This window comes from Crotalus tigris, unplaced genomic scaffold (assembly GCF_016545835.1).
Source record: "Crotalus tigris isolate CLP2741 ecotype Arizona unplaced genomic scaffold, ASM1654583v1 scf7180000018350.1424685, whole genome shotgun sequence".
NCBI lineage: Eukaryota > Metazoa > Chordata > Lepidosauria > Squamata > Viperidae > Crotalus > Crotalus tigris.
Genome location: NW_024096959.1, coordinates 551,384 through 1,035,373, shown reverse-complemented (window position 1 = coordinate 1,035,373; position 483,990 = coordinate 551,384). Strand labels below are relative to the sequence as shown.

Below are 483,990 nucleotides of genomic sequence, written 5' to 3'. Positions count from 1 at the left end.
ATATCATAATATAATATCAATAAAACTCACAAAAGCATACCATGAAAGCATACTAATAAACCACCATCACTTAAACTTCTTGCCATTCTATTAAAAGCCAGAGTCATAGCCAAATCCTGAAACATAACAATAAAACTTATTCAGATATTCACAAAACCTGAATAAGTATACAGTTAAGGTGTCCGTAAGTGATAAAGACTTCTGAAATGTTATTAAGAGAATATCTGCAGCTCAGCGTTGAATTGAGGAGTTCTTGGTGTTCTTTGAGCATAGTTTGCTTGCAGAAGTTTCATTACCCAACTAGGCAACATCATCATTGCATTGAAAACGATGGATTTCATAGAGGATTGATATTTACACCGTGTTAAGGATGTAGTAATAGGCTGAAGCAAATAACACTGTATCTTATAGCAGCAGTAATAAAATTAAATTTGTTTAGACATAAGGCCATATCAAAATACAAAATACTAAGACCATGTGCCATATATACCATAACCTATTAGATACTTAGCTCCATTACTTTTTTTTTAATTTAGTGTTGGTAGCCTATTCTTTAACAATATTAGAGCAATCTAGATAGCATTAAATGGATTTTTCAAATGTGCTGAGCCAAACAGTGATTTGTAGCAATAAAATGTAATTTATTTTAATTAAAATTGCCCATACAAGTCTTCCTAGATCCAATTTCTTTTTGCCGTCATCAAAAACTTTCAGGATAGAGTTGAATCTGTTTGTAAAAAATATTATTTAATCATTATGAGAACTAATTCTGATTCTAAGGCTGCATATTCTTCAGAATTTCAAAGTTTCAAGTATCTTTGTGCGGAAAGAAATAAATTAATTCATAAACTGATTAACAGCATTCACTAAATGTCATTTAAAAGTGAGCATAAGCAATTTAATCACTAATAGCTTTACCTGCAGTAGAAGGTGTCAGATGTATGATTAATCAGAGTGACTTTGGTGCATGACTTTTGGTCACATGTTAATATCAAACATACAGGACAAGGTTTTCATCTCTTAGATGCTTAGGTAAGTAATTAAAATTATATTGGGGTGAATTCATATAGCACTCATAGTGATTTATTATTTGTCGTGAATACAATTGAAACCTCTAGTTGGCTTCTATTTGCTACCCTCAATATCTTTTAAGGGCCACCATGCTTTCCACTTTGACTATCTCCACCATTGTTAAGAAGACAAAGTCTAAAGGAAACCAGAATTATTTGTTTCTTTGTTTGTTTCAGTTTAGCAAGAGGGATTTTTCTCCCACCAGCCCTGCTTTGTGGAACATATTGTCCCCAGATGTGAGGAAACCTTGCCCCAAACCTTCTAGTCTTCTGCAAATCTGATTATGCAACCTTATGTGGGGGACACTAAGGTGACCAACTTTTTTACAATGAAAAGGAGGACACAAATAAATTGAAGAAAAAAATATCGTAAATAAAAGAAACATTTTATTCATTGCAACAATAATACAGAATAAACTATAATATGATAAACGCATAATAAAAAACGTGTAACAATAACATTTTATATTGTAATTATGCTTACATGCCTATTAATTATTATTTAAATGAGTACTTTTCCATTGAATGAATATTTTTGTCAATATATCATCTTCTAACAATATATTGGAAATATCTGAACAAGAAATATCCTTCATATTGAATTTTACTGCAAGTGCTGCAGCTAGAGTATCAACATTCAATCTCAATTTCTCACTTTTCCAAAAATCATTAGCAATTGAAAAAACCCTTTCAACTGCTGCATTAGTTCCAGAGCAGTACAACGTAAATTGAACAAGAATAAATAAATTTTCACATGGAATATGTTCATTTTTGAAATGGCTGAATATTTTCACCCATCTTTTATCAATTTCATCGTGTTTATTTTCCCATTGTATTAATTTTTCAGAATTTAAAAATACATTCAGTCTTCTAATTTCTTCAAAGAGACAATTGTCATCTATTTTAATGTCTGGCATTTCTTTAGATAAAAACGCAACACAAGATTCAATATCTGTTCAATATACTTGCGATGAAGTCAAAAAACACCATTTTTGTTATTTCCTGTGATGTTTGTTTCAGACCATTCTTCAATATACTGAAAACATGTTTGGTAAAAATTCTGCACTTCTTTGATAAACTTTTCCGTTATGCCCAGATTTGATTCCTCTAAGTCTGACAATTTTCTTTTTATAACCAAAGGAAGAAATTTTTCTTCAAATCGAGTTTTATATTGAAGGATAAAGTCATTCAAAATAAGACTAACTTCTGTAGCTGAAATGTGTTCACCTTCAATCTTTTGAATCGTTTTGTGAAAAATAGATGCTTGATTATGTACAAAATACATTAATATCTCAGTTATTTCATTATTGAAAAACGATTCCAGGATTTTAGGAAATTTGTCTAAACTTAAAAAATATGAACGGAGAGACTCAAATAATTGTAGAACACGCTCTATAGCAGATGTTAGAGCAAGCCATCTAACTTTTGAATATCCTAAATGTTCTTTGTATTGAACATTCGCTTCTTCACAAAATTGTTTTAAAGTAGCCACATGAACACTAAAACGACTAAAATACAAATAAATTGTAGTTATTATTACTTCTACATCAATTGGCATGGCACATGACGCCGTGTTGATTGCATCTGACAAAATATGTGCATTACAACCTATTCCTGCTATTTTCTTTTGGAGTAAATCTTGTAATTTTACATACACATTATTCACCCCTTTGCATCTTCGCCCACCAAAATTTGTGTTTGTATTAACAGCTGTTAGGGCAACAACTTTGGATTTCAAATTATTTTCATTTATTACTCTGTATAGATGGTTTGACAAAATTTCAGCAATTTCGCCCTCAATGGATTGTAAATTTAAAATGTTTACTTGAATGCCCTTGGTAACATTAAAATATCTTACTAGTATTGGATACAATTTAGTTTCATTATGATTGGATGCATCAGATAAAATCGTTACAAATGCTGCAGTTTCCAAGTCTTCTGTAAGTATTTTGTCACAGTAATTTTTAAATACTGATTTAATAATAGCCTCGCATTTTGTCCTGGTGCATGAAAATTTAGCATCGTGAAACTTTTTCAATAATTTAGTTGTACAATCCATATTATGAAAACTTTGATTGTGAATTATGGTATGGTATGGAATGCAAATGTTCCCTCCATTGCAGCTAACTGTTTTTCATCTTCAGAATACTTTGAAGTTTTTTAAAAAACCTGTTACTTTACAACTGGAAGCAGATGCATCTGATGATTGCTTATGTTTCTTGGTGGTCAAGTGTTTCATAATAGCTGCTCTGCCCCTAACTGCAATGCAAAATTCTCCGCTGCAAATATTGCAGAAAACAATGTAATCCTTCTTTGATGTGATGAATGGAAATTCCTTATTCAATTTATCGTTAAAATGGCATTTGCTCTTTTTTTATTTTTCTATCCCTAAATGGAAGTTAGTCTCCTCCAGGTATCTTTGGGACTAACTAGGAGATGGTGTAGTTGGGTAGCAGGGAGGGGTGCAAAGTTCCTGCCAATTCACCTTCGCTGCAGACAACTTATATGTGCAAAGTTTGCCAGCCGGGTGTTTTGGCGCGTTCAGCAGCAATTCCTATTGGCTTTCGAAAGCCAATAGGGGGAATAGCACAGCTCATGCAAAAGTTGAAAAAAAAAATATCAAAAAAAGGTGCCGGAACGCCGTTCTGAGCATTCTATGAGGGGAAAAAAGCCCTACAGATTAGTCTTCAAATATCGAAAAGGAGGACATGTAGGAGGACACTTTTTGAGGGAGGACAGAACTTACAAAAGGAGGACTGTCCTCCCTAAAGGAGGACGGTTGGTCACCTTAGGGACACACACACCCTTATTAACAACACTTAGTCTCCCCATCTTGGATCTTGCAATTATATAATGTGGTTTTACATTTAAAAATTTTTAATCTTAAATTATTCAGTTTTAATGTTTTGTTGTATTGATTAAATTAAACAGTGCCCAAAGGCCCTCTGGGACAGAGATTTGTTTGCAACTGAGGCCCATTGCAAATGGCTCCCAAAAGTCTTGGAAGCCCTGCAGGCTTGTAAAAATTGTCACTGAAATGTAACCATAGAAGAACGTAAGACTAAGAGTAATCACATTAGTCATTGTTCAATTTAATTTAGTATAATTAAAATCAAATCAAACCTGGCCATTTTTTAAATGAGGCATACAGTATATCACTCAAAAGTCAAATGCAACCATTCACACATACACCATAAATTGTTTGCCATCCCTAATATAAACCATGCTGAGTATGCTTTGTAAATATGATTTACTGATAAATCTCTATTTACTGATTTGGTTAAAATACATTTTTTGAAACATCTCTTTCATTATTCCCTGTAGGGTCACTTTTGGCATCTAAATCTTTCCTGCTTATCCAGCCATATAGTATATCCATGATGGAAGGCTCTCAGATTCTGCCAACTCAGCTGGATCTCATTGAGCCAAACATCCCAGTTAAACAAAACTTTCTTTTCATCAGTTCTTCCCCTCCACCCTTTTTTCAGATCTTACATACAGGAGCAAGAGGAATAATGTCCCTTTCATTCATGTTTTACTTGGAAAATTGCTCAGAAACTTTACAATTGCAAATGGACCATTTTTTTCCCACCCAGCCCCAAATTGTCCCTTACAGTTGCAGAGGTCCAGTCTTTGTAATGGTTCCAAGGTACATTTAAACTTCATGTGGTTGCCATTGTTCTAGAGATCTCAGAGTGAAATCACCATGGGAATTACACAAGGATTAGTTCATCAGCCTTAGGATATAAGCAGGAAGCTTTTCAGTGCATTGGTATAAAAGCTGTTACAACCTCTTTCTCAAAGAGAAAGAAAATGAAGGGTATCATAGTATGCCATCAGTCATTTGTTTACTAAACGAAGAAACCCTTGCTGCAAAACAGAGCTATTTGCAAAACAGAACTGCAAAGCACCCGTTTCAATTCTGCTTCATTGACCAGAACACCAATATTTGATTTTACTACTGGACTGATATGTCATTTGTTTTCAGAATAACATCTAGGATGATATAATTATGGAAACTCATTCCAGAGCTGCTGAAATCCTGCTTTTTTAATCCTCTCCTTGCTGAGCAGAGAGATCTTTCTTTCCATTAGGCTTTTACTTGTTTGCTTTCCCTTCTCTTCTGTCACTTTGCCCATGCTTAGCCTCCTCCTCCTCCTCCTCCTCCTCCTCCTCCTCCTCCTCCTCCTCCTCCTCCTCCTCCTCCCCTTTACAGAGCAGGAAAATCTTTGAGTCATATAAAAGTAGACTGGCATAAATGTTGCTAGTTCAACTGCCAGATTCCAATTTTCAATAATCAAGCAGGCAGTTGGTGCTGCCTTTAATAATTTTGGACAGGTTAAGGGAAATGGTTGCTGGATTCCCCACCTGAATGTTACTTGCTAGAAGAAAAAGAACCATGGGCTTGATAGAGTGTAGATGGGCTTCTAGGGTGGAGCATTTAAGCATATTTCAAGTTGCCCAAGTGAATGGTCACCAGTATGGAAATGCTCCATACTGGTAATCTGTCATGCTATTTCTGAACACAAGTCTAACGCTTTTCTGAAAAACACTAAGCCTATATTTAAAAACTGTAGCAGAACATTGTGGAGTGGAGGTGTTGTGTTTGTTCATTCATCTGCTTAATTTGTATGCCATTCCCAAAGGTTCTGAATATCTAACCATCAGGAATATTATTTTAAAAACTCCTACAGCATTGTAAAAGACAAAGAGAAGCATACTAAGTCATGAGTCTGCCACTTTATCCCCGTATTCATAACATATCATCTTCCTGGGATACATGGACATCTGCTATCTAATAACCAAAAAGGAAAGGAAAAACTAGATTTTTGAAGAGAAGCATCTCAAAATCTAGGAGCAGCATTCCAACATGCTCAGTTCTCCCAGTGCATTTTCTCCCTCTTCATCTCATTTTCCTCTGGTATGCAAGAGACCTGCCAGCTGGGTAATAGGCTATGTCAGTGGTGGTGAACCTATGGCACGCGTGCCAGAGGCGGCACTCGGAGCCCTCTCTGTGGGCATGCATGCCGTTGCCCCAACCCCGCCTCCCCCCCAAGGTTCCCTCCTCACCAGAAGCCCCCCTGGAGGAGAGTTGCCCCTGGGCACAGCCTGCACGGAGCACCACAGCCAAGGACATAGCCAGGCAGTAGGGACATAGCATGCAGATGATGCTGGTGGGTGTTGGCAGAGAGTGTGGCTACCATGGCGCTGCAGGGCTGCCTGGGCGATCTGCAGCGGACCAAGGAGGCGGTGCATGGCCCTGTGGATGGGTGGGGCAGGGGTTGGGCAGGGGCGGAACAGGCAGGACGGGAGGCGGAGCTGGGGCAGGGGGTGGTTTTGGGGCATTCAGTCTCTAAAAGGTTCGCCATCACTGGACTATGTGGAAGGGTGAGGAAGGAAATAGAAAATAATTATTGATAAGCACTGCAAAGAAGTCACTATCCTAAAAGTTATGGCAATAGCAACTGAGACAATCCATGGCTAGCCAAAATAATGTAGGAGCAGCAAAATGGAGCAGCAGCAGCCCTCTACACCCCAGTAATATAAATAATAAAAAGTATGCTCCCAGATTACACCCTAGGTCTGTCTGGTGTAGTGAACCTGATCCATGACCAAAGATGATAATTCTCCAGGAACTAAGAGAACCCAAAACTATTCCAGATTCCATAAGACATTCTCTCCTTGCTTTTCCAACCATTTTCCCAACTGATGGGACTACTCCATTAGTGTTTACAGCAGAGTTTTCATCTTTCTTCTGTACAAATGAAATAAGGAACTGGACTGATTATTAACAACAATATCCCAAAGACTTCAAAGGCCACATGGAATTTTGGAATTTTCTCATTTTTGTGATACAGTTTAATTGTCTCTAAAAGCTGATTTCTCATGTATTTATTTTTCTATCAAAGGCTTCCAACTTCATCATTTTCCATCCCATCATTTTCCTTTCTAAGGGATGAAATCATCTGGAGAAGAGCTATATAGAAATATCAATAATTAAATATTTGTGAACTGATTTAGCTCTATAATATTAAGTAAAAACAAGCATGGTATAGGTAAAAGATCCCTATATCAACAGCATACAGGAAATTAATGTTAATAGAAATCTTACTGAATTGTAATTTTAATCGCACAATTGTGAGGTTTCTCTCTCATTTGGCAAGAATCTTTGCCTAAGAAAAGGGAGTTTTAAAAGTCTTCTTCCCATTCCTCTACACTGTAAATTATTTTACATTGAAGTCTTTCTCTTGTTCATTCAAAATTATAATTTACAGCGTGTTATAGAAATGTCTCTCTTTCACCAAGAAGAATGATTATATCCTAATTTTAGCAACATTACCTCCTTTCCCAAAGATTCAACTGTATTTTCATGTGGCACATTTGCATGCAAATCTGAACTAATTATCAGCACCTATTAGCATGATTACAAAATACAATGTTTATACACAGTATTCAGATCTCGGTATTTGTTTAACATGAATCCAGGATAAACAATTAACAGAGTGATAAATTATATGAGCACATTTCCCATTTTGATACATTTTTAATCCAAATTCAGTCTCTCACACACAGAATTGCAGCCTTGGTCACAAACCAGCTCTTTGGAAGAGTTAGCATAAACCAGATAAGATGTACCATAGCTCAATTAACATTTAAATCTTATATATGTTACCCAGAAGTCTTGAAAATCCAATCAATCTGTATTAAAGAGAATCAATCCATAGCCTAAAGTTCAATAAGACCTATCAATTTCTGTTTCCAACATGAACACACTGAGCTAAAAACATTTTTTGCAACATCTGCAATTTTTCCCAAATGTAGCAAATGGCTAAAAGGCCATTTTAAGTTGTTTGTTTGTTTTAGGGTTTGTATTTTAATTTAATTTTCCAAATAAGATAAAAATTTATTCAAAACCAAAATAAATTCCACTAAATTCAATGGGATTTAAACATCCAAAACTGATATATGGCATCACAAAAAACAACAAATCTTGTGATTATGTGATTATGAAGGATTTTTTAAATAAATCTTTGCAGCAGTTCGGTTTAGCTGTCAACCTAGACATAATTACAAGTGGATAAATGCTACTGAATATAATAGAGGTTTGCAGTTAACTTTCAGGTGATTGTGTCTTGTCTTCTTTTCACTCTGCCATAGCCAGTGACAGTCCCTGGCCAGCAACAAGATGAATGGAGGATTCCTAAATTAATCTGCATTTTTGAAGGGACTGATATAATGCCTATTGTTAATTCAAGTTATTAAGTTTATACTCAGCAATTACTGTACTACACCATTCCTGCTAGTACTGATTCTCATCTTTAGCCGTTTCCATACAAGACTTCTATATCAGTGAAAACCATGTACTGTATGGAGAGTTTTCAATATTTGTTCAATATAAAATCAGATGAATATGAACTTGTAAAAATGGAATTGGAAAACCAGTAAAAAGGGACACTCATCCATATAGCCAAATCTTGGGTCTGTTTATATGTACTTATCAAAAGCTATCATTTTTTGCAAGAGAGAAGAAGGAATAATCTTGATCCCCATGTCATCATGCATGTCTAGTTAATCTCTTTATTATTTATAAGCATCTGACCATATATATTCAAACAACCTATCACAAACTTGTACTGCTCAATAATGTAGTAATGTTAATCTACTTAAATGTGTTCTGTGATTCATAAAAGCCTGACATATTTATTGGAAATTATCTGAGTGTCCAAAGGGTCCTCATACACAATTTTCTCAACTCTTACAAGCATTTATTTGAGGTAGATCAACATGATTATCAGATGGAAAACTAGATTGACACTTGGTACTGAATCATGCTTGCCTGATATCTCAGCATTATATAAGTCTGACTTTGCAAAAATAGCCAGATGTATATAATGCCAATTGCGAGAGCCTCTTAGCCCTTCATTGTTGCAGAAGGTATAAAGAATGGTCTTAATGGGCAGGAGGAACAACCAACTACCAATAAAACTGTCAGATAAAAGAGGCCTGAGTCAAGGGCAGAAATGTATCCTGAGAAAAAGTTCTGACAAGACCCTTCCTGAAGTAAAGGAAAGGAGAAAGGAAACATATTCAGACTTTCATTATTGGGTTACTATATCTTTATAATAAAAGTAGCATTGACCTACATGACTTTAGCTTCCTAGTCTGATCTGCCTTAAAGGGCTAACAATATTGCCATTCAGTAAAGATCTGGCCTTCCCTTAATATGGTCACTAATGATTATTTCCCCCTCCTTGACTATCCTTATTGCCTGCTGAGCTAAATGGGAGAAAATTGACAGTGAAGATGCTTTTCGCTCGAGATGATTTTGTTCAGCTCTTGAATGCTTTCAGTGGTTTAACTTTGTACAGTTTTCATTTTACTTGAAAATTAAATTAAAAAATAAAACTGAGTAATGGGGTGTCTGTGCATAGTCAAGGCCCATTAACGTAGGTTTTTCTTTTTATGTGCAGTATGAAGTTTGAATAGTGGATGCTGAATGTTTAGTGTATGTTTAATTGTGAAGAAACCATCAGCCATTTATCCTGAAAATTATTTTTCAGCAAAGTAGTTTTATTATTGCAATGAGGGGGTTGCTAACTTTGTAAATCTACATTTCATATATGTTACAGACTATACTTAACAACAGAAGCTCACCTCATGGTTTCTGATTGTTTGTTTAATACTGACAATGAGGCCACTGAGATATGTGAAAAAATCATTGTATTTCCTATCTTTGGTAGAATAAGTTCCTAAATCGTTAGTTTCTCAACTGTTTACCGGTTTTGATCACACAGAAGAGTCCAAACTCTATTATTGGTTGATATGCTTGGAAATTGGGTCTCGTATCTTTGCTGGTCTTCCAAGTTCTGAAATTGTTAATAATTTATGGTTGGAGAAAAGCTATTACTGATCAAAAACCATAAAGACTGAAATTTACATTGTACTTTCTTAGCCAAAATGATTTCCTCTAGACTTGATCTGCTGTCCAGATAAAAAGAGAAAATGTAAATGAAGAATAAACCTCAAACAAGGAGTAATAGTTTTAAAAGGATAAGGCAAGAAGGGAACATAAGAATCAAAGCTCTATTGATTTAGTCTAATTATAATTGATTTTCTAATTGTAATCTAATTCTAACACCAATCTCCACTCAGCTACAGCAATAACCTATTTCTAACACTTCTATAGAAAGTTTGGATGATTTTTCAACTATTGCCAGTCATGATCTTGAACTTCACATGGAACTTATGAACTGAAATGGGACTTCAGAAGATCCAAGCACTTCTCCACTTTGAAGATGTTACCACTCTGCAATGTAGTGCCTTAATTGAAAGAGTAGCTCTTGTGCATAATTTTTTTCCAAATTGTTTTGTTGTTGAGGAAGTTTACAGTTCAACCAACTGCTTTTTAAAAGATTTTTTAACCCACATTTATTTTTTAATAAGTAATTCAAGGCAGCAAACATATCTAATATTCCTTCCTCCTCCTATTTCCCCCACAACAACCACTTTCTGAGATGAGATGGGCTTTACCTGTTGGTGGCCAGTTGCCAAAGCCAAGGAAACCCAATAAAAAAAATCAACAATATTTATGCAATCAGTTAATGTGCACTTAGTTCCTTCAGCATTCTCACTTTACTAACATTTTACAATACATATATATTTGTTTATTTCCTTTTTAATCTATCACACTTTTTTTTTTAGAATAGAATAGAATTCTTTATTGGCCAAGTGTGATTGGACACACAAGGAATTTGTCTCCAGAGCATAAGCTCACATTGTACGTGCAAGCAACAAGAGATAAATCATGATCATAATCATCATAAAATACATTCATCGTAAATCATAAGATACAACATTTTGTGATAGTCATAGGATACTAAATAAGCAAGCGACATAAATCACACTAGGATACTAAATAAAACAATATAAATCGTAAGATACAAGCAACAAAGTTATAGTCATAAGAAGATAAAGCAATAGGTAATAGGAAAGATGAGAAGGATAATAGTAATACAGCCCTTCTAGGTAGTTTGACAGTGTTGTGGAAATTAGTTGTTTTATCAGAGTGACGGCATGGGAGGGGGGAACTGTCCTTGCGTCTAGTTGTTTTGGTGTGCAATGCCCTGTAGTGACGTTCTGAGGGGAGAAGTTGAAACAGTTTATGTCTAGGATGCGAGGAGTCTGTAAATATTTTCACAGCCCTCTTTCTGGCTTGTGCAGTATACAGGTCTCAGCAGCTAACAAAGTATGCAAACCATTAAAATATCAATGTTAAAAAAAGTAATGAAAACTGTAACAATAATATGATTAAAGCAAAAATAAAAAGTGGTCATCAAGATAATATCCAAAAATCAAACCCCAAGTTGTGTATTTCAATAGGATAGTGATGTGAATACCAGGCTTATGGGCAGCATGTTATCACTTAAGAGAAGTACTTGGTCCTAATGAACGAGTATGATATTTTTATGTAGTGTATAGTGTATAGAAGCTCAAACTAAGTTTACTGTTTCTTGCACTGGACCTGTAGGAAATGACTTTATGAGTGAATTGCTAATTTGCAATTAATCTTCTTCTGAATTCACCATGTACTGCTCAGTGCATCACTTGGAATATTAAGAGCTCAGTCCTCGTTTACTCTTGAGAATGTGTGGTAAGCCATTGAAAGTACAGGTTTTGCAGGATGAATGTTTAAATGAGTCATAGCAGTAAAGCCTTTGCTAATTATCCCATTTCCTTAATGATCTGCATGCATCAAATTGCTTGAGGTTTTAATGAAACACTGGTTTAAACAAATGTCAGAGCCAGTCAAAATGATAAAGTAAATTCAGTCATAGATGTTTTTGAATGTCAACTATTTTATATTCAAGACAAAATTAATTGTGTAATTAGAGGAAAGTATCACTACACTTGTTGGCTTTTTTGCTGAGAATACTAAATGTATTTCTTTTCTTGTTTTCTTGTAAAAGTTACCTGTATCTTTTCTCCCATTTCTTGTGCTAATAACAGTTCTAGATTTAGAAGATGTAAAACGGACTAGCAAATGATCCAAAATCTCAAGTCCATGGCCCATACTCAACTTGGATTGAATGTTTTGAGATCCAATCATAAATAGTTTGGCATGGCAACCTGAAACTGTGCAAGAATTAGTTGGTGAAATCCTTCAAGTACTTTAAATCTTAATAGTGCATATACAAAATTACTTATTGAAATTGTCCCTGTGTAAACTCTTTGAACATGTCTATTGAGGAATCAGTTAGGACTTTCTCTTACATATAAGGTTTCCAGAAACAGAGATTTCATGGCAAAGGGAAAGCCAAGTGTTGGTTCTAAGATAATACAACCTATCCTGCTATGGATGTGTTTGGGCATGGAAATACTGCATTTGGAAGCTTCTCAATTGAAGCCTAGGATTGGATGAGTGGTCCATGGACAATGGGAATGAGAACAATTTACATCAGATAATTTTTATATTGGACAGTTTCTTCCAGTTTTTCCTCACAGCAACAATTCTATAAGATAAGCTAGGTTTAGAGATGATAACTGACCCAGTTTTAGCCACGATGTACCTATTCATTGGCTAAAACTCTTGTTTCATGACCAGACAACATCCAGAATACCATGCAATGCTTTGTATTCTGGATGATTCATTTCTGACAAACTATGCCTAGAATAGTTGAATTGCTCTTCTAGGAAAAATATGGACAATTCCAGAGAATGTTTTTTAAAAATGTCATGAATGAAATACAAGATTGCGTACATTCCTCTTCCACCAATAAGGTTCTCCACAATCACTCTCAACAGTGTTATCCTGGCAAAATAATATTAAGTTTGGTGAAAGCTACATCCAGGCAACATGTGGCAAATATAGTAACTATACCTCTGGTAGCACAGTTCAGCAAACAGAAAATGCCATGAAGGGAAAATATGTGTGTGCATGTAAGCTAAAGGGATAAAGTGAAGACACTCCTAGGTTAGTGTTCTAAGATGTTGGCTTAAAATTTTGAAAAGCCTGGTTCTAGAACTATTCCTTCTTTCGTTTAAAGAATTTCTGATATTGTTTTGCAGAGTGTTTAGCCTCAAACTAGCTGTTTCATCAACCTTTCAAAATGGAGAGTTGTCGAAGTGTGAACCCTCAATGAATCACGTCTCTTTTCATTCATCACAAACCACAAGGTGGTCCTCAGATTAATTACAATGTTTATCTTAGCATTTGAATGTATGCAAATAAAAGTAATTACAATAATTACCATGACATTAGGGGAATGATGGTACTTTGTAATTACGGTCTTTTTCAGAAGCAGCTGTCCCAGTAAATGTGTTTGAGCCTAGAACATTTAACTTTGCCCTCTGTGTCTGGAGCCAGCATAGGTTAGGGGTTATCTAATTTATCACAGACACCCTTCTAAAAGAGTTAGGTTGTGTGGAAATAACAAAAGAAATTTCAACTATCTCTCAACAGTTTGTGAGCAATTTATGAAAAGTGGAGTATTTTCTGGCCTGTCTTCTGATTTAGGATAAATGTACTTTAGATTGCTGAGCATATTAATCACCCCAATGGTTATGATTGCTGTAAATTAAAAAAAAAACTAAAAAAACACAGGATAAACATTGGGATGTATATATTTTATTATGTTTTTTTCCAGAAGCAGCATGTAAGGGATGAAAAATTTGTTGTGAAGTACTAGCAAAAAGAGAAGAAAGACTGCTTATGCATACTCAGATGTATCCACTTTGTTAAAAAGAGGAAAAAGCTAAGAGGGAATGCAGATTTCCCTAACATTTTTATATGCTGACTTATGTTTGGTTTATAAACAACTAGTGATCCAAGATTATGAGATGATGATGCCACCTAATTTGCTATCCTTTATCTGATTATGTATTATAGTATGTCATGTATTATATATATTTTTAGTTCTTATATTAAAGAGTTTTAAATACTAAAAGATAATACAAACTGAAATCAGGAAAAAAAAGAAAAGAATGGAAAGAAAAGAAATGCAAAGTGCAAAAGGAGGAGAGGAGAGGAGAGGGGAGAGGAGAGATCCAATCGTCATTTGTGCCTTAATATCAGCAAAAAACAAAAAACAAAAGAATATCCATAATTTCATTGTAATATTTCTTATTTTAACCCTCACTGAACAAGTTAACTTTATATTCCTTTCTTTTGCTTCTGAGAATCTTAATATTTAATTCATGAAATTCAAACATTCTTTCTCACATCTCAATGATTTCTTCAAAGTTTAGAAAGCCTCTTGTAGGAGAAGAGTAGGCAGAACTGGGGAGCAGAGTTGAATATGTTATTAGTTTAGAGTTGTGTTCCCACAAGCTCTCCAAGTCCAACCCCTCCTGAATTTCATTGATCCTTATATGGCTCCAATTTAGTGTTGGACTTTAGTTGATCAATGTCAAGGCTAGGTTGCAGCATAGAATCTGGTACACCTCTTTTGTAAATCAAAAAGTAAGTCTTGCTCAAGTCGTTTTTCTTCACTTGTTTTGTCATTTATATTTTCACTCAACTATCATCTTTTGATTATAACCCTCACTTTACTTCTTCATCAGCTACAATGAGTATCCCCTATTCATCCTGTCCATAAATTCTTCCATATTGTTACCTGTCACATCTTTCATTTTTTCTTTATAACCTTGTTCCCAAAAAATGTACAAGTTCAGATATTATTGCTGGCAAATTAGTTATAAATTTCTTTCCCGATGCTTCAAAAATCCTTTGAAATATCTTACGTCTCATAGCTTTATTAGTCATTTTCTGTAATTTTTCTTTTTCCTGTCTGGAACTTTAATCCCCTCTAGTGGCCTATTTTTATATTCAGAAAGTTACTTTTTTGTTTTATTCTCAACTTTCTGCCAATGTTTCTTTTCCTGATAAACTAAACAAATTGTGGGTGAGAGCGGGATGAATTATACATCTAAGGTTCTAAAACAGCGGTTCTCAACCTATGGGTCGCAACCCCATTTGGGGTCAATCGACCATTTCACGGGGGTCACCAAGCAAGGCTGTCCGCCATTTTTCCCCTTTTCCAGTGGGTGCCTTACCTCCCTTGGGCTGGGCCCGCTGGTGGCCCAGCCGGTGGTCAGCCTGCTCCGTCTCTGCCACTTGCCAGCTATGCCTCGGCTGGTGCAGGGGGCGGCGCCACGCATGTGCAGTGCTCCCGGGCAGGGAGAACTTACGATTGGTTGGGTAGTCCTCGACTTATGACCAGTTTAGTCCTCGACTTATGACCGGTTCGGGGTCGCAGCATTAAAAAGGTTGAGAACCACTGTTCTAGAAGAAGCTCCAAGAACATATTTTGAAGTTATCATTAAACTGCAATTTTTAATTTTAAAGAGAAAGTTACATATAAGTGGGGGGTAATCATAGTTACTGCATGTGATTAATTTAATTGGAATTGACTTTAAAGCTTGGGCGACTTATTTTTGCAAGCCTAGACTTAATTATTCATGGGAATACAGTTTCTACGTTAATATATTACTTAAAGGCCAAGCATGGTTTTCAAAAAGGACTGCTTGGACCCCTTGCTACCAGCCTTGCTGGAAGAGGCAGTCAGAGAGAAGCACCTCATCAAGGCAAATCAGGGCTGCCTCACAGATACATAATAATAATTCAATCAAAGTAAAAATAGCAGATAGAAAGCCAGTAGCTTGGATTGTTACTCTAGTTCAGGGGTGTCAAACTGCCGGCCTGTGGGCCGGTTGCATCATACAGAGGCCGTGCCCACCCCAGCTCTGGCAATACAAAAAAAGTTGTGATACATCACAACATGTCACGTGACACAGCGAGTTTGACACCCGTACTCTAGTGCATATCAGAAATCCAGTTGCAAAGAGAAATGTAATTCAGGACTTACAGGTTTAAAGCTTTGAATTAAGGGGACAACATTTATTTTCTGAACTCTATATAGCTGTAATCAGCTAGATCTGATAATACTGGTAAAGATGGATTCCCTAGTCTTTGCAAAATGAGTTTTCAACATCTGAGAAAGATGTCAAAAACATTCTTGGGGTAAAGGATCATCAGGAATAATTGCCCCTGTTGCAATTAGGGAAGAATGAGATTTATTTTTCCCTGAACATCTGTGATATAACCTGAAAAACTACGGAGTTATAATGCTTGATCAATAGACAGTAGAACCTCATATGGATCAAAGCTATCTGTGTACCATACTCTTCCAACATTTCGGATCTGCTTGGAATTTGTTTTGTGGGATTTAAATTATGCCAAATGTTGCTCTGCAGAATTTCCAATTTATTTTCCTTAAGGTCAGAGATATTATTAATTGATGGTGGGTGTAGTGAATCTATAGTCAGGTCCTCTGCATGACATCAGTTTAAGTATTTTGGTCCTTGTTTCAAATGATTTAATCAATAGAGGCATCTTATTTTATTATCCACATCCATTGAAAAATGTGTGAACATTGGCTCTGGATAATTTTTTTTTTCTGAAATATATAATTCTTTAAAGAATACATGGGATTAAGGTGATTCTTTCTTACATATTGTTTAATCTAATGGAAATCATAAGGGCTTAATTAGGTCTAAGTAATTTTTACTCCATTCCAATCAATGGCATGATAATGAAGGAATGAGTGTCTAATTAACTCACAAATTACATTTCTATTTTCTAAGGAACAAATAGAGACTGGTGGAGATACCAGTAAGTTTCTACATTTTCGCCATTTAAATATTGTCTTTCTATTAAATATATTGGGAATAGGGTTGTTCTGTTGAGAGACCAGAAGGACAGATCACGAAAGAAAAAGAACTTGACTGTAGGTAGTGTGTGCCTTGACTTAGATCCCTCAGGCAGCCAAAGATTTTGGCTGATCTTACAGAATCTGAAGTTGCCTGACAGAACATTTGCTGCCTCATGAATGCCCATCTTGAAAGACTGAAGTTTCTAAATTAAAATTGAGAAACTTGTGTCCTTTCACTTGCTGTTGAATTACAACTTCCAGCGACCCTCATTATTTGCCCTTGTCAGTCCCACCCACCCACCCACCCACCCCCACTCCACATACACACCTTGGGAGAGGTTGAAAATTGCCATAATGACCAAACTTTACAGTAAGTCATGCAAGAAACAGATGGTGAGGAAAGAGGAAGGAAATGAATTGTCTGAGGGATATTTGAAGTTGATATTGAAACAGTTTAGTTTGGGTGTGGCAGAAGATAAACCAGGCAAGTTAGGGATCACCAGGCCAGTTCTATTATCTATTTATCTGTCTGTCTCCTATCTATCTATCTATCTATCTATCTATCTATCTATCTATCTATCTATCTATCTATCTATCTATCTAATATACATAATACTATTATTTAATAAATAAATAAATATTTGAAAGATTTCAAGTACATGTCAGCTGTGGTAGGAAATGTGTTGTTTTTTTCACGTAGAGCCATGTATGGAAACAAATTTAATTTAATAATTATCTCAGGAAAGTGAATCCCTGCTCCATGTTTCAAAGTATTTCTATATTTTACTATCCATTGTATTGTTGTGCTTAAATGCAAAAAATCCCACCTTGAAATATAATCCTCATTAATGTTCTGGACCATTTACTTTTAATTACAGTTCTGCCTGTTATACATGCAAAGTGTGTTTTAGATATTTGTAGGTTTCTTCTCCAATAAGGATTTGAGAATTTATATTATATTTAAGTTTATTTTCCAAGAGGTTATTATTCCAAAATTTATTTGCATAGAATGGTCAAATTTTATCTCATATTGTAGTACTGAAGGAAATCATTCAGCTATCATTTTGGTACATGTAAAACTATTTTATCATTTTGATTGAACTGTAATTCTATGTATGTGTGAGAAGGAGAAACAGATAGAGTGTGTGGAAAAAGAACAACTTTGCTTTCACAAAGAAAAATACAAGCAAAATGCAAAATGCCACAAGCCTGAACACTTATTTCTACATTATCTTCTCTCTTCTTGCTACTTCCTCTTTTTTTGCCACTCCAGTCTTCAAGGTCTCTTGCCCAAATTTCTGCCCAGTTAGGAAAGACATATGAGCTTTTGGTGTTAGGGTTTCAAGTGTGATGTGATGACATTTTACATTCTTATATAAAAAAAATCAAATTGCCAAAATTAAAAAAGTTCATGGCTCCTCTGTACCGCTGATCCATCACTTCTCATTATATTTTTTACATTTTATTCCTCTAAGCCAGAGGTCTCCAATCTTTTGGGCACCAGTGGAGAGATGTTTTTCTGCGGACCGGAGGGGGCATGGTTTTGTGTGCTGCCTGCATCCTGTAGATGGGGCTTTGCAGATGGGGCTTTGCTTGTTTGTGCGGCCCGGTTGTTGGCATGCTACAGCCCAGTACCGGTCCACGGACCGGAGGTTGGGGACCCCTGCTCTAAGCCTGCTGTTGAATGTTCGGCATTGTATAGTTTTATATGGATACAAAGCATTGGACTCCCTTTGTATTCAGAAAAGAACCAGTATTTATATGTTGTAGTGTCAACCTTCTCTAAGTCATTTTATCAGGGAAGGGGTGCAACTTTACTTAAGCCAATTTAGGACTATTTGCTGCAACCACAGTCATACTTCACTATGCAACAGAAATGGGAAATCAATATAAAACAATTGCACACCACCTATGTTAATGTACCATAGGGAAAAAGATTTAACTCTACATCATATACTATGCGTGGACTTCTTTCTCATTTTCATGACTCCAGAAACGAAGCCATAAATCTTTCCCTACATTTAGGTTTATTATATCCAAGAACATGCTCAAGAATTGAATTAGTTCTGAACATATAATTAAGCAGTAGCAATTAGAGCTTTAATAGTCATTAAGGTTTACAGAATTATTGATGCTCATTAAGAGTGACTGCAAGACAATCTCTACCAGACTGATACCTTCCAGATGTTTGAGACAAACAGCAGGGAATTCTGGAAATCTGTCCCCTCTTAACAGGAGGGCAGTGGCATGCATTTTCCTCTGTTTTCAAGAATAAGAAAAGAATGCATATGCAAGTTAAAAAAAATACCATGAGGAACCCCCCCCAAAAAAAATGCTATGTAAGAACATTTGATTTGATGGAATCATATCTCTTGGTTACTATTAATGATTACAAAAAAAGAGAGGGGCTGGAAGAGGTGGTCAATGTTGGAATGAATAGTTTAGATCAGAGGTAAACAACCTGTAGAACATCACATATTGCTGGGCCAGAATTTCTATCATCTGGTACAAATCATACTTCCCAGGAAAACTGAATCTTCCTTGGGATTTGTTGCCATAAATTCAGAATTAGCCAAATACTAAATTGAACTCTGAAATGGCATAAAAAACATAATCATGAAAATAAAACTCCAAATGAATACAGGAAGCTTACTGGACACCAACAGCAAAAGTGAGCTTCCAATGCAATTGGTTGAGCAGATTGTTGGACTAGAACATGACATGAGCCACGATGACGCAGTGGCTAGGATGCAGTATTGCATGGTAATTCTGCCAACTACCTCCAGTTCGATCTTGACCAGCTCAAGGTTGACTCAGCCTTCCATTTGTCTGTGGTCGATAAAATGAGGACCCAGATTGTTGGGGGCAATATGCTGACTCTATAAAACGCTTAGCAAGCGCTGTAAAACACTGTGAAGTGGTCATAGGTCTAAATGCTATTGCTAAGTGCTATTGCTATTATCCAGCAGAGTAATTCCCAGGGTCTATAATAATAATAATGTATTAGGATGGAATAAAACTTTAAGAAACATTAGAAATTTCTTTCAAAATTGCAACTTACCCAAGTTTTGTTAAAGTATATAAACGAGAGTATGGTTGAAAGACTTTATGCCCTAAAACATGGCCTGTATCCTTACACCCTGAGTTTTGGGTGCTAACATTAACTGCACTTTTGTAAGAACAGTAGGCATATTTATGTCACTGAAAGAAGAAAGTGTTCTACTCTGTTCTGAACCAAGCCTTCCACAAAATCTAAGTTATTCAGGAAAAACAAACATTTGGGGGGGTTGTCTTCTAGTATTTTATGTATGAATACAATGTCAGTATATGAACATATGTCATTAAGAATTTTTATAGTTGGAACGGTGTCAATAAATGCTATGGATTATCATACGATGCAATGAACATGCAGATCTCTCCATATAGTTGTAGCTTCTGTCAGTCATCTTTTGGAAAGAGATTATCTGCATCTTCAAAGGATTGGTCTTTTCCACTGAAGAGAATGTCCACCTTTGATAACAAAAAAAGCAGCAGCCATGCTTTGGAGTTTAGGAGAAGACAGGATCATTTCTAGATACAATTTAGAAAGTTAGGATCGTCCTGTAGATCTGCATAGTCCAGCATCATTTCCATGAAAATTGCCTGACCTGTCTAAATTTATCACTAATTTATTCAATAAGTCACAATAGGGTTTCACAACATGTCAGGATTAGCTCAATGTGTCAACAGACCTTAGGAGCACATTATACAATTTGTCTTCAGTGTTGTATCATTGTATCTCTGTCATCTGCAAACAACCCATACGTTTGCGTGAAACATGAAAATACTTGACAAAGTATTTTACCAAGCTGGATTTTTAAAAAATTAACCAAAGAAAAATGCATTAATAGATTCCATAAATCTAATTTATTGTTTCACAGGAAATATATTAACAAAGTCAGACCTCACCTCAAAAATCAAGTAGGTAAGTATACCATGCATTCTACAAAATAGTAATCTACTTGAAATGTCCCAATAGTGCAGAAAATATTCATAATTTGTAATAAATATTGCACACATCCTCCAAACTGCCGTAAGATGGAAGAGAAATATGCTATTATTTTCTTCTTTCTCTTTTATCCCCAGTATCAAGTTTCTTATGTTATTATTATTTGCAATAAATAATCAATCTATATATATATTAGTGTTCACATAAATTCAGATAAGAACTAAATTACAGCAAGAAAAATACATATCCATCAATTCAAAATATGTAAAACTAAATGCAGGAATACAATATGTTTTCTTTATTAAAATGCATGAAAACCTTTAAAAATTGTGAATATATCTAGGCAGGACACCAAATGATGAGTATATGCCATACATGCAAAGGTTCATCGATCCTAAATTAAATCAAGAATAGGAATACCATAACCTTCCTGTAATTCCTCAATTCCTCCAAAATTTCTCATTAAACGTGGTGGGAAAATAATGATTTGGGGCAACATGAATAATTTTGGGTAAATTAAAGCTAAAATAGAGATGTAAAGCTTTTGAAAACCTAAATGTAGTAGTAGTAGTAGTAGTAGTAGTAGTAGTAGTGTTGGAAGGGACCTTTGAGGTCTTCTAGTCCCGTGGTGGCGAACCTATGGCATGCGTGCCACAGGTGGCACACAGAGCCCTCTCTGTGGGCACACACGCCCTTGCTCCAGTCCTAGGCCTTCATCTGGGTTTTATAAAACCTTTAGGCCTCTGCCGCCGTGTGCAAAAAAAAAGGTTCGTTCAATCAATTTCAACTTCTCGTGGGAAAAAAAAGATCTCGCAAGATTGGAATTGATTGATTGAACTTTTTAGTCCCACCCAATCTGCCATTACCATCACAGCCATGCCCACCCAATGGACCACACCCACCCAATGGACTACACCCGCCCAATGAGCCATACCCACCCGGCACCCAATAATACATAAGTGGCAGTTTGGGCACTCGGTTTCTAAAAGGTTCGCCATCACTGTTTTAGTCCAATCCCCAGACAGGAAACCCTATACCATTGCAGACAAATGGTTGTCCAGTCTCTTCTTAAAAACTTCCAGTGTTGGAGCATTCACCACTTCTGGAGGCAGGTTGTTCCACTGATTAATTGTTCTAACTGTCAGGAAGTTTCTCCTCAGTTCTAGATTGCTTCTCTCTTTGATTAGTTTCCATCCGTTGCTTCTTGTCCTGCCTTCAGGTGTTTTGGAGAATAGCTTGACTCCCTCTTCTTTGTGGCAATCCCTGAGATACTGGAACACTGCTATCATGTTTGGCCCTCAAAACTGTCAATATTTTCTACACTGACTCATTCTGTAATATCTGTATATTATAGCAATGCCTGTTGGGATTGATTTAAAAAAATCAAAATATATAAAAAAACGTTGTTCACCCCTGGATTAAAGAATTTAATGTAGGAATTCCAGGAATTCCTCCTTAAAAAATCCCCCCCCCCCGAGTAAATTATACTGGTTATGAACCAGTTCAGTTAGCCTGCTGAACACAATGATGCATTCCAAAATATTGGGTTAGCAATCACATGGAACATTTACCTGACCAGGCTTCTTATGTAATGTTTGGATATGAAGCTGGACTTTCCATTGAAATTGGAACACAATTCCTATGAGAGCTTTGTGCATATATCAAAGTTTACACAGGCAGTCAATATTTATAGCATATCTAGGCATGCAGTTCAGCCAACAATCATTGCTTTCCTATTCCTTCCATTTCTAAGGAATTTATAACAAGAAAGTTTAATAGTTTGGAATATTGCCTGTAGCTCATTATGTTAAAAGTAAGTAATAAAAGTCAAATATTTCATGGTGGTCCATTGTTTAATTTAATTCTTCCTTTAAAAATAACCAGGAAAATATAAATGTTATTAATCATTAAAAAGTTGATGAATTTTCCCCAGCTTTTGAATTTATTTTTAATGCCATTCCTATAAACATGAAAGAAATAAAAAATAAAAGTAAGTCCAATGAAACCAATGTTAATTAGAAATTGGGATTTCAGCATGATTTTTAAGATTTTAAGCTAAAAATGTTTTTTTAAAAAAAAATAATAATCTCTGTGGTGGCAACTTTTAAACCTATTTTGAATTATACTGTAGTAACAAAAAGGCAGTGGTTTCTCTAAAAACAGGGAAAGGTGGGGGGGAGGAGGAGAAGGAGGAGTTGGTATTCTTTCAGTCCTAATAGGGAGAAGAAACCATTTTCCATAAGCTAGAGATCTGTAAAATCAAAATCTTCCAGTTGCCAGACCATTTTCAGAAAAATTAATGAAGAAAGTATGTAATGCTCATTCAGGAAGGCGACAACAAGCAGGATACTGAAATGGTAGCATGATTTCTCCTACTTAGAAGAGCCCCCTATGTAGTTATAATGCTATTAAACACATACCTTAGAATGGGACTGAAATTTCTGTCTATTTTTATATAGGAATGATCTATAAAGTAAACTATTTCAGTTTGGATTATGCTACACAGGTACCTTAAAACAGATCTCAGAAGTACAGTTCCAAATCCAAGGGGCTTTTCTGATATAAAGGTTTGGTAGTACATTTTCATTGACATAAATAATACATGTCCGTTTTTCAGACAAAGAATCTCTTTCATAAATTAGTCCTCTCACACCACTAAATTGTTGCTCACTGATATAAAAGTGATTAACATAGGACAAACACATGGAAGAAAATGCTATCCTAGAACACATATTAGAAAAATTTTATATATTATTTTTATATTTATATATTACTTTTATGAAAAAAAAAGTTTTGTTCCGTGACGGAAGCAAACCAAGTGTCTTTATTACTTTCAAGTTCCTTTGTGAAGTTCTTCTATTTTCATCTGCTAAATTGTCTTCCTTGTCACATTATGCCAGCTCAATATCTCCTGCGTAGAGAGTGATGAGCAGGATTGCAGTGAACCCTGTGAGCAAGCCAGCATTTTGAATCAGGAAAAAAATGAGATCTGTTTTTCTTCCAGTTACTTTTTCTCTCAACATGTCGTTCATCTCTGGGAACTGGAGTTGCCATGGAAATAAAACCGCGCACACACATAAAAAGAGAGAGAAATAATTTTACAGTAGGTAAGTTTTGCCATCTAGTGGCAAATAGAATAGCATGGTAGTATATTCATTTTTTAAAATGCATTCATTTTTAGTTTTATAGGGTTTTTTTGTACATTACTGGTAAGATTGGTTATGATTTTTAAGTTGCAAGGAAAAAGGGTTTAATGATTTGGGGGATACACCCATCTTGGATAGTAGGACCAATTACTTCATCAAGACACGGACAAGAAAAAAGAAGCTATAGTTATTTTTAGTTCTCGATTCTTAGATTCTTAGGGACTTCCTCACCTGTCCATCTTAGACAGAAAACATTTTATTGGTACCAAATGTAATTAATACTCATTTTGCTTGGGGCAACCTATCATGAATGAAGAGTTAAGCTGAGATTCAAATCTAGCTGCAAAACCTGACAAGTTAAAATGTCACATAGGAAGAAAAAAAATAAAGCTGTTTCCTTGTAGACCTTTCATTACTCAGCTAGGCTAACATAAAAAGTGCAGGATATGTTCCCTGTTTATTTACAGTAGCTTCGCCTTCCAGTTTGGGTCAGTGGGTGGTTTTCTCCTTGGTATGTCTTTGAATAGGGTATTGTTTTCTGTTTGATTGTAGTCTAATGTTAATCCCTACTTATCTAGCTGTTGGCTGCTGGAGATTGTGTATAAGATTGTCCATACAACATATTCCAACAAAACGGATATCCATACAACTTTATCAACTCCATTCACTACAACACAACCAATACAATGTATGAAAAGAATAATATTACCTTGTCACAAGCATTTCAGAAACAAACAACAGACTATTGTCGCCAAGACTTCATGGTAGCACACAAATCAACTAAAGTCCTCCAAAACATCTTAAGTAAACCAAAAGACTTAGTAGCCCAAAAAGAAAGAAGTCGTCTGCAACATACACTCTAAGGCTATGCTGGCTGAGGAATTCTGGGAGCTGAAGTCCACAAGTCTTAAAGGTGTCAAGGTTGCAGACCCTTGCTCTAAGGACTATAACAGCCACTATGTAAGACAGATAGACAGAAGACTATCAAATCATATCCATGAACAACTAGCAGTCAGAAAATACGATGAAAACTCCTTAATCTCACAACACGTGGACAAACTAAATCACAACTGGGGAACTGTGAATATCCCAGACCAAAAATCTAAAAATAACATTCCTTCCTAAGGCTAAGAGAAAGTGACTAACCCAAGGTAACCCAGTTGGCTTTGTGATTAAGGCAGGACTAGGACTCATGCCCTCCCAGTTTCTAGCCTAATGCCTTAACCACTACCCCATTCAGAATTCAGAAATATGTTTCTCTCTGCTTATTTACCCACAATTAATCTGGGCTATGTCTTGATTCTTTTTTGTACGAGTATTTCTAGATCTTAACTTGCTGGAGATTGATATACGTTTTAAGTAAAAGTATTCATCTGTTGAACTGTGGTTCCACTACCAATAGAAATACAACAGATGTTTTATGTGCTTGGCAGCAAACAAACGTAGACATTTCTCATTCCTTGCTGCATTTAATAACGATAGAATTTTTTTCAGTCCAGGTTTGGTCAATCTAATGCTTCATTTAATTCCCAGAAGAGTATTTCTCCAAAGATGTTACTTAACCAAGGATGGGAAACAAAGCACTTTGGACCATAGACAAGAAGAAAAGAATTCAGAAATAAGTCAGCCACAAACAGAAGCTATTGTATAGGGCAGACATTTAGAATCAATTCTAGAATGCATTTTTTTAAAGGCCAAGTATAACAAAGACATCAGACCAACAACTTTACTAATGCTTTACCCATCATATGTAAGCATTTTAATGTGCAGAAAAAAATCTTGTGGAGGAACATTCAAAAGTATGAGACCATACAATCTCCGTTTTGACCCAGAGCTGAGAGATTACCTTGAATAATAAGATTAATGAGATTAATTCACCATGATCACCTAAGAGAAATGGTAGGGAAAGAGAGAGAAACAAGAACTCTTACAAATCCTACCTGTTTCTAGACAGAGAAGAACAAAGTGGGGTTCAGCAATAAATCAGGGTTCTGTATTGATTATTCACACATATTATTACATTTGGCTCAGACACAGTTCCGGTCTAGACACCTAAAGATAGAGAAATTGGAAAGATAGATAGAAAAACCTATCACCTACTGTGCCATAAGTAGGCTTTCAAACAGGGGTCTATACATTATCTAAGATAGAAAGATGTCACAGAAAACAGCTTTAATTTCCAAGCTTGCTCTTTGCTCTCGGTAAAGATGAGAAACAGGTCATAAAATATACCAAACTGCCATATTTCCACTTTTTTTCTGAACTACACTTACTCATTGTAACCCAAGAAACAAGGCACAAACATATCCTAGAATGTCAGCTATGATTATAGATGTGATCTATTCATGTCTCCTCTCTAAGTGGGTGGAATTCTATATCTCTACGAATAATTGTACATAGTTTTATTAAATTCTCTATGTTTTTAATACATTGATCTTTGGTTTCAGAATTTGCACAAATAGAAGCATTAGCATGGGACATAATCCCTGGACACTTATAGAGTACTCCAAATACTCCAAAAATTGTAAATGAATTGTAATGCATAATTTGATGGAATAAGAAAAATATTATATATATAGGTAATAGTTGCCTTAATGGCATTTAATTAATTTTTACTTAGCTATCTTTGTTTGCTTTTGTCCTAGATGTTTTGAAATGAAAATTGCTAGGATGTCACCACAGGTAAGATGGTAGTAAATTCTAGAACTATAGCTCTTGAAACCCATACAGACTGAATACTAAATCTATATACTTCCCCTTATTTCTTTCATGTTTTTCAAGCCATTGGCCTCATGTACACATGTAAAACTAGTCAATCTTCCATACAGAGTTTTCAGGGGAGAACAGCTGTTTTAAGAATTAAGTAAAAAAGCAAGATAGAAGTTCCTTACTTTGTCTCGTAGCAATAAATATTTCACCCTAGGCTTAGACAGACTTAACAAGGCGTTTATGCAATTTAACACCATGCTAGGTCACATCCAATATGTCCAGCTAGGAAAAATTGACATGAACTTGCCATTTCAATGTTTTTAATTTCCAGAGTGAACTAGTTTCATGCTAATAGCATCAGTACCGTGATTCTCTTAACACTGTCTCACAGATATAGTCTCTCATAATCACACATTGTAATAATGCTAATGGTTAAGCCCATTTGTACTACAGTAAGACTATAAATATTGTTAAGTAGGTAGATAGGTAGATAAGCTGTAGCAAAAACTCACCATATCTGCAAGGGAGATGTATAGAAACATGCCTCCAGCTAGTGCAAAAATGATGTTTGGAGCAAAGTTGTTACCTAAAATTATGCCAAAAATTAGGCCAATATAACAGGAGCATGCTGATAAAAAATTGAAAAACAAGGCTTGCCTTGTGCTCATTCCTGCATTAAGAAGGATGACAAAATCCCCTAAAAAAAGAAATGGATGCCATCATGAGTACGTAACACAGTTATGATTTATACTTTCTCCAAGATGAATCAAAATACAGAGAGGCAGTCTGGTGTAATCCTTTAAAGACATCCTTGGTACTGGATGACTTTGGGCCAGTCGTTCTATCAGTCCTAGAATGGGACTATCAATCTCCAGGACCAGCATGATAAATTACAGTCTTTAACCTTCAATGAAGAGGTTTTAATCTTGCAGTAGATTGATTCAGGATGATAATAATTCAAAATGGACCAGAAATTAAAACTATCATTTTCCTATTTAAATATAAAACATTTATTGATTAGGTCTTGCTTGACGAGAAATTTCCTAAAACAGCTTATCCCAGTCCTGATGCCCTTAGAGTTGGAATGCAGCTCCAGATTTCTGAATCATTATAGTTAAACGTTGAAAGCTATAATTTTTGGAAAAACTATAGTGGCTGCATTGGTTCTAGAACTCTGCCTCAGTTACGTACCTTAACCATTGAAATGGTGTAAAACATATTACCTAATTCATGAGGAAACTCTTCACATAAGATTGCTATAGATGTGCTAATTCCCTGAAGTAGGGAAAGTGTGAAAGAAGCCCCAATGGCCAATCCATCAATGAAGTTGTGCAAAGCGTCGCTTAATGTGATCATCCAGGCAACTGTACCAATCTCAGACAGGGGAGGCCCTTTGAAACATTTGAATGAAGTACTTTGCATTTCTTCTTTCTACAACAACAAAAAACATGAAAGTTACATCAAATACTTAAGTCACTGTAAGAAATCAAAGGATATATAATTTAAAGTGTGCTTGTTTACTGAGAAATAAGTCATGGAATCCAAAGTACAGGTAGTTCTCACTTAAAAACTGGTTACTTAACTACCATTCAAAGTTATGACACATTGTCTCCCCCTTATAATCCAATTCCGGAGTTCCCACAATGGCACGCGCACACACACACCATGATTACATGACCATATTTCAGATGCTCATCTTTACAGCTGGTTGCAGCATTGTGACCATGATTTATATTTTTTCAGCTGATTTATAGCAAAAAACGCCCATAAAAACAAAAAACTATCACCACAAAAACCTTATAAAATCAGGTCAATCATGTGGGTATTATGACTTATGATTGTCATAACTTATAATGGAAATTCTGGGCTCCATTACAATCATAAGTTAAGGATTACCTATAATCATTCTCCACAGATAGCAAATATTTCTTTTACAAGCACAGCACCATGAGGTCAAATTCACTTTTGATCTCGATCACAGTTCTTCTGTTTTCTCTGCAGTAAACTGCCCAAAGGAACTGGATTATCTAAAGAACTGCAAAACAGGATGGATCCTAATGCCACCAGGTTACCAGTGCTTTTATACATTTGATTCAGAAGACCATAATGTGTTGGATTCATCTTCTAACAGGCTTATCATGGACAGCATGACACCATTTTGCAAATTTTTTAAATAGGTATCAGATAATACATCAAATAATACATTTTCCTCAAAAAAGCAACTGAGCTACAGGGTCAATCAATGAAAAGTAATCAGAAATGAGCTGATAGAGTAGGGTTAATTTTCAGCAATAAGATAGGACTCTTTTATTCCTTTAAGCATATTATGCTATAGCAACTTTTCTGAAAGGGTTATATTTCATATTGTTAAGAACTGGACACTCTTTCTAAGCATCAGGGACTTTTGGAGGTGAAGCCCCTGTATTTTTTTTGTCAGCCAATTAAATCTTGTCTATCTCCCTCCAAAACCTGACAGGACTATTTAAACCTTCATATACCTTAATAAACCACAAAGGATAGCTTTCCCTCTAGGACTCTGATTTCAGAGTCAGCACAATTGTTGGATAGAAATTACTGTTCACCTATTAATCATGCCACCTAACTTCAATAGGAAAAGTCTGAAATCCCTGGTATTTTAGGTAAACAAACTAACAAAGGAAAGAACACTCTTCACTAATTCATGTGATTTTGGGATGGCTAAATTGAAAAAACCCTGTCAATTTAAAGAAATAATCTGGTGCATTTTTAAAATATGGTTATTAAGATTATTAATTATTATGGTAGTTTATTTATAACAATCAATAAAAAATAAGTAAGATCATGGAGAATACACCAAATTTCACATACAAATTTGACTGTTATGATCAGTCATCCAGTCAACAGGATGTGGATCTCATGGCCAGACTGGATTTGATATTTTTATCCTCCTGTGGGGTCCAAGCCTCAAAAAAAAAGAAAAAAGAAAGAAAAAGCTTTTCATGGCTAGCAGCTGCCTTGCAAAGGGCCAGACAGGATGTGTCTCATCAACAGTGGGAGGAAGAAGGCAGCACAGGTCATCTGGGAATGGCAAGGGCAGTGAAGCACAGGGTGGCAAGGCTGTCAGAGTGCAGGTGGCCAAAAGGGCAGAGATGGGGGCAGGAGAGATAGGCAGAAGGGGGTAATTGAAGTGCCCTTCAGTCATAAGTGCAAGTGCGATATCAAACACCCAATTTTTGACCATGTGACCATGGGAGCACTACAATGGCCATAACTTCAGGGACTGATATAAGAACTATTTGTTCAGTGCCACTGTAGCTTTGAACTGTGACATAGTTAACCAAGGACTACTTGTATGAATATTTAGCAGACATTTTATTACTATACTTTTATTATTGATGAACTGCATTGAAGAAATTAGATAATTTTGCAAATACTATCTAAGTTTCAGTTGGTGCATTGGAAATGCAAAATTAGGTAAATTACAAACTGTTTTTTTACCACTGATTAATATAGTTCTACTCGGACAATAAAATTCCCGGAGACGCCATTTAAAGAACAATTTCAACATTTCAAAAATTACAGCCAATTTACTCATCAAAGTAAAAATAGAAAAATTAATTGATGTCTGACTTAATTTCCTACTGCATTCTTTTTTTCTTTAATGTTCTTAACTTTCAGTAATTAACAAGAAGGATTCTGAAAGAATCCATTAGAACACAAATCTTCTTCAAGCCACCTGAAAATTATTGAAAGTGGCCAACCAATAATAAATAATAATAAAAGCTTTATTAATAATATTAAACATCTGCCTATCCCAGGTCCTTAGGAAGGATTTGATATGTAGATAAAAATGCCAGCTGTAGTCTAAATATTTGTGTGACTATAATAATAGTAATAATATTTGCCACAATACTTATAACACTCTCAAACAGCATCTGCCTATCCCTAATCCTAGGGAAGGACTTTATGGGTGGATAAAAATGTCAAATCCAGTCTAAATATCTGCTGACTGTGTGGCCAATCATAAAATTTCTTAACACTATCTTTGTTTTAAGACAGAAGGGAAAGTTTACAATATTGTTCTTTTTCAACCAAATCAAACATTAAAGCTTTCCAGCCTTAGCAACCATGAATCTTATATAAACATTACATGAGATGTTAAAGGTTACGGTTTCAACTATGAATGGAATTTAAGTTTACGTGACTGCTGGAAATATTGACAGAGAGCTAAACTAACAGTTCAGAAACCTAAAAGAAAGAGAAAGGATTAATTCTATTGTTATATTAACAGGACTTGCCTAAAGTCAAACAGGGTACCTTAAAATCAATGTTTAAAATCAATGAGAAAATCTTATGAACCTGCAGATTCTCCCAACATAATCTAGTATCAGCTTCCTGGTTATGCCTAATATTATTATATAGCTGTATATGCCTTGGTCAAAGGCAAAATCAGTTTCAGGGGAACGCTTTGATGGGCAAACCCAGAAAAGAGAACCCACCCCAACAGACTCTTACCTCCAATTTACATGGCATACCCAAAGAGATTATGAATAGCTACACATTTCTCAATTTATTTGTTTTACATGGTCCACTGAGTGGAACATGGGATATCATTTCCAATTACGTCAGGTTCTTGGAATCAGCACTGGCCAAGCCCAGCTTTTACCTGAGCAGCTGCCAGATACTGTCTAGTCTACATAACTCCATAGTGTGGTATATTCAGTAGGCAGGAATGACGGAGTAAAGTATGAACATATGAACCACTTTATAACGAAGTTGAAAAAGACATGAGTTGGAAAACTGCCAAAGGTTAATAAGAAAGCAATATATATATATATATATATATATATATATATATATATATATATATATATATATATATATATATATATATATATATATGAGGTTTTCGCGGGTATTTGTATATAGGTCTTTGGTTGTTCGGGTTTTCTCCCGCGTAAAGTTGGAAGTGTCTTGGCAACGTTTCGACGAAGTCACATTCGTCATCTTCAGGCTGGTGTTTTTAGCTTCTTGCTTTGAGCAGCAATGTGTGGTTTTAGCTGTTTCTTCCTTTTAACTGCCAGTGAGGGTATGAACTGATTGGATGGGAGCTTATATATATATATATATATATATATATATATATATATTATATATATATATATATATATATATATATATAGGTCTTTGGTTGTTCGGGTTTTCTCCCGCGTAAAAACAAATATATATTATATATATTATATATATATATATATATATATGTGTGTGTGTGGTGTGTGTGTGTGTGTGTGTGGTGTGTGTGTGTGTGTGTGTGTGTGTTTTCTGAGGTTTTCGCGGGTGTTTGTATGTAGGTCTTTGGTTGTTCGGGTTTTCTCCCGCGTAAAATTGGAAGTGTCTTGGCGACGTTTCGACGAAGTCCCATTCGTCATCTTCAGGCTGGTGTTTTCAGCTTTGTGCTTCGAGCAGCAATGTGTGGTCTTAGCTAAGACCACACATTGCTGCTCGAAGCACGAAGCTGAAAACACCAGCCTGAAGATGACGAATGGGACTTCGTCGAAACGTCGTCAAGACACTTCCAATTTTACGCGGGAGAAAACCCAAACAACCAAAGACATATATATATATATATATATATATATATATATATATATATATATACACATACATACATATAATATATTCATACATACATACATACATACATACATACATATAATATATTCATACATACATACATACATACATACATATAATATATTCATACACACACATATATATATATATTGTGTATATATATAAATGTGGAGTGAACGATGAACGTAAATTCAATTTTAAAACTATTATCAACAAAGAAAAGATCAGCAATCCGCTCTTTGCTGGAAATGCTGTGATAAACTGGCAAGACATGTTCATTCATACCTGTCCAGAAATCACACTGACATTATCGAAACCCAAGTTTCCATTAGCTTCTGCTACTGCTGGATTTGCATAGCACATGGTTCCATTAACTGGTTTGATTGATTCTGCAGGAGCAGGAGGCGCAGAACAACCTTCAGGAAGTTTCAGTTCTTCAGATTCAAAATGGCTGTGACCCATCTAAAGGGAACCAGATGAAACAATTCAGAAAAGAATCAATGGACTTCAATGAAAAGATAACTTTAGAAATAGGAGAGAGAGAGAGATCTTGTCCAAATGCACTTTTTTTTCCAATACATATGAAAATATCTGTTTACTGTACTACAAATATAAATGTACAGTAAATATATCTCAATGTGAGAAATTTGGCATTCTTAGCCAAAAGTGCACATCGTGGGTCTAAGGAACACATGTGACTCTTGAAAGCCTTATGTGCAATCCTCAGGACCCTCCAAAAGTTACCACAAAATTGTTGTTTATAATGGGACAGAAATGAAAACCATTCAATACCTTGCGGAAAATCACATCCTGTACTTAATGTATGTAATTAAATGAAAATGAAATATAATGTAAATTAAATCCAAATTAGCTTTTGACCTGGCCCCTTTTTTTTAACAGATCAATGCGTGGTTAGTGTATAACATTAATATAGTCGATCAAAATGTTTTTTGTCTTTTCAACCTACATGTCACACGTCAATGGCATTTCCCTTCCAATCTCATTCTGGCTGGAGAGAAAGAACTAGCTTTCATTCAGTCTCTGCTTCTCTATAATGAACTGGATTGAGTGAGATCTATTGTCTGATGTGGTCTTTGGTTAAAACACAGCATCAGGTGGGGTTTTTTTTTCTACTTTTGACACACTTAAATAAACTTAATCATCTCTAGCAGTGAAAAACAGCTCTTTAATTCAACTCACCTGACTATGGGTTTTCAATAACATTTTAAGAACTCTTTCCACAAAGAATAAGATGTAGAATCCACCAAAAACTGCAACTGCTTTGTCAATGTAGTTATCTACTTTGGGATCAAACCCAAAGGCCTAGAACAAAAATATGAATAATAATTCCATATCATTTGATATTTCTGTATTCTTTTAAGAAAGCTTTTTTTCATTACAGTATTCACTTTTTCATTACATTCATTCAGTAAATTTAACCCAAATTTGCTTTATATTGTAACTCACCTAAACTAAATCATATATGGTATGTCACCATTTTAGGCCTGTCCCATAAAAATGGTTGCCTCTTCTATATTTAAATATCTACTCCAAACTGATTTTTTTAATCAATCTTGCCAAGTAATTAATCCACAAAATGTACATGTGAGTCAGAATAAATACTGAACAGGATAATTTGGAAATAAATTGCAGTAGCCAACTTTTACTACATTTCAACTCTCCTGTGGACTGGGGAGTGCTGTGGAAATCAGGAGATTCAGGCAGTTCAAATAAAGATTTATTCAAGGTTGAGCTGTGTACAAGAATCTGAACTATTAACAGTCAAGAGAAATTAGTGGGAGTAATTTTTATTCTTATTCAAGGTGGACTAGACTTAGATCTCTCGTGGGCATGAAGGGACTCATGATGTGTTTGACCCCTCCCTGCAGCTCAGCCTGGTCACCTCCTATATGGACTCTATTCGTCCAACATGCTTAACCAGTTCAGCCACTAATCCAATTAATTTTCCTTACAAGTGGTTCTGGCAGCACACATTATCATTTGAAAAATAAAAAACTTCCCTTCCTCTTTCCAGGAAATACCTGAACAATCCTACCAAAGCTTCATGACATCACCAACCCCTTTTCCCTTGGCAGGCAACCATAGACATGCCTTGGTGACTGTAGTTAATCAATGTTTTCAAATTATGATCTATTTGGCAGGCCATTGCCAATAGACATACAATATGATATTAGTATGTTCTCCTTCCACTTCCTGTCAGAATGGTAATTCATCTTTTTTAGATGGGGAATAGTGGTTCAATTCTAATCTATCCCCTTGAAGGAGTTTATGGTTGGAGGAAATGGAGAAGAAAGGGAATCACTACAAAGCTATAATATTGAAGAGCATCTTTCTGAATGCTCAGTCTTAAGGGAAAACATAGAATACAGTTATATTCCCACCATTTTTGTCTAAATTTTTCTTACCTCTGGAATAAGTTGAAAAATTGCATTAGAGAAGAGTGTTCCAATGGCCAAACCTACGAAGTATGTTAAAATCTTAGGGAAATAGTCCTTCTTTAAAAGAGGCGTTAAAACGAAGCCAAGAAGTGACGCAAGGCTGATTATAGTCACAGCAAGGAACCCAAAGCCCCAAACTGTAAAAAGAAAAAAAAACATGACTTAGCTCATTTACTGACCATTCAAAGTTACAACACCACTGAAAAAGTGACTTATGACCATTTTTCACACTTACAACCATTGCAGCATCCTCATGGTCACATGATCAAAATTCAGATGGCAACTGACTCGTATTTATGATGGTTGCTGTGTCCCAGCATCATGTGATCACTTTTTAATCTTTTGACAAGCAAAGTCAATGGGGAAACCAGATTCACTTAACAATTGTGTTACTAGCTTAACAACTGCAGTGATTCGTAACAACTGTGGCAAGTCATAAAATGGGACAAAACTGATTTAACAAATGTCTCACTTAGCAACAGAAATGTTGGGCTCAATTGTGTCTATAAGTCAAGGACCACCTGTAATATTAGTAAGTTTGGCAGAAAAATTACAGAAATTGTACATTTAGTGCTCAATATATCATTGTTGAAGAATTAACCATAAAAACAAAATACGTTGTTTTTAACAATAAAGGAAAGGATTTTGGAGATTTTTTTTAATTTCTGAGTGTCAAACCCTCCATTGTTTTGTTATTTAAAGACACTATTTAAAAAAAAAGAAAAAGAAGTACCAGTACCACTAAAAGCATTAAAGATGAATATGTAGTTTCTAACAACCCCTTTGTTGCATTCTGGCTTATTTACAATATTTATAAATATGGTAAATTTCAAGTATTTCTGATTTCAACTCTTTTTCCCTCATAAACCATACTCTACACCCTTATATTTTCCTTGTCTTTTGCCTTAACCAGAAGCTACTTTGATTAAAATCCTAGATGTTGAAGGTCAAACTAGACAAGACTTTGTTACATAGTTTGTACTGAGATGAATTTGTGTTTATCTAACAGCTACTTCCGGATATTCTGATTTCTTTGGCAAAGGGCAAAATGGCAACCTTCTTTATCCTGCATTACTATATTCCAGTTCCAAAAATATGTCAGAGCTGATGTTGACCAGGGATATTGCACCCACTGTCTCAATAACAATTGTACCACAACTGATATCTTCCAAACTTCTGCAATCTCTATTTACAAATCTTTGAAATCTTTTCCACTTCCTTGTCTTCAACATTATTATCTCCTAGAATGGCTATGTTAATAAATCATTGTTCTTTTCAATAACAATGGTGTCTGGTGTGTTATATTTTAGGCATAATTTGGTATGAATTTAAAATGCCATAACATTTTTACTTTGTCACGTTCGGTGATTTTTATCTGTGATTTGATGATTCCAGTGATGCATATTGATTGTGAATCCATAGCATCCTAGCATAAACATACATGCTAGTGTAATATCTTCTCAATTCAATCATAACCATTTTTGTAATCAGTCTTGGTTATTTTGCTACATCCAGTTACTATATACTCAACTGTCTTATCCTTATCTTGGCTCAAATGGAATTTACTACTTGTCTTTTCTCATTTTGCCTTAATAACTTTGGTGCATAGCTTTCTTCTTAAGACTAAAAAAACAACAACATTGCTTCTGTTTCCTTTTTTAATGTAACAGTCTGAATAGTGCTGTCCAATTTTCCTTCAATACCTTTCAAAAAATACCCATGGAGTGCTTTGGTATTTTCAAATGTCATATTCAAGCTATTGTTTCTTACAGTCAAGTTTAAAGTCCATTTTTGTAAATTGCCTTTCCTTCTGAGATTCTTTTGATAAAATTTCTCTATTTGTCTTAACGTAAAGCCCTCATTTTTTTGTCCTCTATGATTTGGTTTATCTGAAAAAGTCCTTGCTCACCAGTCTTCCTTGAAAGAGATATAATCTATTGATATCACTACATGTGGTAGGCACTATTTCCAGTTATCAATATTCTAGTTTCCTAATAAGACCATTAAGGTCCTTCTAAATTCAAGCAAAATTCCTGCACTATACCAGGTTTTATGCAATTAGTGTTTAAGTTTAAAATCTTTTGCAACAATGCCTTTCTAATAATATCTGCTAAGAAGATACAAGGCTTACTCTTAAGTGTATTAGAATCACAAGCCAATGATATTTGACAATGAGATGCAGCAATATTTTGTTATAAACACAATATTATATTTAATTATGATAGTTATCTGAGTATATATTTAAAATTATCATGCAATACCAGTTAGTAGTGAAGGCTGGTAGCCAACATTATGCCAATATAGGTGTAGAAACATTGACAGAAGTACATAACTAGAAAGAAAAATAATCTGTTAACTAAACTAGATTCTAAATGGAGAATTACCTTCTGTGGGAGATGGCTTGAAACTACCTTTGGTAGATATTTCACAGGGATGAAAAATCACTTGTTGTAAGACAGCAGGGCATATTGTAGAGAAGGTGGATTCCATTATCCTGGTATTGTTTGATATTCCATACAGAGAAAAAATATCTTCAGAAGATATGCACTAAAAAAGAATGAAAAACCTGTTAGTTTGACAAAGAAAATGAACACATAGCAGAGAGATGCAAAACATTTTAGATTTGATTGTCATCAATTGCATAAAAGATTATCTTTAGAATGGCATCTGAGGAGAAAATTCTCATTATACTTCTCAGTATCCTTCTGAAAGGATATAGGAACTTTGGTAAGCTCAATTTTATTTTAATTATAGCTTTTAAAGTGAATCTTAAATATTTGCAAGAAAGCTTTATTTGAACTCGATCCACTCTATCATTCTCTTTTTTTTTTCATGCTGCAAATAAGGAAAATCAAGACACCAGATTATAAGACATGATAGGCACAGTCTTTAGATTCTCAATGCAGATATCTCAGCCATATATTATTCCATTTATTATTATTCTGCTCATTAATTTATTCCACTCAATCTAGAATGACTCATTTTACCCACTTGCTACTTACTCCTATGCAGAAAACTATGGCACAGTTTGAAAGCTGCACTTCATCATGATCACATGACAACCCCATGAAGTTATGGGAGTTCATGTTGCATTCTAAGGCTGCTACAGTTTGGATTCCAAATAAGGAATGGATAATAAAAACTAGATTGAACACAATTAGCAAAGCTGTATTGGTCAATTCCATATATTTACACAGGGAAGTCCCTTTCCTGATCTGCCAGGGTGGAACAAAGTAGCAGAAATGAGCCATCACAAGTCCATTTGCAGTGGATTGCTTTTGCTGGCCAAGTTGTATAGCCTTCAATCCCTCCCTCTTCCCCTAGTGAGATTTCTTAAGCAGTTTTTTTTTGGGGGGGGGGAATAAGTCTGGAAATGGCTGCATAGTTTCAGCAAAACAAGATTATATATTAGTAAGAAATACTATTACTGCTAAGTGTAAGTCAGAAGGAACAAATCATTATCCAATTGGGATCAGATCAAAAAGCTCCCTATCATTAGGTTTGCACAAAGCAAAGAGATGGTCCATGGTTTTAGGGAAAATATGAGGAAGAGAACTACTTTGAGTAAACAAGGTTTTGTGGGCTGAATGAAAGTGCAGTTCATTCACAGTTTGGGCCATGTCTCTCTTTTCTTTTATTTCTGTATTTAGGAGATACTTTTGCACAATTGACAAGCAGATCAGCACAGAAACCTATTCTGAAATGAACAACTTTCACTGGATCAGCCTTTCCAAAAGGTCATAAATAAGAAAGAGATATAATCAAGTAACACATAGAGGTACATTCCAGTGTTTGTTTGAACTGGAAGCAAAACTCTGTAATTGAAATCCTGTGCATTTATGCTCCTAATATTTTATAAACATGTTATAATGTTGTATTTCTGGAGACAAGATTTCATTAAAATGTGCATGAATTATGTTATGCTTCATGCTAGTTTATACAGTTTCACCCAAATCGTGTTAACACTATGAATGCTTTTGTTCTGAAGCTTTATGAAACAATACTCTTCCCTGCAAAACTTGAATTGTTACATATTTATATTATGAAATCCTGTAATCATTCAATTATAATTTTAAAGTGTTCCAGTAATACTTATTTAATCTTGGAAACAGAATGTGTGGCAATATTGACTTGTTTGGTTAGAGAAAAGACAGTATCTACATTTATTGGTGACTAGAAACCTCTTACGAAATTTTTGGAGACAAAAACATCAACTTATATTTTATGGTTTTGATTATTAGGAAGGGTAGATTATAGAAAGAGAATCATAAAATTACTTTAGCGAGAGTAATACCAGTTAGTAGTTAGTAATTTTCCAAGGAAATGAAATTGACTCAAAGCAAGCTGAGGCAAAACTCTGCAATACCCTTCATGATCTATAATTATTAATAAATACATATAAATTCTGTGTTGACTCTTATGTCTTCTAAGCCTGCACATTCCCCTCTCTTCCTGTACTCCCAGAATCCCCTCTACAGTAATATGTTTGATTCTGGTGAAATAATTGATGAATTATTCTGTCAATAGGCAGATGGATACCATTACATTTTACTCAATATAATAATCCTCAACTTACAACCGGACCGTTCAAATTTTTGATAGACTCCTTCCAAGACGTACTCATAACCCAGATTCAATATTCCGATGGCTGCACCCTTCCCTGCAATTGTGTGATTTCATTTTAGGCACTCAGCAAACGGCCCACATTTAACACTGTTTGCAGTCTCATATAATTATGTGACTGTGATGTAGAATGTTTTTGCTAGAGACTGGCATTTACTTCTAGTTTCTGGAAAAAAAATGTCTATTGCAGAGAATAGTTTCCCTTAATAGCCAAGGTGTTTGCTTTATAAGCACCAGGTTCACTTTACAACCACCACAAAAAAGGTTGTAAGATCAGGCATGGCTACGTGATGATAGAATAGAGGAATAGAATGATAACTTTACTGTCACTTTAAATGTATACTAATCAGCATATATTAAAATGAAATTTCATTGCATTCAGCTCTCAAAGGGTAACCATCTCCAATGTACACTACATAAACATGTCAAAAGATTATGCATATACCCACATACACACATATATATGACACACAGAAACAACATAGTCTAGTTCAGATGTAAATCCTGCGAATTTACAAGATGTGTGGCCTAAGGATGAAAGCTATTGCAGAATCTAGTACTCCTGCTAGAAATATCCACTTAACTGGCACAATTTACAACCTTAATTCCAGGCTCAATTATGGTCATTAGTTGAGAACTGCTTGTAGGCTTTCATTGGCCGCTATTCTCATGACCTACGTTATGACCGGCCCTCTCAATTCCTGGCAAATAGATGGGGAAGAAATGGAGGTAGTGACAGATTTTATTTTTCTGGGCTCCAAGATCACCTCAGATGGGACTGCAGCCAAGAAATTAAAAGACGCTTGCTCCTGGGGAGGAAAGCTATGGCAAATCTAGACAACATACTAAAAAGCAGAGACATCACTCTGCCAACAAAAGTGCGTATAGTCCAGGCCATGGTTTTCCCAGTTGCAATGTATGGCTGTGAAAGTTGGACCATAAAAAAGGCTGAGCGCCAAAGAACTGAGGCCTTTGAACTATGGTGCTGGAGAAGACTCCTGCGAGTCCCTTGGACTACAAGGCGTTCAAACCGGTCAGTCCTAGGAGAGATAAACCCCGACTGCTCTTTAGAAGGCCAGATCCTGAAGTTGAAACTCAAATACTTTGGCCACCTAATGAGAAGGAAGGACTCACTGGAGAAGGGCCTAATGCTGGGAAAGATTGAGGGCAATAGAAGAAGGGGACGACAGAGAATGAGATGGCTGGATGGAGTCACTGAAGCAGTAGGTGTGAACTTAAATGGACTCTAGAAGATGGTAGAGGACAGGAAGACCTAGAGGAATGTTGTCCATGGGGTCGCAATGGGTCAGACACAACTTTGCAATTAACAACAACAAAATGTTATTTAACTATATAATAGTTTTATTGTCATTAAATATACTTATGATATGTGTATAAATTGCATGTTTGTAAGTTATCATGATGTTCTACAAAAAACAAAAAATTAAAACAAATAAAACTGGTTCATGTTCCATATTCTATTAAACAGTGGTATATAAATAATATAAAAATAACTAGAATAATGTCATCTAGTTCTTCATATAAAGAGAGGTATAAATAATTTTCATGAATCCTCTGGCTTATACAGTAATTCTCTTGACGTATGTTCCAGTTTACATATTCACCAACTACGTTTGTAATTTGCTATAAAGAATTTAAAAACCATACTGACAAAGCAGCTATTATCATGTCCTTGACCACAATAAATATTTTCCTTAAGTCACTATTCAATGTGGGGACAGATCAGATAACACAAATTTATGAATACATGGTACTTGCTAGAGTTTATATTATGTGTATGAAACAATAAGCCATTGCCCTTTTACTCTTTAATTGTTTGCATTATTTCTGTTGTGATAAGTATTCTGTTTTCTTTGTACTGTTGTGAGCTGCACTGCTATTTATACTGAAGGGAAACACTAAAGAGAACAACATGGATAAATAGCATTTATAACATAATTACAGAACTCCAGGTTACAAGTTGTACATATTACTTTTCGATGGTCTAATTCTAGTAAAAAAAACAGCCAATAGAAAACATGAAAAAGTCTAACATTTTATTCTTTGCAATACAATGCATTTTACCAATACAGCTCACCTATCCTTTATACTACCAGGTCAAGCTTAGATTGAGTTTTATCACAAAGAGACAGACTAAAAAGCTGAAATAGCTTTCTGACCCATATGGTGAAAACCAGCTTGAATTAAGTCATTGCTGCTGCTGTTTATTTTTTGGATTGTCCTCCTGCATTAATAGCACTTTGGGGTGGATTATTGCATGCCTGATGTTTACTTCCAAAATGAATGTGTGCCTTAATTATTTCTACACAGAAACATTTCATAACAGGTGTTCTCTGATCTTCTTCTCCACTCTGCTTTTCTTACATGTCAACACCCCTTTTGGGGGGTTATGCTGTACAAAATTTTCTGATAACTCAATGCACAAGAACAGTACTACTAGCCTGAGAACTACAGCACGGCCTAATATATAAATAATGGCCAGATATAGACATTTAATTTCTTCCAGAATTTGGGGGCTACAACTCCCAACATCCACATTACACACTAAAGAAGGAGAGCAAAATTTAGTAAGGGAGATTTATGTCTCTGTGTTGTGTCTAGAGGGTACCAAGATGAGAAGATTGATTTATATTCAGATAAACACACAATTCAGTGTGAAGCATAAAACAGAGAATAGCAAAGAGATGGCAGAGTCAGTCCTTTAGTATTATTTAAAGGAAAAAACAGTAAGACTCAAGCCTATTCTGATGAAATTATGATTTATAATATATTTATTACATGTAATTATTATATAATTATAGTTATATAACAACATTCAAACAAGCCTACACTGGTGTAAATATGATGAGCACATAATTGGATTTATTTCTTCTGGTAGGTACACTCAGACCTTCTAAGTGTATGAAATTTTTCCACAACATACTTCCCCAACCAATAAAAGAGAATATTTGTAGCTTAGTGTTGAAATGAGGACTTGATTGTTTTCTTGCAGATGTCTCATTACCCAAACTAGGTAACACTATCAGTTTTAGACTCACTTCCCCAAACATTTGAGTGAGAATCTGAAATATTAGATCTTCTGTGTATGTATAAACCATAGTTCTATCTTCATATGTATTCCATACTATAACAATGCTAACTGCATGATGAGCTACAATTTGTGTGTGATTTCTTTTCATATTTTATTTATTGAAGAAAAGGAATATCACCACTGTCCATAACTGGATGTCTCTCCAAGGATACATGTGGCAGTTTGCTTTACTTTTATTTTGAAAATAACTTATTTTATTTAAAAAAGCTATAGAGAGATAATCAAGAGGATAACATCTACAAGTATACTTTTTTTCTCCCATATTTACTCAATATTTGCACAAAATCCAGGAAAAGAAGGATTAGCTGCATAGTATATTCTAATAGGTAGCATTAAAAGCTGTCAGGACTGAAGCATATTCAATTATGGTCTATACAATATTTAGTACCAAAGATATAAATCTGTCTTCCTAAATCTAACACCCTCCAGAGATGTTAGACCTCCGTTTCCGTGACTGCCATCAGTGGCTGAGAAAATCCTCAAAGTTGTAGTCCAACAGAGGGCATAAATATATATTCAGCATAATTCCTGCCCAAAACCAGTTGGCTTCTTTAACCCAGAAAATATCAATAGTCAGCCAATTTAAAATGGACCAAAAATAAAGGAACTTGGCCTGAAAGTAAACATATTACCTGTAATTGAACATGCAATTTATTTGACTTGCGTATATAGATAGTCCTCAACTTACAACAGTTCATTTAGTGACTGTTCAAAGTTACAACGGCACTGAAAAAAGTGACATGACTGTTTTTCTGTTACGAACTTTGCAGCATCCCCCATTATCATGTGATCAAAATTCAGACACTTGGCAACTAGTTCATATTTATGATCATTGCTGTGTCCCAAGATCATGAGATCACCTTTTGCAAGCTTCTCACAAGCAAAAGTCAGTGGGGAAAGCCAGATTCACTTAACAATCGGGTTACTAACTTTATCAATTGTAGTGATTCACTTAACAACTGTGGTAAGGAAGGTTGTTAAATGGGCAAAACTCACTTAACAAATATATCACTTAACAACAGAAATTTTGGGCTCAGTTGTGGTCGTAAGTTGAGGACTACCTGTACTAAATATTGTATGAGATAACCTCTTCATGAGCCTGAGACATCTTGCAATACATATATTGAATACATATACTCAGTGTATCTTTGGATGGTGTATCTATTATGATTGGGGTTCTGTGGGGGAAGACAACCTGGGCAAAAAATACCCAGAAAGTATAAGGAGACTTAGCTATATGGGTTGTTATTGTTATTAATAATATGAACAGAACAGAACAGAACAGAAGAGACCTTGTAGGTCAGTGGTGGCAAACCTATGGCACAGGTGCCAGAGGCGGCACTCAGAGCCCTCTCTGTGGGCATGCATGCCATCACCCCAGTCCTAGGCCTTCAGCTGGGTTTTATAAAACCTTTTCGTTTTAGGCCTCCGACACCGTGTGCAAAAAAAAAAAGGTTCAATCAATCAGTCAATTTCAACTTCTCGTGGGGAAAAAAAAAGATCTTGCAAAGTTGGAATTGATTGATTGAACTTTTTAGTCCCACCCAGTCTGCTGTTACCATCCCAGCCACACCCACCCAATGGGCCACACCCACCTGGCACACAACAATGCATAAGTGGGTTTTGGGTTGCAGTTTGGGCACTTGGTCTCTAAAAGGTTTGCCATCACTGTCATCTAGTCCACCCCCCCCCTTAGCCCAAGCAAGAGACCCTACACCATTTCTGACCATGTATTAGCATCATGTATTAGACCAGCGTTCCCCAACAACACATTACTTGCTATGGTTGCTTATTAAGATTACCACCATCAAAAGTCCTTCTGGTTCTATGATAGAACATTCTGCCTCTGACATGACACTGAAGGTGGAGCTGGAATAAAATGGTGTGGTCAGTGGATCCCAGCTCTTACACTTTGCCAGTTCTCCCACCTAACCATAGAGGGGAGGAGGGGAGGGAAAAGAGAATAAAATACTGTAAATGGAGAGAGCTATGAAAAGTCTACCTTCCCCTTTATCTGTAGCCTTTGACCTTTTCAGCACTGACTAAAATTCTTAAAAAGAAACTCGAGACTTTGAGTCCTCCTTCCCTCTCCACAAACGTGGAAGTAGAAACTCCTGGGTGGAGTTTTCAGCGCTAGGGATGCGGGGCAAAGGGCAGGGTGTCTCCATACCTGGTTGTAGCGCAGATGCGCCAGCGATCCTGGGGGCAAGAACTCGCTCATTTTCTGCCGGGCGCCCATCTTCTGCAGCATCTGGCCGATCTGCTCGCTCGAGAGACTCCGGTTCCCTCCGAAGACAGCGAAGAGATCCTGAGCGAAGGGCCCTCCGATCGACGCCGACGCTGCTGGACGATCTTCTTGGGCGCCGGTAGAAAAGAAGACGCCAAGTGCCAGAGCGGCGGCCAGGAGCGTCCGAGCCACGAGGGGAGACATCGCCGGCAAGCGCGAAGAGGCGAGCGAGAAGGGAAGGAGTTAAATCAACCAGCCGAAGACGCGCTGACGCCAAGCGGGAGTGAGCCTTCCTCGGGCACTCAAACTTCGGCACTGCTGCAGGTGGAGGCCGTTTCTTCCCTCCCTCATGGGCAGGGACAAGCGCCCTTCCCCGGACGTTCCCCAAATCCTATCCCGGAAGGGTGTAGGTAGGAGAAAATGCCCTCAGTCAGAGAACCGAAAGATCTTCTCTTCAGTCCTGAATGCCAGGCGCTCTTCCTGCAACAGGAGGGGGAAAGAGCAAAGACAGAAACGGTGTCAGAAGCCCTCTTGACCCCAATCTGTTGCCCAGAAAGGGCACACTAGACTACAGCTCCCATTATCTCCAGACTGTTTACCAAGCAAGAGGGCAATAATGTCAGGAGTTTATGAGGGACTGTATTGCTTTAATATTTCTTTTTATTTTGTCCCTATTAATGCAACCTAGGATTGCATTGGCCTTTTTTAGCTGCTGCTGCTGCTGCTGCTGCTACACACTGTTGGCTCATATTTAAGTGATTGTCCACTAGGACTCCAAGATCCTTCTCACAGTTAACTGCTATTGAGTACTTGTACATTTGGTTTTTCTTGTCTAAGTGCAAAACCTTACTTTTCTCTACACTGAATTTCGTTGTTAGATAGGGCCCAGCATTCAAATCTGTTGAGATCCATCTAGATCAGTGGTGGTGAACTTATGGCACGCGTGCCAGAGGGGGCACCTAGAGCCCTGTCTGTGGGCATGTGCACCTCGCTCTTTGGCTAAGTTTTCACAGGAAAAAGCTATTTCTCAAGCCACTTCCTAGCCAAAACAAGCCTCCAGAGGCTTGTTTTTACAGGATTGCTCTTAAGAAGAGTCTGCTCGCTCTGGTGGCTTGTTTTGGCTAAGAAGGGGCTTGAGAAATAGCTTTTTCCTGCGAAAACTTAGCCAAAGAGCTTGCAGTCTCTGCCAGATCTCCAATGGGATAATCTTTTAGCTCCTATATAGCACTTCCAAGCGCAGCCAGGTCCTGCATTTGAACGCACTCCATAGGTGCCGAAAATTTTATCCCTACAGAGATCTGGCAGAAGGCTCCGTTGCTCAAGTGCCAGGCATACGGAGATTTCAGTCTCTGCCAGATCTCCGTTGGGATAAAAAAATGTTTCCACACCTATGGAGTGCTTCCAAACGCAGGGACTGGCTGTTTGGAAGCGCTCTATAGGAGTAAAAGACTTTATCCCAACAGAGAGCTGGCAGAGACTGCAAGCTCTGTATGCCTGGAATAGGGTGCTTGAGAAATGGAGCGCTCCTTCCCGTGCAGTCACACAGGGTGCTTCAAAATGCAGGGAATCCCTGCATTTTAATTAGCCCCACCAGAGCACAAACACTGCGCAATGCCAAACCCTAACCCCCCACCATACCCCAGGCCATCCACAATGCCAAATCTTAACCCCCACCCCAGGACAACCACATTCTTTCACTAACCTTTCCAGCTCCGTTCTCCGTGTGCAGGGCAACAAAAGAAGTTTGTGGGACTAAAAAAAAAAAGACCTTCCAACTTCTTGCGGGGAAAAAAAAAAGATCTTGCAAAGTTGGAAGGTCTGGTTGAACTTTTTTTAAAACCAGTAGTCCCACAAGCTTCTTTTGTTGCCCTGCACACAGTGGAGGAGAACAGAGCTGGAAAGGAGGTTAATGAAGGGAGGCTTTGGGGAAGCAAGGGGAGAAGGGAAGAGTCTATTCTGGCCTCCGCTGCCTCACTCTGCCAGCATCAGGGCTTGGAGGCTTATTTTTGCCAGGAAAAAGCCATTTCCCACGACCCTTCCTGACGAAAACGGAGCCAAAGCGCACCTCGCTCTTATTGAGAGCAATCCTATGAAAACAAGGATGACAGGACAGCACAGTTCTGAAAATGAAATCCTTAAAATGTGAAATTCTCTGCCAAATAATTTTAAGTCAATGAAAGCACTTGGGATTGCTTTTCTCACTTTGTTTGGATCATTTTATGCTTGTGAGCAGCTGTTTTCAGCTTTGAATTATATCAAATCTCAAGACAGAAACAGACTAACAGATGACTGGAGTGCTACATGTGTTGCTCTCAAACTTACAAAGTGTGAGCCAAGGTTAGACAAATTATCAGCATGCATACAACAGCAAAAATCACATTAATTGTTCAAAAGCATGCCAAATGTAAACTTTTACCTTTCAATAAAAAGTTGTTTGTATCATTGAAAGCTTTGTTATTGTGTTTTTCTTTTAAGACAAAAGATGTTAATGTATGAGTTGTTTTTTTCTAAACTAAAACCTCAGCATTTAGGTTAAATTGCCGTGTTGGCACTTTGCGATAAATACGTGGGTTTTGGATTGCAGTTTGGGCACTCGGTCTCTAAAAAATTCCCCATCACTGATCTAGATCTTGAGTCTGTCTTCTGAGGTATTGGCTATTCCTGCCAGTTTAATATCATCAAATTTGATGAGTTCTCCTTCTATTCCCTCATCTAAATTGTTTATGAAGAAGTTGAAAAGTACTGAATATAAAGCAGAAGCTTGGGGTACCCCACTGCTTACTTCCCTGTAGATGTAGTTTTATTACATCTGTAGACATAGTTTCATTAACTCGTTGTTGCTGTTACAAATTTGAAATTCAGTACTGCCAATAATAAAGGAAAATCTCATTTCCCAAATCAACCCATAATTCCATTTGCTCTATATTGACTGATAGACCTATTTGAACTTCAGACATATCTCTTTCTTAAACTGTCCCAGAAACTGAAACTGAAATCTGGCATATAAAGAATGAAATCTGGCATATAAAGAATAAGACTATTATTGAGCAATTCTATTTCCTGTTGAGCTCGATTAAGATCACCTTCTATTTGATAACAACGCTCTTCTGTTTTTCACTAGAGAGGGAATGTTTTTCTAGTTACATGCAGCTCAGATTTTCTCGCTCTTTAAATCAAAGATGATCCAGCTAAATAAACTTTGCTTGGTTCATATATCACTATAATCCACAGTTTCGTTTATCTGTTTCTGTGAATGTCAATATAATCTGGTTCGCATCTAATGCTACATCAAGGGTGAGCAACATTTGACCACAGTTCTAAAGAGATCATTAGAATCTGATAGATGCCACAATAACATCATCTACATCAAAAGAATATTGGGCAAATAGTGGTAATAATTGCATAATTTGTGCAAAGACAAAATATTACCGGTTCCCCTTGCCCCCTTCTCTCCTGCAGATATCCATGCCCAAGTCCCTTGTTGTGGCTACAGTCTTCTCTGACCACAATGCCTGAAAATCAGCAATATGATTTTCTTCATTATGTGGCAAGAAATACTTGAAACTGCAATTCAAGTACTACAGTAAGTTTAACATGGTTCAAAATCAAATATCAAAATTCTTCCCCACAGTCCAGTAAAACCATGAAAATATTGGTTCCATCTATACAAATTGCTGCAAATTTTGAATCAGTTAAGATATTGTGGGGACCTAAAACTTAATGAATTATGTCATAGCACAATTTATTTTGTGAATTTATACTGACTGGATCATTAACACATTAAAACACTGAAGTTATTGTACAAAATTTTACTCTCCCAAACTTCATTTGGATTAAGAGAAGCCATAGTTGAGCATGGTTGGGTCAATCTTACTTTCTATATCAAGTATATCCAAGTATATCCACACGACAAAAAGTATGCATATATCCACATACACACACATATACAACACAGAGAAATAACACAATCTAGTTCGGATGTATACATATACATGGCGAGAAAAAAGAATCCTGTGAATTTACAAGATAGAGTAGCACCCCAGTGCAAAAATCCCATCAGGTTGACTTTTTTTAAAGGAAAAGGAACTAGAAACATTTTAATTATTGCATTATGTAGCTAAGCATTAACTTTATTTGAAAAAATGCAAAATGCAATCATGGGCTGCAGAGGGAATGGGGCACAGCTTGGGCTTTGCAGTTTTAGATGGTAAACAATAGTTTGCTGAAGCTTAGCTCTTGCTTTGAAATGTCAACATCTGAACACAAAATATGAAAGAATCTGCCAAGAAAACAGTGGGATCATCGGGCAGTTCCCTTTATCAACTTCCTGAGTAAATGATATATATTATTAGACCATGAGTTTATGGAGTAATTTTTAATTTCCAAGTATGTCTTTAAAATTGTGCAACACATCTATAATATTTTATTTATCCACATGAGAGGTATTGGCAATAACTACACACATAGACAATCCACACATTGAATGTCAGCATTCTAAAACTCCTACAATCTTTTGATCTTTTACCCAAACGACTCTGTTTTAACTCAATAAACATTATGTGTTCTTTAGCAAGAGACAATAAAAATGCTGTTTCTCAAGACAATCTCATTAAGGCTGTCTTTTTTTCCTTGCCTCCAAGTATTGTAGAAATATCCTCATAGAAATACCCCCATAGAAGTTTTACTTATACTTACATGTTTACTTCTGTCATGTTCTCAAAATATGCTAAATAAATAATAAATTGTAGGAGGTATTAACCAATGGTAGTCAAAAATCAGAAGAATCTTATAAAAATGCATAAGCTTTCAAAAGCATGGCTCACTTCATTTCATCTTCAATTGAGGATCCTACATCAGTTTATCCATTCTGTGCACCTCTTCTGATTTTGGCCAACAAACAGATGTTTAGTGACCTCTGTCTAAGGGTTGGGGAAGATAATGGTACAACATCTTACATTTATTTTCATGAACAGCTACAGTAAGTTTGGAAATCCATGCACAGTCCTCTATCTCTAGTCATTCAACCATCTCCTAGGAAAAGAAAGCAAACAGGAACTTACCATGGCCAAACATTTTTTATAATGGGAAGACGGTAAGAATGCTTTCTCTGTTCTGCCACACAGTAATTACATTCAGCTCTCTTCATTCATTCACAAACATCTGTGTTGTCTATTCTTTTCACCACTTTCATAATACTTTCTCTACTATTTCCCATTGTAATGGGCAGGAGAGAAAGGCACTTGTTCCTTACTCACCTTGTCCTGTCTCTGGTTACTCCAGCAGTCCTTCAGAATTAACACTGTTTCTTCCTTAGATAAAGCCTTGAGAGGAACACAGGTTGTCGTTCAGCAACTATATGCTGGTAGATAACTTGAAGCACATGCAATTTCTAGGATCAAAGATCAGCCCCTATTTGCTCCTCCCAGCTGTGGTTTTAGACCTCTTTTTGTTCCATAAAACACAGCCAAATTGAATGAGGCACTAAAATAATTCCCGCTGCTAACTCAGCTGCTACAGACCCTTGTTCTGCATAGTAAGCAGTATACAATTATGCCTCGAAGCTTGCCTTGAGAAGTCAATGATTTGTTTTCTGTGTAAGCAAGGTTATAGAAGCAGTTCAGCACAACAGTTAGAATATAATTTTCTTACATTCCACTGAAGCTTGTTTCCATTAAATTTTTCCTTAATCTACAGACAGATTGTAGTTCCTCTTCCCCCCAATAATTTTGTTTCTTTTTGGCTGGTATAGGCATGGAACTTAACAGATAAAAGGCACAGCAACAGGACTCCACTGGAGAAACCCTCTTGTGCGTGCCACCATTTAAACCAGGGGCCTTCAAACTTGGCCCTTTTATTACTTGTGGACTTCAACTACCAGAAATCCTCAGCCAGGCACGCTGGCTGAGGAATTCTGGGAGTTGAAGTCCACAAGTCATAAAAGGGCCAAGTTTGAAGACCCCTGATTTAAACTGTCTGTAGCTTTGAAAGTTTCCCTTGTAGGTCCTGCTTGTTTCTAGAAAGTTATTCAAAGGAAGTTCCATGGAACTTTAGAGAACTAAACCCTCTCAATATTTTATAGATTCAAATGAAAGGAACTTATGTTTGATAAGGCCAGTAAAAGTTATATCAAGGTGAAACTATAAACTCGCTTTTTGAAAAATTTCAAAAGGTAGGAAACTCTGATTTTTCAATCCACCAGAAAGTTTAGATATTGAACTGAGTATATAAGTGTTTTGCAAAACTGTTCAGTATCTTTAAAAAGGAATTAACTTTTTATAGGTTAAAAGCGGCATCTATCAATGAGTGGTATGTGGGTAGAGCTAAGATGAACATTTCATTTAATGTACTGTAAACCTTGCTGTAAACTAAATTAATAAAATAAAGTTCACATCATTCTTTTCTATTCAGAAGAATTCACTAAATTACATTTTTTGTGAATAGTTTTGCAGGTCATCCAAGGACTGCACACAAGGCTTGGGGAATTGCATATACTGTTACTGTATTTCAGGCTATTCATCCAGGTTTCAATGAGATGCTAATCATAAGCAGCCAACTTAAGCAGCTGACAATGGGAATTGAATTTCCTTTCTGCAACATTTTCATTTTACTTTTTCCTAGTTTACTTTTCCATTCCAGGTTTTATGCACAGATACTTTTGTATGTTGTAATTTGATTCATCATAGCTATGGAGAACTTCCTCATATTTACAAAATTTCCTGGAAAATAAAACCAAGCAAATCGTAAGGAGAACACTGATATTTGCATAACAAGCTTTTTTTTCTCCTCAACTTCTAGGACTTCAGACTAATGAAATCTGCAAGAAACTGGCAAATGGCTCTTTTCAGCCCCTTCTCTGACAAAGAAAGAGCATTTTGGGAAGAGAGACAGGTGCCTGAAGGTGTTTAAGGTGATGACTCTCTCTGAATTTAGCTCTTGTACTTTCAGTCTAATAAATTAAATTTAGAAATGTCCTGAGGTGGACAGAAAGTTAAGAAAGAATAATAGCAGTCTAACTACAGGCATTTCTTGACTTGTGACCACAATTGGGCCCAGAATTTATGTTGCTAAATAAGAAATTTTTTTCCAGATGAATAAACTACAGATGAATAAACTAAAAACACTTGATGGACAAATCTTTCCATTATTTTTAAATGGAGATAAATATTCTTGGTCTATTCACTATACAGGTAGGTCTCGATTTACAGCATTTCATTTAGTGACACTGAAAAATGTGACTTGTGACTGTTTTTTACACTTAGCCCATTGTGGCATCGTCATGGTCATGTGATCGAAATCCAGATGATTGGCAATTGGCTCATATTTATGACAGTTGCAGTGCCCTGGGGTCACATGATTCCCCCTTTTCGACCTTATGACAAGTAAAGTCAATAGGGAAGTCAGACTCACTTAACAACCATGTTACTAATTTAACAACTGCAGTGATTCACTTAACAAATGTGGCAAGAAAAGTTGTAAAATAGGGCAATCATGTTATTGATCCACTTCTGATGTCCCCCACCCTTGTGGGAGCTCCTTTTCTACTCAGTTTCTGACATAGTAGTACTAAATGACAAGGTCTGAATGGATCTCTCCTTTTATTTGTCTCAAAGTGAATAACTTACGACTCACATTTGTTAGTTCAGGCAAAGTTAGGTCTGCAATCACAGAAGTCTGCTTCTTGCATTCAAACAGACCCAAGAACAGCTGTCTTCACGCTATCAAGTATAAACACAATAAATCCTGTAATGTGAGGTAACAGCATGCAAGAAGTCTACCTGGCACGCCATCTACTGTATATATTTAGGCAGAAATGTGTAAAAGTCTTTTCTTGCCTCCTTATAAGTTCCTTGACTTTGGCTTCTGAGTTTCAACCAAGTTGGCACATTCCAGGTTCCTTAATGCTTTCTCTGTAGCAGCACCTGCCCTCTGGAACAAGGATCATTCCAAGATTCAAATGCCCCAACCTTCTGGTGTTTTGAAAGGCCCTGAAGACTTAACTCTTTATCCAAGCCTTTGGTGAGGATGATTGATGCCTCTTTTCTTCCTTCTTGTTCCCATCCAGGTATGTTTTCTCTGCCATTGTTATTCTTTTTTTGTTGTCTCCTTGTTTTAAATATTTTGATTAATTTGTAAACTCACCAGGAATCAGGTGGCATATACATTTATATTATTATAGTTGACTGTACAATTAGCCAGATGTTTAGACTTTGCTCTGAGGTAAACAGATATGAGATTCTAGCATTAATCTATGTATTTAATTGCATGTTAGGCCAAGTTAAAAATAGTTGTTAATGTAGCACTAACATCATTCTTTTTCAGTCTTAAGAAATAATTTGCTTTGAATACATTACCGCAATAAGCTTTCCAAAAATCATTTCTGCTAGGCTGCTATTATGATCTCAATAGTGTAGTTAACTTTTGGGACTGAAGCAACAATACAGCACCTGGTCTAAAGCTGGGGCTAAGACAAGATTGAGCTAAGAGTCTCCCATTTCTGAGTTCGGAGTAATCCAATGCCTACTTAAGTAGAAGTATGTCCAGTGTAGCTTATTTGTACATAAATTGACTGAGAATTGCCATTTTAAGCATTATATACTATTTGTATTTTGAAGATTAATAGGAGTAGTTGTAGTACTAGTAGTATTCTTAGTCACCTACAGGTTAATTACAGTGTAGTTCTAGTTTTTCAGAAATTAAGCTTAGCTTGGAAACAGCATGCAGATATATTCTTGGACATGAAAGGGCAAGAGCAAATTGCAAAGAAATTTCCTAATATTTTGTTCTGTGCTGAAATAATCTTCTGCACTCTTTTTTTCCATTGAGAAAGAACAGCACATCTAATAAAATTCTCATTGGGTGAAGTACAAAAGAGTTCCAGTATGTACTCCGGTTATGACAAAGCTGAGAGGTGCTTGTTGAGTGTCCTTCCAAAAGTCTGAATTTCCCAGATTTCTCTCCCTTTCACTAAGTCTGATGGGATAGCAATACTGTATATGGGATATCATTTTATCACAGAAACTACACGGCTGTTTATGACCCAGGACTGCCATAAACCATGAATTGCAAGTTTTCCTTGGCTTTCCTCACGTCGCATCTGGCCTTTGAGCCTCTGGCCTCTAAAATTTGCACAGAGCTGGACAAAAACTAAATTTTATTTAAAGCTAAACTTCAGTACAACTAAATAAAATTAATGATTACCCACTAATCATATATTATTTTCAATTCAGTCATATTTGAAAATCTCCAAAAGATACCTTTAAAGCTTACAATTGGCTGTCCTGGAGTCTCTGGCTCTCTGCTAAAAACTTCTTAGCATATAGTAGGACTGACTCCAGGCACCAGTGAGTTAAGATTGGAACAGGTATCATGTGTTTCCTGATGTTATCACCACAAAAGAATAACATGACACATGTTATTTCATGATAACATGATGCAATGGTCATCAATGACATAATCTGAATCCATTGCAAGTGAGGTGGATGGCATCACTCTGGTTTCTACCAGATACCTACACCTATGTTCCTGTAAGTACCGTGACTGGGCTTATTGGCCTATAACAGTGGTTCTCAACCTTTTTAATGCCGCGACCCCCAACCGGTCGTAAGTCGAAGACTACTCAACCAGTCGTAAGTCGAGGACTACTCAACTGGTGCAGCACCGTTTGCAGAATGGGACTTTTGGCGGGCTCAGCAGGGCAGAGACAGCCTGGACAATTCCTATTGGCTTTTGAAAGCCAATAGAATTAGACTCTATTCAAGAGAGTCTATTCTATTGGCTTTCAAAAGCCAATAGAATAAAAGGGAGTAGCACAGCTAAGGGAAAGGGGAAAAAAATGGCGGACTGCGTTGTTTGGCAACCCCCGTGAAATGGTCGTTCGACCCCAAATGGGGTCCCGACCCACAGGTTGAGAACCACTGGCCTATAATATGCTATAATGTCTGGAAATTTGTAGCATTATGAGTTCCATATTTCTCTGCTACTTATTAAAGCAGCTGTTGTTTATTTTTAGATTTTCCACATAAGGCTGGAATAAAATGACTTCAAGGAATCACCTGATGCAATTTCTTAAAGCAGCCACAGCTTTTTTCAGGCTTGTGTGAAAGTCTGAAGAAAGATGTTGCTAATTTAATAAGTAGCAGAGAGATGCTAAAGTCACAACGCCGCAAGTACTGAGGCACTTTGTTTACAAATTGTGCACAATTTTAATATCTAATTACTGTAATTGTTTGGAAAATTCTGACTAACATAGTATGCTGTGAGTTTTTCCCATTTCTGGGTAGATGTCCTCAGAGATATTTATATTTCTTTTCTTTCTTCCCATGCTATCATACCATTTTTAAAACTGCAAGAAATCTTTCTTAATGAAATGAAAGAAACATTTATTGCAGAGTAATAACTCTAGTAACTTTTTTAAATTGTAGAATGATACCTTTGTTACAATTCAAAGAATGAGAATTAGAGCAATTATGTCTAATTAGTGATTTAATGATATAGGACTATCCTATGATTAATGAATATATTTTGCAAAAGAAAAAAATCAAAAGTACCAATTTTGTTTTAGTAAATAAAGTTTAATCAATTTGTAAAACATTCAAACAATAAGCAACACTCCAATGAGATATGCTATTTGATCACTTAATAGCTCTACCAAATAGGAAATTCCTCCTAATTTCAAGCTTGGAAGTCTCATTGTGGAGCTTCCATCACTGGTTAGGGTCCAATGCTCAGTCTGTCAGGGTCCTTTTGAATCTTGAGCCTGCATTCTGGGTTGTTAATAATTCCCCCTTATTTGTATCATCTATAGATGTATGAACATCCTTGTACTGCCTTATCTAAATCATTTGTATGAAGATATTGAAGAATATTAGTACTAAGTCTAGGATGGAATCCTGGGGTATCTCATGTAAAAATCTACCCTTTATTTTAAGATCTGCATTCTCATTTTGTAAAAATATAAATAAAATATAATAAGGTTATATACATAAATTACACTGTCACTTTTGGATTATACATATTTTAACCTGAATTCCATAGAATTTATACTGCTCTAGCACATTTTCAAGCATTATACCCCTGATTTGATTTCCTGTGCCATCAAGACTAACCATTATTATTGAAATCATCATCATCTACCAGAGAGTAAAAGTAATCCACAGTGTAGTCACCATACCAAAATCAGATTATTAAAATATTATAACTTTATCAGGATCAACATTGGCCTCCAATTCTAAAGTGAAACCTGAAGAAGTAGTTCTTGTGGTTCATTATGACAATCCAAGTGATGAAAAGAACTCTGTATCAGCCAGATTTGAAATACTGCTTAGATAAGCATAAAACACAAAGATCCATGAAGATTTATGATGCCAAACATTATCTAAGAAAGTAAATAATATTAAATTTAGAAAACTTGTATGGAAACCTATATCCATAAGTTAATATATATTCTTCTATGAAACATTTTTAGGGTGGTTATTTATCCAATGTGAGAGGAAAACCTGAGCTAACAAAGAAAGAAAAATGATAAGGATCAAAATGTCCTGGGGGAGAGAGTGGAAAACAAGGAACACTCAAAATAGTTAAATGAATTATAAAAAGTGAAACATCCAGTAATTCCTAGTAAATTCCTAGTAAAGCAATTTCTCTCCATGAGAAACACAACATAAAATAATTAACATGATACTTTCTGCTCATTTTATAATCTTAAACATAATCTGCCTCCAATGCACATACACCAACATTTGCAAGGTATTATATTTGCTGTACATTTAGATGGCATTTACTGAGAGCTTGTTTAATTGTTTCACTTACGCACTTTTGTAACATAAAATAATATAAGTGAGTTAAACAACCTTTATATGGAAAGGTTTCAAAATATTAACTGGGAAGGATCTCCAAATATCTTTTTATACAAATTCATATATCAGATATGATACTTCAAAGTCGTTTTGGCAGAAGCAAGAAATATCTTTGTAGGGTCTGGATGCAATCATCATACTTTGTTTGGAGTAAAGTAAAATATTAGTAGAATTTAATTCAGACCCATTGTCTACTTATGAATTTTGGAATTCAATTAGCATATTTGTATTTCAGGAGTAGTTCCCAGAGATTTTTATTGTTTTTTTTTCTGCAATCAAACATGATTCTTCTACAATGAAACATGACTCAATGGCAGCTAAATAATCAGGCAGTGTGTGAAATTCCAAGCATGAACTGGAGCCCATCAGTAATGATGAAATCAGACTGGCTAAACCAGACCTTCTAGATATAATCTGAAGGATGTATTTCTCTAATAGTAAGAGCTAGTTAAAAATTAGTCTGCATATGTCTCTCAGTGTACGTACAATTTAAGCAAGAGAAGTACTGCAACTAATGTAGAAATAATTAATGTAATAATTAAATTAAACAAATTATTACTTACAAAGAATCAATGTAAAAACAAATAGGAATGTTATATATTTATCTAGTATACAAACCTCTCTAGTATAGTTTGGGGCCTGTTGGGGTAGTAGTTAATGTACCAGGCTAGACAATGGATGACTATGAGTTGTATTTGCCATCTAAATTATGAATATGAATTATTGTGCCATTAACTAATTTTAAATGTATAATAATGCCTGATGTGTTTAAAGCTCTAACATGGAAAATAGGCAACCTGGTCTTCTGTTCCAAAGTCTGCATTACTTTAATCCAGGGGTTTTCAAATGTGGCCCATTTATGACTTGTGGACTTCAACTCCCAGAATTCCTCAGCCAGGCATGCCTGGTTGAGGAATTCTGGGAGTTGAAGTCTACAAGTCATAAAAGGGCCATGTTTGAAGACCCTTGCTTTAATACATAAATTGCTTTGAATGTTTTTCTCCTCCAACTGCCCTGTGAGGTAAGTTGGTTGAGAAAGAAAGATGCTCTTTTTTTCTTGTAAGGATTACTGCCTGACCCAAATTGAATGCTCTGGATAAACAGCTGAATGCTATGTAAATCTTTATCAGCAGCTGGGTAGATTAAATGGATGATGAAATCTATAGAAGATGACTACTAAAAGCATGACTGAAAATATAGAACAGAATTCTAGGTTACATTCTGGAATACAGTTTTAGTAAACTCATCCTCCAGACCCTTGATCACAACAGTAATTATATGAGTTTTATGTTTTGTTCTCAGCCGTAGAGGACTGAGGGAATGGCCTTGAAAACAGAAGGAAGAGCTTTACCAACGCAATGGTCAGATAAAATTACCTGAGCCCAGGCCAAGTATGTAAACATCTCAAGCAAGCCCCTCCTTAGTTTGCACAAAGTTAAAGGAAAGAAAGGGGAAAACACATTCAGACTTGCTTGATTCTGTTACTAAATTTATGACAAAAGTAGTACTGACCTACATGGTACTGGTTTCCTAATCTGGCTGTCATCAACCTGGTGTGTTTATTATTTCATTGTGATTTTTTTCCCCTTATTGGGAGGTTTACCATACTTATTATACACCCAGAATCACTGCATAAATAAATACATAACAGAGCATCTGTAGCTGTTGTGAAAATAGCCTACTATAAGAACTTGTGTCTTGCCTTTAATGCATAAAAAAACACTTATGTTAATAGATGCTGGTTAATCTTATTAGATATAGATAGTCCTCAACTTATAACTTACAATGGCACGGAAAAGTGAGTTACAATGAGTCCTTGCCCTTATGGCTGGTCACATGTGATCAAAATTTGGGTGCTTAGCAACCAGAAATTCTGGTTCCAATTGTGGTTTATAAGTTGAGCACTAACTTAACCAGAGTAATTAAATGTAGAGTATGAGATAGAACTATCACATCTAGGCTGCAAAAATCCATTTAAAAGCAGGAAAGAGTTGCCATTTGATGTCTTTTGAGCCTAGTCCTGGGAGAAGCCAGACAGAATACTACACAGGATAATCAAGATAATCTTTATCATTCAATTAATAATATTTTTATTGAGAAAGAAATGTGCATCTTCATGTGATTCCTTCACTGATTTCTTAAAACTCCATACTGATATTTAGCAAAATTAACTTATTGACATAAATAAATGGATATATAAGTAGACACTTCAACAGCAGAGCACATTTAACATTCTGACTGAAAGGAAAAATGCATTGTGAGGAGCAAAGTTATAACAATTTGCTGGCAATCTATCAATTTTATTCTTTTCTTCTGCATAATTATTTAATAATCTAAGGCTGACAACTTTTGTTAAAATTTTGTAAAATTTATTGGAAAGCATATAAAATGACTTTTTATTTAGTGAGAGACCATCCCAAATCTATGCCCATTCCTGGAACTGTACATTCTATACCTAGAAAAAATAAAAGTTAACAAGACACTGAAAATAAAAAGTGAATAAACAGCTAATACAAAATGCAGAAGAGCATTTTTCTAAGATTATGTAGTTCAAGGACATAAATACTAGTATACACGTGGTCTCAAGGAGAAATAGAAAATTTAAAACATCCATTGGTGGCATTTCTCTTTGAAAAGGTATTAATGGAGTCAATCTGTTAAGAATTACTTTATAATGAAATAACAAAACAAATATCAACTATAAATAAAGCAATCCATAACTAAGGGATTCTTTAAGAATCTTTTGCTGTTGTGTTAATTTTTCAGCCAATGTTATTTCCCATACCTTTTCATACCACTGAATCCAACCGAACATAAAAATGAAGTGTGTGCAGAGAGCAGATAACCTAGTTCAGGAATTGCTTTGGTCTCACAGGTCATTGTATCACATAGTACACTCTTTCTTAAAGAAAAGTTGTGTGGAAACATACCTGTCTTGATCATGCACAGAAACCCCTGATGCTAGCAAAGAAGCCACTACACTCCCATTTAGAGGCATGGCACCTCTTAATTTTGAGGACATACTTCAAAGGAGCCTTTTGTTGAAGTCAAAGAACAAAGTCATCTCTGAAACTGTGTATACAGTAGTTCTAATAAGGGTACCTCTATTGGTGTAGACCAGGGTTCTTCAAACCTGGTCCTTTTATGACTTGTGGACTTCAACTCCCAGAATTCCTCAGCCAAGCATGCCTGGCTGAGGAATTCTGAGAGTTGAAGTCCACAAATCATAAAAGGACCAGGTTTGAAGAACCCTGGTGTAGACCAAAGATCTTTCTAAACTAACAGTCAGTTTTCCACAACAGGCCACCAGCTATCTCTGTAAGCAGAACACAAATGCATCAACATGGGTTTGCTTGATAGGTAATAAATGGTAGTCGCCATATTTGGTACATGCATCAACATTGCAGTTGTTATTTTGCTTATAACATGACACCTATGCAAAAGCATACCAATCCACCTTAACGAGCTGGCCTTTGCAACCATAAAATGGTGGCTGTTTTGTTGGAGCATGCAAAAATATGCCAGCCTACGCTGTCTCTATTTCTATGTGCCTGTCCCACAGAAATATTCAGTGCAATATTCGCAGGCATTCATAGTGTCTATAAAACTGGGGTACAACAGAACCAACTTCACTAATAGCCATCCACCGTAACATCATGCATTAATTTAAATCACTACATATTTTCATGAAAACAATTTTCATTTAATTCTATATAGAAGAATTATTTGGTTTTCATAGTACTGAATCTTGCATACAGTCACGTCATTGAATCTTAGGTTTTAATATTAAGAAAGATGGAAGGAAGCTCATTTCCACTTTTTCTACACCATGTAATTTCTACACTTTTGAAATGCATTGTATTAATAGTATTTAAAAACAGTTCCATTCCCTCCCACTCAAAAGAAAATGTTAATCAGAATACTGCAATAATGTACACAATGAGGAAACAGTATGTCCAAAATAGTCTGGATCTATGATATGCAGAAGGAGATTTCAATTGACTTTTAATAGTCTGAGAAGTATTCTCCTTGTTACACACTCCATCAGCTACACGTAGAGCAGGAAAAACCTACTAACCCAATTTTTCTTCTGAATGGCAGAAAATCATTATTTGTCTTCCTTCCTGAAAGAATGTAACAACTTTTTCAAAGTTCTCTTACTCATAGTAAAACAGGGGTGTCAAACTGCTGGCCCACGGGCTGGATGCATCACACAGAAGCTGTGCCCACCCCAGCTCCAATAAGGGGGAAAAGTAGTGATACGTCATGACACGCCATGTGAAGTGGCAAGTTTGGCACCCTATAGTAAAAGAATGTAAGCACTTAAAAAAAAGTTCTAGCTGAAGAAAGTTTCAACTCAAAGAGACTTATTTAAGAAGTTTATTTATTTTAGATTAATTAATTAAGAACTCCCAGTTTATACAACTGGGCTACAAAAGTCCATACTTTCTGCATCTCTTTGCCACCATCTAGAGACCATATGGATTTTTGCTGTTCAGATTTGGTAAATTTAGATAATTCTCTAGAAGAGCTTCTTCTAGAAAGTCTCAAGTGCTACTTCCAACAGCTTGAGCCTTTGCTGCTCTTAGGACCATCTTCTCTAAGTAATGTCCACCTGGCTTACACATTCTAACAGGGACCTCAGGTGTCCACCTTATGGAAGAAGCATTTAATCAGGCAGCAATGTGTTTATTGTTTTAACTTATTTATTATAAAGAGTACACATGAATGCTTTTACCATACGCCACCTTCTTTCCCATAGGAAATATAATAAGCAAAGTGGATAATAAACACAGAAATAATTTCCAGGAAGGCTTAGGAAATTCTGTCTGAAAACAACTACCACCTAAGTAGGGCAATACTCAAATCAGTTGGACTAAGGCAAGTTTCTATGTTCCACTCATCACCATCATCAAGTAGAACATAGTCATATCCATTTGCAACACATCTCTCAAAATAGCAATCTTATAAGGGGGTAAGGGAGAAAAAGGGACATGAAAATATGAAAATTAAGTATCAATATCTGGAGATATTTCAAAAAGATATATAAAAGTAATGAAGGGGAGTTGACGTCTCTGCTTGTTGATAACTTTTTTTTAGAGAATGGAAGAAGATACAACAGAAACAACTTCACAATGTGAGATTAGCTAACAGTGAATATTTAGTTAAGGAAATAGAAGCAGGAAAAACATTGGGGAGGAAATTAATGCCATGTAACAATAAAGTTCTTAATTTTAAGGGAAAATGAATTTAATGTAGTCAGCTACTTATCTTCGACTTCAAAAGAACACACTATAATAAGTTAAGAAGTGTGATAAATGGAATTAATAGGACTGGAATACTAATGAAAAAGGAATTCAAGATGGGAGAGAAATACCAAAAGCTCAGCTAAAAACAATTCAAATAGGAGGACAATAAAATTAGCCAATGGGGCTATACGGGTTTAGTGAAAATCTGAAAATAAAAGAATATATAAAGGAAAAAAGAAAAAGAAAGAATGACATATCATCAAAAAAATGCATATAGGTGGTCTCAAAACAAAAAGAATATCAGGAAAGACAAACTCAGAATAAATTAAGGATAGCAAAAGATTTTAGCTATCTTGCCTGATGAAGCCTTTTTGGAAACCGAAATGGTTATACCTGTTTTGTAAAGAATCAGGTGCCAAAGTATTGACTCAACAGATTATGTGCAATCTACTTGTTGCACAATAGGTTAAAGAAAGGATCATCTGCTATAAAGTTGATGCAGCAAAGGCCTCAGAATTGCCCATAAAAAAATATTTCACTTAATATATTCTATATTCTAAGTTGCTTCAGTAAATGAAGAAATGGGTGTTATTATGTAGCTGTGTGTTACTCAAAAGAGTCAGCTTTGGCAATGTACTGTATTTACCTTTATGATTAAAGGAGAATATAACAGAATTTCCCAGCAATCTCACCTGATTCCAAAAATTTAAGCTTGTGGCATTGTTCTGACAAAGGAAATAAGAAACAGAGATAAAGAAAATATTTTGCTTATGAAATTGCAAATGTGTTTACATTTACATTTTCCTCTTTGCATTTAAACTGAAACATAAATATATATGTTTATGTTTTTGATTGATTTGAATCCTTTTACAATACTGTAACCAAATATTTAGTCATTTTTGCATTTATACACACTTTAGGAGGAAAGGAACATTAGATAGAATCAGACTAAAAATGCATTCTCCATTTAACAAAGACCATTGTGCTACCTTGTACAACTTGTTATTCCTCAAGGCAGATATAATTTGAGTTGAAATTCTGGCAACTTCCACCATTTTGCTTTGTGACATATCTTTAATTGTTAACACAGGGAGATTCACAAACATCTCTCTGATCAAAAGAACTAATGTAGGTTGAGGCTTGTCTTTAAATGGATTTTTGATATCTCAGTTTTACAGAGAAAGAAGAGGATGGGAAGATTTGCATATCTCAAACTCTGCATAGAAATTTTTGGATATATCAAAGTTATACTATTTTTGAGAGTCAGTATGGTGTGGTGGTCAAGATATTGGATGATAACTCAAGAGATACAGAGTCAAGTTCACCACTAGCCATGGAATCTCAGTAACTAACTTTAATTGCTTTCACTCAACGGAATCTCGCTGACATCTTTGTTGCAAATAGTAATGAACTGATAGAACTTGGTTAACCTTGCCTGGGTTCTTTCCCCCCCCCCTCCAAAAAAAAATCATTCCATAAGAGGACAGTAGCAAACTACTCCTTTGCTGCCAAGAAAACAATAAGTACATGACCATGAACTCACAGGAATTGAGCTTGATTTGAAAGTACTTTTTATAATATATCCCACCAGAGTGAGGAAACCACTCACTAGATGCCTCCTCAATTTTCTGTTCTAATGATCACTGCTGGAGAGTAATTTCAAGGTCCTAACAGTTCCCTTCTCCCTCTAAGTCAAGAGATAAGAGAACCATGGTCATATAACACTTGATGCCCCAGAGTAATTTTGTGGTCCTCAGAATTCTCCAATATAGTCTAGCTAAATTTTCAGCAGTGATTTTTGCAAGGACATTTTTTTAAAAAAAGAAGAGATGGGTTACATTTCTAGTAATTTTGTGCTGACCTTTAAAAAGACATCCCAGGAAGCCAATCACAAGCCAAATACAATTTACAAATTTAAGAATCCAAATCCTTAGGCTTGTCCACCACAGCAGCAACATGAACAAACGAGGAAGTGAGGGTGCTCCCTGTAGCTTCCAACCTCTGTGGGGAAAAACCTTGTTTTTTTTTACATTCTGAAGACTTCCTGATTTAGGTAACCCCAGGACACAATGGAAGTATATGCACTGCTACAGGGCTGGGGGGGGGGGGAATAGATATAATTGAATGGCAGCAAAAAAAAAAGTTAGGGTTGCACCTCTTTGCTGTGACTAATGGGTACCCACCATTTTTTACTACAACTCTGATAGCCCTCTACTAGTGCTGCTTGATAAGTTTAAGCAAAATTTAAGCTACCTTAAACTTACCTCAGAAACTAGGTACCTGATAATTGCTTTCTTGGTAACATTTTTAGCCAAACCTTAAGATTCACTGCCAAGCTTGGGTGCTATGGAGAAGGTATTTTGCTGGCAATTATCCAATTCTGGAACGATTGTATCTTTTTTTAATGGACATTTTAGTACTGGATAAAGATATTTTATATTATTGATGATCTGAATTCATATCATCTAGTCTGTGTTTTGACTGATGGTATAAAGTTGGTCTACTGACAGTTTTTTGTCACTATTGCTTTTATGGTTATTGTTTTAAAACTGCATTGTATTATTTCATGTTGGTAAGCTGCCAGGAGAAAATGCATAGATTACTTTGTTTCAGCTTGGAGAAATGTACAACATGCGCTGCACCCACTTATGCACACATTTTCTCTACTGAATTGGAGAATATATAGGTAACTTATTTTGTCACCAGATTCTTTGCTAATAGAAGCATCTTGCTTGCTTTTTTGATTTCATTGAGTTTAAGACAATGCAAGTGATTTTCTCCACTTTTATCTACCGTATATAAGTTTCAGTAAGGGTGAAAGACAATGAGCAACCTAACTCTTTCAATAACCTTTATAGTTGAGTGTATATTTGCAGAAGTTCACATCTGAATAATAGCCAACATGTATAGGCCAAACTTGTGTTTAGGTTTGTATAACAAACTAGGAAAAGATCTGCACCAATGGCCATCTGTGGGCTAACACTATTACAGTGCAGAGTTTGATTGTTACTGTTAAGCCAGTGTGAATGCAGAATACAATAAGTTCTACATAACCTATGCATGTATGCATTTACCGAAGTAAACAAAGTCTTAGGAGCTTTATAAGGGAGTGGGGGGAAATGTAAAACTGTGATTACAGGTAATCTTTGGTCACATTCATCATACTCTAAATCCCTAGCAAAGATGAGACCTCTCTTTCTTGCTCAGCCAAACCACGTAATGGAAAAAATATTCAGGGGTGACGAGAATAGTGTTAAAATATCCTGGCTTATTTACCACATCACACAAACTGAGGGGGTAGGAAAATAGCAGCTTCAAAATGAGTGGCGCAGCAAAACACACATTTTAATGTAACTTGAAAAGTGGTTGTTGCTACCTTACTGACACTGCAGAAATGCTGAGGGCAAAAGGCTCAGCACACAGGTAGCTGTTAAACCCTGTAATTTACTTGTTCTTTGTCATCCTGTGGTAAATAGATTTCTGTAACACTTTCTTCCTTATTTATGTTTTATACTCTGTGCTTTCTTTTTCAATATCTTATTTCAATATTTGGTTAATATCTTTGCTCACTAAGCATTTTCTACTTGGAAGTACTCAACAATTTTATAATGGCATAAAATTTGCTTTTTTTAATGGAAGATTTCCATGCAGACATGGCAAACCCATGCTGTTAAAGGTGAATCTATTCCTTTTATTAGTTTTCCATTCCAAGTCTTCCTGGACCACATCTGTAAGATGATCCATGGGACTTGCACCAAGTAAATTGGATTTATAGTAATACAAGTTTGATAAAGACTTTCAATTTGCTGATGCTTTTGTGTGCTTGACTATACAGCTGCCTACAGGGCTTATGTGCCAAGTTTGGGCCATATGATAGATATTGCCTAAGTCTCAGTCTTACTGTATATGCAATGAGCTCTAAATAACTAGGTCCAATGTTACTTGGTTGTTAGTATATTTCCATTATTCTGAAGCATACCCACCTGCACTCAAGATGAAAAAAAAGAATCATTCCTTGGATTTAGTGGAAGCAGCAGGGCACCCACCAAAGATGCCTTGATCCCCTGGTTAATTATCAAGGCCAAAGGATGCCAAACCAACTTTTTCAAGCTTCTTAGAAGAAAATTGGATTGTAGGTTTGAGAGATAAATGTATCAAATGTATTCAGGGGTGATACAGTATCTCTGTACTCAATTGCATTGAAATTGATCTAATTGGGTACTCAATACATTTTGACAAGAAAATTTTATCCCGATCATTTGTCATTTGTTTGGTACTCAACACACCAACTAGAATTTGTCGGTGTCTGATTCATTACACTTTCCAGCCAAAACAAAGGTTGATGTGTCAATCACGCAATATTTCTTGCCCTGTGCATATCTCCTTACAGACTTAGCTTCTGAGGTCATTTTGTGTATTTTTGTGCTTTTTTCTCATCAATGCAGGTAAAATGAAGTTTTTATTTTATTTTATTTAACCTAAGTATTCATTAATTTGTCGATATGTTTCTTATGTAAAATAATGATATACAACCTTATTTTTTTACATATTGCCTTAAAAATGTGCATTGTCTTTGGTTTGAGAATGCATTAAATTTATTTATATTATTCTTTATGGGAAAAATGTGTTTGGTACTCATCATTTTTGGTACTCATTGTACCTCCCGGAACCAATTAATGATGAGTAGTTATTTGCCTATCTTCCCATGCTTTCAATGGTTAGATATAGTTGTTATACAATTAAAAATAATTATCTGCCAATGATACTGGATAGATTCTGTAAGATGAAATGCATTCAGGTTTGGTTAATGTGGGCTAGAATGAGATCATTCTCATCATAACCATCCAGTGCCCTCAATGTACAGGGCATCTTACTGAATATAGGCCAAATAAGACCTTTTCCCACTGCTGAGTTGAAATGCATTCCACCCTCCATAAGTTAATAGAAAACTCTATCACAATAGCATATGTTATAAACATTCTCTCTCCCACTTTTTCAGCTCACTGCAATCACCTGCCTTTTCTTCAAGCTAATGGTTGACAAAGCTCAATTGACCTTTTTTTAAACATTAATTCTGCTGCCGAATACTGTCAGCTAAGATAAACACTGGTACAGCTACAGATAATTTAAATCTTTTCATTCATTGGCAAGTGATGAGATAAAGGCAGTATGCAGAAAAGATAACATTGTGCCATGGTTAGGAGTAAGTTGAGAAAAACTTATTTTCTCAAACCACAGGCTGTTGCCACAATAATTTTTTTCCATGTCATCTATCCAAGTCTCAGTACATTTATGCTAATTACAAATAACATACAATTATTACATATTATTGTATATTTTAATAATAACTAATGCATTGTTACATTTACATTATGAAATCATCATCACCTTTGATTAGGGCAAGCAAAACCTCAGCTACTCTGTAGGTGGCAGCAAAGAGTTAAGAGTTTTAGAGCCCAAATTCCTACTCCGCTTTAAGCAATTACATGAGACTGTACAAAATATAAGCTAGTTTTAACTGTTCTGGTGCCAGCATGCCCTGTGTAATTTGCCAGCCACCAAGCATTCTACCCTGAACCTTGCCAAAAGTAGCTGGGTATCTGATGGAAAACTGGTACATTTCTCAGAGATAATGAACGTGAACCAAAATTCTGGAGGTTGTTTTGCTACTTTCCAATTTAGGAATCTTTGGATTAGAAATTCAACACTAGATGGCAGACGTTGCTTAGGAAAAAGGTAAAGCCAGTCTTCACCTTGAAGGCATTTATGGGCTAATTTGACCTAAATAGCAACCTTCTTAATATGCAACAAAAAAGGAGGAGACCGGAGTGTGCTAAAATGAGGGAGATGCTGACAGAGCAACAAGGTGGCAAAAAAAAGTATACCAGCATAACATTTGCCTATTTTGACAGCCAAGATCTATTTTTACACAGTGAGATAGATTTAGAGGGGAAATGGCCCTCTATACAAATAATAATAGTTCTCTCTTATGTGTTGGTGTTGGCAGGAACAGCATGTTTTGCTGTTTTCAAGATACCTATCAGATTGCAATGGAAAAAACATGAACACTCTTGCTTAGAATTATCATTGCAGTGGCATATAAGCCTTAATAAGTAAATAAATAAATAAATTCTCTTAAATAAATTCCTTGCTTCAACCCTGATTTGAAGCTATGTTCATTTGATTACCTATTATTAAAAAAAACACAAAAGTGTAATTTTTCAAGATCCTTTCTTTGGAATGACCAAAATCACTTTATTCCAAATAATCAGAATCATTCAAAAGGGAATAGAAAAGATTTTTTAGTGACTTTGTGAAAGTTCAAGAATTTATAACACAAAACTCAGAATATCTGTTGGGGCTTGTATACAAGTTCTTAATGAATTTATGACTCAGAAACTAAGCAAGTTAATGACTGTATCATGAAACAGATGTAGAATTTAAACAAGACAATTCATATCAACAATGGCAACTGAAGATAAATATTAAATTTACTGGGAATATCCCACTTTGACAAAACTGGTACAATATCTTATCATTGATATAGTACTGATTATCAAAATCAACAATTCATTCTGTAAAAATTGTTGAAAATGCAGTAATCAATTTGGATCATTCTTTCAGATTTGGAGCTATGTTGTAAATGCAACAATTCTGAAAGATCATTTATTGTAGAATCAAATAAATGTTAAAAGTTGAATTCTCTTTCTGGCTACTTGTTTTTCTGAGAAACATTATCAAATGATACATTACCACAAATAAATCCTTCTATTAGAAGAATAGCAAAATAAGCTGAGGAGTATGCATCAAAATTGAAAATAAATTTTTATTTGAAGAACAAGTCTGATAATGAACTTAATTCTACCTGGAAAGTATTTGTGGATTACAATTCTTTGTACAGATTTGTACAGCATCTGAAATTTGGCCTTCTTTTAACCTAAGGCTTCAATATATTCTTGCTTGATTCATTAAATAAGAATAGACAGATTAAACAGAAAACTTCTTTAATTCTATTCTGATTTATGATTCTCATTAGACTATCATATTTAAGATATTCTAATATGCAGCACTAATCCAATGTTACTTTAATTTTTTTATTTAACCTTAAATTTTCTTTTTATTTTTTTATTTTCTTTTTACATTCTTATTTTTTCTGCTTTTCTTCTTAATTCTGTCCTTTTTAAGTATATGCTAAAATAATTTTTTTTAAAAAAAAAAAGTAAAGAAAAATCCTTATTAAAACAAGCGTGCCTCACTGTATGTTTTTTTCCTCTCAGAGTTGCAAAGTTATAACAATTTTGCTACATTCTGAAACCTCATGGCACTTTCTGAAATTTTCTTATTTTATTTTCTAATTGCTGTCCTATTGTGAGGCTGCATTTCTATAAAATATTAATACTGTGTTTGGGAAATAATAGAAAAAAATTGTTCAACTACGCTTTTAATCGCTTTTATTAGGAAATCTTAACCAAGACTTGTGCCCAGATATTAAAAAGAGGAGCGAGGTGTGTGTGTGAAGGGCCGGGATAGCATTTGTGCGATGATGGAGCTGTCATGACTTCAGGCAAATTGAAGAATATATTATCATACTAGCTGGAACTTATTAGCATCTGGTCATGGGGGGGCTGAGAAAATGCAGATCTTGCAGGTATAGAGATGCTTGGCTAATCTTTGCACAACACATGAAAGCTTGAATCAGTCAGGTTTGGCATTAGCAAAGAACCTGGATTGTGATGGTGATGCTCTTTATTTCCACTGTTAAGATTTTGAAACTAAATTCACATAGTTCAAGCTAAAGGGGGCTGACAATTTAGTCATTGCTGGTGATATCACCGATTATTGCACCACACTGGCTGGAGTTATGTGGTCTGTAAATCAGGGAAGCCCATCCTTGCAAAATTACACCTATTTTCAGATTACTGCCTTGGTTACCAACAGGTTTCAAGATGTAGTTTGATATTCTGATTGTCATTTATAAAGTCTTTTATGGCATGGCATCAGCATACATTCAGGAATTGCCGTGCCAGGTATGATTCTGCTGATCTGGTCCAAACATCAAGGTAGAAGAATATACTAATGAAAAGGGAAAAGAGGAATTAGACAATGAGGTCTCATTGTCTCAGTGGTAGTCCCCATATTGTGAAATATGCCACACCTAAAGAAGAAATTGATTCTAATCCTTGCATTTAAGGAGCTCCTTCAGTTGGCCTTTGGAGTCAAGTTAATTATGGGATGTCATTATTATTATTTATGATATGTGAATTTTATATGTATAAGTTATTAATCTACTACATGACTCTGAGCATTGGTGAGTTTGGGGAGGTTGATTAATGATGAATGAATGCCTGGCCTGAAATAAACCCAGATGACAAATATACGGTATCAAAGAATTAACTGTTTGCTGCCATACAGTGGTCATCCAGGTGTCTGCAGTCCAGATCTGGTACTTCTACATATATGGTCAGTGGCTGTGATATATTAGTTTTCCTGGTCTTTATTCCCTTAGTCAGGCATTAACTATGTTAATTATGTTTCATGTCTCAGGACACCATGCAGTTGATCATTAGCAATAGTAATTAGAAGGGCTTTCAAAATTGCAAAAAAAGTTGTTGTGAACCAAACCATAAGAGGAGGTGGGTGGTTTTGGCTTAGCATATTATGTGAATTCAAACTGTGATTTATGTAGCATTGCTCATTGTGGTTTATTCAATTAATTATACACAATGATTTGTGTACCCATAGTGGTTCAATAGTTAGAATACAGTATTACAGACTTACCCTGCCCTGACTGGCTCAAGGTTGACTTATCCTTCATTGTTGGGGCAATATTTTCTTGTTGGCTTTTTGTATTTTAACTTCTCCTAGCCCCACTCAGTGATCTGATGGGCCACTTTGGGGAGCAGTATTTTACACATTTATATATCCATTGCCTAACAACCACCCTTTCCACCAAAAATGTTCACTAAAAGTTGTTGAGAAGTCATTTTAATGCTAGAATAGATAGTTATAGATCTTTTCCATGTATACATATTCAGCAGGAACTCCAACAATGTTGAAAGAAGTTTACTGTTTAGCACAGGATTTCAAAATATTTTTGAAAGCCCTTAAGTTTTTAAATGGAAGATGGTCTTAGGATTTCAAGCAAATTGTAGTTTTTAAATAATAAATCCATCTCTACTGGAGGTGATGGATAAATATTTCCCTGAGGTTTAAAAGGATATGTGTGTCAGTTTTTGTTTTACAGCAAATGTCAGATAAAGCAAATGTATGATGCATTTATTTATTTATTTTTTAAAAAAGAGTAAATGAATTGTATTTGTTGAACAAGGGTCAAGAATGGATAACTTTGCAAAACACAAAGAACAGCCAGCCAAATTAATAATAGCTTTTCATTGAATCAAAACTCAAGATAGAAGCATATTATTAACAAAAGCAAAGGAAGCTGTGCAAAATATATAGGCTTAATTTATTGCATACTGAAGATTTAAGCTTTATTATCTGGGCAGTTATAATTTGAATACCCTTTTGATGGCCTCCAAGAGATATAGAAAATGTGGGATTCTCTGCTGCCACTTCATGGTTTTCCAGCATTTTGCAGACCGTGTATGATAGCCTTAAGCTATGCCTCAACACTGAATGACAATCTTAAGTTTGAGAATATTAAATGTACTTCTGGTCAGAATGATTTCAATATAGTTCCACATGTTTTGTTTTAAAATAGCAGCCTATCTCACCACTTTAAAACAAAAGCTAAAAAGGCTGTCCAATGGATTTTGATAACCTCCTTTTTTTCTGGGTTGTTGCTTAATATTATGCACTGCCATTTTTCTGCATCCATTCAGTATACATCAGTGTATAGTAAATTCAGTGTGCTACAACTTTGGAAGATCAGTAGGAATGGAATTTTAGCAGGCGGACCTGTCTCCCAGTTACAACCTGGATGATGGTGCCCCAAATACTGTACGTAATTCACTAAAGTGCTATTTACTGCAACATTCATATATAGAGAAAGGCAGAAAATTACTAGATAAGTTTTTTTTTCCTAACAAGATAGTTGTGATGAGATTTCAAAAGCTTCAATCTTTATATTGCAGAACAAACAGGAAAGTTTCCAAAATAGTATGAACCTGACATTGTTAGACCAAGCTGGCATGCAGAGTGGGTGGTGGCAGAGATACTTATCAGACTTGCAGATGTAAATAGCATCTATGTTTCTTGTTTCATCCCTCTGCTCGTCACCACAGCTTCCGGGGTTATCCTCCCCTGCTTGGTTTTTCTGTTTCAACTAGCATGATTTAAAAGCCACATGTTTCCTTTAAAACACTGAACTGCCATTTCTCTGTTCATGTTTGAGAACTTTCTTCTTCAGCTGGCAGGGTTCTTCCTTTGTCAGAACCAGAGACTGAACAAATATTAGAGTGAATCATCAAACTGAATTGTGTGACTTGCCTGCACAGCTCAGAAAGAATCTTTTGCACCTTTGGACACCCAGATTTCACAAGGTGGCTGTGAACCAGTGGTGATATGGCAACCCAGGTTTAAATCTACACTTTTCTAGGTGGAAATGGGAAAACTTCTGCCTTTAACCCTGGAAAGACGCTAACCAGCTGATTTGGGATAATATAGTCCAGTGTTTCTGGAAGCTGGTGAAGATAATATTGAGCAAGAGAGATCCATATTTCACTGAATGTAAGGCACTTTCTTACATTTTTAATATTACACTGATAGAGGGGAGGATAAAAAATGTGATCTCACCTGACCATATATGCTCGAGCTAGAACAGAAGTCCCCAACCTTTTGCGTGTTGTGATTCCTCGCCAGCCAGTGGATCTGGCAGCTGAGTCTGAGGAATCAAATGAGGAGGAAGGACCTGGAGTGACATTAGAGTCAGAGGAAGGCTCTGAGGAGCTCCAAGTCTTACAGTCAGACGAGGAGTCTGGCCCCTCTACTCACGCTCAGGCTGAGACACAGCTGTGCTGGGAGCCTGAGTGGGACAAATCCAGGATGCACGAAAGTGCAGACAAAAGAAGCAAGTAGGACAGAGGAATGCAATGGAGCAGCTCCAAAGGCAAAGGAGAAGGCATTAGGAAGCCATGCCTTGGCTGAATTATAAAAGGGAAGGTGTGGGAGGTGCTGGTTGTCGAAGGCACCCATTCGTGTTGAGGATTGAGTTTCTGTGGACTGTGTTTGTTTGCCTTGGACATTGACTCAGGTCTGTGAGAATAAAAGGGGTTGGCTTTTTCTTGAGGTTCCTGCCTGTTTCTTGGTAGAGGAGTTTCTCCTTGTGAGCATAATAAGGATTCACGTAGGCTGGGACAGAACTTTGGGCATCAGGGACTGGTTCTGTGGAGAGAGGTTTTTCTGCGGACCAGAGAGGATGTGGTTTTGTGTGCTGCCTGCATTTTGTGGATGGTTTGTGCAGACCAGTTGCTGGCATGCTTGTTTGTGCAGACTGGTTGCTGGCATGCTATGGCCCAGTACTGGTCCACAGACTGGGGATTTGGGACCCCTGAGCTAGAAGGCTTTTTCAAGTTGTACACATTTTGGCAACAAGTATGAGTTTATTAAGCAAAAGTATACCCAGGTTTCTGACAAATAAAAGATGGAAAGTAAGGAAAGAGAGGGATACTGCAAACTTAATTTACTATGAATATAGTGCACAAGCCTCTTTTAAACACATCTAAGTTTTTTCATTGTTTTAACAAAACTACAGAACAGAATAAATGCAAAACATCTTACTGACTGTCTTTTTATTTGTTACTTTGTGCTGATGGAAAGCCGTTCCTGCCAAAGAGAGTTCATACATTTCATCAAAATAACCTTTATGACATACGTTTGTTTCAAAGAATACAGATTTTGTTTTGCCACAAATTTAGCCATTACCAAATATTTACATTTTGGATGCATTATTACATTTTAAAATCATAAAAAACACATGTAACATTTTTTAAAACTGGAAATTATTGACAAAATAATAGGGTTCAATCCCCTATTCCAATTTTTGTAAATTATCAGTCTTCTTTTTAGTAAAACACTTTAAATATTGGTAGAACTGAACTGTTGGCTTATTCTTTAAAAAGTGTTTGTCTCATTGATAAGATTTTATAATAAGCCATGTGGCTTACAATGAATATATAGCAAATGTTTTGTCTGCACATATTCCTACTCAACAATTGTAGGCAGGGCTTTTTTTGTCATAGAATGCCCAGAATGGAGTTCCGGCACCTTTTTTGCATGGAACTTTGTAGGATAGGCAAGGCAAGTTGTATGACATGTGTGAGTTCCGGCACCTTTTTTATTTTATTTTTTCAAAAAAAGCACTGATTGTAGGCAAGTTATATTCTTAAATCCCACTCCAAACATTTAACTAACACTGAGATAATTTAAGATAGCTAAATCAATTCCATTTCCAACCCCAGCCCAGAAAAAAAGTGTTAATTTTAAATAAAATTATCCCAGAGTCAATTTATTCAAAGAACATAAACCAAATTATAATTTATTTCCCAGTAACATTTACATATGCTGATCAATCTTCAGTGCTAGACTGCAATAGAATTCCTATTATAACTAGAATAAAATGCTAGCAAGAATACCACAGATACAAATTATAATTCTTTAACTGTACCCATAATAGTACATCATCATATCTTATTGTATGTATTACATTATACTATTTCATCTGAGAAGCCAACAATTTCTTTGGCTTCCCCCCCCCTCTTCCTAATATATATACATAACAGACTTTATTAAAGTCCCACATCATAACATATATTTAAATGTGAACTTAACAGACCTACAGGCACTATACAGTTTCCAAGTATGATTTTTCACATTCATATTCAAAACTTATTTTACGTTCTTTTTAAAATTATATGTAAACATATATGTATATGTATATACAAATGTATATGTATGTATGCATATGTATATGTATGCATGTATATATTTTCATTGCAAAACAGCAAACTGGATTTTCTAACTGTAACTTATAAAATATCACCAAACACCAATTTGGGATATTTCTCATCCCAACCAATATAGCAGTATTATAACCAGTAATATTATAGAGCAGTAGAATAGTTCTCAATTTAATTAATTATGATTTGAAATAATTAAAAAATAAATCCATATGTGAACATAGACTATAAGCAGTTGAAACAAGTATATTCTTGTTAAGACAGATTTTATTGTCTTGCTATATCAATCAAATTAAATTGCTGGATATAAACATTGGCGATATTCCACCTCTGTAGTTCTTTTTTAAAGAAATTTTATTTCAATGAATTGAGTTGATAAATGCTAAATCAAAATTAGTGTATGGCAGTAGGCAGCAGCTGTATTCACACAACATGCTTAATTAATTTTATAATCAGCAATAATTATAAATTTGGTTAGATATAATTTGGAAAAGGTGCTTTGCTTGCTTTTTGGTGCCTTAGCATATGGTGTCAATCCACCCTATTTTGTTAGCTTACTTGGTTCAATCCACTCTAAGGCTTATTTTGCTTTAACCATAGTTTATTGAATGAGCCACAGAGTCATGCTTCACATATTGCTAAATGAACTAACCACAATGGTAGATTAAATCAACGTGAGCGATTAAACAAAACTGATCACATTAATCTGTTGTATGAATCTCGTCTATGCAAAAATAGAAAGGGTTTTTATGTGTGTTAAATAACTGGATTCCAAAAGCTTTTTAATCCTAAAAAAGAATGCCTAAGTATAGACGTGATATATAGAAATTACAATTCAAAGATATAATCAAATGAGTTTCTCTATTGATCTTGATTCTATCATACTGTGCTTCCTTTCATTCAGGTGTCTATAATAATCGGTTCTGTTTGTTGGTCTGGAGGAAATGAGGATAGCATCCTTCGGTTGCCTAGAAATTCAAACCAGTCTTTGTCATTTCTCTTCCCCACAACTGGACAGGACTTTACAGAGATGGTTCTCAAAAGTAACTTATCTTCCCCAACTGAGAAAATAAAGTCAGAGCTGAGGTAAAATAACAGCAAACTAGGAGAAAATGTGTATTATATTTATTTTGGGGAAAGAAGTATGGGAGAATTTCTCAGGATGTGGGAAGGTACAAGAACTGAAAGTTATGGTTACTTGGTTTTCAGCTATTAAAGGCATCAGTAGAAATATTCTTGAAAACACAATGTGAACATATTTTAATGTGTACAACAGAACACACTGTCTTTTCATGGTTAAAATCCTTGAGAGCAGAACTATGATTACGTTTGAAGAAAAAAAACTAAAATGGGTTAAGGGTTAAGTACCCTTGCATTGTTTATTGAAGTGCTGTTTTTTTATATAACTGTTTAAGAAACATAAACTTTGCTTACCTATTGCTTAAATGTTCTTAAGTCTACAGGAGAATTAGCAGATAAACCTGGTTAGTACAATAAAACTTCAATTTGATGGACCATTTGGAAAAAAGTTGTATCTGTTAGACTTGAATGAGATCATTTCAATTTGCATCATTTGCATAACTGTGTATAAATGTCTGCATTTAGGCTGATTTCCAATATAGAGGACTTGCCCACTAAATGGAAACTTTTGCCATACAGATTGAGTTCTGTATTTCCAACCATTAAACTTGCAATCTACTAATTAAGACTTCGTTAATGATTTTACTAATTTGGATGGGAGATCACCAGAAAATCTCAGAATAACAGACTAGATGGGAAGCAAAAAAATAAATCATGGCAATGGTTAACCATTTTTTAATTGTTGCAAGAAAACTACCTTAATGAAAAACTAGATCAAGTTTTTGACATTTTTCAAAACCCTTTAGGAAGTAGTGCATGAATCCTGGAAAACGAAAAGTGAGAAAAATCTGCGGAATAATACGTATTAGGAAACATGATAAATTCTATAAAGATGAAGGGGTCAAACTATTTTCCAAACACCAACATGCAAGACAAGAAACAATGGTTGGAAACTAACCATTGAGAAGCAAACTAGAACTAAGAGAAATTAACCAATGGAGTAACTTACCTTCAGAAGTTGTGAATGCTTCATCACTGAAGGCTTTCAAAAAGTGTCTGAACAACCATTTTTTAAAAATTATATAGACTAGAGCAGAGGGTTGTACTACAAGACCTCCAAGTCCCTTTCAACTTTATTATTCTATGTTCCATGAGGGATTAAGAAAACATGGTTCAAAAAAGTGATCAATGTAGGATTTAGGATCTGATTTTTAGGGAAATAGAACATGTGCTAGAAAGATTGAATAGAATTGTCTTCCACTACATCAGAATAAATTCTACCCCAGAATTGCAACTTTGTATAAGAGTTTTTCAAGTCCTACTTGGAATGCTAGAGAGCTTCAGTATTGTACGCAAAGTATGTACTTCACCCTTAAGTTACACAACCCACTCCCTTTCTTCAAAGGAAGGAAAACTGGCACTGGAATCACATTTGAGAAAGAGATACACAATTGCCTCAGATGAAACAGGAGGGAGGAGAGATTTGGATTGTTGAACACCAGAAAATGATGAGCACTTTACAAGAAATGCTGCAGGCAAATGAAATTTAATGATAATAATAAAAATGATCATGTCAATGCAGAAGACTTTTTTCCCTTAATCTTAAAGTTACATTATATGGATTTCCTCTGTAAAAAAAACACCCTATTTTGCTTCGGAAAAATAAGATCTGATGTTGAAAGAAGGTTAGAATACAGCCAAATGTGTTGGACTTCAATTCCCATAGTTCTCATCAACATACAGACAAGCTTTTGATGTGGAAGAAAGTTTTTAGCTGGTGGAGTTAGAGGTGCCTGAGATGCTTTCATTGTTTTAATATGCTTTGATTGTATTTTTAAAGCCATATTTTATATCTTATTGTTTTAATTTGTTTGCAGGACATTGTTTATTGGTGGTATAGAAGTGCCATAAATAAATGAATAAGCAATTAAGAAAGATAAAAATTAAGAAGGATAAAAGCGACTGCACAAACTCTGAGCTAAAATAAGCCGCACAAATTGCAGACAAAAAAGAAGACCTCACGGCCAAATTCAAGGGGTATTTATAGATTTAAGAATATAGAGCGCAGCTGTGTGTTCATGACACACTCACCAATGGTCAATGTAAACCTGATTTATAAAACATAACTGTGTTAAAAACTACTTATCAGCATATCTCTGTTAAGGTCATATTCTCTATAATATACAACCAGAAATACTACCCATTATGTGACATTCTACAGGACCAACTCTTAAGAGCCTGACACCCTAGACCAGGAGTGTCAAACTGCCGGCCCGCGGACTGGTTTCATCATACCGAAGCCACGCCCACCCCATTGCCAGCAATGCAAAAAGAGTCGCGACAAGTCGCGTGACGTGTCAAGTTTGACACCCATGCCCTAGATAGTAGTTATTAGAGAACAGGTAATGATATCAAAAGTATTAGAGAACAAAAATGATTTATTTTTTAAAAAAAGATTTTTATTAATTTTTTTATACATTCAATAGTATTTGTTCAACAAATGTGCTGAGTTTACATTCACTAATACATATTTAGTTCCTAATCTAGAATAAAAATTATTTCTTCTGCAGCTTCTTAAATAGGATGCTATCTTCAGGTGTTAAAAGAAACATTGTTCTATAATTAATATGGAATTACTATACAACACCCAATCTGATCATGTTCTGTAAACTGAGCAAGGAGCTGACTTGTCCATTTGCAATAAAATATCTTTCATCTACTGGTCAGGGCTTCAGTGCAGATTCACAGAATTTAATCCATGTTAAACATGGTAAAATTATGTATCCTGTTTATTTCACTTATACGATTTATGTACTTTTCCATAGTCCCCTATGCATAAACATGTATTCTGGGTCTTGTGTTGTTTTATTCTAGTTAGAGTAATCATCCACAGCTTTTGGAAATTACACAGCATGACCTTTCTCTTACTTACTCAAAAGTAAATACCGGTACCCCATATTTCCAAGAAAATAACTTTATGACTCCAGGTTTATTCAGCCACCTCTTTGTTTTTGTCAGCATTCATTGGTTATATGTTTTTAATCATATTGAACTAGGAATCTGTTAAATATAAAAAGGATTATAGATCTCAAGAGGTAAAGTTCTGCATGCGTGATCCTATTCTGGATTTCCACAGTATTCTGACTATTTGTTAAATTTGAGAGATGTTTCTATAGCAAACTTATTTTCAGAATATTATTAACAGGTATGCCAGCATTCTTCATAACAAGGTGTCCAACCTTGGCAACTTTAAGACTTGTAGACTTCAACTCCCAAAATTCCTTCAGCCAGCATGGGCATTGAAAGCCACAAGTTTTAAAGTTGCCAAGATTGGGCTCTCCACTTCATAATATCAAGGCCAATATTTGGGCTAGTACATTTTCTGCCCAATGCAAAGGTCATCATTATGCTCCTTTCATTCCATGACTAAAAGCCAGCTGGATAGCCAATTAAAACAGGCATCTGGAAGGGTGCATGGTTCTTTCCTCCAAAATCTATTTTCTATTGATTGCCTTATTCTGCCTCTTGCTTAGGACCATTTCTTTAAAAAGCCAAATACTGATCCTTAAGTTGTTGTTGTTAGTTGCAAAGTCGTGTCCGATCCTTTGTGATCCCATGGACAACATTCCTCTAGGCTTTCCTGTCCTCTACCATCTTCTGGAGTCCATTTAAGCTCACGCCTACTGCTTCAGTGACTCCATTCTCTGTCATCCCCTTCTTCTATTGCCCTCAATCTTTCCCAGCATTAGGCTCTTCTCCAGTGAGTCCTTCCTTCTCATTAGGTGGCCAAAGTATTTGAGTTTCAACTTCAGGATCTGGCCTTCTAAAGAGCATTTGGGGTTAATCTCTTCTAAGACTGACCGGTTTGAACGCCTTGCAGTCCAAGGGACTCGCAGGAGTCTTCTCCAGCACCATAGTTCAAGGGCCTCAATTCTTTTGCGCTCAGCCTTTCTTATGGTCCAACTTTCACAGCCATAATTGCAACTGGGAAAACCATGGCCTTGACTATACGTACTTTTGTTGGCAGGGTGATGTCTCTGTTTTTTAGTATGCTGTTTAGATTTGCCATAGCTTTCCTCCCCAGGAGCAAGCGTCTTTTAATTTCTTGGCTGCAGTCCCCATCTGAGGTGATCTTAGAGCCCAGGAAGATAAAATCTGTCACTACCTCCATTTTTTCCCCATCTATTTGCCAGGAATTGAGAGGGCCAGATGCCATGATTTTGGTTTTCTTAATGTTGAGTTTCAAGCCTACTTTTGCACTCTCCTTCTTCACCCGCATCAAGAGGCTCTTTAGTTCCTCTTCATTTTCTGTCATTAGAGTGGTATCATCTGCATATCTTAGGTCAGTGATGGTGAACCTTTTAGAGACCAAGTGCCCAAACTGCACTTATGCATCATCGGGTGCCGGGTGGGCATGGCCCATTGGGTGGGTGTGGCCCATTGGGTGGGTTTGGCTGCAGTGGTAACGATAGACTGGGTGGGACTAAAAAGTTCAATCAATCAATTCCAACTTTGCAAGATCTTTTTTTTTCCGTGAGAAGTTGAAATTGACTGATTGATTGAACCTTTTTTTTGTACACGGCAGAGGAGGCCTAAAGTGAAAAGGTTTTATAAAACCCAGCTGAAGGCCTAGGACTGGGGCGATAGCGCACGTGCCCACAGAGAAGGCTCTGAGTGCTGCCTCTGGCACCCGTGCCACAGGTTCGCCACCACTGTCTTAGGTTGTTGATATTTCTCCCAGCAATCTTAATTCCAACTTTTGATTCATCTAGCCCTGCCTTTCTCATGATGTGCTCTGAATATAAGTTAAATAGGCAGGGCGACAGAATACAGCCTTGCTGGACTCCTTTCCCAATTTTGAACCTTAAGTTAACCCATTGCTAATGCTGTTTCTTTTCTGTCCCTTCGAAACAGCAGTCAATGCTGCCAAACCTGGTCTCTTTGCTTCCTTTTGGCTGGATACCCCTCATTATTCAAGAATACTTAGATAGAGGCATATTCTTGCTTTTGCTGACTACTTGCTCTTTGTTTTGCCAATCTTCCAAAGACAGAGGAGTGAAAACTTTCCGCTCTCATTGTACAAGTAATTCTCGACTTACAAACCACAGCTGGAACCAGATTTTCCTTCGCTAAGCAAGGTAATAGTTAAGTGAGTTGTGCACAATTTTACAACCTTTTTTGCCATGGTCATGGTCATTTAGTGAATCCAGTTTCCCCCACTGAGTTTACTTGATGGAAGTCAGCAGGCAAACTCACAAATGGCGATGAGTCTGGGAAACTGCAACCATTGTAATGTACCTGCCATTTACCAAGCACCCGAATGATTACATGAGCATGGGAAGGGTGAGGACCAGTCATAAGTCACTTTTTTCAATTGTGTTGTAACTTTGAATGGTCACTAAATGAATGGTTGTGAGTCAATGACTACCTCTATGCTCAATTACCTAGGAGATGGGGTAGATAAGTAGCAGCACGGACTGGATAGCACAACCGGCCAGCAAATGGATGGACAAAATGACATGAGTTCATTTGGAAATTAAGGCCAACAGTCAGTACCTTGCTGAGGGTCTTGCAGGAATAGGATGTAGAATTAAAACCTGCCTGGATATATAAATATTAGTAATTATAGTCTTCTTGTTATTATCAAAGCCCTCATCATCATCATTTTAGCCATGGTCTATCCAATGCAGGATGAAAGCATCTTCTGCATGTTTCCAACCTATACAATCCTGAGCTTTCTTTTGCCAATTGGGCTGCAATACTTGCTGATGTCATTGATTCATCTTACTTTAGGTCTTTTTCATGAACACTTTTTATCAAGTGGGATCCATTCTATGACTGCCTTGGTCCACCTGCCATCAGTTTTTCTTGCAAGTAGCCACCCTTTCAAATGTATTTTCCTTGTCTCTCCCACACTTTGATTCAACTTTTTTTTTTTCTGTGTAGATGAAGAATAAAACTCTCTTAGAAGAGAATTTATTAAACACAAGGCTGGAATCACTCACACATAAGGAACTGGGAATCAACAAGCTCTGCTATAAAATCAAATGAAATGTTTGGTATTCCAGTTTTGAAATTATCAATATTTGGAAGGACAGAAGAGGTAGCAATTGACTGTAATTTTCTAAATGTGGTCTATAATAAATTCTAAGAGTTGCCATTTTTACGTCCAACAACTTCTCCTTGCATTGCCATGGGGCATGGAAGGAAATTAGCAGGTACATGTTTTTTAAAGTTTTCTCCCTCAGTCTGTTTCTTTTGTTAATGATATTAAGTGTTGCAATTTTGTAACTGAAAGTAATGCAATTTTATTTTCTAGCCCTGTAAACCTGAGGGTTGAGACAGTAGATAAATTGTAAAAAGGAAGAAGAAAGACTACACTTGGTCTATAAATAAACCATAGAAAGCTCTGCAGGTCTTCTTGGCAGAGTATGCAGCCAGCTTTCCTAAATGTCTGTGAAGATTCTCAGACATCCAGGTCATAGTTGCCTCAAAGGTGGTTTTTTCTTCTTCTTCAAAACACAACGGGACTGTTTTTTTCTTGAGGAAGAAGAACTCCCCCGCCCTCACACACACATACACACACTCCCCTCAGAACTGACGAAGTTTATTGGATGAGAAGCGAAACGTTTTCTTCTTCCTCCTCAAGGAAAAAACAGTCCAGTTGCCTTTTGAAGAAGAAAAAAAGCACCCTTGAGACAATTTTCCTAAAACATCGGACTTCACGGCTGGGATTTAGAACAGATAAAGCCCATCACGTCTGAAAGGCCCCAGTTGGAGGTGCCCGATATCAGAAAATATTAAAAGGCATCTCTTTTAGCATTTAACTTCGTCATTATCGCCACGAAGGCGTATCTCTGGCCGCAGGCATTACCTCCCTTGTGAGGAGATAGACGCTTGTAGCAACTGTGTCATAGCTTGGCTTCTGTGTAATAAACTCGCGAGGGCTGGCGTGTTGCACAGCCCTGCCGCCGCCCTTTCTTTTTGCTTCCAACCAACCCTGCCCGGGGGCGGCTGTTTCTTTCGGATAATTTTCATTTTTCCTTCTCCGCTCATCTTTCAACGTCAGTGGGAATTTCCAGCTAGGAAGTGAGAGGGAGGCGAAAGTGCGGCCGAGGAACGAGCGAGAAATAGGCGGGCAGCAGGGAGGGAGGGAGGGAAGTGCGAGGCGCTCGGGGTCGCGCGCCCAGAGACCGCGCCCGCGCCCGCGCCCGGCTGTCTGTATCTGCGTGGGCGGCTAGGCGGGCAAAGAAGTCCTCGCGGGACCCGGACAGGCGACGGCGCGCGGGGCTTCCTTTTTTTTTTACTCAACGAAGAGCCCAGCCTCGATCAGCTGCTCCCTCCTGCTGCGACACCGCCGATCCTGAAGAGCCTTTGCGCGGACATGGCGCTCTTTTGACCGGGATTTCTCCGCCACGGTCGCCTTCCTTCTCCTTCGCCTTCCTTCTCACACTGCGCCGGTCTCCGATCCGAGTTCTTCCTTCCTTTCCTGGTCGAAGGTCCCCGAGTGTAAGGTGAGCCCGCGGAAGGTCCATCCCCACGACAGGCATATATGCTCCGGGCTAGCGGGAAAACCCGCGAGGGTGCGCTTTCGGTGCCATGCGGAAATGTTGCGAAGTCGGGAAAGGAACTCTGTTCTCCGACTTTAGAGCGCGACGGTGGCTTGTCCCGTGGGTTTATTGCGAGCGAAGCGGTTCTTTCCTTTTTACGATCCCCGGATTTCAGGTGGCCCAAGCTTCCCTGACAGCTGCGGTCCTTGGTCTTCACACAGGGGCTGGGTCCCTGGATTGAGAGACCGGGTGCCACGGTAAATCGACGCATCCTTCAGCCCAGTGGACAAGGCTGCTTTGGGTCTTTTCTTTCATGTTTGACCCTGCGGATTATATAGGCATCGCTTTAGCCTCGGATGTTGGGGTGGGAGGGGTTTCAGTAGGATTAAGTCTAAGGTGTGAATGGGTTTACATCTGGCACCTTATTTTAGTTGTAGGGTAGATGATCTGAGGTTGACTTCTAGAGAGGCGATAGCATATGCAGTATGGAAAGCTGTATGTTGTCACATTGCTATGCATTTGTGTGTGTGTGCGCGCACGAGTGAGATCAACAGAACTTTCTACTTCCTCATTCCTTTGTAAAAGACAAGACGCTATTCCTTGTTCACAGAAACTTTCTGGAGCACATGGTTAGGCCTTCCCTAAATGATATATCCAGTTAATACAGTTGCAACTTTTTCTTTTGCCACAGATTCTTCTAGGGCTGCCAAAGACCAATATGCAACTGGTAAACCTTCCCTCATAGCTTCCTCTTTATTTCAGGAACAGTCCCAGTCTGCACATGGCTTTGTTGGGACAAGGTGGCAGCCGTCTTTGATAAGGAGTGCAGGATCTTGTGGGAATGCAATCAGGTTTCTCATCCTTGGCATTGTTCAGAAAAAGGCCCCATCTCAAACTGAACAGGCAAAATCAGTGAAAGTATTTGTATTTCAGATGGCATCTTCACTGATACTGAAAGTAGTCTTTTAGCTGCTGGAATGAATAAAGAAAGGCAACTTTCTCTTACAGTAATGTAAATATTAGCCAAGATTTTATTTAACTGATTTATTGGACTGATGCTGTGTCTTCCCGCCAGCAACTTAACATTGTGTGTAAGACGATTTCTTCCAAATTTTCTCTGAAAGAGAGAGAGAGAGAGATAGGCTAGCCTGGGAGAATGACCAGTTCATAGTCATGCAATTTCATGGCTGAAGAGCACTTGATCCTGAATCTTTTTATCTTTAATCTAATGCTTTTAATGAATTTAATCCAACATTTAATCATGATTCTACATGCTGATTGTCTGCAAACATGGGGTTAGGAGCTGAATATTCTTTTCATTGCTCCTATGTCACTGTCGATTTTTTTCTCAGATGAATGTAATATTTATCATTGTTGATATGACTTCCTCTAAGTGTGAGGCCTAGAACTGTTGTTGCATTGTTCTGCCAAAAGAGATCTGATTCTTAAAAAGGCGTTCGAAGAAAGGAAAGAAAAGAAAATCAATATACGGAAGAGAGTAAAAATGATTAGAAATAGAGGTGACAAAAATAGGTCCAGTATGTTTTTCAGTGCCGAGTTCTGCTTTGGAGACGTCTAATATTTTGAGCATGAGCAGAATATGTCTACTTAAATGAAGTGGGGAAAATCACTCTAAACGTCACACATCTGAGTTCAGGTTTATATTAATCTCTAATACTGGTAAGAAATAATTATTATCACAACATAAATAGGAAGTTTCCTATAAAAATACATTATGTAAGCAAGCTGTTATTTCTTGATACCTAAACTCTTTTGGCTGGTTTTTTTGGATGATGTCAGTGTAATTCCAGGATGCAATTTGATGATAATTATGTGACATCAAGTCATCGCTAATTCTTAGTGACCACGTAGATAGATTTACTCCATGATGATCTGTTCCCAACCTAACCTTCAGCTCTTCCAACAGTGTACCCATCACTTTTGTAACTGAGTCCATCCATCTTACTGCTGGTCATCTTCTCTTTCCTTTCACCTTTCCTATTAGAGCCTTCTCTGGAGAAAAATGCAGTCTAGGCGTTGTTTAAATGAAGCACATTTAAGGAACTACCAGTACACAGATAAAGCTGAGATGGGAGAGGTGAAGCAGGGCATATGCCTTTGCATTTTGGCCATTATTGTAGATTGTCGAATGTCTTGTTGAGATCATTATGATAACATGAAAAGTCTGTATTGAATACAAATAGGAGATGTATGTCAGTGTAATTCAAGAAGTTACATCTCCTTTTAAATACAGTATTAGACAAGGGATACATTAGACTTGAGAATGGAGAGAAAGGACATTGTGAAGTCTGCCCTCTATTAATTTATGTATACTGTATATTCTGAAATAAATTGTATTTTTCACAACATAAGGTATTTTGGCATGAAAATATGATTTCAGGAAAAGCTGAAATTTCATATCTGATTGTAAAACATTTCTTTTTTTGCAGCTGACCTTGGCAGGATTTACAAGATTAAGATGTTAAGCTTTCCTTAATAAACAGCATTTCTAAAGATACTCAGTAGCAGTTTTGTATTATTAATAACAGATACTGACTACTTACATGTTCGGTTTTATGCATTTTTTGTATATCCCACTTTTTGTCACTTTTGTATTAGTGTTCAGTATATTGTATCAACCTTGAATTTCATCTATTTCAAAACTCTGTTGCTACATTTTTTAGGCTAATGCCACTAGGATTATGAGGCTGACAGTTCTGTGTTCCCCAACTGGTACTGATGGGTCTGCTATCCTCTGATTGGAAATATGGTGTATCCATAATTATCATTGGTAACCTCAGCTGCCTTGCATATGTTAAAAATAATTAATAAAGACAATAGCTAATACATAAATAATAAAGCTAGGTAGCTAGATAGAACTGATAGGTGAAAATTTCCAAGATTACAACAGCTAAACAGACAAAACTAACCTTTTTTTTTCCTTTGTGGTCTTTTTAGCAGTCAATGGTTTGCAGTGCGTGAAAGAGATATTTTGCATAATGGTACAGTGTCCATGTATTTTATTCTATCAGATGAATCTTCCTAATTTAGTTATATACAAAAGTAAAACACACAAGGGTTTATTAACTCTGTGAAGATATAATTTAAATATAAGAACTATACTTTAGGTTATAGAAATTTCAGTATCCTCTTCTTAAAACAGTAGCCAATCAGATGCCTCCAAACATTAACATCCAAAATATGAAATTATAGCTATTCTGAATGCCAAAATATAATATTCAAAAGATTCTGGGTTCATATAGGAGCTGTCCAGCTTTCTTGTTAGCAAGACCTTCTTATGATAAATGGAAAATAACCAGTGTTTACTTCTGGGAATGTTCTTTTTGAACAGGAAGTTGTCATAAAGATAAAATAATATTCTGAGCTACTAAAAACATAAAATGAACATGCATGGCTTAATAAGAATTACACTGGGCATTTATAATTCCCAGTTTTGCCAATCCTGGTTTCTGGGGCAATGTCATTGTACATTAAGAGAATGAAAAACATGTAAAAAATAATTACATACTCTTTAATTCATTAAAAAAAAACACAACACCATGCAGTATCTGTATTCTTATCTCTTTAGTCTTTCCTTAAAAGGACCTTCTTTATTGGGTTATCAGGCAACATTATTGAATTACAGGTAGTCCTTGATTTATAACCATAATTGAGCCTGGCAATTATGATCATGATGGTCGTAAAGCATGTCATCACATGATTGACCCTATTTTACAAACTTTTTTGGGTCAGTCATTATGCAAACATAGTGGTCATTAAGCAAGCATGGCAGTTGTTAAGCACATGCAGCAGTTGTGAAATAAACCCATTGTTCACTATGGGCCAGGTTTTGCTAGAAGTTTTCCACAGGTAAACTCTGGTTTCTGTCAAAACCCTTGTAAATCATAGTCACATGACTGCGAGGTGCTCAAATGGCCAGAAATGCAGGCTAGTTGCTGAGCACCCAAAATGTGGTCACATGACCATCAGGGGGCAGCATTGGAATTTTGAAACCAGGTCGTAAGTGGCTTTTGGGGGATCTATTGTAATTTCAAGCAGTCACGGCTGTAAGTCAAGGACTACCTGTATAGAAGCTGCATTAGTTCAGTGTCTTATATTGACAAATAAAATAGTATGCACAACATTAACTAATATTGGAAGAGACATTAGCCAAAATATGTTGCATTGATAGCCAAATAATATTGTTACCAAAGAAACATATATTGTTGCCACTTCCAGTGTTTTAATCAACCTTCAAAGGTTATCTTATTGCATTATTACTATTTCCTTCCTCTTCCTAAGAAAAATACAGAACTAGATGGTGGAAAACCCATTTTGCTTTACACAATCTCTTCATTTGATGCTAACCAAGATTTGTTTGTGAAATTTGGGGTGGTTTATTTTGATTTCTGCATGAGTTTTAAATAGTTGACTGAAATTCTACAACTATTTTGGAAAGTTTTTCAAAACAGTGGGATAGAAGGAGACTAAATAGTTCTAAAGAATAATAGATTAAGAAATCTGTTCCTAGATATATGCTTTTTAGATATTTGATACTATTGAATATTTAAAATTCATATCTTCCTATAGGGGTTAGATAAATGTTTTATAAAAAAAATCAAGTTCCTGTTTGTATTTACATTTACATTTCTTCATTTCTGATACCAATGTATTGAAATTTCATTTGCAATGGAAGTAATTAAGTACTGACCATGGTTACATGTACTGTGCATTTTATTCTTATTTTGGTTGAAAGGCATGAAACTTTCTTATGTGTACTCTACTTTGTTTGACATTGAGCCAAAAATGGTTTGCATGTACTAAAAAGCAATTTGTAGTATAACTGAAGTGTTTGTGTACAGTACGTTAAACTCAAATAAAGCGCATTTATTTGAGAGTCAAATGAATAGATAGAAGTTGTGATTAGTACTCTACGTTTTAAACAGTAATCAGTTTTGGTTGATTATAGTAATAATAATAATAATAATAATAATAATAATAATAATATTATTATTATTATTATTATCAAGCACACTGAAGTCAAGAAAAAGATTAGAGGTGAATACATCAAGAGAGTGAAGAAGATCTTAAAATCCAAACTCAATGGAGGAAATACCATAAAGGCAATCAACACCTGGGCAATCCCAGTCATTAGGTACACAGCTGGAATAGTTGACTGGACTCAAGCAGAACTAAAAGCAATGGATAGGCAGACCAGAAAAATAATGACAATGAATCATGCCCTTCATCCACGCAGTGACATTGATAGACTTTATCTACCCAGGCAAATAGGTGGGCGTGGAATGCTACAATTACATCAGATGGTTGAAGAAGAAAAAATGGCTTTGGAAGAATATCTGAAGAACAATGATGAAGATGCACTGACATTAGTATATCAGGAAGGCTTACTAACTACTGGAGAGACCAAACTGGCCTACAAGAAAGACCAAATGAAGAACAGAATAGAGGCATGGGAAGACAAAACACTACATGGCCAATACATGAAAAAAATAGCTGGGAAAGCAGATAATAATAAAACCTGGCAATGACTAAGAGCAGGAAAATTGAAGAAAGAGACCGAGGGACTAATTCTGGCTGCACAAGACCAAGCCTTAAGGACAAATGCATATAAAGTCAAAATTGAGAAGACAACACCAGACAGTAAGTGCCGCCTATGCAAAGAAGCTGAAGAAACAGTGGACCACCTGGTAAGCTGTTGCAAGAAGATTGCACAGACTGACTACAAGCAGCGGCATGACAAAGTAGCAACAATGGTGCATTGGAAGATCTGCAAAAATATCATTTGCCTGTAAGCAAAAACTGGTGGGATCATAAAATAGAGAAAGTCATAGAAAATGATAAAATTAAACTGCTCTGGGACTTCAGAATTCAACAGACAAGCACCTGCAACATAACACCCCAGACTTAACAATTGTCGATAAGAAAGACAAAAAAGTCTGGATAGTGGACGTGGCAGTGCCTGGAGATAGCAGAATAGAAGAGAAAGAACTGGAGAATATAACAAAATACAAAGACCTACAAAGAGAAATAGAAAGACTGTGGCAAAAGCAAGCAAGGGTAGTACCAATAGTCATAGGCTCCTTGGGTGCAATCCCAAAACAACTGGAGCACCACTTGAACACCATTGGCATTGACAAATTCGCTATTAGTCAATTGCAAAAGGCGGCCTTATTAGGAACTGCTTCCATACTGCAATGATATCTGTAATACCATCAAACGTCCACATCTGCCTATCCCAGGTCCTGGGTAAGGACTCGATAGGTAGACAAAATGCCAAATCCAGTCTGAACATCTGGCTGACTGTGCGATGATCGATAATAATAATAATAATAATAATAATAACTGAAGAAATAGTGGACACCTGGTAAGCTGTTGCAAGAAGATTGCATAGACTGACTACAAGCAGCGGCATGACAAAGTAGCAACAATGGTGCATTGGAAGATCTGCAAGAAATATCATTTGCCTGTAAGCAAAAACTGGTGGGATCATAAAATAGAGGAAGTCATAGAAAATGATAAAATTAAACTGCTCTGGGACTTCAAAATTCAAACAGACAAGCACCTGCAACATAACACCCCAGACTTAACAAGTGTCGATAAGAAAGACAAAAAAGTCTGGATAGTGGACGTGGCAGTGCCTGGAGACAGCAGAATAGAGAGAAAGAACTGGAAAAGATAACAAAATACAAAGACCTACAAATAGAAATAGAAAGACTGTGGCAAAAGCAAGCAAGGGTAGTACCAATAGTAATAGGCGCCTTGGGTGCAATCCCAAAACATCTGGAGCACCACTTGAACACCATTGGAATTGACAAATTCGCTATTAGTCAATTGCAAAAGGCAGCCTTACTAGGAACTGCTTCCATCTTGCAACGATATCTGTAATATCATCAAACATCCACATCTGCCTATCCCAGGTCCTGGGTAAGGACTCGATAGGTAGACAAAATGCCAAATGCAGAGTGAACATCTGGCTGACTGTGTGATGATCCATAATAATAATAATAATAATAATAATAATAATAATAATAATAATAATAATAATACAGAAGTTGAAATGAAAGAACTAGTAATAACAACAAAAATGGTAGAAAAAAAGAGCAAGGAAAATCAAAAATTGGTCAGCACCAGGTGAAGATGAACTGCATGGGTTTTGGTTGAAACATCTAACTGTTATACACCCACTCATTGCCAAGCAGTTCAACAATATACTACAAGGAGGAGAAATTGAAAAGTGGCTAACAACTGGGAAAACCTACCTAATAATGAAAAATCCAGCAAAAGGGGCAACACCAGGCAACTACAGGCCAATTACCTGCTTACCAACAACTTTCAAATTACTAACTGGTGTGGTAACTGATGCAGTACAACAGCATCTAGTTGAAAACAATCTCTTTCCACCTGAGCAGAAAGGAAACCGCCCCAATAGCACAGGAACAAAAGATCAACTCCTAATAGACAAAATGATCTTGGAAACCTGCAAGAAAAGGAAGACCAACCTGAATGTGGCATGGCTTGACTACAAAAAGGCATTTGACTCTCTGCCACATGACTGGATAATCAAGTGCCTAGAAATAACAGGAGTCAGTAGAAACATCAGAAAATTTGTGCAAAGATCGATGGCACAATGGAAGACACAGTTGCAGATCAATGGTGAGAGACTGGGAGAGGTTAATATCAAGAGAGGAATATTTCAAGGAGATTCATTGTCACCATTACTATTTGTTATTGCACTGTTTCCTCTGTCAACAATACTGAATAACTCAGGACATGGCTATCAAACATCAAAAACATCTACCAGACTATCCCATCTCCTTTACATGGATGATCTGAAGCTGTATGGAAAAACTTTATCTGAAATAGAATCACTGCTCAACACTGTCCATATATATAGCCAAGATATTGTTATGGAGTTTGGCTCGGACAACTGTGCCACACTTACTATCAAACAAGGAAAAGTGGTGAAAACTGAAGGAATCAAGATGCCCCACGAAAATAACATTAAGAGTCTGGATGAGGAAGATTACTACAAATACTTGGGTATCTTTCAAGCTGACAACATCAAGCACACTGAAGTCAAGAAAAAGATTAGAGGTGAATACATCAAGAGCGTGAAGAAGATCTTAAAGTCCAAACTCAATGGAGGAAATACCATAAAGGCAATCAGCACCTGGGCAATTCGTCATTAGGTACACAGCTGGAATAATGGACTGGACTCAAGGAGAACTAAAAGCAATGGATAGGAAGACCAGAAAAATAATGACAATGAATCATGCCCATCATCCACACAGTGATATTGACAGACTTTATCTACCAAGGCAAATGGGTGGGCGTGGAATGCTACAAGTACATCAGATGGTTGAAGGAGAAAAAGTGGCTTTGGAAGAATATCTGAAGAACAATGATGAAGATGCACTGAAATTAGTATATCAGGAAGGCTTACTGACTACTGGAGACACCAAACTGGCCTACAAGAAAGACCAAATGAAGAACAGAATAGAGGCATGGGAAGACAAAGCACTACATGGCCAATACATTAAAAAAAATAGCTGGGAAAGCAGATAATAACAAGACCTGGCAATGGCTAAGAGCAGAAAAATTGAAGAAAGAGACCGAGGGACTAATTCTGGCTGCACAACAGACAGTAAGTGCCACCTATGCAAAGAAGCTGAAGAAACAGTGGACCACCTGGTAAGCTGTTGCAAGAAGATTGCACAGACTGACTACAAGCAGCGTCATGACAAAGTAGCAACAATGGTGCATTGGAAGATCTGCAAAAAATATCATTTGCCTGTAAGCAAAAACTGGTGGGATCATAAAATAGAGGAAGTCATAGAAAATGATAAAATTAAACTGCTCTGGGACTTCAGAATTCAAACAGACAAGCACCTGCAACATAACATCCCAGACTTAACAATTGTCGATAAGAAAGACAAAAAAGCCTGGATAGTGGACGTGGCAGTGCCTGGAGATAGCAGAATAGAAGAGAAAGAACTGGAGAAGATAGAAAATACAAAGACCTACAAATAGAAATAGAAAGACTGTGGCAAAAGCAAGCAAGGGTAGTACCAATAGTCATAGGCTCCTTGGGTGCAATCCCAAAACAACTGGAGCACCACTTGAACACCATTGGCATTGACAAATTCGCTATTAGTCAATTGTAAAAGGCGGCCTTATTAGGAACTGCTTCCATCCTGCGACGATATCTGTAATACCATCAAACATCCACATCTGCCTATCCCAGGTCCTGGGTGAGGACTCGATAGGTAGACAAAATGCCAAATCCAGTCTGAACATCTGGCTGACTATGCGATGATCGATAATAAAAATAATAAAAATAATAATAATAATAATAATAATAAGAAGAAGAAGAAGAAGAAGGAAGAAGAAGAAGAAGAAGAAGAAGAAGAAGGAAGAAGAAGAAGAAGAAGAAGAAGAAGAAGAAGAAGAAGAAGAAGAAGAAGAAGAAGAAGAAGAAGAAGAAGAAGAAGAAGAAGAAGAAGAAGAAGAAGAAGAAGCTCCTTGGGTACAATCCCAAAACAACTGGAGCACCACTTGAACACCATTGGCAATGACAAATTCGCTATTAGTCAATTGCAAAAGGTGGCCTTACTAGGAACTGCTTCCATCCTGTGACATACCTGTAATACCATCAAACATCCACATCTGCCTATCCCAGGTCCTGGGTAAGGACTCGATAGGTAGACAAAATGCCAAATCCAGTCTGAACATCTGGCTGACTGTGCGATGATCCATCAATAATAATAATAATAATAATAATAATAATAATAATAATAATAATAATAATAATAATAATAATAATAATAAAGTTGGAAGGGACCTTGGAGGTCATCGAGTCCAACCCCCTGCTCAGGTAGGGAACCCAAATGGCTGTCCAGTCTCTTCTTATAAACTTCCAGTGTTGGAACATTCACACTTCTGGAGGTAGGTTATTCAAATTAAGGGAGATGAATCAAAGAATATATGCATTCATTATTACTATATTAATTTTGATTGCAAGATTGCAAGAAAGAATGTGAAATAATATATTCACAAGATACATTCTTCTTTTCAAAACAATTATAATTTATAATAAATTTAGATTATTCTTCCAGAGTGATAATCTATATAGGTACTGTTGCCATTTTACCTCTTTATTGTTGGACTGATCAATTATATATTTTAGAAAACTATTTTTTTTAAAAGTTGTAAACTCATACATATTTGGAAATATTGTATTGAAATTAATGATAATTATTTCAAAGTAGATATGCACAGAGGTCATATGGGATTTATTTATGCTAAATGACTACATATGGCATATTTGTTTTTCACATTATTTAATCCATTCTTGAACATTATGCTGTCTTAATAATTAAACTAAAATTATTTATTTAAATTAGGTGTTTTGGATCGCATCTGAACTTTTCAACAAAAATTCTGTTATAAAAATTGCAACTGGAAAATGCAATCATAGTATACCAATTCAAAATATGTATACCATAAGACTTATGAAATAAATACAGCTTCTCCAGAAAAGTAAATTCTCCCTATTTGTCAATCTTATGGTAAAAGGAACTATAAAGCTGGCTTGTATGGTTTCTCTAGAAGTAACTATTAAAGAAAAGAGGAAAAATCTTTTGAATCATAAGGTTTTCTGAAGAACTGGGACTCTTTGCGGTACATTTAAAGACCCTTACAAATTTACACTATGGATTTCTAACTAGCTAGAACTATGCTGAAAAGAAATTTAATTAACATTTAACACCAAAAGGGTTTTACCATCAAATATGAGACCGCTTCCATTCTGATTTTCTATAAATGAAAAACCAGGCAACCAAAGTTTCAAAATATGATTGTAAATCATCATTGTTCAGTTAACACATGGGTAGTCAACCTTGGCTCTTTTATGACACATGGACTTCAACTCCCAGAATTCCTGAGCCAGCTTAGCTGGCTTAGGAATTCTGGGAGTTGAAGTCCACGAGTCATAAAAAAGCCAAGGTTGACTACCCCTGAGTTAACAGATGTTTTTCTTACTTTGTTTTTTTTATTATGGAGTTCTGATTTTTAATGTTATGAAGTGTTCTAGCAATCTTGTATTTCTTCAATGATTTTTTAAAACAATTGTCTTGTTATGTAGCCTATTGTAGTATTTGTTCAGTATGTGGCAGAACATTCCGTGCTAACATCAGTCTTATTAGCCACCTACGGACACATAGTTGATGGCCCATAACCCACAAGATGTCAAGGTCTTCATCGAAATTGATGGACGAACAGCATTGCAGTACAAATGTTAATTTGATAGGAGATACTGACTAGCCTTGTTTAACTTTTTTTATATTTCTGGAATTACATGCCATGCTTATTAAGTAATCTTAAGTTCATTTCCTTTCCAACAGCAAATGTAATGCTGCCCCAAAAATCACATTTTTCATTATAGTTGCTGCATTTTATATGTGCCAACTGAAATGATTTACTACGATCCATTTTCAGTGTAGCTTGATAATATATTTCTTTAATTTTGCCCTTTGGAAACATAGAGTGATTTTTTTTTAAAAAAAAAAAGATATCAATACGTATTAAATACAGAGTTTAGCCACTTTCCGTCATAAGGAATGTAGAAACATATAATATTTGACACTGATATATTTAATATTTGAAATGTTAAAATGGTTGAGGTTTATTATTATAGTATTTATAAATCAAATCTAATATTTCATAAATTGGCATTCTGTCCTAGTTCAGAAATTCCTGAACTACAAGTTCCAACATCCTTAGGAAGTATGGTCCATGAGGATTGTTCAGAGTTGCCGTTGAAATGCCAAAGATTGTCAATAGTCTTTTAATTTTTTATTTTTTAACTATCCCCTAGCACTTAATAACGTACCTTTATTTAAGCTATATACATTTATTTAGACATAATGCTGTTGCACACTTACTAAACTACAATATAATGCAAACATAAATTTTATTATCATCGGGGAACCAAAAAAGTCATATGGCTCATTTTATTGCTGTGGTCTGGAACCACGCCCAAAATATTTCCAATGTATGTCTGTATGAAGCCGTTTCTTTTGTTTTGGTTTTAATTTGGACAGAAGTTACTGCATTTCAATAATCTGTTAGTTTTCCATAGATAAAAAAGAGGGCAGAGAAATGTGAGAAATATATGAGGGCTACAGGCCTAAATTATTCAATCTGAATCTCTGCAAAATTTAATACGTGTAGCAAGGTAATTGTTTTATAAGGCAGCAACTGAAGAGCTTAACTGTACCATCATAAGTAGGCACACTGAATGAGGGGATGGTTAAGTCAAGTGATGGGGTGGATGGAAATATATACACAACAAATAAAAAAAAGAATATGTTATGATTACATTGTGTATAACAAATCTGAGCAACTAAGCAACATATTCAAGAACATACTAAATATATAAATGCAGGTCTTGTTTTTCAAGAGGAATAAAATCCTATGCATAGCAAGGCATATCCCTACTTATAATGGCATACAATGGGAACGACTTGTGAGATGGGGCAAAGAGCTGCTTCCTAGGAAAGTTCCACAGCATACCTTGCAACGGCATAGTGGGCAGACCAAAGGAGTTTATAGGAGAAAGGAATCTTATTAATAACAGTTATTGTTGTGTCCTGGGCCTGATGAGGCAACTCAGCAGGCCCAGAAATGTTGCAAATGGTCCCGGGCAACCTAAAAGCTGCCCAGGACCAGACTGGCTGGCGCCGGACTTATGCGCATGCATAAGGTGCGAAGAAAGAGGGTTCCCTATTGGCTGGAGTGCCTGGGAGTTGGAAAATTATAAAAGGCCTGTGTGCCTGTTTGCAGAGTTGAGTGAAGTAAGGAGCAGTAAAAGAAGTTTGGTTACAACATGTGTCGTGCTTCAATGCCTCAAACCCCAAAACACAAAAGTGGCGACGAAGGTGGGATCGCTGCAAGGAAAAAGGCAATAAGAAGAGGATAAGCCTCATCTGAAGAGCCTGAAGCCTGGGAATCAGCGTCCAGCTCTGCACTCACCTGCCAGTACAGCATCACTGGGGTGAGCTTGGCAAACAGGCCCTTCCCCTCAACGAAGGCTTACAGCGAGGCATTCGAAGCAGAAGATGTCAAAGATTGGACATCTGTCAGAGTTTGACATCTCTCACCCTGAGCGCTGGAACTCCTACATGGCCCGGGTAGAGAATTACCTAAGGGTTAACCAGGTTCGGGAAGACGGCCTGAAAGCGGCAACCCTGTTGTGCGTCTGCGGTCAGGACACTTTTGATGTGGCCGAAAACCTGGTAGCCCGTGCATTGCTGGAGTCTGTCACCTACACAGACTTAAAAAACATGCTGAAGGATCACTTCCATCCCAAACTTTCTGTGATTGTGTGGAGGCATGCTTTTGAGCAGAGGGACCGGAAGCCAGGCAAGTCTGTTGCTGAGTTCATCACTGGCTTGAGACAAGCTGCCAGGCCTTGTGAATTCAAGGACCTGGAAGAACGCTTACGAGACCGCTTCATCTGCTGCAACAAAAAATCTTTGCTAAAGCTGAAGTCACCTTCCAAGATATCTTACATGAAGTTGCAGGAGGCACGAACTGTCTACCTTTAATTGGTGCCTCCTATGGGGGAGTAGAGTAGTTATCCCAGCCTCCCTGAGGTCTAGAGTTTTGTTCTCTCTGCATGAGGGACATCCGGGCATTGTGCGCATGAAAGAGCTTGCATGCAGCCATCTTTGGTGGCCTGGGCTTGATAAAGCTATCGAGGCCCAGGTGCACAGGTGCCAGGTGTGCCAACAATCATGGCCTGAAATGCCTCAGGCCCCTGTACACAGGTGGGAGGAGACACAAACCCCTTGGTCAAGGGTACATTTAGATTATGCTGGGCCCTTTCAGGGGCGATTCTTCCTTATCCTGGTGGATAGCCATTTCAAGTGGCTAGAGGTTGTATCTGTCTCCTCCACTACTACTGCTAGGACCATCCAGGTGTTAAGAGGAATCTTTGCGACCCATGGACTTCCTGATGTTCTCGTTTCTGACAATGGTCCTCAATTTACTTCTTGTGAGTTCCAGGCTTTCCTTCAGGCCAACTTGATACGGCATGCCATGTCAACTCCCTTCCACCCTTCCACCAACAGGCAAGCTGAAAGAATGGTGCACACCACCAAAGATACGCTCAAAAGACTCATGCATGGCAGCTGGCATCACAGGTTAGCAGATTTTCTTCTTGCACACTGCACCACACCATGCACTGTCACCGGGAAGAGCCCAGCTGAACTATGTTGGGGTCACCGCCTCATCACGAAGTTGGACAGACTGCACCCAGACCGGGTGGCTTCACAGGTGTCACAGCTGCGGGCCCCTAGGAGACTTCAGGTGGGCGATCCGTCTGGGCAAGGAACTATGGTCCTGGACATCTCTGGGTCCCTGCTGTCATCTGTAAGATTTCAGGACTGCTATCATACGAAGTGACCTTGGGAGACGGCCGCATTCTTCGGCGTCACATCGACCAACTGCGCTGGCGGTTGTCCCCCATCGATTCCGCCCCTGCCTCTGCTCTCAGGGGGGAGGAGGCCCAGGAATTTGGTCACACTTCAGGTCAACATCCTGGGAACAAGCCTCATTGTTTCTGGGAATGGCCGCAGGTTGCTAGGGATTCCCCAGGGGAGGAGCAAAGGCATCCTCACAATTCAGCTATTGCACCAAACAGGGAGTCCTGCGCATCAGCAAGTGCTCCGAAAAGGAAGTCATCCCGGGAGGTGACCAGCGCATCCGCAAGAGCGCCAAACAGGAATTCTCCTGAGGGGGCTTGCCATAGAGGCGGCTCCTGACTCTGGTACCTCAGCCACTTACACGGGGGACTGGAATGATTGGGCACACCTGCAACGCAGGTCACGTACGAGACTGGTTGCGGGCTTGAGGGACTAAGTTCCCAGGAGAAATCCATGATAGTTAGGAAGTCCTCATCTCCACCAGCGGGTTGGGGGATTTCCTCTTCTCCAAGGGGACCTGGAGAGAGCCCAGACAACTCAGCCAGCATGCCTCAACAGGGGTCACCTGCAATTTATGAGCATCAAAGTCCTGGTCTAGCGAGCCGGGCAGGTGAGCTGACAGGCCAGGCACCCTCCCTGACCTTGCATAGGTCGCAACAGGCTAAGGCCCCTCTTAAGCACCTGGGAGATTATGTGAGGTTTCTGTCATCACAAAGGAACCTTGCTGGTCTAGGACAAGGTAATGAGACCTACGCTTGGTAAAAGATAGACACACTAAGTCTAAAAATTAAAGAGTAGGTTGTTCAGATAACTTTATTATTTTATAAAAAATGTTTTGCCTGTGTGTGAGCAGGAAAATTCTTTTCTTCTTTTAATTAGGAGCAATTGTAATTGTGTGTTCCATCTAGGGGGGAGGGGTGTTGTGTCCTGGGCCTGATGAGGCAACTCAGCAGGCCCAGAAATGATGCAAACGGTCCCGGGCAACCTAAAAGCTGCCCGGGACCAGACTGGCTGGCACCGGACTTATGCGCATGCGTAAGGCGCGAGGAAAGAGGATTCCCTATTGGCTGGACTGCCTGGGGGTTGGAAGACTATAAAAGGCCTGCATGCCTGTTTGCAGAGTGAGTGAAGTAAGGAGCAATAAAAGAAGTTTGATTACAACATGTGTTGTGCTTTAATGCCTCGAACCCCAAAACACAAAAATAACTAAAGCAAAAGTTGGTTTAATTAACTGTAAAACTCCACTAGAACTCTGTCTATTTAAAAGCAGACTTTGTAGCTTTAACGTTATGTCACTTTTTCCTTCTTCCCTTCCTTTCTTCCAGTTTAAATTTATTCCCAATCTCATGAATAAATTCTTGGATAGTTCTAGAGAATTCAAAAATTTGTTCATAATGTTGCAAAATTATGTAAATCGGAAGCCATCATCACATTTTGGGATTATACATTGTAAAGAAGCATCTCTCAAGTTTAGCTTCATTAGATAAACCCAAATTATAATATGGAATCCTTGGTGCTTTCTGAGCTTGGTTGTTTTCTTGCAGGTGTTTCATTACCAGACTAGGTAATGTCTTCAGTACTACAGAGGAATGGGGTCTGCTCTCTGTTTATATATAGTAGTTTGCCTAACAGTGGGGATATTGTTTTCTCCTATGTATTTCCTTGATTAGGCTGTTGTTTTCTTCTTGATTGTTTGTCTGAGTTGGTACTTCCTTGATTAAGGTATTGCTTGCTACTTGATAGTTTGGTGTTAATCAGTGTCACCCCCTCCTTATTTGGATGTTGATTGCTAATGAGAAGATGTTCTGATTTTTACGTGACATTTTTGGTGACAGTTTTCTATGAATTTGCAATTAGATAGCAGTTATGGATAATTATTGATTGATGGATGGTTATGTACTATCAAGTCATTTTTGACTCCTAGATAGATTTTTTTTTCCTTTATGATTTGTCCCTAATCTGGCCTTTCAAGTCTTCCAATGGTGCACTGCTGGGTATCCTCATCTTCTCTTTCCTTCCACTTTTTTCAACCTTAGAGCCTTTTCCAGATAGCTAGGACATACAGTAGTATAGGATAATTTGAGCCTCATCATTTGTGCCTTGAGGTGAGAACTGTAGATTGATTTGTTTGATGATCCATCAATTTGTGTTCTTAGCTGTCAGTGTTACTCTCGAGAGTATTCTCCAGCACCCAGATTCAAAAGTGTCAATACTCTTCCTATCCTGCTTCTTTAAAGTCTTTCCTTTGAATCTCAAGGTTTTTTTAATGAACGTCATAACGTAGTAATAGTTGGATGTGGGCTAATGAATGGAAATTGTATTTAGTAAAGATAAGGTGCTGTAGGTGATTAGGAAAACTAAATCAGGAGTAGTGTAATGCTAAGTAGGAATGATCTTGGGAGACAAGGAGAAGAGGCCTGTGGAAGAGTCAAGTAAGAGACAGCATAGCCTGTAGTTGCATAGTCAGTGGAGCAAAAGTCTCCAAAGGATTCACGTTCTCAGACTGTGAAGGTGATGGTGGGAGAATTTTACTTTCAGACTTTCAAACTTCTATTAATGTAGTTTACAGTAAAGTAGAATTAGATTTTCTGGTTGTGTGTTCTGTCTGTTCTATCTGGTCAGCTGACATTCATCTGGGTCTCTTTTGAGCCTCTTGTACCATTATGTAACTGCAGGGGCACCAGGGACCGGTGGTTTTTCCACAGACTGGAGAGTGTGTAGTCTTGTGTGCTGCCTGCATCCCGCGGATGTGCAGACCAGTTGCTGGCATGCTATGGTCCGGTACTTTCACGGACTGGGGGTTGGGGACCCCTGTCTTATCTGACCCTTCCCTTTGCAGCAGGTCTCTGCTCCGTCTTGCAAGGTCTTTTTCATATGCCATTATAAGTAGGGATATTTCTTGCTATACATAGGATGTTATACCTCTTGAAAAACAAGACCTGCATTTATATATTTAGGATGTTCCTGAATATGGTTTGGAATGTAATTTTTTTTTGTCCAATTTAAGCCAGGTGCGCCAACAAATATACAGTCATTCTCCTCTGCTGGCAGGAAGTCTTCAAGGATCAATGTTCTGTAACAAGTGGGGAATACCATTTAGCTTTATATTATATCACCTTTGTTTCATGGTAATTGCTTCCCTTATTTTTCTGAGAATAATTTAAAATCATGGTTCTGGAGTATAAGACTCCAAACAGTTTTATTTAAGATGACAAAAAATTAGACAGAGTCTTCTAGCACCTTTTCTGATGAACAGGTTTTTAAAAATGCATTAGCTTTCAACTACAGCTCACATAACCAAATGGTTTTTCTAACCAATGTAAACAATGTGACATCATTCCTAAAGGATCGAGTAAAAAACTTCTACAGATTTCAGCCAAGATCATGCCATACTGACTCTAAAAAATTCAGCATTCTTTGAAGTGAGCAAAAATTAAATCCCAGTGCCATCTCTACTCTGGAATTTCCACTGCATCAGGACTTTTCCAAGACAAGACAACAAACCTTATAGAACAGAACGGATTTCTTTGAAGAAAAAGAAACAAACCATCCATGCTTCTGCAAACATATACTCACCAAAATGGAAGGACTCTGGATTGGATAGCATTTCCCAAGTTGGAACCTATGCTCATTTGGGGGTCTTCTTAGATTTGTGGCCCCTGCTTGAGAAACAGGCAGCAGCTTTGACTATGAAGACCTTACCAAAGGCCTTTATCTTGAGTATCAACTGCACCCTTTTGTGCACCAGGAAGTTTTTCTCATAGTCATTCATGTATTAGTCACCTCTGATATCTCATTTGGATTGCAGCAATGTGCTCTGTTGACTCGTTGGAAGCTACAGCTGACTTGAGTAGTTATGGTTGTATGGTTGCACCTTGGTAAGCTCATATTACACAATATATACTAGTCACCATTTGGCTTTCAGGTACAATGCAAGGTGTTGATGGTTATCTTTTAAAACCCTATAAGTCTTACAGCTGTTTATTTCCAACCTCTCTCCAATTGTCTCTGCCTATCCCATACAATCCATCAGGGTTGGCATGCTTCAGATCCCCTCACACTCATGGAATGTAATCTTATGAGAGGCCCAAAGCATGCCTCTTTTATTGCCATTCTTGCCCACAAGGTCCACATGGCTTCAGCCCTGCAGTTCTTCAGGAAAGCTATAAAGACCTGGCTTTTCCAGCAGGTCCCACCCAGTGGTGGGATTCAGCCAGTTCGTACCACTTTGGCAAAACCAATAGCTAATTTTTTGTTGCCCAGACCCAGAATGGACTTTCGGAAGAGGCATCTACACAGAGAACCGGTTGTTCACATATTTGAATCCCACCACTGGTCCCACCCATTGGATTTTGTCAGAGTCCTATATGTTATGATTATTTTAATTTTCTATTCCCCAAACATTGTTTCTATTTGTTTTTCGTTTATTGCTATATTGTGTTTTGAAGTTGGGTCCATCTTCAACATCAGGTTTTCTCAGGGTTGCTTGAAACAGACATGACAAATTAGGATTTTGGGGTCCTTTGTGTTGTCTGATCTTGGTTGTTTTTTGCAGATGTTTCATTACTCAGACAGATAACTTCATTGGTACTAGAAAGGAATAGGGTTTGCTGTCTGTTTATATACAAGTGTCTTCCCTTCATTGTTGGTAGGAGTGTTCTTGATGATTCTTTGATTAGGCTGTTATTTACTGTTTGTCTGAGTTGGTAGTTCCTTGATTAGGGTATTGTTTATTGTTTGATTGTTGGTCTGATATTAAACTTGGACCGTAATCTTCGCTTATCTGGATGTTGATTGCTGACAAGTAGGTGTTGTGGTCTTCTGGCTTTTTGATTGTCTCTTTTGAATAGTATGTAGATGTTGTTTATCTCTAGGTTCCGGTTGATGGCTGATTTGTCTGAGTGCCAGACTTCCATAAATTCTGTAGCAATTTTGGATTTGCCTTGGTCTAGGATGCTCAAAGTTTCCCAATTGAAACTATGGTGAAGTCTGTCCATGTGTTGTGCAATTAAGAAGTTTTTATCATGTGTTTGACTGCTTTTTCTTCTGCTAGTCTTCTGACAGTTTGTTCTTCATAGTGGCTGATGCAGTTCTTAACATTGCATGGTGTATATTACTCCTGTTTTTTCTTCTGCGGTTACTGTGTCTTTTGGTTAACTTAAGATATTTTGGAGGGCTTTAGTTGGTTTGTGTGCTACAGTGATGTCATGTGATGGTAATAATCTGTTGGTGGTTTCTGAAATAGTTGTTATCCCTTTCACAGCTTATGTTGGTTGTGCTGTAGTGGGTTGAGTGGTCAGGCACTTTTTGATAAAGTTGTGTGAGTATCCATTTGTTGGAAAATATATAGATGATCTGTTTCCCTTTTCAAGGTTGCTGCAGTGTGTTTCTGCTCATCTAAACTGCATTCTTACATAGCTTGTCTTATGGGAAATTGGGTTATTACTTTGGTAATGGAATTCTTGCTTGGTGTGGGTGATTTTAAGATAGACTTGTATTTCTAATTTGCTGTTGCTGCTTCTGCTGATGAGGCTATCCAGGAAAGGTATTGTTAGGAGTGTTGGGAATTAGGATAGTTGGAAATTAGACAGCATATATATTTAAATGATGATGATGATGAAGATGAAGATGATGATGATGATGACGATCTGGCCACATGAAAAAAGGAAAGAGAAATTATTTTCACTTCCGCTATTTCCAGATTTTATGGATTGTGCTAAACATATAAGCAAGTTTATTGTTAGCATATAACAATAAAAATAAAGTCCATGTGACACATATTGTTTGTTAATACGGTAGCATAATGGCATTCTCTACACTGTCTGTATATAAAATAAGCCAAAGATTAAACCATATGATGGTTTAGTGTGATACATGAATCTAGCCACTAAAGTCTAAAAGGCTTTATTTTCTCATTCCATTCTGTCCCTTCTAATTCTAAAATTAAATTTAGGATCAAAAGATAGAACAAATATAGAAAAATATCTTGTTTTTGTTTATTAATATCTGTTTGTATCAGGTATAAATATAATTAATAATATTAATATGTTAATATTAAATTCTCAGTAATTCTTCTAGAAAGGCAAAATTTGTAATATACTTAATTTCTTTTGTTATTCTTCAAAGAGCTGGTTAGCTAAATTAAACCAAGTATTTTTCTAGTAAAAAGACAAGTTATTAATATTACATTTAAAATTGGTTGTATCTTAACCTTGATGACCTCAAAGGTCCAACTATTATTATTATTATTATTATTATTATTATTATTATTATTATTAACCAATGGTAAGCTGCTGTATTTAACATTTTAGAACTTAAAATCTTGTGCATTGGTGCTTGTAAAATATAATCTACGTCTCAGATTACTTCTGCTTTTTTGATGAACTTTTTTTCTAATACTTTTAATTTACATCCATATATTGCTTATTCTTGAATCATCCAAAATTACATCAGATTCATATAATCATACCTATTACTTAGAGATGTGGGACACTTTTATATGGAAATCCCATGAGTGAAATCTTCGTTGTAATATATCACTCTGCTCTATAGCCTTGTAGCTTATGCAAGAGTGCTTATTCTGCTATGTCTCAATTCCTTCTAGGGAAGACTTATAAGGAAACCCATTTTTAGAAATTGTCCCTTGGCATGCTGTGACTAGAACTATTTTTGATGTTGTATTGGTGAAATGTGTTTGTTCCAAACCCAAACGGACTATTGCTCAACTACAGTCATCCTACAGCACTCTTTATGATCAATCTTGTGTTCATTGGTTATGTTTTGAAGTCCCTTCTTTTTTTTCATGAAACAAACACATTTTGTAAAGAAAACTAGCTAGAAAATTATTTTAGCATAAACTTAACAGGTTTTATGCAGATGGCATCTTAATTTCTCATTGATTGTGAAAAGCAATTCTGAAATATTTCCATTGTATCTTTTCTGTTGTGCAGCCTGTGGAATGATAGCTTCCAGCTCCTCATAATTTCACTGGTCCTGTAAATGTTAGCCTTCAAAAAGGTTTTGAAGATCTAAAGATAACAGGATGTTAGATGAGCTCATCCTGGGAGGTTAAATATATACTTCTTCTTCTTGTGCCATATCCGTTCTCGGACGTATACACTGGTATACCCCAAATGTGTGGTTTGTTGATGGTTGTTTTTGTTGTTTGGGGATATAGGTGTTGTCTTTCAAAAATGAGCAAAAGCAACAGAGACTTTGATTTGCAGATGCCATCTTTATTTTCTTAGATTTTATAGATGCTGAAGTATCTGACAAATTTCTTTCTTATATAGATGGACAATATAGATTGTTTTTCCTCTGAATTTTGTTCCCTCGTACTGCCAATAATTTTAGTATTAAAATTAGTCATTTTGGTCATTTGCTAACTATGTACTGAGTTATCCATGCCTGGTTAATTGTTTCAGCTCTCAGAATGGCAGATGAGAATTCTTACCTCTTGGGAATGGGAGAACATCAGGTGAGTATCTGTATAGTAGTATGGAAATATTAACGTGTAAAAAGTATATTGTTATATTCTCACTTTAACAAACGAAGGCTGTCAAAACATTGTACATTCTACAAAACATTTAAAAGATGCCTAATTCAGGAAAATACATGAGGTATCCCATAATGAAGCATTAAAATATCAGAAGTGTAGCATAATAAATGAATAATAACAATGTCCAGACATGTCATTGATTTAGTATGTTGTACCTCTGATATTTTAAAAGCTAAGTAAATTTCCCATTGCTGCCTATCAGGATGGACACACAAATTCTCATTACTATGCTGAGAAAAACTTTTCAAGAAGTGGGAATACCTTAAGTAAGATTTTCCTTATTCCCTTATTCTTTTAACCTTAAGCAATTTGAGTAAGAAGCCAAGCCAACGTAGAGGTTGGGGGAAGGAAAGAATTATTCTTTATTATGATCCGGTTGTCTTGAAACAACTTTTTTTTTGATATTATTAATCACACTGGATCAATGACAGTAGGTTAGGTTTTTGTTTTGGATTTTTTTTTTCATTTCTACCAAGCTTGGGGGAAAGGCTGCTTTAGTTTTTGGTTCCTTTGAGTCATTGTTGACTCCTCGAGTCTGCCTGATCAAATTTCGGCAGTTTTCTCAGGAAAATTTTGGAAGTAGTTTGACATTGCTGCCTACCATAAGGCTGAGAGAAAATGAATGTCCCAAGGTTGGTCACCCAGCTGACTTTGTGCCTCAAGCAGAACTAGAACTCATGGTGTCCTGATTTTAGTCTGATGCCTTAATTCCTAGACCAGCGGTTCTCAACCTGTGGGTTGCGACCCTTTTGGGGGTCGCATGAGTCTTTCACAGGGGTCGCCTAAGACCATCGGAAAACACATATTTCCGATGGTCTTAGGCAGGGCTTGTCAACCGCCTTCTCTCCCTACCCCCCTCCACTCCACCTCACTTGTTTGTGGAAAATATGCTGCTTGGCGGCAGTCTGCACGAATTCTACCAAATGTGCCCTGCAGGGGGCACATGAAGAGCGCAGGCGCAGAGCAAGGCCCCGCCCTCCCCAGAGACTCATTGTGCAGCAACCAGATTGATTTCTTCTCGTGCACGCAGGTCAGCGAAGGGGAGGCCGCCGCAGCACCCAACTCCTGTGCCTGTCAGCTGGTGACCCCCAAACTTGCACTTGTCAGCCGGGAGGTCTGGCGACAGCCGCCAGTCTCCTTTACCACCCCGCCCGTCCTCGACTCCTCTGCCCGTTCACATCCAACCCACTGGGGCTTGACAGGGAGAGAGGGAGGGAAGGAGGAAGGGACTCCTCCTCCTCTCCTAAGCTTCAAAGCACGATCAGCTTCCCAAGGGTGCCACAATCCTCACAAAACCTGGGGGGAGAAGCAAAGGGGGTGAGAAAGCTCGCGGCGGGCTCGAAGGAGCACCTGTCAGCATTGGTGACAAGAAATTCCCCACAAACCCAGGGAAGGGGTGGAGAAAAGGACCCCCCTTTGGGAGGAAACCGCCACCTTCATCTCCTTGGCTTTGCGCTCTTCTGTTCCTTGGCAGCCGGGCTGCCAAGCCTTGCTGGCTGGAACTTCCTTTCCTTCCCTCCCTCTTGGTCTCTTCCTCCTTCCCTCCCTCTCCCATTGTCCCTTCCTTCCTTCCTTCCTTCCTTCCTTCCTTCCTTCCTTCCTTCCTTTCCTTCACCTCCCTCTTTGTCCCTCCTTCCTCCCTCTTTTACTTGTCCCTTCTGTCCTTCCTTCCTCCCTTCCCTCTTGTCCAGGATCAGGGTGAACCTCTACAGCTGATCCGTGCTTCTGCAGAGCAGCAAAGAAGCAGGTCAGCTGTAGCAGCTCTCCTTGGTTCCTGCCCAGCAAATTTGTTCAAGCTTTGCTAGAAAACATGCCGCTTGCTAATTTAGCAGAAGCACAAATCAGCTGTAGCCCGGCGCTGATCCTGGGGCTTCTGCTAACTTAGCAAGCAGCATGTTTTCTGGTGAAGCTGAGCAAGTGAGCTGGGCGGAGCTCTCCTCTGCCTCTGGCAGCCTGTCCCCCTCCCCTTGTCCCTTCCTGGGCCCGGAGGAGGGTGAGGAAGGAAGAGATGAAGAGGGAGGGAAGGAAGGGACAATGAGAGAGGGAAGGAAGGAAAACATGGAAGGGAGGAAGGAAGGAAGGGACAAAGAGGGAAGGAAGGAAGGAAGGAAGGAACTAAGAGGGAGGGAAAGGAAAGGAAGGAAAGAAGGAAGGGACAATGGGAAAGAGGAAGGGAAGGAGGAAGAGACTAAGGGAGGTGAAGGAAAGGAAGGAAAGAAGGAAGGAAGGGACAATGGGAGAGGGAGGGAAGGAGGAAGAGACTAAGAAGGAGGTGAAGGAAAGGAAGGAAAGAAGGAAGAGACAATGGGAAAGAGGGAGGGAAGGAGGAAGAGACTAAGGGAGATGAAGGAAAGGAAGAAAAGAAGGAAGGAAGGGACAAGGGGAGAGAAGGGAGGAAAGGAAGGCAGGCACCCACCCCAGTCCCATCCCAGAGACCCACAGATTCCCCCCCACAGGCACTCTGCAACCTGAGTGATCAGCTGGCCACGCCCCCTGGCCATTGATCACGTGACCCTGGGACACTGTGAACGTCATTAGTATGAATCAGTTGTCAAGCATCCGAATGTAAATCACATGACCCTGGGGATGCTGCAACAATCATAAGTGTGAAAAATGATTATAATTCGCTTTTTCAGTGCTGTTGTAACTTCAAACAGTCAGTAAGCGAATTGTTGTAAGTCGAGGACTACCTATACTTTCCCATTTTTTCCTCTCTTTTTTTGGTCAAGTTTTTGATACCCCCCAGCCAGCTGGATGGGGGGTTGGGGGTCACCACAACATGAGGAACTGTATTAAAGGGTCGTGGCATTAGGAAGGTTGAGAACCACTGTCCTAGACCAAACTGGAGTTAAGGAGCTTTTATGTTAACATTTCTGTCACTTGTCTTTTTAGCTAAGATCACTGTACCCCTTAATTTGTATATTTATTTCAAAAAAGAAGTTTTCTTAATCTATACTCTAGAATTAGTTTCAAAGCTGTCTGATATCCTGTTTAAAAAAAGAGCTGAAAGTAACACAAGAGACCAGAGAGTCACTTATTCTACTAAAGACATGAAATAGACTTTTTGAAAGTAGACATATAAATAGTTTATTTGGTATTGCATTTTTAGGTTAGTGTATCCTGAATGAGTCATAACTATAATTTAGATATTTCTTCATCTTTACATTAATGAGTGGGAGTTGTAACTTTTTGACACTGATTAATCTCTTTGTAATGTATGATATTGAAAGTAGTGAAAGGCTAAATTTCCAAATAAATAGCATCCACCTACATAGATCTGCTGCACAATTGCTGGAAATTAGTTTGATCATCTGCACCACAGAGAGGCAATGAATATGGGTAAGGATACTAGTCACAGTGCCCATTAGGCTACCTATCCAAGGTAATTTAGTTTTTTATTGCTTTTTAAATAAAAAAAGCAAAGGTGGCATATTGCAAAACAAAGTGCCTAAAGTGAGCCTGTACCTTATACAAGCTATGATTTTCTAAGAAACAAAATATTGGTAAAAAACAAAAAATGCTAGAGGTTCCAGCCTTTTGCATTGTTTAGAAATATGCCCACTTAATCTCCAAAATGAAAATTTAAAAATAAATTGATATGGCATAAGGTATTGAACTGATGACAATGACCAACTTCAACGTTTCATATTTTTGTAAATTTCCATGCCTATCACCATTTCTTTGTGATTTCATGCACACGTGCTGTAAAATGTAGCCCAGTGATACTAACCTCGTGTATAAACAAATCCTCAGAAATGTGGAACAGAAACATTGATATTGAAGTAACAGAAGAAAGAGAGAGAAATGGAAGCAGGAATGGATAATTCATAGTTATATCAGGAGTATTTAGTTTTTTTTTTTAAAATTGCATATGGGATTAGGTTGTTGAATTAAAGGTATAATCTCAATATGTTTGAAGGAAAAGAATGTGCAGATTCCTCTGGAAGGACTAGAGTTTATTAATTATTACATGAATACATAATATATACATTTATCTCCAAGCGAACCCTGAGGGTCTTCCCTTACTTTGCACTCAACAATTCTGTGAGATATCTTGGGTTGAAAGACAGTGAATGTGAAACAATCTTAAAACAGCCACTCACACTTAAACTGGATGTTGAATGAAACATGTGCAAAGAGATTCAAAATGAAATGTTTTGCAGACCCATATTGTTATATAGGTAGTCCTCAACTTAGGATCATAATTGAGCCCAAAATTTCTGTTGCTAAGTGAGACATTTGTTAAGAGAATTTTGTCCCATTTTGCAACCTTTCTTGCCACAGTGAATCACTGCAGTTCTTAAGTTAGTAACACGTTTGTTTAATGAATCTGGCTTCCCCATTGACTTTGCTTGTCAGAAGGTCGCAAAAGATAATAAAATGACCTCGGTACACTGCAACTGTCATAAATATGAGTCAGTTGCCAAGCGTCTGAATTTTGATCATGTGACTATGGGGATGCTGCAGTCGTAAGTGTGAAAAAAGGCCATAAGGTCATTTTTTTTTAGTGCTGTTGTAATTTTGAACAGACATTAAACAAATCATTGTAAGTTGAGAACTACCTGTAGTTATGTAGTATTTTTTGTACTTTTTTTTTTATTTAAACTGCATCGTCAGTTTAACTTCAGTATGTTTGACCACTGAATTATAACATGTCATTCTTCCATATTGATTGGTTCACAATCGTATTTGGACTTTTCACTGTCAGCTATATTAGATGGTTAAGAGAGGACAATTCAAACTAGATACTGTTAATAGCACAGACAATAATTGTGCAGGATAAAATATAGCCACCAAAAAGTTGCAGGTAGTCCTCAACTTACAACCATTTGTTTAATGACCATTCACAGTTATAATGGCCTGAAAAAAAATGACTTATGACCAGTTGTCATACTTTTGACCACTGCAGCATCCCTACAGTCTTGTGATCAAACTTCAGGTGCTATATTCACAGTGATTGCAGATGCTATATTCACAGTGATCCTGGGACTATCATTGGTAACCATCCTAGAGAGCTTCTGACAAGCAAAGTCAATGGGGAATCCAGATGCACTTAACAACCACCTGATTCACTTAACAACTGTAGTGATTTACTTAACAACCATGGCAAAAAGTCATAAAATGGGATATGACTTGCTTAACCTTTGCCTTGCTTAGCAGTGGAAATTTTGGGCTCAGCTGTGGTCATGACTTGAGGATTTCTTTCATAGTATTTGATTTTTAAATTAGTTGTTATAAGCTGAAATAACCAGACTTACTGAAAATACAAATATTCTTAACACAGGTATATGCAATGGAACATTTCCCCTTGGGGATGAATCAGCTGTACAATAACACAGGCATGATTTCAACTGATCTGCCACTTCGCACAAGTAAGAGCCATTATTGCTTGATTGATAGCATTCATTAATAATAACTATATATACTGATGATGGAAAGGAATTTTTGCACAAAAAAAGGATTGTGCTTTCAAATGAACATTTTCTGTTCCTTGTGATATTATCATTGCACAGTTTTTTCTCGTATTTGTATGTGTTTTTGTGTGTAGGAAAAATACTTGGGAAATTTGGGGACTTCCTGAAAACAAACACTGTGTTCTTTGCAACTGTGTAAAGATGACAGGAGTTTTTTCTATTGTTGTTGTTGTTGCTATAGTCCGCTAGGCCTATTTCCTCAAATTAAAACACCACAGATGAGTTAAGAGCAAACCTGCAATGATTTTAACAACAGTGCAAGGAAGTATGAATGATTTCCATTCTCACGTTCTTTATTACTTGAAAAATGGGAATGGTAACTTCTTGTCTGCTACAGGAAAATGTGTGAACTCAGAGTGTATCATGACTTCCTCTTTGAATATTAATTTCTTCTATTCTTTATTTATTACATATGAAGATGATTGGAAGATAAGGCTATTGTTGAACTTCGGCTGTTTAGCTATTTAGCTTTATGAGCCATGGTGGCACAGTGGTTAGAATGCAGTATTGCAGGCTAATTCTACCCACTGCCAGCAGTTCGATTCTCACCGGCACAGGGTTGATTCAGCCTTCATCCTTCCGAGGTTGGTAAAATGAGGACCCAGATTGTTGGGGGCCATAGCTGACTCTGTAAACTGCTTAGAGAGGGCTGTAAAGCACAGTGAAGCAGTATATAAGTCTAAGTGCTATTGCTGTTGGTATTTCATTTATTTAGCATTCCAAAGCCCAGAAAACCTAAGTGTACATATAAATCATGTCCATTTACTTACTGTATATGAGGAATCTTCAGGAGGGAGGATAGTTTCATAGGCTATAAGGAACCACGGCAGGAAGAACTCTGTTTTTGTAACAGAATGTATGAATATCCATGGGGAAAGAGAGATGGAGATGCTCAGAGAAGAAAGGCAGAAGCCCCCATGGTTTCGTGGTCAGAGAAAGAAACTTAGGAACAACCTAATGGATAAAGCAGTCAAAAGTGGAGGTAGGAAGTTTATGTCTTCAGACTTGCAAGATTTTGTTAATGTAGCCTTAGAATAAAATACAATTCGATCATCTTGTCATGTTTCTTGGCATGGTTTACTTTTTTTTATCCCTGAAAGGTTGTTATGTGGCCTTTTGAATCTTGGACCCGTTTCCCTAAAATTAAAAAAATGATAAACACGTGTCCATCATCTGACAAAAAATTAAAAAATAAAAATAAATAAAAAAACTCTCCAAAGGCAGACTTGATGAACCACTAGGTCTTTTTATGCTGTAGTTTTCTATGTTTCTAAAGCTCAATAATAATTTTAAAATACAAGGCTTTAAAGATTTATTTATAGATAGCAGAAAAGATATAGGAAAAAGATATTTTGTCAATAGAAGAGACCATTTACAGCTCAGGTTTGAATTGTGGCGGCCTTGGTGCTCTCTATGCTTGATTTTTTTCTTGCATTGATGATGTTAGCTAGTTGGGTAATGAAACATCTGCAAGAAAACAACCAAGCCCAGAGAGCATAAGGAACCCAAAGAAATATTTTGTTGTATTTTCAGAGCAAATGATAAGTTATGGTGTTAAAAGGAAAGGAAAAAGAAAGGAATATAAACTTGGTTTATCTATTTAAGGTTAACACACACACATTATGCATATGTGTGTTATTTCTGGTAACTCTGGACTTTTGCTGAGTAAAACTAAGTGGGAAGGTTTTAAAATTTGTAGATAAGATGAGATATGGGTAGAAGAGATATTTTATTGTAAAAATCAGAAAAGGTGATAAGTTACTGAAATTGTGCTTGTCATTTCTTATCTCTTAGTTTTTAATTACTATTTTTATCCTTTTTAAATTTTGCACTGACATTTTTCATTTTTATTTTATTTTTTATATTTGTATCATAAGTTTGTATTAGTTTTTATCTAATTGTTAATAAAATTATTATCAAAATAATTTAAAACATATATAAATATCTAGCAACAAAACAGTTTAAGTAAAAACTGAGCAATTTCAGAAAGTCTGCATTTCTTTTGTCTAAAATATTTACCAAAAAAGGAAGTATTTTTAATTGCAATCCCCTTGTGCTACGAATTGTTCTTTAGAACATCTGGTTTCTACTTGCCTTAATATCTTTTCGGGTCATCCCATTTAAAATCTTTTAAAATCTTTCATTTATTATTTATGCCTTATTTGTTACTGGATGTTTATTTCCTTTGGCTTTCTATATTATTGATTATTGTTATATTTTTTTAATAAACTGATTTATGGTTTGAAATTATTCTTCTTTGTGTATAGTGATTTGTGGACCTAACCTGGATGGAAATTGCAATTTTTTGTTGTTGTCTTGCATTTGTCCCAAAGTACAAAATGACTGACAATATAAATAGTTAAATAAATAATTGCAAGCTATTATTTGCTTAGAAATAGGTTTCTAGAAATTTTCTTGTTAAGAAATATATATATAGCTATGTCTATATGATTTTACCATTATTTTATTTTGTTAGGATTTTTCTTTGTTGAATGTATCAACCAGGAATTTTAGTCATACATATGTCTTCAGTCTTTTAAAACATTATTTACAAAATGTCTTCAGTAATACAACATTTGTATGAACTCTTTTGTTTTCTTCATTATCTTTTTTACTAGCTGATGGGCCATATCTTCAAATAGTTGAACAACCTAAACAGGTAAGAGAAGAGCATTGTTTTCTTTTTTAATATTGCAAGGTTAATAAATTAGCATAGTGAAAGCCCAACTATTTAAGATAATGCTATACAAAGAAAACACATTTTATACAAACTTTTATCATTAAGATAGTATGATTATCATAACAGATGAAAGTCTTGTGGTCTTAAATCATCTGTCCCACAAATTCTATGGGATCTTCTTATCCAAGCTTTTATCTCCTGCTTTTAATATCTATATATCTATATTTATATGTCTCTATATATGTATTAAGTATGTTAATTACAATAGTAAAAATTAATACAAACTAAAATTAAAGGGAAGAGAATGGAAAGAAAGAATAAAAAGTGCAAAAAAAGAAAGAAGCCAAAAGAGAATATAATAAAGAAAGAGAAATATAAAAAGTGACTTCCAACCATCATAACTATAAACAGTTTTAATAACGTTTTACCCCATAAGATTAAATAGATATCTTTTCATTCCATAATGCATTGCTTATCTATAACTAAATAAAAGAAATCAATTTTTCAATCCTGGTGTCAACAAAAAGTCCATAAAGTATTGCCAGAGCATACCTTATTTAACCTTGATCAAACCAATTGTATATTCCATCCTTTTTCTTCTAACAGTCTTAATCTCTAGTTCAATCAAATATTGGCACCAGATTTGATAGCTCTTTAATTCTTCTTCATTCCATTGCATAGATTTCTTCAAGACTTTAACAAGCTTTTTTGTAGATCCAATAAGAAAACTTTCCAGATTATTTTCTTGGTTAATCATTTTGTTTCCCTTTTAATTTTTAAAACTTTAGCCACTTTTTGTAAAGTTTCTTTTCCTAATCATTATGTTGCGCCTGTCATTTGTAGTTCTACATTCTGTAGTATTTTTATTGTACCAGATAAAATTTGTTCCACATCTTTCATTTTTTTCATTAATATTTTAGACATAGTCTCCCTATAGAAGTAGACATGTTTATAACAGAGTTGATGTTGTAGTTACTAACTTCTGACTCCATTTTTCAAATATCTCCTTTAATGTTTCTGACGTTACGACCTTTTGTATCAGTCTGTAGGCCCCAGTATTAATTGACACCAGGCTTTGCCTTTTTTCTTCTGCTTAAAAACTTTAGTTTCCTCTGTTCTCCAGTTTCTAAAATCATAACTTTTTTTTTGTTATGACTTTCAATCACTTGGATAACCAAAAAAAGTCTGTTTACCACAAGTAAGTGATCATTTTTATAGTTAATTCCAAAAAGTTATATTAGAAATCAATATTCCAAATTTATCTGGACCCGTAATTCATTTATAACTTTATTTGATCTCAATCTTAGATTTTTGCTGTTTAGGTCAAATTCTTTAAGTTCTTAAAGTTGTGATTAATATTTCTTTTGTTCAGAATTGAAGATAAACTCATCCAATAATGGCTTTTCAAACCTATCATTCTGAATGTCTGTAACAGCTTTAGAATAGTTAATAGGAAATTTCTGAAAGTATAGAAAGTGAGATTTGTGAACTTGGTGTTCTTTAAAAGTCTTCCCTACAGTTGAACCAAGATGGCTGATCCAGTAGTCTACCAGCCATCAGACTCACAGCAGCATATGTGAGCGATGTCCTGTCTTACCCTTATTTGAAGATGTTCCAAGAAACCAATGCACTGACCAATTCCTTGATCTTTGCTATGTTCATTGGCTTCACTTTTACAGAGCCATCTTCAGTTCATCCCATCTCCTCCAGAAGTCCCTCTATTTTCTGCTTTGATATAACAGCTTAGAAATTCTCATTACCACCACCTTTATCTGTTATCCTTCCCCCAACTTCAGCAAATGAGAAAAATAAGGTTCACGTAGCCTGTACAGCTTCCTAGCTAATAAAAAGAAATAAATAATGACAAATGAGATAAATTGCAGAGTTACCCTAACTCTGTTGCATTGAGATGTTTCATCTCATCCTCATTTTTTTCATGGTGAGATTTCACAAGACACAAATACAAACAAACTTTATTTTAATGTAAAATAGAGGATATAAAAATTGCCTTCAAACTTTAAGAAGTTAAATGCAAAACAATCAATGGTGGAAGAAAATAAAATTGTAGGGCTACTCAAATCAGGCACAACATTTTCCAGGAACATCCAGCAGAAAAATTGTAAAGAAAAATGCAGGAATTTCAGTAGATTATACTGATATAAATCATACTATTTTGCCTCTATTTAGAAGTAACTCTGACATAAAAAGTAGCTGTTTTGCACAAATCCCAGATGCACTGAGCATGTATAAAGAAAATAATTAAAGACAAAATTGGATTTAAAAATACAGAAAAAAAATCAACTCAGTCCAGTCTATTCCTCTAAAGCAGTGGTTCTCAACCTTTTTAATGCCGTGACCCCCCAACCGGTCGTAAGTCAAGGACTACCCAACCGGTCATAAGTCAAGGACTACCCAACCAGTTGTAAGTCAAGGACTACCCAACTGGTCGTAAGTTGAGGACTTTCCCTGCCCGGAAGCGCCACCCATGTGTGGTGCAGCCCCGTGCGCCGGCCAAGGCGTAGCTGGCAAGCGGCAGAGATGGTGCAGGCTGACCACTGGCTGAGCTACCAGCTGGCCCAGCCCAAGGGAGGTAAGGCACCAAACCTCCCTGTGCCCACCGGCCTCCCACCTCCCACCCCTGGCCCTCTTTTACTTACATTTTTAGTAGTTGCTTAGCAGGGAGGGGTGGAAGCTTCCAGACAGCTCGCCGTCGCTGCAGACAACTTGCAGCACCGTTTGCAGAATGGGACTTTTGGCGGGCTCAGCAGGGCAGAGACAGCCTGGATATTTCCTACTGGCTTTTGAAAGCCAATAGAATTGGACTCTATTCAAAAGAGTCTATTCTATTGGCTTTCAAAAGCCAATAGAATAAAAGGGAGTAGCACAGCTAAGGAAAAGGGGGGAAAATGGCGGACTGCGTTGTTTGGCGACCCCCATGAAATGGTCATTCGACCCCAAATGGACCCAAAATGGGGTCCCGACCCACAGGTTGAGAACCACTGCTCTAAAGAATATCTGGAATAGATATTAACTTTACAACATTTTTTCTTAAGAAATCCTTCTTCCTGCCATTTCAAACTTAAACCAGAGATTGGAGGGAAATCTGAGTTCTGGCCCTTGAATCCAACTTCACTCTAGCTTCTTGGTCTCTTTCTCTCAGAATTCTGATTGTAGTGTTTCAAATGTAAACACTTTCCCTCCGAACAGAGAGGGAGGGATTTCAGTCATTTGACTTTGCAGGTGACCCAGAACTGTTCTTCCTGCAGATGTAGATGTCACATCTGTGATGAGTGAATGCATATTAGACATGCCCGAGCCGGTCAGACAAGAATGGCTGGCAAGAAGGCTGCAATTTTGTAAAATTGGCTGGCTATTTGGAATCATTGGGGTTTTTTTTAAAGAAGAATATTTTTTCCTATAAATGACAAGTTGAAAGGATTCCCCAAAATTAAACTGGTCTCTGTATGAAATATGTTTTTGACAAAGCATTGTAAATGATACAGAATTAAGACAACTTAGCCTTGTGTAGCAGCTGCGCTATGCTGAATATGTGTTTCCACAAACAAGTTTAGGATAAAAAAATAAAATAATAGTGTATAGGTTATAAAAGTTCTGCTAAAGGAAAATCAAAGTTGCCAGCTCTCCCTTTTTTGGGTCACTTTTTGTGTCATTTAAGACATGGAAGTTTTCATTTAAATTTCATTAGTTTATTTTCTCAGCATTACTACTAAATGTTACCATTCATTAATGTTGTGCAGGTATCTACTTTTAAATGTAAATAACAAATTTTGAAATAATAGCTCTGATCTTGGAAAAAAAATCCAACATCCATGGGGAAGCATAGTCTTTATAGCAGTGGTGGCGAACCTATGGCACTCAGAGCCCTCTCTGTGGGCACGCGTGCCATGCCCCGGAGATGGCAACCATCCCTCTTCAACCAGCTGCCTGCTAACTGGCCGAGGTCCCACATAGCCGGATGCATCCCAGCACCTATGCGCTCTCTGTGTGCGGGGACCGATCTTGTCAGGCAGCAGTCGCCCTGGCCCCTGCCTCACCTTTCCCTGTGACAATAGCACCCCCACCCTGCCTTGCCTTGCCTCGCCTCGCCTCACCTGCAGGACGAGCCTCCTGCCCACCGCCCCACCTGCCAGAGACCCCCTGGATCTCCCCCAACCCTGCCTGGCTCCCACAGACGTCCCTCCCCATGAGCAACATCGAGGTGATCACGCCCATTTTGGCCACATCCACCCAATCCGCCTTGACCACCACAGCCAGGCCCACCCAGTGAGCCACGCCCACCTGGCACCCAGTGATAAATAAGTGGGTTTGGGGTTGTAGTTTGGGCACTCGGTCTCTAAAAGGTTCGCCATCACTGCTTTAGAGGAATCAGCCAAAATGATACAAAAAGGGAAAAGTTTTAGTTGGTCTTAAAATCAAAATTTCAGTATTGCAAAAAGCAAAAGGTTGGAGGGGAAAGAAAAGTGACTTGCAATGCCGAAGCACTTATGACAAATTCTGATTGCAATTCTAATGTTAAAATGGGGAAACGGACTGAAAAACTGTTATTAAGGCTTTAAAGTTAGCTCTTCTTTGTCTTTTTTATTGAACAAATATTCAAAGAAAAATGAAAAAGAATTTTCAAATTAAGATAAGCCAGTAGAAACAAAAGAAAACCAAGTAGAACATTCACATTACTATTTATAGTTAGAAGAACATTTCTATAGATGAAAGTCATCTGCTGGGAAATGTTATTGTTGATATAGTTAATAAATGGTAATCAGATTTCAATTTATTTATCCTGAAAGAAAACACTACAAAAGAACAGCTTATTTTTTACGTTTAGTCAGCATCAGAATTTTATTCAGAATACTTGAGATTCATGATCTTTTTTGTAGCATAAGGTATTTCTACAGAAATTATTTGACATATCTGCTAGAAATTGTCTTTCAATTTTAATTTATAGTAAGCCTTTAATGAACTTGATGGAAGGAAAGCATAATGTTCATTGCAGTATCACCTGGAAATGTATTTGCTAAATTATGTAGTTATTACAATATTACAATATTTAAAATAGCTACAATTTTTACAATAAATAGGCAAAGTAGATAAATATTTTAATAAACAAGTATGTGAATATTTATCTGTATTGTATGGGATATTACTGCTTTATCTATCTTATTGAGGAATTTGTAATTAAATCAACTGTTCTTTAATTCTTCAAAACTAATCTCTTTAGAGAGGCTTTCGTTTCCGTTATGTTTGTGAAGGACCATCCCATGGTGGACTTCCTGGTGCTTCTAGTGAAAAAAACAAGAAGTCTTATCCACAAGTCAAAGTAAGTTAATAACTACTATATTTAATATGATTAATATTTATTTATCATTACCATATAACTATATTATTGATTTGTGTGATACTCTACAGCAGTGGTTCTCAACCTTTTTAATGCCGCGACCCCCAACCGGTCATAAGTCGAGGACTACTCAACCGGTCGTAAGTCGACTACTCAACTGGTGCAGCACCATTTGCAGAATGGGACTTTTGGCGGGCTCAGCAGGGCAGAGACAGCCTGGACAATTCCTATTGGCTTTTGAAAGCCAATAGAATTAGACTCTATTCAAGAGAGTCTATTCTATTCGCTTTCAAAAGCCAATAGAATAAAAGGGAGTAGTACAGCTAAGGAAAAGGGGGAAAAAATGGCGGACTGCATTGTTTGGCGACCCCCGTGCAATGGTCGTTCGACCCCAAATGGGGTCCTGACCCACAGCTTGAGAACCACTGCTCTACAGAATAAAAAAGGACATACTTTGCTGCTCAAAAGTGATTTTACTTAAGATTGCTTCTATGGTCTTTATAGACTTCATTGTAAATAAATGGTAAATTAGATTAAATCCCCAGTTGTATCAACATTGAGGTGAGGGATGAGATTTAGCCAGACAAGAATTAATTCAAGGTCCACAATTATTGAGATCTTTTTGAGCTTGGAAATTTTTTTCATAAAACAATAAGCTGAGATTCAAAGACATCCTGGTTTATTTTTATCCAACTGCATTGTGATAAATGCAGATCTTTCATTCTTGCTTTGCTTCTCTTCACAAGCAAGGAAATAGCTTCATAAGACAGGGACTATGTTGAGCAAATCCAACTCATTTCCTTAAAAAATATTACAAAAGGGTCTGGTTTGATTTTCAAATCCTACTATTTCTGAATGTGTTGGTTACTGTAAAGACATCTGTGCTTTTACATATCTTTAGCTAAAGTGTTTTATATCTTCTCTCAGCTGTAGCTGAATGTACAATCTTATATGTACAATCTTATATGTACAATCTTCAGAGAAGTGGATTGTGTCCATATTGAGAGGTTAGCTTGTATGTCTTGAATGTCTTTGAGGGCTAACACTGCTCTTTCCTGAGAATCAATAGAAGTTATCTAGTTATGACCTCTGATTATAGTACCAACACCAATGGAGAAACATCAAGAAATTTGAATATATTGGACTGGTATATCTGCAGTTGAGGGCAGGCAAGATGGAGGTTGTAGCTCATAATGAAAGCCCTCGCCCAACATGTATTTGGGCAATATTTGGATGGCATATTTCCCATTATGATATCATCACCCTTGCAACTGCTCAGTTCTGCAGCAATGATTTACAGTGTTCTGAAGTTATTTTTTTTTACTGTAATTCCTGTTACAAAGATACAGGACCATGTTGTTTAACCACAGTGTAAACAATTATTGTTTCCTCATAAGGCTATACTGGCTTTTTGAAGACATCTTTGTTATTTTTATAATTGTGATAGGTCAGTCTGTGCTTCTATTTTGATATAAAAATGGGTATCTTTTTTAAGGTTAATTGTATTGTACTCGGGGATATAGTGGCCTAGTTGTTAAGACATTGGGCTATCAATTGGAAGATTGGCAGTTCAAGACCCAAGTACTTTGTGGCTGGGTGAGCTCCTGTTTTTGCCACAACTCCTGCCAACCTAGCAGTTTATAAGCATGCAAATGTAGAAAATAAATAGGGCCGTTTTGATGGGATGGTTAACAGCATTCTGTGCACCTCAGCATATAGTTGTGCCAACCACATGACCATGGAAGCATCTTTGGACAACACTGGCTCCCTCAACTAGGAAATGGAGTCCTAAAGGTACTTTTTCAAAAGGCAGTTGGACTTTTTTAATTTGGAAAACCGGAAAAAAACTAAGAAAGTCCTTTGGAAAAGCACTTTGGAACAACCATGACCTAGATTTTGAAAATCTCCATGCACATTTAGGAAATGGAGATGAGCATTGCCCCCTAGAATTGGACATAACGGGACAGGGGAAACCTTTGCTGGATTATTCTCTGTCTCCTACTTTACCTTCATGAAGGAACTTCTGTTTCTGGCATTGACTCCAGTATGAAAAATGAGTCAAGCTAGAGAGAAAAATGTTTCTCATGGAGATGAATAAGATAAATAAGGTAATGCGGGGGAGAGCATTACCAATTCTCAACTACGGATATCCTTTTGGGCTCAAAATTAAGATCTTACTTTGTTTCTCCCAACATCTTAATGGTTTGTTTGTGAATGTGTAAATATAGCTCTTCTTAAGATATCTACGTTGACCTCACATATATTTCTTAGAACTCTCTGAGAACCTTAAAACAAATAAACTTTTTGTTTATTTCATTGATATTGTGTTTTTTTGGAAAATATGTCAGAGATGTTCTCATATCTATGGAAATGGGCAGGGCATGTGGGGTTTTTATGGGTATTTCCCCTCTTATTATTTCAACTTGTCTTTAATCTTTTATCATAATTATATTACTCAGTCTTCAATTCTGTATATTTTTAGCTGAGAAAAGTATGATTAACAATAGGTCTTGCTTCAGAATAGACATATAAAGAGTGCACTAACAGTGATTTTTATTTTTATTTGAAAATATTATATCTTTTTTTTTCTATTTTCTTTCTTTTTATTTATATAAATCTTTACACGACAATACCTGCAAAGAGAGTTTGGCAGATAAATATGGGGAAGTTCCTTAAGGCTACCTTAGTAGCTTGTTAGTACCTGCTTTTTATTTCAAGTTTAGCCAGTTGGAAGGTGGAATATTTTGTGTTCTGTTTCCTTCTGACTGTCTGCTTTCAACCAAGGTGCTTCATTTACATGAATGGAAAGACCTCCAATATGTTAGATTGTTCTGAATAATTATTACTTGTTATGATCTATATAGCACCATATATTTTACTTCACCTGTAATCAGATAAATTAGTTTCTGTGGAGTTTGCTCTGTTTATAATGTGCTGTTGATTTATGCAGCACCGTCTTTTCAAATTAAGTATAATGATGTCACTTCAGATAGCAACATACAAACATTTCCCTCCAAATTTAAACTTTCTGGGTTTTATTATTATCAATATCCTATCTTTGGAAAATATAGAAGTTATAATAAAGCACAATCTGTATTTTTTAAAGGAAAGTAATGGCTAAAATTCTGCAAAATAAGGCAAAATCCAATTATTCTGTTAAAACTATGTAACAAACGTTTCAGCATCACAATGCAAACTCTACCTCTTTGTATATTTGTGCATCACACTGCATGTACAGATGGGGTAGAGTCCTCTTTTGCTTTTCCCACTTTTACCCATCTTTTGATTTGCTGTAGGAGAGCATGAATCGCTACTAAAGAAAGCCCGTTTGGTGCAGTACTTAAGACTTCAGGCTAGAAGACTGTGAGTTCTAGTCCCACCTTAGGCATGAAACTTGCTGGTGACCTTGAACCAGTCAATCTCTCTAATTCCTAGGGAGTAGGCAATGTTAAATCATTTGTGAAAATGCCAAGAAAAATGCAGAAACATGTCCAGGCAGTTGCTAGGAATCAAAAAGGATTTGAAACCAATAAATAAATAAATAGCATGAATCACTGAAACAAGGCAACACTAGGATTGCACTCTAGGGCAGCAGCTCCCAACCTTTTGGGCACCAGGGACTGGTTTTGTGGAAAGAGTTTTTTTCTGCGAACCAGAAGGGGCATAGTTTTGTGTGCTGCCTGCATCCTGTGAATGGGATTTTGCTTGTTTGTGAGGCCTGGTTTCTGGCATGCCGTGGGCTGATGCTGGTCCATGGACCGGTGGGTGGGGACCTCTGCTCTAGGGGCCTTTTCCACTCCCAGGCTGTAGTACTGTTTGTTGAGTCAGTATAAAATTATACCAATATTAAATGTGCTTTTCTTATTGCCAATGCCCATCCTATCTTTATTGCTTCTCTTATCAGTCAGTATCAACATATGGGTCAGTAGGCCCCAACTGCCACGGATCGTTTCTGTGGAGGATGGTTTTTCCATAGACCAGGGGACATACTTTTGCATACTGCCTGGATGCCAGGCATGCGTGGATGGGGCTTTGCTCACTTATGCGGCCCAGTTCCTGGCAGGCCACGGACCAGTACCAGTCCACAGACTGAGGGTTGGGAATCCCTGATATAGGTGATAAAAGTGTAACATATACACGCACTGTAGGACTGTCTTTGAACAGTGTTGGAAAAAGAAGCACAATACTACTTTAACAAAAATACAACTAACGATAAATAATATTTGAATGCAATGTGATGAACACAAATGGATTGGAAATAAGAACATAAAAGGAGCCATAGCAGGCGCATCTGAATCCAGCATTTTCTAATGGGGAGCCAGATGCCCCAAGATATCTGAAATGAATTTGGATCAGCCTACTGATAGTTTAAAAAACTTCTAAAAGTTATTTTTTAAATATTTAACATTAAAAAAATGTTTAATGTGTTTAAAACATAAAAAATATTTTAAACACGTTAAACATTTTTTAATGTTAAATATTAAAATAGTATGTTTAGATTTGTGTGTCTGTATTCTGGGAAACATATATTGGAATCATTGCTGTTAGTATAAAAATTATTTTTGGTGTCACCATGACAGAATTTCTCCACATTTATCAGTAAAAGTTTTCATACAGACTTTTGCTTTCCCTTTCATTTCCTGTTCTTGTTTAAGGAATATTATTTTGAAAATAAGCTTGCAATATATAGTGAAAACTGACCATTCCCAAGAAAGTTTTAAATTGCTTCATTAACAGAACTTTATAAAATGCCCATAAATATCTTCCCTGTTGTGTCCACCCCATGCTTCTTCTTTTTTAACCATAAGTCTGTTAATAAAAATAGTATGCATGCATTTTGATTTATAGTGCCAGGAATCATTCTTCTGGTTTTCAAATGTATGTTGTAACACATATTCAATATAAATGTTTTCAAAAAATTATATTTGTCTTTTGAAAACATTTTTCCATTATTTCCATTATTTACAATATTTAAATATTTTGTTTTTGTAATTATATATTTACATTTTGAATATATCAATTTGGTGTATTTTATACTTAATTGATACTCCTAGATATATATTTTAATAACTCAGAATAAATGAATACCTTCACTTGTCTGCGTGTATTAATCAGTGATGGTGCCTGAATTTATTTTAGAAATCTTAGAAGGCTAGAATCAAAGCATGAAAAATCTGGAGCACAGTCTAATAGGGCTTCATGAGACTATAAAACTGGCTTACTACTTTCAGCATTCAGTTTCACTTTACCCAAATAAAGAGCAAATAGCAACCCAAAATAAATGTGCAATGAGAAATTAGAAGGATTGTTTCAAAATCCATTTTGCTCTTCTTATTAAGAGAATATGGTTTAAATATGTTTCTTGTATTTCTAAAGAAAAGTATTGTTTTATAAAAATATGAAGTTCTATCATTGTTTTATTTTATATCTAAATGAAAATTAAATTATTAGAAATAAGTGATATATTTATTTCTAACTCCAATGAAATTATTTGTTGTGTACAGTATTCATGGAGATGTCACACCAATTAATTTACTATTTTAATTTGAATATCTCAGATTTAATCTATAGAAAGCTTCCTTTATGTATTCATCCATAATGTTGGGTCCAAATGGTCTGAAACTATTTATGTGCTATTTCAGAACATTGTGTTTATTTATGAATATTAGTATCCTTTTCTTGTTTTTATTTCAAATCTGTGCCACTTTGCATTTGACATTTCTTTGTAAATTTTAAATAAAAATTTATTCCATACTCTACAACAGGGGTCCCCAACTCCTGGCCCGTGGCCTATTCAGAATTGGGCTCTGTGAGTGACTGGCTGGAGTGCATGCATGTGTGTGCCTCCCGCTCAACCTATGTGAGCGGCGGGCCAGTAGGCAATTGTGTACATGTGCATCAGTCTGGTGCTAATGTGAGTTAAGGGGTGTGTGTGTGTGTGTGCCAGTGCTCTGCCCATGTGAGCTAAGCTGCATATGTGCAGTTTGGCTCGCCACCCGCACAAGTTAAACTGAGCGTTTGCATGCTGGCCTGCCACAAGGCTTAAATACATTCCTAACATGCAAGAACTCCACATGTAATACATTTCAAAAATCAGTGTAAAATCAGAATAATTGCTCAGAAATAAAAGTGTTTATTCTGCTTCCTACAGATCTGCAATTATGTTGGACCTGCAAAAGTAATAGTGCAGTTAGTCACAAATGGAAAACATGTCCACTTGCATGCTCACAGCTTGGTAGGAAAACATTGTGAGCAGGGGGTATGCACAGTAAATGCAGGACCAAAGGACATGGTAGTGGGGTAAGTAAGTAGTGTCCTTATAAAGTACAATTTCTGTGTAATTATGTTATGTAGATTCAGTTCTAAAAAATTTATCCACTCATTGTTGACTTTGGCTCACCTTTCTAATTTGTGGTAAACCATCTTTTTAAAAAAGATTTAGCAATTAAAATATGAAGATACAGGAAAGTCTGCAAGTGCATGGTGCCAACGTACAATTTTTGCAGTTTAAATCAGTCTATAGTAGAACAAGAAGGAAAATGGATATAATAAAATCTTGGATGATTATTCTTCATTTAGGATTACTATATATGTAAACTGCGATGAAGTACGTCTCCAGGGCATGCACATGAATGCATGAACACACCGTTAAGATACAGTCAAATTCCAATGGGAATTTGGTTGTTATTGCTATTTGTTGAAAAGGCTTCAATTATTAGTGAATCTGCTTGCATAATGAAGTGAAATTGACTATGCATGTCATGGTAGAGAAACAAAATGTTATAATACTTTAGTCATACATAATAATAATCATGTTATAGTTTCATTATATTGTCTAGCTTGAAAATTATAGAAGAAAACAACTGAAGTATTGAGGGAAACAAATGTTTCATTATTCTGAAAGAGCTAAGTCCAAGCAAGTAATATAATAATTCCTTTCTAAATATAATACTTGCCAAAATATTTTTAATTATTGCTAGTTTTTTCAATAATTTTCTTGTGATTTTTTTTCTTGATTTTCAGATGAAGAATTAAGATTGATAGTTAACTTCTTATTCAAAGCTGCCTGATTAATAACTGAATAGCAAAAAAATAGAATTGAAATTCTTATGGAAATGTTTACATTCCCCCAAATACATTTCTTAAATTCAGTTTCCAGGTTTTTTCATTTTGTTAGAAACTTCTTCCCTAGCTTCCCTAATTACATAGTTAGCCTCTTTCTTCATTACTAAATTAAATAAATAACTTACTCAAGTTAGATAAAAGTGATTATGAAGTTGACATAAACAGTGGATTCATTGAAGTGTTGCATTCCAAGAGCAAAATAACAAAGGAAGTATTAAACCCTAGTTAATCTGCTTTTTTTTTAAAAAAAAGAGCAAATAAAATACACATATTATTGTTCCTAGGATTGGATTAAGTTTTAGTTAAGTGCTAGTTTGATATTATATAGGAAGATTTTAGAAATACACATGCAAACATACATACACACACAAAATCCTGGGGGGAAAATAGCCAAATAGAAGCTGTGTTTTAGACTTGAAAGACTTGTTCTTTTGATGGTAAGAATCATGTTGTCATCAAACTGAGTGCAGGATTTCAGACTGTTTTCAATTCTGCTTCTTATCTTGAAAGTTTTATCATATTCTTGCTAAGCATACTTAAATTCAGGACATATCATTTGAAGCTACTTATCCAAACATCATACCTTATTTGATGCTCTCTTGCTATTGAAACACAAACTCTCAAAAACTTCCCTGTGTTTAAAAAAAACCTTTGAGTGAATTTATCCAATCATTGGCTATAGATTTTTTTCCCCCTCTAAGTTGCTCAAAGGAATTTGTTTTCCATATCTCGTTGCCTGCTTGCAATAGCCCAATTAGGGGGTTTATTGGCTCAACATTAAAGTGTGAACTATATATAGTCCTTGAGTGGCATTTAAACCGGGGTCTTCTTGGTTCTGGTCTAATGCCTAAATATTTTAGCTTTACAAAAATAGAAAAAGTTGAATAAACATAGGCAATGCAACAGAGTTTGCAACGATTGAGGCCAGAGAAAATACTGTATGTTGAGTGGAATAAGGGTAAACAGTATGTTATACCTGAGAAAGTATAGGATATTTCTTCATATAATGATTTGTATTTCTCTACAGATTTCCTAACCTGGGAATATTACATGTTACAAAGAAAAAAGTATTAGAAACACTGGAAACCCGCATGATTGATGCGTGTAAAAAAGGGTACAATCCAGGACTCCTCGTTCACCCCGACCTCAATTATATACAAGTAGAAGGTGGAGGGGAGAGGCAGCTAACAGGTAGGTCGGGAGTTACCTCTGTGGCACATGTGAAATAAATGCTATTTTAAATTACTCTTGTCTCTTTTTTATCATATTTTATGATCAGCAGTTAGGAAAAGAATGATGCCTCCTTCAAATTTGTTAATATAAAGTTCAGTGGGAAAGAAAATAATTTCTTTTATGATGCATATTCCTTTGATTCTTTTTCAGTATTTGTTTCTGATCTATGGATCTCTCACATTCTTGAATATTGTCAACTCCTTTTCTTTTTCTTTAACTCTTGGTCAAAGTAATGTTTAGCGTTTAAACATGCATTATGTAATTCTTTTTAAAACCACTTTGCATGTTGAATAGCTGGGTGGGTGATTTTGAGTTGAATGGGGAATTTGGAATTTCCTATATCTCTTGAAGAAATAGCAGTGGTATTTGTGTGCATGCTTGAGAAGGTTTGAGCATATAAAAAAAACTGTTCAGAAGAATCATAAAGTTGAATATAATGTATCTTTACTATAATGCCAACTATGTGTCCTATGCTTTGGCTTCCATGTGACCTCTTGCTTTTGTCACTGAAATGGTTAGACCTCCTCTTAATTCAATTTTTGTGCCTGCTTTCTCTTTCACTTACCATTACCACTATTAAGACACCTTGCTACAATGATCCATTGTCTTCTCCACTATTTGCAGAACGAGAACGCGAAATCATTCGTCAGGCAGCACATCAACAGACTAAGGAGATGGATCTCAGTGTTGTTCGGCTCATGTTCACTGCATTTCTTCCTGATAGCACTGGTAGCTTTACAAGAAGACTTCAGCCTGTCTTGTCTGACCCTATATATGACAGCAGTGAGTGCCTTTTGACTTTTCTTTCCATGCTGGAGCCAAACCCCAGTCTGAATGGAATTTTGTTGTAAGGTTGAATATTCAGGCATAAGCAATTTCTCCTAATTGACGTTTTGAAAAGGATATGAAAGGCTTACATTTAAAAAAAAAACAGAAAAGTATCACTTAATATCTAAAGAAATGTTTCTGTAGTTGCAGTATTCACAATACAAATGGCAGTTTGTGTTAAAAAATGATAAGGGTGAATTTAAGACACACATTGAAGATCGCCTTGTTCATCCATGAATTAATGTAAATTGAAAAGTGTGTGTGTATATATGTGTGTGTGTGTGTGTGTGTGTACACATACATACATACATACATACATACATACATACATACATATAAGCGAGCTTCCCCACCCCTGGCTTTTACACCCTGATGATGATGGCAGCAGTGTAGCCATCGAAAGCTCGGTTATTTATTAAAAACTTCACTGTTTTTACTTCCTGGTGATCATCTTTTATTCTTCAAATATATATATATATTATTCCTTTCCCTGTTACTACGATTGCCATCATTCCTAAAAGTTGTGACTAAAGTTATATAAAAAAACACTAGGCATAAGGCCTAGGTCAATGCAGTGAAATATGGTTTGAAACAAATGATACAAAATGGTTCTTAAGTCAAAGAGAATTATATTTCAGTATTCTCTCTACACTGCAGTTAAAATCTTTAAAGATAGTAATATACAGAATACAATTCAAAATATTCATATAGGATAAAAATCTTCAAATTGATATAGTGGTGATTAAGAGCAGCTTGTAAAATCTTGTAGGTAGAATTTAATGGCTGTTGTGAAGAGGTATTATAAGTAGTTCATCACTGAAACTTCTATATATATGATGAAAGTAAGGAGTCAGAAAAGTCAATCTGATTACTGCAATCACACTATCACTCTTTCCCTCCCCCCTTTTGTTTACAACACTGAATATTGTCAAAGGAAGCAGGGGTTCCATGATAGGGACACCATCACCAGCTCCACTTTAATTTAATCCCTTGTGGATTATACTATATCATATTGTGCAATACAGCTAGATGCTGTTTTGGTAATTGTTCTTTGATTTTATACCAGACTTTCCAAAATCTCTATAAGCCAGTTTTTATACATCCTCTGTCTTTGATAAGCCTTCCAGCCATTTTATTCTAATGTGTCTGCTTTTTTGTATTGATATACTGAGCATCTGGAACCCAGTTATATATCTGTACTTTTGAATCCTCGTGTATAAATAGCTGAATGTGCCAATTGTCAGAGAAGAAACATCCATTGTTAGCAGCATTGACCAATAATATTAATGATCAAAGAAGACGTAATAATCAAATGTTGACAATCTTTTTATTCATACAACTTTTCTATATGAACATAAGAGGATTACATTTTAATTTTTATTACATTTTTCAAAAAGTAAAAATAAAAAATATAATAACAATAATAATAAATTAAACAGAAAACAAAATGAAATGAAATAAATGAAACACTCAAATGGCATACTCAATGGACACTGGAGTGTTTTCTGCCATCAGTTTTTATATTTCTATATTGAATGTTATATTGTGATTTTCCTTCTCCCCATCAATAAACTTTTATGGAATACTTTTTTCTTATGGCCATATTTTTATGTATTTATTACTTATTTATTTCCATGTATATGGAACCATCTCAACCCATCTCAAAATTATGACTCAAGGTGGCTAGAGAACCACCTAGAGAAATGAAATAATAAATGCATAATTGGCAACTGAGGTAAAACTACAAAAACATCAAATCAATGTTTTTTGATATTAAAAAGTGGCATGGATATCCCTATACAAGAAGTCCTTGTCTTGCAAAGTACTTACAACTAGTTTTCACTTATGACCGTTACAACATCCCTGTGGTCATGTGATCAAAATTTGGCCACTTGGCAACTGGCATTGATTTATGACAATTGCAGTGATCGTTTGCCAACTTCTGACAAGCAAAGTCAATGGCAAAGCCAGATTCACTTAACAACTATATTACTATTTTAACAACTGTAGTGATTAACTTAACAGCTGTGGCAAGAAAGGTCGTAATATGGGGCAAATCTCACTTAACAATTGTCTTACTTAGCAAAGGAAATTTTGGGCTCAGTTGGTCATAAATCAAGAACTTTCTGTCATATTTTCTTATTTTACTCTACGGATTATTATTGTATATTTTTGGAAGAAAATTCTTGTTGCTAAAGTAATTAGAAGTCGACTTAATTCTTTCTTTAATTTTCTCTTCCCAGAAGCTCCAAATGCATCAAATTTAAAAATTGTACGGATGGATCGGACTGCAGGCTGTGTAACAGGGGGAGAAGAAGTTTACCTCCTTTGTGACAAGGTCCAGAAAGGTGTGAACTCAAAACTGCATCTATCATGCTTGAACACACACATAAACATATTCTGGGAATCAGTAAAGGTGGCCAATAAGGAAAGAGCTGGATGCTATTAGGACAATCAACTGTGTCTCAATCTAATCTATTTCACAAGCTTGTTCCAAAAATAAAGTGTAATTAACAAATAATGCAACTGAATTCTTCAAAAGAAGAATGAGATAAGAAGGCAGCTAAATATAGATTCCAATAAAGGAGAATATTTGTAGCCCTGGGTTGAAATGAGGTGTCCTTGATGCTCTCTGTATTTGGTTGTTTTCTTGCAGCTGCTTCATTACCCAAACCAGGTAACATCATCAATGCTAGTTAGTACAGGTAGTCCTCGACCTACAATAATTCATTTAGTGATGGTTCAAAGTTACAACGGCATTGAAAAAAGTGACTTATGACCATTTTTCACACTTATGACTGTTGCACCATCCCCACCGTCATCTGATCAAACTTCAGATGCTTGGCAACTGATTCATATTTATGATGTTTGCAGTGTCCTGGAGACATATGATCACATTTTGTGACTTTCTGACAAGTAAAATCAATGGGGAAACCAGGTTCACTTAATAATCATGGCAAGTGCAGTGATTCACTTAATAACTGTGGCAAGAAAGGTTATAAAATGGTGCAAAACCCACTTAACAAATGTTTCCCTTAGCAACAGAAATTTTGGGTTCAGTTGTGAGGACTATAAGTTGAGGACTATCTGTACTAGCACTAATGATGCTACCTAGTTTGGATAATAAATATAAATTGCTGTCCTGTTTTCATTTGGGGGGGGGGAATGGGAAATTTGTACCATAAAATTTATTAATACAATATGCTTCTATATACTGGAGATTTGCAATAATTATTCCAAAGCCAAAAATTGATTTGATTTTAATTAGTAATAAGAAAGATTTGTAAATGATAAAAAGATATCAAGTCTGACAAAGTCCTTCCCAATCCAAGATAGGGAAGTGAAATAAATTTCTTAACTGATTTAAATAAGACTCTGAGTAAATGGAAACTCCAAAGTGGGGTTTTCCCTTAGCAAGTATGTTTTTTCCTTGCAACATCGTTAATTGAAATCTCTCCAGCCTAGCGAATTGAAATGTATACTGAGAAATGTGATACTTTTTCTATCAATAAACATTTCTATATTAAAGAATTTGATATAGCATCTATTATCAAAAACTCTCCATAATTAGTAAGAGGAAAAAAACTGGCCAACACTCAAAAAGAAAGTATACGCTTAAACAGAGTTGACAGCCCACAGGTTTTCTCCATTTAGACATACCCGAAGTATATGGGGACTACATCTCTGCATCTATGTAATTTTTCACATAGGCTACATTGAACTTGTTTTAGTAGGAACTATACAGTAAACTGGCTTATTTTAATTAAGAAAAAACAGAAACATTAGCTATAACATTGTTAACAATATGTTTTTTGGTGGTACAGCTTGGTGCTTTCCAGATTTCTTAAGAAAATATTGTAACCTTTGTTGCATAAATGTTTGTGCTTGTTGTGCACAAGCTGTAATTTTTTATTTTATTTATATGATTCCAGCACTAGGATGCAAGACAAGAAGAGAAAGCAACAATTTAAGAATCATTAAGGTTCTTCTTGCCCAATTGGATTACATTGATACTAGAATTGGGTTGTTTTTTTAACTCCAAATTTGCACTTTTCCCAATAAGACAATCCATTTGGGAATACTTCATAGCTCTGGACTTCCTAAACACTTTTCCCTTCCTGGAGCATAATACTACTGTTAATGACTCCAATTAATTTTCTGCTTCCCAAATCCTCCCAATTTTTTCCATAGTTTTGAAGATCTTGTATTTTATTTCTGTTCTTCACAGGGTTACTTCACTACTTAGCATATGATGAGAAAATGATAGAAAAGAAGCAAACATATACACACTATCCACATAATTATATACAAAACTTTTACAGAGGTACAGCTGTGGCCTCATAATTGGATGTCCAATTCAGCTATCTAGGCAATTGCCTCTAGTGATTGTTTCGTGCACAACTTCTAGGGAACCAAAGAATGAATGTCATGGGCAATAATTTAATGGTTTGCATATCAGCACCACAATCGTAACCAGTGGTTTTTTTGTTAAAAAAAAAGGCGCCAGAACTCACACATGTCATACAACCCGCCTTACCTACCCCTACAAGGTTCCATCCAAAAAAGATGCCGGAACTCCGTTCTGGGCGTTCTATGACAAAAAAAGCCCTGATCGTAACAAGGGGAATCTTTCCATCCCATTGATACAGGGCAGAGGCACTTCTTCCAGTATCACATCTAATTCTCTTCAATTTCATCCAGACAAAATTGTGTGTGTGTGTGCATGCGTCTGTCTTTGAGTCAGTGTTGACTCCTGCTGAGTGGCAAATCCCTGCAGTTTTCTTGACAAGATTTCAGAAGTGGTTTTCCTTACCTGCTTCTTCTTAGGCTGAGAGAGAGTGACTAGCCCAAGTCACTGAGTTCACTTTGTGCCTAAGGTGGGACTAGAACTCATAGTTTCCTGATTTCTAGCCTAGTGCCTTAACCTCTAGACCAAACTAGCTCCTATTACTTCAGTATGATGGACAGGAACATACTCTTCCTTTTTGACAATATTATTCCAACCTCCACTTCTCTACTTCTGTTAAAATTCACCTGTAAAATACAAAACCAGATTGCTGCAATTTAGCAGAATACATCTTGATTCCTTAGCCATGTGGCTCTGATTATATATATAAAAAAAAAACACGTGTTCTTATACCAGATGGACAGCTTATGGATAGAGGAAAAGAAAATCATTATCTTTTACTTTGTTTTCTCAACTTTCTTTGTAAAAAGCTAGCTTTCTTGTCACACATTCTTATCTAGGACATAAAATGATAAGGCTTTCTTGAGAGAGGGAGAGAGACTCTGGATTGACTAATGCTGGCCTAGTCAGAATCTAAAGTTTTCTAGCATCTGTTTTCTGTTTTGGACAAAAGAAATGGAGGGGTCGGTGATGGAACAATCAAATTGTTCCCAGATTTGGATACAACTTGGAAATGTTTCTACAGAAAGGCCTTCTTTTGCATAATTGTTCACCACACATAATTTAGCTATTAGCACGCTGGGGGAAACAAAGCAAAGGAAATGTCTGGGAGAATGTTAGCACAACTTTAAAAATCAATTAGCAGTGCTTTAAATTGGATCTAGACCATGAATGTAAAATTGAAACAATACAGACTTTGCAACCTAACCCAGCCCACTTTAAGTCATTCTGAGGTTCCCGCTATTACATTAAAGCAGAGGGTAAACATGAATCATGACCTATTATTCATGTTTTCTCTCTTACAGATGATATTCAAATCCGTTTTTATGAAGAAGATGAAAATGGTGGTGTCTGGGAAGGTTTTGGAGACTTTTCGCCTACTGATGTGCACAGACAGGTAAGTTCTTTTGGCAAGGAATTATAGTGATAACATATACAACAAGTTTTAATCTGAGGCATTTAATTTCTAACAGTTCTCAGGGTTTGAAAACCTGATCACTTCCTATGATTTCAATGAAGTTATAATTAATGTACATACAGAGATGTATTAATCAGAAAGAAGATAATATAGTATGCAAATATATTAAATATATAAATTATTACATTTCACTGTACTTATCTTGATCATCTATGTCACGATTGCCTACAGTTTGCAATAGTATTCAAAACACCGAAATATCGAGATGTCAACATTACGAAAGCAGCATCTGTTTTTGTTCAATTACGACGGAAATCAGATCTAGAGACCAGTGAACCAAAGCCTTTTCTGTACTATCCTGAAATCAAAGGTAATTGTCAATGCTGTGTTATATTGCATATTGTAGAAGACATACATCTTTTTAGAAAACCATCAGTATTGGAATTCTTCTACCTACTGTAATATATTGCATATTAGTTAATATTATGGACCTTGTATGAATTCGAGAATAATAGTGTTGCCAATAAATCATTGCTGCATTTAATATTTTGCTCATTATAAAAAATAGAATTAATACAGTGGTCAATAAGGAAAAGAGCCCTAAATGACACGAGATAAAAATACCAGCATCATGCAGACCTTCTTATATACAGGAAGTCCTTGACCTACAAAAGTTCATTTACTGACAGTACAACGGCATTGAAAAAAGTGACTTACGACCATTTTTCACACTTATGACCATTGCAGCATCCCCATGGTCATGTGATCAAAACTCAGATGCTTAGCAACTGACTCACATTTATTGACAGTTGCAGTGTCCTGGGTTCATGTGATCCCCTTTTGCAATCTTCCGACAAGCAAAGTCAGTGAGGAAGCCAGATTCATTTAACAACTCTGCTACTAATTTAACAACTGCAGTGATTCACTTAAACAATTCTGACATAAATGTCATAATTCACTTAACAAATGTTTCGCTTAGCAACAAAAATGTGGGGCTCAATTGTGATCGTAAGTTGAGGACTGCTTGTATGGAGATGTGTTGGAATGATTGGTGGTGGTGGTTATTGTAGAGGCTTCCCATATTTCTTTTCCAGCCCATGAGTAAAATGCTCCACTGCCTGGTAGTTTCTACAATGGAAAAGCTCTTCCATCTCTAGCAAGAAAAGCCATTCGTTACTTTCAAATTTTCAACTTTTTGGACACTGTAATTACATCAAAGCCATTCCTTTGTAGCCTTGGGTTACTTTTCCATTAGTCAGAATTCTCAGTAAACTTCCCAACTCCTAGATTCAATTTGACCATTTAATTTCCCTATAAACTAACAACAAACAGCAGCGGAAATCAACTTCTCTTTCCTGATAACTGTGAAAACTTTGTTTAGGAAGCATTCCCTTCCCAACCAGTTTATTAATAGTATTTTTCTTCATTCACAACATCCAGACTTTGTAGCAGAAGCTGTGCACACTAATTAGCCAATGATTTCTTCAAGTTCCAGAGTTAAAAATATAGGCAATCAAAGATAATAGTGTTGTGTAAATCAGGCCCCACTCTGAAGAAAGGCAGTAAAACTGCACCGATTTGATTTTATCATGCCTTTTAAAGATGGGAAACTTAAGCTTGATATCTGTCTTAAGCTTTTAATGGATGTACCCAAATTCTGAATTTCTTAACTATTTACTGATTCAAGTAAGCTGTATAAACACGGGATTCCTTAAAGTATCATCATACGTTCTTTTTTCTTAAATGAATGAAATCATGTTTATCTATTATCTGAGTTTTGGTTTTGTTGTTTTGACAAGAACTATCTTCAGCAATATTGTCATATCAGCTGTTAAATATCTATGTGTCACATTAATGGGGAACAGGAAGAACAGAATACTGATTCTTGGATAATAGAAAGGGAGTATTATTGATTACAGTTGAGAGAAACACCAGTTATTTTAATTATGTGTGCTTATAAAGACTGAATGTTATTTACTGATACAGTCAAGAAAGAAATAACCAAAAATTACAAGTTTTTTTCATTTATTGATTCACTATGTAAATATGTGTAACATTGATTCAATATGTAAACTTATCAAACTGGTTTCTCAAAAATCCTCTGTGATTTATTTTTAAATAATGTCACACTCTTGGTATTTATTTGACAAGTATGTTTGACAATTTTTCTAAGAGTCCTATTTGACAAATTTGCATTTTAATGTTATCAAATAATTTTGTTCCTGATAGTTTAATAATTTCTTTATTATTTCATTGTTTGACTTTTATTCTTAAAAGTACTATAAATTTCTTTCTCTTGAAAAATGAATTAGAGGTAGAGATAGCTCACTTATTTTCTAAAGAATTGGAATATTCTCAGAAGTATTTTTTGTCTCATCACATTCAATTCTGATTATTCCAGTCAGGCTGTAATCATGTCCGTTTTTTAAAGGATATAATACTTGATCCGTGATATCCAAGATAGGTGATGTCTCAGTTCTTCTCAGGTGCCTTTACTTTGCTTCCCATCCCAGATTCTTTTCCATCAGTAACGACTCAGTCTCCATTTGTAGTTTCAATTCTGTGGTGAATCTTTACTTTCATGTAAAGGTATTGCATGACAGATAAGCCTACATGAGCTCCTTCATTTTCACCAGATGCCACTATTCATAATGAATATTGGAACTAAATTTTACTTATGTTCACTGTACTGAGATAGAAACATATAGCAGAACCTTGATCAAAATAATTTAATTTATGAATGATTTATGTATAACTAATTATTAAATTAATAAATAATTTGATAACTTCAATTATTCTGGCATGTGTAATCACATGGCACACTATCAGTTATTTCAAATGTCTTATTATATACAACATGGAAATGAATGAGCAAGGTAGAAATACACACACAGCAATAATAATGCAGCCCATACACTAAATGTGGTTTGGCAAAAAAGTAGACTCATTCTTGGCATTGCCCACAGATTAAAAAAAAGCAATTATTTCAATATCAAAGTAGAGCTTGTCTCTCATTCTTACAAATACTCAGAAGTAAAACTGATCTCAAATCAGTCTGAGTTTGTGAGAATGAAATCTATCACACCTGAGGAAAGTATTTAAAGGGTGAAAGGATTGATATATAACAAGCAAAAACATGTAGATAAGATGGACAAATGAGGGAACAATTGGTTTATTCTTCATAGGTTGTTATGATAACTGACAGGAAGTGATGTGCTTTAGGGAATTTCCAGGTTTACCACTGAATTGATGAACTCTGTACACTTCTTTTTTTAGGATTCAGAAATCTTTGCGGTATACAGTTGAACTTTGCAGAAACTTTCAAAAACTCCCTAGGCATCTACTGAACTATCCTGGGGTTGGTTGGCTATCTATCTGTATAATTTGGGGGAATTGCCCAGATACAGTGGCCTACTTTGGTGCTCAGGCTTTAACTATAATTATTAATGAAGTTGCAAGTATACCAGTTGAATATTGTCCAAGTCTAGGAATACGTATTTATATTATTGTTTCTCTTTAGTACACTCCTAAGTTGGGTGGACTACCTCAAGTTCTGCCTTGGCCCAGTGGTGTTTAACTTCTTCATAAATTACCTAGATGTGGGGATTAAAGAACAAATTTCCATATGATACTAAGCTGGGGTAAATTGCTAATACTTTAGAACAGAGGTCCCCAACCTTTGGGGCACCAGGGACTGGTTCCATGGAGTTTTTTCCACGGACTGGAGGATGCGTGATTTTGTGTGCTGCCTGCATCCCATGGATGGGGCTTTGCTTGTTTGTGTGGACTGGTTGCTGGCATGCTGTGACCCAATGCTGGGCCACGGACCGGGGGTTGGGGACCCCTGCATCAGAAGATAGACTCAAGATTCAGAAGAATCTTGTCAGACGTCAGTGCTGGGCCCTATCTAACAAAATGCAGGTCAGTGGTGAGAAAAATAAAGTTATGCATTTAGGCAGGAAAAACTAAATGCACAGGTAGTTGATAGTCATTACCTGGCTCAATAGTAGATCCTGTGACTCTGAGAGATCACTGCCTAAGTATGAATCAACAATGTGCTGCAGCCACCAAAAAAACCCAATGCAGTCCTAGGCTGCATCAACAGAGGGATAACATCAAGATCACAAGCACTGATAGCCCTGCATAAGGAAGAGCACATTTGTAATACTGTGTCCAATTCTGGCCACCTTGAGACAAAAAAGATGCTGAGGCCCTAGAAATAGGACAGAGAAGAGCAAGAAAGATGATAAGGGGTCTGAAGGCCAAATCATACCATGAGTGGCTAAGGAACTAGGTATGTTTAGCCTAATGAAGGCTTGGGGGAACCCTGAAAGGCTGTCACAGGAAGAGGGGGGTCAATTTATTCTCCATAGCACCTGAGGAAAGGACAAGAAGCAATAGGTGGAAACTCATGAGAGGGAGAACAACCTGGAAATAAGGAGGTTTCCTGACAGTGAGAGTGATTAATCAATGGAACAACTTGCCACCCGGAGTTGTGGGTGCTCCATCACTGGAGACTTTCAAGAAAAAAAAAGAACAGTCATTTGTCTGGGTTGATATAAGGACTCCTGCCTTGGGCAAGGGGTTGGACTAGAAGTCCTTCAAGGTTCCATTCAGTTATATGATTCTGTGACTCTACTAAGGAAGATAGTAGGCTTCACTAGTTATGTTATAAACTAGTCATGTTTAACAGATGCTGGGGAACCATCTGTTTTAGATGCTTTAATTTAAATTGCTGTTGGGCTTGATGGAGTGACTAGTTTCAGTTCCATGAATAGGATTCAATTTATATGCTTTTAGTCAAATAGGTTAATTAGTATCATCAAAGGGGAAGTAAGATTGGTCCATAAATTAGTTTAAGAACTGCCTTAGCTGCTAGTATAAGATATCTCTTGACCTATTTTTTGCATTGTTCATATCCTGGTGTAAATCCAAATACAGTTAGGCTTCTTACTTGCCTATAATTAATTGGAAGAGCTTAATATAAGTAAAAATGCTCTTAGCGGTAGCTTGGACACACAGAGAATGCTTATATCAGTTCCTCTCTCATTCCGTTTTTGTGCTGTTTCCCTAACTTCCATGGGCTATTTTGACTGTTCTATCTTTTCATGATACAGAAGTCTTTTTTCTCTATAAGAAAACATAACTCCTTCTATCTAGATCACAAGTGTCAAACTCAATCGTGTCACATGACATATCGTGATGTATTACAACATTTTTTGCCTTTGCGGAACCGGGGTGGGTGTGGCTTGCATGTGACGCATCTGGCCTGTGCACCACCAGTTTGACACCCCTGATCTAGATGGTTGTGCTCTTTCACCAAGCATACAGCTTCAGAAGAGAAACACATGGAGTGATCAGGAGGAAGGGAATGCCCAGCTAGACAACCAGATCAGCTGAACAATCATCAATCAGTGGAGTGACAGATGTTACAGCCAGTTCACTGTCATAGTTGTTAATTAAATGTTCATAATTGAGTAACAATAAACATTCCATTCTCTGCTGTGGGATCAACATAGTTCCTGAAATATATTTGGCAATTCTTCATGTGTATACATGAAGCCACCCATTATTAAAGGAAAGAGAAAATGGGAAGGAATATATGTGAAAAGGAAGAAAACATTTAAGTATAGGAGAGAAAAAAGTTTTATTAAACTTGAAGTCTTTATTACTGTGAGAAAACAGCTAAGAGCCAACTGCTCAGATCTAAGGTCACCAAAGAATCTTAGGAGCCTAGTAAAGCTGGTTTGGTCAGGAACTCTGTAATTTATTGTTACATCCTGGTCAGATAGCCAAATAAACATACACTTAAATTAGAATGTCTCCCTTATATTAGTCTATTATGACATCTTGTATTATAGGCTGTGCCTCAGTTTTCCCAATATTGCCCAAACAACATATCCAGCAATGAAAGAGGAAGGGCAGACTCCTTGAAATAGGGCTTCAGAAACTCCATTATACAGCACAACTATCTGTTTTATTCATTATTTATACAGTCATGCTCTTACAAAATACGAGAATTCAATTCATATTTACGTAATTTACAGCAGTAGCAGCAGATGTTGTTCCCTATTTGATAGCCTGTTTGTTGCCTTCTGAAACAGATGGAGATGCCTTAAGGATTTGGTGGCATCTCTCTCATATTTCTTTTGTCAAAAATGTAGATAAAGAAGAAGTACTAAGAAAACGACAGAAGCTCATGCCGAATTTCTCCGATAGCTTTGGTGGAAGTGGCGCAGGTGCTGCAGGAGGTGGAATGTACGGAGGAGGAGGAGGCGGTGGCAGTGCTGGATCAGGTAAAGAAAAATGTTAATGGGATAATGAATGAATAGTGGAAGGTGCATTAGGAAGTGGCTTTTCTTTTCATTTTGGATTGTCACTGTGATAGCCGGGTTTTGTTTTGCAGGAGATTTAGGGAACTTAAGAAGTTATGTTTTTGTATGTGGCCCCATACAGTGCTGATTCTAAACTACCGCTATCAGTACAGTCCATATTTATGCACTTAATTCTCTGTGGAGTTAGGCTCTGTATATTAATTGAATTGTAAATTAAGTAATGTATTACTTTATTCAATTTAATGTCTTTATGAAGACAAATTGACACATTTTTCATCCCTAAAAACCAAATATTTCCACATATATTTATCTTAATACCGTACGTTTTTATGCACAGTTGGAGAAAAGATGTCTGTTAAGAACAATTGTCCTTTAATTTAAATGTAGGTAATATATTTCACAAAATTTACATAAAATTTACATAAAATGTATGAATTATTGGAATACAGTTTGGCAAAGCAGTGCACACTTATTTATTTAAATTTAGGCAAATTGACTCTAGGTCAGCGGTTCTCAACCTGTGGGTCGCGACCCCATTTGGGGTTGAACGACCATTTCACGGGGGTCGCCAAACAACGCGATCCGCCATTTTTTCCCCCTTAGCTGTGCTAATCCTTCTTATTCTATTGGCTTTCGAAAGCCAATAGAATAGACTCTCTTGAACAGAGTCTAATTCTATTGGCTTTCAAAAGCCAATAGGAATTGTCCAGGGCTGTCTCTGCCCTGCTGAGCCCGCCAAAAGCCCCAGTCTGCAAACGGTGCTGCAAGGGGAACAGTTTGCAGAGCTTCCCTCCCTGTTGAGCAACTAAAAAGTAAGTAAAAGAGGGCCGGGGGTAGGAGGTGGGAGGCCGGTGGGTGCAGGGAGGGTTGCTGGCGCGTGTGGGGCCCGGCATGTGCCTTACCTGCCTTGGGCTGGGCCAGCTGGTGGCCCAGCCGGTGGTCGCCCTGCGCCGCCGCTGCCACCGCTGCCGCAGCCACCCGGGAGCATCCAGGCCTGCCTGCCGCCACCCCTTGCTGGCTATGCCTTAGCCGGCACAGGGGGCGGCACCGCGCATGCGCACCGCGCCGTGCATGCGTGCTACGCAGGGGGCAGCACTGCACATGCACGCCGTGCCATGCATGCGCGCCGCGTGCTTATGACCAGGGTCACCAGTATAAAAAGGTTGAGAACCACTGCTCTAGGTGGCACACAAAAGCAATAAAAACACAATATAAAACAAGACAAGACAAACTGACAAATTTTCTTACTGTATTCAAATTTTATAAAAATCATTCTCTTTTTAATTAAAAGAATTATTAGTGAAGGTCCAATATGTTATTAATTCTTTTATGACCTGTACATGTATATGTATATGTATAAACATTTTCTTTCTGTGGAAATAGCAATTATTGTTTTGTTGTTGGGCAAACATTGTACCATCCATATTGAACTCTTAAATAAGAATAAATAAATGTACTTAATTGTTCTTGATTAATTTTTGAATTAGTATTATTTAAGGGTAAATTAATGTGTAGCCTTAGGCTTATATTTGCAGTGATAAATACCATACCTGATAGTGCATTTCTGGGTGAATGCTAATAGAATGTGCAATAATAACATATATCCTTGAAGAAAAGTTGGATTGTTGATAGAATACACCAAAAAGCTTCCCAAGGAAAAAAAACAATATTTGCTATAATTGTATTTGCTATAACAGTATTTGCTATAATTGCAAGAAAATTACTTTACTGACCTATACATAGTTAATGTCAGACCTATTTATACTGTGTAACCTATTATATACAGTATATAATGAAGTTTTAAAAGCATGCTTTCATATGTGTTTAAATCATGTATTTTAATGTTTCTATACTTATAATGAAATATCCATGGAAAGCAACATATTAAGCATAGGTATTGCATAGCCTGCTTCTTGTTATACCTCTGAGACCCTGAATCCTGTGATTTATCTTTGTTATATGGATGGATCCATTTGTACTACTTAGATTTCTATTTTGTCTGCTATAGATAGTGATTAGTCTAAATAATGTATGTTTCTCTTGTTTATGATAAAATTAGAAAGAGATGACATGACACGAACATGTTATAAATATCTATAGATGCCACTGTTCGACTTTAAAAGATGAGAAAATGCCTTCTTTATGTTTCTCTTTATTACTTATAATCTGGATTTTTTTTCCTTGTCACGCACAAAAAATGTACATACTTCCATAGAGATTCATCAGACCAAGAATTCTCCAGATAATTTTGTCAGTTGGAACTATTGCATGTTACACTTGAATCAGTACAGGTGATCCTTGACTTACAACAGTTCATTTAGTGACCGTTCAAAGTTACAATGGCACTGAAAAAAGTGACTTATGACCATTTTTCACACAACTATTGCAGCATCCCCAGGGTCATATGATCAAAATTCGGACGCTTGGCAACTGACTCATATTTATATCAGTTGCAGTGTCCTGGGGTCAAGGGATCACCTTTTGTGACTTTTTCACAAGCAAAGTCAATGGGGAAGCCAGACTCACTTAACAACTGTGTTACTAAGCAACTGTAGTGCTTTGCTTAACAACTGCGGCAAGAATGGTCATAAAATGGGGCAATATTCACTTAGCAAATGTCTCAGGAACAGAAATTTTGGGCTCAATTGTGGTTGTAAGTCATAGTTCATTTGTGAATCCTGTTCATCCCAAAAAAACTACAATTAATGATGTGTCTTTTAATCTGTTTTTTTTTTTTCCTTTTAGGATATGGGTACCCACCATATGGGTTTTCCAGTTATGGCGCAATGCATTTCCATTCCAGCACAAACAAAAGTGGTGCAGGAATGAAACATGGTAAAAATCAAAGGACTCCCCCCCCATTTATGTTATGCATTGGAATATTACTCTTCATGTTATTACTGTTAGTAGTCAAGTAATCTAAATGTGATTACTCACATTCATGTAATTTTTATAGTATTTAATTCCACCTATATGTATAGTCTTTGTAAAGAAAGTTTGACGGCTTCTTGTTGCAAGGCCACACAATCTGAAACAACCAACCTAGGAAGGGAATATGAAAAAGGGAAGAATGGGTTTGCCCAGTTCATAGTTACCATAGGGCATGGATTGAATTGGATTGGATTCCCTTAAATAGGACCTAGATTGAATACTAGGAGCAGACAAAGCCAGGGTTAGAAACAGAAAAAAATAGCACCAAGTAGAGTATTAAATGGGCCATCACTTTTCTCTTTATCACCACCTTCTGTTCATTTTTCTTTTTTTTTTTTGCCTCAGTTCCTTTCTTGAAACATCTCTTTTGTGTGTAGAATACAAATCCATTTTTTTATAATTATATTTTTATAAAAATCCAGAATCCAAATGTTTTTATTCGTGGTAGTAGCGAATGGTAATATAGCCCGCAGAGGAAAGATTTTCTGCTGAAAATCTACACAAAAATTAGACCAAAAATAGCCAACAGGATAGTTTTTATGAAGCTCATGCGTTGCAAGGGAGAACATACTTCAGGAAAGGCAGAATCTACAGCGAGCAAAGTTATCCTTATCTTTCCAGATAATCATCCTCATAATCTTAAACACAAACACAACCAGCATCCACTTGAAGCAAGGTCCTGTTGCAGTCAGTTGCAACTTGAAGGGCAGTGAGGGGTAGCATAGCCAAGAGGATATAAAATCACATCTGAAAATGGTGCAAATCACTTCCCCCTAGCCCTTTGGCCGTTCAGATTGGTTGTGCCAAAAACTTTATGAAACAATGTCTTTGATTGGTGGAAAATGATGTCTGCTTCTCTTCGCTTTCACTTTGAATGTAATAGAGGACAAGCCAGAGCTTTTGCCATCTATACTCTGATGCAATATGCCCACTGGTTTTGTTGGGTTTTAATTAAAAACCTCCATGTTTCTCCCTTTTTAAGGAGTCTCAAATAGCATGCCCAAAGGGGAGAACGAAATGTGCTGTAACAAAAAACACAACAAGAAAGTAAAGGAAAAAGTAGAGATTGAAGATAAAAGTGAAACCAGCACCGACTCGGTTTCTGGGATGGAAGAAGATGCTGGTACTAACATTCATTTACAAGGTAATTGGAAAAGTTTACTTAGCATTCTTGCAATTATTTAGGAAGGTGAAACACAGATGAAGCCTTGACTCTTAAATGCAATTCTTAGATGAATTGTGCAATGCCAGATAGTCAGATTTGATCATTTTTGGAAACTGAGAAATCAATTTTCTAATTCAGGCATCTTCTAGTTATTTATTCAGAATTATTAGAGGCATCTGTATCTTAAAATGTGCTGTTTTATTATAATAACCTATCATCCAGAAATGACTGGTGTGCTGCTTTAAGTTTTATAAATCTGGCTTTAAAATTCCGTTTTTGTTCAAGAAATAACATGCTCCTTGGACCTATGAATCCTAATGTACACATGTGTAAAATGTATGTGTACATGGATGTGTTTGAGTGCATGTGTGCATTTGTTAATATGATTTAACTTATCCTTTTCTGAGCCTAACTTTAGCTGACTTTATAACACTTTAATGATATAACCTGCAACATCAGCTAAATAATAAAATAAACCAACACTGCAGTGATAAATAGATTGTGGCTAAATATAAAAAAAAGTGAGGATATGAATTTAAACCTTTATAAATAGAGTTTAAAACCATGGAGGCATGAGAGAACAAAATGGTTACTTAGTGTTTCAAGACTAACAAAAGCTGAGTAATATTAGGGGGGGGGGTCCATAATCAGAGTGCCCCAAAGAAGTTACATTTCTTGCTGTCCATCTAAACTTCAGTGTTGAGAATACTTGAAGCAGAGCCTTCAAAGGTTATGCGAAGTCTTTTTGGAAGATAGGAACCTGCCAACCCTCCTTTTCACTGAAGGAAATGTATTATGTGAAACATGTCCTAGAAAACAAAGATTATGCATGAAAGAATGTTTTGTGCAATTGCATACAATGCATGTAACTTCACATTAATTAACAAGCACAACAATTGATTAAATCTTAAACTTTGTGGGTGCTTTTGTGACCAAGCAGTGAAACAGCTTTAATGGTTTTCCAAGGTTTTCTGTATAAAAACAAAGAGGAATGTCAATTGTTATTTAACATGAGAATCTAAAGCCCCTGTACAGTCTTTGAGCCCTGCCAGGTAAACAGTCTTTCAATCTTCTAGCCCTTTTGATTCCAGCATCAAATACACCAGAGACCAGGCTGTTGTGTTTCTTGGCAGCTCTCTGCACCGTAACTCTTCCCAAAGGAATAGCAGTTCTGTTGAAGCAAGCAAAGGTGAAATTAGCCAGAGGGAAACAGCAATAGACAGCTGGAATTGTCCTACTGTATCATTGTTCATGGCTTGTCAGTTTCAAAGAAAGCAATGTCTTGAAATAGAAATTTCACATCTACACAAATAGTAGCACCGTTGTACGATTGCACCTAGTCATGGTACTGCTTGAACCTAGCATTGTTCAGTTTAGTGGGCCATCAGAAACACATTGAGAAAAGGAAGAAAATATTTGTCAATTACCCTTCATCTCCTTCAACGCCTACTGGAGCCTTAGAGTTTTGGCACCAAGCCTATTTCTACTTTTCTCCAGATTCTTGAATAATTTAGTGTATTGAATAAATTACAGAATACAATAAGTACATTTATATTGGAACTTACCAGTTTTTTTGTTTATGACATGGATGCTTTGTGATTGGCTATGGTAATTTTTTTTTTTTACTAGATTCCATCTTTGTAGAACCTGCTTGCAATCATTTTGGCTTAGCTACCGGTATCACGGAGTTGTTTTGTTTTGGATTACAACTTCTGTGGTCTCTTGTAGGATGCTTTTGAAGCATAGAGAGTCATTCTCTTTCATCTGACTGATACTCAGAAATGTTGGCTGTATGTTTCTATTATAACTGAAAATGATAATTCCGCTCCCTACAGATGCCTTCTTTTTGGAAAAAGCCATGGAACTTGCTAAACGACACGCTAACGCCCTTTTTGACTATGCAGTCACAGGAGATGTAAAGATGCTTCTGGCAGTACAGCGCCACCTTACAGCTGTTCAGGATGAAAATGGTGATAAGTAAGTATGTAATATCATAAAGCCAAATTTGTGTAACGTGATGGGGTAGCATTTTTGTACATGATGGGAAAACCCTAATTTCCCAAATTCTGTGTTTTTCATTTTATTCTTTTTATTAGAAAAACAGTTTTCTCAAAGATGTTTACAGCTAGCCACAATGATATCCAAATAAAAAAAGTGTTCTAATATCACAATGTCGATTCCGCCCTTTCATAGTTGTGTTGCAGCCTATCATGCAAGCCTCAATCTATTCAATGACATTTACTTTCGGGCCAGTGTACACAGAACTTCATATTAAAGGCAGAGAGTACATGGTCCTCTGCAGAAGAGGAAAAGGAAGGTTGAGTGATAAAATATGCATCATAACATATATAATACTGATGCTTGCTAAGTTATCCTCTGCAGCAGTCTGTGGTTCTCTCTCTCTCTCTCTCTGTTTAAGATGCCGTTCCATCTGTACTAGCCTGAAAGTAAATTTTATTAAATTCACTGATTTTTCTATTGTTTCTAGGTAAACCACTTTTGAAGTATCATTCTCACTATTTTATTTTTCCCCAAGTAATAGATGTCATATTCTACTCTTGAGATGACACAGAAAGGAAAATAATGGCTCCAAAATGAGGCAACATTCCAATGATTCATTGTAGGTGCTTCTCATTTAGAAAGAAAGAGGCAAAATTATTTGACTCATTTCAGTATGTAACATTTGAAAACAGGATGAGAGGGCTTTTTCCCCCTTCGGCTTTGATTCCTTTTGCTTTTTAGAACAGAGAGAACTCATCTCTCATTCCAATCTTTTTCCAGAATGTCTTAAGGCTTGAGGTTTTTGCAGTTACATCTCTTGCAGTGGATACAAATCAATTATTCTTCCAGAATGTACTGAAGAATTTCCATTTGGAAAAAAGATAATATTGGAAACACTCTATCTGGACATGACGGGAGTTGAAGTCTAATATATCTGGAAGATTATTTGATTGGAGGAGTCTACCTTTCTTCGTCTTCCAAACATCAAGCTTTGATATTTACCATTTCCTTCAAATAAATAATGGAGAACAGGAAGCTTCTCGACTCTGAAGCTGTAGAAATTGACAGGATTATATGTTACCAACATTTCCCCAACACTTAAATCTGGGAGGAAGCCCATGAAGGTTTATGAATTAAAAGAATGATTTAAAAGTTGTTTAAAAGAAATGAAGCATTGTGAAAGATCTTTCATGGTGGCCAGTGGTAATAATGTTGTTGCAAAGAGTTAGCTCAAATCAATGTGATTTCTACATCTCTAGTACAAGAGATTTGCATACTCCATTAAACCAATTCCTTGCTTTGTGAAAACGTTGTGATCTTGATTTATGACCTCTTTTTAATATATGCTTCCTCTTCCTTAGATCTTGTGAAATCCTATTTTGATTACCCTATGGAATTCTATTCTTGCTATATTTTGCTACATTTTCTTAGGAAGTGTTCACAAGGCACAAATAATGCAGCCATCCTCTCCCCAATGGTTGATTATCCTTTGACTATTGGCAATACTTAATATAAGATAGCTGGAAATGCCACTTTATTTTTATTTTTTAATCCTCTGAACCCCAGCAATGAAGGATTGGAGGCTTGTCTCTTCCTTTCTCACTTCTTCAAAATATATCAATACCTGAGATATATTGCATTACATTATTAATAGCAATGACACAATTGGGGTTAATGCCTCTATGGAAAAACTGGAGTCCTTCACATTGCTTTCTTCCCCCTTTTCACTTACAGCCTAAGTGTGGCCATAAGAAAAATGAAACCTAGGATGGGAGTTTGTAGGAGGCTTTGTTATCATGGGGTCTCTCTGGGATGGCATTTCAGGTTGAATATGTTATTTTCATGAAGTGAAGGGAGACAATTGTCTGGAGTAACTTAGTTTAGCCTCAAACAAAACTGTTTTTCCCTCTCTCAAATGACCAAAATAAAGCTGCCATACAAACATGCTTAATTTATTCTTTAAAATCTATAGGTTGGCTTACAATGAATCTCACCACTTGCAGTGTATGCTTCTCTGAGCCGAATGACATAGGGCAACAGTTAGATGTATTTTCCTCATAGGAAAATATACTCTACTGGGGAATTCCCAGCCTCTGAAAGAAGACTATCCATACTGTTAATCAATGTGCCATTGCTTCAAGGCATGGCTTGAAAAATAACTATGGATCTGTACAGCAAGGGGAGCCAAATTAGACATAACAAGTTTGCTCTTTAGTAGAGGATTCCTCTTTTAGATTTTATTTTGAATTCAAGGATGGAATATAAAACAATACAATTAAATTAAAATATTGGTTAGGGATAGTTGTAACAGATTTGGGTGGTTTTTTTAACCGTACCAGATTTGACTTCCATTGTCATTTGAAGCTTTTATCTTTGTGGCCGTGATGAGGTTGAACTCCAGCAAACTATGGTCACTAAGTGGGAATCATTAATCAGGCTAGCAATTCTGTCTTTGGAACTAGATATATGCTTTAGACCTAACGAAGAAGAATGAATAAATTCATAACCAGCACTTTCAGTTGGAAATAGACTGAGGTCTTGGGTAGTGCTTCTAAGAATTGAGTTGTATGTTCCTTGTAACCAATTTAATCTGGCCATAGACCAGTTTAAACTTTCCAACATCAATTTCTATGGAGGTTCTTAATTATCCAGGTCAGAACTGAAGAAGCTTCTTGGATGAGAAGCAAAATGTTTTTAAGGAAAAAAAATCAAAAAAGTCCAGTTGCCTTTTGGAAAAGTACTTTTGGGATTTCCACCATCAAGGGCCATATTTGAATTTGCAGAGACCTCTGACTGGCTGCTACTGAAAAAAAATGCAGGAGAAAATGTTTTGATCCTCTGAGCCAACTTGTAGTCCAGCATTTCATGCTGGAAATGAAAAAAAAACCAAACAATTCTTCACACACTGTCCAAAAATCACCTTTGCTCAGGACAGCCAAACAGGATGGGAGTTAAAGGAGAGCAGATTGGGTGTAGCTTTTTTGAAAATGTTGCTCCTTGTTCTTGCATTTTCCACCAAACCAATTATATTAATGTCTTTGCCTTTCAATTCCCTCTTTCTCCCTCAAAAAAAATCTTAGTTTTTTTTATTCAAAAAAATAGTTTGGGAGATTTATTCATCATCCTTGATGCATTGTTTGATTACTTGTCTAAAAAAGTAAGTTTGAAAAGTGATTAAGCAATAGTGGATAAGTAGAAGGAGATGGACAGTTTTAAAGTTCAATTTTTAAATCAGTTAGAAGCACATCAGGGGATATTTTATATAGGCGGTTGTGGGAACTTCAGATTGTTTCTCCTAACCTTCCTTTTTTGAATTATGAATAAATGGGAACCAAATGTACTTAAAGAAATAAAAAATTGTGGTCTCAATATAGTAAAACAAGGAGGTTCGATTTCCGTAATGTGTTCCATCTTACATATTAAATGTGGTTTTGGGTTTTTTTCCTCATTACTTCTCTTTTTCTAGCTACATTTCTGAATATACATTAAAGGCAAGAACATTAAAGATCTGCTCAATAGTAGGGAACTGTCTAAAAGAAAGTGTAATTTCCCTTTCAAGTTGGTGCAGTTCTCAGCCTTTCAGATCTTAAGTCCTACCCAATAGTTTATCAAAAAACCTAAATCATTTCATGAGAGATAGTTAAAAAATACTTTATCTCTGAAGTTTACAGGTTATATTTATATTAAATATACAAATCATACTTCTCCTTTATGGCAAATTGTAGTGGTTTACCTTGTGCCCACCTACAATATTTCTAACTGTGTTACTGTCAAATTAAAAAGCATTGATATAAAAATACTGGGGAGGCTTGTGATGCCTTAAATTGATTATGGATAGTCTACTTCAACAGAATTTACTAAGTATTTTGATTCTGTTGTACATGATGTTAGGTTCTAAAGATATTCAAGATTGGCCTTTGTTGCCTGCAGCAAAACTGTGACTACCTTTCTGGAAAGTAAGGATAATAATTTCATTCTACCAATATGAAGCTTTATTTGTCATTAAAACTCCTGACTTAGAAAAGGCACTCCAATTTTCATACAGAGCTCTAATAATCTGCAAAAATGCTTAAGTAAAGAAAATTATTTGCAATATATTTATTCTGGTAATATTGCTGAAAACTCTTGTCTTTCCCTTTCTTTTCTTTAATCAATACCAGTGTCCTCCACTTGGCAATTATTCACCTTCACACGGAACTGGTGAAGAACCTTTTAGAAGTAATAGCAAATATGAATGCTGCTGATGTTCTCAATGTGAGAAATGATCTTTACCAGGTATGGAAACATTGGGAAGAAGGTAATACACAAACCAGTTCATTTTTGAACCTAAGTAGAACTATATCAGAGGATACAGTGAAATTTGCAAGATGACATATTGTCTGCAACTGAAACTCATATGACCCATTCAGTATTACTTTTCTACTGTTCTTAAGCTACAGGTTTTCCTACACATCTATCATAATAATCAGTTAATTTCCATGTTTGTACTTTATATTTCATAGAGTTTTAAATGGGTATATTTGTGCAAAGTGAGCCAGTTTGAGGCAGTAGTTAAGGCCCCAGGTTAAAAACTGGGAATCTGAATTCCACTCTGCATTAGGCACAAAGCTAGCTTGGTGAGGTTTACACCAGTCATTCTTTCAACTGTAGGAAAATGGGACATCTCTTCCAAAAATGTTATAAAAAAAAAATTGCAGGGACAATTCCAGGCAGTTGGCAGGAGTCAAAATTATTTCAAATGCACACACATAAACACATATCCAAAAAGCAGATTTGTGGGGGGGAAATTCTGATGGCCTTTTTATTTCTCCCATTCCTTCTCATGCACACTTTTTTTTAAACAGACTCCTTTACACTTGGCTGTTATAACAAGGCAAGCTGGAATTGTGAAAGCCTTGCTTGGAGCTGGGGCCGACGTGAACCTCTTGGATCGCCATGGGAATTCCGTCTTCCATTTGGCAGCTCAGCAAGGAGATGAGGCGGTTTTAAGTATGTTGCTTCAGCACAAAGAGGCATCTGTGATGAGAGACCTTCCTAATGGGGACGGTAAGCAAGTATCAGAAATATCTTTCCAATGGATCGATAGTGCTGTCCTATTATTTTCTCAAGAGCTATTCATTATTTCATTATAATTTAGATTTCCAAGGACGCTCTTTTACTGTTTACATTTTGAAACAAAACGTATTATTCTACCACCTCCTTCATCAACAGCTATACAGGGTTCTTTAACTGTACAACCAAAGATGCTTTAGAGAAGACTGAACAAAACTGAGCCTAACCTATAAGAAGACAATGATAAGGAGGATGTCATGTCAGTGTATCATCTCTTCTCTTGTCTGTCCCTGCTATTTTTTGTTATTTTCTTGATGGAAACCTTCCAAAAGATGTCCTTTCTGTTTTCATTGCTTCTGTCCTACAGTGCTGCCCATCTGAAATTTGGTATTTCAGGATTCATTTTGACCAATTCTGCCGTAGATGTTCAGGAATCTGTCCGGAAATATATCAGGACCTCTTTTTATATAGCCCCTGTGTTTTGTTCTTAAGTAACTTCAAGATTTTGGAAAATGGAAACATGGTGGTCACTTTTGAAAAATTTAATTTCAGGAAAAAGGGCAACTCTCCCTGTCCATAGGGGTTTTTTTTCCAGATACAAGTACTCTTTTCCTGATTGTGTCTTATTATGGTTGATTGCGTGGCCAGGGAGATGTTTAGATAGGAGGTGGAATTTTTATCCACCTAGTGAATCCTTCCCAGAACCTGGGATAGAGAGATGTTGTTAAAAGTATTGTTGCATGATGTGAGTTGTTCTAAATTGTTGTTGTTATTATTATTATTACTTACACAACAGTATGAAATTACAACTGCCAGTACTTTAGGTAGTGTTGGCATTCATACAGATTGAATTCTTCCCAAGAATCTAGGATATTGCAATATTATGGTGTTGTATATCTGCGGATTCCAGCAATGTTGGTACATAGAAATTCTGTCAATGCACAGATTTTCTAAGTGCTGTCCAAGATTTTTTTGTATGGCACCCAGTGTGGCGATAACATGCCACAAGATTTTCAGATCTTGATATTTTCAGATCTTGATATTTTCTGATCTCCAATTCTTTGTCTTCTCTTCTATTTCCCCTGGTATTGCCATGTCAACTATCCACATTTCTTCTTTCTGTCTGTCTTTCTTTCTTTCTTTCTTTCTTTCTTTCTTTCTTTCTTTCTTTCTTTCTTTCTTTCTTTCTTTCTTTCTTTCTTTCTTATTGATGTTGTTGTTATTATTGTTATTCAGGCCTGACAGTCCTTCACTTAGCTGTTACTGCAAACAGTATGCCTTGTCTTAGACAACTCCTTGCTGTTGGTGTTGATGTCAATATCCAGGAACAGAAATCTGGAAGGACAGCCTTGCACCTGGCTGTTGAACAAGGAAATATTTCCATGGCAGGTTGCCTTCTACTTGAGGTGAGCATTATGGGGGCAAAATCTCTCTATCTCTCCTTTCTCTTTTGAAAGAAGCAGCCGTTCTTCTCTGTATAATTCTCCCACCTTTATAAAATTGGGAAGAGTTTAGTGATACATCACATCCTACACTAATGGTACATAAATATTTCCTTCAAACACAGGCAATCCTTGTTTTTGTTCTTAACCAATAGAAAAACAAGGAGCATCCCCTTTATGATTATTTCGGAATTCATATTGCATCTGATATCATTATTGTGTTCCCCACATCTGGATCCAGGTATTCTGGTTATCTGTGAGATTATTGTAGAAAGTAGTAATATTGATGCTTACAAATTTATGTGTTTATGCATGTGTGTGCAACATGAGAGGGAGGGAGGTAGAGAGAGAGAGAGAGGGACAGGGAGAGAGAGAGAGAGAGAGAGGGACAGGGAGAGAGAGAGAGAGAGAGAGAGAGAGAGAGAGAGAGAGAGAGAGAGAGCAGCCATTTTGGAAGAACATCACATCTCACAAGTTTCAGTACACTGGTGGCACAATGGTTAGAATGCAGTATTGCAGGCTAATTCTGCTGATTGACAGCAATTCGAGTGTGACTGGCTCAAGGTTGACTCAGCCTTCCATCCTTCTGAGGTCAGTAAAACGAGGACCCAGATTGTTGGGGGCAATATCCTGACTCTGTAAACCCCTTAGAGACTGCTGAAGTGCTATATAAGTCTAAGTGCTAGTGCTATTGCTAAATCTGAGACATGCTGTTCACACCTGAAATCTCACAAGATTTTAATCAGAAACAAAAAGTCTTGTGAGATTTGATGACTGCGACATTTTGATTATTTTAATCTTACTTTAAAGTGCATGTATTCTAGAAAGGCTATACTATAGTTGTGATCCTAGGCCAATTTACTATATTTTCTGTAGCTTTTGCTTGCAAGCTGGTCACGAGCCAAAACAACATTTTCTTTTTTTCTTTTTGCTTAAAAAAACCAGGGAGATGCATTTGTGGACAGCGTTACTTATGATGGAACCACTCCACTTCATATAGCAGCTGGAAGGGGATCTATAAAATTGGCAGCTCTTCTCAAAGCAGCAGGTAAGGAAGTAAGTTTATAATGACTGTATCATGATTCACTCCTAAAGTTCTAGCTGAAAAAAATTATACAACTCAAAATTATAGCCCCCCCCTCCCAAAATGCACTGCTTTTCTAATACACATGCAATCTTATGCTTTACATTATTGTAATGCAACAGTGGCAGAATTTTTATCATGTAATATTAAACACTTCACATTTTAAAATGTTTCTCCCTTTCCCCTCTTAATCACTTTTTCACTATCCTCCTCCTCTTCATTATCTGCTCCGCATCCTTTCTTCAGCTGCATTATCACCTCTTCTTACTTATTTTCTTCTGTAGTTTTAGTCGTTCTCTTATTGAAAATCTCAATCCAGAGTTAATTATGTCATTAGGCAGATTGGGATAATTTCCCTGACCATCAGAGGTTAACAAGGTATTGGAGAGAAAGACTTGTGTGATCCTGCCCAATTCCTTGTTCAGTAGCCCACCACCCTCAAATAATTTAATGGCTCAGCTTCCCCTACTGACTCAGTGTTGATGTAAATTTTGCCAAATTTCCTTTTTAAAAAACGATATGTAATATATAGTGTTAAGTGTTTAAAGACAGAGATCTTTTCCCCAATACTATCCACCATCCTTAAGCAGGCATAAAACGCCAGCATAAAATTTGCTGTTTCCATTGCCAATATTTATCCTGCCTCTGTTTCATTTATTTCCACTCACTACCAAATGGTACTGTCCTTATTTAACAGTATGTCATATATTCTTACGGGAAAATTGTGGCTTTTTCTTTGCCTGTGCTGTTGTCCTCTTTTACACATAACAATCCAATGAGAAAATGTTCATCAATCAAGGCAATGCAGCATGAATTGGGTTGTGTCTCACTTTGGGAGCCTGTATATTGTTCTCCAGGCTGATTAGTCTTCCCCTCTTACCATACCTCATTTGGGCATCTCCCAAGTTAAAACAATGTGAAATGAATAAAAATAATTTTGACACTAGAGGAGAAATAGCCCCAAAGAGGAAGAAGGCATCACCTGCATTCACTGTGCAACTAAATAGATACTAAACTGATAGCTGTTGGGAAGTGTTTGAAACTGACAAGTATGGAAAACTGGCAGAAAAGCTCAACTGAACACCCTTCATAGTCTGGACACCCCAGCGAAGAAATGTAGGCAATTTTTCTAAAGATTAAAGTTACATTTCAAAATACTGTTAAGGGAACAGAGATGAAGAATACCTCCTATTGTTCTTCAAATAAAATATTGGAGGTCTGTACATTTTTAGAGTACCATTAAACAGGACTAGCATTAATATAATCTTCCCCATATAAAATAACGGAGTTGTGTTCTTCTCCTCTAGGTCTTCTTGTAGGTTTGAGAGAAGTGGATGAAAATTAGGAAGGGGCTGGGGATGAAAGTGCTAATGGAGCATGTACCCACTCTGAAGTGACTGCAACAAACCAGGGTTAGGGATAAGAGGAGAGGAGTGTGTATGATCCTCCTAACAGTCTTAAAATACATCTCAACACAGCTAGCCTGCAATATTATAATTATACCTTGAAACTGCAAGAGAGAAAATACTTCTTTAAAACTCGTATACCTCACATAACGCTTTTTCATTCATGAGCTCAGGATGAGTCAAAGGCAAATTTGTGCCAGGGGAACCTGGTATGGATAAGGCTTTTTATACTGTGTTAAACTGCAAGTGGAAAGTAGGGCCGGAGAGATTCCTAAATAAAACCTGAAGTAAAGTGGAGAAAAATAGAGGAAGTCAGAAGAAAAGGAGACCCTTTTTTCCTAAATATTCAAATATTCTTTTTTTTGAGGAGGTAAAACATTGTTAACATTATTTTAATGTTGTAGATCATGATGGACATTTAGATGAATTCATACTTGTTCTCCAGTAGAATCCCTCCTGCCTTCAGCATGATCATTCCAAGTACTGTTGTTTGGCACTAGGACTAACATTTAAAAGACACAATTAACAAAAGAGCCATTTAAAAACAAATCAATCAATTCTGTCTCAGATTTGGACATGAGGATGCACCTAAGATTGTGAAAAAAATAACTGTTGAGTTCTTTTTTTCCTTCATATGGAATCACGCCAATTATTTTTGGAAGCTTGCTAATACACACTAGATAACAGATAGAAACTCTGCCAATTTACTACATTTGTTTAAAAATTGGGAAATTGGGATGAAATTAAGCAATGCCAATGATGCCTAGGTGCCTTGAACATTTAATTACCTACATATTAAACTGAACTATTATAATAAAAATGCTAAAATAATTTATGGTGTCTCTTCCATATTCTTTATTTACTAATATAGGTGCAGATCCCCACATTGAAAATTTTGAACCATTATTTGAAGAGGAAGATATGAAAGATAATGAAGGTGAAAAAATTATACCAGGGACAACACCTCTGGATATGGCAACCAGCTGGCAGGCAAGTGATCACTGACACCTTGTTTCAAAAGACAACCTTTTTTGTTTGTTTCTTCTTTGGTTCATTTTAATCACATATTTTCTCTTTTGAAAAAAATGACAGTCTGTGGTTTTCTAATACGGCCAGTGCTCAAGGATGTGGAGAGTTATAGTTCAGCAATATCTGAATTGCATTTCTCAATGTGCAATACAGTGAAGGGTGAAAAAAACCTCTTATAGGTGACTCTGATTCTATTTTTACAATGATAACAGTCAGTGCTAACACCTTGAGATGTTACTTAGTTTTGAAAATTGACATATACAAACTTAAGGTTTTTTTTTAAATAAAAAATATTTAAAATTGTGGTTTAATTGCAAGAGATATTAGCAATGTTTGTATAACTAAGAGTAGGAGATTTGAGGGGGGGGGCAGATCTAGCCTCACATTAGACACAACTGGCTGACTTTGGGCCATTCACACTCTCTCAGCCCTAGCAAGTAGGCAACAACAAACCACTTCTGAAATCTTGCCAGTAAAAATGTAGGGATTATTCCAGGCAGTTACAGGTAGTCCTGGATTTATGACTACAACTGAGCCCAAAATTTCCATTGCTAAGCAAGGCAATTGTTAAATGAGTTGCACCTCATTTTACACACTTTTTTGCTATAGCTATTGAACTGCAGTTATTAAGTGAATCATTAAATTGTTAAACCAATCTGGCTTCTCCCCATTGACTTTGCTGGAAGCCAGCTTGGAAAGTTGCAAATCACATGACCCCAGGATGCGGCAACCATCGTAAATACATGCCAATTGCCAGTTGTCCAAATTTTAATCATACGGCCATGGGGATGCTGCAGTGGTCGTAAGTGTGAAAATAGGTCATAAGTCACAATCACTAAACAAATGGTTGCTAAGTCAAATGGTTGCATTTACCAGTGACTTGAAGGGGCGAAGAATTTTTTTGTAGAATTTAAATCCACATACTGTTTTTGAAAAGTGGTTGTGATTTGGATATTTCAAAGTGGATTAACTGTATCAAATGAAAGGTGAATTACGTATTTTGTTAACAACAATATTTTAATGTTAAACCACAGCTTAGCATTACAGGAGGGGACGTGGCCTCCCGTTTTTCTTTTCTCTTGTAACTATAATAAAGAATTCAGAAGTAAAAACTTATGCTTTAAATCAATCACAAGTTTTAATTAAACTATAATTAATAAGCAAAATGCTTCTGTGAGTCTTGTTCTTAAGAAGAAGTAGTTTAAATCATTAGGGTTGTTTTTCACTATTAGTTAAAATCACTTTTGGTTCAAAAATGGAGAAAGTTTCTTTACATTCTCTTGGCAGTTCAACTGGTGAAGGAGAGAACCTAACAACTTGATCACACCTTGACACGGCAAGCTGTGATTTGGCACTCTGTCTAAACTTGGCACCTGAGCAGTATAATGTTCAGGAAAAATGCGCAGGATAAAATCAATACTTTCTCATCTATCACTCGTTTTTTTTCCCTCTTGACAGGTGTATGATATTTTGAGTAACAAACTCTGTAAGTCAAAGGCAGCTTCTGAGGATCTACTGATTCGAGGTGAGAGTATATTTAAGCAAGAAAATAAATCTTTTGATACTTATATGATCTTTCTTTCTATAATAGGTATTATTTTGCAGGGAGCCATCCTATATAGGAAATCAGTGGGGATTTAAGTTTTTTTAATTCTAATTAAAAATACCAATGTGACCTGTTTTGATACATATTGGAGTATGTATGGTTTCAATCTTCCAATTGTAGTCAGTAGTGAATGTCATGTTACTTTAAAATATGCATGCTGTTCCTTGGAAATTTGAAGGAAGTTAACATAGTTTAATGTAAGTTTATGGAATCCATAATTATGACACTCTAGTGGATTTTTAAAAATTTTTTTCTAGGCAATATGAAAGACCTGAATGAGGATGTTAAATTACAGCTGTACAAATTGCTTGAAGTTCCTGATCTGAATAAAAGCTGGTCCATGTTGGCACAGAAGCTAGGTCTAGGGATATTAAACAATGCCTTTCGGTTGAGTCCTTCTCCATCAAAAACTCTACTGGATAATTATGAGGTAATTCTCTTAACTGCCTTACTATGGTGAAAACCTTCTTTGACAAGATGGTATCTAAACAATCTCATAATTTTAACTTTCATGTTGTTAACGTGTAGAACTTCTCACCACACACTGAGGAATTCCTTGTATTCTGGCATGCCTAATTTTTAGGAATTCCTGTCTTTCACAATACAGGCAATCTTCAGGTTACAATGGTAATTGGGCCCAGAACTGTCGTTGCTAAGTAGTGTGGTTGTAAAATGCAATATCACATGACCACATCATGGTTGCCATTAAATAAAGACCGTGCAGGTTGAAGAGTGAGGGTTTTATATGATTGCAACTTTGATCTTGCCGATGGCTTCCCCATTGATTTTGCTTATGGGAAGCCAGCAGGGTTTGTAAGAAATTGTGATCATGTGATCACGGATACAGTGTAAATCCCCTCATTCAGCATCATTGCAAGACTGAATGGCCACTGAATGAGTGGACATAACCTGAGGACTGCCTGTATAGCTTACTGCATTCTCCATTGCTTACATTCTTTGTGCAATATTTTTTGAAAGGTTGAACAAATCTCTCTCTAGAGGCTTGGATGAGAATTCTGCTTCCTGCATCCAGCTGTGCATAGCTAAATCTGTACCTAACCTTCCAATAAGATAATGTAGTTATAGATTCCATACCAGTTATTGAATTTTTAAAGTATTTTATTAGTATAATAAAATACAAAGAAAAGAAATTCTGATAGTAGTATAAAAATAACCCAGTAATAATGAAACATAAATAAAAGCATTAAGAGAAAACTTATTTCCCTTCCCCTTCTGTTTATTTCCCCAACTGCTGCCACAACCTAAATACATACTGTATGCTTTATATTTACTATTAAAGTTACTAGACTCTATTTGAATCCTTCAGCCTATTATTTATTAGTCTCATACCTTTGTTATAAAGCTATATTCCAAGGGTTTCCATTTGCCCTGTTGTATAGTAAGTAAACTATACTATAGTAAGTAGTATATTCCATTCCTACTTAAATTGGGTTAGATTTCTATTATGAATATATATAGTCAATTTTGTCATCACTGCATATTCTCCAGTTTTGGTCTCCCAGTCTGATGTTGGCAAGCTTTTTTTCCCCAATGTGCAAATTTGTTCTTGCAGCTGTCAACATACAATATAGTTTAGAACATTTCAAAATTTTCATTTTTTTTCTGGAATTATACCTAATAAAATTCTTTGATTTCAGTTCAAGTTTTATTTTTAGGATTTTCTGAGTATTTTGATATATTTCTTTCTAGTACTTTTGAAGGTTTGTTTGTTTTACATAACCATCTCATATAACATGTTTCTTCTTTGTTATGGTACTTCCAGCATTTACTGCTATTCGATTTATCTGTCTTGGTAATTATTGAGATGTATATAATCTGTAAATTATTTTATACCAATTATTTTATACCAATTATTTTATGCCGTTTGGAATGTATTGATTGATTTTTCTATTGCTTTTCCCGTTATTGTATTGTAATTATTTTGTTGAAGTTTTGTACCTATATGAAGTTTAGGAGATAGTCAGCTCTTTCTATGATTTATTTTCACTATTTGGTGATTTTATCCACAGGCTATAATTAAAATATAAAATGAAATGTTTTCCTTCCATTCTGAATGTAGCATTTAAAACATTTTATTTTACTATGTAAATACATATTTGCAATGGAGAAAAGGGGAGAATTACATGGTTTTCTTAAATGGTAATAAGATTGCAGGATTTAAAAAACACTATACTGCATATTCACTCAACTGTCTCTTAATATTATTTTTTGGAGTGGCAGAGTATAGTTTTAAAATATACAAATTTATCTCCCACTAGGTATTATTGTATCTCTGTAGAGTTTCTGGGGGGAAAAAAAACCCTTCGAAAGTACCTCAACATTGTTTCCCTCTTGGTAGGTTTCTGGTGGTACAGTAAGAGAATTGATTGATGCCCTCAGAGAAATGGATTATCCAGAGGCTGTTGAATTAATTGAGAAAAGAACTAATTTGTCTAGCCAGGAAAAAACCAAAGATGATGTTCTTCCGTTTTGTGATTTACCTTCTCCTGGGACAGAACAATCAGGTAAAATACTTGTCAGTTCAGGCCTGTTGACCAGTAGACCTTGGGAACTTCATTGTCCAAAGTGCAAAGATCTATGGACTTCAATTCCCAGAATTCCCCGGTTATCAGGGTTACACCCCCAAAAGAAATATTAAATTTACAAGCCTTGCTTGTTTTGCCACGGATCATCCATTCATTTTCAATAAATCTAGTAATGCTGTCAGTCTAGCTAAGCATGTTTGGTTTTGATTAGTTCCTGGATAGAAATTAATGCTGTGAGTTTTTATGGAGAACATAGGATATAAAATTATGTAGGTTTGCTAAGTAACCCTTAACTGCTTCTTTTTTCTTATTTTTTTTTTGCTATATTCTTAATTACTGGGAAGTAAGCCCAATATTTAATATTTATTTGTTATGTATATGTAGGGGTGCGGGTCTATATATATGTTGTAGATAGTTATGTTTTAGGGTGTATGTATGTGTTTCACTTTGAGAGCGGGCAACTGACTTTCATTTTTGATGTGTGCCGTTGTGCCCACAGTAAAACAAAAATGACAATAAAGGTTATCTTATCTTATCTTAAAACTAAGGAGGATTTGCTTTTGAATAATCTTCATTATGGCTGCCCAGTTAATGTAGAGGTTATGTGTTTGTATGTATTATTTATTGGGCTCTTACCAGCTTTTCTGTTGCATCCATTAAGAAGCAGCAGTGGCATTTAAAATGCATTACAAGCAATTACAATTCCTGAAGATGGAGGTAGTGAATTAAGATTGAGCCAGAGGGTGGTAAAACTTTAGCAAACATTGACAGCTTCAGTTCCATTGAAACTGGGGCAGCCTTCAGTACTTGAAACCCACTTTGCAAGAGGACAACTGTTGGCATGAAAGCAGTTCTAGGAGAATCTTCAGAGAATATCCCACCTCTTATACCATAAAGCTGGTTCAATTTCTCCATCATGTCCTGCATTGTTTATATTAACTTTAGGGCATTGGTTATTGCCAAAACATTATTTATTTTGTATTTATTTATCATGTTTTTGAACCATCAATTTATCTTCCAGAGGGATTAAACTATGTTACTAAACTATGGAATTACTGCAAATAATTAGAAGGCAATATATTGAAAATTCCTGTCCAGACTGAAACTTGACTCTGGATTAGGAAAAGCAGAGGAGTCTCTATTCTCTTCTATGAAAACAATTGGGCGTACTGTGTAAGTCTGTAAAGTGTTGTGTGTCATTGCATTTTTCAAACTTTTTTCTTTCTTTCACCAGATGAAATATGTAATTTCAAATTCCAGGATGCTGAAAGCATTTGTGACAGTGGCGTAGAGATCTCTCTTCACAAACTTAGTTTTACATATTCTGATTCCTTTACCAACAAGGCATCACTAAATCTTAAGAAAAAGGCTTCAGGCTATGGACAGGACAACTCATTACAAGGTAAAATTGAAGTAACTTAAATATGGTATGGCTATGAAAATTCTTTCCAGAGAAAAGAGAACTGATCCAAAGTTTACCAGAAGAAAAAGCTCTTTGAAATGTTCATCCACTGGACTTTTCAACAAACTCAGACTAGATCCCAGTAAACTGGAAGACTCAGGAAAAGGATTGACTGGCACTTATTTTTTCCCAGAAGGATCATTGGTAAAGAAAATGAACCCTTCTCTTCATTCTCAGTGAAAGTTATGTGACAGACTCTAATTGTGGTCCAAAGCTGTGAAGCACAAAATCACAAATAATAATCAGGATTCTTAATTGCAAAATATAATGTAAATGTATTTAAAACTTCATCTGGTGTCTATAAAATAATGCAAGCTTCCAAGGGTTTGCCATTGTTTTACCTTTTTATATTGTAAATATTTCAGTTTAGATAAATTGCCACTAAGAATTTTTTTAAAAGGCTTGTTTTTTTTAATTTTACTTTTATAATAAAAAGCAAAATTGTGATGAATTGTGGCATTATTTATATCCTACCTATGGCTAGAAAATGTCTCATAATCATTTGATAAAAAGCATGTGGAGCAAGTCTAAAAATAGAAATATATAAATTGATTCCTATTACTATTTCTGAGGTAGACAAATGCATCATTTCTGAGTGACAGGAAAACCAGAGAAAGAAATTAAAACATTTTTACAAATTCAAATATCTCAGAGAGTGGGGAAACTACAGGTCGTCCTCAACCTACAACATTTCATTTAATGACTGTTCAAAGTTATAACAGACCATATTTCACATCCCTGTGGTCACATGATCAAAATTCAGATGCTTGGCAACTGACTCATATTTATGAGTTGCAGTGTCCCAAAGTCATGTGATCACCTTTTCCAATCTTCTGACAAGCAAAGTCAGTGGGGAAGCCAGATTCACTTAACAACCGCGTTACTAATGTAACAACTTGATTCACTTAACAATTGTGGCAAGAATGGTCGTAAAATGGGGCAAAATTCACTTAACAAATGTCTCACTTAGTAAAAAGGAACACTATTGCTAGAAGTGCTCACATTGTTATCCCTTATCTGCCCTCTTTAACAGTAGACATAGAAGGTCCATTCTATTAATCAACAGTACCCGCAATATTATCCTTATACACCAGTGGTCCCCAAACTTTCTAGCTCTGTGGACCAGCAGCAGCCACAATGCGGGGGTGAGAGAGGATAGTTTCACACCTGTCCCTGCAGCTCGCACAAATGTAGCTTTGCGAGCTCATGCTCTTGCCTGCCACTTCAGTGGCCCGATTCCTGGGAGTTGGAGCCCCCTGTTATCTACCATAAGATTTATCTGCGACAAGAGCAGTGTTATAATTACATGAGAAGGATGCCCATCTATGATGCCCCAACACAAGAAGCAGGAGGGAAGCTCCCTCTGGTCAATCCTGTAATGGAACAAGTGCCTAAAGATCCACACAGATCTCTGGTCTTTTGCAATGTATTTTTTCATTGGAGATGCAGACTCTGGTTCTGGAATTCAGAAAAATGGTGCCAGAGGGATGCAGAGTATTACATATTTTACTCTTCATAGACATTTCTCAGGGTGTGTGCTTGTCTGACTTATTTAAAGTGCTGTCATTCTAAAGAGATTCAGAACTGCACTTGGCTTCCCTCCACTTAACTGAGTAATGCCATATATGTAGGAAGCTGGCATGAGAATAATGTCCAATCGTTCCATTTTATCCATTTTATTTTAGAGCTGCATTCCTACACAAGTTCCCCATTTCTAGTAGCTTTTGTCTCCATTCTTGCTGAGTTTTTCTCAGGAAATGTCTGTCAGCGATATTAAGCTGAATGACTTCTCCAACTCCTTGACGCTAGTAGTTTCCCAAGGGTAAAAAAATATGAGTTTTTGCCCCTCTGTGAGAAGAAATCCATTGTCACTGAATCTTCCTGGGATGCTCCCAACATCTAGCCAAACAAAAGGAGCGATGGCTGCAGCTTCCAAGGCAAATTGAAAATGATCTCCTTCTTGAGAAATAGAAGCCTGAAAGGGGCAGAAAAATTTAGGTTACTGTATTGTTTCATTGTTTCTTTACACATTTGGAATTCTAGAAAATTTGTATTATACACTGTCTCTTTAATACTGTGCTATCTTCAAAACAGATTACTGTAGTTTGCAGAAAAAATAAATGTCACACAAACAGTATAAAAAAATCCTAATTATAAAATTCCATTTACAATAAAGAGTGCTATAGAATTTATCAATCCAAATTCCCCACCATCATCACAAAAATTCCTGGAACTGTAGCTCTTAATTGGTGAAAATACAGGAAACTATATCCTACCAATACCAAAATACATAATTCTCCCAACAATTTGCTTGAAAGATATAAAATCTCTTCCAGGGAGGAAAAAAATCCAAAACTAGGTAAAATACATTTGTATGCATTTTGTTGTGTGATCTATTTTCAAAAACAAATTCTAAATTGACCAGGGTTTCTATAAATTATGCAAATTAGGTGACTTGGCATCTTGTAATTAATTCCAAACCAGGAGACGAAAACGAAGCTATGCAGATCAGTAAAGTCACACCCATCATCCCCACCTCTATCTTGTGAAAGCATATCTTCACAAAGATCAGAAAGATGCCAGAAAAGGAAAAAGGAACTTTAGGAGGTTGCTCTATATGCCCACCATCAAAGTTTGTTCATATTTTCAGGAACAAAACCAAATAGGTTACTTCCTCTAGCTTTTATGATTCTCAAAACAATACATATGTTTAATACTCTATTTTGCTGAGGTCAAAAGAATTGCTGGAAATGGTACTTACATGAATGTGTGGCTTCTTTAATCCTTTTGCATTTTTCAGTGATGACAGGAAATGGTAATTAATTGGACTGGAGGGTTCACCTTCCGTCTCAAAATGAAAGGTAATGACACAGCTCTGCCTGGTACAATTTCCACATCTTTTCAAAAGATGGTTCATGGGCTCCTTATAAATGAGAACTGCACTTCCTTCCCTAACAATCACATCATCTTTCGTCAAAGTGCACACCGGCTCCATTCTGCTCCAATCATATACAATTATCTATGGTGCCCATAAGACAGATCAAGACAGAAAAAAAGTGATTATGAGTGACTGTTTTCCATCAAATGAATTTGGGTACTCAAATATCTCTGTAAATTTCTTTAAAAAGTAGAATCATATCTTAAGGCTATCATGTTCTATTTCATCTTGCATGATAGCTGTAGAGTACATAAAATGGAAAACGTATTTTGTTTCACACCTGAAACAATCTACCATGTTCTGGAAGTTGGACCAATTGTAACTTAGTAAGAAACAAAAGCCAGAATATTTTGATACTTCCAGATTTGGGCCAAAATAAAACTCAGAGAGATTTCAGAGTAAATTCAGAAGCAATAGACCAAGGCTAGTGCATGTTGCCTCTTGTATCCAGCTTAGCATCCTCTTTGGTTATCCAACCTCTTATCTTCCCAGGGAATTTCCTTCACTCTTTCTCTCTCTCCCCCTTCCGTTCCTCCCTCCCTCCCACCACTTATGTTCCCAATCTTTCTTCACTCCCCCCCCCAAAAAAATCAGAGCAACTGATAGCACATCTGGACTAAAATTAAGGAACAAAATATCCAAACTACACTTTTTTCAGTGTTGCCACAGACCACTGCAAAACAGATGTAACTTGCACAGAATGGGTTGGGCACAGAACATTTTACGTATTCCTCTCTTATACCTTCCCTTGCAATGTTCACAGCTTTACTTTAAAATACTAAATATATTTAATTAAATATAATATAACTATACAGAATGCTACCTTACTTCATTTCTGATTTTTGAGCAAACTAAGGGAAGCTGAGCTACTAGGCTAAAAAACAAAAACAAACAAAAAACCTTCAAATTTGATTCCTGGTGACTCTATAAACACATTCCAAGTTCTTTTCTTTTGTTGGCAACTATATTTTTTATTTCCCAGTCTAGCCTCCAGCCTTGAGATAGCCTTGTAGCCTAGCACATATTTACCAGGCCCAACTCTATATAATATTTTTCTGAGAGCAGTCAAGGTCAGCTATGAATTGCCACACACTGACATCCGGCAAAACCACAAAAAACTAATCAAAATAGAAGGGGTTTTCTTGTGTTTTCTCCCTTGTTTGCCTCTTTAAAAATGTTTTTTTTTTCTTTTTTAAGGCTGAGAATTTTGCTGGAGGTTTTGCCTCAAAGCAAAATTTCGTTGCCGCCATTTTGTTTTCTAAGAGTATAAGAAAAAAATAATGGCATCCTTATCCTGTCAAAGAGGGAGGGAAAGAAGGGGAAGGGAAAGGGAAGGGGAGAAAAAAGCAAAGTTATGAAAGATAAAAAATCTTTATAAAATTGATTTGGACATTTTTTTCAGGGCTCACACTGCAAACTATGAAATAAAGCCAAAACCAGAAGAGAAAATTACCATGTTAGATATGCCTCTTTTAAGAAGATAATATAGTGCTCAAAATATCAAAGAAAACATTTGCTGCTTCAGAACATTTTAGTCAGATAAAAAAATTTAAGCAATCCAATAAAAACAATATAAACAATGAACAACTATATTTTACAATCAACTGGCAGTTTTACTTTTCCCCTATTCCAGAATCTTCTCTAGCTCTCATTTCAAAGTGAAGCAAAAGGGGACTTACTTTGAGGGCCAGGTTGTAGTCAGAATGAAAATCCGAGACTCCATATATGTAGAAAACATTTTCCTTCTCATATGCCACAGGCAGCAAAGGAGCAAAAAAATGCTTGGCAAAGTAATGAAGCATCTTCCATTTGCCACCGTATTCTAAGAAAGGGTTCAAAACAGAAAAAAATCATCACAATCTTCTCAGAAGAACCCAAATGGAGCCATTCAGCTTCAAAAGCCTGCTCTCTTTTCTTCATTCAGGAGGAGACAAATGATTGTCCCTATATATATTGACGTAGAAAAGGCTGCCAGAATCTGGAATCTCCAGATGAGTTGCTTGCTGGGATTTTTAGGAATTGCCATTCCAAAACTTCATGGGAGGGGTGGGAGGGTTATATACCAGATTGGGAATGGACACCTTACAACAGAGGTCCCCAACCTTGGCAACTTTAAGACTTGTGAACTTCAACTCCCAGAATTCCTCAGCCAGCCAAGCTGGCTGAGGAATTCTGGGAGTTGAAGTTCACAAGTCTTAAAGTTACCAAGATTGGAGACCCGTGCCTCACAAATATTGTTTTTTTTTTTTGCAATAATGTACAGATGCCCCTCGACTTACAACCACAATTGAGCCCAAAATTTCTGTTGCTAAGTAAGACAGTTGTTAAGTGAATTTTGCCCCATTTTAAGACCTTTCTTGCCAGAGTTGTTGCAAATCACTGCAGTTGTTAAGTTAGTAACATGGATATTAAGTGAATCTGGCTTCCCCTTTGACTCTACTTATCAGAATGTCACAAAAGGTGATCACATGACCCAGGGATACTGTAACTAATAAATATGAGTTGGTTGCCAAATACCTGAATTTTGATCACATGATCATAAGGATGCTGCAACGGTCATGTGAAAAATGATCACAAGTCACATGTTTCAGTGCCATTGTAACTTCAAATAATCACTGAATTAACTGTTGTAGGTTGAGGACTGCCTGTACATAATAGAAATAACAGTGATAGCAGTATTCCAGTATTTGAGGGGCTGCCACCAAGAAGAAGGGGTCACGTTATTCACCAAAGCACAAGAGGGCAGGATAAGAAACAACGGTTGGAAACTGACCAAAGAGAGAAGCAACCTGGAATTAAGGAGAAACTTCCTAACAGTGAGGACAATTAACCAGTGGAACAGCTTGCCTCTGGAAATCGTGGGTGCTCCATCACTTGAGGTTTTTAAGAAGAGACTGGACAATCACTTGTCTGAGATGGTATAAGTTCTCCTGCTTGAGCAGGGAGCTGGACTAGAAGACCTCCAAGGTCCCTTCCAGCTCTATTCTATTCTATTCTATTGTATTCTATTCTATATTCTATTCTATTCTATTCTATTCTATTCTATATTCTATTCTATTCTATTATCACCAAATATAGTGGCACCTTAAAGAATGACAAATGTATGACCGCAGGAGCTTTTGGAAATCACAATCCATTTCCTAAACTTTTTTACTTACATTGCAAAAAAAATATTGAGACATTGAAGGTACCATGAACCAAGTTCGGGAACTCCTGGCTTATTATATTAGGCTACCATGTCTCATGAGAACTCAAGCTTCATATGAGGAGATTTCATGTTCATCTGATCCTCACAGCAACCATCCAACAAGGTAGTCAGTCTTAGAGGGCATGCCTAGCCCAAAGCCACCCAAAAAACCAATATGGTCAAGTGGAGACTTGAACATTGGTCTTCCCACTCCCATCCCAACTCAACCTTCACAGCACGTGCTCTAGCATGTATGCAGTAGTACATGTATTACTGCATACATGCTAGAGTACTGACTCAACCCATGTGACAATTCCTCTAAAAACTGCAAGAGTTGAAGCCATTAATAGATTTAAAGAAATCGCTATACTCAGATATTGGTCTGAGAGCACAATAAAGGAACAGACAGGGAATATGCTCACTAATGAACACCTTGAAGCCCTTTTCACTACCTACCAGTCTCAGAAGAGTACTCTTTCCTCTCTATGGGGGTGGCCCGCATGATTATGAAAAATAATAGAAGACTTTGGGACCCAGGTCCTTTTTCAATCTCCCAGAGGCACTGTAAGGCAGGGGTCCTCAACCTTGGCAACTTTAAGCAAAGCTGACTGAGGAATTCTGGGAGTTGAAGTTCACAAGTCTTAAAGTTGCCAAGGTTGAGGACTCCTGTTGTAAGGTTAAAATGATAGAGTCCTACTGCCTGGAGCTCCTAAAGAAAAGCTAGTTTATACAAATAATAAACAAACATAAAAACAAATATGCCATTCCATGATTTATGCTATGATTTATTTCCTTCTCTCTGTAGACATAATCATCATGTCTCAGAAAGGTGCGATTGTCTCTAATAGCTGCTGTGTTTCAGCTCAGCAGGAGATGAAAATGCTAGAGTGTAATGTCAGTAAAAACTGACTCATTTCTTCAACCAAAATGTGCGATCTGATTTGATCATGCTAAAGTGACCTTAAAATGTAGGATGGAAACTGAGGAAAGAAAGCTTTCAATTTGCCTCAACTATAACCCAGTGGTTTATGCAAACCATACAGATAACTGACTCAGAAGCCTTTAATTTGAAGCGTCAGACATAGTATTTCCTTAATAGGCCACAGAGAACCACAGGAGAACCAGGGGAGATGACTTCCTGAGGTTATCTGGGGAAATTTACGTATCGAAGCAGATGCTCACCTGGCAATGGCTGAAAGTCGAGACTTGTCTATCGTTTTCTCTGGTCTCTGAACTAGAGGACTGACCTCTCTGTTGCCACTTAACACACACCCACGCTTTTTTTAAAACAGCCTTTTAAGTGCTCACCATTTTAATTTAATGTGTCCTTTAACACTTTCGTTCCAGTTCAGTTTTATGTTTTTATTATAATCATAAGACTTCAGGTGGAAGGAAGGCAGGGAGGATTATTTCAATTCCCTCTCTCACTGGGCCAGTGATAAAAACTGGCAAAAATCAGGTTACCCAAGACTAGTTTGGGGGGGTTCTTTTCCAAGTGCTTTAAAATTTTATTTTTGAAACTTTTTATACTAATTTACAGCTCAGACTACAATTACTAATTCTGTCTTCCTGCTAGTAATTTTTAGCAACAATGGTAAGAGGTGGCTTGAGGACACAAGCTACATTCCTGCTGTAATCTTATGTAAGTATTAGCAGAGCAATTACCTCTGCCCATGCTGTCTGGGGATTATAGGAATTCAGTCCACTTTATCTGATCATCACTGGCTAAGGAAGGCCTCCAAAAACTTATTAGGGCCAGACAAAGTACAGGTAGTCCTCAACTTATGTCCATAATTGATCCCAAATTTATGTTGTGAAGTGAGAAATTTGTTAAGTGAGTTTTGCCCCATTTGTATGACTTTCCTTGCTGCATTTGTTAAGTAAATCACTGCAGTTGTTAAATGAATCTGGTTTCCCCGTAGATTTGCTTGTCAGAAGCAGGGATCTCATGACCCCCAGACACTGCAACTGTCATAAATGTAAGTCAGTTGTCAAGCATCCGAATGTAAATCACATGCTATAACGATCATTAGTGTGAAAAATGGTCATAAGTCACTTTTTTCAGTGTGCTGTAACTTCGAATGATCACTAAACAAACTGTTGTAAATTGAGGACTACCTGTAACTCCTGTTTCTCTAGATGTTGTCAAACACCTTCCAGTTGTCCTGCCAGCACTGCCCTGGGGAATGCTGAGTGTTGTGATTCTGAAACATCTGGAAAGCTTCAAGATCCCAAATCTGTTTCAGAGAGTTATGTATTGCTTGTCTCTCTCATTTTACAGCTCTTATTAAACATCCCCTGAGAGGAAGAATCTGTCTAAACCAAATCAAGGACAACTTCTTGTATAAATAGTAAAGGTTAACAAAAAGACTTCATTAAAATTCCTGTTTTCTGCACCTCCTACATCTTCGCTCAACAAAAGAAAAAAAAAAGCAGCTTTCTATTGCCTGGATGAGATGTAAATTTGTACTTGCTATATTGGGGACTCATCCTAAGAAATAAAGACAAGAAGCATAAGTCATTTCACACCTTTCCTCTCCTCAGCAGTTAGGGAGACTAAATTTAATTTCCAATTAAAAATGCTTTGTATTTTAAATTCTTTTTTAAACAAAAAATACAGCAAATTAATCATTAGTCTTAGACTACGTGAATGAAGGAGTGCCAGTTTGGTGCAGTGGTTAAGGCACCAGGCTAGGAATCAGGAGATCATCAATTCTAGTCCCACCTTAGGCACAACCCCATCTGGGTGATCTTGGGCCAGTCACTCTCTCTCAACCCAGAAATCTTGCCAAGAACATTACAGGCAATACATGTTTAGGCAATTCCCAGGAGTCAACACTGATTCAGACGTGAAGGTATTAAAAAAAAAAAGTGAGAGAAAACTAGTCACGCTGTTAGTCATGAAGTTGACTAAGTAGTTTATCTTTCAGTCCACGCTAACTCACAAGGTAAGATTTGGTTGAGAAACTCATACACTGCCGTCAGCGTTTTAAGAGAAAATGGGACTATATTGAAAGACAGGGAATTTTAAAGCCCACATTTTAACTCGGCACAACCGCTGTTTTTATTTTTAGTCTTACCTAGAGAAGCCCAGGAAGGGCCCTGCCAGATATCATTTAGTTGCCAAAAAAGGGCACCCATAGTTCGTCCCTCCCCGTTGACTATCTCACTTTGGCTGCGACGATAGAACTCGGTTTCAGTTTTTACACACTGGGCTTGCATGATCTAATTTGGGATATATATAAAAAAACACAGGTTTCAACCACCCTAGAAACATACAAGTTTTTATAATTAGAGAACATTTTTCATTCAAAGATCAGGAAATCTGGAGGATATCAATTATGTGGACCCATTTCAATTGTGCTTTCAATTCAAATATGCAAGTAAAATTACCTAGCCTACTCCTGGAACTGGGAAGAACAATCTGGCTCAATGTGATTTCCTGGAAATCTTGGAGGTTTTTGATATAATTCACCATGATGTCTTATGGAGGGCTAGGATTTTATAATTCAGAGCCTAAGAAGATGGACTGGGGTGTTCCACTGAGTTCTACCTTATTCTCCATGATATTTAGTGTATAGATGAATGAATTTGCATCATGTCTTATAGCAGGGGTCCCCATCCTTGGCAACTTTTAAGACCTGTGGACTTCAACTCCCAGAATTCCCCAGTCAGCAGGGCTGGCTGAGGAATCCTGGGAGTTGAAGTTCACAGGTCTTAAAGTTGCCAAGGTTGGGGACCTCTGTCTTATAGAACTTAAGTCCAGACAAAATGGAGAGATCCTAGTAATCATAGGAAATTGGACTCTAGGCTTTAAGACAGTGGTTCTCAACCTTTTTAATGCCGTGACCCCCAACCGGTTGTAAGTTGAGGACTACCCAACCGGTCGTAAGTCAAGGACTACCCAACCGGTCATAAGTCGAGGACTTTCCCTTCCTGGGAGCGCCGTGTATGCATGATGCCGCCCCCTGCGCTGGCCGAGGCATAGCTGGCAAGCGGCAGAGACAGCACAGGGCGACCACCGGCTGGGCCACCAGCTGGCCCAGCCCAAGGGAGGTAAGGCACCCGCCGGGCCCCACGCACACCAGCAACCCTCCCTGCACCCGCCGGCCTCCCACCTCCCACCCCGGCCCTCTTTTACTTACATTTTTAGTGGTTGCTCAGCAGGGAGGGGTTGAAGCTTCCAGACAGCTCGCCTTCGCTGCAGACAACTTGCAGCACCGTTTGCAGAATGGGACTTTTGGTGGGCTCAGCAGGGCAGAGAAAGCCTGGACAATTCCTATTAGCTTTTGAAAGCCAATAGAATTAGACTCTATTCAAGAGAATCTATTCTATTGGCTTTCAAAAGCCAATAGAATAAAAGGGAGTAGCACAGCTAAGGAAAAAGGGGGAAAAAATGGCGGACTGCATTGTTTGGAGACCCCTGTGAAATGGTCGTTCGACCCCAAATGGGGTCCCGACCCACAGGTTGAGAACCACTGCTTTAAGATCATTCTGTTCTGGATAAGGCTACAATCCCTCAGAAAGAACAGATCCATCGTCTTGGACTGGTCCTTGATTTCGGATGGTGGAAATGGGGAGCATACTTACTATATCATGTCCAGTGAGCTGTTCCTGAGATAATCACACTTCGGAACACATTCCCATCCCTTGGTCACTTCCACTTGACAACTACAATACTTTATAGCCTATCTAGAAACCACAAATATTGCAAACACCGGCAACAAATGGATGCATGATGCATAGAACATTATTTTAGCTAGCAACATATCATTTGCTGTTGGGAAAATACTCCTGGTTCTGAGGCCCTCATGCCAGACACAGGATAGACTTCATTAATTTCAGACACAGACCCTACATTTTCACAAAAGGGAGATGTGCATTTTGAAACACATACACAGATCATACTTTTTCCCAGCCTCCTCTTAAAAGTTTTGATCCTTTGAAAACAAAGGACAAACCTCAATAATGGGGCTACGAAAAGGGGAAACTAGCCACATTCTCCTGAGCCTTTGATTAAAAATGTTCTTCAACCTTGGCAAATTTTAGATGCATGGACTTATACTGATTGGGGAATTATGCTGACTGGGGAATTCTGAGAACTGACGTCTGTACCTCATACAGTTGCCAAGGTTAAAAAACACTGGATTAAAATATAGAATTTACAAGAAGCTTGGAGGTTGGGGGAGAGAGAGGCTTTTGTTTCAAGAATCTCTTTATTTCTAAGGACTCTAGAAATCTCGAAGTAATTAGCCAGGAAGTTGCATTGGTAGTTTGATTTTTTTTTTACACATTTTAGTGTAAATGTGTAATTTAAGCCTTATTATATCTTATGCTTATTATTTCTGCAAAAGTAAGAAATTCAGTGTAACCTCAATCTCTCCATTCCTATACTCTCACAAAGCGAAACATGAATAACAGCAATTTTTTCAATACGATTCGCTTGAACTCACTAGCCAGAAAACTCAAGCCAGCGCCATCTTGTGGTCTGCTTGGAACTCTGCAGATAGGTACATTTGTAAATAGAGTAAGATTTCATGTACTTTATCTTATCCATTTAAAAAAAAGCTTGGTTTTGTTTATCACATGTGAATTTATCTGTCATTCAGATAAGGTAGACTCTAAATTATATAAATTATTTTTCTTCCCTTTTCACCTTAAAAAGAGAGTACAGGAGATGAAAGTGGTATCTTTCTTATATGCTCGATTGGGGGGAGGACCCCAGATGTCTCTATGGAAGCTGGGAAGTTACAGAGGGAGTCACCAAAACTAATCCAAGACAGAAGGCACAGCCAAAATGTAAAGATTCAGAAAGTTTCTTGGAAATGAGGTTCCAATTATGGGTTCAGCCATGCTACTATAGTTTTCCAGACCCCAATGTTCTAGGTTTGAAATCAGACTATTGGAGAGATCACCAATCTCAATATAAAACTTGGTAGACAATATGGTCAACAAAAGAAGTTTTCTTAAAATTTCCCTCACTTTCCTACTACCTTTTTAAAGCTCATATTGAGAGGGTCTTCTCCAATGCTGTCCCCAGGTTTTGAAAAGCAATCCCTCAGGAGCTGTGCTGAGCAAAAGCTGACTTTTGGATTGAAATTTAATCCAATTTCACTGAATTAGGTCATAAATCCTTACATGGAGAGTACAAAGACTACAACAAGAAGCATTTGTGCTACCTTTACATGCAGCATACATGTAAGCATACACATGTTTTTCCTTCAGAGAAATTATATACCTGGAAGGAAGGCATGGATATAAAAAGAAATACAGAAGAAATATGAGAAGCTGGGAAAGCATTAGAGCCTGAAAGAGGTACTAGAGAGCATGTGGAAAATAAAGGCCAAAGTGGTCCAAGTGGTGGTAGGATCACTGAAGACTGTGGCTCCTAAGCTGGGAGAGTTGGTGCCAACAGATCCCAGGAAAAACAATAGTTCTCTGTCTGGAAGACTGCAGGCTAGCTACTTAGTTAACTGGTGGCATAGTGGCGCAGTGGTTACAATGCAGTATTGCAGGCTAACTCTGCCCACAGCCTGGAGTTGGATCCTGATTGGTTCAAGGTTGACTCAGCCTTCCATCTCTCTGAGGTCAGTAAAATGAGGTTCCAGATTGTTGGGAGCAATATGTAAATAATGCTGACATTGTAAACTGCCCAAAGACTGCTGTAAAGCACTATGGGGTGATCTAAATGCTATAGCTATTGCTTAGCTGCTAACATAACTGCTTAGTTACTTCGCTAAGATCCTGTGTAGAACCCCAAACCCAAGATATCACCCAAAGAATGGGGAGAGATTTTACGTAAATACAGTATGTGTATTTACACACACACACACACACACACACACACACACACACTACACAAACACAAAGAGAGAGAGAACTTCATTTTGTTGTTAGATCCAAGAATTAGCTTCTGTAAAATGTGAACAGATTATTTGCTGCACATTTTCCAAAATATTTACATTAACTCTTTATTTTTTTAAGGTCATTGTTAACATTTTGACAAATCCTTACCTGGGTGAGATAGATTGTCTGTTTGAAGTTCTCAACTGGATTTACTACCTGAGGCAATTTAAAGTGAAGCCCTGCCTGCTGAAGCATTTCATCGTTACCTCCAGCATGATGCTGTCGATGCAGGGAGAAATTACTTTTATAAGACCAATCTTCCTCTACAGAAACCTGAACTTAAAAAGAATATATTCATATGATTATAAGAATACGAATAGCGTTCAGAAATGCATGCATTTTAAAAATCATATATGGTACTTCAAAATCAATACCCTATTTATTCATTCAAATAATATAATATCCTCACCTAAAACAAGGACTCTTAAAAAAGCTATTAAATATTTGGGAGTATGAAGGGAATAGCCCCCAGGATGACTCTCTTTTTTTAAATAATAATTTAATAAATTACTGTAATTGCCTTAAATTGTGATAGCTCATTTATTTTTGTAAAGCTGAAATAGACCTATTGTTTCCAATGTTGTATTTAGACCCAGGAATCATAATTTCATTCTTTCAATCCAAATTGTTCTACCTTTTTGTTTCTATGAAAGAAGATTTTTCAAAGTAGCATTACTTTCTGAATTTTCCAAGACACCTTGTTGACTCTCAGATGGGCTACAAATCGTACCACAACCTCAGAAATCAGTTTCAGGCAGCAAACCGTGTCCTATATTCATTCATCAGGCTACTGGTTTAAACTGGAAAAAAGAAAACCGTGTGCAGACTTGTCAGCTATCCTGTGTTGGATTAGAACTGCCTCCAAGCAACCAGTTAGAGAAGCTTTAGAGAATTTATGCTTCTTTTTGTTTTTGAGCTTACAAAGTAACACAGGCATGCCCGACAAACAAAGAAATAAATGCTATTTTAAGTCTGCAGCTTTGGCGTCTCTCTAAAGCCAAGCGTGTGCCCACACATCCTTCTACTGAAGAAATGGCGGAGACACAAGAGGTAAGGATTTTTTTTTTCCTTCCTTAAAATGAATTGTGTCAACTAGGTGTGGTGGAGCATAATTGAACACCATTTTCATGTGTGCATCTGTGCCTTTAATATGCCGATGTTTAAATATGCAAACTGCATCAGCAGGGGAAGAGAAGTAACTAAAAGATCTCAGCAGAGACTCAACTTACCACCACTATCATCTCCAGCTGAGAAACCAAGGAAAATCTTAGTTCTGAGTCTACTGAATCTATCTAAACAATATTCAACCTCTGAATCTATTAGGTTCCCAAAGGTTAAGGTCAGTGTTTCTCCATCTCAGGAGCTTTCAGATGTGTGTATTGTAACTTCCAGAATTCCCCAGCCAGCCACTTTGATGTAGCAAAGGCTGTTGAGAGTTCTGAGTTGAAAATGTAGCACCTAATTTTATATGGTTTTATTTGAATCACGGGATAAAATAGGTACTTGGTTCCACATCATTTAAACTTATTATTTGGTGTTGTGACCTAAGTCTGGACCAGATGGATCCTTGAGCTGATTCCCTAGGTCTTGTGTTACATTCACAAAATGGGCTAGAGAGAGTGAGAAAAGACAACTGGCTTTTATTTACCTGTACCAAGGTGCTAAAGGAAGGCCATGACTGAAAGCCATATTCAGAGGCAAACCGAGCCCTGGGATAAAGGGTCCAATCCCAGCAGTCATTCAGATAATTGTAGTAATGGGTATCTCCATAATGGGTATCATAAGGGTTACGAGCCAACCAGCCTTCTTTGACTGACTCCAATCCATTGGTAGGGCTTGAGGCAATAAAAGGACGGCTCTGATCTTCCTATATTGAACAAGATTAGACATAATAGGATAATTAGTATCAAGAAATAAAAGAGAGTTGCTATAAAAACTACCTAGGCAAACTGCAATTTGGAAAGTAAAAGCCAACAGCAGATTTTTCATGATGACTCATGGTCTCTTTTCCCAAGAATACTAGGTCATTTCTATCATTTCTGGTTAATTGAATGTCTCTTTATTGATACAGATCTACAGACGGCTCACTGCATTTTACTGCATATACCATGTTGCTCAGTTTGTGAGTCATGTGCAGATCTGTGCATTGGGGAAACAAAACAACCACTTTATAAATGCATGGCATAACATAGGAGAACAAACCCATCAAAACAAGATTCAGCAGTCCATCTGCATTTAAAAGACAAAGGCCACTCTTTTGAAGATAGCAAAGTCCACATTTTAGACAGAGAGGACTGTTGGTTTGAAAGAGGGGTCAAAGAGGCCAGCTATGTCAAAACTGAACAGCCCTCTCTCAACAGAGGGGGAGGGATAAAACATCATCTATCTCCAGTCTACAACACAGTCCTTTCAGCAGTTCCAAGAAGGCTCCACACCCATTGGTACTACTCAGTTGATCCTGATGACACAGATAAACCTCCAGGTGGCCTCAATGACTCTCTAAAAGAATGCAAATGACCAGCTATTTGCAAGGAGTATAAATCCTTCCATTCCCTACATCCAGTCAGAGCTGAAGAAACTTCTTGGAAGAGAAGCAAAACATCTTCAAAGAAAAACAAGAAAGTCCAGTTGCCTTCTAAAAAAGCACCGTTGGGATAACTATTCCTGGATGACCGGGAATCTCCATAGTCTTAAGTCACTAATCCAGGATGCCCTCTGCATCTCTTAAAAACACCACTCTTTTCACATTCTTTTACTGTAGAGCCAATTAACTTCCCACTCAGCTCAGCCATGTACATTGCCAAGGTGTCATCCTAGTGTTAATGCAAAGTGGGAACACCATGTCATGCTGCCTTATCAATTCTTCCTTCTCCCTGATGAACTCAAGGCACCACAACAAGGTTATGTGGTTTTTCCAAAGTTTCTTTTGCCAACAAAAGAGCGGGGAGTGGGAGGAGGAATATGAGAGAGAAAGAAACTGCAAAAGCAAAAGGAGAGGAAAGGAGATGCTGGCTGGAAGTTGATTTTTATACGTCTCCTTTGGCCAGTGGAAAAGAATACTTGTTAGTTATTCGCTTTCAGGAAAAAAGTGAGCTCCGGGGGATGGAACCAATAGTTCTTTGGAAATGCCTTTGGAAAAACTGAGAAAGGGCCAACAAGGTACTTCTAGGGAACAAAGATACTATTCCTTTTACATCAGTTAGGCACTGGCTACATAATTTTCCCCTCCCAGTTTTATTTAAGTCTTTTACATCTTCCAAGGAAACAACTTATTATATTTACTTCCTGTAGAACAAATGAAGCTTTTACCCTTTGTCAGTTTACCTCTTAACTATTGTGCATAATTTCCTATGTATGTAACATCCACCATTTTAGCTATCAAACTTGGCTCTTTCATTGAAAGGCAAGACAACTTTGAGGATAACCACAGAAGTAAAATATATTTTTCTCTCATAACCAAGCTAATCCAGAAGGGAGCTGATTCCTTCCATCTTCAATATGGATAGTATGTGGAATATCCAGAATTCATTCTATCATTACAGGGAATGAAGCAGAAAACTGGACAAAAGAATTCACCTCCTAATCCATTTCTTGGTGAAGCCCTTTCATCCCCTATAAGCACAGGGCTCTAGCAACAGTTTTCTCTTCTGGGCAGCTGCTGCTGTGCTTTATTCTCAGTGGGCTGTGTGTGAATGAAGCCATGACAATTGCCTGCATGGGCAGCTGTTATATGTGTCAGAGAATGATATTAAATTGCATCATCTGTTGTACATTTTTTCAAGAGGGGAAGCCAGTTCTGAAGTTTATACTTCTTTTCCAATAGTTAATTATTTCCTTCACTAGACAGAGCACTTCAGTGTGGGCAATACAAGGAAGACCTTTCTTCCCAGTCCCAAAATGCCTTTGTGTATATATAAGAAAAAAATAATACGAGCCCTTTCAGACTATTTTTGCCAGATTAGGTTTGCAGCTATTCAACAACAGAATACTTCCAGAAGCACAAATGCTCTGGCGGGGTGGGTGGGACAAGCCCAAAGTACAAAGTTTGCATCCCATAATGTATTTCTATCACAAACAGCTTCCTGGATTTTTAGTCAGAATTCAGAAAAATTGAAACAATCACTGCACACATTTAAAAGTGGCCTGCACAACTGGTAAGCAGGCAAGCCAAACAGATCCTTGACATTCTTAATATAAAATGACTATTAGCAGGGATAATACATTTCCAGGATTTGTTGTCTGCTTAGGATTTCAGAAAAGAGAACGAGAAGGAAGAAGGAAGTAGAAGGAAGGGAGGAAGAAGAGGTAAAAGATAAGACATCTGGTAATCCAGACAGCATGGCAGCTGGGCAGTGTTTGATTTAGGAGGTAGGCAAGCCTGGGACCAGCCTGATTTAGAAGGAAAAAAATTAAGTATGTTCAACACTAAGAACTCATGGTCATGTATTCTTGTGAGCAATGCAATAAGGTCATCAAGCTGATGCATAACAAGGGCACGATAAAAACAGCCTCCTCTTTCCAAACCAGCAGCATATCATTAGATTTATTAGAGAAGTCAGACAAGATTTCTAAAAACACAGAGGCAGTCCAACAGAATCCAGGAGACAGAACTAGGCCAGATAATCATCACCATTTTTAAGACAGATCACAAACTTCCTCTTTACACAATGACTTCATCTCCTATCTGTTTTTTTACAAAATGCCTGAAGAAATATTATTACCACTAATATAGTGCTATAATTAGTAAATTAACCATGTCCCAATTCAAACAGACCATCTTTAGTTGTAAAATAAAAAAAGGAAATATGCACCTCCCCAGGAGTCATACAGTCCCTGAGAAAGACTAGCACCAAAGGTGTATCAGCAGACTGCAGCTGGGTCAGAGGTATTTGTTGTTTTTCCCAATTTTGTGAAAAACTGTATGATCTCTTTTTAAACATATTTACCAAGGCAAACACTGGTATTCGAATTGGGACATTGGTCTTTTTCCCCCAAGCAAAACTCTTCTAACCTGCTACAATAGGCAATCAACAGAAGAAATCATTTTAATACGTATCTTACAAAGCCAACACAAATGTAAAGGGAAAGCAGAACATAAAATGGTTGTCAGCGCATTTTGAGCACATCAGGACTCAAAGGAAACAGATGTTTCCAGATTTTATCTAGTGCATCTTTAATGTTAAGGGTTTGCCTCCAAAATTATTCAAAACAATCTATTCATTTCCATACTCTGAAGGAAAGTCACAATTTATCAGAACATAAAACCAACTAAAACGTCACTCCTCTTTTAGATAAAGGAAAAGAAACCAGTACTTACAGCAAAAACAATTTCTCGGATATTATCAACATAAAGTGTCACATAATCTTTGAAATAAAGGTTCATCTGTGCACTTGGAATGGAGAACCAGTTAGTGGAAAGTGCAACTTCATTTTCATTGTTCCCGCTCCATAAAATGATGGACGGGTGATATTTCAGTCGCTTTACCTGGAAAGAACAGTCCTTCTTTCAACTTAAAAGTATTCATATAAAATGGCAAATTATTTATATCAGAAGTATTTGTGTGAAAAAAATTAAAGTCAAACAAAACAAAAGTAATACTTCTAAAATTGATTTCTTTCAGGTGCACTAAGATTGCAACTTCCAGTGATCACAGCAAGCATGACCAAGGTTACCTTAAAAGACAAAGGACACAAATGAAAAAAAAATCCTGCATAATTTTACCAAGAGTCTTAATGTATCTGAAAATGTCACATAGTGTAAAGGAAGCTATTCTTCATATTCTAGAAGTGACTTTCGTTCTAAAGAGTCCAAAGAAAAAGAATCTAGTCCCATTACACCAGCTCCTGTTTAAGGTTTTATTATTATTAAAATAATTACTTAAAAATAATAAGATTAGACTTGCCCAATCGTGCCAAGTTATTTCTCTTGAATCTGCTAGCCAGGCTTATCTCTGATAAAAGAAATAAACAGGGCATTCAATGTTCTGCAGCTTTTATCAACAGAATGGAAGTTTCCAAAGTCACTTCCTGTTCAAGGATTAGACGAGTCATATCTTCTTCCACCAAGGCAAAATTATCTAAGCCAGATATATGTAGAGGCATTGGGATCATGAATATCAATCATTTTAACATGCAGCCAGCAATAAAACACTGCTTTCTTTGGCTTTTTTAGAGAGATCAGAATAGTTTAGGATATTTCATGTGGCTGCAACCTCTATAAACATATCATCAACGCTGCTAATATTGAATATTCTTGCTTTGACAATATATGCAGAACTGCCTGGTATTTTTAGAGTTAAATCAGGTGACAGCGAAAGGGGAGGAGAATATAAGGAAAGCCCGGGAAAAAGAAACGGAAGTGAATCTTTGCCCTCCAAGTTAATTGGAAGATGTGAATCATGACCCCAAAACAGGGGAGGGGAAATGCCTGGAATATTATGTGCAAAGGAAGGAAAATTCAGATCTTAGCATTTCCACCATGCTGGGCTGACACTCTGTAATACTAATAAAGGCTTTTTAGGTTAAAAAAATGCCTGAAAGTTCTTTGAAGTGTTTCGTTAATCAGACACATGACACATATGGGTTATACCAGGGATTTTCAAACTTGGCCCTTTTACGACTTGTGGACTTCAACTCCCAGAATTCCTCAGCCAGTGTGCCTGGCTGAGGAATTCTGGGAGTTGAAGTCCACAAGTCGTAAAAGGGCCAAGTTTGAAGACCCCTGGGTTATACTTACACAGATAATGTTCAACATACAATTATTTCTTTAGCAACAAAATTACAATGACACTGAAACAACTGTTGTATGACTCCTTACTCCTACAACTGTCACAGCATCCTCATGGTCACATGATCAAAATTTGTGTGCTTGCAACTGACATGTGTTTAGACAGTTGCAGCCTCCTAGAGTCATGTGATCACCATTTGCAATCTTCCAACAAGCAAAGTCAACAAGGGAACAGATTTGCTCATTGACTGTATGATTTACTTAACAACTGCAGTGATTTGTTTAACAACTCTGGCAAAAAAATGGTTGTTAAATTGGGCATGACTTAGTTAACTGCCTTGCTTAGCAATGGAAATTCTGGTCCCATTTGTCACTGTAAGTTGAGGACTACATGCAATGCATAAAACTCGTCCCCTTTGCATGCAGAAATTGTTAAGCTCTCTGCTCACTTTGGGGAAGGGGGAGGATATTAGATTTTTTTTTTAATTAAACAAGAGATGGCAAGCTACTGTCCTGCAGAGTAAAGTAATTCTCAAGCATGACCTCTATGTTTGCAAATATCTCTGAGCTTCCCTTTGATTTCAGAGAGATTCTTAGAAAATATAATGTGGATGACTGCAGCAAAGTACTTTGTTGTGAGGAGAAAGTTAAGAGTACATTACATAGTGATGCTGGGCACAGGTGAGTGGAAGAAAAAGAATAGGTGATAAATGGAAACATTTTCAGAAATGGGATAATGTGTGATTGGCAACAGGGACAATGGAAGCTTTTGCATGAGAATACTGAAAGTGTAATCTCACAAATGTTCTCCCAGGGACAAAAAAATTGCCATACGGATTCAATCTCAGCCATTCCCAAGAGTGGCTGAGACAATTTTGACTCCTGAGTGATCATCATGTAACACTTATTCTGAAAATGGTCAGAATAACAGAGTTGGAAGGGACCACGGAGGTCATCTAGTCCAACCCCCTGCTCAGGCAGGAAACCCTATACCATTTCAGACAAACGGTTGTCCAATCTCTTCTTGAAAACCTCCTGTGTTAGAGCAGTGGTTCTCAACCTTTTTAATGCCACGACCCCCAACCGGTCGTAAGTCGAGGACTATTCAACCGGTCGTAAGTCGAGGACTACTCAACTGGTGCAGCACCGTTTGCAGAATGGGACTTTTAGCGGGCTCAGCAAGGCAGAGACAGCCTGGACAATTCCTATTGGCTTTTGAAAGCCAATAGAATTAGACTCTATTCAAGAGAGTCTATTCTATTAGCTTTCAAAAGCCAATAGCAAGATATGAGCAAGATAAACTTGTTGATAAACCTTCAACTGACATGAATGTTTACTTTTTTGTGATAGTTTATCATAATCTTCCTCCCCATGTAAAGAATATCATACCTGATGAGTAATTTCTGCTCTTACTGAGTCTAAGTAGTGCTGGTTGGTTGGATAAAGGGCACACGCAAACATAAAGTCTTGCCAAATCTAGAAAATTAGGGGGAAAAAATTGAAGCTCAAAAAACAACCAATGTCTTTTTATAAAGGCAGAAGATACATTACATCATATCAGTGATTCCAAACTGTTATTTACAAAAAGTATTGGAGTATAACATCCAACAAGGGTATACTGACTAAGAGATTATGACAATGCTATGTCATAGATCTGGAGGACACCAGCTCAAGAAAGATTGCCTTAAGTGTTACTTTTTTAAAAGAACACACAGCCATAAAAATATTGTCTTCCTTCAAATCATACTTAAAATGAAGTTCCTGTCACGTTTTCTTGAAAATATGCGTCTCAATATAGAGCTTGTTTCTAATTGGTATGTACAGCACTGCAGATTTTGAAACTTTCTGTGTTTGGTCTCAAGCCAGAACTCTGTGTGTAGGTTAAGAAAAATTATTATTTGCTTTCTAAAGTAAGAAATTTCAAAAATAGTCCAAAATTTTCAATTATCTTCTGGTTCCTAAACTCTATTTCACAGCATTTGGGCCCTAACATATCTGTAGAATTCTTGGTGCTCTCTGAGCTTGGTTGTTTGATTGCAGATGTTTTGCTATCAGATTTGTTGAAGATGTTACCTAGTCTGGTAACAAAATATTTGCAAACAACCAAGCTCAGAAAGCGCCAAGGATTCCACGGGTGAACCCTGAGTCACACATATTCTCTTCTATTGGTCTTAACATATCTCAGAAGACAGAAAGAACCACCACAGTGAGCATTTAGTACCGTAATAATACAGGTTAGAAGCCACACATATTTTAGATACCAAGAAGACCAAAACTAAACAGGAAACATGAACAGTTCCTCATGTTTCTCATTTTCCTACTTCTGCATTTTTTGCTTAGTTACTTTTGGTTCCATTTTCCAGAGTAGAGGGACATATGAACTGTTAAATGTGCAATCTTTACCACATGAGCATAGATTCAGTAAGCTAAAAGCATTTTTCTGTTTCTTCAACATATTCATAAGCTGCTGTACATGAGAAGAATATACTCATTAATCTGGCTAAGCATCCCCATACTGGTGTGTTTAGTGCTAGATGAGGGGTAAGCAACCTTGGCTTTTTTATGACTCGTGGACTTCAACTCCCAGAATTCCTGAGCCAGTCAAAGTTGCCTCCCCTGTGCTAGACTTTAGATCTGCTCCAGTAGGCTTCACCTTCCATCCCATGGCTTAAGCTGTTACCTGTGGTTTTACTACAGGGACAGGCAACTGCTGTGTGGCCAAAGGCTACACTTAATTTAAACAGAAAATAATGCTTAGGCTACTACATTTGAGGTCAGTTGCTGCTAACATAAGCTGGTTTGGGGGACTTACCATGATTCCTAGTTCATCACAGATCTCATAGAACTCATCTTGCTCATATATGCCTCCTCCCCAGACTCGAAGTGTATTCATATTGGCATCAATTGTTGACTGCAATAAGAAGCGTAACCTAGCAAGAAGAAGTGAGAGTTCAATCTTAATGAGCAGCAAATGCTACCCTATAGAAAAACATAAGGAAGTAGCAAATATTTCATTTGAAAGCATGCACATAATTCAATGGTGATCTTGCTTTTTATATTTTGGCATTGAATTATTCCATGAGCAACACTGAACTGAAGGAAAGATACTTAACTATCATATTTTCTGTGTCGTTCCAAAGATGCTGTCAATCTAACATTTTCAAAAGACAATTTGTTTTTCCTTGAAGATGTTTCACTTCTAATCCGAGAAGTTTGTTCAGTTCTTTTTTGAAAAAGCACCTTTGGACAACCATGACCTGGATGACTGAGAATCTCCACCATCTTATTTTCTGGGTCTTGCCATAGGCTAATAGTGAAATTAATCTTTGCAAACTATTATTTTCATTCTTTCAAAAAAGCAGCAGCACCACAATACAAATGGGGAAAAAAATCAGCCCCTTTTAAGTTCCCAGTCCTTTCAAAAGATCTGTTGTTTTAGTCAATGTGTTCCTTCGCCTTTATGAACTCTGTAATATACCTTATTTCTAGAATGCCAGAATTACTTATATTCCATTAGAAAGAAATGTTAACATTTCTACACAACTGTTTCAAAACTGTTTCAAAACTCTCCAACCCTCAATCAAGTACATGTCTCTATAGACAAATTTCTATACTGAACATCTAAAAAACATTTGTTCAAACTCACATTTTAGAGCTCACTTTGTCAGGAAAAGAATCAGCTGGAATCCAGTTGGAACCTTTCATAAAAATGGGCAGTCCATTTATTCTGAAATAAAAACTCAAACCAGGCGAGTCAGGAATGGGTTCCTCTACTAGCTCTACTGTCCGAAAATAAACCTGGGGAAAAAGAAAATTTGGACATATTTGAGAAAAACTTTTAGCTTTAAGATGTACATTTTGGATATTCTCCTCCCCAAAACCACATGTGACAAATAATGAAACTTTATTGCAATAATTCTTAAAATAAGAAAGACATGGGGCTGGACTAAATTAGAATCAGTTGGAAAAGGAACCTAAAACTAGATGCTGCTGGAAAATGCTAAGGTTTCTGCTTGATTTCTGATTCTTTTTCAACAAAGAAAATATATTTTTGCTATGAACATCTATGCAGTTTGCTTACAGGGTAATTCGGGTAATGTATTGTAATATAAATTCAGGATAATGTAATGAATCAACTAAGTGTTTATTACACTCAGACTGCATTCACAGGGAAACTATAGAAATACTAGGACAGATTTAAAAGGATCACTTTTTTTTTTCCTCCAGCCACTATTATATGTGCCAAAATCTTACAAGATGTGGTGGTCCTTTGACTATTAATATAATGCAATCTATGAATCCAGTCACAAAGGCTATGAAAGAGAAGAGACAATTGTATGTCATATGTAATGCTAAGCAGAAGTTCTGACCTACCTTTGAATGTTTTATGATCTTGTATCCTTCCTGCATAATGAACACCGCTGTCATGTTGTATCCAGACTGATTTCCATGCCCAGATGGCCACCAAAGTTCCACTGGCACACTCTTTATAAATCCCACACCAGGAAAAGAAAGAAATATGTTACGATGAAAACCTGGACAGAACTTCATTCAACTCATAGTGAACTGTTTCTTGATCAAACAACATCCTTAAATATTCCTTGAATGATGGACTAAGCGCTAACAATGTGACAAAACAACCCTTCCAGATAATCCAGTTATCTGCACTAGATATTAGTGATATAAGAATTACATTTTAGTCAGATTCTATCTACTAAAGAGCTATTGCCTTGGGTCAATTTAAATTTTACGTATAAAAAAAGAACCAAAGGTACAAGGCCATCATCTAAAATGCATCCAGTTATGTTCATGGTCAATTCAAAATTTCTTCCATCAAAATCTTATGTGATCAGTGACCATTATTTACTTCAGTTTAGGAAAATGAAATCTAGGTCAATATACAGAATAGATATTATTTTTACAAGGCAGAGAATATTCATTGTAGCATTCAGAACCTATTTCAAACATTCTAATAGTTACAAAGTTATTAGTGCCATTAAACCAATCAAAAACATTAATTGTGAGACAAAGGAAGAAATTCAGTGTCAGCATATAGGTAGAGTACAGGGTCATCCTAACAACATTTAATAACTGGTTCCTTCATTCCTTAAAATAAATAATAAAATGTGGGTATAGTTGGTGCCACTAACAGTATCACTTCTCCGTATAAAGCAGATTGAAAAATCCCTGGTCTCCAGCAACAAAAACATTGCCCAAGAACCCTTGCCTTCAACTAGGTCATGTCACATTGCACAACGTATCGGGACAGTTTTACCATTGCCGGCAATGGGGTGGGCGCAGCTTCCACGTGACGCGTCTAACCTGTGGCCCGGCAGTTTGACACCCCTGAACTAGGTGATCAATGCAGCCAGCTGGCCTGTAGCGAAAAATCTCTGTAGGTGCCATTAGGACCGGTCATAAACTATTGTTTGTTAGCAAGCGATTGACTGAGAACCAGTTATTGATTTCCTGCTGCCAAAGGCAACAGGAAACCAACAAACTGAAATACGGTCCACTGGGAGATGACAAAAAAAAGCTTATTGCTTTTATCTTTCTTCCAGCAACTCTTAAATTTGAACTAGACTTTAGTCTCAGGGAGTAAGTTGCTTTTCAAGTACTGTAATAGCATTTAAACCCAGTTTAATTGTCCCTCTTTTGATCACTTGGCACTATGAATAATACGCCCCATGCTGGGGATCTGGAAATGTATATTAGCATCAAAGAATAATGTACCAAAACATCATACATGTTTTTCTTCCTCCGCTACTCTATCCTGCCTCACCAGTTGCCATCTGAAGTAGTAATTTTAGAATGGTGATCTAGAGTTCCGAGAATTTGGAGGAGGAATATGATAGGGATAGATTGGGGTTAGGTAAGGTGCCGGCCTAGAAAGCAGAAGACTACAGATTCTAGGCCTCCCTTAGGCATGAAAGCCGGCCGGATGACTTTGGACCAATTGTTCTCTCTCAGCCCAACCCATATTTACTGTAGTAATAATAATAATAAAAGCTAAACACCATAAGCAAAGGCATGAGTGTCTCATTAAAACAAAATATCCCCCAAATCTACCATTCTTGCCCACTGAGATCTCATGTGAATTTATTTTACAAGATTTTAACCATTAAAAATAACTAAAGTACTAAATTAAAAAAATCATTTTAATTTGGGTGTCCTTAGAAAGAATAAGAGTACTATAACCACTATACTATTAACTCCTGGACTACACTGTCTGAGGTTCTCTCACAGCACTACACAACATTACTGTTGTTGGACTGTGGGGAATCATGCAATTCATTCTATTAGAAGTCCCAACCTGCTGTCCTAGGAAATCATCTTGCAACTTTTCATATGCACAGTTCATTATAGGTTTGCATCCTGACATGCTCTATAAAATATTTTGATAAGACCTGCACAGAAGTTCCCAGGTGACTCACCTGACTCTATTCACAATTACTGTAGCATTCCCTTACCCCAGGGGTAGGCAACCTTGGCTCTTTTATGACTCGTGGACTTCAACTCCCAGAATTCCTGAGCCAGTATAGAGTCATAAAAGAGCCAAGATTGCCTACCCCTGCCTTAACCTAATGCCCCTCTCAACAGGTCAGGTGGCATCAAAATCCTTAGGTAGCATGACTTTTGTCTATCAATGAATCAATGTCACCCTTTTTATTAGTATAATATTTAACAATGAACGCTATTTTTAATACAATAATTTGTTTTATGCAGAAGCATTAGCCTCTTTTATGTAAAGTAAATCCTAACGCAAAATTTTAACCATGAAAAATTTATGAGATATGCCTGAATAAATGTTGAACATGTGAATAGTCAATAGACTGGACATTTCACATACAGCAACTAGAGAAGAAACATTTAAACAATCCAGTTTGTTGTGTCTATTACCAAGGCATTACTTTGTAAAGCCACTAATGCTTTACCTTTCATTATCTGGGATTACATGCAAGGGCACATGAATTCTTAGCAGAGAGCACAAAGCATTACTAATGTGCCTCTTTCATTCTGCAGCATAAAATAGAGAACGGCATAGAAGCCCAGCCATTGGTTGTTAGTGATGTCACATCCCCACTCATCCATTTGCTACTCCTTTGCTGGAAAACACCATGTACGTTCAACTTGGGTAAGAAGTGAGGGGGAGAAAGAAAAAAATTATGCTGTTTTGAAGGGCCTCAAATGGTTTGAGCAGCCTCCTCTCTGGCACTCTTCCCAGGAATAAATTACTGTTGCTTTTTTAAAAAAAGTCTGTGTCCTGTAATTTAATACATCAAATCCATCGAGCAACATCAACTGCAGGTACGGATTTTCTACGCTATATAAATTTCATTTCTGAGTGCTTCATCAGAAGACCATGCAAACAATAGATCAGGGAAGATGGGACTGATAAACTGGAATAACAAATGTGTTATTATGATCAGAGGGCTTATCTGCTAATGCTGCTGAATAGTTTTAAATCTGTTCTCTTAAATGGGACTTCTGAAGCAAATTGGTTTCTCCCATTCTGCAACTCTTCATGAAGGGTTGCCAGGAATGAGACATCATTACTTGCAATTAGGCCTCACCTGACAATCAAACTGTAAATTAAATTGTGACAAAAGAAATCATATTAAGTAATACAAAGCCATACAAAGTCCAAACTGAGGGGGTTTTATGTGGTTTGTTTTTTCTGGCTGGCCTGTGGACATAAAAGGAGACTGGAACAACTGCAAAGTGAGTCCATTCCAGCTGCAGTATATTCTGTTGCTTCATCTTTTTCTCATGCCCTCCTCTTGGGAGGGTAGAAAGCTGAAATCAGGGTACAAAGTGGAGGGAGAGGTCCTGTCTTGGTCCAGTAATGATCAGAATGCTGCAGTGTTAAGGTTTGCTTCTATTATACTAATACAATGAAACAAAAATCTGCTACACAAAGGTGGCTGGGATGCAAACCAAACCAAAAGATAATCTGTACACTGAGCCCAATCAGAGTTTACTGTGTCTTCTAGTATCTGGCTCTCGTGTGGAATGTAAGCAGGGATTTTTGCATCAAACACAGCAAAGAATGCAATGTCATAGGTACAAAATGAGGTATTAGAACATTAAGCCAACTATAACCACTTGGCAATAGCCATTCTTTGATCATCTAGGTCAAGGGTTCCCAACCAGGGGTGCGAGATGATATTCCAGAGGGTGCGAAAACTTGGGTTTTCAAAATTATAGTGTATATGCATAATTCATTGCTGTTATTTCGAACTTTTATAAGGGGTGCAAGAATATATCAGAAGCATTCTAGGGGTGCGGGGTATAGCAAAGGTTGAGAACCACTGGTCTAGGTCAAACTATATTTTCCTAGGCAACCATAGAAGCAAGAGCTTGCAAACTGGAAAAGTCCTGGTCCTTTCCCAACGAATGCTTTAAAATCAATGGAAAATGGGATATAAAATCAATTAACATTTGTCTAGATCAGTGGTGGCAAACCTATGGCACCTCTGTAGGCACGCATGCCGTCACCCCAGACCCACCTCCCCTTGCGGCCCCATCAGCAGTCCCCCCCGAGGAGAGTCGCCCCTGAGCGTGGCCCACATGGAGCAGCACAGCCAAGGACATGGCAGCTGGGCAGGAGGGACAAGACTCCGCCCTCACACCCCATTGTGCACAGTTGATGCTGCAGGGTGCAGTGGAAGGCATGGCTGCCATGGCGCTGCTGGGCCGCCTGGGCGATCTGCGGCAGGCTGTGGATGGCCCTGCAGGCAGGGGGCGGGCAGGCTAGGACAGGGGTGGGCGGAGCAGGGGCAGAGCTGGGACAGGTTGGGGGCGGGGACGGTTTTTGGGCACTCAGTCTCTAAAAGGTTCACCATCACTGGTCTAGATTATGTTTGCTGGCATACAAAAGTGTTAGCCTTAGTAATCCAGCATGCTTTTCCACTATGTACCAATATGGTGCACCAATTATCATGAAGATAAAAACTCTCCACATGCAACAGATGTGGCCCTTACCTTACTGACATTTACGAGCAACGCAATACTGCCTTCTCCAGGAAGAAGTTGCACAGTGAACCCTTGCTGGATCCTCAGCTCAGGAACGTTCACAGCCACAAAACCAGCAATTGGCTTTTTGCTGACAACGTCAAATTTTGACTCTATCTGAAGATGCCACTGATGAATATTTGGCTCTAGACAAAAATAAAAAAAAGGTTAGTTGCTGGTAGACATGAAATGTGATGCTTATTTTACATACAGGTAGTCCTCGTCTTACAACAGTTCATTTAGTGACCATTCAAAGTTGCAACAGCACTGAAAAAAGTGACTTATGACCCCTTTTAACAGTTACAAGCAGGGCTTTTTTTCTCATAGAACACCCAGAACGGAGTTCCGGCAACTTTTTTGGATGGAACCTTGTAGGGTAGGCAAGGTGGTTTGTATGATGTGTGTGGGTTCCGGCACCTTTTTTTTTTTTTTTAGAAAAAAAGCACTGGTTGCAAGTATTGCAGCATCTCCGAGATCATGTGATCAAAATTCAGATGCTTGGCAACTAGTTCATATTTATGATGTTGCTGTGTCCCAGGGTCATGTGATCCCTTTTTGCAACTTCTTGGCAAGCAAAGTCAATGGGGAAACCAGATTCACTAAACCAGGAATCTGTAACCTTGACAACTTTAAGACTTAAAGTTGTCAAGGTTGCAGACCCCTGCATTAAACAACCAGGTGACTAACTTAATCAACTGCAGTGATTCACTTAACAACTGTGGCAATAAAGGTTGTAAAATATATCAGAAGCATTCTAGGGTTGCGGGGTATAGCAAAGGTTGAGAACCACTGGTCTAGGTCAAACTATATTTTCCCAGGCAACCATAGAAGCAAGAGCTTGCAAACTGGAAAAGTCCTGGTCCACTTAACAAATGTCTCACTTAACAGAAATTTTGGGCTCATTTGTGGTCATAAGTCTAGTAAGTCAGAATAGTCTCCCTGAGCTGGTATTCTCTAGGAGTGATGGACTACCATGTCCAATTTCATTGGGGGTGGAGATTGCAGGTGAACAGTAACAAAACGGAGATGCACTACTTTTGGGGGGTTAACGAACAGACTTTGCCTTTCGATGGCCTGGCAATGGCCACACTCCAATAAAAACAGGTAAGGTCAGAAAAAAACACTGGCCACTGCCACTGACTTCTCTCTTCAAACAAGTATTGGATTCATACTACTGAAGTTGCTCATCCATTGATGAGTAATAATAAATTGAGACATAGAAGACCCCTGCATTATGTGATGCCACAACGTAGAAGAGCAGGTTGGGGACAAAGCATAGCTGGCTGGGGAATTCTGGGAGTTGAAGTCCACACCTCTTAAAATGGCCGAGGTTGAGAAACACCGGTTTAGCTCTTTCTGAGTTAGCATTATTTCCCCCTCACATTATGTCAGGGCTCTTCAAATTTGGCTCTTTTTCTGGCTGGTGGACTTCAACTCCCAGAATTCCTCAGCCAGGCACCTGTGCCTGGCTGAGGAATTCTGGGAGTCGAAGTCCACAAGTCATCAAAGGGCCAAGTTTGAAGATCCCTGCTATAAATCCTTCATCCATTATCTAGTGCTTGCTAGAGGAGAAATGTGAGGCTATTAAATTGTAAATTGTAAAATGCGGCATCAAGATTATTATAGTTATAGCAACACAGAAGCAGCCTTTTAAAATTATTTTCCTAATTTGCAACTGAAGGATTCAGGATGGAGAATGGAGAACAAAATCTCCAACAATTCTTCAAGGGCAAGACTGACACTTCGGAGTGAGAACAGTATTGCTAATGGAGGAGCAGTGAGAACAAGGAAACCAGTAGCTTGCTAGAGAGATTATTTGCAACGAAGCAGAGGATATTTGCATGTTCCTCTAGGCAATCTCACCATTAAATAAGTGTAAAAGTGTTGCATTTCATCAATATTTCTCCTCTTTTAAAAGATATCTCAAAACCAGGTAGGTGAGGATAATAAAAATGAAAGGTTTTTTTCCCTGCCTGGCACCAGCTGTACTTAATGACATCAATCATTGGGGCACTCCCCCCCTTACATTTGCACTATTTGGGGGAAAGACCTTAACTTTTGGACAACACAATCATTTTAGTAGAACAAACAAATGCTGCATTCAATAAAAAAATGTGTGAAAACACCTTCTGTGCTGCAAGGTTGTGAAGTGGGTAAAATGAATTGAATCTGTTGTGTCTGAATCTTTTCTCTTGTTCACTCAGGTGTGCTGGACTCATCAGTATGCTGAAAACTGATGAGAAAAGGTCTCTGTAGCATCTAAAACAATCTTGCAGTTCAATTCATTCATTCAGAGTATTCCCAGAAAGGGTTCAGTATTCTGATACGCCAGAATAAACTGTACTTTGCTGAAGCTTTACCAATTACCTCTTTAGCACACAATAGGCAAATCCTATGAATCAGTAAATGCAGGAAGCATTTCTTTTAAAGTAAAATAGGTTTATGTTTCTATGTGCACCCTTACCATAGTATACGGCATAAATGTGCTGTATTTATAAAACTGTACAAATACAGAATTTAGAGTCCCTTGGACTGCAAAGAGATCAAATCAGTCAATCCTAAAAGAAATCAACCATCTGTTCTTTGGAAGGAAAGATACTGAAGCTTGGGTCATAAAATGACAAGAGAGGATTCAATGGAGTGGAGTGGAGTGAAACGGAATGGAACAGAACAGAATAAAATATGGCAGTAAAGTAGGAGGGGTCTTCCTAAAATCAATTCACATCTCCACATTTAAGCATGTTCAGCTCCAGATTGTTCTGGCTGCACCACAGGGCCAGTTGTTCAATTTCCAATCTATCATATATGCCGACTCATCACCATCTCAGTTGAGGCCAATGACTGTTGTATCATCTGCAAACTTCAGTACTTTAACAGAGCGATCCTTAGAAATGCTTTAGTGTAGAGAAAAAGAGATGGGCCATAATTAAAGATGGGCCATAATTGTCCATGGAGTGAATGAATAATATTTTTCTGTCACAAGCACCTACTTGGTTCCATTCATATTAACATTTAAAATTCAATTATACGTATCTTTCTCTTACTCTTGAGAATTCTGGCATCTGTATCTTAGAAAATTTGGAAATAATCTTTTAAAGGAACTACAAAAAAATGGCCATCAGTGACAGGAAGCAACTTGGTAGATCTGGACAAGAACAGTGTAGGAAGCCTGATCGTATTAAAGATAAACTATCCTCACACCTTTGCTTAGGCTATAAACTATTGGAAATCAAATCTGGGGGAAAAACTCAGATATTCACAATGATGGTCTATAGTCTCAGCAGCTCCTGTTTGAGAAATGCATAGATTGAACATAACACACGTCAATAGAAAAAGTAATGCAAGATAAACAAGTTATGCTATAATTTGTCCTTTCTTCTCCCAAAGGCCTAGGACGCAGCTAAATTAAGGCTGCTATATCTCAAAAATGGGTGATCTAAGAGGTCACCATGAGTGTCAAATTGAAGGCAGCACTAAGTAATGGACTACTCAGAATTAGTAAAACTGTAAAAAAGACATTTAGCCTTTTTCCACATTTATTTATTTATTTATTTATGAGACTTATACACCGCTTTAAGTGCAAGCACTCTCTAAGCGGTGTACACTAGTAAGCAACGTATATATATATATATATTTACATTGCCCCCAACAATGTAGTTTTCAACATGCTTGAAAACTAAATTTTATTTTCAAAATCCAGTCAGTTTTAATTTTTTATTTCTAATCTAGTGCTTCTTATTCTATAAAAAACTTCCATGGAACATCACTTTTTCAGACACAATTAAGAAAAAAATGTTTTCAAAGTATTTTTAAAATATTTATGAACCTACTCTCTGCCCATCCCCTATCATGTTTTGTATTTCTGTTTTAAGGCAATATTACCCACTACTATAATTAACTAAAATCTATCCTCCAAAAAGAATAAAACATATAAACTTGTAGGAAGATGGAGCCCTGAATTCTTCTCCAGGGATATTATTCTAGAATCAGCTCTAATTTTGCTTTAATAAACTGCCTTAAACTGAATTTATGTCTATCAGGTCACTAACCTCAGTTACATCCAATAGCATCTGCCCAGAATTTCAAAGAGAAACCTTTGACAACACTACTTACTGCAGTATGACCAGAAACATTTTAAGATTTTGAGAGCAGCTTGCAGATGTTACCACAAAAAATGGCCACCACAAAGAAAAGGGAACTTGCCTGCTCACAAAATGATTACTTTTATGAGCAAAGCCAGAAAAACAACTGGTGAGATTATTCTCGGTTGTTCATCTCCTGATCAACTACCACCTTATTTTGATTTTCTAGGCCAGTGGTTCTCAACCTTTTTAATGCCGCGACCCCCAACCGGTCGTAAGTTGAGGACTACTCAACCGGTCGTAAGTCAAGGACTACTCAACTGGTGCAGCACCGTTTGCAGAATGGGACTTTTGGCGAGCTCAGCAGGGCAGAGACAGCCTGGACAATTCCTATTGGCTTTTGAAAGCCAATAGAATTAGACTCTATTCAAGAGAGTCTATTCTATTGGCTTTCAAAAGCCAATAGAATAAAAGGGAGTAGCACAGCTAAGGAAAAGGGGGAAAAAATGGCAGACTGCGTTGTTTGGCGACCCCCGTGAAATGGTTGTTCGACCCCAAATGGGGTCCCGACCCACAGGTTGAGAACCACTGTTCTAGGCAGACCAACTTTCAGAAAATCACCACCTTATGTGTTTTCAAAGAATGCCATAGAGCCTTGACACTGGCAGTTTGCTTTGCAACATGATAATCTCTAATTTATCTATTTTAAAATAATGGCAATAGCACTTAGACTTATATATTGCTTCATTGTGCTTTAAGCACTAAGTGGTTTTCAGTCAGCATAATGCCCCCAACAATCTGGCTCCTCATTTTATCAACCTCTGAAGGATGGAAAACTGAGTCAACCTTGAGTTGGTCAGGATCAAACTCTTGGCAGTGAGCTGAATTAGCCTGCAATACTGCATTCTAACCACTGTGCCACCACCACTTAGTAATAGTAAGAATAATTTTTAAAAGTCAAATGGAAGGTGCTAGGCCAGGGGTAGGTAACCTCGACTCTTTTATGACTCATGGACTTCAACTCCCAGACTTCCTAAGTCAGCTATGCTGACTCAGGAATTCTGGGAGTTGACGTCCATGAGTCATAAAAAAGCAGAGGTTGCCTACCCCTGTGCTAGGCAGTCTACCAGAAGTACAAACTCTTTCTATGCTTAATGCAGACACCTGATCTTCACTCCTAAATCCTCATTTAGATACTGAAAGCCCCTATAAAAATCATTTATTTTCTATTTTCTATATTTGGATTGTAAGAGTACTCCTCCCTGATTACTTGTATTAATGTCTCATTTCTGCACAGCTAATTCTAGATACATTAAAAGCTGATTCATGTGCTGGCCTTGCACTTTGAGTAACCTTTGTATCCAGCTTAACACACTTTTATCATAAGCCTTTATTCAGGAAAGCCTTCATAGAACATGCAGAGCCAAGAAAAGGAACTTCCAGGAGATTGGGCAATGAGCTGACAAGCACAGAAAGACAGACAACATCTGTTCAAAGCACAGGAAGTAATATGACAGGTCCATAGTGAATAAGCTGGAAACAAAGTATACTGATAGCAAGTGTTTTCCGGTGAGACCAGTCTATCAGGGCAATCTGGTCTATCCCAAATATGGGACGGAGCATACTGCTTCCGCTTACGCCTTTCAGCCCCAATCTAGGAGCCTTCACAGGCAGTCGCTTCTGCGACAGACTATTTGTGTTAAATTTAAATTTACCAACAAGTATAGTGATATTAATTAATATGGGGAGAGCAAGAAAATTGTTTAGTGAAAACAAGGCGAACAGGCAATGTTCAAAGTTTGTGATACAATATAATGAATCTAAACCAATGGGAATTTGAAGAATTTACCCAACAGTAACTAATGAAAACCTTCATAAAATCAATTCTGTATTTTTAAAAAAGAGGTAAGGACATAACTGAAGACAGATCGCTAAAAACATTGGCTTTCTTTATAACTAGAAACATAAGGAAACAAGAAGAAAAATGATGGGAATTCAATGATAGGAATGAACTAGACAAAAGAAATTCCAGGCTGACTAGAGAAAAAAAAATTCAATGTTCTATTACTGCAGATGGCTATTTTCAGCCAAAGTTACATTAACAAGAAAAGCCATTAGTTGCCTTTAGTTTTAAGTTTCAAAAAGCCACTGCTTCCCGCATTCAGTCAAGACTTAAGAAAGCAAGACTTACCATAGAAAGGAGTCACAGAGAAGTAGACAAGGTGATAAAGATTATATGCTTCAATTCTAACATCCTTCCAAATTCCCTGAGTAGGGAAAGAGGGGCCCCAATCCCAGCTAAATGAACACTGCTCCTGAAATAAATTAGACAAAATGCAAAGTGAACTGCACAATGAGCACCTGCAAAAGGAAGACACCAGATTCTGCAACATTCATCCACAAGGAGATATGCATTTTTTTAAAAAAGACATTTCAGTATTGCAAGATTGAGATATGGCCACCTCACGCAGCAAAACTGAATGTGGAGGCAATTTTTGGAATTTTGAGGTATTGTGGTAAAGCAAAAGGTTTATTTACAAAGAAAAAGATCACAAAACAGGACTGAAGGTTGAAAGTGAATTGCGGGTTGCTCATACTTTTAGTTTTGTAAACAAACTGCATTTCTAACCCATTCTATCTCCAAAGGGAATTATTTATTATTATTGTTGCTATTATATTTATGCAAGATACACAGATACACTTCGTCACACATGCTAGTCTTCAGGCTTCATTTCAATGTACAGAAAGCTGTCATATGACTTGCCACATGAGGCTACTTTGAAAGCATGTTAAGTGCTACATTCCATTTCAGGGTTATGCAAATTTCTATGTTACCTGCAAAAGAAAAAAGTATAGCTAGAACAGCAGCAACGGAGACTTTTATTCTTGAATCCATGGTTCCTTAATTTCAGCTCCCGGAGAAAAAAACACTGTACCACAAGATTGGCAGCGTAGCTCATGACAGGCTCCTGAAAAGCTCCTTTACGACTGTCAAAATTTCACAAGATTTCAGCTAATTAGGGGATGAGTTCACACTATATGGCCGTAGTTTTAAGAAGTTTGCAGATTTCGATTTGAGAAAACAACATTTAAAGTTGCTGTTTTCTGCAACTTCACCATGCTTCTGAAATAATATTTGGAGGCCCATATCATCAGTCCCCATACGCACAAGCAAACAAACAAAAATGTTGGGCAACCAACCAAGCAGAAAAGACTTGGTTCCACTTAATTCCCACTTTTGAAGAAAACCACCCTCAGGAATTTAGCTTTCAAAACTAAGCAATTTAGGTTTAATATAATTCAGTAATCCAAGAATGAGACATCAAGAATCAGATTATCTATGCAGCCCCAAAATTTAACAGCCGTGCTGCTTTTCATTAATTTTACATGAGTCCCTTGAACTGATCTATTAACTAATGCAAAAAACACATTCACTCAGATGTGAGATTCTGATCACATGAAAACATTCAGGGCAAAAAAGTTATTGACCACTCACTGGTCAGTACTCAAAACATGGCCTCATAATTCCCACCTCTGGGCATGCAAGTGACCTTGCTAAAGTTTTACACTGTGACCTACCATCTAAATTTATAACCCTAATAATCAGTAGCTGAAGCATACTAATTTTGGCAACTTGCCTCATTTGTTCCCTATATCCCAGGAATTGGCTTGCCTGCCAGTAGATCAAATTACAAGTAATGTGAAGCAGGCATTGTGCCTACTGTATTTCTAGTTTATAATCCTGGGAATAACCATTTCTTAGAACAGAGGTTCTCCATCCCCATCCCAATTACCTTCCAGCTTGGTTGCTGCTATGATGCAAATGTTGAGTTTCAAATCTATACAAGAATCTGGTATTACAGCAAAGGAAATAGTTTCAGACCAGAGTCACACACCCTTCTAGATCCTAAGTCTGTATGAGGCAATGACTCTGAACATTCCCCATGAAATATAGGCAACAGAATCGCCATAGGCAGATATAAAATATCAAAAATGAAGCCATGAATCCAGTCTTCATGTGTTATAAAATCATTTTAAAATTCTAATTTTATTTTAAAAAATAAAATTTGATCATCAGAGGAATGATGTAGACATTTAGTGTAAACTCACTTTTATTATTTATTTATTTATACATACATACTTTGTATTTCTTTACCGTCCATCTCCCTCATTTTCCTGGAACTTCCCCTCATTTCATTTCCATATCCCTGCTCTACCATCTTAAAGGTTAAGTTTACTCAGTGCTTTTTTTCTTAAAAAAAAAAAAAAAAAAAAGGTGCCGGAACTCATACACATCATACAACCTGCCTTGCCTACCCTACAAGGTTCCATCCAAAAAGGGTGCCGGAACTCCGTTCTGGGCATTCTATGGGAAAAAAAGCCCTGAGCTTATTTATTTTTAATAAAGGATTAATTTCCTCACTTACTTCTGTATACTACTACAAAGTCAGTGTATAATAGTAGGGCAGAGAAGACAAACCATCAACAGGACAGGTCTGGTTTGCAGAGGGCCTGCACATTGGTGGTTGACAATTACTTCCATGTAATCAAAATGTTGTCATTCAAACTACTGATACTTATCACTGAACTGGCCTGCCAAGGGTAGAATGCAACCGTGCCATTTTTCTTCAGTGTTACCAGTATGCCACGAGCTGCTTCAACAAGGATTTTTTTCAGCCTCTTTGAACTCAGTTCACTCTTCTGAACCCTGCCATTCTGATTAATCAAATACTATTCCTATACAAAAGAGGCTGTAATACAATTTATATACTCCAGGGTAATCAATCTTTTCAACTGGCAAAAGCACTGTTAAATTCATACATATTTAAGTGTTTATGTCACCTTTATTAAATTAAAATGGCTGAAATTTCAGGAGAGAGACAAATCTTGAAAGATCTAGGTTCTCAGATGGGATCACACAAGTACTTGGGTCACTTGTAATTCTCTCTCATTCTCTTCTACCTAGGAGAACCATGCTCCTGTCCCAGATGAACTGAAGCTTGTGGTTCTAAAAGTCACAGACACCAACCATGGGCACTGCACATTGACATATTATGCCTGCTTCTCAGTTAAATGCAAAGAGCAAGGAGTTTTTAAGTATTCACACAATTGGCCCATGCACACGTATGAACTTAATTTTTATTTATTTCTCACCTTTACTATTTTTATAAAAAAACTCAAGGCAGCAAACATGCCTAATACTATTTTGTCCACAAGACTGTGAGGCGGGCTGAGCTGAGAGCAAATCACTCTTGGCATAAGATCATTCAGCTGCCTTTCGTATCTAAGGTAGGACTAGAGAATTCACAATTTCCTGGTTTCTAGCCTGGTGCCTTAACCATTAGACCAGGGGTCCCCAGTCCGTGGACCAGTACTGGACCAGTACTGCCACACAAACAAGTAAAACCCATCTGTGGGATGCAGGCAGCACACAAAATCACGCCCCCTCTTGTCTGTGGAAAAACCTCTCTCCACAGAACTGGACCCTGGTGCCCAAAAGGTTGGGGACCTCTGCACTAGACCAAACTGGCTCTTATCTCAATTATAGCAGTTAAAGCACATCACATTCACAACGGTGGATGTACCTTTCTACTCTAGGATTGCAATCCTAAATAATATATACATATGAGGGAGTAGGTCACCTTGAACACAGAGGGAACTATCCAGATAAACATACAGAGGATTGTTCTGTCTGATATTTACAGAAACAAGATTCACTGGTCTTTTAAATACATTTCTAGCCTTTATGACTGAACTGAACAAAAGCTGTTGGGAATTATCCTCTAATAATCCTCAAACAGATCCCATCATTTTATTAGATAACACTTCCCAGAAATTGTCAGGGCAAGTTGAATAATATCAGTAGTTTGGAACAGGGGGAACAACAAATGCATACAAAGCTGCTTGGCCAAGATTCTTACAAGTGTGCCAGTGTCTTCTGGGACTTTGCAGAGTCAGTTTGCATCTTTTCTCATTGTTGAAATTCTCTGGTGGAACTTGGTCATAAAGCACCATTCACGAAAGGAATAGGGGTTGGCTAATTGTTTTAATCCATTCTATTTCAATTACACCAGCTAGGAACAGTTTACAGCTGACTTTTGCTGGCATGGATTATATGAACTCTCTTGTTCTCTATTATTATTTTGTTATCATTGGTGCTAAATAATCTTTTCATTTTACTGAAAATTCTCCATTTCTGTTTCTAAAGTAAGTGAACTTTAAATAAAGGATTTTTTAAAAAATATTAACTATGTAGAGCAGGCATGTCAAACTCGCGACGTCACGTGATGTCGCACGACGTATCGGGTCTTTTTCCCCATTGCCGGCAATGGGGTGGGCACAGTTTCAGTGCGACACATCCGGCCTGCAGGCTGATAGTTTGACATGCCTGATGTAGAGTATTAGAAAAGGAAAATAAAAATCTATCAGCTACAACTACATCATGAATTCTGCAAATATATTTCCTGTCATAATCTAACGTATGCAATTCTATATTTTACTTTAAGATACGAATAACAGACTATAAAATGTGCTTATTTTCTTACTTCTAAAAAGGAATCACAGCTATATTTAAAGTTCATAGTTGGGCATACCATAACTACAATCAACTAAAATAAAGACAGTCCTTGTTTAACAACCACAATTGGAACAGGCCACTCTGTCACTAAGCAATTATTAAGCAAATTATTAAGCAAATTATTACAATGGTCATTAAGCAAATCACCCAGTTTTATGCAGAACATCAGTGGCTACAACTTGCAATTTCACTACTGGCTTCTCCATCAACTTTTGGAAGCTGGTTGTGAAGCACTCAAATGTGACCATGTGGATGCTGTGACAATCATTAGCACAAGGACTAGTCATAAAAGTTACTTTTTCAATACCAGCATAACATTAAACAGAGCAGTCATTTAGCAAGGGTTACCTGTAACGAAGAAGTCAAGGTACATCTCATTGTTTAACCTTGGCTGGACTTATAAAAGTATCACTTGATTATAGATTATTAATAGATATATTTAAGTGACGTTCAGTTACCAAACAAGGATAGGGTAGGGTTCACTTCCTCTGATCATCATTATTATAACCTACATGCACCCAGCAGTATTACCTTTCTGATGAAATTCACATGACATTCTCCTTTTTGCACAGGTGGAGGACATTCTGGAGGCACTTTGTATGCTTGGTGATTTTTATTTTGTTGTGCAGCATACAAAATAGCAGACAAAAATTGGACTTGGACTGTGTTGATCTCCTTGATCACATTAGTAACATCAAACTTCTATGTAGACCAACAAAGAGAGAAAGATTATAGACAGATTAATTCATTACTCTGGTGCACAGAATCATCTGTATATTGGTTCCATTATGTGTACTAGGATTCTTCTGTTTATAGATGTATATCACGTATGTGGGCACTGATAAGAAATATGCATGATGTGCTGTATGATTATCTTCACATTTCTCCAAAAGAAAGAAACTCCAAGGAAAGATTTTTCTGCACCGAACATAGCAAACCTTCTGGATAATAGCAGCTGCTGATTTTGCAGTGATATTACCGGAAGAGGTGCTTTTCAAGCAATGCTAAGCTTTCTGCAGAGGTGGTTTAAAGAAGGTAATCAGAGGTTTTTGTCTCACAGATGCCTTGAGCTCCCGTTTCTATGCTCTTATTATACTGTTCAAACACAAGAGATACGGCACCTAAAAGCTGTTCCTAGCGCTGGGTTACCCCACCTTATTGACTATCTTACTCATTTCATGATGTTATTGTGGAACATCAAATTAATCTGCAATAAAACATTTGGACAGTCGTCATCTGGAGGGGAAGATGCTTATAGTGAATCCTACATTGTGGGCAGGGTTGGACATGATTACCTCTTGTTTCCTTTCTAATCTATGATTTATGACCTATGATGTCAGTGTGGATGAAGAGGCTAACCTAATTTGTATGATGGAGATTTGGATGAGAAATTTAAGTGGCCCAGATTTAATCAATTAAATCTGTCCAAATACAACGTAAATAGGTTGGGTGTGTTTGTAGAGTTGCATCCATACACAGAAATTCTAGAAATAAGGGCGAGATATAAGGGCTTGTATTTAATCCTGGGTTGAAGGGATAGAACAGGGTGCTCCTGGCATACTATCCACTTTGTTGTCCAGTAGCCTTTCTGTTTGAACTGGTAGGGAGGATCTCTAGTGTGATGTTGAAATGTCATCCCTCTTCATTTGGGCTTCAATGTGCATTCTGGGGACTCAAATTGACCAGTTCAAGACTTCGTGTTCTGTACAACAACTAGAGGGCTTTCTCAGTACATCAGGTACTGTGCAGGCGAAATGGTCATGTTATTTTTTGCTTCTGAGCATTAGACAGAAAACCAGTGGCTGGAGCTGTGCATGTTTTTCCTTTTCCATGGAATTGTATCTATTCTAAATACAAGTTGGGTTGACTATCACTCCTGCCTACAGGAGTGGGGAACTAATTACAATGGTCTATATCCCCAAAGATTTATGAGAATAAAGCACTTCTGACTTCTTTGAGGGATTTTTCAATGCACAAAATAATAGAAAGGACTGTGGAAATCTTCTGGCCCAATACCTTGGCCAGGCAGGAATCCTCAGACTCTACCAGACAAATGGTTGGACAACCATTTGTTTGATAACCGTCAGTGATGGATCACCTACAGATCCAGGAGGCAGGCTGTTCTTTGACTTGATAGCTCTCATGGTCAGGAGATTCTTCCATATTTCAAGATCTAGTCTGAAAGCTTCAGCCTCCTAGGTTTTGTCATACCCTCAGAAGTTACGGAGAATAAATTCACACCCTCTTTCCTAGGACAGTCCTTCAGATATTAGAAAACCGATATCATATCTCCTTTTAGCATTATCATCTTTGGGTTAACCTTACACAGTTCCTTTAATCCAGGGGCTCTTAATCTGGAGTCCATGAATACCTCAGGATCTGTGGCTGAGTTTCAGGGGTTGACAAAGTTGGTTGGGGGAAAAATTGTATTTTTACTTTTTTATTTTAATGCATTAACCAATCATGTTTGTTAAGCAGACACAATGGTCAGAAAGTGAATACTGCAGCTGTTGAGTGAACTCATTGTCTGCAATGTGCGTTTTTTTCCAAAACTGGAAGTAAATGCCAGTTTCCAGCAAATTAAAAGTCATAAATCACTGTCACGTGACTGTGGGATAATAATAATAATAATAATGATGATGATGATGATAAAGTTGGAAGGGACCTTGGAGGTCATCTAGTCCAACCCCCTGCTCAGGCCAACCCCCTATACCATTTCGGCCAAATGGCTGTCCAGTTTCTTCTTAAAAACTTCCAGTGTTGGAGCATTCACCGCTTCTGGAAGCAGTTCCACTGGTTAATTGTTCTAACTGTCAGGAAGTTTCTCCTTAGTTCTAGATTGCTTCTAGGTTGCTTCTCTCTTTGGTTAGTTTCCACCCGTTGCTTCTTGTTCTGCCTTCAGGTGCTTTGGAAAATAGCTTGACTGCTGTAACGAGCTATAAATGCAGGTCAAAATGTGAACACGTGACTATGGGGTGGGGGGGCACTGGAACTTTGAATCTGGGTTGTAAAGTACATAAGATTTTTTTAAGTCCATCATTAAGTTTGAATGGTCATAAGTGACGTTCAAGGCTAAGAACTACCTGTATATGTCAATGTGTGGGATAAGCACCAGCAAGAGTTCAAATTCAGATCTGACAAAGCAAAACACATCAAATGTATATATTCTTTTCTCAGTCACAGAAACCTCTTTCGGACAACTGTAATATATTACACACTGCATTGAGAGTTATCTTATTTGAGTTAAACTATATAGTTCAATAAGTTGATAACATTTGAAATGTCCTGAATTTGAAATGTATTTATTTTTGTTCTCTTCTTTAACTTTAACGAAACACACACAAAAAGATACTCACATATTTCTGGAACATATTTTCCGTCTTTCCAACAGTTATGTTATTGACCACTATCTCTGCTACTGTATCTACCCCGTCAAAAGCCAAAGTCACTTTTTGCCACGTGCTGCAGAAAAGATAACAAAAAATAGAATCTTGAATTATTTTATTCGTTATATTTACATTCCTTCTTTATAATTCTAACCCCACTCCCAAATTCTATCATTACAACAAGTCTGTGAAATAGGTTAGGCTGTCACATAGAAGAGGGAGTCAAGCTATTCTCCAAAGCACCTGAAGGCAGGACAAGAAGCAACAGATGGAAACTAATCAAGGAGAGAAGCAACCTAGGACTAAAGAAAAACTTCCTGACAGTTAGAACAATTAACCAGTGGAACAACCTGCCTCCAGAAGCTGCGAATGCTCCAACACTGGAAGTTTTTAAGAGGAGACTGGATTAAAATGGTATAGAGTTTTCTGCCTGAGCAGGGGGTTGGACTAGATGACCTCCAAGGTCCCTTCCAACATCATCATCATCATTATTGTTGTTGTTATGATAATGATGATGCACCTGGATCAGCAATTCTCTTGTTCAAAGGTGTGTGCTGCTGTATTCAGGGGAATTTATTCTTAGATAAATGCATACAAATGTGCAGTCTAAACCTTAGTAATCTTAAATTCAATTTTATCACATACCTGATATTAAAAGGAGCTTTGAATGTTCTGGTATATGTCCAGTTATCCAAGGAGATCCATCTGTAGGCCAGATCATTAAATCTATAGTAAGGATCCTACAAACCAGCCGCATGAAACAAAGAAACAAACAAAAGCTTAAAATTGAGTGATAAAATAAATTATATAAAGACATTTTAAATGATATTGGCATCAGAAATTACAAACAGCTATTAACTTTAATGCCTGATTGCTTTCGCTCATACCTGTTGGTAAATAAAAGAGAGGCTTCATATCCAGTTGATTCATTAGATTAAGACATTTCACAAAATTATAATTTATTTATTTCTCCCCAAAGTAGTGGACAATACTATAAAAATAAAGTAAAAATAAAAAACTAATGCTAAATAACGAGGCAAAATAAACAGTATGTAAACCAGTAAAATCCCACAATCACAGAATAGACATGGGTAAAACAGAATGAAAATGCAAACAGGAAAAGCAGAATAGAAATGAACACTGTTTTTAATTTGACTTTTCCAAGAAAATATATCCATGGGTTATATTAGATTAGATACAGTGACTACAAATCAATGACAAATAATAATTTATGGTTATTAGGGTAGTCCTTAAGTTACAGTGGCATTTGGGACTGAAATTGACTTTGCTAAGAGATGTGGTAATTTATTGCATTAAAATTCTCCTTATTCCCAGGCAAAACCAAAGACTGGTAATTAAGACAACTTTAATCTGCAGGACATAGATTTCCTGAAACATGCCAACTCCAAACCTTTTAAAGTTGATAATATCAACAAACCATAATTAAGATTAAGGTTATTGCATTTTACTGCATTACTGCATTCTGACCACTGTGCCACCACAGCTGTTCACTTGAATTGCACAGGATAGAGCCAAGAATTGGAATCAGTCTTCCTTCCATGAACCTTTTTAATTCATCTCAACTTACTATGCAAGCCCAGTTCTGAATCACCTTGTACATTTATAAGTTGCAGGAGTGTTACAGACAAAGTATTTCCTTCAGTTTTAACTGAGAAAAAGCAACATGCTGTAGGTATCAGATGTGGTCAAGGCTGTTTTGAATCACAGAATCAGCATTTTTCAAGGCCAAATACAAGAGGGAAACTTTCCATCCACCCAAATCAACCAGCAAAATATTGACAAATGTGATGAAAACAAGAGAACAAGCAGACTGCATCCAACTCCAATAATAATGATATAACAAATAAGTCTCCAAACATGTGTTCTAATGTAGGCACAACAACTTAGGTAATCAAGGTAATCAAACATTAGCATCAGGAAATTGGTGATAGTAGAGATATCACACATGCTAAGACATAGTATGTTAATCTGAAAAATGAAGAGAAAAATTGGAGAGAAGGGATAGTTCTATGTCCTAACTACAAAGATAGAAGATTTGGAGGGCTGATAATTTGTTATAGGACCCACTTATTAAATTTAGGTAATGATTCACATCTGAAGAAGAAACTGATTTAAAGCACACATGGGAGCTCATGTAACCTTCATCAACAACTCCTTAAAAGTCCTGTGTCTTCTACACATTTGATTTAAGTACAGGGGTTCTCAACCTTGGCAACTTTAAGACTTGTGGACTTCAACTCCCAGAATTCCTCAGCCAGGTTTGCTGGCTGAGGAATTCTGGGAGTTGAAGTCCACAAGTCTTAAAGTTGCCAAGTTTGAGAACCCCTGATTTAAGAGGAGCCAACACTTGATACTGTACAGTGTATGAATGCCCTAATGACTTTTTCTCCTTCAAACTCTGAAAGCTGCCCAGCATTACTGTTTTTAAAGAATGTTCACATGACTTCTCTGTAGGATCAGATACTATACATTCACAGAGGGTATCAATCTGTGTAACATCACGGGGAAGGAAGCAGCTGTAACTTGTGCTGGCAGGTCTCGGCATAACCAGAAGAGTCAACTCAACGTTGGTTGAGTAATCAGAAAGATAAGCCACCTACTGTGAAGAAATGGATAATTTATAGAAGTAATTTCCAACCTTTTTATAAGCAGATAACTTAGCTTGCTAATGCACTACAATGTCAGCTCAGACAACAAACAGAAATGAGTGCATCTGTGCTATGTAGTTTGTAGCCACAGGCGTAGAACATTAAACATATGCCACCCACTATGTAGGGAAATTATCTGTTATATTTAATATTCAGCTTTGGTGAAGTCTCAAAAATGCAGAATTGCTTGTAATGGTAACAAAACAAGGCCAGTAAGAATGATCAAGTGCCTACAGTAGAAAAGGGAACACTATTTGAGCCATATTTTGCTGAGAGAAAAAAATGCAAGCAGGAAAAAACATGGTTGAGGTGCATAAAATTGATGTTGTGGGAGAAAAGTGAATAGGGAGGGTTTTTATCTCATTTTCCCTTAACTTTAGAATGTGAGGATATTCAACAAAGTTGAACAGTAAGAGATTCTGGGCAGACAAAACCAATCTCTTATATGGCATATGGAATTTGCTGCTGTAAGATGCAACAATGATTTTAAGAGAGAATCAGATAAATTCACAGATGAAAAGCAACCCCCAACACTTTTAATAATATCTCCAACATCAAAGGCAGAATGTATATTGATACTAGTTTCTACAAAATAATAGAAATCCATTGTTCCCTTGTTCATCTCATAGATATCCCATAGACAATGTTATGGTCACCATGGAAGCAGTGCTGGACTAGATAGATCTAATTAAGGTCTGTTCTTGTGGGATAACACTGATCAACTGGCTTATTCCACTGTAATTCTGGTCACCTGTATGAGGTCATCAAGCAATATTATGTGCATGAAACGCTAATGATGTTATCCATTCAGTTAAGTCAGACTCTTGGTGATTCTAAAGGCCAGCTCTCTCCCCATCTTCCGATCTTGCACTATTTCTTTGAGTTTTTCTATGCTCTGGCTGGTGTCAGCTTTGATGGTGTCCAGCCACTGTGTTTTTTGACGACCTGGTTTACTTTTACAATGATGGTGCAGTTCCTTGCTTAAACCCATTATGTTTTCTTCCTGACTGACTTTTTGTACTTTGCTTTGGGCTTGATGGGTTTCAGGCCAAGGATGTGTTGACAATAACAGGTCTTTTTAACCTCTAAACCACCACTTATGTCTTATCTTGTATAAAATAATTTCCAAGATAGGAACATCCTTTTTTTAAATATATAGCATAAATATATAGCACATATGTATTTCCCAAATTCCTTGGGCCATTGAGCATATGTTTGGCTTTGGAAAAAAATGTAAACAGGAAAGGAAGTGCTGGATAAGGTTTTACAAACATCATCAGGCTAAAAAAAGGAGAGTAATTAAATGTGTTAAAGGATAAAGATGTTAGTTCTGTTTATCAACAATGCACAATGTATCCCTTTAGGTTTCACCTGAAAAGAAAAAAAAGGAAGTATTCTGAAATAATGCGTGTTGGTTTTTTTAAGAACTTGTATAGAAAAAGAGTTTAAAAGGAAAAATCCATTAATGGATAAGCAGAAAAATATACTTTTTCGATTTAGTTAATTAATTAATCTCTACTATAATTACATCCAAGCTGCAGTTTTACATGAGATGGATTTGCAATCCTGAAGTTGAAACTCAAGTACTTTGGCCACCTAATGAAAAGGAAGGACTCACTGGAGAAGAGCCTAATGCTGGGAAAGATTGAGGGCAATAGAAGAAGGGGACGACAGAGAATGAGGTGGCTGGATGGAGTCACTGAAGCAGTAGGCGTGAGCTTAAATGGACTCCAGAAGATGGTAGAGGACAGGAAGACCTGGAGGAACGTTGTCCATGGGGTTGCGATGGGTCGGACACGACTTTGCAACTAACAACAACAAATAAACTGCTCCCTTCTCACTTGCTGAAGGTAGAAGGCCAGTTTCTCTAAAGTTTGCCCAATTTGCTGAGCCCTGACAAACAATATTGGTCCCTGTTGCCCAGAACTATTAGAACATATAATACAGATGAGTCTTAAACAACTGCTTTTATTGATGGACTAATTCATGGAAATCTAGCAAATTATGTAAATCTAAAACAGTTAGAACAATTAACCAGTGGAACAACCTGTCTCCAAAAGTCGTGAATGCTCCAACACTGGAAGTTTTAAAGAAGAGACTGGACAGCCATTTGTCTGAAATGGTATAGGGTTTCCTGCCTGAGCAGGGGGTTGGACTAGATGACCTCCAAGGTCCCTTCCAACTTCATCATCATCATCATCATTATTATTATTATTACATACTTCAGCATTAGTTCCTGTTTTGCCTTTATCTGCAATTGATTTGTAATTTTTATTCTTTGCTAGATATAGCAAGAAAAAAGTCACTTAAGGCTCAACTACATATTAGACCATCAAATGAAAATTGAGTGTGAAATAACTTCTATAATCTGCATAATTCAATCAGATGCAGACAGTGGTAGAATTAATTCAGATAGGCATGAATTGATACACATTTATGCATATACTTAGACAGTCACTGTGAGGTTTTTCTTGGCAAAAAAAGTTGGTAGCTATTTCAGAACATGATTTCAGTGCAAATAAAAAGAATTCAGTGCTCACAGCTTGGTCTCGGGAATCAAAAGAAAAGGCAGAAATGCTCACTGCAATATATTCACATGGAAACTGCTGAGAGCACTTAATAGAAGTGTCCAGCTCTCAATTAAATTGCTGCCTAACCCTTTCTCAGAAACAGACTTCAAATCCTGAACTATTCCATTACGAGGTAAGCCTTGAAATGTGAGTCATTCATTCCACCATCCTTGAACAGCTTCATAGCCTTGATGAAATGCTTAGCAGCACCTAATCAAGTATCTCAGCATACTTTTAATGATTTGTACAATAGGATACCAACTGGCACAATGCATCAAGCCGAAATCATTGGATGAATTTGTGGAAAATCATTACTTTTAAAAGAGCCGTCTGTTTACTTCCTATTAAAATCCCGGGCTTGTATTTGGATTCTAATCCCTACCATTATACTTAAATGAAGCAATACCTATTTAGAATGCAATTCTATACCTGTCTCCTCCAAAGTAAATTCAAAATCATCACTGCAGGCTTCACAACAAAAGTACACAATGAAGCTGATTTTAGATTTACGTATTACAGGTATTAGATCATTAAAACAAATAAAAACTTGCACTTAGAAACAAGGATAGCAACCAGCTTTTCCTAGACAAATATTGAATACAGGTAGTCATCGACTAATGCCAATCACTTATTGACTGTTTGCACTTACAACTGACCCAAGAAGGGGGCTTATGACCCAGACTCGAAATCTGGTTGGGCCTCTTTTACAATCACAAGACCAAACTTTGAGTGCTCGGCAACAGCTGTCTTTATAGCCATTTGCAGCATCCTGTGGTCACATAACCATGTTTTATGACAATTTTGCCAGAAATGGACACTTCTGGTTTTCAGCAAAACTGTGCCCAGAGCAAATCATTGGTTTGCTCAACAATTGCCGCACTTGCTTATGACCACTGCATAAAAATAATACAATCAAGTCAGCTCCATTACATAATGGGCAGGTTCCATTACAGTCAAATGTTGAAGACTATCTGTAACTTTTTTTTTAATTCTTCCATTTTAAAGAAGCTCATAATCTATGAAGAACTAGAGGTGTAATAGATGTAGTTGTATTGAAACAGAGCTGTTTTACATATACCATGCAAGTAAAGACAGTATTTATTTCATTATTTTAAAAATGATCAGATAAAATATACAATATTATCACATAATACTATGGAACCAAAGATGCAAGACTGTCCAAACAGTTAAAAATTAAAAACCACCATAAACGCAGGCTTCCCTGTACTTGCACATTCCAGATGTGTTTGGCTACAAATCACATCCTTCCCAATCAGGATTCAGAAAGGTAACCATTAAAGTATTAAGAAAACATCTTCACTGAAAAGGGGAAAAACAAAGCAGAAGACTCAATAAACCCATGTTGTTTCATGTACACATTTACACAGTTTCCATGTTATAGAACACATTTCCTACAAATCCAACCAGCTGGCCACTATTTTTCAGCAGATGCTTCCCTTTCTGACAACTTAATGAGCTTAAACCTGAATTCCTTGTTTGCCTTGCTTCCAGTTTGCTTCTGATTACAGCACTTCCTTCCCTACACAACTTCATTGAAACAAATGAGGATGCATGATTGTTAATTTGATTAAACTGATCATTATATGGTTATTCAGTAGCTCCCTTTGCTGTGTAGTTCTTACTTTTTTCAACAGAACTGAAACAGGGATGCACTTCATTTTTTTTATTTGGTTAATTTTGCCCTTAACTTTGATATGTCATCTATAAGGAACAATTCCATAAAATAGAGCAGGGGTGTCAAAACTGAAAGCTACGCCCACCCCAGCTCCGGCAAGGGGAAAATAGTCACAATACATCGCAACACGTCACGTGACAGGGCAAGTTTGACACCCCTGAAATAGAGTATAAGAACCTTTCTTGTTTTTTTAAGGCATCAATATAATGGATTCCACTTAATTATATTTGAGGCTATATGATATACACATTCACAAATCATGTGCAACTACTACCTGATGCTCGTTAATTAAATGATACATCCATCTGGGTATTCATTTCCCTTTTTAAAAGGGGGTGGAACTGGGTTGCCACATGGCATGCCCTTTTCAGATCTATGTCTTCCTCCACAATTTTTCTGCAATACACTGTTGGCATTTTCCATGTTCATGGATTTCAATTTCTTTCAATTCCCAGCCACCAAATATACTCAGTCCTGGTTGGGATTTTGGGAATCTAAAGGTCCCTCACGCTGATTTGATTAAATTTTCTTTCTATAAACCTGTGATCTTGGCTACAAAAACAATTGAACATCAAGAATAACACATTATGAACCAAGGAATAGATTGCTTATCGCTGACTTAGTGTTATGTGTGAATATGTCCTTTTCTTAAACAACTCAATATTAACCCGTGGAAAGCCACAGCCCCATCTGAACCTAAAACAGATATAACAGCCACAAATAATGGACCTGCACACAAAAATAAATTAATCCTGCAAGGGAAGAACTGAATGTAGTGGCTGGTGCTGGAAGGCCACACCATAGCTCCCTGCAAATCCCATCAAATTCAAAAATACACAACTTGCAGAGATGAGTACATCAGTGGAGCAACTTAGTCACCAATGAAACAAGCAAACACAAAACTCCAGAATACTTTAGTGCATGTTCTTTATCCATCCTTCTGCCAGAATATCAGATTGGGCTCAGAGAAACCCAGTTAACACTGAGAAAAAATTCAACCCTTGTTTGCTTTTGTTGTTTTTGGTACAGATGTTGAAATAGCTTTCATGTGGCAACTTCTGAGTCATAGAACCACAGGGCTGGCAGGGACTTAAGGGATCTTCATGGGATCTAGTCTAACCCCCTGCTAAAAGTGGGAGCCTTATACCATCCCAGTCAAATCCAAGAGAATCCCTCAGGGACAATTCAGCCCGAATTTACCACTCTAATAGTAGACTCAATTGTCGCGGGATAACCACAGTTAACACACACACCCGCTCCTCCCCTCATCCGGGCTCGCGAGACACGTCCTGCCAACCACCTGCTTTCCAATGCGCGCAAGCTGGCCTGCCGTCACAATACCTGGATGAGACCCTCTCGGAACAAGGCGGTGTGCACGCAGCCCGGGACTTCGCCTTTCAGAGTCAGCGAGCCGTTCGCGTTGTTCACCCGCCAGCTGCCCCGCAGGCTGTGCACAGCTCCTCCTCCGGGTCTCGGCGAACTGGAACCGAGCAGGAAGCCGCTCTCGCACACGGCGAGCAGAACCGCCACCCCAAGCAGGCGATCCCCGCTCTCCATCCTCGGCTCTGCCAATAGAAGTTGAACCCAGGCCAGAGACTGGCTGGCAGAAGAGGAAGGCGGGGGACAGGATCGACGGTGGCACAGCGGGCAGTTGGTACTCCGAGTCCCGGGAGCCGCGTCAACCGAACTTGCCCGGAAAAGGGAAAACTCTCGGGGGCCTTTGGTCTCAGCGCAGAGGAAGAAATACGCCTGCGCGCATCTTCCACGCCTCCGGGCGCTGCAAACGGAAGGCTGGGCGCTTTCGTTTCTCGCGTCTGTAAAACGCGGTCGGAACTTGGGGAAAGAAGCAGAGCGAGGAGGCTAGGCGCGTGATCCCCTCTAGATGTTGGCGATGGTTCGAGGCGGTGGCAGCGCCTTTCTAAGAATGGCAAAAGGCGGCGGCGGTGCTGTTCTCGCGGCCTCGCAGCTTGGAAACTTCCTTCTCGGGCATGCCCCTTCCAAGTTCCCTCTTGCGGGTCGGCAAAGAGACTCGTTTTTTAAAATCGCCTTTTCTCGCCCCGCTCCCGCCGGCGTCAAGGTTGCATTAGTCAGATCGGGAAATCGCCTCCAGGCTACGTTCTCACGTTATTTATCCTTAGGTAACAGAACGCTGATTTGTTACACTCGGGATACTGCCTAAGAACTGGATTGAGGCGTTTCTGGTTCAGAGAATGTCTTGGAGCCGGGGGCAGGGGAAGAAGATTTGGGGATTTCAGTCTCCTACCCACTGTAATTTCTTTTATGAACGCCCTGTAAATTTAAGTTACTGCTTTGGCGACACATCCCTCGGCTACTCCATTTCTTTATGTGATGGAGTGGTGCTTTAGGAGTTTTTATTCAAGATTTTTGCCATCCTTAGGCTTTTTCCTATCCTGAGTTTGTAATCCTTCCACTAATATGTATTGCTGGTAGTTATACTGAATAAAAGGAGTTGTGCACTTTGTTCTCGCTTTCCAGACAATTGGAATGTAGCTCATTACTGGAATTTCACAGCATATAGATTACTTTATCACTTTTTAATTATCAATTTGATTCTATAACTCCCAGTGACAAGGTCCTTCAAGCTCTGAGTTCAGTAACCTTTTTGTTTAATTTCAGGGCCCTCCTGGGTGGTCAAGACGGGCTGAGAGAAAACCAATGAGTGGGGATGTGCAATTGTGTCAGCCTCTTTGAAGGAGAGGAGGTGCTTTAAAGGAGGCAGGTACTTTTCCATCATGGACAGTTCTGCCTAGTCCAGGGGTGTCAAACTCAATTTCATTGAGGGCCACATCAGCATTGCGGTTGCCCTGGGGGGGGGGCAGGTGGGTGTAGCCAGGGTGGGTGCAGCCTACTGGGTGGCCGTGGATGGAATGGGTGTGGCCTACTGAGTTGGCATGGCACGTTCGCGTGAAGGGGGCCTGTGGGGGCCTGCGCAGGACTGGGACAGATCTGAGGGTGTTTGGCAGAAGGGGGTGGGACGGGGCAAGTGCCAAGGCATGGTCCATTTCTTCATTCCTCACAAAGGGTGACACCTCCCCAGCATGCACCCAGGGGGGCAGGCCAACACAGCAGGGGTTGGTTCCTCACTGTTTCCAGACGGCCTTGTGAAGCTAAGATTGAATGCGTTTCAGCATAGATGGCCACCACAAAATTATACACTGGCTCCCGGCCGGCCTGGGTCAGGGCCAAGGCAGTGGGGGCCGTTCCCTCACTGTTTCCAGGATGGCTTTGCGGGCCACATGAAACCACTTCACGGGCCGCATTTCACCCCCGGGCCTTGTGTTTGACATGTCTGGTCTAGTCTCCAACATTCCCTTGGTGGGGAAGATTGTTAGAAAGATAATCAGACAGCGGTTACACTATATCTTGGAGGAAACAGATTACCTGAACCCATTCCAATTGCATTTCAGGCCTCGGTATTGAGACAGCTTTGAATGCTTATCCATTATCTTTGGCGGACCCGTAGCCATGAAAGCCAGCTGGGTGATTTGGGGCCAGTCACTCTCCCTCAACCCAACACACTTTACAAGATTGTTATTGCGGGGAAAGGAGGAGGAGGTGGAGGAGATTTTGCACATATTTGCCACCTTGAGTTATTTGTGTAAATAATAAAGAGGAAATAAATAATCAAATAAACTTCCTGAATTCCTGTTTTGAGAGCATAATATTTCATTGGCTCTTTTCCTCTAACATGAAGTTCATTCCTAGATATTACATATTTTTGCCAGAAGATCTGCAATTTTATATTTATAAATTCTTGGATAACTACCATCTGGATTTGGAGATATGTCTGTTTTCAGTTAGTAATGGATAGAACAAAAATAGGAAAAAAATGTATTCCTTCAAATGTTACTAAACTACAACTCTCAGCAGTGCCAGCTAGGGTTAAGATGCAGTCAGCTATATTAGCAAGTGGAGAAGTGTCTTTCCCTCTTCTTCTATTTCATGGTTGCTACAATTTCTCGGATACCAGTGTCTGAACAGATATTGTCAGGAAGAGAATCTTCTATACCAGTGGTTCTCAACCTGTGAGTCGGGACCCCAGTTGGGATCGAACAATCATTTCACGGGGGTCGCCAAACAACGCAGTCCGCCATTTTTCCCCCTTTTCCTTAGCTGTGCTACTCCCTTTTATTCTATTGGCTTTTGAAAGCCAATAGAATAGACTCTCTTGAATAGAGTCTAATTCTATTGGCTTTCAAAAGCCAATAGGAATTGTCCAGGTTGTCTCTGCCCTGCTGAGCCCGCCAAAAGTCCCATTCTGCAAGCAGTGCTGCACCAGTTGAGTAGTCCTTGACTTACGACCGGTTGAGTAGTCCTCAACTTACAACCGGTTGGGGGTCGCAGCATTAAAAACGTTGAGAACCACTGTTCTATACCTAATGCATTTATCTGCCTTACAAGCTCCGTTCTTTTACCATGCCTCTAATCTATAGAATTATGAAGTTGGAAGGTGCCATTTAGACCATTGGCTCCAGCCTAAATGATTCAAAGTCAGGGATTCCCAGAGAGATAGTTATCTAGTCTTTGCCTGAAAATACACTGTGAAAAGGAGCCTTTTTTCAGTTGAGTCATCAGTAAATGACTTTACTGTTAAAGTCATTTGCTTTACTATTACTTTAATAACATTTAATCAGACTCTACATCAGGCATGTCAAACTCATGATGTCACATAACATTGCGCGACGTATCGCAACTTTTTCCCCTTTGCCAGCAATGGGGTAGGGCGTGGTTTTGGTGTGACGCATCCGGCCCGCAGGCCAGCAGTTTGACATGCTTGAAACTCAAATCCATTATTCCATGTCCTGCACAGAATACTTCAAGTCTCTAACTTTTTTCTAATGATATCTTTTCAGATATTTTTAGACTGCTTTCTGTTAAACAAGCCAAAACCATTGGCTGGAGGATTTAATCTGTTCCTTGGTTAGTTTTCCTGATTCTGATTAAGATTAATTTGGTTGTTCTTTGTGATTGAAAAATATTTTCCCAAAACCTTTTTGTAATCTCACATTTACTTATTTCCACGTTTACACGCTCTGAGAGGGTTGAAACTATGATTGCACAGCCCACGTCTGCTGGTTTTCCAGCATGTATTAGATAAAGAGATTAAAATCTGAACTTCTAAAATATATTTATTTAGTAGAACAGAGAACATACGCAATACTACAAATATAAATTATTTCCAGAAGGGTAATAGTGATGTTACTCAGTTCCAAGAAAAAAAAAAGAAATTTTCTAAGATAGTGATGGTGAGCCTATGATACATGTGTCAAGATGACATGCCACATTTTGGGTGACATGCTAGTATTTATGAACCCCAACAACTATTCTCAGAAGTATGGAAATTACACAAGAGGGTTGTGCATTTGCATGACCCCCAGAGCCTCTGAAAAATCACACAAGAATGGGAAGTGCTTTTGTACAATTTTCAGAAGTTGCAGAGGCCACAAAAGAGCATCCTCCAAAGCAGGGGTCTCCAACCTTGGCAACTTTAAGACTTGTGGACTTCAACTCCCAGAATCCCTCAGCCAGCAAAGTTGAAGTCCACAAGTCTTAAAGTTGCCAAGGTTGGAGATCCCTGCTCCAAAGCTATTTCAAAAATGAAGGCCTTGTATGACCTGAAATAGCCTCAAGTAGGCCACAGGGGCCTGTCAACTGAAAGAAACCAAGCAGTGTACGGCAGATTTGAGGAGCGCTAGGCCTTGGAGGCAATCACGTCTTGGAGAATGATGTGAGGCAACCTTTTTGAGTGGCAATGGTGGCACTAGGACTGAAGTCAAGGGCTAAACCTTTACTTCAGGCCCAGACGTGGTGCTGCTGAGTGCAGCTATTCAAGGTGGCCTAGATCGGTCATGGGCCAGCAGAGTCATTAATTTTTGACATGTCAAGCCCCAAAGGTTCACCATCACTGATGTAGGGCATGACGTTTTGTAAATTACAGGTTACTTCAAAGATCTATGAAGTCATGATTAGTGGTAACTACACTCATGTGTACTATATATAGCTGTAGAGGTACAGAAACTTTGAGCAGTCAGGCATCATATTTTTTAAAAGAATAATTGTGGTCGCCAATTGCCATGTTGAAACCAAGGAGGGCATAACTGGATTTTTTTTTTTAAAAAAAAAATGCCCATCACAGAGTAGCAAAACATCTGGAATAATGTAAAACAAAATATCCCATTGTTTTTCTGTATTAGGATAGTGTAAAACACGGACCAATCAGGGCAGAATGAGAAGTATTGTTTTTGATCTTCCACATAAATAAAAGATGCTAAGGCAATCCCCAGATATCATGGAATCTGCCCAGGTAGATGGAAACACCAGATGCAATTAGTGAACTAGATCCAGTTCTTCCGCACAGAAGAGAAATGGCAAATTAAGATGACAAAATTTAATAATCTAGTATAGAAAAGAATAACATTTATCATTTATACCTCTTAACTAATACATTTTCAAAATGTCATAATGACCTACATTTTTCTCAAATATTACTGACTTCTTTCTGCCCCATAATATCTATGTTGTTGATTTAAGAGAGTATTATACATCTGATTCCATAATAGATTGATTAGCTTTTAAAATACATTTGCAAACATTTAAATTACTCTTTCAACAAGATTAAATTTAATTTAATTTGATAGTTTACCTGTTTCACTGCAAAAGCACATAATAGCTTACTAACATACCTAGTCCACTGAATCTCTAAAATACATAGACCATAAAACAACACTGGAAGTTTTTTAAGAAAAGACTGGACAGCCATTTGTCCGAAATGGTATAGGGTTACATGCCTGGGTTGGACTAGATGACCTCCAAGGTCCCTTCCAACTACTACTTCTTCTTCTTCTTCTTCTTCTTCTTCTTCTTCTTCTTCTTCTTCTTCTTCTTCTTCTTCTTCTTCTTCTTCTTCTTCTTCTTCTTCTTCTTCTTCTTCTTCTTCTTCATAACAACAATTTGTTATCCGGATCCAATACTTAAGCTTACTGGAACAGCAACTTACTGAATTCCTTTTTTTAAAATAATAATTTAATTAAAAATTACTATATAAAACTTAATACAAAGAACAATAATAAAAATAAAGCTGCAGAAAAGAACACCTTCTACAATCTTGATCTTCAGTCCCTTCAAATAATGTCCTAAAACTTGATTTTTTTCTTTGCTCTTCTCACAAAATTCTTCAAAGCTTTAACATGCCTTTTTTTGTATATCCAATTTAGGAAAATATTTCAGTCATTCTCTTGGTTTGTTATTTGTACATCCCTTTTAACTATTAAGACATCAGCTTTTGTTTTTCTTTGTTGGTCAGTGTAGTATCTTTTTCCATATGATTCTTCTCCTTCTTAAATCCTATTTGAAAAAAATTCAGTCATCTGGTAAAACTTGTTCTTCTTCCATAAATAAAGTCTATCTATAGAGGCAAACATCCGTCAACTTCTGGGTTAAGTGCTCAAAAATATCCTTCAATATGTCAAATGTTAAAATGTTTTGCTCCATTCTCCAGTATGCCCTTCTCCTTTAATTGTAATCTTTAGTACTTTCTGGTTTCCACTAGTGTCCAAGCTTCAAAGGACCATCCCATCATGTTGTTTAAAGATACAAAAAAAATATTTCCCATGGGAAGAATTCTTGTAATTAATTCCAGAATTATATTTCAAATTTATCTGAACCCTTAGTCCAAGTTGTAGCTTTTTAAAATCAGTTTTAATCACACTTTGCTGCTAATGCCAGTTTTTTTTCATCCTTAAACTTGTATATAAATCTTTTTTGACTAAGTATTGAAAGAAAATTATCCAGAGCTGTCAAATTTGTCAATCCAAAGTTCTCCAATAACTGAAAAAAATAAATAAAAAGCAATTTCTGAATGTGATTAGAAAAAGAAATAGCAAACTCAGTGAGTACTAACCGTGAGTAGATCAAGATATCTATTCCTTTGTCTCCCAAATGAACAACTGTAAGGAGCACTTGTGGTCAATCTCAGATCTTCTCTTTGTCCAGAGAATTATTACAAACAGCTTGTCAACTTGCCAGCTCTTCATTCTGCTGCAGTCAGTGGCTCTGCTTTTAGTGGAACCATCTTCACTTCACCATTTCTTCCCCCAAAGCCTTCCAACTTACAGAATTCACAATATGACTTATGCTGCTAAGAATTCTGGTAGCTGCAATTGTAGCATACTAAAGAGTGTCTCGGTGGTGAAAGTTGTACCCTTAAGAGTTTCTAGAAAAAAAAATGAGTATCTAATTCAGGAAAATACTTTCCAAAAGACATGATGTTGTTAATTGACCACAAAAGGGCTTGATGGTTAGACAATTTGGGATTCAGCAAATATACAGAAAATAGGAATTAAATGGGTTGATTACTATACATGAAATCTCAGTGTTCAGAGATGAAGTGTCACCAAATATCAGTTCTGAAAACATCAGTGCTGTTACTACCCCAGGAAGCACTTGGCTGATTGGGGCAAACAGCATAGATTATATGGTACTTTGCTCTGTTCATTTTTATTTCTAACAATTACTCTTTTTTAACTGGAAGCATTGAGTAGACTGTATGTCATACTCTATTGCATTTATTTATTGTTTTGCTTGCCACAATCAAAAGACTATCCTACTAGCTTTTCTTTTTGTACTTCTAATAAGTTTGTTTTGCTATTGTATTTTACATCTTTGTTGCATTAATTTATAGGGGAAAATGAACACTGAAGTCATTTGCTATTATTTATATTTATATAGACAAATCAGAGACCATGAAAACATGCAACAAGTTTTCAAAATATCTAGTATTAGGTAGCTTGTGCTCAAAAGCTTTCAACCCAAATCATGCCTGTTGGATATCTTTTATTAGTAAACATATAAAGTGAAAAATAAGGCAACCTGTTTATGTGGACTTATTTATCCATGTTAAGCATCCAGCTCCTTCACCATTTACAATAGGTGAATAGAGTCAAACTTGCTCAATTCAATTTATATGATAAAGCAAGCTGCTGAAAATGTACCCATTCAACACAGCAGTAATTCAAATGTTGAGAGAAATCATAGAACCATGGATATCAAGCTATGAGTTTTAGCAAGTCCTATTATTAGATTGCTAATAATAAATATTCATTCTGTTCTTACAAAGAGCATGTTCTGCTTCACCCAACTTCTCTTTGTGTAGCAGTAGTTTCTTAAGACAAGGACTCCAGGGAAATCCAACTGCAAATAATCTGGATTTGGCTGAGTTGGTGGCACAGTAGCTTGTTTGGAGCCCAGTATCGCCACAGTCAATTATCCCTCCATAAATGTTGGAGGATAACAGTTAACTAAATGTAGACATCTTAAACTGCATATTAACATTATGCTAATACACCATTATGCATGGTGTATTAATCCAGCTGCTATATCTATAGCTTAATGATTGTTGATTCAGCTTAGCAAATCATGATTAAAGTCATGTGCAAATTGAGAAGCACTTTACTGTGTCTTCTTAAGCATATCTACTCAAATGTTTCTTGCAAGAAATTATCTGAAATACAGAAAAAAAAACACATCTCAAGATGTTAAGTCTTCTTGCCAGACATTATGAGGACAAAGTAACTCATTCCTTAAACATTCTGACCAGATAGCAAACTTACCAAGGGTGGAATATGACTACAAACATATCCCGTTTTTTTTTTCAGTCTAATCTATATCATCAAACTTTCAAGATCTTCAGAAGGCTTACTTTGAGTTTTGGATAGGAAGTAGCTATCAAAGAGACTTTTGGTAGTGGTGCTTGTTATGCAGAAGCTCTGGAGACATTACTTGCATGCACCCTATGATCTCTTTGGTTCCCATAAAGAAATTTGTATTCATAGAGATCTTTTAAATGACTTATAGCTCAGGACTGTGTTTTACAAACTTTATAATTTTAAGATATGATTGGATTTTATTTAATATTATTTTATGTATTTGAAAGAGTTTCATTTATATTGTAAATTGATCTGAAATACCTGAAATGTCATATTTATTAAACCAATACTGTTTTATGTCATTCTTCATACATGTATGAAATAACACCAGCTTAAATAGTCTGAAATTTACTTGTGCAACTATAGCATTCCTGAAATTTTAAGAAGCTGCTTAGATGGACTGTTCATGTGCAAGTCAAGGTTTCCGTTTGTATACTGTTAATCAGAATTGTTTTCACATTTCAGAGTTCCCATGAAAATCTGTATGATCCTTCCATAATCTTTAAAGCCAATAATTATCATCAAGGTTTTATTTTCCATTTAATTTCAATGGTAATAATCTAGGAAAATGCATCAAAGGAGCACATACCAACACTGTTGTGCTTTTAATGGAAAAACAAAGCTAATGAAAAAACAACCACTTATACAGTTTATTGCTATTAAAACAGGAAGTGACTTGGGCTGTTTCTGAAAAAAAAAAGGTTTTTATGAAGAAGTGAAAGATTAAAATCTGCAGGACAAAAAAAGTCTGCTTCTAGATTTATAGGATTACCTTGGTAGTTTTTCATATTTTTCTTGGCACAAAATTCCAATTTCTGTTTGTGTTCCAATCCTAATTATTAAAATTCCAATTATCTAATATTTTATTTGTTCAATTTGTGAGGTACTCGGGATAAAAATTTTCAACACATCCTAAATACACGTGATTGGATGTGACTGCCATGCCTACCCATTGTTCACTGCTATCAGACTTTTTAAAAACAGACGGCCAACTAATGTTGTCCTTGTTTAAAATGGACCAAACCAAAACTAACAAAAATCCTATTAAGTATGTGTCGTTTTCAGAGTACTATAAATTGATTTCATATACCATATATAGTGTACAAAACTCAGCCCCCATAGGCCAATCATAAGTTTTTCCCATATGAAATGTATTTAGAATATTCGAAGGATGTGTCAAGAAAACAAGTGTTGAAAGGAAAATGGTGGCCAATTGGAACATTTAATGCAATTAATATAAGTTGTCTATGGGGGGGTCTATCTTTTGGCATGCTCTATATATTGAGAAAAGTAACCCGTGATTCAGATTGATCACATATCTTCTCATTTCACAACTTGATTGACAGCTCATGGTCAGTACATGGTCCAAATGCTGTTGCTTTCCAGAAATTTGAAGAACCCTAAGTGAAAATGTAGTTCATAGTATGGCTTTTTAATGTACTGAGCAAATCTCCCAAATCTGTTGAGAGAGAAACCAAAATAAAAATAGTAAATAATAATAGCCAAACTAGGTCACTTTCACACACACTCCCAGTGGGCACATTGATCACCCAAGACCTGGGGGAGAACTGCAAAGTTTTTCTAAAGGCTGGCAGGGTCAGGACCAACTAAGCATGTACGTGGGATTATTCCAAAGGGCAGGCACTGTTATGTAAATGGGACCCCTTCTGGGTCCCACCTGGTGGCACATCAAGGGAAGAAACCCAAACCTGCCTACCCTATTAGAATGAGTGGGATGGGTATTCTTGGGAAAAGAACTCTATCAAGTCATCCTGACCTATGCCATGTTGGGTTTTAGAAAGATCTTTACCACATCATTTTAACCATATCATTTTGCACTATTAGAGTGGTATTTAAAAAATAACTGTTGGAAGCATAAAATTTGAACAAAATCAAGTTTAATTTTAAACTTCAGAGAAATACTTTTCTAATTAGGTTAAAGTACCATTGTCCTTTCCACTTGAGGCTCTAAAACAAGCCTAAAGTTTAATTCCATGGATGAAATGACTGATCCAAGTGTTCTTAAATTGGGTTCTATCTTGGATTACATTTAGTATGTTCCTTGCCTGGTGCAGTTACATAGAAGAGTGGTGCAATACCTGTAAATCACCTATATAACTACTAACACCCTTCCTATAGACCACAGTAGCCAAGGCCACTGGGAGCTTTGATTTAGCAACACCCAATTTGGAGTGAGTAATTCTCAGTTGCATTTATCCAAGCTTAAGAGATCCAATTCTTCCAAAAAAGCATTGTAGACATTTAATGAAAGGTAAATCATGTGTTGGAGTTGCTTTCAGAACATTCCACATTGTTAATATTCTAACAAAGTCATGATTCATCTTGGGAAAATCAAGGACAACTTCAAGATGTATTTGTATGCCGTCTACTCCCAAAGGCTCAGACCTGCTCTAAGATGGTTTATAGGCCTTCTAATGGCATGGTCAGTGGTTGCTTTACCATAAATGCAGTTCTCACTACTCCAGCATTAACTCAATAGCATAAGGATGTAACAAAAACTTGGCACCAGTTTCTTCACAGTAAGGCAACTTCTCTGATCAGTACAAAAACCTGAACAGTTGCAGGAGGGCTACATACACAGCTCAGGACTAATGCCAAAAAATAAGAGTGGTCAATCACTATGAAATGCTCTGGAGCCACTTAACAGGTTAGTCAATAAAACCACAATACTGCAGTTAAATTTAAAGCTAGTCAAACCAGTATTATAAAGACAAAACAGCTGCTCTTTTAGTTACTGAAAAATACTTAAGCATGTAACATGGTCCTGAAGGTAATTTAGCCTCATCTATAAAAAGAAAGTTGACTCTGCCAAGTTATTTCTAGGAAATAGAGAGCAAGGAATACATGAGCTGAATTAAGACCTACACTAATATCTTAAATGAGAGGATTAAGTTAGTTAAAACTCCAATGTATTGTTACTGCTAATAACAATCCCTGGTGTGCGTGTATATGTATGAATGTTAAGATCACACAACAGGTTGTGAGAAAAAGGGTTCAAGACCAAGATTCAATCTATTTTCAGCTCATCTATTTCTTATTTCTAGGAAGAAACAGAAGATAGCATCTGGAAAAAATTAAAATATTAGTCCTTGTTTAGCAACTGTTCAATTATGACTGTAATGAAAAAGTAACTTTATGTCCAATTCCTGTGACAACCATCTCTAAAGCAAACTTTGGTATTTGGGGATTCTGAAGAAAGATCATAAGCACTCATGTTTTCATTTGATGACTGCTTTGCTTAACGGCCACGTTGCCAATGCCAATTGTGGTTGCTAAATGATTATCTGTATTTGCCCTGCAAAGTGGAATTCTCTTTTGCTTGCCCGGTTGACATATAGTACACTAGGACTATAACATGATTCCTAGACTGATTAGGACCATGCCAAAAAGTCAGATAACTCATTTGATGTACTGCAGAAAGAACTACATCTACATGACCTCAACATACCTGAGATCGCTATTGCACTGGTAGACAAAATGATGTGGGGATAGCAGTCTTATTTTGCCATCCTCCAAGCATAGATCAATGATGAAAAGAAGATGTCATGACACTCCTTATATTTATTAAACACTCTGATAGGATAGAATCAAATCAATCTTTTTCCAAGGCTAAGTAAGTAAACTTTTCCAAGGCAAACATAAATGTTAAGAAGTACAAAGGTCTTGGAATTATAAACTGGGTGTAGGGAAGCAGTAAATTCTGAAATAGGCATTTATACAGAAAATCTAATCCACGCATGTTCCTAATCTTTATGAAGTCTGAACCCATGGTTTATGGGTAAGACTACACAGCAGAATAATCAATTGTAACCTGTTAATGTTGTTTATTCAACCTATGAGTTTTGTTACTTTGTCAAGCATGAGGGGAAAAGAGGCTTATATAGCATGCCATTTAAGATGCTTCAGGAAAGGTGAATTCTTCTGTAATTACAACTACATGACAATCAAATCTTATGTGTTTAAGTTTGCAAACAATCAGTGTTATATTAGAAGTCAGCCTGTATCATTGGGAACTATAATCTCAACATATCTAAAGGGCATGGGCATCAAGTTGAAGAATGCTACCTTAGTAACATTTTAGTAAAAATGCCACGTTCCCTATAATTAAGGATTTTATTGCAAACTGAACAAAGGAGCCTCATTTTAATTGTTGGCCCTGATTCTTCAAGTAATCTTTCTTCACCCTGTAAAGTTGCTTTTACTAACACCGTAATACATCCAAAGCACTTGAGCGGAATTTGGTGTACAATACTGACAAAACTGAACTCACCAAAATGTATTAAAAAAAAAAAGTTGAAACAAATCATGGCCAAACCTGTTCCCCTTTCATAAAATGTACAGACTACTTTTATTTTACAATATTTCCAAAATTATGTTGAGGAAAAAGCATTAGGATGCACACAGCAGTGCTAAAGATGGAAGTAGACGTGGCAGAAGCACAAACCCATAGCACAGGACTAGAAAATACTGAACTATAGACTTGGATGGAGACGAAATTATGATGCAGAAAGGATAAAATCCATCATTATCAAACAAGAATTAGTGGCACAAGTCAGTGCTTCTCAAAACAGAAAAATACTGTAGCAATGACTTTATTAATTTTTAGTCACCCTAAAATAGTGATCCTTGCAGCAAAAAATGTTTGTTAATATAGGTGGTAGCATGATAATCCTTTGGACAGCAAACATCCCACATTGAAAACTCACTTCAACACAACCTCATGACAATTCCCACATCAAAACAGTACTTTATTTTGCAATTTTGCCTCTTTACTCCCACAAAAAGATCTTTCAGCTGTCAAGTATACAAGGCGAAGAAATGCTTCTCAGTTAGCAAGCTGGGTGCATTTGGTGAAGTCTCCACAATACACCTGTACATATATCATCTGAGTTCCAAGTCTGTAATTGAAAACTTGGTTCCCAGGACCTTGTGTAGCTCACTAAAGTCTACACTACTAGGTTAGCTTATTAATTCTGCATATTCCAGGGCTGATCAATGTGTCAACCTGAACACAGACCAAGTATTATAACTGAACATGGCAAAAGGTTCACTCTACTAACTTCACATCATTATTTGATGTCAAACAATGAGGCAAATCCCAACAAGTATATACAAAAACCACCTTTGCTTTTACAAAAGACTTTGTTTCCCATACTGATTAATTCAGGCAGCTAACTCATTGGTTTATGTAACTTTATTGAAGAAAATAAAATCAATTACTAGGAGAGCTATTAGTTGATCATTCATCCATTGACAACTTGCATCATTTATTCAGTGCTATATTAAACTGCTGTGGAAGATAGATTAACTAATAGCTCCAAGCATCCTAACAAAATTTAAATGAGAATTACAAAAATGTTCCGAGACCCTATTTTGGAATACAAGGGATGTTGGACTTCCAATCTCCATTCTCTGTAGAACAAGAACTGGTCATTCCTTTATTGACATGCATAAGATACATCACGTGTTCTGTTCTGATGATGCTACAAGTTCTGTACCAATTCTCCAACCATACCAGTTATGAGCACAAGTATGTCATGAAACCTCAGTCTCTAACACTGGAAGGTTTTAAAACAAGATGGATGATGCTACAGCAATGCTATTTCCTGTGATGTGAGCAAACTGAACATCCATCTCCCCTCCCTTTGGGTGATTTCTTCAGAAGGACTGTTAGAGCAGTGAGAAATGATTTCAATCTCATAACCAAGTTAGAGTGAAGACATTGGCCACAACACACATGCTCCATTTAAAGAATTCTGAATCTTGGGCAATTGTTCTTGTATAACTACTTTACAAATTCTAAAAAGCAGTTATTGTCCAAAGCTGGAAGAGCTAAAGTCTTCTCAGATGAGCATGTGCATGAATGGATAGAGGTAAATTTTAAAAAAAAAATAGATGAGGTCTGATAGGGGAGCAGCCGGATAAGAAAATCAAAAAAGAACAGTAATTTAAAGTTTATTCCAGCTATAATGCAGGTTATTCTGACTTAAGGTAGCATCACATGGCATACTTCTGAGTCCATTCCCGAGATATTCTGTTGTACCTGGAATAGAAAAAAAAATACTTTTAAAAAGTTTAAATCTTTTTAAAAGATTATATATTTTATACATACGTAGATATAGATACATATCAGAAAAACCAGAGCCAGCAATAAAAATGTAACATATTACAAATTTCGATGCTGGCCTTTGTCTATAACTAAAGTTTGATCTGACATATAGTTCTTTGCAATGACTCATGGACATAATCATTTTTATACTAACTTTATAAAATATTTAACACATTCCAATGAAAACTGGAAAAAATTAGTTTCTAAAATGGAAATAATATATAAGTCAATAACAGGAACACCTCAAATCATTATGAAAATGGTTATCAATGAAGAAAATCTACTTGGCTTTCTGGAAATGTGAACATCATGAAGGGGCGTTTTATCAAGCATTCACGTAAAAAATCCAAAATTTCTGGATATAAATAAATGCACTGATTCAGAAGTTCTTAAAGATTAATGCACAATTGAATCAGATTTTTTTTTCCTTTTGGAACTGATGGAAACCTCATGTGGAGGTTTCCATTTGGAACTGCTGTGAAATCTCATTTTCCTATATGACAACTGCAGCGAAATTATCATATGCTTGAATATTCAACACATAAACAAGAGAGGAATGATTATGACATTGATGGAGCTTGCAGAAATTCTAAAACTAATTTTGTTGATTAGAGAAAAGACAGTATCTATATTTATGGTAGAGTGGAAATCCCTTGCAGATTTTTGCATGAAACAGGAAAAAAATGCACTTATGACTTATGTTTTGAAGATTAGGAAAAAAGGATAGAAGCTAACCTTTTTTTATAATCATAGGGTAGGAAATTAGAAGCTTCTTTTTTCATTTTTTCTTTCTGAATTTTTGTCTTTTCTTTTTGTTTTATTCTATAATAATTTGTATTAAGTTTTTATATTCTCTTTAAAACTTTCAATAAATTCAAATTTTAAAAAGTTAACTAAAAATTTACGTAGATTTCTTAGTACATAATGTTCTTATTCAAAATTTTAGGATAAATTGAGTAATCTCTTTCCAAAAAGCAAGAGTTTTATGTCTTGCTTTTTGGAATGAGATTACTCAATTTATTTGAATGGAAGTTTTAAAGAGAATATAAAAACTAGGAAATCAGAATTCTTGGGTGTGCATTATCTCTATAATTTCCTATGATTCAATTCTACTAACTGGTATCAACTTCAGTATTCACTTGGTCATTGGATAGTGTTGGTAAGAGTGAGAATCATCAATATAATATTTTTTCCACAATTTTACAAGTTTTGGAGTGGATTCTAGACAAAGCTCACCTGCCAATTTTGATATAGCATATAAAAATACACAGTGTTGCATATTAGAAATCACAATGTAATATGCAAGTATAAGTGGATATTCTTTCTAGCAAAACTCCACACAAACATCACAAACCCTTAGATACTAAATATAGCCAGCCTCTCGCATAAGCAGGGATTGTGAGAGAACTGTGCAGAACTCCACTGAAATCAAGTCAGTGCTAATTTACATGCTCAGTTATTATGTTAGTGTCTACCTATACATGCCTATAGGCTTTTGTACTTCTGAATTTAATCTGCTAAATAATTTAAATTATAAGTAGAGCCACATTTGTGCTGAATAGAAAATACTTACCAGCTAAGTGATTTTTCCAGAACCAAGAAATATCTACAAAACTTTTAAATATTTGACTATTCTCATCTAGCCATGCAGATAGGCCTCCCACGCTGAATACAATCAAGCAGTTAAAACTTTGTATTTCAGTGACTTGAACAATCTTTTGTTAGTTAATCCAGTGCCTTAAGCATGCTGCACTCAAGTGCTGAAGTCCCCACATCATTAATGCACCATGAAGTGCAGTCTTACCCTACAGCATAGCGTATTTCTCTGTCCACTCTCTTGCTAACCTATTGTACCTAATTAGATAAGTATATTTAGTAACACAGACAAGCCAATAGAGCCCTATTAAATTTATCTGGGCAGATTTAATTGCCAACACAAAGCAGAACTACTAATAGATAATTTTAGTTTACTTCGAAACAGAAAGCAATATTTAAATTATCTAAGTAGCGCACAACTTTTGTTCCCTCAACTCGAAACTATTACCAGAGTGTTCTCATTTATAAATTTTCCATAGTAATTTTAAACTTGAAAGTAATGTCAATATTTTGTACAGTGTAAAAATTCTATTCTAGCATGCTACTGAAGTTTCCAAATTAAAAAACATGAATATTTTATCCAATTCTGTTTTAAACAGCAGCAATGACTCTACTGTTCTTTAGCCATCATTTTTTAAAAAAAAGACAAAGTTATACTTACTTGTCTCTGTCTGTTTTATAGATGCGCGCAATCTCTGGCACTAGGGGATCATCTGGATTTGGATCACATAACAGTGAACAAATGGATAAGAGAACTGAAACAAATAGAAAAGAGCATATAGAAAATTGTAAATAGTTCAAAGAACAAGTTATTTACTTCTGCATGTGCAGGTAGAACATACAGTCCCATTTATTTTATTTCAAAAAGATTATCTCTAGTTTAAAAAAACAGCTTAACTTGATCACCAGAAACCTTATACTTAGTTTGTTTGGCTATGCCCCTATGTATCCCTGCACCATACTATTCTGAATAGTCTGATAGTTTTGAGTTTGAAAATAGTTTGAGTTTGAACTCATATGACTCACTGCTCTGTATGCCAAAACAAGATTCTTCTCTTTCTTTGTCTTGGCTTCTTGATAATCTAAAGCAGGGGTGTCAAACTGCCGGTCCATGGGCCAGACGCATCATCGCAAAACCGTGCCCACCCCATTGCTGGCAATGGGAAAAAAGTTCCGATACGTAGCGGGACGTCATGTGATGTCGTGAGTTTGACATGTCTGATCTAAAGGCATATAAGTCTAAAAAATAAAATTAGCAAGAAGCCACTCAGCTTCTCTTTAATGACTGAGCCTTAACCCTTAGAGATATATTATATTTCAACAGGGACTGGCAGTTTTTAACATCAATGATAATAGGGAACACTTATATAAAATTAATAACAATGATGATGACGGGAAAGTGAAAATTCAAAAGGCACAAGTGTCTCACCATGTGAATGCACACTTCAAAGCATCAATTGAAGCTAAATACCTTGAACTGAATTACACTTTATGCTACTCTCTTCCTATTAGTATTTTTGGGATATTTTTCCGAGAAAATGGAGATAAATCTGTGGGACAATTGCATGGCTGGGAAAAGTACTGGTGGGTAATTGCCTCAAAATAACAGTCAAATATCATGCTAAAATAGAAAGGAAAGTAATACAAATCCTAGTACATACAGTATTAAGAATTTTCAAAATTTGTCAGTATAGGAAAGGATCATTCTGTAATACTCTAAAACAAATCCTTTCAAACCAAATTCCAGGGACTATTCAGAATTACCGAAATAAATTCTTCAATCTAGAAGCAGAATAATTCCATGGGTGGTCCAAAACCAAAACATAGCTCTTTCAACCAGAATACTTTGAATCATTTCAATTTGCTAATCTGCCCTTAGAATGACATGATCTGGGAGGAAACAAAAGATTCAGGAGTTTTCTAGAATATTCTGTTCCTGGAATGACAAATTTTGTATAGTCTAAATATAAAACGCATACATTCAAGCTGCTTTTTGTCAACAAAATACAAAAAACCCCAAGAATATCCACTAATGCCAATATTCATCCAAATATGCTTACCTTTAGAAATAGTTAAAGCAGGAGACCACTGTGACCTTAGAATGTCAAGACAAATGCTGCCATTACTGTTAATATTTGGATGATAAATTCGTGTTGTAAATGCAACCTAAAAAATTGAGATCAATCTGTAATCAATATACAGAATTTTTTCAGATTAAAAATACTGGTTCTCAATATTTAGAATATACACAATTCCGCTTAACAGTATCAAAGAGAAGAATGTCTGCTTGGTAGACTTCATATAAACTTAATTTTTTATATTCATAGCTTGAAATGTAATTCTACAAGTGGAATACTTACAAGGTATGCAAATTCAATTCTATACAACTGCTATTTTTCTAATTAACAAAAACCACTCTTTCTGTCAGTTTCTTCAGAAATATATTCAGAGTTAGTGTAAAATCTAATATATGCTATATCACATCACCTTTCTCTATGTTTGTTACTTGAAACTGCATGGGCAGGGGAGAGCTATTTAGTTCTGGGGCAAGTATCAAAATAAAACCATTATAATTTTATCATTTGGAAATATATATATTTTCAACTTCCAGAACTATTTTTACAATGTTTTATTATTCTCAGGCTGGTAGGAAAAATTCACAATGATGTTACACATGACAGACTCAAAGAATATGGAAGTGTCATTAGTCTAAAACAGTGAAAATTGGCTATGTTTAAAAAAAAAACCCATAATACATTGTATATCACAGCCCAAATATCTGTATGTGTCACCAAACTATATTATAATGACCTGAAAGCATGTTCAGTAACTGCAGCTACAATCATAAAGCAAATATATTTTAAGGAATTCTGTAATTATTTGAATGTAATAGATCTGTAATCCAAAGGGTAAGTCAGTGTATAGATATGAAGAAGTGATTTCTTTATGCCTTTTTGGCAAGTCAAAATGCTTTAGCAATAGTTACAGTCTATTACTTGCCGATTCGTGCAGAAATTCAATGTTTTAAATTAAGTTTCCATCTTTACTTACCTTAGGTGGCTTGAAAGGGTAGTCTGTGGGGAAATGAATTGTCAGAAAGAAAACACCGCCTTGATATGGACTGTCATTCTGGCAAAGAAAAAAATTCAGAAGTTAAACATTTCTGTAGGAACTATAGTTTAAGAGACATTGAAGAATTATAGTAGCTAACTAAAAGTAAAACTACCTGCAGCAAAATGACTCATATACTAACACTTAAAAAGCACACTTTGACAATATTAACAATGGGATGCACCTGATGATAGGCTGACTTCAACATTTCCTTCTGCATAAACAGTCCTGGAAATGTTCAAGAATATTGCTACATGTTCTGACATAGTATAGAAGACAACAATGACATTTATGGACCGCCTTTACTGGCGTCAATACGGTTTCATGAATATTAAATCTAGCCAACATATCAGTTTCAGCTGTACTATTATATTGATTTTTGGCCACAATAGTTTATTTTATCATGATGTGCAAACTTGCCATAAGGAATAAAATCTCTTAAACAAAAAGTATGATTATGAAGCCCACAAAAGAAGCCATGATATGGTTTTTCACAGGTACAGTGTTACATAGAGGAACTATCTTACTGAAATAAAGTGTTTTTAAGAAGTAAAAATCTTAAACAAAAGTGTTTCCATGAAAATTGTAAATCAAAGATCATACTATTAGCATATTCTAAAGCAGAGATTCCCAAGCAGGGGTGCTCACCCCCCCTCCCCCAGGTGATGCGAGATGATATTCCAGGGGGTGCGAAAACTTGGGTTTAGAAGTTTCAAAATTATAGTGCATATGCATAATTCGTTTTGAACTTTTGTAAGGGGTGCAAGAATATATCAGAAGCGTTGTAGGAATGCAGGGTATAGAAAAGATTGGGAACCACTGTTCTAAAGTATGCACAATGAGAAAAACAGGACAATTTAAATTAAGTAGTCCAATGAAAACATGCCAAAACCTGTAAACTTTATACCACAAAAAGAACATAACAATAATGTGTTTTTTGGAATAACGTTTGAATAGCTGACTTTAGAATGAATGTTAATAAACTGAAGTACTTACAGGACCCATAATTGTAGCTTGCCAATGAAACACTGAATGACAGATTGAGAAGGGAAGAGAAAAAAGAAAAACTGTTATTTAAATGTTTTTCTCCTCCCCCCCAAAGAACAAACCATATTGTTTACAAGGACCTGTTTAAAAGAACCAGTATTTATTATTAACAACTTACTGTCATCTCCAACAGGGCCTGCAGAACACTGAGCTGGTGGGTCACGAGCCAAATCACTAAGTTCCTGAAATAAAAACAATACTCTCAGAGAATTGCTTATTTCTGCCCCTTGCCCCTCCAAAGCATCAATCCAGACAAATGCTTTTGTGCACCAGCTATTTAAAAAATCAAATTTGTTTTCACATCAATAAACTAATTATATGTATAACAATGCAACTATAATTATTTAAAGCACTGTGGAATGGTCCAAACACTGCAAACATTTCACATTCATGAGTCAAGGGAAGTCTGAAATACTTTTCTTTGCTGAAAACACTTTTGTAGATATAGTACAAAGAGAAACAGAAGCACTTGTTTGCCAACTAATTTTACCTTAGGCACTTATTGGGAAACTAGGCTGTACACTACAGGCTAGGGAACTATATTTTAATTTAGTTTTCAAGCAATCTTAATGAAACCAAGGAAAATTCATATATTCTTACAGAAAAGCTTTCCTTCTCTTTCAAGAATGTCAACCTTGACCTAAAATATATTTTAAATTCCGTGGCCCTATCTTGGAATTCTTGAATGAATTAGAACTTTTCATAATAGCAGAGGCAAGGTACAGTAGAATATTAAAATTATATTAAAACTTATGATGGTTGAAGAAAAGATTTTTTTTGACACTATGAAGTGGAGAGACAAGTAAAAGCAGTCCAAAACTGGAACACTATATTCTTAATTACTAATTATCTGAATTCTTAAGACAGAAATAATAAAGAACAGAAATAATGTTTAGTAGTTTCTGTGCACTGGCAGATACAAAGAATAAACAACATCTAAAAGCAGCAAGCCATATACAGTACAGGTAGCCCTTAATTTACAATGGCAACTGGAGCAAGAATTTCCGCTGCTAAGCAATGTGGTTGTAAAGCATGAATCCCCCAGTCATTAGATGAGGTGACTTCTCACCAGCTTCTCCTAACCAAAGTCAGTGAGCAAGCCAGCAGAGAAGACTGTAAATGCTGCAACTGATTTTAAGTGCAAACTGGTTTCCAAGCACCCAGACTGTGATCACGTGACCACATGATCGTGTGTGACAGCAAGAACTCTGAAGACCATAGTAACTATTTGTTCAGCACCATCATATTTCCAATGGTTGTAAGTCAAACTCTAATTGTGGAACCTCCTTTTAAAAAGGAAAGTAAAAGGCAACTCTGGATTGTGTCTACACATGGATGAGAAGTAAATATAGTAGCACAAATCAAAATAACATTCCTAAAGCTAACTCAAGTTAGCAATCTAGCAGTTGGTCTGAATACATAGACTGCATCAAAAATCAGGCTTCATTAAAAATTATATAAATTATATTAAATATTCAAACTGGCTGCAATTTTCTCCCAAACACATATATTTGATACATGATCTCTGAACATTTCTAAGTACAATAATATTTTCCCTAAAATATTAATAAAACTTTGTAATTGGCCTATGAGGCTTGATCTTTGGTACAACCTGCATATAAAAATACAGCCATTAGAGGTAGTCATCAACAATAGGAAACACCGAAGGAAGCAGGGCCCAGGAAGTTAAATTATTCACCTAACTTCTTCCATCTGGACTTCAAAAAACATACTGTAAAACAAAGTATCAGCTTCCTAATTTTGTTTCAAATAATGCACTGGGTTCCAAATGGATCTATAGCAGTGGTTCTCAACCTTTTTAATGCTGCGACCCCCCCAACTACTCAACCGGTTGTAAGTCGAGGACTACTCAACTGGTGCAGCACCGTTTGCAGAATGGGACTTTTGGCGGGCTCAGCAGGGCAGAGACAGCCTGGACAATTCCTGTTGGCTTTTGAAAGCCAATAGAATTAGACTCTATTCAAGAGAGTCTATTCTATTGGCTTTCAAAAGCCAATAGAATAAAAGGGAGTAACACAGCTAAGGAAAAGGGGGAAAAAATGGCGGACTGCGTTGTTTGGCGACCCCTGTGAAATGGTTGTTCAACTCCACAGGTTGAGAACCACTGATCTATAGGCTTTTAAAAGCAGCTATTAACCAGTGGGTTTTTTTTTTTTTTTTTTTTTTGGTTTGGAAGTTGGCTATCTGCCCTAAAAGAGTAGTCTAGTTGCGAGGTCCTATTAAGAGTGATAATCCGAAGAAACTATTTTGTAAGACTAGCATTTTAAAATTTTGTTTTACTTTAAACACACTAACACAGACTGATCATTAGTATCTCCATGAACCAACTAATCAAGTTCAAATTGACACTTGGTCATGATAACCAAAACTAGGAACAGAGCTGAACATGTCAACTATTGTGTATTTCAATGTCTGCATATTCAATATTTCCCTCTGTATTATATTATGATAATTTTAATAAAATTGAAAAAAAATACATTTCCTCTTGCAGATCTACTGTATAACCTAGGATTAAACAATTACTTTGTAATTTTAAAAACTGCCTAAAACTGTACAAAAATGGTTTCTCTTATTCTTTTATGAACTGAAGACACATTTCATAGCCCAGAGCTTAGTAGATGATCTGAACATTATACCTAGCAGAAAACAGAGATATGCAGTTTCCTTTCACTGAATCTTAACCCTCTAATTAAGCAGCTTTAACATCTTCAGCCTAAACTCAGATAATCTTCTCCGATCACTTGCTTTTAGTAATATCTTAATTAAGAGGTAACCCTAATGCTTGACCATAGAGTTCAGAATTTATTTTGATCATATGGTTCTAAGGGGAAATGCTATTTTTTAAAGATCTGAATAGACAGGTATTTATTCATTTACATGCCTATACAGAATTAAGATATAGGCTGAATTCCCAACATGAGATTTGTCGACATGGTTTGTTGACACATCCTATGTTTTGACCCATTTATTTTAAATTAAAAGATTTTTTATGAAGTAGAAAGCTGGCATATTGCAAAGCTTCATCACAATCCTTATTTAAAAGGGGGCCCTTGTGTCCAATTAGCATTCCTAAAAAATACTCTGGAAGCAATCTCATCAGCTCAGAAGAGAGGCACAAGAACTATACAAATGCATTAACTTAAAGTCTGCCTTGAGTAATTGAGAAAAAAAGGCTGCTAAAATTACAATGTAAAAAATACAGGGAAGAATAATTGTTAACAAGATGGTTTCCTGACTTCTTACAGTAGTTACATAAACTTTGAAAAAGTAAAAAACAAAAACAAAAAAACCGTTTATTTACTAGAAATCTACATATATACTTTCCTTAGTTGCAGGCTATTTCATTTCAGTTTAGAAAATACATTCCTTAAGGTAACACATGGTCTCCATTTATTAATACAACCCAAGATGCACTTTCAGGCAATTTGCTATAAAGTGAGAAGGGGCGTTGTCTCACCTGAACGCCTTTTCTCAGCAGGATGAATGGAGAATCCATGAATGGGTTAAGTGTGTCCTCTAGCCCAATCAGACCAAATCAGTCAAGTTGCCACACCCGTGCTGGACTAGGTCACGCCCCAGTTTTGAATAGGGCGAAGCTAACGACTGTACGACGTGCTGGCTCCCTGAAACTGGACCTGACTGCGGATTAAGGGATGGAGGTGGATTTTCCATTCATCATGCTGAGAAAAGGCATTCAGGTAAGACAACGCCCCATTCTCCAGCATGAAAGAATGGAGAATCCACGAATGGGACGTACCAAAGCCCATCTGTCCCTATGGGTGGGAAGCAGACTGGGCCTGTATTGACGTTGACGCCACTACCTGCTGTAACACCCAGCGGCCAAAGGAAGCCTCCGCGGAAGCAAACTTATTGAGCTTATAATGTCGTCCAAGTAACATTGAACGTGGATCGGTACTGATCTAAGATGAGCTGCGAGTACCACCAGGACCTTGGTGGAAATCCTGGGAGCAGATGAGAGGCCGAATGGCAGCGCCTTGTATTGATAGTGCTTGTTGGAATGACTGAATCTGAGAAATCATCTGTAATCCGGGGGAATGGAGATGTGTAGGTATGCCTCCGTAAAATCTATTGATGTCATGAAGTCTCCCCGTTGGATGCTGGCCAGAATGGACTGGAGTGTTTGCATTTTGAATTTGCGATACGATAGGTGGGAATTTAGACCTTTGAGGTCAAGTATCGCCCTCCAGCCCCCCCGAAGCCTTCGGGACAACGAAAAAGATGGAGTAGAAGCCCTGTCCTAGTTGGTCTGTTGTCACTCTCTCTATGGCCCTTATGCTTAACAGGTGTTGAATGGCATCCTGCATGAGTCTCTTTTTTTGAGGATTCCTTAACGGGGGACAGGCAATATAATGTGGAGGTTTTGTCACGAACTCGAGATAGCTGTCTCTGATGGTGGTAGTGGTCTCCCATTGGTGTGTAAAGTAAGTTAGTCTGCCACCTATGGGAGGGGTCCACCCCGAGTCACTTTGATCTACGGAAAGGGCGGCCTCCCCTACCTTGAAAGGGACGCTTGGTCTGAACCTGTTGTCTGGATCTGTCTCTGTAACCGGACCGGTCCAAAGAATGGTCTGATCCTGCCAGAAAGGGCCGAGAGATGTGTCCCGATACCGGATCTGGTCCTGACCGAAAGACAGGACGGCGGCCATACGGAAAGAAGCGTTGGCCCGACCTCCTGGAGAGATGGTAAAGTACCCTCTGTTTCTCTATTTTCTACTAGGTAGGGGGTGAGGGCCTCCCCAAAGAGGCATCTGCTCTGATACAGAGCGGCAGCCACTCGCCATTTGTGTTTGGTATCAACCCTCCAATTCCTGAGCCAAAATAACCTATGTGCGGCGACGTTGGAGGCTATGGCACGGGCCGAGAATCTGGCCGCTTGAAGAGACATGTCTGCCATATATTCAAAGGCCGCCCGAAGCTGGTTACGTCCTGATGGACCCTTACCTCCTCTGGAGAAATTCTAGTCTGGAGTTCATGGAGCCAGATCAGAGAGATCCTGGCGAAGAATGAAGTTGATGTGGACGCTTTTATTGCCCACGCTGAAGCCTGGTGTGTCCTGCAGAGGGAGACCTCGGGTTTTTTGTCCTTGGCTTTCAATGCCTCCACCATATCCCCTCGTACCTTGGAATCTGAAAACAAGGGAGTTAAGGACTCGTCCACTCCAGGTACCTCCAGCACCTCATTCAGGGTCGATACCGTATCAATCAGTTTACGGTCGATCCCCCCGAGAGTGGAGAAGGTGCCTGGTGATCCCCTTTGTCCATGTACAGATTTCAAGAACATGGGAGGGCAAGGGATCTGTTGGTGGTTGATGACTGGTTCGGAAAACAGCGGGCTGGTGTCCTGCCCAGGAACCTGGTGTCCTGCTCAAGAACCTGGTCAGGCACCGGAGGCTGCTCCGGATCAATCTTTCCGGTGGCACAGGCCTTGCGTAGTAGAGATGGGAAGAACGTAGGATTTAACAAGCCTACAAGAGGGGGAACCTCTGAGGTGGTTTCCTCATCGTCCGACCACTGACCCTCTTCATGGCCATACTCTGTGTAGTCTGAGACCTCGTTCCCACATGAGCGTGGGGTGAGGCCGAATCTGGGTATTGAAAATCCCTGGGTTGCGGTGGACCCGGAGAGGCCAGGGGGTTCAATGGGGCGAAAGACACCTAAGGGCGTGCTGTAGACGCCATTGCTTGTGATACTGCCTGGAAGTTGCTCTGTAAAGGATAGTTGTTTCTGGGTCGGAGTCGCGCTGCAGTGGGGGTAAACAAAGCCACTGGGACCTGTAGTTGGCTCGGAAGGGACGGCCTCTCTGGAGGACCACATGCCACCGTGGGTGAGGTAAACGCGGCCTATGATATCTGAGTGGGGCCTCACGACCTTAGTTCCTCTGCAAAGAGGGAAAGGTGATCCTGACTAAAACTGAATGAAGAACCCTAGGCAAGGTCCCATTCTGGAGACCATGTATGTACAGGGGACGCGATGCACGGACCCCCCCCCCAGTGACAAAGCAAGTGTGGGTGGGGTGAGGTAACTGTTCCCTCTATAGCTAACTTTTGAGCCCTTGAAAATTGCCTCTCTAGTGCTCGATGCCTATGGCCGGCCTGTTTTTCAGCTGCCTTAAAGGCTCTGTCTAGATTGGCCTTGGTTTTTCCAGCTGCTGTCTGGTTGGATGACTTGTGTTTTGTGTGTCCACCGGAGATGGAAGCCTGTGGCTCGGTGTTGTCCGCCATAATAAATCGGGAGTTTCCAGTGGAATGCTGAAGTGTCCCAGTCTGCAAGAGATGCGGCTACAGCCCACCAAAGTGGGACTGGCCTACACGAGGATCTGTGAAGTCCGGCCTATCGGCAAGTGCAGAGTCACACTTAGCGACAGATATTGCGCGTCACTAAGGGATCCTTTAGTGACGGGATCCTACGTGCCTCACTTAGTGGCAGCTCAGGCAGTATCTGCCATTCTACTAGATGCAGACTGCGGCAAACAGGCTACAATGGAGAGGCCCAATTGAGCACAGCTTATCAGTTGAGGGAGGTAAGTAGTGCTTGTGAATTCCAATTGGCTTGAAAGCTGAGTCTAAATGATTAGTAAGAGCAGGCCCTGATACTGCTTGGAAAAAAAGAACCTCCAGAGAAGGGGCGTTGGTCTTACCTGAACGCCTTTTCTCAGTACGGAGATGGATAATCCATGGATGGGTTTTCTCTGTCTGCCTGCTCTTGAGACCAAGTAGCCAAAGCTTGACACGCCCCCACTTCCTGTGGAGTCCATTCTTAACGAGGGCGAATTGGCTGATGATTGACGAGGTATTGGCTCTCAGCTCCCTACTAGCGGCCTGCTGGCCTTGGGGTGGGTGTGGATTATCCATCTCCGTACTGAGAAAAGGCGTTCAGGTAAGACCAACGCCCCTTCTCCAGTACAGGAGATGGATAATCCATGGATGGGACGTACCAAAGCCTCACTGTCCCAAGGGGTGGGAAACAGATAAGGCCGGTAGATTGATCTCTGAGACAACTTGCTGGAGGACCCTCCTACCAAAGGAGGCATCCGCCGATGCAAAGCGGTCTATCTTGTAGTGTCGTATAAACGGGGAAGGCGAGGACCATGTCGCGGCCCAGCAAACTTCCTCGATTGACGCCTGGGTAGCCCATGCCGCCGAAGTTGCAGCGCTTCGGGTGGAATGGGCTGTGAGATGACTTGGGGGCGGCAGGGATGATACATTGTAAGCTTCTGCGATACAGCTTCGGATCCACCTTCCAATGGTGCCCGCGGAAACTTTCCGCCCCAAGGTGCCCGCTTGGAAGGACACAAATAGGGCCTCCGATTTGCGGAAGGGTTCTGTACGCTTTATATAACGCCGCAAGGCTCTGCGGACGTCCAATGTATGCCACTGCCGCTCCCGGTCATGTGTTGGATTTGGACAGAAGTTTGGGAGAATTACTTCCTGTGTCCTGTGAAAGAGTGAATTCACCTTCGGTATGAAGGCAGGATCTAACCTAAGGACCACCCTGTCCTTGTGGAAAATGCATAGGTCGTTTCTGACTGACAGTGCGGCCAGTTCCGAAATTCGTCTGGCCGATGTGATGGCAATCAGGAACGCCACCTTTAGCGACAGGTGTCGCAAGGAAACGGTCGCCAATGGTTCAAATGGTGACCGAGTGAGTGCGTGAAGGACTCGCGGTAGTTCCCAGGACGGGTACCTGTGAATTACTGGAGGTCTGGTGTTATAGGCGCCCTTGATAAAGGCGCGGATCCTGGGGTGGTGAGCTAAGGGAACCGAATCCGTGCAGGTGAGGAGGGTGGACAAGGCCGCCACTTGCCTGCGGATGGTCGCGGGGGCGAGGCCTCTGTCTAGTCCCTCCAAGAGGTAATCTACTATCTGAGGGATGTAGAGTTTGTGTAAGTCAAACTGCCGTTCCCTGCACCAAAGGCAAAAATTTTTCCAAGTGGAGTCATAAATGCGGTTTGTTGCCGGACGGCGTGAAGCTTGAATTATGGTAATGGCCCCGGGAGAGAATAGTTCCTGTGCCATTATCTGGCGCTCAAGTGCCAGGCGGTCAGTTGTAACCATTGGGGTTCCGGGTGACTGATGGTTCCCTGGTGTAGGGACACTTGATGAGGGGGAATGTTCCATGGGGGCGACTGAGACAGGTTCATCAGGTCGGCGAACCACGGTCTCTGTGGCCAATATGGTGCTACTAGGATCACTTCTGCCCGCTCCTGAATCAGCTTTCGGATGACCGCCGGTATGAGTGGTAGTGGGGGAAAGGCATAAAGCAGACCCTGAGGCCACTGAGTTCTCAGAGCGTCCGTCCCCTCTGCTCGCGGGTTGAAGTAACGAGAGTAAAATCTGGGGAGCTGGGCATTGTCTGATGATGTGAACAGATCGAGGATCGGGTACCCGAACTTGCGGGAGATGTCTAGGAACAAGTTCGGGTGTAGCCCCCACTCCGAAGGGTCCACTGTGGTGCGGCTTAGGAAGTCCGCTTGCTGGTTGTTGACCCCTGATATGTGTTCCGCTTTTAGTGACTTCAGATTGGGCTCTACCCAGCTGAATAGGAGTCGTGACTCTGTCATCAGGGTTTTTGATCTGGTCCCCCCCTGCCGATTGAATGGCTTGGGTGCCTGACTGATAGGCGTGGTTGTCGGTTGACGAAAGGACTGCCTACGAAAGTAAGGTGTGGTACGTTTGTCTGACCTTTTGTTCAAGTGTGCCATGACCTTCCGCTTGTCTTTGTTCTCTACAAGATAGGGGTCCAAGGCCTCCCCAAACAGACCGTTGCTTGAGTAAGGGGCGGTCGCTAGCCGCCACTTAGCCTTGGTGTCAGCTTGCCAGTGTTTTAGCCATAGCATTCTCCTGGCAATTATGTTGGATGCTATGGATCTGGATGAAAAAATGGCCGATTGGAACGTTGCGTCTGCAGCGTATTCCGTGGCTGCTACCATCTTAGCCAGGTCCTGGTGTGTTCGTATGTCCTCCATAGGAACTATGGTTTGTAGTTGTTGCAACCAGATGAGGGTGGCCCGGACAAAAAAGGAGGCCGAGGTGGCTGCTTTGATGGCCCATGCCGCTGTCTGGTGGGTTTTGCGAAAGGCTTGTTCCCACTTTTTGTCATCTGCCTTAAGGGCCTCCACTAGGTCCCCAGCCATGGCTGTCTGGGAGACCAAGGGGGTCCAGGCTTCATCTACTTTAGGAATTTCTAAGGCCTCATTGAGGTCTGTGGCAGTGCTGTATAATTTTTTGTCCGTACCACTCACTGATGGGAAGGAAGCGGGAGAGTCCCATGGCTTCTTGATCCCTTTCAGGAAAATGGCGGGGCAAGGTATATGGTGTTGCGTTGTCACCTTTTCTACGAATACGGGTCTGGATGTGGTGGCCGGTGTCGCTTGCGGCTGAGAAAACTGATCCGTCCCCATGTCCGCAATGGCTGTGGCCTTGCGTAGTATCGTGAGGAAGCGGTTGGGATTAAATAATCCCCCTGAGGGGGGCTCAGGGGGAAGTTCCTCATCCTCTGACATAGAGATCCCAGGTTGATCCTCCTCTTGTGGTGAAGAATAACCACTCATGGAGGACTGGGCCGGGGAGACGGGTTCCTGAATGCCTGAGGACTCTGAGGGGAGTTCCGAGTGTGGCATGGCTGAGATGGAGGGCCCCTGGTCGTGGTGGGCGGAGCGCTGTGCTAGGGCTCGGTCCACCACTTTGGTTAATAGGGCCTCTAGCCGTCCATCTGCCCAGATGTCCCCTATGTCATTACCTTTGGGTGTGGTGACCGCAGGTGGAGAGTTGGACTCAGTGGTTGTGCCTGCCGCCGTGGTTGTTTGTTGGGCTGATGTAGATGGCGGGTCCAGTGGTTGCGGTGTTCCTGGAATGGACCACGCGCTCTGGGTTGATGTGGATGGACCCAATGGTAATTCCATCTCGGTGGCCGCCATTTGAACCAATTCCAATTGGGCCTGCCTCTGCGCTCTGGAGAACTCCTTCTCCAGGGCCTGGTGCCTACGGCTGGCTTGCTTTTCCGCCAACTTGGAGGGCCTCTTGAGCGAGTGTTTTGTCTTCGCTTTGCACTTGCCTGCCGCCTTCTGGTCAGAAGGTGTGTTGCAGCCGTAATTGGGAGGTGGAGGGGTCGTGCTCATGGATTGAGGCAACGAGGGTCCCTCCATTCCGCTTGAGCAGTCCCAGAAAAACTGAGAAGACGCTCAGGCAGGCAAGTATTGGCGGGAGCGAAATTGGAACAAGTACCAGGACTGTTCCCCTGATCACCCGACCACAACAAAAATATTCTCTCTGGGCTAAGGTCACGGTAGCTGAGGGAGGTACCGAAGGCATGTTTGGAACCACTCCTTGGGTTCCGCCCGGAGGCCTTAGGTGACCAGGCAACGTGCACCAGTAGAAAAAGGAAAAGGGACGCAAAAAATATCAGTGGCGACCTCAAAAGGGTCTGTAGGCCTGACTTAATACACAGCAGGTATCAAATGGCGGTCACCTAGAGCGGAATTTATTCTTATTAATACTATTACTATTATACTAATAATAGGAACAACAATAATAGTAAAATAATAATAATAATAACAACAACAATAATGGTGATGATGATAATATTGTGTGTTCTGTCTTTAGGCCTGTTGGCCCTGCAGTCGCTTAATTTTTAGCTTTAAAAAAAAAATTTTTTTTTAATTATTATTATTATTATTTTTAAAATTTATGTATCTATTTTTATTATTATTATATTTTGTCCTATTATTATATGTGTGTATCGGGGGTGGAGCGCTGGTTGTGTGCTCCTATTCCGCCTCTATCAGTGATTCCAGATATGATGTAGAGCTTCCTTAAGCTTGGTTTGCCTTTCTCTGGCAAGAGATGGCAGCCACAGCTCGTTTCTCCCTGAAAAAGGGCTTTGCAGATCCCAGGAGGGTTCTCTAGCCTCCGTTTCTTGGTTGGCTTACTCCCTTCCTGTGCTTCGTTTCCCTCTGAAGATAAGCTCCGCAGCCTCCCAGAAGCTGCTTGTGCCCGGGGATTTAAATTTGGCGCGCTGTGACGTTTTAAGGTAATCCCAGCCAGGGATTGCCTTTGTTGTCTGAAAACGGCAACTAAAATGGCGCCCGCGGTTGCCCTGGGCTGCTAGGGAATCTCTGATGATCCGAATTCAAGTTTGAATCCGGACCTGGAGATTGTTATTTTTTCCCCCAATTTGAGGAAAAAATCCCTTGGAAGGTTGGGGAGAAAAGCTCAGCAAGTGGTCTCTGCTGATGCCTTTTTTCCCCCCCTTTTCCACCTCCAGAGCCCTGGGGCTGACTGGGATCCGTGGGGAGTTTTCCCCCCCCACACCCCCTTTTTCAATTTTAATATAGGATCAGGGATGATCCCAAGGAAAACTTAGTGGTTGGGGAAAAGGTTCAGCAAGTAGTCTCTGCTGATGCCTTCTTCCCCCCCTTTTCACCCCCCAGAGCCCTGGGGCTGGCTGATATCTGTGGGGAAATTTCCCTCCCCACCAATCCCCTTTTAATTTTAGGTTTGAGATCAGGACTGATCCCCAGAAAATTTTGTGGTTAAATTCCTATAGGTGGAAAAATTTTTTTTTTTTTGGGAAGGGGAAGCCAATTATCAAGGGATAATCAATCAATGGATTTCTTGTCTAACCTGATAAGCTGAGAGCCATGCCAAAACGAGTCTTCTCCGAGCAGAGACCAAGTTAAGAATGGACTCCACAGGAAGTGGGGGCGTGTCAAGCTTTGGCTACTTGGTCTCAAGAGCAGGCAGACAGAGAAAACCCATCCATGGATTATCCATCTCCTGTACTGGAGAATTCACCTGGCCTATTAGTCCCGCCGGAATCCTGTCCTATGAAGGCCTGCCGCATTTCAAAATGGCGTCCGCAGCAAGTTATATGAGGGGACTGAGTGAATATTAAATTACTAGCCCCGGCGAATGCAGGCTGAAACGGACTACCTGTCCCTCCTTAGGTCTTTGTAAAAGGAAAGGTTTAGGGAAGACAGAATTTGCTGCGAGAGACAACTGCTAGACTTGAAAATTGTAAATAATTCAAATTAAATGCAGCCATTGGCCGCACGGCGCTCCAAAATGGCGGCCGCAGCGATCGCCGAATAAGTCTCAAGGCGAGGGCTGACTGAAGATCCAAAAGGAAGCTTTTGTTATCCCAGGCAAGAAGAGAAGAATCAAGGACCTGAGTCTGATCATTGTAGAGAAAGATTGCTGAAGCAAAGAAAAGCCAATCGCTACGTTCAAAGCGGCGATCGCGACCATCAGCTGGGTGATTGCTGGGAGGCTGTCTAAGCAGCCGGAGCTCATTTGAGGGGATTTTACCAGTCTGGGATAGCGCTGACCAGATGGTAACAGAATGAAGAATCCACAAATGTATTGAAAGTGTACAACCTGCCTTTTCTGAATTTGTTCTGGGAGCCAAGTTACCACGTCCGTCTGGGCTAAGACCAAATCAAAACTGGGGTGTGACCTAGTCCAGCACAGGTGTGGCAACTTGACTGATTTGGTCTAATTGGGCTAGAGGACACACTTAACCCATTCGTGGATTCTCCATTCTTCCATGCTGGAGAAAGAAAGGGGAATCAGTATCACATTGCAGTATGTCGTTTCTAGTTACTGCATGAGTTTCCAAAACTGCCATTATCTTAGAAACAAGCAGTTATGCTTAAACATATGTTTAGCTCCTACATTGCAGATGCATATTTTTCCTAGAGCAGCATTCCCCAACCTTTCCAGATTGGCAACCCGGTGCGAGGGGGAGGGATGGAAGAGAAGAAGGCTTTGGGGGTGTGGGGCAGGCATGCTTGAGCGACAGCTTCATTTGTGTGAATGGGCTGCAAGCATCGACGTTTGCCACTTTGAGAGAGGGGCTCTGAGTGCCAGAATCTGCCGCTCTCATGAGTGCGGTTGCACACACACCACCTTCCGCTCACTTGGCCCAGTTGCAAATAGGCCATGGCTTGGTATTGGGCCACGGCCCACAGGTTGGGGACCCTTGTCCTAGAGTAAGTGCTGTAAGCCTTACTTACCAGCATTGCTTATGACACATGAAATGATAATTTCTTCCCAGTGTATAAAATAAACAGGATTTATAATTGCATAATATTAAATATGTTCTGAGGAAATATCAATACCTTACCTTACTATCATCATTCCGCACTAATACTAAAAATTAGATATATACAAATATGTAATAACAGCCCACCTTAATTCAATACTGAGTCTCTCAGTAACTAATCAGTTATAGCTAGTCATCGAGTTATGACCAGTTGCTTAGTGATTGTTCCAAGCTATGACCAACCTGAAAAAGGGGACTTACACAAAGAAGAGTGAGTCAATCTATTTTCCAAAGCACCAGAAGTCAAGACAAGAAATAATGGATGGAAATTAATCAGGGAGAGAAGCAACCTAGAACTAAGGAGAAATTTCCTAACAGTGAGAACAATCAGTGGAACAGCTCGCCTCCAGAAGTTGTAGGTGATTTTTAAGAAGAGACTACTTGTCTGGAATGGTATAAGGTCTTCTGCTTGAGTAGGGGATTGGACTAGACGACTCCAAGGTCTTTCCAACTCTGTTATTCTGTAACTTTGATTCAGATTAGAAGTTCTGGTGGTCAGACTCTCTCCGTAGTCACATGAACAAGTTTTAAATGCTTGACAACACAGATGCATTTATGCTTATTTGTAGCATTCCATGGTCACGTGACAGTTTACATTACTTTTTCAGAAAATCAACACTTACGTCCAGTTTTCAACAAAACTGTGCCCATAAGTGAACCATTGATTCATTTAGTGACAGTGCCATTTGCTTTATGACCACAGTAAAATTGGGTTGGCCACACAACTGACCTGTATTACAACCATCACATTATAGGGCCGTAATAAACAGGCTCCATTACAGTAGTATGTCTTGCAACTGGTATTTATAGAAATGATCTCACCAACACAGAGGTAGCATTCCAAGACTCTTCAACAGCTTCCCATGAAATTATCTAAACTCCTTTTAAAGACAGCCAAATTAGTCGCTGTTACCTCTCCTTGCAGTAATGGAATTCAACAACTTAATCAAATGTTGTATGCAGAAGTTTCCTTTTCATCAGTTTTAGTTAGGGATAATATATCCATCCTTACCCTACTTGACCTCTCAATGACTTTTGATGTCATCAATCATGATATCCTTTAGATTGGAGTGGGGGGGGTATTATGGCGTTGCACTTGTTTACCTCTCTCTTTCAGGGTCAATTCAAATAATGCTGATGGGAGAAGAGAAGTCTTGGCCTCAACTATATGGGATGTTATAAGGATTAGTGCTTTCTCCTCTCCTTTCCTTTTTTTGTAATATATTTTATAGATTTTTAAAAAAAAACATAAATCACTTAATAATTGGTGAACTGTGTTGTCTGGGTTACATTTGTAAAACAATCACTGACAACTGATTTCTATAATCCATAATCCAATAATAGTTTTAGTTGATTTCCTCTTTTCCCAAAATATCATCTTTTGCAAACATTGAGTTAATACAATTCTTATAGATTCTGCTACAGTCCTTATTTTAATTTGTTTCTCCCACCAAACTCTAGATATTCTTACTGGTTAAGATTTTCTCAAAAATTAATTACATTTAAGAATTTAACTCTATTTTTCCATATGAACCATCTTGTACTTTTACATTTAAGAAATAGATAAAACAGTAGAAAAAAAGAAAAGAAAGAGTGAAAAAGCATAAAGAATAACATGCTACTTAATATATATATATATATATATCCCCCTCCTAAGCCAATACATATTTAATTCCTAAATCTTATTCTTTTTAATCATAATTAAAACTGTTTAATCTTTAAACATTCCATTTAATACATCTAGTCAATCTAGTCCTTTAACTCTTATTCAAAACATTTTTATCCATTGTAATTTTCTTAAATTCAATCACATTTAAATATCTAAAATATTTCCGTTATCCAAGTCATTTCAACTTTTTTATATTACTCATATCAAGAAAGAGAACAAAAAAGGGAAAAAAGCATACTATATTATATTTAGAGAATTCATCCCTCTTAAAATGACATATATATTCCAAAACTTTTCTATTTCTTTAACCATATTCAAACAAATGTTTCTTTTTTAAGTATTCTCTCTGGTAAGTCCCATCATCTATTTTCTTAGTTTCCACTTTAGTCTTTTTCTTTTGCCCAGTGTCTTTCTTAATCAATATATTTTGCTTAATCAAAAAGTTTTTTGTATGTTCGTAAATGTTGCTGTAGATATAAAAAGTAAATCAGGAGAAGTGTCTTTGTACAGGACTTCTGCCTTTCCATGTTTGCTGAAAATCTTTTTCTTTTTCTCTCCGCTTCTCTTATCATTTCCTTTCTCTCCAATGTTCCTGACATCTCTACAGTATATTTTATCCAATCTGTTTTCTTGTCCTCAGATTTATTTTGTAGTCTTAAGAGATAAGTTGTTTTTTCCAATTCTTGTGAATTTTTTTCCATTACAATTAAATCATGTTTCCTTGTTTTGTTAAGTTCCATCTTTAAGTCTCTATTCTCAATTCTATATCCATTTATGTTTTATCTCCTCCTTCTCTGTTGTTGTTTTCTGGGAATTTTTTTGTTGTAGAGATAACTTGGAAATAAATTGATTTATATTTTCAAAGTTGTTTTGGATTTCTTTGTGATTTAAAGTCATTGTTGTTTGAATTAGTAGAGTATACTATATATCCCCTCCTGTGACGTATTTATGTTTTCTTGATATGTTCTTTCTACATGTCTCTGATCCATGATAGCCAAGAATTTGAGTTTTCCTCTTCCTTTCTTTTCTCTGTAAATAGCTTTAGTCCCAATTAGATATATATTTGTAATCCAAATAGTTCAAAAAATATTTTTTCCCTGAAATTTATAATTCTCTCTTTGTCTACCCCCCAGATTATTGTCTTTTTTGTCACACTGTTCTTTGTTGTTAAAGTTTTGAACGTCACATAGATTAGTTTTTCCCAGATTTTGCCAAGTCTTATATTAAAGTCATAGCTGTCATAGTCTTCATCTGCCACTAGGTGTCAGCAACTATTTGTTTTTCAATTTCCAAAATGAACAATTATCTCTGAAATGAGAGTCTTAACCATTAAAACAATTTTAGATTTAACCAGATTTAAGTTTTAAGTTTCAGGTTTTATATTTATTTCACTTCCATGTATTTTGATCCTCCATAAAAAGATTAATTTACCGCTTCTGTTAGGATAAGGGTGGGGCAGTAATCCCCCTCCTTCCCTTTCACAGGTATTTTGCTTCTTGGGGATCTTTTCCAGGAAATTAAATGTAAAATAGAAAAGAGAAGATCAAATTCCTCACCCAGTTTCAAGCATGCTGTTCACAGTTGTGCTGGTTAGTGCTTTTGGACTTCGGTTGCAAGTAGCTTGGGCTGGTCAATGCAATATGGCCAGCTTTTCTCCTGTCAGGTTAGAAGACTTTCCCCAAGTCGAACAGAATGGTCGCCACCATTCCAGAATCGCTGGAGCACCCTTCTTTCTTCATTGCCTCTCCAGGGTGACGACTTAGACCCATTTCGGGTCCCCTGGCAGGGTGAAATTAGCCACGGGGTGCAGAGAATCCGCAAGCCCACAACTGGCCACTACTGTGCAAAACCGGAAGTCCCTCTCCTTTTTAATGAGCATGGTGAGGTCATCTGTTGTGATACCCATCTATATATCTCTCCCTCAGCAAATTAAGCAATGCCATAAATGTCTTATGCCAATGTCTGGAGGCTGTGTAGATTTAGATGGAAGACAACAAGCTTCAGCTGAACTCTGGAAAAACTGAACGGCTATTTTAGGGGGGGCCCACCAACTCACAGATTATGCCATCATTAGTAATGGAGGGGGTTGCACTACTCCAAACAGTCCCAGTGCACAATCTGGGGGTACTTCTAGATACACAACTCCTGATTAAGGAGCAGATGGCTGTCATAGCTAAGAGGGCCTTTGCACAATTTCATCTTATGCATCAATTCCGCCCATTCCTGGATCAGACTGCCTATAGTCATTCATGTCCTAGTCATCTCCACATGGGATTTCTGTAATCTATATGGGTGTATCCTTGAAGAGTACATACAAGCTGAGTTTGGTGATTCTCTTGCAGACATTTCATTACCAAACTAGGCAACATCATCAGTGCACTAATAAGGGTTTTTTATATTTGTACTGCTGTTTTTTAGATCTTCATTTTTTTATCTATTGTTCTGCACTGCTCAGAATCTCCTTAGATTGGGTGGATGGCTATATACATAACCTACAACGCTCTAAAGCTACAACTGCTAAAAAAAATTATAAGAATGTTGTGAAAAACTTTTCAAAAATCCAAGCTCCCCTTGACAGCCTCAAAAAAGCTCTAGGTTTGTGAAACAGCATTTACCAATTTATTAATCAATGTGGTTAAGGTGCTTGCCAACAAACCAGGAGACTGTTAATAGCACTAATATACTGCTCCACAGTGCTTTACAGCGGAGCTCCACAACCTTTCCGGGTTGGCGGCCCAGAGGGAAAGGGAGGAGCAGGGAAATGTGTGTGCACATGCTCAAACGAGCCACTAGCACCTGAACACACTCGCCAGCCATTCCCACAGCCCAGTGGGCTGTGGCCCACAGGTTAGAGACAAAGTATAGTTCAACACTTGTACAGACCTATCAAAAAGTCTAAGTCCAAGTTATATTTTTGCAAAAAAATGAGACTATAGCATTATCAGAAAGATCAATATTTGAGAATAAAATTACTAGTTAGTCATCTTAGACTTTGCTTAAGAAACATGAGCCATGTTATTTAATTCTACTCCTAACCCTCAGTAAACATTTTGGGAATAAATAATACCGCCATTTCTAGGATGTCTGAGTATTCTTAAAGACTGTTAGGTTTTCTGTCATTTCTTAGTACTGATAAAATTAAGTAGACTGGATAAAATAATAAAATTAAATTGACTGGATTAAACAGACTGGAAGGATCTCCTGCCATTCTGAATATTATGCGCAGCAGAACAAAACTGTACTATAGTAAATCTTACCAGAAGGCTAGAGTAATAAAAAGGCATTTTACATAATTAAATGAAGATTGTGAAAATGTTGTGCTGAGGATATTTACTCATTCCAGGTTTTAACTATCAGAGAATAATATTTGACGATTGCTTCCAGATACTGCATCTTGATGGAATTATATAATGTATTTTCTTTATGGCAATTACAAATGGTTATAAACTACTTCAGTAATAGAGACAACAAATCTTAAACTATTTGGGCAGTTCTTTCTCAATAGTCATTACAGGGAACATACCAAGAATGACTATTTCTACTAGTACAATACTAAGAAAAACTGGTGGTATAATACATCACAGCATATTTCAGCACTTAGTCTATGAATCTGCATTTTCAGCAACATAATCTTGAGCTAGGCAATAGGCAGTGGAAGGGAAAATATGTTATGGCTAGACAGGAAAAAAAACCCTAAGGTAGTACCGACTGTCCTGCAAGACAAATCAGGAATAACTAGATTTGGATGAATCAGCATTATCTAAGACTCCAAGTAGCAATTAAAATTGAGAAGTGTGGAGGCCATGTGCATATGCATGTAATGTATTCTAATATTAATAGCCTTGCCTTTGGAGAATTTCTTAACTGAACATTCTGGAATACTAAGTCTGAGACTTTTGTAAAGTGAATCAACTGCTATTGAACTATGATCTCTCTTCCTTAGTGCCACACATTTTACAGAAAACACAAAACCACCCTTTAAAGATAGGTGACAGCAAAAATACAAATGGAGACAATGCACTTAATTACTAAGTCAAATAAAGACAATGCTCTTTTTTAGATTGGCTTATCATCATTGTCATGACTTATTAACACCATTAAAACAAATTTTACTAGAGGCTATAAGATTGCTGTGTCAATAGACTTATTCCATTATTATTAACAGCCCCAAAGACTACTTGATTCAAGATTCTACTTTGAAACAAAATGGTTCACAAATTACAGGGCAAAATTCCCCATAGACTGAGCTGGAGCAAAAATCACAGAACATAATCCAGTAGTTTTCAGCATGAGACAGTTCTATCACAACCCTAAGTCTTGAATATTTCATAGGCGATAACATTAATTAATCAATCCACAATGGATTATGTAAATGACCACTGTAGAATTTAAAATGTAATTTTGGAATTGCAAGGATGGAACACAAAACAGAATTTTGGAAATCAGATTAAGAATTTAGGAAATTCTGCTCTGATGTTTCTGGCCCTTTCTTATGTAATGAAGACTCACTATGAAAGTTGTACCAAAATTAATGCAAAAATCAGACATTTTAGCTAAAAGGAATTTGCAATAAACAGTGTTCTTTTTTAAAAGAACCTTGACATGTTCATGTAAAATATAGAAAAATCATATAGCAATTAAAACTGTACAGCATTCTGTATTTGAAGAGAGAAAAGTGCCTTGGATAATACAACTTAGCATCTGTCTAGAAGTGGTTTCAGGTGCAAACATACCTTTTACTAGAATTGCATAGGCTGCTTAAAATACTTGCAGAAATAAGTTACAATTACATAGTCCAAAGTGCATTTTTATCTTCAAATCTAAAGTACCTTAGTGGTCTTGCAAACTAAACAAAGCAAAACATGGAAAAAGCTATGCAAGTCAATTATTTAAAATAGTGCCAATTCAGCAATGAAAATGAGGAATAAAGTATTTTATTTTACAAATGTCTCTTTCCCAACCTATTATTTTGACTTCTAAAGAAAACGTCACTATCCAACCAATATATCATTATGTGTAACCTATGTATAAATGTATTGTTACCATAATTGGGACTCCAGCCAGTCGCTAAATTGGAAATCATGTGAATGCAACTGTACTTTCTGGCTGAAAAGAGATAATACTACAGGTAGTCCCCGAATTATGACAACTGAGCCAGAAGGGGCGTTGTCTTAACTGAATGCCTTTTCTCAGCACGGAGATGGAGAATCCATCAATGGATTAAATGGCAAAAAAATGTTGCAAAATGCTATCATATGATCGTGGGACCCTGCAACCAGTCATAAATGCAAGCCAGTTTCCAAACTCCTGAAATGCAATCATGTGATCACAGAAGTGGTGTAACAGCCCTAACTTGAGGGCAGGTCATAAGTAACTTTTGAGTCTGTTATAACTTTGGTCAATAAGCAATCAGTCGTAAGTTGAGGACTATCTGCATTGTTTCACCTCTTCGGTTTGTGTTTGCCTGCTAACTACTCCCCTGCCCTTTAGAATGCTCGAGTACCTGCTTATTATCTGGTACATATCAAAAACAATGTGACTGCACCAATTGCCTGCAGCTTCCTCTGGTGTGTGTGTGTGTGTGTGTGTGTGTGTGTGTGTGTGTGTGTGTGAGTGAGTGAGAGAGAGAGAGAGAGAGAGAGAGAGAGCCTACAGAAATAGCTTGCTTCCTTCACTCCCTTGCAAAGAAATCAGAGAGGAAACAATTTCAAAAGAGTAATATATTGTGTTTGTGTAGTGTGCTCACAGCCCTGGTCACACTGCTTTTGATATGTAGAAGAGTAAACAGTTTATTCTCTTGCAATCCCTTTCTCTTCTGCAAGGGAGAGGTACCTCAGGTCAGGCATAGGACACATACTAACTGTAATGGCAATCATATGACTGAGGAACATTGCAAAGGCTATAAATGGGCAGTAAAATTAATTTTTAAGCACCATCACAACTCTGAATGGTGAATAGAGGTAGTCCTCAACTTACAATAGTTTATTTAGTGACCATTCAAAGTTACAGCGGCATTGAAAAATGTAACACAATGGTTTTTCAAAATTACAGCCTTTGCAGAATCCCCAGGATCATGTGATGGAAATTCAGATGCTTGGCAACTGGTTCATATTTAGGACCACTGCTGTGTCCCAAGGTCATGTGATCTCCTTTTGCAACCATCTGACAAGCAAAGTCAATGGGGAAGATAGATTCACTTAACTTATCAACTGCAGTAATTAACTTAACAACTGTGGCAAGACAGGTTGTAAAATAGGGCAAAACTCACTTAACAAATGTTTCATTTAACAACATAAATTTTGGACTCAATTATGGTCATAAGTCGAGGACTACTTATGCTACCTGAAATTTAAATACTAATTTAAGGAAACATAATGCCTCTTAAGTTCATTAAGGACATTTTAATAATGATCAGGACATGTTCCATGATTTCTGCCAAGGTCCACAAATATAGTTAACTCCAGAATTCTTTTAACAAACCAAAAGTATCACTGCAGCTAGTTTTAGGATAGAATTAATCCATGTCATATTGTACTCAAGGCCACCAGCTATGCCATACTATAATGCAGAAAAGGAGTGCTATTTAATTTGTTAACTTCTCCATAGAGGTTTGTGAACATTAAAAATTATTTGGAAAGAAATGCAGGCTAGAATTCTATTTCAGTGCTCAAAGAAAACTAAGTACCGTATATGCCGGCGTATTAGGCGACCCGGTGTATAAGACGACCCCCGTCTTTATAGCCGGGCCGCATTCCTAGAACGTCGTCTTATACGCCGGAAACTACCAGTATTTCCGGCGTATAAGACGACTCGGCGTATAAGACGACCCCCGTCTTTGGCGCCGATTTCATCACTCACGGAAGTCGTCTTATACGCCAGCATTTACGGTATTCCAAATGTAAAGAACAATTCAAACTAATCTGATTTGCTATTATGTGTAAAGATGAATCCTTAAGATAATGCCAAATTATTAACATGAGTTACCAAGAAAATTTCAAAGAAATCCTGAACTAGAATTGCAAACAAAGTTGTCTTTGACAGATATCTAGATATTACTATAAGCAAAGATTAGGAAAGCAAATCTAGCATATAAAGCAAAACTGGCAGGAAAACATGCAGTAGAATGGCATGCAGAGCAGCCCAGAGTGATGAAATATGTAAAGCAAGATTACTGGTGATATTTCACATACTAAGATGGTACTGCAATCAAAACAAATTTTCAGCAGCTTACTTAGAACAAGTACAGATGGGAACATCCATGGAAGGAATAAAAAAACTATAAAAACAATACAGAATACAACATGAATTACAGATAAAAATAATTAAAAATAAAGATAGTAACATTTACAGCAGGGGAAAGCTCTGCAAAACAATCAAGAGCTTCTGAAATAGCAACAAAAAGGAAATCAGTCTGGTCTCTACAGAGGGCTGTTCCATAATGTCAGCAATGCTATAGTTTAATGCAGTGGTTCTCAACCTGTGGGTCGGGACCCCATTTGGGGTCGAATGACCATTTCACGGGGGTCACCAAACCATGCTGTCCGCCATTTTTTCCCTTTTCCCTAGCTGTCCTACTCCCTCTTATTGGTGGCCACACCCACTTGGGGGTCACCACAACATGGGGAACTGTATTATGGGGTCCCGGCATTAGAAAAGTTGAGAATCACTGGTTTAATGGTTGCAATGACATTTAAGTAACTTAAAATATTTCAATTTTTCTCCCATCAAATCAATATAGTGAATAATATAAATGCAACAGACCTACTGATGAAAATGCTGTGAGTTTCCTATCAATATGGTTAAGACCAGGGTTGAGGGGTGGAGAGAAAGCACCTAGTAGTATATATATAAAAATTTCCTTTCTGATATAACCAATATGACAAAAAAATTAGTTAATCCAGTATTTTGCTAGCAAGAGTTTTTGCACCAGATTAAACAACTACTACTAAAACAATTAAATCTGTTCATTTCCAAATTTTATAAAATCACATTGGGTGCATCAGCAAAAATAACAGATTTTTTATCCAATAAAAATATAATCTTCTTCATCCTCTAACAAACCAGTAGACATGGCCAAAGCCAGATTAATGTAAGGAGTCTTAGAACATTTACAATACAAGATAAATTTTAACATCTAAATTATTAAAGGTGAACTATTTGACACTATGTTATAAACAACATAGCAAATTTAATGTTATCAAATCAGATTCATAATTATTTTAAGCCTGATCTAAAAAAAATAGGGAGGATAGACATGGTCATGTTTTTTAAATATCTTCTTTAGGAGGCAATAGGTTTACTACCACTACATCATAGTCACTATCCTATAAGGTTAGCTAAGGATAGTAACCAATTCAAAAGTATCCAGTTAAATATACAGCTGAATGGAAGCTACATCACGAATTCTCCTGATTTTTTGTAACTTTTATTTCCTCCAAACAAATATTAATTGAAATTAGAGGCCTCAAATGACAAACATTTCAAATATTTTGGAACACAAAACCACTACAATTATTAGAAAATAGTTTGATATAGGATCATTCAATATAATAAAGAAACCTTAAAGTATACAATGAAAAAGATGAAGCTCTGTAAAAACAAACAGAATTTTAATATAAATGCAAAAATATAATATACAAAATGACATTTTACCAAGTATGAACAGCTAGTTAAGTATCATGCATATCAAGTAACAATGATCTATTGAACTAAGAAAGCTACAGATGGCAACTTATCCAAATCTTTACTGGACAAGTTTAAGCTGTTCTCTAAGACACCATGCAGACTACACACTGATAAAATAGACAGAATCATGTTGCCATGAATTCTTGAACCAAGAAAAAAAAATGAACCATGAAAAAAATTAGTGATGCAATGGACTAAAATGTTTTAAGTTATCAATTTACTATGTTCCCTTTTACATCATGGCTACACCGGATTCTAATTTCACCTATCTCATCAACAATATTTTATGACAATATTATGATTCAGGAGACATACTTCTCACAATCCATCTATCTTCTGATTTGTCATAAATAAAATATGCAACACAATGCTGTCTAATGTCTTTGTATTGCTGTTTGTTGTATTGACTGGTCATTATCTACAATAAAACATTTCATTAACACTCCTGAATATTTTTTTTATAAAACTTTTGATTGGTCAGCTAACTTGTTTGAAGTGAAATGTTAGCATCTGATAGCTAAATCTTTTAAACTGAGTTCAATAAACTAAGCAAACCACTATGATCAATTAGCAAGTAACTGAATTTTCTGCCACATTCATAAACAATACTGGTGGCAGGAACTACAACTGCCATTCCATTGATGCTGCCTTAACTAAAAATACCACTATTCATTTTACAATAAATCAGTATGGCTAAACATCTATTCTTTATTTTACAGAATTGTGTATTAAATGTGCATATTGATGTACTTTTCTCAATCCTGTTTGGATACTTTTGTTGCGATAATAACTAAACAGAAAGTAACTTCCATATTTATTTGGCATTTTATCAATTCCAAACAATCAGTACTCAGAAATAATACAAAAACTAATAGATTGCTTGGTTTAACCACACCTACTGGGATGAAGGAACAAGCAAAAGTAATAAAGTAGGATATAGTAAACACTTTATAAAAAGTATTCCTTGAATTAAACATACCAAGACAATTAGTAAATTCTAATTTTATAGCTGAAGATTGATACGTATTTATACTATGAATTTTACAAATGTTCAGTTTGTAGGTGATATGCAATCTCTAAAATTTGCCAATATATTAAGAGAAACAAAATTGAGAATTATTTCTTCAGTAATCATTGGCAATCTGAGGCCTGGGACAATTTTGAATTATTGTGTCTCGACTATTGAATATGTCAGGGAGTAAGAAATCTTGAGTGCACCTGGTTATCTAAAGTAATAACTCCTATCCATAATTACTTGTTTACTAAATTAATGGTATAGCTCTATCATAAATGTGAGCCACTTGTTTTCATTTACTTGACTAAGCATGCAAGGGTTACTTTTAGGGTTTTCAAGAAGAGGCTTTTGTAGTGGTTTCAAAGTTTATAAAAAAACTGCAACAAAAGTATAGAGAAAAGTAGCAAATAGAAACATAGAAATTCCTTAGGTAGTATTTAAATAATGAATATTTAAATATTACTTGAACTGATTCACATTTCAATAATTTGTAAAGGTATACAAAATGTTTTCTAATTCAAAATGTTTCAAACTTGAGAGTTGTTTCAAGTTTGGAATAACTTGTTCTGCTGTTGTTAGATTAGTTCTGACCATTCCAGAACTGTTCCAAATTAGAATACTTTGAGAATGGTTGAAACAGGATTGGAACACTTCCAGGATATCTGCAATAACAATTTTAAATTGAAAATATTTTGTACACCATTAGTTACTTGCTCTGGCCATAAGTTAAACCTTGAGCTAGCAGTATTTGACAAAAAACAAACAAACCAGGAAACATTTCTCAGGCAGTCTATATATTACATTGTAAGGGTGTTACTGATAAAAATGCATTCATTACAGCCTAGGTAAACCAGATAAAAGTGAGACATCAGCTCTGAGAGTTCTAGAACATATCACATGCATTGATTTCAGTTAACACCAGTTACATTACCAAAGATAATGCTATTACAGCCATAAACTATTAAATTCTAAAACTTGGTTATTACAACTACATTCTTATTTATAGAATCCCAGCTTCAATAAATTAAACTACTACCTACAAGCAGACTTTACATCAAATCTGACTTTGTGAATAAGATGAAACAGAATGCCAATAATATGAGCGCCTCTTTTGTCAGGACTCTGATTATCTTTCAATTCTTTAGCATTTAATACATTAAGAAAAAACAAAACATTCAAGATTGAAGCTGCTAAATATTCTGCCTCTGTGTTGTTTTGAAAACTAATTAAAGCTGGGTGACTCCCTTGAGTTGTTATTCTCTACTGCAGGAACAAGTTATATGTAAGTTTACATCTATTCATATTTAATATTGAACACAAATAGAAAAAGTGGCAAGTCAAAGGTTATAGATCTAAAATATAATCTAAAAGGTGGTCCAACTATGACAGCTGATCTAATGCTTTACATGCACTAATTATAAACAGCTTTTATAGGGACAGAATATCTTCAAGCCCACCCTGAACTTGCCAGAAAAATGCAAGGAAGAAAAAACATCTCCAAACGTAAGCAAGTCACTAGCACTTCCAAGACCCTAGCCATTTGTAAAAGTACACTGACCCTTAGTTTACAGGAACGTCACCAGTGAAACTAGGTGGGTGACAAAGTTACCTAAACCGCACCCTCTGCCAGAACAAGTGAGCCTCTAACTCAAAATAGGAACCAACTTCCTCACAACGACACTCAGTTCACATTAAGCTCCTTACTCCACCCTCCTTCTAGATTGTGCAAGAACGACATTCTCGATGCATCACAGAGCCGCCACCACATACTTCCGCTCCTTGTCAGGAGCGGAGGCAAAAGACAAGGATTCCGCATTTAACAAAAAAGGCTAAGGCCTCTGGGCCAGGCCGACCAGCAGCTGCAATGGAGGTGGCCGAGAACGGAGACGAGCGTGCGTGTGTCAGTCATATTATTGCTGAAAGCGAGCGAAGAAAAAAGAGCGAGAGAGAAAGAGATCCCGGGGAGCGCCTGAACTGGCAAGCCCGCCGCCATCTTACAATGCGGGAAAGAAGTTCCTGGCCGGGGCACAGTAAACCGACGGCGGATGGGAGGCAGACGCCGCACACAGACACGTACATAACACATACACACAAACACGCACACAGGGCGATCCGGGTTAGTTTTTTATTATTCCCCATATGAAACGACTGGGGCCCGGGTGGTGAGCTACCTAACAGGCGGCTTTGTAATTTCAATGAAGGCAGATACGACGGCCGGCGGCAGCCGAACAGACTCCGGGGAGGACGAATCGGCTTGGGAGCCTCCGCGATCCCCACTGAGTCCCAACGGTCCCAAAGGGAGGCGGCAGCCTTCCCTCCCGGCTTCTTCCTCCGCACGGCGGCTCGGCCAAGCCGGCAGGCCGAGGCCGCTTCGGGGGCCCAGCTCACCTTGTTGATGCGTTTCAGCGCCATCCTTCCTTCTGCGCGGGGAGAGCGTCGCGGTAAGGGTGGTGGTGGTGGTGGTGGTGGTGGGTGGCCGCCGCGGCCGGGGGGGGTCACTCGAACTGCGCCTCCTTCGCCTCCGCCTCGTCGGGCCTGTCTGCGCCGCCGCTGCCGCACTCCCTCCCTGCGGGTGGGGGATGGAGTCGCTCGCTCGCTCGCTGCCTGCGTTTTTCTCCTTCCTCCGGAAACAGCCGGGGGCGCCCGCCCGCACCGAACACCAGCCGCGACGTCAACGGCGCCGCCTCTTTCGATCGGCGGATGTCTCCCGACGAGCCTCTCCGGCAAAAAAGCAGCGACGGCTCCGCGACAACCTCCTTCGGAGAGGAATGGGGGAAGAACGCGGTTAAACTCAGGTTCAGCAGCCACCGCCGCCGCCGGCGAGGCCAAGGAAAGGGCGGAGCTAGATATAGGTCCCGCCTCCTCCGCCACCGCCCTCCCCCCTGGGGCGGAGGCGGGCCTACAACGCGCGCCCGCGTGATCTCCCGCCCCTGAGTGCCTTCCGATTGGTGGAAGCCAGCAACGCTCAAATGCCGCTATAGGAAAAGAGACCGCGCGCTCATTCGGTGGAGCGAAAGTGGGAAACGAAGAGAGAAAAGGGATCTAGAGCATTCGCGCACGCGCCCTTCATCATATTTATTTTTTTCTTCGGCATTAAGCGAAAAAAGGGAAGGCGCACAAACGTCTTCGCTAAAGCTCTCGCGAGATAAACAGCGCTTATCTTCTGGTGGGGGGGAAAATCCCCGGCTTCGCTCACCAGGGAACGCGGAATGCGCGCGTCGAAACGTGAGCACATGGACGCGCACAGTCCTCCCACCCCACCTTCGGTTTTTTCCCTCTCTCGGAGCGCGTCCGCTTTTTTCCCCTGCCTCCTGCGCGACAATAACGACGGCCTCCTTGAACACTTACAGTCCAGCTGCCGTTAGAATCGGGATGAAGCGCGTGCGCGCTTTCGGCCGCCTCCAGCAAATACGCCGCTCGGCCCTCTTCTCCCTTTCGGGATTGCGCACTAGGTGAATGGCCGTCACGGCCGGATCTATTTAACGAGGCAGGTCTGGCCCTGTATCCCTCCGCACAGCTGGGCTGGGTCTGCGGGGCGTCTGTCGTTTCGTTGGATCAGCCCCCCACCCCCACCCCAAATGAGATGCTACCTGCTGACGGTTACGCTTCTCGGTATAGCCAGACTGTTCACGAGCTGGTTGACTTGAGTATATCTTAATGAAGTTCAGAGTCTGGAAGTGACCAAAATTAAGGTGCCCCTTTTTAAGAGTTGGAAATTGTTTTTCTCAACCCTGATTCGAACATATTGAACTTCTGAAAAATTATATACAAGGTGGGACTGCATTTGAACCCTACAATAGATTACACTCTGAAAGAATAAGGTGCTGGCCTAGAAATCGAGAGACTGAGTTGGACTCCCCGACCTTAGCCATGAAAAACCGGCTGAGCGATTTTGGGCAGTCACTCAATCTCACTCTCCTCACAGGGTTGTTGTGAGGAAAATAGGAGGAAGGACTATTGATAGGTTCACCATCGTGAGTTGCATATGAAAAAAGCGAGATAAAAATCGTAAAAAACACACTTGGTTCATCCATGGTAAAAATCATTAAACATGCTAAGCCACCAAGGAACAGAACATAACAGAGATAACCTGTGTTCCTCTCCCTCCCTGCCCCAGCAACCGAATGGTCCATCTTGTTAATTGCGAAGTCGTGTCAGACCCATCGCGACCCCATGGACAACGTTCCTCCAGGTCTTCCTGTCCTCTACCATCTTCTGGAGTCCATTTGTTATGACCATTGTATTCTCTTGACAAAATTCTATTAGCCTGTGCCCTGCTTCATTTTGTACTCCAAGGCCAAACTTGCCTGTTATTCCGGTTATCTTTTGGCTTCCTACCTTAGCATTCCAATCTCCCATGATGATAAGGACATAATTTTTTGGTGTTAATTCTATAAGGTGCTGTAGGGCTTCATAGAACCGGTCAATTTCATCCTCTTCAGCACCAGTGGTTGGGGCATAGATTTGGACTATTATGATATTGAATGGTTTGCCTTGGATTCGAATTGAGATCATCTGGTCCATCTTACCCCTGCTCTTTTTCAGCTGGTCAGTTTTAGTATCCACATATGTTGTATTTATGCATTAACCATGATTTTCTTACCTATGGATTACTCAATAAGGCTTTTTTGGGTGTATAGCATCTTGAAAATTAAAGCATTAGCCCAAACTGTTTGGCTAAATCTATTTCAATTTTCTATATATCCCACTTCTTCCTAAGACTGAGAGACAGTGACTCGCCCAAAATCACTCTTCTGTGCTCAAGGCAGGACTAGAAGATGGATTCCCCACTCCTTAATCACTTTACGAAATTGCTCTCAATTTTTTACTGTAATTTTATATTGCCTACATCAACCTATCCCTCAAAATGTACAATAAATACAAAAGTTATATTTAAATCAATATATGTAGAATACAGATCAACCAAATGATATCAATATAATGCCAACATACCTGTTCAAATAAAATTTGGCCCTATGGAGAACTCCAAAAAAAAAAAAAAAAATGCCAGCAGAGCTTCTGTGAACATGTTCCAAAGAATGGGCAGAAAACAGGGAAAGAATGCCTTTAGGCCTGTATCTTTTGAACTCTCAACATCCCTTCCCTTCATGAACACACAGAAAGATTCTGGACAAGGTCATCTCAAAGGCATTCTAGACCTAGAGCCAAGGTATATAATGCTCTATAAGTCAAAACCAGCAGTTAGAAATTGAGCCAATTGGCAACTAATGCATCAACCAAAGAATAGGCTCTATGTTTGAGGACCAATTCTTACTTGCTGTAATCTTGGTTACTACATTTTATAACAACTGTAGTTTCTGAATAATTTCCAAGGCTGCCCCCAGAGACTCTGTTACAGTAATCTAATCATGTAGTAATATGGTAATGTTGCCCGGGTATCCTGATCTAGGTAGGACTGGAAGTGGTATATCGGCCTCAGCTGGATGAAAGCCTTTCTTGATTCAGTTTTCATCTGCAGAAGAAAGACTCCCAAACTGCACATTTGCTCCTTCAACAGGAGAGCAACCCCCATCTACAACCCTACCAAGAATAAGTTATTTCTAGACAAATACATTTACTGGACTTTAGTTTGCACTTGTTTCTACCCATAACACAGTCTCCAGATACTAGATTGTGCCAACAGGACTTCTGATTTGGTCTGATATCAGCAATGATGATAGCTCACCCCAGACTGATGGAAAACCTCTCCCCAGTGGATTCACAGATTTAAATAGGGAGACTGTTGAGCTGCAGTGTATCTAGTTATCTCACAACTGCATCTACAACACATGTACACACAAACATGCACACTCTGAAACCAGGGCCACTACAAAATAGTGCCTCCAACTCCCAATCATGTAGGCAGTTCAGTAAGATCCATGATCAACAATATAAAAAGCTACTGAGGTCTAATAGGGAAAACCAGAACAGAACAGAATCTGGAAGGGACCTTGGAGGTCTTCTATCCAGCCCCCTGCTCAAGCAAGAGAACCTATACCGTCTCAAACAGGTGAATGTCCAGTCTCTTCTTTAAAATCTCCAGTGATAGAGTGCCCATGATTTCTGAGGGTAAGCTGTTCCAGTGGTGACTGGTTGATTGTCCTGACTGTCAGGAAGTTTCTCCTTAGTTCCAGGTTGCTTCACGCTTTGATCAGTTTCCAACCATTGTTTCTCGTCCTTCCCTCTGGTGCTTTGGTGAACAACCTGGCCCCCTCTGCCTTGTGGCAGCCCCTCAGATACTGGAACACTGCTATCACGTCTCCCCTATTTCTTCTTTTCTTTAGACCACTAGCCAAACCCAAGTCCCTTAGCTGTTCTTCGTATGTTTTAGTCTCCAGGCCTTTGATCATCTTAGTTGCTCTTCTCTGAATTTTTTCCAAACTCTCAACATCTTTTTTGTGATAAGATGACCAAAATTGGCTGCAGTATTCCAGGTGTGGTCTTACTAGGTTTTTATAAAGCGGTAATAATACTTCACATGATCTTGATTCTATGCCTCTGTTTATGCAACCCAGAATTGTATTAGCTTTTTTGGTTGCTGCTGCACACTGCTGACTCACAGTCAAGTGATCATCTACTAGGACTCCAAAGTCCCTCTCACAGTTACTGTTTTTAAGCCAGGTCTCGCCCAATCTGTATTTATATCTTTGGTTTTTCCTGCCTAAATATAAGACTTTGCTTTTCTCCACACTGAAATTCATTTTGTTGGATAGGACTCATTGTTCAAGTTTGTCAAGATCTTTTTGGATCCCGAGTTTGTCTTCTGGGGTGTTGGCTACTCCTGTCAGTTTGGTGTCGTCTGCAAACTTCAGAGTTTCCATTTCACTTTCAGTTACGAATCCAGATTAAAAGAATCCTAGATATAGTAATCCATTTCATTTACTGTCTTCTGAAACTGAACCTCCTTAATCTTTTGTACAATTTTTTCTCAAAAGGGAAAACTGTATGAGGGCAATAGCTACCTAAATTGAATCAAGAGATAGTTTCTTTCAAGGCTGGTGGCAATCATGTCCTCTTTTAACTTATCATGGAGAAAGTTTTCTTATTATAAAACCATCTATTATTAGAATCCTTACCATCTTTCTATTAGATCAAATGAATTTCTTATAGGATGTTATTTTGCCAATAATTAATTTGTTCAGTAATTGAAGTTATTTGGACAGATCATACAGTTATAGACTTTCTAAAAACAAAGAAAATAGTAAAATAAGTTTCAGGCAAAAATTTAAGAGACATTTTTTTAACAATATGGTAATTTGATAACCAATGCAAACAAATAAGGTTAAGGCTCTTACTGGAGTTATTTTAACAAAAAAAAAATAGATATTATCTTAAATGCTATTGTGGATTTCTTGACTGCAGTAGCAGGTTAGATTGTTAAGTCATAACAACCTTCCAGGTTCTTTTTAATTGGCAATCTTTAATATTACTTCCCGTTTCAGATATATTTAGTGTAACATTTGAAGTAAATTTTTGTTATGACTATATATGAGAGTTCCAAATATGGAGGCAGACCCATATTTTGGTTTGTTGTTGTCTAGAATGGGTCCGGCAAAAATGCAAGCTTTAGTTTAAATCTAGACTTCCAGCAGCAGCAGTCTTTTTCCCATGGTAGCCTGTGGATGGATAGACAGATGAAAATAGGCATGCTCCATTCATTTTAGTTATCGTTCTATCTTCTGCCCTTTAAATACAATGCTCATATGCAATATCCAATAGCCCATCACTACAGATGAGGAAATTTGGCCATCCCTATATATGGATTCTTCATTCCTGGGAATGAACCTGTGGAAGGAGAATATATATCTTATACAGTCCTTCTCATCACTCTGTAACAGTCATGATCTCTATAATTTAGGGATCTAAGGATACAACAGATTAAATTATATTCAAAATACTTTCATACCAATTCTAATTATTTTAAAATATGATTTCATGATTTTTAGCCAGGTTTTTTTTAGGTGCTATAAAGAAAAAGTTAACACATGAAATAAATAAAATATTTACATCTTCAAGTTTTTCTACAATGAAATCAATAGTACATAAACAATTCCATTGTGAAGATTCCAGATTCAAGTTATGCATGATTTGCAATAAATGTCTTCTGAAAAAAAGTTTATCCTGAGGCAGGCAAGGTGAATACCACTAATTCCTGAAATACATATAGATATAGAAATTAGGCAGCCATTACTCATCTTTCAGCTGATGCAACTCATCCTCCCTTAAAGTGATACATCCCACAGAAGTACACAGTTTAGTTTCTTGAGCTTCCACCTAGTTAGCTGCGTCAGCTAGCTTGAATAATTTTGAAATTGTTTTAATTTTTAAAAATCCTCTAGCTTCATCCTTATTTAGAAGATTGCCTCTAGGCTCTTCATGGGTCACATAGCATTCTTAGAAGTTAAAACTATTGGGTGGCAGTAGTTCTGTATTTAAAATTATATGTATATGCAGGAGAAATAAAGGTAAATTTGGGGGATAGAGAACATTCTAGGAATGGGAGAAAGGAACCTCACGACTTTGCTTCCCGGCAAGTGTACTCTATGACTGGTCATGTAATCTATGGCAACTAGTTTATCAGAGCACTTCTACTATGTTCACCAACCCAATGTATTCCTACCTTAGAGGTTTCAGGCAAACCACAGACATGAATAATTGGTTAACTTAATGAAAAGATTGGCATATAAATTAGTTCAGTACTCATTTTGCAGCCCCAGTGCATCTGACAACAAAACCATACATTTTCATAACGAGTCATATTTTATGAGATGGGCAGCTATATAAATACTGTATAAATGAATGAATAAGATTTTCCTGTTTTCTTTTAAAAGTTAGGGGCACAATAGATATCTAATACAGAAACTCAAAGCACCCATTTTGCTGCTTTAAATCCCACTCAAACCCCAATCTCCTTCCACACAACACCAGCAATTTTACTCTATGTATTCAGTCTAATACTATTATCCATCTCTTGGTCATATTTTCTAAGAAGCATTTTGGAACTGTGGGGCCCAAATTGGGCATGCCTTATATATGTGCTTTTTCTATAAGCTTTTTAGTGTATAGTTTTCTGTGTCTCTTTACAATGAACAGTGTATAGCACATCCTTTCGTCCTTGTTTCAACCCTTCCCCTACAAATGATGTCATGTATTTATTTAATTCTACATTATAACAGAATTCTGGAATGGTAATATTCAAAAGAATGTTCATAATCATTTAGCAGTAAAGCAGGTGATTTGCATGTCAAGAATGGCAATTCTAATGACCAAGAACATATCTCCCAGTATATTTGGCCTGACTAATATATATTAGTAGTCACTGCAGGATGCACATGTGGATAGTAACTCATCCTCCAAACCTGGGCAATGCCACCACTGAATCATTTGCATGAGGGAGAGACAGAATTTGAAGTAGCCTTTTCTTGTGACTGAGATGTCATTTTGCAGGAATGTGGTCCTTGGGCATAGCTACTTGACTATGACTTACCTAAAATAAGAAGGACTTATGTAACAAAACATATCTGCATGGCAATGCTCCGAAAGACATCCTGGAAAGGTAATAAAATATTTGGTAGAGTAAAATAACAAATTATGGCTTGGAAACAAAAACTTTTTAATACTATATTCTTGATTTCTTTTTTCTTAGTAGAATAACCTTTAATTCAAAGCTGTTGTAGCATGATTTTGAAAAATTCAGAATTTGTTTTGAAGAATTAATATTTTCAGCACTTCTATTTTCTAAAGTTTGGGTTTATTGAAGCAGACCAGGAAAGACTACTTTGGCAGAGGAAATCTGTTCTTGGCTTTTCTGACTATCCTTCTCTTGCTATTTTTTTTTTAATAAATGAAAGGTCTCTCTAACTTTGGATGGGTTTTATGGATAAAAATGCTATTCTTTATCACCGTTGTCTGATTCATCCAGTGTTTGTTTAGCCTCATGTTCAAAAGAATAGAATACATAAAATAAAATGTGTAAAGAATAGAATACACCTGCTACTTAAGAACATTGTAGTAGAGACAGAAGATAATATAATTTAAGACAGAATTCCAAAATGAACAACTGATAGCTTGCCAAAATAAAATATGTCTTGTTTTTTAATCTATGGCTTGAAATGTTCCATATTTAATTAGAATCATTTTCTGTTTTACAGTTGCAGTTAAAGAAAAAATAATTTTATATTGTCTACAGAGGTTGTCTTAATTATATAACAAATATGTGTCAAGTGGTTAAAATTAGGCCAACATTCAATTAGCATTAAAATATATTACATGACAGTGAGTCCACTGGGAGAGTTGTATATAATTTTGCTCAGCTGCAATTATGAGGCTCAAACATTCTTAATATTGTGCCTCAGATATGTAGTTATCTTAGATACTCTAATCCAGCGGTTCTCAACCTATGGGTCGCAACCCCATTTGGGGTCGATCGACCATTTCTCGGGGCTCGCCAAACAAGGCGATCCGCCATTTTTCCCCCTCAGGGGGCGCGGCCACGCATGCGCGCCGTGCATAGGCGCGCCGCCGCACATGCGCGGCACGTTTGTGTGGCGGGGGTCGCCGTCACACAAACGTTGAGAACCACTGTCTAATCTAAATACAGAAAATAGAATTATGATTTATGATTCAACATGAACATCAGGTTAATTACGGTATACTGTATATCAGGCCACTGTTTTTATTTAATCTAGTTTCTCTTTTATAATCTCTTTTATAATTAAATTCTGAGAATAACTGGAAAATGCCAATTTAATTGGTGGCTAAAAATGGAGGTTTTCAGTGCACCCTGTATTATCTATCATTTGTTAAACTTTCACCCCACCTTTCTTCCAAGAACTCAAGGTGGAATACAAAAATTCCTTCACAGTCATTTCTAAGGAATGGTCATCCTATGAGGTTGATCAAGTTGTGGATAGAACCTGAGTTTCCTACAGCAAATAAATGTTGCTGTTTCTCTATCATTGTAATTATCTATACCTATCTATATCTATATGCCTATGCCTATATCTATGTCTATCTGTTTGTCTATCATTCTTACATACTCCTATTTAATTTTATTTCACCTGACACAACAGCAGTTATCATATGGTATTTGGACCACAGAATTGGCCTGCAATTATGGGGTCTCCTCAAATATCACTAAAAGAAAAAAAAGTCTCCTTGTTAATTCTCTGCCAATATTGCCTAAAATCATAAAAGGCTACAGCCCTTTAATAGGTTTTCACCAATAGACTAAACATCAAAGGGACTACTTCATAGATGCTATTACTTCAAGAATACAGTTTGAAACATTTTTGCCAAGTTATATCATTGAAATTTAGTATTCAGTGTGGCCTGTATTTCTATTGATATATTTGTTAAATTACATTTTTTTGTGATTGAAATAACTGGAATTCAATCCCTGAAACTGTACAGGAAAATATTGCAGTTGACTGAGATATTCATATGCCAGGTAACAATTTTATGGCCATGTAAGTGAAATAAAATTAGATAAATAAGTTCAAGGCACAGGTGCAAAACATATAAATTGGATGCAAAGTTTATGCATTCATTTTCTCCACTTATTTTCAAAATATGTTCCTAGTTCAGGATTATAATGAGCTATGATGTTGCAGTACATAATTACATTTAAAAACACATTTGAAATAGATAGATAGATAGATAGATAGATAGATAGATAGATAGATAGTTGTTTTCTGAGGTTTTCGCGGGTATTTGTATGTAGGTCTTTGGTTGTTCGGGTTTTCTCCCGCGTAAAATTGGAAGTCGAAACGTCGCCAAGACACTTCCAATTTTACGCGGGAGAAAACCCGAACAACCAAAGACCTACATAGATAGATAGATAGATAGATAGATAGATAGATAGATAGATAGATAGATAGATAGATAGATAGATAGATAGATAGATAGATAGGCAGGCAGGCAGGCAGGCAGGCAGGCAGGCAGGCAGGCAGGCAGGCAGATCTTCACTGCATATGAGAGTTACTAAGATATATATAATCACACCACCTGCTGGTAGTAATACAATATTGTATTTGCTTCATTATACAAAGAAATGGACACTTTTGCCAGCCTGGCTGCTTTTGTACATATAGCTTTCAAATCTGGTATAAATCATCAATAGCAACTGGTTCAAGTTCGCAGGACACACATGAGCTCACATAACCTCACATAACCTTTGATTAAAGAGCTGTATGAAGGAGGAATAAGGTGGTACATTCTGTGGCCATATTGAATAAACAGGAATTTCGGATGTTGCACAGGGTACACTACATTCTACAATATAATAGGGGGGGGGGTTCTGCATTGATTTTGTGTTCTTTGAAAACCTAATCCTCTAAGAAAATTAACTAGGAAAATTAATTAGGAATGTAATAATGCTCCTTAGCTAAATTCTATTGTTTTTCCTGCTTTTAAAACTTCTATCTCTTCAACAAGTCTTTTCATTTTATATAAGCTAAAACTTAGTGAATGGAAAAGTGGTGTGGCAGGGGAAGCTTTCTGCTCAGGATGTTCAATGTGTCCCTGTGCTGAGAGAAGTTGAGATCAATGGGAACTTGCTCCAGGAATTTCTTTCAAGCATTTTCATTGGGCTGCAGAATCAAGAAGAGAGAAGAAATAAGAGGAAAGAGAAAATAAAAATATGGAAGACCATTGACTGGGATGAAGACTTTGCTAGGTTCCGAATTGCAATGTCCAGACTGCTAGCCTTTTACACAAATTCTAAAACAAGCTATGGGCTGCAATAAAATATAGACAGCTGTTTTGAACAGTTTTCCCTCAGTGTTTGTTTAATGGCAAGATTTTTTTCTTTTGAGGAAAAGCAAACAATATTTCAGAATTCAAAGACAGCTATCAGAATTAATAATAAAACAGGACTGCAAAGGTGGGCTTTATGCATAATACCACATAATAATGTGATTCTTTCATTTTGACTTAACTGTACTCTAAGGTTTAAGAAATTGTGTGAATTCCAGCAAAGACTATCAAGAAATTTCCTATTGGGTGCAATTTGATCTGCCTCATCCTTTACTTATGGTAAGTTGAATAAATCAGGGTTTGCAGAATTTGCACAACATACTAAACCATATTTATGATGAAAGTAATAAGGTTCAAGTATCATATTATGTAAAAACAACAATTCACTCATCTTCCCAAATTTAGTGAAATGAATTATAAAGTTATATAGAAAATTCATTTTGAGATATTGGGTGAAAACTGTCACCATGGGCGTTCATAGGAGTTCAGGGAGGCAAATGACATGATTGTGATTGCAATTGCAATTAGTGTTTGTAATTACACTACAATATCATTTGCTTGATGATGTCACAATGTGCATATCATTGTTTTGAGAACAGTATGGCTTGTTATGGATGTTTATGCATATGTGTATCCACTAATACTATTTTACAGTAGGATTCTTAAAATTATCCCTTTTGAGAATTCAGATTTGAGTTAAACTAGTTATTGGGCAAAATAGTTAAGAGTCCTCCTTCCAAAGAAAGAGGAAGAGGCTGATCTTTAACCCCAAGTAGGCACTAGCTTCTTAGCTGGATGAGGAAGGGCCTCCAGGTGCCTGAATCAAGTCTTGTCATGTAGAGACTGTACTTTTATTAGGGATTCTCCAGAAAGAACAAACAAATGATCCTGATTGGTCCTCCTCTCCCCCTTTTTTGGTTGAAAACAGTTCCTGCCTTCTAAGTATAATTGTTTTTACTGTTGAGATGAAGATTAGTGGAAGCAGGTTAAGGCTGCAGCCTGACTTGATGATAACTTTAGATACTAAAACTGTCTCTCCTTCCATGTAAACAAAGCAAAAATGTCCTGGAGTCGAGCTCGGCTTCTCGGGTCAACGTATCCACGTAACGAAAACTCTGGACAACCGCCAGATGGGAGAAATTAGCGTGGCAAAATTGTAACGCTCCGGCTTCCAGCGGTCTCCGGATACAGGCAGTCTCGCGTGGCATCTCTGTTTTTGCCAAGTGCTTATTCCAACCAAACGACAACAGCTCAACTCTCCGTCCAGCAACACACCAGAAGCGGTTGCTTTATCCCGGCCTTTTCCCAGCTTCCTAGCCTGGCCTACCGCAGATTCCAACTAGGGCGACGCTGCTTAACTCGTCACGCCTTCCGAGGCAGCTCCGGGTTTCCTTCCATCCCTAATAAAAGTACAGTCTCTACCTGACAAGACTCGCCAAACGCCCGCCCGGCCGCCGGACAAAGCCACGGCGCCTTCGCGAGAGGGCGGCGACAGGTCTATCCGCCCCGCCCTCCTTCCTCGGTAGGCCCCTCCCCCGGTGGCGCGCATGCTCCGTGGCCGGGAGCGCTACTGCTTCTGTGCGAGGAAAGAAGGGCAAAGTCCGACCCTGGCATGAAAGTTCGCCGCGCGAGCCGGAGATAACCCAGCGGCGTCCAGTGTCGCCCCGCCTGGCCCAAACCTCGCCCGGCGCCATGGTGCTGGATAGCTTGGCCCGCATCATCAAAGTGCAGCTGCCTGCTTACCTCAAGCGCCTACCGCTGCCGGAGAGCGTCGGCGGCTTCCTGAGACTCACAGGTTAGGGGGCAGCGCAGGGCTGTTTGGGAAAGGGAAAAGGAGGGCTGTTTGTGTGTGTTTGAGTGAAAGCTGTGGCTACGGCGTCATTTTCTGGCGCCCGAGGCACCGAGAAGCAAGAAACGCCACTTTGGACAAGCCTGACGTATCATGGAATATCCCCATTTCTTGCAAACCCAGCGTTTGCTCTCCGCTTCGCTTAAGAATGGACGCTTGCATAAAGTCAGCTCGGAAATAAACTCCGATGGATTCAATGGAAGGAAGTCGGGCAGCCTCCTCCGCTGCATTCTGTGGATTGACTACAGTGCCCAGTTTTCCGCCACGTGACGCTCCTTCCAGAGGGGCACACAGCAATCAATCAGAATAGAGTTGGGAGAGTTTCATGGTCTTCTAGTCCCCCTGCAAAGCACGAGACCCTGTACCATTCCAAAGTGACCATCCAGTCTCTTCTTAAAAGTCTCCAGTGGTGAAGGGCCCATAACTTTTGAAGGCAAGCTGTTCCACTGCTTAATTGTACTCAGTTAGGATGTTTCTCATTTACAGGTTGCTTCTCTCCTTGATTAGTTTCCATCAGTTATTTCTTGTCCAACCCTCTGGTTCTTTGGAAAATAAGTTGACCCTCTCCACTTTGTGGCAACCTCTCAAATACTGGAATACTGCTATCATGTCCCCCCTAGTCCTTCTTTTCTCTAGACTAGCCAAACCCAAACTCTGCAACCATTCTTCGTATGTTTTAGTCTCCAGACCTTTAATTATCTTAGTTGCTCTTCTTTGCTAAGTCTCAACATTTTTTTGGAATGTGGTGATCAAAACTGGATGCCGTATTCCAGGTGTGGTCTTACTAGGGCTTTATAAATGGTATTAATACTTCACATGATGTTGATTCTGTGCCTGTGTTTATACAACCAAAGATTGTATTAGCTTTTTTGGCTGCTGCTGCACACTGCTGGGTCATATTTAAGTGATTGTCCTCTCACAGTTACTGTTTTTTTGAGCTACGTTTCGCCTAATCTGTACTTGGACATTTGCTTTTCTCCACATTAAATTTCATTTTGCTAGATAGGGCCCATTGTTCAAGTCTGTCAAGATCTTTTTGAATCCTGAGTTTGTTTTCTGGGGTGTTGGCTATTCCTACCAACTTAGCGTCATCTGCAACTTCGATGAGTCCTCCTTCTATTCCCTCATCTAAATCATTTGACTGATTTGAGATTTTACAGTTTTAAGTGTATATCTAAATTGTTTTGATGTTTTATTCAAGCCACTCAGGAAATTGTATGCAGTTGGATAGAAATATATATATAAGTAGTGATGATTGATAACATTACATAATATATTTTTCAAGGATGTATTTTAGTAAATTTATATGGCCATCCATCTTCCATGTACTCTGGGTAGCATGCAACCATTAAATAAAAATATATAAAAATTAATACAAGCCTCCAGTAGAGAGAATAGATTAAGCACAATGCCGGAACCACCTTAAGATATCCCAGGTCCCTTAAGACCCCCCCCCCCAAAGTCAGGTCTTGACAAACCTATGGAACATTAGCAGTGATGGAACTAACCTCCCTCTGGAAGGAGGATAATGTTCCACAAGCAGGGCATCAGGGCAGAGAAGGCCAGCCAAGCCAAGCAAACAATGCATGCTCTTTCTGCCAGCTCTAATGGGGGGACAGACAGTTGCAATTGTGGACGGGTGGTCCTGCAGGCAACCCAGTCCCATGCCATGAAGTATAGCAATATTCTTCAGTGGAGATAAATTATTTTTTTTTCTATATTAAATCCTCTTTTATCTCTACAGTGGTATGGTTAAATGAATCAGCTACTATGCCTTTATGAACTTTTTCCGTGCATATTTCTGTCCTATTTTTTAATTTCTCATATTTCTAAATCATTCATCACTGAAAAGAGTGATAAATGATGATAAAAGAGTATTTGTAGCTCAGAGTTGAACTGTGGGGTCCTTGGTGCTCTCTGAGGTTGGTAGTTTTCTTGCAGGCACTTCACTACCAAACTAGGTAACATCATCACTGCACTTCAATCTACCTCAATCATAGCATGAATGGAATAGTCATGTTGGAGACAAGACATCAATATAAACTTTGGGACAGTAATTGGGGAGGAAAGGTATGTGAACTTATTCTTCAGAAAGTAAGCCAAACACTTGTTCTTTTTCTAATGTTAATAGAAGAAGGATCACTTCTCTTTCATGCCTGAGCATGATCAATTTTCCTGATTCCGCATGAGACATGGATACTTTGATGTAAATGTATCTGCCAAATGGCTTGTTAATCTTGTTTTCCCTCTCTCTTAAAACTACTGGTTAGATGTATACAACATGCCAAAGTAAGTCTACCAAAGATCTAATAGCTACATATACAAAACATAAGGTTGAATACTTTTAACCTTGTTAATTTGTAAAAAGGTAATTTGTTTTATTGTGTGAATTCAGTTGACTTGATTGTGCAAACTCAAAAAATAAGTTAATTGTCAGCAGATTAAGTTTGATTTTGAAAGTCTACCCAGAGATAGTTTTCTAAACAAATATGGTATATCTTGTTTCCAGCTATGAACTGTTCCTAGGCTGAGCTGCCTAATTAATTCAGAGGTTTGGAGAGATAAGTAAGCTTCATCTCAAATGAGTGCATTGGCTCTCTAGACCTTACATAGCTACAAGATTAAAAACCAGTTAGAAGTGAAAAGCACAGCTGAAAGGCCAGTATAGGGTAGAGCAGGGGTCCCCAACCCCCGGTCCATGGACCAGTACCAGGCCACGGCATGTCAGTAACCGATCCGGACAAACAAGGAAAGCCCCATCCACAGGATGCAGGCAGCACACAAAACCAAACCCCCTCTGGTCTGAGGAAAAAAATCTCTATGTAACCAGTCCCTGGTGCCCAAAAGATTGGGGACCTCTAGGGTAGAGAATAAAATGCTTTAACAGAAAAGGAATCTTGTTCAGCCTGCCTTTCTTGATTGAATGCAGAGCAGCTTTGGAAATTTTATCTATCAGTTTGTGACGAACAAAAGACTTTCCTGTAGCAATTTCACATGGAAGGTCACCTTCAAGTCCATAATTTTATTGCCTCATTTGCCTCTTCCTGTTCCATTCATGTGTGCTCTTGCATCAGGCTAGATATCTGTTGTTAGCACAGTTACAGTAGATAGAGAAGCCCATCTGTGCCTGACATGCTGCTCCCAGAATATGGTATTTTCTTACGTTAGCCGAGCAAATTGGTCATGAGGTAAAAGGATGCTTCCATGGAAGGATGTTTCTAAAAAGTATTGTGCAGTTATTTTGCATAACAGATTTTTGGGTAACAATAGAAAAATTTCAAGACACAGTAAGAAGAATACCACATATAAAAGATTTTCTTGTAAAACTCTAATATACTCAGCTCCAGGAGTGCCACAAGAAGATCTACACCAGTGGTTCTCAACCTGTGGGTCGGGACCCCATTTGGAGTCGAACAACCATTTCACGAGGGCCGCCAAACAAGGCTGTCCGCCATTTCCCCCCCCTTTTCTTTGGCCACACCCCTGGCACCCGGTGCTGTATAAGTGGTTGGGGGTCACCACAATATGGGGAACTGTATTATGGAGTCGCAGCATTAGAAAGATTGAGAACCACTGATCTACACATTCTAGAGGCAGATGGATCAGTGTTTCTGCTCTCTTTACTTTGTATATTCATATTAGATGTAGTTTCATAAAATTGGCTTTTTCTTCTGTTTTCAAAGACCTTCATCTACGTTTTCCTTCAAGCTGTGTATTCTACCCGAATTTGGATTTGTTTTTTTAAATCAAGTTTTATTAGTTTTTCAATTTTTACAATCAAAGTACTTAGGAAACAACGTGGTGATGGGGTAATCAATTATCCAAAAACAAGGTCATATATATATAGTTCAGGTTAATTTCTTAAAAGTTCCCTCTCTGTTTCCCTCAATTAATATGCCATATTCCAATTAATAGATTTCTAAATATAGTTCAATCAATCAATACAATTATCAAGATTTTACTAATACAAATACAAATCCTGTTTTTACGCTTTGCTAAATTCCAATTACCATATTTCAATTTAGCCTTGAGTAATCATGTTGTTTATCCTTCGGGTATCCCTCATTTCCCTCATTTTGTAACATAATAATTATGATATCTAAAATAATTATATTGTTCCAAAAATTACATTCTTACTTTTCCCAACTATGTTCTATTTCTTATCCTAATAACTCCATTTACTAATACCATGTCTTCCATTATCACAATCTTTTTCCTTGTTCTCATTCCATTACAGAGTGATTATCATATCTAAAATAAACATATTATTCCAAAAAATATTTTACTCTATTTCACTTATATATTATATTTCTTATCCTAATAACTCCTCATTTAAAACCTTTTCCATATTACAATTTCGAACTATAATCTAACCAATAGTTTTCATCTCAATTATAAATCTTAGTCCCAGGTATTGAATCAGTCAATATCTTTTAAAAGCCTTTTTTACCTATTAAGTAGAATTTTAAATCCCTTAAATATGACTCTAGCTTTCTTTTTGTGCCAAGTGGGTTTCCATAACAGACCCTGTGTCATCAAATAGGTTTCCCTTCATTCCTACACTTATCATTTGAATCAAGGGAGAAGGTCCAATTATCAATTTTTCAAAGGGACTAGTTCCTTTGTAATTATTCAGTTGTTGCCCTGACAATTCAAATCTCAATATTTGGTTAAACATGTTTGTCATCAATTCAGTCTGATCGTCTTCCTCTTCTCCTTCTTCCACTGTCATCTGAGTAGCATAATCGGTTATGTCCAGTGTTGTAGTTGCTAATTGATTGTTGAAGTTGTCACAGTTCTCAATATGTCGTGTTTGCACATCAATTGCTTTTGAAGTTACATATGCTTTAGTTAAAGTCACTCTTGGATCATCAAGGTTCTCAATAGGTTGTACATAGTATTGTGTAAAGTCCTCTTTGACATTGGTTTGTTCCTCTTCTATTGTTTTTTGGCTTATAGAATGGTCAGTTGGAGTCTGGAAGTCAGTTTTGGGGCAACATCTTTGGCTTTCGTTCTGGAATTCATTTGCTCAGTAGCTTCAAGAATTTTTTTCCAGTATGAGTTTATAATTAAGATGTGGATAAGGGTCCTCCATCTCATTAGATTGTAATAGTGTTGTGTAAAGTCCTCTTTAATGTTAATCTGTTCCTCCTCTGCTATTCCTTGGCCTGTAAATTGTTCAGTTAAAGTTTGGGGTTCAATTTGTAGTTCTGGAATAACCTCTTTAGCTTTGATTCTAAAACTTATTTGCTCAGTAGCTTCAAGGATTTTTTCCAGTATAAGATTATAGTTAAGTTGTGGGTAAAATTCCTCCATGTCTGTGGTGGTTAAAAATAATCTTTTAGCCTTTTACTGGAGGCTATGTTTAATAACAGTCAGCCAATGTCCACCTCCACAGTTTCTAGCAGTTAGTTTCACCACCCAGCTGTTTTCAATTCTTTATCTTTTTCCTTTTATGATAATTTGAAGGCCAGCCCCAACCAAAATCAAAGAGAGAAAAAAAAATTCAATTGCAGTGCCAGATTTCGCCATAAGATGTCCCCAGTAGGCTATGGAAACTTTTTCCGGATGCCAATAAAGTTTTATCCAGTTAAAAAAAGAAAGAAAACAGTATTTTTCAGTTTAATAAGTACTTAGAATAATAAAGTTCTGTAATAGGGATTTTTTTTCGGGATCCCAGAGTATCCAACAGTAAAAATAGTCATTAGAATTAATTATTCTTTTCTTTTGTTTCCAAAGCTTATCTGCCGCTCTATCAAAACAGGGCAATAATTCCAGAAGCTGTTCACAGGAAAGTACTTAAGGAAAGGAGAGGAAAGAAAAGGTCTCACCCGAATCTTCCATGGTGATTCTTTGTGCTTAGATGTTCTTCTGACTTTCAGCTGGTACATGTTAATGGCCGATATTTTCTTCGTCAGCCCTAAGGAACTGCCTTGGACCGCAGAAGGCGCTGCCGCCCCTCTGCGATCAATGAGAGTCCTCCTCAACGGTGGTCGCCCCTCCAGGGTGACTTTTGACCCTATCCACTGTCTACCGGCAAAGGGAAACCGGACAGCGAAGTGATGACGCTCATCGCATGTCCGTAGGCGCCGCGATCCGGAACCGGAAGTTGGATTTATTGTTTTGATGAAAACATAATAAATATTAATAAATAAACATACAGAATCAAAAAATGTGGTTTGTTTAGCCATTTGTTTGTGGTATATTTATTTATCGCGTGTTTATTATTTTTATAAAGAAGTGGCTGTTGAGTTTACAACCACTGCTAATTCAGAATTAAATCAAATTAAGGCATAGTTTGTTGTGTGAACCTGGTCCCTAAGATTTGTAAGCCATGTTTTATGGCATTTGCACATGCAAACTAAGTGTGATGTATTCAACGATTAACATAATGTGAATTCAATTTTTTTTAGTATGTTTAAGGTCATGAAATTGGATTCATACAACATCCTGCATAAAACTAATGAACAATTTGATGAATTAACACAATGGCCTGGCTAACCCAATATGGTGATAAGACTTCCCACAATAAGCTGTACCTGAAACTAGTCAAAAACCTAATCCAAGGTGCTGTATGACGTAATTGAGTAAAATACACAACAGAAATTATTTTATTTTCTTATTGAACATTTACAAAAAATATTTAGTGACCCTGGCACATATATTACAGACATAATTAGTAACTCATCCTACCCAATCTGGTTTTATAAAAGTTCACCAAGTACTTGATAATGATTAATCTCCATTGAGAGCCAGTTTGGTCTATTGGTTAGTAGGCTAAAAACCAGGAGTTCTAATCCCACTTTAGGCATGAAAACTGACTGACTGACTTTGAACCTGTCACTGTCTCTCAGTCCATACCACCTATTAGAGTTGTTGGGTGGAAAAAACAGGATGAGGAAGGAGAATTAGATATGTTTACCACCTTGAATTGTTTATAAAAATAATAAAAGTGGGATTACTTTTTTTAAAAAAAATATTCTGATTATTCATTTGGAAAAAATCAAAACCAGAATTTGTGGCTTTGTTGGATATGGACAAGATTTTTGAATTGTCACCTAAATAACAATTTCATTTCATTCCTTTTTATTAACTGGATCAATATGGGGTGTTCTGTGCCCCTTGCTGGGCAAATGGAATTATCTTTTCTTTTGTCTGTCAGAAATCTTGTAGAGATCAGCAATAATATCAATTTTTCTTCTTATTTTTCATTTAATAATGGAACCATAACCTTTTATTAAGCAAATACAGATTTCAAGTATGAGCTGAACACAAACTGTTATATGTGCATTGTAATTATTTTCTATATACCAACATTGATATTTTGTAGCAGTTTTGTAATTTATCAAGTAATTAAAGTCTTATATACCTTTAACGTGGTCTAATATTTCTGTGCAAACTAGGACTTTAGTTTTTGCATTTTTATCTCTCTCAGCAACCCCTAGAATTTCTTAATTTAAATTTTCCTATAATATCATTTTTCAATTTTCTTGACTTCAGCTTTGTTGTTGGGCTTGTAGTTTCACATTAATTTCTCTACAAGAGAAGGAGGCTTTGGGATGAGTCTGGAAAATCACTCTCTGATGGAGAAAGACCACTTGCTCCTCCAGAAGAGTGAAGCAGCAGATCAGACTGCCAAGATACTGGAGAAAATCAGTTCGATGTTTGCAGTAAACCTGGAGGCTCCTCTATTTTCAGAAAACTATGCTGCTCAGTATGTCCTCCAGCTAGCTCAGCTGTCAAAGGAGCGTAGAGAACTCAACCAAGCCCTCGCTCTCAAGGAGGTCCCCACTCGGAAACTGGCTCAGACTGACCATCCGTCACAGGAGGAAGACATTTTGAAATCAGCCTGTTCAAGTTGGATAAAAGCACCCAGGAGGAAAACCTGGGCCCAGAATGGATTCCGTATCTTCAAGAGAGTACCTTCAGGCTGAGAACACTCAGTCAGATTTCTCAAGTGATTATTCCATGGCGTTTCTCCAAAATTGCACGTTCAGGCTGGATAAAAGCACCCAGGTGACCCAAAAAGACACTTTCTTTGAGCCTTCTGCATCAAACAGAAAAGAAAGGTCTCTGAACGACGAATGGAGCCGGGTGCTTTGGAAGCTTCCCAGAACAGCGCCTCATCTCATTCCTGCTGCTTGCACCCACAATGCTGCTGCACACAACGAAGTAACGTCAAATAAGTTTCTTGTACTAATTCTTATTCTTCATAATAAAAGTGTTACTTAAATTGGTGGTATCATTCTGCAATTTGTATCTGTTCTCTGCAGAGGATATGTGACTGCCTGGCAGAGGGAAATATCTGTCCCCATTCAAGATGCTGTATTAGCAAGACAGTTTGCACACCACAAAATGGTGGGACTGAAAGTGTGCTTTCTGGCTCAAAACTGACAAGATTAATCTGTTTCACACATTTTTTTCTTCTTAACCATTCCCCACCCTTTGGAAAGCTAGTCCTGGCACTGGGATAATTAACAAGAAGGGAATTAATGTTTGTATATAAAATAGGTTGCTGCAAAATATTTTTCTACAATATGCTTGTGGCATGTGCTTAGTTTCAGAATGGCTCCAGTTATTGCCTTTCCTGGGTGTCCTTGCTCTGCTCGGATATCTTGCTATTCGTCCATTCCTTTCCAAGAAGAAACAGCAGAAGGACAGCTTGATTAATCTCAAGATCCAGAAGGAGAATCCCAAAGTAGTAAATGAAATCAACATTGAGGATCTATGTCACACTAAGGCAGTGTACTGCAGATGCTGGCGCTCTAAAACAGTGAGTTATTTTATTGAATTTGCTATACTTAAAGGTTGTTCTTATCTCTTATCATAGAGTGGCTCACTTCTTTTAAAAATCATGATTGTACACTTCAGGATAAAATGTTCCTGCAGACTGTTTATCACTAGTGAGGAATTCATACTTTTTTTTTTTAACTTTTTCCGGAACTAGTTTTGATTGCATACTAGTAAATACCTCCATTTTAAAATATATTCTGTAGCTGGAAAAACATTTTTGTCCATAGTCCTTTAGGATCATTGGGAAAGGTGATGCCTGAGAGCTTTATACATGCTTTTGTGGACCAGCACGGTCCTGGTACTTTGCCAAGCTACCAGGCCATATATGTTCACTATGATTTATAACTCAAATGATTTAAACTCTTTGCAACTTTCATTTAGCTTCTGAACCGCAAGGGTGAATTTGCTGGAGAAGAATAATAGCTATGATATAGATGTGATTTGTCTATTTTATTTAACTAGCTAAGGATGGCACGCCATTCCATGATTAGGACAAGTGTTATAAATCATGACATGTTATCTGATCATAAACCATAGTTGAATTTGGATAAAGAGCCAAATAATATTATGATCTTGTTACTTATGATTTGATGTGTCCAAATTGGCAATTAATTATTTTAGCAGGTAGATTACATTAAGCAGAATTCTCTACATATGCATATAACATTTAATATAATTTATTGCTAGAACAGGAGTTATAATCAAGAAGATGAAGATAAAAGCAAAGAACAGCCAGTACCAATTGAATTCTCAAAATAATCTAATGTAATTTATTAATGTAGATATTTTAAACCAAGCCTATTATGATTTCTAAACTACACTTTATACCTTAACACGTGAAAGCCAAGCCAATTGTTGAGGTTAAATGAAATTTTGGACAGAATATTTTTGTAGCTGTTCATTTCTAAACAGTGCTCACTCCTATTTAAGCCATTGTTTTAAAGAATACATATCAGATGCTCAACTTGTTCAACAGTTCTTAGTATTGGTGATGAATAAATATAGTCCATAATTTAAAGCACCAAGAGTGACATTTAGATTTCACTCTTTAGTTTAGTTAACATTTTGGATAGCCGTTGTCCTTGGTGCTCTTCTGACATTATCCAAGCTAGCCTACCAATCACATCTGTGTATGTATTGTGCTTAATAATGCATTTAAGGGTAATTTGTCCCTTAATCTTAATTAATCCTAAAACCACTAACATTCCAGTCTTCTGCTTTTTGTTTCTTGTTTTTGTTTCAGTTCCCTGTCTGTGATGGCTCTCACAACAAACACAATGAATCAACAGGAGATAATGTGGGCCCTTTAATACTCAGGAAAAAAGAAGTCTAGCAAATTTCTGAATATGCTGCGACTGAAGGGAAGTCGTGTATATGTATATGTAGGGCTTTCAGTCTTATAATAATCACAGGGTTATACTTTAATATATTTTTAGACTATCTTAAATTTATACTTTGTGCTAGATGTTAGATAATTTGTTGTATAGTTTTATATAACAAAAATATACTATATGTATTCTTTGTAATCATAGAATTATTTTTCCCAGAACTGCAGTGTTTGTAATAAAAATTAGAGAGATACTTCTAGTCTAACTACAGGTATATCTGCATTACAGATATAAAGCCAGCCGTACTGCCAGATTGCTACAAAACTGTATTTTTTAATATAAAAATAAAAAAAATCTTGGTCCATTTTGAATACATAGCGGAAAAAAGAGTCATGAGTGTTAACAAGATTGATACCATATAGTACACATTTTTTACAGAGTCTAGTTGTTCTGCTCCGAATACCACGAAGTCTCCTCCCAGAAGTTAACAAAGAAAACTGGTCATGGAGAAGAGGTGTAGCATCCCTGACAATACTACAGACTCTAGTCAAGCAGCGCTTATATGCCATGTCATGGATAGAAGTGAACTTCCAATAATCTTTTCTGCTGTCCTCACTACGCTCTGCACAGCCTTCCTATCGAAACAGTAATACAGCTAGTCTTCGACTTATGACCACAATTGAGCCCAAAATTTCTGTTGCTAAGACAGACATTTGTTAAGAGTATTGCCCCACTTTACGACTTTTCTTGCTACAATGGTTAAGTGAATCATTGCTTGTTAAGTTACTAACCAGGTTGTTAAGTGAATCTGACTTCCCCATTGACTTTGCATGTCAGAAGGTCTCAAAAGTTGATCACATGACCCTGGGACACAGCAATTGTTATAAATCTGAATCAATTGCCAAGTGCCATTTTGATCACACGACCACGGAGATGGTGCAATGGTTGCAAATGTGAAAAACTATAAATCACTTTTTTCAGTGCTGTTGTAACTTTGAATGGTCACTAAATGAACTGTTTTAAGTTGAGGACTACCTGTCCTTCCAAACCAAAACAGTAATACAATATGGGAGGATGCTTTCAATCATCCCTCTACAGAAAGTAGTAAGGATAGAGGAAAGAAGAGAAAGCTATTGTCAGGTTGTACAGGCCACATTTTTCTAGCTTTTTATCTTTATAATCTGGTACTGTATCTAAGGCAACAGAACTAACTGCAGCCTGTAGATAGGTTGTTTGTTTTTTAAAGTCACTGATTTCATATATCACACTAAATCATGGTTTCTCTAGCCATAATTGACTGAATAAAGCACAATGGCCAGGATTCAAATATCACATTATGCCATAAAGAAGAACAACAATATTTGAATCCACCTACTGTGCTAACAAAAACCTAAACAAATTAAATCAGCAATTAGTAAAGCAGATTTCTCCGATGCACCTTAAGTTTATGGGAGAACCTTTCTCCCCCCTCCCTTCTATCTGCAGCCAGCCACTTCCCTCAAAGTTCTCCTATATGGGGACACATCCCGAAATCATGTTTGCTCAGTTTAGACTATTCTCAATCTTATTGCTTGTAATTTTTCCTCTATATTGTTCTAGCACAGCCTTTCACAATTGGAGTATCCCTTTGTGCGTGCTTTGACTTCCATAATCCTCATAGCAGCATTGCCATTTCTGAGAATTTTAGGAATTAAACTCCACACATCATGTCATCCACATTGGAAAATATTGTTTCAGAGTATTCTCTACGCATCAACAGTATTTGGAAACATGCAACATGGCATCATTTTAGATGTCTAACACCCCAAATAAATTCAGTATTCTGATGCTTCAACACAAATATCTTATAGATGTTATGTTTGAGATCTGTATAGTTACTCCTGAGATGTACTGTATAAAATAAAAATACCTATAATGGATAAATTAGGTGATAAATTAATTTCCTTGAAATTAAATTTTTAAATGCATTTATTGTCAATTTCTTTTTCTAAGCAGTACTGTGGGTTAAATGTATTGAAGCATTTGTATTTAAATATATTTTGATTGATACATTAGAAGAAATAACTGTTGTCACAGGTGGTCTAAACCTGTAGCAAACAGTATGTGAAGTTTCCCAAGAATGACTATGCCACATCAAAAAGGCCTCCTTGATATTAGCCTGCCTTACCTGACTCAGGTGCAGGTTTTGGGTTGGTTGTACAATTTGGACAGTTGCTTTCAGGACATGCTAGTGCAATAAATAATTTTTCCTTCCAATGAAAGTCGGCAACAAAAAGCCACAATTCGAACTGCTAAAACCAAAAACATAGTTGCCAAACATAGTCCTATAATAAAGAAACACTTAATTGTTCCATCTGACCTAGGATAATATTTGTAAGAGCAAATGCTAGGGAATGACAATTTTCATTGGTAAAATATAGCTAAGTATTTTCCAGTGCATTTCTGAAGCCAATTAGCCATGGCTGTATTTGTGTATTACTTAACTCATTATCAAAAAAATCTTTTTTTAAATGAGGTATTTTATTTATAACCATGACCTCCAATTGATCAGAGCAAATGTATAGAACCTTGTTGTGATGTACAGATCTCTTCTACAAACAAGGTCTCTTGCTTTCACAGTAGTGCAAAACTAAAACTTATATACTACTACTAATTTTTGGCTTTCCAGGTATTTTATCATACCTATCTTGGAAAACTATTTCATATACCCAAAACTACATGAACAATAATATTTATATATTTATACATCTTGGGATCCTTAGTTGTCAGTTAAAATATTTATAATGTAATATATATGATTATATTACATATAATAAAAACTGATTATTCATCTGAATGCATAGCGTGCATCAACAGGGTTTTTAGTTGAATGACTGGTAACTTTTTTTAAAAAAAATTCTAAGTTTGCTGCATGGAGAAATATAACTGCCAATTTATATACTGCTATAAACCATAGTGTGATTTTAAATCTGGGTTCATGGCCCACTATGTTCTATAAATGCCACCAATTCTAGCGAAGATTCTGGTTCTTCTCATAAGGAAGCCAGTATATTTCAGAATGCTAGATGCAAACTTACCAAGAGTTTCAAACCCAAGTGAAGTAATGGAGATTTCGGTTCCAGTTAAACCAAAGACTAGAAATTGATGGAGCTGCCATAGAAGAGGCACTTTTTTATTAAGTGTTATAAAAGGCAGAAAAATCTTAACTGCTGTATCTATACTACATTAACCTGATTAATATTTTTGAAAAATTGCTCAAGTCTTAATGTATTTCAATATACCTTGACTTTTATAAGAGGTAAATGGTTCTGAAAAGTATCTATACATGGCTTCTATCAGGACTTACAATAATAATGCCATTATTTTATTTATGATATATGATGTTAAGGATGTACATACATGTATTACATATATAATGATGTCAATAATGCATACATATATTTGGTCAATGAGTAAAATACAATGACTGAATGTCCGACATACATCTACACTCATAAATGTATGTGTCTGTTTGTGTATACAGTATAATGAGCGTGTGAATATATATATGTGCATGTGTGAATGAAAACCATCAGAAGGTTAGGAGATAAAATGTTTTAGAAAAAGGAAAGGGACTGAATAAAAAAAGTGAAATAGTTATGTGATAGGACTATGTAAATTTATTTATTTGGGATATGAATACACATACACTGTGTGAACAAATGTGAATAGGTGGCATAAAATCAACAAACAATAATAAACCTGTATAGCTAAAAACAGCATATGAAACTAATAAATTATCAGGCATGCAAATTTGCATTACAACTCTCCATGTGCAATTCCAATTTGCTTGACCTCAGTGACTGGAAAAAAACCCAGGTTTTAGTACCTTTTTGAAGGCCAGCTTGATAGAGCCAACCACATATTTGGGCCCCCAATAATAGCTTGTGGAGGAGTGGGCATTACATGGTTTGGTGACTTCTAGATGGTCTTTGAGGGAAGCCCCATGTGGACTTGGTCATAATAATCCATCTGGGATATGAATAAGGCATGAGCCTCCCAGTTCAGGAATTGGCACAATCAGTGCACAAGGCAAAGCTGTATGAAGGCCAACCTGGATATAGATGCTACCTGCTCTTCAAGCAGCAGTTAGGATAACCCATTAATTGTATGCTGTATACTCCCAAGAGACAAAGATAAACACTCTTCAGTCCTGGGATCAGATAGGCCAAATTTATAGATACTTAGTCTTGGTTGACTTAAAGCTTATTCATTCCCCATTCAGAAACTAATATTCTTCATATACCAGAATATTCTTCATATATCAGAACAGAACTCAAAAGCATTATGTGGGCAGAGAGATAGAACTGGATATCAATAGCATACTGATATTACACAACATATGGAAGGAAGTCTTCCCCCAGCTCTTGGGCAGATCCAGAAGATATCAGACAAGATATCAGACAAGAAAGAGACAATCCAATCCAAGGCCATTTTTGCTACAATTAAAGGCTCAGTTGCACCGGGCATCCAAACTTCAAGGCCAAATCCCAAATTACTTTTGAACCCTAGCAGTTCTGAAGTTGGGAATAGTCTTGATAAATACCAGGGTTAACAAAGAGTAATCCATTAATAATAAGGGACTGATGACAATGTCTCCCTATTCCAGATCATGTCCCACTTGTTAAGTCAAAAAATCAAGATTCTCATGTGCTCCCTCCCTACCCTGTAAATGAGACTCTCAATAAATTGGAGCACGTGGAAATTAGTACCTTTTCTTCAAAGCAATCACAGGCCAAATGCATGAGTCTTTCAGTGATTTCATCTACAGAGGATGCTTTCTCAGCAAGAGCACTATCTGTCAAAAGAAAGACTGCAGTGAAAAAGAACTGTTCACATAAAGGATATATTATACATTTTAAAGTATTATGACTCATGAACGCATATATGGATCTGAAGTTCTTTGTTCTTATACAAGACAAATGATGAAATGATTCTCAAATTGTTGTAAACACATCAAGAGACACAATGAAAAAAGAATTAGTTTTATATCGTATTAGTTGTGAAAGATCATAAATTGGCTCCAATCTTGGCATGACTCTTCACTTATATTGACACCACTGGATGCATCCCTGAGGATTGAGGCCTGGCAATTATAGTTCCAAACTATAAAAAGGGAAAGCGATGACTGCAAACTGCCTTGCTCAATGTAATCAGCAAACTCTCCACTAAACTTCTTCACAATAAACTTAAGAACTGGCTGCAAAGGTTCCTCTCAAAACAAGTTACAGCTCAAAAGAGATAAAACAGGATTGTGTTTGGGCCCCTCCTGCTTTTCAACTTCTACATCAATGGCATAGTGAGATGTTTAAACGAACCCAATTTCCACCCCCGAAAACTAGGGGATTGCAGTATTGCCCTGCTTGCTGCTTTATGCAAATGATACTATACTTCTCCACAGAGCACCAATAGGCCTCAAAAGAGCTCTGAGATCTTTGGTCCAATATTTCAATAATGACAATCTGGAAATAAATTATCAGAAAACTAAGATTATGGATTTTGCCAAAAGGCAAATGCCCCATTTATGGAGCATTAATGGCCATAAAATAGGACAGGTCACTAGCTTTAAATATTTACAGTTGTAGTAGTCATGCATATCATTGTCTCAAGGAAAGCCCACTGCAAATAAGCTGCTGCTACCTGATAAAGGTCTCCTAATGACACCCTCAAATTCTTCTGATCCAAGGAAGGATATTACATTCCAGCCACTCTCAAGCTTTTTCAGGCTAAGCCTCTAGACCAGTTCCTCAACAGGACTTTGATTGCCCCCACCCAGCTTCATGTTTTACCTCTGTGGAAAGAGTACAATCTAAATTCATTATGGCAGCTCTCCGATACCATGCTATGTCACAAACACACATCTATGACTGGAGACAGAAGTTGAGTCCAGAGTGTGTCTACCTTCTATAAACCTTTGGCTAAAGCTCAACTTTTTTTCTCAAGGCTTCCATTGATCCTTCATGGATTAAGGCTGTGGAATTTAGTCTCTTCAAGCCAAGTTCTCCCTCTACAATTCTTAAGATAGAATATGATCAGGTGAAACAACCCCTAAGGTAAAGGTTAAAGGATATAGAGAGGCAAGCATTTGAGGGAAAGCTCCAATCTTCCTGTCACCAGTACACAATCAATACATTTATACTGTTGCCAGCTACCTTACCCAGCTAGAAACACCTGGCCATCAGAAAGCTTTCTTCTCCTCCCCCTCCTCCTCTCCCCTTCTTCCCCCCCCCCCAGTACTGGACTGTAAATTTAAGTTCCATTTACTGAAAGCCTTTGCCTTTTTAATTTTGGGGAGGCAGAAACAAGGCCTCTAGAATCTCCTTCTACATTGCTCTCATTATGGAAACATCTGAAGTAGATTCATATTTTTTTCTGATCAGTAGATATCATGGTTGTCCAGATTCAGCCAATGCACAGATGCTGCTCATAGAAGTACTGCTTGTTACAACACATGCACCTAAGTTTTGCACAGCACCATAGATCTGTTGAATTTTGATACATTACTGTGCAATGTATCCCCGCAGCTATAAATCACTGAAATTTTAATACTATCTTGCTGCCGCCCAACTATCAGCTTTCTGCAAGAACTGCAGCACCTCCAGGCAGATTCCTGGACTTACATAGGTGTGGGATCAGGGTAGAACTGCCGCTGGCCCATCAGCTGTTCTAAAAGCAATCTACAGTAGTAACACCAATCCTCAAAACAAAAGTGAACAAGCACAAGACAAAAAGAATCTTTCTGCAAACCATCTCAAAATACATGCAAACAAACAGTATTATAGAATGCAAATGAACTACAGTAATAAATCTGCTTTCTATAGATGCTGGACACTATTTCTGCAAGCAATTGCAAGGGAAACACAAACAGAAACAATAATGAAAAAATATTATAGTACTTATATAGAAGGTTGCAAAATGATTACAATTAAGCACAGCAGTTTATGAAGTACTTATAAATAAGCATAGTGCTATAATGAAAAAGAAAATGTTAAAATACTTACAAAGGCAACTATAGTGCTCCATCCTAAAGACAACAGAAAAGACTGAAATTAATATTTACATTAAAAAAGGAATTTGTGTCCAGTGGAGAAGCTCTCAGTGTGCATGGAAAGCAACAGAATATAATCTTCATAATAAGATCAATAAGAGGGGGCAGAAGGATAAATACTACAATCATACTACATAGGTAAATATATGTAGAGTAGACAGTAGTGCAAGAATTGGATGTTCAGGGCACTAAGAGAAAAAAGAACCGATGCTGCCTCTAGTTGTTTGTCCTATAGCGACATCTCCAGGGAAGGAGTCTAAACAGTTTGTGTCCAGGATGTCAGGGCTTTGTAGTTACCTTCTCAGCCCTGCTTCTGACCCGTGCAATATCCAGATCCTCAATGAAAGGCAGGCTGGTTGCAATTTTTCTTTCTGCAGTCTTAATTATCCGTTGAGTTTCTACCTGTCCTGTTTGGCTGCTTTATCTCTTTAACAAAAAAGGTTACGGCTTCAGGGGCCAGGCCGGCCAGCAGCCGGGAATCCAACCTCCCGTCCGCCCGTAACACTCCTACCGGGCCCAGCTGAGCCGCCGAGCGCCGCTGCCCAACGCCCAGGGCAAAGGCAGGCGGCAGTCTTCCCTCCCGGCTTCTTCCTCCGCACGGCGCTTTGGCCAAGCCGGCACGCCGAGGCTGGTCCGGGGGCCCAGCTCACCTTGTTGATGCGTGTCAGCGCCATCCTTCCTTCTCGCGGGGAGAGCGTCGCGATGAGGGTGGTGGTGGTAATGGGTGGCCGCCGCGGCCGGTGGGGAGGGAAGCATTCGAACTGCGCCTCCTTCGCCTCCGCCTCGTGTGCGCCGCCGCTGCCGCACTCCCTCCCTGCGGGTGGGGGATGGAGTCGCTCGCCCGCCCGCACCGAACACCAGTCGACGGATGCCTCCAGACGAGTCTCTCCGGCAAAAGGGCAGCGACGGAGAGGAAGGGGGGGGTAGAGAATGAGAGGGCGATGGCGGAGGAGGCACGTCTACGACGCGCGCCCGCGTGATGTCCCGCCCCTAAGTGCCTTCCGATTGGTGGAAGCCAGCAACACTCAACTGCCGCTATAGGAAAGGAGACCGCGCGCTCATTCGGTGGAGTGAAATGAGCTAGCTAGATTTGCGCGCGCGCATTTTGTCATTACTATATTTACTAAACCTGGTCATTTGCTTGATGATGTCACAATGTGCATATCATTGTTTTGAGAACAGTATGGCTTGTTATGGATGTTTATGCATATGTGTATCCACTAATACTATTTTACAGTAGGATTCTTAGAATTATCCCTTTTGAGAATTCAGATTTGAGTTAAAGTCGTTATTGGGAAAAATAGTTAAAAGGAAGGAAGAGGCTGATCTTTCACCCCAAGTAGGCACTAGCTTCTTAGCTGGATGAGGAAGGGCCTCCAGGCACGTGAATCAAGTCTTGTTAGGTAGAGACTGTACTTATATTAGGGACTCTTCAGAAAGAACAAGCAAATGATCCTGATTGGTCCTCCTCTCCCCCTTTTTTGGTTGAAAACAGTTCCTGCCTTCTAAGTATAATTGTTTTTACTGTTGAGATGAAGATTAGTGGAAGCAGGTTAAGGCTGCAGCCTGACTTGATAACTTTTGATACTAAAACTGTCTCTCCTTCCATGTAAACAAAGCAAAAATGTCCTGGAGCCGAGTTCGGCTTCTCGGGTCAACGTATCCACGTAACGAAAACTCTGGACAACCGCCAGATGGGAGAAATTAGCGTGGCAAAATTGTAACGCTCCGGCTTCCAGCGGTCTCCGGATACAGGCAGCCTCGCGTGGCATCTCTGTTTTTGCCAAGTGCTTATTCCAACCAAACGACAACAGCTCAACTCTCCGTCCAGCAACACACCAGAAGCGGTTGCTTTATCCCGGCCTTTTCCCAGCTTCCTAGCCTGGCCTACTTTCCTTCGCAGATTCCAACTAGGGCGACGCTGCTTAACTCGTCACGCCTTCCGAGGCAGCTCCGGGTTTCGTCCCTCTCGGGCCACCGGCTCGTCAAACGCCCGCCCGGCCGCCGGAGAAAGCCGCGGCGCCTTCGCGAGAGGGCGGCAACACATCTATCCGCCCCGCCCTCCTTCCTCGGTAGGCCCCTCCCCCGGTGGCGCGCATGCTCCGTGGCCGGGAGAGCCACTGCTTCTGTGCGAGGAAAGAAGGGCAAAGTCCGACCCTGGCATGAAAGTTCGCCGCGCGAGCCGGAGATAACCCAGCGGTGTCCAGTGTCGCCCCGCCTGGCCCAAATCTCGCTCGGCGCCATGGTGCTGGATAGCTTGGCCCGCATCATCAAAGTGCAGCTGCCTGCTTACCTCAAGCGCCTGCCGCTGCCGGAGAGCGTCGGCGGCTTCCTGAGACTCACAGGTTAGGGGGCAGCGCAGGGCTGTTTGGGAAAGGGAAAAGGAGGGCTGTTTGTGTGTGTTTGAGTGAAAGCTGTGGCTACGGCGCCGTTTTCTGGACAAGCCTGACGTATCATGGAATATCCCCATTTCTTGCAAACCCAGCGTTTGCTCTCCGCTTCCCTTAAGAATGGACACTTGCATAAAGTCAGCTCGGAAATAAACTCCGATGGATTCAATGGGAGGAAGTCGGGCAGCCTCCTCCGCTGCATTCTGTGGATTGACTACAGTGCCCAGTTTTCCACCATGTGATGCTCCCTCCGAGAGGGGCACACAGCATCTTGGTTCCTCCTTTCTGCAGCTACTAACTTTGCTGGCTTGCTTCCAGGGGTTGGAGAAATGGAAAACTAATTGATATTCCAACAGAGAAAATATAACTTGGGTTCGCACGTGGTTTGTTTATACCTGTCTTATTTTTTAAATATCTCATGCCAAGCTTGAAACAACAGATAAAGCCACAAACTATAATACAGTGGTTAACCATGATGGAAAAATCTATATCTGAGAGATGCCAGATTGATATTTAGGCTTCCATGATGGAGGGGAGAATGTCAAAACGTGTTTTGTTTTGACAAAAACACATGACTTGAATTGCAAATACAAATACAAAAGGTTAAGTTTGAATGATAATGGAATAATAGAGTTGGAGATCTTCTAATCCAGCCTCCTTCTGGTAGGAAGTCCTATAATATTTCAAATGGTTGTCCATTCTCTTCTTAAAAACCTCCACAGTGTTAGAATACTCACAACTTCTGGAGGCAGCTCATTCCACTGATTAATTGTTCTGATTGTCAGGAAATTTCTCCTTAGTTGTAGGTTGGTTCTCTTTTTGATTAGTTTCCATCCATTGCTTCTTGTCCTGCCTTCAGGTGCTTTGGAGAATAGGTTGACCCCCCTTCTTTGCAGCAGCCCCTTAGATATTGAAGCACTGCTATCATGTCACCCCTAGTTTTCATTAAACTAGACATATCCAATTCTAGCAACAGTTTTTTATGTGTTTTAGCCTCCAGTTCCTTAATCATCTTTGTTGCTTTTCTCTGCACTCTTTCTAGAGTCTCAATATCTTTTTTATGTTGTGGTGACCAAACCTGGATGCAATATTCCAAATGTTGTCTTTATGTTGTCATGTTTGTTTCATCATTATATTTGTATCTATGGATTGTAAAAGTCACATCTTAAAATAATTCTATTTCTAAAGGGTTATTTTCGTTTTTGGTTTCACATTCCAAAACATCTGTTTTATGTGCACTTTTAAGCACATTTAAATGCTTCTGTAGATAATGCAGTTTCCCAGGTGACAGCATCTTTATTAATTTTTTAAAAATTATTGATGCAGTTTGATCTGGGCTGTATGTAACCTAAATAATGCATTTAAAATATTGTAGGCCACCCAGTCTCTTTTGGGAGTTGGGTGGCCCCACAACCCAATAAATTAAATTAATTGATTTAAAAATAAGCTAATTGAGGAGATAGTTCTAGGGTTGTAGATAGAATAGAAAATAGAAAAGTGTCCTGGAAGAAGGCAAATGCAAACCACTTCTATGTTGTTCCCCAAACCTTCTGTAAAATCACCAGGAGTTTCCACCTGAGAAAGAAAAACTGTATAGGAATTTTATCCATTCATGTTTTCCTATGTTTTCCTAATGCTAATAAGTAGGATTTTAAAATAAAATAAATTTCTTTAGATTTTGTCGTCTATCATTTCAATCTGTATTTATAAACAATATAAGGTAAATAGTACAATCATATTTTTAGAAACTAAGATTATTGAATCATGTACCTTATGTCTATGTTGATTTTTCAGTTTTATGTATCTAAATAGTTTTGATTGTTTATTCAAGCCACTTGGAACTGTATGTAGTGGAGTAAAAAAGTACATAAGCAATGATAATTGATAACATTATACAACAGATTTAGCACGAGAATGTTTATTTAGTTCACTTATCTGGCCAACCATCTTCCATGAAGTGACTCTGGGTAGCATACAACCATTAAATAAAAATATATGAAAATTAATACAACAATCCAGTTTTTGAGAGAGTAGATCAAACACAAGGCCAGAACCATCTTAAAATATTCCTAGTTCTTTAAGATCACCCCAAGTCAGGTCTTGAGAGACTTATGGAACATTAGCAGTGATGTAACTAATCTCACTTTGGAAGGAGAATGTTCCACAAGCGGGGCATCCAGGCAGAGGCCAGCCAAGTCAAGCAGACAATGCATGCTCTTTTTGCCAGCTCTAATGGGGACAGGCAGATGCAATTGCAGATGGGTAGTCCTTCGGGCAACCCAGTCCCACACCATGATATATAGCAACATTCTTCAGTGGAGATAAGTTACTTTTTTCTATATTAAATCATCTTTTATTCCTACAGTGGTATGGTTTTTGGTAATTATGCTTTTATGATCTTTTTCCGTGCATGTTTCTGTCGTGAGTGATGTTTTTATTTCTCGTATTTCTAAATCATCCATTCCTAAAAAGAGTAGATATGATACCAATAAAAGAGAATATTTGTAGCTCAGGTTGAACTATGGGTACCTTGGGGCTCTCTGAGCTTGGAGTTTTTGTTGCAGACGTTTCATTAACAAACTAGGTATCAGTGCACTTCAACCTATCTTAGTCATAGCATGTGATGGAATATCCATGTTGGAGACGAGATCAACATAAACCTTGTGACAATAACTGGGGAGGAAAGTATGTGAACTTATTCTTGGAAAAATAAACCAAACACTTGTTCTCTTTCTTGTGTTAATAGAGGAAGGATCACTTCTCTTTCATGCCTGAGCATGATCAATTTTCCTGATTCCGCATGAGACTCGGATATGTCTGTGTAAATGTGTCTGCCAAGTGGCATGTTAATCTTGTGTGGGACATCAGCTCCCCCAGAAAAGGAAATATTAAAAGGGCAGAATATTATATTTCCTCAAAGGATTTTAAAGAGGCAGAAAAACATGCCCAGTTTTTCTTAATAGCCCCAAGTCTCTCTCCCCCAAGCAGAAACCTGCTCTGTAGAAATGCAGATTAGTAATCCATTTAGGAAGGTTGGAGGCCTCCAGCTAGAAGCTTAGGAAGACAAAGACACCTAAAATCTACATAGCCCACCCAAACTCTAAGACAGAGCATAATAGGATTAACTCACAGATGCCAAAGGGGCACACTCAGACTCAGGTCAAAGTACATGACACAGGAAATACAAAGCCTCAAAAGGAACAGGAAACAACTTCAAGAGCCCCAGATGGTATAAAAACCCACTCCCTATACATGTTCTCTCTCTTTTCTTCCAGAGCCATCTTTCTGTCTGGCTCTCCTCTTCAATTAACTGCAACCTTCTTTCTAAAGCGGTCACCATGTTGTTTATTCCCGACTTGGACTGAACCATGATGAAGACTTTTCCTTCAAAACTTGTTTTCCCTCTCTCTTAAAACTACTGGTTAGATGTATACAGCATGCCAAAGTAGGTCTACTAAAGATCTAATAGCTGCAAACACACAACATAATTTTAGTTAGATTAACCTTGGTAATTTTGCTTATTGTGTGAAATCAGTTGACTTGATTGTGCAAGCTCAAAAAATGAGTTAATTGTCAGCAGATTAAGTTTGATTTTGACTGTCTATCCAGAGTTAGTTTTCTTAATCAACATGGCATATCGCTTATCTCTGCTTTTATTTCATTTTTTTAAAATCTTGATTCCAACTATTAACTGTTTCTAGGCTGAGCTGCCTAATAAATTCAGAGGTTTGGAGAGATAACTAAGCTTCAGCTCAAATGAGTTTATTGGCTCTGTAGACTCTACATAGCTACAAGGTTAAAAAACAGTTAAAAGTGAAAAGCACAGCTGAAAGGCCAATATGGGGTAGAAGATAAAATTCTTTGAAAGAAAAGGAATCTTGTTCAACCTGCCTTTCTTGATTGAATTCAGAGTAGCTTTGGAAATTTTATCTATCAATTTGTGAAGAACAGAGGACTTTAACAATTTCACAGGGAAGGTCACCTTCAGGCCCATAATTTTATTGCCTTATTTGCCTCTTCCTGTTAATTCATTTGTACTCTTGCATCAGGCTAAATATCTGTTGTTAGCACAGTTACAATAGACAGAGAAGCCCATCACTGCCTGACATGCTGCTCCCAGAATATGGTGTTTTCTTATGTTAGCCTAGTAAATTGGTCATGAGTTAAAATCATGCTTCCATGGAAGGATGTTTCCCAAAAACATTATGCAGTTACTTTGCATAACAGATTTTTGGCTAATAGAAAGTTTCAAGACACAGACAGTAATTGTGTCTTGGACTCATACAACATGCTGTATAAAACTAATGAACAATTTGATGAATTAACACAATGACCTGGCTAACACAATATGCTAACGGTAAGCAGTAATTGACTTCCCACAATATGCTCTACCTGCAACTAGTCCAAAACCTAATCTATTGTATCAAGTAATTGAGTAAAACAGAACACAAATGATTTTATATTCTTGTTGAACATTTACAAAAAAATATTTAGTGACCATGACACATATATTACAGACATATTAATAATCCATCCTACCCAATCTTGCGTTATACTGCTTATCTATCTTATGCCATCTACCTATAACATCTTTTCTGATCAGTTTATATTTCACTTATGTTTGTAAAAGTTAAATTGTTAAATCACTATATATCTTATTTTTAAAGTTCTTTTTTAAGCTTAATTTCCCCTCAGTATTTCAGTCATTCCTTAGTCCTAATTGTCTTCAGCTTAATTTACCTTTAAATTTCAAACTTTTCATTCACATACATCATCCCAATATTTTTACATTTTATATATTATGAAAAATACTATATTACTTATATCTCTTATCCCTCTTCTTGTAGGATCCCTTTATATCCAAAGTTATCTGTCTTTTAACTGTATTCAAACAAATGTTTGCTCATATAATACTCCATCTGGTAGGGCAAGTCAAATCTCTTGAATCTGTCTCTGGCCTTCTTCTTTTGCCAAGTAGCTTTCCAAGTTGATATATTCCGCTTGCCAGGAAGTTCTTGTATTTTTGTAAGTATTGATGGACATGGAGAAGACAGGATGCATAGAATATATGCTTTTTTTCTCCCAAACTCTAATGGTTCTCCTGGCAGTTCTATAGTCCATTTTGTTAAATCTTCTTTCTTGTCCTCAGATTTATTTTGACGTTCTGATGAAATTAGTATCTTTTCCATTTTTATTGTTATGTCAATAAATGTCTTGTAGGTTTTTTCCTGTTTGTGTTAAATTATAATTCTCTTCATTTGTAGCTTTGTTGATTAAGTCATTTTCTTCTAGTTTATGTTCTGTTATTTGATTTGTTTGTTCATTCTTTACCATAATTTTCTGAGTGTTTTTTATTGTGAGATGTGCTCATTTATGTCATCAAAGTTATTTTTTATCTCATTGTGGTTTGAAGCTATTGTCATTTGTATCTGTTGTAGCATTATATACATTTCTTCCTGGAAAGTATTTGTCTTGTCTTGAAATGTTGCTTCTGTTGTCTTTGATATTTCAGGCTAGGTCCTTCGGGAATAAGTATTAAATGTGGTTTTCTGTCATTTTTTGATAAGTATGCAGTGTCCATGTTGTCTCCCTCTTTCAAATAGTCCATCAGTGCCATAGTCTCTATAATTAGCCTTATCGATCCAGCCAAACTCAGAATCCAAACAGCCCAAATTTTGTATAGTTCTTATTTTATATATAGTTTTTATAATCCACTGTATTTCCAATTGTCAAGGCATCAGTAAAATCAATATTTTATAATAGTTCTTTTATTCAGGGGTCAGTTGTCAACCAATCAAAATTGCAATTCAGTATATTTAGCCACCTTGAGTTCTTCCTGTAAATTCCCCCCTAAAAGATTAGCCCAGAGTCAAAGTTTTTCTTTTTCTGTAAACAGTTCTTGAGTTTAGACAACAGTCAGTGTATTTCTTTTCCTTCAGACACTTTTTAATCTTATGGTTGGCCCAGTATGTATTCTTTCTTTGTCCCCACCCAGCTGTCTTCTGAGAGTTATTAAAGTTCAAGAGAACAGATTATTCCTTGTTTCTGGGCATCTTGCCAATTACTGAGTCAGTGTTGTTAATGTTCTATGTTCTAGTTCTCCACTAGGTGTCAGTAGTTGTTTGTTTTTCAGCTTTTTTAGACATATTATTATTATTATTATTATTATTATTATTATTATTATTATTATAGTTTCATCAAAACCCTTTAAAGTATAATTTTAGCAGTTTTTTTAATTTCTAGATTTATCCAGACTGTAGTATTTTAACTTTGATTTCAATATATTTTTTTCGCCCTTGAAGGTTAATTTGCCACTTCCATCCATGGGGGAGTGGGGTGTAGTCCCCTCCCTTCACTTTCGGAGGTTTTCTTATTTTGGGGATCTTTCCCAAGGACTTAGTTACAGAGTAGAGGACAGAAGATCGGGACTCTCACCAGTTCCAAGCATGCTGTTCACCATTGTTCTGCTCTTGGACTTTGGCTGCAAGTAGCTTGGGCTCGATGCTGGTGTGCAGCTAGCCTTTCTCCTGTTGAGTTAGAGGGCTTCCCCCAGATCGAATGGAACAACTGCTGTTGTTCCGTGATTATCGGGGCACTCCTCTTTCTTCTTTGCCTCTCTGGGGCTACTTCAGACCCATTTAGGGTCCACTGGCAGGGCGAAATCAGCCGTGAGGTGCGGAATGCCGCAATCCTGCGGCTGTGCGCTATGGCACAAAAACCGGAAGTCTCTTGATTTCAGCTTTATCTTTGGGCTTGTAGTTTTCATTAATTTCTGCAGAGAATGAAAATCATAAAGTCAAACTACAACATTGAGCTCATTTAGAAAGCTATTTCACTTTCTGACACCATGGCAATACCTTGGCTCCATTTTATTGTATTTTCTGTAATAAAGACTGCAGTTAAGATACATTTTGGAAAACATTAGGACATGAAAGAAAAAGTGTTATAGTTTAAAAGAGTAAACCTACTTTTAAATCATGCCAAAACCTTTTCCTCTTTATGTTATGTGAGCACTTCCACTTTGCTCTTTTTTCCATTTTGTTTACATATTAAAGTAATGAAACAAAAAGTATGTTGAATCATGAACTATTTTGTCTCTTTTTAGCTTAATCCAATGAGTTTTGCAGACCAAGGCAGTAGCAAAATACAACTTAGAAGGATTTGCTGCATCTTCTTTCGACATATATAGAATGTCTTTGTATGAAAAATCAAGTTTGTTTATCTTTTTTTTATATATACCTTTCTTCCTTGTTAATTAATGTTGGGCTTTAACAGGAAGCACAAAAATTGATTTCTACTTCATTTGGATGCAAGATGAAGAAGCAGGAAAGACTTGTTAGATTTGGCATTGTATTGTGCTCTAGTTATATCTTCCTGCTCTCATTTCCTGTTTCTGTTCCAAAAAATTCCACTGCAATGTACTATATCATCCCCAAATGACTCTGCTTTTTATACTGGTATACTAAAATAGGTGGTGTCATTCTGCAATTTGTATCTATTCTCTGCAGAGAATTATGTGACTGCCTGGCAGAGGGAAATATCTGTCCCCATTCAATATGCTGTTTTAGAAGCACAGGTACTCCTTGTTTAGTGACCACAGTTGGGACTAGCAGCTTTATAATTAAGCAAAGCAGTTTGCACCGTACAAAATTATGGGACTGTAAGTGTGCTTTCTGGCTCAAAACTGACAAGATTAATCTGTTTCACATATTTTTTTTCCTCCTAACTTAATGTTTGTATATGAAATAAGTTCCTGCAGAATATTTTTCTACAATAGGCTTGTGGCATGTGCTTAGTTTCAGAATGGCTCCGGTTATTGCCTTTCCTGGGTGTCCTTGCTCTGCTCGGATATCTTGCTATTCGCCCACTCCTTCCCAAGAAGAAACAGCAGAAGGACAGCTTGATTAATCTCAAGATCCAGAAGGAGAATCCCAAAGTAGTAAATGAAATCAACATTGAGGATCTATGTCACACTAAGGCAGTGTACTGCAGATGCTGGCGCTCTAAAACAGTGAGTTTATTGAATTTGCTATACACTTTTTACTTAAGGTTGTTCTTGTCACTTATGATATAGAGTTGCTCGCTGCTTTTAAAAGACATGATTGTACACTTCGGGGTAGAATGTTCCTGCAGACTGTTTATCACTAGTGAGGAATTAATACTTTTTTTTTCACTTTTGCCAGAACTAGTTTTGATTTCATACTGGTAAATACCTCCATTTTAAAATATATTCTGTAGCTAGAGAAACAATATTGTCCGTAGTCCTTCAGGATCATTGGGATATGTGATGCTTGAGAATTTTATGTTTTTTTGTGAACACATCAATTGCATGGATATCTAGCATGGCTCAGGTAGTTTGGCAAATTCATATGTGTTCATCATTAAAAGTTCTTTGCTTTCATTTAGTTTCTGACATGTTGCTGAACTGCAAGGTTGAATTTGCTGGGAAAGAACAACAGCTATGATATAGATATGATTTCTCCGTTTTATTTAACTACTTAAGGATAGCATGCCATTTCAGGGTTAGAATAAGTGTTATAAATCATGTCTTGTTATGCCAATTGATCATAAACCATAATTGAATTTGGATATAGAGCCAAATAATATTATGGTCTTGTTACTTATAATTTGACATGTCCAAATTGGCAACTATAGCTCATTTTTTAGCATTACACTAAGCAGAATCCTCTACATATTGTATGTAACACTTAATATAATTTTATTGCCACCACAAGAATTGTAACTTAGAGGAAGAAAGTGAAGATATAAGTACAGCCAATACCAATTGAATTCTCAAAATAGAGTAATGGAATTTATTAATATAGATATTTTATACCAAGCCTATTACGATTTCTAAACCACCCTTTATACCTTAATACGTGCAAGCCAAACCAGTTGTTGAAGTTAAACTAAAAAGAAAAAGATTTTGGAAATAATATTTTTGTAGCTATTCATTTCTGACCATTGCTCGCTTCTGTTAGCCAACCACTCTACATGTTCAACTTGTTCAGTATTGATGATGAATAAACATAGTCCATAATTTAAACCACCAAGAGTGTCATTTAGTTTTAGATTACCTTTTTTGATTCTTCTCATCCTTGGTGATTTATTACCCAAACCAGCCTACCAACCTCATCTGAGTATGTATTGTGTTTATTAATGTATTTGAGTCTAACGTGACCCTTAATCTCATTATAGTTGTAAAATCACTAACATTCCAGGTTGCCTACTTTTACTCTTTTTTGTTTCAGTTCCCTGTCTGTGATGGCTCTCACAACAAACACAACGAGTCAACAGGAGATAATGTAGGACCTTTAATACTCAGGAAAAAAGAAGTCTAGCAAACTCCTAAGTATTCTATGACTGATGGGAAGTCTACTTGTATACATATTTGTAAGCCTTTCTGTCTTATATGTCACAGGGTTAAATTTTGGAATATTTTAAATTATCTTAGATTTATACTTTGGGCTAGATGTTTGGTAATGTGTTTTATATAACAAAAATGTACTATATCTATGCCTTGTAATCATCGCAGAATTATTTTTCCCAGAACTACAGGAGTTGTAACAAGGATAGATAGATAGATAGATAGATAGATAGATAGATAGATAGATAGATAGATAGATAGATAGACAGACACCTCTATTCTAATTACAGATGTATCAATACTACGGAGTTAACAGATTTTAAACCAGCTGTACTGCCAGATTGCCACAAAACTGGGAACTGATTTTTGGAGGTTGTCAAAGATGATCATAATTTTGGTCTTAAGTGGGTTTAGGAATTTGCATACAAACCAGTACTTCAGTTTGAACATTAAGTGTGTTCAGGAATCACTTTTATTCAGAACCGCAGATAGCCTTCTTTGAGAACGATTAAAGAGATATACAACTAGTAGCAGAGTGTTTTTTGCTTTTCAGAAGTGATACAGATTGTATATAATTGGCTTGTCTGTGATTTAGAAACTATAGCATTATGTATTGATGTTTTGAAATATAGAAGAGTTCAGTCCAAGAACTACCTATTTTATTTGCACAATTGATGGTGTTTAGTAATTACTGCTGCATTAAATGAACTATAGTAATTAACCTACTTGCTACTAAACCTGCTCTCCCCTTAAACAAATTAGTTCATGGTATATGAACAGGATAGCACTCTGAACTTCAAATAATCTAATACTTGTTTTGCACATTTTCCAAACCTTCTTGGTCTGTATATTCAATCTACCTGTATGTCTTGTACGTAGTTAAGTTCAGATTCCCATGTGCAAGAGTAACATTAGTTGGTCATGGCCCACATTTTACATAATATTAAGCTGTATACTCTGGAAAATATCAGTTGCTCCAAAGGATTCAGGCAAACTAATAAAGGAATAGTAAATGATGCTAGATTAAAGTGTGTACTAACTATTTTTTATGTTGAAGAAATGGGCTGAAATCAAAAAAATCTTAGACATTATATAGTCACAGAAAAAGTAAATTCCTTTTCTCTATCCTCCTGAATTTCAGGAAATTCTCCATGAACAAAATCCAGATTTCTATAAAAACAGTTTACCTTGTTAGTTAACTATCTGGTGTAGGGGTTGTTTGTAAAACTTAAATTCTACATCTGGTGTCCCAAATATTTCCATTAATTCTGAAAATCCCTTGTCTGCATATTTAACCGCAGAAAAACAGTTGCTAGAAATGTACAAATATAATATGCTTACCATCAGTTTCTTTCTAGAGAAATCATGCATTTCTACTTAAAGAAAAACACACAACTAAGTATTCCTTTTGATGATCACTTTGTTTCTTAAAAAGCAATGGTTACATTTTTTTATTTTTCTGGTCATGGAGACCAAGGATCTTTCTTGAAATGTATGATACTGGACAACGAAATGAACTATGAACTGGATGAAATTTCAGCAAGTTACAAAATGACAAATAAGGTAAACAAATATGGACCAACTTCCAGAATTCCTCAGCCGGTCCACACATTTTTAAATTGCCAAGGTTGAAAAACACTGATCTGATATATCTATGTGAGGAAAAAATGTGGATAACTAAGCCAATGAGCTAGTTCCTAACTATGATTTTTACTGAAAGTATTCACTGAAAATATTTCATTGAAAATATTTTTCTCCAATATAACAGGAAATTAAGTAATTTTAAGTTGATACATAATGATGAAGAACTGAGTTGTTGAGTTGTCTCATAAAAAAGGTTCCAAAAAATACCACCTTCAATACTATCTTGCCTTCTAATAGCAAATATTTTCAACTGTTTTGTAAGGGGACAAGGGGGAGTCCTATTTGTGTAAGAAATCCTGAACCTCTGAGTTCTCCTGTTAAAGCAAACACTTCAGGCAAGTTTCTGGTATGGTTACATTTTTGGTCACTGTTTTATCTCTTCAGGCTTGAAGTAAAATTACTAATCTCCACAGCAATTGCGTGCCTGTGGTTGAAACTTGAAGCAGGACAGGTTATCCTGGCAGCAAAATAAATACCTAACTTTGCTCTGGACTGTAATGACACAATATGTAATTAGGAAATGACTGTTACCTGATTTGCCATTCTTTATCCGTTCAAATAAAAATGCTGAAATTGTTTGAAGATTAAATAAGATAGTGAATAAAATGTGTGTGTGTGTACATGAAATAAACTGACAGTGTGTATTTGGTCTAAATAAATAAAAAGAGAAATTGGTTGGTTGCTATCAAATCATGTGTCGCTTCCTAGTAATTACATGGATAGATTTTCTCCAAATGTTTTTTTGTTCAACTTGGCTTTTAGGTCTTTTGCTGTTGTCATTAAACCTACCTAACTTCCATTTAGCCTTGTCTTCAATTCATCTTTTCCAGTCCCTTTATTGAGCAGCTACTCTGATAAGACTTGGAGAATGAGTGAGAATGGTCTGTGTGTATGTATTAGCGAAGCATTGCTATAGTGCAGGGATGTCAAACTGCCAGTCCGCAGACTGGTTGCATCATATGTAGGACACGCCCACCACAGCTCTGGCAATGCAAAAAAAAGTCACAATACATCGCAACACGTCACGTGACGAGTTTGACACCCTGCTATAGTGTAACCAATAAAGCTGGCTTAACAAAATTATTTGTGTACTGCATGTCATTTAGTGTGAGACATTTACCTGCCCAAGATCCTACAAGAGTTAATATCAAAATAAGTAGAAGGCAATTTTGCTTTAACCCCAACTTTTGGAATCTACACACATTTGGAAGTTTTGCTCATACAAAACAGCTTCTACAGAAGACATGATCAATCACAAGCGTTTGTGTTTACTAGAAGGCAAAGAGTAAATTTGCTCTCTATTACCTTTACAACCTCCAAAATGCGATGCATACCAGGATACCTACGTATATATTTTTGTCTGTACATATCACCACATGTCCATAAGAAGCACTAGGCTGATGCACATACCACTGTTATTTTCTCAGGGTACCTATGATTCCTACATGAGCTCCAAAGGTTTCCTAGAAATACAGGGTTGGTATATCGCTAGAAAAATGTCAGTTTCTATTCAGTTTTTAACTGTAAGAATCTGAACAAATAGACCTCCATCCCTGTACTGATGCACATGGGCACCATTTTATCTATGTTTGTCCCAAACCGAGATTGACCAATTGTGTTAAAAACTACTGGCATTCTACAGTATTTTTCAGAATCAGGGCTCTGATATGCATTAAAAGAATTCTCATCTTTTTATCAGAACATACCATTCCAGCTAGAAATGACAAAACAATGACCCAGAGTCCTCTAGCTCTTGCAATGCCAAAATGTTTGCTGCTCAAAAGAGAAAATGCAGACAAGCCAATCACAAAGAAGGATCTTTTTCTTACAATGGATTTCTGAAAGAAGAGAACTGGAAAAGGGTTATAATGGGTAGAGTGCAACAAAACACGTTATACACTGCCTCCTGGTGATCAAGTAAAGCATATATCTAAGCAATGTATAATGAAATAGGCTGCCCCGGGCAGTGGGATCATGATATAATTCCAACTTACTTTCTAGAGTTTGGGTATTAATAAAGTGTATATTATCCTTATAAAATTCAAATCACGGCAGTAATATTCACTTGCTTGCTGATAGGAAATCCAACTTTTCAATTATAAGTTATTGCTATTCACATGTGCAGAGAAACTGAAAAACCAGAAAGTTCAAATTTACTATCTTTACAGCTAGTGGGCTGCAAGCAGTCAAAGCTCTCTTTTTAATATTTTAAATAATGACATGATAGTGTTGCATTTAAAATAATTTTGGTGATCAGAAAATGTGATGTTTTCACAGGATCTTGGTCTTACCACCAATGATTAGAAAAATTACACTGGCTCTGTATCTTTTGAGCAATGTTTTGGCTCCTGAAATGATCAATGCTTCTGGACATCTTTATTTTGTCATCATTTTTCTTCAGTTATATGTCTTTTTTATCAGTGGTTTGCTTTTTCTTCCCAGAAAAGAAAAATACATCCAGTAAAATAGAACAACTACACAATGCTTTTGATCAAAAGCTGTCTTATCTGGAAGTACTCTAGGACAGTGTTTCTTAACTTTGGGAACTTTAAAATGGGGAGACTTGAATTCCCAGCATCTTGGCTGTGGAATTCTGGGAGTTTAAATCCACCTATTGTAAAAGTTGCTAAGTTTGAGAAACGCTGCTCTAGGACACAGATAATTTCCATTTTGTCAAATTTCAATCATTCCTACTTCATGAGACATAAATCTGTAATCTACAAATCAGGAAGTTGGATAATTTTAAACCTCTCTCCCAAAGATCTCCAATAAATGATAACTATGATAGCCTGCCATTAGTCAAGCTAAACCTTCTGAGTTTCTCAGTCTGCCCAGTTGGGAAGTTTTTAACCCTCCTACTTTTGAGTCTAGGTCTAGGAAAAAAAGAAAAGAATGTGTTCTAACCAATGCCCAGAAATACCATATTTAACACAGTTTGTGCCAATCCTGTACTTCAAGGGGTAGCTATGTAATTCTGTAATCTTGCATGTGGGGATTGTTTTAATAAAAATTCCCTTAAAAATTATTGATGCCAATTCTATAAAGATGAGCTTATTTTAAAAAAAGGGAAATCAAGGGAAGGTAACAATCACACACATAGTTCAAATAAGCCAATACAATCAGCCCATTGAAGGGCTACTTACTACATACTAAAATAAGGTCTTAAGTTTCAGGACATACAGTATTCATTGCAGAGCAGGTATCTTGACGGTGATCATTTGGACCTCTTGTAGAAAGAGAGGAGTTTTTCATTCCTTTTTTATTCTTTTTCTCTCCCTATGATAGTTATCCCCAGTTTTATAGTAAAAGCTAGTCAATTTGCAGGGACTTACTATTGCTTTGCCCTATAAAAAACAATGTCCTATCTGTGATATCCTAGGTCTAGCTGGCAAAGTAGACTTTAAGTAAATTATAAATCTACTTTCCAATCCTTGCTGAAATAGGAACATTTTAGTCTAGCGTTTACCAATTCTGCCTTTGTAAATATAGGATTACAACACATTTTGGAAGGAATAGCTGAGTTTCTTCTACAGGCAGTCTTCAACTTACAACCATTCATTTAATAACCATAGTTACAATGGCACTGAAATAAGTTACTTATAACAGTTTTTCACATACCAATGCAGCAGCCCTGTGGTCACATGATCAAAATCCAGATGCTTGGCAACTGGCTTATATTTATAACGGTTGCTGCATTACTGAATTATGTGTGTATGATTACTTACATTTCTGACTTGGCTAAGGTTACAGCTAAATATCAAAACAACATATAAAAAAGTGGTATCTGTCTCAGGGTTTTAGTATTCTACTGATTTATTTATTTATTTCAAATATTTATATGCCGCCCAATCCCAAAGGACTCAGGGCGGCGTACAGAGTTAAAACAATCATAAAACAATACAATAATACAGTCATACCGCGAGTCCGATCATATCCCGCTCCCCCGGAGACATCAGCCCCAGGCCTGCCGGAACAGGAGAGTTTTAACGGCTTTCTTAAAGGCCGGCAGGGTGGGAGTAGTTCGAACCTCGGGGGGAAGTTGATTCCACCAGGTCGGAGCCACCACAGAAAAGGCCCTTCCCCGAGGGCCCGCCAGCCGACATTGTCTGGCCGACGGGACCTGAAGGAGGCCCAATCTAGGGGACCTCACCGGTCTCTGGGAGCTGTGCGGCAGAATGCGGTCCTGTAAGTAACCTGGCCCTATGCCATGAAGGGCTTTAAAGGTGATAACCAACACTTTGAATTACGTCCGGAGACCCACAGGAAGCCAGTGCAGCTCGCGGAGGATAGGTGACACGTGGGCGTACCTTGGCGCGCCCATAATCGCTCTCGCGGCTGCGTTCTGAACCAACTGCAGCCTCCGAACGCCCTTCAAGGGTAGCCCCATGTAGAGCGCGTTACAGTAATCCAGTCTTGAGGTGACAAGGGCATGAGTGACTGTGAGTAAAGCCTCCCAGTCCAAATAAGGCCACAACTGGTGCACTAGGCGAACCTGTGCAAAGGTCCCCCTGGCCACAGCCGATAGATTTTGTTCCAAATTTAGCTGTGAGTCCAGGAGGACACCCAAGTTGCGTGCCCGCACTGAGGGAGGTAAATTTGCCCCCCCCAGGACTAATGATGGACCATCCAGTTGGCCTTTGGGAGGCAAGACCCAGAGCCACTCGGTCTTGTCAGGTTGAGTCTAAGCCTGTTCACCCCCATCCAGACCCTCACATCTTCCAGGCACCGGCACATCACGTCGACTGCTTCACTGAAAGGACACGGGGTGGAGATATATAATTGGGTATCATCTGCGTACTGATGATACCTCACCCCGTGTCGCCGAATGATCTCACCCAGCGGTTTAATGTAGATGTTAAAAAGGAGGGGGGACAGGACCGAGCCCTGAGGCACCCCATGATCGAGGCGCCTAGGGGTCGATCTCTGTCCGCCCGCCAACACCGACTGCGACCTGTCAGAGAGGTAGGAGGAGAACCACCGCAATACGGTGCCGCCCACCCCCACCTCTCCGAGACGACGCAGAGGGATACCATGGTCGATGGTATCGAAAGCCGCTGAGAGGTCAAGAAGCACCAGGATAGAGGAATAACCCCTATCCCGGGCTCGCCAGAGGTCATCGGTCAGTGCGACCAAAGCAGTCTCAGTGCTGTAGCGGGCCTGAAACCAGATTGAAAAGGGTCCAGATAATTAGTTTCATCCAAGGATCGCAAGAGTTGGGACGCCACCACCTTCTCTACAACCTTCCCCACAAAGGGGAGGTTGGAGACGGGACGAAAGTTTTTCAAAACAGCTGGGTCCAGGGAAGGCTTCTTGAGGAGGGGCCTCACCACCGCTTCCTTTAAAGGTTGCGGGAAAGACCCCTCCATCAAGGAGGCATTGATTATTGCCTGGAGCCAGCCTCGTGTCACCTTCCTACTGGCAGAAACCAGCCAGGAGGGGCACGGGTCCAATAAACAGGTGGCGGCATTCATTGCCCTCACGGCCTTGTCCACTTCATCAGGGGTCACAGGCTCAAACTCGCTCCAGATAACATGACTAAGACCAGCCCCTGGCAACTCGGCTGGCACTGCCCAGTCGGAGTCCAGGTCTCTCTGAATCCGAGCGATTTTGTCCGAAAGAAACTGAACAAACTCCTCAGCTCTCCCCTGTAAGGGTTCCTCCGCCTCCTCCACTTTAAGAAGGGAGCGGGTCACCCTAAACAAGGCGGCCGGGCGAGATTCTGCGGACGCAATAAGTGCGGAAAAGTGAACACGCTTTGCCGCCCTTATCGCCACTAAATAAGTCCTAAGATAGGCTCTTAATAGTGATCAGTCAGATTCAGAGTTACTGGCCCTCCAACGTCGTTCTAGACGTCTCTTGTGGTGTTTCATCTCCCGGAGCTCCTCAGTAAACCAAGGCGCCCTCCGGGGACCACCACCACAGAGAGGTCGCAAAGGCGCAATTCGATCCAGGGCCCCGGACGCCGCCTCAGTCCAGGCCGCAACCAGGGACCCGGACGAGTTGTGGACAAGGGAGTCAGGTATTTCCCCAAGCTCCTCCTGGAACCGATCTGGGTCCATTAGGCGCCTGGGGCGGAACCACATAGTCGGCTCCCTCTCCCTGCGATGGGGGAGTGATGCTCTGAAGTCCAGCCTCAGTAGGAAATGATCTGTCCATGACAAGGGCGAGATCTCTATTCCCCTTAATTCCAGATCATGTCTCCATTGCCCCGAGAGAAACACAAGGTCGAGTGTGTGACCACCCCTATGAGTTGGATCCTGAATTACCTGGGTCAGGTCCATGGTTGCCATGGAAGCCATGAACTCCTGCGCCGCCTCTGAGCGATCGCCGAGTGATGGTAGGTTAAAGTCCTCCAGTACTATAAGTCTGGGGAACTCCACCGCCAACCCAGCTACTGACTCCAGCAACGCAGGCAGGGCTGTTGCAACGCAGCTGGGAGGTAGGTACGTCAGCAGCAAGCCCAACTGAACCCGTGAATCCAACCCAAATTTATTTTAATTGTCTTATCTAGGTCTTCATGGTTTTGCCTTATCCTAAGAAATAAAGATGCTACAAATAAATCTTACTACAAATGTTGGCTTTTAACAATTCACACACATCCCTCAATGGATACATGCTCTGTTTCATCAATTCTACAGGGTAGCCATATTACCTGAGCAAAAAGCTATGCCCAAGAAAATGTTAAAAGTTAAAGCCTATGATGGCGACAATGACATCTATACTGGCAGTAGCTATTAGCAAACTATTTCTCAAGATATGACTAATGGAGCCTATCCATTACAGTCCCATGTCTCAACAGCCATTAGGTAAAGTGTCGCCTAATAACCTCTACATCCCTACTCTCCCCAATGAATAATTAAATCATTAAATTGTATAAGATGGCGGCACCTTGCTTGGCTGTGGCTGCTTTAGCTCTCAAAAGTGTTGGAGTTATGATGAGAATTAACAATCTGGACAGAAGTACTTTTAAAAAATAGTGACAAGTAAGCAGAGTTGGATTGCTAAACTTTCATACAAACGTCAGTCCATATTGGAGATAAAAGTTATTTAGTGAGAGAGGAACTGCGGAGAAAACTATTCTGAAGAATCTGCATGGCCTTGGATTACTACGGGGGAAAGAACAACAGGGGTGCATGTGGTTGACACAGGGTAAGATTGGCTGCAATGTCTGGAGGAGCGGGGAGGAAGAAAAGGAATTACTGGAGGTGGAAACAGCGTCGTGCTTAGTGTTTTGAGCAGCGAAAGCAGCGCTTTGGGCGATAGGCAAAGTGGGGCGGCAGCCATTGAGTTGGGAAGTTCCTTCCAATGCTGACCATCTTCGGAAGAAGAGGAGGAGGTGTGCCTGAAAGAGGAAATATGGCAAACATGGAGGCCTAACATCTAGGCTAAAAGCTAAACCTTACAGAGTGTCACTCCATCTATTTTGTTGCAAATGCTCGCTCCTTAGAGTCAAAAACTTGAGACTAGCTTTAACAACAAATCGGGAGGTGAGAATCTGCTGTATCATCATTGTAAATGAGACTTGATTAAAGCCCTCTGTCCCAGATAGTGCTGTTAGCTTGATGGGATTTTCAACATTTTGGCTGGCGGGAGTTTTGCTCTTAGTGGAAAATCCCGGGGAGGGGGTGTCTGTTTTTAAGTAAATGACAGATGGTGTAATAATACCAAGGTGGTTTTGTCTGTGGTCCCCTGATGTGGAGCTTCTGACCATCAGATGCAGACCCTTCTGTTGTGTCCTGGGCCTGATGAGGAAACTCAGCAGGCTCAGAATTCTTGCAAATGGTCCCGGGCATTCTAAAAGCTGCCCAGGACCAGACAGAGTAGCGCCAGCCTTGCGCACATGCGCAAGGAACGAAGAAAAAAGAACTCTTATTGGTTCACTCTATTCGGGGTTCAAGCCCTATAAAAAAGGCCTGCTTGCCTTTTGCCTTTGCTTGGAGTTGGAGTAGGAGAATAAAGCATTGTTTAGTTGTCACTATGTGTCTTCATCATTTGCACGCAAACGACAGATTCAACACTGCTGACAAAGGTGGGATCCTTTGTAACCTGAAACAAAAGATTTAAGGACTTACCCTGGAAGTCCTGAAGAGGGAAGACAGCGTCTGAATCAGTGTCCCAGCCTGCCAGTATAGCGTTGCTGGAGGGTGAGCTCAGCTAAAGGACCCTTTCCCTGAACAGCAGCTTGCAGAGGAAACGAGTGGTGAAGATCATAAACTTTACGATGTCAAAGATTGGCCGCTTGACTGATTTCGATGTCTCCCACCCAGAGAGATGGAATTCCTATGTAGCACGGGTGGAGAATTACTTCAGAGTAAATCAGATTAGAAAAGACGGCCTGAAGGCAGCAACTCTTTTGTGTGCCTGTGGACAAGAAGCTTTTGACATCGCAGACAAAACTGCAGTGGCAGAGTCGTTACATAGGCTCTTAGACAAGCAGGCTCCTTGGCAGTGGACTAAAGTTCATGACAAGAGTTTCAATGAGGTTAAGGCCTTGCTCACTTCTAATGCTGTTTTAGTGCATTTCAATAAGCAACTGCCTGTTTGCATCGCATGTGATGCATCTCCTTATGGGGCGGGATTATACTTAGCCATCTGAAGGCTGATGGGACACAAGTCCCTATGGCCTATTATTCAAGGACTCTGTCATCTGCAGAGCGGAATTATGCTCAGATTGACAGAGAAGCCTTGGCCATAGTGGCTGGCATAAAGAAATTTCATGATTTCTTATATGGCCGCCACTTCACGGTATATACAGACCATAAGCCTGTTAGGGTTGTTTATTACCAACAAACAGACACCACATATCATTTCTCTTCATATGCTGAGATGGTCCATTTTCCTGTCAGCATAAGACTACACTCTAGTTCATAAAGCTGGAAGAGAAATGGGCCATGCAGATGGCCTAAGCAGATTGCCTTTAACTCAGATAGAAGTAGACCCTTCTATTAGGAGACATGCACTGTCTACCTTTAATGGGTGCCTTTTATGGGGTAGCAGGGTAGTCATCCCAGCTTCACTGAGGTCTAGAATCTTGATCTCTCTGCATGAGGGACATCCTGGGATAGTCAGGATGAAAGCGCTTGCGCGCAGCCATCTTTGGTGGCCTGGGCTCAATAAAGCCATCGAGGCCCAGGTGCACGGGTGCCAAGTGTGCCAACAGTCTCGGCCTGAAATGCCTCAGGCCCCAGTACATCGGTGGGAGGAAACTCAAACCCCGTGGTTTAGGGTGCATATAGATTATGCTGGGCCCTTTCAGGGGCAATTCTTCCTGGTTGTAGTTGATAGCCATTCTAAGTGGCTAGAGGTTGTTCCTGTTTCCTCCACTACTACTGCCAGGACCATCCAGGTGTTGAGAGGAATTTTTGCATCACACGGTCTTCCAGATGTACTGGTTTCTGATAATGGCCCTCAATTTATGTCTTCTGAGTTCCAGGCTTTTCTTCAGGCCAACCTGATCTGGCATGGACCATCGGCTCCCTTCCATCCATCCTCCAACAGACTGGTAGAGAGAATGGTGCGCACCACCAAAGATGCACTCAAGAAACTGACTTATGGTAACTGGCATCACAGGTTAGCTGACTTTCTTCTTGCACACTGCACCACACCTTCCACGACCACTGGGAAGAGCCCAGCTGAACACCGCTGGGGTCGCAGACTCATTACTAAATTGGACAGGTTGCACCCAGACCAGGTGGCTTCCCAGGTGTTGCAACCGTGGGCACCCAGGAGACTACAGTTGGGTGATCCTGTCTGGGCTAGGAACTACACTCCTGGTCATCTGTGGGTTCCTGCTGTCATCTGTAAGATTTCTGGACCTCTATCATACGAAGTGACCTTGGGAGATGGCCGTGTCCTGCGGCGTCACATTGATCAACTGCATTGGCGGTTGTCCCCTGTGGATTCCACCCCTGCCTCTGCTCTCGGGGGGGAGGAGGCCCAGGAATTAAGTCGCACTTCAGGTCAACCTCCTGAGACACAATCTCACACTTCAAGTCAACCTTATGAGACACAATCTCACTGTTCCTGGGACGTACCGCAGGTCACTAGGGATTTCCCAGGGGAGGGGCAAGGATATCCTCAGAGTTCAGCTGTTGCGCTGAACAGGGAGTCATGCGTATCCGCAAGAGCTCCAAACAGGTATTCACTGGATAGGGGTTCATCCCACACATCCATAATTACTCCAGACAGGGAGACTGACCGAAGGTATCCACACAAATCACTAGCAGTAAGAAAAAAGGAATTCCATCAAGGGAGCTTGCCTAATTCCGCAATTGCTCCCAAAAGGAAGTCACCAGCAAAGGGGGTTGCCATGGAGGCAGCTCCTGACTCTGGCACCTCAGCCATAGAAGACTGGGAGTATTGGGGCACACTTGCAATGCAGGTCACATCCGAGACCAGTCGCGGGCTCAAAGGACTAAGTTCCCTGAAGCCATCCAGAGTAGTTGGGGAATCCTCAGCCAATTCAGAGGGTTGGGGAATTTCAGCTGCTCTCACGGAGCCTGGGGAGAGCTCTGGCAATTCTGCTGGCACACCTCACCAGGGGTCACCTGCAAAACTTGTGCATAAAAGTCCTGGTCTAGCGAGCCAACAGACAGGCCAGTAGGCCAGGCGCCCTTAAGAACTAGTCCTGGTCTGCCTAGCTGGGCAGGTGAGCTGGCAGGCCAGGCACCCTCCCTAACCTTGCGTAGGTCACAACGGGCTAAGGCCCCTCTTAAGCATCTAGGCGAATATGTGAGGTTCTTGTCAGTACAAGGGACTTTACAGGTCTAGGTTGAGGAGATGAGATCTATGTGGGGTAGAAGATAGACACACAAAGTCCACATTAGAGAGTGGGTTGGTTGGCTAACTCTGTTAGTATAAGAAGAGTGTCTGCATGTGAGCAGACTATTATTTTCTTTTAAGTTATTTTATTATGATTGTACAGGAATTGGAACTGTGTGTGTTCTATCCAGGGGGGAGGGGTGTTGTGTCCTGGGCCTGATGAAGAAACTCAGCAAGCCCGGAATTGTTGCAAATGGTCCCGGGCATTCTAAAAGCTGCCCGGGACCAGACAGAGCAGTGCCAGCCTTGTGCGCATGCACAAGGCGCGAAGAAAGAAGAACTCTTATTGGTTCACTCTGTCCGGGGTTCAAGCCCTATAAAAAAGGCCTGCGTGCCTTTTGCCTTTGCTTGGAGTTGGAGTAGGAGAATAAAGCATTGTTTAGTTGTCACCATGTGTCTTCATCTTTCGCACGCGAACGACGGATTCAACACCTTCTATCTGCCTAGGGAATTTTCTGTTATCATTATCATAGCTGTGTATATCCCCCCTGATGCAGAGAAGAGGTCCTGAATGTTCTCTATCATACCATCAGTGACCTACAAACTACTCACTCAAGAGGGTGCATTTAATGTAGTGGGAGACTTTAATCAAGTTGATTTGAAGGCTACTCTGCCACATTTCCATCAATATGTAGACTTTGCAACCAGAGGGGACAGTACACTGGATTTTGCTTATTCCAACATCAAGAATGCATTCAAAGCTATCCCCCGCCCTCACCTGGGCCCCTCTGACTATCTCTCAGTGCTACTTATTCCAGCATATAAACCTTTATTAGTCAGAGTGAAACCTATAGTAAAACAGGTGAGGGTTTGGACAGAGGGAGGTATAGAAGCATTACAAGACTGCTTTGAGTGCAGTCTTGAATTGGGATGTTTAAAGAAGCAGCTACTGATAACCAACATATGAATGTTGAGGAGTATGCCACCACAGTGTCTGCATATATCCAAAAGTGCATAGAGGATGTCTGTGTCCTTAAAAGCATTGTTGTGAGGGCGAATGAAAAACCATGGCTGATTTATGAGGTCCTCAAGATGCTGAAATCATGGAATGTGGCTTTTAAATCTGGTGACATGCTGGTACTTAGAACAGCCAGAGCAAATTTGAAAAGTGCCATAAAAGGTGCAAAGCAAACCCACTGACAGAAAATTCAGAACTTTTTTCAGGACCCAACAAACACCAGGCAAATGTGGCAAGGAATCCAGGCCATCACAGATTATAAGGTGGCTCCATCGAGATGCAAGGATGACACAGACTTCCTAAACCAGCTGAATACATTTTTTGGAAGATTTGAGGCATCAAATAGCACTCCTGCTAGGAAAGCTGTGCCCATCCTGAGAGCAAGTGCTTAGCTTTGATGTCACCTCTGCCCAGAAAACACTGCAGAAAGTTAATATTTGGAAAGCAGCAGGTCCAGATAATATCCCTGGGCATGTTCTTAGGGAATGCGCAGATGAGCTAGCTTGTGTTCTTACAGATACTTTCAATGCCACTATTAGTGAAAGCACTTTTCCTTTTTTTAAAAAAAATGAGGTGGTTGGAATGGGAAATTAATCAGTTGATTGTAATGCTTAAATAAGCCCTGATGACTTCTATTGGTAAAATGAAATAATGGCTTATGGTTTAGCATGTTGTGTCAATCCATCCAATATAATTTGTGGATGGTTTACTTTATAGCTTTGTGGTCATTAAATAAACCATAGATTATTATTTTAAGCAAACTATAGCTCAGTGAAGTAGTTTTTAGGATCAGCAATGCATGTTCTGGAAAATACAATTATATTTCCTATGAATAGAAACAATAAATAGTATTTTAGAGTCTGATTATGATTGATTGTAATTACTAATTATAATCAATTAGTAAGGCTAATGTTTGTCCTTATTTTTTTGAGGTATTTTAATAATTTTCTTTAAAAGTAGGTCTCATAACTCGGGTATTTTTTTAATTTTGGAAAAGTTGGTCCAGACATGGTTTGTTTATGCCTGGCTTATTTTTTTTTAAACCTTATAGCTGGCTTGAAACAACACATGAAGCCACAGACTATAATACAGTGGTTTACCACAGTGGTTCTCAACCTATGGTCTGCAGACCCCTGGGGGCCCGCGATGTCATCACAGGCTTGGGAGGGGGTCCGTGGCCATAAAAGGTATTTAAAGGGGGTTCCTTATGAAGAAAAGGTTGAGAACTACTAGTTTACCATGGTGGATGAATCCACACCTGACTGATGCCAGATTGGGTTTTAGGCTTCCATGCTGAGAGGAGAATGTCAAAATGTGCTTTGTTTTGATAGAAACACAACTTAATCTACTTGCATCCAACATGCAAATACAAAAGGTTAAGATAGTGTTGTCATGTCATCGTTGTAGTTTGTTTGTAGCTTACATGATCCAAAACTTCTGTTTGACTGTAATTTCAGCGCATTTAAATTCTGCTGGAGATAATGTAGTTTCCCAGGAGACAGCATCTTGGTCAAATGCAGTTTGATCTGGGCAATATGTATCCATATGATGCATTTTCAATATTGTAAGCTACTCAGTTTTGGGGGGGGACTTGGGTGACCTCAAAAACCCAATTAATTGACTTAAAAGTAAGCTAATTAAGGAGAGATTAGGTAATTCTAGTCCTGTGGGTAGAATATATTTCTAATTCATTTATGACTGCTAAGGGTGGATATATCAATAAAAGATAATATTTGTTGCTCAGGATTAAACTGTAGGATCTTTGTTGCTCTCTGAGCTTGGTGGTTTTGTTGCAGACGTTTCATTACCAAACTAGGTAATATCATCAGTGCATTTCAACCTGTTTAACCTAATCCAGGGATGTCAAACTGCCAGCCATGGGCCGGTTTCATCATATCGGAGCCGGGCCCACCCCATTGCCGGCAACGGCGAAAAAGCTCCAATATGTTGCACGATATCACATGACGTCACGGGTTTGACATGTTTGGCCTAACCCAATGTGTTATGTGGACCAAAGGAAAGCAGCAGCAAAATACAATTTGGAAGGATATGCTGCATCTTCTTTGTATGACAAATCAAGTTTGATTATCTGTTTTTATATTTTCCTTTTCTGCTTCTTGTTAATGTTGAGCCACTGCCCCTCATTAACTTTTTATCAGAAGGGAAACCTTGGGAAATTGGATTCTCCCTCTGTGAGCAAATGGGGCGGTTCAAAATGAAGCAAATTTGCTGCATTTTCAAGCATTGCATTTGCACACCGAAGGAGCTCCCCATCTCCCCAAGGTCTCCCTTCGGATAAAAGGTGTTTGAGTGGCAGTGACTTGAGTTTCTCTGCTCCATCCTTAAGGAAGAAACCGAAGGCGCAGAGCAGGATTGTCCTCAAGAAGACGCGGGTGCGCTGCTTGCTCGCATGCACCAGCCTTATTGAGATCAATACTGCTCTGCACCTCCAGTTTCTTCTTTTCAGACAGAAAAGAGAAACTCAAGCTGCTGCCGCTCAAACACTTTTTATCTGAATGGAAACCCTGGGGAGATAGGAAGCTCCTTTTCTGAGAAAATGGGGTGATGTAATCAGTGAATCACTGCTTCTTGAGAGCAATCCTGCTCTGCACCTCTGGTTTCTTCCTTAAGGATGGAGCAGAGTGTTTTTTTGCTTTTCAGAAGTGATACAGATTGTATATAATTGGCTTGTTTGTGATTTAGAAATGACAGCATAATATATTGATATTTCAAAATATAGAAGAGTTCAGTCTAAGAACTGCCTATTTTATTGGCACAATACATGATGTTGAGTAATTACTGGCTGTGTTATATGAACTACAGTAATTAGCCTATTTGCTACTAAACCTGCTTTTCCCCTCAAACCAATTAGCTCATGACACATAGTATAGCATTCTGACTTCACATAATCCTCTTACGCTATATTCCAATCCATATTTTCCAATCCACAGTCAAATTAAAAATAGATTCCTTTTCTCCACTCCCCTGAATCTCAGGGATTTCTCCATGAACAAAATCCAGTTTTCTAACAAAGCAGTTTACTTTCTTAGTTCTCTATCTATGGTGAAGGGCTGTTTGTAAAACTTAAATTCTGCATCTGGCCTCCCAAATATTTCCATTAATTCTGTAAGTCCCTTTTCAGTATACTTAACCATGAATGAACTTGCTAGAAATGTAGATATAGTATGCTTATTATCAGTTTTTTTCTAGAGAAAAAAATGCATTTCTACTTAAGGAAAATAATACAACTGTATATTCTTTTTTTATGATCACTTTGTTTTTTAAGAAGCAAAGTTTGCATTTTTTCTATTTCTGGTCATGGAGACCAAGTATCTTTCTTGAAATGTATGATATTGGAAAATGATATGAACTATGAACTGGATGAAATTTCAGCAAGTTACAAAATGACAAATAAGGTAAATAAATATGGACCAACTCCTCAGCCGTTCCACACATTTTTAAATTACCAAGGTTGAAAAACACTGAACTGATATATCTATGTGAGGAAAAAATGAGCTAGTTACATACTATGGTTTTTACTATCACTGAAAATGTTCTCCTCCAACTTAACAGGAAATCAGGTACTTTTCAGCTGATACATAATAATGCAGAACTATGTAGAACTGAGTTGAGAGTTATCTCATAAAAAAAGATCCGAAGGTACTTTTCCTTTCCTTTGAAGCAGAGAACAATTGCAACAAATGCCACCTTCAGTGCTAACTAAACTTTCTCAAACTACCAAAACAGCTTCAAGAGTTCTGGGAGATTGATAAATGAAATACACAACAAGAAAATCCAGTGCCAAGAATACTACTTATTTTGTTTGGGAAATCAAATTTAAGATCCAAGTCTTCTGTTTTGAAATTGATTTTTTTTTATCCACTAGGAGAGCCCATAGTAAGCAGCCAGAAATGCTGAGAGAATATAGTATATTTTTATTATATAAAATACAGGGTTGATCACAGGTTTGAAAACAAAGCATCATGTAGTACTATGATTTCATTATTGCTCACACTAGGAATAAACGTTTAATTTGATCCATAATTATACTTCCATTTCTTTTTGGTTTAATCTGAAACATCAGAGAGTTAAATCTGAATTTAAAACAATGCCTAAGTTGTCTCTTTTGATGAAAAACTGTCTATTGCTAGGGCATCTTCATTGCCTTTGGTAGTCTTGCGGAGAAGTCTAGGTCCAGTCAATCTAATTATCACAGCTCCAGCAGGAGCTGTGATCAAGATTGCAAGGAAAGCTATTGTCACGATGTACATGCCATATTTTTCTAGCTTTTTATCGTTATATTCTCGTGCTGTATCTAAGGCAGTAGAACCAATTGCAGCCTGTAGACAGATTTTTTTAAAAAGTCACTGATCTGAGTTCATATATTGCACTAAATCATGGTTTCTATAGCACAGTTGTTAGGATTCAAACATCACATTATGCCATAAAGAGAAATCACAATTTTTTAGTTCACCTATTGTGCTAACAAAAACCTAGACAAAATAAATCAGCACAATTAATAAAGCAGGTCCATCCATTGCACCTTAAGTTCATGGGATAACTTTCCTTTTTTCTTTTCTGTTTGCAGTCAGTCACATCCCTCAAAGTTCTCCTATTTGGAGACACATGCCTCAAATCATGTTTGCTTGGTTAAGATTTTTTTCAGACAATGTCTCATTGCTTGTTATTTGTCTTCTATACAGTATTATTCTAGCACAGCATTTCACAATTGGAGTATCCCTTTGTGTGTGCTTTGACTTCCATAATTTGCCAAGCAGCATGGCCATTTCTGAGAATTTTAGGAATTAAACGCATTTGGAGGGCATCCAAATTGGAAAATATTGTTTCAGTACTAATCAAGAGTATTTGGAAACATGCAGCATGGCATCATTTTAGATGTGTAACACCCCAATTAAATTGAATATTCTGATGCTTCAACACAAAGGAATATCTTATACATGTTAGGTTTCAGACCAGTGTAGTTACTCCTGAGAAGTATTATATTTCTGGTCTCCTCAGTTATAAAATCAAAAAAGCCATAATGGGCATGTCTTTGAAAAAAAAAGTAAGGGTGATCACTTAGTGCTCTTACCCTATGGGCACAATTATATATTCTTAAAGGCATACTGTATTATTTTTTTTTGCAAAACCCCCAATTATCTAAAGTTCATAATGATTATATCAAACTCTGAAATGCCTTATGTGAATACCTTTTGTGGATGTTTAAATCTACTTGGGAGTCTCCCAAAAAATTTGATTGGCTAAAAGAGGCTTTGGAACTTCTTGGGTTTTTAGGTCTACTCAGAAATCTTAAACTACTGAGATCAATGGTACTTATTCCAAATAAATGTTTATAAAACCTCAGTTTTGAGTAGAAAGAGTCATAATACTGTTTATTGATCATAGTGAAAAGAATATTAACCATCTATCTCATAACCATGACTATTTTTAATTCTTCTTGTCTATACCTAGGACTGAAGGTTGTAACTGCTTCTCTGTTATTGCTTTCCAGTTCAAAGGCTATGTCACTTTCCTCTCATCAGTACTGCATGATAAATTAATTTCCTTGAAATTGAATGTTTATATTTTTGTGAATTTCTATTTCTAAGCAGTACTGTGGATAAAATGTATTAATGCGTTTGTATTTAAATATGTTTTCTTAATGGCATTGATAAACAGATAAAAATGATAGACAAATAATGTGATTCTCATATTTGCACAAAGAAACCATAAAATGCTATAAAACACCCTAAAGAAGTAAAGGATTAACTGTTGCAAATAGTAAGCATTAGAAAAAATAACTGTTGTCATAGGTGATCTAAAACATGTAGCAAATAGTCTATGTGAAGTTTCCCAAGAATGTCCTTGCCATAATCTCGATACCAGTCTGCCTTACCTAACTCATGCACAGGCATTCAAAAGGAAGACCTCTATATTAAAACAGATGCAAAGAAATATCTGATCCCAAAGCAAGGCTGGAAATTTATTGTGGCTGGGCAGAAAACATACCAAAAGACAGCAGGTTGACACATACCAATGAGTTCTTTGTAGACCATTTTCTTTACAAATAGCATTCACAACATATATACACATTGTAGTGCTGCCAGAGAATCCCAGGCATGAAAAATCAGTCATTTTCAATCCAAGATAAGAACTTTTCACTACTTTGGAGATCTGGGGTGGGCAGCAGGTGGCCTTCCAAATCTTATTGAACTATAACCCCCCCACCGTTTTGTAACCAGCATAGCCAGAGGTATGGTAGAAGTTTAGTTCAGCAACATTTGGAGAAACATATAGTAAATGATCTATTCTGACTTTAGTGTCAAAATCAATTGAAGGGCTATATAGGCTTTTAAAATTTCATCATCAGTCAGAACTCGGTGCTTCTGAATAGAAGAGAGCCATTCTCATATTTTGTCTCTACCCACCACCTCACTCTACCCATTTGGTGTTAAATATATTTATATGTCTTCATTGATGCAACTCCCTGATTTACATAAGGTTCGGGTCAAATATACAAAAATACTCTACCTGGACAGTTGCTTTGGGGATCCATGCCAGTGCAATAAATAACTTTTCCTTCCAATGAAAACCAGAGCCAGTCACCAACAAAAACGTAGCCAGAATTCGAACCGCTAAAGCCAAAAACATAGTGGCCAAACAAAACCCTGTAACAGATCAAACTTAACTGTTTCACTTGGACTGGGATAATATTTGCAAGAGCAAATGCCAGGCAATGACAATCTTGATCGATAAAATATAGCTAAATATTTTTCACATGGAGCCAGTACATTTTATGAAACCGATTAGCTGCGGCTGTATTTGCTTATTAATTAGTTCGTTATCAAAAATTAGTGTTTTTTTAAAAATTAGGATACTTTATTTGTAGCCAGGACTCCCAATTGATCAGGAGCAAATGCCTAGATCTCTCCCAAAGGCAATAATTACTGAACGTCGTCTTTATAAGGCAGCGGTTCTCAACCTGTGGGTCGCGACCCCATTTGGGGTCGAACGACCATTTCACGGGGGTCGCCAAACAACGCGATCCGCCATTTTTTTTCCTCAGCCGGCGCAGGGGGCGATGCCGCGCATGCGTGCCGCGCAGGGGGCAGTGCATGGGGCGGCACATGAGGGCGCCACCGTGCATGCGCGCCGCGCAGGGGGCAGCGCCACGCATGCGCGCCGCCTCCTTATGACTGGGGTCGCCAGTATAAAAAGATTGAGAACCACTGTTATAAGGGAATAGCAGAAGAATTTTGTTGAGATGTACAGATCTCTTCTGCAAACAATGTCTCTTGCTTTCACAGTATTGCAAAAATAAGATTCTGACATAATTATACTAAGTTGTAACTTTTCAGGCATTTTATAATTGTTTTGGAAAACTATTTCATTATATATAATCATAAATGGTTATTCATCTAAATGCAAGAGTGTGTATAAACAGAATTTTAGTTGCATGACCAATAACATTTTATAAAAAAATTCTATGTTGGCTGCATGGAGAAATATAAGCATGTTTTAATTTGGAAGGGGCATTCAACTGCTAGTTTATACATTGCTATAAACCACAATATAATTTTAAATCATGATTCATGACCCACTGTGTTCTATGAATGCAATCAATTCTGACTAAGATTCTCATTCTCATAAGGAAGCCAGGCACAATATTTCAGAATGCTATAGCTTTTCTTTGCAAACTTACCAACAGTTTCAAATCCAATATTGGTAATGGATATTTCAGCTCCAATTAGTCCAAATAGAAATGGTTGGAACACTTGCCATGCAAAAGTAACAATATCTTGCACTGCTTTCTACAAGACATAAGTTTTACACCAACAAGTGTCGATGGTACTTGTGCAGCAGAGTTGCATATCTTAAAATTAATTTGTCCAAGCAAGATACTACTTTCCTTTTTCTAACACTAGAAATTGGATTCTGCCATTAATTGTGAAGAAGTACCATCATCCGTCAAGGACTGAAAGCAACCATTATGTAATTAACAAGAATGTAATGTAGCACTAGAAAAATATTTCAATATTTCAAAGACCAAAGTTAATGTTTGAAATAGATTGCCTTTATTTTTAATTAAATATATTTCAATTCGGAATTCTCCAATTTTAACAAATAATGACTCCATCTACATCAAGTATCCAGATAGCCAGTGCTGCAGATTTCTTTTTCCTGCTGTAGCCCTGCCTTATGCAATATTCTGCTATCAGAAATTAGAATGGTTCCCAACTTTGCTGGCTTTTTGGAAATCTTTAAAAACTTGGCTGTGTACCAGAGCCTGGGGCTCAGACTGTATTAAGGGCCCTGATACTTGACTTTATTTATTTATTTAAGAGACTTATATTTAAGTGCAAGCACTCTCTAAACGGTGTACAGCAGTAAGCAATGTATATATATATTTACATTGCCCCCAACAATCTGGGTCCTCATTTTACCTACCCCGGAAGGATGGAAGGCTGAGTCAACCTTGAGCCTGTGAGATTTGAACCGCTGACCTGCTGAACACAGTCAGCTAAAGTGGCCTGCAGTACTGCACCCTAACTGCTGCGCCTTGTGGATATTTTTAATGTTTTCAATTTGCTTTGTTTTATAATTTTAGAATTGTAAACCATCTAGAGTTACTTAGTTGAGTTGGACAGCTTAAGAAAATGAAAAACTAAAACCTCACTTCGAAGAGAAAAAAAACCCCTGCCTTGCCTTATTATAGCAAATGGTTTGAACTGTTTTTATATGGAGACAAGGGGGAATCTTGTGTGATGTTCCGGTGAATCCTTTTTGTATAAGAAATCTTGAACCTCTGACTTCTAAACTGCCTGATCTGGTTCTCAGAACCCTGGAATGGATTTGGACTATTCTTCTGAGTTCTCCTGCTAAAGCAAATTTCAGGCAAGTTTCTGGTTTGATTACATTTTTAGTCACTGTTTTATCTCTTCAGGCTTGAAATAAAATTGCTAATCTCCACAGTAATTGTATGCCTGTTATTGAAAGTTGAAGCAAGATAGGTTGTTCTGGCAGCAAAACCAATATCCCAAAAAATCTGTATGACTGTTACCTGACTTGCCATTATTTATCAATTCAAATAAAAAATGCTGAAATTGTTTGAAGATTAAATAAGATAGTGAATAAAATGTTTGTGTGTCATGAAATAAACTGACAGTACGTATTTGGTCTAAATCAGTAAAAAGAGAAAATGTTCGTTTGCTATCAAATCATGTGTCACTTCCTAGTAATTATATGGATAGATTTTCTCCAAATGATTTTCTCTTAACTTGGCTTTTAGGTCTTTCGCTGTTGTCATTAAACCTACCTAATTTCCATTTAGCCTTGTCTTCAATTCATCTTTTCCAGCCCCTTTATTGAGCAGCTACTTTGGTAAGACTTGGAGAATGAGTGAGAATGGTCTGTGTGTATGTGTTAGCGAACTCTCACTATAATGTAACCAATAAAGTTGGATTAACAAAATTATTTGTGCGCTGTATGTCATTTTATGTGAGACATTTACCTGCCCAAGATCCTACAAGAGTTAATATCAAAATAAGTAGACGGCAACTTTGCTTTAATTCCAATTTTTGGAGTATACACACATTTGGAAGTTTTGCTCACACAAAACAGCTTCCACAGAAGGCATGATCAATCACAAGTGTTTGTGTTTACTAGAAGGCAAACTGTAAATTTGCTCTCTTTTATCTTTTTTTTTCTGCATCCATCACAACAAAGCACTGGGCTAGACCACCTATCACAGTTATTTTCTCAGTATAACTATGCCTCCTATATGAGCCCAAAGGGATTCCTACAAATATGGGGGTGGCATACTGCTAGGAAACTTCTATTCAGTTTTTTAACTGTAAGAATCTGAAGAAATATACCTCCATCCCCATACTGATACACATGGGCATCACATTACCTACCTTTGTCCCAAACTAAGACTAATCAGTTGTGTTAAAAAATTAGTGGTATCTATTTTTGGGAATCAGAACCAGGACTTTGATGTGTGGTAAGAGAATTCTCACCTTTTCATCAGAACATGCCATTCCAACCAGAAATGACAAAACAATGACACAGAGTCCTCCAGATCCTGGAAGGCCAAAATATTTGCAGCTTAAAAGAGAAAATGCTGAGAAGCCAATCACAAAGAAGGCTCTTTTCCATACAATGGATTTCTGAAAGAGAAATGGAAAAGGAATATAATTACTAGAGTGCAGCAGGACAAAACATGTTGCACACTGCCTCCAGATGGTAAGTAAAGCATATATCTAAGGAATGTATAATGAAATAGGCTGCCCTGGGCAGTGGGATCATGATGTAATTCCAACTTTCTTTCTAAAGCTTGGATGTTGATAAGGAAGTGTGTATTATCCCTATAAACTCATAACATAATATTCACTTGCTTGCTGACAGGAAATCCAACTTTTTCAGTAATAATTTATTGCAGAGAAGCTGAAAAACCAGAAAGTTCAAATATATTATTTTTGTAGCTGCTGGGCTGCAAGCAGTCAGAATTCTCTTTTTAATATTTTAAATAATGACACGATACAGTGTTGCATTTAAAATAATCTTGGGGATGCGATGTTTTCATAGGGTCCTACCACCAGTTTTTTATTTTTCTTCAATTATATGTCTTCTTTTTTTATCAGTGTTTTTCTTTCTGTTTTTCTTCCCAGAAAAGAAAATGCATTCAGTAAAATAGAACAACTACATAATGCTTTTGATCAGTCCATCTGGAAGTACTCTACTTCCAACTTTCTCAACTTCGGCAACTTTAAGATGGGTAGACTTGAACTTCCAGCATCTTGGCTGTGGAATTCTGGGATTTTAAATCCACCTATTTTAAAAATTGCTAAGCTTGAGACACAGTGCTCTAGTCTAGGACACAGGTAATTTCCATTTTATCAAATTTCAATAATTCCTACTTCATGAGACATAAATCTGAAATCTACAAATCAGAAAGTTGGATAATTTTAAACCTTTCTCCCAAAATTTCCCAATAAATGATAACAATGATAGTCTGCCATTAGTCAAGCTAAACCTTTTGAGTTTCTCAGTCTGCATAACTGGGAAGTTCTTAACCCTCTTACTCTTGATCCCAGGTCTAGGAGGAAAAAAAAGGATTTTTTTTTCTAGCCAATGTCCAGAAATACCAAATTTAACCCAGTTTTGTGCCAATCCTGAATCTATGTAACTCTGCAGTCTTGCATGTGCAGAATGTTTTAATGAAAAATTCCCTTAAAAATTACTCATGTCAAATCTATAAAATGAAGCTATTAAAAAATGTAACATATGGAAAATAAGTGACGGCAACACACATAATAGTCCAAATAAACCTCATTTATATAAATCCAATACAAGTAGCCCATTGAAGGACTATTTAAAAAAAACCCCTCCCTTTTAAGACCTGGTAAAGTTGGGGTGACTGGATGGAATTACGCATTTACTGGTCAGATGCCCTTCCTGATATCATATGGAGTTCACAGTAGATATTTTTTCTTAGCATCCTAGGAGAGAAATATCTGCTGCTACCTAGATTGAACTCTCACCTTCCAAGTGGGAGGTGAGTGTCTTCAGCACTAGGCCACCATACCACTCAACTGAAAGACTAATTACTACTTACTAAAATAAGGTCTTAGGTTTCAGGATATATCCATTGCAGAATGGATGCCTGGAGAGTGATCATCTGGACCTCTTTTAGGGAAACGGGTCTTATAGTTCCTCCTTTAGTCTTCTCTTTTGTTTTTCTCTCCCTCTAGTACTTATACCCAGTTTTATAGTGGAATTTAGCCTCTTTACAGCAGTGGTTCTCAACGTTTGTGTGACGGTGACCCCCGTCACACAAACGTGCCACGCATGCCGCCCCCTGAGGGGGGAAAATGGCGGATCGCCTTCTTTGGCGACCCCCGTAAAATGGTCGCGACCCATAGGTTGAGAACCGCTGCTTTACAGGGAGTTACTATTAATTGCTCCATCAAAAACAATGTCCCATCTGTGATATCCTAGGTCTAACTGGCAAAATAGACTTCAACTGGGTGCTAAATCTAGTTTCCAATTTTTAGTCTACTTTTCACCAATTCTGCATTTGTAAAAATAGGAATGTGACACATTTTGGAAGGAATAACTAAATTTCTTCTATTTCAGTTTCTCAGAATGTGCTCAGTTTATCAGATGCTTTTACTGTAAATACAGCCTACAAAAATGTGGGCTTTGTTACAGAATATTTTCCCAACAGTATTGTTTTCACCTGATCCTTGCTTGGAAAATATCTAATAAAAAATCCTAAAAGGCAACCAGCACCTGCACCAATAACAACTTCCACCAGACCACGAAAGATGCTACGAAAAGTGGATCCTATGAAAAAGAAATAGGGAAAAGTCAAAAAGATATTTTAATGTAATTTTTTAGTGATTTTAAAAATACAAGTAAGCAATTTCTGCAAAACTTAAGAAAACGTTAATCACCATAAGTTGTGTCATGCAACTGAGATGGGTGGCCATTTAAATGGTAAAAATAATTAAATAATGTTGGACAAGTAATCAAAGTACAACCCCATAAGGCAGAATTGCCTCTAATCAGCATCTGAAAACCAGATGCATGACAAGTAAAACAAGCGGCATCAGAGAGCTCAAAAGATCAGATTTGAAGAAATTTTGTTTTCTTTTTCAAGCCCCATAATAATATGGCTTAAGAGATATTTCTGTATTAAAAATATTTCCCTACTGATTTCTAATCATATATGAATATGCTCTGGCAACCTTTTGGATTGTGTCACATTTTCATTAGATTGTTGCCTTCTCAACTTCACCCAATTTGGGAAGGGCAGCCTGGCCTTCTGTACAGCCATGGATCATTTTCTTGGATTTTGGATACTTTTCTCTGCTGCTATTTTTTATGCCCTCCAGGGAGAAAGAACTGGGCAGAACTGGGGAAATCCCTTCAGTTCTGCAGGACATTTAACTGGGAGGTATGGGAAATGCCAGTTCTTCTGCTTTACTTTATTTCCAGCTGTTGATCTTGTTCTATGGTTTTCTTGTGAATGTGGGCTTATTGAGCTTTCAGAATTATGATCCATCTATTTACAATAATTCAACAAAAACAAATGGAGTGATAAACAGAAAACAAAAAAACAGTGAAATCAAGCTCCAAAAGTACACATTTGCATCTACATTTTGAACTCTATCATAGTAGAGTTCAGCCATTTTGTTTGTGTGTAAAGAAAAGGTAATATCAGTTAAGTACTATATACAAAAGACTATTTTATTTTCTAATTTTCATAAACCAATACTGAAAAATTATGTCATGAAAATTTGGGGGCTCCAGAGAGTTTTGAGAACTCATGATGTTCACAAGCTATACCACTGAATTATGTGTGTATGATTATTTGCATCTTTGATTTGGCTAAAGTTGTATCTAAATATCACCAGAATATATTTTAAAAGTGATATCTGTCTTAGGTTTTTAATATTCTACTGATTTATTTTAATTCAGTTATCTAGGTCTTCATGGTTTTGCCTTCTCCTAAGAAATAAAGATGCTACAAATAAATCTTATTTCCAATATTGACTTTTAATAATTCACCCCTCCCCACCTTTCAATGGGTACATGTTCTGTTTCATCAGTTCTAGAGTGTAGCAATATTACCTGAGGAAAAAGCCATGCCTAAGAAAATGTTAAAGCCTGTGATGGCTACAATGTCATCCATACTAGCAGCAGCTATTAGTAAAGTTGGAATTCCTTGATCTACACCAAGACCTTGTTTCTGTAACATCAGCATGGAAAGGACCACAACAGCTGGAGATACAGCACCTAGAACAAATCTGAAAATGTACACATTATTAGATCTCATCAAGTCAAGAAATAATGTTCAGCCATTGTTAAATCTGTAAAGGTTTGTTGGAGGCAGCAGAATATAGATGGTTAAATAATATATTGGTAGAAAAATCACTCTCTTTCCCACAACAGTTTAGAATGTTAGAAAACAAACACGGAATAAACAAAAATGAGGTGGGGATGGTTTCCTATCACAACTGTCCTGTTCACAATGGGGCTTTTCTAACTTGTATTGGCTGAAGATTAAAGGAGTTGTAGCCCAATATGACTGCAAGGGAAATGGATCTTAAGACTGTAGAACTAAAGTTTCCAGATGCATCAGTACAAGCAAGAGAACATCCTTTGCCTGTTTCTTCCCAACATTAAAGTGGCTTTGGATGTGTTAAAAAGGAAAGTACTGGACTCCAGTTTTCACCAACTGTATGAATGGAAGATAAGAAGATGTACTATGTTAAAAAAGAAAAGAAATACTTGGCACAAAAAGAAGCAGGGTCACCTCTTACCCTAACATAAGCCCCCATACCCATGGGAATTTCATTATAAAGTGAGATATGACTGCTGCAGAGCATGCTTCAATGATGCAGGGTCCCGTGCATAGTCTGAAACAGACAGCTTTTAACTTGCTCAGAGCCTGAAATACAAAAATGTTGTACAATTTATATTACACATCTTTAGTGCCATGAAAAAAATATTCCAAGATTTGCTAATAAATACATTGTCTGGATTTAGCTTTGCAATAAACCATGTTTTCTGGATTAAGTCCACAATTTCTAAAATAGCCCCCTTGCACTAGGCTATAAATCGTGCTTTAGAATGGGGTATCTAATGTATGTAACTCCATACTGGAGATATAATATATAAGTTTTTCAAATTAGAACAAGTTTTAAAAAGTATTTTTTAGTCACAAATTATTTCAGATTACTCAGAAATATTTCCCCTCCAAACATATAATGGACCAAATGTGGTAAGCATGTTATTGTTCTAATAAAGAGGGGGTGCCCATTTTTATTCTTAATTTGGATTAACAAAAATATTGAAAAGGATATTGCAGTGTAAAAAAACATAGCATGGAGTTTAAGGAAATTTCAGCCCCAAACCAAAACATTTTCTTGTGCCCTAAGTATGTAATGGAAGAAGCAAGAGCAAACTATTTCTCAAGATATGACCATAATGGAGCCTGCCCATTAGGTCCCATGTAATAGCTGTTAGGTGAAGCATCTCACCTAATGATCCCTACATCCCTGCTCTTCCCAGTGATTAAAGGAATATGTGGGTTGTTAAGTGAAGCAAGGAGTGACACAGGGATAGGGGAGACCCTTGGAAGCTAGGCAGAAGCTTAAGCCCACCTGTCCTGGCCCTCCCAACACCTAACCCACCCCTTCTCCCCTTTTCCCACTCTCCCCGAGTCCCCCCAGGCTTAGGCCTGTTTTCTATAACATGGCCAAACCCCTCCATGTTTGTGGAAGTCACCCAAAGTTGGGGTTGACTCTGAGGAAGCCTTCGTCTTTGTTCATGGGTAACAATAAAATCTTCCCCCATAGTGAATAAGGACAATTTCCAGGATTATTTCAAGAGGGAAGCAATCTATCTTTATTCTCCATGTTTTTCAAGGCCCTTTCAAAGGCTTCCAGACAAGCCAATTAAAAGTAGAAAAATGGCAGGCCACTATTAGTGAAAGCACTTTTCCTTTTTTAAAAAAATTGAGGTGGTTGGGAAGGGAAATTAATCAATTGATGGTAACACTTAAATAAGCCCTAAAGATTGTTTCTAAATGTGTGTGTTTAGGTATGTAAATAACAAGCAAACACACAATACACATATCCCTGGTTTAGTTATGTTTCAATTTTTATTTTAAGTTTTTATAAGCTTGATGGAAGCTTTTATTCCCCCCCCCCGCATAATATGATCTGAGCTATAATTTCTCAAAGAAATTCCTCCAGGGTAACACTGGGAACTATTCAAAGGATAATTTATGCTAGTCACATTAGGAAATGTTAAGCTTCCTCTTTCTTCATATTCTGTTCCATTTCTGTGCCCTCTACTATATTTCTCAAAGTAAAAATACTCCACCTTTGGGTCAAGGCCAAGACCAGCTAGACACAAAATAATCGAGAGGGCAGTGTTTCTGAATATAACTCCCCACTTTACTTCGATCACAATCACCTCACTGACGTATTTAATATTTCTGATGAGAAATCCAGCAAGCAACATACCTAAATGGAACGGTGAAAAACCACCTGATTAACTCTTCCAGAGACCAGCATAATATCTGACAATGATTCTTCATTTTCTTTGCTTACGGAAATAAACATCTTTTACAAAAATTTAACGGGGGGGGAGGGGGGATGGAGGGAAGGAGAAACAGATGGAGAATATTGCAGGCAAAATAAATGCAACAAACCAATAAAAAGAATCAGTGTTCAGTTTCATAACTTCAAGAATAAAATCACAGATCTGTTTCCTGGCCTTTGGGGATTCCATTCTAAAGCTGAACCCTCTCATATGTCAATGTGATACAATAAAGTAGTCAAGCAAAATTCATCTTAATGATACTTAACCTGATAAGCAACACCTAAGCTGATAAAGTTTTTCCCATCATGCAACTGTGTTAGAAAACCCAGCTCTTGTTAAGGTCTCCCCTTCTGCAGCTGGTCACAAGAGTTGGCCTTGGAGGCCTAAGACAGCAATTCCATAGACCAGCTTGTTTGGCAGTCTACTCATTACAACCCATAATGCAGAATCAATCCATAATTCACAACATCTATTGCCCCTCACAGACAGCCTTTTGAAAGACTGAGTACATGAGAGAGCCACAAAGGAAGCTTTCATAACAAAGGTTAATATTTCTTTATTATTTGAAAGTGATATTTAATAATTTGGAATACTAGTCTGGAAGAAACCAGGCCTACCTAATGAGAATGAAATTGGCACGCTATTTGTTAACATGAGGCTTACCAAGAAAAGGAGGGAGAGGAGGCAGTCCTGGTATTTTAATTAGCTCCATAATTTTGCCACCGATTACTGAACAAAAATAGAGGCATACTATTCCGAAGAGCTTCCCACCAGGCAGACTCTCTTTGCCTGCAAAATTCCAAATTAGGCCCCAGGCCACTGCTCCTATTGCCACTAAGAAAAGAAAGTAGGGTGGGGAAGAAGGAAAGAAATGTTAAGATATAAACCTTATCAGTATTCAGAAAGGAAAAAAATCATCTGTAGGATGTAGCAAAATTTGTTCTTGTACTTTTCCCTATTTGTAATACTATTTTTTAATGTTATATTCTGCCTTACCTTAACTTAATTATTTGTTATTGTTTATTTCCTCTGTCTGGGGGAGGAGTATTTATTTGAACAGAATAAATGGGAACAGGGGGGAAAGAAAGTAAAAAATAAATTTAAAAAAATAAAAAAATGTAAGGGCAACTCATGCATATCTCCATCTAAAGATAGTGCTTTATAGTACAGTTTCAGTAAAGGATTACCATATTTTCTTACAATATTTCAAGCAACGTGTGAAGGAGTCACAAGTAACATCAGAACTTTGTTTTACAGAATAAAATGAAATTTATAAATTTATCTTTTATCTTTTCAATTTTGAATGTATAAATTGATCAAATTTATGCACTACCTCACTATCTAAATGACTCTGAACGGTTTACAAGAATAATAATCTCTTAGCAATATGAAGTATCCAGGGAATTTATTTCTGTTGTCAGCACATGGCCCACTAATTGGCTACAGCCTAGAAGTTGGAATCATCTGTTTTAGGATAATTAGATTTCTTTTTTCTTTGCAATAGTTAATGCATCTAAATTTCTGTATAGTAATTTTGTAATTCAGAATATGAATAGGAACAACCCAAAATATTAAACTGTGCCTCAAAATCAAATTAAAGTGCATAGTGACTTTTTCCCAAAATATTAGAATTTTAGAAGATTGAAAAAACATGTATGAATTATTACATCTTGAACAAAATGATATACTGATTCCTTTTCTGTATGAGTATAAAGACATCCAGTGTGGCTAAAACATTTTTGTTGAATAAAGTGTAATCATCTTATTTAACAAACATCTACTGAATTTTTTGATAGATATTAAAAGACAATTTCCTTTGTTTAACCAAGCAGGAATCTCCTATTTCTTATTCCATTCCATCTCTAAAATGTATATATCAAATTGATTTATCATCAACATGTATTAAAACACTAATTGTAATATCATAAACATTATTTGTTCATAACATTATTCTGAAGCTTAACATATTACATGTCCCTGACTTACTTTTAAAATTATTACAAAAAGAAAGAAAATATTTGTCTACACTGTAGCAGGAATCTATGTACTCTTGGGAGGCAAAATTTTCACTTGAACCATACAATAATTTGACTTTAACAGTTAACCTTTTCCAGACTCAGATAATTCAGTCATGACTAGGTGTCAATAGAAATTGTGATAATGAAAAAATGAGAAAATGTAAGTCACAACCTCACACAGCACAAATTTAATCCTTTCATATTGCATTATGTTTTCTATGAGTCATAATCAAAATGCATCAGGAAGGCACTGGTCGCAAAATATCCTTTAGGGCAGAGTTTCCCCAACCTTTCTGTCTTTGCGGACCGGCGGGGGGGGGGAAGAGGGGATCGTTCCATGTGACCAGCCAGCAAGCACACTCATGCCTGTGTGCACAGCTCCATTTGTGCCAGTCGCATGCATGCGTGCCCACTGCATGCATTTGTCCACTGCTTCTGCATATGGGGGTGTGCACACGTGTGTGTGCAGTCACTCATTATTTCCATGGCCCGGTTGCAAACAGCTCATGGCCCACTAATTGGCTACAGCCCAGAAATTGGAATCATCTGTTTTAGGATAATTAGATTTCTTTTTTCTTTGCAATAGTTAATGCATCTAAATAAGATACATAAATTGTGTTAACCATTCCAACATATTAAATACCTTCTAGTCTGAAGACTCACATAATACAGGTTCACATATCATACTATGCTGATTTTGTTATTATGCTATGATGATATTATTAAGCCATGATGTTCAGCTCACAAGAGCACAGTTTATCCAAATCCAAAATTAGACAGAATTTTGAACCAGTGAGATATTGATTTTATCTCCTTCTCTCTCTCTTCTCCCCTTCCCGGCTTCAGTCCTGACAAACCTCATTGGTCTCTATCTTCTGTTTCTCCTGGAGTGAATTTGGGATTTCTCCACGGTTCTCTTATGTTTTTCCAGAGTATTTTTTCAGAAGGTTCCATCAGACAAAAGGAAACTTTAAACAAGTAATTATCCCTTCATTAGCCTATATAAAATCTCAAGTATTGTAGGATTAATCGGTGTCAGAGCAAAATAATTCAAATTATTTTTTAATTATTTGATTCAATTTATTTCATAAAAACAAACAAGGAAATCATGTTTCTTACTGGAAAACAAGATGAAAAATTTAAAACTATAAAGTCTATTTTTGATGAACTTTTAGTGCATGTAAAAAGAAACCTCTAAAATTAATGCAACTAATGGAACCTAAAGTGGGGGTCTCTTTGAACTATTTTTGCCTTTGACTTGTGTTTTACATACCGTTTGTTATTACTTTGGCAATTATACCTTGAGGAGGACAAGTACATAATTTCTGCAGTTTTTCTTGAAACTTGGTCTCAGGCTGTACTTGCTCTCCAGTGGAATCCAAAACACCAGCTTCCTGAAATGAAATGAGGAAACATTCTCAACAGAATACAATTCCATAGAAAAACTGCTGTAGCATTCTTAGTTGTTGGTTGCAAAATGTCAGAAACATCTTTTACAGAGTCATTGCTGGCAGGTTTTTCTTTTGGTTTTTATATGTTTATTCAATGGAATTATAGGCCACCAGTTCAAACAATGTGATTCTAGATGGCTTACAGCAAAAAAGCAAATAATAACATCTATTTAACATTTACATGATTTTGTTGGAGAATTAATTTATTAGTTTAAACTATCACCCAAATGATGGCAATAGTTAGCTGAACTTTTTGCCCCATGATCAATGGGGAATGCAATAGGAATTCTGATTTGGAGCCTACAGATTGTTAAATCTGGATGGGGAAGATTAGCAAACAAGATGCAATGGCTGTCAGTTTAGAAGTCTACTGATTCCATAGTAGAACTTACTAGGAAGTGCAGTTGGAGGAAGCCCCATAGAGGTGTTTTCTATGGGAGTTTCCCTTCTGTGAAATAGTTAACTTTAAGACAAGGATGGATCCCACTTTATGGTCTTCTGAAATCTTGCCAAAATCTAGCTTTTGGAGATTAGTTGTAGAGCCATTGGTGCTTGCACTAGTCAATTTAAAGAACAGATACTGAAAAAATCTGTTTAATACAGCTGTTAAGCTACAGATACAGTTCTACAGAGAAATTATTGAGTTAGTCAATTACATTTCTACAACTGTCTGGTTTGGTACAGCAACCAAACAAGACAGGTACAAACTTAACAAATAGTCAGGACTGCAGAAAAAACAGTTGCAGCCAGCCTGACTTGCAGAAAAAACAGTTGCAGCCAGCCTGACTTCCATTGAGGGCCTGTATGCTGCATGAGCCATAAAGAGGGCTGAGAAAATATCTACAGACCTCTCACATCCTGGATATAAACTGGTACAACTTTTCCCCTCAAAACGTCATTACAGGGCATTGCATGCTGAAACAACTAGACATAAAGATAGTTCTCCCCCTCCCCATGCTATCATTCTGCTAAACACCTAATTCCCACAGCACTATCTTATGCCTAAAGATTTACCCACGTAGTACGGCTCTATTGCTATTGTCCTTCTCATCTTCTCATCTTTCTTATCTTTCTCATCATTTCATCTTTCCTGCTACCATTTCCTATTGGAATCGTATATTTATCACTTGTTATTTGTATCTTATAATTTTTTAATTGCCTCTTATGATTTATGATCTGTGACTTAGCACTTTATTGTTTGTATGTACATTGAGAGCTTATGCATTGGAGAAAAATACCTTGTGTTTCCAATCACACTTGGCCAATAAAAAATATTCCTATATTCCTATTCCTAAAGAACCTGTAATTTATTCTGGTTTTCATTGTAGTTTAATATTTATTATTGTTCTCTCTTTAAAAAAATAACTTTTCTAGAGTCCCCCTAGATTGAGATAAATCTCATAACTACAAGAAGTAAGGACTTGGCTGTTTCTTGGAACTGTTAAACTGTTCCTCATCTCAGTGTGATTATTTGTAAATAAAAATCATAAGCCTTTTGGTCCAAAGAAAAACGAACATTGAGCTCTTTTAATATTGAGACAAGCACTATTATTGACATAAAAAACCTTCATTTATTGTCCCTAAAGATTGGTCCTCTTTAAGCTGTCTTCTATTTAAATCACATAAATTCCCAAAGGTAATGTTTGGTCTCCTTAACGATGTTTTGCTTATTTGACTTAACAGAAATTATACATCTAGATGCAAGATCATTTCATTTCTCTAACTTTACTTGCCATAACTATATCATGAAGAAAGAAAACATGACAATACTTACATTAAAGTTGACCATTCGATCCTATATAGAAGAAAGGCATAACTTATTTCTTTATTAATTCCTAAACTATCAATATAACTATAAAACTGTCATTACTATTACCTGCATTGGATAAGATTCATTTCTTGACTTCGAAGATATGTTTTTCTTGTCTGCCACAAATATTCTCTCTGACATAGTTCACTATCTAATTTTGTAAAATAAAATGTATTTTACTTTAAAATATATTTTTATTTTAATGACTTTTGAGTGTTATCCAAGTCATCTTTTTTAAAAAAAAATAGGAACTTTTTTATTTTTAAATTTTAAACCATCTTCTTAGATTCTACTTCCCAAATGGAATTGGAATGAGTTTAGAAAAAAACATGAGCTGGAAAAATATCACCATCAATGATATTCTCTAATCGTTAGTCAAGAGTATGTGCCAGAATTCATGAAATGCTATGAATGAGTTGCACAATACTCCAAACAGCAAAAAAAAACAAAACAAAAAAACCCTTGGTTTTTCTTAACTTTTCAGCACAAAATCTTAGTATGAACCACCAAAACTAATTCATTCTTTTAATAAATGGGGAACTTCTATTTTTATGCAAATTCAAGATATTAGAGCAGACAAGGCAAGACTTTCTGAACAACATGGGTACAGATATTCATCTGCACAAGGTAATTAACTGCTTTAGTTCAAATTCTTTGCCATTTTTTAAAATAAAAAAGGTTATATATCAACACCCCTGCCACAACTAACATTCTAAATATATTTTCTTGAGAATAACCTCAAAAAAATAAAGGCAAATTTATTCTTAACTATGAACTACTATAGGACTGGATTGTTTAGCTGAACCTCTATGCTCACTATCTTGGAGCAGAAGTCCCAATGAAATCAGAAAATCATATTTACATGTTTCATCTTACTCCCAGTACAATTAACATGCTTATTATCATTGGAACAGGGATGATACTTATACGTATTGGAATGAAGTCCTCCTGACTTCACACTCAGTTTGGTATGCACATTTTTGGGATAAACATCCACTCCTAAAATTACTTCTGCCCTAAATTCCTGATTTAAGACAGACTCCTATAAATCTGAGCTCTGGCTGGGGGACTACGGTAAAAGCAAGCAGTTTGTGTTTGCAAAGGTGCTTTTCCAAAAGGCAACTGAACTTTGTTTTTTTCTTTGAAAATGGTTTGTTTCTCATCCAAGAAACTTCATTTAAAAAAACCCAAGAAAGTTCAATTGACTTTTGGAAAAGCACTCTTGGGACAGCCATGACCTGGATGATTAAGAATCTCCATGGCAACATATCTGTGTTTTTGGGGGGAAGCAAATCTGAAGTGGGGAAGGATTTATACTTCTCAGAAAAGCAAGCTGGTTATACTCTCATCAGGCGTTCAAAAGAATATAGGGTTGTTACCCAATTTCATCTTCAGAAATAGCATGTGGTGGGCGGGACTTACGCATCTCGCTAAACAGCATCGTGGCTCGTTTGGCATGGGCGTTACACGAAATTGGCCATTACAGTTTCCTAAACCATGGCACATGACTTAAGGAGCTGTAGACGAACCCTTGAAATTGGCTTCTAAATCCCCCTTGAGAGCATTACACGGCCCCGGTCTGCCTCTGAGGGTCGGTGGTATAAGGCGAGGATAGCGTCACTGACCCGCTAAACGTCCCAAGCCACTGTGGGGCAGAAAACCGTGCTTAAAATGTTGAAGCCTCTCACTAAGGGTGGTCTGGAGCCGGGGAAAGGTGGGAGGTGCAAGGATGGCTGAGGAATACTAGCTCCACCCCCTGGTCCGTCGCTCTTCAAACTGTAAAAGCTGCCTCGGAGCCGCCCTGAGAGAAATAACGGTCCTGAAATAACGGTCGTGCCAGCCTGCCGCCAAAGGGCATCTGGCTCAACGGCGGTAAGCGGGGGGGGGGGGGTTCTGTCATTGCCCTACAGCAAGAATTGCCCCGGCTTGCTTTCCTCTGCATTTCCGCCCAAGGAAATCCTTGCTCAGCCCCCAGCCTTTGGGGACCCATGAGGCTGAAATAGTAGCAGCCATCGCCTTTTTCCGTTTTTTTCTACTTTTGCAAAAAGAATACAAGGACAAGGGAGAGAGAAATGTAAGTGGATATTGCAATCCTACAATTTGTACTTGAGGGTTCATTAGTGATTCGCAGATCCAGCGGACAAAGTATCAAACGGGTGAGGTTAGCCCTGGGTCCTCTCCCCTTCCTCCTTTCTTCATGAATGATTTGGAGAATGAGAGGGAAGCGTTTTAGATTTCTAGATGATATAAAATGGAGTGGTGGCATGGTGCATACTGACAGTGTTTCTCAACCTCAAGGACTTTTAAGATGCGTGGACTTCAGCTGCCACCCTTCTGAAGTCCACCCATCTTAAAGTCTCACTAAAAAAAAGTTCAGAAACCTCTCTAGAAAACAAAATCCAAAATTATCTTGGCAGGCTGGTGAAATGGGCTGGAAGTTATAACATAAAATTTAAGAGAGAAATACAAGGTATTTATTTTGGAAATACAGTACATAGTTTGGTGCTTAGTAATTACTTGTGAAAAAGGTCTTGGTGCGAAAGAGCTGCACACTTTTAATATGGGCCAGTGTGCTCATAGTAAAAAATGACAAGGTTATCTATCAGTGCTAGTATATCTTTCAAATAATAGGAAGTATTGTTTTATTTCACTGCTTTGGTCAGTTTTCATCTCTAGTATTGTAGTATTCTGTGCAGTTCTGTGCTGTGTATTAATTTTGAGAAATCAGAACCGGTTCAGAGAAGGGGAGTAGAGAATGCATTCCATGAAGAAGTTTAAACTTGAGAAAAGATGAGCTATATAATCGAAATATATGAAAGGATGAACCCCTTTGGAGATTTTTAATCATCCAGCTCATTGTTGTCTCAAAGATGCTTTTTCAAAAGATAGCTGGACTGTGTTTTTCTTTGAGGAAGAACAAAATGTTTGCTTTCTCATCCAAGAAACTTCATCAGTTGAGACTGGGTGGTGGGGGGATGGATGGAAGGATAGATTCTGACCAAATAGTGGGGAGGGGAACGGAAGGACTGTATTTCTTTGCAGTCATTTAGTTGTTAGCACTCTCTTTAGCATGTTGTGTGAACCCATCCATTGTAATTTGTAGGCAGTTTATAGTTTTTGTGGCCATTAAACCATAATTATTTAAGCAAACCATAGTGAAGTATTTTTCAAGCTCAGCAATGGATGATTTGGAAAATACAATTATGTTTGCTATGAAGAAAAATAATATAAATAGTATTTTATATAATAGAATTATAAATAGTATTTTAGAATCTGATTATATGACTACATTTGACCTTAGTCTTTTGAGATATTTTAATAATTTTCTTCAAAGTTAGGTCTCATAACTCAATTATTTTTTAATTTTGGAACAGTTGCTTTTTTGTTATACCTTGGTCAGGCTTATTGTATTTTTGCTTGTTCTGGCAGTGGATCATTTCGTATTCTTCACATGTCATAATATTCAACTACCAAGGCACCTTGGATCCATGAGGCAGCATTTTTTAAAGTTTATTTTTTAATACAAGCAAATATTAAAAACAAAAGGGAATAATTCGAGAGAGAGTCCTTCTAAGACTGTATGTATGCAAGTAGGAAAATTTACAAAGATTTTGAAAGAATCAATTCATTAAATCTTCATTGCTGTAGAGTTCCGCAACCTTTCTGGCTTTGTGGACAGGCGGCAAGGGGAGAGGGGATGGCTCTGCAAGAGCGGCGGGCAAATGCACACACATGTGCTCACCTGCTGCTTGCGCAAGTGAGGGTGCGCACAAGAGCCAATTCTCTGGCCCAGTTCCGAAAGGCTCAAGGTCCGATAGTGGGCCTGACCCAGGGATTGGAGACCCCTGCTGTGCTGTATATATTTGCCTAATAGTAAAGCAACTCAGTTGCATTGTGTGAACATAAGAGTAGCATGGTAAGGCTCATTTAACTGGCTGAAAGCCATAATTACATATTTGTTCATTAAGCTACTTTGTTTTATATGTTAGGAAAAATTATCAATTCTAGGATAGTATAGAATCATTCGAAAAATGTATGGAACCATTCAGTGTGTTTATTCTTGTCTTTTCTAGAAGGATAAAGGCATATTTGGATGTTTATTCAATAAAATTCGTAATTTTTTCTATTTATTTTAATTTTTTTGTAGCCCCACTTCAGTATGTATATACTGGACAATGTAAAATAGAGCAGGACATAAAAAGGAACATATAAAATATTAGTACAACCCCCCCCCCAGTTGTCAGAAGCAGCTGGATCCATAAGTAAACCAGACACAAAACAGAATAATTCATCAGATTGTCCTCTGAAGTCCACTGGAATTCATCCAAGTCCTGGAGAATACCAATTGAAAGGATTCAATATTCATATGGAAGCCTTGGTTGTCTATGAATCTGAAGAGGAAGTGAACTAATCATAGCAGATGATAGGTATCAATGTCCTCCATTTCCAGTTTTGTCATATTTGCTCCAAGTATAAATCAGGTATAATGGGTGTTTGCTTTTGTCTGTTGGCATGGATTATTCAGGGCAGGCCCAAGGTTATAAACTCATGGAACACATGAACTCTCTTCCAAGGCAGGAAGATCAAAGTCTCCTCAAACACTCAATCTTGGGATGGCCCAACATTATCTTTAAGATGACATTCAGAAATTCATGGAGGACTCTCTGTAACTCAATACCCTTTAAGACATTCTTATCCAGTGACATCTGGAACAGTGCTCCTCATCACTACGAAGGTGTCTTGTACATTGCAGCAACCCCTTCTCCTTTGCCCAATTGCTATAGCTGTTGCATAGTCTGAAAACTGCCAGAGCAAATTTGCAACAGGGCTACATTCCCATTATTTCCCATCCATGTTTCAATAACTTACATCAAGTCAGCACATTCATCTACCAATACATTGTAAAATGAATGCGATCTTATTTTGCACCAACTCACCATTTTTGAGCAATAACTGGAGGCCAATATGCCCAACAGTTCAGCTGCCTGGACTCTGGTCTGGAATATCTGGTTTAGAAGAAGAGACCCATAAAAATATACGGGTCTCCCTTTTCCTGTAATAGTCAAGCTGGTGCTTCCTGCCACATCTATCTCTGCCTGTTATAATCCACAGTGCCCCCCCCCCTCAACCTTCCTTTGCTCTATCTTGCTATTCCCTCACTCAACATACAGTACATACCATTAACACATTTAACATTCCAATTCTCTATAACACTATTTATATAAAATCTACTTTTAACTACACTAATTCACTCTTCCCAACCAAGTTCCAAGTCCTCAGAGAAGACTTCAGGCTACCAGTCTTTCAGAGAAACGTCAGGCAGTATCTCAGTCCTAACTATTTTTCCACCACAAGAGAAAGGGGTGGAAGTCTTTATCAGTAATCCCTAGTTCTCACCCAGGCAGTACATCTAAAATATTTCTGTTAACCCAGGGATGTTTAAGCTCAACAGCTTCATTTATTCTTCAGTACTTTAAATATGCTCTAATTCAGCAGCCACTAATCTTCTTTTCACCTAATAAACTGTTAACCACAAAAAGAAAAGCTACAAGCCACTAATAGCTAATATTTGCTCTAAACAGCTCCAACTGATGTCATCTTAAAAATATGTACATATATTTGCAAGATCTGCAATGTATCTCAAAGGCCTTTAAACTTCTGTAACTTACTTGTGAATACCATGGTTCATAAGTAGTCTCAGTTCAGGTAATCTGTGGATTGCACCTCATATCTCCCTATGCTGGCCCTTGTATTTCTATTTCTTCTCTTTCTTCATATATATGACTTTCTCTGTTGGTATCAGAAGTCTTGTGGAGAAGTTTGGGCCCTGCCAGCCCAATTATTAGAGCTCCAATTGGAGCTGTGATTAAGATTGCCAGGAAAGCAACTGTCAAAACATCCATGCCATATTTCTCTAATTGTTTATCTGCCTGCTCCCGTGCTGTATCTAAGGCAACTGAGCCAATTGCAGCCTGTCAAGAGAAAAGAAATAATAGATAACACAGCAAAAGTGCATTTAAAAAATACAGCACAAAAGCTTGTTTCTTCAAACTCTGCATACCATACAGCAGCCAATCAGTGAATAAGAAACCCTTCCCACTTTTGTTCCCCAGTAGCTGGTATTTAAAGTATGCTATCTAGTTTTCAGGTGATAGCACCTAGATATTAAGACTAACAGCCATTAAGAGAACAATTCTCATTGAATTTGTATTGCCTTTTTCAAAAGCATCTAAATTGGTATCCATCTATTCAAACAAATTTCAAAACTTTAAGTGATTTTTTACACTGAAATTCAATGTAGAGAAAAGTAAGGTTTTACACTTAGGCAAGAAAAATCAAATGACTGGGAAACCATCAAGGTCCCATCCAACTTTGTTGTACTGTTATTCTTTACTGTTGCTTTGGAAGAGGACTGCAAGAGTAAATACAATAGTTACTGTTTTAAAGGGGATTAGCTCTTCCTTCATATATTTTCAAAATTTGATTTACTGTAATCAGTAAGTGTTTGAGGGTTATACCTGGTGAGAAATATAATAGCAAATCTTGCAACAAACTAGGATTGTATTTATAGTAGAGTAATGGTTTAGAATTTGCAGTTTCTTTTAAGAGCCTTACTAACAGCCTTACTAACTGCTGTTTATATTTTTGAAGCTCATGTAAATTGGACTTTCCTGCCTGAGGTTAAGATAGAGAATTGGTAATTTTGGGATGCCAAGAAATAGTAGAGGATAAGATGAAGGTCAGTTTCCCTCTTGTCACCCTACTCTCTTTCTCTCACTTATTCACACAAGCAACATTTGTTGGCAATGACTTAATGTTCATACTGACAACCCTGAAAACATCTTAGAGTTACAAACAGCCTATACCTGAGCTTAGGTCAATGATGATGATGAGGTTCACAGTTCAAAGTCAGTCTTGAACTTGGCTACAGTTACAATATCAGAAAAATAGTCTCTTATTGCTTATGGAAAAGCTTAAATCTAATTAGGAAGATCTAGCCTTGTGATTCATCTCAACAGTGCTATGGTTTCATATACTTTTCTAGTATAGGTGGATCATCTCACTAAATTTAGGAAAATGTTTATGATGTTGTAGTATAATTGTTGCATTAGTGCTATGAAAAATTGTGTTCCTAAAGGGAAATTTGAAAATAGGATTGCAAATTCTGACTATGAATTATTTGACTTGCATTGAAATAAAGATAAAATGCTTGCTGCAACATCCCCATTTCCTAGCTAAGGATAGAAGAATTTTTACTGGAGAACAAAGTTTATGCTATTCAGTAAAGAAATGTGAACAACGAATGTAATAAAAAGGAGAGGGAAAAGGCCTGCACATAAACTGTTTAAACTCCTTCCCTTCGGATGGTGCTATAGGACATTGTATGCCAAAACATGTATGCCAAAACAACTAGACAGGGACAGTTTTTTTCTCATGTCATCACTCTGCTGAACACTTAATTCTCACAGCCCAATATCTATCTATACTGATTCATGTAGTGTGGCTGTACTATTATTATTTAACATTCTTATTATCTTCTTTACTCCCCCCTTTTATTGGGATGATGATAATGATTCTGTTGCTTTGCATGTATACTGAGTACTTCTATACCGGGGATAAATTCCTTGTGTGTCTAATCACACTTGGCCAAATATAGTATTCAACTTAATTCAACCCAACTCAATTCCATTCAATTCAACTTTCTTGGAAGGATGTGTTCAATTAATTTTATTTCCAGAAGACAGAATTCTGCCATAAAAATGCAATATACCTGCACAGTAGCTTTGGGGATCCAAGCCAATGCAATAAATATTCTCTCTTTCAGCTCAAAACCAGCAAAAAAGACCAATATAAATGTGGCTGTAACTCGGGCGATTAGTCCCACAACCAGTACGGCAATGCAAAGTCCTGCAACAAAGAAATAGATTTAATTATTTCTGGTATTAAAAAAAAGAATCATGTCAATAACTGAATTGTATAATTTTCCTTCCAAAAAAGACAATGCCCACTTGTTAGTAGAAGACTTACCAACTGTTTGAGGATCAAGAGATGCAACAGATATTTCGGCGCCAATTAAACCGAAAAGAAAAGGTTGGAAAATCTCCCATGCAGCCTTAATAATTTTTTCTACCTCTTTCTGAAAAAAAAAAGCAATGCATTTTTGTTGCACAGTAATGTACATTCATGCAGAAGATATATATAACACAAACTCAGTAATTTTCACATTATTAAATAAGATTTTCAAAAAAATAATCCAATTAAATGATTCATTCATGTTCTTGCTCTCATCTTAGGAAGAGTGATTCTATCATAAAGATGAAATCACATCTTTCAAATATTAAGGTATTAAGGACTCTTAATAGTTTAATAGGGGCTTTGAAATTATAAATATTCCTTCTTTGAGGAGGAATACCCTCACCACAAACATAATTTAAGGCGATACCATTTTTTTTAGTTATTTCTATAACATATTACAGAAGTAATTAAAAAGATGGTAGTTCTTTTCCAGGGTTCTCCTTTTTTCATTAAAACACTCTGTTTTCTTCTAATTCCATTCACTTTTATTCATAATAGATAAGTATACTAGCTTCATAATTTTTTTCAGAACATTTGCTTCAGTTGAATGGGAAAAAAAAATAACATGATTGAGCCACTAAGCTAAAAATCACTGTATATTGTGATGCAATATTAGCACCATTTCCTCTTTTTTTCAGAAACTGAACATCACTGTTTATGAACTCGGGAGCATACATGTAGAGCAGTGGTTCTCAACCTGTGGGTCGGGACCCCATTTGGGGTCGAATGACCATTTCACGGGGGTCGCCAAACCACGCTGTCCGCCATTTTTTTCCCTTTTCCCTAGCTGTCCTACTCCCTCTTATTGGTGGCCACACCCACTTGGGGGTCACCACAACATGGGGAACTGTATAATGGGGTCACAGCATTAGAAAGGTTGAGAACCACTGATGTAGAGGAAGAAGATGGCAGGCTCAAAGAAACCTTCAAATCTATAGAAATATTTTTTAAAATACCCATAAATCATGGGATGGGGAATTGCAAAATAGCCTACAAAGAAATGGCTAAAAACTGGAACCAAAGAAATTCATCTTGAAACATTTTTTAACACTTTCAGCTTGCCCAAAATAAACTCACATATTCGGGAATCAGGGAAACTTTCAGATTACATGATAATTAAATACTCACTTTCTCATCAGACCATGATAATCCAGCCAGGAATGCCAAGACAATTGTGCACAGTCCTCCAGATCCAGGGAAACCAAAATACATACTGCCAAAAATTGCAAGCATTGATAAGCCTATAATAAAGAATGCTCTCTTCCATACAAGATATGTCTAGGGAGAGAAATTGGAGAAAGCAAGAGACATGATTCATAAATGTCAATCCAAACGACAGGAAACTGAAGAGAATACAATTTTTTGGATTTGTGTGGCTATGTAAATCCTTGGCCAATCTTGTAAACCTTGGCTAATACATAAAGCTAAGTAGGGTTACCTCTGGATAGGGAAGTGCCTGGAAATTCCAGGTTAGTTAGATTAGGAAGTTGAAAAAAAAACCACTTGAATTAAAACAATAGCTTTCAGAAGAAAGAGAAAGAAACTATAGATCCCCAATTCAATTCAAGCAATCTTTATTTTTTCTTTAAAATTAATATACTAGAAATCTAAGTTGTATTTGCTTCAAAAGGAATTTTGAAAAAATTAATTTAAAACTCAATTTACGACCACAAATTGCCCCATAAGCAATTAATGAGCCATGCCGCATTTTACAACCTTTTTGCTATGGTTGTTAAGTGAATCACTACATTTGTTAAGTGAGTCATGAAATTGTTAAGCGAATCTGGCTTCCCCCATTGACTTTGCTTCTCAGAAGCTCCCTAAGAAGGGCAAATGATAATCCCAGGATCCCGGATGCTGCAACCATCATAAATACATGCCAGTTGCCAAGCATCCAAAGTTTGATCATGTGATTGTGGGGATGCTGCAACAGTCATAAGTGTGAAAACTGATCATAAGTCACTTTTTTCAGAACCGTTGTAACTTTGGACAATCATTAAACATATGGTTGTTTAAGTCAAAGACCACCTATATAATACCTCTCTTCATTAAAGCAGTCCATTTTTTCTCCAGCAGGATGTCTGTAGAATCCACCGGATGGGTTATTAACAGCCTTCCTGCTCAGCAGACTAGGTCAGAACTTTGGCCACGCCCCTCCTTTGGGAGTGACTCCAGTTTTGACTTAGTCTTGAGCTCACAGCACATGATTATTTTTGCTCCGGATAGATTAGGTTTCTTTAACAGTGATTTTATTGACACAGTTTCAATTAGTTAGCATAAATTTGTTCTTTAATTGGCGGCATTTAAATTGAATACTCAAATTGATAAATTTAAATTTTTGGAGGCTGTAGGCATTCAGGCCAGCTGGCTGCGTGCCCGGTTTTTCTGGCCGATCAGTCGGCTCGCCTTTGGAGCCTCGATCGGCTCCTTGCAGGATCAGAGCTTCAATCAGCCGGCTTTCCTTTGGAGCGTTCGATGGGCTCCTTGCAGGCTTAGAGCTTCAATTAGCCGGTTTTTTTCCTTGGAGCGTTGGATCAGCTCCGTTACAGGCTCAGCTTTGGCTCGTCAGCTACCTTTCTTCAGGACATCTGATTCAGATTTGGATCTAAGGCGACCAGGAAACGCAAGTTGCTCGGGGTTTTCCCTGTTTACTGAGAATCTCTTTGTTCCTTTCCTGGTTTCTTATTATTGCTCCAACGTTTGTTTACTAACAGAGAGTGCGGCAGCCATCTTGGCCGCATGTCTTCACTGGGGGCGGCCATTTTGAGGGTGTGTTTTGTCTCTTTCAGGACGCCATCTTGAGTGTGTCCTTAGGCCCTCACCATATTGGGTGGACAATTTGCACGGAGATTTTTCCTGGTATTATTAAGAGTTGATTAGCCCTCAGAGGGGGCTTATACTACTTTTTGGGAGTCTGATTTCAGCCCCATATTGTGGGGGGGGGAAGAAAAAAAAAGACAATCGCAGCTCCTAGAGGAGAAGCAATATCTGAGTACTGATACTCTACCTCACTAATACCTGGTGAAGGAGCGAGAAGAGTGAACTTTATTCCAACTGTTCTGTTAGTGTGGCATTGTCACAGGCTTATCAAGGGGTTTTAGCAAATCACTTGATTGTCCGGCCATTGCAGTTGTACAGAGCGAGGATTGATTCTTTCCATCTCTGTCAATTGATCTGCGTACCTGGGTGCTCCCCCCCCTACAGGTATTTCCTACTTGGTATATCTGTGCGCAATGGCAGACAGTGTCTCGCCTTCAGCTTCGCAGGGCTCCTGTCAGACCCAGCGTAATACTTACCTTCCAAAGTCCGGAATGTTCCAGTTAACCATGTGTTCCAGCCGAGTCCGGTAGCTTCGTGAGCTACATCGCCAACAGCGGCAGCCGAACGGGTCACGTGAACATCCTATGTTGCCAGCACACAACCGGACGGAGGCTACATAGAAATGGAATATGGAGAAGCCGAATGCTGTTAAAACTGTTATGGCTTATGTTGCTGGAACCGTGACTCTGTGAATGATGGGAACTGGGACGCTGGGTCTGACAACACTTGGATACCGGGAGGGGGTATTATAGGAAGAGGTTGAGTGGGACATTAGGAATGAGAATGGCGTGAACGGAACGCATGGACTCAATGTAAGGTTCGAACATAAGTACTAGCTGGATCGGGGCGTAGGTAGGGTGGAGGACTATCACGAGGCAGGTATGGGGAGGGGGACAGGTGGATTCCAAATGACCAATTAACCGTCAATTGGGGAGTCAGGGTCATTTCAGGCATTGCTTGATACCGGGTGCACTAGGTGTCTGATTAGTAAGGAGGTGGTCCGGCAGATGAGTATTAGGGTGACCCGGTTAAAGTCTCCGATTCGTTTCGAACAAGTAGATGGCTCCCTCTTGGGGGGAGCTCCGACCAATTGGGTGACGGAGCCTGTGAGGATGGAGATAGGTATTCACTGGGAAGTAATACGGTTTATAGTAGTGCCTTCTATGTCCGAATCCATCATCCTTGGTCTAGCGTGGTTGGATAAATGGACCCCGAACATGTGGTGGGCGGATGGGTCCCGGCATTTAAGGCTTGCAGTAGGTCCCCAGCCACCCCATCTGGGTGAGCATAGTGAGGATAGGGCGGTTGAAGACTCGAAATCAGGGCTAGCTGGGAGTGATCCTGGATATCCGGCGGTGTATAGTGATCTGGCAGCAGTTTTTAGCAAGCAAGAATGTACCCCATCGGTCAACGGATTGCGCAATAGAAATTGTTCCTGGTGCGAGGTTGCCGAAACCCAGGATGTATCTGATGACATCTTCGGAGCTACAGGAAATGAGGAAATACATACATGAAAATTTGGCCAGAGGTTTTATAGAACCAGCACGTTCCCGGATAGCGGCCCCGGTATTATTCCAAGGGAAAAAGGATGGAGGATTAAGGTTATGTGTGGATTTTAGGGGTCTTAACGCTGTATGTATAGAACAGACATATCCCCTGCCATTGATGAAAGACCTCCTTGCCCATCTAGTTGCTGGGAAAATCTTCACGAAATTAGACCTTCATGAAGCGTACTATAGGGTGAGGATTAAGAAAGGGGACGAGTGGAAGACAGTGTTTAATTGCCCGCTGGGCAGCTATCAATTTAAAGTGATGCCTTTCGGGTTGCAAGCTGTATTCATGCAGCTTATTAACGAAGTTTTGCACGAACATCTGTACCGGGGTGTGCTGGTATATCTGGACGATATACTCATCTATTCCCAAACATTGGAGGAGCATGTGAAGTTGGTGCGCACTGTGCTGAAAAAATTGTTAGACGCTCGGCTATATTGTAAGCTATCAAAGTGAGAATTTCACAAGGAGCGCATTGAATACCTAGGATTCCGAGTTTCAGCAGCCGGTATAGAGATGGATCCCAGTAAAGTACGAACTGTATTAGAGTGGCAAGCCCCAAAGACCCGCCGTCAATTACAACAGTTCTTGGGGTTTGCTAATTTCTACCGGCAATTTATTCGCTCTTTTGCTGATGTGGCACTCCCATTGACCCAGCTATTGCGTACCAAGCATATTGCAGGGAAACCCCGCCCGGGACAATCCTTGAACTGGACTGTTGCTTGTCAAAGAACATTCGAGTCCTTAAAGACATTATTCGCTCAAGAACCTGTATTAGTACATCCTGATCCGGGGCGGCCGTTTGTTGTACAGGCCGATGCGAGCGACATAGCAGTCGGAGCGGTATTATTGCAGCGTAATGACCAAGGTACTCTACAACCTTGCGCTTATACCTCCAAGAAGTTCACTGATACAGAAAGACACTGGGCGGTATGGGAAAAGGAAGCGTTTGCCGTAAAATGGGCCCTGTCCACGTGGCGCCATTTGTTGGAGGGCGCACAGCATCCCTTTGAGGTGTGGACAGACCACAAGAATTTAATGGTCCTCCAGACACCGAGGAGATTAGCTCCCAAACATGTTCGTTGGGCGCAATATTTCCAACGATTTAGGTTTCATTTTAAAGTTGTTCCAGGAAGGAAGAACTTCTTAGCGGACGCACTCTCACGTCTGCCACAACACGACAGCAAAAAGGAAGAGGTGATCCAAGCTATCATGCCTTCTGGCAGTGTTGAGGTCATACGAGCAGATGCCTGCGAAAAAACGACAGCATTCGAGGATGAAGTAAAGTCTGCTTTGTTAAATGACTCTTGGTCACTAGCTAATCCTGGATTGTTGACCTACCGAGATGGTTTAGCCTGGCACGGTGATAGACTATACATTCCACAGCGGTTATGGGACCGAGTGTACCACCGGTGCCATGATTCCAAATTAGCAGGCCATTTTGGGTTTTTGAAAACATTACATTTGGCGAGACGGCAGTTCTGGTGGCCGAGTTTACGGAAGGACATTGAAAGCTATGTGAAAGGGTGTCATATTTGTGCACAGGCGAAGGTAATTCCTAAAAGACCAATGGGATTACTCCAGTCAGTGTCTAATCCAACTCGGCCATGGCAGGACATTGGGATGGACTTTATAGTAGATTTACCAAATGTAAAAGGATATACAGTTATATGGACGGTGGTCGATTTATTTTCAAAGCAGGCCCATTTCATACCGTGTAAGGGACTACCATCGGCGAGGAAATTGGCTAAAATGTTCGTACACCAAGTGTTCCGACTGCATGGGGCGCCTCGCCGGATTATTTCGGACCGAGGTGTCCAATTTACAGCTCATTTCTGGCGGCAATTTCTGAAGTTTATTGGTACCACACAAGGGCTGAGTTCTGCATATCACCCTTGTACTAATGGGGCGGCGGAGCGGGCCAATGCGGCTATAGAGAGATATCTCCGATGTTACGTGTCTTACCAACAGTCCAATTGGGTAGATTTGGTACCATTTGTGGAGATTGCGTAATAACAATGCGGTACATAAAAGTACTGGCCTAACCCCATTCCAAGTGGTATATGGACATGATATTACTCCACTACCGGAAAGTAGAAACCGGGAAACCCAGGTCGGTCAACCAAATGAGTGGTTGTCGCGAGTAGGTAAGGTTTGGAGTACAGTACGACACGCTCTGCAGCGGGCAGCTCAGACATCAAAGTATCAGGCAGATAAAGGTCGCAGAATGCCATTTCAATTACGGGTAGGCGACCTGGTATATTTGTCAACCAAGTGGAGGTGCCATGCAGAAAATTAGCACCAAAATACATCGGACCATTTCGTATACTCCAGATCCTCAATCCTGTGACGGTGAAGCTCCACTTACCGAAACTACTTGGTAAGATACACCCGGTTTTTCATGTAAGTTTGTTGAAACCCATGGGAGGACCGTCCCATGAGACACCCCCAGGACCTGTTACGCCAGGACGATATGAAATACAGGACATAATTGATTCGCGAGTAAGGGGGGGTAGACTCTATTATCTGATATTGTGGAAGGGATACCCTCTGTCCGAAGCCTCTTGGGTAGAAAAACACGATATATCCGCCCCTGATCTAATCCGTCGGTATCACAGAGCACTACCACACAAACCAGGGGGTGACTAGAAAGGTTATTGTATGTGAACATTGGCATGATTAATCAATTTCCCATTTCTCACCTTCAGGGGGCCCTGTGGTGAGGGGGGCCGAATGTCAGACCCAGCGTGATACTTACCTTCCAAAGTCCAGAATGTTCCAGTTAACCCTGTGTTCCAGCCGAGTCCGGTAGCTTCGTGAGCTACATCGCCAACAGCGGCGGCCGAACGGGTCACGTGAACATCCTATGTTGCCAGCACACAACCGGACGGAGGCTACATAGAAATGGAATATGGAGAAGCCGAATGCTGTTAAAACTGTTATGGCTTATGTTGCTGGAACCGTGACTCTGTGAATGATGGGAACTGGGACGCTGGGTCTGACAACACTTGGATACCGGGAGGGGGTATTATAGGAAGAGGTTGAGTGGGACATTAGGAATGAGAATGGCGTGAACGGAACGCATGGACTCAATGTAAGGTTCGAACATAAGTACTAGCTGGATCGGGGCGTAGGTAGGGTGGAGGACTATCACGAGGCAGGTATGGGGAGGGGGACAGGTGGTTTCCAGATGACCAATTAACCGTCAATTGGGGTGTGTACTCTGGGTGTGGTGGAGGAACGTATTTAGGGCAATGAATGGAGCTTCGTTCCAGTGCTAACTTAGTTTCAAGATAGTGAATAAAGCTTGTTGAATACTGCAACATTCCTGTTTCCTGGCTTTCGCGAAGCGCGGTTAGGACGTTTTGTTAGCTCCTCTATGCCTCCCCCACAACAACAAAAACGCAGATCCACTGAATCAGAGTCGAGGGGGAAGAAAAAGGCCAAAACAAAACATTTAACACAGAAGGAGCCCTCAAAAACGGCTGAGCGAGAGGCCTCGAGGAGACATTTAGCATTAGAAAAACAATTTTCCAGAGCACAAAGACTTAGGGCCAATGAGGCTGACATGGTTTCCCCCGCCCCATTAGAATTATCCACACCTGAGTCTGCATTTGTTCCACATCAGGAAGTTCTCAGGACCTGGTCTCCTCAGGGGGAAACTGAACAGATTGGTTCTCCTCGCTCCTCATCATCAGATCATGGTCCAGTCACAGTGGGCCATAGTACCAGGTCTCAGGAAGATATTTAGTCTGCTCAGTTTCAGGCCTTTATGCAGAATGCATTTAACCAGTTTATGTCTTTCAAGGGTCAACTGCCTCGTCAATCTTCCTCCCATAGAGGGAGGGCTACGGTTTCCGCCACAGAGATTTCAGAAACCTCCTCTCAGTTAGGTGAGGCTGAGTTGGTTGACCTGGATGTAGCTGATATTCCCTTGTCGGATGATGAGGAGACTGTCCCTGAACAGACTCAGACTGCAGGTGTCTCTGACCCTTCTCTTCTTAAATCTCTATTAATCAAGGCAATTTCCACTGTTAATCTCACTTCTGTACAGGAGGAGAGACCTTCTACCAGTCAGGAGTCCAATCCTCTGTTCGCAAAGAAGGTAACGGGACAAATATATTCCTTGCCCAGAAGTCTTCCGTACCTCCGTGGAGGAACAATGGTTCTCTTTGGCTGCTCCACCTGCGCCTAACAGCGTAGAGAAGAAACTGTTTAATGTCTCCCCATCATTTTCCTCTCTGTTAGAGGTTCCTACTGTGGATAGTCCTCTGATTTCTCTATTCTCTACATCAGCTATTCCAGGGGACATGGCAGAGGCTCTGAAGGCCGACGATAAGATATTTGAGCACTCTCTCCGTCGGGCTCACCAGGCTTCGGCATGGGCGGCCAAGGCGGCAACCTCTTCCTCCTTCTTCGCCAGGGCCTGTATCATGTGGCTACGCGAACTGCAGACCAGCGTACCACCGGATCAGGTTAGAACACATCAAACTTTGGCTAAGATTTTGGCTGCTTCACAATACGTAGCAGACGCCACATTGCACTCCACTAAATATTCCGCAAGATCAATAGCTGCCACAGTTGCCTCTCGTAGGCTCCTATGGCTGAAGCATTGGAGGACAAACTTGAAAGCCAAGTGGCGTCTGTCCACGTCCAAATACACCGGGACACTTTTGTTTTGTTCCATTTTGGATCCACACATTAGTGAGGGCAAAGACAAGCGTAAGGTCCTAGTGCATCCCTCTAAGAAAGTAGACAGAAGGACATCTCAGGACTTCCGAAAACAAGCCTTTCGTACCAGCGGTCCCTGGGAGTGGAGGCAGCCCTTTAGATCAGGGCAATCCTGGGACTGGTCGAGAGGCTCGCGATCCTTCTATCCCAGACAGGATCATTTCCAGGATCGCCAAAACACTGGAGCCAGAGGCCAGTTTCAGGCTAAGCGTCCATTCAGGGGAGCAGGAGGCCGCACTTACAGGCGGTCTAAGTGACGCCAGGGAGGACTCTCCCATTGGGGGCAGACTACAAAGGTTCAGCGACGTCTGGGAAAGCACCACCTCAGACGCTTGGGTGGTAGAGACCATCAAGTACGGTCTCACCTTAGAATTTTACTTCCCCCCTCCAAACCACTTCATAAATTGCCCTCTCTCCCGAAACAGGGTCAAGACAGACCTGATGACTTCAGCCATATCTCATCTACTAGAAATTCAGGCTATAGAACCAGTACCAAAGGAGCAGGAGGGAATGGGGTTTTACTCCATTCTGTTTCTGGTTCCCAAGTCCTCAGGGGGATGGAGGGCGATACTGGATTTAAAGGGATTAAATTATTTTGTGACCTACAGAAGGTTCAAGATGCAGTCCCTAAAATCCATATTAGCCAGCATCAGGAAGGGAGATTATCTCTCTTCAATAGACCTCACAGAGGCGTATCTGCATATTCCCATCCATCCTCAGTATCGCAAGTTCCTCAGGTTTTGCTACGCGCACCGGCATTACCAATACAGGGCCCTACCATTCGGCCTGTCCTCAGCCCCAAGAGTCTTCACGAAGATTTTAGCGGTCATAGCAGCCTACCTCAGGCTGAGGCCGGTGCGCGTGCAATGTTACCTGGACGATATCCTAGTCCAGTCCAGCTCTTTTCAGGCAGCAAAACGGGATGTTCAAACTACGATACTCATTCTGCAGAATCACGGGTTCTCTGTGAACTTCAAGAAGAGCCACATCACTCCAACAAGGAGATTAATACACCTGGGAGCGATAATAGACTCGTCCCATTGCAGGGTATATCTTTCTCAGGAGAGGCGGACCAGCATCAGGAAACTTGTTCATCTGGTTCGCAAGGACAAGAGAGTGCCTCTGGCACAGCTGTCAAAGCTCCTCGGAAAGATGATCTCTTGCCATGGGCCAGGCTCCACTCCAGACTCCTACAATGGTTTTTTCTTCCTTACCAAAAGCGAAATCTCAGTGCTTCCAACAGGAAGGTCACAGTCCCACACCACACATTGCGATCCCTTTTTTGGTGGACAACATCTGCGATGACCAAGGGAGTCATATTCAGGGAACCGAACCGGGTCATCCTCACAACAGACGCGAGTCTGTTCGGTTGGGGAGCTCACCTAGGCACCCACCTGACCCAGGGACAGTGGTCCCACTCGGATCTCGCCCAAAACATCAACTGGCTCGAACTTCGGGCCATTCACCTGGCACTCCTTCAATTCTCTTCCCTAGTCAAGGGGAAGCATGTCCTCGTCAGGACAGACAACGTGGCGGCCAAAGCACACCTGGTCCCTCCTTCAACAAAGAAGGAGGTACCAGGTCCTGGGACCTGATGCGAGAGGCATCGACCCTGGGCATCTGGGCAGAGTCAAACCTGGCCTCCATAAGGGCAGAACACATATCGGGGGAGGCAAATCAACAGGCAGACTCCCTGAGCAGAGTCAAGTTAGACCATGTGGAGTGGCAACTGGATCCGGCTCTGTTTCAGGAGATCACGTTGAGGTTTGGCCGACCCCACCTGGATCTATTTGCCACCCTGACAAATGCAGATTCCCAGGTTCTTCTCCAGATTTCAGATACAAGGAGCGGAGGGAACGGATGCCCTTCGCTGTCGGTGGCCGGCGCAACTATTGTACGCCATCCCACCTCTCCCCGATTCCGGCGACCATACGCAAGTTGATCCTGGAAGGAGGTAATCTTGATTGCTCCACATTGGCCACGGCGTCCGTGGTTTGCCGACCTGGTGGATCTTTCAGTATCTCCTCCGTGGAGGATTCCTCCGGACCGAGTGGTTCTCAGCCAGGGCAACCTTTTGCATCCAGATCCGCAGTGGCTCCAACTAGCCGCTTGACATTTGAGCGGGAAAGTTTAGCCAGGCAGTCTTATTCATTTGAGGTGATCTTGTTGATACAGGCCTCTAGACGCCCTTCAACAAACAGGATCTATGATGCCACATGAAGGGTTTCTGCAAGTGGTGCCTTGTGCATGCATTGGACTCACTCTCGGTTTCTATACGAAACATTCTGGACTACCTATTGGAGGGTCTGAACAAGGGTCTATCGCCCAATACTATCCGCAGGCAACTAGCGGCCCTTTCCTGTATTCTTTCCTGCGACAATTCCAGCCCTTTGTCAAAACATACGGCAGTCAGCGCTTTCTTAAAAGGGGTGGTCAATACCAGACCTCCCGTTGTACATCAATATCCTTCTTGGGACCTGGCCAAGGTTTTGAAGGCCCTGACTTCAACTCCATTTGAACTTCTCAGTTCATGCTCTTTACATTTTTTGTCCTTGAAGGTAGCCTTTCTGGTGGCTATTACCTCAGCCAGAAGGATATCGGAATTAGCGGCCCTTTCAGTGAGGGAGGAGTTATGCACCTTCTTCGATGACAGAGTGGTCCTTAGGCTGGATCCCACCTTCATCCCAAAGGTAAACACTATTTTTCACAGATCTCAGGAACTTATTCTTCCCAACTTCTGTCCTAATCCCAGGCACAGGTTGGAACGCGAGTGACACAAGCTAGACGTACGCAGGGCTCTGCATTATTACGTGAAGCGTACTTCTTCCTTCCGTAAATCGGAGGCTCTATTTGTATCTTTTCAACCTTCAGCAATGGGGAAGAAAGTTTCTTCTTCTACCATAGGTAGGTGGATTAGGGCCTGTATAACTCAGGCCTATTCTTCCTTGTCTCTTCCTGTTCCTTCACGTCACGGCTCATTCGACACGCAGTGCCGCTGCGTCAGCCGCGTGGTCCACGCAAGCCTCTGTGGAGGAGATTTGCAGAGCCGCAACGTGGTCTTCTCCTTCGGCATTTGTCAGACATTACCGGGTGGATGCCTTTGCGGCGGCTGACGCCGCGTTTGGCAGGTGTGTACTTCAACAGGTTGTTTCTTCTCATGATTCTAGAGCCTAGACTTTTCCCTCCCAAGGGGACATGAGGGCTTTGGTATGTCCCATCCAGTGGATTCTACAGACATCCTGCTGGAGAAGGGGCGTTGTCTTACCTGAACGCCTTTTCTCAGCAGGATGATGTAGAATCCACACCCTCCCGCACAAATAGTCTAGGCAGGTGTATCACAATTGGAGCTATTGAGTTGAGATTCGTCAGAGCTGCTTCGCCTCGTCAAAACTGGAGTCACTCCCAAAGGAGGGGCGTGGCCAAAGTTCTGACCTAGTCTGCTGAGCAGGAAGGCTGTTAATAACCCATCCGGTGGATTCTACATCATCCTGCTGAGAAAAGGCATTCAGGTAAGACAACGCCCCTTTCAGGTGAATCTGAAAAAAAGATCAACACCTTCAACGAATAGAATAGTGATGTTGTCCTGATATTTGTACGAGGTCCAAAGCACTCTTCTGATCGAAGTATTTGCAACTGCCCGATACTACTTATTATACATATTCTACCTAAAGTGTAATAGGGAGTTCATTTTAAATGTGTGCTTCAAGAGATAGAAGATTGCTACATTTCGAAAGATTTTCTCTTCTTACCTGATCCTTGCTTGGAAAGTAACGAATAAAAATTCCTAAAAGTCCACCAGCTGCTATACCCACTGCAACTTCTAATACACCTCGCAGGACATTTTCAAGGGTGGAACCTGTTTTGGCAAAGCAGAAAAAGAGGTTTCAAATGGATTTTTGGATAGTCCCTTATAAGCATGGCTGGCTTGGCAGAGAAAATATCCAGTCTTGATTATTGTTATACAAAAAGAAGACAGTAAAAGGAAGAATTAAAGATACTTCTAGCTGAATTTTGTATCCCAGGGAGGGAGAGAAACAGGTGGTCTTCCAGGAGTTGCTGAACTGTATGAAGTACTAGATCATATCTTAAGATTTTGTCCCATTGAATTATAGTGGCTAGGTATCTAATTAATGGTCTGGACATTTACAATACAATATTGGAAATGAATATTGCATGCTTTTATGATTCTCAAGGACTAATTATAATGTGTTTTACAGGTGCTTTAACAAGCTTTAATTTGAAGGAAAAAGTGCTCCAGAAAATACATACTATATCTAGAATAGGGGTTTTCAAACTTTTATGACTTGTGGACTTCAACTCCTAGAATTCCTCAGCCAGCATGGGAGTTGCAGTCCACAAGTCATAAAAGTTTGAAGACCCCTGATCTAGAATATGTGATACAATCAATAGGGCCTCTCTTAAGGATAAGAGTAATTAGAAATATCTGTATGAGAGGAAGGATACTCTCAAGTGCACCAAGCTGTATTTAAGTAATAGGTTAATATTAGAGCTGAACAAAGCATTTTGGAAACAAGAATATTCCTGAGAAACCATCATGGGGAGGAAAGACAAAGTATCTCAGAATTTTCCCGAATATTTCTAACTCATTTATGGGACATTTTGCACATACTTAAAGCCAAGCCTTACACTTGGTTCTTATATGTCCATTATGACTGGCTATGCTGGCTAATATTGCTGGATTATAGCTCAAAACAACTTCTAGATCAAGGGTCTCTAGCACCTGGCCCACGGCTGTGAGCTGTTCAAAACCAGGCTGCCTGAAGCAGCAGGTGAGCACATGCACATTCCTGTCTTGTGCGAATGGAGCTACATGCATGTGTGCGCTCGTCTGTTCGCATGGAACCATCCCCTCCCACCCTGCACCAGTCCATAAAGTTGGAAAGGTTGGGGAACTCTGTTCTAGACAGTCCGGAGGCCTCATGTCACCTGTGACATGCATATAATAGGTTCACAATCACTGCCAATAAGAACTTGGTAACTCAGTTTGTAATACAAACCACTTCTTCACTGAAACTTGATCTATATTACATGGTGTAAAGTATATGTCACATAAGTACATACAGAAGAGACAGTAAAAAATATGTGCAATAAGGTCTCAGGTTTATCCTAACCAAAGGGACAGTTTTCCAATTTTATGAATTTTATTGTGTCACAAATAAAGATTTAGGCATAAAATCAGTATGAAAGGTTTTTATACAAAGCATATTACTTGTATAGAAGAAACATAGCATTATGACAGAGAGGAGAGTGGCTTGGATGTGGCTTATCAATAGAATAGACAGGTACCTGAAGAGAATGCTATCCCTAAGCAGGTGTTAAAACCTGTGATAGCCAGAATATCATCAAAACTTCCTGCAGCCATTAGCAAAGTTGGGACACCTTTATCAACACCATATCCTCCTGCTTGTAAAACCAACATTGAAGGGACTACAACTGCAGGAGACACAGCACCTAAGACAAATCTGAACACAAACACAAATTAACTTTTAGTTACATCAATTTGTAGTTATTCCACTTTCCACAGAGTAGGACCTGCAATTTACAAGAGAAAGGGAAAACTGAAGAACTGTGTTCTGAGTTGGAAAATACAGTACAAAAGTACTAATTTTATTTATGAAAATGTATATGGCTGCCCAACTCACCCTCAATGACTCCAGGTGGCTTACAAGGATAAAATCCCAATACATAAACAATACAAACAGCAATAACCCCTACCCTCCTGGCAACAACAATCAAATGAACTATTTAATGGGCTCCATGCAATTCTGGGTCCCTAGGCCTGTTGGTAGAACCATATGTTCAGGGACTTGTGAAAGACTGCCAAAGTGGGGGACAATCTTATCTCTGCAAGGATGATGTGCTATAGAGAGGGAGCCACCACAGAGAAAGCCCTTCTTGCTCCCATCAGATGGACCTCCTTAGGAAGTATTCCCTGCCTCCCTGCTCTGATGGGTTGGGTAAAATAAACTGTTCCCAAGCCCTGTAGGGCTTTGAAGGTGACAACATAGACTTGGATCTGAAACCAAATCGGCAGCCAATGCAGCTCCCGCAGGAGAAGTGACACATCTGCAAGTCTAGGCCTCAATGTGGGTTGCTGCATTTTGAACTAAATGAAGCTGCCAGATACTTTTCAAGGTCAGCCCCATGTAGAGAGCATTGCAGTAGTCAAGATGGAAGGTGTTCTAAGAATCACTTTAGGTTAAGAATATAGGTTGATTCCTTGAAGCACGCTGGATTGACATTGTATAGATCATAATTGTAGTTCATAACTGTTTATTGTGGCTTAATGTGTGAGCCCAACTATTGGAGTTTGTAAACCAAAGTAGTTGTTGATTATCTGTAATCTACCTTTGATTCGGGAGCTTAAGGTGCTATACATAACATTCCTTTCTTCTATTTTCCCCCAGAAAAATAATTCTGTGAGATAAATTGAGTTGAAAGGCAAATGACTATCCCAAGATCACCCAGAGTGTTTTTGGGGTGGAGGATGAACTAGAAGCTGACTGTCTCTGCTTCTAATCTAATCTAAGCGCGTCACTGTTGCATTACACTAGTTTGTGGTTCAGCATGAACTATCCAGTCATGGTTTATTAAGAAATTGTTGTTAAAGATAGGTCTTAGCAAGATATTTTTAAAAGACTTCTGAACAGGATTAAATAAAGAAAGAAAATTAAAGAAAATTTACCTTTGAATTAATTATGATTTAACCTAGGTTTTCTCACTGAATATGCAACTTTGTAAATTCCAAATTTACAGGGTTTCAAATCCCACCCTAATTCTCTGTGATATGATAAGCATTACAGCATAATCAAACTAAATCAGATGTGACACCCACACTGTACCTATGACTTCGTGGAAGAGGAAAAACAGTTCTGGCCCAGAAAAGGAAAAAAAATGCTATTTTTGAATTGGAAGAAGGGCTTACCCAAGCATAAATCCCCACTGCCATGGCAGGTGCATAAGAAAATGAGATATGACTGCTGCAGTACACGCTTCTATTAGGCAGGGTCCCAAGCTTAATCTAAAGCAGACAGCCTTTAGTTTTTTCAGAGCCTGCAAGATAAATGCATTTACAAGTCAATGGAATTGCTTTTTAAATGTTTTGAAGACCATGGAATAAAACCCTGTGAGATTTGCTCTATTTGGCAATGACCTAGGACCTGCCTCAGGAGGTTTTATGACACAGTTTTTGATTGTTCTGCTTATTTGAATAGCTTCCTAACCACTATGTTTTAATAATTTATTTTTTGCTGTGTATTCTTGTTGGTTGGTTGGGATCAGCATCTATGTTCCCTCTTGGCCAAGCTGTGTTAAGGCATTGCAATGAAAATATTACATTTTATTTTATATTTTATTTTATTTTATTTAAACATTATTTTATGCTTCGGAGTCACTATTGACTCCTATAGATTCTGTGGTTAAGTTCCTGAAGTTTTCTTGGCAAGATTTCAGAAGTGGTTTGTCATTGCCTCCTTCTTGGGGATAAAATGAAGTGACTCTCCCAAGGTCACCCAGTTTGCTTTGTGCCTAAGGCAAAACTATAACAGTTTCTATCCTGATGCCTTAACCATTGTACCAAATTGGCTCTGCACAATGCTGGGGATGCCATAAAAAAATCAGGGTATCTACTATATGGCAGCAAATAAACACAGAGATCCCAACTAGCTTTTTACTTACCTGTATAGGAAAGCTCTACCTAGTGAACATGCTCTTTAGAAAAGGTAGTAGAACTGAGGATTTTTTCTTACGTGCTGAGTTTACAATGGTTTTGCTTGTGCAAAAAGCAGGAACAGGTAAACTGTAGCACTCCAGACATAGCTGAACTACAGTTTCCAGCTTCCTTCACGGTTGGAGATGTTGGCTGAGACTGCTAAGAACTATAATATGGCAACATTTAGCATGTCAAAGGTTTAATGTATTTGCTTATTGCATTAAGTCTAATCTGGCATATGGTCTTAATTTTATATAATAAATTTAAAAAAAAATTAGGAAAAAGGTCATTTTACATCTATTTTAGTTCCAATCTTTTTGGCCAGAAGCCAGAAAGGTTTAGGAAAGATTAATTGGCCTAGATGACATGAGGAACCTAGATTAACAGGCATTAATTGTAAACTTGGTTACAGGTTATTGTTAAATCCTCTACAACTGGACCCATAGTACAGGTTCAGATAATATACTACATGAGTTTTATCAATCAATTGACCCAATATATTGCACAAACACAGCCTTAGTGTCATGGTAATACTGTGTCTTAGTAAGGTTTAGGTATGTTCCTATCAGTTTGCTTGATTAACAGATGGATTTTAGAAGAATATGCTTGAGTTTTAGAACCACTACATTGCTAAAGCTCTAAAATAGATTAGTCTTATCACTGACAGAAGGAAGTTAATTTTAATTATAAATTTACGAAACTGAGCTGTGAGTTAAATTTAGTGGAGTTATATATAATATTATGAGCTAAATATAATGGAAGTTGCCATAGTTCAGGGTTCAGACAATTCAGCTAATCTCAGTGAAAAGAAGAAGTTTCTGATTTTTCAATCATCCAGGAAAAAACAAAGAGGTAGGAATATCTAATCCTCAAAGCTAGTTATGTCTCATTAATGTAAATCATAGTTTATGTTATCTCTGAATGAATTTAAACTTCTATGTGAACAGGGCTCAGAAACAGTCTAACTTCAGTTAAAGGTAAAACTGATCATAATCCTGATGATCAGTGCAGATGACCAAACTAATTCCTACATTGATATCCCTGGCTGATCTCAGAAAGCAAGTAATGTTGGACAAATCCCAGAATAAAACAAAATGAAGTTCAAAAAACCAAACAAATACCAGAATCATAGGCTACTCTATCCAGAATAGGATAATAACAATCTGTTGACAAGAAAACCATATGGATGTGTCCACAAAGTCATCAGGTGTCAAGATCAATTTAAAGGAAACCTAATTTTGTTTTCTTTGCAAAGTTTTTCCAAGACTTCACATTCTAAATCAAAATCCCCAAGTATCTTTTATAAGAGAAACAATTACACTTCTTGCACTTAAGGATAATATCCCTGCTCTACTGGGGGCATTATAGCTCTTACCACAGAGATAAACAGGGTCAGGGTTGAAACTGTTCTTACACATGTCCTGGGAATACATAGGCTGGCTGGGATCCTGGATATTATACCTGACATCTCAGGAAAACACTAGATGGGGAATGTTGAGGTATTTAGGTTCTCCTTGCAATTAAATGTATATCTCTACAAATATTCCTTCCATGTTTTTTTTTTTAAAAAAGCCAAGTGTCACAAATAAAGTTTAGTTGGAAGGAACATTTGGTCATTGCATCAGAGGAAAAGTAGTTCCAAATTAATCTGAGATGAGGACTGTGGTCACACATTATACAAATATATCATTAGTTAAATCACAATGTGTGCCATATAAACCCAATAGGTAGAGTTGTAAATTATGATTTTTGGCTATTTGAATGTGTAGATTTGGTAGACAAAATGTATGTGAATTTTTGGGAGATTGGGAGTTGCATTGGGCGAGAAGCAAGGCAAAGAGGGTGGAGCCATTAAATATATGCAAGAGAACCTAGGACTTTCGGTATTGGGTGAGGCTTTCTAAAGAGAGAGGGTGTGTTTTGTTTTTTGAAACAACGTTAAGCCAATTTTAGAGCAGGCACCATTATTTTCATTGGGAACCTAGCCAATTGATGATTATGTTAAGAGAGGATTACTGAAATTTTGAAAAGTATTCCTAAACACTCTATGCCTTAATCTGTAATGCAGTTCCAGCCACTTTGGTTTTTCAGTAAGCCAGGGTTAACCAAATTGTGACCCAATTCAGTATATGAATCAGAGTTTAGTCACAGCTTTATCACCTGGCTATGCATTTGTTAAGCCAAGACCGTTTGATACTCCACCTTTGGATCAAGGCCAAGGCCAGCCCGGGCCAAGATGATTGAGAGAGCAATACTTCTCAGGGTGGCTCCCCATTTCACATTGATCAGGACTATGTCAGTGAGCAGTGGGATGTTTCTTAGAAGAAATCCAACAAGCAACATTCCTAAAAAGGAAGCAAAAGGTGCATATTATTGACATAATTAGCAGCTACAAAGTCTGAAAAATTTGCTATGAAGTCCAGTGCTTTCAAAGATGTTTTCCTTTTGTATTCACAAAACATCACTTGAACCAAACATTTAAGAAGACAACAGCTGCTCTGTGATCATGCAATCAAAGGGTCATACTCTTGCACCTTATAGAGTCCCATTTCCTGATCTCTGAACACCACAGATAATATTTTCTTCCTGAATAAATATGTACAAATTTGTATTCCACCAAGTTTTGTTTTATAAAATTAACAATCCCACAGTGCTTGTTAGATGCAAAGATACTGAGCATGTTAAATCATGTTTGCTTGATCTAGGCAGTGTGCTATATAATTGTTTTGTACTGCATATTATGTAGAACTAGCCATGAGGGTTTATTAAATGGAGGTTTATGCAATACACCATGGTTAGGTAAGCTATGATTTAGCATGATGTGGGACTTCAGCCAAATTCTGAGAGGAAGTAATTGTGCTAAGTCTAATCATGATAAGCCAAAATATGATATTATTATTCAGAAAACTATGGGTTGGCAGCATGGTGTGTGAACATACGTTTCTTTTTACTAGAGCCTAATTATCAAAAACTATAAATCAATCATACATAGAACAATAATCTACACCTTTTAATGCTGCTATCACAGGATGAGCTGAATGATAATGATTTTTACACATTTACACAACAGGCTCAACTAGGATACCACAACACCACCCACCAAACTGACGTTGGGGGTTTTGTTTTGATTTGTTTTTTTGTGTATATCTAATTTAGCTTCATAGGCAAACTCAACATCTTTGTTTAGTTTATGGATCAATATTTTGTGTGAACCCATAGTAACTGGGTTAGGGTTAAAACACTAAGTGGGATTCAAAAACTTGAAAAATGAAGTATTTGCTGCATTGTAAATTGAACCATCCCTGGACCCAAAAAATAGTGAGTTTAGAACAAAGGAATAATTAAAATCTTTTAAAAATATTAATTAATTTAAATAATCTGCAGGTTGCATGCCCATGAAGGATCCCTTACAAAAACTTGTTAGTGAAACAGGAACAGGTTAAAGCGGTAAACTGAAAAAAATAATTGACAATTTATCTTTAAAAGGGGATAATCAGTTCATTTTTCAAATTATTTAAAGATCAAGATGAATATCTATTTGAGAATGGAAACATTTTTGTAAATGTTACTTTTTAATTTGTACCCTTAAGACTTAGCATTTATTACTATTTGTTTTAAGAACATTAAAACCACCCAGAGTCACTACCCATTCCTTTGGATAATGAGATAGGGAACATATAAATTTAATGAATAAATAAAAAATAGTTAAAATTAGTCAACTTTTAAGTGATTTTCCCAGTAATTAAAATATCTTCACTAATAATATCATACTTTCCAATTAATTATAGGTTAATGATCTAAATCTGTATCATATGGCAGTTTGACAATGGATTATTTGTTTCAATAACCAATCTAAATGTAGAAAGATACAGGCTATCTAAAAACATACTCACCCAAAAGAGGAGGGAGTGGAGGCAGGCCAGGAAATTTGATTAAGCCCATAATTTTACCACCAATTACAGCAAAAAGATAGAGGAATAAAAATCCAAAGAGGCTCCCACCAGGAAGACTTTCATGGGTTGTAATTGACCAGAATACAGCCCAGATCAATGCTATTGCTACCACTGGAAGAAGAAAAAAATGGAAAATATATAAGCATATCGAAAATATTTCACAGAATTTCTTCACACATTTATATTAATGTTTAAAGAAATTATTATTTATTCTTTAATTATTTATTACTAAATTGCATCTGAATTATGACTTATAAAATTGAAGAAGCAAACCTGTTCTTCTAAGGCCAGTATATCCAATTTTGCTAAATGTTCTCTTTTGTGGCTATAAAATCTGCACAATCCAGTAAATTTCTTATCAATCAGACACACAACCAAATGATGGAAACTGGATCATAGACTAATGTAAATTTTATCAAATTGTAATGTTCAAAGTGGCAGAAGTGATTACATGTATGACTGAGGGGTAATTGTGTTAATCATCCCCTATTTTTTGGAATGTTACCTTCATTATAAAATTAAAAGATCAAATATGGCCCTTGGCTAGAGGCATCCATGGGAAGGGAGTAAAAAGATCAAGATGTGACCATGTGACAGACAAAAAGAGAGGGCAGGACTTCATTCTTATGTGTGCAGATGTCACCTTAAACACTACTCCGATATCCTTGCCTTGGGCCTAGAATACACTGTGCATGTCTACTCAAGGAAATGAATCAAATTATTAACATAGAAAATTGGGGCGAAGTTGTGTGACTGGTATACTTATTGAATATATTCGGAGGGTCTAAAGGCTGAAGTGCATCTAACAATGATACAAAAGGTGTGGAACAATAATGTGAAATAAGAGGTATTATTTTGCAAGCTTTGCTTTGGGAAAGATTGACAATTAGTCCCACCTTTCACCCTCTTGCTTTCCTAGTATTGTGCTTATTTTAGAGTTCATAGAACCAATATGTTGTAATGCTCCATCCTCAAATTACAAGAATATATTCTGTTGATTTTCATCTTTGCAGAATAGTTGGATATAGGCAGGGGGCTGCAGAAATGGAATTCCATTACTATTTGGACTCAGTAGCCTAAATAACCCCTTCTACTGTGTGGAACAGAATGAGACTGAAGAAAGTCTGACTTGTTAGGGACCATTTTCACCACCAAGGGAACCAGCATTATGAACAATCAATACTTTTCTATTGCATAGAATTTACAATTCTAGTCACTCATTAACCCATGAGCAAATCAGACAACTAATAGAAAGATAAGACTGAAAAGAAGTAGGTGTGGAAGAAAGAGACTGGAATGATATATTCTATTACTCCTACACTTTTTTGCATGCACCACCCAGCATGAATTGTAAGATGTCCAAAGGGCAAATCACATTTCCTTCAGAGCAATTTTCCCATGTTGACCTATTCTAGAACAGATTAAAATACAGACATCAATTAAATATGCTCCACAAAAAAGGGGCTCTTTTTAAATTCTTTTTTTCCTCACCATTTGTTGCTATTCTGGCAATGATGCCTTGAGGAGGACAAGCACATATTCGTCTTCCTGAACTTTTTAATTCAGCCAGAGGTCCCTGAGCGTGTTCCTCGCATCTGTTCAAAGGAGCTGTTTCTTTTGTTTGTACAATGCTATTGGTGCCTCCAGAATCCAAAACATCCTGAGTACAAATCAAGAAATAATATTAGTAACAACCATTTGTCACATTCTAAGTCCTTTTTTTTAATTTTCAAAAGTAATGAACTCAGTCAGATTTAATTCTAAGTAAAAAATTTGTCTGGAGAAATTTGTTCCATAGTTGAATTCTAATAATGGCACCAAATTGAATTGAACTGAATTGAATTATGTCCAGACAAAAACAGTTGTAGATAAAATATGCTGGTTTATGAAGTCTGTAGGTCTTTTATGACTTTAGTTCTACTCAAATTGTTTATCTGACTTTTATGCTCACTTCTAGTCTATGTCCATACAACAGATAAGTTGTAATCCAATTTCTTTGGAAAGTGATAGATAGAATGCAGTTTTGTGGTTTATAATTGTAATTTAAGAATTTGTCTTGATATAATTTACTCCTGCTTAAAAACATGGAGCACGAGTTCCATGATAAACATTGGGTTTATCACTGATCAGTTTCACAGCTAGCTTCAGGAAATACAGGTAGACTTGACTTAAAGCAATTCATTTAGTGACAGTCATTTGATTCATTTAACTATCATGTGATTCACTTAAACGTGTGATTTGCTTAATGACTGTGATAAAAATGGTCATAATATCATTTAATGACCACAGCAACTGAAATTCCAGTACCTATTGTGGTTGTAAATTGAGGACTATGCATATTAAACTTTTACAATAATGCATATATTACATCTGAATAACTCATTACTCAAAAGTAACCCAATGACTACTGTATATAGTCTGGCTTGGTAGTGAGACTGAGGGGAATTCTAGGGTTCCATAGGGAAGTTGAAAAAGCATCCAGGAAAATGGCAGTGTTCGATCATGAGATCATCTAGCCAACATTCCATCTCAAGAAGGGCCCACAAGAAGCATCTAGCAAGCCCAGAAATAAGACTATCAATCTTTTTTCCCACTGTCAATTCCATGAATCTAATATGTAAACATGTCCCGAAGCAGCACATTCTATAGGTTGAATATACATCATACGAAAAAGCATCAGTTTTGCATTTTCTGCTAGGTACTTTCATAGAATAACTTCTAATCTAGTATTATGGGATACGGAGAACTTCTCCCTATCAACTATTTTTATGCACCTCAATCATATCTTCTTGTGTCATTTCTCCAAGCTAAACAGTCCCAACCACTGCATCCTATCCTCATAGGGAAGGCATTCAAATCCCTCATCTTCTAGATTACCCTTTCTCCACCTTCCCAGCAACGTAATATTTCTCTTGAGATATGATTACTAGAACATTGTACTGTACATAATATTCTAGATGTAACAACGCCATAGATTTATATGAGGCCATTATTATCAGAATCAGTTTATGGTCAATCTTTTCTAATGATCCAAAGCATAAAATTTGCCTTCTTTAAAAGCACTGCATATTTCTTTACACTTCCAAAGAAACTACACAGAAGTGTTCATGAAGTCGTAGAGGTCAAGCTCAACCCTTCCCTTTTCTGAGCAAAATTAATAACAACAGTACATTGGAATGGTCACTGTAAAGTAAACTGGATGGAGAATTTAGTGGTTTAATAATGAGGGATTGTGGGAGTTGTAGTTCAGAAACTCCCGTAATAGTTCCATATTTTAGAATGTTCCATTAGATTTCAAGTCCAATATTTATGGAAGATTCGCTAGACTGGGGAAGATTGTTATGGATATATGAAAATAACCAAATCACATAGTTGTAAAATAACAACAGCAACAACAAATACCTGAGTTGCTCCATGCATGGGGATTACATTATTGCTAGCATTTGCAGATAATATTGTTGGTTTCCAACTCACTGTCACTGGGTCTTCTGCCATTTTGATCAACCTAATTGAAGCAAAAAAAAAAAAGGATAAAGGAAAAAACAAGATACCATCTACTTTAAAAAAGATAGCACCTCCAGCAATGAAGTAGCATTCATAGACATATGATCATCATTACAACATCCAATAAGGACCTACATATGTTAAGTGATCAACATTAATCAAAAGACTATTTTAAATTGATTGATATAATCCCCCAAAATAATACTTTTAAATGGATTCCAATATGAAATTCATCTAAACACTTTCTCTTTCTCTCACTCTTTGTCACATTCCTCATATATACATATATATGCACATGTACATTGGTCCTCAGAATATATTTGTAAGTTAATTTCTTTTCCCAGTTTTCTACAAGTCTTCCCGCCATGTGCAAAGATAACACAAATTATTTTGAGGAGTGAACCACTGGTTGGGGAATCACATGGCTGAGGATGCAAAGAATGTGAGTATTTGCTTTTACCTTGGGTAGATGTCTATCAAAACTCTTCCTAAGGCCAATTCTAAAGGTTAACCTGTTGAGGATAGTAGATGAGGATTATTTCAACTGATTTGATATTTTTGTTAGGATTATTTCTGGGTCCGCTTATCCTGAATCACTAGTCACATGAACACATTCTTGATGAAGATGCTGGAAATGGATGCAAAAATGTGACATGGTCACAAGCACCATGACTGTGTAGTGAGTATTTCCATATGTTCAAGCTGACTAACACTGAACTCTGGAAAATGTTCAGAATAGATTTGATTAAATAACGTTCAATCCTTTCCATATATTAAAGTGTGACTCCCAAAACACAATTATGTACATTTACAACTTGAAACTGAATTATCTTCATTAGCAGTTTCTTTATTAGTTCTGATTTTTTACAAAAAAGTACAAAAGTATTTCTCCAAATGCGAGTTTAGTTATTAAAATTATTGCCACATTTACTAATGTTTGGTAGAAACAGTGATCTATCTAAGCCTAGAATTGTTCCTTTTATTTATACATTGGGGAAAAAAATCTTTTCATCTCATCACAAAGAACAAGGTGGTTTTGTTAGTTGGACTGATAATGAAATTTGCTTTACCAGGTCAAGTGCTAAAACAGGTGTAGAAGTACACAATGGAGTGAGCATTAGTGACTATTCTGCTTTGTGTAGCATGCAAAGTCAAGAGAGTGTTTCCTATTTGGTGTGCACGTCAGGAAGAAATGGCTGAAGCTAATATCCTGAAGAGCATGCCTGCTTGATACACACTTATGCTAATTACAGCTAATGTAAAATATAGTACACAAGTTTCTAAAAAAATATATGAAAAGACAGGCAATGGAAGGCAAATAAAACTTTTGCAAATATACATCAGCTTGTTCATCTGCACCAAGGAAGCTTCAGTGAAGACTTCTACAAAAACAGATGGTTCAGTTTTTGCTTTTAATGTAAAAGGCATGACAAGTAACTTGTAGTTCAAACCTAAGCTCCAGAGCTAATGTCTTTCATGTACCCGGACTTACAGCCTAAATGTTGGAGATGTGGTTGCTTGGATGCCACTTATTACCACATTTGGTGGTCGTGCAGAGAGATAAAAGCATTTTGGATTAAGATATGGTGGAATATTCAGAGAATTTTTAGAAGGAGGGTAAAATTTACTCCGCAGTTATTTTTGTTGGGTATAGTTACTGATTGTGATACAAAGGAGGTTATATTGATGTTAAATTTGATTACAGCCGCAAGGCTGTTAGTAGGACAATATTGGAAGAAGGAATCCTTGCCTAGACTGCAGGAATGGTTTTTTAAAGTGTCTTATTTGGCGGAAATGGCAAAGATTTCGGCTTTCTTAAAGGAACAAATGCAAGAGAAATTTCTTGCTGTTTGGGATAAATGGATAGAATTTATACAATTTAAATTGGATATAAAAAAATACCACATTGCTTTTTCATAATTCTTATTTCTATATACATATACATATATTTCAGTCTTATTTTTTTTTCTCTTTCTTTTTTATATATATATATATATTTAATTCTTTTTTAATTAAGCCTATATTCTGCTCTGGGAAGCTCAGGGGGGGGGGAAGGGGGGGTGTTTTGGGGGGGATGGGGAAGGGGATGTTATGTTTAGTTTTTTGTATATGTTGTTTTCTGTTTTTGTATTGTTATATTTTTTTCTGTTTTTTTGTAAAAACTTATAAAAAATTTCAATAAAAAAAAAAAACCTAAACTCCAGAGCTGACTGACACGCAGAGGATGATGCAGAGGTGATATCCAATAGCAGAATGGAATTGTAACAATGTAGTGGATTGGAGAGTTGGCTTGTGGTATTAAATAACAATCACAGAAAGATCTGCCAGCTAAAATCTACTTCTGATGATATTTCTGTTATCATATAAGGTTTAGAACAAAGTATCTTCAACTCATAAAACAGGAAAATATTTCCACAAACATTTTAAGAACTTGAATCCTTTGCTTAATTGTGCCTCAACATGGTGCAGTTGTTTAAAATTTTATATCATAGGGATTTAAAAAAAAAGAAACTCCAAGAATGAAGAAATTGAGTATCTGCATGCTAATCTAACCAGCTGAAGCCAGCAGGCCTTGGGAAATTCTGGACACAGAATTTTTTTTCAAATCTCCCCCACTTATGATAAATTTGATATTATATATATTGTAGAGTTACAGATAAGTAACTGAGTCCTTTGGGATTGGGCGGCATATAAATAAAATTAAATAAATAAATAAATAAATAAATAAATAATGGTAGAAGATTCCATAATGAAAACAGTTATTTATACGGTATGTTATAAAGCAGCTAAAAAGCAAATATCAAACAAAAAAGGTAGATTTGACAAAATGCAATACAGATATTTTTAAGATTTCAAATATGTTGCTTTAAACTATGCTTTCAATAAAAGAGAAAATATGTCAACATAAAATTGCAACAATAGCAGATCAGTAAAAATCTATCTGAGCATTTTTATCTCTGTTTTGCAAATATTACTTGGGAGAAGTCAGTATCCTTTATCATTAAAGGATTGCTTTTAGCTAATAACAAATTATATTTTAATGATGTGCACACACACACACACACACACAGTACACACACACACATGTCTATGTGTATACACATCTTTTAATTTTATAGGTGAGGCTGCCTTCCTAACTTTTTCCACCTGGGGATACTCTGTTGATGCCAAAATAATAATGAAAAGCTGAATCAGTCACTTTGGTGGACAGACTTATTCTAGCTATAAGAAAATCAGGAGCAGATACACAGTATCTTGACAGTATTGTGAGCTATAGTAATTGTATGGGTACATGTGTAACTATGTTTAACTGTAACTATGCTGTTACTGAAGGTATTGACAAGTTTGCATAGAAATATATTGGTCCCTAAATATTCGGCCACAACTGTACTTCTCTTTAAGGTAAACCTAATCATTAATCTGCTGGGCAACAGCCAATCAGTTATCTTTGGGAATGTCATTCTTGTAATTGTAGCTGGATGCTAGAACTTCAATCTATCTGTACTACACTTAATAAATGATGTTGAACTCAGTTATTGGTTTTACAAAAAAACCATGATTTGCCTCAACTGTTTTACTGAATAAATCACATACTTAAGGATAAGCCATAAACCATGGTTTATAAACTGGATGCTTCATGTAATACATTCTAAACCAAACCCAAACAAATTACATCATAGATCAGCACAATGTGAAAAACCAAGCAAAGGCATTCATTCCTAGCCATGATGCCAAAATGTGTATTATGTCACAGTGCAAGCTGCGACCACAGGTGTGGATGTGATTTGTGTTGACCAATCCCTGCAATTTTTTTTTGCTATTTGCCTGTCTTTTGACCACCTTCTCACCTCTCCTCCCTCTGTAGATATCTATACAAGAAATGGACTTTAGTGCTTAAGAGCCTCATTTGAATTCAAACTTTGCTTCCAAATTAAATCACATTTAGAAAGGAACCTTGACATGGTCACTATCCACACTGGCATAACATTAAATGCTCTTGAACACAAGACACTTCTAGGGAACAGTGTAAAGATCACCCACATTCATTTCATTTGTCATTATGTGCATCTAATGAAGGCCTTGAGGAATGGGCTAGATAGTACTTATTAGAAGATTATCATTGTCACTTAGAGTACAAGCATTTGTATCAGTGCTATTCCTAACCTACTTCAAAGCTCCTTTTCTAAAGTGAGAATACTTCATTAGCCTCAAGAAACAGACACAGAAGCAAAAGTTTATAATCAAAAATATTAACCAGATTGTAACTGACAAGCTTTCAATGAATAAATGATGCCCACCAGAGCAGACAAAGAGAGGGTGATTTTTTTTGGACAACTGGGGCAGTTAAGACAATAAATATATAAGAGATAGCAAATTACGATACAGGTAATCCTCAATTTACAGCCATTTGTAGTGACAGTTTGAAGTTACAATGGCATTGAAAAAAAGCAACTTATGATATTTCACACTTACCACTACAACCATTACAGCATCTCCATGGTCACGAGATCAAAATTCAAACACTTGGCAACTGGTTCGTACTTAGGAAGGTTGCAGGGTCCCAGGTCATATGATCATCTTTTGTGACCTTCTGACTAGCAAAGTCAATGGGGAAGCCAGATTCACTTAGCAACCGTTCTCCTAAATCAGTGTTTCCCAAACTTGACAATTTTAAGGCATGTGGACTTCAACTCCCAGAATTCTGGGAGTTGAAATCCAAATGCCTTAAAATTGTCAAGTTTGGGAAACACTGTAAATTAACAACTGCAGTGATTCAGTTAACAACTGTGGTAAGAAAGGTTGTAAAATGGGGCAAAAGTCGCTTAACAATTGTCTCACACACAGAAATTTTGGGCTCAATTGTGGTCGTAAATCGAGGGCTACCGGTAATCTAGACATTCTTAAGGTACATCTGAAGTCTTGGACAGCGGGAACTGACAAATATGTCTTCCCACTCGCGGGGCAGGCGCGAGGAGGGGGCACGGACGAGTCACGTCCCCAACACCTTGCTCTCCATTCTCGGTACTAGATCGATTCACGAGCAAGGATGGAAACAGCGGGACCTCAGTAAGCAGTTCAGTGATGCACCATTGTCAATGTGTCTGCCCGGTCCGGATAGCAAGAAAAGTTCTGAGATTAAAACGTACCTAGACCCAACTGTTCCCGGAGAGCGACTGATCCTTCCAGAGATTACAATGGAGGCGGAGGCCGATCCCCTGGCTGTCCGCCTTTGTCAAGAATAGATGAGCCGTCCCGACTGACAACCCATTCAAGCCGGGCGGGTGAAAAACGCAGCCGCAGGTTGCAGCGTAACTACTTGGCGCCGCTGCCTCCTAACCCTTCGCCTGGTTCCGCGGTCCGAGGTCGAGCTGCCGATATTAATAACGCTCCCCTCCCTTCTGTGTGGCAAAGAGAGGAGGAGCGGCTGGGAAGAGCCTCTGCTGGCGAGGAAAACATTAGCTGTACGAGCCATCGCGGCAGCTCGTGTCAAGAGGGAGATTTCCCTCACCCTGGTAAAAGGAGAGCCGTTTCGGTTTTCCAAAGCCCACCGATCCGCCCGCAGCAACAAAAATGGGAGACTCCCGGCGGATTGTGTCATTCTAGATCACGTGGTTTCGTGGGCGCCAGCCAACGTGTAGCTCCGCGAGGGGGGTTGAGAACCGAAAAAGGAATTAGTATACCCGAGACGATGAAAAGCGGATGAGGAAAAGCGCAACGAGAATACCCACGTGGCGTTCTCAGACAAGCCTGCACGGCGTGGTTTGTTGCATAAACCACCATCACTGCGTTGGCAGTGGTCATACGGTAGCCATACAGTACATGGATCTTTATACATCATGGTAGCCACGATCTAAGCCAAAATTAAAGAGTCATATTGCCGTTTTGCATAATGCCAAACTGCTACAACGCAAATATAAGCTGTGATGGAAATAGAGATGACTACTGCATCTGTATTATTTCATTTGTAAAGATGCTTAGTGTCTTTCACCTCTGATTGGTTATTGCTGGGGATCTGCTACTCAAAAACACTATAATTATATTACCATGTTCCTCAAATGTGCGCCTATATCCTGACTGTTCACCTCCTTGAGTTTTTGTATTTTTTTGTATTTATGGTAAAACATTGCTGTGTACCTGTATGGCTATTATAAGCAGAGAGAAAGGTATTATGGTTGCTAGCCATTTAAAAATAAAAAGTGAAATCTAGGTGAATATTCCAACACTGACGTTGTGCAACTGAAATAATCTTGGACTTGAAAGAAGCAAAAAGAAAAGGTTGATAAATATTTTTCACATTTCAGAGAGCTCTTGTGACTGGCAGCATCTGAATGATCTTGTCTGATCTTAGAAACAAAATACCAGCTAAGGAAACTATGGCTATAGGCCAGTGATGGTGAACCTTTTAGAGACCGAGTGCCCAAACTGCAACCCAAAACCCACTTATCATCGAGTGCCGGGTGGGTATGGCTCATTGGCTGGGTGTGGCCAATTAGTTGGGCGTGGCCAATTGGGTGGGCATGGCTGCCATGATAATGGCAGACTGGGTGGGACTAAAAAGTTCAATCAATTCCAACTTTGCAAGAACCTTTTTTTTCCCCGCGAGAAGTTGAAATTGACTGATTGAACCTTTTTTTTTGCACATGGCAGCGGAGGCCTAAAGTGAAAAGGTTTTATAAAACCCACTGAAGGCCTAGGACTGGGGTGACGGCGCACGTGCCCACAGAGAGGGCTCTGGGTGCTGCCTCTGGCACCCGTGCCATAGGTTCACCACCACTGCTATAGGCTAAACTTGAAAGTAAAAAAACCCGCCACACATCCTAAATTATGACAGTGGCAAATCATCTGAAAAACAGTACAGAAATGACCAAGTCATCAAAAGTCAAATGTACTGAGGGAAACTACCTTATTTTCATTGTGAAGAAGTAAATCTTTTCTTTCTTTCTTTCTTTCTTTCTTTCTTTCTTTCTTTCTTTCTTTCTTTCTTTCTTTCTTTCTTTCTTTCTTTCTTTCTTCCTTTCTTTTTCTTTTTCTTTCCTTTCTTCCTCTTTTTTTTCTCTCTCTTTCTTTTCTGCCTTTATTATCTTGATTAAAAAAAATCAAGGGGGCTAATACATCTAACACTCCTTTCTCTTTCTATTTTGCCCACAACAAAACCCTGATAGGTCAGTTGGGCTGAGAGAGAATGATTGGCCCAAAGTCATCCAGCCATCTTTCATGCCTAAGGTAGAACCGACAGTCTCCTGGTTTCTAGCCTAGTGCCTTAAGCCAGGGGTCCCCAACCCACGGTCCGTGGTCTGGTACCTGGCCGCGGCATGCCAGCAACTAATCCGCACAAACAAGCAAAGCCCCATCTGCGGGATGCAGGCAGCCACAAAACCATGTACTCTCCGGTCCACAGAAAAAACTCTCTCCACAGAATTGGTCCCTGGCACCCAAAAGTTTGGGGATCTCTAGCTTAAGCACTAGATCAAACTGGCTCTCTACATCAAACTGCCAGTCCAACAATAGAAGAACTGACTCAAATGAAGTTGGACACGACAACTGCTTAACAAATGAGCAATAAATCCATTGTATGAACAGTCTTTTAGAAATTGATGGATTAACTGACATCAAATACTTAACAAATTGTATGAATTTTTATTATAGTAATTAATTTGACATGATTGTTAGATGTGCATATAGCTTGTCCTTTTTATCTTCTGGAATACTGAGAACACTAATTTGCAGGTAGAATGTCAGCAGAAGCTGGTCACATACTCCATCCACCATCAATGATGCATTCATTGCCAGTCATGTATGCTGACTGAAATTTAGAGAGAAAAAGAAATAATTTAGAAAATAAAAACAAACATGGCATTCAAGTGATTTGTAGCATCACCAGACCATCATTGATGTATTGTCTGTCTTCATCACTTTTACTTTGCTCAACTTTAACAGATGTACAGATCTCTATGAAATGACCACTGCAGGTTATGGCAACAAATGTTCAGTTTGTTGCATCACTTACACCAAGCATGTTTTATTGCTATATGAATCCAATCAGTTGGGATTAAACAAACCATGGTTTAGTATGTATAAACTCCAGCTTCAAGAGATTGGTTACTTTAACATCTTGTTGTAATCACAACTAGACTGATTCAGGATATCCTTAGATGAGATGCCCTTCAAAAACATTTCCAGATACATGGTTCCTATGTCTTCTAGGTGATCTATTCCTTTCTGCTTCCAATATAAGAGAGTTTAGTACTTAGATTCTGATTATATTTTTATTTTAATTGTATATTTTCCATCTTTTTAGGTGATTTTTGCAAGAAACAACTTTAATTCTGAGGGGTTCTTTGTGCTCTCTGGGCTTCGTTGTTTTCTTGCAGACATTTCATTACCAAACTAGGTAACATCATCAGTGTTAGTAAGCAGTGGGGTTGATCTCAGTTTATATTCTAGTGCAGAGGTCCCCAACCCCTGGTCCGTGGACTGGCACTGGGCTGCAGCATGCCAGAAACCGGGCAGCACAAACTAGCAAAGCCCCATCCGCGGGATGCAGGCAGTACATGAAACCCACGCCCCCTCCTGTCCGCAGAAAAACCTCTCTCCACAGAACCAGTCCCTGGTGCTCAAAAGGTTGGGGGCCTCTGATCTAGTGGCTTGCCCTGTTAGTGTTGGTGGGGTGGTATTAGAGATTATTTGATTGGGCTGTTTGCTGTTGGCTTGTTTGGCAGTTCCTTAATTGGGGTATTGTTTACTTGTTTGTTAGTCTGATGTTAATCCTGGAGTTAATCTATGGTCATCTGGGTGCTGATTGCTGGTGGAACGGTGTTTGGGTCTTTTTGTTCTCTTTTTGGCTTGTTGATTGTCTATTTTGCATACTATGTAGATATTAGATTAAAATTAAATTATTAAAAGGGATTGAGACTGGAAGGCAGAGGCAGAGAACTCAGTTTCAGCACCTAATTGGGGGGGGGGGGGTGGAAAGGTCAACACATTTGTCCCTTCGAGCTTTTTTTTTTTTAATTGAAGAAATGTGGGTTTCTGGAGGAGGGAAGCAGTTAAGCAAGGGAAAGGTTTGGGAAACTCGTCATAAAGTTGCCACCTTTGCATGCAGGTAGCTGGCTTCCTCAAAGCCTAAGATAGTTTTGTAGTCTCCTGATGGCCAGCTGATGAGGGCAGAAAGTTCCAAAACCCGCCACCTTTTCTGCAAGGAATTGTTGGAGCGCAGAGCTTTCTGGCTGCTTTCAGAAAGCATGGGAGACAGGTGTTAAGTGCTGTGGGGTCCTGTCAGGGCAGGTTGGGAGGAAACCTGGGGGGCGTCTGCTGCAACATCCATGTGGTTGGTTGTAAGGGCAAATGACTGCAGGGGCACTGCAGCTGCTGTAGGTTTGAAGCAGAGTCACATGTAGCTTTTGGGAGGGAGGGTCCGCCGTAGCTTCAAATGGCCATTAAGTGTCCCATTGTATCTCGAGGACTATTTGCATAGAGTGGGGACATAGCGCAAGCTTCACATACCTTTGTCAGAGAAATCAAGTTTAATTTAGGTACAGTAAAAGTTGCAGTAACAAGGTAAAGATGCCGAATAGATGCTTCATCAGAGAAGAGCAGATGAGTTAGAGCAGTGTTTCCCAAACTTGACAATTTTAAGGCATGAGGACTTCAACTCCCAGAATTCCACAGCCAGCAATGCTGGCTGTGGAATTCTGGGAGTTGAAGTCCACATGCCTTAAAATTGTCAAGTTTGGGAAACACTGAGTTAGAGGGTTGACAAGATATGCTAATAAAATGATCAAATGTCAAATTTGTGTTCAAGCTGGCAATTATAACCACTGTTGGTCATGTATTGAAACCAAGGTGGAAATGATGGCATGTTCCAGAATGTTCCAGATAGTTTGAAACAGTCCAATCAAAGCTAAGGGAAACGACCAATCAGAAAAAGAAAATGATCTCAGCAGCATGGATCTTGAGAGTACATAAACTGGGCTTTTGCTGTCAAGTTTCAAGGGTCCTCCTCATCACCAGTTGCTGTGACTTGAGTCCAACCTTTGAAAATTTCCCTGCACTCGCTTCTCTTCATGTTCATCTGGAACTTTAATCAAACTAGTATTTAATGAAAATCTATAAATGGCGTTTGAAATCTCCTAAAGAAATTAAGATAAGCTTTGACCATCTTGTACTGTAATTTTGAAATGATTTTCACTTTGCTTCTATAAATGCTTGTTTTAAATAAAAGAGGAAGTTAATTTTCACTGAGCCTCAGTATTCTGTTCTTTGTCATAAAGTCATCTGTGGGAAAAAGTTCCTAGGGATCTATTTAGAAATATAAAAGGAAGTGAAATAAATTATGTTGATAATAGATAACATTTTCTTTTACCTCTGTTTCCCTATTCATACAGTTCTTTCTTATAAAACCAAACTGGCTTGGGATATAAACTGAGGTTTGAGTCAATTCCTGATATAAACCTGGTGTAGTGGTTAAGGTGCTGGCCTAGAAACCAGGAGACTCTGAGTTTTAGTCATGCCTTTGGCATGATAACTAACTGACATTTGGGCCAGCTCACCTCACAGGGTTTTTATTATAGGGAAAATGGAAGGAGTATTGGTATGTACACTGCCATGAAAAAAAGGATGGTATAAAAATCTAAAAAAAAAAGTGGAGTGGTGTTTTTTTTTTGGTAGCTTCAAGTCAATGTTGACTCTTGGCAACTACCTGAACTAGTTCCTGCCGTTTTCTTGGCAAGGTGTTTTAAAAGGGGTTTGCCATTTCCTGATTCTTTGGGCTGAGAGTGAGTGACTGGTTTATGGTAACCCATTGGCTTTGTGCCTAAGACAAGACTAGAACTCATGGTCTCCTGATTACTAACCTAATGCCGTAACCACACATCCTAATTCTCTCTATATATATTTCTTTTATTTATTTATCTAATTTTTAAACTGCCTATCTCCCTCACAGAAGGGCTCTGGGAGATGTACACTAAAATATTAAAATATAAAAATACATAAAAGTTTAAAATTTAAATGAAGGAAAGATATTTAAAACACATATTAAAAATTAACTGAAAGGTGACCGGATTGCTCTCAAGGTGGCAACCAGCCCCATGGTTATGTTCTCCTCTGGGCTCCCCATGCAATGCCGCAGAGGCATGCTTTCACAAGGCCAGGAAGGTGGGAACCTGTCTCATCTCCGGGAAGAGGGAGCATGTTCCATAGGACAAGGACAATGACAGAGGAGGCTGTCTCCCTGAACCCCATCAATTGAAATCATCTGACTAACAGGGTCTACAACATTCCTTTGCTGTCTGACAGTGTGGGATGGGCAGATGTAATGGGACAGAAACAGTTCCATAGGTAGTCTGACCCTTAGGTCATAACCAACACCTTGAATTGGATCTGGAAGCAAATTGGCACTCAATGTAGTTTGTGAAGAAAAAATGTTACATGCACCCTTCTTTGGGCATCCACAATTGCCTACGGGGCCACATTCTACACCAGCGGAAGTACAGTATTGACACAATTTACCAAGAGGGTGATAAAAACTGCTGGGCTAGTAATTCCTGAAACTAGCGAGAAGCACAACACAGAAAACAAATATGCCCAAGTATGTTACATACATTCTGTATCCTCATGCAGATCAATAAGAATAATAAGAGTTTGGAAACTTCCCCCAAATGCATAACAATCCTGAAGACTGTTGAGGGTTTTTAACTGCACTTGTTTACATATTTAGCAATCAACCTCTTCACTCTTAAATTGATTCTGGCAATTTTTGTCAAACTGGACAAATGTTCACAAATAAATGTACAGAAACAGAGTTTATGCCGATATGATAGACTCCATACATACTCCCAATCAAGGGATCATCCAGTTTAAAACACAAAATAAAAGACTGTAAGCCACACAAAAGAGAGCATCAAAGGATTCATTGCAGCAATTAATTTGCTGATTCCACCTTCTTACAGAGATTGGTTTTAGCTTGTCTGAACAATGAAGCATCACTGGCAGAGTGTCATATGCCAGCAGTAATATGGGCGGGGCACATCAAAAGCAACACAGCTTTGAGTCATTATCACTATGGCCATTGGTTATGACTTCAAGATATCTAAACTGATCAACCAGTTGAAAACTGCTAAAACACCTAGAGCTGTCTCCATTTCCATTGGGTGGGCTAAATAAATCTTGACTGGTAAGGTCCAATTTTGACGTCTAGTTGACAGCTCAACTAGAATTCCAAATGACTGGGATCAGCAATATTTATTGCTATTTTTAAGAAAATTAACAGAGACCACCCAAATGGTAAAATCTCTGGCAAACATCTGCACATCTCACTAGTGAACTAGTGAGACTCAAAACGTATCCTGCCAGAGGAACAAGTGGGTTTTAAAGCAGATAGAACTGTAGAATTGATCAGTGCCTCATATTTAAAGCTGTTTAGCACTTTGGATTTAAGGCACAAAATTGATTTGGAGCACCGACAGCCACAAATTCTTTAGAATGTAGCGTATGATAAAGGAGATGCCAACCAAATTTTGAAATGAGCAGCAAGCTACAGGCCACAAAGGGCAAGTCCTGATTGGCTGATGATTCTCTGCAAATAGGGCAGAGTTGGGGGTAGACAAGGATAGAACTGCCAACAAGGATCTGAGAAGACCCCTCTGCAGGAAAACCACAGCCATTGCCTTAAAGAGAGTAGGAAAGTGTATTGTGGATGTACATTGAAACTTCAGGCAGACAGAAAAGCATTAGGAAGCTTCAAGCAGAGACCTAGAGAACATAGCTAGTTGTCATTTATTCATTCTGTGCTACTATTGAGCATAGTAGCCAATGGCAGCAAGTGGAATTCAGAGAACTTTCTCTGTTTCATTGTGATGGACTGGGTTGGAAAGCATTGAAAAAAATATTTGAAGGAAATACTACTTGGTTTCACTAAGAAAATAGTTTCATGTTTAAGGAAATCCATTTGCCAGTTGAATTTGACTTATCCCCTTATATAATTAAACAACATGTAATTTTTGTCATAAAGTTGTTTTTAATGGGTGTTGAAATCCTATACCTAAAGCTCCAAATATTGTAATGCCTCCTTGGTTGGTTATGGGATGTAGCCATATAATGTAAAATTTTACAGATGAACCATTTTGCATTTCAGATAGATTTAGACTGTCAAATGTTAAAATACTTTTTACCAATTGAAATACACAGTGCAGTTGGCACCAGAATTAAAACTACTATTTGACTAAAGAACATATCCCCTTTCTTTAATAAACCATTTTGCATGATATTTATTGTGGCAATAAATGTGTGCATGACATTTTTCCAGTGGCACATTTACCACGCATAGCTTGATTTATGCTTCAAGGAAATAAGGGCTGAAGTTCAGTATAAGCATAATATCCCTTACTGCACATGATGTTTCTTTAATGTAATTCTTGAACATATACTTTTTTTAACCTTCTAAATATGGAACTGTTCTCAGATTTTTATTTATTGAACATATTTGCAATTATCTACATAGGTAGATCTCATCTTATGGCTGTAATTAAGTCTGGAATTATAGTGATAAATCACTGAGTAATTAAATGAATCACCATCTGACCATTTCCAATTGTATGACCTTTTTTGTGATAGTCTTTAAGTGAACCTGGTGGTTGTTAAGCAAATGTGGTGGTTGCTAAGCAAATACATTTTATCCAATGATCATTTTTTTGCATGGAAACCATCAAGAAAACTGTAAAAAATTGTGGTCATGTGACCATGGGACACTTCAAACAGCCATAAAGGTGGGCTGGTTGCCTAACACCTATAATGTTATGTGATTATTGGGAGCAGCCATCAGAACTTCAAAATTGGGTCACAGGTACCTTTTGGGGATCTGTCATAAAAAACGATGACTAAGCAACCGTTATTAAGCAAGAACTACCTATAAAAATATCACTTATACATTTTATATCTTCTTTTAAAATCCCCATTTTAGCAACAATTTCTTAAACAGCAGGAAGGTTCTGTTTCAAACAACATATGGCTGATCCAAGTAACTTACTTCATCAGATGCCAAATATACAAAGAGGTGGGCAATTTCCTCAGCGGTAGCCAATCTGCCCATCTTCTGCCTGGCGAGAAAATCTTTTAGTGCCTGGGGGGGGGGGGAATGATATTGGAAGTAAATATTCAGCCCCAGAGTTAGGTTGTTTCTGATTTTTCATTATCAGAGGTGACAGATCAGCATTCTAACACTCCCTACAAAGGATTTGATGAGTATCAAAGTCTTATGTTGTTTCCAAGATATTATTAAAAAAAAGTAGGACACCTACAAAATCTAGAAGGCAAATTAACGAAGTTTAATTATGGCAAAATATTGCATGGAACATTTGGTATGTTTGTTCTTTGGTTAAAAGAATAAAAAATATCAACTTTTGAAATAATTTGCTAGCTGAAATAGCATAGAAAATAACAGCTGCATCCTTCAAAATTCAAGATATATTTACTTTAAACATTTTCCAGCTGTCTTTCTGAAACATCTTTTCAAGCATGTAATACTATACATCAATATTGCACAGATAAATACTGCAAGATCTAAAAAGTACCCGTATACAATGTTATCACCAGGCACAGCAGTAAATAATTAGCATAACCAATGAAACCCACATAAATTAAAAACTTATTTAAATGGAACAGGTCTCTAGGTGCCTGTTCTGTATATCCATAAAGACTAAAAGGGCCAATCATACATCCTTTGAGACTTTAAAAGTTATCTATCTTATTTTGGCACTAGAAGGAAGATGTGCCATTAGTACAGCCCCTTAAGAAAACTGTAGTAATGATTTGCTGAGCTTTTCATGATGCCTCAAAGTCAGCTTACTGAAGCAGCCACTTCCTTTTAATGGGGTGGTTACTCTAGTAGAACTCCATGAGGTCCTATAACAGAAGAAACATCTCTACCGCCATCAAAGTATAGAAATCTGATCTTGGTTGAAGATAGAACTATTACAAACATGCTGTAATTCTGTAACTATATGGAATAGTAGCTCAAGCAAATTAATTTTTTTTCCCTTTATACCAGGAAGAGCACTGTTACCTTCTCACCAAAGTGGTACCTATTTATCAACTTGCATTTGTATGCTTTCGAGCTTCTAGGTTGGCTAGAGCTGGGGCAAAGATGGGAGCTCACACCATTGCGTGGAACTTGTGTCTTGAACCTCGGCTGCTGACTTTCCAGCTGATAAGCCCAGCTTCTTAACCACTGAGCCACCCAACAGCACCCTGTGATGTCATGCTGGCCGCATGACCATGGAAATGTCTTCAGACAGTATAGGGTCAATGGCCTTGAAATGGAGATGTGCACCACCCCGTACAGTCAGCAACAACTAGCGGAGTAAAATCCGCAGGGACTCCCTTTACCTTTTTTTATACCATGAAAAGCAGTACACACATTCCCCTTTGGTGTGGTCTTCCTGACCTCCTCTTCTTTGGCCACTGAAAGACTGATTGTCAACTCATCAACAGCAATGACCTATATACTTGGCTTATTAGATAACTCTGGAAGAAAATACCGGGAAGAGTCTAAACTAGATGTCTGTGTGAAGTTTCATTTCTTTATTATGTTTTGTATGCTACCAAATACATGTAGGCTCATGGCGGCTTATAATTAGGTATATAATTAAGGAAAACATTTTAATTGTCCTATTTATCTTTCTAATTGTACTTTGTTTGCCTTTTCATATGTCCCACTGGATGGTGTCTTTGCATAGAAACTTTCCAGCAAAAATTCCTGCAAATATTTGGGAAACAGGTCTTATAGAACTAACTGCTATATATGTGTTCCTTCATTGTGCACTTGCATATTATAATAAAATGCATTATATACCTGTTCTGGATTAGGTCTTGCTTGGATTCTTTCCCTCAGAGAAGGAGTGTCAACGGTGCCTATAAAACATATGCAAACCTTAAATTAAAAATGACACCATACAGTTCATGAACAAAGATGGGCCCTTTTCTAATTAGACTCTTAACTAAATAAAAAAAGTACTTAGTACTATAAATCAAATGTAGCTATTACATTGTAAGCACATAATCTCTTAGATAGTAAAGTTCTTCAACTTTGAGCCACACTTTGAATTCTTTTGCACAATTCTGAAGGACAAAACCCCCAAAACAGAGATTGTAGAATATTACATACCAGGACAAACACAGTTGCATCTGATTCCTTTTTCAACGAAGTCAACAGCTACAGACTTGGTGAGACCAATAACTGCTGCTTTTGAAGTACTATAGACACATCTGTTGGGAATCCCTGAAGGAGAAAGGATTAGCAATCAAGGTACGTAACAAAAGCATATGAAAAAAGATCACTTTCATTCAATATTGGCCCCCATCTCCATAATGGCTCTTTTGAATAGTCTTGATCTGCTCCAGACTTCTGTTTGGTTATTTTTTACAAGGAGTATTTTGTAGGTGGACCAATTCTCTGCTTTATACACATTCCTGAATTTTAATTGTATGGACACATTCCTGTTTGTTTTCTCCCTTTTCCTCCTTTTTGGGAGGGAAACATACAGTACATGTTAGCTAAGTCTTTGTTGTCCATCTTTTTCAGCATATATATTGACTCCCTTTCATGCCAACTGGAACCAGTTGTTATCAGCCACTAACCTTTGATACTGGATGCCACAGAAGACATGTTGATAATGTTACCGGATTTTTGCTCAAGCATCTGTTCAAAAATTGAAATGTTATATCCTGTTATGTTTTAAGTGTCTTATTTAAAAAAATGATTTACAAGTAGAGATTTAAAAGTACTATGTAATCTGAAGAATGAGTTGTTTTCATGTGCAAGAATCCTAGAAGGCACAACAAATATTTGACAGAAATGCACGCTTTTCAGTTTGGTATACCCTGCAATGTTCAACTACAAATTACATAATTCTCAGCCAGCATTTTGGTTGAGAATTATGAGGTCTGTAGTTGAAAATATATGAGATTCCAAGTTCAGAATGACTATCCTATATGCTTTTGGCCTAATCCCATAAGCCTTTGTGCCAACAATCACACACTTTTTGATTTCAGCTTCTACTAGCTCCAGCCACCATGGCCAAGTGTAACACATTATGAGATTTGTAGACTGAAAATATGAAAGGTATCAGCTGCTTCTGCCTTACAGGATTATTATAATGATTCCAGATATCCTTCCAAAGTACCAAGGTTTTCTACTTCTATAACAGATAACACATATTAGGTGGGTTGAGAACTTGTCAACTTCCAAATTTCTTTTCATCTTACTCAGTTGCTCTATAGATGTGAGAAGTCTCAATCTTACCTTAGGCAAGAATGTTTTGATCATGAGATACATGCTACGAACATTGACTTCCATTGTGTAGGCCCAGTCTTCTTCCTCACAGTCCAAAATAGACCCATGATGAACAAAACTATAGCAGAAGACACAATTGTTTTGTTTTACTTTCTGAAGCACGTAAACTGTCAAGTGACAGAATAAAACTATAAATTAAAGATTCAGGACAAGCCTAGTATGCTGAAATCATGACTATTGTTTTGATACTACAAAATGATGAGTTTACACAATATGTGTGATCCTCAAAGTAGACAATCACATTTAAATCTTTTGAGAAGTAAATCTGTTTGTAATAGGAAACACACTGGCACAAAATAGGAACTGCAGAGGTATCATGGTCTCTAATATACATATAATTAATTACAGGAGGATACCTAATTGCTCACAGGATGCTTTGGGACTATGGCAGTAAGGAAGGGTTTGATATTTTATTTTCCTTTGCTATTAATCAAACTGACACTTGTGCTTATTTTTAGGAAGGTTGCTGTGAACTTTGAAGTGACATTTCAATTCAACATCATTTAATGATGCACCCACTGAAAGTGAATCAATATCCAGGAATGCTTCATTAGACTTCCATGCCATCTTGATCAAAGAGTCTAAGATACACAGGAGCAAAAGACCCATGAAGCAAACTGATCCACTTCAATGTGGCAGTTCAAAGCAGATCAACTTTTCCAAATCAAAGTGCTGCTTCAAATCAGATGAATTCAATAACCCAAACTGAAGCAACATCTAGAGTGGAATTGCAGACAGTCAGTCAGCACAATGTGTTCAGTGTTATAATATGAAAGGAAAATCACCTCTATAAGGGATTCTCAGAGCAGTCAAGTACAGTATATGAAGATATGACTCACAGTAGATGGCTTGGATAACCCAATGCTTTTGCACTACCAGAAGCAAGTGTAGAATATTATATCCATATTTTTATTATAATATTAATATAATATTGAAGGGTTAGTGCCCATCTGATAAGCAGAATCAAGATTATAGTAGATGGAATCAACTTGCTGTTGCTAATTTACCCTGCATTGCCAAACCATCTTTGATTCAAATTATTAATAACCTAAGTGGAAACAAAAGTCTGTTTTCAGAAAGGAGAAAGATTAGAAAAACAGTTAAAAATCTGGCAACATTTTACCCTGCAATATTGCACAAAACATCGATTCTCTTCAGCTCCTTGGCCAGCTTTTCAATCTGCTCTTTCTTGGTGACATCGAGCACCTGGATCTGAATGCCTGTTAAAAGAGATCCACATAATCTATGCTGTGAGGAGTATGTGTGATGTTCTCAAAATTAAAAAAGCAGCCATATTACAAGGTGAAAATGGGGAGCCATACAAGAAAAGGGACCATACAGTACTTCCAAAAACAAAAGCCTTTCACGAGTTCAACGTCCATTCAAAGGAGAAAACATTTTGGCCCATGTCATCTTAGCAAGGCAAAGTCCAAGAAGAAGGAGACAGAGAGAACCAATTCAAAATAACCTGCTGCCTGAGAGTACCCACTTGATTTTCCTCTTGCAGAACCAGCAAGATTCCTAAGGATGGTTCAAAAATGCGGAACATGCGAAGTGACCTGTTTCTCTCCCCCAAAAGAGGACAACAGCCGGGAGATGTCATTCCCGCCTTCTAACATCTACAACCAAGGTGTTTGCTTTATCTAATGAAAGAGAATTCATGGGGGCAGGTATGTTCTGGAGAGATAAGAACTGGGATCAGCCTTTGCAGACCTATCCCTACTTGGTAGTCACATGTTCAGGCAAGTTCCTGAAGCAAGAAGAAAAAAAAAAGTCTTTTGACATCAGCACCCTGCACGATGTTGGAATGAATGAATGAATGAATGGAGGTAGAACAGAACTGTCCATACTTCCTAATCAAATGGAGTAGCTCTGCACAGAGAAGCCAAATGCTACTGATGCTGGTTCTCCTTCTTGGAATTATGAATAGCATCTTATAAGCTTTAGTCTGACATAGTCCTCAACATTCATTTGTGGAAAATTTTCTTTTACATGGATCTGTCTCTTTATGAGATCGTCTACATGTGATACAGATAGACCTCAGCTTACAACCATTCATTTAGCAGCCACTTGAAGTTACAACGGCACTGAGAAAAAGTTACTTAAGATTGGTCTTTGCACATTGCAACATCTCCACAGTCATGTGATCAAAATTTAGGCACTTGGCAACTGGCATATATTTATGATAGTTGCCGCAACCCAGGGGTATGTATTAGCATTTGCAACCTTCCCAGCTGATCTCCAACAAGCAAAACCAGTTAGACAAATTGGATTCACTTAATGACCACATGACTCAACCACCATGGCATCACTCAATGAAAATTCTGCACCCAACCATGGTCAAAAGTCAACTACCTGTGTCAGCTTCTTTGAAAGCATACACAAAACATCATAAATGTTAACGTTGCTCTGTTCGCAATAACAAGTTTACATTATTAATGTTTCAGTTACAAATTATTTCTGTTTGCTGAGTAATGTTTTATGTTCCAGCAGTTATAACCTGGAATCACAGACACCACATTTATATCTTCCACTGAATCACTGAATAATTTTCTGACTGACTTGGAAAATGTGCAACTGAAAATCAAATACAGAAAAAATTGGACCACAGCTGCCTGAATAAAGCCTTTTGATAATAACACCCATGAGAGAATAGAATATTAAACTTAAATTCAGTTGAAGTCAGCTCTGAGTCCATTCAGTTTAACTACTCTGAAACATTCTTGATCTAGGAAAGGAAAGTAATTTCTAGAGAAATCAGAGGCAAATGAAGAAAGATTCATAGTAGAGATACAGTTGACCTATATAGCTGAAAGCAAGCCTTGGCAACATTGCTAAATAAGCACAGGATTGGAAACTTATACTGAAATGATCTAATGGAATGAAGAAAATCTGAACTTGGCCTCATAATTCTAAACAAATGACATCTGACAATTGCTGAGACCTAGGACTTTGGGAGAGTCATTTATGACAGCCTTCTCCAATCTAGTTATCCAATCTTCTCATCTACTATCCAAATATTTGGGCTTCAACTCCCAGAATTCCCAGCCAGCATAACTTCTGCTGAGACAAGTAGGACATCACATCCACATATCTGGAATGTGCCAGGAGAGAGCAGAATACCCTCACACCTTTTGACAACTGCTTTATGATTTGCTCATTTATCCTCTCAAGATAGCCCTCCCATGAGCAGACGCTGCCAGAGGTTCTTATCTGCATGGCAGCCTTCTGTGTAGGCCACAACCTTGCTGCTTATTAGAACTTTAAGAGAGAGAAGATAGTAAATGTGAAGGCCATAGTAGTTCCCTTGCTTTTTCTGCTGATTGTTTTGCTCATTGCCCAGAGCTACCTTGAATCCTGAGGTTTTACCCTGAATTCACTACCTCATACAATATGAGAAATGGCAACTGATACTTACTACAGATAAGCCATAGGGATAAAATGTAACAGACTTGTTTTTCTACTTGCCTTCTGTAGGTGGTGGCCTGGAGATGGGACCACCACAAGAATGAGGGATCACATAATATACTTTGCTAAGCTCTGGTTCTAAGTAATTCAAAGAATACCTGGATAACTTTCCAGTTCTCGAAGTTTGGACTCATTGATATCTGTAGCAATAACTTGAGCTCCTTCTTTTGCAAAAGCCTTTAAAAACAAAAATGTACAAAAATGTTCATTTTCACAAACTATAGCCATACAGATAAAAACAGCACGTTATTTTTCTTTTGTTTTTAATAGCAGTTATGTTTATTTTAAATTGTTATTATCATGTTCTTCTGTGCATTACTCTGGGTTCCACTGGAAAAATGGCTAACAACCAACAACAGTAACAATAATATAACAATGGTACCACCATTAAAGATTACAGCAATTACCAAGAATTATACCTACAAAATTGGTTAGGAGCTAAATTCTTCCAGAGATATTCTGGCAACTCTGAAACTACTGTTTCTGATATATGTTCTGAAATACCAGAGCATCTTCACAGACAGTGAAAAGTTCTGAAATTGCTGAAAAAATGATTGCTGAAAAAAATCATGTTGTCTGCAAATCATCCTGTAAACTAACAATCTACTTAAGAAAAATGAATTTACATATCAAATGAAAAGACTTATTATACTTTAATTTTTATATTCAGAAGGCAAACCAAAATATATTGGCCGCAAAAAAAATGCATGATATACTAAAATCAGGTGTGAGGCCCCAGATATGAGAAGGGTACTCTCTCTCCTGGTTGTGCTAACAACTGTTGAGTGTGACATTTTCCTTGGTTACTGTGTATTTTAATCTTTGTATTTATGATGGGAATTGCTTTTAATTTAAGATTTCTTGCCATCCAGAATTACTTGTTGAGATGGGCAGTCATAGAAATTAAATATTTGCAGGATGCTGACCATTTGCAAAAATTAGAAAAATGCACAAGAAAAAAAAATCTTAAAATTTCTCCTCCTAACCACTATTTAGTGTGTGTGTGTGTGGGGGGGGGGGGGTTAAAAAAAGTGAAACTTGGGAGTAGGAATGGAATGGATTTTCTGGAAGAAGCTGTAGATGGCTAGCTAGCTCCTGGATTTTTATTGCAAATCCCAGCTAAATATATTTTAAATATTGTTACTTACATAATACTATTTATTTTAAAGATTCATGCAAGTTTCTTCCTAGACAGGGAAATGGAATATGTATAAATGAACAAACCAAGATAATAATATTTTCCTCTGTGTAAGATGCCCGGTTTTTAAAATTAAGACTGACTTTTTATCTTGCATGATTTTATATTATTATGGTTCATTACACAGTCAGTCAAATGTTCAGATTTTGAATTTTTATCCACCTTTAGAGTCCTTCCCAAGGAAGGTTGGAGAAGAGGAGAAGTGGGGAGAAAGGGGAGGAGAGTGGTAAAGGAAAGAGAAGAGGAGAGGAAGAAGAGGAAGTAGGGAAGAGAAGAAAGGGAGAAAGAAGGTAGAGAAGAAGGAGTGTGGATACAGTGAAAGGGGAAATGGGCAAGCAACACTAAAAGTCACGTGTATGTATTTATTTCATTTTATTAAAAGTATCTTATATATGAATGTAAAAAGAATGTATGTTAACATCTGATAAATATCACGGTATATGTATGGGGGAGAGTCTGGAAAAATAAAAAATTATTATAAAAAAAAAAGAGTCCTTCCCAAGGATCTGAGATAGACAGATGTTGGTGCTTTGTGGTGTTAGAGGTATCGTTGCAAGATGTAAGCTGTTCTGAGTGAGCTGCTTTTTGCAATTATTTGTTCAATTTCCATCTCAGTAAATGACTTTGTATATACTCTAAAGCTGGCTCTTAAAATCTACTTTTTATAGTTATGATTTTTTTTATGCCTGTAGTAGCATGAAATACCCACCTCTTAAATAAAAGAACACAAACACATACAGAATACATTTACTTTCAAAATGAATGAACTTACAAATGTTACATCATTTGTAACAACTCTAGATGAAGATTACTTCTGGTCCTATATATGGACAAGTGCACAGGTGTTTTTTTTTTTTTTTGCAATAATATTAAAGTGATTTGCCACTGCTTTCTTCTGAGACTCATTTTTTAATTTGGATTCTCTTGGCCAAAGATTTCCTTGGCCAAGTAAATTTTGCCCAAGGATTTCCTGGGAGTCTCCCATCCAAGAAATAACCATGTCTGAACCTATTTAGCTTTTTCAAGATCAGCCAAGGTCATGAAATGTTGGCATCTGATTGTGATGAAATATCTGCAGCATAATATTATTCTGATAATATTAAATCCTTTCTCTTCAGGTTTTTATTTTTACCACTTCCTTCAGCACATAGCCTTTAGCTACCACACTTAAAGGGAAGGTACTTTTATACCTGAAACTTATAAAATCAAGTGCATGATAATATTCAATAAATAATTCTGCACTTACTTTAGCCACAGCTTGGCCAATTCCTTGGGCTGCAGCAGAGAGTAGTATTACCTTCCCCTGAAGCCGCCCCATTTTAGAAGCAGCTCCAATCAATTGCAGGGCCTTATGGATTGATCTTGATTACAGCTGCAAGGTAACATATGTTCATTATATTTACATTTATATAATAGCCCAATAGATCCCCCTGCTTCTTTTGTACTTGTTACAGTTATAAAGATGATTTTAGAACATAATTTACAGATTTATTAGAGAGATACTATGCCATAATAACTACGGTAAGGAAGTTGTCAACTTCCTCATTAACAATCCAGATCTTCATTTATCTGCACATTATATGAAGTTTTTGAGTCTCAGAGTGGGTTACTTAAGTATCTAAATGCATAACTTATTCTTTTTCATATGAAGCAGATCAGTCCACTCTTTAATTTGTAGTTATCTCCAAAAAACCCTTTTATGCTTATATTTGAATTTTGTATTTGGCAAGGAAGTTTAAAGGGGGGTTTCTAACAAATAATAACATGCTGGCTGGGAAATTCTAGGAGTTGAAATCCATACATTTTAAAGTTGATAAACATGCTCTGGACGGTTTGTACTTGACCTGAGACTTTGAAAAAGGAACAAAAAGAAATATATCTTTTCCATTGGTATTCCCTCAGAAGCAAAACTGAACTCAGATAATGTATATCAGTGGTTCTCAACCTTTTCTTTACCATGGTCTCCCCTTTAAATATCTTTTGTGGCCTGGATCATGGCCATGGACCACCAAGATTCAAAATTTAAATCATAGCATGTCTTCAAGCCTTTGCAGACACCCTGTGACAACATTGCGGTCCCTGGGGGTTTGTGGACAACAGGTTAAGAACCATTGATGTATATTATACATAACTGTGACCTGCATCATTATGGTAGGTTAGTCTTCCTGACTGAAAGCAACTTTTCAAATATTTGTAGCAGTTATTTATCAAAAAGTCAAAGGAGTGGTTATTCTTCAGCTAAGAAGAAAGGATGAGGATTTATTAGTTCAAAGAATGAGGCAATACAGATAAACTGTTAATGAAATTATTTTTCATAAGGAAGAAACATCTATTTCTCTTAAATTCTATCTCTGGTTTTAAAAGAACAAAGCTATTTCCTATCCTAGAGAGGGAATGGCTGGACTTACACCTTTGCATCATATGACAATTCATATGACAATTTATATGAGAATTTTGATTTTGCTTCAGATACCTCATTATTATGTGAATACTGTATTGGCTGACTTTACAAAATCACTAATTAAAGACACTGAAAAACTTTAATGAATCAATATTTATAAAATAAAAATATTAACTCTCTCAAATGCTTGAGTTCACATATCCCAGGACCATCCAAGAAATGTAAAATAATGTGGCAATATTTTCTGAAACAATCTTCTCCAGTATGATTTTCTCCACGCTTCCACTCTCCTAAATCCTTAAAAGAATGATTATAGGAATGGAAATATGACGGCACCGGGCTGAAGCAAGCTGAGCAAAACTAGTACTAAAGTTTCACACTAATTCTGGTTCATCCTCCTTTAGCTTATGAATCAGCACAGTTCATGGACTGGACTGAATAGAGCACAGTTTGGTTAACAGTGAGAAAATGTGTTGAGGAAACACAGCTATAAATTGCTTGCATTTTGCTTGCCCCTTTAAAAGAGCACATGGGGATTTAAATATCTACTAGTCCAGGGGTTCTCAACCTTGGCAACTTTAAGACTTGTGGACTTCAACTCCCAGAATTCCTCAGCCAGCAAGTCTTAAAATTGCCAAGGTTGAGAACCCCTGGACTAGTCTTTGATAACGTGAGGCAATTCACTATGGAGCTTAATCTTTGGGGACCTTTCTCATAAGACTGGAAACAAGGTTTCCATCAGCTCTTCGGAGAAAACACGTAGTTTAGGCATAAGGAAGTATGGGTGAAGCTGTTTGCTTTGGCTTCCAATATCTTACATGGCAAAGCCTAATGCAATTCAAACTTCTTTCTTCCTCAGGAGGTACAAAAAAGTACTCTGCAAAACCAAAATTACTCTCGCATGCTTCTCATAAGAGTTTCTTAGCACTAAAAAACACAACATGAACGCAAAGGAGAAACTTACCGCAGGAATCCAGCAAGGACTTTCACCAGGAGGCGGGCTTCTGTTTTCTGAAGCATGGTGGGATTTGTAGTGAAGAAGGTGGCAGATTATTTTAGCGTTTCCGCACGGTAGAGTTTATACTGCCATCTAGTGAAGCGCTGATTTCAAACTATTTGGCTGCATCAAAGTTACATGTTTGCAGAAAGCTGCTGGTTAATGAAAGTGGGAAAGATGTGGATAGCTGAGAATGAACCTTACCCCTCTGCAGAAATGAACTAGGACGCCAGTTTTTAAGAACGTCATTCCCATTTTCTCCACCCAGCCTTTTTCAAACTGTTATACTCTTGCTATAGGATGTTAGACCGGAGTTCTCAGACAGTAAGAATCCTGCTAGGAATTCTTGACAGTTGAAAAACTTAGAAGATGCAGTTTATCATGGCACTGACATGTTCCCATGTCACTAGGATAACAAACCTGTTTCCTTACATGTAAATAATTTTTCCCTTCCCGCCTTTTTTTTTTTTTTTGCATTATCAAGAATGCTATTCCTCCTGATTTTCACAATAGCAATCTTCCAGCAATGTTTCTCAATCTTGCAACTTGAAGCCATATGGACATCCGTTCCCAGAATTCCCTGGCTGGGATTGCAGTACTGTAATATTTTTATTCCTTACCAAGTCCGTTCTTTATCCAGAGCTGGGATAAAGAAAAAACCAGGCAGCTTCATGAAATTAAGTTCTTTATTCATTATCCAAGAGGGATGAACAGCAAACTATTAGAGACCTAACTGAAAAGGCCCAAGTTATATACATTACAATCAGCCTCATGCCAGACCTCTGTACATTTTCTGGGAATACATTTATCTAAGGAAAAGCTATGTATACCTTATCTCGCTTACCTAGGGTAAGCTACTTTCAAGACCTGTCAAGAGTAAAGAGGCCACCTAATCCTAAACAAAACAAAATGAGGCATGGTTTCTGAGCCTTAATAAGAGGGTAAATGTGCAAATAGAATATTCTTTCTAAACATTCTAACAGTAGTCTGACATATTAAGGTAGTTCTTGACTTGACAATTAGGTACAAAATTTCTGTTGTTGACAAGACAGTTGTTAAGTGAGTCATGCCCAATTTAATCACCTTTTTTGCTATGATTAAGGGAATCACTATGGTTATTAAGTGAATCACATGGCCGTTAAGTGAATCTGGCTTCCCCAATTGACTTCAGTTGTCAGAAGCTAGCTAGGAAGGTCAGAAATGGCAATCACATGATTTGGGGATGCTGCAACTGTCAATACGTGCCCACGTTGCCAAGCACTTGAATTTTGGGGGTGTTGCATTGATTATAAGTGCAAGGATCAGATGTAAGTCACTTTTTCCAGTCCCATTTTAACTTTGAATGGTCATTAAATGAATGGTTGTAAGTATTATGACCCAGATGGTCAAGGCAAGGCAGGCCTCTAAGAGATTCCTTTATTTCTCTTAACAAATGTTTCAGCCAATGGTCCTCCAACAACTGGTAAGGCTCCACCCTGACTCCCAAACACAGCCCCAATAGTACAAAGGAAGCCCACAGAGGAGGAGTACGCTCACAGGGCAAAGTCCAGGATTCCAAGTCCCATCCACCAGCCAGGGTCCAGGCACAATACAAGGACAGTCCTCAGGACAAGAAACAGGTCCCAGAAAAGAAGCAGTTCCAATGCCCCAGTGAAGCAAAGGCCAAACATGGCTACCAGAGAAGGGTGAGGTCCAAAACAAAATGTGAAGAGCAAGCTTCAAAGTGAGGCAAGGCAAACAGCAACAGACACAAGTAAAAGCTGGAGGCGTGTAAGCCAAAGCAAACAATTGTTCCTGGAAAAGACTACCCCCCCTTCTCCTTAAGATACTCCCTTCCAGGTGTTCTGTGTGAGGAGGGGTGAGGCGACCTCCTCCCGAATAGCCTTGCAGTCCTTCTCTGTGCTTGCCTACGCTCCACTCTCCATGCCCTTGGATCGAGTGGAGGAGGTAGCTTTTCCTCTTCAGAGGGGATCTGCTGCTTATCAGCATCACTGCCTGTCAGCAATTGATCTTCCCTGTGTCTGTGCAGGCAGGCAGTTCTCATCTGGTCAACCACCTCTCCAAATGCCTGAGAGGCCCCAGGCCTCATCGTCAGCCATTGGCGTGCCTTCCCTGTCAGACAGTTCCAGCTCCAACTTTCTTCTTCTCCTCTGAACCAGCCTCTGAGGGGGGCCATGACAGTAAGTTGAGAGCTACTTGTATAGCAAGAATACAGCAATCTGAAGAAGACTGAATGAAGAAAATGAAAATGACATTCTTAAAGGATCTGAGTTCAGTTCTGGAAGTGAAGCCAATACCTCTTCAAGTGGTCAAGGTTGACAAACACTGCTTTAATACAACTTTCTAGTCATGGTTGATTCTTGCCAGACTCTTGGTATGATAGAGAATATTTTACACCGCACTTACGGCTTATTTTTGTTTCTGTTCTTGGTCTATGGAAAATTCTGGATTTCCCCGGAAGTCACCCATTTAATCTTGTTTAGCTTTCTAGATCAGCTATTGTCAGATGTTGGCACCTAGTTGGAAAAAACATTCTTACTGGTTTATTTATTAACTTTAGATCATCTAGCTCCAGATGATCCTGGTGATGGTCTGGGAGAATAGCCAGATTTTCAAAGACTTTTAGAATCTCATCAGGGTGGGAGCTGTATGGCTATATTATTAAATAACAGTATTTCTGTGGATTCCACAAATCCTTAAAAGTCCTACTTTGATTTTAAGATCAGCAAGAGAGGCCCTTCATACAATATCCTTGTTCTCAGAAGTCCAATGATTGAGCATGTACAAAATAGTTTTTCTTTGCATTGTTCCTAAGTTAGGGAATCCTATTCCCTTGATTGTTGTGGTTTGGCACATGGTTCTTCTATCTTTAGGAGATCTTCTAGGCTTTAACAGTCAATTATTTTTTATCCCTGTAAACTCAGCTAAGTGACATCATCTAGCCAATTTTGCATTATCTCAAAAAGCTAGAAGATTGCTTCTGGTGGGTACATAAAATAAGAAAATAAATTAATGAACAACATTCCTAAATCTCATGGAATCTACTGGATCATCACTTCAGGACTCCCAGCAGAGATGTTAACGCTACAGCTAGAAACTATAGAATTCCCACGTATACAACTAAATATGGATCTGCTAGGTAGATGACACATTTGCCATTATAAAAAAGGAATAACTAGAGAAGACACATGAAATAACATTCTTCAAAGGAATAAAATTCACAAGGGAAGATGAAAACTACACACTAACTTTCCTTAATATTCTCATCAGCAAAGGAAATGGTGGAAAATTAGAAACAGAAATCTATTGCAAAACCCATCCCATAAGTGATTCATGATCAAAATAACAACCCAATCTTCCATAAGAGAAGCTGTGTAAGAACACTATTTAGAACATTGTCCATAGGGTCGCGATGGATTGGACATGACTTTGCAACTAACAACAACAAAACACAATGCAGCAATCCTGAACATCAAGAGAAGAAAACAATCCATCTGTATAACTCTTCTGACAAAATGGATATCCACAGAACTTTATCAAAATGTTCCTGACCATTCAAACACTATAGCACAACTAACACAAGCTATGCATGATACCACTGTCATATATTTATATAAAATTTCAGAAACTATTATAATCACACAGCATTACTGTAGAACAAAAATCAACTATAGTCCTCCAAAGCATCTTAAGTAAACAAAAAAACATAATAGCAGCAGAAGAAAAAACATGTCATCTAGAACAGACATGTCAAACTCGCGATGTCACGTGATGTCACGCAACGTATCGGAGCTTTTTCCATTGCCGGCAATGGGGTGGGCGTTGTTTCCTGATGATGCGGCCGGCCTGCGGGCCGGCAGCTTGACACCCCTGATCTAGAACATACAGTATAAAGACTTCCCTGATCTAGAACATACAGTATAAAGACTTTAACAGACACTATAAAGGAGAGATAGCCAGAAGACTAGTAGAACACATCCATATATACCAATTAGCTGTCAGAAGATATGATGAACACTTAATTGCACAGCAAGATTTAACCATAGATTCAGTTGTGAAACTGAATTTTCTACCAAGCTAAGTCCAAAAACAGTAAAGAATTCCATGAATCCTGGCACTCAGACAAATCAGCTATCAACAGGCACATAGAGATAAACAACAGCTATGTACCACTTAGAAAAAATAAAAAGGTAAAAGGGAAGAAAAAGATTAAGACTGCTTCTCGTCAGTAATCAATACCCACATAAGCAAGATTAATATCAGTCCAACAATCAACAGTCAAGCAGTAAACAACCCCCCAAAAGAAACTCCCAAGAAAACAACACTCTCATCAACACTGGCAGGTCAAAACACTGTATAAACAGGGAGCAAACCCCATTCTAGTACCAAAAAAAGTTACCTAGTTGAGTAATGAAACATCTACAAGAAAACAACCAAGCTCAGAGAGCACTAAGGACTCCATACTCCTAACCTGTCTATCCAGTGAAATGTCTGCTTAGGATTTTGAGTTTACTGTTCATATTTTATCAAGATTATTTCAGCTATAGCAGTGGTTCTCAAACTTTTTAATGCCGCGACCCCAGACCGGTCGTAAGTCGAGGACTACTCAACCGGTCGTAAGTCGAGGACTACTCAACTGGTGCAGCACCGTTTGCAGAATGGGACTTTTGGCGGGCTCAGCAGGGCAGAGACAGCCTGGACAATTCCTATTGGCTTTTGAAAGCCAATAGAATTAGACTCTATTCAAGAGAGTCTATTCTATTGGCTTTCAAAAGCCAATAGAATAAAAGGGAGTAGCACAGCTAAGGAAAAGGGGACAAAAATGGTGGACTACGTTGTTTGACGACCCCTGTGAAATGGTCGTTCGACCCCAAATGGGGTCCCGACCCACAGGTTGAGAACCACTGAGCTATAGTCATGATCAGGAAGTTTTCATTTTTGGGGGGACATATTGATGCATATGTATCATTGCACATATAGACACCTGTGAAATGTTACCAGCTGGGGAGATCTAATAACACTGACCTTATTTAGATTTTGGGAGAATTCTAGAAATCAAATAGAAAGTATTTAAATTGAGATCTAATTTGGCTTTGGGGAGAATTCTAGGGGTCAAATAGGATGTATAGACTTCATTTTACAAAAGCAAATAAACAAACCCACTTATAATCAAACAAACTGAAAATTACACTGCTAACCAGTAGAAATATTTATGTAAAGGTATTTTATTTATGTGTTTAAAAATACAGTAGAAAATGAGTTTTCTAATGGATACACCAAATAAAAGTAAGAAACACATATGATCATGATGGAACGTATGTTCAAAGACCATCCGTTTTATCTTGTCAGAAGAGGAAAAATGAAGTGGCATCTGCCAGTCTTGCCCAGCATCTATGAAAGAATCTGACTGTCACTGAGTCTTACAATTAGAAACATCTCCTTTATCATCTGATGAAAGCCAGTGTTTAAAGTCGTTTTCTTCGGATTCTGTTCTGCCAGGTCTTGTGTCTGTTAGAAAGAAGAGTTGGTAATTAAGTTAATAAAAATAACTACAAATATCTGAGTAACTCAATATATAATAATAATAATTTTTATTTTGCGGTCACAGACCAAAATACAAGTGCAACAAAAGAAAAGACAAGAAAAATATAATCACAAACAATTAACACCAGAAGCCTTGGCTAAGGGGAATTACAACGTTCTCCTCTAATAGTTACAGCTCTTAAAAGAAATATAGAAACCTGAGAAGTAATATAGGAGGAGCCATCCCCTAGACCAGTGGTTCTCAACCTGTGGGTCGGGACCCCATTTGGGGTCGAATGACCATTTCGCGGGGGTCGCCAAAGCACGCAGTCCGCCATTTTTTTCCCTTTTCCCTAGCTGTCCTACTCCCTCTTATTGGTGGCCACACCCACTTGGGGGTCACCACAACATGGGGAACTGTATTATGGGGTCACGGCATTAGAAAGGTTGAGAACCACTGCCCTAGACAATATAAAACCAAATTACTAACATTAGAACCAGAGGGATCAATTCCAAGGAGAGACAGTAATTTAATTCTGGCTGTGTTATACATAGGGCAGTATGATAAGACATGCTCCACAGTTTCAACTTCAACCCTATCATAGGGGCATAGTCGCTCACTAAACATGAGCCTCTTGAATCGCCCATTGAGTAGTGCTGAGGGCAAGACATTGAAACGGGCTAGGGAAAAGACTCTTCTATACTTGGGGATGGTTAGAGTATAGAAATAAGAGGCCATCCTTAATCCATAATTATTAGAATGGCTAAAGATCAAAGGGAGTAACTTAATATAACTACAAGAGAATAGGTTACATTGGAGATAATAAATGTTTGGAACCCTTCCATTTTTAAAACATCACACTGTTAATTCTCATGAATTTGAGATTAATGACCACATTAGATGAGCAGATTACTTAAATCACGTGGTAGCACACTACTTCCTGGGTATGTAATTTGCTAAATGGCAAATTAAACTGTGGCTCTCTTAGACCTACTACTACATTCGTGTCAAGAGCACCAAAGTACTTTTGGGTTGAAAGGATTGAACGGTGATGGTGATATCACCGTTCCTGGGAAACACCCTGTTGGGGGCTCCTTTCATGTCCCTGCTAAGTTTCCCATGAAAGTGATACCTATCTATCTACTCACGGTCACCAGCTTTCAAACTGCTGGGTCGGCAGGAGCCAGAGCATGTGACAAGAGCTCACCCCATCTCGCAGTAGCAACCGCGTCTCGAATGTGAGCCTGTCAATTGTCAGCCCAGCATCCTAACCATCTCCTTAGTTGTTCAAGAGAACTATGACAATCCGATCTTACTATATGCAAGAACTGTTTTGTGCTGTATGTTTTTTCTATTGCTTTCTATTGTTACATGAGGTTATCATGTAGGTACATCAGTTATCAAGTGAAGGATTTCTGGAACAGGACAGCCTCTAAACATGTAAAAACCCAGTGCCTTATTTCATAAAATCATAAACTCTTGGCTATCTCCTGTAGTGAACAAACAATAACTATCCTATGATTTCCTGATATATATATATTTTTTTTTAACTACTGGTCATTACATTTTGTAGGATATTTTTTTTTTTTTGCAATCCATAGAAAAAGCAAATGGATCAGAAATCTACCCTTCCAAAACAAGCTGTTAAACACAGGGGTTTTTTTTGTGATCACAACACAGCCTTACTCTAAAATAGGATCTTTGTCTTAGCATCTAAGAATGTGTTATGCTGTTACTTACTGGCAGTAACACCTAAGCATGAGTTATCAAAGAAATTTCCCTGGCTGTTCGATGGCATCAACTGGGGCGTGTCCGAAGGCAAAATTGGCTGCATGAAGCGCTCCCTGCAGGGAGAGGCTGGCAATGCCGAAAGAGATGAAGTTGACACTTTCTTTGGAGATTTGGTTTTATGCTCCTCAGCTGTGTCTCCCAAGGCACGCTCCTTCTTCTTCATAGCTCGCTCCTTCCATTTCTTAATTTCTTCTTTCAAGGAAAGTCCATTTCTTAAAACATATATTAGATATACTTAATCACCTGGTGCCCAGATAATGTTTTTTTCCCCTTATTCTGCAGAGCCTGTTCGTTTTCTTTTTCTAAGATTTTGCCAGACTTGCATGCTTGTCTTTTGTTATCCATACATTCATGACTTATAACAAGATGGGCAACCTGTGACCTTCAAACTCCCTTTTGTGATCTTTGATGCCGGCCCTTGGCATAATTGTTAAAACTTGGTAGAATAATTTCTCACTATTGACCCACTATTGACCAATGACCACAACTGAGCCCCAAATTTCTAGTGCTAAGCAAGAATGTTATGTGAATTTTGTCCCATTTTATGATCTTTCTTGCCATAGTTGTTAACTAAATCACTGCAGTGGTTAAGTTAATAATGTGGTTGTGAAGTGAATCTGACTTGGCTTGTGAAAAGGTCACAAAAGACCCTGGGAACACTGCAACCATTATAAATAAGAGTCAGTTGTCAGGTGTCTGAATTTTTATCATGTGACCCTGGGGATTCTGAGCAGTGTGAAAAATGCTAGGTCACTTATTTCAGTGCTGTTGTAACCTCAAATGGCCACTAAATGAACTGTTGTAAGTTGATTGTCTAGTGTAGTCCTTGACTTGCAACCACAACTGAGCCCAAAATTTCCACTACCAAGCAAGACAGTTGTTAAGTGAGTTTTTGCAACCTTCCTTGCCAGTTGTAAGTGAATCTGGCTTCCTCATTGATGTTGGCTTTCAGAAGATCGGAAAACAGGATCCCATGACCTGGAACACTGCAACCATCATAAATATGTACCAGTTGCCAAGTGTCCAATTTTGATCCCGTGACCACAGGGATGCTGCAACGGTCGTGTAAAAACCTTTCATAAGTTACTTTTTTCAGTGCCGTTGTAACTTTAAATGGTCACTCAACGAATGGTTGCAAGTCAAGGACTACCTGTAATGAGGATTTCATTCTAAGTCCTAATACATATATATATATATTTTAAAAAAAACAATTGTACCCCCAATGCTCACAAGAAATGGGAAAACGTATCTCTTGCCCATTCTGAATCAAGTCAATCTACTGCAATCTTCAGGCCCTTAAGTTTAGCTACCAGCCAGCAAAAAGATTGTCCACTAAGAATTTAACTTCCTGTTTTCAGGATATGGACAGCTGGCAAGTAAGAAACGTGATCCCAGGAAAAGCCATTCTGAATTAGATCATGAATTTGGGGCAAACATTGTTTTTTACTGGAAACTTTTAGTTTTTTTTTCCAAACTCCCCAGGGCTTACTAAACTCTAATTATGATGCAATCCTAAAAAAAGTGATGGTCCTCACTCACAGGCACCAATGTACCCACAGATATTTTCCTTGGCATCATCCAGTGCTAGCATTAATGGATGATCTTCACCGGAAGACATCCAAAACATCAGCTTTCTAAATGTGAACACTAAAAAAAAACAAGTTTTTTTTTTCTCCTGTGCAAAACAACCCCAAAAATCTGATAAAACTGGGAAGCATGCCAAAGCTAATCACCAGCTCCACAATATAGTTTACAAAGTCCTCTATGTTTGAATCTTGCCAGGCCAATATCTTCAAATGTGTGGACAGCTTAATCAACTTTTAGACAAATTTACTTGTTCTGTGTGAAAAATCCATACACGTACAATCATTGTAAGCTATGTTTCCAGGTGAAATATGATGACTTACGTCAACAGTAGCTCGTGTTCTTTCTTGAGTTGAGCATATTCCTTTTCCAGCTTTGCATGTTCAGATTTTAACACTAGCATATGGGTATTCTGTACAATTCCACTACCGCCACCACAAGTAATTGGTAGAGATGGCTGAGGAAGGTCTTTGTTAGACATTACTGAAAATGAAAAGATCCAGCACTGTAAGCCTTTTCCAACGACAATATTACCACCCAAACTTCACAATTTTTTCAAAATCACCTCATTTCATTACATGGTATAATTTGGGACCACACATTCAAGAAACAGTGGTTTAGGTTGAAGGTTTTATCACAGGATGAGAGGCTTCCAACTTTTATGATTGTAAATGACTGAGGTGATTAAAAGGAGCTAGCACTAATGAAAATTTATCAACATAAATATATTCAAGTAGGACTTTGTCAAAATAACCCTGAAAATATTTCTTAGCACTTTTGGAACACATGAAAGAATGTGCTTGAAAGATGAAAATGTTTTCCTGTTTGACTACCATTTGTTTAATGCTGTACCTTAAACGCCTATTTCATACAGCCAGGAGACAGCACTCTGGTTTGTATTTACCTGTTACATCCTGTTCTTGTTGCGCTTTACGAAGTTCTTCTTTCAACTTTCTTAATTGCTCTTCCCGATGATCTGCCAGAGCTTTGGCATTTGCTATTCTAGAACAGTGAAAATTCAGTTTTAAATCAAATTATTAATGATCTTAGTCTACAATTAGTTTTTGTAAAAACAAATAAGGTTGAATTCAGCTACAAATTTCCTAAAAGCCCTGTTGACAATCTAAGATTATTCCAGTACCATAATATATGTTGGAAAAATTACTATCTATTCATCCATCTGTCAATTCTGAATCTACAATGCACTCAAGAGTCCATGTCTCATTTGATTTGATTTTTATTTTTAAATAGAAGAGACCAATTTTTTTTCCTGATTCAAATACAAACTTTGTTTCTAGATTTGTCTCCTTTATGAATTCTTAAAAAAAAAAGTGTTCTGTTTTAAGGTGGGCTCAGTTAAAGACTACAGTAGGCTAAAGAGGCAGAGCACAAGAGTGGCAAAACATTTCAAATTTGAAACAGGTATTAGCTATTGCTGCAGCTAATGACCTGATTATGTAAAACATATGTTGACTAGTTGCTGATTGTCAGTGTGTGTTTCTGAGCCCAAACTTAAGTATTAGAATTCAACTTTAACAGCCTGAAACTGTTTGGATCCAAATTATTTGAAGGACCACCTTGACTTATACCTGTCAATATCATCAGAGAGGCCTTATTTATGTACAAACAATAATTGGACAATGAGTAAAAGACATGGGGCCTTTGTTGCCATTGGCCCAGGAGATTACATCCTAACTAGTTACATCCTAACTAGATCCTACCTTTATAAAAACCCATGTAAATTCCAAAGATTGGCTTGATTGCCTGGTTATAGTTAGGATATTTAATTTTAGACCCTGATGATTCTGAGTGGCTGTCAAAAAGTAAAACATACAATTTATATTTTTTAAATAGAAATAGAAATTAGAACCTTATAATTGGATGCTTCAAAACAACTATGGTTCAAAAGGGTGTTCAAGCAGAATAGATTCATTTTGTTTACATAAAAATAAGTAGGATTCGGCTATGCCAGTGATGGCAAACCTTTTAGAGACCGAGTGCCCAAACTGCAACCCAAAACCCACTTATTTATTTCAAAGTGCCAGGGCCGCATCAGCATTGTGGTGCTCTTAGGGGGCGTGGCCCACTGGGTGGGCATGACCACTGAGTGGGCATGGCTGCAGTGGTCACAGCTCCAGTGGTCATGGCAGACTGGGTGGGCATGGTAGGGTGGGTGGGCCAGAACCAGGGTGGCAGGGACTAGTCCCTCATCATCTGCGGGGCATCCCCAGGGGGCCAACGCCACATGCTCGCTTCTCTGGTGAACCCTGCTGGGGCAACGGCGTGCGTGCCCACAGAGAGGGCTCTGAGTGCCGCCTCTGGCACACGTGCCATAGGTTCACCACCACTGGGCTATGCGTACTTCCTGGAAGTGTGGAGTGAGGAATGTTTCAAAGAGTTGGAGGCAATATCAAAATGTCTGGTTGCCTGGTCCACAGCACATGTAGCTTGTTAATTAGGATTTTAGTGAGATCCCTGCACAAAGGACTTGTTTTGTTTTCAATCCTCTAGTACAGTGTTTCTCAACCTTGGCAACTTTACAATGTGTGGACTTCAACTCCCAAAATTCTCCAGCTAGCATTGCTCTAGTATAACTGAATGATTGTGAACAGAGGATGCAGAACAACTTGGGATTATAAATAATTATTAAAGCATAGTAGCACAATACGTCTCTTAAGCTGTTCCTGCACTCTTGAACAGGTAAGCCCTAAGCACTTGATTACCAGAAAGTGATCTGCAAAGGTCTCTACTTAGTGGCTCAGGTTCAGAAATTGAAACAAACCTTTAAAACAGCTGAGATCTTGTGACATTTGGAAAGTTCTATCTTGGAATTTCAGGTGAGAAGACCAAAATCATGAAAAAATATAGGCATTATTGCTATTATTTTTTTAAAAAAACTTGAAGTTCTACAGATGTCATCTCAAGGGACCTCTCCAGGATGCCAAGAGGTATTGGATTAATGCTTCTTGCTTTAGGTAGTGGTCTGTCTAAACATGGAGTCCATTACTCTATAGAATTGCCTTTTTCAATGAAATGGAACTTACTCTCGATCAAACAATTTGGATTGCTTCATTCTTGCCATATCAGCTTTAGCAAGCTGAGTTTTCAGATCTTCAATTTCCTCTTTATATAATCCAACACCTTTGTCCACCTGGGCCTAGTAAGAAAACAAAACATGATCTCTTGAGAATTGAAAAACAAAAGTTATATATTTCCAAGTGCCCAATATGCCATTAAGTTTAGAAAATGAAACCATTTTTACAAATCAACTTTTTTAGTAAGAACACTACATCTTTCTTCATATCAAAGTAATAATGTTAGGAACATTTTCAAATGGAGGTTTGGATCCAGCAAGAGAGCATAATTAGCATCCTGTCAAATCACTTGGTTCCATAATTGATCTGAAGGAAATTGTGCTTCCATGGTTTTGTTCGACAAATAACTGAATTGCATAAAAATGCTAGAGAATACTAGAGAACAGGTCAAAGTTGTAGAGGATTTTAATTTTCTTTAAGGAGGAGTGTGTTTAGCCTCAAAGAGCTGGGCAGGGCAAGGCTGGAAGCAAGGAAGCATAGCACTGTGAGCTGATGGTTCCTTTTATGTAAACTTGCCTTCCAATGTCCAGCAACCCAGAACAACATTGCGTGGGTTTTATATGGGAATTGCAGAGAGGAGGTATGAAGGTGTGAGGCATTTGTGTGAATCTCATGAATCTAAAAATGATTTTGAAGAATGTTTTGCTCCCAACATGAAACATCAAAGCAAAGATATCACTTATGTTAATGCACACAGTACCTTGAGTGTTTCTCTCTCACTTAATGCATTTCTTAAGCAATTTTCTTTTTCCTCTAATGCAGTTTGAAGCCTGACGACTTCGCTCCTGGAAGCTCTCACTTTAAGTTTCATTTCTAGTGTGGCTATTATTTTCTCCTTTTCCTGGAGATTTTTTCTTCCTTCATTTATTATGCTCTCTAGTTCTTGGATTTTCAACTGTAGATTCTTTGAACAAAAGAAGTTTGTTATTGGAAGATGGAACAGCTCTTCCAGATTTTCTTTTCTAAGGTGGAGAAAATGTTTAGCTGTTATTGGTGATAAGGGGAGACCCTGAAACCTGCAGAGCTACAGTAAATGGATCTGAAGCTCTGAAGATCAATCACAATAACGCCAGTATTTTGAATGCTGGGTTCTTTATAAGAAAAGTGTGGCCTGAAAAACAGACCGTTTCTACTAGAATAGTTAGAGCTGCAGCATCAAAAAAGAGAATGAATATAGGCAAAATGAAAGTACACTTCCTCATTTGTAGAAGGTAACTCAGTGCCATTTCATACATCTATTGGGAAAACGCCTCTTTCTTTGTGTTTTCACATGGCAGAAATTACCAACATCGTATTTCCAGCCACCATAGATTTAAAAGCATCGTTCTGTAGATTTTTTAAAAAATCAAACTGTCATGATTTGTCAAAGTCTGCCACACTGATGACCCAAATTTTCTACCAACTGCCCTCTTCAACTAGAAAAGTTGGATAAAACTAATATACTGTCAGGAAACCTGTTTAAGAATTAGAATGGATTTGGGAACATCACATATCTGGGAAAGCAGAGACTAAACAGAAATTTGATAAATGGCATACTAGAAAAAGTTGCATAGAAAAGAACTAAGCATTAATCAAATTAAACAAATGAAGAGACATCAGACTAAGGTGCCAAATAAGAGTTTAACAAAATCACACCTTTGAATCTTGTTCTGTTGCATTCAGTTTATATCCTAGCTTATGGTCTTCTTCTTCTAGTTTCTTATTAGCAACACCACAGGATTTTTGCTCTTTCTTTAACATATCTAACTGCAGAATCAATTCCTTTGTTTCTTTTCTACATGCTTCCAGGGTAGCATCAATCTCTCTGCAGTAGTTGGCGTTTATGGCTTCCAGCTCCGATCTAACTTGAAAATAGGGCTGTAATATAAACAAAGTAACAAATGTTGGGGTAGGTATGTTACATTGTTATCTCTTACACAGAGAAATTCAATTACATCAGAAGTCAGTTTCTATAGACTCATCAACATGTCCAATAGTCCAAGTTACTTTGGATTATTAAGCTATAAGAAACACACAACTACATGTACAGCATTGTCTCCATGCCCACCCTTAACAAGACACAAACAATACATATATTCCGGCGTATAAGGCGACCAGGTGCATAAGATGACCCCCGACTTCGGCGCCGAGTCACATGCCTAGAAAGTCGTCTTATATGCCGGAAACTGCCATTATTTCCGGCATATAAGACGACTCGGCGTATAAGACGACCCCTGACTTTGGCGCCCATTTTAACGCTTGCGAAAGTCGTCTTATATGCCGGAAAGTACAGTAATATTGTACTACACATTTTAAACCTGCATTTCATACCTGAGCTTTGGGCTGTAGGAATTGATTAATGGACCGAAACTTTTCAATATTTTGCTTTATTGTTGCCTCAAAGCCGTGCAAATCAAAATGATCTGAGCATTGTTCCAAATACTGTTCCATCTCTATGTTCTCACGTTCCAACTCTTGTAACGTAACTTCTGTGCCACTGAGTTCTTCTTCCATTTCAGCAACTTCTTTTGAAATTTGCTGTGCAAAGAAATACATAAAAATGAGCCGGTGTGTCAAGACATACTGTGACTTATTTTTTGTCTACTATGCAGCATAGTAATTGAGAAGAAATGTATGCAGAAATCTCTTAATAAAGATACAGTATTAACCCTTCTAGCTCACTAAGCACTGAACGGAAACCTTTAATCTGATTTATCTTCCCACTTGTGCACAGTGTATCATAGCAGGAATGAAATATCAACAGATAAATTATTTTCTTCCTACAAGTCTTAATTGGACACAACAAGGAGTGACTTTGGAAAATGTTCTACCTTGAATTACAGCCTCTAGGAAAAACTCTTAAATCTGGTTTAGTATTTCTTCTGCTGTGCCATCTCAAATATAATTGGCAAGGTAGCCCACACACTGAATTATGTAAATACATATCTTTGTTTTTGTCAAATAGAATGCTCAACTTTTTATATGATGGTTTTATTTACTTTTTTTTTGGTTCTTCTCTCAGAAACTGCTCTGAGCTCTCTTGGAAAGAAAAGCAAGATTGAGCAGTGAAATCTATTGTTACATTAAGGTAAAAAGTTTTAACTTTGTTGATAATCTATCTTCAATGAAGCATAGGTATTTTTCCTTCTGAATCCAGATGAGAAAGATGCAATGACTAGTAACAGGGAAAAAAAAAAAAAAAGCCAGTAGCTCTTAGTCCTTCACTGACTTCTGGTAGACCTTGGCCTTTGAATGACATTGTACATTATCATTGTGGATCAGGGGCAGAATCTTGTTGCATCAGCCTTAATTGTCTATTGGCTTCTGGAACATGAGTGTCCAGGAAATAGCTCTAAAGAGTGACCTTAACTCATCATCCCCGCAGAGATTAGACTGGCTCCCACTTTGACACTCTTTCACAAAGCTTTGAGGATCTGGTTTTGCCAACAGGCCTGGGGAACCCAGAGTGAATAGAACCCAATAACTGGCTTGTTTGACTGATTGCTGTCAACAGGGGGCTGCAAGGATACTGTTTTTATTGTTGTATAAGCAACAAATATAAATTTTCTAAATAAATAAAAATAAAAATCAGTAGATGATGGGAATTATTACCACACCCTACAACACAGGGTAGCAAATATTTCAGGTCCTGTTGTGCAATGCTTAAGATATTTCCCTATTCAAATGTGAGACTGTGTGAGATTTTCCAATTGCATGTTATTTTGGCCATTTAATTCTTTTGAACTGTAGTTTAATTGAGAGAGAGGTTTGTAAATGGTGCTTGGAGATATAGCAATGTCCTGGTAATGTTGCTTTTCCCAGCACCAAATAGGCAACCTTTGGCAAAGCATTACCTCTGTGAGGCCATCCAAGCTCTGGATCAGTCCAGAGACACCAGACTGCTGGGATCCCTCTCCCTGCTGTTCCAAGTGAGGCTTTCTGAGTTGCTGAACTTGCATCTGCATTACATGTTGATTTCTTCGCTCATCAAGCAGCTCCTTTGTGTACTTGCTGACGTTTGTGTAGTATTCCTTTCTTTTGTCACACAAGCAGGTAAAAAAGTACTGTTGAAGATGAAGGTTAATTAGCCGAACATAAGTGCTCAAAATCTAGTTGAGTTTAGTCATTTATCTTGGGATAAGCTGCACACCATATTAGCTTTGCTCCATAAGTAAACTTTAATTTTATAATAACTTTGGTCAGCTTTCAAAGATGCCACAAGACTTGGCTTGTTTAACATGGGCTACCGTCCCTATTAAAAACTGCAATGGCCTATTTTTCCACTTATTGAATCTTAGGATGCTCATCTTTGAAGAGAGTTAGTGCTGTTTTGTTCCTGAGGTGCAGTATTGACCGTTCCTTATGCTGGTGAAGGTTGAGCTAGATAAACCTCTGCTCTGATACAAGACAGAGCTTTTTAAAAATCTAAACATATTTACACTTAGTGAGTGTTCAAGGTTGCAACGGCATTGAAAAAAGTGACATATTTTTATATTTATGGCCATCGCAACATCCCCATGGTGATGTGATAAAAATTCGGACCCTTGGCAACTAACTCATATTTATGATGGTTACAGTGTCCTGGCTCATGTGATCACCTTTTGCGACCTTCTGACAAGCAAAGTCAATGGGGAAGCCAGATTCACCTAATAACTGTGATACTAATTTAACTGCAATGATTCACTGACTGTGGCAGGAAAGGTCGTAAAATGGGACAAAACTCATTTAACTGTTTTGCTTAGCAACAGAAATTTTGGGCTCAATTGTGGTTGTAAGTGGAGGACTACCTGTAATGAAAAGCATACAAAAGAACTGACAAGATTCATACATGATTTTAATCTAGGAATTTGTCTAACCAAATTTCCTAATCAAGCCACAACTGAGTGTGTAAGGCCCACTTAACCATAAATCATAGTTTAACACCAAAGGATAAATTTAGATCGTTGTTGACTTATGACCAGTCGTTAATGACCAAAGTTACCACAGACAAAAACCCAATAATACTTATAACCTTGCTGTGAATTTCTGACGGCTATGGCCACCCCACAATCATGTGACCACATTTCAGTTGTTTGCAGCCATTTACAGTGATGTATGGTCACATGACTGGGATTTATCACATTTTATGAATCAACCTCTGTTAAGTTTACTTAACAATGGATTCAATTAATGACCAATATTCACTTAATGACCATGGTGATTTACTGAACTGTCCCAAAATGTTGTATAATTGGATTACTTGTGTGATCACCTGTTCAATTTACGACCTGAATGGGCAGATTCCATTACAGTTGTAATGGTCCACCTGTACATACAAAACTAAAACTAAACAAACCACGCAATAGTTTAAGATGTGATACGATATACTATTTAAAACTAGTACCTGAAGTTTGTTCAACAAGCCGTAGAGGCTGTTACTTATGCGCTCATTTTCTATTTGAAGCCTTCTGAGGTGATTGGCTTCCTGTGGAGAAATGTCAGGAAGCCACTTGGCTATTAGGGCTTTCTTGCTATCAAACTGATTCTTGATCTGAAGAGAGATGTTTATGAAATATTCAGATCTTTTCTTCAGCTCTGGAAATTTCTTCAGAACCTCCTGAAATAAAAAGGAAGCAGGCTGGAATTAACTGAAGTTTTCATCTTTTAAAATCAGTGATTTTCTTAAAATCACTGAAGTCATAGCAGGAATAAAACAAAATTTCATAAAAGGATCATAATCTAGTGCTATTAAGAAACATGTCTTGATCAACCAACACTCAGTGCATTTTGTGAATTGCGTTCATGTGAACAAGCTACTGTACCCATTCTTGAACATTAGATCTGTCCTTGCTCTAATCCTCCCCCTCACCATTGGTCTTCTGAGCAGAACATTCATTATATATTCACAGGCAGCTGGGGAAAAGGAGCTGTGCAAGATTTCTACAGGGTGTGATTAAAAAAAACAACACCTCAAAATGGCAGCCACAATGGCATGATCAACACTGTCCATCTTTTAAGTGCAATATTCTCAAAAAGAAATGGAGTTTCAGTCACACTGTTATCACTACCATTGTGAGGTATTTTTTTTACCATAATCTGAAGACACTTGATACCAAATGTTCCAAAGTATGTAGTTGCTTCTAGGTGCCCTGCCATTATGCTAAGCAGCCTTACCAATGTCTAGATCAGGGAGACTACCAGAAAAACCCTCCAAATAGACTAGATGGGGCCAATTTGCAGCATCTGTTTAGAGTTGCCAAAGGAAAAAAAAGAACTTCCTGATCATCCTTCAGAGGAAGAAATACACTAGCAAATTGGCTAAAGAGACAACTCTGAGAATTTTCTTATAAAGAATTGGAAAAAAATATTTTATTTTACCCATAGAATAGTTTTCTTGGGTCTTAAAAGGAGTTTGTTTTACAAAGATCAGCAGCACAAGAGAAGAGTTCTTCGGGTAGCAATTATTCTGAGGAACCTACTAGAGCAGGAGTCTTCAAACTTGGCCTTTTTATGACTTGTGGATTTCAACTCCCAGAATTCCTCAGCCAGGCATGCTGGCTGAGGAATTCTGGGAGTTGAAGTTCACAAGTCATAAAAGGGCCAAGTTTGAAGATCCCTGTACTAGATTTATAACTCATCTTTCTATATCAAGACCTCCTGGATCCCCAAACAGGTGCTCCTCTTTCTGCAATAATATACAAGTTCACTGATAGATTGGGTACAGCTGAAAATGGAGTTCAGTCTTTGTGTGAGAACAGGCAGAGGAAGGATAAGAGATAGAAGTTAGAATGCCACTTAATGAAGATTTAATCAATGGGAAATAAGAGTAAAATGGTGATCGCTCTTACCGTTATTCTGAATATTTTTTCTTCCAAGATTTCAAAGCAGTCTTTCATCTTTTTGACATTCCTTTCAGAATCCTGGAAAGAAGAATATATATTCAGTAGTATCTCAATATAAGCAGATTATGTCCAACTAAATATGATAATCAATAGAACTCTAAAAATGAAAAGACACTTTGATTCTTGCAATGGACGAATGGCCACAAAAAATGGATGGAGTTAGCAGAGATGGCTATATTGACTGCTTTGATTAAAGGAATGAATATAATTAATTTTGTTTCTATTTGGAAACCGCTTTTGGATTTTGTGCTTGAAATAAAAAAAAATGAAACTTTGATTTTGGGTTTTGCTGATTAGATAGGTTTGTTGTTAAAGTAATGACTAGTATATAAAGGTCAAGGTTTCCCCTGTCCAATCGAGTTCGACTCAAGGGGCAGCGCTCATCTTCGTTTCTTAGCTGAGGTTTAGCTGAAGACATTAGAAACATGTTACTTTCCCACCAAAGTGATACCTATTTATCTACTTGCATTTGCATGCTTTTGAACTTGTAGGTCACAGGTCGGCAACCTGCGGCTCCGGAGCCGCATGCAGTGCTTTGAGCCTTCCCCTGCGGTTCCCAGCCTTATCTGCCATTTGCAGAGAGAGACAGAGACAGAGAGAGGCACTTGTGCTTTCCTGCTTCTCTCTCTGTCTGTCTCTCTGTATGTGTGTGTGTGTGTGTTTGTGTGTGTAAAAGAGAGTACACTCATGGTGTTCTCCGAGGAGCTGAAAAGCTTTTTGGGTGAGGCTCCTCTCTTTGCTGCGTCTCTGCAGGAAGCAGGAAGCAGGAAGGGCAGGAGAGAGCTAGGTAGCCCAGCTATGCTGACTCAGAAATTCTGGGAGTTGAAGTCCATGAGTCATAAAAGAGCCGAGGTTGCCTACCCCTGAGCTTGTTGGAGAACAGCTTGAAGCCAGCTTGCCAGGTGAGCAGAAGATCGGAGAGAGAGAGGGAGGGAGTGAGGGAGAGAGAGAGAGAAGGAAGAGGAGTGGCAGACCAAGGGCAGAATGAGAGAGAGGGAGGGAGAGACACAGAGAGAGAGACCCTTTTGACATCTAAAATGAAGATAACACTGCATATATCCTTTTTTACCTTTATGAATAAAAAACATGCTCCTAGATTGGAGCTAAATGCAGAACAGACTGATTTATAGTTGGTAGACCGGGTGCCTCACCCAACAGATAATATATATATATATATATATTTTCTGAGGTTTTCGCGGGTGTTTGTATGTAGGTCTTTGGTTGTTCGGGTTTTCTCCGCGTAAAATTAGAAGTGTCTTGGCGACGTTTCGACGAAGTCCCATTCATCATCTTCAGGCTGGTGTTTTCAGCTTCGTGCTTCGAGCAGCAATGTGTGGTCTTAGCTGTTTCTTCCTTTTAACTGCCAGTGGGGGTATGAACTGATTGGGTGGGAGCTTGGCTGTGTTCTGATTGGGTGGAGGTGTGTTCTGATTGGTTAGGGGCGTGGCTGTGCTCTGATTGGCTGGGGGGTTGGCTGTGCTCTGATTGGCTGGGGGGTTGGCTGTGCTCTGATTGGCTGGGGGAGTGTTCTGTTTGGTTGTGCTCAGGTTAGTCTGAGTTGCAGAGGGGTTTAAGATTTTGGGCTGCCTTGCTATTTTTTGGCTTCGCGTTTGTGGTCGTGCCTCATTTTCATGGAGGGTGTCAGTTTGCTTCATGTATGGATTGGAGGGCTTTAAAGTGGCTAATGATGCAGCTCTGGTCTGGCTTCTGGTTTGTGGTCGTGCCTCATCATCGGTGTGGCTTTGGGTTTGCTTTTTGCGTGGATGTGTGGTGGTGACATCCTGTGTGGTTTTTGTGAGTGTGGGTCTGGTATCATTTTTTGTGTTAGGGAGTCGTTTGTCAATAAGGGCGGGTTTCCAAATGGCTGGTAGGCGGGAGGTATCATCTCGCTTGTTCATGCTGTGTGGGCGTTTTTCTATCTCGATGGCTTCTCTGATTATTCTGTTATTAAAATGTTCACTTTTGGCAATGGTTCTGGTATTTTTAAAGTCAATTTCATGTCCTGTGGCTTTAAGGTGTTGGACCAGGGAAGATGTTGGTTCCTCTTTTTTGACTGAGTTCTTATGTTCTTCAATGCGTGCACTTATTCTTCTGTTGGTTTGTCCGATGTATGTGGTGGGACAAGTGGTGCATGGGATTTCGTATACTCCTTGATTTTCTAATTCAATTTTATCTTTGGGGTTTCTAAGGATGGTGGATATTTTTCTGTTTGTGCAGAATGCTGTTTTGATGTTGTGTTTATGGAGGATCTTACTGATTCTGTCTGTGGTGCCTTTTATGTATGGGAGGAGGGCTTTGCCGTTTTCTTGTTCTTTGTCTTGGATTTTAGTGGGGGTTTCTTTTTGGATTAGGTTTGTAATCTTATTTCTATGGAATCCATTGGATGTTAGTACATTGGTGAGAGTGTGTAGTTCAGTTTTTAGGTGTTGTTCGTCAGCTAAGCGTTTTGTTCTGGAGATGAGTGTCTTGGCTACAGAGTTGATCTGTGCTGGGTGGTGGTGTGAGAGAGCGTGCAGATAGCGGTTTGTGTGTGTTTTCTTCTGGTAGATGGTGTGTCCTAGGGAGCCATTGGATTTCTTGTAGACTAAGACATCCAGGAAGGGAAGTTGGTTGTTAGCTTCTGTTTCCATGGTGAACTGTATTTTGGGGTGTAGGCTGTTGAGGTGTGTGAGGAAGTTGTCCAGTTTTTCTTTCCCATGTGGCCAGATTATGAAGGTGTCGTCTACGTATCTGAGCCAGAGTTTGGGTTTGTGATCCGATTTTTCTAGAGCTTGGGTTTCAAAGTGTTCCATGTAGAGGTTGGCAATGACAGGTGAGAGGGGTGATCCCATGGGTGCTCCTTCTGTTTGTTTGTATTTTTGTCCATTATAGATGAAGTATGTGTTGGATAGGCAGTGGTTGGTCAGATCTAAGATGTGTTTGGGGGGGTTATATTTGTTTTGGATAGCTGTCAAGGCTTCTTTGATAGGCACTTGGGTGAAGAGGGATATGACATCAAAGCTCACGAGTAGGTCGCTGGGCTGTAAGTTTTGTTTCTTTATGATCTCTATAAAGTGGAATGAGTTTTTTACGTGTGAGGTGATGGATTCTGCATAGGGCTGTAGTTGTTTGGCGAGAAATTTGGCTAGGTTTTGTAGAGGTGAGCCTATGGAGCTGACTATAGGTCTGAGTGGGGTTCCTTCTTTGTGTATCTTGGGGAGACCATAGAGTTTGGGGCATCTGGATGATTTCTCTCTGGGAATGATTCTTTGCTGGATCTCTTCGCTAATGGGGGAGGCTTTTATTTTGGATCTGGTGGTTTTTTCCAGGTAGGTGGTGGGATCTGTATTTAGGGGTTTGTATGTGGAGTCTTGGAGTAGGTTGGTTAATTTGGTTTGGTAGTCAGATGTGTTCATAACCACCGTGGCGTTGCCCTTGTCTGCTGGTAGGATTATTATGCTGGTGTCTTCTTTCAGGTTACGTAGTGCTGTCTGTTCCTCTTTGGGTAAGTTGCTTTTGGGTGGCTTGCTGGTACAGAGGATGTTGGTGATTTCGAGTCTGATTCTGTTAGCATCGTCGGGGTTGATTTTGGTCAGGCTGGTTTCAACTCCACGCTTAGCTGACGAACAACACCTAAAAACCGAACTACACACTCTCACCAATGTACTAACATCCAATGGATTCCATAGAAATAAGATTACAAACCTAATCCAAAAAGAAACCCCCACTAAAATCCAAGACAAAGAACAAGAAAACGGCAAAGCCCTCCTCCCATACATAAAAGGCACCACAGACAGAATCAGTAAGATCCTCCATAAACACAACATCAAAACAGCATTCTGCACAAACAGAAAAATATCCACCATCCTTAGAAACCCCAAAGATAAAATTGAATTAGAAAATCAAGGAGTATACGAAATCCCATGCACCACTTGTCCCACCACATACATCGGACAAACCAACAGAAGAATAAGTGCACGCATTGAAGAACATAAGAACTCAGTCAAAAAAGAGGAACCAACATCTTCCCTGGTCCAACACCTTAAAGCCACAGGACATGAAATTGACTTTAAAAATACCAGAACCATTGCCAAAAGTGAACATTTTAATAACAGAATAATCAGAGAAGCCATCGAGATAGAAAAACGCCCACACAGCATGAACAAGCGAGATGATACCTCCCGCCTACCAGCCATTTGGAAACCCGCCCTTATTGACAAACGACTCCCTAACACAAAAAATGATACCAGACCCACACTCACAAAAACCACACAGGATGTCACCACCACACATCCACGCAAAAAGCAAACCCAAAGCCACACCGATGATGAGGCACGACCACAAACCAGAAGCCAGACCAGAGCTGCATCATTAGCCACTTTAAAGCCCTCCAATCCATACATGAAGCAAACTGACACCCTCCATGAAGATGAGGCACGACCACGAACGCGAAGCCAAAAATAGCAAGGCAGCCCAAAATCTTAAACCCCTCTGCAACTCAGACTAACCTGAGCACAACCAAACAGAACACTCCCCCAGCCAATCAGAGCACAGCCAACCCCCCAGCCAATCAGAGCACAGCCAAGCCCCTAACCAATCAGAACACACCTCCACCCAATCAGAACACAGCCAAGCTCCCACCCAATCAGTTCATACCCCCACTGGCAGTTAAAAGGAAGAAACAGCTAAGACCACACATTGCTGCTCGAAGCACGAAGCTGAAAACACCAGCCTGAAGATGACGAATGGGACTTCGTCGAAACGTCGCCAAGACACTTCCAATTTTACGCGGGAGAAAACCCGAACAACCAAAGACCTATATATATATATATATTATGTTTTCTGAGGTTTTCGCGGGTATTTGTATATAGGTCTTTGGTTGTTCGGGTTTTCTCCCGCGTAAAATTGGAAGTGTCTTGGCAACGTTTCGACGAAGTCACATTCGTCATCTTCAGGCTGGTGTTTTTAGCTTCTTGCAAGAAGCTAAAAACACCAGCCTGAAGATGACGAATGTGACTTCGTCGAAACGTTGCCAAGACACTTCCAATTTTACGCGGGAGAAAACCCGAACAACCAAAGACCTATATATATATATTATATATATACACACACACACACACACACATACATACTGGCACATTAATCTTTGTCCGCCTCATCTAATGCTAAGAACATGGAGCATGGACAATCCTCCACCCCGTTGGAAGCAGTCCAACAATACATCGAATACATCAGCAGAGAGGACTACGGAGGAGACATCCTCCCCTCAACAACTTGTGGACATCCGTGTGAGGTGCGAGCAGCATTCGAGGGACCTTCCTGCCCCCGGAGTGAACACGCGCTCTCGGAGGATTGAGAGATCGATGGGAGCTGTAGGATCAGCAACCTGTACATCAGGGTTACATCAGGAAAGGGTTACATCCCCCAATGGGGGGATGCCACCTGTACTGGACTGCCGAATATCCTTGGCTGAAATTTCTGACTATCATATGTAGAATATTTAAGATGGCCTGATTGAGACTGAGTTGCGGAGACACAGGGAGATCGGAGATGACGAGAGGGGACGATTTGGAGTGATAGTCACCCAGTTATGCTCGAGAGAGGAGAGGACAACCTCGCTGGTCCGCCCGGCGGTAACTCGATCACCCCACTTTGTAGCGCTGGTTCAGTTGCATCAGCGGGAAATCCAGAATGACTCCCAAGACAACGACGCACGAGCGGGGAGTGCCAGGAATGGAGGGAGGGCAGTGAAGATCGGGGTTTCTGACTGCCGCATGAAGAACATTCAAGGTGACCTGATTGAAACCAGGATACAGGGGCATGGGGGGGGATCAGAGAAGATGAGAGGGGACGATTTAGAACGATGGTTACCCGATCACGCTCAGGAGAAGGAAGGACGTCCTCGCCGACCCATCTGGCGGCGATGGCCCGCCCACCCTGCCTTGCAGCGCCGGTCCGACCATACCAACGGAAAATACGAAACAGCTCTCGAGATAACAACGTACGAGCAAAGGACACCAAGGACAAGGGGGGAATGGTGAAAACCGGTCAGGATAATACTTACGGAGATCATGACTATGTGGGTGGGATTTGTGAGGAAAAAGAAAAAAGAGGGGGATGTACTACACCTAGACAATCTGAGAGGGGCAAGGGAGGAGATGACAGGAACACGCAATTGAATGATGTAAGAGACACGGTCAAACAAAAAAAGGGGGGAAATACCCCGCCTGATTCTGAACTCAGCAAAGGGAGAATGTACGATGTCACACACACAGACAAGAGATGCAGGAAAAGAACAACTGCTAATATAAGAACTGCGACTGGAACACAGCCTATTCAATCAGGCCCAATGACGAGGTCCAAGAGCCGGGTGCAGACCTTGGTCAATCTATAAAAGGACTCTCCTACTGACCAGGATTTTAAGCCCTGATGATGTCAGCAGTTGCCGAAGAAAGCTTGGCGTTTGTATTAAACTTTTGTAGTTTAGAACTTCCCTGGTGTTCACGTTTATTTGTTTTTGCGGCTCCCAGTGTTTTGTTTTCGGTGGGAAACGGGTCCAAGTAGCTCTTTGAGTGTTTTGGGTTGCCTACCCCTGGTCTAGATGGTCAGTTGCTGGGGCAAGTAATGGCAGCTCATCCTGTTGCGTGGTGCTCGGGTCTTGAGCCTGGGCTATCAACTTTCTAGATTTATCTGCAAGTTTTTATTATATGCATTAATCTTTGGTGAAAAAAATAGGACAAGACTCATGTGAAAAATTAATGTTCAACTTATTTTTGGTTGTCTAAAATAGGGATGATGATTAAATAGTGAATCAACAAACTTTTCTTCCACATGAAAAAAATGTGCTTAAAGAACAACTTTAAACAGAGATTGAAATAAGAAACAGGCTGGCAACTTTCAAGCTGGGTTTGCTTTGTCATGGTTGATGCTGTTTCCATTATTTATTCCCTTAGTAAATATTGATTTGTTGACTCAGTAACTACTTTCTGTATCTATCAACAAAGTGAATCTTAAATATAAATCAGGATTCAGAAGATCTAATTGAATTGCTTTTAAATTGGCACTGTCGAATCAAATGGATTTAAAAACAAGTATTACAAGTCTGATTTTTCTGCTCCAGTTGGTGAAACAGAGCTGGACAAAGTATAAATTTATTCTTTATAGTTATATATAATTTCTGAACAAAATGCATATGATATCCCATAGCACTCACTGATTATACCACTGAAAAAAGCTGAAGAAACAGTGGCACTGTTTTCTACCCTTTTTAATATGAAATTCCAATAATGTAAGAATGTCCTTATCCCAGAAAATCCAGTTCTTATCTGGCTGCATGATATAGGAACATCAATCCTCAGCCCATCCTAATAATATTAAAGGTTACCTTTAGAGCCATGGTGGCGCAGTGGTTAGAATGCAATATTGCAGGCTAATTCTGTTGACTACCAATTGTCAGCAGTTCGACAGTTTGAGTCTCACCAGTTCAAAGTTGACTCAGCCTTCCGTCCTTCTGAGGTTGGTAAAATGAGGACCCAAATTGTTGGGGGCAATATGCTGACTCTGCAAATTGCTTAGAGAGGGCTGTAAAGCACTGTGAAGCAGTATATAAGTCTAAGTGCTATTGCTAATGCTACCTGAAGGATGTCCAAACTTGACATAAAGCATTCAACTCCCCAAGGATGCTTTAATTATAATTAAGATTTAAGGAAAATTACAACATAATGTTTAGGTTGAAAGCTTGACCTACACATCTGGCACCAATGGTTTTACAGAATAAGACTATATCAGTGAAATTCCATTCAAGTGAAAGCGTCCCATACCTTTGCAGTATTTTTAGATAAGGTCTCTTGAAATTGGCTTTTAGTTTCTTTTCTAATGTTCTGCATAACCTGCTGAAGGCCATCTCTTTCTTTTTGAAGCAAGGTTTTCTCTTTCAATAGCTGTTGGACATATTTTTCCTGCTCTCTCAGTTCATCTGTCAATTGTTTCTTTTCCTTAGTAAGGCTGCTTACCTCTTCATTTGATTTTATGATCTAAGAAATTAAATGTAACACTATTACTAAATCACTCTTCCCCACCTAGTGCCTTTGAGAGATAATAGCAGTTTTGAACCCCCATATTTCAGAATCAAAATATGGAAAATGCACAGTTAGGGAAAACTAAATCAAACTCTGTGTAGCATCAAGCTTTATTTAAAGAACAGAACAGAATATATTGGCCAAATGTGATTGGACACATAAGGAATTTGTCTCTGGTGCACAGGCTCTCAGTGTACATAAAAACAACAAAGTAATATAATCCTAAGATACCAATAGGAGAAGGTAGTAAGAAAGATGAGAAGGATAACAGTAATACAGCCTTATTAGATGAGTAAATATTCTTAGTAATAAGACAGTTATGTGAGGATTAGATGTTCAGCAGAGAGGGGGAAAATGGTCTCTATATCTAGTTGTTTTGGCATGCAATGCCCTATAGAGGGGAGGAGTTGAAACAGTTTATGACCTGTATAGTATAGTATTCAAGTCCTCAATGGAAAGCAATGCAATACTAAGGAAATTAAATTTTGCTTCTTTCCCTGAACATTTGAATTCCTTAGAGCACTCTTTTTAAATATTTTAAATTATTCTAGAAAATGCTAATTTCCCAACTTTCCAGTTCAGTAACTATTTAAAATACTGGTGTACAAACATAATTCCATTCATTGGAAAGCATCACATACCTTTGCAACACTTTCAGATAAGCTCTCCTGAAGTTGGCTTTGAGTTTCTTCTCTAATGTTCTGCATAACCTGCTGAAGGTCATCTCTTTCTTTTTGAAGCAAGGTCTTCTCTTTCAGTAGCTGTTGGACATATTTCTCATGATCTCTCAGTTCGGCTGTCAACTGTTTCTTTTCCTCAGTAAGGCTGCTTACTTCTTCATTTAATTTTGTTATCTAAGGAATTAAATGTTACACCATTACTAAAGCAGCCTTCCCCCAGCCAATCCCTTTGCAAATAAATGCAGTTTTTAAACCCCCATCATTCCCTAACTGTGTGGAGGACACACAGTTAGGGAAAACTAAATCAAACTTTGTGTAGCATCAAGATTTATGGTAAACAATACTAAGGAAATTAAAATGAGCTTGTTTCCCTAAACAGTTGAATCCCTTACAGTGCTCTTTTGAAATATTTCAAATTATTTTAGATTCACAAATGCTCTTTTCCCAACTTTACAGTTCAGTAAATATTTAAAATATTGATATACAAAGATAATTCCTTTCACTGAAAAGCATCCCCCACCTTTGCAGTTTTTTCAGATAAGGTCTCCTGAAGTTGGCTTTGAGTTTTCTCTCCAGAGTTCTGCATAACCTCCTGAAGGTCATCTTTCTCTTTTTGAAGCAAGGACTTCTCCTTCAGTAGCTGTTGGACACATTTCTCCTGTTCTCTCAGTTCGGCTGTCAATTGTTTCTTTTCCTCAGTAAGGCTGCTTACCTCTTCATTTGATTTTATTATCTAAGAAATTAAATGTTACACCATTACTACAGCAGCCTGCCCCAGCTAATTCTTTTGAGATAACAGCAGTTTTTTTAACTCCCTTCACAGTCAAAATATGGAGGATGCACAGTTAGGGAAAACTAAATCAAAGTCAAGATTTATGGTAAACAATAAGGAAATTAAAATTTCTTTGTTTCCCTAAATAGCTGAAGCCCTTAGAGTGCTCCTTTTAAATATTTCAAATTATTTTTGATTCATAAATGCAATTTTCCTAACTTTCCAGTGCAGTAAATATTTAAAATACATGGTACGACTGTACAAACATAAACATTACTATAATCACTGCAGTTCATAAATTGGCAACCTTCAAAATGTAATCACTTGTCCAATTAGATTATACATTCCATTCCGTTCTAATATGTTTCTAGATATTCTAAATTTCTAGAATTTCTAAATTTTCCCCTACTGCAACTCAGTTCTTCTGGGGTATTGGCAGGGGTTCCTAAAAGTCAAGATGTAAGCTGTGATTATGCAATTAAAGTTTTGCATTTTTTGTGTGTGTGCCATGACTGCACAGTTGCAGCCACCATCATCTTCTTGTTTAACCACCTCCGCCATCAGACACCCCTACAATCAGAATAAGCTTGGCTTTCATTTTATTTCTTAAGACTTTCCCTAAACAATAGGCCGCATTTCAGTTAAGATTAAATAATGGCTAATCTTGCAACCCAATTGTGAACTTACACTGGGAGAAAATGCGGAAATCACTGAGCCAACTAATTTTACACAACGTTACCTACAACTGATGGATAACTTCGATGACCAAGGAATCACTGTAATTGATTCAGTTCAACTACCAAAAATAACAGAAATTGATATCCAGATACAAAATTACAACAAAGCAGATAACTTACTTTTAACTATAACATGGAATAAAAGTGAATATAATATTCAGATGATATTGGCAGAAAGGGAAGAAAACTTTGTTCAGTTTGAATTTTCAGAAATTTTTGTAACCAAATTTTGAGGCTCGATAACCGAAAAGCTTTAATATGGGAACCAATTTGGCATAGAAAGAAAGCTAAAGTTAGGTTTAAACGTGATATAAAATGTTACTTGATAGGTTAAAAAGGCTTTAGAGATTTTGTCTGATTTAATAACAAATGAAGGATATGAATTTACTGTTATCATAGCTGAAGGAGTAAAATTTATTAGGAGTAAACTTTATTAGGGGTTAAAAAGATTTTATACATGTAGATTGACGAAATGATAGAATATATTTTTAAAAATAGAAATGTATTTGTTGAACGTATATTATTATTTTAAACATATTTATTTATTTATTTATGAGACTTATATACCGCTTTAAGTGCAAGCACTCTCTAAGTGGTGTACACCAGTAAGCAATGTATATATATATATATATTTACATTGCCCCCAACAATCTGGGTCCTCATTTTACCTATCCCGGAAGGATGGAAGGCTGAGTCAACCTTGAGCCGGTGAGATTTGAACCGCTGACCTGCTGAACACAGTCAGCTAAAGTGGCCTGCAGTACTGCACCCTAACTGCTGCGCTACCTCGGCTCATATTATAATTATGCTGTAATAGAGAGATTTTGTCTGATTTAATAATGAATGAAGGATGGGAATTTTCTGATATTATAGCTGATAAGTATTGGAAGGTCTAAACATTATTAAAGGGGTTAAAAGATTTTTTACAGATGTAGATTAATGAAATGACAGAATATATTCTTAAAAATAGAATTGTATTTGTTGGAATTATATTATTATTTTAACTATGATAACTATGTTGTAATAGAGAGAGAGGAAGAGCTATTTGTGACAGGGAAAAAATTAGTCCCAATGAATGATTTATCATTAAGGATACCTGAAATACCCTAACTATATGTTCATTAAAACGTAATTGGAGTATGAGAACTATAATTAGTAAAGCTTAAAAACAGGATATAGATTATTATAATCGCAATGTGATTGATGATTTTTGCTTGATTGAATTTTACCTAAAATTCTATTAATTTTAATAAGCAACATTATATTTAGGAAATAGAGAGGAAATTTTTGATAATTAATCTAAGCTATACTTATATGATTTTGTTTTCGAATGATTTGTCACCCTGACCACCACGTTGTATCCCAAGCTTTTATAAATAATGGAAAAAAACAATAAAACATTTTTACACACACACACACAAAAAAAGGCTAATCAAGACTTGAAATAATCCTTCTTTCATTTTTAATCAGCAAAAGTTAATTCTTATGTTAAACCACACTTGGACTGGTACAGTGAATTAGAGAGTTGTCTGCATAAAGCAGAATAGGCATGTGTTTTTCTAACAACATGGTATGTGCACATCTATGCACATGTGAAAGTTCAGGTCCCTCTAGTGACCCAGTCTGAACTTAAAGAAAAGTCCACAGGAGTGGAGGAAGTAAATAAAGTTGTTTGACATCCTAGATAAATACCCTTGGGGGCAGAACATTTGGTATGGATCAGGACCCCAAACATTTGTCAGATAAGATCTCACTTGATTTTCAAGTTGCATGTTCCAATAAATCAAGCAAAATTTAGATTTGTTTTAATGTAATTTATATATTTTGTAATTTTGTCTAACTTCTAAGAGCATGAAAGAGTCCAGCCCAATCTAATCAAACTCAATTCCAGTCTCTTGGAAGCCAACTAGACTGTGATTGCAAGCCCACAAGAAGGACATGAGCAGGATAATGTGTCCTATTGACACTAGCCTTCAGAAAGAAGCTGCTGTTGAAATGGGAGGTGGTACAAAACTATTATAGTCTAACAGCTGTTGAGTGCTTCCAAATTTGGTTAATCCTGGTTCAGTTTCAGTTTCACAGTATGAATATGTGCTATGTAAATTAAAAAAATAGTTCCTTTTTACCTATCCAGGCTTCTTTTTTAAAAAAAATAAAATAAAACTGAGAGTTGTAATTTTCTTACCTTTTCTTTCAAGTGCTTTGTTTCTTCTTTAATCTCCTCTTCAAGTTTCTGAAACATCTGTTGTTTCTCAAGAACCAAATTCTTCTGGGTATTTACCTCATCTTCTTGTGATTTTACATATATCAATAATTTCTCTAGTTCAAGTTGACTATCCTCACTCTTAATATATGTGTGTAAAAAGAGAGAGAGAAGACAGAGAGAAAGAGATCATATTATGAAATACAACAACTCAGGACATCAGTTGCATTTCCTTTTGAACAAAACAAAGAAATATTAAGAATTCCTGCAGTTGTGATTCCTCCAATTCCTTTAGTTTAAATAAGGAAAATTGACCAGGGGAAAGTGGGTGGTGGTGGTTTAAAACAGCAGACACTCCTTAGTATTAAAACATTTAAAATTTCATCTTTCTTACCTTTTTCTTCAGCTCCTCATGAATTTTCAAAGTCTGAAAATCTGTGCTTATGATTTTTTCTTTTAGTTCTTCTACCATTTCCTTATGTTCTCTGAGAGAATTATTAGCCTCCCTCAATTCTTGCTGCAGTTCCAAATTCTTTAACAACAACAAAAAAAAAATAAAGTCACATGCAATCAAGTTGACCACCGCATTTTAATAAAATCCTAATCTAACAAAAAGGATGGCAAAGGTGGCAGCAAATTAAGAGTGGCCTTGAAACAAGATGGCGGCAAATAAATTGAATTAATTAATTCTTACCACTGGAACAAGCCTCTCTATAGTCTCACTCAGACGGTGGACAGTTTGAACCATGTTATCCTTCTCAGTTTGAAGAACTTCCATCTCTGTTCTCAGATGCTCTTTTTCTTGGCTGATGTATTTGACGTTTTCTTCAGTGCTCTGAAGCTTCTGAACCAGCTCGGCTTTCTCCCTCTGCAGGGCTTCCATTTGAGAGTCAGGGATAACTTTCAGCTGTTCTGCATCCTTCATGTTCCCTACATTCTGCTGATTCTCCTCTTCTTTCAGGCGGAGCAGTTGCTGCAGCTTGAAGGAATTGTTTTCCAGATGTTGGATCTGAAACATGATTTCCACGAAGAAGAATTAGGCTATTTTGCATTTACTCCTGATTATTTGGGAGTAAATCCAAAACTTCTGATTATTTAGAAATATTGGAAGAAAGGCACCAAAAGTGTAGAACAGAGACATTTTTAAAAAAATAATCAGAATCCAGAGCTAACATTTTTATCTACACAAGATTTAGAATAGATAGGCTGATGAAGGAATGGGATGTCATAGATGTCAGGATTTTTTCTGGTTTTTTCTCCCCACATGTGCATTGTAGGGTTAATTACAAGGCGGTTTCACCCTTTTAAAAATGATGCGTGCACCACCTGGTGCATAAAGATCAATCTGGGTTGGAAGGTACATGAAAAATAATGTCAGACAAATTATTAATTTATTAGAATATTTAGATAAAAATAACCAAGTTCCTGCAGGGCTGATATTTTTAGATGCTGAAAAAGCCTTTGATCAATTGAATTGGCATTTTATGTTAAGAGTAATGGAAGAGATGAATTTTGGTGAAAAGATATTGCAAGCTCTTATGGTAATATATCAAAAACAAACGGCACAACTTATCGTTAATGGAGGCTTGTCAGAGGTTTTTACAATAGAGAAAGGTACTAGACAGGGTTGCCCATTATCACCGTTGCTGTTTGTCTTAACACTGGAAATACTGTTGATCAAAATTCGAGAGTCGCAGGAAATTAAAGGAATAGAAGTTAATAAAAAAGAGTATAAGTTAAGAGCTTTTGCGGATGACTTGGTTATCACTTTGTCGCAACCTACTTATTCTGTAGTAAAATTATTACAGTTGATTCATAATTATGGTTTGGTTTCGGGTTTTAAGATTAATGTTAATAAGACTAAAATTTTACCTAAAAATATGACCAGTCGGGAGAAGCAAACTTTGGTTAATTTGACGGGTTTTGAAATTGTTAATAAGGTAAAATATTTGGGGGTGATGCTATCTGTTTCTAATGCAAAATTATTTAAAAATAATTATGAAAGGTTGTGGGTTAGGGTACAGAGAGACTTGAAGAATTGGGAAAAGTTGCAATTATCCCTCATGGGAAGAATTGCAGTGATAAAAATGAATATTCTACCCAAGTTTCTCTTTTTGTTCCAAATGATACCGATTTTGAAGAATGAGATCAATTTAACTGAGTGGCAGAAAGGCCTTAATAAATTTATTTGGGCAGGGAAAAAGCCAAGGGTTAAGTTTAAAATTATGCAAGATTTCCGTGAGAGGGGAGGACTCAAGGTGCCGAATTTGAAATTATATTATGATGCGGTGGTTTTAACATTAGTTAGTGACTGGGTAAATTTGACAAATTCTGATATACTTCACTTAGAGGGATGGAATTTACTTTTTGGGTGGCATGCCTATTTAATATTTAATAAAAAAATGGATTGGGCTTTTAAATCTCATATCTTAAGAATTTCTTTACTTAGGGTTTGGAGAAAATATTATAAAAGTGATTTCAAAGTACCATTATGGGCTATACCTTGGCATGCAATAGAAGGAATAAAAAGAGGGGTTAAAATGGATATGGTGTCCTATAGACAGTTACTTAAATGGGATGGACAAAACTGGCAGTTAAAATCACGGGAAGAGTTAGCACAAGAAAATATTATTTATTCTTAGTTCCAATATAGGCAATTATTAGACAGATGGAAGATGGACCGTAAGGTGGGTTTTCTCAGAGAAGATGAAAATCTTATTAAGCAAGTGAAGGATCAAAGACAAACCCACATTAAGAGGATTTATGGGGTTTTAGTTGAATTGGATTCAGAAACGGAACTAATTAAAGATTGTATGATTAGATGGGCGCAGAATTTTGGTGAGCCAGTTCCATTGGACACCTGGGAAACTATTTGGGTGAGAAATGTCAAATTTACACAAGCACAGAACTTAAGGGAGAATTTTTATAAAATGTTTTATAGATGGCACCTTGATCCACAAAAAATGTCTTTTATGTACCCTGACTTACAACCTAAATGTTGGAGATGTGGTTGTATGGACGCTACTTATTATCATATTTGGTGGTCGTGCAGAGAGATAAAAGCATTCTGGATTAAGATATGGTGGAATATCCAGAGAATTTTTAAAAGGAGGGTAAAATTTACTCCACAATTATTTTTGTTAGGTATAGTTATTGATTGTGATACAAAGGAGGTTATATTGATGTTAAATTTGATTACAGCTGCGAGGCTGTTAGTAGGACAATATTGGAAGAAGGAATCTTTGCCTACATTGCAGGAATGGTTTCTTAAAGTGTCTCATTTGGCGGAAATGGCAAAGATTTCGGCTTTCTTAAAGGGTCAAACGCAAGAGAAATTTCTTGCTGTTTGGGATAAATGGATAAAATTCATACAATTTAAATTTGATATAAAAAAATACTATATAGTTTTTTCATAATTTTTAACTTTATATATATATATATATTCTATTTTATATTCTTTTTTTTATAAATATAAATTTTTTTAATTTTTTTAATTAAGCCTATATTCTGCTCTGGGAGGCCCTGGGGGGGGGAAGGGGGGGTTGGGTAGGGGTGGGGGAAGGGGGGTTTTGTTGGGTAATGTTTGTTTTTATTTGTATATGTTGTTTTTTGTTTTTGTATTGTCTTTTATTTTCTGTAAAATTTATAAAACTCTTTAATAAAAAAAAAAAATGACGCCAGGTGTATTTGGGGGCTTATACCCTGCTTCAATATGACAGAAAACTGCCATACATTTCCAATTACTGGAGACTCCTAGAACACAGATTCCCAGAGACTGATTATAATGTTACAGCTGCAGAAGAGCGACTTTTGATGTAAATCTTCTCCTCACCCCCCCAGGATAGTGGGCATGGTTTCCACATTTTATTCTTTACCCAGCAATAAAAGCATCATTTTTGAAATTTGTGAAGATAACAATTTAAAAGATGGTATGGTAAAAGCCAAACAAATTGATATAAAGCTAAAACTGCCAAAAAGTTATAAGGGTCAGTTCCTAAGATTAGAGTTTAGGCACAATTTAATTGATGAATAAAATATATTGTACAATTGAAGAGTTAAAGAAGAAAATAAATTAAGAGCTTTATAAAACTATGTAGGTGGACATGGCAGTGTAATCGCCTGGCAAGTGTTGAGATAGATTGGTTCTACTCGGAAACATTATGTGCTGTAAGAAGATTAAAAACAGAGAGTAGTGAGTGATATAGAATTAATCTGATAAACCTAGCAGCACTGAGAATAGGATAATGAAGAATACCATGAATCTCCATAAAATGAGCAAAAGAAAAACATATTACTTGGTTATTTTAACTTGGTCCAGTGTCATGGGGCATAGATGTGCCTAGAAGGGAATATTTCTTTATTTTCTAATACTGCTAAAAAGCTGGCATTGCAGCAAGCTGAAAGCTGTTCTAGAAAGCATGTGTAAGAAAGCATTACTATATATTTTAGATTTTCTTTGACTGTGAGATTTAGAGCCCTGCATAAGATTGGTGCCCTGTGTCAACTATGTGCCACATAAAGAATGGTCTGCTTGTAATATAGAGCTCAAAGGATAATAGTTTGACCAGCAAAAATTGTTATAAGTAGTCTGATGTCCATCTTCCAATGGTGAAGTGTGTATGCAGGGATGGCCTGAATGCAGACATGTTATGGCCTTCTCATTCAGCCGGCCATTCTCCAGTTGTAGAACATTTTAAGAGACAAACTTGGAAATCTACATACTGGACTTAGGAATTTGAGTTGAGCTCTGAGAGGAGTTGGCATAGAGCTTGAAAAGAGATACAACTGAATACTGTAATTTTTTTGCCACAGACTTTGCTTAAGTTTATAGTTTGCAAATATCAGTTTAATAAAATTTTTAGAATGGTGGTAGTACATCTCTGGGGGTATTGTACAAGATACCTGCCGTGACCTACTTAGAGCTATCATGGAAGATCATGTCCAAGAATTTAACTCATTTTTCCCTTAGGTCTTCTGGCAAATAACAGTTTTGGAACTATGATGGTTTGTGTCCAAATGATTCTCCCTGCAAAATTGAACCAGAGCTACTAGTGCTCCTCTGAGTCTACATAAAGTTGAAAGGAGATGTGTTTAGAAAGTTAAATCTAAGTGATCCACCATAACATTTATGAAAAAAAAAAAAAAGGAACAGGAACTGGCCAAACCATGATTGACATCCTTCCAGGTTAGAACTTTGCTTTATAAATGACTTTGGTAGCAGGACTTTCAGTACAGATTGAACTGAAAATTGATCAGTTGAATCAGGACAAAATTTAAATTTACTTATTTCTGCTAATTATTTTTACTGAAAAATTTTATATAATATACATCCCAAGACCTACCCACCTCTACCCCCCTCCCCCACTTCCCAGAGCTGATTACAGGGTTACAAATAAACAATCAAACTCTAAAAAAACATTACCCAACTATACAAGTAATAAAGTTCATAACGTACTTTAATTCCCTTATAACATAAATATAAACAACTTAAAAATAAACATAATATAAACAAATCAATATTGTTAAACCATACTAAAACCAATAAAAATTAAAAAAGAAATTATTAATAATACTCTAAAGTTTACTCATAGGCTAAATGAAACTTTTTAATCCCATATTTATTCTGAATATAATCTATCCATTTTCTCCAAACTGAAATATATTTTTCTTGTGAGTGATCCTTCAAGTAAGCAGAAATTTTTGCCATTTCTGCTAAATTTGACACCTTAAGCGTCCAATCTTCTATAGTAGGCAAAGAATCTTTATTCCAATATTGCCCTACTAATAACATTGCAGCTGTTATAAAATTCAACATCAAAGTAGTTTCTTTAACATCACAATCTACAATAACACCCAACAAAAATAGTTGTGGCGTGAACTTTATCTTTCTTTTAAAAATCTTTTGAATGTTCCGCCAAATCTTAATCCAAAAAGCTTTTATATTTCTACAAGTCCACCAAATATGAAAATAGGTTGCATCCAAGCTACCACATCTCCAGCATTTGGGCTGTAAATTGGGATACATATAAGACAGCTTTTTGGGATCCAAATGCCACCTATAAAACATTTTATAAAAATTTTCTCTTAAATTTTGAGCCTGGGTAAATTTTACATTTCTAACCCAAATTACCTCCCATATATCCAATGAAATCGGTTCTTGAATATTTTGAGCCCATTTTATCATACAATCTTTAACTAAATCCATTTCAGAGTCCAATTCTATTAAAACATTATAAATTCTCTTTATGTGGGCTCGATTTGAATCTTTAATCTGTTTTACCAAATTCTCATCCCCTAAATTAATACCAACCTTTTGATCTAAGCTCCACCTAACCAACAATTGGTTATACTGAAACCAAGACTGTACAATATTTTCTTGCTTTAACTCAACTAAAGATTTTAATTGCCAATCCTTCCCTACCAATCTAAGTAATTCCTTATAAGAAATCCTATCCAAGTTCACACCCCTAGATACCCCCTCTATCTCATGTCCAGGAATCCCCCAAATTGGTATTTTATAATTTAACCTATAATAATACTTCCAGACACGCAATAAAGCACTTCTTAAAATATGGGATTTAAAAACCTGATCTACTTTTTTTATCATAAATTAGATATGTGTGCCATCCATATAGTAAATCCCATCCCTCATTTTTATTTCTTAAATTAAGCCAATCACTAATCAATGTTAAAGCCACTGCATCATAATATAATTTCAGATTAGGTGCCTTAAGTCCCCCTCTTTCCCGTACATCTTGTATAATCTCAAACTTAACTCTTGGTTTTTTCCCCCGCCCAAATAAATTTATTAATACCCTTCTGCCATTCATCCAAATTGGCATCTTTTTTCAAAATAGGTATCATTTGAAACAAAAAAAAAGAAACTTTGGAAGAACATTCATTTTAATCGCTGAGATTCTCCCCAGCGAAGATAATTGTAGCTTTTTCCAATCATTTAAATCCTTTTGCACTTTTACCCATAGTGTCTCATAGTTATTTTTATACAATTTAACATTAGAAGCTATAATGTATACTCCCAGATATTTAACCTTATTACTTATTTACTTATTAAAAATGTATATGGCTGCTCAACTAACTTAGGTTGACTCTAGGTGGCTTACAGGAAGAAAACACCAGATATGAAACAGAATACAAGTTTTAATTTCTTTTATAGATTTTGTAAGAAAAATTCAAACTTCTCTGAATGTGGAAGAATCATGGTAGATTAAACCAAAGTTCTATCCAGTTTAGCTTTCTCTTCCCTTAAGACCAATTCCTCTCAGTAGATATCAGCAAGATAACATGCTCATTTTCTGGTATTTGGAAAAATGCTCCACTCCTCTATTAATCCCATTTTCAAAGCTATTATTATTACAACTCAGAATCAATTCTACTTTCTGAATATGTTCTGTGTAATTTTGGCATAAGGGCTCTTTTCATCTGCACAATCTTGAATTTTTAAAATTAGAGGCTTTTAGAAAGTTTGAAATATAAAAGGACATATTATCAAAAAACTCTGAACTTACTTCAAAAAAAATCATTTTGAATTTTTAGGCCATATTTATTAACATTATTCTACTTGTCATTTACTTACTTTTCCTTTTAGTTTTTTTATTTCTTCTTTAAATTCCTCTTCAATTTTCTGAAACATCTGTTGTTTCTCAAGAACTAAATTCTTCTGTGTATTAACTTCATGTTCTTGTAATTTTACATATGCCAACAATTTCTCCTGTTCTAATTGAGTATCTTCAGCCTTAAATATATGTTTAGAAAAAGAAAAAAAAAACTCATCACATCATGAAATAAAATCAGTCGGCACATCAGTTTTTTATAATGTAATTCAAGAAAACACCAAAAGTTTCAATAATCGTGAAATTTAGAATGAAAATTAATGGCTAGGGCACTGGAGAACTTTAAATGACAGATGTTTAAAGCATCATGCTCAATCCTGACAAAACCAAGTGGCTGTAGACTTTTGAACACCCCAGATTTGAGTTCATTCCATCTTTAGTCTTGGATGAGATTACATTCCCGTATTCACGATTGGCACCTAATCTCTGGGTCATCTGGTACATGCTGCTCCTACTTGAAGAGCAGGTAGCAAGTATGATAAAGGGTATCTTTGCATACTTTCATCTGGTGTCACCATTGCATCCATTCCTGGATCAGGAAACCCTTCAGTTGGTTTCCCATGTCCTAGTCACCGTAAGCTGAATTACTGCAAAGCAGTCTAGGTGGGGCTGCCTTTGAAGACCAATTCGAAGCTAGTTGGTTCAGAATGCAGCAGTGGGGGCACTGCTGAGAATTCCTTGGAATGCCCATGGAACACTAATGCTAACTGAACTACACTAGTTGTCAGTGAGTTTCTAGGTGCAATTCAAAGTGCTGTTTATAATATATAAAGCTGTATCTGCATATCTCTTAGAGCAGGGGTGTCAAACTGCCAGCCCGTGGGCCAGATGCATCATCGGGAAACCACGCCCACCCCATTGCCGACAATGGCAAAAAAGCTCTGATACGTTGTGCGACCTCACGGGTTTAACATGTCTGTATTAGGGTTTCTGCCTATCCTTTCTGAGATCAACATAGTTCCTTCCCTGATGATATCTGAAGAATCTTTAAAGGCCTTACAGTAAGGGTTTTGAGGAGCCTTGTTAGTGGTGGAATTTTTTTTTTTAATTTTTGGGGAGGGATATACGGAATATAGTTTTCCAAATGCTTCCAGTGTTTTCTTTGTTTTTCTCTTTTAAAAAATATAAACTGAACAAAATTATTCTGGAAGCAGACGGCCTTTAAATCCAATAAATAATAGTAATGCTTTTAAAATGCCACACACATTTTCTTACCTTTTGTTTCAACTCCTCATGAATTTTTGAAGTCTGAGAATCTGTGGCTATGATTTTTCCTTTCAGTTCTTCTACCATTTCCTTGTGTTCACTGAGAGAATTATTAGCCTCCTTCAACTGTTCCTGCAGTTCCAAATTCTTTAACAAAAATAAAGCCACATGATATCAAGTCAACCACATTTAAATTAAACCCTAATCTAATAAAAAGTTATCTACCCCAAAGCAACTGAATTCTTACCGTTGGAATCAGCTTCTCTATAGTCTTATCCAGATGGTGGATAGTTTGAGTTATGGTATCTTTCTCAGCTTGAAGAACCTCTACCTCCATTCTCAGATGCTCTTTTTCTTGGCTAATGTATTTGATGTCTTTTTCAGTGCAGTGAAGCTTCTGAACTAGCTCGGCTTTCTCCTTCTGCAGGGCTTCCATTTGAGACTCAAAACTAATTTTTAGCTGATCTGTGTCATCAAAATTTTCCACATTCTGCTGATTCATCTGGAGTGACTGCTGCAGGTCAAAGGACTTTGTTTGTAGCTGTTGGATTTGAGAAAGAATGTTTATGAAGATCAAATGATGCACATGTTTCTGATTTTTTAATTTTCTATGAAAGGTAGGAAAGAAGGAATATGCCATGGTTTCAGAGAAGAGACTAGCAACCTTTTGGTGGTTAGAAGTCATCTAACCGTGACGGAGTTGATTTTTTGTTTAATTTTCCAGTCTACAAGTTGTCATCAAGCATTCATTCAAATTAGCAAGTTTTGCATGGTACGCTATTAAACAGAGAGATTTATTTTATCAAACATTCTTAATGTTTTCTATTATTTCATTTCCTGTAATACTGTTTCGATGTTTTTATTGATTTTGGTACATTTTAATGTATTTTATTAATGTTTGGGCATTTTGGTGCAAGTTTGATCTTATTTGTTACAACAGGTGGGTCAGAACAATAAATACATTGATTGATGTGTACCATTTGGTTGCTTTCTAGATACTGATTCTTTTCCTTTTCCAAATTCTCCAGTTGATGCTGCAATGCCATCTTCTCTTGCTGGAGAGTGGTAATGTGCTCCTTGATATGCTGAAGTTCATTGTTGACGTCTAGCACAATCTGATTTATATCTTCTTCATTTTGAAGTTTTTTTACCGAGACGTCTTCCAAGTTGTCTGCTAATTTTAGTATCTGCAGTATCTGCAATATCTGCAATGAATACATTTTTCCATAAGTTCTTTGGAGAAAATAAATGAGCAGCCTTTCGTCTAACAGAAAATGAACGTCCTGTATCAAGAAACTTAACCAAAACTTTGTTCTGTCAATACATTTCTGTTACAGATATCTCTTACCTGTTGTTTTTGATCATCAGTCGTGATTTCAAAAGTTTCCTTAGCTCTTGAAATTTGTTTGTCTTTCTCTGCAATGGTTTCTTCAAGTTCTTTGATGTGCTTTTGACACTGCTTCAAAGAATTCTGAGCATTCATGAACCCTTCCTGAGCTTCAATATTCTTTCACAAAAAAGATAGAAAAAATATACATATATATGAATTAGAATTGTGGGATGCAAAAAATATTTCTCTACACTTGATTGCTTTCTTGATACAAGGATGGACAATTTGATATTACATGTGGTAACAGAACAGAATAACAAAGTTGCAAGGGACCTTGGAGATCGTCAAATCCAACCCTCTGCTTAAGCAGTTGATTCTATATCAGTGTTTCTCAACCTTGACAATTTTAAGGCATGTGGACTTCAACTCCCAGAATTCCACAGCCAGCAATGCTGGCTGTGGAATTCTGGGAGTTAAAGTCCACATGCCTTAAAATTGTCAAGGTTGAGAAACACTGTTCTATATCATTTCAGACAAATGGTTGCCCAGTCTCTTCTTAAAAACCTCCAGGGTTGGATCACCCTTGACTTCTGGAGGCAAGTTGTTCCATTGAATAAATGCCTAATTTTTCTCAAAAACACCCTTATGATTGAGTACAAAGATCCAGCAACAAAACAGGCAAGATATGGTTACATTTTTCTGAAAAGCACATGTAAAATGAATGTAAGGTAAGAATGTAAATGGCCATGCTCAGTGTTTGTGAGGCATGATGTGCCTGTTATCACTCTTAGCTTCCCTAAAAGACCATTATTTTGGGCTGTACTTAGTGATATCACTAAATACAGTTCTTCCTTGCTGACTCAAAAACCATACCCAATCAATTAAAAGTTCCAAAAGAATAAATATGGTCCATAACTATAAAGCCACCTGCTATTTGTCTATTGTTTATCTGCTGTGTTTAGCTTACCATACAGATAGTATCTTGTATATCTTCTTTGAGCTGATCTCTCTCCTTCTCAAGGGCTTCCTGTTTTTGTTTGAGGTCATTTCTTTCTTCGGTCAACACTCTTATTTTTTCTTTACCCTCCTGAAGTCTTTGCATCATGTCTAACTTTTGTGCCTCCTCAGTTTTCATTTTAGACTCCCAAACCTTCAGCTGATCTTTGAGCTCTTCCATTTCATTCAGCTTCTGATGAGCTTCATCCAGTTGTTCTTTAAAAGTAGGTAGCACCTCTTGCTCTAAGTCCTTCTCTTGCAATTCTCCATTTTTGCTAGATTGCTTTGATATTTTAGATTATAGTATATATGTTAAACATAATTTAATACACTGAAAATGCAACATCAAAAGTTGTCAAATTTTGTAATTGTATTTAATTTTCTTTTGCAATAATTTAATGAACTGCTTGCAAATGATTAAGAATCAGTTCCTCTCCTCTACATTCTCCTTATACCATCAAATATGTATATGTGTATGTATGCATGTGTATATGTGTGTGTGTATATATATTCTGAGGTTTTCGCGGGTATTTGTATGTAGGTCTTTGATTATTCGGGTTTTCTCCCGCGTAAAATTGGAAGTGTCTTGGTGACGTTTCGACCAAGTCCCATTCGTCATCTTCAGGCTAGTGTTTTCAGCTTCATGCTTCGCGAAGCTGAAAACACCAGCCTGAAGATGATGAATGGGACTTCGTCGAAACGTCGCCAAGATACTTCCAATTTTACGCGGGAGAAAATCTGAATAATCAAAGACCTACATATGTATGTATGTATGTATGTATGTATGTATGTATGTATGTATGTTTTCGTATTATATGTAAAAGTGATGCTGCTACACAAAGTCATTTTCCAGTGTATTGTAACAACATTCTCTTAAACCAGTGGTTCTCAACTTGTGGGTCGGGACCCCATTTGGGGTCGAACGATCATTTCAGTCCGCCATTTTTTTCCCCCTTTTCCTTAGCTGTGCTACTCCCTTTTATTCTATTGGGTTTTGAAAGCCAATAGAATAGACTCTCTTGAATAGAGTCTAATTCTATTGGCTTTCAAAAGCCAATAGGAATTGTCCAGGCTGTCTCTGCCCTGCTGAGCCCGCCAAAAGTCCCATTCTGCAAACGGTGCTGCACCAGTTGAGTAGTCCTCGACTTACAACCGGTTGGGGGTCGCAGCATTAAAAAGGTTGAGAACCACTGTCTTAAATAATGATCTTGTATCAATAATTAAGACCCTGGAGAGATTCAAGACTTCTAGCAGCCTTGCATATACCCTGAACCAGGCTAGAATCATAATTAACCCTTGCTTGAACTTTTAGCATAAAAAAATAGTAGATGCTTAGCACAGCCATGGAATATACGTGGGGCTAATGCTAATACTGAGGACTTAACAGGAAAGGTATTTCAGAGGCTGATAACTCAATTTATGTATCTGTCTGTTTTGCACCCATGATTAATAAATTCTCAGTATATTGGGTATAAAAGGCAATTGTTTTGCCATAGGACATTTCTTGCTAAATCTTTTCCTTTAAAGCAGCAGCAGATAATTCTAATTTCACTTTCTGTGTGAAATTGGAAAACTGATAATAACCAAGAGGCACCTAGGTTCCAACACAGTAGGCTGAGTTCCCAGATGTAATTTGATATACAAAGTATAATGGGTGTAATACTTCCTTTAACCTGGATACAATGTATGGATTCATACAATGCTCCAAATCCCAAGTCTAGATTTAAGCAAACATGCTGTAGTTCCTATATTCGCATAACATGCTGTGTCTAAAAAAGACCCCTATGTTATAGTTTAACATGATAGCATTTATGAACAAGGTTAAGACAAAACAATTAGCAGTTTCATGTTAGATGAGCATACTATATACTATACTACTCCAGTTTATTCCTGTTGATGGAGGCAAGCCTGCGTGCACTTCTGCAGCTGTTGAAATGGGCAGCACACCGAGCAATTAACAGCACAATTCTTTCTGGCATGACATCCCAGATATTAAAGGCCAAGACAAAATAGTTTAATGGTTCCAGCTAAGATCTGGGTGCCATAGGTTGCAGCACAGGTAGTCCTCGACTTACAACAATTCATTTAGTGACTGTTCAATGTTACAATGGCACTAAAAAGGTGACTTATGACCGTTTTTCATAGTTAGGACCTTTATAGCATCCTCATGATCAGGTGATCAAAATTCAGATACTTGGCAACTGATTCATTTTTATGAACATTGCTGTGTCCCAGGGTCATGTGATCCCCCCCTTTTGCAACCTTCTACAAGCAAAGTCAATGGGGAAGGCAGATTCACTTAAGAACCGGGCTGCTAACTTATCAAGTGCACTGATTTACTTAAGAACTGTGGCAATAAAGGCCGTAAAATGGGGCAAAACTCATAACAACAGAAATTTCTCACTTAACAACAGAAATTTTGGTCTCAGTTGAGAGCTACCTGTATTTGCAGACTGACCTGTTAAGTAAGCAATATTCATAACCCAACCCTTTGTGCAATAATATATGACCAATAATATATTTAACATCAGCAGGTATGGGCAAAGATGAAGCATCAAAAGATCCGACAATGTATCCATTGACTTATCATATTATAAAATGGGCACTCACCTCTTGGATGATATAACTGATGGATGTATTGAGACTTTCATTGGAACAGGAATCTATTTGTGTTTTCATGGATTTGTTTTCTTCAGCCACAACCAAGGATATCTGCTCCAATTTATCACACGGTTGTCTGAGTTCTTCAAAAGCTATGGTGTTTTCTCTTATCACTTCATCCTTTGCTAAATCCATTTTGGATGCCAGTGCTTGAGTAGCTTCATGAACCATTCTCTCTTTTTCAGCAACTTGAGAAAGCAACATTTCTTTTTCTGACATCAGCAAAGCAATTGTCTCATTTTTTTCAACAATCTGTTAATAAGACCAAAGGCATACATTATGAACAAAATATTGGAGAACAGCTCTTACAGCCTTTCTTATGTTTTAAAAATTAACTAGATAATAATGGAAGATAATTCTTTGGGTTTCTAGATTTGCTTCTCTAACTGGAATCAATTTGATGTCTGTCATTATTCCAAAACTAATCAAAAGGTTATCTATCATTATCTTGCCTTAATATTAAAAGGAAATCTTGTAGAGACTTGCTTTACTTTCCTAGCTGAAGTCTATTACTACTTCATCACACTATTGCCAATCAATCCTATCTTCTAACAAATTCTGGATTCCCCAATTTTAGCAATCTCTAACACCCAAAATTCCATTCTCAAAATATGAAAGAAATCAGGAGATAATGCAACAAAACAACATTGCTTTTGAATCATTAAAGCAGCTGCCTCTTTTTTCAGGATTGGGTAACTGCTTTGGAACCGTTCCAGGAGACAACTATTTATTTTGCTGAGAGCAAGTTCTGAAACCACTATGTAATGCCCTAGCAACTAATTACTGGTGGACACAAATTCTGCTAAAAGTCAATAAAATTGTTTGCAATGCTGAAATAGCTCACTAGTGCTAGAAGTCTGTTTTAGGAAACAGTAAAGAAAATAAATTTTATTCTGAAAAGAGAAAGCGTTTCACTTGAAAATATAACAGTGCCATAGAAAATGGTATTGACTAATTTCCAATGATTCATGCAATAATTTTACCTCTTTATGTAAGATTTCCAGATCTGATCCAGAGTTTGCTTCTGATAAAGCAGTAATCTTTTCCTTTAAACTCACATTCTCTTCCAAAGCTTTATGTAGGTCATTTTTTAAATCCATTTTCCCTTCCAAATCCACACATGGTAGCAAGTCTGGAAAAGAGAGAGAGAGGCCAAACTCATCATAGAAATGAATGACAACTGTGCTGCTGACTGGATTGTTCTATACACAGGGAGCTACATCATGGGGAGCCCATACCATTCACAGCTCTTTGGTTTTTATGCATTTTTGCAGCCTTACTCAGAAATACTGGAGATTAAATCTTGGCCCTTCCACAAGTAAATCTCTGAGCTAAAACCCCAGTTTTTATTTTTTATACATTTTGGGCAGGGTGAAATTTCTTGTTAAAATAGAGTAATTTATATCCCGAGTTTTGCAAATGACAACGCTGAAAGAAACAGAAAACACTAACAAAACAACAAAAGCCACTCTGCCTTGCATCCCTGAAAATTAAAGCTTTGCTGCTCCTACAGTTTGGTTTATTTCCTCTCTGTTCCTTTAGTCAGTTACACAGTTCCTTTCTCCATTTTGTGTTTCACTTTTATTCTACCGATATGACTTCTGATTTTCAGAGCAATCTTTAATTTTGAAACTCCAGAGCAGCAGTTATATTGTTTTCGTTAAATATAGGAAGGCTGGTACAAACTGGATTCCAGTGTCCTTCCTACATGCAACCCATTTTAAGAGGAAAAATACCTGAGACCTTTTTTTTCATTGTAGCTGCCATGGTTTTGTTGAGAGATGCGGCAACTAAATTAAATGTCTCATCAATGAGATACATGAAAACCTATGCCAACGTTGTGACAATGGATGTCGTCGCTCTGATAACTGAGAACCAGCAGCCATTTTTACTTTTGCTTTTAATGTGCCTTTTCTATTCTTTTAGAGTTCAGATGTAGAAGGGAGAAGGGGGTAAATGCCTGAGGGTTTAGCTAGCCATAACAATATAGAAGTGTGGGAACTCAAGGACCTGTTTTGATAAGGTTTTGGCAGGCTGAGGGGCCAGAGAGAAAAGCCTGCAGTTTGTGCTAATTGGGGAATGTGATTTATGACAGCTTTTGTGGGGTGGGATTTGCAATTTGTTACTTTGTATCTGGGAGGAGGGAATCTCATTATTGGGTTTGACTATGTAAGTGCTGAAACTTTGTTTCCTAAGAAAATGTTCTTTAAGGAAGAATTCTTGCCTTGAAGTTCTTTTACTGGATTCATCTATTGGAACCATGACAACCTAAGTATATTTGATAAGCTTTAAAATACTACAAAACCAAGATATCACCTTTACTAGATTTTTTTTTTTAAAAATCTCAATTTGGAAAGGGGAGGAGGCCCAAACTCTGCACAAGAAATAACTGCAAAAACAAAGTCAAATAAAGAAACAAACAAAACCTAAAAAAATAAAAGTAAAGCAACAAGACAGAAAAAATAAGACATCTTCCCATTCCAACTTCTCAGAAGCCTTCCTGATCAATGCAGCTTAATTTAATGCAACCTTTCCCAACTCAATGTATACTCCACATGTGCTGGAATTACAACTCCCAATATTCCAACCAGCATTCTATTGACTAAGTTATAAAACATTTTCTCAACATTTGGCAGTTATGTAAAGGGCAGGGGAAATGGTTTCTGTGAATAGTACCTTTTGAATTGTTAACTTCCACCAGTGATGTCAGCTTTGCATTTTCTTGAAAGTAGTATTGCAGTTCTTTTTGGAGATCAGACTGCATTTTTTTATAGGTGACTTTTCCAGCTTCTAACTGGGTCTTGAGGCTTCCAAGGTCTTTTTCCATTTGATTGTAAGTATCTGAGAGCTGGTTCTATGTGGGGATGAGTTAGCATAGTACGAACATGAACATCCAAGCACAAATTGGCAATGTACAACAACAAACTTGTATATCTGAGGACCATTGTCATGGGAGTTCTGTGATCTCCGCTTTCTGGCTTACAGGAAAACCATCTTAGGCAGCATTGTCTCACCTCCCCCCAAATTGTCACTAGATTTCTTCTAGGAATTATAAGGCAGCACCATCTACTTAAATCTTTAATGCGATTGGCTCCTTAATGTTATCTTCTTCTTGCATCTAAATCCGATCCTGGGGAAAGATGCCACAAGTTTTTTATCAATTCGCTTGCCATTTACATCAGGGGTCCCCAAATCCCAGTCCATGGATCGGTACCGGGCCACGGCATGCTAGCAACCCGGCCGTACAAACAAGGAAAGCCCCATTGGCGGGATGCAGGCAGCACACAAAACCAAACCCCCTCCGGTCCGCGGAAAAACCTCTCTCCACGTAACTGATCCCTAGTGCCCAAAAGTTTGGGGACCTCTGATTTACATAACAGTCTTCTAATGTGAAACAAATAGCTATTTTACAAACATGTTCTGGAGTTTTGAAGTGTTGTTTTTTTTAAAAAAAATATATAGAGCTGATTTTCAGCAGCTAATGCTACTATTTTTTTTTTTTTTTACCATTTTTTCTTTCAGTGTTAGATTTTCACTTCGGAGGAATGCAGATTCTTTCTTTGCATCCAGGGCAACTGCTTCAGCATCTCTAAGAGACTGCTTTAACTCTTGCACTTCATCCAGGCTTTTCCTTGGAGTTTGCTGCAAGCATGAAGAATATGATAGTGTGGTTTAAGCAGAGACAAATATTCCATCAATGAAAATTAAAAGCTAATTTTATTGTAAGGTTGGTGGGTTGTGGTCAGAAAAGTCAAAAAGATGATTCATAAATTTATTTTCACAGTTTCCACATCATGATGATTTTTAATTTTCCAAAACCAGGGATAAAGCATGTATATACTGGCTTCATTTTATTACTTTGGTTATCTCAAAACAGGACAAAATATTAGCAAAATGTTCCCTTTTAAGAGAAATTCTGATCACTTTTACAACTTTGAAAGTCGAAATCACTTTAGAAGTGCATCCTCAGCCATAATATGCTAATAATATGCTAACTAATGCTATTATATTTATATGGAAAAAAAATCACATAGATTTGTAGAAAAAGTTTTGTCCCCAAATTTGTATACAGGAGTCCTTAACTTACAACACTTCATTTAGTGACCATTCAAAGTTACGGCACTGAAAAAACTGACTCATGACTGTTTTTCACACTTATGACCCTTGCTGCATTCCCATGGTTATATGATCAACATGCCTGGCAACTGAATCATATTTATGACACTTGTGGTGTCCCAGGGTCATGTGATCACCTTTTATATCTTTCTGACAAGCAAAGCCAATGGGGAAGCCAGATTCACTTAACAATCAAGTCATTAATTTAACAACTGCAGTGATTCACTTAACAACTATGACAAGATAAATTGTAAAATGGGGTAAATTTCACTTAAAACATATCTCAATTAGCAACAGGAATTTTGGGCTCAATTGTGGTCATAAGTCGAGAATTAATTGTATTTACAAAATTGTTCCAAGACTGCTAAATGGACAATGAATGCTAACTATTGGAATACTGGTTCTAATGACTACTTGGAAAATGCAATACATGTTTCTATTTGATTGGGTTTAGACATGAAAAATCATGATTTTCTTAATCAAGTTTTGTTAAATAAGAAACAATTTGCTAGTTTTATACAATATGCTAAACCCAAACCAATTTACATTATAGCTTAGAATTATCTCTCCTTGTGAATCAAGCCAATGAGATAACATAAAAATTTGCAACACTCTCTATCCATCTAGCAAAGAAACTTTTGGACAGTGACATATGTTTAACTACATGGAAATATCATGCATTCTCCAATCACTCATGGAAAATTGTGAAAATATGTCAACTGACAAGTTCTTATTAGCATCTTGTGTAACTTTTGTAACTTCTACAAAATTATTTGCTTTGCCCAGAAGACTTGATACTCTACTTGATAGACTAGAAAAGGCAACAGGGAAGTAACTAGTATTGTATGTAGCTATTCATAAGAACTTTGACTAGTAATGAAGGAATAAAATACACAAAAATATGCTTTTATAGTTCACTTACTAAATACAATATTAGTTAAGAAGATTCAGACTTACTACTAAAATGGTTGTGTCATTTTTGTCTTTTTTAAATTCTACAAAGCTTTCAAGTTTCTTATTGTGCTCTTCCAATACTGTGATTCTTTCCTGTTGTTCCTTGTACTGCATATCTTTTGAGTTTATTTCTTGCTATAAAACACACAAAAAAGGAATATCTCAAACACATTCAATACATGCTATACTAAATACAAAGGAATTGTCCCCATTCATATCACCATTCCATTTTTTTAAAAAAATAGGGAAGCCAGGCAATCATCACCACCACCTCACCTGAAGGTCTTGATTGTATATTTCTGCATTTGAAATTATATCCTTTAAGATGGTAATTTCATGCATTAGTTGCATCTGTGGAGCAAGTGAAGCAAATAGCAAAGCAGTTATGAAGCACCCATCAGTTTAATTTACAATCCATCACCATAAGAAAGATAAGCAGCCTTTGCATTAAAAAATTCTGTTAGAACCACTCCTTTTTAGATAAGCATCTAGTTGTTACTGCAAGAAATACTGCTCATGCATATTTTAAACTGGAGAAAAATTATAGGAAACAAAATCTCAACCTCAATACCAGAGTGATTAGATTTGTACATGGCACAGTGTAATAATGACTTGGTTTATGCATAACACTAAACCAAAATTAAATAATCCATGTTTTAGCTCATCTCAAACTTAATCGTTGTGGTTGGTTGTGGAACCATGGTTTAATGTATTATGTGTACTTAGTCAAAAGCAAAGCTTAGCTTTGTAAGATGTTTAAATCCAGTAATTGTTATTACTTCTCAGTCTTTCAAAGTAGAATGTCTTGGTTGCAAGATTAATATTTCATGGTTGGTCACAAGAGGTTTAATTCTACTTTAGTAATTTATATTCCATTAAAATTAGTACATTTATGTCCCATTCTTTCATAATGGAAATTGAGGGAGAGAAAATGCATATTCCCAGATGATCCTTGAGCAAGATGCAGAGCAAGGTTATAGTGCAGTGTGCCTCAAACACTTTGCTCTAGTCTGTGTCCTCCAGATAACACTTTCACCCCCAGATTTCCTATCCAGCACTGTCTTCAGATGTGTTGGTGAGGAAATCTGGAAACTGAGATCCTAAACAACTGGAATGTCTATGGAGATTCTCTGTCATCCAGGTCTTGGTTGTCCCAAAGATGCTTTTTTTAATCACGAGGCAACTGGACTTTCTTGTTTTTCTTTGAAGACGTTTCGCTTCTCATCCAAGAAGCTTCTTCAGCTCTGACTGCCATTCCTCACCATCCAGTCAGAGCTGAAGAAGCTTCTTGGATGAGAAGCGAAACATCTTCAAAGAAAAACAAGAAAGTCCAGTTGCCTCTCGAAAAAAAGCACTTTTAGGAAAAATAACTGGAATGCATTAGAAGTATAGATATCTAATCTATAGTTATAGCATGGTTGCACTAATTTCCGAAGGAAATTTGTATAAGTTTTAAAGAAATACTTTAAAACTTTAAGTAGGATACTTTTTAGTACAATAATAATCAATATTCCTGGTTCAATGGAATGTGATGTTTCTAATTCTGGATGGGATTTTACTACTACTAGAAAGATGAGGCTCACATCTTAAGAGATGCTGTTTAGTTTATATGACTGATTATTTTTGCCACCTTAAGGCAAAAAAAGGTGCAAATATAAGACAAAGTACTAAAACTTGAAAACAATTCATTCAAAGGAAGAGATAAAGCTACATCTGAAGATAAAAAATGTTTTGATATTATACATTTGATTTTATTATTGCTACTGTTAGAGATGGCATACTATAAATGTCATCATCCTAAACATTCTCGGAATGCAAATTGAAATATACAATATTTTGCCATTTTCTATCAAATCTAATAAAACAATTCCAGTTCCTGTAAAATAATTGAAAAAAAATCTCATAATTTTACATGTTCTGAAAGAACTGCAGTGGCGTTTAGTCTATTCCAGGGGTGTCAAACTTGCAACATCATGTGACATGCTGCTACATGTTGTGATTTTTTTGCCATTGCCAGCAATGGCGTGGGCACGGTTTTGCTATGATGCATCCGGCCCACCGGCTGGCAGTTTATTCACTTCACTTCATATTGAAAGTATTTCTTTAAAACTTATACAAATGTTTCATTTGCATACAAATGTTTCATTTTCAAACAATTCTTTTTTTTTTTTCTTACCTCCTGCTCTTTAGAAGCCTGTTTCTCAAGGGCCACAAACTCACTGGTTGATATTTTCTCACGCAGCTCTTTGAGTTCATAGGCCAGCTGTTCTTTCTCCAAGCACACACTATCAAGTTTTGCTTTTATGGCTTGCTGTTCAGTGACAGCATTATCCTGGCCAAGAAAGGAATGAAGGAAATTACATCTTTTCCCCATAACGTCTGTTGAATATCCTGCAACCTACAAAAAGGACTCACCCTTTCTTCTAAGAGGCTTTGGCAAAGATCAGCAGGCTCGGCAAAGTCTTTAGAAGTCTAGAACAAAAAACATTTCAGTGGACAAAAGCATTCTGCTACTTTGCAAAATATCAAATATAATGGAACTTAAAAGGGATTGTTGCCTAAAACCATTCTGCTTCATCATCAAATTATGTTCCCAACTGGAAGATACGCAAATAACATTTATTTTATTGGATTTGTACTGTATATGCCGGCGTATTAGGCGACCCGGCATATAAGACGACCCCCATCTTTATCGCCGAGCCGCATTACTAGAACGTCATCTTATACGCCGGAAACTACCAGTATTTCCGGGGTATAAGACGACTCGGCGTATAAGACGACCCCCATCTTTGGCGCCGAATTTAGCGCTTCCGGAAGTCATCTTATACGCCAGCATATACGGTAATCATATAGATCTAGTTGGGAATAAAGACAATATGAAAAGTGAAACCTGTTCCCTTTTTTCTTTTACAGGCCTATTAAGACATTGCTGGCATAAAAAAAAAAATACATTGGGGAAGAGCTTTTGACAGGCTGTATTTTCCCTTAATGTGCAATTCTACCCCACTGAAGCGTGTTTGCCCACTGCATGGGAAAAATTGGTTCGACAATACATCCAACTCTCTCAGCAAATTCTGCTTGGTTTTTTTGCAATCAGTCCCTAATACTTACAAAATTTATTTCAGGTCTTGGGATCCATTCTTCCTCAGGCATTATAATACTGGCTGTCATGCACTGATCATCATATTCTGAGAATTCCGAGGAGACAGCTAAGAATTAAAAATACCCAACCCCAAAATATATAAAATTAAATGGAAATTCTATGGAATATTTTTTATAGAAAATAGCTACTTTTGGCCTCCTTAATTGTCACCAAGTGGCAACCAAACCATTAGACTCTAAATTGTTTTTATATCAGATAACTTAATTTTATGCAACCTAAGCTTGCACTTTTCCATCCCATTTGATTTGGATAGATGTTTTACTCCACGAAGTAGCTTTTGTCTTAGTGAGCAATACAGATTTTATGCTAGCCCTGTTATGCTGAGTGCCTTGGGCACGTCTTTTCAATCTCTGGAGACAGCTGCCAGATTCAGATTTTTTTCAGAGCAACTAAGAGAGAAACTGTACTTGTTTAACAACGTTAATTGGGAGCAGAAATTCTGTTAAGTGATGTACTTAAAGAAAAAAAAAACATGCTGCTCCTAAACAATGCAAAGTCAAAAGTCATCATGCTGCTTAGTGACAGCAGTTCTGGAAGTCCCAGTCACTGTTTAACAAAGACTGCCCAGGTGGTTAAGCGAGGACCACACTTGACCTCAAATTCCAACTTCCTGCTGGCTTCCCAAATGACTTTGTTAGTAGGAAGCCAGCAGGGAAGGTCTCAAATCATGATCATATAACTCTGGAGATGCTGCAATGGCCATAAGTACATGGTCTCCTGTAGGTACAAACACTCACTGAATAAAAAATTGTTAAATTGTTAAATTTTAAAACCTGTAGTTTAAGCCTGTAATTTCATCCTCCACAGTCCATCTCATATTTAACAGAAGTCCACAGCATCAGGCAATTAACATGTAGGCTAAGCACGTCTTCTAAAGAGGCATATGATGGCATTTACTATTACCAATTTTCTACAAATGACAAATCTTGATTTGCTACAAAGCCACAATTAATTGGTATATTCCTTTTAGGATATAGGAATCTATTCGAACATTTTCTTAGGGAAAAGAACTTACATTCTTCCATCTCTGTGACACTAGATAGAGAAGTTTTAAAGCGTTTAGCTCTATTAGGAAACTCTTCCAGGAAAGGCATTCCCCCATCTTGGCTTTGAGGCCCAGGGGCCCAGGTCACACGCCTCTTCTTTTTAGCCTTAAATGAAGAATAAAATTAAAATAAGCACACACATACATAATAAGGTGGCCAAGCTTTCTCACACTTCAAACATGGTGGGAATTTCTTAGCCAGTATGAAGGTTGAGGAATTCTGAGACATGAAGTCTTAATAAACCTTTACCGATTAAAGAAAGGACTTGATATAATAAGTACATTATACCTATTATAAATAAAAGGATTTGAAATTTGTTCTCTGTAGAGTCAGGAACTCTAGCAGAAACTGTTGTTGGAATTTTGGCAAACATATTGGCAATGTTGATTTTAAAGAAAACTTTGACAGGGAAGGAGTAAAGCAGTTGTAATTGTAACAGCACCTGACATTATGACCTACTAGTCTTAATTTAGAGCAGCCCCACAAGCAATGCTAAAGTTTTGTCTAGAGGTGATATATGCTATTAGTATATAAGCTTGAGAAACAGAGATAAGAGTTCTGACAAACATGAATTGTCAACTGAAGACTGTTTTATGAAGACAGCAGATGAGTTTGAATTAGAGGAGTCTTTACTATTTTCTCAAACAGTTGCAGAACCATCAAAAATACCATTTCATACAAGTGCAGCTACTTATTCTATCACCAAGATGGAAAAGAAGAGTTTCCATATTTTTGCTATTTCAGTGTCTAAATCGACAGTGCCTTAAAATATATCTCATGTTTTAGGTATCAATTTTTGATTTACCCTGAATACATTAGAGGCATTTTTAGAATTTAAAAGATCTAGAATTTAAGACATGCTATTTGTTTTGAGATTTATCTTATTTCTTGTATCATCACACGAATAAAAGCCATTACTACAAATATCTAAACAAAGCCTGGCCTCTTAATCACCCCCTTGGGATGTCCAACATACTCACTGCATCCCAGTGCCTGAATAAAAAGCTAAACCTTAATGCCCTTCTAAAAGGCTAAAAGAATGGGAGTTCTTTATGTTTACATAAATGTTGCCGATCCTCCCAAACATAACAATTCCAAAACAAGCAATGTTTTCTAACTTTCTGCAAGATTTAATCTTCATACTTGCCTTTAGCTCCCGTTCTTGCAAAAAAGAGGACGCAGTCACCAGCATCTCTGTCAGTGCCCTTATCCTGTCTTGCTGCTCTTTCTGAACAGAATTCTTCTCTTCCAAGAGTTGTGCTAACTGATCTTTGGTATGAGAATGTGATGAAACCTAAAACAGAAGATATCAATGCTGCTTATCAAATGGAAACTTTGGTTCTGCAAGGAAATAAATATGAAGAATTTGTGGAAAGATAGCCTAGGAAACATTATCTATGGTATGGTAAGATGTCCAAAGAAAAAGAGGATATTTTTGACTTCTTCAGATGGAGATCATAGAAAGATCAGTTACTTTCTAAGTCAAGACAAATGTCCAGTGGATCAATACCTTCCAGCTTCCCAGTGTCCCCAACAAAAAGGAAAATTTAAAAATTAAAGTCACTAGAGGAGAAATAAAAAGAGTTAGCTACAGATTACTAAAACATAAGAAGCTTCTCCCTTCCTTTGTGGCTGTCAGGAACCCACAAGTTTTGGAGTTCTACTAAATAACTCTGTCCAGCTTCTTCACTGGTTCTTAGAATTTCTGTTCAGATTGTACTCCTGCTATCCCTAGATGCATTTTTTTTCAGTTTTTCAGTTTGTCCTAATACTTTTGCCAGATTCAACTGAAATTAGCATCTAAACATACATAATGAATCATTGGTTCTCTTGGAAGGCAATGAAGTTCAGAGTTTGAAAGTTTGTGACATGTACCATTCCTATGAATCCTACGGGTTTTTAGAACAGGAACACTTTCAAGGGGCACGCTTTCAGATGGATTTGGCCTGGAAACCCCCCACCCCCCTTCATTTAGACTAGGCAACTTACTTCTTCCAGTTGGCGTTTCAAATCTTCTATTTCCTTACGATATCTCTTTAGAAGAGCATCATCATCAAGAACTTCATTGACTTTCGGGGTATTCTTCATCTTTTTAGCTGTACTAGCAAACTAGAAGAGACAAGATATGTAGAGGCTGGTAATATAAAAAAAATCACTATAATTTTTTAAAATCTTGTTTGATCCATAAATTGAAAACATATTATTCTTACTGCAATGTATATTTCTTTCTTTATGAAGATTCCCCCCCCCCTCTGATAGCACTTTGGGTAAACAAAATTGAGAAATAGGTAAAACCATGGGAGGCTACTTCTGCTGCTTGATGATTTACTATGCAAGACTTCCAAGAAAGGGTCAGTCAATAGTTCATCAGACTAATTCATAGACTGGCCCTGGAACGCCACAAATTCTTACCCGGCACACTCTTAAGTTTAGGTCTATGTATGAACAGATCCTGTACAGAGCTCTGATACCCCAATACTTTTTAGCTATCTGTCTCTAAGGAGGAGCAGTTCACTTCTACAAGCTTTCAGAAATGACTTGTAGTGAGGCTGATGTTGGAAGGTAAACAAAAATGCAACAAATCAACAAAAAGTAGAATATACTCACATTTTTCCACATAGCACAATATATAAAAAATAATCATAAGAATAACTGTGGTACATAATTTTGAAGTGATCACTGCCCTTTGCACTTTTCTGCTTGTGATTATCCATACCCCAAATGTTCTTTTAGCAGGAAGATTTAAAAATTACCTGCAGCGTGCTAAGAGTTTCTTCCAACGATGCTGGTGTAATTGTACATATGATAACAGTCTTAGCATTTCCACCCAAAGAGTTCTGAAGAATTCTAGTTAGCTTACTGTCCCTGTAGTTTATAAAGCCTCTGGTGCAAAGGGATGAGAGAAAGAAGAATAAAATATTATGGCTAAGGCTGAGGGAAAATTGGTTCAACAGCCAACTCATTATCTTTAGACAAAGTGAGAACACTAATCAGCACAATAATAAAACTATATAGATGAAAAAATGTGAAAAGAGGCATGTTAAAAATTGAAGTTGGAAAAGGGGAGATTCAGAGCTCATCAACTTTTTGCTGCTCCAGTTGAAACAGGAATTGTTTTTTTCTTACCCAGACTGATCATCACAAAGTTTCTTGATAACCTGGCCCAAGATGAAGAGGCTCCGGTTAATATTACACCCTTCTTTAAGTCGAATTCCTAAGCACATACATAAAAAGCACCATTTCAGTCGCTGCTGTATCAATTTAAGGCATCATAAATCGGTTCTTATTTTAAGGCCACATGAAGAGTTGTACTGAATCAAATATACAGCCTACACAGTCCAGTAGATTTAAAAAAACAAGTAACCAAATGGATCCTTTTTGAAGCCTACAAGAAAGTAGGAGTGAATGCAATTCTCCATTCAGATTCTTCAACAGTTGGAACTAGGAAGTATGGACCTCAACAATAAAGATGACATAGCCACCACAACTGGGAGCCCTTAACAGGCCTGCATGCCATAAATTTGTCTAGTTTCCTTTTAAACTTGTCCTTTCTGATAGCAGGGCATTAATAGATTAGGATATCTAACCTTTAATGATTACAGAAGTGAGAACATAATCTAGCATAGATTAAAAATATCTGTATTGTGATTTTATTCTTACATTTCTAGCCAACAATGGCTATTTAAGTTGATGCAGATATAACATTACAGTTGCTAATGATCAGTATGTGCCCTCTATTAAGAGCCATTCATTTAGGAATGGACAATTATGTGTAATCTCTTTATTCCCACATGACTACATTTATAAGTAGTCCTTGACTTACGACAATTGAGCCCAAAATTTCTGGGGCTAAGTGTGACATTTGTTAAGTGAATTTTGCCCCATTTGACAACCTTTCTTGTCACAGTTGTTAAGTGAATCACTGCAATTGTTAAGTTAGTAACATGATTGTGAAGTGAATCTGGCTTCTCCCTTGACTTTGCGTGTCAGAAGGTGGTAAAAGGTGATCACATGACCCAGGACACTGCAACCGTCATAAATATGAGTCAGTTGCCAAGCATATGAATTTTGATTATGTCCCCATGGGGATGCTGCAATGGTCGTAAGTAAAAAATGGTCATAAGTCACTTTTTTCAGAGCCTTTGCAACTTTGAAAGGTCACTAAATGAACTGTTATAAGTCAAGGACTACCTGTAATTCAAAACAGGGGTTTCTCTGGAAGAATCTTTTTACTTTAGAGAGTGTGGAGAAAACAAATGGAGAATTCTAATGTATGATTATGCCAGTCTAAGGATGTCCTTTGAAGATGGCAGGATATGAATGTAGTCTACTTAAGACAGAGTTCTCCAACCTTTTAGGCACCAGGGACCAGTTCTGTGGAGAGAGATTTTTCCACGGCCCAGAGGGGGCATGGTTTTATGTGCTGCCTGCATCTTATGGATGGGGCTTTGCTTGTTTGTGCGGACCGAATGCTGGCATGCTGCGGCCTGGTACCGGTCCATGGACCATGGGTTGGGGACCCCTGACTTAAGACAATAAGTTAAGAACTTACTATAGAATTACAGAAAATCCTCACTGAAGAGTAAACACATACCTTCAGTCCCTGTTTGGCTAGCTCTTTCACTTCCTGCCAGATCTACAAAATTCTGAATAGAGACAGAATTTGTTATGCTTAGTTTTATTTAAACCAGTGGTTCTCAACCTTTTTAATGCCGTGACCCCCAACCGGTCGTAAGTCAAGGACTACTCAACTGGTCGTAAGTCGAGGACTACTCAACTGGTGCAGCACCGTTTGCAGAATGGGACTTTTGGCGGGCTCAGCAGGGCAGAGACAGCCTGGACAATTCCTATTGGCTTTTGAAAGCCAATAGAATTAGACTCTATTCAAGAGAGTCTATTCTATTGGCTTTCAAAAGCCAATAGAATAAAAAGGAGTAGCACAGCTAAGGAAAAGGGGAAAAAAATAGCGGACTGCATTGTTTGGCGACCCCCGTGAAATGGTCGTTGGACCCCAAATAAGGTCCCGACCCACAGGTTGAGAACCACTGATTTAAACTATTTTGCTGAAGAGCACAATCAAATATTAGAACTGATGAGTCAAATTTACTGAAATTCAGAAAGCACCAATATAAAAAAGCAAGCATTACACAGTGCTCCCAAGTTCAGCTTATGGTCACACACTTACTCAAATCACTTTCAAGCGAACACTGAGACACAAACTGTTCTTTAGACTATACAAAGACCCACTGGATTTAAAATAATAGCAAACTTTACTGGCTACAGTGTATATATTTTCTTTCACACATGTGCACTCATACATACTTAACCACATCCACAATTAGTTTGGCAGGCACTAGCCAGAGTGACGGAAGTCGTCAAGTCTGGGTCCAGAGACGACAAAGAGTGGGTGGGCTTGAGGACCCATTTTATCCCCCCAAGTCCTTGCTTTGTTCTGGTAGCTGTTGATGGGGAGGGTTTTCCCATGTGCTCAGGCCCAATTTCTTTTGTCTGATTCAGGTGACATTTTTTGTTTCTTTAACAACTTGGTTCTTTCTTAACTACTTCTCCCGAGAGAGCTTTTTCCAGCTTTTGTCCGCCATGCTTCTATGCCATCATCATCATTAGGTATGGCGGCTTCAGCCTTGTCTTACACGAACTTCCTGTCACTTTTTTTAAATATAAACAATTTGATGGGATGCATTATAGAAATGTATTAGCCTATCCAGTCTGAATATAAATCAGAACGTAACTGTTACTTAATGTTTATAAAGTTACACCAGCGTACTATCATATCCCACTTATTATAACCCATGTGCCATTTTACAAATAACTCACCAAATGAGAAACTATTACAGCTCCTTCATAACTTGAGCCAGAAGTATGCTTTTCTTTACTTTCAATGATCTTAAAAAAAAAAAAAGATATGAACCAGATTTAACAACACTTTTATACATTAGAGAACAAAGCTAGACAAAAATTAAAATGAAATCACACATCATATTAATTTTAGTACACCGTGTGTACCAGGTCAATTTCCCCTACCTTAAGGGACAGGAGACAACTTTTCCTAGCCTGACACCATTCTAAAACCATGTTGTCTCAACACAACTGAATGAAGTTATTTGTAGTATATGCTTCCCCACAAGGGATTGTATTTATTAGTTCCTCCTTATTGTTAGAAGATAAAACCCCATCAAAGTCTGAAGAAGGAGGCTAAGGGGAGATATGATATGAATACTATTAGCAGGAATGTGGATTGATTCTTCAGAGTGATAGGACAAGAACCAATGGATGAAAGCTTTACACAGAGAGAACCAAACTCAAAATAATGAAGAACTTCTTGACTTTGAGAGCTATCAATCAATTGAACAATCTGCTTCCTAGAATTAAGGGTGTTCTGTCAGTGTAGTTTTCAAGCAAAACTGAACAGCCATTTGTCTGGGAACAGGATTTCTGGTTTGGCCAAATAAAAATAAAGAACATGCTCCTCAAAATCGCCAAGGGAGCATTAAATTTATCATCATAAATTCTAAAACCTCAGGGTCGGCATTTTCTTCATCAGACCTGTGGCCTTATTTGTCCTACAGGAGTCACTAAAAACTGAAGCGCCTCAATCTATAGGGTCTTCGGCCCAGGTTTCTTTACTTGGTGGAAGATATGTGCCATTCAATCTTTTGTATAATGTGCTTTTTTAATAGCTGCATGGCAGATGCCACGGAACACTGTGGCGTGAACTAAATGAAGCCAGGAACATAAAAATTAGCAATCACTTACCATTCTAAAAATTGTATGAGAACGGCTGCTTCTTTCATTCATTTTTGTCTCACCATAGTGTCTGTTTTCTGTTTAGAAGAGAAATTAGATACAGATTATTCTTATACCTAGTTTTCTCTTCTGACTTATTGTCGTTTCCCATAAAATAGAGCTCAACAAATGGTGCCTACAAACACATCCGACTCCCCTTCCCCACCTACCATACCCACTAAACTTCTACACAGCCTCCAAGTTCCCTTCCAACTTTGTTATTTTGTTAGAAATGAAAGAAGAAATAACCCCTCCAATTTTGCACCTCTTTTCTGGGAACTTTCACAGCAGTTCTTTATTTTCCCCCAAAGAGCAGAAGAACATCCCACTCCCATTGTGAACAGGGGTAGCAGCACAGCAAGTTCCTCATCTTTCATTTTCAAGGAAAGGGCTAAAATGTACTACAACACTAATGGCTATTTTAGCATAGTGGTTTCATTGCTAAGTACATGCATGTTTGCATGTGTGCCTGAGGGATGGAGAAAGAAAGTTATATAGGAGCCCTGCTGGCATATTACTTAGAATGCAGTATTGCAGACAAACTCTGACCACATTCTGGAGTTCAGTCCTGATGGGCTCAAGATTGACTCAGTCTTCCATCTTTCAGAGGTCGGTAAAATGAGGACCCAGATTGTTGGGGGCAATATGCTGACTCTGTAAACCACTTAGGGCCGTAAAGCACTATGGAGTGGTATATAAATCTAAGTGCTATAAGATTATATATGAACATACATGCGTATGTTGCCCATGTAGACAAGAAAGACAGTTTGTGTATATGGAGGAATATCTATCTGCAGGGAGGAGACAATAAAGAAAAGTGTATTGAAGATGGTATGTATTCATTTGCAGATACAGAGGCCTGACTTTTAACAGATCCAAAAATCTGAGATTTACATATAATGCTTGGTGTGTTTAAACCATTATCAGATAGCAAATCTTACTTTCTCCTTTCTTTAGCCAGGTCATGACCTCCTCTGGAGAAACCACTACTTCTTCATTCAGATCTTCAACATAGATAGTCCTCTACAAGAGAATGAAACATTCGGTTATTATTATACCAATCAACATTTTTTATCAGTTGTATTATGCCTTGTACTTGCACACATAATTGGGCTCAATGGCTCAACTATGAACAAAACCTCAGAACATCCTGGCCAGCCCAGGAACAATCTAGAGTAGTTGAGACTAGCAAGGGAGTGGCTGCAATGGGAAAGCTTGCTGGAGAGCAGCACTAGAAGTGTGAATTTGTCCAGCTTCATGTACTTACATTGATGTCTTCACGAACCACTAATGACTTCTTTTTTCTAATGTTACTGCATAGCAAGTCTTGTATAGTTTCGTTATGAATTTCCATGTATGATATACGGAGTAGGAATTCCCTATCTGGAATCTAAAAGTTGTAAGATATTACATTCATCAATAAGTTTGAAGACAACTTGCTCCACAGATACATTTTTATTGTCAATGCCATTAATCATACAGCTTTCCTATTTGCATTCCCAGCCATGCTTTATTACTCATTAGACTGCAACTCTAATTACATCAAGTCATCTTTGTCAGCGATGATGAAAGTCCAACATCAAGAGGATTCATGGTTAAAGAAAGGCAAATTTATATATTGATAACACAGTCTTCTTCATAAGAATTTTCTGGTATTTTGAACTTTAAAACCATACAGGTAGTCCTTGACTTACAACCACTCAAAATTACAACACTTTAAAAAAATGACTTGTGACCATTCTCACACAATCATTGCAGCATCATTATTATCCTGGTGCTTGGCAATTGGCAGTTTATAATGGGAGTCACATGATCACTATCTGCGATATTCCCAGTCAGCTTCTGACAAGCAAAGACAATGAGGAAAGCCAAATTTGCTTACCAACTGCAGCAAACAAGGTCACAAAATCATAGGCGACTCATTTAATTGCCTTGCTTAGCAATGGAAGTTCCAGGTCAAGGACAGCCTGTATTGCTGGCATTGATGCAAAATTATTTTCCAGGTATGGCTAGTTACATCTGAAAGCAAACCAATGACTTTACTCCACATTTCTTTAGTTAGCCTTCCAATATGATCACTATGACTCCAACTCTTTGTGAGCAGATGAACACCTTTCCAATGAGAGTTCTGAGCATATTGTAGTTTGAATTTGGCTCTGGAAGCCCCCCTTGATATATCCCCAGCCTCTCTTCCACAATAAGCCTCTGTGCACACTGTAGCTTGGGACAAATGGCCAGAGCTTTACACGGAAGCCTCTCTGATTACTCCCTTAAAAGATATACAAGTTAAATCAAAAGAACATTCACAGCTTCTACAATGGGCTCTGGAAAGCTGCTTTGAACTCAGCATATTTTTTGCATGGAGCTGGGAAACCAGAGGGAGGGACTCTCTGATAACCCTCCATTCATTTTTCTTGTAGCCTCTGGGATGGCAATCAAGATACAGCCTGTAAAATGTTGGCATGAGAAGTTAGGAACTCACAGCTGCAGTTTCAATACCAGTCATATTTATTTCTGCAAAAGCATTGGTTATCTGAAATATAAACGTGAAGTAGAATCACTTACTCTGCAGATAGTATTGAAGACATTATTAATTGCCATGGGTAAGATACCTGGACTATCTTTGGTACCCAATATTGTGTACGTTTTGCCTGAAGCTGTCTGACCGTAAGCAAAAATAGTCCCTAAAAATAAGCAGAATGATTAGTTCAAATGAATAGCCACATGCAGAAATATGCACAAGGATGATTATTTAAAATACCATTATATCCTTGAACTGCTGACTTGATAATAGGAGCTGTCACACCTTGGTAGACTTCCTTTGTACTACTGTCAGAGTGGAACACACGATCTTCAAAAGAAAGCAGAAAGTTTAATTTGTAAATACTGTGCCCAGTCCCTGAAAACCATCAGACTAATACAGGTACTCCCTGATTTACAACCATTCATTTAGTGACTATTTGAAGTTACAATGACACTGAAAAAAGCAACTTGCGATCATTTTTCACACGACCATTGCTGCATCCCTCGGATCAGAATTTGGACACTTTGATAACTGACTCATATTTACAATAGTTGCAGTGTCCTGGGGTCATGTGATCACCTTTTGTGACCTTGTAAACGAGCAAAGTCAATCGGGAAGCCAGATTTACTTCACAATCATGTTATTAACTTAACTCCAATGATTTACTTAACTGTGGCGAGAAAGGTCGTAAAATGGAGCAAAACTCATTTGTCTTCCTTAAAAACAAATTTTGGGCTCAATTGTGGTCGTAAGACAAGGACTACTAGTACTTTGTAAACTGAAGCAGCTTTGCACACTCAGCTTTTCAAAGCCAATTGTTTGAGGATGTATTATGCCAATAATGAGCAACAATTGTGAATGGCCTGTGTCAGTGGTGGCAAACCTATGGCACGGGTGCCAGAGACGGCAATCAGAGCCCTCTCTGTGGGCACCCACGTTGTCGCCCCAGTCCTAGGCCTTCAGCTGGGTTTTATAAAACCTTTTCGCTTTAGGCCTCTGCTGCCATGTGCAAAAAAAAAAGTTCAATCAATTTCAACTTCTTGCGGGAAAAAAAAGTTCTTGCAAAGTTGGAATTGATTGAACATTTTAGTCCCACCAGTCTGCCGTTACCACTGCAGCCATGCCCACCCAATTGGCCACACCCACCCGGCACTCGACGATGCATAAGTGGGTTTTGGGTTGCAGTTTGGGCACTTGGTCTCTAAAAGGTTCACTGGCCTATATAATAGGTATTAGCATTTGTATACTTATTTGGTTTATGCTAATCATAGGTATTATCCTTAATACAGTATTACATTTAATGATTATATATAGTTTTTTTTTATTCTGAAGATAACCTGGGAAATAGACTGTATTCATCTTTCTGAGGACAAAAGAAAATGTATGAAAATTCACCAGAGACAGAACAAAAATTGAGATCCGAAAATTTCCAGAAAAGGAACTACTGAAAAATGAAATCAGTTTGAGAGCAGAAAAACTGAAAAAGTGATAAAAACTGAAAGAACAGGAAAATCTCATTTGTAATTTAAAAAATTTGCTGAAAATAGAACAACAGAGGAGCAATCCTAACAGTTATAATGTTTAGTTGCAAAACTCAAGAGAGAAAACTAGGTTGCTCAACAAGGAGAAAAGTAACAAATGTATCACCAAAATGATGGCCTCTATTAAAAATCTACCATATTCCAAGAAGGGGTCTTCTGATGTTTAAGCATCAGTAGAGAAAATTACTCACCTTTTTGATTAATTAACTTTTTGTCTTGCCTTTATTTTTGTCATCAGTAGGCAAACCTATTGCCCCTATCTATCTACCAATCTTTTCTCCACAATGACAATGCTGTGAGATGGGTTGGGCTAAGAAAAGTGACAACCCACTGACACCCAACAACTATTATGCCCAAGTCAATTCTAGAACTCATAGTTTCCTGGTTTTTAGGGCTAATAGATAAAAAAAAAAAAAAAAAAAAAAAAAAAAAAAAAACAGCTACTTCTTGGAGGTAAAAATTAAAGGTAATATAGAATGTAGCATGAATACAAGTAACAGAAGGTATAACAGTGCATGCAATGCAATTAAACAAGTCAAAATATTATTATTCATCCTTATATTTACAAGAAACATTGTTCTAGGCATAGAAAGAAGAGTGACATACTCCCTTCGTTCCTTCCTTTAGCCACCAGAGAAACAGACTAGGTTAGATTACCAAAACAATGAATTGTATTCAATGCGTATCCTAAAAATAATCAGTATGCATTTGTTGTATACATATAAAATGCATAAAGATCAGGAGGGTTAGTTACTAAATTTAGTATGGCATTTTTAATTAATCAAGACATTCCATTTATAAATTCTATTACTTTACTTACTATATTACCATAGTAATATAGTACTAGGTATATACTATATACTAACATATAGTATATAGTATAATTATTACAGTAATTAGTACATTACTGTACTCATGCTGAAAATCACACAAATACTCATTTCAGGAGTTATCAAAGCTTACCAAAGACAAATGACCTGGTTCCATCTATTTGTGATACAGTACAGTCTTCACTTTTCCATGAAACCTGTCCTTTTTCATCAAGGTCTTCATTTTCTCTTAAAGAACGAATCAGGGTTTTTAGGTCAGTAGATTATTTCAGGAATAAAGAGAAACCTTTTCCCTTAAACTGATATGCCCCTTAATGGGCTTTAAGTTGCTGGATCTCACTCCGGTACAAGGTTTGTAGTTTCTGACATCAAAACATCTGGAAAACGCATACTAAGCTCTAAGCTGGTGTGTAAATTAACATGAGAAATAGTATACAGAGTTACGTTTTACCCAATTATAAATGGGAATAATGGAGATTAGGAGTCTTCTGGTGCATTTCAGATTATGTGCCGTCAAGTCTGTGTCCATTCTTAGTAACCAGATAGATTTTCTCCATAATGAGTGCATTTCAGACAGAGAAACATTTTCAGGAAAACTTGATAGAACAGATAGGTTAGACCTGAATCCAAATCACGCAGATCATAGTTAATATTAAACATTTCATTATACTGACCCCCGGAAGGGGGATGGGGGTGGGGCTTATTCCCTCCCTATATACTGGATAAAGCCAGTTCATTCCTTCTGTCTCTCCCTCTGCTTAACTTACTTTTATAAGTTCCGTAACTACAAAGGAAAATTGGAAATGAGAATCCTACAAATGCTACATTGAATTAGAGGAAAAGCAGGCTACAAAACTGACGATCAAAGACCCCGAAACAGCAAATAAAAAAGGCAACCAGCGATAATCTATATCTAATATAACAAAATAAAATCACCTTGCAATTAGTGGCCGCACTCTCACGCAAACGGTAACACCACCTTCCTCCATCTTGCTTCGCTTCTTAGGACTTTTCTTTTTAAATTGAGCTTCAGTATTTGAATTTTCTCTCAGGTATCTTCTGATTGGTCGGTTGGTGAGGCAAGAACCATTTCCGCCCAAGGTGGACTGAACCATTATTTCACAGAGGGTTGTAGAAAAGGGCGAATGGATCCAAGCTCTTGAGGGGTGGTAAGGAAGGGAAGGGATGTAATTAATCATTATATGAGAAGTCATTATTGCACGGATTCCGATCACTTTTCTTCCTGAAGTGTGAAAAAGTAGCAAGGATATATATATATCGTATTATTTTCCTTTACAAAAAAGCGGCAGTAGTGTTAGAGTTAAAAAGGCGGGCCTTAGAAGAAGGAAGAAAGGGAAGGTGGATGCTGATTGGCTGAATGAGCCCTTATGTTAACCTCTGCAAAATGAGAAGGCTTTAGATGGTTTTCAGGGCGGGAGAGTTGAGTCTGGAAAAAGCCGCTTTCGTCTCGTAAACCAGAAAGCAACGAGAATGTGCCAAGACGTCCGTGGGACTCCAGCTGGTTGTCTTTCAATCTGCCCCAGTTTTGGGGTTGGTTCAGATAGTGTCCCCACTTCCTCTGTCATTTTCCAATTTACAAATAATGGCTGTGTTAACTGATCATGCCTAGCTATGGTCAGTATATCATTGTTTGCTAAACCAAACTTCTGGGATTGCGCGTTGCAAAGAACCAGAAGGCCAAATAAGTTATATTAGCATAACGGGTCAAATTGAAATGCTGTTGTAGTTAGATGTGTAATCCGAAGTAACCTTGTAACAAAATAAAAAAAAATTAACTTGGCTATGATTGATTGTCTATTGCGTCTGGTAAAAAGGCAAGGATTTATACGTTCAAGAGGACGAGCTTGGAAAATAAGGCAAAAATTTGTGTAAAATGTTTTCTTTGGAATTATATGGACTTACATATCATATTTGTGAAAAGCTGACTTATAAACATACAATATCATCATTTTATCTTATTGCATCTGGTTTTAAGTAAGGTTTGTGAGTTAGATTATCTGAGATTGTCATGAGTTCCATATTTAAGGATTTGTTTCCTTATTGAAATAAAAATTAAGCTATTAAGAAACATTGCTCTTTTTTGTCTTGGTGATATTTGCAACTGCTGGAAACGAATTTAATTCAAAATTGAGATTTGTTGCCATTCCGAACTGCTTTTTAAAAAAATGCTATTTCAGAATTTTATTTTTAATTTACTCATCAAAAGTACTACAAATAATGTATTATACAATAGTGTTTATCAGAATACAGTTGTAGAAAAGTTTATCCTTAACAAAAACTATTATAACAGTATTTTGAGCTTAATCATCCTCATCTTCGTCTTCCTCCTCCTCCATTTCTTCCATTTCTTCTGCTTCCAGTGCCTCTTCTTGGGCAGCCTTGAGCGCCATCTCTTCTTCCACAGTTGGATCAAGTGTTTCAGTGACTTCAGGCCCAATAATATATTCACTCTGCACTGGGGGTGGCAATGAAGGGTTGAAATTTTCTGGACTGTATTTGTGACCCCAGCCAATGTAAATGTTATCAAATTTCCTAAAACAAGCAGAAGACCCTAACATTATTAAAAATGCACATCTAATTAGTGGTGCCTCTTTCCTCCAGTCCCTCCCCCCCAATGTATATCACACTTTCCTGATTAAGTTGAACTTCCAAGCCTCAGAATTTCTATCCAACATGACCCTTACTTCTGGAATGTGCCAGAAGGGGAAAAACTGATCACCTGTGTACAGTATATCTTACCAAGTTTTCTCCTTTGCCTATTCTGTGTACGTGGCAGAACATCTATTCAAATTTTCTTCAAAGAAGTCCATTCTCAGAAAAGAGATGCATGGATTATAGCTTTAAAAATACTCAAGAGTGGTATTCCTCTGCTTATACAACTGGCAGCTTATTAGCTGTCAACAAAACATGTACATTGGTGTACAACTAGTTTGGCTTTAGTGTCAACAAGTTGAGGAAAGTATGCAGAAAATGGCTTTGGGAATTCTTTGTAATTTCTTAATAATTTATCCAGACTAAGTCACATGCCTGGGAAAGAAGGAGACTTAAAACAAAGGTGTGTTTCTTCCATTGAGATTCATTGGAGATTTTTTTTTCTGGATTTTTTCTTCACACCCTCAATTCAAATTCACATGTTTTTAAAAATCTAACCTTTCTTTAGCCAGCTTCATACCAAATTTGGTCCCACTGTTCAGTTTTCAGAAGGTTGTTGTGCTGGTAAAGGCAAGGCAATAATTCCAATCATTTTATATAATTTATTCCATGCATTATGTTCAGTTGGGGGGGGGTTAAACTGGAGGAGTTGGCCCCATTAGGTATACTAGACCAGGAAATCCACTCCACAGGAAGACTAAGTTACTTTTAATGAGATTGGCTGAAATAGCAGAATTTTGTACGTCTGCATTGTACCTCCTTTTAGTTCAATGAATTAGGAAGGTGTTTGCTGAATAATTTCAAATATTATCTGGTTATTGTGGACTTTTAGGAAATGTTTCATCCCCTTTTGCCCAGGCAACAGCTTCTGCATATCTCTGTCAAAGTCATCTTCCTTGCTCTCTACCTTAACCTATATGGATTTACTGGAGTTTTTTTCCTGGAGTTTTTTTTTGTAGACACTGGCTGGATGCAACCTATTTTGAAGGTTGGCTTCTGGTTCCCACAGCAAGTTCCATCCTATTCTGTCCTGTTTTCACAGTTAACTTGTGGATGGACAGAGAATGAATCCTGCACTTCTTAATTTGCTTCTAACAGATCAATGCTACAATTGGTAGCTTGAAAAAGGAAGGATTAAAGAATGCATTGTATTATACTCATGTATACAAAATTGCTTAACTTGATCCCAAATTTTGTTGTGGAAAAGATGAATGTTTACAGTTCTCAGTAGATGCCACTGGCTTGATTTTAGTGAAAACTCTATAAAAACAGTATCTTGTCAGTTCTCTATAAATAAGGAAATCAACCATTGATTAAGATGGAAAATAACAAAGCAGAGCTTTTATGACTGGAAACAATCAAAACATTACACTGATCCTTATTGCCTACCTTCCAATAGCAAAGGAGTATGCTCCAGGCCACAAGTTAGCTTGAAGAACAGCAAGGGCATATTGAGGAACTAAATGAGTTGAAGCTTCAGAAGACCATGGAGCGGTGCCTTGAATATCTGTTAAGAACAAATCGATTTTGGGATATCAGAACTATTTTTTACAAAAAAAAAAAAAAACTCTATAGTCCTGTGTGTAGAAAAATATGTTCTATTAAAAAGTTAATTATGAACCATGTGATGAGTTGATTTAACAAAATCCCTCAGATGTTGAGCATCATCTGCTTTCTCACTGGCCAAAACATCCATGTTCCCAAAACTGAAGAAGAAAAGAGAATCAGCCAGGTGAGGTTTTTGCTGTATTACCTGCATCTTCAGAGAGTGGTGTGAGAAGAGGAGGTCCTGTTTCTTGTAACTCTTCTGGCTCTTCTGCTTTCTCTTCTTCATCCTCCTCCTCCTCCTCTTCCTCTGATTTTTGATAGGGATTAATCCAGGCACAGCGCCCCTGAACCCAGAGGAACCAGAGTTAGCAAGGTCGATGATTTTTTTCATTTGCCTACACTTTTTTCATATGCCACACTTCTTTCCACTGGATGTCTCCAGTGCCTTATCTTAGCTCTCCTCAATCAGGCTTTTGCAAGATCAGTGATCTGCCTGGTATTTTAAAATCATGCCATATCTGAATGCATGGAACATTTTCTGGTCAAATATGTATGACAAACATAATTGAGAATGTTCTGATAAGCATATAAGATTTATGAAATATCTTCAATCAGGCTTCATATTTAAAAGTGGATACATTTTTGTTATCCAATGCCTACTGCTGGCTGGGTGATTTTGGGCTCTCTCAGCCCACCTCACCTCACAGGGTGGTGACTGGGGAGACAAAATAGGAGACAAGAATGTAAGGTATGTTCACCGCCTTGAGTTATACGGATAGTCATAGTCCCCACTTAACAACCGCTTTTTTAACGATTTCAAAGTTACAAAGGTCCCCTCCCCCCAGCAACTTAGGACCTAGTTCTGAAGTTTTAATGGCTGCACACATGTAGTCCTTTGACCATATTTTGGGCGAACAGTAACAGGCTCACAATTATGGCTGGCTGCAGCGTTCTTCAGTCACATGACCGTGATTTATGTTTTTGATGTTTTCTATCGTTTTGGCTGATTTCCAGCAAAAAAACACTCATAGGAATGTATTTCTTCACTTAATGAACATAGTGTTCACTTAATGATTGCTGCAAAAAAGTCAAGTCTGGTAATTTAGGTGCCTAGATTTGCAAAGGAAATTCTGGGTTCCATTATGGCTATAAGTTAAGGACTACTCATATATAAAAAAAAGATAAAAAGTAATAATAATATTGCACATCCAAACGTTCTTGCCTGGCTCTGAATGCTGTAAAAACCTAATTGCATACCTTGTGAATTACATTAAGGATAATTATGTAAAACCATCACACGGATGTATAATTATTATCCCATTGCCATCATTCTGATAATATTTTCATTGCTATAAGTTAGAGCAGAAATAGTCAATTTCCAGGAACATCAATATATATCTTATTCCAGAACTTAAATAAACTACATAGCATAATTAAATAAAGTTAAGCTGAGTGTCCTGTCCTTATTCCCTATCACAATCTTACACCTATTTCATATGATTAACAGTGCAATGCAAGTAACAGGTGAAAGGCAGATCACATCAATAGAAAGATCTTTATACATAAATATTGGCAGATTAGGGAACTGCTGGCTTTTTGATAATAATGTATTGTATTATTTCCAGCATTATACAATTTCTGATGCTTTTTAGAATGAATGCTTGGAGAACACAAGCCAAAAAGAGGTTATTTTGTATTGGTTTTCTTATGTTTTTATTGAGCATGTAAAGCACTTATATTATCAAGAAGGCCACAGCCAATAAAGCTTTCCATCCTTATTCATTAATTTCAATTATGGAAAAAAATTATGGAAGATTTTTTTTCTGGAATGGGTAAGAAATGAAAAATTATTAGAGTTGTAATTAATAGAGCTGTATGGGGTTTCTGAAACTTTTTTTTTTGACACCACTTAGCAACAAGTGCAAATTTTGCTAAGCATACCTGTTTTAAAATATTCTGTACGTGATGCACCCAGTTTGAAAGGGTATCCAACAATTCTGGCACAGGAATGGGTTCAAAGTCAGGATTTTCTTCATAACTGTCCCTTCCAGCTCCGCCTTCTTCTTCTTCATCTCCTTCTTCTTCTCCAAACTGATAAAACCCGAGTGGACTGACCTGTGTTGCTGCTGAAATGCGGGCAATCTGTGCCCTCAGATAATTAGTCTCATTTCCTGGGAAAGGTGGATAGCACACAATGGCAGCATCTAACTTTCCCATAAAGAACTTCTTAATTTTCCTGGCATTCACTATCTGAGTAGGAGTCACCTGGGGTAATTTTATCCAAGGTTTGCCTGGTTCATTACAAACAAAATAAGTGTATTTATTAGCACCGGTCCGATAATCTTCTTTTGGTGTTACTGGTGGTGGCTTGTAGTTGGGTTTTGGTGGCTCATCTTTTTCTTCATCTTCTTCTTCATCTTCATCTCTGACCTCAACTCCTTCTTTCAGTCCTTCTTCAGCAGTTTCCTCTTCCTCTGCTTCTTCCTCTTCTTCTCCTTCACGGAATTCAACTTCAGCTATAATATAGTTGGCTTCAATACCTAAGATTTTGCCCCAGAAACGACATGTCTGAATTGGATGAGTGGCAACCAGTTGTTTGAGGGCAAGGAATATATGATAGTATTCTTCTGAGCTCAAACCAATTCCAGCCTGTTCAAAATAGTAGGCTGTCTCCATTATATTCGGTAGAGGAGTTTCTGGCTAAGAGGGAAAACCATCAGTTAGAAAGCATAATAATGGAATAGTCTTTATTGTATAATATTATACATATATACTCTGTGTGTGTGTGTGTGTGTGTGTATGTATGTATATATGTGTACAGTATATATATATACACAGTTCATTTATTGACTGTTCAAGATTACAAAGGTACTGAAAAAACTGACTAATGACCGTTTTTCACACTGATGACCATTGCAGCATCCCCATGGTCATGTAAACAAAATTAAGATGATTGGCAACTGGCTCACATTTATGATGGTTGCAGGATCCTGGTGTCATCTGATCATCTTTTGTAACCTTCTGACAAAGTCAATGGGGAAGCCAGATTCATTTAACAACTGGGTCACTAATTTAACAACTGTAGCGATTCACTTAACAACTGACAAGATAGTCGTAAAATAGGGAAAATTCACTAAATGAATGTCTCACTTAGCAACAGAAAGTTTGGGTTCAGTTGTGTTGTAAGTCAAGGACTACCCATATAAGCATTTTGTCAATGCTGCTAACATTGGATGTTCCTGCTCTGCAACTGGTGAAAATGAAGCCATTTTCTCTTCTCCTTTAACATGCTTTTTCTTGCTTTTAGAAATCAGGTGCAGCTGGGGAGGGGGTTGGTATATAAGCTCAACTAGCCATAATAATAACTCTGCTGTGGGAACCCAAGGACAAGCTGATAACGTTTTAGCGGGCTGAGGAGCTGAGGAGAAAGCCTGTGCTTTAAGCTAATTGGGGAATGTGCTTATGACAGTTTATTGGGGGTGGGAATTGTACTTTGTTACTTTGTATCCGGGAAGGGAATTTAGTTTTTGGGTTCAGCTATGTAGTGCTGATACTTTGTTTTCCAAATAAATGTTCTTTAAGGAAGAATTTTGCCTCAAAGTTCTTTTGATGGGTTTCATCTATCGGAACCATGACACATTTATTTTTACTGGAGCAATCCCAAACACATTTATAATTTAATCCAGTGTCCTGAATTTAATAGGATTCACTCACAAGTAATACATAGCCTTGAAACTTTCCTCCCATGTAATGTTCACTGCAGTGAGTAGGTCTGAAAAATTACTGTATGCAAGGCTACAATGTGGGGCTCCATCCTGAATATTTTATTGTGTTAATTGGAGTAGCAGATAATACTCCTTTTGATCAAGCTGACCAACATGGTACAAACCTACCAAACAGTTTATGAAACTTATGATCAACCCTTGGTGCAAACCCTATCGAATGGTTGATGAAAATTATGCAGAAAATGCCACATTTATGTAATATATCTGTGAATGAATATGTATTTTCTTGAGATATACTAAGTCGTCCTCAATTTACAATTGTTCATTTAATGACCGTTTGAAGTTGTAACAGCACCGAACAAAGTGACTTATGACCATTTTTCACACTTATGATCATTGTAAAATCCCCGTAGTCACATGATCAAAATTTGGATGCTTGGCAACTGATTCATATTTATGATGGTTGAAGTGTCCTGGGGTCATGTGACCTTCTTCTGAACCTTCTGACAAACAAGGCCAATGATGGGAAGCCAGGTTCACTTAACAACTGTGTTTCTAACTTAACAACTGCAGTGATTCACTTAAATGTGGCAAGGTCATAAAATGGACAAAACTCACTTAACAAATGTCTCACTTGGCAATGGAAATTTTAGGCTCAGTTGTGGTCATAAGTTGAGGGCTACATGTAGGAGGTTTGTCTATCTTCTGTCTATTTATTTATCCCCTTTTTACAACACTAATTAAGCCTGTTACCATGAAGCTCTTGGGACTGCTTTTTATTACCTACTAACATTACCCTATTTTTAACTTTGGATTATATTGGTATGTGTAGATACATTAGCCTGATTTCAAAAACAGTGGAAGGAAGGCTGAGAATAAAGACCCCAAACTACATATAATAGAGTACCTGATTCATTACGAATCTGCCTAACTAAAATCTAATGGAATCCACTTGAGATTTCCATGTCTGCCAACAATTATTTATATAGTAAATGGAAAGATTGATTCTTAATATCAAGTATCTTGATATGGAATTCCCTTTCTCTTGAGTTATTGTTTGGAGATTATCAAGCTTCTGTATCAGTTTAAGATGTATCTGTTTCAACAGACTTTTTGGATAACAGGAAGTGATCCATTTTTCTTTCTGAATGGCATTGTTGTTTTATGTTCAGAGACTGTTAAGGAGTTTATATTATCTTGTACCTTATATTGCAGTTTTCTATTATTAAAGAAAAGAGGAAAAGGGTACAGTGGCAAAACTGCTTTAACTGTTATTTGTGATTGACTCCTATCACGCAAAGTTGTGTTTTTTTAAATTAATAACTTGGATTGGGGCAAATATTGCTGCTCCTGGCAATAACTGCAACTAAATGGGAAGAAAAACAAGACTTTCAGATTCAAATGTGGACGGATGAGTCTTTGTATAGTTTTAGAACAACTGAAAATGGAGGACATGTTCCAAATCAAAGAAAATATGGCAGTTAGTCCTCATAGATTGTCCAGAAATTAATATGAGCAATTAATTCAGAATGAGGCTGAAGGTAACACTATCAGTTCTTTCTGCAGAATGAGAACACTTTCCCTGCAGAGGCTAATTGTTGATTTATAATGTTATCCTTTGAACTGCCTTCTCCAATTTAGTATGCTCCAAATCAGGAGTCTTCAAACTTGGCCCTTATATGACTTGTGGACTTCAACTCCCAGAATTCCTCAGCCAGCGCTGGCTGAGGAATTCTGGGAGTTGAAGTCCACAAGTCATAAAAGGGCCAAGTTTGAAGACCCCTGCTCCAAATGAACACAAGCTGATTTAGAAAGCAATATAAGATCTACAGGCCCGTCCCAATCCTCAGTCAGATTTCCACCTCAGATATCATACCCATCTGACAAATCTGTAGGAGCAGTCAATCTTACACCTTCCAAATTTTGGGGTACATGGCCATAGCCATATTGGTTGGAGCTGATAGCAGCAAAAATCTGAAATATTTCAAAGATATAAAATTGCCTATCTCTGCTATATAGCAAACATTTACTTCCCTTGAAGAATAATTTAAATCTGCACTTTAGTATATTTGGTACTAATTTAACTTAGGTTCATAGATTGGTTTCCTCTACACACACATATATACTTATGGCATAGTATGTAATCAAAACGAATAAGGTTGAGTACAGAACCTTAGGTACTTAAAGCAGCTTTAAGTAGCTAAACTAGCTTTCAGTGAGTATTACCCCTTCTACCAGTAGCCCAACAATAATTCAGTAAGTGGGAACATCAGCAGAAATATTCCACAAAACAACTGCTGATTGCAATCCGACTAATAGGCTTAGCAATTTGGAAATCAAAGGAGGTTATTGAAATTTAGATATCCTGAAGTTAACAACTTCCCCAAAAATATAAATAGCTCTTCCCGGTTGCATGACCTGTTCATATCTCAGATTTCTGTATGTTGAAAGAGTCAATTGAAAAGAGATGGAAATTAGAGGACCCAGGAAAGAGAAAATACTTTGTTTAAATACTTATCTTACATCTTGCATTCTAAGAAAGGGAAACATTTGAATGTTTTCATGCTTACATGCAGGTAGTACTCAACTTACAACATTTTAGTGACTGTTCAAAGTTACAATGGCACTGAAAAAAGTGACATAGACATTTTTCACATTTACGACCCTTGCCTTGGTCACATGATCAAAATTCGGATGCTTTACAACTGGTTCATATTTATGATGGTTGCCGTGCCCAGAGCTTATGTGATCAGCTTTTGTGACAAGCAAGGTCAATGGGGAAGCCACATTCACTTAACGGTGTTACTCACTTAACAACTACAATGATTCACTTAACAACTGTGGCAAGAAAGGTCATAAAATGGGGCAAAACTCATTTAACAAATGTTTCACTTAGCAATACAAATTTTGGGCTCAATTGTGGTTGTAAGTGAGGGACTGCCTGTATTGGACTAACTCACCAATTCCTCTTCTGGTTCTTGATCTGCGCCATCTCCACCACCAGGTCTCTGGAACAGAGTTTTGTACATTTCAGCCAATTCAAAGGTTGGATGTTTTTCAAATTCATCTCGGAGGGTGTCCAATTTCTTTTGGAATCGAGCACATTTTATATCTTTACTGATGTTCTCAATTATATCTGCTGGATTTTCAGGCCGCTCTTCCAGAATCTTTGCCAACATGTCAGAAAGATGGTCATACCTATGCAGTTATGAAAAAGAAGTGCTATTGATCAACTACTGCCACCAATCATTGGCTCATTTCTCTCCCATATTACTTCATTAGCTTTAAAATCAGTCATTTGTCAAAGAAGAAGATTTATGACACCTTGAAGACATAACAAACTTTATTATAGTTATGATGCTGGGCTCAGAGCACAGAGGACCAGCTTTTAGTTCAACCTTTATCACAAAAGCGTGGGGTGACTTTGGGACAGAAACTTTGCCCCAACTCAACCAATCTCAAAGGGAGAAGAAATAAGTGGGAACATTACGTACACTGTGTTGAGTACCTGTATAAAACACAGAATATACCTGCAATTGTAAATAAATAACAGTATAAGTCTTTATGGTCTGTGATCCAGTTCTTAAGGTAATAGTTGATGCATCCATCAACTATTGTTTTGGCACAATCCCTCAGGTGTGCCATAACAAATTTAGGGTTTCAAAGGATATTTGAATATCAGTAAAAGGATATTGAAAATGCTTTGCTGTCATTTAGCAGTGATGCAGATATTTGCCCCCAAGGTATAACAGAGTTATGAAATGTATTAATGTTTAAGACAGGCCACACAACTCAGATTTTACTCAAGCAAGTGAATCCAATGACAGCTTTGAAAACTATCATTCAGCTTGAATGTGTTTAAAAACTCAGTGCTCCTTTATAATATTTAAAGCTGGGAGGGAGTGATATTTTTAAACAAAGAGTTTAGAGACAAACGAGATTAATTTCTGTAACTTTTGGACAGACCCGATAAATTTGCAAATATCAAAGGCTGAAGTTTCCTTTATCTCTTTGCTGCCATCTAGTGTCCCGTCAGGCTTCTTGCAGCAACGATCACGAAACTCTTTTAAGTTTTTTACATTTTTGGTGGCCCCGCTTCCCAATCCAGCTCTAAAATGCACCCGTTGGTTCATATGTTAAACTCTGGTTTAACTGCTGTTGCTTGAAAACTCACAATGGCTGGCTTTCCATCGACACAAAAGTTAAACAGAGCTTGGTAGGTGAACCCAATACTGCCTGCAATTTCTTTTCTTTCTTTTTCCCCCGCGAACCATGGGCGCCTGCGATACAGGTTTCCTGGCCAAGGGGGTCCCTTTCTGCTCCTACTCACAAGCTGACGCCCGTTTTGACGCTCGTTCGCAACAGGTAGGCTTTTGCATTCTTTATCGCCAGAGTCCGAGGACCCGGATCTGGAATTTGGTCTTCATATAAATTCATCATCCCCAGCTGGGACAGGTACCCAGGTTCATGGGACTGATAAGGGCCGTGACTTTCAGCCTGCAGGATCTGGCTGCTCCTGGATGTTGAGGCTTGGAAAGTGCTCCCTGGCCTTTGATCCAGATACCCGCCTCCGGTGAAGCTGGGAGGCTGTTGAACGTCCATCCTCCCTATCTGCTGCGGCTGCTGCCAAGACACGCCGCCCCTCGAATCCGGCGTGACGCCCCTCGATTGAAAGAGGGCGCCTCTGGCTTGCTGGGGCTGGTACTGGTTGCCTCTGCCTTCCTGCTGATCGTAGACACTCAGCCGCGGCTGCTCGGGCTGGTAGGTCGTGCTTCGCTGGGGCTGAACGGGGGCCTGGCCCAGCGGCTGACTCTCTTGGGGGATGCCGTCTGCATCAGGCACGTTGAGAGCTCCGGGCATTTCATCTTCGGGCACCGGCTGCTCTTCGGGGGGTTCTGCCATTTGGTAAAGCTGGCGAGCGCGGGATTTGCCGCCGGCGCTTTCCCGTACACAAACGCTTCAAGTTTGCAGTTTGCGCGAAGCGTTGCTAAGGTCAACCGGACACCGTTGCTAGGGAAAGCGGATTGGCTGCGACGCTCCTCCCTCTGCCCAGCCGAGAGCCGAGGAGAAGGGCGCCACCAGTGGTAGCATCGGGAAAGTCTTGGGCAGGTGTGCTGGTTGTTTATTCGCCATGCTGAAATTCAGTTGCAGGGCTTATCCAAGGAGTGAAGCCAGACCAAGTTGATCCTCATGATCGTCGAGTTTGTCGTGTGAGCACGGTCCGTTGCATGCCTCCCCCAACGAGACACAGGGCGACAGACACGGGTGTCAGCTTTGTTGATTGGGTATCACTCTCTTAATGTATGTTTTAAAGAAAATATAAAAACAACACTAATATAAAATATAATGAAGAAAGGAAGAAGGAAAAATTTAAAAAGTGCGGAGAGAAAATAAAAAGATAAAAAAGAAGATTCTAATTTCTCCTGCAGCAAATATAACAAAATTATCTCTTAGACTGGTGACAAAAGCCCCTCTCACTTTTCCTATTGTCCATTTTTAATCATTAAAGCATCAGTTACAAGCGCATTTTCCCATTTCATGCAAAAACTCTATAAAGCGTTTCCAGTCAACTATGAATTGATCTATGATACTGAATTAGGCGCTATAGGTATGCTAGTGATGACCCCATTCTTGCTAAAATGAATAACCTTTGGTTGACATATGAGATGGAAGAACAAGTAAAATAATGTATGATAAAAGGGGCTAAAATTTTGCTTACAATATGCAAATAGAACAATGAGAACATATCTGGCTAAAAAGGCTGAAATTTACATTATGCTCTAAACTTAGAGAATTTCTTATAAAATGATGTATTAAGTTACCTGCCAGACCTAAGTATGTTAGAAAAGACTAAACTATTTTCTACTAACACAGTACGTTTAATTTATAAGGTAAATATTTTTCCTATTTTGCTTGAAAGTCCAGAGCAGGGAGGAGATATTCTACAAAAGAGGTTTTCAACCCTTGACAACTTTAAGACTAGTGGACTTCAACTCCCAGAATTTTCCAGTCAGCCATACTGGTTAGAGAATTCTGGGAATTGAAGTCCACAAGTTTTATAGTTGCCAATGTTGGATACCCCTGTTCTACAACTAAGACTAACGGTGATAGTCTAACCATTTGACAGGAGACTAATGCACTCCAAGTTCAAGGTTGGCATAATATCATACAGTTGATGTGGCTACCAGGTTGAATGGAAACCATTCTCAAAAGCCAATAGAAAAATATAGCAAGTCATGTTTCCAGCAGATGGCAGCTGTATTCCAGTGATGTTTTCTGGTGTGAAATTCAAATAAGTAACAAAACAATGTAACTGCAATCATGGACAAAATGTTGAATGTCGCAGGATAGCTTTAAAGTGAAAATAGTGTGTTCTGTTATAGAAATACAACTGAATTATTACCATGGGATGATATGTACAGGAAAATACTATTGTAGTTAGGGATCAGTTATTCAGGAAAAGGGGTTGAATAGGGACGTAAGATTTTTTCTCCCAATAGGATCATTCTTACATAATACCCCTTAATCAATTCTGGAAAGAACAAATATTTTTTTCTCTTTATTTCTAGTCTTCTTTTTAAAACAAGAGGAGAAATGTATCATTCTGACATTATTGGAAAAAGTATAAAATCACCTTTGGAAAATGATTCAGGAATAGTGTCTGCTCTGAATAAATGAGGTTTACTTATATCCAAAGTTGGTCAAGTCATTTTAGTTACTGAGCCAGAAAATTGTGTTGAAGATTGGTTATTTGAATCACCCACTTCAAAGAATTATGTTATGGTATAAAATGTTGTTTACTTGTTAATTCCTACTCTTTGTTGTGTGCTATAATCTAAATGAGTTAGTAAAATAAAGAATGTTATTATGAAGGGTGTAGGAAGCAATTGGATAAAATGATAATTTTCCTCTCCCATATTTCTTAGCCTTGTGGAGAAAATTGTCATATCTTTAATTTATTCAGATTGCTTCCAACAATGGTTGGAAACTGATCAAAGAGAGAAGCAACCTAGAATTAAAGAGAAACTTCCTGACAGTGAGGACAATTAACCAGTGGAGCAGCTTGCCTCCAGAAATCATGGGCGCTCAATCACTGGAGATTTTTAAGAAGAGGCTAGACACTTGTCTGAGATGGTATAGGTTCTCCTGCTCGAGCAGGGGGCTGGACTAGAAGACCTCCAAGGTCCTTTTCAGATTCTATTCTATTCTATTCTATTCTATTCTATTCTATTCTATTCTATTCTATTCTATTCTATTCTATTCTATTCTATTCTATGTGAGATGAGCAGCTGTAAGTGAATGGAGAGAAGACAGACCAACATGTGAAATACTGCTCTTTAATTATTTGAGGAAGATACTATCATTATATGAGATTCTTTCATACAGTTAGCAAATGTCCTTACTCTTTTTTTCTAGGTTAGTTAATAGGGAAGAGAGGGTTAAACACCATTGTTTTTACATAAAATCATTTTATTGGATGATACAAAAAAGTGGGACCAGCATCTTTGGAAAAGATTGTTCAGTTTTTCATTGGATAGAAACCAGCTATATTGTTTAAATGTAACCTCTGTTAATATCAGTGGAATAAATAATTATAATAATTTAGTCCTCTATTTCAGTGCAACCGATGCTCCGTTGATTCTAATCTATTTTTCTTGTTACTACAATAGAACTGAAGAGAAGGCTTCACAAAGAACTCTAAATTATCTTTGAAACATGGTTGGTAAAGGACTAAATATATGAGTCCTAGCTCAATTGATTTCTTGACAAATCAGCTTCAAAACAATTAACACTGTTGGTTCAATATGCTTTTATCAATGTTAGAAGCTTAAAAGGTCTCCAATTTGCTCCCCCCCCCCCCCCCCCCCCCCCGCTTTCTTGGCACCTCACTGGCTCCATGGCATGACAGGAATTCCCTTGAGGTGGGGGGAAACACCAGAAATGGGAGTCTGCATATCTGAGGGCAAAGGCAATCTACGTTTTCCACAGGATCAGAGATCAAAGCAGGGGCATCCTGAACTGCATAGGAAGGACACAGTTGAGACCAACATGTACACAAACCACACCCCAAGTTCACACAAAGAACAGCAGAGCTTTTGTTCTTGAAAATAAATCCTCCTTTTTGCATAGTATGTCTAGATTTCAATTTTTTTTGATTTTTTCTTGTTTCACCCTGGCTTGTGGAAACCACAGTTTCTCTTAACACCCATAAACTGAATTAAGGTATTTACAGTAGAACTGACATCAAGCCAGTTGATTTGGGTTCTTCCTGGTTGAATATTTATAATTGCTGAATAATATGGTATAGGTTGAAAGGCTTTGGGCATTTTTAAAAAACAATAAAAGCAAAGTTCCTTTTTCTTTTTTGTAAGATAGTCTTTGTTAAGTGCTGAAATGCATAACATTTGTGGGAGTTTTGTGACAAATAAAAAATAACTTGGGCCATAGACCGATGCAAATATTATTCCAAATAGAAGTGACAATTTTCTGGAGGTCAAAGCATCAGTTTTCCATTTTGGGCCTGCTGGGAAGAGCACAAAGTGAGTAGGACATACAAGGCAGTTTTGCTTTTTGTTTTAATAATAGGACTTGTGTTAGTTTTCCACTTTCCATGAAGGGAAACAGTTATGTCAATTATGTTTCTGAGATCATAGGAAAAAAAAAAAACATTTAGGACTACTCTTGCTGTAGAAACATTGTCTATCTGCTAAAGAAAGATACACTTAAGTACAATTAGAATCTTAAATTTTAATGAAAATAAATTGCTATGATCCATTACTTACCTATTTTAAGAATAGTCTTGTGTGATGCAGGTTCAGTCTTACACATACACACCTTGCAATGGCTGATGAAACTAAATGGCAACTGTGGTGCAGCTGAACATAGAAAGACTAATGCAGCACTCAAAGTCCCTTCCCCATGTGGAAATGCTATTAGGACTAAGGGAGGAAGCCATTCTTCTCCAGGGGGCTGATAGGCAACACAGCTGCCGCTTAGAACAAAAGAGCACATTTAGAATAGAATCTGGATTGATTCTGAGAGGATGAGAGAAGAGAGAAACTTCATCAACTTGGGATGATGCACCAGCAACTGTGTACTTTTAATGCATTTTTAGGTGCATAGATTTGCATCTCATCAGTATTATATGTTTAGAAAATCAATAAGGCCTATTCCTTTAACAACTTTGGGGGATTTACAAGATGCAATAAAACATCACTGATCTTCATGAAATGTAAAAGAAGATGAATAATGAGAATAGATATTAAATACAAATACTAAAATGGTGGCATTAAAAGGCCTGGGAAAAATAAATATATTTTGAGCCCTTCTAAATTATCAAAAGGAGTCAGGTTGCTTCTAGCCCAATAACATCAATATTCCAGAACAGAAAATTTTTTAAAAATACTAATTTTGTCTAAACAAATTAAAACATGATTTCCTAATAAGTTTAACTGGGGAATTAAATGCAAATCAAATGCTAACCCACTTGTTGAAAACAAGAGGATTCTTTGAGTTGAGGTTCTGATTGTAGATCAAGAAGATAGAACTGGATGTTAATAAAGCTAACATTTCAACATTTATGTCTTTAATTGAAAAAAGAATTATACCTATAGACGTAAAAGATGCCACAACTAAGCTTACATCATCTGTCTTCATCCATCTGGATTTGTTCAGCTTCTCTAAAAGCATATTATCAAGCCCAAATCCATATTACTAAGGTGACCAACTTTTTTACAATGAAAAGGAGGACACAAATAAATTGAAGAAAAAAATCGTAAATAAAAGAAACATTTTATTCATTGCAACAATAATGCAGAATACACTATAATATGATAAATGCATAATAAAAACATTTGTAACAATAACATTTTCTATTGTAATTATGCTTAAATGCCAAGCCCCCGCCCGCAGCCGCTCCGCCAACACTGCTGCCCTGCCGTGTAGAGCAGCCCTGCGGCTCCCAAGCACCAGCTGTGTTGGCTCTGGCCCTGAGAGGCAGCCCGCCATCGTCACACCCCACCCTGTGCAGCCCCATGTAGAGTAGGCCCCGTGGCTCCCACAGCACAGCCACTGCCGCCCCTCACACCCCCGCCTGCAGCAGCCCCGCCGCCCCTGCCTCTTGTGCCCACAGCCATTATTGCCCTAGCAGGGCCGAAGATCAAGAGAAAGTTACCGTGGCGTCGCCACTCCAGTCTCCTCCAGGTATCTTCGGGACTAACTAGGAGATGGTGTAGTTGGGTAGCAGGGAGGGATGCAAAGTTCCTGCCAATTCGCCTTCACTGCAGACAATTTACATGTGCAAAGTTTGCCGGCCGGTGTTTTGGCGTGCTCAGCAGCAATTCCTATTGGCTTTTGAAAGCCAAGAGGGGGAGTAGCACAGCTCATGCAAAAGTTGAAAAAAAAACCCATCAAAAAAAGGTGCCGGAACGCCGTTCTGAGCATTCTATGAGAAAAAAAGCCCTGCAGATTAGTGTTCAAATATCGAAAAGGAGGACATGTAGGAGGACACTTTTCGAGTGAGGACATAACTCACAAAAGGAGGACTGTCCTCTCTAAAGGAGGACGGTTGGTCACCTTAATATTAGGATGGGGCCATATCACTAACACCCTGGATGTTTATTTCATCAGACAGTGTAAAACTATTAGAAAAACATTGCCCCCTTTCTGTTAAGCTCTTTTTTTCACACATTGTCTTCTTAAGGTTCAAAAAAGAACAAGAGTCGGAGAACAGGAAGAAGATTGTTTAAGGTAAAAGAAGATAATTCATTTGAAGGAAGACTGAAGGAATTGAAAATGAGAAGAAAAGACAGAACCGGGAATGAGAAGAAGTGATAAAAGGGAGATATGATAGTCCCTGAAAGGACATCACATTGAAGAAAGAAAAAGCCAGTTCTCTACCATTCTACAGTACAGGCAACAAAATAATGGACAAAGGAAGCCAAATCCCAAATTAATGGAAATAAACCAACAACCAAAATCCATTCTGATGGTAAGAGTAGTTCAACAGTGGACAAGTTAGAAGAGAAATGGCTGAGAGCCTCTTTATTGGATGTGGTTTATGCAGAGTATATATAGCAATTCGTGCAAATGCTTTAGCCTGGATTCCTGTGCTGAACCAGAGACTGAATGTAGATGTCTACTTTATTCCTTCCAATATTATGCTATATGATTCTATATGATTCTGTAGGTCTGTAAGAAAAACTGAACTATATCCAAACAATTTGTTTCCAATTTCACATTCATTTTTAGGGGAGGCACTTGTTCACATTTTAAAAACTAAGTAAATGGAGTCTGTTCAGTTAGTGATTATGTAAGATTATGTCAGCTGATAAAAATCCATATTCACAACTTATAGAAGCCAGTTTTCCTCAATCAGGTCACTCAATAAAATATATGTGAAAACTGCCTGTGGTGACTTAATGGAAACTGTGGCTCTGAATGGGAAGGAAAAAAATTAGGCTCAATTCTGACAAGGTTGAGTGGCTGTGCTTAATTGTGGCCCCTGGTTCTGGAGGTATTTCATCATTAACTGTCAATGGAGTTGCAGTTAATGATCAGTATGCAGTGTGAGGATCTCTTGGATTCTCAATTCCTGCTTAAAGAGCAGGAAGCAGCTGTGATCAAGAGGGTTTTTGCATGAGTACATCGAGTATGCCAATTGCACCCTTTCCTGGATTGAAAGCCTTAGTCTTCTCACAACTGGATCACTGTACTGTGCTCTGTTAAGATATTTAATTTAATAGCTGGAACAATAAAGTGTATAATGGGCCAGAACACACAGTTATAGTTGATTCGTTGAGAGCACCGGTGTGTATGTGTGTGTGTGTGTGTGTGTGTGTGTGTGTGTGTGTGTGTGTGTCTGCATGAGGCAATCTATGTTATGATTGGTTGCTGGGTGAGAAGGGAGAGTTTCCCTTTTTCCCGCCTTCTTCTTCTGTGTGCTCTGTATCAGGGCTTTTCAACCAGTGGTACGGGTACTACCTGTGGTACATTGGCACCTGTCAGGTGGTACACAAACATCCTAGAAAAGTGGTAGCGGGGGAGGGGAATGAGCTGAACCGGTGGCAGCACCACACAAGCCTGAGCGAGAGACGGCTGGAGCTGCAGGGCTGTTAGGGCTCAGCGGAAGCACCAGGATCAGCACCAGGCTCCAGCTGGAGCTCAGTGCTGATCCTGGTGCTTCTGCTGAGCCCAGAAGAAGTGCCGATCAGCTGGAATGTTGCAGCATCTCCAGGGTCTTGTATTTACATTCAGATGTTTGGCAACTGATTCATATTTATGACAGTCACCGCGTCCCAGGGTCATGTGAAGTGACCAAAACCTGCTGCAACCACCCAGCAGACGGGGGGAATAAAAATCAAACACCCCCTCACCCCACCCCCACTGCCAATCCTCAACAAAAATGCTCACAACAATGGAAACCTCAGACAGGAGGAAGAGCACTGCCGGGTGGGCAGGCAGATGTCTTGCTCGGCTGTGGCTTGGGGGGCACTTTTTTCAGTGCCATTGTAACTTCAGACATTCACTAAGTGAACTGTTGTAAGTTGAGGACTACATGTACTTTATCACTTTTTACTTTTTTTTTGGTCATCAAGTTTTTGACACCTTGCTAGGTGACTGGTGGTACTCGGATATTGCCATATCCTAAAAGTGGTACAATGGGTGAAAAGGTTGAAAAGCCCTGCTCTATATGCTTTTCTATGATTTACCTAATGATCTACCTCATGATGTAGTGATGTGCTGTAAATATAAATGTATATTTATATTTATTTATTTATATAAAATATATTTATTTATATAAAACTACAAGTTTGTGTGGCTTCAATTGGACATCACCTGTGCAATTTCTTGACATGCTGTATATGGGATTGACTGTGAAGACCATATAGAAGCTACAGCTGGTCCACAATATGGCAGCACTGGCAGTTTCGGGAGTGTTGCCTTATGTTCATGTGATTCCAGTTCTTCACAAACTGCCCTGCTTACCAGTCAGCTTCTGGATGCAATTCAAAGTGCTGATTATTACCTTTAAAACCCTTCAACTCATGGAGTCTGACCATCTGATAGACTGCTTATTTCCATTTGTTTTTGGTATGATCAGGCAGAATAGTGCAGCCTGGTTCTGTCAATTAATGTCATCTTGATGGACCAGGAAGCAATGCCTTTTCTATTGCCATGTCTGGTTTTTGGAATGATGTCCCCCAGTGGTTTGTGTGGGTCCCACTCTTATAACATTTAGAATCATTAAGGAGGAATCAGATGGCCTCTAAAATTGGTTAAATAAAGAAAATAAAGGTTTATATTCAAAATTATTTGCACAATAAATAAACCATATCTGTTGAGAATTCAATTACCTTGACAAACTATACAAGCATAGTCAAAAGGGGCTAAAAGATTGTTGGAACATGAAAAACAATATGATATAATGTAATGGACTGTGAGAATAACCTTGAGGAACAGGAAGCAGATGAAAGACAGGACCCTCATTAGTTCTCTTGTAGATTAAGGCAGAGAGGAGTCAGGTCTAGACTTGCAAGATTCTATTACTGTAAGCTTATAATAAAAAGTAGTATTAGTGTTCATAATTTTGGTTTCCTAGTTTGGTCTACTTCAAAGAGCTATTTGGAAGTAGCTCAGGCAGATGACTTCCTTTGTCATTGGAATATGTGAAGGGCAGAGGTATGGCATAATCAAACTTGCAAGGTTCTTATAGTTCTAGTCTATTTATAGAGTTGATTTACTGGTCTGTCTACCTATTGGGACTGATATCTCTAGGATCAACCCTGCTATGGCCATAGCCTCATTTTTATGAAATGAAGTTATGGAACAAACTTCCAGAGACACATATTTTATTTGAACCCAACTGAATTCCAAGAGAAAAGAATTTCATATTGATTTTTGTTATTTGGAATTATGCAGAAGTTATTTCAGTCAATCAGTCAATCATGGCTAGATATGACTGGGTAGAAATTCTTTTTTTAAAAAGTCATTATTACTTTAATTACTGTCTTTTTCTGAGATCCCAAGGCAGTATGCAGTACACAGAATTTTCTTCATATTTTGTCCCTAGCTAATTGATCTGAAAAATAATTACTGGCATAGGTCATCCAATATCTCTGTTGTTAAATGTACTTAATTCTTCCCGATTTAGTCCAACACCTAGCCCACAATGCTCCATTGGTACTAATGAAAGCTTTCTTCTATAAATAACAACTTAATTGTTTTAGTCTTTAACAATCTTGATATAGGCTTAACTCATCCCTTTCATGCTGTAGCCCCAATTTTGCAATTACTAATAATAATTCTAATGTATTTAGTATCTCATCTAGTTTGGCTCTGGTATTTACTCAATTGCACTCTGCAAATATGGTCACATTTCAGCTCAAAATTTCCACAGCTGAGTTTTGGTATTAGGAAACAAAACTTCTGTAACTGAATCTTGGCATCTTCTGCTTCCTTCTAAACCTATCAATTTCAGTGGAATTAAGGCTCAGAATAATAATTAAAATGGGCTGGCATAGAGCTATTTGTATTAATTATAGTATATCTACACTGTTTCACATTATATAGGTTAAAACAATGATGTTTTGCAGAGTGATCTTATGATACTTGTCCTTAAGAGTACTGATAGCAATCAGTGGCAGATAGGATGAGCCTGGTGCTGAGCTTCTCCAGACCAAAACCATTCTGCACAGTTAGAAACAGTGTAGAAGCAATGCAGTTGATATTAACATGTGCTTAGTTGCCCGTCACATGTTAGGTCCATGAACCATAGTTCAGATTTGACTGTCTGGATAGCCAGCACTCAACTATGCGGATTCTAGCTGTGCTCACTTCATTGCCATGTGAACCATATCCAGCACTCTGATTGTTTAGGTTGAAAGACTAGTGAAGGATGTAAGGATGATGAGAAATTCTGAATGAGGAACAAACTGTTTGAAAGTAATGTCAACAGTGGATCTTGAAAAAAATGGGCAAGACGGGATAGGAAAGGAAAGGTCTAAATAAAAAATAGAATGACTTTAGAAAGAGAGAGTATAAGTCTTGTATGAACAAGTATTGCCAGGTAGATTAATCTCCCAACCAAATGGGAATTGGGAAAAGAAATGAGTATGTGAAAGCTACTTCATAAAAATAAGGATAAATCCACAAAACATAGTTAAAAACATACCCTTTCCCCCAAGTGCCAGACCAAACATCTTTACAGTTCAAATACAAATAAATACAAAATTTATGACAATGTCTTATTGATGCATGTAATTTCTTTGACTTACCACTTATTGTATTTCTTCTGTTTGCATAACTTCCTCATCCAAATTGAACTGTCTGATATATATACTTCATATTTTTTAATCAAATGAAGTGATTATATTTGGGCATTCTAGTCCCAAAGATTGATAGTTGTCATCCTGCTGGCCTTTTGTAAGGTGCTGAACACCTAGTTCCTCCTCTGGGCACTGGGCTAGGCTGTTGACTGCTATTGTCTTGGTAGCGTGTTAGTATATTTTTTCAATTACTCCAAGTACCATGTATTGTTTTTAAATTATTTTTGGTGGTTATTTATAATTGACAGTCATCTAGAATCATATATTAAGGGGTGACTATATAAATTTAATAGATGGATATATGAAGATATCGATATAGATGGCTATCATTTGGGCAACCTAAATTAGGTCGTATTTATCTCGGAAAACCTATTTGTTCTGGAAAACAAAGTGGAAGAATTAAAATTTTCCTACAACTCTATAGAATGAAATTGAGATTTTACAGCCATCACATCTTTTATTAAATTATGAATGAGCTCTAGAAGCAGTAGGAACTGCTTCCAACAGATGTTAGCAACATAAGGCTGTTCCCAAGGCAACTATTATAGCTCTGAAACATAGAACAGTGCTTTCTTGAGAATGAATGACGAAACTGTTTTCTCTGTTGAAGAAAATCTGCCA

The 483,990-nt window shown here is 37.9% G+C and overlaps 12 protein-coding genes and 3 long non-coding RNA genes across 27 annotated transcripts; 5 read left to right on the top strand and 10 right to left on the bottom strand.

Moving 5' to 3' along the window:
- Positions 1-22,832: 22,832 nt before the first annotated feature.
- On the bottom strand, positions 22,833-50,064 carry SLC39A8 (solute carrier family 39 member 8). 2 transcript variants are annotated; one of them, XM_039350708.1, is made up of 9 exons: positions 49,913-50,058; positions 44,601-45,137; positions 37,080-37,242; positions 34,663-34,832; positions 33,437-33,559; positions 32,522-32,698; positions 27,847-28,054; positions 27,136-27,320; positions 22,833-23,809 (listed from the first exon to the last, which is right to left on the bottom strand). In XM_039350708.1, exons 2-9 carry the CDS (start codon positions 44,859-44,861, stop codon positions 23,660-23,662), a joined length of 1,437 nt encoding a protein of 478 aa, XP_039206642.1. In that variant the 5' UTR covers positions 44,862-45,137; positions 49,913-50,058; the 3' UTR covers positions 22,833-23,659. The 2 variants fall into 2 exon arrangements, with proteins under 2 accessions (XP_039206642.1, XP_039206643.1); XM_039350709.1 differs by lacking the exon at positions 22,833-23,809 and adding an exon at positions 23,816-25,966 and having other exon boundaries at positions 49,913-50,064.
- Positions 50,065-52,508: 2,444 nt separating this feature from the next.
- On the top strand, positions 52,509-78,501 carry LOC120311343. Of its 2 annotated transcripts, XR_005557592.1 has the most exons (3): positions 52,509-52,719; positions 75,583-75,764; positions 77,636-78,501. It is a non-coding gene; the product is annotated as an uncharacterized LOC120311343 (long non-coding RNA). The 2 variants fall into 2 exon arrangements; XR_005557591.1 differs by lacking the exon at positions 77,636-78,501 and having other exon boundaries at positions 75,583-76,380.
- A 4,436-nt stretch (positions 78,502-82,937) lies between these two features.
- NFKB1 (nuclear factor kappa B subunit 1) lies at positions 82,938-162,397 on the top strand. 2 transcript variants are annotated; one of them, XM_039350706.1, is made up of 24 exons: positions 82,938-83,272; positions 105,240-105,292; positions 110,658-110,745; positions 113,466-113,506; positions 118,764-118,862; positions 125,032-125,180; positions 127,033-127,196; positions 127,863-128,021; positions 130,310-130,414; positions 133,779-133,870; positions 134,123-134,261; positions 140,056-140,187; positions 142,972-143,061; positions 144,140-144,301; positions 146,158-146,299; positions 150,484-150,598; positions 151,168-151,369; positions 152,612-152,781; positions 153,763-153,865; positions 156,179-156,297; positions 157,795-157,861; positions 158,200-158,372; positions 160,302-160,467; positions 161,723-162,397. In XM_039350706.1, the coding sequence occupies exons 2-24, from the start codon at positions 105,248-105,250 to the stop codon at positions 161,908-161,910; spliced, it is 2,910 nt and encodes a 969-aa protein (XP_039206640.1). In that variant the 5' UTR covers positions 82,938-83,272; positions 105,240-105,247; the 3' UTR covers positions 161,911-162,397. The 2 variants fall into 2 exon arrangements, with proteins under 2 accessions (XP_039206640.1, XP_039206641.1); XM_039350707.1 differs by lacking the exons at positions 82,938-83,272; positions 105,240-105,292; positions 125,032-125,180.
- A 1,213-nt stretch (positions 162,398-163,610) lies between these two features.
- MANBA (mannosidase beta) lies at positions 163,611-214,196 on the bottom strand. Its single transcript, XM_039350704.1, has 17 exons — positions 213,045-214,196; positions 205,414-205,508; positions 204,739-204,844; positions 201,914-202,084; positions 196,997-197,120; positions 190,694-190,869; positions 186,083-186,193; positions 185,355-185,506; positions 184,521-184,638; positions 183,098-183,184; positions 180,299-180,466; positions 176,630-176,848; positions 175,090-175,254; positions 171,156-171,300; positions 166,568-166,710; positions 164,712-164,969; positions 163,611-163,925 (listed from the first exon to the last, which is right to left on the bottom strand). Exons 1-17 carry the CDS (start codon positions 213,258-213,260, stop codon positions 163,701-163,703), a joined length of 2,679 nt encoding a protein of 892 aa, XP_039206638.1. The 5' UTR covers positions 213,261-214,196; the 3' UTR covers positions 163,611-163,700.
- An 11,829-nt stretch (positions 214,197-226,025) lies between these two features.
- Positions 226,026-261,317, bottom strand: UBE2D3 (ubiquitin conjugating enzyme E2 D3). Of its 3 annotated transcripts, XM_039350703.1 has the most exons (9): positions 261,172-261,317; positions 260,212-260,579; positions 233,431-233,494; positions 233,262-233,293; positions 232,206-232,283; positions 231,215-231,320; positions 229,816-229,909; positions 229,363-229,412; positions 226,026-227,492 (listed from the first exon to the last, which is right to left on the bottom strand). In XM_039350703.1, the coding sequence occupies exons 2-8, from the start codon at positions 260,233-260,235 to the stop codon at positions 229,364-229,366; spliced, it is 447 nt and encodes a 148-aa protein (XP_039206637.1). In that variant the 5' UTR covers positions 260,236-260,579; positions 261,172-261,317; the 3' UTR covers positions 226,026-227,492; position 229,363. The 3 variants fall into 3 exon arrangements, with proteins under 3 accessions (XP_039206637.1, XP_039206635.1, XP_039206636.1); XM_039350701.1 differs by lacking the exon at positions 261,172-261,317 and having other exon boundaries at positions 260,212-260,669; XM_039350702.1 differs by lacking the exons at positions 229,363-229,412; positions 261,172-261,317 and having other exon boundaries at positions 226,171-227,492; positions 260,212-260,667.
- A 3,730-nt stretch (positions 261,318-265,047) lies between these two features.
- LOC120311334 lies at positions 265,048-272,860 on the bottom strand. Its single transcript, XR_005557589.1, has 3 exons — positions 272,323-272,860; positions 267,311-267,371; positions 265,048-265,608 (listed from the first exon to the last, which is right to left on the bottom strand). It is a non-coding gene; the product is annotated as an uncharacterized LOC120311334 (long non-coding RNA).
- LOC120311332 (CDGSH iron-sulfur domain-containing protein 2-like) lies at positions 272,127-282,920 on the top strand. The gene is made up of 3 exons (XM_039350700.1): positions 272,127-272,374; positions 280,987-281,201; positions 282,465-282,920. The coding sequence occupies exons 1-3, from the start codon at positions 272,272-272,274 to the stop codon at positions 282,552-282,554; spliced, it is 408 nt and encodes a 135-aa protein (XP_039206634.1). The 5' UTR covers positions 272,127-272,271; the 3' UTR covers positions 282,555-282,920.
- An 872-nt stretch (positions 282,921-283,792) lies between these two features.
- Positions 283,793-291,620, bottom strand: LOC120311333. Its single transcript, XR_005557588.1, has 3 exons — positions 290,287-291,620; positions 289,590-289,612; positions 283,793-287,386 (listed from the first exon to the last, which is right to left on the bottom strand). It is a non-coding gene; the product is annotated as an uncharacterized LOC120311333 (long non-coding RNA).
- Positions 291,621-291,737: 117 nt separating this feature from the next.
- LOC120311331 (CDGSH iron-sulfur domain-containing protein 2) lies at positions 291,738-303,836 on the top strand. Its single transcript, XM_039350699.1, has 3 exons — positions 291,738-291,981; positions 299,823-300,037; positions 301,278-303,836. Exons 1-3 carry the CDS (start codon positions 291,879-291,881, stop codon positions 301,365-301,367), a joined length of 408 nt encoding a protein of 135 aa, XP_039206633.1. The 5' UTR covers positions 291,738-291,878; the 3' UTR covers positions 301,368-303,836.
- Positions 297,368-338,076, bottom strand: LOC120311327 (sodium/hydrogen exchanger 9B2-like). 3 transcript variants are annotated; one of them, XM_039350695.1, is made up of 12 exons: positions 337,840-338,076; positions 336,281-336,365; positions 334,227-334,347; positions 331,599-331,769; positions 330,714-330,856; positions 329,147-329,274; positions 328,455-328,630; positions 327,058-327,164; positions 324,836-324,985; positions 322,519-322,627; positions 321,348-321,484; positions 297,368-298,798 (listed from the first exon to the last, which is right to left on the bottom strand). In XM_039350695.1, exons 2-12 carry the CDS (start codon positions 336,353-336,355, stop codon positions 298,655-298,657), a joined length of 1,461 nt encoding a protein of 486 aa, XP_039206629.1. In that variant the 5' UTR covers positions 336,356-336,365; positions 337,840-338,076; the 3' UTR covers positions 297,368-298,654. The 3 variants fall into 3 exon arrangements, with proteins under 3 accessions (XP_039206629.1, XP_039206627.1, XP_039206628.1); XM_039350693.1 differs by lacking the exon at positions 297,368-298,798 and adding an exon at positions 318,815-319,156; XM_039350694.1 differs by lacking the exon at positions 297,368-298,798 and adding an exon at positions 318,815-319,156 and having other exon boundaries at positions 334,254-334,347.
- A 1,606-nt stretch (positions 338,077-339,682) lies between these two features.
- On the bottom strand, positions 339,683-374,174 carry LOC120311326 (sodium/hydrogen exchanger 9B2-like). Of its 3 annotated transcripts, XM_039350692.1 has the most exons (13): positions 370,775-372,240; positions 369,042-370,032; positions 368,480-368,582; positions 366,569-366,737; positions 365,018-365,188; positions 363,327-363,469; positions 360,339-360,466; positions 358,700-358,875; positions 357,142-357,248; positions 345,419-345,568; positions 344,243-344,351; positions 343,986-344,122; positions 339,683-342,186 (listed from the first exon to the last, which is right to left on the bottom strand). In XM_039350692.1, exons 3-13 carry the CDS (start codon positions 368,570-368,572, stop codon positions 341,950-341,952), a joined length of 1,620 nt encoding a protein of 539 aa, XP_039206626.1. In that variant the 5' UTR covers positions 368,573-368,582; positions 369,042-370,032; positions 370,775-372,240; the 3' UTR covers positions 339,683-341,949. The 3 variants fall into 3 exon arrangements, with proteins under 3 accessions (XP_039206626.1, XP_039206625.1, XP_039206624.1); XM_039350691.1 differs by lacking the exon at positions 370,775-372,240 and having other exon boundaries at positions 369,042-370,154; XM_039350690.1 differs by lacking the exons at positions 369,042-370,032; positions 370,775-372,240 and adding an exon at positions 373,729-374,174 and having other exon boundaries at positions 339,684-342,186.
- On the top strand, positions 351,921-357,077 carry LOC120311329. Its single transcript, XM_039350696.1, has 2 exons — positions 351,921-352,766; positions 352,958-357,077. The coding sequence occupies exon 2, from the start codon at positions 353,950-353,952 to the stop codon at positions 354,985-354,987; it is 1,038 nt and encodes a 345-aa protein (XP_039206630.1). The 5' UTR covers positions 351,921-352,766; positions 352,958-353,949; the 3' UTR covers positions 354,988-357,077.
- Positions 374,175-376,196: 2,022 nt separating the features above from the next.
- On the bottom strand, positions 376,197-394,031 carry BDH2 (3-hydroxybutyrate dehydrogenase 2). Of its 2 annotated transcripts, XM_039350697.1 has the most exons (10): positions 393,960-394,031; positions 391,841-391,966; positions 389,495-389,573; positions 387,052-387,148; positions 385,878-385,986; positions 385,214-385,274; positions 384,741-384,854; positions 384,429-384,487; positions 382,605-382,697; positions 376,197-376,385 (listed from the first exon to the last, which is right to left on the bottom strand). In XM_039350697.1, exons 2-10 carry the CDS (start codon positions 391,910-391,912, stop codon positions 376,332-376,334), a joined length of 738 nt encoding a protein of 245 aa, XP_039206631.1. In that variant the 5' UTR covers positions 391,913-391,966; positions 393,960-394,031; the 3' UTR covers positions 376,197-376,331. The 2 variants fall into 2 exon arrangements, with proteins under 2 accessions (XP_039206631.1, XP_039206632.1); XM_039350698.1 differs by lacking the exon at positions 391,841-391,966 and having other exon boundaries at positions 393,960-394,011.
- Positions 394,032-399,199: 5,168 nt separating this feature from the next.
- CENPE (centromere protein E) lies at positions 399,200-461,100 on the bottom strand. Of its 2 annotated transcripts, XM_039350688.1 has the most exons (46): positions 461,034-461,100; positions 460,231-460,325; positions 457,964-458,053; positions 457,768-457,886; positions 456,470-456,592; positions 456,144-456,225; positions 455,173-455,240; positions 454,234-454,302; positions 452,993-453,044; positions 451,525-451,612; positions 451,152-451,281; positions 450,388-450,507; positions 449,546-449,692; positions 448,368-448,503; positions 447,301-447,398; positions 446,605-446,661; positions 446,366-446,521; positions 444,466-444,540; positions 444,193-444,324; positions 442,627-442,761; positions 441,796-441,973; positions 440,103-440,251; positions 439,069-439,371; positions 436,430-436,741; positions 435,481-435,639; positions 435,110-435,337; positions 434,380-434,673; positions 434,142-434,279; positions 432,890-433,048; positions 425,990-426,304; positions 425,690-425,827; positions 425,278-425,436; positions 422,104-422,316; positions 421,545-421,757; positions 420,646-420,858; positions 412,793-412,864; positions 411,349-411,561; positions 409,820-410,029; positions 408,297-408,503; positions 407,622-407,843; positions 406,687-406,890; positions 405,936-406,048; positions 403,796-403,893; positions 403,215-403,374; positions 401,257-401,519; positions 399,200-399,500 (listed from the first exon to the last, which is right to left on the bottom strand). In XM_039350688.1, exons 1-46 carry the CDS (start codon positions 461,084-461,086, stop codon positions 399,403-399,405), a joined length of 7,056 nt encoding a protein of 2,351 aa, XP_039206622.1. In that variant the 5' UTR covers positions 461,087-461,100; the 3' UTR covers positions 399,200-399,402. The 2 variants fall into 2 exon arrangements, with proteins under 2 accessions (XP_039206622.1, XP_039206623.1); XM_039350689.1 differs by lacking the exon at positions 444,466-444,540.
- Positions 461,101-462,284: 1,184 nt separating this feature from the next.
- LOC120311324 (radial spoke head protein 6 homolog A-like) lies at positions 462,285-473,047 on the bottom strand. 2 transcript variants are annotated; one of them, XM_039350685.1, is made up of 6 exons: positions 472,374-473,047; positions 471,004-471,241; positions 466,260-467,018; positions 464,524-464,662; positions 464,160-464,277; positions 462,285-462,650 (listed from the first exon to the last, which is right to left on the bottom strand). In XM_039350685.1, exons 1-6 carry the CDS (start codon positions 472,943-472,945, stop codon positions 462,419-462,421), a joined length of 2,058 nt encoding a protein of 685 aa, XP_039206619.1. In that variant the 5' UTR covers positions 472,946-473,047; the 3' UTR covers positions 462,285-462,418. The 2 variants fall into 2 exon arrangements, with proteins under 2 accessions (XP_039206619.1, XP_039206621.1); XM_039350687.1 differs by having other exon boundaries at positions 462,445-462,573.
- Between the last annotated feature and the right edge of the window lie 10,943 nt (positions 473,048-483,990).

What these genes read in the sequence shown, in the direction of transcription:
- SLC39A8 (XM_039350708.1), bottom strand. Translation starts at nt 44,861, where the DNA reads ATGTCTCCCCTCGTGGCTCGGACGCTCCTGGCCGCCGCTCTGGCACTT. An exon ending in TATTGAAAACCCATAGTCAG is followed by an intron (nt 32,699 to 33,436) that starts GTGAGTTGAATT and finishes GGTTCCCTTTAG; the next exon opens with ATGGGTCACAGCCATTTTGA. An exon ending in AGAGTTTCCTCATGAATTAG is followed by an intron (nt 27,321 to 27,846) that starts GTAATATGTTTT and finishes TTCTTTTTTTAG; the next exon opens with GGGATTTTGTCATCCTTCTT.
- NFKB1 (XM_039350706.1), top strand. Translation starts at nt 105,248, where the DNA reads ATGGCAGATGAGAATTCTTACCTCTTGGGAATGGGAGAACATCAG. An exon ending in ATATGGCAACCAGCTGGCAG is followed by an intron (nt 156,298 to 157,794) that starts GCAAGTGATCAC and finishes CCCTCTTGACAG; the next exon opens with GTGTATGATATTTTGAGTAA. An exon ending in TCCTGGGACAGAACAATCAG is followed by an intron (nt 160,468 to 161,722) that starts GTAAAATACTTG and finishes TTCTTTCACCAG; the next exon opens with ATGAAATATGTAATTTCAAA.
- MANBA (XM_039350704.1), bottom strand. Translation starts at nt 213,260, where the DNA reads ATGGAGAGCGGGGATCGCCTGCTTGGGGTGGCGGTTCTGCTCGCCGTG. An exon ending in AAAATATGTTCCAGAAATAT is followed by an intron (nt 202,085 to 204,738) that starts GTGAGTATCTTT and finishes TGGTCTACATAG; the next exon opens with AAGTTTGATGTTACTAATGT. An exon ending in ACTACAACCTGGCCCTCAAA is followed by an intron (nt 164,970 to 166,567) that starts GTAAGTCCCCTT and finishes TGGGCACCATAG; the next exon opens with ATAATTGTATATGATTGGAG.
- UBE2D3 (XM_039350703.1), bottom strand. Translation starts at nt 260,235, where the DNA reads ATGGCGCTGAAACGCATCAACAAG. An exon ending in AAGCTACAATTATGGGTCCT is followed by an intron (nt 232,284 to 233,261) that starts GTAAGTACTTCA and finishes TTTCTTTGCCAG; the next exon opens with AATGACAGTCCATATCAAGG. An exon ending in TGCTTTAACTATTTCTAAAG is followed by an intron (nt 229,910 to 231,214) that starts GTAAGCATATTT and finishes TATTTGTTTCAG; the next exon opens with TTCTCTTATCCATTTGTTCA.
- LOC120311332 (XM_039350700.1), top strand. Translation starts at nt 272,272, where the DNA reads ATGGTGCTGGATAGCTTGGCCCGCATCATCAAAGTGCAGCTGCCTGCT. An exon ending in CGGCTTCCTGAGACTCACAG is followed by an intron (nt 272,375 to 280,986) that starts GTTAGGGGGCAG and finishes GCATGTGCTTAG; the next exon opens with TTTCAGAATGGCTCCAGTTA. An exon ending in GATGCTGGCGCTCTAAAACA is followed by an intron (nt 281,202 to 282,464) that starts GTGAGTTATTTT and finishes TTTTTGTTTCAG; the next exon opens with TTCCCTGTCTGTGATGGCTC.
- LOC120311331 (XM_039350699.1), top strand. Translation starts at nt 291,879, where the DNA reads ATGGTGCTGGATAGCTTGGCCCGCATCATCAAAGTGCAGCTGCCTGCT. An exon ending in CGGCTTCCTGAGACTCACAG is followed by an intron (nt 291,982 to 299,822) that starts GTTAGGGGGCAG and finishes GCATGTGCTTAG; the next exon opens with TTTCAGAATGGCTCCGGTTA. An exon ending in GATGCTGGCGCTCTAAAACA is followed by an intron (nt 300,038 to 301,277) that starts GTGAGTTTATTG and finishes TTTTTGTTTCAG; the next exon opens with TTCCCTGTCTGTGATGGCTC.
- LOC120311327 (XM_039350693.1), bottom strand. Translation starts at nt 336,355, where the DNA reads ATGTCAGAGAGAATATTTGTGGCAGACAAGAAAAACATATCTTCGAAG. An exon ending in TGGCATGTTCTGATGAAAAG is followed by an intron (nt 322,628 to 324,835) that starts GTGAGAATTCTC and finishes TATGTCTTGTAG; the next exon opens with AAAGCAGTGCAAGATATTGT. An exon ending in TCCCCAAAGCAACTGTCCAG is followed by an intron (nt 319,157 to 321,347) that starts GTAGAGTATTTT and finishes ATCTGTCTACAG; the next exon opens with GCTGCAATTGGTTCTACTGC.
- LOC120311329 (XM_039350696.1), top strand. Translation starts at nt 353,950, where the DNA reads ATGGAGGGCGATACTGGATTTAAAGGGATTAAATTATTTTGTGACCTA.
- LOC120311326 (XM_039350690.1), bottom strand. Translation starts at nt 368,572, where the DNA reads ATGGCAGAAGACCCAGTGACAGTGAGTTGGAAACCAACAATATTATCT. An exon ending in AGGGATAGCATTCTCTTCAG is followed by an intron (nt 357,249 to 358,699) that starts GTACCTGTCTAT and finishes TTGCCAAAACAG; the next exon opens with GTTCCACCCTTGAAAATGTC. An exon ending in TCTTGATCCTCAAACAGTTG is followed by an intron (nt 344,123 to 344,242) that starts GTAAGTCTTCTA and finishes TCTTTGTTGCAG; the next exon opens with GACTTTGCATTGCCGTACTG.
- BDH2 (XM_039350697.1), bottom strand. Translation starts at nt 391,912, where the DNA reads ATGGGGCGGCTTCAGGGGAAGGTAATACTACTCTCTGCTGCAGCCCAA. An exon ending in TTGGCCAAGCTGTGGCTAAA is followed by an intron (nt 389,574 to 391,840) that starts GTAAGTGCAGAA and finishes TTGTTTTTAAAG; the next exon opens with GCTTTTGCAAAAGAAGGAGC. An exon ending in AGAACTGGAAAGTTATCCAG is followed by an intron (nt 387,149 to 389,494) that starts GTATTCTTTGAA and finishes CTCTTTTAACAG; the next exon opens with GCATTCAGATCCAGGTGCTC.
- CENPE (XM_039350688.1), bottom strand. Translation starts at nt 461,086, where the DNA reads ATGGAGGAAGGTGGTGTTACCGTTTGCGTGAGAGTGCGGCCACTAATT. An exon ending in TCAGTTATATCATCCAAGAG is followed by an intron (nt 436,742 to 439,068) that starts GTGAGTGCCCAT and finishes AAAATATCAAAG; the next exon opens with CAATCTAGCAAAAATGGAGA. An exon ending in ATGAGGAGTTGAAACAAAAG is followed by an intron (nt 433,049 to 434,141) that starts GTAAGAAAATGT and finishes CATATATTTAAG; the next exon opens with GCTGAAGATACTCAATTAGA.
- LOC120311324 (XM_039350685.1), bottom strand. Translation starts at nt 472,945, where the DNA reads ATGGCAGAACCCCCCGAAGAGCAGCCGGTGCCCGAAGATGAAATGCCC. An exon ending in AAGAACCAGAAGAGGAATTG is followed by an intron (nt 467,019 to 471,003) that starts GTGAGTTAGTCC and finishes TTTCCCTCTTAG; the next exon opens with CCAGAAACTCCTCTACCGAA. An exon ending in TACTCCTTTGCTATTGGAAG is followed by an intron (nt 462,651 to 464,159) that starts GTAGGCAATAAG and finishes TGCTTGTTTTAG; the next exon opens with GAAATTTGATAACATTTACA.